We start from the raw sequence: 576716 nt of genomic DNA, 5'->3' as shown, positions 1-576716 counted from the left end.
ATAACCAGGGCTTATCTTCATCCCTTTCAGTTTAGGTTACTCTAGTTCTTTTTTTACAGTTCAGCAGGATCTCATTCTTTATTTTTTTTTAAACCCTTTTTTTTTTGGCTGCGTTGTGTCTTTGTTGCTGTGTGCAGGATTTCTCTAGCTGCGGTGAGCGGGGGCTACTTTGCTGTGGTGTGTGGGCTTCTCATTGTGGTGGCTGCACTTGCTGAGGAACACAGGCTCTAGGCGGGCAGGCTCAGTAGTTGTGGTGCACGGGCTTAAGTTGCTCCATGGCATGTGGGATCTTCCCGGACCAGAGACTGAACCTGTGTCTCCTGCAGTGGCATGTGGATTCCTAACCAATGCACCACCAGGGAAGTCCCAGGATCTCATTCTTAAAAAAGAATGACACATAACTGAAACAAAGGTTTCTTTTCTTTTAAAATTACCAATCCCTAAAATGATTTCAGAGGCACCACCACTGGCCCTTGGAATCATATAGAATAGAGGTTGAAAACCTCTAGATTATAACTTTTGTAAGCAAACAAGCATCTAGATCAGTGCTTCTCAAAGTACCTGTGGTGAAAGAACCACTATGTTGAGAAACAATTATCTATGGGATCGTCATATGTTTGCATGTCTTTTGAGTGAAAGAGATACTCACTGCTTTTTATTCTCAATTATCTTTTCAAGGATGTTTGTATTGTGAACAGCTTTGGAGGATAAAGATAGAGTTTTCCTCTGGAGCAAAGCACAAATTTGCTTACAACCTGGAATGCAGAGATAGCATCTGCTTTGGGGGCAAAGAGCAGATATGCTTACTGTTGATTACAAAATATTTAGGTTTGCTGAACTCAGGGTTCCTCACCTGTAATGCAATCCACTGCTTGTGCAAGAGTAATCTGGCACTCTGTTTCATTTGGCAAGAATTGGATTGATAAAACAATATTAACAAATGCTGATGTTCTGGCTACTCATTATTTCAAGTGATAAAGCGTCCTTAGTCTCTGAACCCATAGTTTCTTGTCTTCCTACCAGAGATCCATGAAATTGTGGCAGGCTAACTTGTTAAATGGCATACAGCACAGAGTAAAATGCCAATCCCTTCATAATTTTTTTTTTATACTGCAGGTTCTTATTAGTCATCCATTTTATACACATCAATGTATACATGTCAATCCCAATCTCCCAATTCATCACACCACCATCCCCCCCCCCCCCCCCGCTTTCCCCTCTTGGTGTCCATACGTTTGTTCTCTACATCTGTGTCTCAATTTCTGCCCTGCAAACTGGTTCAGCTGTACCATTTTCTAGGTTCCACATATATGCATTAATATACAATATTTGTTTTTCTCTTTCTGAGTTCCACATATATGTGTTAATATACAATATTTGTTTTTCTCTTTCTGGCTTACTTCACTCTGTATGACAGTCTCTAGATCCCTCCACGTCTCTACAAATGACCCAATTTCGTTCCTTTTTATGGCTGAGTAATATTCCATTGTATATATGTACCACTTCTTCTTTATCCGTTCCTCTGTCGATGGGCATTTATGTTGTTTCCATGACCTGGCTACTGTAAATAGTACTGCAGTGAACATTGGGGTGCATGTGTCTTTTTGAATTATGGTTTTCTCTGGGTATATGCCCAGTAGTGGGATTGCTGGGTCGTATGGTAATTCTATTTTTAGTTTTTTAAGGAAACTCCGTACTGTTCTCCATAGTGGCTATATCAATTTACATTCCCACCAACAGTGCAAGAGGGTTCCCTTTTCTCCACACCCTCTCCAGCATTTGTTGTTTGTAGATTTTCTAATGATGCCCATTCTAACTCGTGTGAGGTGATACCTCATTGTAGTTTTGGTTTGCATTTCTCTAATAATTAGTGATGTTGAGCAGCTTTTCATGTGCTTCTTGGCCGTCTGTATGTCTTCTTCGGAGAAATGTCTATTTAGGTCTTCTGCCCATTTTTTGATTGGGTTCTCTGTTTTTTAACATTGAGCTGCATGAGCTGTTTATATATTTTGGAGATTAATCCTCTGTCTGTTGATTCGTTTGCAAATATTTTCTCCCATTCTGAGGGTTGTCTTTTCGTCTTGTTTGTAGTTTCCTGTGCTTTGCAAAAGCTTTTAAGTTTCATTAGGTCCCATTTGTTTATTTTTGTTCTTATTTCCATTACTCTAGGAGGTGGAGCAAAAAGGATCTTGCTGTGATTTATGTTAAAGAGTGTTCTTCCTAAGTTTTCCTCTAAGAGTTTTATAGTGTTCAGTCTTACATTTAGGTCTCTAATCTATTTTGAGTTTATTTTTGTGTATGGCGTTAGGGAGTGTTCTAATTTCATTCTTTTACATGTAGCTGTCCAATTTTCCCAGCACCACTTATTGAAGAGACTATCTTTACTCCACTGTATATCCTTGCCTCCTTTGTCATAGAATAGTTGACCATAGGTGCATGGGTTTATCTCTGGGCTTTCTATCCTGTTCCACGGATCTATATTTCTGTTTTTGTGCCAGTATCATACTCTCTTGATAACTGTAGCTTGGTAGTATAGTCTGAAGTCGGGGAGTCTGATTCCTCCAGCTCCGTTTTTTTTCCCTCAAGACTGCTTTGGATATTCGGGATCTTTTGTGTCTGCATGCAAATTTTAAGATTTTTTGTTCTAGTTCTATAAAAAATGCCATTGGTAATTTGATAGGGATTGCATTGATTCTGTAGATTGCTTTGGGTAGTATAGTCATTTTCACAATATTGATTCTTCCAATCCAAGAACATGGTATATCTCTCCATCTGTTTCTATCACCTTTAATTTCTTTCATCAGTGTCATATAGTTTTCTGTATACAGGTCTCTTGTTTCCCTAGGTAGGTTTATTCCTAGGTATTGTATTCTTTTTGTTGCAGTAGTAAATTGGAGTGTTTCCTTAATTTCTCTTTCAGATTTTTCATCATTAGTGTATAGGAATGCAAGAGATTTCTGTGCGTTAATTTTGTATGCTGCAACTTTACAAAATTCATTGATTAGCTCTAGTAGTTTTCTGGTGGCACCTTTAGGATTCTCTATGTATGGTAACATGTCATCTGGAAACAGTGACAGCTTTATTTCTTCTTTTCCAATTTGTATTCCTTTTATTTCTTTTTTTTCTCTGATTGCCATGGCTACAACTTCCAAAACTATGGTGAATAATAGTGGCGAGAGTGAACACCCTTGTCTTGCTCCTGATCTTAGAGGAAATGCTTTCAGTTTTTCACCATTGAGAATGATGTTTACTGTGGGTTTGTCATATATGGCCGTTATTATCTTGAGGTAGGTTCCCTCTATGCCCACTTTCTGGAGAGTTTTTTATCATAAATGGATGTTGAATTTTGTCAAACGCTTTTTCTGCATCTATTGAGATGATCATATGCTTTTTATCTTCAATTTGTTAATATGGTGTATCACATGGATTGATTTGCGTACACTGAAGAATCCTTGCATCCCTGGGATAAATCCCACTTGATCATGGTGTATGATCCTTTTAATGGGTTGTTGGATTCTGTTTGCTAGTATTTTGTTGAGGATTTTTGCATCTATATTCATCAGTGATATTCGTCTGTAATTTGCTGTTTTTGTAGTATCTTTGTCTGGTTTTGGTATCATGGTGATGGTGGCCTCATAGAATGAGTTTGGGAGTGTTCCTTCCTCTGCAATTTTTTGGAAGAGTTTGAGAAGGTTGAGTGTTAGCTCTTCTCTAAATGTTTCAAAGAATTCACCTGTGAAGCCATCTGGTCCTGGACTTTTGTTTCTTGGAAGATTTCTAATCACAGTTTCAATTTCATTACTTGTGATTGGTCTGTTCATATTTTCTATTTCTTCCTGGTTCAGTCTTGGAAGGTTATACCTTTCTAAGAATTTGTCCATTTCTTCCAGGTTCTCCATTTTATTGGCATAGAGTTGCTTGTAGTAGTCTCTTAGGATGCTTTGTATTTCTGCGGTGTCTGTTGTAACCTCTCCTTTTTCATTTCTGATTTTATTGATTTGAGTCCTCTCCCTTTTTTTCTTGATGAGTCTGGCTAATGGCTTATCAATTTTGTTTATCTTCTCAAAGAACCAGCTTTTAGTTTTATTGATCTTTGCTATTGTTTTCTTGGTTTCTATTTCATTTATTTCTGCTCTGATCTTTATGAGTCCTTTCCTCCTGCTAACTTTGGGTTTGCTTGTTCTTCTTTCTATAGTTCCTTTAGGTATAAGGTTAGATTGTTTATTTGAAAATTTTTCTTGTTTATTGAGGTAGGCTTGTATTGCTATAAACTTCCCTCCTAGAACTGCTTTTGCTACATCCTATAGGTTTTGGATCATCGTGTTTTCGTTGTCATTTGTCTCTAGGTATTTTTTGATTTCCTCTTTGATTTCTTCAGTGATCTCTTGGTTATTTAGTAATGTATTGTTTAGCCTCCATGTGTTTGTGTTTTTTATATTTTTTCCCGTAATTGATTTCTAATCTCATAGTGTTGTGGTCAGAAAAGATGCTTGATATGATTTCAATTTTCTTAAATTTACTGAGGCTTGATTTGTGATCCAAGATGTAATCTATCCTGGAGAATGTTCCATGTGCATTTGAGAAGAAAGTGTAATCTGCTGTTTTTGGATGGAATGTCCTATAAATATCAATTAAATCTATCTGGCCTATTGTGTCATTTAAAGCTTCTGTTTCCTTATTTATTTTCTGTTTGGATGATCTGTCTATTGGTATAAGTGAGGTGTTAAAGTCCCCCACTATTATGTGTTAATGTCGATTTCCTCTTTTATAGCGGTTAGCAGTTGCCTTATGTATTGAGGTGCTCCTATGTTGGGTGTATATATATTTATAATTGTTATATCTTCTTCTTGGGATTGATCCCTTGATCATTATGTAGTGTCCTTCCTTGTCTCTTTTAAAATTCTTTATTTTAAAGTCTACTTTATCTGATATGAGTATTGCTACTCCAGCTTTCTTCTGATTTCCATTTGCATGGAATATCTTTTTCCATCCCCTTACTTTCAGTCTGTATGTGTCCCTAGGTCTGAAGTGGGTCTCTTGTAGACAGCATATATATGGGTCCAGTTTTTGTATCCATTCAGCGAGGCTGTGTCTTTTGCTTGGAGCATTTAATCCATTCACGTTTAAGGCAATTATTGATATGTATGTTCCTATGACCATTTTCTTTATTGTAATGGGTTTGTTTTTGTAGGTCCTTTTCTTCCCTTGTGTTTCCCACATAGAGAAGTTCCTTTAGCATTTGTTGTAGAGCTGGTTTGGTGGTGCTGAATTCTTTTAGCTTTTGCTTGTCTGTAAAGCTTTTGATTTCTCCATCGAATCTGACTGAGATCCTTGACAGGTAGAGTAATCTTGGTTGTAGGTTCTTCCCTTTCATCACTTTAAATATGTCATGCCACTACCTTCTGGCTTGTAGAGTTTCTGCTGAGAAATCAGCTGTTAACCTTATGGGAGTTCCCTTGTATGTTATTTGTTGTTTTTCCCTTGTGGCTTTCAATAATTTTTCTTTGTCTTTAATTTTTTAATTTTTGTCAATTTGAATACTATGTGTCTCAGTGTGTTTCTCCTTGGGTTTATCCTGCCTGGGACTCTCTGCGCTTCCTGGACTTGGGTGGCTATATCCCTTCCCATGTTAGGGAAGTTTTAGACTATAACCTCTTCAAATATTTTCTCAGGTGCTTTCTCTCTCTCTTCTCCTTCTGGGACCCCTATGATGCACACGTTGTTGCATTTAATGTTGTCCCAGAGGTCTCTTAGGCTGTCTTCATTTCTTTTCATTCTTTTTCTTTATTCTGTTCTGTGGTAGTGAATTCCACCATTCTGTCATCCAGGTCACTTATCCGTTCTTCTGCCTCAGTTATTCTGCTATAGATTCCTTCTAGTGTATTTTTCATTTCGGTTATTGTATGGTTCATCTCTGTTTGTTTGTTCTTTAATTCTTCTAGGTCTTTGTTAAACATTTCTTGCATCTTCTCGATCTTTGCCTCCGTTCTTTTTCCGAAGTCCTGGATCATCTTCACTATCATTATTCTGAATTCTTTTTCTGGAAGGTTGCCTATCTCCACTTCAGTTAGTTGATTTTCTGGGGTTTTATCTTTTTCCTTCATCTGGTACCTAGCCCTCTGCCTTTTCATCTTACCTCTCTTTCTGTGAATGTGGTTTTTGCTCTACAGGCTGCAGGATTGTAGTTCTTCTTGCTTCAGCTGCCTGCTCTCTGGTGGATGAGGCTATCTAAAAGGCTTGTGGAATTTTCCTGATGGGAGGGACTGGTGGTGGGTAGAGCTGGGTGTTGTTCTGGTGGGCAGAGCTCAGTAAAAGTTTAATCCGCTTGTCTGCTGATGGGTGGAGCTGAGTTCCCTCCCTGTTGGTTGTCTGGCCTGAGGTGACCCAACACCGGAGCCTACCTGGGCTCTTTGGTGGGGCTAATGGCAGACACTGGGAGGGCTCAGGCCAAGGAGAACTTCCCAGAACTTCTGCTGACAGTGTCCTTGTCCTCAAGGTGAGCCACAGCCACCCTCCGCCTCTGCAGGAGACCCTCCAACACCAGCAGGTAGGTCTGGTTCAGTCTCCTATGGGGTCACTGCTCCTTCCCCTGGGTCCCAATGCGCACAGTACTTTGCGTGTGCCCTGCAAGACTGGAGTCTCTGTTTCCCCCAGTCCTGTCGAAGCCCTGCAATCAAATCCCACTAGCCTTCAAAGTCTGATTCTCTAGGAATTCCTCCTTCCATTGCCAGATCCCCAGGTTGGGAAGGCTGACGTGGGGCTCAGGACCTTCACTCCAGTGGGTGGACTTCTGTGGTATAAGTGTTCTCTAGTTTGTGAGTCACCCAGCCAGCAGCAATGGGATTTGATTTTATTTTGATCACGCCCCTCCTACCATCTCATTGTGGCTTCTCCTTTGTCTTTGGATGTGGGTTATCGTTTGTGGTCAGTTCCAGTGTCTTCCTGTTGATGATTGTTCAGCAGCTAGTTGTGATTCCGGTGTTCTCGCAAGAGGGAGTCCCTTCACAATTTTTGACATAATATTTTTATTTAAAAATTTCCATTTGGTCACATACTGATATATTTATAAAATACAAACCTGTGGTAAGTAGCTTCTAAGGTAACTTCCAGTAATACCTAACTTGTGCTTTTAATGCTCTTCTGTAATCTTCCTAAGTGTGGGCGAGATGCTCTGATTTTCTTCTTATGATAAGAATATGTCGAAAGGGATAGGCTGTGACTTTCAAGATTAGGTAACATATAGACTCTGGTTTCCATTTTGATTTTCTTCTTCTTGTTCTCTTGCTTGCCACTATGATGGAAGCCAGATATCATGCTATGGTGTTCCCTATAGAAAGGTCCATCTGGCAAGAAACTGATGGTAGCCTCTATCCCACAGCCATTGATGAACTAAGGTCCTTAGTCCAACAACCCACAAGGAACTGAATCTTGCTTAAAACCATGAGAATGAGACGAGAAGCAGATCTCCCCTAGTTGAGCCTTCAGATGAGACTACAACCCTGGCTGACATTTTGATTGCAGCCTGATGAGAGACTCTGAGACAGGAGACCCAGCTAATCTATGCCTAGATTCCTACAGAAAATAAGAGATAATGAATATTTGTTGTTTTAGGCTGCTATATTTTGGGGGTAATCAGTTAAGCAGTTAGGCAGTTCAAGCACTGGCATAAATTCATGGAGCACCCTTGCCTTGCTCTACATAATATGCTCTGTGAGGGAAGGAATCCAATCTACCTTATTCATCAATGCATCCTCATACAGTGTATGGTACATGATAGGTTACTGATAAACTATTTTTGAAAAGGTTAATGACCCTCTGGTTAAACCCAATTATGGCCAGAATATCTGTTAATAAGATATAAATTGAGAACTGGGAAGCATGAGCGTAAGTACAAGTCATATAGGACAGCCACTGTATTACTAAGAAGACGGTAGGTGATACATATAATGGATGAAAGAGGAGTTTGGAAATAATAATTTAAATAATAATCTATGGGATCTATTCTTGATGCACACATAAACATAAATGAACTTAAATACATATATAAGAAATTCGGATGCTGCGCCCTGGGGCAGGTTTGGGTGATGAAGAAGGGTTACCAGCCGTGTGGATGAAAGGCTCTTGGTGCTCCAGCCAGGCATCAGGGCTGTGCCTCTGAGGTGGGAGAGCCAACTTCAGGACACTGGTCCACAACAGACCTCCCAGCTCCACGTAATACCAAACGGGGAAAATCTCTCAGAGATCTCCATCTCAACATCAAGACCCAGCTTCATTCAACGACCAGCAAGCTACAGTGTTGGACACCCTATGCCAAACAACTAGTAAGACAGGAACACAGCCCCATCCATTAGCAGAGAGGCTGCCTAAAATCATAATAAGGCCACAGACACCCCAAAACACACCACCAGACGTGGACGTGCCCACCAGAAAGACAAGATCCAACCTCATCCGCCAGAACACAGGCACTACTCCCCTCCACCAGGAAGCCTACACAACCCACTGAACCAACCTTAGCCACTGGGGACAGATACCAAAAACAACGGGAACTACGAACCTGCAGCCTGTGAAAAGGAGACCCCAAACACAGTAGGATAAGCAAAATGAGGAGACAGAAAAACACACAGCAGAGGAAGGAGCAGGGTCAAAACACACCAGACCTAACAAATGAAGAGGAAATAGGCAGTCTACCTGAAAAAGAATTCAGAATAATGATAGTAAAGATGATCCAAAATCTTGGAAATAGAATAGACAAAATGCAAGAAACATTTAACAAGGACGTAGAAGAACTAAAGAGGAACCAAGCAACGATGAAAAACACAATAAATGAAATTAAAAATACTCTAGATGGGATCAATAGCAGAATAACTGAGGCAGAAGAGCGGATAAGTGACCTGGAAGATAAAATAGTGGAAATAACTACTGCAGAGCAGAATAAAGAAAAAAGAATGAAAAGAACTGAGGACAGTCTCAGAGACCTCTGGGACAACATTAAACGCACCAACATTCGAATTATAGGGGTCCCAGAAGAAGAAGAGAAAAAGAAAGGGACTGAGAAAATATTTGAAGAGATTATAGTTGAAAACTTTCCTAATATGGGAAAGGAAATAGTTAATCAAGTCCTGGAAGCACAGAGAGTCCCATACAGGATAAATCCAAGGAGAAACACGCCAAGACACATACTAATCAAACTATCAAAAATTAAATATAAAGAAAACATATTAAAAGCAGCAAGGGAAAAACAATAACACAAAAGGGAATCCCCATAAGGTTAACAGCTGACCTTTCAGCAGAAACTCTGCAAGCCAGAAGGGAGTGGCAGGATACACTTAAAGTGATGAAGGAGAAAAACCTACAACCAAGGTTACTCTACCCAGCAAGGATCTCATTCAGATTCGATGGAGAAATTAAAACCTTTATAGACAAGCAAAAGCTGAGAGAGTTCAGCACCACCAAACCAGCTTTACAACAAATGCTAAAGTAACTTCTCTAGGCAAGAAACACAAGAGAAGGAAAACACCTACAATAACAAACCCAAAACATTTAAGAAAATGGGAATAGGAACATACATATCGATAATTACCTTAAATGTAAATGGATTAAATGCTCCCACCAAAAGACACAGACTGGCAGAATGGATACAAAAACAAGACCCATATATATGCTGTCTACAAGAGACCCACGTCAGACCTAGAGACACATACAGACTGAAAGTGAGGGGATGGAAAAAGATATTCCATGGAAATGGAAATCAAAAGAAAGTTGGAGTAGCAATTCTCATATCAGACAAAATAGACTTTAAAATAAAGACTATTACAAGAGACGAAGGACACTATATAATGATTAAGGGATCGATCCAAGAGGAAGGTATAACAATTGTAAATATTTATGCACCCAACATAGGAGCACCTCAATACATAAGGCAAATACTAACAGCCATAAAAGGGGAAATCGACAGTAACACAATCATAGTAGGGGACTTTAACGCCCCACTTTCACCAATGGACAGATCATCCAAAATGAAAATAAATAAGGAAACACAAGCTTTAAATGATACATTAAACAAGATGAACTTAATTGATATTTATAGGACATTCCACCCCAAAACAACAGAATACACATTTTTCTCAAGTGCTCATGGAACATTCTCCAGGATAGATCATATCCTGGGTCACAAATCAAGCCTTGGTAAATTTAAGAAAATTGAAATCGTATCAAGTATCTTTTCCGACCACAACACTATGAGACTAGATATCAATTACAGGAAAAGATCTGTAAAAAATACAAACACATGGAGGCTACACAATACACTACTTAATAACGAAGTGATCATTGAAGAAATCAAAGGGGAAATCAAAAAATACCTAGAAACAAATGACAATGGAGACACGACGACCCAAAACCTATGGGATGCAGCAAAAGCAGTTCTAAGAGGGAAGTTTATAGGAATACAAGCCTACCTCAAGAAACAGGAAACACCTCGAATAAACAACCTAACCTTGAACCTAAAGCAATTAGAGAAAGAAGAGCAAAAAAAACCCCAAAGCTAGTAGAAGGAAAGAAATCGTAAAGATCAGATCAGAAATAAATGAAAAAGAAATGAAGGAAACAATAGCAAAAATCAATGAAACTAAAAGCTGGTTCTTTGAGAAGATAAAGAAAATTGATAAACCATTAGCCAGACTCATCCAGAGAAAAAGGGAGAAGACTCAAATCAATAGAATTAGAAATGAAAAAGGAGAAGTAACCACTGACACTGCAGAAATACAAAAGATCATGAGAGATTACTACAAGCAACTCTATGCCAATAAAATGGACAACCTGGAAGAAATGGACAGATTCTTAGAAATGCACAACCTGCCGAGACTGAACCAGGAAGAACTAGAAAATATGAACAGACCAATCACAAGCACTGAAATTGAAACTGTGATTAAAAATCTTCCAACAAACAAAAGGCCAGGACCAGATGGCTTCACTGGCGAATTCCATCAAATATTTAGAGAAGAGCTAACACCTATCCTTCTCAAACTCTTCCAAAATATTGCAGAGGGAGGAACACTCCCCAACTCATTCTACGAGGCCGCGATCACCCTGATACCAAAACCAGACAAAGATGTCACAAAGAAAGAAAACTACAAGCCAATATCACTGATGAACATAGATGCAAAAATCCTCAACAAAATACTAGCAAACAGAATCCAACAGCACATTAAAAGGATCATACACCATGATCAAGTGGGGTTTATTCCAGGAATGCAAGGATTCGTCAATATACGCAAATCAATCAACGTGATACATCATATTAACAAATTGAAGGGAGAAAAACCATATGATCATCTCAATAGATGCAGAGAAAGCTTTCGACAAAATTCAACACCCATTTATGATAAAAGCCCTGCAGAAAGTAGGCATAGAGGGAACTTTCCTCAACATAATAAAGGCCATATATGACAAACCCACAGCCAACATTGTCCTCAATGGTGAAAAACTGAAACCATTTCCACTAAGATCAGGAACAAGACAAGGTTGCCCACTCTCACCACTATTATTCAACATAGTTTTGGAAGTGTTAGCCACAGCAATCAGAGAAGAAAAAGAAATAAAAGGAATCCAAATCGGAAAAGAAGAAGTAAAGCTGTCACTGTTTGCAGATGACATGATACTATACATAGACAATCCTAAAGATGCTACCAGAAAACTCCTAGAGCTAATCAATGAATTTGGTAAAGTAGCAGGATACAAAATTAATGCACAGAAATCTCTTGCATTCCTATATACTAATGATGAAAAATCTGAAAGTGAAATTAAGAGAACACTCCCGTTTACCATTGCAACAAAAAGAATAAAATATCTAGGAATAAACCTACCTAAGGAGACAAAGACCTGTATGCAGAAAATTATAGGACACTGATGAAAGAAATTAAAGATGATACAAATAGATGGAGAGATATAACATGTTCTTGGATTGGAAGAATCAACATTGTGAAAATGACTCTACTACCCAAAGCAATCTACAGATTCAATGCAATCCCTATCAAATTACCACTGGCATTTTTCACAGAACTAGAACAAAAAATTTCACAATTTGTATGGAGACACAAAAGACCCCGAATAGCCAAAGCAATCTTGAGAACGAAAAATGGAGCCGGAGGAATCAGGCTCCCTGACTTCAGACTATATTACAAAGCTACAGTAATCAAGACAGTTTGGTACTGGCACAAAAACAGAAACATAGATCAATGGAACAGGATAGAAAGCCCAGAGATAAACCCACGCACATATGGTCACATTATCTTCGATAAAGGAGGCAAGCATATACAGGGGAGAAAAGACAGCCTCTTCAATAAGTGGTGCTGGGAAAATTGGACAGGTACATGTAAAAGTATGAAATTAGAACACTCCCTGACACCATGCACAAAAATAAACTCAAAATGGATTAAAGACCTAAGTGTAAGGCCAGACACTATCAAACTCTTAGAGGAAAACTTAGGAAGAACACTCTTTAACATAAATCACAGCAAGATCCTTTTTGACCCAGCCCCTAGAGAAATGGAAATAAAAACAAAAATAAACAAATGGGACCTAATGAAACTTAAAAGCTTTTGCACAGCAAAGGAAACTATAAACAAGACAAAAAGACAACCCTCAGAATGGGTGAAAATATTTGCAAATGAAGCAACTGACAAAGGATTAATCTCCAAGATTTACAAGCAGCTCATGCAGCTCAATAACAAAAAAACGAACAACCCAATCCAAAAATGGGCAGAAGACCTAAATAGACATTTCTCCAAAGAAGATATACAGATTGCCAACAAACACATGAAAGAATGCTCAGCATCATTAATCATTAGAGAAATGCAAATCAAAACTACAATGAGGTATCATCTCACACCGGTCAGAATGGCCATCATCAAAAAATCTAGAAACAATAAATGCTGGAGAGGGTGTGGAGAAAAGGGAACACTCTTGCACTGTTGGTGGGAATGTAAATTGATACAGCCACTATGGAGAACAGTATGGAGGTTCCTTAAAAAACTAAAAATAGAACTACCATACGACCCAGCAATCCCACTACTGGGCATATACCCTGAGAAAACCATAATTCAAAAAGAGTCATGTACCAAAATGTTCATTGCAGCTCTATTTACAATAGCCAGGACATGGAAGCAACCTAAGTGTCCATCATCGGATGAATGGATAAAGAAGATGTGGCACATATATACAATGGAATATTACTCAGCCATAAAAAGAAATGAAATGGAGGTATTTGTAATGAGGTGGATGGAGTTAGAGTCTGTCATACAGAGTGAAGTAAGTCAGAAAAAGAAAAACAAATACAGTATGCTAACACATATATATGGAATCTAAGGAAAAAAAAAAAAAAAAGGTCATAAAGAACCTACTGGCAAGACGGGAATAGACACAGACCTACTAGAGAATGGACTTGAGGATGTGGGGAGGGGGAGGGGTGAGATGTGACAGGGTGAGAGAGTGGCATGGACATATATACACTACCAAATGGAAAACAGATAGCTAGTGGGAAGCAGCCACATAGCACAGGGAGATCAGCTCGGTGCTTTGTGACCACCTAGAGGGGTGGGATAGGGAGGGTGGGAGGGAGGGAGATGCAAGAGGGAAGAGATATGGGAACATATGTATATGTATAACTGATTCACTTTGTTATAAAGCAGAAACTAACACACCATTGTAAAGCAATTATACTCCAATGAAGATGTTAAAAAAAAAAAAAAAGAAATTCGGCTCAATTAGATATTTGTATATTTATACAAACTCCTTGTCCTTCTCCTTAATTTTCTATTATCATTAACTTTAATTTTTATATATAATTTTAAAAGGCTACCCTTTTGGCTAACATTTTGGTAACAAATCAGTGCTTAAAAACAGTAAGAGAGCCAGACCATTGCTATTGATTGTGTGACTGACGGCATTTAAACTCTGTGGCCCACAGGGACTGCAACTGTCAAAAGCTCATCAGGTAAATGATCTCTAAGGTCTCTTCTAAAAAGTAAAAATTCTATGTATCCTGACTCCGTCTACAAAAGTTAAAATAAGTCAGCCCACATTGATCTGAAAGAAACATTTCATAAGACTTTTTTTTTTTTTAACATCTTTATTGAAGTATAATTGCCTCACATTGTTGTGTTAGTTGCTGCTGTATAACAAAGTGAATCAGCTACAGGTATACATATATCCCCATATCCCCTCCCTCTTGCGTCTCCCTCCCAACCTCCCTATCCCACCCCTCTAGGCAGTCACAAAGCAAAGCAGGTCTAGTTCTAATTTAAGGCTGCCCCACAAATTTAATAAACCAGTATTAAAAATAAAAAAAAAACAACTAAATACTAAAATTATTTCCTAAAACTAAAGAAATAACTTTTCCAAGGAAAAATAATTATTTGGGGTCACTACAATTTCACTTATTTTACAGAAAGAATTACAAAGGAGAGCTTGCTGAACAGGATAATATTCTTTAAAATACTGTAATTTCTAAAATTTAATTCATAGTTTATTTTTATATATTATGACCTTTGGAGTGCTTTATATTTACTTTTGATTAAATTTTAGCTGACAGAGGATCTGTCATTCTAGCTTGCAGTTTCTCTATTGCCTGATATCTCTTCCACTGAATTTATGACTTGTAAATAACAAACCAACAAAGAATTTACATTATGTATTGCTATATTTACAGAGAAATTCATTTTTCCTACTAATAAAATTGTAGCTTATTTCCAATTTTCTCTAATGGATCTTCTTATTTTATACATTCAAGTTTTCCCCAATGGATTTCTTTAATGTAAAGTATGACAATAGTTTCCCACACCTGCTCAAGCTGAAAGTGTTAAAAAAATTATAAAGTATTACAATAAGATGAATAACTTACCACCCAGGGAAGCAAACCTACTTAGACAACAGGCTTAATAGCTAGCTAAAATTGACTACCACATTCTAGTTCAATAAGAAGAAACAGATATTTATGCTTTAAGAAGTAAATTGACAGTTGTCATATTAAGAAATATTTCAAATTCTCAGTGAACCAAAATTTGTAAGAAAAGTCAACAGTAATTTTTTTACAAAATATAATTCACAATAGAAAAGAAAAATAACACACATAAAAGTCTATGGAAAAATGTGTTTCATTAGTAAAAGGTTATATGTTTTCAGGATTTAATAAATCATAGAATGAAAAATGCTGATTTAGGAGTGATAAAGGTGCTAGAGATGTAAATTAGAAAGGTTTCCATAACTTCTGCTTTTTTGAAAGTACAGTTTCTTTGCTGATAAAAAGTAAATAAGCATTGAGAGGGCTTATCTGTATAAAATGGCAGATATTAATTGTCTCTGTCTATAAGATTCCTCAACATGTTGGCTAAGATTTATACAAGGTGCCTTCATTTGGTCCCCTTAAGTTTTATGGCAATGCAGCGATTTCTAAGGTTCAATAATACACATTCTCTTACCAGGATATAATTGGACAAACTGAATTTGTAACAAGTGAACACAACCAGAAATGTCACATTTTAATATAAAACTCAACTAATCTGGTGTGACAAGTTCACCATTAAGAAACCTGGGCTGTACTTCATGTGTGGAAAGAATGCTTAAAGGGCCCCTCAGGAAACTCTGAGGCATTAAGTATTACTTCCCAGCAGACTGCGGTCAGTGACAAATTTGGGAGACCTTGAAGGAAGGGGGAAAAACTCAACTCATAAATATTGAAGACAAAAATTGGTTGAGATAACTGGTTTTCTGTTCTCAGAGAAGATGACTTCAGAAAACTGATAAAAAGAAAGAAAAGATAATAACTTTCATGATACTTACAGACTCACCATATGGCTATTTTCTATAGGGCTTTAGATTTACTGACCATAGAACAAATGGACTTTTGTGTGTTAACAACACATTTTGTACCTATATAGATAAAATTGATAAAATATACACCATATAACTATATAAGCCCATAGACTATATAAAACAGCCATTGGGATTATTTTAGTAATTATTCCCAAATGTGAGGAAGTCATTCAGAGGAATAGCATCAATATGCTTATGGAAATACATCTTGTCTTTTCAAAATCAGATATAAAATTTAATATAAGGAATGCTTTAAAAAGTTCTTAAAGTAATTTAAAGGATAGAGCAAAGAAAGAAATGCATTGAAGAAATAAATTTATAGAAAAATCTCATCACTATCACTGACTTCTTTCCAGAGCTTGGATTTTAACATTTCCAGATGGTTGAAGAGAAAATTCTGTAGTAGTTAAAGAGTAAGAGTGTCATAATATGAAAAAAAATTAAATGTCATTCTGTGGATAGGCTGGCTTGTATGAAAGAATTTGAAAAAGAAATTAAGACAGTAAAAAATACATTTTCTTAGTCATATTACAGCTGGAAATACTACAAACCTCAGTTTTTAAACACTGTGCTAGTTATTACATACTGTGAAAGTAGGGCTTGCTTTTATTTATTAAACTATAAAATTATTATAACATTATTGACCCAATGTTGAAATGCATTAATAAGAATAGTACAGTTTATTAATTTAAAATTTAGAAGTAAAACTGTAATATATATATATATGCTCAACACACAATAGACAATTATAAAATTATACTCCTAAAACAGATTTCTCTATTTATGACCTTCTTCCACTCTATTTCAGTCTTTGGGATAGAAATGCACACTTATCAAACCTTTATTTTTATTTGTCTATATATAGGTTAAAGCTTCCCCATCTTTTGAAAATATAAGTCGCTCTCAAAGTTAACCTTATTATTAAACAGAATACAAAAAGTGTTTCCTGACCCCATTTATGCACTAGCCCTGAAATGGATTCTTTAGTTGACACCAAAGAAAAATAAACAATTCCACCTTTGAGGAACTCAAAACCTTGCTAAGAAGCCTAGATGTACACATATAAAACAATAAGACACATAAATGAGCATTAGTAACATAACATTGAAAATAACATTATGATTATATTTTCTTCACTTCATATGTCACTCAATAAAAAACAAGGAAAAAATTATATATATATGAATTTCAGGATTAGAATAATGGGCATTCACATCCACAAAACATTATTTTATGAAGCCATTACAACTGACTTAGCATCTGCAGTAGCTACTATGGTTATAATGTGCTTTGAGATATTTGAATGAAATACATTAAATCATCATCACTAATGACCATGGTTACTATCTGTCATTAAAAGTCTAGCAGCAACCATGTGAGGGTCTAATGGGGAAAGAGAATTATAATGAACTATAGCGACCGCTAGACTATGTGAAATCTCTCCCTGCTGGTCTCTTCTCCATGGTCAAAATAGGAATCAATATGAAATTCAGTGAGTTGGTATTTACATGAGGGATGATAATCATTTATTTTTTTAAATCTTAATGTCTTACCACAGCAGTTTCGAAAACTGTATTTCATAAGCTAACAAAATATTTTAAAATGGGTCTTCTGTAGACTGAATGTATTCATATGTTGAAACTTACTACCTATGTGATGGTATTTGGAGGTTGGGTCTTTGGCAGGTGGAGCCTTCATGAATGAGAGTAATGTCCTTATAAAAGAAACCCTGGGGAACACCTTATGCCTTCCTCCACGTGAGGACACAGCATGAGCACACACCTCTATGAATGAGGAAGCAGGCCTTCATCGGTGCTTAAATGTGCTTGTAGCTTGACCTTGGACTTCCCAGACCAGAGGACTGTGAGAAATAAATGTTTGTTGTTCATAAGCCACCTACTCTATGTTACTCTGTTATAGCAGGCTGAACTAAGACAGCCCAAACTGACTAAGACAGGGTCTACTGCACGTAAGAAGAAATAAATTGTTAAGTAAAGACATAATCTGAAAATTAAAGGCACTTTCTTTAAATTCAACAAATTTAACTCTGTGGGTAAACTTTCACTAAAGTGTCCTTAGTTTTCTTTTTGCCACCAATCTCTGACTCCACTGGGTCTGGATTTAGGGATTCTACTGCTTAAAAGTTCTTTCTCCAGTAGTCCACATTTTATTTCCATCTTGATGAGGAATAGGCTTGTTACTATGTGTGTTACTATATGACACACAATTAACCAGGTATTTATGAATGTCAGACAATGTGAGAATGCACCTAGACCTTAAAATCAGCACCACTAAAGGAAACAACTCTAGACGCCACATTCATATTGTATTCTATGGGAACATATCCCCCTCCCACAGGGAGCATGGAGAATACAGTGTGAACGATAATTTTGAATCTGGACAACTTGATTTGTCCCCTTAAAATAGAGGGCACGCTGGAATCTAGACAATATCACTTAATTGGCAGTGTAGTAGACTATGAATTGTTAAAAACCAATACATTGCCCTAGAAGTACCAGAAATATTCCTATTGTCTCCACCCCACACCCATTTTTTGTTGTTGTTGTTAAAGGACACAGTGGGACAAATGTTGTGATGGAGAAACAAGAGAAATAAAACTGGGAGGAGACTATCCAAGATATTTTGCAATTGCAATATTCAAATATTTCTTTTATATCCTTTGTATCACTCTATGAAAGCGATACATTCTGTGCTCATGATACGCTCTCATGTGTTAATGACATCAGGGAATTATCTAAGATTCTGTGAACCAGAAAAGGTTTTATCACCTCAGTGTTATGCCAGTTGTCTAAAGACTCTGATGAAGGCTAAAAGAAATTATCTACAATCAGTAATGACCACTATTTGCATATCTAGCCAGGTAAGCATCATAACATGTCATTATATTACTAAGGGACAGGAGTCTTGATGGCATCAAAAACAGTCCGAAATAGAACTGCCAACATTCTTATATCTAAAACCAAATAGTTTACTTAACCTAGTCTTAGAGTTGATATGGGTGTATGTATCTATTTCAGAAAACCTAGGTTGCTTGGTAGATTCTCCTGCAACATTCTAAATTCTAATTGGAAATTACTATTGGATAATATTTAGTTACACAGATTATTTAAATACGTAACTGAATTTTGAGTAAAACTCCAGGAGAGAAAAAGATTTGAGCAAATGTGTTTGTTGTTTTTTGTTTTTGTCAGAAGTACATAAACACTTCGAAATGGTATCAAACAGAACCTGAAACATTACTCTCTGAATGCAGTGATGAACTAGATGTGTGACTGGTTTTGGTAAAAACTGAAAAAGGACTATGTACATTTATTGTTAAATGAATATAATTTTTCCATCTTGTAATAATAAAGCTATCACTCATTCTGCCTATACACTTTTCAGCATTAAACTTTACGTGAAATTGGACAGAACGTGTTGTAGGATATCTTGCGGGAAGGCACATTTCAATGCTTGTGTGGAGGGCAAATCTACACCTTGTACTTGTGGATGTTTTAAACTGAAGGCAAAAGCCATCACTGAGGTATAAACAATTTGTAGAACCTCATAAGATATTCAACTTTGTTTTCTTTTTGGAGGTAGAGGATTAAGAAGCAGATTCTGAAATATTGCTGCAATCCTATATAGAGAATTATCCAGAAAACATATTTTAATAATATAGTTTAAGTAGTCTACTCCAAGGATGTTTTGGTCACTTCATTTCATTTCCATTTTTTAACATTAAAGTATTTTTTGTAGAATTTGTCTGATGTGATGAAAATGCATCTCTGGCTCAACTGAAGCTGAGAAGTCTCAACAGTGTTCATGAATAAATGCCTAATTTCTTGATCAGAAATAGTGTTCTACAGAAAAGGCTAGCATGTGGCATTAACACCATAATTTCTCAGTGAGAGAAAAATAATAAAGATAAATAATCTCTGAATGGACCCAAAGAGGATGGAAGCAAATGATGTCAGATGACCTCTGAATGCATGGGAGATAAGAGAAATTGAATCTCATTATATGATCATTGCTAAAGTACACAAGTGAGAGGAAGAGAATACTATAGGACAAAGATGCCTCAATGAAGAAGTATGATTTGAGGCAAACACTGTTGAATTGAATTGGAAAGAACTAAACCAAGCAATGCCATATATCTGCTGCTTAATAAATGAGAAGTGAATGAGGAAGAGCCATGTCAGAAGGCAACTGCTGAGCAAATGTGAATCAAACCAAGATAAATAATGTTCAAGGGTGGTTACTGAGACCAGCAGGGTGAATTAAGATAAATGATATAAATGGCCAATCTTTAAATGAACTAGTGACAAACCAAGATCAATGTTTCCAGATGTAAAAAAAATAAATTAAAAAGGAAGTGACCAAAAGACACTAGCCTCAGGATGCAGCCAAGAGTAACCATGGCAGAGTATTCACAAAGAAAGTATCATTAGCCACTGAGGCCTTCCCAACTTTTCAATTTCCTGTAATGTAAGATAACTTTCCTTATTCTTCCTTTATTTATCTATTTATTTTTGGCTGTGGTGGGTCTTCGTTGCTGTCAGCGGGCTTTCTCTAGTTGTGGCAAGCGGGGGCTACTCTTCATTGTGGTGTGTGGGCTTCTCATTGCGGTGGCTTCTCTTGTTGTGGAGCATGGGCTCTAGGTGCCTGGGCTTTAGTAGCTGTGGCACGCAGGCTCAGTAGTTGTGGCTCGCGGGCTCTAGAGCTCAGGCTCAGTAGTTGTGGTGCACAGGATTAGCTGCTCTGCGGCATGTGGGACCTTCCCAGACCAGGGCTCGAACCCATATCCCCTGCATTGGCAGGTGGATTCTTAACAACTGTGCCACCAGGGAAGTCCTAACTTTCCTTATTCTTTAAGGTAATCTGAGTTTGTACTTTTTTGTTATTATTTATAGTAGAAAGAATTTTAAATGATAAAATAAATCTCTTTCCTGCAGCAAAAATACTGAAACACACAGGTGTTTCAACTTTTCATATATATATGAGAGAGACAGACAGAGCCGCAGAGAGACTTTGATTAAAAACCACCTTCAATTTGAGGAACAATTTTTTTCGATGCCTTTTTTTCAATTGCATAATGTTCTTTAATTATCTTGATTTACTTTGGACTGATTCTTTAAAGCCCACCAGTAAACACTGTGAAATCTACTGCTCAGATGTTTTGAGATGGTCATGGAACTTATTTAGAAATAATCAAGTTCTCCTGAACTTTGTCTAGGACACCCTAGACACTAGAAGACCTTGTTGTTATATCTACTGGGAGCTAACCATCACCACTCTTTCTTTCATGTATTTTGACTGAACAAAAACTTTATTTGAATGTTTACCTATTACACTTAAATAGCCAAAGTTATAGAGAGAAAATAATTACTGAACAAAATGTATCTCCTGGATCTTATTGCCTCTATGACATATAATGGACTATCTATTGACACAAAGAAATGACTCTCACTGTAGGCACATTGCAGGAATCTTGGAGCATATCAGTTCCCACACAACCTTTCAATTTAACATTCAGTCATTCTCTAACCACTCCAGCATCCGACACAGCTGAGGCTGGCACTAGGGTGCAATGAAAAGAGCCCTTTCTTAGAGACAGAAGGTTTATCTTGTGGCCCTGTTTCTGCCACTTCCTAGCAGTATAACTTTCAGGAAGTTTAACTGGAAGGCTCCCAATCTATTATTCCTTTTTTGAACTCCAGATTCATATTTCCAATTAGCTGGATAACTTCAGGCAAGAAACTATCTTCCTGAGCCTCAATTTCCTCAAGTGATTTGGCAATTTTACAAAGCTGAACTAGGTATCTAGAAGGACACATGTAAATGTCATCTGAGAATTGTAAAGTTCTGTTTCTAGCTACATGATTATTATGAAATACTTTCTTGAGGCCACACAACCTCTTTCTCTCAACTCTCATTACAGATTGGGTTCTTAGGAAACACATGCTGAGATGGAGTTTGGGGTGCAAGATTTTATTTTTTATTATTATTTTATTTTTTTAAACTAAAAGCTGGGAAGGGAAGGAGGAAGAAGCAAGATTGAGCAGAAGAAATCAAATTGCAATGCAGGCCTGACTGACATAGCCTTGGCCCACCAGGTGTGGGTACAGGAAGCTCTGGAAGGAGTATTATCTGTTAGAATTGTCCCCTGTCTGGTCAAGCTGGCAGATATTTATATGCCTGCCTTGCTCAGTCACTGTGTTTGGGCTGTATTTGGAATGGTGTGACCTTGGGTAGACCAAGCTTTCTGATACTGAGGCAGATCTTGAAGAAGCTGACATCTTGAAGAATATGTCTGCTGACTACTTCCCCACGATCCTTCCTTCAAGGAGGATTTGAGAGCCACATCTCCAAAATACACCTGTTATATAAGTTTGTTATATCTTGTGCTTTCTCTGACATCCTTGACACAGGTGTTTCAACTGTTCAGTCTATGTATTCTACTTCTTTCATTCTCTATTTTCTTCTTTGAAGGTGTCTTATATTTCTTGGGTTTGACTCTTCCACAAAGATAACTCATAATCTATGTCTGACCACTTTCTTGGGCTCTACTTCCATATTTTAGTTGTATTGTAGACAACTTCAATTTGATCCCATTCTGAAAATGAAATCGTTTTAACAAGTCCTCTCAGCTGTCTGTTCTGTTTCCACTGGTACCAAATGCCACAGTAAACAGCCCAAAGATCTTTTCATCCCACATTCTTTCTCCTCTCTCTATACGTCCCAACAAATTCTTCACTGGGTCCTCAAGTGAATTAAGTTTTCCAACTTATTAGCTTGACTTAAATGATCTTTTGGATTCTGATCCAAATCTTCACAGTCATAATTCTCCTACAAAAATTCTCCCCTCTGATCATCTGGTCCAGACACCATCACCGTGCACACCAATAATTTACTACCTTTACACACTGGCTCTAGCCCTTCCTGTTATCTGAAATCTCTATATATTCTTCTCTCCTTTTAGGAAACTTTTTTTCATTTATTACGTACCTTAAAAACTGCATTTTTGGTGAAGCCAATCTTTACCCATTTGATATTATTTCTTAATCCTCTGAATTTTCATGATATTCATTATTTTTACTACTCATTTGAAACAAAGTGTTTTGATTTTGAAAGAAGATGTATTTCAATAATAATTCTAAAATACCTATAGGATGATAATTATGGACCACATACTTATATTAGGTCTTAGAATTCTAGAGTGAGGGGGGAAATGTTGTTGCACATACACAAAGTACAGATAAAAGACAATTAAACAATAACCAGGTAAATAAATATAGTATTTCTATTGTGTTATTAGAATGACATGTTCTTGGTACCTTGAGTCTACATAAGAAGGAAATTTGACAATATCAAAAAGGTCAGTGAAAGTTTCCCTTAGGAATTAAGTATTGAGCTGAAATCTACTTGATAAAGAGAAGTGAATCGGTTGAAAATGGGAGGAAAGAACAACTGCACAGAAAATGACATATGAAAAGACACTGTAACAGGAGATGGCATGGGACTTAGGGGGAATAGACAAGACATTGGTATAGGAGAAGTGAAAGAGCAAGGGATGTAAGATATGAAATGAGTCTGTGTATGTAGGCAGGAGCCAGTACATGGAGTGCTTTGTGGAAGACATTGAAGACTCCTGTTTTGGTCTTAAACTAAGGGCATTAGGAAGCCATTGAGGAATTTTAAGTACAGGTCTAATGGCATATTTTCAGAGTGGAAAAGAAAAGAAAAAGAGACGGAAAGAAAACTCACATCATCTCTGGCTGGGGTGTAGAGAATACACTGATAGGGTGCAAAGATGGACCTCAGTAAACTATTTAGGAAACTAGCACCTTAAATCTGGTAAGAGATGAGGGTACCACGAGTGGAAACAGTGGTAAGAGAGGGATGTGGGTAGGTTTATTTCATATTTAGAAGGTAAAAACTCCAGGGCTTGGTGTTCAGTTGGCTATGGGATATGAGGTATTGGAGACTGATCTGTCTGGTTTGCCTAACTGAATATTCCACTGCTGTAGCAAACCAACAAAAAACAATCAGGTTTATAAAGAAGATTAAGAGATAAGACATGTGCTTGTTAAATGTGCCTTTAAAACCTACAAGAGGAGATTTTAAGTAAGGCAGAGGGAATTATCAGTATGGAGCTCAGAAGAGGGTTTTAGCCTAGAGAGATAAATTTGGGAGTTAACTACAAGCAGAAATAAAACGTCACAATTCAGCTCTATTATTACTGTGAAACAGTGGACAAATGTAGCAAACTAAGGCTCTTCCAAATCTATTTTTTCCTTATTGCTGGGCATATGGTCATGCAGCTAGTGATTACACTTTACAGACCCTCTTCTATCTAAATGTAGCCATGTGAGTAAATCCTCACCAACAGAATGTTACAGAATTGATGGAGCCAACTTCTAGGTTTTTTTCATAACAATGCTTGGCCTGAACTTATTATCCTTCTCATTCAAAGTGGCTGAAACTAGGTACAATGAGAACTAGAGCAGACCCACTTGTCCCTGGATGACTTTTGGGGACACAGTCTGCTTACCTGCCAGATACTACCCACCATTTTAGAGAAATAAACTTTTATCCTGTTGGAGTCATTGCATTTTTAGGTCCTTTGATCACAGCAGTTTACTGTTTACTCAAATTTTCAAAAGCTCACCTATAATGTAATGAACCTACAGGTCTGGAGAAATTGACAGGTGATGTGCAAAATGCAAGTACATTTTTTGGCTTATGGCATCATGCAAATAATTGTTTATATTCATATCAATCCTGCAAGTTAGGTTTCCATATTCCTATTATATAGACAGGAAAGTTAAACTCAAAGTGTTTCAATAAATTGCTTAATTCACTGAGATGTTAAGGGATCCAGGATTCAAATACAAGCCCAACTTCAAAGATCCCATTGTTTCTAAGACTTCATGTTACAGGTTTATATCTCTAATTGTTTCAGTATCTTGAGCATCAGCACCATGTCTTTTACTTTTTATTTTCTGGAGTGCCTAACACGAGGCCTCACACATGGTTGGAACTCATTAAATATTCATTTATTTCCTTAGAATACAGGCCTTAACAGTCCAACTAGAGAATTCACTTCCTTCCATAAAATTCAGTAATGAGAATGAGCCCGAAGAGACTTAATTTCATTTCAGAGAATCTATATCCAATACCATATCACTATATATTATAAATCATGGCCTATTTGCAAAATGAGGCTCTGTTCTAATGGATCTGAACCCTCAGCTTTTTTCATTTTGCTCAGATTTGTAAATCGGCATGCAAGCAAACAAATAACTTTCAATAACCTACATAGTTGCACTGTTTATTTGTATTGTTTTTATTTTAACCAGGCTGCCTCATTCCCAAGGATCACATAAACAATGAAATCAGCATTTCTCCAAATCACTCACTCAGCAAAAATAATTAAATAAATGCTCCTCACCTTTGAATAATAGCTATTTTCAAGAGTAAATCATTTACATACTTATTATTAATATCCAACCACTGTGTTGACTGGAAATATTATGATTCCATGTGGAACTGAAAACCTCTCAGTATTAGATTCTGCATGTTTACCTATCTTGACACCTCTTTCTTTCATTAGTATTCATGCAGCCTTGCAATGGAGAAATAAGGTAATGAAAATTCAGCCTGAATCAGATCTGTATTTACATAGGCAGGCATGGACAAGGAAGTTCATTTTGGCTGAACCCATGAGCTCTCTGATTTGTTTCCTTATTAATATTTTCCTTGTAATCATTAATATACTTTTATTGCATCCTGGGAACAGTGTGGGAGTTAAATATTGTCATTAAATAAATTGAGGCATGTGGTTCAGCTTCCCTGCTACTGTACAGATAGATGGCAGGAGATAACACAGACATAGATGTATAAATTATACCTGTGCAGTCATACCTCCTTCTTTCTGCCAATATCACGACTTATCAACAGTTCACAGTTGGATATGCAGGGGACTGTCTTCAATAACGTACAGTGTATTAGCATATCCTTTACTCCCAATTACTAAAAACACTAACAAAAAGGTGTCCAGTTAACAACACATGCAGGAAACAAACGACTGCTCATACTGTTTGAACAAAGAAGGAGAATGCCTCTAATATTAATTCTTTCATTTCTCCATTCACAAAAATGGACTTGTTTTTTCCAGTTACACAAAGGGTGTCAAATTTTGTCTGATAAATAACATGAGTGGTGTAAAAGAAACTAAATATATTAAGTTTCAAAGAATAATTATAATCAATCGGTATCTTTTAAATTTGAATTGTAGCATGATACTGTGTTGGTGTCAAACAAATACCAATGTTTTATCCTCTTAGACCAAAGATAAGCTCAGAATCATACAGAATAATTACTCTAATAAGAACAGTCACCAACTGACTTAAATCTAGTTTATTTTATGAATGAGATCAAGGCTACTCTCTTATGACTAGATCCCAGGAGGCAACAGATTATATGTTTAACTCTAGCAAGCCACCTCCAAAATCCATGAACTTGATAAATTCAGCATATTTGAGAATGCATAAATCCCAAGGAATATCATCAGTATATCAATTTAAAAACAATAATATAAAATAATTAATATTATTGAGCACTTTTATGTCAGGTACTCTTCATTGTGATTTACATGTACTCAGATTTGCTCGTATGATCTCTAACTTGACACAAGTTATGTGTCACATGGGCATAAATCACATGCCCATTTCACGGTGATGAAATCAAGGCACAGAGACCTTTGTTGCTTTTCCCAGAGCTGGTAAGTGATGGAACCACAATTCAGACCCAAATAGTCTGCTTCTGGGATTTGTGTTCTCATTTGCTCTTACATTATCTTTCTAGATAGTCTGCATCTACTAGTGATTTCAATGATAGTTACCATCCTCAAATATGACAAAGAACATATGCCCATAGTTACTTATAATCTATTATAAATTTCAATTGTTGTGCAGATAATCATTGAGAACATTAGCAACTGTACAAAAGAGAGAGATGCCGTGAGAGCAAGGATGAGATTCAGAGATGCATTTTTCAGTATACACTGGATTTAGTGAATACAGACAGAAAACTATTTGGCTAGGACATTGAAGGGGGAGTAAACTACATTAGAAGAAAAAAAAGTTTTAGATTAAATGCATTTTGGATGTGTGAAATTTTGACAGCAGAAGAGGCCTTACTTCCTATTGATGGGGTCAATGATAACAGTGTAATCCACAAAGCACATGAAAAGTAAACCAGGGTACCAAAAAAGAATTTACTTCTATCCTTGACCCATAACGGCCTTTCAAAAACATGAAAGTGGGAGGGAGGGAGGAAGAAAAAGAATGAAAGTTAAGAAGACTGTAGAATAAACAGAAAACCAAATTGTTGTTGTTTAGTAAAGAATATATTTACACTTCAGAGGGACTTCCCTGGTGGTCCAGTGGTTAAGAATCCATCTTGCAATGCAGGGGACACGGGTTCCATCCCGGTCGGGGAACTAAGCGCTCACATGCCGCAACTACTGAGCCTGCGAGCGCCGCCACAACTAGAGAGAAGCCCACGCGCCACAACAAAGACCCGACACAGCCAGAAAATAAATAAATATTAAAAAATAGATTTACACTTCATTGCAGTGGGTTGATCTAAATGCAGACGTCTCAGTAAAATAAAGTTTAAAAATATTACTCAAAAGTTTCATATAAATATTTTAAAGAAGTACCTATTTCTATGATTTATGTTTTATATACACTGATCAATCTATTCTATTCACATACTTAATAAAAGTAATCACAATGTAACTTACAATGGGAATGGTACGAGACAGGTACCTTCCTAGCCTATTGTTTTCTGGTATATTTCCACTTTTGCTTTGGATGAAATATTTGAAAGAGTTTGAACAGCAAAATTGTTTAAAAAATCTGTGTCCATATTTGTATTCAGAAATATGTATTTTCATGCTTTCAATGTGTGTCTATATGTATATGATATATATCATGTGTTATAAAGAATCTTATTACAATAAAAAGAGCTTACTCTCATTTACTGTTGACTCTAGTTGTTTTCTTACCTGAGACCAGGAAGATGAGCAAAAAGTTTAAATCAGGAACAACCAAACAGGACTGGGTAGATAAGAAATATATGTAGCATTTGTAAACTCTGTTTTGAGATACACTTTTCCTTTCTGAAATCAGAAAATATTTTGTTGACTTTCCTTATCTTGTTTCATGACCACTGCTTACCCTGATTCTTATCTGCAAGAGTATTTCTATGAAGCACACAATGGACATCCAGCTTTTTTCATTCATTTTGGCCACGTAGGTCCAACAGGGAAAGTTGCATAAAATGGAAGGAAAAAACCACTGGTTTTAGAATCAGACCATTTGGAAATAAAATTCCAACTGGAACAATTACTAGCTGGGTAATTTTTGTAAGTTACTTACAATATCTGAATTTCAGTTCCTCTTATATGAAATGGTAACACTCTACACCCTATTATTATTGTTAGAATTCTCTGAGATAAAGTATGTGGAAAAAAAAAAAAGCCTTTTTCAGACAGATGATGTTTAATAAATACCCACTGACCAATATCCAAACTAAATAACTCTTTGTAAAAGATGTTGAACTTTGTCTAGTTGGCTGTTTCCAGTTATCAAACTGTTGGAAAGCTTTTCATATTGAAACCCTAGGGTCCGTTGTGAAGATATAATGTACTGTATTCTCTTATTCCTCTTGTGGGTGTCTGTCTCTAGTGTACTGACTGTGATGTCAGATATACTGCTCCCTTCATGCCTTTTCATCCTCATAGGTGTCGGTTCACCCGAACACAGGAATTTCATTGGGTTGCTCTTTTCTTTGCTACTCTCCCTTGTTTGCCAATTACTTTTAACTTTCACTTTCTCTTAAAAATTTAAAATCAGATGCTTGATTCCCTATTGCTCTATACCAGGCCTTCAGTAGGGCTGCTATCCAGTGTCTAAATGAAGAATGAACAGTTAAATAAACATTATTGAGAGCTTCACATTTAAAACCACTCTTAGGAACACAACAGCAGAAATGCTTTGGCTACATGGCATAAAACAAAAACAATGTTCGAATAAATGTAGAAAAACAAAACTTTAAGATCAAAAGCCCCCCTTATAATAAACTAGGTACAAGCAAAACCAAAAGAGAATAGTGAATGAAAAAAACACCTTTTTTAAAAAGGAAAACGGAAATAAAAGAAAAATTGAAACTGCTTAATAGCAAATGGCTTTTTAGAAATGGTACTCTCTTAGGGTATGTTTGTGTGCATTCTCTGCCAGACTTCAAAACGCAGCATATACTTTTTTATGCTTTTGAAGTTAGATCAGTGTTCAGGGATGGTTAGAGTGTGGCCACAAGCAAAACTGCCGCTTTGCTGTTGATTAAAAAATAAGTGTAGGAGGACACAAAGGTGCATCCCATTAAAGTAGTTGGGAAAATCTGTGTAATTGAAGAATTTTATAGAGGTCCTCTTGGCTCCACTCTACTGAAGCAAAAAGACATAAGCAATTAAACATGACACCTTGTACTGTAGTCATAAAGGCCAAGGATACAATTTTAAATTATTAAAACAAAACACATATGGACCACCATTACAGTTGGCTAGAGGTCCTGATGAACCTTCTTCTACTTTCCACCAAAATGCCTTTGAAGGTTCTAGAAAAGATGAACACAAAAGCATCATGGAAATACAGGTATGACAGTCTCCCTAGAAAGAATTCCCAGAAAGAACTCAGGCCTATGACCTATGAAATTTAATAGAAAAATATCAAAGGTGAGACCTCTGAAATATATATCCAGAAGCAGAGGAACTTTGGCCATTTGAAAGTTGTGGGGAAAATTTTTGGATCTGGCTCATTTACATAATACATTGGCTCATTTATGCAACGCATATTGAGACCTACTATGTGCCAGGCACTTCCTAGGCACTGGAATAGAACAGGTGATGTCCCTGTTTTGAGAGAGCTTGCATTCTGGTGTAGGGTGTCAGGAAATAAATAGATTGATCTTGCGTCAGTGCTTTGTGGAAACATAAAACAAAAGGAGCAGATATAGCTGTTCCAGTGAGAGTCATTTAATCCCCTAAATATTGCTCCAGAACCCAATTTGCTCAGTGGTCACTGATTCTTAACTTGGAAATTTTTAGTGTGTTAGTCCATGTAACATTGTCCCCATTTTCACTGCAGTGCTCTCCCAAGCCTGATCTGCAGAGATTCTCTCTGTTCTCTTTTGTCTATCAGAATCCCATTCTATTTGTTTGAAATTATTCTTTTGGTTTTCCATATGTTAATAAAAACTTCATACCCTCTACCACCCCTGCCCAGTCAGCAGGTGTTAATGCTCCTTAAATGGAGAGTGGGGGAGGGAAGGGACTGGGGAGAGAGAGAGCTTACAGATCCCATTTACCCTCTGATACAGAAAGAGCTGATTTTTGTTGTTGTTTTTAAGGAAGGTCACTTTTTAAAAAAATTGAAGTATGGTTGTTTTACAATGTTGTGTTAATTTCTGCTGTACAGCAAAGTGATTCAGTTATATTTTATATATATATATATATACTTTCTTGTTTCATATTCTTTTCCATTATGGTTTATCACAGGATATTGTATGTAGTTCCCTGTGCTCCACAATAGGACCTTGTTTATCCATCCTATATATACTAGCTTACATCTGCTAACCTCAACCTCCCACTTCATCTAAAGAGAGCTGATTTTTATTGTCTTACTTTTTAAGTTTCAATACAAAGTTAAAAAATTTAGAATATATTTCTTTGATAATCAGAAAATTAATATATTTGAATATTTTAATAATGATTATTTAAAATTTCATGTATATTTTACAGATATTTGTTCTTATTTCCAAAAGTAAAGCAAAGGACAAACAGTGGGTATGGTCTTCTATCAGTTTTCCTGACAAATAACATCTGTAAAACATTTCAAATAAAAAATGAAAGCCATGCAAAAATATAAGGCCATGTAATCTATATATTGATAGAAACAGCTGCTAAATAAGCACATGATACAATATTAGAGCTTGGTAATAGTAAAAAATGCAAAATAAAACAAGAAAATTCCACTTTAGAGCTTCAATGATCAAAACGCATCCTCTAATTTTTACCTTGACTGTCGTATTTGTGACACTTGTAAAGCCACATACTTTTGATTGGAAGTGCAGTTTAATACAACATTTTGAGAAAGCAAAATCATTCAAATATTTATACCTTCAATACTATAATTCTATTTTTAATTTTTTCCAAAATAAACATTTTGAAAAGAAAAATAAAAAGCAATTAAATATATAAAATCCTTGTCACTATATTTGTAAGAATAAATAGACATATAACTACAATAGAATTGCTTGGTAAAAAAAATTTCATGATGTTTCATTTCATGGAATAAGAGGTAGCTATTAAAATAACTATTTAGACTATACAGTAACATGGAAAATGTTTATATTAAATTAACAGGCAAAATTAACTATATTTATGTATGTATGCATATATATGTACTTATATGTATACACACATAAATTTTAGGTGAACACAGTGCATAAAAACAAAAAGACTAAGGATAAAATGTGAAAATAATTTGACTTCCAAGAGTACCAGAATTATGGGTGACTTTTCATTCAATGATTGCCTATTAGTCCTGTTACTGTATCCTTATAATGTTGGTATAATTATAGTTTATTAAAATGATAAAACAATGCCAATCTATTCTAGTTTCAGGGCCTTTGCTCACTATTTTCTCTCTTAGACTCCTCATCCTCCAGATATCCACTCGGCTTTCTCGTTCATTTTTTTCAGATCTTTATTTAAATGTTATCTTCCTAGTGGGGCCTACCCTGGCCACGCTTTTTACAATTACAAATCTCGCTACCTGCCAACTGTTCTTACTTCCACTTTCCTTTTTAAAATTTCTCATTAACGCTTATTACTATATAACATATTATCTCTTTCATTTGTTTACCAGGCCTATTTTCTGTCTTCCACGCAAGAATATAAGATAAAGTCCATACTTCTTAACCGAAAAAATAGGCTCTTTGTAATGTGTTCTCAGTCTACTCCTCCAGCTATACCTATCCCTAAAGCCTTTCTTACATTGTCCACTCTGGTCACATATTGTTGGAAAGCTTCAAAAAATAATATGGTTTGAATGCAGAAATAGATATATGGATAGATATTTGCTAGAATACATATAATAAGATGCTAACTGTTGAATCTACTTGGTAAATATACATTTGTTGTATTTTTTTAACCAGCTTTGTAAGTTTGAAATTTTTCTTATGAAATGCTGGGAAAAATGCCATCAAACAAGGAAATGTCATGTAGGGAATGTATTTTGACTTGATCTGAACAAATGAACTATAACAATATTGTTTTAGATAAACCAGGGAAATATGAACACTTAAGTGGTATTAGCTGATATTAAGTAAATAGTGTTATTAACTTTTTAAAGCATGATAGTTTAATAGGTATTGTGATTTTTTTAAAGGACTCATATTTTAGACAAAGATATTGAAATTTTTTAATGGGTGAGGTGCTATTGTGTCCAGGATTTTCTTTGAAATAGGAAGCAAAAGTTGAGGGAAGAATAGAGGTAAAAAATAAAACAAGAGTTTGCCATACACTGATAACTGATGGAGTTGGATGATGGGTTCCTAGGGGTTTAACATGCTATTTTGTGTTCATTTGAAAGCTTCCATAATAAAAGCTTGAACAGTATTCCACATTTCTCTCTCATTTATCATACCATATGGAATCATATTTAATTTTACCTCTTTTGCTGGACCACAAGTACAACTATTGTATCTCCAGTTCCTAGTATAGTGCCAAGAACTATGAAGTAGGTATTCAATGAATAGTTGTCAATTATTGAATGTGAAATGTCAAGAATAATACAGTGCACAAATATTACATTTCTAGTAGAACTACTTTAAAATTTTCATTATTCTTTCATTAAGTAACACAGATGGAAGTCAACTTTGCTGATTACCACCATCTGGCTATTTATAATCCTTAGAAGTGTATGTGAGTGTAAATAATATGTTAAGAACAATTATATAAGGTTCTTAACCTCTAGTCCACTACTTTTTCTAATCATTCTCTCTTTCACTTCATAACCACTGTGGTAGCCCTCACAACATATCCTTAGTAATAATCCATTAAGTGGTTGTCTCCATTTCTCTTGATACAATTAATTTGTTTCTCATGCTTTGCTCTTCTTCCCACCTGCTAGCTTAGTGGGTATGCACTGTTGAATTGCACTGGGAATGTCAGAGCTAAGAGAACTGCAGACTCCTTCCCTGAAAAGCTACAAATGAGCAATTATGCCTCTACTTCCTAGATCTTAAGCTGGTGCCAAAGTTCATAGGAAAAATAGTTATGCTGACTCTCAGAACACTGGTTCCTGATAGAGAGTTGCTGCTACAGGCACAGGTTAAATGGTGTGTCTTTATTATGCATCTGACTCTACCCTCTGAGTTTTGGTATACCTTCTGCCCAGTACATAAGTGAAGCTTGGAAAGAATCCATGCCTGAGTAGCTCTAGGAAAGCAAATATAAAGCAAATTGTGCAACTGTGTCAACTCTAATGCTATTGCATGAGCAAATTACATTAGTAAGCCATGAGCTCTCTGATGTGTACAGTTGGCTGACAGAAGAGAATGACTTTTTTTCAGAACCAAAGGCAGCTCATAAACCTTTCTTTAAGCCTGCGTGGTTAGAATGGAAAATTCTAATATTAATCTTTTTGGAGGAAAGAAAGTTGTTTAAATCTCTTGTGTAATAAACAAATTAACAACATGTAATATATGCTGCAAAGTATGTTATTTCACTTTTAATTACACATTTAATCATTTGCCTCAGATGTGCAATTTTCTAACACATATAACTTCAGTCCCTCTAAGTAAATCAGGAATTAACTTCATAATGCTGCAAACTAGAAATTATTGAACCAGATGATTAATGAAAAGCAAGTAGTGAAAGTCAACAGAAAACCTTTAGGACCTTCCTTATATTCAGAGGAATGATTCTGAAATGAGTTCTACTCTGAAAACCTTTATAAATCTCTAGTGAACAAACAATTGAGATTTTCACTTGATTGCTGGCACATTTTAGAGACTTATGGAGTGAAATGTGTAGTCTGTTTTCTCAACTGAGCAATTCATAAAAATGTTCCTTTTACTATCTCCCCTCCAAAGAAACCCCAGAAAGAGGAGCTAAATATTTTTAGTAAATTACAGCTGGGAAAAATCTGTCCTGAAAAATATAACCCTTTCATCTACATATTTAATTAACAATATTTAATACCCAGAGAGTCTATATACATTATTATATGCTGTTATATTTTCCTCATTCTAAAAGTGGAACTAGTCATGTATATACTCACAAAAATTTTAAAATGTATCCCATTCATCATCTGGCTCTTATCAGATGAACAAACGTTTTGGATCAAGCAGGAAAATATCAATATGACTGATTAAATTTTTATTTGTAATCAATGTTTGATACTTCATAAATACAACTATATATGATCTTATGCTTGCTACAGATACACTACATACATATATGCGCAACGACATGAATTCTTGTACTTAGGTCAAAAACAATTTAAAGAAAAATCATTTTTTCTTACAGAGAGAAAGCAATTTAATATTTATTGAATTTAAAATAAGAAGCAAGAACATAAAGGCAATCGGAAAGGAAGAAATTTCATTACTACTATTAAGGAGAAGAAAAATGTATTATCATACATTGAACTTCATGTGTTTAAAGACAAGACAAGCTCTTGATGACTGGGTTTGCAAACAGAATATGACTATGTTAATTTTGAAATTGCATATATTAGATTTAGTTAAGAAGAGTTTTTTGGTGTGGGGAAGAATATTTGATTTTGTATTCTATTATTCCATAGATTATTTATTCCTCAACTTTCAAAGACTTTGAATCTACTGGTAAAAACCACTGGTAGATGGACACTAATTTATTCATTAGTTTATCACCAAAAAAAAAGGAATTAACACAAACAAGGCTGTAGTATCTCAGCCTTTAAATCTATGAGTGCATGTAGGATATTATGATCACTAAAGTAAGATTCTCATCTGGAACCTTCTGTGACACTGAATTGAGCAAATTTCAAACTTATTTAAGGAGAGTTCAGAAGTACAAGTCCAGTTTGTCACTTTCCTGTCATAATTTCAGGCTGAGATTAAGAATTTAACTTTTCTCTGAAGTAAGAGAAGGCACCAAGTTTAATCATGTTTGCAGGAAAACAAAATCAGAAAAGAAGGGAAGGAATGTGGCTTTACAGAACACAAAAAAAATCCTTTCTAAAATCTAGAAAGTAATAAATATTATCTAAAATACTATTTATTTGTTTTTAATTTGAGTATAGTTGATTTACAATATTATACTAGTTTCAGGTGTATAACATAGTGATTCAGTCTTTTTATAGATTATACTCCATTTAAAGTTATTACAAAATAATGGCTATATTTCCATGTCCTGTACAATATATCCTTGTTGCTTATTTATTTTATACATAGTACTCTGTGTCTCTTAATTCCATACCCCTATCCCACCCCTCCTGCTTTTCCTCTTCCCACTGGTAACCACTAGTTCCTTCTCTATATCTGTGAGTCTGTTTTTGTTTTGTTATATATATTTATTTTATTTTTTAGATTCCACATATAAGTGATAACATAGAGTATCTGTCTGTCTCTAACTTATTTCACTAACCATAATACTCTCTAGGTCCATCCAAATGCCAGAACATCATTCTTTTTTTAGGGCTGAGTAATAGTCCATTGTAGATATATAGCATAACTTCTTTATCTATTCATCTATTGATGGGCACTTCCATATCTTGGCAATTGTAAATAATGCTACTATGAACACTGGGGTTCATGAATCTTTTCAAATTAGTGTTTTTGTTTTCTTTGGATATATACCCAGCAGTGGAATTGCTAGATCATATGGTAGTTCTATTTTTAGTTTTTTGAGAACCTCCATACTGTTTTCCACAGTGGCTGCAACAATTTACAATCCTACCAACCAGGTACTAAGGGTCCTTTTTCTATATATCCTTGCCAACATTTGTTATTTCTAGACTTTTTGATGACAGCCATTTTGACAGGTGTGAAGTGATATCTTATTGTGGTTTTGATTTGCATTTCTCTGATGATTAGCGATGCTGAGTATCTTTTTTACATGGGCCTGTTGGTCATCTGTATATCTTCTTTGGAAAAATGTCTATTCAGTTTTTCTGCCCATTTTTTAATTGGGCTTTTTGTCTTTTTGATATTAACTTGTATACTTTTTTTACATTTTTGGGGGGTATTAACACATTATCAGTCATATCATTTGCAAATATTTTTCCCATTAAGTAGGTTGTCTTTTTGTTTACAATATTATTTAAAAGGGATTAATATTATTTTTTAAAACTACTACTTTAATACAGGTATATGTGTAAATATAAGCTATAATCTCTATATTGTGATATGCCTATGAGCAATTTGTAAGTATAGATCTTTCTAAACATGAAATTGTTTAATTTCTGAGTTTAATTATATCGCGTAAGTCATTGCTAAAGTAAAGTAAACCCAAAAACATCTTAAAGAAGTTTGCAGTGTAAAAAAAAAATAGTGCTTTAACCATTTAACCTAGTAATTATTTTGCTTTTTGTCTGAGCAGATATTTTTAAAACTGGAGAGAATATTAAAAGATGTAAAATATGACAGAGAGAGAGGGAGTTACAGGAGAGAGCAAGAAAGAAGTATAGAATGTCTGAAGGTAATGTTATATCATTCCTGGTTTGATATCATACTTTGCAATGCCTTTCTAACTCCAAGGGACCATGACTTTCTGAATTCTTGATGGCATCATTAAACAGCTGTGCAACACTCATTCTGGAACAAAAACGCTCAGGCAGGAACACTGGAATTAACTGTGGAGAATACAAATTAGCTAACAGATTTATTCCTCATACTGACATAATAAACAAATATTGATGGCTTCCTGTGGTATAATACGTTCTTATTCATTGCTTCACAACTCACTCATAGCTTCTTCATTTTCTCTTCAATGCTTCTAAATGGGTGATTCATCCTACACTTCTCGAAATATTAGTCTGTTTACAGTCTTCATATAGCTAACAGATTGTACATCATTCAAGTAGCTCAGTGATGGCTTTCACTGTAGATTGTTGTTCTCTTTCAATTTATTTGCTTTTTTATTTCTTTTTAAAGTTTAATAGAAGAGAGGAAAGTAAATGGCATATTTTTATTTAGTAATAAATTTTTGATTGTACATAGTAGTATTATGTTTTTAATAACTTTCAGCTTTCCAAATACATCTAAGCATAGCTAAAATACGAATTAGTCAAAGCAAAAATCCATAACCAAAATAAGTATCTTTTCTTTCTTTTTTACATAGTATCTTAATCCTTACCCAGTTGTATAGTCAATTTGAAAGGAAATCATAAGAGCTCTGTCCATCTTTCTATTTACAGTAATGTTGGGACTAAGAAAAATGCTACTACTCTACTTAGGATTTTTTTTTTTTAAGTATGGATGGAGTTTTCACATTTCTATGAAAAAGGCTCAGCACTAGAAATATTTTTTACATTGGTCATACCTGATTATATTATATAGTTTATTTAAGTCAGAACTACTCTTTTGAGTAGTAGGTAGTATTGGTAGGTACACCATAAAGGGATAAAATGACACCAAAAAGGGATAAAGTTACATACCCCAAATTGTAGAATATACCAGAGTGAGCAACTACACAAAACTTAAGAGTGCACACACAGAAATTCTGCTAGGTACATACTATCAGTATTTTAGAATGCTGAATACAGGCATCTTGAAATGGAAAACCCAACTCTCACACCCTTGTTTCTCAGTTATTTATTGGTTGAACACGGATCAATGCCATTGTCTGCTATTAAATTTGTATTCTTTATAGATTCCACACTGGAATCACAAGCAAATCTGTCCATTAACAATAATGGACATTGAATATAAATAACTGCATTCATGATGTAATGCGTCCCTAAGTAGTGTTTAAACTATTGTATTGTCAAAAAATCTCATTCTACAGCATTGCTGGGTCTAAATTCTTGTTAAAATGTATTGTGCCTTGGAAAAAAAGTGACAAGATTAGGCCTAAGACAGTAAAGGCCATGTCAGTCACAGTGTAGTTGGAACTCATAAAGTTCCTACAATAATGTAAGCATGAACTTTACAAAGCATTTCACTTGCTTGCAATACAGTATTCTCCTCACTGCAATGCCAGGATTTCAGCTTGATGATGCAGGAACATCCCATTGAGCTCAGTAAATTTAGATGTTACATTGGAGTGACATATATTATTAACTGTACATTGATAACAAGACACAGGAAAAAATCAATTACAACCTCTTTGGAAAGAAGTTATCAGCATTTCTGAATCCAAATGCCTATATATCCCCTGTCATGTACGCCAAGAAATAACAATAAATAATAAGATAACGGATACATTATTTATGTAGGTAATAGTTTTGTAATAATCTAAATGTGGCATCTGAAATGATCTGATACCAGATATCCAAGGCCAACATTAAGGGGACAGCTATGCTCTGAGGATTGATAAGTGGCGTAATGGAAAGAAATAGATTTTGACTCAGACATCCTGGGCTTATGACCCAGATCTGCTACATACTACACTATACTGTTTGACCTCAGGCAAGTCACGTAACCTCTGTGAGTTATGCAATTTCAACATCTGTAAAATGCAAAATAGAGCAATTTACAGGGTCATTGTATACGGAAATATATTTGAAACCCATTGCAAACCGTGTGTGTGTGTGTGTAATTTACTTATGTTATTAGAAAGAATCTTGACATAGATACATCTAATCATTGGTATATTTGTCACATTCCCCCTTAGCATACATTTCTTCTTTTCTACAAAGTACATCCTCCTTCTCATGTCAGTAAGAGATTAATGGGGAACAAAGGAGTAGGACATCACATAGAGCATCGTACACCACACAGAGATACTGTTTAAAATCGCATCTTATTGGGTTAATTATTTAACCTCTCTGCACCTTAATTTCCTTGTGTATGAATCATGAGAAAATATGATCATATATTGTTGGTGAACTGACTAAAAATAATATGCTATGATCACAGAGTAACCCCCCAAAATAACTGGTAGTTATCATAATTTTGTGCTATATTCTTGCTGGTAACTGATCACTGTTAAAATACATTAATGATCTCATGTTTCAAGTACCTTCCACCATATATGCATTCCTAGCATAGAAGGTATCAAGGCTAATTTTTTGTATGAGCTCATTCTTTAAAGGATAGTCTTGATCATAGCAACCAATGTTGTCACAGGCAGGTTGTGCCTATAGCCATTCCAACCTCATCTCCTATAGTCTAGGTATCCTGTTAGACAGGTACTAGACTATCCAACTGCTATATAGGCTGACAGGTTCTACACATTTGCTAAACATCAAGATGTTTGGGTGCTATATTGCTTACTGAAATAATTACACTCTCAGCACACACACACACTTTGCAAGACATGAATAAAGATCACAGCACTTCCAAATTGCATTCACATCGATAATTCGATTTCCCTTAAAATAATTCTTTTTTACAGATGAAGAAACTAATGCACAGAGATATTAAGTAATTTGCTTAAGTCACATAACTGGTGAGGAAGAAAGCAAGATATAAGAACCAAATTATTTATCATTTAATTTTATTGCAATATGTTAAACATGTTACTAGAGCTTCTGAAAAGTCCTCAATATTTTAATATATATAAATGGTATATACTTTATTTACAGACAAATTGTGAAAAATCTAGATTTAGGGATAAAATAAAATTAAGTGGTTATATTCATTTTTTAAGAATTTTGAATGCAATTACTTTAGACTTTCTAAACCGTTTGGATACATGTGTTTCAATATCTTTGCTACATGATTATGTATCACTATTGAGATTCTACATTAACTTTCAAATACCTTGCTTCTTCTTAAAGTGAAGAACATGTGTAATTTATAGGTTAATGACTGTTTCAAACAAAACCAATTTATTCAACATACTGGTTGGTTTATCTACTCAAAGAGCTGAGTTTTCTCTGCTTAAAATGAGTAGCTGAGGGCTTCCCTGGTGGCACCGTGGTTAAGGATCTGCCTGCCAATGCAGGGGACACGGGTTCGAGCCCTGGTCCGGGAAGATCCCACATGCCGCGAAGCAACTAAGCCCGTGCATCACAACTACTGAGCCCACACGCCACAACTACTGAGCCTGCACTCTAGAGCCCACAAGCCACAACTACTGAAGCCCACGCGCCTAGAGCCCGTGCTCCGCAGCAAGAGAAGCCACCACAATGAGAAGCCCATGCACCGCAACGAAGAGTAGCCCCCGCTCACCACAACTACAGAAAGCCTGTACGCAGCAATGAAAACCCAACGCAAAGATAAATAAATAAAAATAAATAAGTTTATTTAAAAAATAAAAATAAAATGAGTAGCTGAAACTTGATTTATCATTTCTCATTGTTTCCTCCACATGCCCTATGTTCCAGGCACGATAGAGAATCTATTGTTTCTTGAATAAGGTTCATACATTCCTGCTGCTATATTTTTGCTCATTGTCACCTCCACACTCTGGAATTCCCTAACCTACCCTTTTCTGTGCTCCTAGAAAGTATTACTAACCATCTTCACTTTCCCCCTGCTTGATCTCAGATACAGTATTAGAATAATTCTATGCAGCTACTCTCAATGTTTGTACTTAAAATATATTTGCCACCTCCTCCTCAGCCTTTTTCAACATCTCCCTTCAGCTCTTCCCTACAGCTGCCAAGCAGGGAGAAACAGGTTGTGTTTAAATGTCTATTTGTCCAGGTTCAAATCTACACCACCCCCCTCAGAAAGCCATTTCTGATTTTTTGCTTACTTGATTCTCACCTGTCCCTGCTTAAATCAGTTGTTCTTTTCTCTGCACTACGTAGCATTTGGTCTCTCCATTACAACATTTTTAAAAATCAGTTTTGTAGTATAACTATTTGATTTCATTTTGTATACTCCCTATGTATTTTAAAGAAGACTCACTAACACCTAGTTGAACTCATCATCAATGTGTCTATGGCTCCAAAGCTGTTATTCTCCCCTGTCTGAATGATTCCAAGTGCTTCCTAACTGGACCCTTTGTTCTGTTCTTGCCCCACTGGGTTTTAATCACAGCAGCCAGAGTGATGTTTTAAAATCATAAGATTAATCATTTCCTTCCTTTGCTCAAAACTCTCCATTGGTTTCCCATCCACTTGGAGTAACAACCAAGATTCTCACAATGGCCTCCATGGCCTCTAACTAGGTCCCTGCTCCCTTCTGCTTCTCATCCCCTCATCTATTCCATTCCAGCCATACATAGACTTTTTGCTACTCCTTGAACTCCCCGACACACAGCAGCATCAGGACTTCTTTACTTGCTCTTTCCTACACTTCTTCTTTCCTCAGATACCCACATGACTCACTTCTTCACTTCTTGCCTCAAACGTTACCATCTTATTGAGGTATTCCACGGACACCCTATTTAAAATCGCATTTCCATTAGTGCCTTGCTTCTTCCCCATTTTGTTTTTTTCTTTCCATCTAAAAGACTCGCAGTATATATATTTTTTTAATTTAGTTTATTTTTTGCCTACTTCCGCTAGAAGGTAAAGAGAGGAGAAACTTGTCTGTTATATTCACTTCTGTATCCCCAACAACTAGATCCAGTCCTGATACATAGTATGCACTCAATAACTACCTACTGAATATAATTACTTACTGAATAAATGAGTGAATGAATAAATGAATCAATTCATCCATTATATATAATGGATGAGTCATAATACATCAGAAGTAATAATAATCCCTAATACAATGCTGGAGGACACTAGCTAGGTGAGTATAGTCCTACATTTTGACGTGAGACAAAATTCTAGCCGTCATCACTTATCTAACCCCATCCTTATTCTGGCTGCAATTTGGAGACAAACATTTCAACAGCTGCTGTGTGGACTCTGACTGAATACTTTCTAAGCTTTCCCATTATTTGTTGGGCAGTTCTATTGTTCAAGTCATTAGAAATGGTGGCTGGGAATCTTTCTCTAGTTGTTAGAATTCCGCTGCACTGATTAGGCTTTTCACCTTTAGAGTTATGCTTATACTGCCATGGCTTGACTCAAATATGACAAGAAGTTACCTAATCAAGACAGTTCATGAAAAGCTTTCTCTGTCATTTTAATTTGCATGCTCGTCTTCAGAGAAATCTGCAGCACACATGCGCTAAGGCAATTTCCCTTACAGAGGCAACATCATTCCTGGTATATCCCCTCAAAATCAAAGTTTGTCTTTAAAGTCCTATAAATTATAGATAATATCGCTCTTGTGTTCCCCTGAGAGTTGCTTCAGTTATTGCTGCTCCTCTTTGAACTTCTAGGGTAGGCTCCAAATGCCAAGCCACAGATAATATCTCTGCAGCCACAGCATCCGATTCTCTGGCAGCCGTTTCTGACAATTGCCTTGGCAGCCTGCACGTTCCCTCCAGTTCTCCTCACAGCCTCAGTGTCCAGAGGGCTGCCGTCTTGGATGAAATAATGTTTTACACATTTATAGGCTCTCTAATATGAGGGTCATCCTTTTTCTGAGCCCTGGTGAAAGAAGCAAGCCTGTCTGCTCTTGCATATCACCCTGGAGTTCCTGTCCCCAGAACTGCCATTTCACCTCATAGGGTCTGGCCAAAAGGCATGCATCACATTCTGGGCATGTCACATAAATCTGTCTCCTCGATTTTGGGTCACTTTCCTGTTTTAGAACAGGCACGGGGCAGCTTGCTTCTCTATTAAATTTAAGTGGTCCTCATCAAAGTGCAGAACCTCTGCTGCGAGTGAAATTAATAGCACATTTGATGCATTGCTGGCACTCCACTAATGGATTTTTGACCACACAGCAGAGTGAATATGACTGAAGTGTTCAGAAAGTAAACCCTTTATGCAAGTTCTTTTCTTGTGGTCAGATGGGATCGATATCCGTCCTATAGGTTAAGCAAAACACGTGAGGTTGTGACTGCCATTGTTTCAATTTGGGAGTATGTTTTTTTTTCCTTTACCATATGTAATCAATAATGTGCTCATTAAGTGGTAACTTTGTATCTGAAACTGCGTCAGGCTCTATTTTTTGACATAATATTAGGACTCAAGTTGTTCTGAGTTTCTTGAGAGTTACACTGCAAACACAGATGAAACAGAAATTGAGACAAGACAGATTGCAATTAAGATGAAAATCTATGTTGGATAAAGAAGTGTCACAGGGCAGAGATATCCTTAAGGGTCACAATAACTAGAAAGGCTTTATTAAAGGTATAGGATTTGAATTGTTCCTTGAGTTTGTTATGTACTGAATGCTGCAACAAAGGGTTTATACTCTCATGAAGTCAAATTCATAATCCCAGGTCTGCCCATAACTTGTTATACTCTTAAACTGAACCACAATTTCACATATGCATACCTCTATCTCATGAGACTGCTTGCTTTCTTTCAAAGTGTTCTGCAGTTTCCTACCTTTCCCATTTGCTTACAACCTAATGTCCATTCATTAAAGGTTTACTCCTACTTTAAGTCTCTGCTCAAATTCAGATTATTCCAAAAGTGTTTCTAGATCATTTGAATCAGAATGAATTTATTTTCTTCTTATGCTTGTAACATTTAGTATTCCTTTAAGCCTCCTAGCATTCCTTTGGTACTATTTTTCTTTGATCAGATAAATTATGTGTGTGTGTGCGCTCTATTGTTTTCAGAGAAGATTGAAAATTTTATACAGCTCTGTAAAACACAGTCTAAGTGCAAAGAAAATTAGGGATCTCTTTATATAATGAATAGCAAACACAGGTTTTTTGTTTTTACTTTTCAACTTCCAACTTTTTGCACACAGAAAGAAACATTACATATCTACTTTCCTGAACTCATTTTGGGAAATGGACACAGAGGACTGAAAGCAGAGGGAGGTTTGCATATTGTATTAGGAACAAGCCATTTTCCCCTGCCTTTTCCTAGTTAAGTTACATTTTGTAGATGGCAAAGAGGAAATATTTTCAATAAAGATGGAATTTTACAGTGCCCATTTCTAATATCGTAAAAAACTTTGCTGTCAGTACTCTTCATGGGACCTGTTTCCAATAGCAAGCTTCATTTCATCCCACAATAAATGCAATAGAATCCTTCCTTTTGTGGATTTCTCCCTCAAAGAGGCAATCCCTTATTTTGCTTGTCAGACTCAGCCACTGTCTATTGGAATCTAACCCGAAATCCTTGATGGATAAATCCTGTTCTAAATGCTAAGGCATATCAGAGTTTAGTTGGAAAATTAGTCACCACTTTGGTGTACTCAGAGTGTATCAGAGGAAAGAAATGAGTCAAGCATGTAAGGTCTTTCACTTTGTTGTCTTTTTGTAGCCCTGAGGTAGAATCCATAACCCACATTAAAGTTGTAATACCTGCTACAACCAAGACAAAGATTTTGCAGCTCCAGTCCCAACTGAGATTCTTGGGACCTATATCAGTGATACTTAATAAATAAAATTGACTTTCCTTTTTGTTAATTTTTAGAGGAGGATATATCAGTATAATAAAAGATGGAAAAATACATAGGCACAAAAACACAGGCACACACGCATACTAGCTTCAACTTAACATTCCTCATTCATCCCCTCCTGAGCTGACAAAATAAGTAGGACAGTCCCATAGTGGTTACTATGACATCTATCCTAGTTTGTACCTTGGAGAGGCTGCCTTGGCAATTGATACACTTTTTCTTGGTATCTTCTCCTTACAGATTTTAAGGAAGGCCTCCAAGGCTCTGTAAACACTTGATTTGCGTTTGAGGAATGCTTGGAGTTTATATTCTACTTGGGGGAAAGGAGCAATGAGGTGAGGGTGCACTACATTAGCTAAGGATGTTAGAGAAGGCTCTTGGTTATGATGATGCATTTCATTACAGATCCACTGCAAAGGAGGCAGCCATACAAAGGTCTGGAATAAGAACATTCTGGAGAAGAAAAACAGTTTTAACAACCTGAGCTAGGACGAAGTTTTATTCCTGATTGACATAAATGAGGTTGGTGGTGCAGGGACATAAGAGTAGTATGTGATGAAGGTACAGTGGGAGGGAGAAGCCAGATGGAGAAGGGATTTTATACGTGGTTAAGGGTGTAGACTATATTCCTATTGCCATGAGAAGACACTCATTTTAAACAGAAGATTGATTGGGTATATTTACTCATAAAAAATTATCTTGGTTACTTTGGAGAAAATAGTCACTAAGAGGACAAAAGTGGAAGCAGAGAATTTTTTGGAAGCCTATTTCAGCAATCCATTGAACGATGACAGTGGCTTAGTCGAGGATTGTATCCATGGAAATGGAAATACATGCACAGGGTCATTATCTATTCTGGAGAGAAATCAACTGCAAATCTCCTAGGTTTTGGGTGGATAGTGCAATTTACTGATACAGGGAAGATGGATGTTATAATAATCCAGAGGATTATTTTTTCACCTTATGGCCACAGACACTTACTCATGTAACAGATTCTTATTGAACAACCTATTGTACAGAGAATCATTCTTTCTCTAGAATTCACTGGTTCTTCATTAAAAGTATATATAAAACTGAGACATTTTGTAAGCATTCGTTATGTGCAAAGCATTGTGCTAAGCACTTGGTGTGGAGTGCATTTGGTAGTTATTGTCTTTTTTTCTGTCAAGAATCTCTTTCTGGTAATTCTCTGATTCTAGTCAAAAGTGAGCACATGACAGAGAGTGAGACCACCAACGTCCTTCCCTGGGATTTTTCTGCTAGACCTTGAAAGGAAGATAAATTCTTTCTCCTTTGCGGAATCGTTCCGTGACACATACAAAGACTGAAGAAATAAAGTTAACATTTAAAAAAAATGAAGAAATTAGGAGTGCATCAATACAATCTCGTTGGAAATGAGTTCAGAAATACCTGAAGACTCAGGAGGTTCCCCTGATCCTAGAGTTCTCTCTTTGATCTGTGAGCTTCCCCAGGTACAGTTCCCTCATCAAAGTTTACCCTCTCCATCTCTACTTATTCTTGCTTAAGAGAGTTCAAGTTGTATATCTATCCCAATCAACAGAGGCAGGAAAAAATTTTCATTTCACCCTACAGTAACTGGTTAAATTGGAATTATGATCCCATTTCACAGAACAAGAAGCAGAATTTAAAAGCCTGAGTCATGGACTAAGATCAGACTTCATGTAGTGAGACAAGTTCTCAATTGTGGGTCCTTCTCTGCTTAGAGTCCAATTTACTAATACCTGCCTGGAATTATGCCCTGTACTCTGGGTGGAAAATGGATATGTGTCTGTTTGTGTAGAAATCAGAGGACGGAAGAAATAAAACTCAGTCAGACCTAGGTCATATCCTCAAGGACATTAAAATTAAAATGTCATAAACATAGCATGTAAATAATAATAAAACGAACATGAAATAACTGCTATAATAGAGGGACAATGAGAATGAAGAGAAAGGATGATTAATTCCCATCAGGATATCAGGAGAAGGTCTTTGAACTGGACTTTGAAAGATAAATCGTCTGTTTATTATGCCTCCCCTGTCTATTCAAATCACCTCTTATGTAGCTGCTTTGATTTATCTCATAAACTCATTTATCCTTTATGGTTCAAATACAGGTTTTTCTACCAATTATTATTTTTTTTTCTAACATGGTCCATGCACTTGAATCTAAATGCTGTGTCTGAATTCCCCAAATGGAAACTCTAGAAATTATCCAGTTCATTTGATCCCTGGAAACAAGTGAAAGGAAAACGTACTTTGATTCAAGACCAAATTAAACTGATAATCGTCAAAGCTGTGCTTTATTTTATACAGGAAGTTGAAATCTCAATTCCCTACAGAACTTTACAGATATTTTCCCCCAGCCAATTCCTTTTTTTTCCGTTTTCCCCTACTAACTATAGTTTTTCTTTGCCTTATTTTTGATTCTTATTCTCTTTTCCATCTCTTTTCTCAGTTCACGCTAACAATCGTGGCTTATTTGAAAACTGCTTCAGGTAGATAGTGTTGCTTCTGCTCTTATATAAAATTACTTAGTGCTAAGAAGGGAGTGAAGAGCTCCTGAATGAAACTTATTTGGAACTCTTTTTCAATTCCACATCTGACAGTTTTTGTCTTTCCAAACATTAGCATTACAGTCTTTTTGTTGTTGTTGTTGTTTTGTTTGTTAGTGATTGATAATAAATCCCCCTTGAACATAACTATACATTTTACACTGCCTGTGACTTCCATGGATGATATTATTTTTTATGCATAAGTTTCAGATTATCCTGAAGGGAAGTAAGGCAGATCAGGATATGAATTGCTTCTGGGACTTTCTGAAAGATCACAATTTGTAGAAAAACAGTGCAAACATTCCATTACCTGGATGACCTTTTGTCTATACTTTGACTTTTTACACCCTCCTTTTTCTCAGCCTCTCCAAGGCCTTGAATTCCCTCTATCCTTTTATTCTTATTTCATGTAATATTAGTCCTCATCTTCTTGACATTAAGCCCAACTTAAAGATACTTTGAAGACAGGCTCCTAATAAATGTACAGAATAAGAAAAGGGCATTGAATGACATCAGGCATATCCCTCAGCATCTTAAATATCACACTTTGATTTGCTATCAATTTAATACAAAACTCATGCACAACTAGACTGTTCTGAGCTTCATTAATAACGTTTGGTGGTTGTCAGGTAGCATGAAAAAAGTTAATATACCTTACATAGTCTCCCAGCTTTCAACTAGACAAAAGTAACACATTTTCCCTTCTTTGTTGATTTTTTTTGGTAGCACTATATCATTGCAATGAAGTAGAAAAAAGTGGAAACTGGATTACTCTGGATTCTTTTTTATACATAGTTACAACCTAACACTTCCAGCATGTATTTTTAAATCCTTTAGAAATGATTCTGAACCTTATTATCAGATATTTCAGGAGTCTTATTGCAACTGACCAACAAGCCTCATGAATTTAGCTCTCCTTTGCCGTGATGGCATCAACATGAATAACACTTTTTTGTCAGTAGATGGAAAACAAATATTCTCTAAGAAAATTCACCTATAAATCTTTTCTAAAAGATTTACTTAGTAATCGAACACAAAGGGAATATTTTAAAACTACACTGGCTCCAGCCTTGAATGCTCACTCCTCGTGGCTTACTTCTATCTTGTGTTTAACACTTCCTAGTACCAGATCCTCCAAAAAGGATTTCCTGACCATTCTGCCTCACTCAGTCAAATTTCTTGCTTCCTAGTATCAGCTGGACCCTGTCAATACCTTAAAATAGCAGCTATCACAGAATGACATTCTCTATTTAAATACCTCTCTCCCAAAGAAAATATAACTATTAGAGGGCAGGAATTGGGTTTTACGTATTGACTTCACTTCAAAGAAAGTTGCTGATCTGAACTCACTCATTCATTTCTCACATGAAGTTTGTATTATAAATCCTACTTTATAGAGAAGAAAATTAAAACTTTGAGCCTCAACCCAGTCAGGGTCTATACAGCTGGTAACAGCAGGGATAAAACATGAACCCAGGACCGCCTGACTCCAAAGTCTACACTTTATTTACTACAAGGCATTACAACTTATCAGACGATTAACACTACTTTGGTCTGCCTCGGATTTGAAGTAATGAGTTGTTAAAAATAAGACTAGATATCTGATAAAAGATTTGTATCTAGAATTTATAGAACTCTAACAATTCTATAATAAAAAGACCGAAAAATCCAGTTAAAAATGAGCAAAGGATTTGAATAAACATTTCACCAAAGATAACACATAAGCAACTCTTAAGCATATGAAACACTATTCGTTGTTATTAGAAAATGCATTAAAACAACGAGATACTATTTTACATCCACTAGGATGGTTAAAATAGAAAGAAAATAACTGTTGGTGGGGATGTGAAAAACTGGAACCATATCCACTTGTGAGAATGTAACATGGTATGACCACTTTGGAAAACAGTTCGGTAATTTCTTAAGAATTTAAGCATAAACTTACCAGATGATAAGTAATTCCACTCCTAGGAATCTACAAAAGATAAATGAAAATATACGTTGTTAACATAAGGACTTCATAGTGAATGTTCACAGCAGCAGCATTATTCATAAAAGCCCCAAACTGAAAACAACCCACGTGTCCATCACTGGTGAATAAACAAAACATCGTACACCCATATGATGAAACACTGTTTAGCAATCAAAAGGAACAAAAACTGATCCTTTGTCTACGTGAGTGGACCTTAAAAACAGTATCCTAAGTGAAATAAGCCCGATGTAAACATGATATATATGATTCCATTTATAGGAAATGTCCATAAAAGGCAAATTTATAGAGATGGAAAGGAGATAAATAGTTGCTTGAGGCTGTGGGTGAGAGTAGGGATTGAAAGCAGACAGGTACAAGGAATTTTTCAGAGTAATGAAAATGCTTGAAAACTGGATTTGTGCCAATGGTTGTGCAACTCCATATATAATTGTGGGAATATATTATTGAATCATATGCTTAAAATGGTGAATGCTATGGTATGTAAATTATGCTTCAATAAAGCTTTAATAAAGTGTGGACTCTTGGATAATTTACTTTTTATGAACCATTTTCAACATAAATCTGTCTTTTTTTAGCATTAAATTCGCAGAAGTTCTTCCCAGCAAAACCTATTCTTAGAACTCACTTATCTTCCAAAACTATATCTAACTACTGCTATAACTAGGGTTAAGCAAACTTTCTGTAAAGGGACAGATAATAAATATGTTATGCTTTATGGACAACACTGTCTCTAATGAAACTATTCAACTCTGCTACTGCAGAGCAAAAACAGCCACAGATCATACGTAAATGAATGGGTGTCACTGAGCTCCAATAAAACTTTATTTAAGAGAACAAACAGTGGGCAAGATTTGTTCTGTGAGCCATATTCAGTTAATAGCTGCTATAGACTAGTAACCTTTGATCTTCTAGTAAAAACTGAAGTTGCAGTAAATTATATCCTAGAATTTCCAACATGAGGAAACAAAGCCCTCAAAGCATTATAATTGTGCTTTGCCTATTACTTCTGACTTGCTCTTTGTTAAAAAAAAAAAAAATTACAGGATTTCAATCCTAGAATAACAATAGCTATTAATGATTGAATGCTTTCCAGTGGCCAGGCACTGTTCTAAGAAATTTACATTCATTGTTTCTTTTAATTCTACCAACAACCCTAAGTGGAAGCCCCAGAGAAGTTGAGCTATTTTGCCCAAGATAAAAGACAGAATGAATTAAACTGAGGAGACATGCACAGGAGGTCTAATTCCAGAGACCACGTTTTTCTAAACCCCTATGCTCTCCTGCCTCCAGACATCAATTGGTACCTAACTATTTTTGAAGAACAAACTGTGGTTTCTACTTTGTTGGATAGGGATGAGTTCCTTCATTGAAGAAGGTGAAAAACATAGGGAGCTCACTATGATATCTGGGAATTCAGACTATGTCCTATTTCTACTTGGAACTAGTAACACTTAATACAAGTAAGATTTCAGATAAGTGGGCTTTGTCCCTTATTAAAGCACTTTGTATTTCTATGATAAAGGAGAACTTAAATTCAGTTTTTAAAGAGACCTTGGATAGTGATTTCAATCATTAGTTAGAACTGAACTCTCTCTTCAACAGACTTCTTTGGATCAATATTTCTTAGAATTGTTGATGTCATATTGTACCTTAATGCCAGCCACCCCCCGCTCCCCCATCTATAGATATATGTTATTTACAGTATATTCCAAAACAGTGATTTGTTTTGCTAATTCCAGAATGAATGAAATTCAAGAACACCACCAAAATGTCGATTTACTCATTTTGTTGACCAAATGTCATCAGGGAAGCTACTTTGCAAGTCACAGGGGAAATGAAGCATTTCTAATTCAACAAGTTAATCCTGTGATTTGAGGGACTTGAGGGGAGAAGAAGAAACTGCTTAATGCACTGCATTAGTAAGACAAGCATCCATGAAAATAAAAGGCTATTAAATTGTTCAAATGCAATGCTAAAATAAAAAGCAGCAAGTTTGTGGACTGGGGTAGAGTGATTTCAAAGAGAGAGCTGTAATGTTTACAGAGTATTACTATAGTGCTAGACAGGGAATCAAGGTAGAAGCTCATAGGATATAATTATAATCCTTACTTTTTGGAGGTGGTAAAGCTTTCTGTCCAACTATGATTAGTTTAGAAACTGGAGTAGCCCTACCATACAGGGAAAGTTGACTGGTGAATAATAAATTGTGATAATGACGTAATCCTGGAAATTTACAGAGTACTCAGTATACGTCAACTGGATTTCAGCTGGAGGTGTCAAAGGGAAGATAATAAAACAGGGGGAAATATCTTCAGCCCTGTCTATGCTTCCATCACTTGACTCAAATGCTTGTTTTAAATTTAAATCAAAACAGGGAGTATGGTAAAATGGAAAGTGTTTTGCAATTAGAGCCAGGAGATTTGAGTTCTAATTTTCTCATCTTAAATATGCCAATTATCATCTCTAATGATAATTAGCAATAAAAGCTTGTTATTTTTAATGGAAGATTTAGACTGGGTGATCGCCAAGATTCCTCATAGATGTATCACCCAGGATTTCACTGTGCAATACCATTTTTAACAAAACATGATTTTACAGACTGTGTTGTTTTCTCCATAAACACTTGAGACACTGCATGTAAGAAGAAAAAGCTCCTTCCACTTTTCTTGATCATATTGTTTCTCCGTACACTCAGGATACATAAGAACATCCAACTCTTTATTGCCCATAATTAGATTATCCTTTAAAAATATTTAATCTCAGACTTGCCTTTTCCCTAACCTCACTAGAATTGATTGATAAGTACTGGGGTAGAAAATCTCATGTTTAAATATAGCTTTGGACAATGAATTCATCCTGTCAAATAATAGCACAATGACTTTGGAAAAGAGTTTTTGAATGATCTGTGGAATTACTTATGAGTATTTATAACCATAGGTTGACTTGATATGATTCTTACATAGACATTTTGTATTATGCTTAAAATAGATTTTTAAAATAGATTAATACAGAACAAAAACATCCTTAATGTACTGTCTTATTGTCCCATACAAAAAAATATTCTTGTATGCATCTAGAATCATAAACATAATTATCATAAACAGTAAAAAAATAACATTTCTTATTAAGATCTACCTTGAATTATAAAATAAAGACCTCGCTTATATCCCAAGAGACCCTACGCTAATTGTGTTGAATGATTAATTTTGCAAAATTCAAGCACCACAAAGTTCTCTGCTGGCTGAGGAACTGTCAAAGCCACTATGAAAATATTCCCTTCAACCACCTTGTACGATATCATTATAATTAAATATTGGCAAAAAAAGAACATGTAGATTAAAGAGTATACGGGGTGATCTAGGGATGTGACATTTACCATAGCTTTTCTTATCCATTCTCAAATTCCACTTTACTGTTGTTTACCTCAGTCAAAAATGTTACCACATTGACATTCCACTTACATATTTTTATCAAGAAAATTCTGCACTTTATTAATAAAATGTCAATTGCATCCATGCCATCGTGACATGAAAAACTTCAGATTTAATGGCATTAGTGTCTTGTTATTGACATGAATTTCTTTGGTGTCTATATATCTTCTCTTTTTCATTTTAGAGTATTGGGCCCAGGATACGGAAGATGCTTGACACAAAAGCAAGGGGGATGTAAAAAAAAACAAACAAACCCAGAAACAAATGTGACAGATTTTCAAGAGTTGCCTCGACTTAGCTTCCCTCCCCATTTTCTTCCCTTCTTGTTAACCTTTTACTTGAGAACATCAAATAAAAACATTTGCAAATAGCATTTCAGTTAACACTTTAAAACATCTATTTCTTTCATAGGCCCTTCAGTTGACTACAGTTTCTATGTCTGTTTGGTTCTTTTTTTTCTTATTATATGCCACCAGAAGTCAAAAAGTTTCTAGAACCTTGACACATAACTGAATCTCAGTACCTAAGGCCCGAACATTGTCTTTTAGTTGTCTTTCTATATCATAAAATGTGAGTTATAGTTCTTTTAATGAAACAATACAAAAAAGTTTTTTTAAAAAGGAATAATTGAGAGTCTCCGTAAGACATAATTAGCATATTATAAGGCATTAATTTGGTTCAGTACTGTGTGGAAAAGGTCAAGCCTTCACTTGAACAGGTAAGAGTTCAGGAGACCTAAGGCATAGAGACAAAATCAAAGTGCTTTCATAGTTTTCATTTAGTAAAAAATGTAATCACTATGCATCAGTGTACATTTCTTTAAAGCAAATATTGTGCAGTTAGAAACTTACTTAGCAACTAGGGAGTTCTAAATATTTTATCATCTAAGTGGGCTTATAAAACTTGTCAGGAGGTGCAGATCAAAAGTGGCACCTTTAATTCTGCTACATACCAGGCTTGACACTGTTTAGAAGTAGGAAATTTGGGAGTTCCTTCTCAAATGCTCTTAGGAGCTATTTTCTTAACTGTGACCACATTAATGAGGGGAATGTGCAGCCAAATTATTGCCTTTTTTTATGAGATTTAAATTTTAATTTATTGTATATACCGAAGAAAATATTTTTATATTACTCTAAAAAACCAGCAGATATAGGAATTACCAGAAAAATTGTTTTCTGATATAAACCAGATACTAGAAGAAACTACAACTTCATTTAAACTAGGGATGAACCAGGTGTAAGAACACGTTGACTGGTGGGTGCCAATTGCATTAACACCTTTGACAGCTGGAAAAGGGCCAAACTAACCAGAATGATGCTCTAGATTTTAGGTCAACCACGTATTTCTCTCCTCTGGGAACAACTATCTATTTGTATTATTTTCAGAGTTATTGACTTAAAATCCATGTTTTTGGATTTTAGAAGGATTGCTAGAAGGTAGGTCAGATAAAACCTGTTCTTCTTTCTAGCCCTGTTCCATAAACTTCAAACCAGGCGACAAACTCTTGAGATTTTATGCATAGATATTTTATTTCTGTTTTTCTATTGAAAATATTTTGGTTTTAAATTTATTGTAGGCAATACATCTACAAACCTAAATGTAAAAATACCAACTGTAGTTACTATGGTGATAATGTAAATCAGTGCCTCTTCAGACCTCTTTAGCAATTTATGTTCAAGATGAAAAAGGAAACTCTTCCAGTTTCTTTGACCTACCGAACTGCATGCTTTGCAAATACCAGTTGGAGATGTATAGACAGGAGTCAACAAACAGTTATGATTAGAGGAGGTGAAATTCTTAGACATCTGTTGTCATTTAAAGAACTCTAAGCTTAGTTTAGTTGTTTCCTTGAACTTTCATAACATTCAGAAACTTCCAGATTCTGCATTAATGATGTACTCTTCCACACAGTTACCCTGTTTTCATGTACATATGGCAACCAAATACAGTGATATTTTGCCACTTGTGAATAAGACCACGACAGAAGAAAAAAAGTTTTGAAAAACATACCTTCAATATTTCGAATAAAACTGTCAATGCTACGGAAGAGAGTGAATCTTCACTTTTTTGACTCAGCCTCTGCCTTCTCATCTGAGGATATAGGTTAGTTTTGAACTTTTTATCAGGTAAATTATCTGTTTCATTAATTTTCCCCCCTGAGGTTTTATCTTGTTCTTTCACTTGGAACATATTCCTGTTTCTTCACGTTCCTCGACTCTCGGTGCTGGTTTCCGTGCATTAAGTGAAGCAGCCACCTTCCTGGTCTGCAAGGAGAGGCCTCGTGTAGATGGACTTTATCCTGCAGCCCTGCCCCGGCTCTTGGCTGTCTCTCAGGCTTTGTGACCGTCCAGCAGCCTATTTCATTTTTCGCGGCTCCCAGTGGGTAAGGCTCTGCCCAGCCCTGTCAGCGTCCTGAAGGGAGGGGAGGGCTCAGCCCGCACTGACTCAGCTGACTGGAAGCCAGCCTCAGGCGGCAGCTCTTAAAGAAGCGCACATACACAGTCCTGTGGTGCCGCGCGCGGAAGCCGCCAGAGCCAGGCTGTCTGGAGGTGCCCCCTGTGCGGCAGCGGCAAATACCAGGGTTCCAGAGGAGCGTGGAAGCTCCCGTGTGCGGGACACGGGCAAACTATGGGGGCAGAGGGGCCGCCAAGATGGCGGCGCAGCGCCCTCAGGGGTGTCGGCAGCCTCTGCTCGCAGCAGACCTGAGCTCCCCTCAGGCGGGAGCTCCTCACAGGCAAATAAGTCTTTCTCAGAAAGATGGGAGCACATTTTAGTCAGCTGTGTGCGCAGAGCCCTGGCGGGGGCGGCCTGTGGAGAACTGCGCCTTCCGTGATTGGTTATGTCACAGCTGCACGGGACTCAGGAAAGCAACACCCCCGACCCCACCCCCATCTCTGGAGCAAGAGATTCAAGGGGCGTGTCCTCGGCAGCAGCTAAAAAAGCTGGGCCCCAGACGTCTGGAGAAGCTGCCTTCCAGGAGATTCTGGGACACTTTGCGTGGCATAGAAGAGCACAAGGAGGCACCCTCTGAGTAAGGAAAAAAAAGAAAAAGGAAAGGAAAAAAAAAAAAAAAAAGATGGTGCCCGCGGGCTTCAGCACCACAGAGGAAGAGCGGGAAGATGGCGCCCACCAGCCTGGTCCGCAGAGAGTATCCCAGCAGGTTCCTGCCCTTCAAACCCATACTTAAAATTAGCAAATGAGTCTCTTCCACATAGAGTCTGGGCACCTTTTAAAGGGCTGATTCTGCGCCGGGCGCTGGAGTAGCGGGTGAGTCTGTGTGAGGAGTTTCTCAGTTCCTCTCAGCCCCTCGGGTCTTGTCCGTCCGTGTGGACTCCGTCAGTCTTCATAGCCAGGGGTTTGGGGGCCTTGTCTCCCAAGTGCAGGTCTTAATAGTTGAGATGCCCGGTGTTGGACGCCCCAACTTTTACTCAGAGAAAAAAAAAACGCTTCAGGTATGGAGCTCCCCCCTGATTTTGGGTCGCAGCTTAGATGTGGCTTCCCTCTCGGCCCAGTGTGAAGAGGTCACTCCACCAGGTTTAGGCTCTTTTTAGAAGACATTATTCCATAGATAGCTGTAGATTCCGGGTGTCCAGGGGAGGAGGTGAGTTTGAGGGGTTTTTTTTGCTTTGCCGGGTCTTATTTGCAGCATGTGGGATCTTCCGTGCGGCATGAGGGATCTATTTCCCTGACCAGGGATTGAACCCGGGCCCCCTGCATTGGGAGCGTGGAATCTCACCCACTGGACCACCAGGGAAGTCCCAGTTTGAGTTTTTCCTGAGTCGTTATCTGGACCTGGGACTGAGCATATAGATTAGAAGTAGAATTAGAAGTACGGCTGTCGTTTCCATCAGAGTACTGGTTTGTTGGTTTAAAACCTCAGGAGCTTCTCCTGTGAAATCTGAAACTGGCCCCCATACACAGAAGGCAAGGAGAGACCAAAGAAAGTAGCAGAACATTCCAGATTGGTAGGGGGCAGTTTTAATAAGCACGGGACTTACACACAGGGTTTGTCTTGGGCGGTAGCAAGATGAGTAGATCTCTCACCCACCTGCCAGAATCTTGGAAGTTTATACAGAGGCCTTAACTGGGTGCATTCGTGTGTACCATCCAGCTCGGTCTCAAGAACACATCACTCTCTCCAGGCTGAGTTCTTGGGGCAGCTTCTAGTGCAGGGAAGGCAAGTGGGATGCACATTCCGAGGACAGGGGATTGGTGAGGAGCCTCCAGTTGTGTGGGCCCAGCTCACGTGTCAACAGAGTCACATTCTCTCCATGACCTCCTCCAATACGGTTACACAAAATTACAAGTAGTTTCTTGTGTATTTGTTTTCTCTCTCAGGCTGTAAGGAACTCTGCAAATGGAGAGGGTACTTTATTCATATTTTTATAGTTCAATACCTTTAACCTCAGATCTTGCTTTTCAAATATTTTTGTATAGTTTCCATATTAGAACCTAGGTTAGCAGTTGGTACATAGTAAGTACTCATTAACACTTAATGAATGAAATTAGAATTCAGGCCAACAATTATTGAGTACTAACTTATGCCCCTCAATGAATGAAACATTATGGGATTTAAATAACTTATTCTAGATATTAAAGGGTACATTAGCATTCCAGTAGCCCTCTAACATGAGAACTATACTATAAGAATTCCCATTTTTATCAAGAGGAACAGAGGAAGAAGAAAATGTGACATGAGTGACTCAAGGCATAGGAGAATTTACGGATAGAAAAAATTTAGAATTATAAGTTATTGAGATAAGAACCTTCTTTAATAGGGATATTCATTCAGTCATTAAAAGTAATTCTATGTCAGCCTAGAAACAAGACCATTGTCTCTCACTGTCCTCTTTATCCTTTGGTTCTATTATTACCATCCAGTACTTTCAACTTAAAGTTTTCACTCCGACAGGTTAATAATGAGAAGCACCGTTGTTTCCCATGACTTGCGGCATGGATTGCCTCATTGGAATCTAATCATTTGCAATTATGCAAAAAAATTGAAAAGCAAGATCTACACTCAAATGTACTGTACAAATTCCATTTAATATGTAATTGCTTATATTGGCAATCTCTGTATTGACTTTCCCCAAGCAGGGCTCAAATTAAATGAATCTGTCTTTCTTATAAAATGACCATTCAACTCATTTAAAATAGTTTTATAGTCAACTTGCATTTGTATGATATTCATAACAAATATCTTATTACAGTACAACCGTGGGTTTTTATCCAATAGCAATTATTCCTCTATCTGGCACTGCTTTGCAAAATGTCAACATACTGTAAAAACTGTATCCATCATGCAAGTGGAATGGGAGAATAAATTAGTCAAAAGTCTCAGCTAACTAAGATTCAATTCAAGTTGCCCCAGGTGGTATTCCTGATAAATTTCCTAAATCTCTCATATGAGATTTCTAACAAGATAAAGGACAGCACTTTGCTCATCATGTTCTGCAAAAGCACTTTATCCAGAAAAACAGCCCTCCTTGCTGAAATACAGAGCAACAACAACAAAAAAACTAAAATGAATTGGGAAAATGCTTATGTAATCTTATTTAGAGAACAATTAAGATGTTTGGTGATGCAGATTTTGGTTTAGTAAGACTTCTACTTAAAACTCGATAAAAATAATTTAATCTAAGGTTTATGACAGTATATAATCTCAGTAAAACCACAAATTCAATTTTCAAACTACTTATATAACCATTTCTGCACATTAATCATAAATATTGAGATTTTCATTTGGAAGTACAAATTAAGTTAATAAAACAAAGTTTTTTATTGAGATATAATTGGCATATAACATTAGTTTCAGGTGTAAAACATAATGATTCAATATTTGTATATATTATGGAATGATCACAACAGTGAGTCTAGTTAACATCAGTCATCATACATAGTTACAGTTTTTTTTCCTTGTGATGAAAACTTTTAAGATCTTTTAAGTTTAGCAACTTTCAAATATACAGTACAGTATTATTAACTATAGTCGCCATTCTGTACATTACATCCTCATGACATTTATTTTATAACTGGAAGTTTGTACAATAAAGATTTAATGCCCTTTCCGTACTGCCCTAAAATGAATAAAAATTTCAAACCCTCTTCCACTCAGTGTAGGTCTTCCTTTAACCATATTGACCCTACTTGCTTCTATACCTTGAAATAGTATTATTTTCCATTTCTATGGAGTGCCTTTTCTTGAACAAATCATTATAAGCACTGCACAATGCTTTTGTTGCTTATAGTCATTATAATAAAAGTTCCCCTTCAATTAGCTTTTAAAAATCAGATTATATTAGGTTTGGTAAATTATTTTTTGCTCGTTCATAAGTTCAACAGATATTTAATAATCCCCTGATTAGAAAACTATTAAGCCATGGTTCTCAGCTGGGGGTGATTTTTCCTCCTAGAGGACATTTAACCGTGTCTGAAGACAGTTTTGGATGATTGTCACAACTGGGGTGAGGTTGCTACTGGCATCTAGTGGGTGCCCAACATCCTAAAATGCACAAGACAGACCCCACAGCAAAGAGTAGTAGTGTAGAGGTTGGTAAAAACCAGTGTAAAGAAATGATCAATAAATCACTCATAACAAGGCCTGAGATCAAACTCTAGCCCTGACCAGCCGGAGCCACTTCAGACAATTAGCATAATTATCTCATTATAGTATAAAGGAAACTTCTATCTCCTGTTTTATGGACTGAGAATGGTAACATACACCTCACTGGTCTATAGTGAGTATTAAATACAACAAAATGTATCAAGATATTTTTGTAAACTCTAAAGTAGCTTACAAAAAGGAAAAATAATTGATAATAAGAGAACTTTCTCATGTATTTAGCTTCAATAAAACATCCAGCCCCAAAGCATCATTTAATATAATTTATAATTTAATATTATCCTATATTCTCATTTGCTAAAATTTTAAGCTTAGATATATATAACATATTCTTCCTTTACTCTAGATAATGTCCAGTGTTTTACTCTCCCCAAATACTCTAAACCTTGTTAACTGTATGTATTATTTTTCTATTGCTGCATAAAAATTACCCCAATACTTAGCAGCTTAAAACATTACACTGTTTTAATCTTATTTTTTGAGGGCCAGTAACTTTATTTATTTGCATATTTATTTTTATTGAAGTATAGTTGATGTTCAATATTACATAAGTTATAGGTATATAATACAGTGATTCACAGGTTTTAAAGGTTATACTATATTTATGGTTATTATAGAATATTGGGTATATTCCCTGTGTTCTCCAATATATCCTTGTAGCTTATTTTATACATAAGAGTTTGCACTGTTTAATCCCCTACCCCTCCCTATCTTGCCTCTTCCCTCTTCTCTCTCCCCAGTGGTAACCCTGGTTTGTTCTCTATATCTGTGAGTCTGTTTCTTTTTTGTTATATTCCCTAGTTTGTTGTATTTTTTTAGATTCCACATATGAGTGATATCATACAATATTTGTCTTTCTCTGTCTGACTTATTTCACTTAGCATAATACTCTCCAAGTCTATCTATGTTGTTGCAAATGGTAAAATGTCCTTCTCTTTTTTATGGATGACTAGTGTTGCATAGCATGTACATACCACATCTTATTGATCCATTCATTTGCTGATGGACACTTAGGTTGCTTCCATATCTTCACAATTATAAATAAGGCTGCTATGTACATTGGGCTGCGTGTATCCTTTCGAATTAGTGTTTTTTTTTTTTTTTTCTTTTAGATATATACCCAGGAGTGGAATTGTTGGACCACATGGTAGTTCTGTTTTTAGTTTTTTGAGAACCTCCGTACTGTTTTCCACAGTGGTTGTACCAAATTACATTCCTACCAACAGTGTATGAGGGTTCCCTTTTCTCCATGTCCTTGCCAACATATATTATTTGTGTTCTTTTTGATGATAGCCATTCTGACAGGCGTGAGGTGATATCTCATTGAGGTTTTGATTTGCATTTCCCTGATGATTAGCAGTGTTGAACAACTTTTCATGTTCTCTTGCCCATCTGCATGTCCTCTTTGGAAAAATGTCTATTCAGGTCTTCTTTGTGGGCCAATAAAGTGACAGCAGCTCTGGTTCAAGATCTCTCATGAGGTTGCAGTCAATATATCAGTTGGGTCTTTAGTTATTTGAAGGCTTGGCTGGAATTGGAGGATATACCTCCTACAAGGCTCACCAACGTATCTGTCATAAGAAGGTCTTAGTTCCACCTGACTGTGATAGGAGACCTCAGTTCTTCACCCTATGGACTTCTCCATAGGGCTGCTGGAGGGTCCTCGTAACATGGCAGCCAACTTCTCCTACAGGGAGGAATTCAAAAGAGATGCAGTCCATTCTACGGTCTAGTTCTGGAAATTTCACGCTGTCAATTCTGCCATATTTTATTTATTAAGAGCAAGTCATTAGGTAGAACTCCACTTAAGGGTGGGTCATGAATTAAGCTCTACCTTTTGATGGAAGAAGGGTCAAAGAATTTGGAAACATAATATGAAACTACCATGATCTCTTCCTTCTCTTTGCTTTTAAGATTCAACTAAAGGCCCACGGCCCACTATCTCTAGGAAGGTTTCATGACCACTTCTGCCTATGATAATTTATTTAATTTCCTATACCCTCTCCATATACTTACCATATAGAATTTATCAACTGTGGTATAACCAAATTACTTAGCCTACAATTCCCGATAATCCATCTCTGTCTGGAATGAGACTCAGGAATTTATATTATTTAAAAATATCATTTGTTGTATTTTTATGTACAGCCATATTTGAGAACCACTGGTAATAAATTATATGTGAGCAATTGCAGATTTACATAAGTCATGTCCAAAGTTCTTTTCTTAAGGAAATTATTGGAATTTGGGCCATATTTTTCTCCAGATAAATCATTTAAAAAACAGGAATTACGTGTGGCCGGAATAACATTCTCACATGATAATTTCACATTATTGGAATTAAGGAAAATAATAGGATTCTGATAATATTAATTTTACCATTACCACCTCACTCATTTCTCCCATTTGCTGAGTGCCTGTAAGAAAGGGAATTTTTATCCCTTAACTCTCCAAGTTAGAATGATATTTTTAGGGTTGCAATTACACAAAGTTTTTTTTTTCCTATTTGTAGATGCAATGGCAAACATCGAATTGTTGCAGTTAAAACACACAATTTTTAATCAGTCTTTAAAAAAAATAAAACACACAAGGAAAGTAATTTTATCCTCCAAGGTAATGACCATGTCAATTCCAACTACTGCTGCTGCTGCTTCCCTGAATTCCCCTTAGATGTTCTTTTTTCTTTTCAATTTGTTGTACCCTAACCAGTCACAGCATGGTCTTGTACTACTTTGCAATAATTCATATCATTTTAATTATTACATGAACAAATAGGTATGGGATCAAGTTTAATCTTGCCAGAAATTTAGACTTAGGGTTGAGTAGCATAATTTAAAATTTCTTAGTGGACTAGGTAAGAAACATGTTTACTTGTTGGATAGTTGAATATATATGTCTGTGTATATGAAACCTAGTAAACAGCAGATTGATTTCTAGTTTTATGACCAGTTTTACCCAAATTGTATATTTTTATTTGTTTTAAACACACTTAAAAGGGGCAAGCCAATTAATTCTTCCTAATGTGCGATGTTGACTGCATGTATAGTAATGGGTTAATTTCCAAGATATTATGGGCTCTTGAAAATAGTTTTTAAATTAAAATACCACTTTTTAAAATAAAGATTTTTGTCAGTATAAAAGAATAAATTCAAAAATACAAAACCACATTCCTCCAAGTTTATTCATTGTAGCATTATTTTTGATAATAGAACACTGGAAAAATCTAAATGCCCTTCCACTGGAGAGTGGTTGATTAAACTATGGTATATCCACATAGTAGAGCACTGTGCAGTCATAAAAAAATGAGTAAGCATGACCTCTATGATCTGATAAGGAGTGATTTCCAGTATATAATATCAAATAACAAAACAAGAGTAAGGTGAAAAAAAGTACGTAGAGTAGTCCACCATCTGTGGAAAAAAACAAAGAAGAATAAGAAGGCTATATATATATGTGTGTGTGTGTGTGTGTGTGTGTGTGTGTGTATACCTACACACACATATATATACCTACATACACACATATATACATATATGTATATGTTACGTATATACATATATAAAATCAGATTAATTGGGTGTGTGTTTGTGTAGGTATACATACATATTGCTTATTTTATAAAGAAATACAGAAATGATAACACAAAAACAAAATAAAATAGTTACCTGTAGCTGGTTCAGTGAGGACAATGTAGAAGGGATAGGGATGGATATGAGGCCTTCAGGAGTTTATCTTTTTATACTGTGATGACTTTAGAACATAGTCAAAAATAAAATAGAATCAAGACATGCAAAAAAGTAACCTCCTAAAATTGAATACGAACAAAAGCAAATTAATATAGATGTATAATGTAAACACACAGGAAAAAAGTATTTCAAGTTATATTTGATCAGAGTACAGCTTTAGGTTCTTTGAAAAGAAATTCTGAACTTTAGGAGGTTTGTTGTCATTAGAGGGTATGAATTTATTAAATTTGAAAGTATTTTATATGAATTAAGTGATAGAGCAAATGAATAAATACACAATTGTGCTTTGGAACCAGTACTTTCAATATTAGGGAATTGGAGGAAAAACTCTGTGCTGTTGGAATTGAATTGGCAGTGATAACATAAATTTGTTAGACATATATTAGAAAATATAAACATTTCTTAGCTTTAGACGAAATGAAAGTGCAGTAACAATAAGGATGTCTAGTTTCCAGAACTTGACTTACAATGTCATTACCTGTGGCAGGGGTAGGAAGAGGGAAGGGGAGGTTAAACCAAAGTTTTTAAAGAAAATGTTGGTTTTGGGTCTTGGACACAGAAATTACAAGCTGAATCTGAATCAAGGACCATTAGGGACATGTTCTGAGGACCTAAGATCTCTTTAAAAGCCACTGTTACAAAAATGAATAGGAAAGCCACAGACGGAGGGAAAAAATTTCCTAATGTTTTCTGACAAAGGACTCCAGTTTAGTCAGTCTCTCTGACAAGGGAATATATAGCTGTTGTATACGTATATAAATATATATATATATAAGATATATATAAATAATATATATATATATATAAGATATATATAAATACATATCTGACTAAGAAACTCCTTCAAATCAACAATAAAAAGAGGAACAAACCAATTTTTTAAAAAATGTGAGAAAAACTTGAACAGTTCGAAAAAGTAGGTGTATATATATGGCCAATAGGTTCCAAAAAAAAAAGGAGCTCAACATCATGAATAGGGACATGGGAAATAAAACCACAAAGAGTTACTACCTCATATCTATTAAAATAGCTAAAATAATTTTTAAAATGTTACAATATTAGATTTGGGGACTTTTTGGTGAATTGGACTCTCGTACATTGCAGGAATAAACCATTGTTTGACAGTTTCTTAAAATGTTAAGCATGCATATATGCTATCCTATGACCCCAGAAATTTGACTCTGAGGTATTCACCAAGAGAAATATTTTTGCCAGCAAAAGGACCTGTATGTATAGGAATGTTCATGACAGCTTATTTACAGTAATTACAAATTAGAATAAATACATACATCTAGCAATAGGATAATGTATTAAAAATTATGTTACATTGACAGAATGCTACACAACAGTAAACAGCAATACATTGATACATACAACTGACATGGGTGAATCTCAGAAATGCTATGTTGATTGACAGCAACAGACACAAACAAGTACAGGCTATGTGGTTCCATTTACATGACATCCAAGAACAGGTAAAATAATCTTTACTGGTGGAAGTCACCTCCTAGGTGAGATGGCTACAGAGGGCTGGGGAAGAAGAGGAGGACTGACTGAGAACAAAACTAGAGAACTTTCTGGAGTGATAGAAATATTCTGTATCTTGCTTGAGCTGGTATATACAAGTGTCAAAACTCATCACACTGTACACTTACTATGTATGTAATTTACTGAGTATAATTTATATCTCAAAATTAAAATAACTGTAATTCATATATTTTAGCTTATACATTTCATCCTGGTGTACTATGCTCTTCTCTCACAATTGAGACCATATGGTATGAATCACTATATGCTGATTGTTTGAATATAAGAGTAGTGCAAACTTTTAAATCTGAAAAAGATGTCAAATGGTCATGGGCTGGTAGCGCTCTCCCTTAAGGAGAAGTTGCCACACAGCTGAAGAGAGAGATGGAGCATAGCTATAGGGTAGTTTCCTATACTGAAGCTCAAAGATTGTGTGCGTGTATGTGTGTGTGTGTGTGATGGGGGGAGGGATTTTACACAAAAGATAAAAGTGTGTGTGTTTTACTGACTCACTTGAAAATTGCAAACATCACGCCTCTTCACCAGAAAATAATTCAGCATTTATCTTTCCCAAAAGGACATTGTCGTACATAACCACAATATTATTATCACATCCAAGAAATTTAACATTCATAAAATATTATCTGCAATTTACATGTAAGGCTAGATAATCAGCAAAACAAATCAAGCCCTGATTTGTAGCAGTTGTTAATTTGATGATGTAAAAACTTCCATTATGGATGATTTTAAGCTATCATCGTGATGTCACTGAACGTAGAGCTGGGAAGGGATGTGCAATAACCCACCAATACTTAGCATTTCCATCATACTGACATAATAGATAGAAATAACCTCAAGAGCATAGATTATAGCAAATTGTAATTAATTAGTAGTGTATGGGTTGATCTTTGCAACCCTGTAAATATTTTGTTTCTCAAAAACTTTACACCCATTGGTTTTAGTATTCAAAAGTGTTCTTGACCTGAATCAGTTATTACTATACCTATGTCAAGTTTGGTTAATGTGAGCCCTTCAGGCTTGCTCCTTTGCCCTTTTCTTTTCTTTTTTTCTCTTCTCTTCTCTTTTCAGATAATCAAGAATCACTTAGTTTTTTGCTGCTGTTTATCGTTCCTTTTTAATCTCTTCACCTGAGAACAGTTCTGTCTCATTTTTCTTTCCTTTTTCCATTAGGTTGATGTTTTCAAAATCTAGGCTAGTTGTCTTGTAGCCTAACAGTTTGCATTTGTCTGATTGTTTTCTCAAGATTAGATTCAGCGTAAAGACATAGATGCTTTCACGTAGGTATTGTTGATTACTTTCTATTGTATCACTGCAGAGGTACTTACTGTTAGTTTGTTCTGTTGTTAGTGATGCTAAATTTGACCATTTTAGTACATTGGGGTCTGCCGGATCAATGCATTGTAAAAGTATTATTTCTCTTATAAATGTAGGAGAATAGTTAGGAAGTATGAATTTTGAATGTTTATCTTTTTTTACTATAATACATTTAATCATAAGTTAATGTAGTTTAATATTTAATAATGGCTAGGTTTGACCACTGGCTCACAAGATTCCTGATAATTAACAACTGGCTCTCATGAGATGGTATGAACTGTCTCTAGCACACTACTGTGCCTATCTCAATATAGTCCCAAATAGATAAACTATCAAATTATGTGATAAAATTCTATATATATATGAGAGAGACAAAATCAATAATTATAGTTCAGTAGTTATAATAGTGAATCCCACTTGGAACCTGATATGATCAAATAGAAATATGCACAGATACAAAGTACAAATAACATGATTAATTGTGTCATCTAGTCTGTGTGTATCACTCTTGGTTGGTAGATATATAGACAGAAAGACACAGAGAGAGATCATTGTGTACAATAGAGAAAACTTACTATGTTTCGAACACCCATGGCCCATTCACAGAAAATTCAGGCATTTACTAGACCACAAAGAAAGCCTTGGTGAATTCCAAAGACTCAAAATAAAACAAAACAACAAGAAAAGCTGCTCCACGACTGATTATGGTTCTTTTACCACACTGCAGTAAAATTAGAGACAAATAACAAAATAATAGCTAAAATTAGATATAAATTTTTAAAATAATTACTGGGGTAAGAGAGAAAACACAGACTATTTCAGGCTGAATGACAGTGAAGACACAGAGTAGAGAAATGACACATGCAATTAATTTAGTACTTGTCACTGACAAAAATAACTCTGAATACACTAAAGAAAAAAACCTGAAACTTGATTTTCAGTTATGAAATGCATTAAACTTGTATTTTTTTATTTTAAATTATTTTTTTAATGTACCCTTTTTATTTTTATTTTTTTACCTTTTTAACATCTTTATTGGAGTATAATTGCTTTACAATGGTGTGTTAGTTTCTGCTGTATAACAAAGTGACTCAGCTATACTTATATATGCATCCCAATATCTCCTCCCCCTTACATCTCCCTCCCACCCTCCCTATCCCACCCTTCTAGGTGGACGCAAAGCACCACGCTAATCTCCATGTGCTATGTGGCTGCTTCCCACTAGCTATCTGTTTTACGTTTGGTACTGTATATATGTCATTGCTACTCTCTCACTTCATCCCAGCTTCCCCTTCCCCACCCCGTGCCCTCAAGTCCGTTCTCTACATCTGCGTCTTTATGCTTGCCCTGCCACTAGGTTCATCAGTACAGCTTTTTAAAATTCCATGTATATGCGTTAGCACACAGTATTTGTTTTTCACTTTCTGACCTACTTCACTCCACATGACAGACTCTAGGTCTATCCACCTCACTACAAATAATTCAATATCATTTCTTTTTATGGCTGAGTATTCCAATATATAGTGTATATATTCCACATATATACAATATTCCATTGTATATATGTGCCATGTTTTCTTTATCCATTCATCTGTCTATGGACACTTACGTTGCTTCCATGTCCTGGCTATTGTATATAGAGCTGCAGTGAACACTGTGGTGCATGACTCTTTTTGAATTATGGTTTTCTCAGGGTATATGTCCAGTAGTGGGATTGCTGGGTCGTATGGTAGTTCTATTTTTAGTTTTTTGAGGAACATTCATACTGTTCTCCATAGTGGCTGTATGATTTTACATTCCCACCAACAGTGCAAGAGGGTTCCCTTTTCTCCATGCCCGCTCCAGCATTTATTGTTTGTAGATTTTTGAGGATGGCCATTTTGACTGCTGTGAGGTGATACCTCACTGTAGTTTTGATTTGCATTTCTCTAATGATTAGTGATGTTGAGCATCCTTTCATGTGTTTGTTGGCAATCTGTATATCTTCTTTGGAGAAATGTCAGTTTAGGTCTTCTGCCCATTTTTGGATTGGGTTGTTTGTTTTTTTGATATTGAGCTGCATGAGCTGCATGTATATTTTGGGGATTAATCCTTTGTCAGTTGCTTCGTTTGCAAATATTTTCTCCCATTCTGAGGGTTGTCTTTTCATCTTGTTTATGTTTTTCTTTGCTGTGCAAAAGCTTTTAAGTTTCATTAGGTCCCATTTGTTTATTTTTTTTTATTATTTCCATTTCTCTAGGAGGTGGGTCAAAAAGGATCTTACTGTAATTTATGTAATGGAGTGTTCTGCCTATCTTTTCCTCTGAGAGTTTAATAGTGTCTGGCCTTACATTTAGGTCTTTAATCCGTTTTGAGTTTATTTTTGTGTATGGTGTTAGGGAGTGTTCTAATTTCATTCTTTTACATGTAGCTATCCAGTTTTCCCAGCACCACTTATTGAAGAGGCTGTCTTTTCTCCATTGTATACTCTTGCCTCCTTTATGAAAGATAAGGTGACAATAGGCTTTCTATCCTGTTCTATTGATCAATATTTCTGTTTTTGTGCCAGTACCATACTGTCTTGATTACTGTAACTTTGTAGTGTAGTCTGAAGTCAGGGAGCCTGGTTCATCCAGCTCCGTTTTTCGTTCTCAAGATTGCTTTGGCTATTTGGGGTCTTTGGTGTTGCCATACAAATTGTGAATTTTTTTGTTCTAGTTCTGTGAAAAATGCCATTGGTAGTTTGATAGGGATTGCATTGAATTTGTAAGTTGCTTTGGGTAGTATAGTCATTTTCACAATGTTGATTCTTCTAATACAAGAACATGGCATATCTCTCCATCTGTTTGTATCATCCTTAATTTCTTTCATCAGCATCTTATAGTTTTCTGCATATAGGTCTTTTGTCTCTTTAGGTAGGTTTATCCTAGGTATTTTATTCTTTTTGTTGTAGTAGTAGATGGGAGTGTTTCCTTAATTTCTCTTTCAGATTTTTCATCATTAGTGTATAGGAATGCAAGAGATTTCTGTGCATTAATTTTGTATCCTGCTACTTTACCAAATTCGTTAATTAGCTCTAGTTGTTTTCTGGTAGCATCTTTAGGATTCTCTATGAATACTATTATGTCATCTGCAAACAGTGACAGTTTTACTTCTTCTTTTCCGATTTGGATTCCTTTTATTTCTTTTTCTTCTCTGATTGCTGTGACTAAAACTTCCAAAACTATGTTGAATAATAGTGGTGAGAGTGGGCAACCTTGTCTTATTCCTGACCTTAGCGGAAATGGTTTCTGTTTTTCACGATTGAGAATGATGTTGGCTGTGGGTTTGTCATAAATGGCCTTATTATGTTGAGGTAAGTTCCCTCTGAGCCTACTTTCTGGAGGGTTTTTAGCATAAATGGGTGTTGAATTTTGTCCGAAGTTTTTTCTGTATCTATTGAGATGATCATATGGTTTTTCTCCTTCAATTTGTTAATATGGTTTATCACATTGATTGATTTGCATATATTGAAGAATCCTTGCATTGCTGGGGCAAACACCACTTGATCATGGTGTATGATCCTTTTAATGTGCTGTTGGATTTTCTTTACTAGTATTTTGTTGAGGATTTTTGCATCTATGTTCATCAGTGATATTGGCCAGTAATTTTCTTTTTTTGTGGCATCTTTGCCTGGTTTTGGTATCAGGGTGATGGTGGCCTCGTAGAATGAGGTTGGGAGTGTTCCTCCCTCTGCTGTATTTTGGAAGAGTTTGAGAAGGATAGGTGTTAGCTCTTCTCTAAATGTTTGATAGAATTCACCTGTGAAGCCATCTGGTCCTGGGCTTTTGTTTTTTGGAAGATTTTTAATCACAGTTTCAATTTCAGCACTTGTGATTGGTCTGTTTATATTTTCTATTTTTTCCTGGTTCAGTCTCGGAAGCTTGTGCTTTTCTAAGAATTCCTTCATTTCTTCCAGGTTGTCCATTTTACTGGCATATAGTTGCTTATAGTAACCTCTCATGATCCACTGTACTTTTGCAGTGTCAGTTGTTACTTCTTTTTCATTTCTAATTCTATTGATTTGAGTTTTCTCCCTTTTATTCTTGATGAGTCTGGCTGATGGTTTATCAATTTTGTTTATCTTCTCAACGGACCAGCTTTTAGTTTAATTGATGTGTGCTATCGTTTCCTTCATTTCTTTTTCATTTATTTCTGATCTGATCTTTATGATTCCTTTCCTTCTGCTAACTTTGTGGTTTTTTTGTTCTTTCTCTAATTGCTTTCGGTGTAAGGTTAGGTTTTTTATTTGAGATGTTTCTTGTTTATTGAGGTAGGATTGTATTGCTATAAACTTCCCTCTTAGAACTGCTTTTGCTGCATCCCATAGGTTTTGAGTTGTCATGTTTTCATTGTCATTTGCTTCTAGGTATTTTTTGATTTCCTCTTTGATTTCTGCAGTGATCTCTTGGCTATTTAGTAGTGTATTGTTTAGCCTCCATGTGTTTGTATTCTTTACAGATTTCTCCCTGTAATTGATATCTAGTTTCATAGCATTGTGGTCGGAAAAGATACTTGATGCAGTTTCAGTTTTCTTAAATTTTCCAAGACTTGATTTGTGACCCAAGGTATGATCTCTCCTGGAGAATGTTCCATGAGCACTTGAGAAGAAAGTGTATTCTGTTGTTTATGGGTGGAATGTCCTATAAATGTCAATTAAGTCCATCTTGTTTAATGTGTCATTTAAAACGTGTGTTTCCTTATTTTTTTTCATTTTGGATGATCTGTCCATTGGTGAAAGTGGGGTGTTAAAGTCCCCTACTATGATTGTGTTACTGTCAATTTCCCCTTTTATGGCTGTTAGCATTTGCCTTATGTATTGAGGTGCTCCTATGTTGGGTGCATAAATATTTACAATTGTTATATGTTCTTATTGGATTGATCCCTTGATCATTATGTAGTGTCCTTCTTTGTCTCTTGTAATAGTTTTTATTTTAAAGTCTATTTTTGTCTGATACGCAACTTGCTACTCCAGCTTTCTTTTGATTTCCATTTGCATGGAATATCTTTTTCCATCCCTTCACTTTCAGTCTGTATGTGTCCCTAAGTCTGAAGTGGGTCTCTTGTAGAAAGCATATGTACAGGTCTTGTTTTTGTATCCATTCAGGCAGTCTGTATCTTTTGGTTGGAGCATTTAATCCATTTACATTTAAGGTAGTTATCGATTTTTATGTTCCTATTACCATTTTTTAAATTGTTTTGGGTTTGTTATTGTAAGTCTTTTCCTTCTCTTGTGTTTCCTGCCTAGAGAAGCTCCTTTAGCATTTGTTGTAGAGCTGGTTTGGTGGTGCTGAATTCTCTTGCTTTTGCTTGTCTGTAAAGCTTTTAATTTCTTTTTCGAATCTGAATGATATCCTTGCTGGGTACAGTAATCTTGGTTGCAATTTTTTTTCCCTTTCATCACTTTAAATATGTCCTGCCACTCCCTTCTGGCTTGCAGAGTTTCTGCTGAAAGATCAGCTGTTAACCTCATGGGGACTCCCTTGTATGTTAATTGTTGCTTTTCCCTTGTTGCTTTTAATATTTTTCTTTGTATTTAATTTTTGATAGTTTGATTAATATGTGTCTTGGCATGTTTCTCCTTGGATTTATCCTGTATGGAACTCTCTGTGCTTCCTGGTCTTGATTGATTATTTCCTTTCCCATATTAGGGAAGTTTTCAATTATAATCTCTTCAAATATTTTCTCAGTCCCTTTTTTCTTCTCTTATTCTTCTCGGACCCCTGTAATTCGAATGTTGGTGCCTTAAATGTTGTCCCAGAAGTCTTTGAGATTGTCATCAATTCTTTTCATTCTTTTTCTTTATTCTGCTCTGTGGTAGTTATTTCCACTATTTTATCTTCCAGATCACTTATCCGTTCTTCTGCCTCAGTTACTCTGCTATTGATTCCTTCTAGAGAATTTTTAATTTCATTTATTTTGGTGTTCATCATTGTTTGTTTGCTCTTTAGTTCTTCCAGGTCCTTGTTCAATGTTTCTTGTATTTTCTCCATTGTATTTCCAAGATTTTGGATCATCTTTACTATCATTACTCTGAATTCTGTTTCAGGTAGACTGCCTGTTTCCTGTTCATTTGTTTGGTCTGGTGGGTTTATACCTTGCTCCTTCATCTGCTGTGTATTTCTCTGTCTTCTCATTTTGCTTAACTTACTGTGTTTGGGGTCTCTGTTTCATAGGATGCAGGTTTGTAGTTCCCATTGTTTTGGTGTCTGCTCCCTTGGGTAAGGTTCGTTCAGTGGGTTGTGTAGGCTTCCTGGTGGAGGGGACTGGTGCCTGTGTTCTGGTGGCTGAGTCTGGATCTTGTCTTTCTGGTGGGCAGGACTACGTCCGGTGGTGTGTTTTGGGGTGTCTGTGAACTTATTATGATTTTAGGCAAACTCTCTGGCAATGCGTGGGTTTGTGTTCCTGTCTTGCTAGTTGTTTGGCATAGGGTGTTCAGCACTGTAGCTTGTTGGTCTTTGAGTGGAGCTGGGTCTTAGCATTGAGACGGTGTTTTCTGGGAGAGCTTTTGCTGTTTGATATTACATGGGGCTGGAGGTCCCTGGTGGACTGATGTCCTCAACTAGGCTCTCCCACCTCAGAGACTCAGGCCTGACACCCGGCCAGAGCACCAAGACCCTGTCAGCCACATGGCTCAGAAGAAAAGAGAGAAAAATAAGTAAGTAAGTAAGTAAATAAACAAATAAATAAATAAAATAAAAAAGTTCTTAAAATGGAAAAAAATTATTAAAAATGAAAAAATAAAAAGTAATTAAAAAAAAGAGAGATGGAAAGAAGAAAGCAACCAAACCAAAAAACAAATCCACCAATGATTACAAGAGCTAAAAACTATACTAAACAAACAAACAAATGAAAAAAACCAGACAGAACCCTAGGACAAATAGCAAGAAAAAAAGCTATACAACAGACAAAACCACCCAAAGAAACATACACATACACACTCACATAAAAAGAAAAAGGAAAAAAATATATATATATAAATAAAATAAAAAAGGAAAGAGAGCAACCAAATCAATAAACAAATCTACCAGTGTTAATAAGTTCTAAATAATAAACTAATATAACCATAAAACTAGAAACAAATTAGAAGCAGAAGGCAAACCAGAAGTCTACAGTTGCTCCCAAAGTCCACCGCCTCAATTTTGGGATGATTCGTTGTCTATTCAGGTGTTCCACAGATGCAGGGTGCATCAAGTTCATTGTGGAGATTTAATCCGCTGCTCTGGAGGCTGCACAGAGAAATTTCCCTTCTCTTCTTTGTTTGCACAGCTCCCAGGGTTCAGCTTTGGATTTGGCCCCGCCTCTGGGTGTACGTCGCCTGAGGGTGTTTATTCCCTACCCAGAGAGGTCCCGGTTAAAGTAGCAGCTGATTAAGTGGCTCTTGCTCACTCAGGCCGGGGTGGGGGGGGGAGGGGAGGGAGGGAGGGGTACAGAATGTGGAGAGAGCCTGCGGCGGCAGAGGCCAGCGTGACATTGCAGCAACCTGAGGTGTGCCGTGTGTTCTCCTGGAGAGGTTGTTCCTGGATCACGGGACCCTGGCAGTGGCGGGCTGCACGGGCTCCCAGGAGGGGAGGTGTGGATAGTGATCTGTGCTTGCCCACAGGCTTCTTGGTGGCTGTAGCAGCAGCCTTAGCATTTCATGCCCGTCTCTGTGGTCTGCGCTGATAGCCGCAGCTCACGCCCATGTCTGGAGCTCGTTTAGGTGGTGCTCTGAATCCCCTCTCCTCGCACATCCCGAAACAATGGTCTCTTGACTCTTAGGCAGTTCAGGGGTTTTTCCCGGACCCCTTCCTGGCTAACCGTGGTGCACTAGCCCCCTTCAGGCTGTGTTCACGCAGCCAACCCCAGTCCTCTCCCTGGGATCTGACCTCTGAAGCCTGAGCCTCAGCTCCCAGCCCCCGTCCACTGCAGCAGGTGAGCAGAGAAGCCTCTCAGGCTGTTGAGTGCTGGTTGGCACCGATCCTCTGTGAGGGAATCTCTCTGCTTTGCCCTCTGAACCCCTCTTGTGGTGCTTTCCTCAGTGGCTCCGAATCTTCCCCCCTGCCCACTCCTGTCTCCACCAGTGAAGGGGCTTCCTAGTGTGTGGAAAGTTTTCCTCCTTCACAGCTCCCTCCCAGAGGTGCAGGTCCCATCCCTATTCTTTTGTCTGTGTTTTTCATTTTTTCTTTTGCCCTACCCAGGTATGTGGGGATTTTCTTGCCTTTTGGGAAGTCTGAGTTCTTCTGCTGGCATTCCGTAGTTGTTCTGTAGGAGTTGTTCCACATGGAGATATAGTTTTGATGTATTTGTTGGGAGGAAGGTTATCTCCATGTCTTACTCCTCTGCCATCTTGAAGGCACCCCTTGCATTAAACTTTTAAATTAAAACTGAGAGAGAAAACAACAGGGAAGGAAACAAACAAAACAAATATCAAAAAAGCTAATATTAAAGTTATATAAAATATTAAAAATCAGTAAATGCAAAAATTAATATCATAGCTTGGAATGACAAAAAGCAAAAGAGATGATTATGAATACTGCATTATAGACAAACCTTGGACGTGACTCAGAAAGGGAAAAGAAAAAGCAGATGTGAATATTTTGCAGAGTGCAGAAAGGAGAGAAAACCAGTATAGATTAAAATTTTAAATATTTGATTAGTTAGTTACACCAATAAATTTTAACACCTAGAATACATTGATAACCTTCTAGAAAATTGTGAATTACCACATTTAACCTCCAAATAAATAGAATGTTGAACAAATAAAAACCTATAAAAGACACTGAAGTGGGCTTCCCTGGTGGTGCAGTGGTTAAGACTCCATCTGCCAATGCAGGGGGCACAGGTTCAAGTCCTGGTCCTGGAAGATCCCACATTCCATGGAGCAACTAAGCCCGTTCACCACAACTACCAAGCCTGCGTTCTAGAGCCTGCGAGCCACAACTACTGAGCCCTCATGCCACAACTACTGAAGCCCGCACGCCTAGAACCCATGCTCCACAACAAGAGAAGCCACCGCAGTGAGAAGCCTGCACACTGCAATGAAGAGAAGCCTTGCTCACCGCAACTAGAGAAAGCCCACGCACAGCAACGGAGACCCAAAACAGCCAAAAATAAAAATAAATAAATTCTTAAAAAAAGACACTGAAGTGATGGTCTAAAATTTCCCTCTTGAAAAATCATCACCCTCAGGTGGCTTCAAAAGTGACTTCTACCAAAATTTCAGAGTCTGTCTTATATGAGTTCCAGAATTTACAGGAAAATGGGACATTTATAAATTCATCTTATGAAGTCACATAGTTCTAATGCCAAACTGAGATAAGGATAATCTAAAATAACTGAATTAAAAGCCAGTTGCATTATAAACATAGGTTTTAAAAAATTAAGTATGGTAGTGACCAACATATGTCCCTATGTCATTGACTTAGTTTACAGCACTGATATTTCTTTTCAGTCCTGCCTCCGATGGTGTTCTAAGTCATCTAGTATGTTTTTGGTTTCCTTGCAAGTGTTTCTTTTTACATTCATCATCCTTTCATCTCATGCAGTAATATTTTCATATCAATCTGTTATCTTCTTTTGGTTTTCTGCTTCTGTATTAGAAAGCATGTCTTTTCACTCATATTAAAGTTATCAAGCCATATTTAAAACTTTTCTTTCCTTTTTGCTATATTAACTCCTAACAGTTCACTCACAAAAGTTGCATTCATCACTTGGAGAACTGGCTCATGAAAAAGAATGTAAAATAGTGGTTGGATTTGTTCCAAGAGAGCCTTAGTGTTAAACATAATATAAAAAGAAGGCTTACAGAATATAGCTTTATCTTTGGAAAGCATGTATTTCAATATTAACTATATGCTAATGATTATTATTACTAAGATTTAACAAAAAACCCCTACAAGTTTTAGAGTGCTTGTTATGTTCCAGAAATGGCCTTGTTTTCTATTCATATTATACATGAGAAAAGTAGAACTTAGTCAAACAAGGATCTTGCTCAAGATCAGCCAATTATTTAGTGGCAGAGCCAAAATTTAGATTCATCCTAACTTTCCTAACACCATACATAACCTTTACTATTAAATACTGGGCTCTAAAGTATTATTGGATATTACAAGGTACCTATTCTCTACATATTATAAAATAATCAACATAAATTCATATTTCTAACATCACTTCATCTATTTTATAAATGTGTATTTTCTCATTTTTGCCAGAAGTCTCTGAGAATTTTGAAAATGAAGTCTAAGAATATAATATTTTTCCCCTTAGGTTAAAAATATATAAACCTTTGGGACAGTGATTCATGCATAAGAATGCATAATAAAGTAATAAGGATGGTTATTTTAAAAAAAGATTATACTACACAGATATTCATTTAAATATGTTATCTAAAAGCAAGATACATACTAAATGTATGTATACATACTAAATGTCTTAAAAAGTGGAATTAACTAAATAAAATATTGGAATACCATGAATGGAATAGTATGAAAGCATTTTTAAAAAGCACTGACAATGTAGAACACAGTTAGCAACATGAAAAGGTGTTGATAAACAAACAAGTTACTTTGTGGTGTTTAAAAATATTTTCACTGAATTTTACACTTCCAAAGGGTGACTTTTATGGTATGTGAATTAATTTTTTTATGAAAAATATTCATTCTTCTTTGGCACAAATTAAAACAAGGGGCCAATCGGTTAAAGGATTTCTTTTCCATACCTGTATGACAAATATATCCTTCTCTTCACTTGTAAAATTTAAATTAAACAATATCGACACAATTCGCCATGTATTTCTGTGCACAGAACATATCCTATCCATGAAATAATGAAGTATACTGAGTATTAAACAATGGCTACCGGTTTGTATCTTCACCCATGAATGATTTTCATTTTTATATTTCTACTTAAGCCTTCCAATTTTTTCATGTTGAGCATTGTCTTGATTATTAAATATAAAATATAATTTAAAAATTTTTATTCTTTTTTAAAAATTTTATTTATTTTTGGCTGTGTTGGGTCTTTGTTGCTGCGTTCGGACTTTCTCTAGTTGTGGCGAGTGGGGACTACTCTTTGTTGCGGTGTGCAGGCTTCTCATTGCGGTGGCTTCCCTTGTTGCGGAGTACGGGCTCTAGGCACGCTTGCTTCAGTAGTTGTGGCACGTGGGCTCAGTAATTGTGGCTCGTGGGCTCTAGAGCGCAGGCTCGGTAGTTGTGGCGCATGGACTTAGTTGCTCTGAGGCATGGGGGATCTTCCCGGACCAGGGCTTTAACCCGTGTCCCCTGCATTGGCAGGCGGATTCTTATCCACTGCACCACCAGGGACGTCCAAAAATTTTTTATTCTTTACATGACTGCTAATCCTTCTCTGTAGAGTGCTAGTTAAGAGTCAGAGTTCTCAACTATGGTGATTGTTTGTTTATTTTAAACACAGATTTCTTCTGCTTTGCATGAAACAATTGGGCAGTACCTGTCCATTTTATTAGTGGACTCTTAATTGGCTGGTTGGTTGAGGCTCTGCTAAGCATGGTGAGTGGAGGTCGGCAGTGTAGGAGTAGCTGGATATGGGAAGGGCCAAGCATGGATTATAGTGGACTGTGACAGTGCATTTTCAAACTTGCCACCTAGAGGTGCACTGTTTGACTTTTCCTTAACATCGAATAAATTAAAACAAGGGAGCACTCGGGTGAATTATTTCTTATTCCTACTTGAAATTAATCAAATATACCTTCCTCCTCACCTATAAAACAGGAATTAAAAGACATCAGCCCAGGACTTATGTGAGGATTTTATCAGATAATATATATTTGAGAGACACATCTATAATTTCTTGGCATATGTAATAGAAATAGAAAATATATATTATGTAAATCTGAAAAGATATTCTTAAATATTTTTCTGTTATAAACTGGGCTAGTCCCTAATGAAGTAAACATCCCTCAAACCTCAGTCAGAAATGATTTCTGTTATTTATATATTGAAATGGTTATCTTTTGCCCTGATTTGAAGTGAGTGTTAGGATTATCTTTCTGGAGGTAAACTTCTTAGCTACGTGGCCCTATAAAGTTGGCCAGTGCTTTCCAGGTTGCCTGAACTAATTCGCATTCCCAAGCAATTACTAAATCAGAATCTTTAGGGAAGATTCTTTCCTTACATCAGGAAAATTTGGGGAACACCTTGTTCAGGGATTAAAAAGATCAGCCCTGCAACCAGAGGAACAGACTGAATGAGACTTTCTGTTGCACCCCTTTGATCCAGTTTTTTTAATCTTTCTGGGTTTTAGTTTCTTCATCTCTAAAATGAAAACTCAAAAGAAGCTGGATGATTGGGTAATTATGGGGATGGAATTAATATACATAAAGTCCTTAAGACAGTACCTGGAAAAACTATTTTCAATCAGTCCTTGCTACTTCTATTGTTGTTATTACTACTTTTTCAGTGTGTAAAGGAAGATTATTGCACCATTTTCTCTCCCCCAGTAAGTGTTCAGTATGAAATGTGGCATAATAATGATGGCAGTTAAAGCTACCCCATCTGTAGAAATCCTTTTATTTAAAACACCCCATGAAATATGTCGAAATATTTGACATTTCTCCTCCACAAATTAACTCTTTTATGCTTATATCTTTAAAAGTTCCTACAATTAATGTTTGCTAGTGACTGGTCCTCAGATTATATTTTAAGAAGGTTTTATTGTATCCAACTTCATCTGCAGACTCATTTAAAATTCACAAAGCCTTGCATTATCACACATCAAATGTCACAGTCTGGCAGTTAATCTTATTGAAAGGTTAGTTATGTGTAGCACCTGCAAAGGTGTCTGAACTGAAGATTCCCAGGATTTGATGCTAAAATGTGGATGAAGGTAAAATTAAATTGAGGATTGGAAAGGCAGCTGTGTATTAACTAACTTTTGGATATCTCAATGTCTTAAAACTTCCAGCATAGTTTTCATTGGTTATTGTTGACAACAACAACATATACAACAAATATCAACCTTCTCTTTCTGAAAACAAGGTAGTTTTTAGGTTTGCTTCTCTCTGTATAATACCAAAATAAGGTAGAAAAAAAATTTTAATAGCATATTAGGTTTTTATTCATCCACTAAACTAAGAACTTTTTTTAGGATGTCAAATTCCACAAATTCTCAATTAGATATGTGTAAGTTATCTTCATTGTGCAGAAAATTTAAATATTAGTCTAGTCCCACTAAGCAGCATGTCTGTGATCAGTTTTTGCAAGGATGTGTGCTCTGGGAATGTGATCTTTAATATTTAACTCAATCCAAATATAATTATAAAGGACAAACTTCTGGGAAAAGGAAAGAAAAATGCAGCTCCGTTTGGATTACATACCTTTTGATTATTTCATAGACACAAATGTCTAGAACGACAAGACAGGTAACATAAATGAGTGTAATGGGTCAGCTCAGGTGTGCGTGTCCCGTTCGATGGGGCCGAAAGCCCCCTCTGCCACTTCAATTCATGGCCAACTCTGAGAAGATACGGAGGGTTATAGAGCGGAATGTCAAGGTGTTCTTGTTCAATTGCACCAAGGTAAAGAGTTTATTTGGTGGGCGGTGTTTTCCTTCCATACCAATGCTCCTCCCAACCCCACCAGACCCATGAGTCTAAAGCTCACCATAGCAAGTCTCCTGGGCCATTTGAGTAGGGAGGTTGCCTAATATTTAGCTGTTGGTAGACTTTGTAAAGACAGTATGGGGGCAGCATTTCTACTAAAAGATCAAAATCCAAGCTGCTGTTACAGGGATTCTCTTCTCAGAAGCCAGGGTGAGTGTGGTTAACATAGCTCCTCTCTTGGGGGCAATGTGTAGAATCCACTAAAATCATGATGGATGGGTTTTTGTAGCAAGGCTCTCAGGTCCTGCTGTCATCCCTGACACCAGCTGTGAAATCATTTGCTCTCTTGAGCAAAAATTGGGTGGTTTTGACTCAGTTTTTCTGAATCCAAGGAGGTTTTAAAAGCATCCTCTTCATGTTCCTTCTTCTTGTACTTTGTCCAACAAGAAATGTTTTCTTCTCTCTGCTTTTCAGTGTAGTGGTTGTGGATAACCTTTGTGTCCTGCTATATCAGAGTTTTCCAATTTGGACAAAATGTGTGGGAGGCTGAGGGACAGAGAGTATGTAAGTGTTGAGGAAGCCATGGAGTTGTGCTACTCAGATCTCTTTGAAGAGAACTTGCTGTGGGGAGCAGCTGACTGAGAGCCTCAAGCTGCCAATCCAGAGAACTCGGAAGCCTCGCCTACCAAGGGTTTCCTCCCGGCAGTGACAAAGGAGGGTGGGCTTCTAGTGCCGATTGGATTCCTGCTCAGTGAAGGACTCTGCTAACAGGCAACTTGCTTGAGGACTCCCCATTGTTCTGGCAGAAAATTTTTCAGACCCAAGCTGTGGTCTGAGGCTCTTCCTACCCAGTCCTTCCTCCACGTTCTCCTTTCATAGGATTCAGACCTGCCTTGTGGTCTGAAGATTTTGCCTCCTCTCATGCTTTCTCCCTTTATCCGTCACAGGTGTTCCTTCCACTAAATCTCTTCAATGAGGCATCTGCCTCTCGCAATGCATATGTGACTTACATATATGTATAATGTATGTGGAGGGTTGTGTGTATATATATATGTATGTGTGTTTGTGTGTCCTTTCTGTTACAATGTGTATTTCTATAATGTAAACTAGATCACATACACTTCGCATATAGCAGAAAAATACTAATAAAATGTGGAAGTTGCATTAGTCTGTGCTTGATTTTCCCAACATGCCAATATTTTGAAGTCATCTGGGACATGCTTTCCCAGAATTAAAAGAGAAACCTTCAGGAAGTAGGAAATACTACATAAGTGCTTTCTATTAGTGCAAATACTAGCTGGTTTAGTGGCTTTAAGAACCGCTAAGCTTTCCATAATGTCTCTGCCAAAACTGCAAATGCAAATGAATCTGCAAAGATATTTCCTGTGTGTTTAGAAAAAACTGATGTGGAAGTCCACACTGTGACATTTTTAATTTTGATAAAACTGGTCTCAATTGGGAGTATATCCCTCTAAGTAAGTTTATCTTGGGGGAAGAGGCATGAACCTTGGAAAAAAACTGATGGATTTTCACCTTAGGTGTCAAGGCCAGTTGGGATTTAACTCTGATAATATTTATATTAAGATTATTATTGCTTTTATTAGTACTTTCGCTACAAAGTTACATAGGTTTTAGTGCTCTGCCTTCAGTTATTTTCTAAAAATATACAGTTATTTTAGTATGTGATTTTGTAGAGCACAAGTTTTCTCTCATTATAGAAGAAACTCCAGTGTATATCAATATAGATATATATTGGTTCATTCTTTTCAGAGAGCCAGGGTTTGGCAAATTAAAAGCTTTTGTGCAAAGATTGTCCTCAAAATGAGCTTGAAAGGCCTATTTCGGAACTCAGAAGCTAAACATTGAATCTTTCTTTTTCATTTGTGCTCTAACCATCCTCTCTTTCCACTTAGGCAATGGATAATCCAGAATGAATTCAGAGAAGACCCGTATTAAAAATGCAAAGAAGAAGCAGCTACATGTTTGAAAATATGTCTTCATGTGGGCTTGTTGCTGATGCTGACTAGTCACCTTCTAAGTGACTCACTCTGCACTTACCCACCCCGAAGCACCCAGGATTCAAGTTCGTGCACCAGAAGAAGGGAAGAATATTCATATGTTGTGGACCTTCAGGATCACTTGGTAAGTTGAAAAAACTGAACACCAATGGTTTGCTATTTTAAGCACATACCAGGAGGGAAAAAATAGCTTAGAAAGGTGAGAATGTATTTTATCAAATGCTACTAACTACTGTTTGCACAGACGTGAAGTATTTTTCTCCTCCAGCCACTTAAATGATGATCTTTTGCTAGGAAATTTTCATTCCGATTACCTAAGAGAAGTACCAAAGCGTAAATATATTTTCAGGTTTGCAGAAAAAATTAAATCTCAGTTATGGATTCTTTTGTCCTCAAATAAATTGTATGTTTTCTCTAGGAGGGAAGTTTGAGATGTAACTTCATAAAAATAAAATCCAGGAGTGAAGAATAGCTTTTCCCCTACTCCAATGATGGCAAGAGTAGTAAGGGGCATATATCATGACAGGTGATTTGGAAAAACTATAAGAAAGCCTTTCCTGACAAGGCAGTCCTAAAATACTGCAGTGTTGAAAAGGATTACCAAGGGACTTCCCTGGTGGCATGGTGATTAAGAATCCACTTGTCAATGCAGGGGACACGGGTTCGATCCCTGGTCTGGGAAGATCCCACATGCTGCAGAGCAGCTAAGCCCGTGCGCCACAACTACTGAGCCTGTGCTCTAGAGCCTGTGAGCCACAACTACTGAGCCCATGTGCCACAACTACTGAAGCCTGCACCCCTGGAGCCCGTGCTCCGCAACAAGAGAAGCCACCGCAATGAGAAGCCCGCACACCACAACAAAGAGTAGCCCCTGCTTGCTGTAACTAGGGAAAGCCTGCACGCAGCAACGAAGACCCAAAATGCAGCCAAAAATAAATAAAATTTTAAAAAAGTCATTATCGCCTTTAAGAAATAAATAAATAAAAAGGATTACCAAAAAACAGTTCAACACTATTGTCTTTAGAGCACTGTGTCCTAAATAAAGGTAGAAGGAAAAAGAGAATGGTCATGGGTCACATGGCCCTAGCACATAATAAATCTTACCTATCTTATCTAACTTTAATGATAGGTTAAGGTTCTTACAATTCTGCTGTCCCATTCTTTTCATGAACTATTTGATTTATGATTTTATATTTTCCTATTCACATGATTAGGAGAACAGAAAAATAAAGATGAACTTCATCTCCAACAATTAGTCTGTAACAGTGGTTCTCAAACAATGGTAGGTAGTAGAATGACTTGAAAAAAAAAAGTATTATAATGGTGCCTTACCCAGAGCTTACAGAATCAGATTTCCTGAGTGTGGAGCATCTATCTTTACTTGTTTTAAAAGTTTAAAATGATATATATTTTTTCGAAGATTGACTTGAAGTTCCTATCAAGAATAAAACAGTCATTTAAATTTCCTTACACAAAACTAAACAGAAACTACACCAAGAAAACTGAAGTCTATCTGCAACTTTTAAGCTACACGACGGTCACCTAAAACCATTAGTGGAAGAGATAGGGCCTGAATTCAACAAAGTGAAATTGAAAGTCACCTTGGTCTTTAAAAAAAAAAAAGACTTTAGAACAGAAATGTCAAGAACAGATGTTTTAGGAAAAAATACAAGATGCTTTTAACCCTATGATTTATATTCAATTAGGAGTAGGCTTTAGCATAGGTAGTCAAATATCTTTATAAAATATGTGAAATTAACTGTTACATTACAAAATGCCTTGTGACTGAGTAAACTGAGGGTCTCTGGTGCACTAATGAGAGGGTCTCTGGTGCACTAACAAGAAATTATAAGGTCATTTGGAAGGTGGGCTGGGGTCACTGAAGTGAAGTCATCACAGGATATGAGCATTGCCAATGCCCACCAGAGTATCACTCCTTTCCCTCACCCCTCAATATAATTGTTAAATTACCATGGACAATAAAGGGAGACTTTAGGATAACAAATATTTAAGTAAACGCTGATCTTCTTTGTATTTTGAACATAAATTACAAGTGAAATAATTCCCACCACATAATCTGCTGTAAACATTGCCCTATTTTCTTTTTCATTTTCAGGAAAATTATTCCTGCATTCAATAGTTATAAAGAATGAAAAAACATAAAATGTGAGATTAAAAAAATCATGAGTTATACTATAGTTTTAACACATATAGGTTTTATTACATGGCTATAATTACAAAAAGAAAGTTTCTGCATTGTCATTGGTTCTCATTATTAGAAGTAACACCCCCCAGCCTGAACCTGGCAGTCTATACCATCACCTCACTGAACTTCAAAAGACATTTTTAAAATGGACAGTTGCCAATAAGTAGCCTGCTTCCATCCTACTTTAATATTAGCTTAACAACTGGAAGGATCTGGCTGTTTAAATATTAAACACATGTTCAATTATTAAAGAGTTAACATTCTTTTTCTGATTATTAAACCTGTATGGAAAGAGCATTAAAACTCATGTGCAGTCTGTTACCAGTTTCACAGACTGCAATGTCACATATGCTAAATTGTTTCTATACTGTCTTGGCCGTCAAAACAGGGCTCAGCAACACCAGAATCTGATGAAAATGCAATTAAAACTACTGCTCAAATGTTCCAGTGGGCACAATGGATCATTTCCAAGAGGGATGTTCAGATTATTTCTCAAGGCAAAATGACTACAGATTATTGTTTTGCCATTGATCTAACAGGAAAGAATTGCCAGCTAATGAACCTCAGGAAAGAGACTAATTAAAGGAATAAAAAGATAGCTCCTACTCCCACCCTTTTTCAAACATGAGCAAGTCTAACAATAGGATGTAAGATTCATTAAAAACCAACAGTAAGTAAGGAAAAATAAATGCAATAAATACTGAATTTCTGGATAAGTAACAGCATTCCATAAATACTACATCAAACAATTAGCTAATAAAGTTCAATAGTTTATCACCTTTGGACATGTTACCATGAAATTTAAATATTCAAATACCTTAATTAATGTCTTAAAATTAATTTAATAATATAGACTGTCTCATCCCAGTTGCTGGTTTGAATAATTCTAGGGGTCCCCCATCCTCCTGAACAAATGATTTTGATCAGGATATTATACCTTCTTGCTTTAGTCTGTTCTTATAGAAAATAGGAAGGAGAAATATAAGGAAAATTTGGTAGAACTAGATTTAGAAATAAAATTTGATTTGCTGCCCAGTATCCAGCATTTCATATATATATGAGCATTCAGCTATCTTGCTAAATCACTACAGGTAAATTTTCCTAAAATTAAACATTATATTAGGTAAACCCAACAAACATGAGATCATATGTTTCATGATAAACATTAGGCTGGACCATGACATGCAAGAAATGTCAATAAGAAAAATGACATCCAACTCTCAAGAGACTGTACTCTCAAGGTGGAATATTCATGTAATGGAGTCTAATGATATTGGTACTGGTACTTCTGCTACCATTATTACGTTATGTGACTCCAGACAAGTCATGTCACCTCATCCACAAAATGAGGTGCTGGGTTAAATACTCTCCCTTTCTCCTTTTCACACTATAATTTTACAATTTGTATATTAATAAAGGGAAATGGGGCTGAGGTAATGCATGAACCTAGAAAAGAAGAAGTCATTGACATTTAGCCTTGGGATTTTTTACTTTCATATTTATGTTTTTCATGGGCTGGTGTTAAACCTAGTTTCATTCCCAGGTCACATCACATGATGGTGAAGTCAGATGACTCAGATTCATGCTGGGAAGAAGGGTGAAATAGCCTAGGAATAATTCACAAGATAGGTAATACACGAGTTAGAAATGGCATTTTATGGGTAAATAAACACAAATTCCCATGTGCTTAGTGGAGACTTAGACATAATCTATTAAGCAAATGTTTATTAAGTGCTTATTTTGTGCCCACCAATTGTGTTTGAAACTGCAAGACCCAATACAGGAATTAAAATTTATATTCTCTACCTTAAGCAAGCTTACAAGTTAGTTGGGAGCACTTCAAATGTCAAAATATCATCTCTTTCAAACCGGAAACTATAGTTAATTAAGTAATAATTGAATTGATAAGCTGGACAGTAAGTTTAAGTTTCTTAATGAAGGTATAAAATAAAGTATAAAAGAGGAGATAGGAATCATTCTGTCACTATCCAAAAGGGAATACTGTGTGATACAGTGAAAAGTTAAGCAATTAACTGAAAATCTGAGGAAACTTGAGAAATGATTGGAGATGTTCAGGTATTAGGATCATAAATCTCTCATAGGGCATGAGAAGAAAGTACGTAATTCAATTTAAAACTTGCTTCTTCAGATAATGTCTTTATGTGGCAGTGGTGTGAATTCGTTACAAATAGGGAGACAAGTGGTATACCTTATATCAGAAATGGAAATATTATAATGTCTAGAAAGAATGTAACATTATATGATATAAATTCTCAAATATTAATTAATGACTTGCTTACCTTCACAACATACCCCAGTCAGTGCTTTAGTAGATACATGATGAATTTCTATTTCATCTCTGCACTGGTCAGCATAGAGTAGTTTTTCCTATGGCAACAAAACACTAAACCTAAAATGACAGAAGTCAATTACTTGCTAAACATCTGCTCACTCTGGGACCCAAGCTAATGAAATAAGCTGAGTCTGGACACAATGCTACGTGTCGTGACAGAGGAGAAAGACAGAACGGATCCACTTGTTGGTTCTGAAATATTCATTCGTCAAAGCAAGTCACATGCTCAAATTTGTAGCCAATAGGAGAGGGAGTAGAAGCAAATATTTGTAAATACTAATAGTTTCTAACACAGCCTTCCACTAGTTTCCTCTTACAGAGTCATTTTTCTAATTAAAATTTTTGTCATGAAACTAAGGCATGCATGTACTTTTTTAAAAAGCAATGTTTTGAAAGATTTTTAATGGTAAAAATAAAACAAAAACAAAAAACAAGTGTTCCCTGCCCAATCTTTCCTTCACCTGAGTCTTTCCTCAGACGTGAATAGCTTATACTTTTCATTCGCTTATTTTAATATATGTCTATGTATATGTTTGTCTATCTCCACATTTTCTTTTTAAACATTTATTTTTTAAGTTATTTTTAACTTTATTTTTGGCTGCATTGGGTCTTTGTTGCTGTGCGTGGCCCTTCTCTAGTTGTGGCAAGTGGGGGCTACTCTTCCTTGCAGTATGCAGGCTTCTCCTTGCGGTGGCTTCTCTTGTTGCAGAGCACGGGCTGTAGGCGTGCGGGCTTCAGTAGTTGTGGCTCACGGGCTCTAGAGCGCAGGCTCAGTACTTGTGGTACACGGGCTTAGTTGCTCCGCAGCATGTGGGATCTTCCCGGACCAGGGCTCGAACCCGTGTGCCCTGCATTGGCAGGCAGATTCTTAACCACTGCGCCACCAGGGAAGTCCCTATCTCCACATTTTAAAATAATGAACATCTTAATAAAATGTTCATTCTGTTAGTTACTGATTTATCAATCTTAAATACCATGCATTTACTTTCTACTTCCTAGGCAGAGGTTTATCATTTTTAAACCAACGTGTTCACTTTTTCGCTTCATTCTTCCCAGTTATCACAATTGTCTACAGAACAGTCAGTGCATTTTTGTATCTATAAAATTACCATTCACTGTTGGGTGAAGAAGTGACCTATTGTTATGTTTATTTTCTATTTGATATCTTTTTTTTAGCCTGGAGTAAATAATCACCTCTTTTTTAGGTGATTTTTTAACTTGCTTAGTGTAATATGTATTGTGTTGATTTCTCCTCAAATTCTCTAACAGATATGTTACATGATTATAAATAATTATTTCCAGATATTCAAACTAATCAAATAATGTTTTCATTATTTTTATTTCTTTTCTGGAGATTTTTTTCTTGAAAGTCCACTGAGAGATGCTCCAGTTTGAACAGTTTTCACACTGGGGCAAATTATGCACTATTACTTTGGGAATTCTCTTTGTTGCTCTCTGATAATGGATTACAAGTTTCCTGCATTCCTGCATGTTCTTCCCTCTGTTGGTTTATTTATTTATTTATTTTCCTAACACTCACTTTGCACTTGTTTTCTAAAAGGGGAACTTGGTGCATGAGAATTTCCTGGTTTCTTCTCCTTGCATTTCTGCAAAATGTATATAATGTATTTTAACAATAATTTAGCTGGTTATGATTCTAGGTTCAAAGTCGTTTATCTCTAAAAATTTGAGGATGTTATTCTACTGTATTGTGGTATCCACTGTTACTGTTGGAAAGTCATATGCTAGTCTGGTTCTAAGCTGATGTATATGACTTTTCCCCCATGAAAGTGTATTAAACTAGCTGGGCTGCCAAAACAAAATACTGTAGACTGAATGAGTGGCTTAAACAACAGAAATGTATTTCTTACAATTCTGGAAACTGGAAAGTCTAAGATCAGGGTTTCAGCCAATTCAATTTCTGGTGAGAATGCTCCTCCTGGCTTACAGACAGCCCTTCTTGCTGTGTCGTCACATAACATAGCAGGGAGGGAGGGAGAAAGAGAGAGAGAGAGAGAGAGAGAGAGATCCCTTTCTGAAGACTCTTCCCATGAGGATTCTAATCTCATTGGATCAGAGTCCCATTTTTAAGACCTCATTTAATCTTAATCACTGCCTTATTCCAAAGATAGTTACAATGGGGGTTAGGAATTTAGCATATAAATTTTGAGGAGACACAATTCCGACCATAGCATAAAATATTTAGAATCTTTCCTTTATCGCTGGATTTCTGAAATTTCATGGAATGGGCTAATCTTTGGTTAATCCAATCATTCCTTCATGTCTGGAACGTTTCCACTTTTAAAAAACATATAATTTCCTTTACTATGATTTCTGTCACTCAAATATTGCAGTTCTTGAACTCATCTTTCAACTTCCTCATATTGTTCCACTATCTTTCATTTATTGATCTTTTTACTCTACTTACTAGGATATTCCTCAACCACAATATTATACTAGTATTCAACTTTTCTCCTTAATTTTTACTTGATTATCCAGTATTTATGAGTTATCTTTTGTTCCCTTTCTCTCAATCTATCTTTCTCTGTCTCACTCTCTCGAAGTTAAGGATGTTAATTTTAGTTTCTGTAAACTTTTAATTTCACATAATTATGTTTCTTTTTGCCTTCCCTTTGTTGGTAGTTTGTCCTTATCTCTATTTTTTATAATTAGAGATTTCCATCAACTATCTGGTCATTATTGTATGCCTGTGTGTATTTAAAAATGAAAACTGAAAACATGTTGAAAAGGTTGGAGGTTAATATGCATAGGTGGGTTTCTTGTTTGGTAGACTTCACGATTGAATTAGTGCATGATCAGCTGCATCCCCAATGACAACACAGAAAGGTTGTTTCTCTAAGGCTATGCAGTTCTTCCAGAGAAATATTTTCTAATTTTCAGTCACTTGGATGATTGTATCTATAGGAGGGCTGATGGGAGTGGTTCTGAAAACCTTTTTCTGGTGTCCTAGGAACAAGGTTCTATGGCTTGGCATTGAGATTCTTTTGTAATCTGCCTTCCTCCCTTTTTTGAACCATACTTCACTCTGGACTTCTACTGTACGTGGTGTCCCCAGACCAGAAATCTCTTTTAGTATCTCTGGAATGTATACCTCCTGTCTCCTGCTGCATGGAGATAGGATGGATCATCATCACCTTGCTGCACAGTGTGAGGCAAGGATCACCTGGTCCCTTCCTTGTGAACACTCCTAAAACCAATTCTCTCCTTTTTTAGCACCAAGTCTTACCTCAATATCCTGTAGGCTTTGGGTTCTTAAGTATTCCACCTTTCTAATTCTGTTGCTGCTCTTCCATTTATTTTCTTTCTTTCACAAATTTATTTACATTTTTTATCCATTGTTTTCTCTTTTTCCCATCCTTTTTGTACTTTTGCTTGTCACAAAGTACATATATAGATTGCAGTTCTTTTGAATGAGTTTTCTTTAGTGACCGTAAATGAAGACATTTTCATTGTGTGTATTATCTGAAAATGTACTGTTAGAAATAATGATTTTGGACTTCCCGGTGGTGCAGTGGTTAAGAATCCGCCTGTCAATGCAGGGGACATGGGTTCTATCCCTGGTCCGGGAAGACCCCACGTGCCACGGAGCAACTAAGCCCATGCGCCACAACTACTGAGACCACATGACACAACTACTGAAGCCCTCGTGCCTAGAGCCCATGCTCTACAACAAGAGAAGCCACTGCAATGAGAAGGCCGCACACCTCAATGAAGAGTAGACCTGCTTGCCACAATTAGAGAAAGCCCGTGCACAGCAACAAAGACCCGATGCAGCCAATCAATCAATCAATCAAGCAAGCAATAAATAATTCAGTGGTTTATAAAGAACCTATCATACAGCAATTCTCTATCTGTGGCAGCAATATAACTTCTCAGTATATTGATAACTCATTAATTTAAACTTCTTGGTATCACACTTGCTCCTTCCTTTTCACTGAGCCATTGACAATCTTAAGAAAAAGTTATCAACTGAGCTCTGCCCACCAAAGCAACAGCCAGCTCTACCCACCACCAGTCCCTGCCATCAGGAAACTTACACAAGCCTCTTAGATAGACTCATCCACCACAGGACAGATAGCAGAAGCAAGAAGAACTACAATCCTGCAGCCTGTGGAACAAAAACCACATTCACAGAAAGATAGACAAGATGAAAAGGCAGAGGGCTATGTACCAGATGAAGGAACAAGATAAAACCCCAGAAAAACAACTAAATGAAATGGAGATAGGCAACCTTCCAGAAAAAGAATTCAGAATAGAGATAGTGAAGATGATTCAGGACCTCGGAAAAAGAATGGAGGCAAAGATCGAGACGATGCAAGAAATGTTTAACAAAGATCTAGAAGAATTAAGGAACAAAAAAACAGATGAACAACACAGTAACTGAAATGAAAAATACACTAGAAGGAATCAATAACAGAATAACTGAGGCAGAAGAATGGATAAGTGACCTGGAAGACAGAATGGTGGAATTCACTGCTGCGGAACAGACTAAAGAAAAAAGAATGAAAAGAAATGAAGACAGCCTAAGAGACCTCTGGGACAACATTAAACTCAACAACATTTGTATTATAGGGGTCCCAGAAGGAGAAGAGAGAGAGAAAGCACCGAGAAAATATTTGAAGAGATTATAGTCGAAAACTTCCCTAACATGGGAAAGGAAATAGCCACCCAAGTCCAGGAAGTGCAGAGAGACCCATACAGGACAAACCGAAGGAGAAATACACCGAGACACATAGTAATCAAATTGGCAAAAATTAAAGACAAAGAAAAATTATTGAAAGCAGCAAGGGAAAAACGACAAATAACATGCAAGGGAACTCCCATAAGGTTAACAGCTGATTTCTCAGCAGAAACTCTACAAGCCAGAAGGGGGTGGCATGACATACTTAAAGTGATGAAAGGGAAGAACCTACAACCAAGATTACTCTACCCAGCAAGGATCTCATTCAGATTCGATGGAGAAATCAAAAGCTTTACAGACAAGCAAAAGCTAAGAGAATTCAGCACCACCAAACCAGCTCTACAACAAATGCTAAAGGAACTTCTCTAAGTGGGAAACACAAGAGAAGAAAAGGACCTACAAAAGCAAACCCAAAACAATTAAGAAAATGGTCATAGGAAATACATATTGATAATTACCTTAAATGTGAATGGATTAAATGCTCCAACCAAAAGACACAGGCTTGCTGAATGGATACAAAAACAAGACCCATATATATGCTGTCTACAAGAGACCCACTTCAGACCTAGGGACACATTCAGACTGAAAGTGAGGGGATGGAAAAAGATATTCCATGCAAATGGAAATCAAAAGAAAGCTGGAGTAGCAATACTCATATCAGATGAAATAGACTTTAAAATAAAGAATGTTACAAGAGACAGGGAAGGACACTACTTAATGATCAAGGGATCAATCCAAGAAGGAGATATAACAATTATAAATATATATGCACCCAACATAGGAGCACCTCAATACATAAGGCAACTGTTAACAGCTGTAAAAGAGGAAATCTACAGTAACACAAAAATAGTGAGGGACTTTAACACCTCACTTACACCAGTGCACGGATCATCCAAGCAAAATTAATAAGGAAACACAAGCTTTAAATGACACATGGACCAGATAGATTTAATTGATATTTATAGCACATTCCATCCAAAAACAGCAGATTACACTTTCTTCTCAAGGGCACACGGAACATTCTCCAGAATAGATCACATCTTGGGTCACAAATCAAGCCTCAGTAAATTTAAGAAAATTGAAATCATATCAAGCATCTCTTCTGATGACAACGCTCTGAGATTAGAAATCAATTACAGGGAATAAAAACGTAAAAAACACAAACACATGGAGGGTGAACAATACGTTACTAAATAACCAAGAGATCACTGAAGAAATCAAAGAGGAAGTAAAAAAATACCTAGAGACAAATGACAATGAAAACACGACGATCCAAAACCTATGGGATGCAGCAAAAGTAGTTCTAAGAGGGAAATTTATAGCTATACAAGCCTACCTCAAGAAACAAGAAAAATCTCAAATAAACAATCTAACCTTACACCTAAAGGAACTAGAGAAAGAAGAACAAACAAAACCCGAAGTCAGCAGAAGGAAAGAAATCATAAAGATCAGAGCAGAAATAAATGAGATAGAAACAAAGAAAACAATAGCAAAGATCAATAAAACTCAAAGCTGGTTCTTTGAGAAGATAAACAAAATTGATAAACCATTAGCCAGACTGATCAAGAAAAAGAGGGAGAGGACTCAAATCAATAAAATTAGAAATGAAAAAGGAGAGGTTACAACAGACACCGCAGAAATACAAAGGATTATAAGAGATTACTACAAACAACTATATGCCAATAAAATGGAGAACCTGGAAGAAATGGACAAATTCTTAGAAAGGTATAACCTTCCAAGACTGAACCAGGAAGAAATAGAAAATATGAACAGACCAATCACAAGTAATGAAATTGAAACTGTGATTAGAAATCTTCCAACAACATCCAGGACCAGATGGCTTCACAGGTGAATTCTGTCAAACACTTAGAGAACAGCTAACATCCATCCTTCTCAAACTCTTCCAAAAAGTTGCAAAGGAAGGAAAACTCCCAAACTCATTCTATGAGGCCACCATCACCCTGATGCCAAAACCAGACAAAGATACTACAAAAAAAGAAAATTACAGACCAATATCAGTGATGAATATAGATGCAAAAATCCTCAACAAAATACTAGCAAACAGAATCCAACAACACATTAAAAGAATCATATGCCATGATCAAGTGAGATTTATCCCAGGGATGCATGGATTCTTTAGTATACGCAAATCAACCAATGTGATGCACCATATTAACAAATTGAAGAAGAAAAACCATATGATCATCTCAATAGATGCAGAACAAGCTTTTGACAAAATTCAACACCGATTTATGATAAAAACTCTCCAGAAAGTGGGCATAGAGAGAACCTACCTCAAGATAATAAAGGCCATATATGACAAACCCACAACAAACATCATTCTCAATGTTGAAAAACTGAAAGCATTTCCTCTAAGATCAAGAATGAGACAAGGATGTCCACTCTCACCACTATTATTCAACATAGTTCTGGAAGTCCTCGCCACAGCAATCAGAGAAGAAAAAGAAATAAAAGGAATTCAAATTGGAAAAGAAAAAGTAAAACTGTCACTCTTTGCAGATGACATGATACTACATATAGAGAATCCTAAAGATGCCACCAGAAAACTACTAGAGCTAATCAATGAATTTGGTAAAGTTGCAGAGTACAAAATTAATGCACAGAAATCTCTTGCATTCCTGTACACTAATGATGAAAAATCTGAAAGAGAAATTAAGGAAACACTCCCATTTACCATTGCAACAAGAAGAATAAAATACCTAGGAATAAACCTACCTAGGGAGACAAAAGACCTGTATGCAGAAAAGTATAAGCCACTGTTGAAAGAAATTAAAGATGATACCAACAGATGGAGAGATATTCCATGTTCTTGGATTGGAAGAATCAATATTGTGAAAATGAGTATACTACCCAAAGCAATCTACAGATTCACTGCAATCCCTATCAGATTGCCAATGGCATTTTTTACAGAACCAGAACAAAAAATCTTAAAATTTGTATGGAGACACAAAAGACCCCGAATAGCCAAAGCAGTCTTGAGGGAAAAAAACGGAGCTAGAGGAATCAGACTCCCTGACTTCAGACTATACTACAAAGCTACAAAGACAATATGGTACTGGCACAAAAACAGAAATATAGATCAATGGAACAGGACAGAAAGCCCAGAGATAAACCCACGCACCTATGGTCAACTAATCTATGACAAAGGAGGCAAGGATATACAATGGAGAAAAGACAGTCTCTTCAATAAGTGGTGCTGGGAAAACTGGACAGCTACATATAAAAGAATGAAATTAGAACACTCCCTAACACCATACACAAAAATAAACTCAAAATGGATTAGAGACCTAAATGTAAGACTGGACACTATAAAACTCTTAGAGGAAAACATAGGAAGAACACTCTTTGACATAAATCACAGCAAGATCTTTTTTGATCCACCTCCTGGAGTAATGGAAATAAAAATAAACAAATGAGACCTAATGAAACTTAAAAGCTTTTGCAAAGCAAAGGAAACTACAAACAAGACGAAAAGACAACCCTCAGAATGGGAAATATTTGCAAACGAATCAACGGACAAAGGATTAATCTCCAAAATATATAAACAGCTCATGCAGCTCAATATTAAAAATACAACCCAATCCAAAAATGGGCAGAAGACCTAAATAGACTTTTCTCCACAGAGAACATACAGATGGCCAAGAAGCACATGAAAAGCTGCTCAACATCACTAATTATTAGAGAAATGCAAATCAAAACTACAATGAGGTATCACCTCACACGAGTTAGAATGGGCATCATCAGAAAATCTACAAACAACAAATGCTGGAGAGGGTGTGGAGAAAAGGGAACCCTCTTGCAGTGTTGGTAAGAATGTAAATTGATACAGCCACTATGGAGAACAGTATGGAGTTCCCTTAAAAAACTAAAAATAGAATTACCATATGACCCAGCAATCCCACTACTGGGCACATACCCATAGAAAACCGTAATTGAAAAAGATACATGCACCCCAATGTTCATTGCTGTGCTGTTTACAATAGCCAGGTCACGGAAGCAACCTTAATGCCCATTGGCAGACGAATGGATAAAGAAGTTTTGGTACATATATACAATGGAATATTACTCAGCCATAAAAAGGAACAAAATTGGGTCATTTGTAGAGACGTGGATGAATCTAGAGACTGTTATACAGAGTGAAGTAAGCCAGAAAGAGAAAAACAAATATCGTATATTAACGCATATATGTGGAACCTAGAAAAATGGTACAGATGAACTGGTTTGTAGGGCAGAAATAGAGACACAGATTTAGAGAACAAACGTATGGACACCAAGCGGGGAAAGCAACGGGGGGTTGGGTGTGGTGGTGTGATGAATTGGGAGATTGGGATTGACATGTATACACTGATGTGTATAATATGGATGAGTAATAAGAACCTGCTGTATAAAAAATAAATAAAATAAAATAAAAATAAAAAACAAAAAAAAGTTATCTACTGTCATATAATGTTTGACTTGTAATATACTTGATATTTATTAGTTATTTGAATATTTTTATAGGTATAAGAATTTATGACTATACTAAAGGCATGAAATAAAAAGTAAATATGTTTTATGTTAGCCAATATTTGTGTGGTATTTTAGCACACAATTTTCTAAAGATAAGATTGACATCATATACATTGTTGGTATGTTCTTAAATATTAAAGCATGAAAACATATGTTTATGTTTCAAAAAATAAATGGGAATAATCTGGTCAGAAGCATGAATTTTGTTATTAGACAGTCCTGGACTTGAAGGCTTTGCAAGATGCATGATCTGGGACATGATACTTAAATATCCTTTCTTTGTCTCAGTTTTCTTATCTCTATAATGGGGATAAATACAGTAACATATTTTCTTCATAGAACTATATTGTGAATTACCTGAGATAATTTAGGTACACCCTAGAGCTCAGTGACTGGCATACATAAATGCCCAATAAATTTTGCTAATATTAAAGTTATGAGTAATATTAATGAGTTATTGATTAATGCAAGTCTCCTGGATTATGGAAAGAAGACAGAGAAAGCTTAAAGCAGTCAAAGTGTTCTGAGAGTAAAACATGGAATAGAATTTGACACCAGATGAGTGTCTCATGCTTTCTAGAGGTATGTGCACTGAAGAATTAGTAGAGATATAGTGAGAATGTTAGAACACCAAAGAAAAAGCAGGAAGAAAGAAAGTTCCAAAGACAAAGTAACTTAAGTTGTCTATATTTTGCAATTTATTAGAAATTTCTGAGGTCTCATTAATTTTTCATTTCACAGCTAAAATTAGAAATGGGGAGACGGATTTTAAAAATCACCTTTTCCTACTATGTTGCTAGTTAAGATAAGCCAGTGTTGGGAGTAAAATTCAACTTTATATTAAAAAAATGAATACCCACAATTCCATGTGATCACCAGGCCTATGCAGTAATAACTCAGATATTATGTGGATAGAGCACCTGCATTGACTATGTAAAGAGGAGCCTTTTTCTTTGTTAGTTGACACTTGCATTTATATGGAAAATTCAGTGCTAAGTTTCCATCTATTCATGTTCTGTCACCTTTTGATTCATCTCTTGTAAAAGTCAATATGTCACTCTTCTCTGTCAGTGGAGACTGATTAGACTGCTGACTTTAAAGACAAGTCAGAAAGTCATTGCAAAAAAAAGGCAACAACCTTTACTGAAACGATGTTGCTAAATGTCAAAGAACAAAAGATTTAGATGCAATTTAAAGGCTGACATGCAAAATGTTTAACTGTATTGCTGGGATATTAGGTTCCAAACCATGTAAAACTGACCTAAGCTTATCCGACAGCTCTGCAAAGTCAATTTGGAATACTACCTCCTTCCCAGGTTCTCCTAGAAGGGAAGAGGAAGGAGAAATAGCCACCTGGAAGGGGCACCTATCTGCATTAAGGCAGGTGCAAAATCTTGACACCAAAGGGACAAAAAAATTCCAAGTTTAAATTCTGGGTTTTCTGTTTTCTCATCATGTTTTAACTGAAAAATGACTATATCTCTGGAGGTGTGGGGTCTTTTTTTTTTTCTTTTTGTTAATACTGTATCCATCAGAGATTCACACAACGAAGACATTATCTCTAACATAGGTAAAATTATTCTGTAGAATTTATGACACTCTAAGGAAGCCTTCAGCAATTCTTAAACTTTCTTTATTGTTATTCCTGGAAAAGATGTTCATTTTAGATCATCCTGGAACCTCAGCCCCTTCTGTAGATGTGCCCTATTTTGAGTAGGTAGATTCGGGAATCAATTCTAAAGTGGAAGTGAACTGAGGACGAAGTATGATGTTAGAGGTGAGCTGAGGTTATGTCAGGACCAGAGAAGACCAGCCAGAAAAGGTCAGGGATATCTATTAATTTCATTAATTTGAAAAATTGAAGTGGATATTTTGTTTAACAAGTCGAAAGGATTGCCTTTACTTTTCCATTTATTACATTTTAACAAATGTGTACTGTATTAGATTTCTTCCTACATGCCTCTCATTGTGCTTGGTGCTGAAAGAACAACAAAGAACCAAACCTTTTGACTTCAAGGTTTACTGTCACGTGGGAAGTCAGGCACAAACCGATAATTTCACCACTGCATGGGTAAGGTACAAGTAGGCACAGGGTGTCTTGAAAGCACTTAGCTGAACCCCAGAGTTCAGGTTTTCCTTCCTAAAGAAGGTGACATCTTAGCTGGGTCTTCAAGAATATATATTGATTACTATGTAGGGATACATGAAAAGCATTCCAAGAAGACGTAGAATGAGCAAAGCTACAGAGACCTGAATATGTATGAATCGGTCAGATCCTACCAGTGGTTCAGCATTATTTTTAGAAAACAGTTGGATAGTGAACAGATATGAGGCCACAAAACAGCAATGTTTTATGTTTCATTAGAACTTTCTATAATGATGGAAATGTTCTATATTTGTATTGTCTGGTACATATATACATAACTGCTAGCCACATGTGGCTTTTGAGCACTTGAAACATGTTTAGTGAGCTGAAGAAATGAATTTTTAATTTTATTTGATGTTAATTAATTTCCATTTAAATTGTTACGTGCAGCTAGTGGCTATTATTTAGTGTAGCAAAATTACAGAAGTGCATGCTATCCATGTACAGTAGGCTAGGGCCCTTGGATATTATTCTGACAACATTTGAAAGCCCTTGATTGTTTTATTTTATTTTATTTTATTTTTTTCCTTGATGATTTTAAAACAGGGAAGTGGCATGGCAGAATTTATGTTTTAAACAGATTTCATTGTCAGCCACATAGAGAATGGGTTTAATGGGCTAAGTCATGAGTCAGAGAGATTAATTAAACCCCACTGTTGTTATCCAACTGAGAGAACCAGTAATAGGGATAAATGGATTGATTTGAACAATATTTAAGAAGTAAAGGGCTTGGTGAGAATGAGGAATGGCACGAAGGTTCTGGATTGTGTGACCACATGTGTACTAGTGCTAATGGTGTAAAGAACACCAAGGTGAGAGTTGTAAGATGAGAAAAAGCCATTTATAACACCCAGCTTGTTGGGAAGAGTCTCCAACTCTGATAACCACTGATCCCTCAAAATAAGACTGTTATCAATCAAGAAATCATGGCACACTCTCATCTGCTCTTACATCCTGACCTGCATCTCTGCCTTCTTTTGGTCAAAATATTATTTTACTGGGGGTGATGTTTTTTCTTGATTCCATCAGTAATGTTCTGAAAATAAAGCTAATACAGATAGAAGTAGGGCTGAGAGAGATTTCTAATGACATTTTTTTTTTTTTTTTGTATCTGGATCTAGTGTTGCCTAAACTCAGATGCTTTTAGAATCTTAAGTTATATGACTCACTAGTTTTGTTTTTTGGTTAGATAGTCTGAGTTGGGTTTGTGACCCTTGTAAATGAAATAATCCTGATTTCTGGACCAGAAGCAACTGGCAGTGACTTGTTTTGCTGCCCCTACTGCCATCAATGCAGGAAATTATGCTTTGGACACAAAAAGGTGTTTCCTGATATTTTCCCTGTTTCTACTTGGTGTAGGACATTTGGGGAGCAATTAGATATGTCATTATTGTTGATCAGGGTTAGATTCCCATGGAGAAATTTTTGAGTATGTCTATCTCACCACGAATTGCTCAGTAATTGAGACATTGGCAATTGGCAGCAGGTAATTCTCCATTGTAATGAAATTCAAGTGTTTCTGTCATTCTAAAGAGGACAATGACTAATGTGAAATCTCTTATTCCTTCCTCTCTTCTATTTCTCAAAAGGCTCATTTGGTCATAGGGTGACTTTTTCAAGTACGAAGCTTAGACCTGAATAAATAATTTCTTTCAAACATTAGTACTGGTATTGTCTTAGTAGTAAAAGGGTTCTACTCATGCTTTCAAAATTGTTAACAATTTTTAACAGTTATTAAGTGGCTGAATACATGTTTGACATATGGTAATATTTAAAAAGTACAACTGTCACTGTGTTATCACTCATTAATGTGTTCAGAGGGTAGGATCAGGAGCACTATTGCTTAGATTCACATTTTAGGTCCACCACTTTCTGTGTGATCGTGGGCAGATTACTTAAGCACTCTGTGAATATATATTAAATAAATTGTTTTGAATAGTGCCTGACAGAAAATTCTCAAGAAATGCTGGTTCTTACAGTACTAGGTATATTATAGGGGCTTGCCAACTACATATGGGTTTTTATCACTATGCAAGTTAGAAACATATGGATATTTTTATTTGACTACTTTGGGAGATAACAGGTATAGGGCTAATAATTCCAGTTCAAATGATGAAATAAGGTGTCTATTGAGTTAAAAATAAGGAAGAAAATTCCTGCCTTAAAGCAAAAGAAGCTAAAAGGATAAAAGTCACACCATTCATTCAGTAATGAATTTAAAGATTCATTCTATGTGTTGCAGTTATAATATGACTAATGGAATCGAAAGCAAGAGAAGATTCTAGTATACCAGTAGGTAACAGGTGGACAAAAATAAAGGCCTTGCCTCTTCAGTCAGCAGCTCACAGCTGGTCTAGTTTTCTTTTTCTTTTTGTCAAGAACCATTATTATCTGATGATCTATGTGATGATTGCTGGCTGGTGATCTCAGTGAAATGTGTTTGCTGGCTTACTCCTGGATTTGATTGATTGATGTTTCCGTTATAGAAATCTCGGCTGCACTCCGTTCTAAGTGATGTACTGCTGGCAGTGTTTGTACAAAGGCCAACAAGTGAATGGGCCACAAAGATAGCCTTTTAGTCCAGACATTGCTCCATTCTTCCTGGGCAGGGAACAGGCTCGCTGGTGAAGAAACAAAGAACACATCTGGTTGCTGCAGCTGCCTTTGATGTTTATTTAGTGGTTGGCAGGTTTCAAATACAATCATAGTTTCAAATACTTGCTAGAGTCGCCTCTCTGTCATTACTTGGCAAGTCCCAGTGGTATTACCGCAATGTCTCTTATTCACAATTATATACGAAAAATGTCTATTTGCTGCATCATACGAAAGTAATTTTTTTAAATAATGCTGTACCTAATTGGGCATAGGACATGGGCTTGAAACCTGGCTCCTCTGGTTAGTCTGAGCACACTGGGCAAGTCTTTTAACCTCCCTAAGCCTCCCCTAGCTCATATGTAAGTGGATGAGAATTACAATACCTACTTCGTAGAGTGATCGCAGACTTAAATTAGATAATGCATGCAGATGACTGGCACATAGTACAGCTTAATAGATGGAAGTTAATAATAATTATTATTATCATAATAAATCATGCACACAGTTTTTATAAAAATATTAAATATTTCATTTTGGCAGGGGTTTTATAATATCCATTTCTTAATGATGTGGCTCAGAATTTGCCATTTGCCTTGCCCCATTCCAGGCAAAGAGTGACATAAGAACTAATTTTTAAAAAACCATCTTGTTATTTTTTCCCAGTGTTTTATGATGATAAATTTCAAATTTTAGTGAAGTTGAATTTCACAGTGAACATCGTATAGACATAACCCATGTAGTTTTTAAGTGTTTCAACATGTATTTGGAATTGGAAGTTTCATTCTAGTTCAAGAAGAAGCTAAGCCTTGCAACGTAGATAAGTCAGTGGCAGAATTGCCTGGGCTAGTCCAGGCTGAAGAGTACTGTGGCAGCACCGTGGACATCCATGTTATTAAATGTGGGGGGCTTTTGTGTTAAACCAAGCCCAGATCCTTGAGACCACCCCTGGAAGGGGGACTTCCAGGTGTGTGGGTGCAGAGAGGAATAAGGGTTACCTGTACACATGTTAGAATAATGCAGCAGTTATTTATCTCTGGGGAAAATAACATGTAACTGAACACTAGAGGGCAAATCACAATCACTTTGAAGAGTGAGAGACAGCCATCAGTCTTCTTTTTTTTGGAGGCATCTCCTCCTAAGGGTTCTCAGCTCCTGGTTACTCAGTTCCTGGTTACTGCCACTACTTACTCCAAGTGGACATGCTACTTAACCTTTTAAATCCTGGTCTAGTCCTAAGCAACCCCTGCTCCTTCCTATTTTCTGAGATAGGCTGACATTTTAATGTCTATATTTGTATCTATACCTATATCTATGCACATGTATTTATGCATCTATCTATTTTTCTATTTTATTCTGTCTGTCTAGACAAACACACAGAGTTGTTTTTTTTAAATTAAATACTAAGGGAGAAAATGAAAGAAGCAAAGAGCTTGTATGTAACAAAGCAGTTGCATTAGTAAGTGTGAGTGCTGCTTCTGTAATAGTTATCAAAGACCCAGATAAATCTCAGGCAATTCCACAGTAAATTTCCTGAAATAATTACTCTCCCAGGTCAAAAGCCTAGTATGTTTTCGGATTTGCCTCCTTCTTCATTTCTTTCCTGTTTGCCATAAGAGGTACACACTTTCTTTTTCCTACGGATGATGATCTAAATTGTTTAAAGGAAACACATTTTTTTGGACATGTTAGGGGACTATCACTGTAGAAGATGTCACTCACAGATTTTCTTCACTTTTCTGTATGGATGAAAATTTAACAATTTCTAACCCTGGCGAAAAACAAGTACAGTGATGAGTTATATTTCACCATTTATGTAATGGATTTCATGTCCTTTTGGCAATTCTATGACATTTCTCTGGGCCTGCAAATGTTTTGTCTTAGAAGTTGCCGATGAGTGGTACACCAGACCCTAGGCATTCACAACCTATTTGTTCCTTCACTGGCAACTTCAAAAGACCACATTTTTTTTTTAACATCTTTATTGGAGTATAAATGCTTTACAATGGTGTGTTAGTTTCTGCTTTATAACACAGTCGATCAGCTATGCATATACATATATCCCCATATCTCCTCCCTCTTGCATCTCCTTCCCACCCTCCCTATCCCACCCCTCTAAGTGGTCACAAAGCACCGAGCTGATCTCCCTGTGCTATGCGGTTGCTTCCCACTAGCTATCTCTTTTACATTTGGTAGTGTATATATGACCACATTTTAGATCCATCACACATAGGACCCTTTAGCTGAGAGTGGGTTTCTTGGCGTCATTAGAATTCGCACCGTAATTGAAGTGGCATTTCAAGTTCTATGTGATAGTAGCTTTCTTTTTAACATGTTCCAAAAATTTCTGTCTCCACCACAAATACATGGATAGTATGGGATCAAAAGGTGCTTGTTGAGTGGATAAATGTGTGAGTGTTACAATAGCTTCAGCATGACCATTGTTAATTCATAAAGAGAAATTTCAGGTAGTTCATTGAGGCTTATTCTATCACTGATTGAAATGAGGCTATCAATTCAAATCAGAAAATATGCTGTTTAAGGCAGTCTACATTTCTTCATCCTCCTCACTCTTACAACCTTCATCTTCTTTTTTTCCCTAACCTTTTTTTTTTATTTGTTTTGCTGTGTGTTAAATATATCTAGAGCTTGGTACCTCCTTGATGGTTCTGTAGAACCCCTCCGTCTCCCTCTTGTGATCCTATAGCATCTTTCCACCCATGTATTTTTCCTGCCCTCCACAATTCCATAAGCAATACTGTGTTCCTTGTGCCATTAAGCCCTTCACATTGCCTCACGATGTTAACAGCATTATCTCCACCATAGTCCTGCATTTGAAAGTGAAAAAACAATACTTGCTGTCATCCCCAGACAGATGATGGACTCAGGGTAAGCAACAGTCACTTTGTACCCAAAACATGATAAACCTGTAATAGTCCAATTGGTCCTTTCCTCTGACCTTAATTCGCATCGATTTTTCTCTTGCTTTTTCAAATACCTGAAAGGAATTCAAGTTGTTTTCAAGATAAGGAACATGATCTGGACATGAAGCTTTCTCTTTTTCCTTCTTTTATCTTTTTTGAGCCTTACTGAATATCCTGATTTACAATTAAGTGGATTGGAGGAGATTGTAGAAAATACTACATTGCAAAGTGACACTAAATGATGAGCATGGGGTTGATAGAAGAACAGAGGGACATAAGTGTCTTTTCTATCCTTTTGTGTGTTCTGTAGCGTTATGTCAGGGAAATTTTAGTGGACTATAGCTTTTAGGCTGAGATAAGAAGCAAAAATTGAAAAAATAAATATTTAGTCACATTAGACCGGAGGAGATGGTTGAGTGTACTCCTTCAACCCTGTTTAAATGGTGTTGAATGGATAATACATTCTGATGATTGGTTATTTAACAGTTACTGAATAAATGTCTCGTATTAGTTATTTCATTGGTTTCCAGGTACAAAAGACCTAACTTGAATTGGCTTATGTTATATAACTGGAGGTTCTAGAGGTAGGTCTAGCTTTAGGTCCATCTGGACAGAGAGGTCCCAGATATGTCCTTAGTATACAACATTCTTAATTAAGATTATCTCTTAATCTTGCTTGAAATAGTTTATTCCCTCTTTGTTGCTAGTTAATTACTAGAAGCTTGCTACACCTATACACTTACAGATTTAAATCCCAAGAAAATGCCTGATACTTATTCTATGTTCAGCTCAGGTCATACACTAGCATGGAACTAATAACCATGGCTTAGAGGATGGGACATACAGGGTGACTTACGCCAGAGTCACATGTTCCATCCTTAGGGTTTAAGCCCTGGTAAACCCATGTGGATTGAAATTGGGTAAAGATGGGAGAAGATAAACTAGAAACCTTCATAACATTATTTACTATGTTTTGAGAAGTGTGGGTTGTACAGATGAATTGAAAAGAATCTCTACCTTTAAATATTGCATAAATTACAAAGAGGTGAATTTCATCAAATAGATTAAGAAAATATGCTATGGAGACTCAGAAAGGGGGTGTTTATAGGAAAATGGATTAATGGGATCAAGATTCAAGGGTATAGCCTTTTAATAGCCTTGGGTGGATTTTTACATTCAAGAATAAATAGCAAAGATGGGAAAAGCAGAAAACAGCTTGGGCTTAATCATGGAGTAAGCGCAATACCATATACAGAAGTGTAAGGCAAGGCATTCCAGGCAGAGGGAACAACAGGAAAAAAAGCACAAAAGGTGACAGGACAGTGAACTTTCAGAAAACCATGGAATCACAACTCTCACTAAAGCATGTAAAATGAAGGTGGGTTAGTCAGAGGTAAGCTCGGAAAGGTCACTTAAGACTAAATTATATAGATCTTAGTAGCTTTGGATAAGGGGAACTTAAACTTAGTGTGTAGGCAGGGAGGAATCACTGAGGCTCTCCAATAGAATAGGATGATTAGAGCTGTCAGTAAGACTAATCTAAAGGTGGAGTATAACAGGTTAGAGAAGGAGACAAATTAGAAAAGAAATAAGAAATCAGGAAAGTGTTCCTGAGGGCCTGAGAGGATTGTTCTTAGTACTTTTTTCACAGCTACTCATGTATGTGAGACAGAGTATGCCAAAAATATTAAGGAGTGTAGAGTGAAGAGGTAGGGCTAGAACCACTGCCACCTGTGTGTTAAGGTAGATCTGAGTTTAATTAATTTCAGAGCAACTTGGTTGTGTGGCTGTTTTGGGGAAATGATCCTGTTTGTACTGTTTAGGTCAAGATCAGTGGTTCTTATCATTGGCACGTTAGAATGAAGAAGAAATAGTCTCAGGTGAGCTTTCGAAGAAACAATCTGAGGTGGGGCCCCAGGTAAGTGTATTCTTAAGGTGGACTCCCCTGGTAAACTTAATGTGCAGCTAGGGTTGAGAATGACTGATCTAATGGGAAGAACATTTAACTGATCACTCAGTGACTTCATTTCTAGTCTGGGCTCTGTCTAAATTTGCTATAACCATGCATGATACTTTTAACATATTTCTCCATTGTCCAAAAGTAATATGTACAGACATGCCACATACAGTGACTTCTTGATGGTGTTGGAGAACAAAACACAGATTTTGGAATAAAATGTACTAAAGTTGAATTCAAATTCCTCTGCTTACTAGTCGTATGGGCTTGGATAGATTACTCAGCCTTTTTGAGTCTCACAGAAGAATTTAGGGACTTGCCCAAGGTCATGCAACAAATGCAAGGTGGAGATGCAGCTTGAACTCAGGTCTGCCAGAAATGCCTCTATACTCACACTTTCTTCAGAGAAGGAGAAAATAAAGCTGGATTATTTTTTAAAATTCTTTTCATCATGGTTTATTACAGGATTGAATATAGTTTCCTGTGCTATACAGTAGGACCCTGTTGTTTATCTATTTTATATATAGTAGTGTGTATCTGCTAATACCAAATTCCTAATTTATCCCTCCCCCCACCCTTTTCCCCTTTGGTAACCGTAAGTTTGTTTTCTACGTCTGTGAGTCTGTTTCTGTTTTGTAAATAAGTTCATTTGCATCATATTTTAGATTCCACGTATAAGTGATATCATATATTTGTCTTTCTCTGTCTGACTTACTTCACTAAGTATGATAATCTCTGGATCCATCCATGTTGCTGCAAATGGCATTATTTCATTCTTTTTCATGGCTAAGTAATGTTTTATTGTGTATATATATAATTATAATATATATAATATATAATAATTATAATATAGATTATAATATAATAATTATATATAATATATAATTATATGTATAATATTTTATATATATATATACACATCTTCTTTATCCTTTCATCTGACGATGGACATTTAGGCTGCTTCCATTTCTTGGCTATTGTAAACAGTGCTGTTATGAATATTGGGGTGCATGTATCTTTTCAAATTAGAGTTTTCTCCGGATACATGCCCAGGAGTAGGATCGCTAGATGATATGGCAACTCTATTTTTAGTTATTTAAGAAACGTCCATGCTGTTTTCCATAGTGACTGCACCAGTTTACATCCTCTAAAGCTGGATCCTAATGGCCAGAACACTTAGGTCAGTTATTTTACGTTTGAGCCTGTTTGCTCATTTGTACAATGGTGAAGCTTTTTTACATGACCTCTTCCATATTTACGACAGCAGAAGTAAGCAAGTATCGACTGCTCGGTGTATACAATATTATTGAAAGTGTGAAGCATGTATAAACTTGCATAATTCTCCAACAACTTATAAGCTTGGAGTTATTATTGTCTCTGTTTTAAACATAGGAAATAGGTCAAGTATTAACTTACCCAAGATCACACAGCCTGTAAGTGCATGTTTTGAAGCCAGGCGATCTGTCTCAAGAACGCTCACTTTTAACCACTACACTCTATTTTTAAATCTTTTGCTGCCACTTACATGCTGGATCAGCTGAAGTCCATTTGAACTGGGAAATGGTATTAAGAGAATATGCTTTTGAAGTGAAATGTTACTGCAGGCAACAAGTGCCTCATGAAGTATCCCAACACATGCAGGCTCCTGACATGACAAGATTTCAGATCATTTTACAAAGTAACCTATTTCCTCTTCCTGGAAGGCTGCCTCTCACTTTAAAGGGTCATGGAATCAGAGTCTAAACCAATATTAACAGGAGTGGGTAAAGAACAGTAAATCTGCCTCCCATGCACACTTATCTCAGAAAAAGCTAGTGTGCAATGGCAATCTCATAAAAACATTATTAGAAGATAAAACAGCACTATGAAGTCTAGTGGGATTAATGGATGGGCAGTAAATCTGACAGATCTTGAGTGAGGAGAGTTTGGATTTAATGTAATTTAGAATTTGCCTGCATAGTACCAGAGTCCCTCTGATAAATTATACTGATGTTAAATGAAGTTGATTCTCCTCCTCTCTGTAAAAGGGACAATCAGAACACTTTATAGGGAAATTTTTGTTGCTTTTTTCTTAGGGGGAAGAGAAAGCAAACAGTATGTGACAAGAATAGAAAGAATTGCTTGCTCCATGAATGACCCCAAATCGTCTATGGCTATGGTGATCCTCTGGTTTTACAAAGAAATAGTTTCACTGGTGTTCTTTTAGGGGTAGAGACAGAGAATCTTAAAGACCTGTGTAAATTTTCTTCTGTTCTCCCTCAGTTAAAGATAGCTGGATCATTAAATGGAATGAGAGATATGTACCAGACATCACAGATTTAGAGCAGGGAATTCAACTCTATACTATTCTTCTAAGAACAAAGTATTATTTATTAGCAAAATCCACAAGATCAAAATATTAATTACTTAACAAGAATAGGTTTGGAAATATGTCATCCATTATGCATGCTATACTTTTGGACATTCAGCAACAGATATTAAGATGCCTTAACAACAGTTAAACAACAGGTATCTTCTCAGGTTCTCACTATTTAGTGACATAAATAAAATTTTCAGAGGCATTAAAATTATAATTATTTTCCCCTATTCCCATCAGTTATTTATATTATACATATAAATATATGTATATATAAAATATATATAAAATATATTATACATATAAACACTAATATGAATTATACACAGTCCCACTTAGTGTGTTTAGAAACACACTAAATTAAAATTTTTCTTTCCAAGAAGAGAAGTAATATGGATATATAATTATAATTATAGACACTTCAAGCCAGAGGTGCAGGTCCTCTACATCTTTGGGGCCAATTGTGCTTTTGTATAACAACTTCTGAGTAGATATTTTGGGATTTTGTTAAGTGGAGCCAGTTCATATGGAGTTAAATCTACAATACAGTGTTTGTTTGAATACTCATAATGAGTAAGCAGAAGAAAACTCCCAGAGTTCATAGATTAATCACTGACAAGGGTAAAACATTGTAAGTGATATGAACATGCATTTAACACATTGGGCCATACAAAATGCAAATCAATAAGAGAAATTTTTACTACTTCCTCCGACTCTTCCCTGCTATCTGTGCTAGCCAAGTGAGTCTCTACTGAGCAGACTTTATAGCATTTCTACTCTAATTAGACTCTATCAGTTTCCTTCCACAGTGAAATGACCTTGAAACATAGAAAGCTCTTTCACTGCTAGCTCAAAAAATGCTTTCTTGTGAGATTTCAAGTTCTTCTTCATTTCTCAGACCTCACATCTTTCCAGCAAGGGCATTCTTAAGAATACTCTTTGGAATGAATATGCCATAAATAAACATGTCTAACCTTCACCTCTTAAAAATTAGAATTTCAGAGAAAAATGTTATATTTTTGATCTGAACACTGGAAAATTTTGATAAGGAGCCAGAAAGTAGTTATTTTGTCTTCTCTGATTGACGTAATTTTTCTCAAAACTGATAAGTACAGATAGGAATCAGACATATTATAAAATGCTGCCTTGAAATGATCTCTGTATTTAAAACCATGATTGAGATAGTATGACTTAGTGAACCTAAAGACTAAGATCAACTTATTACAGATTCTTTGTAAGTGATTTTATTTCAAGGAAGAATACATTCCTGTATTCAGAAATACAGTACTGTGCTTTGTTGCTAGAGACATAACTTTAAAATTCTACATAGTTGTAAATGCCGAATGTCCACTTGTCTTCAAAAGAAATCCAAAATAGATTATTTTCATGGAAGAAAATTGAAGAAAACACTCTAAATTCTCAAATCCACTTTTTCTTTCAGAAATATATGTTTTTTTGTTCCTTGGTAAGGCAGAAGAATAAGGTGAGAGTCAAAATATGTTGGATGTATTCATACAAAGTATAAAGTTGTTTTCTATTGACTTATCAAATTATGGCTTGTTGAGAAGCACACTTGGCTTTGTTTTTTTATGATAATAGATAGACATAGAAATCATTCTTTCAAAAAAGAACAAGGACATCTTGTTCCCTATCTTTCAAGAGGGGACAAAGATATTTTGTTCCCCCATTAGATGAGAACCCATAGGCCCACTCTTGATTTGTTGGAGCAAATCGTTGAGAAAGAGTTCTAGTGCTGCTCGAAATAGGTCCCTGAATTCAGGAGACAACACATGAGAACAGAGACTGGTGTCTGCTCTTGGTCAAGAGATTCATGAAAGCAAGAAGAATTCTGGAGTAATTCTTGCCAGCATAATATGAAAAGCCTCTATGTGCCTGGGAATGGAAAGTGAATAAGACCCACCAAATCCCAAATCTTGGTGGTCTTTGGAAGGTATGGAAGTAATAATACCTCAGTGGCTCCAATGATTCCATCAAAGTTAGATGAGGGGCAAGATCCAGGTACAACCCTGGTGGAACTTGGGCCAAGTTCCACCCCAACTCAGAAGGGCAGGGATAAAGTAATATCGTTGAGGCTGAAGGGAGATATACCTCCTCCTTTCAGGACATCCTCTATGGTGGATGGAGCCAGGAGAAGCTGAACACTGCCTTCCAAAACACACACACACACACACACACACACATGCATACATGCATACATACATACATACATACAATATCTGCAGAGTCTACTATTTTAGATGAAAGCAGACCAAACTAGAAAAAAGCCTCTTTATCACTGACTAGAGTTTCCATGTTAATTGGCAATTCGTCAACAAAGGATGTTCAATGCTCTTAAATACTATTTCTAGTCTAAGAAGTAAGCATATCGTTTACTATCTTCTTAAGGTAAAAAGATATGAGGATTACAAGAAATTTTGGAAATAATTTGACTTAGATTTTTCCTGACTTTTTTTTTTTTTTTTTTAACACTGAGATGCGGTGAGGAGTTTTTTAAAATTTTTATTTATTTATTTATTTATTTATGGCTGTGTTGGGTCTTCGTTTCTGTGCGAGGGCTTTCTCTAGTTGCGGCGAGCGGGGGCCACTCTTCATCGCGGTGCGCGGGCCTCTCACTATCGCGGCCTCTCTTGTTGCGGAGCACAGGCTCCAGACGCGCAGGCTTAGTAATTGTGGCTCATGGGCCCAGCTGCTCCGCGGCATGTGGGATCTTCCCAGACCAGGGCTCGAACCCGTGTCCCCTGCATTGGCAGGCAGATTCTCAACCACTGCGCCACCAGGGAAGCCCCTGACTATCTTTTGAGAAAAAGTTTTGGGCTATGAGATATTACCAGCTGTTTCAAAAACAAAATAGCTATGTTTCTGTGGTCAAATAATTTCATTAAACTATGAGATAAACACAATTAAAAAGGATATTTAAATTATTAACTTAATTTGTATTTTGCTAACATGCTAATGTGATTTGGGATCCTCTAAGGCACTGCTTATGAAACTGTAATGTACATAGGAATCACGTCAGGATTCTGTTAAACGGAACGTTTTAATTCACTAGTATGGGCTGGGGCCTGATATTTCTTCATTTCCTGCATTTCTAACAGGTAACCAGGTTATGCCCCTCCAATGTGTGGGAGGTACATTCTGAGCAGCAAGGTTCAGAGGGGTGTGAAGGAAATGGTTATCTATTAATCATCATTTCTCAAATTAATTTTACCACAAAACTTTTTATTAATATCTTGGCGAACACTAATGTTCCCTAGTACACAATCTGGGAAATATCCATAAATCTAATCTCCTGGTTTAAACAGGCAGCTAGTAAATCTCTTTCACATCATTTACAGTGCAATTGTAAGCAGAATCTGAGTGAATGAGGTGTTCTGTATACTTAAGTAGAGAAAGTGCACAAGGTTAAAGTGAGAATTTTATATTTTCATTTTTAAAATGGGTATTTTTATCTTTATCAACTAGGAAAGAGTTAAGCTCTGTGGAGTGCTTATTATTTTCTCTGATGGAAAATAAATAACTAGTATTCCTCAGGGCAGAAACTAAACTCTAACAAGGAGAAAGAAAGGACATGCTCCTACTTTCTCATCTATGTAGGCATTCTGATTGATCCCTGGGGACTTTGATTCATCTGGGCAACTTTAATTGGCCTCACTTGGAAATTCTTTTCTCCTCACCTGGAAGGGAAGTCATCTTAAAAAAGAGAGAAAAAAATTTTAAAGGAAAAGAAAATTTTTATAAAATAGAAAGAGGAGAGGAGAGAGAAAAAGAGAGAGAGAGAGAGGAAATATGCTTGTCCTTTTCCTTGAGGAATGTGTATTGCTTCCTGATTGCCCAGGATTACCAAAAGATCCAAGGGTTAGCCCAAACTCTTTCAGAAAGACTCAGATGTGATTAAACGAAAAGGAGTGAGGTGGGGAAGAATTATATATTTGATCTCATTAAAGGATGGGTACTCTGTTCTGCATTTTATGGTTTTAGCATCTACACTAAAGTTAGTTTTCAAAGAATTCCTCTGCTATTTACTATTAAGCAGAACACTACAAGGAGCCTTAGGTTCTAAGCTGAAATCACTAGGTCTTGTTGACTTTTCATTTGCTCTTTTAACTTCAAAAGGGCAAAAAAGAGAAAAATGAGCATTAGAGAGAAGTGATCAACTCAGTATTCTTCGAATATGCCTGGCTGCTCAGTTTCTTGCATAATACAAATAAATGTGATTATTCATGAAAAATTTATTGTCTAAAGCATTGGTTCTCAATCTTGCCTGAAGACCTGAATCACATGGGGAGATTTTAAAGTACATGATGCTCAGGCCTCACCCAAGACTTAACGAAATCAGAATCTCTGAGTGTGGACCCCAAGCATCAGTGCTTTTAAAACCTCTCCAGAGGATTTCAATATGCAGTAGAGGAGAGGCATTGGTAAAAGGAGGTAACATTGTATCAACTATTAGGTCACATACATAATGACAGTGTTAGACACTGTGCTAAGCACTTTACATAATGACAGTGTTAGACATTGTGCTAAGCACTTTATGTGAATTGTTTAATCCTTCAAAAGAAGCCTATAAGATAAATATTTATTATTATCTCCATTTTAAGAGATTACAAAACAGAGGCTGGAAAAAGTTAAAGACTCCATCCAAGTCTACACATTTAGTGTGACCTGGGGTAAGAACCCTGGTTTTGTCTCTCAATACTACATACCATCTCTCCATAGTTCATGGGGGCCATTAATTTCAAACAACAAACTGGAGGATGACTATGATAATCATCTTGATCTCCCTTGGTGCTTCTCTAAATAAGCATGATACCTCTGTCTTCACATTGTAACTGTTTTAGCCATGTATTTAGATCATGAATACTTCTGAGATCTCAATTTTTCCTGAAATTCAGTGTGTCTTATGAAAAGCCTTCATACATCACTGTAAAATTGGTCAATACCCAGAGATTCTGGATGAAGAATGAAGTCTGCTCAAGTGACATTTCAATAACGTAACGGTACTGAGTTTGTGTGATTTTACAGTTAGTTCACATCACTAATGATTTTATTGTCTTCCTTCTCCCCAACCCTATACATTAAATACTTTCTTTAGACTTTGCTGAAAAATAGGGTTTAAAATATAAACATTGCACAATGTCAAAGGAATTTTTATTGAAGTATAGTTGATTTACAATATTGTGTTAGTTTCAGGAGTACAGCAAAGTAATTCAGTTACATATATGTATATTTTTCAGATTATTTTCCATTATAGCTTATTTAGCTTATTACAAGATATTGAACATTGGCTCCGTGTGCTATATAGTAAATCCTCATTGCTTATCTATTTTATGTACAGTAGTTTGTTAATCGCATTCTCCTAATTTACCCCTACTGCTTCCTTTCCCTTTTGGTAACCATATGTTTGTTTTCTATGCCTGTGAGTCTGTTTCTGTTTGTACATAGATTCATTTGTGTTATTATTTAGATTCCACATATAAGTGATATCATATAATATTTGTCTTTCTCTGTCTGACTTCACTTAGTATGATATTCTCTAGGTCCATCCATGTTGCTGCAAATGGCAATATTTCATAATTTTTATGGCTGAGTAATATTCATTGTGTGTGTGTGTGTGTGTGTGTATATATATATATATATCTTCTTAAACCAATCATCTGTTGATGAGCACTAGGGGGTTTCCATGTCTTGGCTGTTGTAAATAGTGCTGCTATGAACATTGGGGTGCATGTATCTTTTCTTCTTTATTTAAAATTAAATTAATTTTGCTGGAGTATAATTGCTTTACAATGTTGTGTTAGTTTCTGCTTTATAACACAGTGAATCAGCTTTATGTATACATATATCCCCTCCATCTTGGACCTCCCTCCCACCCATGTAGGTCATCACAGAGCACCATGGGGTGCATGTATCTTTTCGAATTAGAGTTTCCATCTCAAAGTAATTTTTTTAGCCTAATGACAAATTGAGAGGAATTCTAGAGGACTGATGTGAACCAACAAAAGTGCATCTCCAATGCTAATTTTTCACCCTGAAAGAGCACTAGAGAAGAATCTCATTCTGTATCCTGAAATGTTAGCAGTTTTGAAATACTTTGAGAGTTCCAGTTTCTGTGCAATTTCTGTGATTAAAGAAAAACCATACTGTTTCGCTAGGGTGTTACAATGTAAATGGCCTTTTCCAAAACCCTGAGCAATTTTAGCTTTTGGCTGTCCACCCTAGTGTCCTTCAGTGTTCTGTGTACATTTTAAAGTACACCTTTTCCAGTCAATTTGGTCTTCAACGTGATTAACTGACTTCTGTTATAAAACCCACAGCAAATCTCTGCCATTCATCTATTAAAACACTTAAAAAAGAGAGAGAGATTCCAGAAGTGAACACATTTAGCCAGTGATAGTTTCTCCTGCTGTTTAACTAGTGTTAACATTACCTCAGCTCTAGGGCAGCAGTGGTAGTCAGCATGGCAGCTAATTGCCTGATTTTAATTTATGCACCTGTTTATTCACCAGCTCCATGGTGATGTAGAGGGGAAGAAAGGTATGGTAACTAGGAATGTGCCAGCAGTAAATTTTCACATTTGGCTTAGTCTACTGCTTTTCTTTCCTGCCGTTAGCTACTTTCATCTTCAACCTGGATTTCAGGCCGTCCTACTTAGCAGGCATTCACTTAACATCTGGTCCTTTGCTTCATTCAGCCTTGGCCGGAGGGCTCAATTCTGGGAAATCATGGCCGAGACATGAATCAAAGCTGTTTTTCAGCTACTTAAAACAAAACCTCAATTATGCTACCTGTTGAAATATTCTGACCTTGAGAATAGGGATTCTCCACCACTACATTATACACCTTCTGCCATAGGGTTCTGCTGAGTGTCCCAAACTTTTTTCTGGGAATGACTAGTGGCTGTTGAGAGGAGAGAAAGGTAATGGGTGAATCCCACAATCGAGTGATGGATGAATAACTGAAAGCCTGACTAATTCCCTAAGGATAAAAGAGGAACAGGGTTTCTGGGAGTATGCAAGTGAACCTGTAGGTCCACCTCGGCTGCATTTCCCACAGTCCCAGACCACAAGTTAGCCAGAGACCTGTCAGGAACATCTACAAGTCCAGCTTCATGAATGTGTGACATGTACAGTTGTACAGGACCCACACTTAGAAGGGCCCTGCCCTTAGTTTAATGTCCTGCTGTAGCCATCTTGAAATTCTTATTATTTTTGGACAAGGGGCCTCACATTTTCAATTTACACTGGGCTCCACAAATTATACAGCTGAATACAAAGAGCACTAAATTATCTCCAGAATAATTTAAAAATGCCAGTTCACTCAGGTTTCCACACTGCTAGGCCTTACACAGTGGTGGAACAGATGGCACCTGGAGGTGGAAAGACAATAAAAACAGAAACAAGTATTTCCTTGCTAGAACTAATCTATGTGATGCTCTGCTTACAGTGGACTTTTGCAAGTTGGGTTGTGCTATTACTGGGTGCAGCACCACAAATATGTCAACCTCGAAGTTACATCAGTAGAGATTTTGAAAATGAATAATGTTCAACGGTGTATTGTCTGCTGAGAGGAGTCATGCCCCTCTATGCTCCCCTAATTGTCTCAGTATGCTCAGACCCCATCAGTTTCCCTCAGACTCTCCCAGGACTCTCCCTCCAATGACCCAATGCTCCTGCAGTACTTTCAGGACTTCCAGACCCCATTATCTTCCCCACAGATTCCCTCGAGTTCCCTAAGACACATTCAAAACCTTCCAGGCCCCTTTAGCCTCCCTCTCATAGGCCCTCAGCTCCCCACAGGTTATGCTAAGATCCCTGAAGGCCTGAAAAATTCCCTCAGTCTTTGGGCTCCCAGGCTCCCTCTAGTCCCCCAGCATCTCCTGCCCCAAGGCGCTCTCTTCCTGGACAAGTCCTGGTAGATTCACCCCAGGTGAGGTGCCATAGGTAGGGCAGCAAAATTCTCAAGCTTGTTGCCAAGTGGAATTACTGCTGGAGGCCTCCTGCTGCCTCCAGAAGACGCTGTGTGGAGAGCAGGGCAGTTAGAAGAAAGGGTAACTATTCCTTAGTGCCTGTTTGGGCCTGGGCTATGGAAAGGGAAAGGTTAAGCTGCTGCTGAGTACTTGTGTACTCTCAGAGGCTCTTTGGGCTCAATGTTGCCTGGAGGGGGTGTGTTTTTCTGCATCCCTTGAAAATCACTTCCATTAAGGGGCTGGGGCCAGAAGGGGCTTGGGTCAGAAAATTTTCAAGTATCTTTTTTTTAGATTTTGAGATTTCCTCCCAACATTTTGTCAATTAAGTGTATGTTAATATGTCAAAGGCAAACCTTTAAAATACAGTTTATTTTTTGTGACTCGATTTTGTCATTTCTTCATTCATAAACATCTACTTGGAGTCTCAAAGCACAGAATTTTTTTGGCCATTCTCCACCTCTGAGTGACTCCACCAGCAAATGCCAGAGTTTAATTGCCTCCAATTAACCCTCAAAAGGGCCATCTTCTGTCTATCTACTCACTTGTTCATTCTTCCTTTCAACAGAGATGTTCTGAGAGCACAGTGTTAGCAGCAGTAACAAGGTCCAGCAAAGGTGCTGGCATCTTCACACACAGGACCTAGTGGTCGAGACATGCAATAACAGGGCACTGTGTTAAGAAAGATGATAAGGGGCACACACAGCTCAGTGGGAGCACTTAGAAGGGAAAGCCAACCCAGGCTGCGGGTATTTGTCTCATCAGAAAAAGAGATGTTGAATCTGAGATTCAGAGGCTGAGTCTAAGTTTCCCAGTGGAATTGAGTGGGACTCTTACAGGCGAGGGAAAAGACAGCACAAGATTCAGACTCCAGAGAGAACATAGCATCTTCATGAAACACATTGTTCGTTATGTCTGGACCTTGGATATTGGCTGACTAGGTTAGAAAATAAATTGGGATGGGGTGTTATATGTCATTCTAAGGAGGCATGGCTTTATGTAAGGGCAATGGGAAGAATACCAAACACATTTCATTTTAAGCCAGGGGTTGAAAATATTCTCAACTCTTTAGTGACCAACTCTGAACTCAGAGGCATAATTGTAAAGATTAACAACTATAAAGTAATATATTGGACTAATTTACTCAATCATTTGCAAATTTGTATTGTGTGCCTTAGTACGATGCTTTTGTTGGGGATTACAATGGTGATCAACAGTTCTGCCTTCTGTCCTTGTGCCGTTGCAACACAGGTGGCTTTCGGACCTAGTAAAAATGGAAGAAAAATGAAGTCCTCTCAATGTCTTGGTGCTGATTGCCCCAGCTGGCTGTCAGTAGCCAATTTTGTTATTCTGTATTGCACAGATCAGTGGGAACCAGGCAACCCTCCACCATAGTTACCATAGCTCAGAATAAAGTGAAGGACAAATGGCATTCCCTGCTGCCTTTTTCAGTCTGGAGAAGAATTTCCAATGCTGAAGAACAGCTAAATGCTTCCTTTCGTGTTTGTCTGATTGTGGACAGCAGTGACCAAAGCTGTGAAATCAAGTCAGAGAGAAACAGGCAGCCTCACCAGTGAACTAACAAAACATTCACTATGGGTGCAGATGACATAGCACATTTTCAGCGCTAAATGAAATCTTTACATTTCACCCAGTAGGGGCTCTTATCTATTTCCTGAAGTGTTCTGTCTCTTATTTCCATTGGTCTGACTTTGGAACTCAACTTTAGTACAAGGATCCATGCTACTTTCTGAATTTTCTCAGAAGGTACTTCTCCTGGGGTCACCAGATAAACAGGCCCACCAGATACATAGCAAACCAACAGTTCTACACTTGTATGAATTTCCACTTTTGTTATAATATTCATAGAAATACACCAACTTTGAGAGCTCTCCTTATTTAAAGTTGAGAAAATAATTCTAGGCATACATAGTATAATGATACATGAAGTAATATCAGAGCCCTGGATTTCAAAGAAATCTTTTCAGACTTTTAAAAGAGTGGAAAAAATCATTACATGAATATGTAAATAGAATAGTAACTGAATCATAAATACAAAAGAGTTTCAAGATTCTAAGTTCCAAAATGCTATTTTTATTATGATTTTGGTGCTCCCCCAAAGCAGTCTGGATATGTGTATAAGCAGTTGCATTTGTGTGTATGTGATTGTGTGTGTTCTGAGTGCAACTATTTTTCATATTGTAAAGTACTCAGCCTTTTCATTCTAAGCAGTGGGGACAGTGGGGGAAATTATCTGACAAATTGAAGGAGAAATATATTTCATCTTATAAAAAAAGAGAGATTACTATCTTTATACCCAGAGTGTATAAACTTGGATTTCAAGAACAAATTATCCACAGTTTGCTTTGCTTGAGTTACCAGGATATTGAGATGGGGAAAAAATTAACTTGGATCTTACTGCTATTTATTAGCATTCCAGATATTGAGGGAAAAACATTTTCGTCGGAACCTTACCTTCGGTCTGTCTTGATTTTCTAGGGAGTGCACTTAATATTGCATTGATAAAGTGTTTAAGTTTTCCACTTATTAAATTGCATTTTTTCTATACAGCATATGCATCATTATTTTCAAGGAAAGATTCTTTTAATAATAACACAATGATATTAATAATAACTGATATCCACTTCTATAAATTAACTAATCATTTTAATTCTAATATAGCATCTTAGTTACCCAGAGGACTAAATCCTAGTTTCTGTAAAATAGAAATATTATTTTTTTGAAAATCTATTCTGAGAACATTTATAAACATGGCGTAATCCAGAGAAGTCGGTTCTTCAAAAGCCATGTACAGAAATACCAGCTGTTTATTATTACTAATAAGGTTCTTCTAACTAAAACTTTCTACCCTCTGTTTTACTTCATCTCTTTAACAAAGACATTTATCAAGAGAGTGTTTTCATATTGTTTATGGCTTTAAAGAAAATGATTTCATGACCTACAAATATACTTTTATGTCTCTCTCTTTGTATATCTGCTGTTTTTTGTCTAGCATGGTTATTTGCCATACAGAAAGACACACGGATGTTAAGAGTATATTTCACTGAGTTTTGATAAATGGTTATATGTGGCTTTACCATCACTGAAATCAAGATATAGAACATTTTCATTATGCTACAGAGTTTTCTCATGATCCTTATTGGTCAGTCCAGCCACCTGCTGAGTCAACCTATAACCTTAATTCTATTACTGTAGATTAATTTAGCTTGTTCTTTTTTTTTTTTAATTTTTAATTTATTTATTATTTTATTTTTGGTTGCATTGGGTCTTTGTTGCTGTGCGCGGGCTTTCTCTAGTTGTGGCGAGTGGGGGCTACTCTTCGTTGCGGTGCGCAGGCTTCTCATTGCAGTGGCTTCTCTTGTAGTGGAGCACAGGCTCTAGGTGCGCGGGCTTCAGTAACTGTGGCGCACGGGCTTAGTTGCGCCACAATTGTGGCAGGCTCAGTAGTTGTGGCTCACGGGCTCTAGAGCGCAGGCTCAGTAGTTGTGGCACACGGGCTTAGTTGCTCCGTGGCATGTGGGATCTTCCCGGACCAGGGCTTGAACCCATGTCCCCTGCATTGGCAGGCGGATTCTTAACCACTGTGCCACCAGGGAAGCCCTAGCTTGTTCTTAAAATTCATATATATGGAATCATAGTATATGTACAAATTTGTGTCTGCCTACTTTTTCTTAATATAATATTTAAAAAATTAATCCATATTGCAAGACTGTGACTAAGGAATTTGTTCCTTTTATTCCTGAGTGGCATTCGATTATATGGATATAGAACAACACTAATCTATTATGTTCATGGAAATTTGGGGTATTTCAAGCATGGGCTATTATAAATAATCTCCTATCAACATTCTTATACATATATTGGGTTGGCCAAAAAGTTCATTTGGGTTTTTCGTAAGATGTTACAGAAAAACCCGAATGAACTTTTTGGCTAACCCAATACTTTCAATTTTCTTGAGTATTATTGGATCATAAGGTATTGTGTTTTTAACTGTATTAGAAACTGTCAAATGGCTTTCTAATTTGGTTGTATCATTTTACATTCCACCTCCCTTCCTTATAGAAGAGGTTCGGTTTTCCACATCCTCGCCAGCTCTTGTATTTGTCAAACTTTTTACTATTAATCATTGTAGTGGATGTGAAGCAACATTTCCTCTTGGTTTTAATTTGTTTCTGCATTCTAACTAGTAATGCCAAGCACCATATGAAGTGCTCATTGACTGCTCATAATCTTCTGTAAAATATTTATTCACAAGTGTTTTGCCCACTTTTTAAATTGGATTATTTTCTTATTATAATTGGTTTGTATCCTGGATAATAGTCCTTTGTCAGATATCTATTACAAACATTTCCCACAGTTTAAAGTTTACTCTCTTGTTTTCTTATCTGTGACATGAGCAAAGATTTTCATTTTAAGATAGTCTGATTTATCAACTCTTTGCATAGTTACTGTTTAAATAATTCTCTAAATAATCTTTGCCTGCACTACAGTTATAAAGATATTCTTCCATATTTTCTTCTAGAAGATTTATAGATTTAGCTTTTATGTTTAGGTCTATGATAAATCTAAAATTAATTTTTCTGCATGGTGTAAAGCAAGATTCAGCTTTGGCATCAACTGTTGAAAAACTTTTTATTTATCCGCAGAATTGCAGTGACATGTTAAAATCAATTTACCATTCATATGTGTCTATTTCAGTACTCTGAATGATGTATCCTTGATTTATTTGTGTACCCTGATATGAACACCACACTCTCTAATTATTGTAGATTCAAAGTGAGTCATGAAATCAGTTATAAGTCCTTCAAGCTTGTAATATTTCTTCAAGATTGCCTCAAACATTCTAGGTTCTTTGGATTATCATATAATTGTTATAATAAACTCATTCATTTCTAAAGCCTTTTGGGATTTTTATTGGGCTCTATTGATATTGTAAATCAACTTGAGAAGAATCAGTATCTTAATATTGAATCTTCTAAATCATGTCTCGGTCAGTTCTAAAATCTGTATTTGTTTTGTTTATCAGTGATATTTTATATATTTTCATATAATATTTTCAGTATAATTGTCTTCTTGCACACATTTCATTACATTTAGTCCCAGTATTTTCGTTTCTTTTTTGATGCTGCTGTAAATGGTATTTCAAAAATTTTACTTTCCAATTGTTGACTGTGTGTGTGTGTGTGTGTGTGTGTGTGTGTGTGTGTATTTCATTGACTTTGTATTCTGTGCCTAGGCCAAAATCACTTATTAGCTCAGTTAGCTTCTCTGTAAATTCCTTTGGATTTTTTAATGTACACAATCATGTTATCTTCTTTCCATTATTTTATGTTTTTTATTTCTTTATCCTTTTTATTATATTAACCAGGCCCTCCAGCACAATGTTGAATAGAAGTAGTCTGGGAAAACATCTTTATTTTTTCCTGGTCTTTTTGAGAACAGCATTTGATTTATCAGTTGCATATGATGTTAGCTTTAGAATAGTTCCAAATGCACTACATCTCAAAGATGTTCTATTTTTTGCTTGCTGAACGCTTTTATTCAGTATGAATAGGTGTTGAATTTTGTCAGTTGCCTTTCTGCATCCATTGTAATGATGCTTTTTTCTCCTTTACTCTGTTAATGGAGTGATTTCTGTTGAATGATTATTTAAAATATTAATTCAATTTTGCATTCCTCAGTTGGTTATAGTGTATTATCCAATGTGTATAACACTAGACTTGATATGCTTATATTTTAAAGGATTTTTGTGCCTTTGTTCATGAGTTGTATTGGTTTGTAGATTTTTCTTCTAATATCATATCTTATTATAGTATGCAAAATATTTACATATATTTATAAACATTAGATATTATATATATAATTATATCAATTATATAGTAAATATAAATTGATTATTTTATATATATCTCCTTTAATCCTTTATTATTAGGTATAATGCCCTTATAAAATGAGTGTAAGATTTTCACTTTTTCTCTGTTGTCTGAATGTAGTTACAATTGGTATGTCTTCTGTAAGTATTTGATTAATTCACCCATGGAGTCATCTGGACTTACAGAAAAAAAGAAGAGAAAAATAAGCAACCAAAGCTCCCGGAAAGATGGTAACCAAAGAAGTTCAGGAGGTCAGAATTAATGTCTTAGTTGCAGAAAGTCATGGGCGATCTCAAATCTCAAAATAAATTTCCATTCATTTTTAAAAATTCTATGTCACTTTGCCCTGGAATTCTCTTATTAAGATGTTTATAGTTTATGATTATAGAATCTGAAAAGAGGGTGGAAGTCCAGTTGTTGTTTGGAGAGGGGATTCATTTTCTTAAATCTAAGGTCTTAATTATAATAATATCATGGCCTTTTCCAAAAGCAGTTTTTGATGAGAGTCAGTTTTGGGTCCCTGAAGAAGGTACAATGGCAATACCTATACATCTTGAATAGATAAATTCCTCTTAACAACCTGTATTATTATTATTTTTTTTTTAATTTATTTATTTATGGCTGTGTTGGTCTTCATTTCTGTGCGAGGGCTTTCTCTAGTTGTGGCAAGTGGGGGCCACTCTTCATCGCGGTGCGCGGGCCTCTCACTATCGCGGCCTCTCTTGTTGCGGAGCACAGGCTCCAGACGCGCAGGCTCAGTAATTGTGGCTCACGGGCCCAGTTGCTCCGCGGCATGTGGGATCTTCCCAGACCAGGGCTCGAACCCGTGTCCCCTGCATTGGCAGGCAGATTCTCAACCACTGTGCCACCAGGGAAGCCCTATTATTATTTTTTAATCTCAAAGGAACCTACAAGCACTTTAATTGCTCAAGTTACTGGAGTTAATCCTCCAATCACTTTCTGGCTTTGTTGTAAATACTAATCTTCATTAATGCAATGACACCGAACACTAATCTTCTATTTCACAGTATGAGGTACAAGGAAAGCATAAAGATAGTTACTCAGTAGAAACAAACAAAAAACAAAAAAAAAAGGAAAAAAAAATCTCCTGACAATTTAATACCTTACAGCTAAGGAGAACCTCCCACATTATTTAAGATACTTAATTTTCACAACATGCATTGATGCTAATCTTTAAAAAAATCTTACACACTAAATGGAATTTTTAACTCTCTTTCTTAATTCTTTCTCTCTGGAATTGTAACTTAACTTTTCCACCAAGAAATAGAATAGAGATATTTATTTTCTTAAATAATTTGCGTTGTTCAGCTTTATATGAAATACAAATTAATGGCCCTTGTATGATGAATAAAAAAACCTTAATGGTAATGAGAAAGGCAGCTGGTGATGTCAGCAAATAGTGTTCTGATGTTTGAATGTAATTGTTTAAAGTTCAGATGTTACAGAAGTCATAGACTGAACCTAGTCCTCAGTCCAGGATTCAGAGGAAATTCTCTCTAGCTGAGATAAAATGCTTGCTGTGGGCAAACACTGATGAATAAAGCATTGGTTCAATGTCCCAGAATCATAGAATTTATGAGTGAAAGTGGATCCTAGTGATCATTCTAGGTTAAACCTCTCATATCATCAATGAGAAAACAGTTACTAAAATATTAAATGATTTTTCCATTTTACCCAGTTAGCTACTGGGTTGAGAACCAAGAGCTTTAGATTCTCTCTATAATATTCTTTCTACCCTGCCTCTGTATGGGTCATTAATTAATAAAAATAACATTTATTGAACGTTTTTATAACTTTTTAAACTATTTATTTATTTATTTGGCTGTGCCGAGTCATAGTTGTGGCACACGGGAACTCCGTTGCCGCATGTGGGATCTAGTTCCTGGACCAGGGATTGAACCTGGGCCTCTGCGTTGGGAGCAAGGAGTCTTAACCACTGGACCACCAGGGAAGTCCCTACTGAATGTTTTTAACATGACAGGCAATGTGCTGAATGGTTTATATGAATCCCTAAATTTATCTTCCTAATAACTCTGGGAGGTGGGAATCCCAAGTTTACATATATGAATATTCTGCATGCTCCACTCCCTCCCAAATGCAATTCCTCTCTCAGGCCTCATATCCCCCACAGCGTCTCTTCTCATTCCGGCTGAAATGCATCTCTCTTTTTTCTGACCTCCTATGGCTGACTCCTAACAAATTGTGTTGTCTGTCTGTGGATGTCGTATGAGAATAGCATGCTATTCTGTCCTTTTATGGGAGGATTCCTTTTTCCACCACCCAGAGTGTCAGCTTCCTGACACTTTGGTGCAGTGCTCTCCCTGGGTATGATTGGCAAATAGCTCTTGTACAGTTGATTTAGAAGTTAGCATTGATCAGAAAGTCAATGAAGTTAATACCTTTCACATATTTCATATTTGGTTTAGCGTGAGAGCAGTGGATTTTCCAAGTCAGCTTTCCCTTGTTCCCCAGCATTCAGTCCAAGGACAAGGAACAGACAACTTAGGAACCTGAGGTGGGATGTGGTGAGGAGAGGCTTCCTAGTGATAATCAGTGATAATTACCAAAATAAAAGTATAGTGTAACGGCATGATTTTAAAAAACAAATGCTAAAGATCTGGGTTATGTTGTACAAAACTCTTAATCCCTATTACCTATTTCCTCCTACATGGGCTGGAAAAGAATAGATTCTTAAGTCTAGTTTTAGTCCTACCACTACTTTTTTCTCACCTTGAAGAATTTACTTACGTCACTAAGTTTCCTCTGCTGTTAGATGAGAAATGTGAACAAGTGAGTCCAGCCTAGCATAGCTCCTCCCGTACTCCCTGCCTCCACAAACCACTAGGCACTGCACTGAATGGGAGTCCAGGTGTCATGCTATGTTTTTAAACCTTTCTCCACATCTTCACACCTGATCCTACACTGCTTCCAACCTCACTGGCTAGCATCGCTGCTCTTTGTTTTCTCATTCTGCAGCACAAAGTTGAGGCAAGGTCAGTGATAACTGGTACTGAGTTGCAACTTTACAGGGTAAGTGATTATGTTGCAGGATATCGCCTGAACTTTACACATGGAAGCCAATATTTAAGTAGTAGTATCTCTTTGGCAGCCATGTACTCTCATTTCATCAAAAAGGCTCCTCTGAATTGAAGCTTCTTTCAAATATCAGCTTTCAGGTGAACTTGTGACAATCAGCACTTGGTAAGAATAAGTGGCTTACCATGTGAACTTATCATATTATACATCATAGAGCCAACAGGGAGGCAAAGTTTGTCAAGTAGGTAAGAGTTCTGTTTCCAGTATAATTAAACCTCTTTTCATTACTATAACATATGAGAACACAATGATCTCAGAACACAATGCAAATCTGAATCATTTCTCATGCAGTGATTTGGACTGTGACAGGACAGTTTCTCTGTTCCATCTCACTCCCATTTTATAGTAGTATATGAATTTTACTGTCTTTTTTTCTTTCCCTGTGATATTTAGAAAAAAAATGTTATACTTGGACTTTAGTTTTCAAACTTTAAACTCCTAAGACAGGTGAGCATTTGAACAATGAGACATCGGTAAGCAAAGATGCTGCTGGCCAGGGAATCACCATGGAAACCACCAAAGACATGGATTATGAAGATGAACAACTTTGAGTTAATTTATTCTCAGGGTTGTGGCATTTTGGTTCATTGATTTGTACGTTGAAGTGTCTTTTAGAGGAAATGCTGTCAGAGACAAAGATGGATCTCCCAAGATTCATTGTAGAGTAAAATTCAGAGCAAGTCACACTCAAGTTCTTCAAGTAAGAAAAGCCAACAAACAAAATATCCCAAGGAAACATAAATCCTTGCTAAAGAATAATCATACATGACTTGGAAATTGAACCACTAGATGTACCCCAAATAAACTATTATCATAGGACTGCAATAATTCTGTCATTTCAGGTGTTGTATTGTGGAATTCTCACATATACTGAATTATCAGGTGGAGTCCCCTGTTTGACTATCTCTACTCATTAAATAGCAGTGAATGCTAAATGTGAGCTCTAGGTTAAATTGGGCTATAGAGCATTATATCTATTTTGTGATTAAAGTAAATGAAAAATATAATCAGGGCAATAATTTTAAAGTTTAGAAATGAGCTATACTTTAAGAAATATAGTGAGTCCCTTTTAAAAACTGAAAAGATGTCAGAGGAAATATAATTGATGAGTAAGAAAATGACTGAGCTGGAAGGGACCTTGAAAAATCGTCTGGTCCAGCTGGAAGTCTTTAATTTGCCCACTAGCAGTTAAATGTCTCAGCCTTCTAGAACAGATAGATATCTGTTCTCTTCTCGGAGTTCTCCAGGGACGGAGTCTCAACAACTTAATTTAATAATCCTTGCCAGGGTTTTATCACCTTGACAGTGTCTAGAAGTTCTTTTTTATATCCCACAGAAATCTCTCTTGTAACCTGTTTTCTCCAGGTGGGTTTTCAGTGAACAAAAAACGGAAAATGTTCTGTGCCCTTCTCGGGAACATTGTTCACATACCCAAGTTGTTGCATCTTAATAGTGTCTTCTCTGGGCTAATTTACAACTGTCCTCTCCTGTTTTGAATGCATAGGACACATTCCTGGGTCCTTTGGCATTACTTTTTCCCTAACCATGCATTTTTGAAGTAGGAAGTAGCTTCTACCTGTCTTCTGTTAGGCTCAAGGGAAAGTAATAACAGCTACATTTGTACAGTACTGCACAGTACTTTGCAATGTACAGCCCATTTCATGTGCATTATTTCGTTAGATCTACAACGTCAACTCTGTTAATTAGGCAGAGAATGAAATCCTCATTTATATTTTCAGGATTATGTACACTAAGTATTCATGTGGGTTGAAGTACTGATAAATAAACCCAACTGAAAATATTGGGCCTCAGATGAATACTAGACACAGAGCTATCTGCTTTGCCATATTATTTTAGGTGTTTTCACACACTATTTCACATACTCATCAGAGACTATTATATGCATTTTATAGTTAGAAAAATTGATTTTATTGTGTTTATAGTATATGTTCTTCCTAATGCTGTATAGCTGGTAAGCAGCGGAGTTGGTATTCAAATTCATATCTCCACAATTAAGGGCATAAATTTTCCTGCTTCTGAACAGCTACCTCTTTCTTGGCATTCTTTTTTGATAGCAAGATGTAAAATACAAGAAAGTAACCAAGTGTTATGATGATTTTATTAGATAATATTTCAATCAGTTCTTAACACGGGACATGTTACCTAGTAAGTGCTCAATTAATGCTAGCTCATTATTATCAGTGACAAATACACAACAGAGGAGTAAAACAGTTGGGTTGAGATCATTAAAAGCAATAGAAAGTGATTACATCTAATGTAAGTTCAATAACTTCACAAAAACTTTTTACAAAAAAAAATACGATGCAATTCATGTTAGAAAAAACTTCAGACTGACTTAACAAATCTAAAAGTCAACAATGCAACACAGGATTTTGCAGTAACTAAGGAAATCTTGATGTTACGAGTAATCAAGAGTCTGAGTATGGAGCTGCAGACAAATTAGATAAATTATTATAGTGGACACTAGATACAAAAGTACTGCTATGAAATGTCTAATATTTCAAAATCAGTTCTTTGATTTTCTCTCAAAGAGAAGAGTGAATAATTTATTCATCTCTTGACTATGAACATCATTATATGATGCTTCTGAAATAGAGTTCTCACTTTTAAGCCCCTTGCTTTTAAAAGTACTCAATTTAATGCCATAAGAAATTCTTTCCTTTGTCATTAAAGAACTGAAAATGCATTATTTCTTTCTCAATTTTTTTCCAAAAGTATGATAATGCTTTCTTTCCTAGTATTAAAATATAATTAGGTTGTTTATATTAAATCTACTCAGAGCAGTGGATCAAAGTTTAAGGGTTCTGGATTCTAGTTCAGCTTTACTACTTGGTGGTTTTATGATGCAGTCATTTAAATAGTTTTTCAATTCCCTTGGTGCTATGGAATGAGTGTTTATTGTGTCCCCCAAATTCGTATGTTGAAACCTAACACCCAGTGTGACAGTTTTAGGAGGTGGGGCCTTTGGAAGGTGCTTAGATCATGAGGGTGGGGCCTCATGAATGAGATTCATGTCTTTATAAAAGAAAACCCAGAGAGCTCCCTTCCCTGCCCCCCCATGTGAGGACACAGTGAGAAGACTAAGAGGAAGAGGGTCCTCAACAGACATCAGATCTACTGGTGCCTGGACTTTGAACTTCCCAGCCTCCAAAACTGTGAGAAATAAATTTCTGTTGTTTATAAGCTACCCAAACTAAGATATTTTTTATAGCAGCCCCAGTGGACTAGAACACTTACAGAACACCATTTCCTTCTATTCATAGGGTTGTGTGAATCAGATGATATATTATAAATGAAAGAACTTTGAAAACTAAGGCATTATACCTACCATATATAGTTTTAATAAATATAAAGCACTTTCTTACTGTGCCTTTTATTTACAAGGTTCTCTATAGTTTTTAAACATGCATATTTAATTGATTGATCAGCACTATACCCCTTTCCTTCTTCCCTTTCCTTTTTTCAACACCTTCTTTTTCTGTAAAACTCTTACACAATTTTCAAGTCCTGAATCAAATGTTTCCTCCTCTGAGAATCCTTCAGTTTCCGAGACTGAGATGGTCACTTCCTCTATCTGTGATCTCATCTCTGGCGTAACAGTTACCCTGCTGGAGTCCAAGTCATGTGTTTAAATATCTGTTTCTTTTACTGGACTGAGTTCATCACACAGATCAAAGCACATTCCCTTCAAGTACACATTAACCACGGAGTACTAATATTACGAGAGCTTCTAAGGAGTCATTATAAGCTCTAATTACTGTACTGATCTTCAGGAACACGCATTTGAGTTATTTCCCTCACTCTCACTCTTCCAGTAGAGATTTTGGGAGAGGGAATTGATACTCTCCTGAAATGAGTCCACAACCATGTTATCACAATCAAAATTAAGAAGCCAGCAATTCATCCACTGCCCCACCCACCTCACCTCCAAGCCCTGTGGCCAGCTTAGTGATCTCCCAGCATTTCCCCACCCCCTCTCAGAGATCCTTCCCCCAGTGCTCTTAGTGATTAGGCACCAGCAAGGCTCACGTGGGCTCCAGAGGTAAGGAAGGGCACAGCTTTGGTGGTCAGATGGACTTAGATTTGAATCTTGACTCTGCCATGTGCTTTTGTTAATCCTTGAGCAAGTGAACCACTTTGGGTGTCTGTTTCCACATCTAGAAAATGAGGATAAGAACAACAGTATGTTGAACAAAAAAAGTCCTTGTGTGTGCACGTGTGTGTGTGTGTATGTATGCGTGTGTATGTATGCGTGTGTGTGTGAATGAACCCTCTGCAGAGGGCTCAGCACATAATAATCATTTCAGAAATGATTATTATGGGCTTTGGAATTGGACAAATATGAAATTGAATCCTCATTCTGACTCATCCAATAATCAGCTGACTGGATCAATTTCAACTTTTCTTTGTGTGTGTGTCTCTCTCTTAAAGGCAAGCATATACACACACATGCACACACACACACACCCCTTCTGTGCTATGATATAAAGAGGAATAACATCACTACACTTAAGGAATTTATCTTCTAGTGTATAGTGTACCTCCAAAGGCAGCATGGTACACCCCCCTCAATGTCTGTCCCCCACTGAAAGTAATCCATTCTCAACCCATTGAGTCTAGGCCTACTGAATAGAGATGTTTGATTAACAGGAATCAGTTGTTTCATTTATTGCAAATAGAGATGCACTTTATTTTTACTCTTAAATGCCTTCCAACTCTGTGTAAAATATTTATTTTTAGTTTTAAATACCTTCCAACTCTGTAAGGTGTTTGCTTATTTCTTTGGAGCCTCACAACCACCAGCAAGATGAAGAGAAAAAGGCAGTAAGCTTATGTTTATTTAAATAATAAAGTCCCCAGGCTCAAGTGGTTTAATAAGTTGTCTAGAGTCACAGAGCTAATAACAGAATAATAGCAAATTTAGTTACCATTCATTGAGTTTTTACCATGAGCTGGGCAGCAGCCTTAGTGTTTTACATGTATTATCTCAGTGGTAGGAGACAGGCATTATCTACAGTTTAAAGCTAGAGGATCTGAGGCTCACAGTTGTGATGTGCTTTGCCCAAAGATCCAGAGACAAAATTGGAAACAAAAACTAACCCCAAACCTGTGCTCCATCCTGCATCCTCACAAGCAGTGAAGTCCAATGGTTAGACATGTGAGCTCTGGAGTGGGACTACCTTGGTTTGAGTCCTGACACTATTAGATTAGCTGAATGACTTTCAGAAAGTTTATCTGATTCTCTAAACATCTGTAAGATAGGACTATCATAATAGTCTTAATCTTGGGGTCTTAGAGTGATTCAACACCATAATATAGGTAAAACTTTTAGTAAAGTGCATACTGCGTTCTGAATAATGCCTTTTATTATTAGTTCTATCTATTGCTACCCCAGTTCACCTTCCACATTTCTTGTTCATTTTCCTTCTCATAGACAAATGGCTTTTCAATTCTTTAGATATATAAATAAGAGAAAACTTGGAGTAAGAGAGACAACTATGGTATCATACTTCTCGAGGAGGAGGGGGTGTGTTATTGATACTTTCATGTATTGTTCTTCCCAGTCCACTCAAAAGACCATTCCTTCTCCCTAGAATTCCTCCAATTCTGTGCAGATTTAATGGTTCATTAAAGCTGCCTTCCTCTGAGAAACCTTGCTTCTCTTGAAATTGAAAAGAGGAAGTCTGTGAGAATGATAACAAATATGGAAAAGATTATGGACCATGTCTCAAAGGAAAATATCCCTTTTATTAGAAACATATTAAAGGAAAGGAAATCAATCTTGTGAGATCATGAAAATCTGGGAGAGTCTAAAGTTGATTTATTTATTTAAGATTTATACCCAGTCTACTTCCATAAAGGATTCAAGGTGGTGGCAGGCTAGGCTAAAATCATTTTCTTGTAATGTTTCAGACTGGAATTAGAAGTTCGTTTTCTAGCAGATGAAGTTAAGCTGATTACAGCAAATGAGCTATTGAAAATCAATACCATAAAACTGTTCCATTAGTACCTGTACAATCATCCCAGGATTATAAGTAATATTTATAATCTCAAACACTGACGTTTTCAGGAAATGAGATGCAGAACATTTGCACGGGGCACAGCCACTTGTGGTTGCTTGGCTCTGATGATTAAAGCATGTTGCTAATGAGGCCAAGGTCATGGGCTTGCTCCCTCCATAGCCTAATTATCTCCCTTCTGTTCTGCAACTATGAATGTCACCAGATTCCTTCAGCAGCTGCTTTACTATAATGTTCAGGGGGTCACTAAAGCGAAGAGAGCATTCCTAGGTTACGACATATGCATCCCCGCTGTTGAAAGAGTACCCCCAAGCGCGTGGCATGTTGGCTGTGTTGTTCCTTTGGAAGAGATTGAGCACACACATAAATGCTCTCTCTCTTACACATATACATACAACACACAACACACGCACACACACATATACACACACCTCCCTCTGGGAGAGGCATGATGATTCAGAGGAACAATAACATGGAGAAAAAAATTTCGACTTCGTACAGTCAGAAGGAGTTAGATTAAGTCCAAGTTTTCACATATACTGGCAGCAAGGCCTTGGATAGGTAAATAGCCTCAGTTTTCAAAATTTCAAAAAAAAAAAAAAGGACAGTATATTTACCTTGGAGAGATGAGGGAGTACTGAAGGTATAATACACGTATAGCACTTGGAATAGGCACACCGGTGACTTTAAAAAAATCAGTATTATTTAACCATTAGTATGTACCATGTATGAGGTAGGTGTCATTGTTATCCTTTTTATTCATAGTGAATTAAAGTGAGATTTGGAGATTATAAGTAATTTTCCCAGTTCCACACAATGAGAAGACAACATGACTAATGCCCAAACCTAAACCAATGTCACCCCAGGGCCCACATGTTCTTGTGCTGTGCTGTATTCATGCTGCTTTTCCTAAAACTGAGCTGCTATTATTATTCTAACCTCTATCAGCTGGCCTTTAACAATGTGGTCCATTCTCCGACACAAAAATATAATTTCATCTCCTGTGGGCTGCCGCCTACTTCAGCACAAATCCTTTAGTTGGTATTGTTGCTGTCATACTTCAGGAGCCTGCTAGAGTCGTTTTAGATGGTGTATTCCCTCCGAGACCTATGTGAACATAAATTTCCTATCTCAGGAGACCCTTAAAAGGAACCTAATGTTAAGTATATGAAATAAAGCAAGCAAGGACCACAGATTACTTCCCTCTCTCTTTGTATGCATCTGTTTTTATCCCTGGGGGTCCAACAAGATGGATTTCTAAAGCAGATTTGCTGGGAAGCTGCATAAACTCTAGTCCGTGGCTCATTATCCAGCTATAACAATGACTCTTGAAGGCCAAATAAGTTACATTCACTTGATGATGTCGAAGTATGCTTCCACTGTTGTAACCTTCATCTTTTATTCTCTGGGAGAAGAAATTATATCTTCAAAAAACCTTTCATAGAGTGGAAATCCAGAGATTACCAAGTTGACAGAGTCTGTGCATGAGGTCTATTGCTGGTTTGCTTTTATTTTTTTTAATTTATTTTTTTATAAATTTATTTATTTATTTATTTTTAGCTGTGTTGGATCTTCGTTGCTACGTGCAGGCTTTCTCTAGTTGCGGTGAGCGGGGGCTACTCGTCGTTGCGGTGCGCGGGCTTCTCATTGCGGTGGCTTCTCTTGTTGCGGAGCACGGGCTCTAGGTGCGCGAGCTTCAATATTTGTGGCACGGGAACTCAGTAGTGGCTCGCGGACTCTAGAGCGCAGGCTCAGTAGCTGTGGCGCACGGGCTTAGTTGTTCCACGGCATGTGGGATCTTCCTGGACCAGGAGTCGAACCCGCGTCCCCTGCATCGGCAGGCGGATTCTTAACCACTGCATCACCAGGGAAGTCCCAACACTGCGTATTTTAAAATGGACATAGAACCCTAAGTTGTGTATCATTTGAAAGCAGCTTATTTGACAGAGCAGATTTTAGGATTTATTGCTCTAAAGAATGCAGGAAAGTATCAATGAGACTGCAGAGAGGAAGAAAGGAAATAATATCTGCTGAAGAACTACCCTCTCCTAAGTGATTAACATGCGTTGGCTCATTTAATCATTATGACAGGCTTGTGTAGTAGATATTAGTGTGTCTTTCTGTGAGATGAGAATCAGGTTCAGAGAGGTTAAATGTATGGTTCAATATTAGCCAGCTGGAAAATGATGGAGTTGCAAATTGATCTCTCTTCTTCCTGGCTCTAGGAAGTGGAGAGCCACTCTTCTCCTCTCCAAACATTTTTAAAGTTTCTTGCAAATTATTTCAAAGCCTGATTTTCAGGAGAGCTTATGCATCTCTCCAATTACGCTTGCTACTGAAGCTCATTCTTGTACTGATGCACTGTTCTCTTATTTCTCTACACATTCCTAAGTACCTGGTTATAACTTCTTGTCCATTGTGCTTAGTTTTGCTTTCAGGATTCCTCATATCTAAATCATGAAGAATTGATGAGCAATCGTTAGTAACAATTACAGTTATAAACATTCCCAAAGCTTTAAAAGAAAGTAGATATACACATGTGTGCGCGCGCGCGCGCACACACACACACACACACACACACACACACACAGTAAAATCCATAATCCACAATCAATTTATAACCTGAAGATAATGCTGGTAGAACTGTAATTTCTTTTGAGTATTACTGTGTGCTGTGTATCTTCAGCATCCTATGAAACAAGCTGTATAAATAGTATTTAGTAGCACTTTGAAACCAAGTTTTTCTCTGCACTTTCATTATCATAAAGATATGCTATTTTTAGGTAATCAAAATGAATGAGGCAGTACTTCGTTGGTATGTTTGTGTCTGTGTGTTTGTGACTAAAACATATATAGTTATATAATCATTTATATTCGTGCCATGTCTGTATATTCATCTGTGTGTGCAGTTTTGAGTTGTTTTTAAATTAGCAGGTACACAAAATGGGTTTTCTTTCTTTTTTAAATAATTAATTAATTAAATTTTGGCTGCGTTGGGTCTTCGTTGCTGCGGACGCGGGCTTTCCCTAGTTGCAGCGAGCGGGGGCTACTCTTCGTTGCGGTGTGCAGTGGCTTCTCTTGTTGAGGGGCACGGGCTCTAGGCATGTGGGTTTCAGTAGTTATGGCACACAGGCTCAGTAGTTGTGGTGCACGGACTTAGTTACTCCGAAGCATGTGGGATCTTCCCAGACCAGGGATCAAACCCATGTTCCCTGCATTGGCAGGCGGAGTCTTAACCACTGCACCACCAGGGAAGTCCCTAAAATGGGTTTTCTTGTCAGGCTGTGTAGGTTTTATTTCTGACTCTCCATTCACTGTATGAACTTGGCAAGTTTCTTAAACTCACTGTATTTGCTTCCTATTACTGCTGTACCACAAACTTAGTGACTTACAAAAACACAAAATAGATCTCAGTGGACTAAAATCAAGGTTTTGGCAGAGCTGCATTCCTTCTGGAGGCTCTGGAGGAAAATTGTTTTCTTGCCTTCCCAGCTTCTAGAGGCTGCCTGCATCTGTTAGATTGTGGCCGTTTCCATCGTCAAAGCCAGACAAGGCCCATCTAGTTTTTCTTACATCAAATCACTTCGAATCTGATTCTCCTTCTGCCTCTAGCTTCCACCTATAAGGATCCTTTTGATTATATTGAGCCCATCTAGATAATCCAAGTTAATCTCCCCATGCCGTAAGGTCCTTATTTTAAACACATCTTTAAAGTCCTTTTTGCCATGTTTGGTACATTTCACAGGTTCTGGGGATTAGGACTCGGACATCCTTGGAGGGAGGAAGCATTATTCTCCCTACCATACTGACTGTTCTGAGATATCCTATCATCTAAATGATGGAGCCCACATGTCAGGATTCATGTTTAAGAGATCTGAGATAACTGAGAAAATGTCTGGTATACATTGTGAGAAGAAAGAGATTAAACTGAATATATATTTTGTAAAAACGCTTTATGACAAATTTATAGAAAAAATGTAAAGCTGTTCTTAATATATGGTTGGAGCCAAAGCAATGTGGGTAATTAGAAAGTGTGTTCTTCTTATTGTAATTCCCAAAAAAAGTTTGTCTTGCTGGTCACGGAAAGAAAGAGACTTTTTTCTTTACTTTTTTGAGAAATTGCAAGTCAATTTCATCTCATGATGCCAAAAAAAAAAAATTATTCATAGTTACCTTAGTGGCAACTATGACAATGCCTAGTCATCGTGGCATTGTATTTAAAAGAATTCTGAAGGTCAGCAGGAAGGATTGTCTTGGTTATGGGATGGTAGAGTTATGCATGTCACATATTGTCACCTTTTTTCCACTAGGTTGATTTTTTTTAAATGTAGGTAGATGTGAGATAAAATAGGCATTACAAATATAATTTAATAAAAGCTTCTCTAATTTCACATTGTTTTCTGTTCCATAAAAAAGATGATGAAATCTGAGAACTGTCTACTTGTTTTGAGGAATAAGTAGCCTAGCAGAAGGTCTAAGCTGGGTTCTAAGAACAGAACAGTTTTTCAGGAAAGATATAAGTAATGGTCATTAACTCAATGATTAATTCCATCTTTTGTGATTAAATAATGTGTGCTTATTTTATTAGATATTTATTCAAATTTATTATTTGTTGCTTATTTGTTTCTAAATAAATCCCATTTATTGAGAGCTTCCCAAGTGCCAGCACCGTGTTAGGTACTGGCGATATGTTGATCAACCAAAAACAAGGTACCTATCCTCATGGATCTTGCAGTTTATTGGAAAGTATAGGAATTTATTGAAAATAACACAAATAAATGTAAAAAAACCCCACAAAACTGTAGCTATGATGAGTGTTAGGAATGAATGACATTGCTACAATGGAAGAATATAAGAGGGTGGGTTTACCTAATCAGAGTTAATAGAAATTAAGTAGATGAAAGGAGCAAGGGTAGATGAGTGAGGGCAAAGGGAAACTCCAGGAAGAGATAATAGCATATGCAAAGGTCCTGTGGTGAGATGGAGGTACAGCTCATGGGTGAAGGGGAAATGAAGGTCTATTCTGCTAGAACACTAAAAATGAAAGGCTAGAATAGTAACAGATGAGTTTGAAGAGGTTATTAAAACTGGAGATAAATAGCAGAAGGAAATAAGGAAGGAAAATGTCTGACAAGAGTGGAAAAACAGTATATGGTAGAAAAGTGTTTATCTGATAAAGGGGATTTCACTGAGGGAAAGCTGTTTACCTACAGTCATTTTAATTCCTGCAGTAGGATCTTCTGTTTCTACTCTTCCCTTTTTGTTTTACTGGGGCTTCTGCCTACACCGTGAGAGATACCATGTCACATGGTGGTCTGACGCTCCTCTTCTCACCATGAAGTTGAAAATATGGGAGGAGGAAGATATGTTTCCCATAAGCCACATCAGAATTCTAAACGTGCTTTCTCAGAAAATCATGGTTTCATTTTAAGATTGGGTTTTTGAGTACCACCAAATGTTAGACTGTCAACCCATCATGAAGTAATAGGCTTTTGTGGGCTGTAGAGGGGACCATCTTCAGCAATATTTCTATGAAGAAAAGTGAACATATGTCTAAACAACCAAATGACAGACTTCCTAGAACAATATAATTTATTCATCAACTAGTGAATGTCTGTACCTTGAAAGCGTCATACTTCATCCTATCGGGAGACTACAGTTTGGGAATGGCTAGAATTTTCTTCCACTAAGAGCTCACCTAACTCTATGATTCTGGGGGTGCTGACTGCCAAGACTGTAGGTGGGTTTAAAGAGTAAAGAGGAATCAATTTAAAAGAATAAATTAAACATTGATCTTGGCAATGAACATGTCCAAATCATTTTACCTTTGGATGTTAACCTGTCTTCTGGACAAAAGAGGCAATAGTGCTGGGATTTTGTTTTCCTTAAAATGTAAGTTTACAGAAAAGACCTGCTTGTTTAATTGTCATAAATCTAACAACATGGTCTTAAATTCAAATTCCAGAAAATAATTCATGTAGAGTTACTTGTCATGATATCTTTAAAATGTTTGTTCTTCAGCATGTCTAAGATGAACTAATAAAAGATTCATGTTGATAATAGGCTTTTTTTCCTTCCTATTTCAAGATACTCCTTTTATAAACATTAGAAAAAAACTTTTGCTGGCAAACTAGAGTATTTAATATTATCATTCCATATTCTTGCATTTAGATTCTTTTTGTTCTAAAATATATAGCTGGCAAAATACATTCAGACCGGTTCTTTTTTTAAAAAAAGCAATACTTCCTTCATTTCTTCCCTGCCTCTTGTCTTCCTTGTGCTCAGCATAATAGTTAAGTACAGGAGAATTCATAGTCCTCAAGTAAACCAACAGTTGAAAAATGAAGTGCCAAATGTTGTGATAGAGATGTATGCAGGGAGCTCAAGGGACTGCAGAAGGGCATGCACAGTCTGAGGAGGAGGGTGGAATAGGCTGGGAACTCTCCAAGGTGGCAGTGTCTGGCAATAGGGTTAGTTACTGAAGATGCTCTTCCCCAGGCAGTCAAAGGGAGGAAGGTATTCCATGCAGAGAATGGAGCATAACTAAAGGTCTAAAGGAAAAAAAGAAAAATGTCACAGAATAGCAAACCATTTTGTTACCCTAAACTTAGTAATTCAGAGTTGGATAACTCTTTTATGGAATGAAGTCATAGGAAAAAAAAACAAACTAGAAGATCTGTTGATATCTCATTTTGGAATTTGGTTAAACCCAAACAATCTTTTATGTTTCAATCAGTAATCGATCTCAAAGTATTCTGCAAATGCAGTTCTCTGGTTAATTTTGAATTACAGTTAACATTTCTTCTCAGCATTTTAAGGGTAAAAAAGAAATTTAAGCTTAGTAAAGTCAAGGTGGTAATCTGAATATACCTGTTTGAATGGTTGACTCAGCACCTTTCACGGTTTAGGGTTCTTGTTACAAAACAGCAATTATGTATCATTTATACTATTTGAGTACTACTAAATGATTTAAGAATTTCCCTAGACACAGCAGTACATTATAAAGAAGGAAAATGTGAGACTCAAGAAGCGAAGTAGCCCACTTCAAAAGTAACCTCAGAGGTCAAGGCTCACTACTGCCTGTTAATGAAAGAGCTGGAACCCTGGGGAAACCCGGATCTCCTTGACCCTAATTTCAGTGATGTGTTCCATTGACATTTCCACCCAGATGTGTCATAGGTATCTCTAACTTACCAAACCCAAAAAAGAAATCTTGATTTCTCCCTAAACTCTGTATTCCTAGGTGTGCTCCTTCCGTAGTCTTCTCCATCTGATAAAATAACAGCAGCAAAACCCAAATCTCTTACCTGGTTATAGCCTGCCAACTGATAGTTCTTGGCAAGTCCATCCCCAACTACCAACTCAATCTGCACCACTATTATCCATCACCGAGGCTACTGTTAGAACCTCTGGTTCTACTCTTGACTCCTGACGATCCATTTACCACACAGTAGCCAGAGTAATCTTCTTAAAACATGCATACTGTTTAAAACTTAAAACCAAATTCTTTCTCATGACCTGAAAAGTCCAGGATAATGGCATTCCGTCTTATCTCTGCAAATTCATGCACTGCACCCTTCCGGCCCCATCCTCAGTGGCCTTCCTAGAGCCACTATAGCACACTGAACTCTTTCCCTCCTTAAGGCATTTGCAAATTTCTTTTTCGGGTTTCAGTGTAAATGGAACTTTTTATAAGTTGTTGGACCTTGTATTATTCTCTATCACGGCCCTTCCTTATTTCCTCTTAGCATTCACCTCAACTTGTAATTATTATTATTATCATTATTATTACTGTTATTATTTGCTGGGGTGGGGTGGGGTAGGGGGAAATTGGTTGGTTTATACCTGCTCCCAACCTTGGTAGCACATTTCTCCTCTTCACTGTTTTTTTGCAGAGCCAAGTGCAATGTATAGAACATGATAAACAATGAATGTTTTTCAAATGATTTGGTGGATTATAAATGCAGATCTAGTCAATGAGTAGCAGCAATGTTTCTGATATCAATGTGAACAGGAAGATATATTTTTTAAAAAATTGATGACATAATTGTAACTTTTTCTTTTCATTTTATATAAATGTTCATTTTTCTTACATTAAATGCTCAAAGTTCACATGAGAGCTAAAATGAAGTGTTCATTTAAATAATATAATATGCTATAAAAATGATATTTATTACTAAGCTTTCAAAAACATAGAGTAAAAATTAGAAATTAATGTAATTAAGATAACATAAACATAAATAAAACAGAAAGAGGCTATTTTCACAACCTAATTTGAAAGCCATGATGGGCGTTTTCTGGTACTACCTGTACTTCATCTAAAACAGTAAGTTCAAAGAGTCTTAGCCAATCAATGCCCCTTAAAATTGTTAAACTCTTCAAAATTTATAGACCCCTTTCCAGCCTTTATTTTGTGTATTCCTTAGAACAACCCCATTATGTATATGGAGAAGATATTTTCATTTAACAGATGTAGAAACTGAAGTTCAGAACAAATAAGAATCTTGCTTAAGAGCATCCAACTAGGGATAGCTAGTCCAAAGGTCTTTCATCAAAAAATATTATTTTCTAAGTACATTTTGTCACATATAACAGGAGTCAAACTCAAATGCCTAAAGATGGACCAGTGAGTATATGGATTATGGAAGCTGGGAGGGGAGTTTGGTGAAGGGAAAAGCAGTGTTTCTCAAAGGGACGGCCCTATTCAGTGGCTCACTAAGTTGGCATCATGCAGGAAGTTAGGTCCAGGATTACCTATGGAAAGCTGGATTAACATAACATCTTCTGACTTCTAAACACTGATAACTATTTCAGTCTTTGAACAAACAGACACTCATGACATCTAAACTGTTTGTGGCTGGGTTTGACCTTGGGCTGAATGTTTGCAACCTCTTTAATGTCAAGGGAATTTTTTTTTTTCTGAAAACTTCAGTAAATCATCAGGTATTCAGAGTTTTGGAAACAAAACTGTCTGAATCTTACAATGTGGACTAAGGAAGTAGCACCTTAGAAGAGGATGTCATAACTGTGTTATTATCTGCCAACTAAAAATACTCTCCTGGCTGAATATATGGATTTAATATTGCAGCATGACAAGATGATTACATTTCATTATAATATCTGATCAAGTGTATGGACTTTAGTTAATTTGACTGCAGGGAAAATAGTTACAACTTAGACCTTGGAATGGTCCATAGGCTTTTTCACACACGGGTGTTACTCCTGAGCTTGATTCTACAATTCTGAGAGTCGTGTTTATACAGACAAACTTTTGATTCTTTTGTCTATTAAAAATCTTACAGTGGAAGGAGAAGAAGCTTTTGTACAATTCCATGGTATTTTCTATGAAAAGTTTTGCCCTTAAAATTTTATTTTAGAATATTTGTTAAAAAATTAAAATATTTTATGTGCAGACAGAGCTACATTAGTTATACATCTTGCCAGATCATACTACTTTAACACGGAAGGCTTACTGAAAGGTAACATTCTTAAGGTAAACTTCGCTACTTTGGAGAAGTGGTAATGAGAGTCTATTGAACAATTTATGTACACAATTTATGCACAGAAATGTATGCTTCTTTTTGGTTGTTTATTCATTCAGAATATATTTTTTTAGTAACTACTGGATTTTAGACATTTCTCTTGGTGTGATGGATGCAAGGAGGAATAACAAGATAACGTCCAGCTCTTCCACGACTCATTTTCTAGAAGAGTGAGGCAAGAAATAATATAATATGATATGATGTGATATAATATATAATATTATATAATTATGATATAATATAATTATGATGTTACAGTCAGCCCTCCCTATCTCCAGGTTCTGCATCCTCAGATATGGAGGGCCAATTGTAAGGAACTTGAGTATTTGTGGATTTTGGCATCTGAGGGGCATCCTAGAACCGATCAATCCCCCGTTAATACTGAAAGATGACTGTACTGTAATGTAACATAAAACATAACATAACATAACATAACAACATAACATAACCCAACATAAGGTAATGTGATGTAAAGAATTAGAAGTTTTCTGATGAAGAATATCAATTTCAGATACACAAATTTGGTATCTTAATTCTTATCAACTGTTATGAAGTGAATATTAATTTCTCTCCTGTCTGTCTATTGACAACTGCTTGTAGGTTCTTCAAATTGTCTTCAGTTAAAACTCATACTTATGCAAACGTCTAGCTTGAAATATTAAATGATTCCAAATATTGCTGAAAATAACTTGAGCCATGTCCTTTTATTTAAGTGACTGTTTTTAGAAACTTCTAAAGGCTCTGCTCCCTAAGAATGTAAAGGGATGAAAATAGCTCTGTATGAGTTTGCAAATCTAAAGATAACAATAATTTAGGATGACAACACTTTCACTTTTAAACAGATAAGGAAAATGATCTGATTTAGAAAGACAGTAATATATTCAATTACTTTTTGCTGTCAACAAAAATAGGCTGAAATTTATCTGCTCAAAGTTGGTGTGGGAGATTTTATAACTACTGCACTTAAAGGTAATAAAAGTTGCCTACAAAAAAAAAAAAAAAGTTGCCTACACCCCATTATTGTTACTATCTGAAGCCCTTGAGAAAACTTGAGGTTTGTTATGAGTAAATATCAGGAACAAATTTTCATGTTATGACATTTACTTCACAAGCTGGTAACTCAGTCATGAATAGATGTAGATTACCTCATGTTTGAATTAAAATTATTTAGTCGATGCAGGATATTATGAATTCACCTAAAATGTTGGTGTCTCAAAATGTTTACCTTTCATACTTCCCAGTTACTGCTTTCCCCCAGGCATGGACCTGGCCTCGATCACTAATGCATGCTTTTTCAAAGTGCCATTGCAAAAAGTCAATATACTTCTGGGGAAAAAAAATCCTAAAAATATCATTAGAACTTATGAAGTGCTGTTCCATCTTCAAAGTGATTTATGAACATTAATTAATCACTGTCCAAGAACAGGTACCTACCCAATACAGCGTTCATTTCCAGGAGTAACCTGAGAAACCTGCAAAGATTTCAGCCTAGCATACTTCCTAGTCTTTGATGGGGATGGGAGCAAAACATTTTATTACATCAGGATTTATTTTCTCTCTCATTGAGCTGCAACTTACTACCTTTATTTAAAGAGTCGCCATGTTTGTTTCTCTCCTGAGTTTACCTTGGAAAGAAAAGTATCTCCTCACATATGCCTTAACAGACTATAATGTATATGTTTTCAAAAATAGGAAAATAATTTGGCATTTCTGATATGTTCTCAAAAACTACTGTATTCCAAGAATTTTACTTCATTTTATTCCTTTCAAGAATATATTATTTACCCATCAAAATCTGGAGTTCAGTTTAGCTTATTATTTTAGCCAGGCTTATAAAAGAAAAATACTTATTTTCTTGAGGAAACTAAGGAAAAACAAATTGCCCCAACGGTTGGCTGTATAAATCAGTCCAGAAAGCAAAATATGTGTTTCAAGCATCATTCTCTCTGTCCAGGACAGTACCAAGAACTATGAAGTACAGAACTTTTAAAAATAATGAGGGAGACAAATTTGCCTTTTTGTAAAAATTATTTTGCTTTGTCAAGACATGAAAGAAAGCCTAATAGCTACTTTTTTTTTTTTTGTAATTTCATAAAAGAAAAGAAATTTTCGTATAGAAAAGTAGAAAGCAAATAGTCTTCACATTTTAAGATAATAAGACAATACAGGATTTTTATATTCTTTTTGTTGTTAATTATTTTAATAGCTTGTTTTAAAAGGTAGACCAGATTTCCTAGACCTGTAAGTACGTTTATGTACATAAACAATAATTAATTACATAGAACTCAGAACATTGGTGTTCAAGGGATACAGATAAAGATCTTGGCACACAAACTTTAGTCGATGGACCAAGTCAAACTTACTAATTTGATGGTAATGAGATAAAAGAAATAAAAGTATTTTTGAAAGATATCATGAACACCAGTGATTTTCAGACTTTTGATTTTCTCAGAAGATAAAAATCTTAAATAATAATAAAAATTGATTTGATTTATAGAAAGTAACCTACTCTTTTACCAAGTAAGATATTTTAAAACCGAACACATAAAGCCAGCTAGTATTCATATACAACTTCATTTCATCAAAGAGTGAACATTTCACCACAAAAAGCCAAAAAAAGTCATAATCTCCCAAATATTTCATAAATTATTTATTATTAAAATCTCACTACACTGTGTGAATTTTTCTCATTTTTTCACTGAACAGTGAAACTTTATCACAGCCTTGCCCTTGGGAACCACTGAAATACTCCAGCAATTCTCAGTGGAGTATGAAGATGGGCCAGAAGTTTTTTTTTTTTTTTAATACATTTATTTATTTATTTATTTATGGTTGCGTTGGGTCTTCGTTGCTGTGCGCGGGCTTTTCTCTAGTTGCGGCGAGCGGGGCTACTCTGGGGCTACTCTTCGTTATGGTGTGAGGGCTTCTCATTGTGGTGGTTTCTCTTGTTGCGGAGCACGGTCTCTAGGCGCATGGGCTTCAGTAGTTGTGGCTCGCGGGCTCTAGAGTGCAGGCTCAGTAGTTGTGGCGCATGGCCTTAGTTGCTCTGCAGCATGTGGGATCTTCCTGGACCAGGGCTTGAACCGGTGTCCCCTGCATTGACAGGTGGATTCTCAACCACTGCGCCACCAGGGAAGCCCTTTTTTTTTTTAATTGATGTATAGTTGCCTTACAATGTTGTGTTAGTTTCAGCTGTACAGCAAAGTGATTCAGTTATACATATATATGCATTCATTTTTAAAATATTCTTTTCCATTATGGTTTATCATAGGGTATTGAATGTAGTTTTCTGTGCTATACTGTAGGACCTTGTGTATCCATTCTATATATAAAAGTTTACATCTGCTAACCTGAATCGTCCACTCCATCCCTCTCCCACCCCCGACCTCCTTGGCAACCATCTGTTCTCTATGTCTATGATTCTGTTTCTGTTTCATAGATGGTTCATTTGTGTCATGTTTTAGATTTCACATATAAGTGATATCATATGGTCTTTCTCTTTCTGTCTTACTTCTGTCAGTGTGATAATCTCTAGTTGCATCCACGTTGCTGCAAATGGCATTATTTCACTCTTTTTTATGGCTGAGTAACATTCCATTGTATATATGTACCACATCTTCTTTATCCATTCATCTGTCAATGGACATTTAGGTTGTTTCCATGTCTTGGCATTGTGAATAGTGCTGCTATGAGCATAGGGGTGAATGTATCGTTTTGAATTATAGTTTTGTCGGATATATGCCCAGGAGTAGGATTGCTGGATCATATGGTAATTCTATGTTTAGTTTTCTCAGGAACCTTCATACTGTTTTTCACAGTGGGTGCACCAACTTACATTCCCACCAACAGTGTAGGAAGGTTCCCTTTTCTCCACACCCTCTCCAGCATTTGTTTTTGTAGACTTTTTAACGATGGCCATTCTGACCAGTGTGAGGTGGTACCTCATTGTAGTTTTGATTTGTGTTTTTCTAATAATTAGCAATGTTGAGGATCTTTTCATGTGCCTCTTGGCCATCTGTATTTCTTCTTTGGAGAAATATCTATTGAGGTCTTCTGCCCATTTTTCAATTGGGTTTTTTGTTTTTTTGTTGTTGAGTTGTATGAGCTGTTTGTATATTTTGGAAATTAAGCCCTTGTCAGTTGCATAGTTTGCAAATATTTTTTTCCCATCCTCTAGGTTGTCTTTTCATTTTGTTTATGGTGTCCTTTGCTGTGCAAAAGTTTGTAAATTTAATTAGGTCAAGATCGGCCAGAACTTCTCAGGGTTCTTTGCCGTTTGGAAAACATACTCAATTTTATCTATTGTTTTAGTGAAGTCCAATTAAGAAAGCTCAACAGAATTATTTAGGCTAATGAAAATATAGGAAAAAAAGCTGGAAAAGCCTTGCAGAGTGTTGTGTGGGTTGTGAAAGGTTATTAAAACCTGTTTTGCACTAAAAATAACACCACTGTGCAGCTTGATATAGAATTACAGGATTTTAAAGGAACCTGGAGATCATGTAATCCCAACATCTCATTTTACAGATGAATAAACTGAGGAGAGTGTCTCCATAACTTCATTTCAAAAGTTTTGGGGATTACAACTGAATTATTTAAAATAATTAAAAAGAGTGCTGTGATGGTTAATTTTATGAGTCAATTTGACTGGGCCAGAAGGTGCCCAAATATTCTGGGTGTGTCTGTGAGGGTGTTTCTGCATTTGAATCAGTAGACTGAGTGAAGCAGGTTACCCTTTTCAATTTGGATGAGTCTCATCCAATTCATTAAAAGCCTGAATAAATAAAAGGCTCAGTAGGAAAGAATTCTTTCTCTTTGCCTGAAAATCTTCCAACTGGGATATTGGTTTTCTCCTGCCTTTGCATTCAGACTCAGAATGAAAAGTACACCATTGGATCTCCTGGTTTCCAGACTCAGACTGGAACTATACCATTGGCTCTCTTGGGTGTGGAATTCTTAGCCTCCAAAATTACATGCTAATTCCTTATAATATATCACTCTCTGTCTCTCTCTGTTTTTCTCTGTCTCTGTCTTTCTCTCTGTCTCTGTCTTTCTCTGTCTCTCTGTATACACATACATGCACACACGTACACACACACACATTCTGTTGGTTCTGTTTCCCAGGAGAACTTGACTAATTCAAGTACTGTGTTCAATAGAGATGTTGAAATAAATTCTTGAATTCTGGAACAGAAACAAATTAAATATGTTGTTGAATTAAATATGTAGTTCTGTAAGACAATAAGGTAATACTTATGGCATACAGTGGGTGTATAAAACGTGACATCCCAAGATGGAGTACAAACTGATAACATATAGGGGCTTAAAAATAGTAGATTTACTTAAGGGAGGTCATGATTATGTTACTGCGTTTGGAATCTAAATTGATTCCAGGTCATCTCTCACTGTTTGCATTTGCTGTTATAGAGAGCAGGTGTGCCCTTCTATAAGCCACCTTCTGGTGTATAGTCAGAAAAGGGACACTGACCTGGAAGGATTATAATGTGAATAGTAAGAGAAGAGAGAAAATGGAGTTGAATTTGAAGTTAACATTATCTGGGCAGCCCATAGCTTTATAGTGTTATATTTCCCCTGTGTCAATTGTCCTAACTCTTACTCACTTTCATTTTCTGGCAATTTCCAGGTACAATCACTTTTTTTTTTCCTTTTCCTGTAAGAAGTATGGAAATGAGTTATCATGTTCATAACAGTGTATAACAGCAGTATACTCAATCAATAAAGGGATTCACTGGCAATCCTTCCTAAATGTCAAAGGAGTGTATACATCACAAAGAATATTTTCCTGAAATGGATTGGTGGAACCACGATTGGTTCCATTCTTTAGTGCCATTTAGTGTTGAGTAGGTGGACTGCTCATTTTTCTTGAAGCTGTTTTGTAATTTGATATAAATACAGGTTGAATATGTTTTCATAGTCTATTGAACACTTAAGTAACTTATTTCATTAGGGGTTTAGTTCATAGCAGCAGATGACAGCAGCTCTGTTGACAGCTTACAGTGTTGCAACATGCTCAATACTTGTGTACATTATGTCCTTTAATCCTCATAAAACTGACATGGGGACGTTAAAAGATGTGCCCAAGGCCTCACTAAGAGTAGAGATTCAAATCAATTGAGAGTCAAATCTCACACTTTTTAATATTAATGCCAAATTATATTCTGAAAAATTTAGCATGGATGGGTGAAAATATAAATAATATATTAGATATTGAATAATACAGACATTTAATACTCCAGTGATTATGAATTAAGACACACCTGCAAATAAATGTGTTGTTGATAAGAACTGACTTAGCTTTTGGATTCTTACTCAAATGACTATGTATCTAATTCTCTTAATTGCAAAAACAAAAATCTCATAGTATATTTCATGCTCAATCTCCACTTTGGGAACCAGGACACAAATCTTGTCTCTTACCAATTTGAGAAAACCGTTAAGACCATGTGCCAACACTGGTATATCTGATCAATACAAATATGTGTTGTTCAGGCAGCTGTTAATGTGAGTGTGCCAAACAGTATTTTCTGTTGTTTGTTTATTTTGCGCCATCAAAGCACAGTCAGATCTTAATGTGCAGGGATAATAAGGGTCATTGATTTGTACTGCGTGCTTGACATACTCTTCAGCAAGGAGCAAGTTCTGAACTATGGAAAGTCATTGTCCATCTGCTGTTGACTATGTCGAGTATTTTAAACAGCTCTAAAATATTTTAGAAGTGAAAATGACAAAATCCAGCTTTGAGGATTGTGTGATTTGAGAGTTGGGAGGAGAGTTCAAATATTTTCAGCATAATTTAATTAAGAGGTTGCACCATGTTAATAAGGCAATACTAGTGTGACCATTCCTCACTCCCAGCTTCGCAGGACATCATACCTGATTGGCTGGGAGCTAGAGCAGGCTGACAGCAGGACAAACCCCTCAAGGCTGTTTGTGAAGGATAGATGATTACTTAGAAGGTAATGGGCTCCCTCATTAACCTTTCCTCTTCCCAGGCTGCTTTCTCCAGACTGTGCAATCCCAAGAAGTGAGACTGCTGACTTTATCAGGTACATCGTAGAGAAGAGTCAACCCACAAAAATCTTTCTAAGCCTTGGATGGTATAGAATTATTTTTAATAGTTGCAGAGAAGATTGGCAAAAATATATATATATATATTTTTTTTTTTGACCAAAATGTCAAAAAAACTTTGTAAAGTAATTCCGTTCCCAGATTTATTTGTCGTACAAAAATAAAGGCCACACACATTGCTAACACTTTGTAATAATTACCTGAGAATTGTTCATGCAACCTCTTCCTTGGGAGAATTCAGAATTGATTTTAAAATTAAACTTTGCTGTAAGAAATTGCTTACTGTATACAAGATTCATTAGATGTTTTCGCTGGTTCCTTTTTCCCTTCTTTTCTTTTTCTTTGCCAGAAAGCGCTTTTTTTGCCATTTTTATTACTGAACCTGATAGAAAAGTGAGTTGAGAAGAACATCAAGTACATGGATATATTACTGGGTACAAATATTTCTTGTCCCAACTTGATTCAGAGATAAAACGCAGCATGCTTTACAATAGCTTACATTTTTAAAGAACCCCGAGGATAAACAAATGATTTTATTTTATTTCCAACTAGGGTGAAATTTTAATTTACTGAATTAAATTGCCAGGAGCATATAAAAAATGGACATCTTAGCTATGGAAACTACAATTTCTTTCAATACATTGACCATCGTCATCAAGAGAATTATTTATACTCTCCATTTAAGTCACTTAAAAGCCACAGTAGTGACAACTCCATGCATTAATTTGGCACCTTCTGAATGTGTGTAATCATGTGTGGACTTTGAAATTCCAAAGTGTTTAAAGTTGTTTTATTAATGTACCATAGATATTTACAAGATTTTCATAATATACATTTTTTCTTTCCAAACAAGTCAGTTTTAAGAATGTATCTTATAACAGGGGCTGGAGAGCTTATTTACAGAATGATTTGCTTTCAAAAAAACTCAAAGATTTATTGTTTTCTTCATCATATAAGAGGCTGAATAGCAAAACAGTAAAAAATCATGATGACAATTGACAGGAAATGGATGCTAGGTTCTAAGACTGAAACTCCTCTGGAACTCAAACCTGCAAAATATAAAAATGAAACAAAATGTCTTGAGAAAAAGTAAAATTACTTGTTAGATTAATTCTTCATGAACTAAAATGCATACTGTTATTTCTCTTTTAATAACACATTTTAGTACACTTGTTTCACTTATATTGGATTTAATTTTAGGAAGTGTATTTAACCCTCTGTCTTAGGATATCTGTTTTAAATATAAAAAGAAAAAAGAAAAGTGCCTAAAATTGGCCAAGTCTGACTATAGGGCAGAGTAGGATTGGCTAACGTGGCGGCTGATGACTTATACTGAGTCACAGCTTCAGGTAGATACGTGAGCGATTCTTCTAAAGCAGAAATAATAAATTATTATTACATGCTAAATATGACCGATTGATGTTACCTGCTTAGGACATCATATTGAGAGGATTTGAAAGTGCTGACTCAGCTCAGTATGAATGTCGTAATCGATTAGTGATGTCCGCCATGAAAATGGGAAGAGAGGTGTTATGTACATGTGCTTCATATTTGCTATCCTTGCTCTCAGAAGCCTCCAAGTTAGTACCCATGGAAAAACTTTCTCGTTTTTGTGCCCATAGAGTGAAGCATATACCAATGACACAGTTGTGAGGGGTTTTTTTTTTTTTTGATTCAAATGAGGAAATATAAAACTGTTTGTGATATATAAGCATGTTGTAAATCTGAGGGATTAAAGAAAGTTGACTCATCACCTCTTGCTCACAATTGAAAAATGGAACTATAGACCTTTTATTTTTTCACCCAACATTTAAACAAGAATTGGAAAGATTCATAGAGCCCAGATTTCATGCTGGCATCTGTCTGGATTCAAAATCTACAACAGGAATGGTGATTCAACTTACTTGACATTTTTGGAATCCTAATTTCCTCACTGCTGCTTCCATCCCCACCATCACTAACTGTTCTTATTTCAATCAAGTAGTCCTCTTCAAATGGAACCAGAAGCTCAGCAGATGTGTTGTTTGTTTCCAAAATATGAGTTTTACTCTGTCTGTTTTGCCGGTACAGAATCTGAATAAAATGGTGAATCAAGTTAAATGGACATGTTGCTTATCTAAGGTTCAGAAACTTTTATGGAACACTATAACACCGCGAGCATTATACATGCTGTAATCCTTGGATGGAAATATCTGGTCTGTGCCTTTTCTTTAGATTTAGTTGTTAAGAGAAAGATTTCCTTTTTGGCCAGTGCTTCTGAAATGAGAATAGATTTATCTCTATTAATTAAATAGCTTGAGGCCATTATCTTTGGAGCTTGGCGTGAAAAGTTACTGGTTAGTTTGGACCCATTTCAGATGTTTGACTACTATATGCATTTGCCAGGAGAGGATGTTCATTACCACTGATGGAAATGGTTTGCTCTGGGTATTTGACTGTACTCTTGTTGGAGTCCTTTTATGTTGTTAAAAGATGATATCCTACTGTAGCCTAAGTTCTAGAAATTCTATTTGAATATGCTTTTTGACCTCATACTCATCTCACAGTTACTATCTACATACACCATCATTTTTTGATGGCAAGGGGAGTCACTTGAAAAAAGAATGTTGCATACTATAAAGTTTTATTTCTTAATGCTCCATGACACATTCTGACCTCACAATATAAAATTTTCCATGAAGAATTTAAAAGCAGCAATGCCAAGTATTTTCAGAACATTGGAAAAATAAGATTCCTATATTTCCATGTGCGTAATATTTGTTTCTTATTTGGTTCTGACATTTCTGGTTCCTTAGTAAGTTAATTGATATGGTTAAAAGAAAAACAGAATACTCACCTTGTAGCCCAATACTTCAGACTCATTTTCCATGGTTTTTACATGCTCCCAGTTTAGGCATAATTTAGAGTTTGTCAGCTTCCAGGCAATGTTAGCTGGTGGTTGGCTTGGAGCTTTAAAAAGATAATCAAAGATCCAAATGAATATAAATTAGCTCATGGTTACTGTATGACCCATCGACATGAAAAGGGAAAATAAATTGTGGATAATTAGCATAGAAGGAGCTAAAATGTTTTCAGTGTCTTTTGAAATATCATATTAATTCTAATCAGAGTAAGCAAATTCATTCAAATTCCGGTCATTTGGAAATATCTCTGTGACAAACTTATGAATTAATAATGGCGTGCTGGATGTCCAGTATTAATTTATTAATCACTGCTGTTGAATTTGTTTACTTTACTATATATGAATAGAGGGAGGGCTCCTTTATCTAGTGTTTAATTTGTCCATCAATCAATAAGCATCTCAGACAAACTCAGGCGGCAAACTTTTTACATATATCAACACAAAGGTATTCATTCCTAGTAGTCCTTTACTTAATAATCATGTACTAGTTAGGACTTTCACTGTAAGTAATACAACCAAATCAAGGTATTTTAAAATAAAATATTAGGAATATACTGTGAAGGATATAGGAGACTCTCTTAGAATTCATGGCAGAATGCAGCAGAGCCTCAGAAGGGACAAAAAATGTCCAAAAGCCAAGAAGTTCCTCTCTGTACCTCTCAGAGTAGTTTTTGCTGCATGCTCATCTTGCCATAGACCATCTCTTTGTTCTTCTCAGTGTGTGTGGCAGAAATCATGACTGCCCACCTACACCTGAAGTTTGAAACTTCCTCTGTTCAGAGATAGTCCAAGCTAGAATTTCCAAGTAAAAGCTGATGATTGGCTTAATTTGGCCATATTCTATCTTAGCCCAATTGTGGCTAGACAGTGAGAAAGATACATGTCACTTAATATAGATAGAGCTGGTAGGAACCCTGAAGAGGGAAAATTACAAACTGGATGATCATCCCAAAAGGTGTTTACTCTAAATCCAAACTGTGCTTTTAGTTCCCTGAAATTAATGTTTTCTGGGAGAAACGTAGTGGGAAGTAAGGGAAGACGTATTTAGAATCAGCCTTCTAAATTAATGGATCTTGTCCAACTGAAAAATTTTACATGCAAGCAAACTAGAGTCCAGGTTGGAAATGTACGTCTTCAAAAGCATGCAGCTAATGAGTGGCCGATCCCAGTCAGAATCCTGGTCTCTTGATTTTTAATCTAGTTTTTCTCCATGACAGCATACTGCTTCTCAAAGATTTGAGTCCACATGATTATTTTTGAGATTTAAGAAACTGGAGACATTAAAAATAATTCAGCTGGATAGCAGAGGCAAAGATAAAACTACCCAGCAAGATGTTTTTGGCATCTTATTTGAATTTGTGAGGCTGAATGAGCATAATATTTAACTCATTATAACACTGATGGAAATAGAAATGATTTCTTTTGGAGTTTTGACTCAACTGCTATTTAATGTCTTATGTGCCACTGGAAGAATCACAGGGTGTCCAACCTTGCATTATGATACACCTACTTGCCTTCGCCAAGCCCCTGGGATATCATTCACCCAGTCACTTACACCTCATTTGGGACGTAGTGGAGAGATAAATATTTCCCCTGTGCTCTCATGGGACTCAGTTCATATTTTATTATGAATTTATCACATTGAATTATAGCTATTCGTGCTCTGTGTTTATTTAAATTTACTGAGGACATATGCCTTGTTCAACTCTGTATTCCATCATCTAGCATGGTGCTTGGCATGTAGGAGGAGGCATATATTTCATATGTGTTGAATAAATGACTGTGTAATAGATGGCTAAAGAAAAACTACTTGGGGTCCTGTGTGATTTTCTTGGGTCATATTAATTATGTACTGGGCTGTGGGAAGATCCATAGGTGACACAGTGCGGCCAGTCCATTCATTATGCTGTCCTATAATCAAGGCCAATTGACATGGCCAAACCTATAGCAATCCACGTGAATTTATAAGACGAACATGCCAGTTGGATCAACCATGCCCTAGTACATTTCTTGGCAGTATAAACCCAATCATAATAAAAAGACTGAGAGTTTTGCGCTTGGTAAGAACTCAGTGAATGGTTGTCAATACGTTTATTTCTGAAGGGCTGATGGCAGTGATTATAGTTTTGTAACTGTTTTCCCTCAACTTATCCCAAAGTGCCTTTTCTAATCTTTTTCTCAGCTATAAAAGAGATAATATAAAAATTCTCCTAAGATACCACAGTTTTAATATCTAATATACTCTTGTGACTCATTTCTTTTACTTTGTTCTTTAAAACATTAACAACATCGTACAATCAATACAGAAAAAATATAAATTCAATCCTTTGATGTCACTGGCCGTGATGAATTCTGAAGGTTTCATCTATTGCTGTGCCTTTTCTGTTTGTTTGCATGTTTAGATAAAAAGGACTACTTTTAACACTATGAATCCATTGATGAAGCTCCAGACTGAGAGAGAGAAGAACTGACTTCCACTAACTATATGGTAGTGATTGTGTCTCTGATACTGGAACATTTGCATTTATTTCCTCATCTACCAAAGCAGAAGTAAGGCTTTCCATGGACATAAAATGAGAAACATTCTGTCAGGAATGAACTCACGGTATGAATGGCCAATCGTGTGGATTATTTGGAATGCTTTACCTCTCATGCTATATGGGAGGTGTAAAGAGTTGGGCTTTGAAGTCAGAGAGACCTGAATCTGTATCCAGTCTCTTACAAGAGGCCTGGTTTTCCAATCTTTGGAATGAGACTAAAATATTCTAGTTATAAGAGTTTTAGCTTCCATGAAATAAAATAGGAAATATTCCTATCTTGGTTAGTGGTGCAAACTAAATAGCTCAGTAACTGTTAATTCTCTTCGTGGGAGTAGCAGTTCTTCACTGTGGCATTATGACATAATCAGTTTTTCCATTGTGTTCAATGTGGTTTGCTACTAATAACAGAATTCCAAAGTTTGTAAAAGATTCACTTCTTAAATATAATTAGGGTATACTCAAGATTTTCCCTTAATAATTTTGCTCTTACTTGGGTTCTTTATGTGCTTTTTGAAAGGCAGATAAAGTGGTGAAGTCTCAGCTAATTTTCTGGGAAGTTCTCATGTCTATAGCTTTTCTTATCTTTGTCCATGAGTGTGACTCCAATGCCAATGCCCTGTGTCTAGTATATTTTTTTTTAAGTTTCTAAAATGTGCTTCAAAAGGCCATCATCTTATTATAAACACCTTTAACAGCTCTGATTTCATGAATTTGATGTATTTGCTTAAACTGGATTGTAAATATCTATGATGAAATTGAAATTTGTATTACCTAGGAAAAACAAAACACTGTCATGTGGATAATATAAAACACATGCCATGGATGTTTGTACCTACTTGGTACAAGTACCAAGTACCTACTCAACAAACAAGCACTTTTCTAGTTTACTGAAAGAATTTTGCAGGCAATTTCCAAAGACTAAATAATTTTCTATTAATCAAATGACAGAGCAACATTAAACTAGCCCTCTGCAGCTCTAATGGCTTCCCTGTGATCAATTTTTCTGTAGATGGCATTTATATTCCACTGTAGTTCACACTGTGAATTCAATTCAAAAACAACTTCTTATGTTACACTTCTAAGTAACAGCATGGGGTTGACATTTGGGAAAGAGAGAAAGAACATAAGTGCAAGATGAAATAAAAGCTTAATGCTTCCTTTATGTCTAAATATGGATTGATTGCATTATTTACAGCAAGAAAAATCCAGTACAGAGTGCTAGTCAGTCGACGTCAAGGGCCAAATTGAACCAAAATTTGCAAACACTTTCTGTTACTGGCTCTGAATACTTCTGTCTACATAAGCAGTGCTTTTTCCTCTTGGAATTGATATAAATATTTTCCTCCCTTTGGTTGTAAATCTAAATTCCATTTAAGCGAAGTCTGTGTGGATCACAAGATATTTGTACTTGCAGTGCTCCTCACTTGTCTTTTGGAAAGACATAATTTTTAGTAAGCTACAATACTTAATGTTAAACCACTGATATTTACTTTAAAAAAACCTGTAAGGCTATCAACATCACCAGCAACAATAATAACAAAGACTTCAGAAGCTTTGCATATGCTGTTCCTTCTGTTTGGAGGTCTCTTTGTCCACTAGCTCCATTTTATCTTTTATGTCATATCAAAATGTATAGCCTTCCCCATATAGGTGCTCCTTATGTATATCTCAGCCTCTTATTTTCTTCATATTACTTTTCATAATTTCTGATTATTTCATTTTCTTTCTTGTTTTAAGTTGCCTCCCCACTAAAAGAGCAATTGCCCGAAGGCAGGTATAGTTCCTGTTTTAATCTCCATTAGGCACCTAACCCTGTGCATGGCTCATGGGAGGCACTATTTTCTTGAGTGATTAACTAATTCATCATGTTTCAAAAAAAAAAAGGCTCTGTCTTCTGTTTAGCGTACCCAATCAGAATAGGCAGAGATTTTGGTAAATGTGAGCTCTGCTTTCTCAGAATTTACAATGGATGATCAAATATCAAATGGAAAATCTAGACAGTGACAGTATGAATGTGTGATGGATGCAGAATTTTTTGCTGTCACCACTATTCAGAGGTAATGTTGGTGTCATCTCAAGGACATGGAAAATCAAAGTTAGATCCAGGGATAACACTTAGAATCAGAGCTATCTTCAATGTTTCATTAAAGCCATTTCTCATCTTTGCTTTTGCCTGTCCTTCCATGACCCTTGAAGAAAATTTCTGCAACAAATTTATGAAAAGAAAGAAAGTAGAAAGTAGATGGGCTTTCCTACTTTAAGAAATGCAAAGAAAGTGAAATCACCTCTAAAGAAGAAATATAATAATATATATTACTACACATTGATCTCTCACTATATGGCTGCCTCTGGGTCACCTTGGTGTATATTATATCCCTTAGTTCTCAGAGCAAACTCTAGAGGAAAGTACAGTCATCTCTGTTTTTCAGTTGAGAAAATGGGTTCTGAGTTAGTAAGTAATTAGACTTACCACACAGTTCATGGCTGGGCTGGGATTCATACCCAACTTTATTTCACTCTGAAGTTCTTTTCTAGCTCTTTCCAACAATATTTCACAATGGGCCAAAGTTATAGGATCACCCAGTAAAATGCAAATATATTAAAGGGGAAATTTATAGATCAGTAGAAAAGATATTTGTTTATAGGCATGGTGGGACCACTACAAACTGGGAGAATGCGTGAAATTAGATAAGTGAATGTTAAACTTTAGAAGATCAGTAAGTCTGGTGCTGCGAGGGCTAGGTGAGGAATGGGATGAAAAGAAATTTGGGGACAGACTGTGAAAGATCTTGTACACCTTTCTCTACTCTTTGTTCTCTGGAATAGAGGAGACAGTGAAATTTTGGAATTAGAAGAGAGTACGATTCCATTTTAGGGCTAAAAATCTCAAGCCAGTTTGAGGTCTGGACTGAAGATTTGAGAGTCTAGAGAGAGAGAGACTATTCAGATGGTTAGAGATGAAGATTGCAAACTAGTACAATGTCCATGGGATCCAGAGATTCAGAGAGTCCATGTTCATAGTATGCCAGTCCAACAGACGCCACAGCAGAACCTTTTTAAGCATCTGTTTTCTTGTATCTAGGAACTAAAATAACATACTCCTTGATGTGTTGTAATAATTGAGATAAGTATGTAGAACGTTAATGCTGGGCTTGGGACATGAGTGCTCAGTATTTTGTAACTGTCATAGGCAGAATAAGGGCCTCCCAAACATGTCCAGATTCTAATCCCCAAAACCTGTGGATATGTTACTTGTTGCACATGTGATTATGTTAAGGATCTTGACGTGGATAAATAATCCTGGATTCTCCGGGTGGGTTCAATGTAATTACAAGGATGCTGATGAAGGAAAAAAGGAGGCAAGAGAGCCAGAGTCAGAGGAAATGTGAAGATAGAAGAGGAAGTCAGAGTCAGAGGAAGACTTGAGGATAACATGAGGCTGGCATTGAAGATAGAGGCAGGGCCCACAAGCCAAGGGGAGAGGCTCTCTAAAAGACAGAAAATGCATGGAAACAAATGCTCTTCTAGAGTTTCCAAAAGGAACACAGCCCTTGCGCATATCTTGTTTTCCAGCCAGTGAAACTCATTTCTGACTTTTGACCTCTGGAAGTGTATGAAAACAAATTTATATTGTTTTAAACCACTAAGTTGTGGTAATTTGAATAGCAACAGTAGGAGACTAAAGTAGTTTCTATTCTATTTTCATAATGTTAGTGATAAAAAATGTTGAAAGAATAAAATTAGAGGTTTTATTGGTATCCAAATACGAGATAGAGTCTTGTAGAACCTTATTCTCAAGTCCTTGTTGGATATTTTTATAAAAATGCTGATGCACACAGGCTGGTGAAAGCCAAATTTAAGAAATATTGAAACAAGGTTTTCATGAAAGAGATTAGGAATTACAAGGGTTTTTGTGTGTTGGATTGAATCAAAAAAGAATGCGGATGCTAAAGAAACACTAAACTTCAGTTTATACTTTGACTCTCATCTCACTCTCCTCTCAGCAGATATATTCTAGCACTGTATCTTGATAAAATTACTCCCTGTTAATTAAAGTGTTTTCAAAGGATATGTCTCCTACTCTTTGATAGGGCTGATCTCATGTGAACACTCAGACAAACCACCAACAATATTCTTGGCATTTAATCCAAATTTCAGTCAAGCCTATTTGTAGGACCAAGTGGGTCAACTGAGCAAACCTGATGCTACTGTGTCTAAAACAAGTTTTCTGCTTAAACACATAGAGTAGGTTAGCACAAACTATCACATGGTTAATTTAGGTTGCATGGACAAACTAGCAAATTCAAGTTAAAGGAAAAACATTATTTTTAAGGTTATATGTATATATATATGTATGTATGTATTTTTTTAAATTAATTAATTAATTAATTTATTTATTTATTTATGGCTGTGTTGGGTCTTCGTTTCTGTGTGAGGGCTTTCTCCAGTTGTGGCAAGCGGGGTCCACTCTTCATCGCGGTGCGCGGGCCTCTCACTATCACGGCCTCTCTTGTTGCAGAGCACAGGCTCCAGGCGCGCAGGCTCAGTAGTTGTGGCTCACGGGCCTAGTTGCTCCACGGCATGTGGGATCTTCCCAGACCAGGGCTCGAACCCGTGTCCCCTGCATTGGCAGGCAGATTCTCAACCACTGAGCCACCAGGGAAGCCCCTGTATGTATGTTTTTACAGGTGGCCCTCTGCATCTGCATATCTCTGGGTTCCACATTGGCAGATTCAACCATGTTAGGATTGAAAATATTTGAAAAAAATTCCAGAAAGTTCCAAAAAGCAAAACTTGAATTTGCTAACAACTATTTACATAGCATTTACATTGTATTTGCAACTAGTTACATAACATTTACTGTTTTAGGTATAATAAATAATCTAAAGATGACTTAAATTATACGGAGGATGTATGTAGGTTATATGCAAACCCTGTGCCATTTTACATAAGGGACTTGGGCATCTGTGGATGCTCCTGGAACCAACCCCCCCTAGGCTACTGAAGGACAATTGTATATGTGTGTGTGTATATATAGATGTATATACATGGTCTCCTATGTATATCATGTATATATCTATATCTCTATATCTTTTTGATAATTAAGTTTATTGTTCAGGTCTCAGCCCACCTTAAACTGGTTAATGGAATCGCATGTAATATGAGTTGGCTTGAGTGTTACATCAACAACTACACTAAAATGTCTGTCAGTTTATCACAGATCTGTCAGATCTGTGAGGTTTTTTTGATACTATCTTTACGCATTTCTAATCACCCTTGATTTTGCCTGAGATAGAAACTAAATTACACACAAGAGTTTCTGTGAGTTTGGCATCTCTCAGTCAGCTAGAAGGAAATGTCTGGGCAAATTTAAAAACACTGATTGATTGGAGATTTCAATCGGATTTTCAGATTAACTGAAAGAGGCTAGACTCTAGAAGGACCATGGAAGCAAATCGTTCATACAGGTATATGGCAGTGACTTCATCAACTTGGTCAAAATGGAGTAAAACAGGAAGAGGAATAGAACCACTTCTCTAGCTAGTCAGTTCTAGAAGATCACTCATGACCTAGTCTTTATCAAACTAGGGGATTGAAGGAGAGCTGGTTTAAGAGTTGTTGATCCACACATACTCTTCCCTTAAAATGGACTGGTACTAGAGAGTTTTGTTCATCTGTTTGTTTCCTGCTTAGCAGTTCTACAGTACTTTGTATTTTCCAATGTGCTCCTATAATCAGAACCTCGTTTGTGCCTCACTGATAATTTGAGAAAATAGTGAGGGCAGAGAAAATTTCCATTTGACAGTTAAGAAAACTAAAGCAGAAAAATGGAATGTCTTGTCCTGTATCAGGTCATGAGTCACTGACGTACCCAGAATTAGAACACAAATCTCTGGCTACTGGCTGGTGATATGAACACAAGTGGGTAATGCACTCTGTAATCAAAGACCTATTAACTGAGATGATTCCTAAGTTCTTTTTGGACATGAAAAATATGTATATGGAAAAAAAACTTTGTATCACTTGATTTTCAAACATTTTTAAACCACCTATTCTTTCACAATACACAGGAAAAAAACGAATGCAGTATTTAAAGGCAAGCTGTATTTTTTCCTGTCGGTTAGTAGCAGTGAATTCATGTCTTAGTCATTCTCAGAATTCAGCAACTATATTTGTTACTCTTTTTCATTGGGATTTAGAGACCAAAGAATGTGTTTTAAAAAGCCTGTTAACACAATTTATGTTCATCTACAATATACAAGAAATATGTAACTATTATGCAATTATAAAAAATTACAAATTGCAGCTCTTACTAAGTCACATCTGATCAGTTTGCTATTTACTACTTTGCTTCATATTATGGAATATTTGTGCAATACCAGACTCACTCACAGGACAAATGCAGCAACAATCAACTCTTCATCCTTTATTTAGTAGGTCCTATCTGTGTGAAAGATATTTAGCTTATTGTTAAGGGAGATAAAAAGAAGCACAAGAGTTAATTCTTGGATTTCAGGGGCTACCAAGTAATTTGCAGTGATAAAATATCATAGAAGGAAAGATCTAGGTATCTGACAGTGCAAGGATCACACCAAGACTCAAATGGTAAACCAAACCAACAAAAACAAATAAAAAATCATTGACTAAGCATTTACTAAAGTACGTACTGGACACTTTCTATTAATTATCTCTTTTAATCTTGAACAAAACCCAGTGAGAAAATAGGTACTATTTTTCCTTCATTTTACAGATGAGGATCTTGAGACTGAAAGATTAAGTAACCACTTAACATTCCAAGGATGGGAGGTCAGGTTATGAACTCAAGTTGGAAGAGGGCATTGGAGCCATTATATTCTCTGTCTTTCATTTATACTGAAAATATTTTCTCTTTTGCAATTCCAAAAAGATCAGAATAGTTCATTTTGATTGTTACCAGAGAGTTTCAACAATTATCCAGATTTAAGGGAAAAACCCACTTGACTAAATAAAGTGATCAGTAAAATGATGAGGTGGTAAGAATGAAATGGAGATTGAGCAAAGGAATGTTTCTAACTGTAGGTGAATCTTGGTCCCTGCAATGTGATGTATACTTACGAGACTTCTTGGTGGTCCCATTGACTGGGGGGCTTGAGGGCCCTGTCCCAGCAGTGTTGTAAGCTCTCACGGAAGCAAAGTAGACAGTGTTAGCTTTCAGCCCTGTGATGTTTTTGGTTGTGACATTTCCACTGACCCTAATTTTACCAATCACGGATTCTTTGGAGTCATCTGTCCAGTATAAGACCTGATCATTAAAAACAAAGAACAAATAAATTTATTGTTTCCTAACAACTGTCAACCACAGTGGCATATGGGAAGAAGTCAGGAGCATAAATGAGAGAATATTTTCCAATTAAAATGGTTATACAACAATAACAAAATAATCAAAGTCCAAAATTTATAGGGAAGAAATTAAAAAAAAGAATACAAATTCACAATGGAAATTAGAGAACCTAGGTTTTTTTAGATTACCACAATAAAATATTTCATGAAATATCTAAAGGTTGACAGCTTTAATAAAGGGTATACAATAAGTCAGAGAAAAACAAGATTCATACTGTCAATCAAAGACTTACATTATGTTTTACTATTGACATTTCCTGGAGAGTTTTTTAAATCACAGATGAATTAATAATTCAACTTTTACTGAGGCCTTCCTGTGCATTAGCACTGTTTTAGGCACATTGGAAAAGGCAAGAGAGAATAAAGCATAGTACCTGCCTTTGAACCTCTTATAATCTAGTTAAGATATTAGAGTACATATGTAAAAAGGAAGCAGAGAATGAATCCCAAAAAAGTGATATGGAAATAAATGCTAAAAGAATTTGAAGAACGATAGTATCAGGGAGTGATCAGAGAAGGGTTCAAAGAGCAGGGGAGACTAGAGATGAGCTTTGAGAAATAAATAGGGTTCAGATAAGAGGTAAGGCATTCTAGGATTGGAGTGGCAGAGGCATCTGTTATCGTATGAGTAGAACTTTCTGTTTGGACAAGAGGGTTCAGATTAAAAAGAAAAAAAAAGAACAGTACAAGGCAAAATCATAATTTTATTCTAACTCCAAAATAAAGTAAACCTTGTAGCTCATTTTGTGGATCATTAGATTTACAAGTCAAAGGAACAATAAGTGATTAATAAGTCTCATCCCTTAACTTTGTGAGAATGAAGGCCCATAAATTCAAAGTGATTTGCCTCATTCTAGATAGACTATAAATGACGGATTAGGAGAATGTAGGCTTTTTCTTATCGCTTAACTGCCTTTTCCGAGATGACTAAATTTTCAACTTATGCTCCAGTTCTTAGAGCAGGTTTCCCAGTGAGATTCTTCTATGGTTTAAGATCACTGAAGATTAAATGTTTACTTCTCCCCAAAAAACAAACATGACTGCAATTTGGATAATTAAATAAGATAATCACCTGATTACTTTTTAAATGCTACCATTTGTTACTTTGCTTGCTTAAGATCACCTGGAAAGATCCCTTCCATTAATTCCTCTCTATACCTTTAGACATATACTATCATATACTAAGAACTAGATTAGTAGTACAGGACCGTTGAACAGAGCTATTGCTAGCTGGCATATTCATAGTAGAAAGTGAAATTAATGTGGATTACCTCATAGCCCAGAACTCTTCCAGTGTTTCTATTCCAGGCAATAGCATTCCATGAAACCTCCATTTCCGAAGCAGAAAAACTTTGAACAGAAGTTCCCCTTGGGGCCAGTTGAGGTTCTGCCATCCAGAGAAAGACACAACCATCTTCAGCAGAGTTGTTCATGAAAACAAATGCAAAATATACATACAGTCTCAAGGTGGAGCATTCCATGCTGACCACAACTTACCATCTTCCCCAGAGTAGACAATGGACGTGGTACTCAGGGCTCCTTCTCCTTTCTTATTATATACACCCACTTTGACTTCAAAGGGAGAGAGGGGGGTGATGCTTTCATTTCTGTAAACAAACCTTGACGATTCTACAAATGGTACTCTTTCCTTGGTCCATGTTGTTGAGCCAACTGGCCGCAGCATGATGATGTATCCAAATTCCTCTCCATTCTGTAGTTCTTCTGGAATTGACTTGGGCAGAAGTGATCAATCACTGAGTATTTAGAAAAATGTATTGTACAGCTATTATAATGTTTATTGATTGTTTGGCATATCTTTTGTAGAGATAGCATGGATATTTACCCTGTTTAATGAAGTATTGAAAAAAAAAATACTTCTATTTGGAATGCCAATTAGAAAAATGATCCCAACTTAAGATACTCAGATAAATAAATGAAAAATTTAAATGGAAATGTAAAACAGGTTTTACATGTTTATATATCCTTCCTGATTATTCCTAAATTGTAATAATAAAATGGTTTAGAAGATTGCAAGATTTTATAAGCTAAAACATAATTTTGATATAAAATTTTAAACTCAGCACAAAATTAGCTTGTTAACTATTTCAAGGCTAGCCATGTTTTCCTTTCACATTTTCAACAAATTTTTGTAAAATACAGGTAATATAATCAATGTGTAATAATATTTGCTTTAAAACATATAGACTATTACTCAAACACAAACATATAAGGGACCGTCCAATTTTTTTTGAAACATACATCTTCATTAGTCGTAGTATCAGTGTGCACTTTCCTTAACATTAAAAAACAAACAACAAAAAGTTTGCTAAGTCCCAAAGAGACAAAATTCTTTGAGTCATTTAAAACTTAAATTTATTAAAATTACAAAACAAAAATAGATACAAGTTCCCCATTATAAATAATTATAACATTATAAATAATCACATCAAGAAGTGAAAATGAATTAGTCCTTGAACTTAGACAAATATTCCAGCTGTTTATAAGAAAGTTATATTTTAAAATGATAGAATTAATTTAGTTTCTCTAAAGGAAGATGCTTTTGATTTCTGAACATTTTCATGTAGACTAATAAAGCATACCTGATAGGGCATAAGGCTTGAGTCTCTCATGCACACAACTTTATTCCTGAGGTTTTCCTTACCAAAGGTATCCATTTATTGTATCACATTATCCTGTGACTTGGACCACATCTGGTTATCCAGCAGTGGGCACCAGAACAAAAGGCACCCTCTTGGTCAGAATCTTTGAGGTGTTCTGGTATAGAATCTCTGAATTCTTTTTTTTTTTACACATATATACATTCTTTTTAAAATATTCTTTTCCATTGTGGTTTATCCCAGGAGATTGGATACAGTTCCCCATACACTAGGAACTTGTTGTTTATCCATTTTAAATGTAATAGTTTGCATCTGCCAACCCCAAATTCCCAATCCATCCCCCTCCCTACCCCCTTCCCCCAGGCAACCACAAGCCTGATCTCTGTGTCTGTGAGTCTGTTTCCTAGATAGGTTCATTTGTGCCATATTTTAGATTCCACATATGAGTGATATCATGTGGTATTTGTCTTTCTCTTTCTGACTTACTTCACTTAGTGTGATAATCTCATCCATGTTGCTGCAAATGGCATTATTTTATTCTTTTTTATGGTTGGGTAGTATTCCATTGTATATTTGTATCACAACTTCTTTATCCATCAGAATCTCTGAATTCTATGGTGACTAGCAAACCCAATTAATTCCTCTCCCTTATGGAATTTGAATATGAAACATAGGTGTGTTGGGGTAATAATAGATAAACTTAGAGCAAGCAATAAGTGGAAAACATACAGTAGCAGGAACACTGAGGCAGTGGAAGCTAGGAGAAAATCTAAGCTGTAAATTATACAGAGAAGAGATAGAATTTAGCCGTTAGCCAAGTAGAAAACTGTAAGTAAAGTAAATAGGAAGAACTGAAGGACGAGCAGGAGGGACTCTTAGAACTGGGGCTGGGTTACCAGAATAGATGACAGCAGGGTAGGGCTACGGTTCTCAGAACAGTGATGAGTGATGTTCCGGTTCTTCTTTTGCCCTGTCTGCTTGGTTACTGAGACTTTTTCCCATCCTCATTACTTCCCATGTAGCTTTAAAATAAATCCCCATTAACCAAGATGACCTGAGCTGCTCTCTGCTTCTTGCCATGTGGAACAGTCTAAGGAATACGGACTGTGAAAAGGAGAAGAAAAATACATGTCCTGAAATCTTAGGAAAGAAAATGCTTCCTTGTGTTGACACTTCCCTTTCACAGGTAGATCAGAATTAAAATGATTAACTTTGAGTGGTATGGAAGAGATTTATGAGAATTTAAGCTACTTGCTAGAGAATTTGATTTCTTTTGGATGCTTCTCTGATCTTAGATTTAATCAAGATGTTTAGTTCATCGGAGAAAGTGGAGGACTTTTGTTTTTGGTAGTGAAGTGCAATGAATGTTTCACATGGTGTTCCCTCAAGGAAGATCTGAGTCCAACATGCTCAGTTTAGAGGAGAAAAAAAGGCTTATTTAGGTCCTTCCTTTCATTCTTCTCATGTGGGCTGAGAGCCAAATGATGGAGAAATATATATAGCTATTTAAGGTGGCCAGAAAGAGAGTTTTCTCCTTTAAGCAGAGAAAGTATTCAGCAGAATACAGAAATTCAAAAATTCCTCTGGTAATGAAATCTCTTAAAGTTGATAAAGATTAACAATATCATTCTCTACCACAGTGTCTGTAAGAACTACATTTTTAGTATAGACCAAGAGTCAGCAAACTACGGCCTTTGAACCAAATCTGGCCTGTAGTCTGGTTTTGAAAATAAAGGTTTTTGGAAACACAGTCACACATGTTAATTTGTATAATGATATATGGCTTTTGAATGACAATGGCAGGGATGAGAAGTTGTGAAAGAGGCCATGAAGCTTGCAAGGCTGAATAATTTTACTGGCTGACCCTCTAGGTAAAAAGTGTATCAATGGGCAGTTTGGGTGTTTATTTCTTACTCTACAGTTTTTTATCCTATATGCCTAATTTTATAGTCATATTTTTTATGAGACATTTATCATAAGCACCTCAAACTTGCAGGTATTTTGGGTATAAATTACAATAACATATGAGTAAAGATACCTTTAAAAAAGGTTAGCAGTTATTACATCCCTAAAGTTAGATATCATGTCTAGGTTAGTTGAAAGATAACAAACCAAAACAAATAACCATACACAAAATACACATTATTTTGGCACAGGAGAAAACACAGGTCGATTATACCACAGTGTACTTATAAACCATAATGGTGGAGTCAGACTGAGTTTAGAACAGTGGTTGGACCTGGATTAGTGTTGAAAGCTCAATGGGTACTTCTTCATCCACAGTGCGGTGACTTTGGCCTGCAATGGTCTCTTTATCCCCGAGTTCTTTTTCACAGCATAGTTCAGATATGCTATGATGGTACCTTTCCTGACCTCCTTTCAGGCTGAGTTAAGACTATCCTGTCAATTTCTGAACATAAAGACTTTTTTTTCAAGAAATTCATTTTTGTACCCCCACTGCACCACTCGTTAGTGTTCACTGAATTGAAAGTGTTACTATGTGCCTTCTGGTGGCTCGAATTAATGTATGCATCTCCTTCTAAGTACACATAACTGATTCCTTAAAGAAGTTTGGGCACCAGAAGAATTTGGCTCAGTAACTGCATGTACATGATGCCAAATGTGAATGATAAATGGGAACTTGCATCCATTTATGTAATAGTTTCTGTTAGTATCCTCATATCTGATATCCCAAGAAGAAATACACAGAGGGAATGATTTTAACTTAATTTTTTAAAAATGTAGGTCAGAAAAAGTTTTCTGTAGAGGGTCAGATGCTTAAATATTTTGAGCATTTGGGGATCTAGGGTCTCTTGCAATGTCATGAAAGCAGTGATACATAACACATAAGAGAATGGGTATGGTGGTGGGTGAATTTGTTTAGGAAAACAGGGAGCAGGGCAGATTTGGCCTATAGGTGATGGTCTCTGGAACCTGGCTTTAAAAACAATATTATAAATCGTGGAAAGTTTTTTTTTTTTTTTTTTTGTTAATTCACATCATCTCTATTTAAGAATAGTATACATAGGATTTCCCATTCTCCTCACGTATAGACTGAGTAAAAGCTGTGATTTACCAACCTTTAGTAATTTCTGACATGGAGGAGAAAAAACAAGGGGTGAAGTTAGGCAAGTGATGAAATGCTTATATGGCCTTCAAAGAATATTGAAACCTAAATAACCTCCTCACCATCCCACAAAACCAATCCTGTTTTAGACTACTTGAGAGTCAGTGTTTCTGTGGGAAATGTGTTTGGTAAACAAGAATAATTTGATTAACTTACTACTCAAGGCAGATACAGGAAAACTCTTGGCCTCTCTAAACCATGACTTTGCATATGGACCATTGGAATTCTAATTTAGGACAAAGTAAAAAAGCATGGAGAGTCCTATATTCAGATGCTTCTCTGCCCACCTGTATTGCATTTCTAAGCCTATTTTCTTTTCTGAACATGGCATTGCCACCGGCTAGCATTGTCATGAGGAGTAAATGACATGAAATGTCCAGCACCGCACTGAAAATCCTGTAAGTGCTCCACAAGTGAGCCACATCTCTCTCTGTGCACATCCATTCATTCAACAGGTACTTCAGGAGGTCACACTACATACCAGGCACTGTGCTAGGCCCATAACACATATGTGAAACTAGACATCCAGAAGAAAGGACAACTTTTATAGCAGCTGCACCTGGTTCCTGGCTCTGTTGTTTACAACCTTTAGAAAACATCTCTGCGTCTCAGTGTTCTCTCATATGAAGAGGGTTTAATAATACTACTTTTTCTCTATCTGTAATAGAATTTTTTTTGTTTCTTTTTTAAAAATTTTTTATTGGAGTATAGTTGCTTTACAATGTTGTGTTAGTTTCTACTGTACAGCAAAGTGAATCAGCTATATGTATACATACACCCGCTCTTTTTGGGATTTCCTTCCCATTTAGGTCACCACAGAGCATTGAGTAGCGTTCCCTGTGCTATACGGTAGGTTCTCATTAGTTATCTATTTCATACACAGCATCAGTAGTGTATATATGTCAATCCCAGTCTCCCAATTCATCCTGCCCCCACTTCTCTCTTGGTATCCATACGTTTGTTGTCTACATCTGTGTCTCTATTTCTGCTTTGTAAATAAGATCATTTATAGCAATTTTTTCAGATTCCACATATATGCGTTAACATACGATATTGATTTTTCTCTTTATGACTTACTTCACTCTGTATGATAGTCTCCAGGTCCATCCATGTCTCTACAAATGACCCAATTTCATTCCTTTTTATGGCTGAGTAATATTCCATTGTATATATGTACCACGTCTTCTTTATCCGTTCCTCTGTTGATGGACATTTAGGTTGTTTCCATGTCCTGGCTATTGTAAATAGTGCTGCAGTGAACATTGGGGTGCATGTGTCTTTTGAATTATGGTTTTCTTTGGGTATATGCCCAGTAGTGGGATTGCTGGGTCACATGGTAGTTCTATTTTTAGTTTTTCTAAGGAACCTCCATACTGTTCTCCATAGTGGCTGTATCAATTTACATTCCCACCAACAGTGCAAGAGGGTTCCCTTTTTTCCACACCCTCTCCAACATTTATTGTTTGTAGATTTTGTGAGGAATAAAATGGACCATATATATAGACGGTCTTATACTACTGTAAAATCATTTACAGATGCAATGAATCCCTATTATTCTGCAACAGGGTTTCTCAACCTTAGCACTCTTGACATCTGGGGGCAGATAATGTCTTCTCATGGGGGGCTGTCCTGGGCATTGTAGGATGTTTAGCTGCATCCTAGCCTCTATCCAGATGAACCTCTCCCCTTAGTTGTAAACAACCAAACATGCCCTCAGACATTGTAAATATCTCCTGAGGGATGAAACCACCCCTGCCTCCCAATGAGAGGCCCTCTAACATATCAGACATCATGATTTTTAACTAAAATATCCATAGCCATCATGTTCTTAGGTGTGATATTAAAATGTCCAAGGAAGTGGATGTTTTGGCTATGAAAATTATCACCACAGTGTCAGAAACATGTACACAGGGCAATGAAATAGGGCAAGGCTCTTTTATCAGTTATAGCTGGGGCTCAAAGCTGATAACAAAGGTATGAAGTGCCATGCATTCTAGAGAGAGACATCAAACCATTTATATATAAGTCTACCTGGCAAAACTTAGCCTATAACCCAAGAGAAATGCACAGAAAGGGAGTGTTGGTTTGTTTAGGGAGAGATTAGTAGGAAGATATTTCTTTTGAGACGGTTGTAGAAAAAGCTGTGCATTCCTACCCCTCTACCCAGGGGAAAGCAAAGGAGCTACTTCTTATCCCTTGCCTAACGAAGTGAAGAGGCTTCAGAAAGAAACACATGGTATATGTTCTCTGTAATTTAGGGGATGCAGGTTCTTTTAACTGACAGATGCCTGAGAAACTGCCAAAGGGGAGAGAGACCCGGACAGTGTATTGTGGTAGAGTGAAGAGAGGCTAAGTGGGGACACACTGCACTTCCATGGAACATAGAGCAAAGGTGCATGTTTGCTGAGGGCAAATGTGAAAACCATGTAGGGAGCTATCCATGAGCACAACCTTATGGTTGCTCTGTCATCATAAGGTTGCAACCTTATGATGCTATATCCACAAAGAGCATCTAGAGGAGAGAGAGAACCTCTACCAGAAGAGTCTGGCCATGGACCACCAGATTCCAGGAACTGAGGAGACCTTCCGGCAGCTTGCACCAAGGAATGACAACCAAAAGTTTGGGCACTTCTTTGGACACTGCGCCCTCCCCGCCACCACCAAAAACCACGAAAAAACAAAGCAATACAAAAAACCGCTCTATGAAATGTCAACGTCTGGTCATTTACCATTCCTAGAGTATACCAAAGTCAAATTACAAATGTACCAGCAATCAGGACTTTTTCTGTCCCTTTCCTCTCCTCCCAATCCCAGTTTACTACAACTCTGGAGGAACTAGTTTGGGAAAGGAGAAATTGAATAGCAGAGTGGAGAAAAGGTGGAGAACTGACTATGCGTTCCCTTTCACACTATAGCATTTCTCCGCTGAGGCAGGCCTGAGCGTCTGGAAATGAGAAACTTTAGATTGGTTGAAAGTCTGAAGTTTATGATAATAAACCAGGTTGAAAAAATTTTAAGTACAAAAATGAACCTACTTGTTGATACTTAATAATAATGACTACAAAAGCTATACCATCTGCCTAAGCTTTCATCTAGATGCAGGGAAGAACAAAGGAAGGATTTAAAGAACAATGATAGGGAAATTATTTTCTACCTGCGCTCTGCTGAGTCTAACTCATGAATAGTTCTAGAGGTAATAAATAAAATAATTTCCAGTTCATCAACTAATAACAAAAATGCTACTGACCCACCTTCAATAGACATTGAACGTCTGTTTCTTATATTTGGAAGCAAATTGTGTTGAGTTAGTCACACTCTCTTACTTTAGTAGAAATACAAAAAGTTTCCAATACCTCTTTTAAATAATGCATCATCAGGAGTCTCTCATACCACGAATTTTTATATACTCAATAGTGATCAAATAAATCTTCTTTTTTGTTTTTCAATATTCCTCTTAGCCAGCTAAATCTTTTTCCTTCAAAGTAACTCAGTTGGATAGAAAATTACCTCCCACGTAATGATGAGTTCAGACCGACTTCCTCCACCTCCATTGATGTTTGTTGGTGCCACGACAGGGACTAAAGCAACCAAGAGAAACATAGGATGGCAATTACTAAAGTAGCTCTTCATTGGGAAGAATTTTGTTTTTGGATTTCACCTTTCAAAATCTCACGCAGACACATTATGAGAGAGTCTTGCATTTTTAATGAACATAAATTATGTTTACACATATCCAAATTTCTAAGAGAGAGGACACAGTTGTGTTTGATACAAGAGCACCCTGGCTCCAAAATTAATTAAAAATCGACTAACATCGTGTATTTGACATTATTATGCATCATCTACTAATTGGCAAAATGATGTTCCATTCAGATGGTAACCGCAACATTGCTGATTTAGTGCCTAATTATACAGTTGTGCTGTAAACAAGTTACTTAGGCAGTCTATTAATTAATTTTTTTCAATAAACTAAAATAATTTTTCTTTTTGTTAGCCATCAGGATATTTTAACATTTAAAAATGAATCCTGCTTTGATGTTCATAATTTATTTAAAAGATTGCCTTGAACCTATGCCCTGTCTTTTAAGCCTTCCAATGCCTTTGGCCAGAAGCAGCATGAATTGGGAATAGCTTCTACAGTTGCAGGGTTTCTAGTACTTGACAGCTTACAGTAACATATTTCAGGACAATTGACTAGTTTAGATACATAAGGAAATTATTTTAAATTATACTTTAATTAACTCTTTGCAAAAGTTTCCACTATTCTGGGTAATAAAGTTCCCTCTTTTCTTCAGTTTTCAAATGAACCATACTCATCCTAAAGCCATATTGAGAAGAACTGTCTTTGATGATACCAGCAAACAAACAAACAAACAAAACCTCACAACCTCTCACTTCAGTATGATTTGGAGCCTCAGGGAAATCATTATGAACACCAAGTCTCATTATGCTACTGAAATGAGAGCGCCAATGGTTAACAGAAGGTGACATAAAAACTTTACTGTAAAAACTTTAGAATTAGCATCAACCCTGCCCAAAACTATCATAATATAAATCAGCTGTAAACAAACAATCTGAAATTGAAGCTAATATCCAGAGGCATGGACCACACTTGTAGATTCTTATCCAGTTGGTCTGTGGTAGGGCCTGGGAATTTCTATATTTAGACATTTCCTTATGTCAGTCTTTATCTCATTTAGGTTAAGGTCCATTGTTATGGTGAATGCTGGTGCCTAAGTCTGGATGTCTGGGTTCAAATCCTGACTTTGTCCAAAACAATCAGCTAACATCCTGGTCTTCCTTTTCTTTCTCTATCAAAGGAAGGACCCTCCTCTCAGCTCTAAACTTTTAGAATGATTTAAGATATCACTACCAAATATGCTGTTTTCCAGCCCTAATCCTATAATAAAATGATTAGCATTACCTTTAGTTTCAAAAAAATGATTTATTGACATCTGACAGTTACGCACACTTTGTTGTAATAGTTTGTGCTTGTTAAACTAAGCCAGCAGCATCAGTGATCATTCATAGGTGACTGGATAAGAATGTGAACTTTGTTGGCTACATGCATTGCACAGATCAAGTATCACCTTGGATGTGAAAGTTTAAGAGTGGAACAAAGGATCCATTGAAAAGAGCTTAAGAAGGTGTGATTTCTGAGGCAGGTTCCACTTGTATTCTGCTGTTCAGTGAACCAGTTGATGCTCAATTAGCACTTCTGTTAAATGAGTTTAAAATTTACCTCATTTGCCTGTGGAAAAATTTATAGTATCGCTCAATGAAGCTGCAGCTAGGTCAGAGTTGAGAAATAGATGGAAATATGTGGCTGGCTGCACCATCAGAGTCTCAGTTAATTCTTGGCTACAACATTTAATGAAACAAGCAGTAACTCATTTGCATTTACAAATCTACAGATTCTCTATTGGATTTTGGCTAGAAAATAGATGAGATGAGAGGACAGCTTTTGAAAAATTCTAATTTTTGACATGCCTGCTTAACTATAATCATCTCTTTTTGAATTCACTTTTTGGGAGAAAATACACGTTGCTCTGTGCACATACAAATGGAAAATAAGAGCCACTGGTTTACTGCCTCTGATTTTGGACCAAAAATACTACACTTCTTACTTATTTTCTTTAGGAACTAGACTTTAATAGGTCTTCCACATCTTTAGAAGACATTGATTTCTTACCTGATGCTTTGGTTAACACTTCTGATGGTTTACTTGGTTCTCCAATCCCAATGCTATTCCCGGCAACAACACGAAACTCATATTCCACCCAAGGACTCAAACCAACCACTGTTGCATTGTATGTCTTACCATTGAGAATTTCTGGAACTGAAAAGAAGGAGATGCTTCAGGCCCCTAAACTGGCACTAGTTAAAAACAATCAGTTATTCAATTAAACAAACACACCATCTGTTTTAGAAAATTATTCAAAAATACTTGTGTCACTTACCTGTAGAAACAGCCTGCCAACCCACAGAAAATGGTGTCCGAGCCTGAATACTAAATATTTGAATGGGACTGTTATTATCTGAGCCTGGTCTCCAGCTTAGTTGAGCAGTAGTACTGGAAATATGTTCCACTCTTACATCTTCTGGGGGACCTGGGGGACCTTGAAAAATATGTTTTATGATGACTATATTGGAAATTATTAAATTCATGGATTTGGGACAGGGATAGTCTATCTGTTATGCTTAGAAAATAAAATATTGAACATAATGTATTTTAGCACATTATTTGAGATAAAGCCCTATTAATTCAACTTACATGGTGAGAGATTAATTTAGAAATGCTTCCCTTGAAGATTAGAAAATGCCAGTCATGGGATGGTTGAATATCATCCGATAGGGAGTTAACCTCAAAAATTGAGAACCATTCTCGTCCATTCTCTCTTGAAAGCTAACTCAAATAAATACATCTGATATGGAGACCTTCAGGAACATGTGACTTTGACCCTGCTCTGACCAGAATGGTTTATTATGAATAGAAAGCATGTCTAAATTTTAGGGACCGACACTGCTTGCTAAGTCTGACCATTCCTAATAAAGAGACAAAACCCACTCATTTCAATATCCATATCTATACCCGTACCCTGGAGTCTTAGAGTTTAGAAAATAAAAAATCTGTACTATTTATCTCACTTTTTTATCATAATGTGGTTACTCAAAGATCTACCATGTATCAGTACATATTAACATTTTTGATTGTGAATAAACTGTGTGCTCATTCATTTTCACCATTTATGCTTACCCCTCACAATGATATCAGCTTCAGCAGATAAACTTTCCAGAGTTGTTTTTACTGTGCATAGATATTTTCCTGAATGATTTAACTGAATATTCCTTATCATCAAATCCCCAACAGATTCCTGCAGATAGATAGGGAAAAAGGGATAAAAACATAATCATACACAGCAGGTCCCTTTTTTTTTTTTTTTTACAGCTGGATAAATACTAAATATGAGGCAGCTCTGAAATTAGGAGATATACTAGTATCATTATAGTTTCTCATATTTGATCCCTTTTATTATCCCCTTTATTATAATTGCATCCAGAACACAAGCATTTCTATGCAAGACATAAAACAAAATAAAACAAAACAAAAACAGTTGCAACTTCATAAACAGACAGTGACTATCCATGCAAATCAATATGGGGAGAATAATTATGAAAGATGTTGATTCATGTAAAAGACTTGATTCATTTTATTAAGCACTTAAAAATTTCAGCAACTTACTCCTCCAATCCTCTCAAAATGAGCCACTCCTTTTTTTAAGTCTATGACATCTCCATTGAAAGACCATACAAATACAACTTCAATGGAGGGGTCATGGGACACCTGGCAGGGTAGGACTACACTCTCGCCAACTGTAACATCCATTTTGGAAGGTGGCACGGTAATAACAGTCCTCTCTGTTGAGAAAAAATATTATTATTATAAAAGCTTATCAAATGCTAGCATATGGCTATAAAATATATATTTTGAATGGTTTTGCCATTGTTTGAAATTGCATAAATACAACATGAAGCTCTACTATACTCAATATGAAAAATTATATTCCCACTTTTCAAATATTTCTGCCTTAATCAATGTAGCCTATTACTTGTAAGAAAATTCAAGATATACTTTCATTTATACTTAATATAAAAATGAGTAGTTCATAGAAAACTGTGGACCTCAAAAGACAGCATTCCCTACATAGAGAATGCACCACACCATTTTTATTATTATTTTATTCTGAAATTCCAGCCACAATATTACAATCCACACAATGGTTACAGCTCTAAATATTCTATGTTAATTTCATATACTATGAGACAAATTGCATCCCTAAGATCATAACTACATTAGTTTATATTATATCGAGATTTATAATCATAACCTTATATTTGCAAATGTGAATACAACATATTTATTCTATTTCTGACATAGCTGTGATAAAAAATTTCTATTTTAGATAAAGGTGCAACACGAATAGGAAGGAGGTAACTTTTTTCTTTTTCATCGAGATTTCACAATTTTAGAATTACACATCTATCATAAAAAAATTTCTCTCTAGAAATATGAGTCACAACATCAGCCCTTACTCTACAATTCATATCATGTCATTGACCCATTTCAAAGGATAATTCCAAACAGTGTTCCAGCTGGACTTGTGAGTCCTATATTTCTGTGGTTAAAAGAGACTCATAGTGATATCATTTTTGACTACATTTTTTATAACAAAATACATAGTTTTGATTTTAGAGGACTAAGAATTGACTAAGATGGCAACTCAGTAAATTGACCAAAATGGCAACTCAGTAACCACACACACAAAAAAAACCCTGGACATACATTTGGATTTAGATATGTACTATCTTACCAAAATAAAGTATGTTTTAAGGGGTTTACATTTAAGAATTAGGGATTTTGGCAAATTATAGTGAAAGCAAGTATCATACATAAAGAAGTTTCAAAACAAAATGAAATGAGGACCCTCGAAAATCTCTTTCTCTAAAGATCACTCATAAGATATAAAGTTTTACCCTCTAGGAGATAAGCTAAAAGCTTTACTTTCCTTCTGGCTTCTTTGTGCTGCTCAAGAAATCAAAGTAGCATTGAAGTTGAATTTATATGTTCATATGGATGAGTGTGCCACTGTATTTTATCAATAGAATGTTTAAGTATTATTCCAACATTTCAAGAATTGTGATTGTTTCCTTAATAAACAAAAAGTAGGAAGTAATAATCTTGAGCTTTAAGGTACATATTGATAAAAGAGTCATGGAAAAATAAAAGCACATATTTTGTTTCTGAATATAATGAAGAAAATCTAACTCAGTCTACATCAGATGGTGTCTGTGTATTCATATTTTCATATTTTAAAGATACTCTTTACCTTATTATATTAGACACGTGTACTTTTTATTCTAATTATTTCTGGGGAAAAGTTTAAAGAATGATTTTGTGGACTAAGTCCATTCTTAATTCCAAGCCTTCTTCAGACGTCTCCCACAAAGAAAGGATAAATACTAACCAGGGTTTCAATAACACATTTTAAGACTAGAGAATATTTTCCTTCTTGTAGTATCTTTGAAAAAAATATATCGCTAATATCTTATTTACACTTATGGGAGGATGAGTTGGCTAACTGGTTGTGCTGGTAGAGCAAAATTGCTCTGATTTAAAGTTTTGGATCATGCAGTTAAAATAATTTTCAAACATTAAAAATGAAAACCTCTCCTTCCATTTATGGCACCACAAAGTGGCAAAATTAGACAAATCATTCCCTATATACATAGTTTGTCAGTAGTATAGTAATAATGACTAAAACTTCATGAATAAGAAACATTTGTATTATAATTCATTATAATGTTTACATGTTCTCACTAGTTAATTCATTTATTAACTAATATTTATTGAGCACCTACCAAATTCCAGCTGTCTGCTAAGTATTGGAAATACAATGGAAGGAGAAGGAAAAAAAAAAGCACCAAATAAAATGATGTGGTGCTTGCCTTCACAGATATTTAAGAAAAAAACGAGAGGCTGACATTAATCAAATCATACTCAGAAATACATAGTTACAACTGTTACAAGTGCCATGTATTAGAAGTAAATGATTCTATTAAAATAGTGAATCCTGAGGGATCAGTTTATTGGGAAAGTGTTGCTTTAGCTGACAGTAAAAGGCAAATAGGAGTTAGCTAAGTAAACATAATAGGCAGGGAGAAGTAACTTTATTCACTATGCAGGCAAGAGCATTTACAAAGAATCTGTGCAAAGAAGAATGGTTTGTTGAGGCAAAGCAGCCATTTTGCTGGAAAGAAGCGTTGGAGAGTAAAACAGGAGTGAACGTGGAGAATATGAAGCTTGGTGATGGTCATAGTCAGAATGTAAGCTTTAGATGTTTTTAGGGCCAGTTACATAAATAATTTTTGGGTCGCAGTATGAAATAAAAATGTGGGGTGTTTTTCTTTGAAATTACTTTGCTTTAAAAATAGTATATTACCTACAAAATGTAACAGGGTAATAATGATACATGAGTAATAACATAAACATACAAATTGCAAAAATATATTTTTGATTCAATTTTATATATACATTAAATAATAATACTTTATTAAAGTTATTTCTTGATTGATCATAAGATTTTTCTCACTTTTCTATAAATTTATTTATTAGGTCATCAGAATTTGTTTTAGCAATTTTATTTTTAAGTGATTGACATCGATTGCTCATGGCAAATGTAAAATCGCAAATGCTTTTCGATAATTCTTTATGTTTGCAAAGATCTTTCTTGTTATGGGACCACTGAGGGTATTTTATAGGTTGTGAGAACATTGGAATAAATATCTGATAAATTATTTTGAAATGTGAATCTTAGATCATCTAGAGCTGATGATTCTCAAGGAACAATCTTTTCTAAAAAGATTTATCTCTTCATACTCATCCCTTCTGTTTAAATCTGAATTGAATTTTAGATGTAAATTTAAACAATGGAACTGTTACATTCTTCGGACACATCCTGTAACTTGTGGAGGTTTCACGAGAAACTGAAAGTGGCTTAAAGGTTTGTGTATAATCCAGATGCCTGTTTATGCATTCTACTGCTGTACCTTTAATTGTAAGGAAACACTCATTAATAATTGGTTTACCTGGAGATTTGTATAGAAATAATATTTTTCCCATTGAGTAGAATCGTCTTTAAATTTAAATGTCTATTTCTAAGCCTCTGGAAATGAGCTTTCTAGTGTTGCACACATTTTCAAAATCATGTATGCCAAACTCTTTTAAGAGTTCACATAACTCAATGATATGCCTTATTGCAATATATGTAGGCTTTTATTTCGTAATACTTTACTGACAGAATTTACTGCCTGGGCACTGACAGTTCCTGTCCTGGTGCTCAGGCTGAAGAGTTAATATTTGTACAGATGTCACCCGCACATTGTCTGGGCACAGATGAGCAAGCTGACTTCTCACAGTGGATCCTGACACTGACTGCTTCCTGAGTTCCTTGTTCCCCTGAAGCCCTTGCTGTCATCCCCTGAAGTTTCTACAGCTGCTACCGTCATCACCTCCACCAATTTGGTCCCGGGTCCTGATTTGCTCCCCTTCCTCTGGGCCTCAGCACTCCTGACCGCCATCAGGCATGTGGGTATACACAGTCCCACCTGCCTGCTTGGTGCATGGACCTGAGCCCGTTTGTGCACAAGCTGCGGCTGCTGAACCATAAACACTTGTATGTGCTTCCACCTAGGCTGTCTCCTCTGCTCATGGTCATGCTCCATTGTCCCACTAGCTTTCACTTACAAAGCACAAGTTCAGAGACAAAGTGACCAAGAATTTTGAGATGGCGACAGTGGAGCATTAGACCAAACATGAGGCATATCTCAGCACGGGATCCTGTGTGACTGGGTTACAAACTGATGAAACCAGCCCTGGATGCCATGTTAAAAAATTGCCAAAAAAAGAGGGAAGCCTTGGAAGTATGGAGCAGAGGGAAAAAAGGCATAAAGACATAGCAGTATTTGTAGGGTAAAAAAAAAAAAAAAAAAGAATTATATTTAAAAGAAGAGTCTTCTATGTGGGCAGACTTGTTATTCAAAAACAGGGAATGCATGGTTATCTGAACATAGCCCCCTTGTGAGTACCCTCCTGTGAGGGTGAGGGGGTACATGGACAAGAACGCTTATAACTACTGTATCCTTTCCTCACACCACATGCAGACCTGTCCTGATCCTGTGTAGGTGGCTGTCCAGCACCCACAAGGCCACTGATTGCTACCCTGAAGTGTTTCCTTCTGCAACCACGCAGAGCTCTAACTCAGAACTAGAAGTGAATACCCCACAGAGACAAAATCACAGTTGCAGAGAATGGGAGAGTGGTTCTTGAGCAGGAGAAACATACACAATTTTTGATGCTATTTTAGGGAAAGAACAAGGAGGAGCTTTAGTTCATTAACAAGTTCTGATTCCTGTGCATACACTTTAACTTCTTAAGAAACTAACACCAGAGAAATTTTTTAAAAAGCCACTCGAATCACTCTCAAGGAGTGGAGGGATGTATATACACACATCTAGTGTACTACTTTCCTGGGAGCGCATACATGCCAGTGGAGTAGGTGCAGTAACATGAGGCTCACTATTAACACTGAAACACTTCTTGGTATTTATGGATAAGTGAGATAATTAGGGCCTGAATTATAACAAATTAAAAAGGAGGAACGTCGACTCTGCTAGACTCTATCATTTGTAAAACTTTGAAATTCTTTAAGGCTCTTTCTCTGAAACAAAATAGAGCGATACTTATTCCTTTTCATTTCCTATAATTATATTTTTGTTGCCTATTCCTTAAGTATTGATATTTATAGAAATTCTACTCTAGTAGTTTAAAAATTTAGCATGAATTTCCTGGAGAATGTGTTCAAAATGTGCATTTCTCTGCTTCCACCAGAAATACTGATCTGGCAGGTCTGCAGAGAGAACCTAGAAATGGATTTTTTTGACAGGTTGCGTCTTCAGTTGATTTTAATGTGGTCAGTCCAGGCCCATGCTTTGAGAAATAATTGCTTTAGGTTTTGAAATTTGAACCTGAAATTGCTATTTAAGGAAAATCCAAGCTATGTGAAATATATTGCCAGAAATCCACCAATGCTTTGGATCCAGGAAAAAGTCATATCCAGTAAAATGTTATTGATTAGTGATGCTCCAAAAATAAATAAAGGTGCATTTCCCAGGTTATTCAACTTTAATTAATTCTGTATACTTACTATGTTTGCTTTTAGAGTTTCATAGTACCTTTTATCATATTAAAAGCTTTGAAAATTCCTGTATTAAAGAAGTTTCCTTAATTCTAGTTTTCCTGCACTTACTAGATATGGAACATTTTTAATTCATGTAATACCTCTTAATACGTTTTGGGATATAAAGAATTCTAAGAAACAATGTTTGGAAATATGACTTTCATGGTTGAAGAGGGTTAGCGTACACAAATATATACACACATGTGTGTGTATTTATTTAACATGCATAATACATATATAAATATATATTTAAGAGATAATCACATACATTTGAACTCCGAAAAACTTAAGAGTAGTCGTTAATTTTTTTAAGATAGGAAAACTGGTTTATTGTTATGTTAAAAAGATCCCCTTGTCATTTAAAAATACATTCTGAAATATTTATAGAATAAATTATGATGTTTATGATTTGCCTCTAGATATTTGAGGTGGATGTTGGGGAAGTAGGTGAGGGTATAGGTGAAACAAAGTTGGATATGAGTTGATGATTATCAACCCTGATTGATGAGTACATGGGTATTCCTGGTACTGTTTTCTCTACTTTACTGTGTGTTTCTAATTTTCAATAATAATAAAAGAAAGACATAAAGGAAATGATGGGGGTAGTGAATATTTATATACAGAATAGGGAGACATCTTTTCCATTCAGCTTCTAGTGTGAAGAGGACTGACCACTTTTTGAAGGTTATTCTAAGTATGAATGACATGCGTTAATGGAGAGTTCATAAAATTACAGAATTTTAATGTTTACTCTGTTCAGTCTGTTTCAGTGAGATTCAGATCATACGAAAACAGCTTGATCTAACAATCCTATCCTTAAGAAGTACAAGGAAAGGCTTAATAAAATATATAATTCTTTTGATGAATAGCCTTACTCAAATTCACATTGTCAAAATAGACAGTGATATTTCCAGAACCCATCTTTAGTTAAGAGCACCTCAGGAGACATGAAAACTAATAACATAATTTCTCTCAGAACTGTTAAGCATGATTTCTTTAAACATAAGTGTGGCTTGTTCCCTGTATCAATGGCCAAACACTCTATTACATATCATGATCCCCAGCTACATTTTTACAAGCCAGGGATGGCAATCCATCATGTAATTGGTCTTTCCTGAGCAACCAGAAAATATTACTTTTGGTAACTTTTTGTTTGTTTCTTTTGTACTTTTAACTCAGTTGAAATCTCCATCTGTGAGTGATAATCTTTCAGGGTCATTGTTCAGAATAATAACTGCTCAGGTGGTTCTGAATTACCAATTCCTCTCAAAAGATTGACGAATGTTAAGAAAAATCATCAAATCTCCCTCTGTGCAACATGTGATTCTGCCTTCATTTGTCTATGACATTATTGGAAATGTTATTAAGATACTGAAATAAAGGAAATTAGTGTATAAATAACACTTAAAACAGGTGATGAAAGTCTCTGATATTTTCTCTCATTAGTTAACTTGTGAAGACTAGAAATAAAAACTTCTAAAATTTGGTCCTCTTCCTAATTCCCCAGAATCTCAAATTAGCCTCATATCAACGTATTAACTCTTCCCATTGCTCTTAATTTCTTCTTCAATCTGTGACCACATTGCTTCTGGTTATAGGAGTTTCATTATCATTTCTTTTAGTGCAGATTTGAGTGATAGGTTCTCCGAGGTTTTGTTTGGTGAAAGCATCTCTATTTTGTCCTCATTTGAGAGGATATTTTGCTGGGAATAGAATTTTATTGGTATTGTCTTTCAGACCATTAAAAATGTCATTCCACTGTCTTCTTGATTCCCTTAATTCTGTTGTTATGTCAACTGTCATTGTCATTGTTATTCTTTTGACGATAATATGGTTTTTTTTAATTGGGATGATTTTTCTTTCCTTTGTTTTCGCTACTATGTGCTTATTTAAACTTTCCTTTGTGTTTATCCTAATTAAGGCTCATATGATTTCCTGAATAGATGGCTGATGTCATTTTCAGTTTTTTTTTAACTCTCTGGAAAATCTTTCTTCAAACTGGTCATCCCTCATCCCTCCTCTGCCCCTTTGGGAACCACAATTTCATGTATGTTAGAGCTATTCACCATCAACAATATATTCTTTGTGTTCTTTTTTGTCTTTCCTATTGCATTTCCTCTCCATATTGGATATCTTATATTCACATATCTTCCTCTTTACTAATCTTCTTCTCTACCATATCTAATCTGCTGTTAAGTCAGTCTATTTTGTTCTTAATTTTAGCCTTTGTATTTTTCACTTCTAGAACTTCCAACTGATGTTTAATACATGCCATTTCTCTTCTGAAATTCTCCATCTTGTCATCTTTTAAAAAAACATACTAATCACAATTATTTTAAAACCCTTGTGTGATCGCTTCTATATTTCTATCAGCCGTGACTTGTTGCTGTTATCTGATATTTCCCTGGGTTTTGGTCATTTGGTCCTGGCTCCAGCTGTTCTTGGTAACATTTTATGAAATGTCAGGCACTGTGGCTCAAAATGTAAATATTTTCATTTTGTTGTATTTTTCCCAAGAAGACTGACTTTTACGCAGGCAATTGAAAAAGAGCAGAATCTAGTCAGGAATTGATACAAATTGTGTTTGAAGTCAGTGATTTTAAGTCCTGGTCAATTTTGCTCTGCTTTTATTACTAGGGCATAGTCCCTTAGGTGTCTTGATTCAAGATTGAATTGTTTAGCTGGCCTCATTCTATTTGGTTGATTATGAGCCCCAGTTTTTTCTTTCTGGCACTGTGAGACCACCAAAATTTCTGCTTGAGATTTTTATTTTTAAAATATTTTTACATTATTGTGATTGATATTGGTATGATGTTTGTGTGATAAATCTACTTCAACTAGTCAGGACAGAAGTTTCGCCAATATTATTAACTTTTTGTAATAGATTATGTGTAGGGTTGGAAATATTTAGGCCATTTATCAGTAGCTTTTTAGATAATAGCTTGAACAGTATGATAGTTAATGTCATTTGGAAAAAGAAGTGAGCAGTACTTTGGACAGATGTAGAAACCCTTAACATAAAAATATACTAATTGTTTATTCAATATTTTATTCAAAACCATTTAATTAGTATTGAACCCTTACTTTCTTCCAGGTGTACATCAGTGTGAATACTGAGCAAATAAAACAACACTGAACTGAGGAGCCTTTAGAGGATTTCCATAACAGAGGCAAAAATCTCATCTACAATTTAATAGGAACATTCAAGCTTCTAGAAGGGAGACAAAGATGGAATTGAGACCCATACTTCTGAGCCTATGGGTGAGTCTCTTAATTCCAATATTGTTATCATTTTGGGCCAGATTATATTTTGTCGCATGTATGTGTAAGTGGATTCAGAGTGCGGTGGGGAGGCTGTTCTGTGCATTATAGGATATTTAGCAGCATCTTTGGCCTCTACCTACTAGATGTTAGTAGATCCTTCAGTTGTGACAACCAGGAATATCCCTACACGTTGCCCTATGTCCCCTAGGAGGCAAAATAAACTTAGTTGGGTATCTCTGTGCTAGAGACACACTTTGGGAAAGTGACAGTAATGGTTTAAACTAATGTTTGGTCATTGAAGTTGTGGGACCTGGTTAGATTCTTTACATATCTTGATGCTGAGGCCATTTGTTGGACAATGGGATATGGGGTTTGAAAGAAGGAAAAGAGTGAAAATGACTACAAGGATTCGGCTTGAGCAAGTGTCGGTGTAGGCTGTCATTAATATAATGGGGATTTACTGTGGCAGGAGCAAGTTCTGGGAGTGAGAATTAGGAGGTTAGTGTTAGGATATAGTAAATTGGAAGTTAAGATAAATTGGCAGTTGGATTTGGGATTAAGATAGATAACTAAGCTGGGTTATCGTTTTGGGAATTAGCTTGTAGATTTTATTTAAAATGATGAGACTAGACGAGTTACCAAGTGAGTGGTAATAGCTATGGCAGAGAATAAATTCGAGGGAAGTTCCCTGTGATATTCCAAATTTAGGAAATTGGTAAGATTCAGAAGAACTAGAAAAGGAAATTGAAAAGGAGTGACTCAAGATGTTAAAGGAAAACCTGAAAAATACTATGTCCTGGTAGCCAAGTGAGAAATGTGTATCAAGAACTGTGTGATCAGTAGTCTGATAGGTTAAGTAAGATGACTGAGAACTGACCGCTGGATAAAACATTGTGGAGGCTACTAGTCACCTTGTTAAGAACAGTTTTGATGAAATGGTAGGAAAAAAGCCTGGTTGCATGGATTCAAAACAGAATTGACCAGAAAGATTGAAAAAAGCAAGCTCGTATAGACAACGTTTTAAAAGAGTTTTGATATAAAGGAGAAGAGTCAAATATGGCAGTAGCCGGAGGGGAAGTAAGGTCAGAAAATGACAGCTTTTTAATGATGAGAGTAACAATATGCAAGTATGGTGGTGGGAGTGATGCATTAGAGGGGATAATAGAGATGAAAAAGACAAGGGAGGGAGAGGGAGGGGGTAAGGAGAGAGAGAGAGAGAGAGAGAGAGAGAGAGGGAATGTCCCTGAATGTGAGAGGGAATCATATCTAGTGTACAAGTGGAAGATTTGAGTCCATGACCCATAATCTCCCAAATTGTGCTTTCTAGATTACTTGACAAATTTTGTTTAAGCAAAAAATAGCTAAAGCTTGGCTTCTTCTAAATATTAGCAGAGAAAAATAGTATCACAATAAAAAATAGGATGTACAACATCCTGGCGATGATAATTGATTACATAGTATTTACTTCAAGTTCTTTATAAACATCTAATAAATGATGCCAAAAGAATTTTTTTTTCTAAGACATTAATCCACCAAAACAGAGACGAAAAGGAGAGACAAAATTTGAGGAACTGGAATGAAGTTGAATGACTTCTAACTGGCTTACTGTAAAGGTCAGTCATAGGCTGGCAGTGGGAAGGCTGAGGAGAAAACTTATTTAGCATGTCTTTATGAATTAATTCATTTTGGAATTTATGAATAGGATGCTATTTGGTCTCAGATTTGTTTTGTTTTTCCATCTCAGAAGAAGACCAGCAAATTACTTTCCTGAGAGGATATGCAACAGAGGGTCTCAACTGCTGGTCACCAAGCACAGTTAAGGGTGGGGGGCCCCTACTGAAAATAGGGGAATTAAGGAAACATGTACAGGGTGAGGGCTGAGATCCATGTGTTGTAACCTTATGCAGTTCTGAGGGTGCTGTCTGCTGGGGCTTTGCTCTCCAGGCAGGAAACCTGGGTGGGAGGTGAGGGACAGTTTTCCTAGGGATCTGATGAGCCTACAAGAGAAGATCCAAATATAGTGACCTTAGAGTTTTCCAAGGAAATATCTTGGCCAGATCATCTAAATGTGAAGTCCAATCATTCAAAAATCCCCACACTTGATCAGAGCTTTCTGTAAGATTTTTAGTGACCCACTTTTAAATATGAGCAGGCAACAGATGCACAAAGTATCTTTGTACACCTTTTAATAAAGGATAGGGATTAAAACAAAGAGAAGAAAGTAGTTTGGGACAACAGAGACCATGCATGAAAAATAAACTAGAGAAGAGAAAAACTACAGGCAATATTTTCAGAGGAAGGGGGAGAAAATGAGCAAGGCCAGAAAATAAAAGGACACTTAGAAATTTTTTCAAAATAGCAAAAACAAAAATACAATAGAAAGTCTGGAAGATAAAGTTGAGAAAATCACCTAGAAGATAGAGCAACAAAGCTATAAAATGGATATGAGGAGAGAGAAACAAAAGTATATATATGTGTGTGTGTGTGTGTGTGTGTGTATATATATAACATGAGCATGTATATAAATTATATGTATCTAAATATATATATAATTATATAAAATACAATATTATATACAAAGATAGGTAAATAGTTACATACATACATACATACACACACGCATAAACTCGAATACCAGTTTAGGAAATCTATTAAATAATAGGGATTTCAGAAAAAGAAATGGAGTAAATTATTAAATTATTTGGGAAGATATTCCAGGACCAAGAACTACGAGTTTCCAGGATGACAAAGTACACCAAATGCCCTGTGAAAAGGTTGAAAATAAATTTACACCATGGCACATCATCATGTAATTGTGGGACACTGGGAAAAACAGACTTGTAGAGAGAGAGAGAGAAAAGATGTCACAAACAACAGGTCAGAAATCAAAATGGCTTCAGCTTTTAGCGCAGAGTAACATCTCCAAAGTTATGAAGAATCCTGATTTCCAGTCCAGAATTCTGTTTCCAACTAAACCATCAATCAAATGTAATCATAGTGTAAAGACATTTTCAAACATGAAAGATCTCAAAAAAATTGCATTTTTCTTAAATTGTTTCTCAGAAATCCATAGGAAGATGCAGTCTACCCAAATGAGGAAGTATGTCAAGAGAAAGGTATGGTGCTTAGGAAACCAGGCTCCCCAACACAAAGGTAGATTGATATTAAAGGAAGAAAGTTGAAATAGAACTGAGGGATGAATTGTTGCCAATTCCGTAGAAAGCTAAGCAAACAAACAAGAAAATTACTAACTCTAGGAAAAGCAAGCACAGGAAAATCAAAGCTAGTACTCTGAAATAAACCCTGTAGAGAAAACAAACAAGGAAATCAGTGTGATAGAGTCTTCAATTCCCCACCTCTAGCAAGCAAGAAATGGAGGAGTTTTTAATCTTTATTTAATACATTTTTCCTCTTTGTACATATACTTACAGTAGGCTAGGTTGTTTTACATCCACTAAAATCTACATGCAGTACTTGGTATTTATATTATATTCCACCATAGGCAGAGTATGATTTAATTCCAATGTACAAAGTAACCATGGTCAGTATATTACAGTTTCTCTGCAGTTACCATTACCCATTTATCTTCCACTTCAATATTTAAATGATTTAGAACAAATATTAAAAGACTACCCTGAACCCCAGAGTAAAAGAAACAAATGAAGAATTGTCTGGAGAAAGTAATTGTCTAAAATTTGAGTTGTCTAAATGAGAAAACAAGTCTAAGTATCATGCAAGGTAACACTGAAAAATTCCCTAGCAAGTAATAATGTAAAACGTAAACACAGATCTTCTATATTAACAAGTAATCAAAACAGAGCCTGACGTCTATTTAAAAAGAGCATGCACTGTAGATTCTGCTTAATGAATTAAATATGCCAACTACTCACTTTCAAAGCAGTAATACATAATAGGCAATGACTATTTATGGGATCATATTTATATTTCCTATAAATAGATAGCATTCGCTCAGTCGTCCAACTGTAACTTTATGCTGGGTTTTAGTAAAATATCAGGTTGAAGTGTTGTGTAGTTTTAAAAGGGATGGAATGAGGAAATTTTACTTTGCCTGGCAACAGGACCTAATAGAAAATGTTTTCTTCTGAACATTTATGTTGGGATAAGGATAGATGAAATGAGAAAATAAAATCCAGAAGAGGAGAATCAGCGTCAATCAATTCATTTGATTATTTTTCCCCTCTACACCCCCTTGCCCCACTCCTACCCCATCCTTTTTTTGGCTTGAAAGAATTTGCTAATAACTGTTTCCTTGAGTGTTCAGGATCCACAGACCTAAAACAGAGCTTGCATCTTTTTCTTAATGTTGTAATGACACACATTTTTCCTAAAAAAATGTCACTAGAGCTTGAGTGACCACTGTGCTGATTTAGAAATAGAATGCCCAAGTAACACAGGAGTCTAATCACTTCCTTTAGCTTCAGACTGGAATCAAGAAAAAAATTACTGAACTTCCAATTCCTAACCCAATACTCAGGGCACAAGTGTGTACAAGTTTGGGAAGGAAACTGGAGACAAAGATATTTATAATTCAAGATTTTTTTTTTTTTTTTTTTTTTTTTTACTACACAGGTTAAACCTACTGTTGGTAAAGTTTTGTTTAGTTTTGTTCATTTTTAATAAAAACAGAAGGTTGATAGCTAGTGATTTAAGCTGAGTGAGAGAAGCCAGATGCCAAAGAGTATATTCTGTATGATTGCATTTGTATGAAATCTGTGGCAGAAAAAAATCGTAACAGTACTTGCTTCTAGGACTGGGGTGGGGGTAGGGATTGATTAAGCAGAGGCATGAGGAAAGTTCTATAGGATGATGGTAATGTATCTTGGTAGAGTTAGGGGTTACGCAGGTGGACGCATTTGCCAAAATTCAGCAAATGTACACTTACGACATGTATTTCATTATATATGTAAAGTTTACCTCAAATGATAAAGATATAAACAAATATTGAACTCTATTTAACAAAGGAAAACTGAAGTATTTAGGGGGAAGTACTAATATCTGCAAGTTACTATAGTTTCATTTTCTTTGAACTTTAAACAATGTCATGTAAAAGTGTCTCATGTAAGTATGATTACATAAATTTACTAGAAGGGAAAAAAGAGTTCTGCCACTTAATAACAAGGGACCTTGGCAAGCACTTTCAGACGTCTATGCCTTAATGTCTAATGATCATCTGCTTCAAAGTGTTGTTCGGAGGGTTCAGTGAGATGATATACATAAAGCAGCTATAACAGTGCCTGGAGCAGAGTATGTATATTTAATAGAGTGTAGTTAATGATAATAATAAAGAATACAACATCAAACAGCAAAAACAAACTCTTTAGGATTTCATGCTAGTTAGTAATTGAACTAGTTAATCTAATTTCAAAGTTTCTGCTTTTCGTCTCTTTAAGAAGTGGTATGTACTCATCTGTCTGGCCTCTTTATTTGGTATAAAGCACAAGCTATACAACCCCCTATTTTTATTAAGAATAAATAAAACAAAGCAAAATTTTAACCAATAATAGGTTCAGTGAAAATTTTCTTGCATAATAAAAAAGTGCAGACTTATAATTCATTAATTATAATTAATATATAATGTCCTTTACATTATATATTGTATAATATATATTTAAAAGAAAAAAGGCTGCTTAACATGCCTGGAAATTTCATCTGAGTGATATGTGCTACATTTTTAAAAGACTATGAACTAAATTGTTATGAAGACTAAAATAATATTGATATTATTGTGTTTGCTTACATGAAAGCTTTTTGTTTGTTTTCTCCTTTATACTTGAAGAGATTATGGAATTCAGGTCTCAAGAACTCAGCGTTATTTTCAATACTGGAGGGGGGAAGAAAACTTCATTTCTAGACAGTATAAAAACTCACTATATATTTTTTCACCTTAAGAATACTTCCATTAATAATTTTTAAATCAAAGTCTTCTTTCTATTAAATGTTTTAATTCATTCTTGTAGAAAATTGGAATGTAGAATTAAATATTTGGGGAAAGATATTAGCAGTACTGGGAGACTTCAACCACTACAAAAAGATGGATGTATTCCATTGTGTCTTGTCATTTCTGTGAAATTGTATTTTTGGTTTACTCAGTGAAGCTGGGCTTCTAGATACAGCTGGGCTCAACACCTCAAATCTTTTAAACTGCAGTGTAAAGCCACAAAGCCTCCAATTATCTACCTATCTAGATATTTCTCTTAGTAAATGTAGAACAATATTAGTGAACACTCTCATTCTGCTGGAGAAAATGGATAGGCCACTCTCCATGCTGATAAAATAAAGACTTCTATCACAAAGAATAAACAACTAAATGAGCAGCAATAAACTTAATTTGCACATTAGATATGCTTTTCCAAGTTCCGACATTTCAGTTGAAAATAATGCTGAAGCAATGAGGCCTATAATTGGACATACAAAACTTCTCCAGTGGGGAAACAAAAACAAATGTTGCCTGCAAACAAGATCATTTTTATAGCCTGCTGTTACTCTGCTTTTTAATAATTTTCCAAATGCCAGATCAAATAATTTCCCCTTTTATGTGATTTTCATACACCTCTTAGTGTATGTACACATTGTAATTTTACTAAGTCCCCCAGACTGAAAACATTTAAACTCCCTTTCCTTTCCATTCTCTGTCTGTGCCTATGGAACATGTCCTCAAATTACACTGGGCATCTGCCAGGGCTCTGGTAAGGCTGGTGCTTAATTGCACTCCCTGTGTTGAATAGCAAATTGCTTTATCCTGTTGCATAGTGGAATAGAAATTTCCAACATACAGTGCAGATAACTTCAGAATCCTCTTGACACAGATAAGCCATATCAGCTAAAAACTAAGCTGGAAAATATCTTACTCCTGTAACTATTATCTTTTTACATGTTATCTAACAACAACATTTCTTGCATGACTGAGGCAGATAAGTAAATTCAAAGAAAGGTGATTGTTTTATCAGCTTTACTGAAATTTCTCATTTGCTCCTTACCACCCTATTACCAGAAAGGTCACTGTAAGATTTTGATTTGAGAAATAAAATTATATTTGACTCTATAATGACAATCAGATGAACATTATAGACAAGAAAATGCAAACATACAAACACACACAGGTGCACACACACACATACATACATACACAGAGAAGTATTAAATCGTCTTAACAGCCAAATGGCTACACTCTTAACAGTCAAGAAAATGTTTGAATCAATGCATAGTATTATGATTCCTTCTCATATTAAAGCTTCAAATTTGTAGATTATAAAATAATAATTTTGGCAGTGATACCTTCAACATTCCCATGTGAAAGGGAATTAGAGATAGCAGTCTAGTTAAGAAGCTGTGCTAATGATAAACTTATCTTAGAACTGTATTTGTGTAAAAATCCCACAGTTTAATAAAGATTATACATTACAGATCAGTAATAAAGCAAAGTTTCTAAAGATGCTTTTATCCATACTGTACACATTTTGTGTTTATGTAGTTTTTTTAATGTATATGTTATTATGTATGTATGTGTTTATATTGCATATGATGGTTACTGTCAATGGCAAAGAAGCAAGAAATCCCCAAATCCCTTTAAAATGGCACATGGATATTTCATGAAGGTTAAAAATAACAAACACAATTTCCTTCCCATTACTAGATATAAATGAGTGAAAATAACTTGATATTCATGCATATTGACATAAGCCCTTTTTGCATATGTAAATCATCCTCTGGTATTATGCTGAAAATACCAGAACAGTGAGTTCTCTGCATGAAGTCTTTCAGATTTTCATGTATTTTCATATTTGTCCCCCCTTTCAGAGTGTGGGGTTCTCTATGTATTAGAATAATGTAACTACAAACCATAAAATTGGGAAAGTGAAAGCATTTACAAGTTTGTTATTTGCCTTTGATGTTCTTTATTGTGAAGTGTTCTAACAAGAGTACACCCTGAAAAATTGAAAACTTGTAGATTTTAGAGCAAGGAAGTCAGGATGGAAATTATCTCTGAGAACTAAGGGGAATGAGGTGAGATCCTTTCACTCAATCAATAAATATTTATTGAACACATACAGTTCCCAGGACTGTACTAGAATTTGTGATGTCCCTGCCTTCTTTATGCTTCTTTTCTAGAGGAAGGGAAATAAAGGGAAAAAAATACATGTAAATAAGTGAATTATATCCTTTGTAAGAAGATGAAATGTGCCACAGAAGAAGAAAGAGTAGAAAAGATAAAGTTGACCAGGAATGTAGATTGAGATAATTTTGTTTCAATAGCTCCAGCAAAAAAACACTAGAAATAAGCAAAAATATATCAGTTTTTAAACTGAGCAATCTTAGTTATTTTCTTACTCATAGACAGAGTGGAGTGCCTGAGGATTATGGTGTGTTTTGTGGAACATCCCAAAATACATATCAACTTGATTCTATCTTGAGAATTAGGAACCTATTTAGTAAGAAACATGGCTATGTTTCACCTCTACAATATCCAAATTCCATAATTAGAACTAAGTTAGTAGCTGCTCCTGAGTTTCTCACATTTATGTGAGTCTTCTCCTTTTACTTTTCTTCCATTAATTACTAATTGACAGCATTAAGACAGCATTTAGCTAAAGGCTAAAGAAACATTTGAGGAAAAGAAACTATCCATTTAGCTCAATCTATTAACTTTTTTTCTTAGTCTCTGAGGTGAAAGCATCCCCATCATTGTATTTTAGCAGGAAAATTATTGGTCCTACTCACCCATCACCAGTATTCTACCAAAACTTTCTTTGAGAAACTACGTTTCCACTACTGATGTCTTCATCCTTAAAATTTCATATTTTAACTCCTCCTGGATTTCTCCATACCTGTAAGAATTAACTGCAATGCCTTTTTATCCTCTACCATATTTTAATCTTCTGCTGTAATAAAAATGAGTGCATACCACCTGTAGTTTCTTAATTTGACATAAGGTAATCTCCTCTGTTTTTTTCTCCTTAATGGACATGTTAGTTCTTCAAACATAAAGCATTCACACTCTTCAGTACATGAGTATTACCAAAACTTTGCTGGAGAAATTCCCTATTATTAAATATAGCTACAGCACATTCCTTGAAACATTAAGTCCATATCTGTCTTAAAAACCTGATGACAATACAATCTTAAAGAAGTGAAGTTTTTCAAAATATGCTACACTGGTTGAATTTTGATACAAGTTCTATCATTTATATTTCCCCTGAGTGTTTCAGACAATTGTTGGCATAATATATAATAGGCTTGAGATAAAGTTGGGAGACATATCTTCCAGGGATAAAGATGAGTTTATTTTCCTGGAGACATTTTAAAGGATAGTAGAGGTATAGCAGCTAACTACTTTTTATTGTATTTATTCATTTTTAATAGAAATGATGATAAAGCATCAATTGCTGAATTTAATCATTTGGGCTTAAGTAGCTGCTCAAACTCATCTTTCAAGACAGTCATTTTTGTCATCCAGGAGGCAATAAAATGATAAAAGTGACCTGGCTCCCCCTAAACAGACTAGTTTTATGAGCTGAGGTTCAATAAAGTAGCAAAGATGGGGAATAGATGCATCTAATGCTAATTATGTCCTTTGGTGATATATGTAATTGCATTTGGATTGATACTAGTTTAAAAGTCTCAAGACTAAGGTATGCACTTTTACCATCTGAAGTTGTGTGAGCGTATGTATTTACTGTGATGGGAATCTAATAATAACTCAAAGAGACGCTAATGTTTTAATTTTTTTTTCTTTGCAAAGAACTGCTTATTAAGGTGAAGGTAAGAGAGTCTGCATTTCACTAGTTATGTACTTAGAGTTATAGAAATAAATGAACTGATTATGCACTTGGCAGCCTTACATCCAGGTAAAAATTTTACACAAAATGAGTTTCTGAAGGAAACTTCACAAAAAAAATATTATCCACTGACGTCAACAAAATGTCCATGGCTTCCCCACACTGAGGCATCTGTGGAAATCAAAATTTTTAGTTCAAGTTTTAGTTTTGTCTAATTACCCGCTGGACAGCTTTTCAACTGCCAAGGTATTCACATCTACCATGTTATTCCACTGGCAAAGTGAGCATGCTATTAATGAATATGGGAACACAACTCTTAAATAAAATGTGAAATCAAACATTTCACATATACAATATGATACAGGGTTGACAACTGTGATAGAGGTCATGATATGCATACATATCTCCAATGTTCATCAAGCACAAATGAAGATAGTAAAATACCTTTTACAACTAGGCTGCCAGTGTTCTTGGCAACACCAAACTGATTTGTAGCTATGCAAGTGTATGATCCGGCATCCGACCTGGTAACGTTATGTATCTTGAGGCTGCCATCCTTCAGGATGAACACTCTAAAAAGAAAATGTATAACTAACATAAGTAAGGCTCTTTAAAACTGGTAAGTCTTAACCACCTATTTTCATTTTAAAGCGTTACTGAAACCATGGGTGCGTTTGTTAATATGAATGTATTCCTTTCCTATTATCCTGCTTTTAATTGTGACCAATCTGTGAATCCACATATTAGAATAAATGACATTTGCTTTTATTCTGACACAGTACTGATAATTATTTTGCTATAACTTGAATTATCATTGCTGATTTCAATGCACATTAAAAATCAAATGAGTGCTTGGTGCTACAGTGCCCATTTGCTTGATTAATAACAAATGCAACTAGTTACTATGCATTTTGAAAATCCAACTCTGGTGAAAACTGAACTTGGCGTTAGAGAAACGCAAGCCCAATTTTCACATTGTTTACTCTGTGGCTTTATAGACCAGTTTTTACTTAGGACTTTCAGCTACCAAACAACAGGGTTTTCAACCATGACAATATTTGCCTGTGCTAGTGAGTTGAAGGAACCATCCATGGGGTTCCATAGCCAGGGGGCTCAGGCCATCTTGTTATGTGGCCTGTCCCATTAAAAAGAGGAAGAGAGAAGTAAAAAGAATGAAGAGTTCAAGAATCAGACTGAATTAAATATTCCTAAAATACATGTATTCATATAATACGCAATGGAGAGAGAGCTATTTAAGAAGTTCCAGTCTTTCAAAAAATGATTCGTATGAAGTTTTCTCTGAAACTCAGAAATAATCAAAAGCAAACATCAGAACACTGTCGTAATCAAGGGAACCCCTAAGATTGGTTTCTTGACAAAATTATCATCAAATGTTTTAGTAAGGAGACAAAAAATGAAAAACAAAACAAAACAAAAAAAAAACCATGTGCCCGATTTTATGTCTTATAAATTTAATTAACGACCTTTTAAAAATACAGCTCTAAGAACAAACACTAGTGGGTAGTCAGAGTTGCAGAAAAATAAGCAGTGAAAACTCATTTGTAATGACAACGATTTTAAAGGAATGAAAGGAAAGAGAGTTGGCATGCATGTCACATCCATTAACAATAACAAAACAGTATTTCTTTCATTGCAAACATATCATTGTTTCTAATATGTGTATTACAGGAAATGTAGCTAATATAATTAATTACCCAATTTGAAATACAGAGAACATCAGCCAACTACAATTTGTATGAAACCAGCTTATGATGTTGGGTGTATTATCAGTGACAAGTTCCATATTCTGTTGTCAAGTGAGTGGAAGGGGCCACATCTGGGTTTAGAATGTTCCATGGCACATAATCAGATTTCTTTTAAGTCATTTTCTTGGAGTATTCCCCAACAGTGAACATTTGACATCTTATTTAATTTCTGAAATGTCTAGATTTCTTGATCCCAGTTTATACTAACAATCGAATCATACCGCTATTGACACAGTAACAAAGCTATTCTAGTATGCAGCAAACTTCTGGCCAAAAACAATTCTTCACCGGATTCAATTAGAAGAGGTGGGTGTGAGAAACATTTGGGTGCATCACTTACCTCTAGAATTTAGGAATAACTAAGAATTTCAAGCAACACAGAAACATTAAATTTTGGCCAAAAAACATTTTAAATGTTAAAGAAATATGTATCTGCTGATAGCTAAAGACCGTCAGACAAACTTCCCAGCTAGTAATACCAATGTTTATATGTCATAATTTTTCACTTAGCTTTCAGAAAAGGACAATTCATATAAACTGTGGTTTAATATTACCCTAAGTCCACCACCCTTTTCAGGCTCATTGTGTATGTTCAGTAATGTTTGTTAAATTGAACTGAAATCGTCATCATTGAAACTGATTATTTCTTTTGAAATCTTAGTCAATCAATCGACATTTCTCAAGCTTCAGATAATAAGAAGACAGACTAAGACTAGGAAAAGTTAAAATCTGCTCAAGATTAAGCAGCTAATAAGCATCAAAGAATGAATTGAAAATTATAACTGAGTATCTCTAGTGCTCATGCTCTTTCCAGAACCATCACTTTGCGTCCCTTGTAGTAAATAATTCTGCATGTTGACTATGACGTTCAAGAAATATCTGCTGAGTCATCATTAGAGGCCCTTAAGATGGTCTTAGGTGTTTGCTCCTCAAAATGTGGTCTCATCCCAGACTTACTGAATCAAACTTTGCATTTTAACATGATTTTCAGTAATTAGTATGTACAATAAAGTTTGAGAACATTGCTCAGTTCATTATAAATCAAACTTTAATCTGTAAAGATTATCTTTATGTCTAAGTAAGAATCCATTTTGTTTTCATAGATCAATATGTAAAAATGTGCAAAAGAATAAAAAATCTTAGATTTAAATGTTTTATGAAAATAGCCAAACTAGTAACCAAACCAATGTATCATTTATTAAAGCTAGATGATTAAAAAAGTAATTCTCCCTAGTGCCCTAGGATATAGAAAGCCAGACATTTAACTATAGAGATTTTATAACATAATAAATGGTATGAATATTTCAACTTACTATTTTTTCATTAATAAGAGATGTTAAAGTATAGTAAGAAAACTTAATCTTTAACAATGTAGATGGTCTCAAACTATCTAATCATAGCCCTAAATTTATGCAGAATAATTAAACAAAAACTATTAAAGAAAAGTGAGAATTTCCAGTTCTCTCACATACCAAAACACGGCTTAGTAGAAATTATTAAAAAAAAAAAAAGAAATAACACCCAATTAACATCAAACTGTATTAAGAAAACTGAGCAATTGACGTTTTCAATGATAGGGAAGGATGCACATGTAAAAATTTACTGGAACATTTTAATTGATAGTTTTGGTAACATTCATAGAGAAAGATAAAGACTGACTTTTTCTATCCTTCTTTTGAAATATTCTAAAAGATATTTTAAAATAGTACCTGGAGGGTTCGAAAGGATATATTAATAAAGTACATTAAAATATTGTCTTTGTTCATACAAGACTCTCTGGTATTTAAAAACAAAACACAGCCACAAGTATAGATACGCTCGGCTAACTGAAAAACTGAGAAAACACTCTGGTGATAAAAATGGAAATTTGCATAAATTATTAGCAAACAGAATATAAGTTACAGAGAAGAAAGCAAAAGACAGTGAAGTGATTGATTACATATAATACAGATATATATTTAAATTAGCACTTAATGCTGAGATTACACTGCTAATAGACAATAGATCATAAAAGCATATATGAAAATATCTGGTATCATGGAATATGGTAAGGCTTCTAAAAACTTAATAGCAATTTTAATGCCTGATTGGAAATAGAACAATGCTAAGACTTTTTTTCCTTCTAAATTTACTCAACAAATATTTATTAAATACCTATTGTGTTCCAGGCACTATGTTAGATATTACAATAGGTATGTAAGAAATAGAGAATGTTAATATCGAGGATATTCTTTTTCACGACTAAACTCATTGGTCAAAACACAAGCAGGTTGTGAACTATTATTGTAAGCTGACTCTGCACAAGTCCTCTACTAAGTGTATAATAAATGTCAACTCATTGACTTACTAAGTAAACCTCTGGGCTTACTATTGTTATCATTCCCGTTTTACAAGTCAGGAAACTGCGGCATGGAAAGAAGTGGGTACCTTAAGGTGCACACTCGGTAGTGTAGCACCAAGATTCCAACCATGCCTTTCTCTTTACACCAGGAAGCACTTATTTTAAGAAGGGCTCTTTCACTTCAAGTTTACAAAGTATAATTTACTAATAATATAGTTACTTAGAGCACAAATTTGAGCATATATATACATATATATAAAATTGTATTTGCATAAAATGATCTTTAATATTGGAGGTTTATAATCTGACCTTCAGGGAATCCAATAACTCCCCAAAATGTGATGGAACATTTGTGTGTGTGCATATATGCACATTTCCTCAGAGTTCTAAGCGTTTGTGAAATCTTAAAGGTGAGTTTGATCTACCCTACTATAGGAGAGTTTTAACCATAAACATGAGGTAATAATGATGGCAATACTAATACTAAGGATTATTTTTCTTCTTCTGTTACACTCTCCTATGCAATAATGTAGTTGAGTTATTAGCAAACGTGGAATTTGGGGTCAACTGCTCGTGACTGAATCTGAGCCCTAATATTTAATATTTGTATTACTGGGTCCAAGTTACTCAGCTGTGCAAGAGTCTTCAGCTTTCTCATCTGTAACATGGGGATATTAATATTACCTGTGTCACTGAGTCATGAGGAGTAAATGATATAAACTGTTTAAAATGCTCAGCCCTGTCTATGCCCTACTCCTGGTTAGCCATCAATAAGTAGGTTTTTAATGAACCATTTTCTCATTCTGCCAAAGAATGTAAGCACTTCTGTAACTCCATGAGCAGTAACAACAGGGAAAGAAGGAAGTGTTTTGTCACAATTCAGTTTGAACAAAGGGACCTGAGAGGTATATGCCAGGCTTTTTGAAAAGAGCCTAAAGCCAGAAGATTTTTCCTAGCATTACGTTTCACTGCCTAAGACCCTTCGTTGAATTCATGCCACTTCGTGTCTGTACTTGTGGAGTCAATCTTTCCGATCCGCATTGCTCTCATTTTTATTTTAGAAATGGAAATAGGGTTGTTATAAGAATTGAATTAATTAAATGCTAGCTATTAATCTTATTCTTTTTCTTTGCTGATACTAGTTTTTGGTCTTTGCTCTTCTCCATGACTCGGACCAGCATTTTCAATTCTCGCTTTGATTCTTACTCCTGCCTGATGTCTTAAAAAACACTTTCATCTGACTGGACTCAACAGTATGTTTTGTGGCTTTAACTACAATATGATTATCGGTCCTCGGTGTCACCAAGTTCTAATACTTGACTTACGGTGTATGTATGTTTGCTCTTTAACTCTTCGTCTATAATCATTTCACAGTTCAGTGATAACACTGTTCCTCTCTGGTGTCTATTCTCAAATATTCACTTAATTAGAATATTTCACCTGTTCACACAATCAAATAGAAAAATTTCCCCCAAATTACCAAAGCTTAGTATTCTATTCAGATGATTAAATCACAAATTAAGGCATTGCATTTAAAATGTTACATAATAATTAGAATTTAAAGACATTTACATGTATAGATATATTATGACCATTCAACAATAGAAAAATTAATAGTTAGCATTTGTAATGTATCACACTATTCTTCTAATTGCATTTGGGCATTAAAAAGGTGGAAATTCAGAACTACAAGCTGTGTCTGATAGTCAAGTGACATTGGGAGATTTTATAGTCACATTAGAAAACAGAAAATGTAGAAACCTGAGCCACTAACATATGTAAACATTTCAAGGTTAACTGATAAGTTGAAGGCAGACTATGTAGTGTGATTGAACATCCAACGTTTCAATCTTCCCACTGTCAGGGAACGTTAGTAGCATAAAGCGAAAACAAAAGTAATGGATGCTTTGACTAGTTGCCTTCTACTTTCATACCCTTTGCCTTCTACTTGATGAGCTATTGTGAATAAAACATCAGGAAGATAGACTACAACATCAAGTGAACTCCTAGGAGTCTTTTACCTGGAACATGTGTGTCAAATTTTGTGTCATTCTAAGGAATTAGTCTAAAGACTAATGTCGAATGTTTTTACCCTTGCTTTCCTAAGTTGTACGTGATTCCAATTCATTACAAGCTTCATAAATACAATAGATATTAGCATTCACATCTAGTTTATCACTACAACTAATCTAATGTATTTCCAAATTTTGATTTACCTACATATAGAAAAAACAGATCTATATTATGTAGACCCCATATGAATAGCAAATGAGGAAGGCTCTGATTTTTTTTTGTTTAATTGTCGACCATAGCCTATCACAAAATTTGAGGACATAGAAGATTAGCAATAGCTAAATTTCTTAAACTCAGAGAAATTAGGACATTGGGCAATTACAATTTCATATTGCTGAAACTAGAGCAGTACTTCTATTTTTATAGTTAGATTATTAACTGGAGTATTGCTTCCACTTCTGTCTAAAGATAATACTGTAGGCCATGAAATTTTAATTGACAGTTTAATTTTACTGATATCTAGAAAATGTAAAATAGATTGGATTAAAATGAATTAGATAAGTAGGAAAGTATGTATAAATTTTGGCTCTGCACAATTTAGGTTTTAGGTAAAATGTCCCACTGGAATCCATTTTATTTTATTTTATTATTTTTAATTTTTTTTAACATCTTTATTAGAGTATAATTGCCTTACAATGGTGTGTTAGTTTCTGCTTTATAACAAAGTGAATCAGTTATACATATACATATGTTCCCATATCTCTTCCCTCTTGCATCTCCCTCCCTCTCACCTTCCCTATCCGCCCCCTCTAGGTGGTCACAAAGCACCGAGCTGATCTCCCTGTGCTATGCGGCTGCTTCCCACCAGCTATCTATTTTACGTTTGGTAGTGTATATATGTCCATGCCACTCTCTCACTTTGTCCCAGCTTACCCTTCCGCCTCCCCATATCCTCAAGTCCATTCTCTAGTAGGTCTGTGTCTTTATTCCCGTCTTGCCCCTAGGTTCTTCATGACCATTTTTTTTTCCTTAGATTCCATATATATGTGTTAGCATACGGTATTTGTTTTTCTGTTTCTGACTTACTTCACTCTGTATGACAGACTCTAGGTCCATCCACCTCACTACAAATAACTCAATTTCATTTCTTTTTATGGCTGAGTAATATTCCATTGTATATATGTGCCACATCTTGTTTATCCATTCATCTGTTGATGGACACTTAGGTTGCTTCCATGTCCTGGCTATTGTAAACAGAGCTGCAATGAACATTTTGGTACATGACTCTTTTTGAATTATGGTTTTCTCAGGGTATATGCCCAGTAGTGGGATTGCTGGGTCGTATGGTAGTTCTATTTTTAGTTTTTTAAGGAACCTCCATACTGTTCTCCATAGTGGCTGTATCAATTTACATTCCTGGAATCCATTTTAGATCACATATTGACATTACATTTTAATAATTTTAGCACCTGATTAGCATAGTTAAGGTGTAATATCTATGCTTATCTCACTGTCATTTAATAAGCTATCTTTTAAAAATTCCTTATTTTAACAAGCTACAAAAACTGATCTACAAACAAGTAAATACGTAAGCTTCCTCATTTAAATCAAAGCAAAGGTTCCTTTTCTGTCTTTTTATGACAATAATTTTAAACAGCTCTAAAGGCAGTTATACACAGAAAATATCTCACACCTCTGTACAGGGAAAATTTAAAGGTTTAATCACTGGATTATTAAGATGTATTTTATTATTCCTTATAAAATCATCGGAATAGTAAAAATCTCAACAGATAACCCAAAAAAGAAATAACAAAAAAGATAAAAAGATAGAGACAGAATAAAAATTAAGATAAAAAGATAGAGACAGAATAAAAATTAAGTGCTATCTCAAGACAGAGATGACTGAATGGGCACAGAAAATAAAATCTAGTCTCTCTACTAAATAGTGTAGATCATCTTCTGCAAAGAACAATACACTTTTTATCTTTAATCAGTTCTAAACAAGGGGAAGCACATACCAGAAAATTCAACAAAATTTATGGAAGGAATTCTTAAATATGTTATCTCTTTTATTTTGTCTGCCTGTTAGGAAGGAGCACAAATATTCTTTTCAGTAAAGAGTTGTGTAACTCCCAAAGAGAAAACAAATGTTCATAATTTGCAAATCTTTGTTAGAATACATCCTTCAGAGACTTGCCAGATGAAAGCCTAGAGTCTCTTCCCCAAGTATCTAGCAGAAGATTTGCACTCCAATCCGCTTGTCTGAATTCCATCCATCCTCCCAAGCCTACTTTGATTTTCACCGTTTCAGACACACCTTATGTGTCTCTGTCTCCTCAGCTTCTCTTAGTTCCATTGGCTGCCAAAGGTCCAGATAATACAACCCCACTGACAAAGGGGCAGCCAGCAGATAAATCCCATTTTCTTTCCTTCCAAAGTCTTTTGATTCCCAAGTGGTTTCTGTCTGGAGACAGTCTATATGACTAACTGATGCCAGCCTACCTGTTGTGTGTCCCTTGGCTTAAAGTGAGTCAGTGGCCAGTGTAATAAGATATGATCCTGCATTGCTGCCTGTATTTACCTGCTTCACTCTTAGTTTTGTGTCCTAGGGAAACTGGAGTAAGATATGTAGCTTTCTCTATCACACCTGTCCTCTCAAACACTACAGTTCACAGTACTCTCTCTGTCTCCCCAAATATTAAAAATCAGCAGTTTTGTCCTACATCAATAAACTTATATGGGGAATTCCTTGGTGATCCAGTGGTTAGGATTCCACACTTCCACTGAAGGGGGCCATAGGTTCGATCCCCGGTCAGGGAACTAAGATATTTTATTTTAAAAAAATAAAAAATAAATAAACTCATATGCAGGGAGGTTTAATAACTTACTTAGCTACAGCAAGGATGCAGGTCTTCTGATCCTGATTTCTACTGAATCATTATCTGAATCATTATGTTGCCTTGTATTTTGAATTTTCCTTTATTTTAAGACTTTTTTTTTACATCAGTTTTAGGTTCACAGAAAAACTGAGAGAAAGGTAGATTTCCTATGTACCCGCACATATGCATAGCCTCCCTTGTTGTCAACATTCCCCACCTGAGTGGTACATTTCTTACAGTTCATGAACATACACTTACGAGTCATAGTCAAAGACCATAGTTTATCTTAGAGTTCACCCTTGGTGTTGTGCAGTCTTTGGGTTTGGGAACATATATAATAACATGTATCTATTATTATAATATCATACAGAATATTTCCACTGAACTAAAAATTCTCTGTGTTCCACCTGTTCATTCTTATCTCCTCCAGCCCTTGGCAACTCCTGATCTTTTTACTGTCTCCAAAGTTTTGCCTTTTCCAGAATGTCATATAGTTGCAATCACACAGTATGTAACCTTTCAGATTGGCTTCTTTTAGTTAGTAATATCTATTTAAGATTCTTCCATGTCTTTTCATGGCCTGTTAGCTCATTTCTTTTTAGCACTGAATAATATTCCATTGCCTGGATATACCAGTTTATTTATCCATTTGTCTACTGAGGAATCTCTTGGTTGCTTCCAATTTTGGGCAATTATGAATAAAGATGCTATAAACTATATAGTGTGCAGGTTTTTATGTGGACATAAGTTTTCAAGTCCTTTGGGTGAACATTAAAGAGTACAATATCTGTATTGTATGATAAGAGTATGTTTAGTTTTGTAAGAAACTGCCAAACTGTCTTCCAAAGTGGCTGTACCATTTTGCATTCCCATCCGCAATGAATGAGAGTTCTCGTTGCTCCATATCCTTGCCAGCATTTGGTGTTATTCTTCCAGATTTTGGCCATTCTAATAGGTGTGTAGTGGTATCTCATTTTAATTTACATTTTTCTGATGACATATGCTGTGGAACATCTTTTCAAATGTGTATTTGCCATCTGTATATCTTATTTGGTAAGGTTAAGGTCTTTTGCCCATTTTGTAATGGAGTTGTTGGTTTTCTTATTCTTGAGTTTAAAGAGTTCTTTGCATATTTTAGATAACAATCTTTTATCAGATGTGTATTTGCAAATATTTTTTCCCAGTCTCTGGCTTGACTTCTCATTCTGTTGACATTGTCTTTCACAGAGCAGAAGTTTTTTGTTTTTTGTTTTTTTATTTTAAGGAAGTCCAGGTTATTATGTCTTTCCTTCATGGATCTGCCTTTGATATTGTATCTATAAAGTCATGGCCTTACCCAAGGTCATCTAGATTTTCTCCTATGTTATCTTCTAGGAGTTTTACAGTTTTTTGTTCTACATTTAGGTCTGTGATCCATTCTGAGTTAATTGTTTTGTGTGTGTGTGTGTGTGTGTGTGTGTGAAGGGTGTAAGGTCTGTGTCTAAATTCTTTTTTTTCTTTTTTTTTGCATGTGGCTGTCCAGTTGCTTCAGCACCATTTGTTGAAAAGACTATCTTTGCTTCGTTGTATTGCCTTTGCTCCTTTGTCATAATTTTCTTTTTAGACAAGTTTTCACTCTCTAAATAGACTGTAAAAGCTAAGTTTTTTTGCTTAAGTGATATAGGGGTCAAGTGATATAGGGGTTTTAAGACCATGAACTCTAAAGTCAGCTTGCTTTTGCTTTGTGTTCTGGCTCTCTCTTGTTGGCTCTGTTCCTTTGGAAGCACTTGCTTGCTTTCTATGAAAATTTCCATGTAAATGGGGATAACAGTAGTAATAATATCAATTTGTTTTGAGAATCAGATTTTTTAAATGTATTAAAAATGCTGAGATAAGACTAGAGGATAATGAGTAACCCCAAGTGGTAGCTGTTCTTCTTTATGTTTTTTGTATTTTTCAACAATACCTATAATTCATAGGTACTAAATAAATACGTATTTTCTGTTTGTGTATACCACAAAACCTTTAGTCTTCTCTTTCTAGGTGCAGATGTATATTTATTACCATTACCAATAAATTCAGTAAACTTACAGAAAGTCACTCAGGCAAATAATTTCTTTGTTTAAAAGTAAAAGCTAGGGCTTCCCTGGTGGCGCAGTGGTTGAGAATCTGCCTGCCAATGCAGGGGACATGGTTTGTAGCCCTGGTCCGGGAAGATCCCACATGCCGCGGAGCAACTAAGCCCATGCGCCACAACTACTGAGCCTGCGCTCTAGAGCCCATGAGCTACAACTACTGAGCCTGTGTGCCACACCTACTGAAGCCCGCGTGCCTAGAGCCCGTGCTCCACAACAAGAGAAGCCACCGCGATGAGAAGCCCGCGCACCGCAAAGAAGTATAGCCCCTGCTCGCCGCAACTAGAGAAAGCCCGTGCACAGCAACGAAGACCCAATGCAGCCAAAAATAAAATAAATAAAATAAATAAATTTATTTTTTAAAAAAGTAAAAGCTAGTTAAAAATATAAACATGATGCTTATTTAGCTAAGTGACTTTCAGTTCGTTTGCTGATGCCATATAAAGTAGGACAGGAGTTGAGGTAAAGAAATACATTCAAATCAGTCTTAGCAAGGACAAGGCTTGCTTATCCTTGCTAAGAGGATATAGAGCAAATTTTAGTCATTCTTTTATATAGTTCCAATCATGAAACTAAAGTTTTAATAAAGTACTTAATAAAAATTTTTAAAATTATTATGGTAATATGGACCCTGTTGGGGGGTTCCTAATTATTTAGTTAATTTACAGAAAATACAGTTATTATATCCTTTGTATTTTCTTAGCCTCTTCCCTAGCTCCAAAGAAGTAACAGTGTTCCTTTGGTCTCTTGTATTGAGTAACATCAGGCACAGAGTGTTTAAATTTATATGTGTAATGGGATGTGAGTGGAGTAGGAAAAGTAAACAAACATAAAAACCTACATGGTGTGGCATCACCAATCAGTAGCACAAATAAATTCAATTTTGCTATGTTTTGTCAGAAAATACGTTTTTCTCAGGTGTGTAGGGGAAAAACACAGTATGCATGGCTGCATGCCCTTTTTTCTTACTACTCGTAATGGACTAAAGGAATATTAATCAGATTAAATAGCTAAAGATATGTTTGTCATGAACTGATTAATCAAAGATGATTTCAGGGTCATTATACAGTTAACTGAGAGGGTTTAACTAGCAAAGGATTGTTTAGAAATATTACCTGGAGATTAAAAATGGACTCAAACACATTTTAATTTGCATAAAAATAAAAACATCACTGCTACCAGTGTCTAATTTTTTAAAAATTCCTGGTTTCTATGGTTGCATTTTATACCTAATGCATATTTACTGGTGTGAACAGCCAAATGTTTCAGAGTTAAGCCTTTGGTTCAACTCTTCTAAACTCCAAAGCAGAAATCAAGCATCAGACCTTAGAATTCATCAAAATGTGACTCCTTCTTTAATATACACAAATAATTTAAGCAACGGCTTTGTAGTGGCTGACATACAATGCAAAAAACAGATTCAGGGTGACTGAATTGTGACATAAATTAGGAGATGGCAGATAAGAACCTTTGCTAAATAACATAATTATTTGGTGTAATGATGTGTCTTTATTTCGATGGCATGCCAAAGAGTGTGCTGCTAGGCTGATTCCCATAAAATGTGAAGGAAGTGTGATTTAACATTAACAAAACTGCATCAGATGGAGAGCTTAGTTAAATTAATCCAGTGAAAGAGCCCTAAGAGGAATATTTAGCTGTTCAGTAGAAGAAAGGAAAGATAAAGAAAAGTGTCTGCATTTGCTGCAGTATTTTAGGATGCCTGAGAAAACACAAAAGGGAATTAAAACAGATTCATATGCTAACATGCCTTACAGCCCAAGCAAATCAAAAGAAAAGATAGGAAATTATAAAGTTAGCAAATGACAAAAAAGTTGTGAAAATAGGACTTAAAAGAAATATCTTAAAAAGTATGCTCCCAAAATAACTGGAGGAAAACCGATTGAAAACACAATGGGAGAAAGAGTTGTGCAAAACAGAATGGAGAAGTTTGAACATTGCAAGGACATTTTGGCTACACTTTCATTATGTTTATGATGATGAGCCTATTGTGTGATTTTCCTCAAGGCTTTGAAATTTTGCAAATGTAAAGCTGTATCTGAAGCTTACTTTGAGATAGATGGATGAGATTCAAACACAGCCAGGTGAACTTAAACTAGTAACTTTATCCCCGAGGTCTTTGTTTTCCCTCAGATATAAAAAGTGAGGGAATTGGGCTGGAACATTCATGATTATTACCCCTTTAACTCCAGCTTTGTAATTCAGTGATTTCAGAATATGTGTATCTCAGAAATGCCTCCCCTTGCTATCTTGAACGTGGGTAGTTTTGAAAGTGATGGATGCTAGTGGGATTTCCAATTCTAGATCCCCTTTGGCTACTGAATTATTGTACTCCTCAGAATCTTTACAAAACTAACAAACTGGCTGAGAAAGGGAGGTCAACTTGGATGTGCCTCCTAGTCTGCTAATTCTTTCTTCTTAATTATAACGCGTAATTTCATATCAGATCAAGTCCTTTATGAGTTTAGGGAGTTTATCCCTGTTTGTTGAATTTGCATATCTGTGTCTATGTCACCAAAAATTATATTGTATGTTACATTGAAAATCCAGTCAGTCATTTGAACGTTGTGGATGCAGGATGCTAAGCCACTAAGAGGACTGAATTATTTTATTTTATTGATGTGAATTGACTCCATCTTTCAGTATATTGACAACATATGGACTTATCCTATACCTTTTATTGATATAAAAATAGAATTTGAGTGTATATATCACAGTTTTCAGAAGAATTTTGGTCTAACTGGAAAAAATGAGGAACAAATAATGTGTACAGTATGACAGTCTGCATTTAGATCCACAGATGGACACTATACTACTTCAAAAAGCTAATGAAAAACCTACAGTGTAGTGTTTAATATTACACATGGCTTTGAAATCAGAGCTTCCTGAAATTGAATGCTTTTCTATCATTTACTCTCTGTGTGACTGTGGACATGATGCCTAACTTCTCTAAGCCTTAGTTTTAACTCATCTAAAAAGTATAAATAAATGATAACCTCCATAGGTATCTTGTAAAAATTAAGTGAATTGTTGTATCTAACATTTTAATATACTGCCCATTGTAGGTAGGATATTAGTGGATATTATTATTGTTATTGTTATTATATATGATGAGACTCAGGGTCAACTATGAGAAGGGTAGATTTCTGGCTATATTGGTTAATTTAATCTGAGATAGAATGAAAACTGTATGTAATTAAGTACATCTAAGCATCCCTTGAGTGCTCAAAGAGTCAACTGTTGGATCGTTCATAAAATAATTTGATTCTCTACTTAGAGAAATCATGGATGAAATATATCCTGTACTGAGGAAGGGAAGTCTAAATCTAAATCTTCGAAATGGCATCAAGTATGAAGCTTACTATGGATTAGAGCTGCCACACAGTAAACCTGTTCCTCCTACATTCCTCGTGTAGGAGATTTTCCTACCTACCCTTCAAGTGCCAGGTCAGTTACCTCCAACCTGCTAAGGCCTTTCTCTCCTCCTGTAAGCTGCATTCCTGAGTCTCTACACCATCTTCTGTCTGTGGTGACACATGCTCCACTGCACTGGAGCTGTTGACCTGCCTGCTTCCCCCGCCAGATTCTGGGCTCATTCAAATTTATAAACCTAGAATCTTCTACACGGCCTGTCAAATTGGTTTGCAGTTGTGCTTATAAATAAGTGAATGGTTTGACAAGTTACACTTGAGGATCAGATTTGTCACTCTAACTCAGTAATTCTCCAGCTATGCTCTCAGGAGATCCAGGGGATTCTTAGGGCACTCCAACGGCTGCTTGTGGCTGAAAAGTGATGAGGGTTTAGAGAGGGGCTCTGATTCTCCCTCCAGGACATTAGCCAGATTAGTTCAATTTTACTTGTTTTATGAAATGAGCTCTTGCATAAATTTCATTTGGAAATGCTTTTTAATTCTACTGTTGAAAAAAAGAAAAAAAAAAGATATAGGGAAATAATAGCCAGTGACTTAAAAAAAATGCTCTGACAGCCTCACTCTTCATTTTGAAAATATTAACAAGACTCACTGTCACATAATTGGTCTGGCTTTTATTTCTTCAACTGGATCATAATTTCTACCAAGACAAAAATTATATTTCTATCTATTTCTATTTATTTACTTTATGTATGACCACCAGTATCTCCAAAAAAGGGTGGGCGTAACAAACACTTGTCAAGCAACCATTTTCTTTCCAAGTAAGGAACATTATACTTTAAGCATATCAAGTGATCACTTTTTTCTGCCAAAGTCAAACGAAGAATGAAAGGTCATTTGTATAAATTGCACTAATAACTGACCTTTTCTGTCTATAAAATTATTGCTGTTGAATATTTACGTAAACTTTGGAAGATATAAATGTCACTCAGAAATTAGAAGCAAGCACTTAAGTAAGTTGACACCATTTGAAGGCCAATTGTATTCATATTTTCAAAAAGTAACTGAACTGAGGACTTACATCTCCTCAGCAATGAGATAAGATGAGGAGCTGAGCGTGTTAGTACAGGAAGCAGAGTTCTTAGGGGAAAGAAGATGAAACAAAGTTTCTATTTTTTAAATGATACATTTGCACCAAATCAGTGTTTCTCTAGGTGGTATGGAACAGTCTCAGCTTTACTTGGGAGCAGAGAGAGTGAATTTGTAAAAATGCAGATTTCTCAGCCCTTCTTCTTACCCACTAACTCAAAATCTTGAATGCAGCTCTGGGATCTGCATTTTTCACAAGGTTCTTATGCATAATCATGCATGATCTTGAAATCTTATACACGAAAATCTTATGCATGATAATGAAATCTACCAATCTAGCCAATGAATTAATAGCAACTCTATGATGAAGCTTATGCATTTTCAGTGATAGCTTATAGTACAAGAATTTATAAGATGCTATTTATTTGTGGAACTTCTTTGCTTTGCTGTATTTGCCCTTGGCTTAAAACCACAGGATGTTATTACCCATCATTAAAACATTTTAAATAGGGAACTAAGCAATGATAGTCTAACTAAGGAAGTAGTGTAAAACAGCACACACCCAGCTGGGCAGGCTGGGTTTAAAGGCAGGCTTTACATCTTTAATGAACTGGAGCTTTTTCAGACCATGTCAGGTAGGTGGCTCTACAGGCATTGTGCTAAAGGGTCAGTGCTCCAGGCCAGTGGAGGCCAGTGGGGATAAAGAAAGGAAGATTGGATGGCAAGAGGAAAAAATAGGGCAAGACTGACAGGGGCACACATAGGATTTTAGCTTGTTACATCTTTGCGTGACACAGGCAAGAGTATCAGATGGCTCTTGACATCTTCAGCTTGTATTCCCTTGGAAAGGCTCACCTTAACAAGGCTTTCAGGAGTTGAGTATGAACGATTTAAAATTTTATTACAAAGAAGCAGCACAGAAGGGAGATTGTAATAAGCCTGGCATTATGCAGACTGTCATTCTTCCTTAAACATGGGAACATATGGTTCATTTGCCTATTTGATACTCATGCTACCTAATGTACTAAGCACTATTGTATTAAGTAGTTGGTGATACAAAATAAAATTAGTTTTATTTGCTTGTTCCATTAGGAAGCTCTGCAAGGAGGAAGGGCTAGGAAATCCTGCTTACCAGTTGCTACATTCTGGCTAAAGTTGCATTAAAAAAAAACACGTGTGGAGGGGATATTTTATTAAGATCGAGTGCTTGGAGGTAAAGGTTTAAAAAAAGAAGGAATAGTGGTGATTTAGAAAGCAGTTATTGAAAAATGCATAGAGAAGGGTCAAACAGGGAGAGAGCATCATATAATCGGCTTCCTTACAACGAGGCAGCCAGACTCCCATTAGCTGATGCCCCACAGGGTAAGATGGCTGTGAAAAGGCTCCAAGGAGAAAGTGGAATGATAGCTAAGTGTTGGGCAACAGGCTCTGAAACTAAAGGAACTACTTTGTCCAGATAGCTTAGCAAGGAGAAGAATGAAGACAGACTCTTTTTTTTTTTATTCTGTTCCTTTTCTGTGTCACTATGCTAAGGGCTTTCAAATAGGTTCTCCCAAGTGTACCTTTTTACCCATGAAGAAAAGAAAGATCAAGTGACTTGCTCAATAACGATCAATTATCTCTTGGCACAGAGAATGACATCTCATCCTTGTTTCTCCTCATCTCCTTCTCTCTCATTTCTGCTTCCCCTCTCTACTCTTCTTCCCCTGGCCCTTTCCCACAAGGTACTATTGTGTCTAAGAGGGAGGTCTTGGGAGTTGAAGTGCCATGCAGATGGAAATGGAGTGGGCCCACCAAATTGGGGGATTGAAGGCGAAACTATTGAATAAGCATCACTACTAGATTCCATGCCACCTAATGGGTTCATTACGTTCCCACAGGGTGCACCATTTTATGAAGTGCCCAGGGCCATGCAGGTTTTAATGGTGTCATTATTGTAGGATAAAGCACAAAATCCAGGATTTGATAAGATCTGTTTAGAAGTATATATATATATATATATATATATACGTATCTGGGTGGAAAGAGGTAATGAAATCGGTTCCAAAAAGTCCAACAGTCCTCTTAGTTCAAGTCTGTGGAATATGATCACATCCTGAAACCAGTTGCTCAGGGGTAGGGGCAGAATCTCTATGACTGAATGAGTTCGATTCTCTGTGAATTTCAAAGTGCCGTTTGTATTCAGCTCTTTGAGATTACCAGGGTAAAAGTGGTACAAACATAACCGTATGCTCTGTGGCAACTGTGTCCTTCAGAAATGTATCTGAATATGAAAAAAGTGTGCTTTAGTTTTTTGAGATGTATGAAAAGCCTGGTATACTGCCTGTCATATGGAGGTGCTTAAAATGGTTATTTTAATTATTAATGACAATTAGTCTAACATATAGCTGGATTTTATTTTACTTCATTTGATGAAATGACGGAGAAATGTGGTGGATTTTTTTAGGAAAGTGAAGAAGCAATGTAATGGGTTACCTATTAATTCAATTATTATTCTTTCAATAATAGGAAAAAAAATCTGTCCATCTCTTTGTTTTTGTTGTTCAGAGCTTGTGTTCCCACTCGGACAAGATCTCAGGTGATTTAGGCGTCTTACTGAATGCTGCCCTTCAGAGGACGTTTTGAGCTGTCTTCCCAGCAGGTTCACATTTCCTGCGTTTTCTATTAAATTCATGAGGTGACCCCTGAACAGGTAGCCAGCAGTCACTGGGTATAAGGAGATAAATCTAGGCCTTTGATTTCTGTCAGTTCACTTGCTAAGTGGATCCACAAGGCAAAAAAGAAGCGATTAATCAAACTTAGCAGATGTGGAATTGATTCCTTCAGTTGCCTCAGAATGCCTTGCACAGATAAGCTTAATCTGTATTCATCTTGACTTCCTGTGGTGAAGTCTGTGGTTTTTTCCCTTGGCTGGTGGAGGTAAGAATGTGTAACTTGGATTTGCATAAAGGTTAGGATAACAGCAGTAAATGCACCCAATGGTAACAGAGTGTATACAGATCACCCCTCCTTTTCACACATGCTATGTCATTTGAGTCTCACACAACTCCAAGGGTGAGACAAGTATTATTTTCTCTATTTTTCAAACAAATCAACTGAGAACCATTGAAGTTAAAGGACTTGCTAGAAGTTAACTTAGTGAGAAGTAGAGTTCATACCAGAACTCAGATCTTTGACTCCAAATAACTTAAAAATAAAACACTTTCTTATGAAGGCATATTATGTATCATCTAGTTGGCTACTTAAAAATTATCTACAGAACCTAGTATAGTATTTAGGGTATAATTTTTGCTCATCAGATCTTTACAGAATGAATGAATAAACACATCATTCGTCTATTAATTATTAAATACGTTTTTGGTTTAACTGCAAAATCTCTTAATTCAGGTAGACACAAAACAAAGTAAATTTTAACTTTCATTGATTTAGCAAAGTAGAAAATGTTCATTGGACATCTGTTATGTTCCAGGTTTGTTCTGGGTGCTGGGCCCATAATGGCGAGTTAATGAGTGGTGCCTAGTACTCTGGGGATGCTTAAATCTAGATGCCAGGGCCCTCTGTAACCTCTGAATCCATCTAAACAGATCATTTTAGCTGTTTTGACAATTCACAGCAATCACCATGTTTGGCTCAATCACTTACTTGGTCACCTGAACAAATCAGTAAAACATATATAAAACTATGAGTATGAGTGTGATAGAATCTGCAATTTCAACCTGCCAAGCTAACGTTTTGCATTGATTTCTAACATATAATCTCTATTCTGGCAGTCATTGCATGGGTAGCATGCTTAGTATTTCTGAAAGTTGTTTTCAAATTATTTCTTCTTAAATAAGTCCAGGAAACAGTGACCTCAGTGAAAAAAACAGTAGGCTAGTGATTTTACCCAAGGTCAGGCCACTTGTCAATGACAGAACTGGGACCAGAATCCTGGTTTTCTGATTCCCAGCAAGGGACTCTTTATAATACATCCCAGTTTCTTCCACAGGAACACACCATTGCTTCTCTTCAGTTTAGGTGCTGTTTCTAAATGACTGGTAGCTCCAAAAAGGAAGAGGTAGATGGAGTATGACTATAGATTCCTGGCAGGAAACCAGGCAGCCTTAGGGCTCTGTAATGCCATCTGCCTATTTTTAGTTGGAGTAAAACTTTTCTCTTCTGACAGCCAGCCACGAATATAGACACTTGTAAAGATGGAACTCTTAAAATAGTCAAAACTTTGTGACACACAGGCCAATAAGAAACACTAACCATATTCAGAAATGTTGCTTGATCTGAATTATCAACACATGAAATTTGGTAAAAATCACGTGACAATAGCTTTCAGATAAATAAAGAGTTTGAGTATGTTCTCCATTATTTGCAGAGAGGAAAAGATCTGGAAACAGAGATGGCAGATTTGGCATCAATTCTAAGCTTTGCATTAGCTATGTGATATATGCTGTCTTGATTCTTGTAAGACTGGAAGAAATTGTCAAAAAATATATATTGCCACCATTTTTATAAGTAGGGCATACAGTAAGATTACTTTGAATAGGCTTCTTTAGAGTCCTTTCAACCATTTCTAGTTACACTTTATTGGAAGCAAGTGTAGCAACAATGAAATTTCAAAGTAGACAGGATGGTATAGAAGTTTTATAACAGACAAAAAACTTACATTTCCCCATGTAGATATTTCCAAGGTCAAGAACTAAAAACGGTTCCTACTTGGAATCATTTAAACTGTTTTCTGTACCTGATTCTTTTAATCTTCCTGTGTATACAGTTGTATCATGCTTTAACAGAGTATGAAAGGATAGGAATTACATTTATTTTGCTATTTAGATAAAATATTCAGGCTGATGTGGCATTAAAATCTGTGTACTAAGACTCAGTGTTCTGTGTTTGAGTTTAGGATCTGGCTCTATAAAATTTGGACAATGGACTAGGTCTATGTCTCCTAGGGTAATTAATTTCATTAGTTTTGGAAATTATGGCTACACCTATGGTACACACACACACACATAAGTGTGTGCACACACAGTGTAAAAATGTATACACAGACTCTAAGTCAAATAACTTTTATTCATATATTGCAAATGTAAGAAGAACTATTTTGTGGCATTAGGTACTCTTTTAATATTCTCCTCCCCAAAGTGTTTTTCCAGTGTGGTAGCTACTTACAAGCTGAATGCAGTTACTTTGCTAGAATTTGGGATCTGTCCTGGCAACAGTGACTTGAGAAGGAGAAAAGATCATGGAGAAAAGAGTCAGTTCCCTTCTAATGGCTCATATCAAAGCTATAGAAGAAATAATCAACCTTAGGCTTGAATGGGCTTGGAGACACTACTTGGCTCTCTGTTCTCTTTTAGGAAGGTGAGATGCTTCTAATCCATTTTACATATAGAGGCCTATCAAAGACATGTGACTTACTCTAAGTTATGGTGTAATTAGGATAGAATAGAGGCTGGGCTATCTCTTCATTGTACCATACAACCTCCACAGTAAACGGTTATGCCCTTTCCATCCTTCCCTCCTCCTTCCCTTCCTCCCTTCCTCCATTCCTTCCTTCCTTTCTTCTTTCCTTCCTTCTTTCCTTTTTTTTTATCACTGCTCTAATTTTTACCTTCAGCCTGTTTGGAAATCACCATGATAAGACTACAAAAAAGCCATCAAGTCAACACAAATAGAAGCATGGGTGCTGCATTTCCCAATAAGCTGCATGAAGTCAACTCTTAATGAAACCAGTCGTCTCAGAAAACAATAGAAGAGGGGGCAGGATAGGAAACATGCAGAAACACATAGTCTCACAGAGCTGGCTGTGTGTGACCTTTGCAAATTACTGCTTAAGGTCAGCTATACCTGGCAGAGATATACATCTGTAATTACTGTACTCTGCTGGGGCTCGACTTTTTTTCCCAACTTTTTAGGATGCATATTCAGGAGATAATTTTATTTGTTTTCTTTTGCTGAAACCTGTAATGAAATTCTAAAGCAATGAGTGAATGGAATTTTGAAAGAAGAATCTGTACAGAAAAATCATGTGGGCCATTCCTTTAATCCCAGTGAGACGATGCTGAATGTGATATAACTATTAGTGACTGTTCGGAGGCTAAAAAGATCCCAAATTCATCCTATATGGGGCAAAACAAATAAAACAAAAATCTGAAAAGCTGTTTTAAAAAGCAGTTTCCCTTGTACCCTCCATCTAAATCTTTTTCCTTTTCTTTCTCTTCCCAACATGCCTTGCATTTGGGTCTTTAAAGGTTATAGAAGGTATACAGTAGTCATTCTGGGTCTTTAGGTGAAAACTTACAGTCGCTTTAGTAAATGAAGCAGAGCTAATCGATCTTTCCGAACCCTCAGTACAGAGCCTGTGTTTGAGCCTATGGGATCTCTTGAGTTTTCCTGTTCTGCAGCAGTATATTTAAACTTTGATTAGGATTTAGGAATGAAAGAGAAAACATTTAAAGAAGATCCACATCCAGATCTGTTGGGAGTGCTTGCAGCAGTTTCCCAGGTAGTCTACATGAGGAAGGAGCCCAGCTGGGGCAGGGCACCAGTTTTCCTTTCACCTTTCTTTTCACCTTAGTTTCGAATTATCTGTTCTTATGTCTTGAGGCATTTCCTCCCAGAATAGGCTTTCTATAAAGCTGGTAATGCCTTACATATTCATCCTTTTGGACATGTTCATTCATTCTGCAGATATTTATTGAGTTTGGGTTCTGTGCCAAGGCACAGGACATACAAGGATACATTTGACAGAATCCCTCTCCTGGGAAAAGCTTCAGTCTGGGGCTGTAGAGACCCCTGGAGACAGAAAACAGTAAGAAAGGAAAGAGTGCCTTTGAAGGGGCTTTCTCTTGTATATCTTGCCATGTCAGGAGAGGGTCTGCAAGGCAGCAGATATAACGGTGAGAACACTGTACACAATTAACACTGTTTATTTGCTTGTTTTAACTTCCTTTTCTCTCTTCCTGACCACAAATGCAATCTGAGATCAGAAATGACAAAATGGTGTCCCTGCAACCCGCCTATGGACATTTTTTCTGGCTCAGAAGTTTCAGTGCCAAAAATCAAGATTTCTAGCTTTTCCTGAAATGTTAGAGGTTCTTCCCATAAAACATTTGACTGCATTCAGAATTATGACCGCCTCTTTTAGGTGTAGAACTCGCTCTCCAGTCCTTCACAGTCTTCCAAGATTGACAGATAGCCATTTTTTCATCACACTTTAGTTGTCTTTTCTTTCACTTGGCCTGTTTCATTATTTATGTTACCTGCCTAGTATGTATATGAGTTTGTGATGCATATGATGCTGAAGAAGTGCCCATTGAACCATTTTCATATCTTCAGCACAACAGCTAATTCATAGTAGTACCCCATTGTATATTTGATCACATAGAAACACACATGGGTCATTAAATCAGAGCTGCAACTGTAGTCAAGTCAACTCTGGGTATACAAGGTTCTACAGTACAATGGACTGAAATGTATTATGAGTAGAGAAAAACACCTGTTTTTGGGCTGTCAAAACTCTCCCAGAAAACATGCCAGTGCCGATCAGGGATTTCTCAACCACATCCATAGTAGAAGGAAACCTCTCTTCTTTCTCTACAGGAACCTGTCTACATTTTTCTCATGTGGTGAATTCATTTTGTCCTGGGGTGAACACCTGTGTGACTCTTCTTTCTCTACAGGAACCTGTCTACATTTTTCTCATGTGGTGAATTCATTTTGTCCTGGGGTGAACACCTGTGTGACTATTTAAAAACCGCAACGCCAGGTGTATGAGTGTGACTGCCTCCTTTGTTTGTATAATGCTCTTCTCAATGATTTCTCAGCAGGCTGGGTCAGGAAAAAGCCTTCAAACTGAATATAGAAAAAGGTGTTAAAGGATTTTTTAAAATATATCTGTTACAAGTGCATGCACTGAAAATATTGCAGTCAAATTATAGAAACAGCTTGTAGCCTTGTAAGATCCTTTTGTTTTTACCATCATGTGAAAATGTTTGATATCTCCGCATATGTAGTTGTAAGTTGGGAGGGAGTAATAAGGGAGGGAATTTTGGAAGACCTAGTAAGCCCTAAAAATCTGGAAGATATTATATTACAAAATATTTAAAATATTAAAACAAAAGAGATTTGTTTACCTTTTGCTTTGTCTCAGGCTCTCCATTCCTCTTTTCCAGGAGATGGCGGCCCTAGGGAAAGCATTCGGTTTGCATTCGATCACAATATCCCCTCCAACTTGAACAACTGAATTTTTTTTAATGGGATTTTTGGAGAAATCAGGAGCTGAGGCTAAAAACAAAATTACAGAATTGTTAAATTACTAATATCTGTAAACAAAACTTTTTTCAAGCTACTTTGCTCAAGGTTTCTTTGGGCTAGTTATGGATTTGGCGTTTTGGAGTCAGTTTCCATTTGTAAAATGAGGATGACAGTAGATATTACCTCAGAAAGTTAGTCTAGGTCTTGAATGAGATAACATTCAATAAAGAAGGGTAAATAGTGCCTGGCACAAAGTATGGGCTCAGTAAATGTAATTTATTTTTGTTTTGGTGCTGGTCATTGTGATAACAAAAGCAAGCTGGAGCGAGGGAGGAAGCAAGTTACAAAAAGTCACATTCTTAATAGTATTTATAATGAAGAGGGTGAAGATGGTTCCACAAGAACAGAAGACGGAATTTTAACCCTGATTAGGGAAATTACTAAATCTGTTCTAGCCAAGATAATAATCCTAAATGTGAATATACATATATGACAATGAAATACCTTTGAAGTAAATCAGAAGTACATCATCATTATTTTAGATTTCTCCAGGCGTGCCTTTAACTAGAAAAATGGAAATAGTCTGCCTTCTGTTGAAGCAGGCAGGCTGAGTAGAAACTTAAAAAAAAAAAAAAAAACCCAATCTTTGTCAGTTTCAACAAATACCAGTTCATGAGGGTGATAAATAATTAGACTGCCTGGGTGCATCCAAGTCTTCCCAGCTCCATTCTTGTGGGAACCTATGTGTCCAATCCCCATTCCTAGCCTAAAGTCTACGTGAACTGAAGTTCTTTCAGATATGCCATGTTCTCTTGCTTCTGGGCGTTTCGAGTATGGCTTCTCTGTCCTTCCACTGACTTGTGCATGCTTTTTCTTCTGATTTCAGCTTAAAGATAATGTTCTCAATTTAGGTTATGTTCAACTGATAACACCTATTCAATTCTTCACTGTAATAATCATGATATTTTAAAACTTAGCCTTTTTTCTCTGTGAAACTACAGGTTCTATGAAGGTAAAGATCACTTTAATTTTGATAATTATGTTTTAGGTGCTTAGTACACAATAAATATTCAATAAATACTGGCTGAATGAATAAACAAGTGAATCAATGTCCATCACCCATATGCTCATGAAACTGTCTTTTTGCTTGATTCCTCCTCTCTTTCATCTCCTGTCTTCATACCATTAAGAAAGCGTTAGGATGAAATATATCAATGAGTCATTTATCCTGACAGACACCACTGGTTGACTGTTCCAGAATATCATCTGCAAACCACTTCTATCTCAACATTTTCCACTGTAGGGGCTTATTTTCCCAGCTTCTCTCGAGGTCTCAGTGGTCATATGACAGGGTTCTAGCTAATGACATAAACGGAGTCTGCTGTAAGGGCTCAGAAATTTTTGCTTTTCTAATGAAAAGGACTGTCCGCTCTGTCTTCTTCTGCTTTGAATATGGACTTGATTTCTGTAGCTACAGCAGTCATCCTGGAACCAGGAGGCTACAAGCATGAGGAAAGAGTTTAAAGAATAACGTCATCAAGTCACAGTGCCATTGCTCAGTTACCACCCCTGAAGTTCTTATTGAGATAAAATAAATCGTTGTTTAAGTCTCTATAAATTGAGGTTTTCATTTCTTGTTTTCTTATTTTCAGCTGAAAACATTCCTAATAGATGCTTTTGGGGTTGTATTCGAAACCTCATGCTGGGATCAGCTTTGGAGGAGCCCATTCTGGTTTGGATGAACCCAATAGTGGGCTCCTCCAAGCCCTAATATGCTGCCCTAGCAGAATAATAATTCTCACTTTGCATTTTTGTAGAAGCTAATGTAGACATTTTTCATTATTTCAAGGAAAAGCAATTTCTAATTTACAGAAAAATTGGATTCATATTACACATAATCATAGCTTGCTAAAATGTCAGTTTGAATTTTTTGGGTATAAATGAATGACTTACCTAATACTCTCAATTCTGCATTTGCATAAATTATCTGATATTTGTTTTCTGCAGCACATTGGTAGATACCAGAATCTGACACATTCAGCATAGTTATGATAAGTGTCCCATTTTCTATTTGAATTCTTTCCTAATAAAAGAAAAGTCACATAAAGATGCTAGTGTGTTAACGTAGGTATTCTCTCATCATTTATGCATATCTATGAGCTATGATATTTTGGTGTATGAGAACTATTGCTTATGAAAATGAGGTTATTAATATACTTCAAGATCCTGAGAAGCTTTGTGGAGTTTAAAAAAATGGAAATGTTCTTAGTATAATTTTAGTGGTTAGTATATTTTATGTTACCTTATTTCTTTGAATATTGGCATTCTTTGCATAGAAGGTATGTTACCTTTCTGTTATACGGTATATAAAATAATTGGAATACTCTACCATTACAATTTTCCAGAAAACATGGTTGACAATAATGTTAGACGTGGGTAGAGTGATTAGCAAATTTCCTTGGATTTCCATCATAATGTCTCAGAAAGACTTAAAATATGATGACTTGATAATTTTCTAATTGAGTACATAAGTTGAAGGAGCTAAATTCTTCTTTTCTGCAGTGGACTGTAAAGTATGTTTAAATAGCCAAAATCTGTTACAGAGTCCCATTTGGGGTATAGAAATATAATTTTGAGTGGGTAGAATGAAATAGTTTAATAGTGCAAATATAACTTTAAATACTTCAGGGTACCTATTACCATCCTCTAAAGATAACAAAAGTAGGCTGGAGGAAACAGGGAATGTTATATGCAAAAGGAATTCAGGAATTAAATTTCAGTAAAGCCGAAACAAAGAACAGTGTTCCATTCAGATTCTAAACAACAGATGTTCCTTTTATCTCTAACTGTGCATATAAGTGCAAAGTAGAGTGGAGAATTAACACAATTATTTGGATAATTTGATGGGAAAAATAACCTTGTCTCATTTTCTGTATATTGTAGAATAAGGTATGCTTTAGATTGAAAAATGTGGATAACTGCCTCAGTTCTCTACTTCCCTAAGGTTAGAGACAGCCATTAGCTTTCATAAAACCAAAATACTGCGTAATAATTAAGAGCTTGGGTTCTGGAGTCAGATTATGCTTAGAATACTAATTCTAACATTTACTAGCTGCGGTGTGACCTTGGACAAATGGACTTAAGCCCTCTGAAACCAATTTTTTTTCATTTATAGAAATAGTAATCATATCTCTCTCATAATATTGTCATGAGGACACAATAAGATAATGCATGGAAAATATTTAACACAGGGCCTGGCTCATATGAGAGTTCCGTGGATGTTGTTGTTGATGATGATGATGATGATGATGATGATGATGATGATGATAATGGTATCATCTGAATACGGATCCATCACTGAGTAATGTGTGACCTTGTACAAGTTGTGTTCTCTACCCTTAGTTTTCTCATTTGAAAAATGGTGATAATATTAATAGCTATGTGAGGATTAAATAAATTTAAGGATCAAATAAATTAAGGTATATAAAGATTATACTATATTTCCTGGCACCTACTAAACACTCCAGAAACATAATTTCTGTTAGTAACAAAATTTCCCTAGCAGAGTAGGTGAATGTTTAATATCAGCACAGTTGCTTACCTCTGGATTGAGGCGTTCACCATTCTTTAACCACGTGTACCAAGGGTTTGGCTTTCCACTAGCTTTGCATTCCCAAAACAAGCTGTCATAGATGGACAGGTATGTATTTTGGATTTTTTGTTCCCATTCTGGAGGGGCTGTTTCAAAAAGAAACAACAGCAGCTCTTCAGCAAGTCAGTTATCCAAGACATTATTTTACTTTCCAAGGACTGTAGAAATCAGAAGGGCAAGGCTAACTGGGTCTGGTAGTACTGTACACACATGATTTGAGGGAAGAGAAATGCAGGACCCCCAAAGTGGGATAAGAGAAACCCTGTTGTAAATATCAGTGGACCTTTTGCATAAGATTGATGTTTGCCTTTTGTCATTTTGCTGCACCTATGTAACAACTTGGGAGTTGTGGGAACAAGGCTAGAGAATAATTCCATGTTAAATATTAGGATGTAAGTCAAGTTAGAAAATGTATATCAAATCTGAACCCTCTGTGGGCAAAAGGCCATTGATTACATTTGGATTAAACTAAGTAAAATAATTGTATCTATACCTGACATAATTACAATTCAATAGTTTGAAGCATAAATCAAATATCAGCCTCATCGCATTTTAGTACGGTAGTAATCCAGTTTTTTTTTTTCCCTACATAAAATTCTTGACAGGGAATGAGAACTTTTGGAGTTGTATATAGGTTAAGCATCTAACTTTAATCCTAGGCATGAATTTTCCAAACCTTATTTTCTAATCTGAGAAATTTCTACATAGTTCTGAAGCAAAAAGCCACTGGTATAATTGATGTTGAAATGTTATTTAAGTGTAAGGTAGTATTATCCTTTCTAACATTCATGGAAACAGGGGTGTATAAGTTAAATGCTTTAAAATTAATATTTCTTCTATAATGATGATAGGAAACTTTCTGGATTTGCCATTTAATCCCTCACCTTTGTTTAGATCTATTCTAGATATGTTGGAGTGGAGGAGCCTTCCTTTGGAATCTCAGTCTATTACAAGCTAGGTGTTTTACATGTGTTGTACTCAATTCTCCCTCCAAACTTTTATAGAGGATTTTGTTGTATGGGTGTTAGGTAACCTGCTCAAGAAGACATAGTTAGAAAAGATAAACCTATCTTTTTACTCTGAGAGCAGAGCCAAAGTCAAGGGCTTGTGTTCAGTTTGTTTATTTGTGAGTGCTGGCCAAGGGTAAGGTGTCAGGAAAAGGGAGAGTCAACAGGGAAGGAAAGAGTTAATGCAAGGATGAGTTATTGAGTTGACCACCAGCACGGACGATTGTTACTCCATCCTCTGTGAATGTATAAGGAGTGTCTATAACTGCCTACCCAGGAAAGGAGGAGGAAGCATTTATGCATTGGCTCTTTTTCACAGTTATTCAAGGGCAGTGCAGGTGATAACTATTAGAACATCCAGGTTGTGTGTGCTTAAGTGCTGAGTAGGTCCTTGAAGGGGCCAAAGAAAACTGGAGCAGGAAATAAGATGGCCTTCTGTGGCACCTGCGGTAAGACTCTGTCAGGCTACACCTGCAAACCATGGTGCTGAGCTGGTCACTGCAGCAGTAGTTGGAGAAAGTGGGACTGAGAGTCTTTGAAATGATGCACAAGTATATCTGACTTTCAGGGTGTTTCCACTGTAACTTCCGCTTCCACAAAGATAGGAGGTCCTTCAGGGAGGAGAGGAAGAAATCATGATGTCCCACTGTGGTGAAAAGTAACCCTAGATTACCTCCTGTGGAAATCAGGGCAACTTCCAGTTACAGAACATGTTTTTCACAACCTTGAGGGATAAATGAAGGCAACCCTTAGAAGAACTGAGTGTATGGGTGAAATTGATTCATGTTTCTATTTATTGTTTTTAAAATGTATAATTTGTAGGTAATTGTTTAGAAATTGCCCTAACATATGTTTGACCTGGAAGAAGAAATGCATGGTCATATAAAATCCACATAGTTTACAGGAGTTTGAGATATATATGGTTTGTTGCTTAGTGCAATAACCGTAACTTTAAACCATATTTATTTATTTAATGTGTACATTCTTTGGATGCTTAGGATTCTGAAGAACAAAGTTTTAAATCATCAACTAAGTAGGAACTACATAAAAAAAAAAAAAGCTTAGGATTTCAAGTCTGCCATATGGGCTTGGGTTTTAGATTTATTTTTTCCCCGTCAATGGTTGTGTAACTCACTTAACTCCTCTAAATGTGTTCCATTTTTTATAATGAAAATAATATTTTATAAACTTATTTTGGAGGTTATAAGGACACAATATAGATGGATATTTTTCCTCCAATTACTTTATTATTGATTATAAATGTGTCACATAGAAACATGTCACATAGAAAATGACTTTTGGCCATGTATAAATACAGTTTTAAAAAGTCCCCTAGTACAAATGTATTAAATTTAGCAAAGAAGTTAAGAATATTTTAAAAGCAACAAACATTTTGATAATTATGAGGTATATTTTATGGTTTTCTGGCATCAAAAAAAAAAAAAAAAGTGAATTTCATGCAAGTGTGTATTTTGGCCTAGATGAAAGAAGACATAAAGACAACTTTTAGAAAGTATATGCTTTCACCATCTCTCTTAAGTCCGTGACAGATTCTGATAATTGAGGCAAGTATATTTTTTAAATGAAGTAATGAGTTTATTTTTCTATTACCTACATATGAGTAGACAATTATGGGAAATATAAACAAATACTGAAAACTACCATTAAGTATTATGTTTCTCCTGTCATTTTCTCCTTTTGTAAGTTCTACTTGAGATTATAATTAAGGTTTTCATAGGCTGTTGCTGAATGTTTTAAGGAAAATATATTGAATTCCATTCTACTTCGTGTTATAAACGTCTATGGCTTTTACATGACATTGCTGATATTTCCAAGGCAATTATAATAAACAATAGCATGCTATTATTTATTAGCATACTATGCTGAAATTAAAGCCATATTTTAAAAATGGTCATTCCCATCTGCTAATCATTATATTAATAAACATCCTTTCCTGGAAATGTGTCTTCTCTATTTCTCCTATGACACTTTTCCACAACATGCTAAAGACCTTCACTATTTACTATGAAGGATATGACCAATTATTTCATATACTTTTTGAAATTCATTAGCTCACCATAGAAAATGAGTTGACCTTTTGCAAGATTTCTTCCTCGAAGGTTACTTGCAATGCACTCATAGACGCCTTCATCTTCCTGTTGAAAGTTTGGGATTTCAAGGATAGCTTGGGATTTGCTGTACTTGACTTTCCCAGGCAACGGGCTTCCATCCAACCTCCTCCAACTAATATCAGGGACTGGACTAAACAGTTATACCTCATTAGAAGAGAAGATGGTTCAGTCTTTATGACAGCAGGATAAAATAAGAATTCCTTAAGCATAACTCTCAAGGAAAATAAATCAATCAATATATTATATTGTGACTGGTTTTCAGATCATGCAGTCACTCGCCATTCACTCATCCAGCGATTTATAACACTTTATTAGGAGCCTGTCATGTGCAAGTCACAGTACTAGGATCAGGGAATAAACTGATGACTGAACTAAACATGTTTTCTGCCCTCATGTTGCTCACAGACTAGTGGGGAAACAGGCAATAAACAAATTATAAAAAACAAATATATTTGTAGATTGCAATAACTGAAACAAAGGAAATAAGGTGCAGAGATAATAACAAGATTATATCAGTTTAAATACGGTGGTCAGGAAATTCTTTGTGAGGATGTGACTTTTAAGAGGAGGCAAGCTCTCTCTATTTACAGATTCTAGGACAAAAATACAGATTCCTCTATAGCTAAATTGGTACTAATATGCAACTGAAGACATATGTGATGGGTGAGCTAAATTATCAAAGGGGATCAGTATTATATAACAGACCCAGATGAATTGGGAGGACAGAATCTATGATCCTCAAAAGAATGTACTTATTTATACCCAAACTTAAAACAAAATGACATAAAAGATAACTTTACATTGTACTCTGTCTCTTTTCAGAAAGAATTTGTAAAGAATTCCTTTATTTATAGGAATTTAGCTTAAGGTCCTAAATCTAATATGTTTAGTCTAACACGATTATCTTTTAAAACAGCAAAAATACCATGGTGAGGAAGGCCTCACTTGTACAGATAGAATATAAAGAAATGTAGGTTATAAATAAAGTTATAACCAGAAAATCTTCCCTAATAAACCAATCATTTGTAAAATCAATCCCCAGTCTATTCGCACTATCATCTTTCCTTTCTTACTTTCAAGTAATTCTTCATTCCCTTATGGATTTTCAGGTGCTTTAAATATTTCTGTTCTAAACGTATTTCAAATAATAATAATAATAATAATAGTAAATCATTTTGCAAAGCCAAATTATAAACTTTGTAGAAGATGCAGAATTTTTTTCAAGTCCATGAAACTAATGTAGGAGAACCATCCAGTCACATACAAAGTGGTTGACAAATGAAGATCTACTGCGTCTGAGCAGTAAGAACTGCAGAAAATTGGTGGTGATGACTGAGTAGAGACTTCAATTAAAGCAGGAAAACTGATGCAGGCTCAGGAATTTTTTATTGCAAACAATGATGATCCTGCTGTGCAAATCAAAGATATACATCATGCAGAACGTCATACGTGTGCTCACACATATTTGACAGGAAACATACTCCCCAATCAATGTTTGGTTCATCTGTTTTTCTCGGAATTAGCATATAGTGACAAATACAACTTGAATTTTGTTAAACACAACATCATTATGTATTATGATAAGTTTTGTTTTTGTCCTTTTAAAAAGCCTTGCCACTCGCCACAACTTTAGGTTGATGTTTTAGTAAAATGGCATATTCTTGCCAACAATTAATCCAGATAACTGGTTTTCTTATTCATTCATTTTATGAAGTACCAAACTAAGAATAAAAATAAAGTTCTAGAAGAAAGTTTACTCACAGAGAAAGATCTTCACCAAGTCTGGGGCAGTATTATCCAATTTTTAAAAATACATGTAACGTGTATGTGAACATGAAAAGTTAGTAGCTATAGGTGGTGAGAATATGAACGCCTTTTATTCTCCTTTTTTCTGCTTATCTCAATTTTTCCATTATTTTCCTACAATGAGCATGTATTACCCGTGTAGTAGAAAAATTCTAAGAAAATTTATTTACAAAGAGAAAAATATTATAAATAGAGGCTCTGATATTTATCTGAATTCATGATCCTTTGTTGTCTTTTTATGATAGTGTATCCCTGAGGTTTATGACAAATACATGCAAAATATTCAACTAAAAAACATTTCAACCTAAAACATTCAGACAAAAAAAAAATTTCAGTGAAGACTATTTTCCCATTGTTATATTATTGTTCTTTATTTTAACTATGAAGACAGAAGTCAATTTTTAACCTAACTAAATATCTAAATCTCTGAACCAGAAATTGAATGGTTTGACACTTAATAATAATAACTATAATAATATCACAATGAAGAGCTACGGTTTATTAACCACAAACTATGTGCCAAGCACTATGTGCCAAGCACTATGTGTATAATGTGTAAATATAATTTAATTTTCTCTTTCTATAAGTGAAGGTCGCACAGCTGGGATTTATTTCCAGGTTTCTTTGTCTCAGAATCTATGTGCTTACAAGACAAAACAGACATCACAGCTACTGTAAAATCATCCTCTGATAGCTTTCAATTTTTGTGGTTTTGTAAAAGTGAATCACCATCTTAAGTGGCCCAATTAAGTGGGGGTAAAAAGAATAAGTCCCACCAATCCCAATTATTCTGACTTTTCCCTCCAAAAGAACTCAGTGAGGACACTTGGGTCTCTGGACAAGCATTTTTCCCTTGAAGGATAAAATGATGTATCCTATATAGACACACCTTTCCAATAGAAGTAGTGTAGCAGATAATGTCAGTGCTTCACCCGTTTTCTTTCTCATCCCTTAGCACCCCAAATCCTGATGTGCTTTCACCCTCAACAGTTAGTACATGCATCATTTTGCTGTCAACTACCCTTAAGCTGCTGTAGCTAACTTTTCCTTCACAAAAAAAGAGCTGAAAACAGTTAGGAATTTACATACTCCCTGGGGCAACTCTCAACCAATAACTGACTAAATGAGGCGTAAATACTCCAGCTCCCCTGCCCCCGATGGTGGAATACCTCTAGGTGTGACCTGCACTCTTTCTAGAACTCCTGTACAAGACTGAGGCAAATTTATCTTCTGTGGAGCTTTGCATGATATTATACTCTGCCTGGCTACTCTTTTTTCCCAAGTGGGCTTGTCCATTCTCTGATGGGTTCTTCATAAGAACTCTTCTAAAAAGTCACTTTAAAAAAAATATCCTTTCAAGATCTACTTCTTGGAAAACCAGTTTATTAGAACACCCAGTATGCTCTAATCATGTTCCACTTTGATTACAATACCAGCTGTAAGTACTTCTCAATATGGTACTTCTATATAGCCACTAGACACATAAAAATATTCTGTGGAAATGAACATTAATGGCACATAAGACCAAAAACTGAGCAGTAGAATCCTTGTGAAAAACCATGAGTGTGGAATATATTTTCAGAACAATGCTCTATAGGGTCAAAATTACACTAGAAGGCAAGAAATGTGAAAGAGACATGAGGCTGAAGAGAGACATAAGTTTCTCACTTAAAGAACATCCTCTAGATCTTGTTTTTCTTACCTCAATTATGTTTGGAGTGATACATCTTCTCTCATAAACCACTCAACTATTGAGAAGCTTATAAGATTCAATGAACTGGCTTCTAACATAACTTTCAATTTTGAAGAAGGGTATAAGAATTAGACCTCTGTATTCTCAATCTGCAGTGGATATGTGTTGGTTTTTGTGTGTGCATTTTGATTTTCCTTAGAAAACCCAATGCTTACTATCTTTAGTCCATCTGATTTGAATTGGGAGGACTGTACCTCTGGCTGCAGGACTGAGCGCAAGATTCAGATCTTGCCATTAGAAGCTAGTGTACCGTGGCCACCATGGTTGGTTAACTCTGGGAACTAAGACAACCCAATCAGAGACAACTAGACTCAGTTCTGGGACTGCTTTTGGAGGAGCTATTAAAGAGAGGATCTTTTGTCACTAGGGTTTCCTCAGACAGTGGGATATAGCTTGGTGCTTCTAGGCAACACTTCCACCACATGGAGAAAGTGTCTTTGAAAGTCAAAGCTAACACAAAAGAAGGAAACTTGGAATTCTTTACAGGTCTAGATTAAGTCACGCTTGATGCCAAAAAAATTTAAAAAAAAATCTCCTTGAACATTTCCATTAGTCAATACAGTCTCTTTTTGTCTTATGCCTGTTTGAGTAATTTTCCTGCTGCTCTCGTCCAAAAAAAGACTTTACAAATAGTGTCTGAATGCCTGGGTTCAAATCCTAGCTATGTTATTTTCTATCTGTGTGATCGAATTGTATGATATGGTAGATTCCTTCAGGATATTATATTTTATACTCTAGATATTTTGGAATCCTCAGAGCAACTAAACTATCAAAAAATAGTCACTCAAACATTTAAACTTTTTAATCAAAAGCCTTATCAAGTGTGTTTTGTGGCTATATTTCATGTTAACAAAATTTCTAATGGGAGAAAAATCAAGAAGTTTTATATGATTTCACAGTTACTAAGTAAACGTTGAGATTTTGTTTTCAGATTTGTTATGTCAGTACAAAATATGAATGTCATGAGCCTCTTGATTACCACTGGTAATGTGAGATATAGGGTCAGGGAGAATAAATGTAAAACATGTGTATTTTAATGAAAAGTTCCCATTTAGTCTGGGCACTTTTTATGAAGACACTAAATGAATTGCTTTAGATTTCGCACCGTCTCTCTTTTCTGAAGACATCCCAAATGGACAGTGGGTAGAAAGAACTAAAATCAACAAAAGATGAAATTTTTTTAGTAGTGAGCTTTAGTTTTAAATGCAAGTTAATTTTTCCAAGAGATACCATTCTGTATAAATGATAATACTAATACTAGTGCTAATATTAATAACAAAGCTATTATAATAGAATACTATTTATACAGTACAGAGCAGAGTGCAGTTTTTACACTTACCAGCTATATGTTATTGCACATTTATAACATAAATATTCTCATTTATAGGATAGGGCTTAACACTAGTATGTAAGTCACAGGATTAGAGTGAAGATTAAATGATATAATACATTTCATGTGTTTAACACACTGTCTAGAACACATTAAACAATGTATTTTTTGTGTTAATGACAAGTTAAAAAATAATTTAAGATTATTATGTTGCTGTTATCATTTCAAAAGCCAGATTCCTAGCTTATATTTATCTGTTTTCTATTCTCCTTTAAGAACTCCATATGACTAGGCATTTGACATAAATTGATTTATGAATCATAAATAAACTAAAATCAGATCTCCATACTGTGAACGAAATGGGTACACAAGCATGCACATATGTCTCTAGAAGTAAATTTCCTGCTTCTTCCTGTTTAATACACTGGGTGGTAAGGAGATAATGCCTCTGATCATAGCGGTCATGTTCATTTCCTCATCATGAGAGCAGGGATCTCTCAGGTGAGATATAACATGCTTTGCTGTAAAATACTTTTTTTTTTCAGCCTGGCTTATCATCTAGGGCCATTATGGTAGAGAGGAAAGGAATTAGACAACATTCTCCAAAGAGAAAAAAAATGCGTTGTAAGAAAGCTGAACGTTTATTTATGAATATTAATAACCATTAATTGAGTGCTTACTATATACCAGGATTGTGACAGATGGTGTCCATATGTCGAGTTAAATACTCAGCTGGAAGTTGTTAACAATCCTAATTACCTTTTTGGAATGGTACTCACGTTTAGACAGGTAATTTCTGCTAAATTATTACCTGCCAATTCTCTTCCACTTAGAGTTCCAGTACAGGCTAATTTACTGTGATCCACCCTCCAATTCTCTGAGTTGCCACCCATTCAGTTATTAGCACTAGTAGACTCCTTCTCCTTCTGTGGCTTTAGCATTCTATTTAGGCTCTACCTAGTTTGTCCACGATGATGATATTAGTGATGTAATATTCTCTGGCAGTTCATTTTAATTTAAAATAAGTGATCTATTTAAAGTGCAAAGTTAATATATTAATATATGAAGAATGCCATGCAGCAGGGGAGATCTTTGAAGGGTCTTCAGAATGGAGATTATTATTAAATCTCTTGAAACTCTGTCATTTAAAGGTTAAGTTAAAATACATGGTGCCATCATCATCCTAACTACAGGTATCAGCCATTTCTGGCAACATTTCCCTTTCAGCTCCAGTTCCTCCCCACTTCTTTTTTTTTTTTTTTTTAATCTTCACAAATATGGTGTCAAAATCCAGCTTGGATACAAATCTCAATAAAGAAAATCGATTTGAAGCAACTCTCTCATCCAAAGTTTCCTCAGACCATAGATGAGGCATTCAGGAACCATGTATTTCAAAAAACTTTGCAAAAGCCTTTTCTTATTTTGTTTCTATATTTTCCTGAAATGTGAGTCCTCACAGTTCTAAAATACTACTAGATCATAAAAGCAAAGTTTCTTTCTTCCTCCTTCCCTCCCTCCTGCTTTCTCTTTCCCTCTTTTTGTCTCTTTCTTTCTCTCCCCCCTTTCTCCCTTCCTTCCTTCCTTCCTTCCTCCCTCCCTCCCTCCCCACCTCCCTCCCTTCCTTCCTTCCTTCCTTCCTTTCCTTCTCTCTCTCTCTCTCTCTGTCTTTCTTTCTTTCTTGCCCCTCCCTCTGGTATTGTGCTTCTTAAATAAGCATTGCCATAAATAAGGACTTTCACTCCTTACTCTCTTGTCATTATGCTTTTACAGAGTGAGCATCCCATTAATTTTATCTGGAGGCAGAGAATACATTTGTTAACCCTCTGGCCTACTTCAACCTGAACTGGAAGTTAAATTAAAGCTCTTCACACTCCTGTACAAACTCTGCTTCAATTCTATACTTTTAGCCCATAAATAGAATTTTCATTACTAGTGCTATTTGAGAAAGCTTATATTTCTTCCCTGGATTTCTTAAATCTCATTATCCACAGCTTAAATCCATGCCATACCAAGTTTTTAACTAGAAACTGGTACAGAGAACCTGTTTCCTAAGATGCTTATATTTGGGATTATTCTTAACTTGAACCGCATTTCAGAAAATCCCGTCAGTGGCCATTTTTAATCGAAGAGAGGGAAGCAGAATAACAAAACCAGCAAGGAGTGCCTTTGTTAAATTTTCAGACTGTTCAGCTAGCTGCTTTCATTTCCTCAACTTGAAATATTCATACAAAGAGCTTGGAATATGAGATTGTCCTATGGGGATACAATATGGATAAATTCATGAGTTCTGTAGAAAAGCAATCTTACTGTTATGGAAAAAGGAAAATCTTTTTTTTTTTTTTTTCTGAGTGATCTAAACGTAGTCATGATCCTGTTCTACTGGTCAGTGTGTATACCAGGTTTCCCTTGGGGGAAAAATGTTTTCATGTGCGCGTATTTATCTGGTATTTGACACTTGACACTACAGTTGCTGCAGCCAATTGAAAAGCCACAGACGGTTTGGACGTAATAGCAGTGTTAGCAGAATAGTACTTGCATGTAGAGTAAAAGGACACAGGTGAGTTTTGTGTAAATGAGTGCAAATTACCTAACATCTCTGAGCCTCAGCTTTCTCTTTATAACTAGAGGTAACAATGGGTACGTAAAAGTCTTCTTGAAAGGATAAAATGAGGATATACTATGAGAATACATTCTGAAATATAAAGTTTGAACCAATAATAAAGCTTACTAAGTTGCCTTATTACCATGATCATCACATAGGAACCGGAAGGTTCTATCATCCAAAGAGTCCCTAAGACTTTATTGCTATTTTCTACTCCACAATGTGAGTAATCATTTGCACATGAAACATAAAACTGGAGCCCATAATTTCAAGGTGTGGTAGAGCTGAAAATGATACTGCACTTAGCAGTTAATTGACAGCTTCTCCATAATGTTTTATTTTTTTTATTTATTTATTTTTAAAAGGGTTATGCTGAGTTTGTGAATTTCTTTAATTTATTTATTTTTGGCTGTGTTGGGTCTTCGTTTCTGTGTAAGGGCTTTCTCTAGTTTGCGACAAGCGAGGGCCACTCTTCATCGCGGTGCGCGGGCCTCTCACTGTCGCGGCCTCTCTTGTTGGGAGCACAGGCTCCAGACGCGCGGGCTCAGTAGTTGTGGCTCACGGGCCTAGTTGCTCCGCAGCATGTGGGATCCTCCCAGACCAGGGCTCGAACCCGTGTCCCCTGCATTGGCAAGCAGATTCTCAACCACTGCGCCACCAGGGAAGCCCCTCCATAATGTTTTATTAATACATAATATTAACCCTAAATAAATACTTCACCAATGATATGAGTGCTATGTTACACTACAGCAGAGAAAATGATAATTTGGTTGAGGTAGGTTCTCGAGGCACATGTTCCTTCAGAATTATGTTCAGAATTATAACTCCTTAAGAATTATAGGGCTTGACCTTAGCTCTGCTCATAATCATAAACTTAAATATAAAGGAGACATTGTATATGGTTTTTTATATTTAATCATTCTATTATTAATATATCTAACATTTATTGAGCACATTATGTGCCAGGCACTGTGCTAAGTGCTTCATTGAAACCATATAATAATACCATGAGACACAGTACTATTGCTATTAACATTTTGTAGATGAGGAGATTGGGACTAGAATAGGTTGAGTAACATGCCCAGTATCACACAGTAAGCTTTAAAAGAAAAGTTTGGAGCTAAAGTCTGTCTTTCCATACTGACTGAGCTCTAAACCACCATGTTTTTCTGCTCCTGTGTGAGCTAACCAGCTACAACATGAGAATCACCTTTTTAGTCTGTATAATGTGTGCTTAGAAATATATTCTTCACCTAATGAACTAACATGTTTTATAATCAGTGGGTAGAGTTCCTTTTGTCCAAGGGCCAGAAGATGAAATTATAGAGTTTTTTTTTTAACATATTGAGATGCCTCCAAATTCCAGTAAAGGTTCTAGAGATGGGTTCCAAGGTCACCTGGAAAAAAGGAAGTAACTTCTTTTCCTTCAGCTCAGTTCCAACTTGGATTTGAAATCTTTCTCTCCTGCAATTGCCAGTTACTTAAAAAGTAAGAACTGTAGGTCTCCTGAGAAAGGTGGTGATAGACTGGAATGGAAAGGATGAACAGTCACTTGCAGAAGTATATATATTCTTCTTGGATGATTTTTAGAACCTTTAAATTAATTTAGTTTTGGAAACAGCAGTGTAAAAATCCAATTTTGGTTTTTGAAATAGAAAAAAAAAATGAAAGGAATGTTCAACACTGGATTCAGCATGTGTGTAAGATCAAAAGAGACCCAACTTGTAACCTAGGGTCCTGGTCTTTGAAAGTGGACCCTCTGCAGTGGTTCTTCAGGAGAATTTGGCAACACATATCAGAAACCTTAGCTTTTATATTCCTGTTATCCCAAAATTCTAATTTTTAAAAAATATGTTGAGGAAGTTCACATGGAGATGGGCAAAATATAGCCACAAGAATATGCATTACATCATTATTCATGACAACAAAAAATGAAAACAAAACGAAAGGAAACTAAATGTCCACCAGTAGGAGACTGGCTGAAAACATACATCTGAATACCCCACTGTCATTACAATTGAGGGTACAGAAAACTGTTTAATGACCCAGAGATACATTCATAGTGTACATTTAAAAAAACAATTTTAAAAGCATTTTACAGAAGAATATGCTGAAACAATTTGAGCAGCAAAATAAAGCAATATTGGATTATGACCCAAAGTATGAAATAAATATCTACTAATCAATACTCATATAAATAAAGGATTGGATAAATTAATAAATGGGAAGGGAGACCTGAAAAATCTCCCATGAGGAAGAATTCCAAATAAATTAACATAGATTAGAGGAGGTGAAGCATGACTCCCTACTCATTAGGTGTGGACAGCACATATTAACCTCCTTTCAAAGACTCAGATGTAAAGAGAGAAAAATGAGTACGTTTATGGTGGAGAACCCTGACAAAACTGCTTCTGCCAGGTGATGAAGGGCAGCATCGGTAGCCATAGATCATTGTGAGAGAGAGTAACCTTAATATGATGTGCGAAAATGGCACCTTACCTTTGTAGTCTTCTTACCCAAGACCCATAACCTCAGACTAATTATAAGAAAAATAGTAGACAAATTCTAATAGAGGGCCATCCTACAGTAAAACTGACCACCACTCCTCAAAACTGTCAGGGTCATCAAAAACAAGAAAAGTCTGAGACACTGTTACAGTCAAGAAGAGCCTAGGGAGACAAGAAAACTCAGTGTGGTACATTGGATGGAATCTTGGAATAAAAAAAAGGGCATCAGGTAAAAACCAAGGAAATTTGAGTAAATTATGGACTTCAGTTAATTAAAATGTATTCATGTTGGTTCATTAATTGTAACAAACGTACCATCTTAGTGTAAGATGTTAATAATAGGGGAAACTGTGTGTGGCATTATAGGGGATTTCACTATACCATCTGCTCAATTTTTGTGTTCTAAAACTGTTATTTCAAAAGTATTAATTTTGAAAAAAAAAAAGTACTGATGAAATGGGAGAAAAAGAAGCAAGAATCTTCTATTTCTAAGAGATACGAAGGGCCCCTTCAATAACAGTCTAACATTAGTTCTACCAAAGGAATTGAGAGTGACTGCCTCCAATCTCAATTTAACAAGGAGTAACCTGGGGAAAAGATAATCGGGAAAGCTCCCAGAATGACTATCCTTGAATCTTCCTTCACTGAAAGTTTGTAAGGAAAGAGCAGATCCCAGGAAAAATGTATGATCACATATTGTTACACCAATCCTATTTTCAGTAGCCTGCAAACTCCCTGGGGCCTTTATATCATATTTCCCCAGGGCCTAGCCTAGCATCTGCTGCCAGGAGAATTCCTTCTGACTAAGTGAAGGAATAAAGGAATTAATTATTGAATGAGGTATTTAATGCATATTTGCTAAGTTAATAGATACTGGAGCTTAATTTGCCAAATGAATAAATGAGGGAATGTCAATAATCCTTACAAAGATTAAACACATTATTTAGAAATGGTAAATCCATTGTTCTGAGCAAGTCCTTGAGGATTGTGTTAGCACAGAAATAGAATGCAGAAACCCCTTCTCTCCCTCCTGTGTATTCCTTTTTACTTCCTCAGCCAAAGCAGCACTGGCAATGACCACAATTAATAAAATTGTTATAATTTATTGATTGCCTATTATAAGCCAGGGACTCTGGTAGGGAAGTTTAATAGTATTTTCCAGTCCTTACATCAATCCTATTCTCTCTATCGTCTATCTATCTATCTATCTATCTATCTATCAATCTATCTATCTATCCATCTATCTATCTAGTTTTTATGTTTGTTTTACAGATAAGAAAACTGATCATAGCGACCCAGCTATTGACAGGGGATCTGAGAATTTAAACCCTGATCTCTTTGAATTCAAAGTCTATACTCTTTCCAGAACACAATGTTGCCTTGAAATGTTAGTAAATTTGCTGATAAATCTTTCAGCCCCAGGGTGAGTGTGTGTGTGACTGTGTTTTTGTTGAGGGGTTACTATCTTTCAATTTCTCAAAGATTGGCTTGAACATTTGTCATTTCTCAGATATGCATGGACATTACCATACTATTTTATGCCAAGCAATATAAGATCATGATAAAAAAGCAAAGCAGTTAGTGAGAACCTAATGAGTAAGCTTCAGTATACATTGTGGGGCAAAAGGGACAAGGTATGTTAGGAAAATAGTCTGCTCTCTATCCATTCAACTCAATGAGGAAAATAAAAAAGCTAAACTGCTTATTAAGCATTCAAATGGGACAATTTTAGGATATCTCTCTGACTTTTTTTTTAAACCAAGTGTTAAAAGTCTGAAAAATTTGAATGTACCTAGTTTGATTTTAAAATACTACTGTCATCCTGAGTGTCTTGAGCAACCTTTCTGTGGTATGGTCTGCAATGATGTCCATATGTGTAAAAAGAAAAGCAAAATCAAATAGCTGCTCTGTCATCTGAAAGTTCTGGAATAGATCAAAACATCTTGGTGAGACTTCAGATTTATTGCTTGACATTAATAGCCAAGCTGAGTATCTTTTTCTTCATAAATTAGAAAAAATAAATAAGATATACATGTATACATAAATATATAGTCCTCTGTGTGAAGGCTCCAGAACACATAGGAACATTTAGTGCAGTGACTAATTTTATTTACATTCCAGAGCATTGACAGCAAAGTTACTAAATTAAGATTCACACACAAAAAAGAAAAAAGTAAATATGTTTGGTTGTTTACAAGAGTGGTAGGAGAGTTATGGGGGATATCAGTTTAACTTCTTTACTAAGAGCAAAGGCCTATATTTTCTTGAGAGGAGACACACAGATCTATAAGTCAATCATACTACATTTGCATAGCACCTATCCAAGGAGTTCCTCAGGTATTTCACAATACAATTAATTTGCAGCTTAGATAATTAAGAGTCTGCCATGTTAAACAAATGAGACAAAGCTGAGAGTTGAAAGCTGTGATCATGTCAGCTCTGAAACTCCAACATAGAAAGTGATCATGTCAGCTCTGAAACTCCAACATAGAAAGTGAGTTACATGTCCCCAAAGTCATAGTAATTAAAGTTCAAGCAGGTATCTGAAGTTTTGTCTTAATTATTCTATACTCACATTAGCCTGTGGTGGTTTGAGATGGTTAAGGTCTATGAGTAAACACTCTAGCCAGCCTTCTATAGACTTCACTCTCTATACTCCCTGCCTGCATGATTGCAGCAGACTCCTAGGTTGATTGGCATGTTTTCTGTGCTCTCCCTAATCATCTACCCCAGATTTTTATAAATGGTAGATATTACCATCATCACATACAAACCAGTGGGGTGTATGCTCCACAATGGCCCTGATTGATTTTTAGAAACACTTTTTTCTTCTCATTCAAAACCAACTTGAATTTTGAAAAGGTTATCTTTTGAATTATTAAAAAAATTTAATGTATAAAATTGAACTTACTTTTTGGCTGAATTATTAGTAATTACAGAGAATCTAAATGGAGAATACATCCATAATTTCATTCCCCAAATAACATCTTTTTACCATTTTGCTGAAATGTTTCAAGCCTTTTCTAAGGAAAACATTTACAGAACTGAGGGCTAACTACATCTGCACATGGGGAATTAATTCATATATTAAAAGGATAATTTGATGTAAATATCAAACGGCTATGAGCATGAGTTTTGAAGTCAGAATCAGTGATATTTAGATTTGAATTCCAGATTTACAACTTATGTTTATCAAGTCATTTCATTTCTCTAAACTTCACCTCATTTACCTTCACAATTAGCCTTAAAAAATACCTGGGTTTTAGATATGTTGGATTAACTGGAACTAGATTTACCCTGCTGGGAACAATTAGAAAACTGGGCAAATATAATGGGAAACAAACCTGATTCCAGAGATGTAACAATGGGTAGCACAAAACTGTGATCCCTAAAGGAGGGGAAATGTATGAAGTAAGCCGTTGGTATCCCTGATTTTCGACCTACAGGCACTTTCCAGAACACGGAATCAGGAAGCAAACATAAATAGGACAAGACTGCATCCATGAGTTGAGGAGACACAGGTGACTGAAGTGGCTGGGATTGCAAAGCAAAGTATCAGAGAGGATGAGACTAGAAAAAGAAAGTGCTCCAAAAATCTTAAGAGTGTCACATGAGGCTGAGCAAAGAACAAATTTTAGAGCTCAAACAGGGCTAGAAGATGTTAGAGTTCCCCCAAGCCCGAGAAGAGAGACTTAGCAAACATTTAGAGCATTCAATTGGGAGATGCATCTTAGTAGTAAACAAGCCTTAGACTAACATCTACTCTGTATCTACCCAAGGAAGCTTAATAGTAAGCTACAGAAAGATGAGATTCATCATAACTTTACTTCTATCAATAAAATCCAATACTTGAAATAAATATACCACAATGTAGCATTCAATAACATAACATTTATCATGTCTCTAATTCAATCTAAATTACTAAACTAAAAAGCATAAAAAATAGGAATCATGATAAGAAGAAAAAACAGTCAACAGAAACAGATCCATAAATTACAGAGATTATAGAATTAGCTAACAAGGACATTCATACCATCAGTAGGGCTCCTGAATAATAGCTGGGGGTTACAGGTAAAGAAACTGCAAACCTCAGCCTTTAATTAAGAAAGAGTCTCTAGGGAAACCCAAAGACAACAGGAAAAACAAAAACAAAAACAATGGAGGAAATTTTAGCCTCTGACACCCCAACTACAGCAAACAGTAAACACAGCCTAACTCCTTACCAAATAAACATAAAACTTTACACCAAAATCTAGTGTAAAATCACTTCTTTTTACCTGTTACATCATATCTAGGTTTCAGCAACAACAAAAAATGTATAAAAGGCCCATTGACAAGTACAAATGCAGAGACAAAGCAAGCATTGGAACCAGACTCAAATATGGCAAATATTTTTAAAGTATCAGACTGGGAATTTAAAATTTCTAAGATTAATATGCTAAGGGCTCTAATGGAAAAAGCAGATAACATGTAAGAACAGATGATTAATGTAGCAGAAAAAAAGGAAATTCTAAGAAAGGGTCTGGGGGATGGTGGTGTGATGAATTGGGAGACTGGGATTGACATATATACACTAATATGTATAAAATGGATAACTAGTAAGAACCTGCTGTATAAAAAAATAAATAAAATTCTAAAATTCAAAAAAGAAAAAAGAAATGATAGACATAAAAACACTGTAATACAAGTGAGAATGCCTTTGATAGGCTCACCAGTGGGCTGAATGTGATGAAGGAAAGAGTAAGTGAACTAGAAGAAATATCAATAGAAACTTCCCAAACTAAAATATGAAGAGAGAAAAAAAGAGAAAGAAACAAACAACAACAACAAAAGAATGGAGTATCCAAGAACTGGGGGCAATTACAAACGGTGCAACAGATTTCTAATGGGAATACCAGAAGGAGAACAAAGGGAGAAATGAACAGAATAAATATTTGAAATAACAATGACTGGAAATCTTCCAGAATTAATGACAGCCACCAAACCATAGACCCAGGAATCTCAGAGAACAACAAGCAAGATAAATTCCAAAATAATCTACCCATTTAAGAGAAAGAATATTCCCAGGGATAAAGGGAATTATTTCCTAATTACTTAGGAAATATTTCCACAAATATTTAATGAAAACTAGTCAGTATTTCAGGAACTGTCGTAGGTCCTAAAAATAAAAAACTAAATAAGATGTGGCATTGACCTGTGTTATTTTTTCTTTTTTTGTTCCTCTTTCCTATTCACCTATCCACCTACTGATTTCCTTACTCCCTCCCTCCCTACTTTCCCTCCTTTCTCTTATTAACTAAAATATATAAACCTTAGTTTCATGACTGTATAGTTTATAGCATAAATAGTAGTCAGTAAGCAAAAATGTTTAGAAACATTGTTAATAAGAAAAAGAGCTCTGATTCTATTCCTCACTGAACCAATTAGCTTGTTTCAGTTTGGGGTTTATCCAACTTATTACAGAGAAGTGCAGTACCTCAGAAAGTGAATAAGTAGATTTAAAAGGATTTATATACAAAGCAATCCCAACATTTGGAAAAAAAAAAAATAACAAAACCAAGTGCTGAACAGCAATATTTTTATAAAGAGCTGTCAGAGAACATGATTTATAATTATCATTCAATAGTTTGTAAAATACTTGTCAATAAACCTGCAAATAGAGATTTATAATTTAAAAAATGGTTTGATTTTGTTCTTTTCAGATTGTTATTTATGCCTATCATGTAATTAATTGTCTAGGGAGTACGTTGTTTTTATGTTTGTTAATGTTGCAAATTTTAAAAAGTCAGTAAAGTATTTGGTAAATATCAAATTTTATAATGGACTAGAAAGCTTCTTCAGTATGTTTGCAATGTTTCAACTACAGTGCAACTTGTTTTCTGAAAACTATTGGCGAGCAAATATAAAAACTTTTTGTTAGTAGCTAAAATTTGTATAATATTTTCCAAAGTATACAAAGCATTTTCATACACATTCTGTTCATTTGAAGAAATGAGAACTAGATCTGCACTTCAGTTACACAGAATATATATTTCTTATACATGGCATTTTAACACTATCTTTTTGACCCTGTGGATGCTTTGGACTTTGCATTTTAACCCCTAGGCATTTCAATTCCATATTAATAATTTAATAAATATAATTTCAACATTAATTTTGTCAGGGTAAAATGTTTTTAAGCATACTCCATTAAATCAATTATTTCCTTGACAATTTTCTATGAGGTGCAATTAGTAATTCTCATCATTTTCCCATTCTTCCTTAATTTTATTTCATGTGCAGTAGTTCCTTTATGTATAAACTTAACAATGAATGTATACTTTATCATTCAGGTTTTTTTTTGTACATACAGATCGGATTTGCCATGTTTTTACATGTATTATCCACTCTCATCTTCAAAACAAACACAGGAAACAGGTATCATTATAACATTTTTTGGATGAGAATATGGAAATTCATAAAGCTTAAGACGCGTGTTTGCTGATGGTCAGACAACTCTTTTGAGAAAGTTGGGAGTTCAATCTGCCTCCTCTGACTTGGAGAGCAGTTATCTTAACCATTTAGTCAAAAGTTTCTAAGTTCAGAACTTCAAATCAGGTGGGACTAAATTTGAATCGCCCTCTCTTTCTTATCAGAAGCATGAAATTGAACAGGTTACTTGTACAATCTGAGCCTCATTTTCCTCATATATAATAAAAATATTATGTACCCTGCATAATTATGAGGATTATGTATGTCATATAAATTCTTAGTTATAAATGATTAACAAATGAAATTTATTTACATGAGATTCTTGAGAACCAGCCTCAATCCTTTTCAGTTATTTATTATATGAGTATTTTTTAAATTACAGAAATCCATATTTCCTGATGCCAGACATGATAGAATAAACTATTAACATTATTTTCAGATACTCTCTTTCATTGGTTTTCTTTTTAAAGAAATCAACTAATTGTCAAAGTATTTTGCTGACATTTTATATTTTTTGTATACTTTAATTTCTGAGAAAGCTTGAAAATGGTGAAAGTTCATCATGTCTTAATAGGCAGGCAAACAAATAAAAACGGACAAAGCCTCAATTTGTCACTTTTAAAAAAATAATTTAATCAGTTATTTATTGGACAAATACTATGGGACCAGTATTGTATAAAAATTAAATATGGTCTCTTAAATATATGAAAAATGGATAACCTGATAAATTTAAAGAGCTACAAGATTTCATATATAGAAAGGAACCTAAAAGATTTAGTAACCAGCATTATTTGGATTGCTCAGTATATTTACTTAATAACAAGTTGGAGACTTTTAAGGATGTTTGCCGTAGTTTGGAACGTAAGTCACTATTTCTGAATGTGAGGCCCACATTACAAATAGACTCTGGATTTGTAAGTAAGCCCTTAAATGTGGTAGTGAGAGTCAAGTCCTTTACTCTTCAAAGTATGTTCTGTAGACAAGAAGAATCACTATTACTTCGGAGCCTGTTAGATATGGAGCAATCAGACATCACCCCAGATCTACAGAATCTCAATTTAACTGTGCCCCCAGATAATTCATATGTATATCAGTGTTTTAAAATGGCAAATCTGATCTATCAGTTTGTTACTTCGTTCTGGTGTTTATGGGTGTAAAAATAAAATTTGAATATTGCCAAAAAGCAAAGACATGTTCTCAGTATTCCATGCAAAAATGCAGATATTTGGCTGGCTTCAAAGCTTTCCAAACCTACTGCTGATAAACAGTTATCTGAGTGAAATAAAATGCCTCCACTGCCAGGACAGGTTTGGCTCAATTCTAATTATCCACTATGAACAATGGCTTTTAATTAGTCTTATTTTGGACACTAGCAGTGCAGGTTTTTCATTTACAAGAGTCACTGATTAATTAAGCAAGGAGACACTCCAGGCAATATATTTCTGGATGTAGGATGAGATGGAGTGAAGGATACCTCGAAAGTTTAGTGACCTGCTCACCGTCTTATACAAGCTCACTTATTCCTTTGCAATGTGCTGCCTAAACGGGTTTCATTGTGCTCAAACTCAAGTAAATATCGGCTCATTTGGGGAAATTGCTGCCCCAATCACTTTCAGAGTATTAGGCATGTTTATTTAAAGTCCAATCAGAAAGTTCCACTTCTGCCTAGCATTTAAAGTCTATTTGCTAATTTACCTTAGAGCAGCGTTTGAATACCAAAATACTCGTTTGTTTTAATTAAAACAACCAGGAAAAAAAAAAAAAAACCAAAACCTTACTTTCCAAGGGCAAAGCATTCCAGTTTTATAGATGAATCCTTTGCAGCTTGAATAGTTTCAGGAAAATGCACTTCAATCTTTGGTTCATATTCCCCCATCACACCTGTTAAATACCAAAAGAGCTAGCAGCATTTCTAGAGAATAGAAGTTTTCTATGAAGCAAATGCTTTATTTACCAAAATCTGATTATTCTGTGGTTCAATTAACAATACTTTTCTATACTGTAATGAGTGACAGAGGGCAAGGAAACCTCATGATGCTATTTAAGGAATTAGTTTATTCCTCTCTCCCCTAAAAAAGAAATACCTAAGGTATATCAAAGTATCAGAATAGAGGCATTCCAAATTTCCCTATATTCCACAACAGCATCTTAAAAAGAATTATTTCCAATTAAGAACTGAATATACCCAACTTTAAAATGCTTCTGAGTTATCGAGCAAGTTTCTTCTCTAGAGATTTCTTGGATCTTTCACCCATTCACAGAAGTCATGGGCCAGATCTGCTTAGGAATAAAGAAGTTTTTAGCTAACACTGTGTAATAGATCTGATACAGCACCTCAATCCAAAATATCAGTACTTTTGCAGCAAAACCTTTGAAGTAAGTAGTTGGGATAAATAAAGACATAAATATTCTTATGTCGATTTATTAAGGTTTTACCGCTAAATGAGTTTACTGTACACTTATAAAAATTTATTTTAATAATTTAAAAATTTTCCAAAGGAATTGTGGATACGGGCTAAGATAAGACTAAGACAATAGTCTAAGGTATTGTAAATATGCTATCTACCAGAAGAGTTGGAAAAAGTAGAAATGTATCTCCAGGCTATCCTCATTAACTTGATTAATTTGATCAACAACAAACTGTTGTTTAAAATGTTTAAATTTCTTTAAAATATCTTTAAAAATGTTGAATTTCTTTTATTTTTACTTATATACCAAACATCAGAATAATACATTCCTAACATAAATGATTTATTGGTGGCCAGTACAAGTGCACAAAAAAGTGAAATTTACAAAATACATATAAAATGAAAATACCTCATTTTTAAGACCTTAATCATTCCAAACATTTAAAGAGGCTATGGTTGAGGAGGTCAAGAGTATTACTTCATTCAACTAAATTGGTAATCTTTATGTTTTCTCTTTCTTTGGCATCTGATACTTCTTGAGTGACTAATTTTAGAAGAGTTTTTTTTTTGTTTTTTTTTTTAATATTATGTATGATGCTTCTGGTCATTTTTTACCATAAATGTGTTGAAAAGAATAGAGGAGATGGAAGAATGAAGGAATTAAGAAGAGAAAAAGAGGGAACTAAGAGTAGATGGGGGAAGAAAGGAAAATATGGTAGCGTTTCTATACATATTATTGGCTCATGAGCTCTTGCAATCATGAAAAGAGTACTCACTGAAGGGGAGAAATTGGACTTATGAATAAATCTAGTGGTTGCTGAATTCTGAATTAAGACCGTGAAAATATATTTGAATGGTTAGTGATTATAAAAGCTCTGTCATAAGTACTCCCTGTAAGGAGCTAGTTCCATGATTCTTTAGCCGTCATTAACATTGTATTCCTGCTTTTCTTAAGCTCCTTAGAGAGGAGAAAAACTCTATGAAGTGTTACATTTCAAGTCCAGAATCTGATCACAAAATGCATCAACAGATTTTCCATCTTTACATTTCCCACTGTGAATATGTAATTAAAGAATCAACTAGAGGATTTTTCTACTTCAATGACTTCCTTAGGTTTTCTAACTCTCTAAATCTTGTACCAGCTATGGCTTGACTAAACTACAAAACTCATCAGAGACCAATCTGAATTATGTTCCTTGGAGGAATATAATTAGTATGAATCTTGTGTTTCATTTTTCTTTGGAATGCTCATAATTAATGTTGACTTGATTTACTTTCCTTGGATCTGAATCATTTACCTGCCTTGCCAACCAGGAAAATAAATGGTGAACAAAAGATACAAATACGGAAAAGAAAGAGGCATTAAAGAGAAGCTGTGTCCTATGTCCATTGAAAATATATTAATTCAATCAATAAGTTTGGCAGCACCCACACATGTCCACACACCTGCCTACTCTCCCAAACAAACATTGTTTTTTTAAACAAAATACTTCTTAAGCAAAGAAAAGATGATCTGTTCCAATGCCAGAGAAGAAATGGCACAGTATACCCGGAATCATCTATACTATGCTATGTGGATAAATTATATAGTTTTCTATTATTTTTTGTGATTTTCATCATACTGTGAATTAAACCTCGCCTCATAGATGATATGGCTCCACTGAACCACAGGGAAGCAGAAAGCTCTACAGATCTCCCCAGGCTTCAAGATCCACAGATAAAGTATATCACTAAGATAACTCATCATCTTACCATCAGTACGCTGCACTAATGGAGTGGGTGGTCCTTGAACACTTCGCTGGGCTTCTTTGTTTGTTATGTAGCAAGTGTAGTTGCCAACATCTGATGGCTCCACTTTGGCAATGTACAAGTTTCCTGTCTCTTGTGAGACAAACCGCCTGTTGTCCTCTTGGACATATAAGGGGTTATCATTGAAAGTCCACGCATAAGATAAACCTAGAAAACAGAAAAAATAAGTATTATCCTTACTGTATTCATTCTTACCTGAAAGTTCTGTGCCCTACTTCTCCATAAGTAGAATACAATTATACCCCTGTTTGTCCAGTTTGTGCCTGTTGTCCTGCTGTAATTGTCATATTCCCTTATAGTTAAATATATCCCAGTTTGGATGATACAGTCTCCCTATCCATCACTAGCTTTGTGTAATTAAGGATGTGATGATGGGATGTCAAGGGAATAAGTGAATGAACTTATTAAGAAAAGCTGTAAGATATAAAATACTAAGGACTCAAAATGCACACTGAATTTCTCCAGCAATGCTTGTGTTGAAGCAGTGTTTCTCAATTTGCAGTCAGAAGGATGCCCGCATTAATCATGTTTAGGTGTACTTGCTAAAAATTTAACTTCAAGATGCAAGTTCAAGGACTCTACCACTGATCTTGGAATTCATTCATTCCATCATTCAATCATTACATAATTTCTGAACACCTAGTTTGTGACCATTTTCGGACTTAGAATACAGCAAAGCAAAACCTATGCCGTATAAAGCTTGACCAGTTAAACTAGTTACAACTAGTTTGGATAATGTCAATGTGGGATGATATGTGCTTTGACAGAAGCATTGTAGGGAGCCCATAGAAGGAAGCTAGAATGATCTGTGGTCAGAAAAGTCTTCTGTAAAGAATTCCATGTTAGGGACTTCCCTGGCGGTCCAGTGGTTAGGACATTGCCTTCAAATGCAGGGGGTGTGGGTTCAATCCCTGGTCAGGAAGCTAAGATCCCACATGCCTTGCGGTCAAAGGACCAAAACATAAAAGCAGAAGCAATGTTGTAACAGTTTCAATAAAGACTTTAAAAATGGTCCATTCATCTGTCGATGGATGGCAGAAGGAGATCAACTCGGTGCTTTGTGTCCACCTAGAGGGGTGGGATAGGGTGGGTGGGAGGGAGACGCAAGAAGGAGGAGAAATGGGGATAAATGTATTTGTATAGCTGATTCACTTTGTTATACAGCAGAAACTAACACACCATTGTACAGCAATTATACTCCAATAAAGATGTTAAAAAAAAAATGGTGCACATTAAAAAAATCTTTAAAAAAAATATTTCCATGTTCAAACCAGAAGGGTGATTGGGAGCTATCCAAGCAGCAGATTAGCAGCTAGACATTGCTCAGAGAATAAAAACTTGAAGATGAACAAGAACATATCAGTTTTGCTGAACATCAATCAACCTATCTCTGGAAATCTTATATATAAATATGAATATAAATATATAGAGACATATATAATTGATATAATGAACATATTATAAAATGCACAGATCCTAAGTGTTCAGTCCAATTAGTTGTAACAGTCTAAACCCTATGAAACCACCAACCCAAAATAAAATATGGAACATTTCCATCTCTTCAGAAATTTTCTTATGTCTCTTCTGGTCAGTCTCTACCATTGTAACAACTACCTGATTTCTATCATCATAGATTATTTCTGCCAGTACTGGACTTTCGTAAAAATGGAATCAAACAGAATGTACAGTTTTTTTTCAATTTTTATTTTATATTGGAGTATAGTTGATTAACAATGTCATGTTAGTTTCAGGTGTGCAGCAAAGTGATTCAGTTATGCATATACATGTAGCTATTCTTTTTCAAATTCTTTTCCCATTTAGGTTATTACAGAGTATTGAGCAGAGCTCCCTGTGCTATACAGTAGGTCCTTGTTGGTTATCAATTTTAAATATAGTAGTGTGTACATGCCAGTCCCAAACTCCCAATGTACTGTTTTGTGTCTGGTTTCTTGAACGTATTTTAATGTTCCCCTATGTAGTTGTGAGTACCAGTACTTCTTTCCTTTTTATTGCTGAGTGGGATTGCAGTCTATGAATATACCACAATGTGTATGGCTGCTTTCTTCTTGAAAAACATATGAATTATTTCCATCTTGGGACCATTGTATATTAGGTTGAAATAAACATTCTTTTCTAAGACTATCTGTGGACATTTTCATTTTTCTTCGTTAAGTTCTTAGGAGTGAGCCATAGGATAGATGCATGTTTTACTTTATAAAAAACTACAGAAGAACTTTCCAAAGTTGTACCAGTTGATATCTCCATCAGCAATATATGAAAGTTATTCTAAATCTTTGCAAAAATTATGTGTTGTCATTTTTTATTTTAGCCAGATATCTTTGAGCAAAGGAAAATATTCTCATGGATTAAGGTTTTGTAAGTGTGGTGCTATATGAAGGTTAAAAATTATACGTATTGTGGAAACTAGGTAGAACTGGACTTATGTCTAGGAAAGTGGAAGAATATAACTGGTTCAAAAATGACCCCTCCCCCCTAATAAGTGGAAGGTATAGGTGCTAGGGGTGAAAAGAGGGATATACTAGTCATGGTTAAAATATCTTCACCTATAGATGAATTTGGACATCACACACTTAGAAATCACAGCTCATAGGAGAGCACGTGAAGCAACTAGGGGCCTCTTGTCCAGACAAAAGTTGCAGGTCATATCTGTCATCTGCACTTATATTAAAACTGGTGCAGAAGCAAGACATGGTAGAGACCAAAAAAAAAGGTCTAATTATTTCTGGTGTGATCTAGCAGTCTTCTCTAGATAGAAGCAGACCACCTGAAACATTCTTCACTAGTTGTACTGATTTAAAATTGTCTAAAGGATGAGGAAGCAATACAGATTGACAGCTATTCTGACCTTAAACCTGATCCATATAGAAAAACTTTTGAGAAAGTGGGAGTGTGGGAATTTTGCCATCTTTATCATCCCTTTCACCAAGAAAAAAAAACATAAAGCATTAACAATACACTTAGGGAACCAGATTATTAAAAGAATACAAGAAAGGAGGATAGGAAGGAGAAAGAAGAAAAGAGTGGGTGTACAAAAAAACAGACTAATAGTGAGGAGGAACTAAATCAAATCATCTATTATATATTAAATTATATATATTCTATATAATAGTATATTAAATTCTGACAACAATTCATAAATGATTTCAACAAAAATAAATTCATCTATACAGCCAGAACTCTGATATCATTCTCAGGAGTGAAGAAGATATAAGGGAAATATATGACAAGGGGGAAGAACAGCAACAAAAATGCCACTAAAGCATGAAATGTGCAAATGCACAAAGTGGCGTTAAACCTATAAAAGTAGTGTTCAGGAAGAAAAAAATTCAAGATGCATCATTATGTGAAAAGCATGTTGTAAATCAAGATGTTTAGTCTGATCCCATTAAGAGTTATGTATCTGTGTGTGAGAACTTGTGTGTATATGTATGTATGTGTGTGTTCATATAAATTATTAAATTAAGAAACCTAAGAATGTATATAGTGGTTTTCTCAGGGTAAGGAGAAGGAATACCATAGGTTTCTGCCATGTTTCTGCCGTATTAGAGTTTTTAATTACTATATAGTATTTGTATAAATGGGAAAAAGAAGCAACGGGATGAAAACTAGTATCAGGAAAGCTAAACACTAGAATGAAGCAGTGTTTTTACAACTTATAAGTTTCTATGACTTATAAAAAATATGATGGATAATATTTTTTATTCTTACTCTGAACCGTTAAGACTGGAGTATTATGTTTTATTCAGAGCACATTAGGAAGCTTGTTAACGTACAGATAGCTAATCCTACTCCTAGCAATTTGGTTTATTAATATCTGAGTAAAATACCATGGAATCTGTTTTCAACACCCTACAAATGTCTCGTGGTTGAACTGTAATATTATGTTCAGAGCACCCGTTATTGAGAGGGAATTAAAAATCTCAAGTATATCAAGAGAGAGAGAAACAAAACATAGCAAAGGCCAGAAGTTAGGACACCAAAGAAAGTGATAAGAACTTAGATATTGACCCTTGAGGGGGAAAATGGGGAAGAATAATTGAATTGTCTTCATAGGTCAAATTGCTGTCGTGTTCATAAAGGGCGAAATGAAGCCCTCTCCATTGATGTCCAGAAGGCAAAAGTAGGACTTGCGGCTGTTGAGGGTTACAGAATGCTGTTTGACTGTATTAAGATACAGTGAAGACCAGTCTAAACTTTAGAGCTATACCAGCAGAAGATATATGAGATAACAAGTTTTCTATCATGAGAGGTGACCAAGCAGAGAACGGATGAGCATTGCTTGAGGTGTTGCAAAAAAGATTTATTTTTGCAGTGGATGGGAGGTTAAACCTGTGTTTGTATGAATGGTCTACTCCACCCTCAACATTCCTTCGATTTTTCTAATACTGTATGCTTTTAGATCAACTATGCATAAATATAATTCGCTTTTTATTTTTTAAAATATGCTTTGACATTCTTGTCCTGTTTCCGGGTATTGAATCTTTGCTTTCTTTTTCAAGTCCCTACTGGAGTCTTCTGTCATTTCATGTGGTCTCTTGCGTCTAAGTTTCTTTACTGATGTCCTTTGCGGTCTCATTTCTGAGCCTGTTGCTTTGTCTTTACCAAAGGGATGCTCAAAGGGTTTTGTTTAAAACTGGAGAGCCATCTAGATAGCAAAATATTCTTCGGTATAAAGAGGAGGAAAAAATGTAGTTCAGATCTCCCTGTTGTCAGTGACTCCTCATCTTTCGAACCTTCCATGAAATAAAGACAAATCTTGAGCAAATTCCCAGGACTGTGTTCAGCTAGGGATCTTTCAACAATACCTCTGTGGGGAGAACAATAAGCTCTGGCTCTCCGAAATCCAAGGTAACCCCTTTCACTTTACAGAAATTACAGATTGCCGCTAGTGCCCAAGAAATCTCTGTATTCTTTACCCTATAATCTTGGGGCCAGAGACTGTAATTTTCACCTCTCCCTTGCTGAATTCATTTTTACCTTAGCTGCTAAAACTTTTCGATCTGTTCCTACATGTGGTGTATCCTTCTTCAATTATGGAATATTTTGAAGCTTCTCAAAGAGTGGTTCAGAAATAAGGAGGATTACCTAAGGAATAATTTTAAAAAAAACAACTAAGAAGCACTTTTATTTCATACCTGTTTCATCATTCCCACAATTTGATTTCTGAGGCTAATTGGCTATTGCTAATATGCCTGTCATATACATAGGGGAGGGTACTGGAGCTAGGGGTATAAAAGTAATTTCCCAAAATCATACTGTTAACATGTAGAGAGGGGTAGAATTTGAACCTAGATCCTTCTAATGTCAAACCCTTTGTTCTTTCCCTAATACCATCTTTCTTCTTTTCTGTGTATCTACAACTGATCCTCATTTTCTATGTCAGTATGCTCTTCCTGGCTATTCTTCCTTGCCTTCAGACTTCCAAAACCCCAGCTCTCTGCATACCTGAACCTACTCACATCTAGGACAATTGTTCCTCACCACGCATTCCCTCCCCTATCAGTACTGCCTGTCCTGGATTCAATTTCCTCAGAATGTTGTAGAATAAATGATTAACCCGCTATTCTAAATTACTCCAGTGTACTTATAGCTACTATTAGCAGGGAATAGAACACATTTGCAAAACCTGTAGTAAGTAATTCTTCTCTCCAAAAAGTCCTCTCTAGAGAAGAGATTTTAAAACTTCCGTGAGCATCAGAATCACCTGGAGGACTTGGTAAAACACCAGCTGCTGGGCTCCACTCTCTGAGTTTCTCATTCAGTTTGTCTGGGGTGGAGCCAGAGAATTTGCATTGCTAACAAATTCCCAGGGGGTGCTGACACTGGGCAAAGTCTGCTTTGAAAATAACTGCTATTAATGGTAAATCTCTGCGTGATCACAGTAGGAAGGATTTGATAGAAAGGTGGTCACCTTGTATATTTGCCTTTGGGCTGGAGAAAAGGATGTACATCAGTTCATAGATTCATGGAATGTCTGGGATGGGAGGGACCTGAGATTTCTTCCAGCCCAACCTCCTCATTTTACAGGCGAATAAGCAGAAAGGAAGATTGCAGTAGCTCTGAGACTAGAATCCAGGTGTCTTTTGTGCCCCTCTGTGAATTGTTGAAGATGTAAAGCTGCAAGCCCTTCCTGTCACTGTTATTTTTCATCCTGCCATGTTCCCTTCTCCCCATAGTCTGACTCTTCCAATTCATCCAAACAGCCAGCCTGCAGTGGGGGCTTTTATCTATTTTGTTCCATTATCAGCCACTGCCGTGCTTAATTTGTATATTTTTTTAATGGGGAAAGAAGAAAAATACCTTGCAAATTAGAAGCTTAAAATCCTTCCCATTTGGCTTTTCTTAATTAAATGTATAATTCATGAGCCACTTAAGTTGAAACCATTGAATTTTTAAATATTTTCTCCACCGTCTATGGCATTTATCTGTTATTGATGATTGTGATGTATTTTCCCTGTGATGATTCAGCAGGAACACTAGAACTGAATGATAACAGGTCCTCCCTGAACCATTGTCTGTAGTTTCACGTTGACACCATCCTCTACAATTATTATTAGAAATGGAAGATCTGCAGTAAGCAATTGAAGACTGTCTGCTGCTCTGTCAAGCATACAACAAATCCTGTATTCCCCAGAGCATGAATATGTTTTAACATCTTTTACAGCCCTATATCTTGTACTGTGATATTTAAAATACAAACACAAAAGTTATATGCAAGTATACCCATTATATGGGATGTAATTTTTATTAGAGGGGAAGCATCTCATGTGAAAGAGACTAGTAAAAATAAACACTGACACTGAGAACTTCTGTTGGCTCTGTAGAAAGGATCTCAAAATTGGTAGCATGTTTCTTGAGGCAGAAAATAAATGAGTAGAAAAAAGAATTTGAAGCAGAGTGCTCAGATTTAGTGGCTAAATCCCCCCTTTGGAATATTCCAGTATGAGTGTAATTTACTGCAAACATTGTGTAGTGCTACAGGGTAAAATGTGACTGGCTCTTAGGTGGTAAATCATGGTTATGCCAGCTCAGTGGTAAAGACCTAATCCAAGAAGAATAATTCCTATTCTGGGTTGAGGTCACTGATATCGGTGCTGAGCAAGTTTATGATGCAAGCCAGAAAACTGCCCCAACACCTTTATAATCACTCCTATTTGAGCTCCCATTTGTTCCATAATTACTGCTTGACCACCTAGATTTTATTCAATACCTTTTGATTTACAGCACCTCCTGTTTGGAATCATGGAGATCGCTGCCTTTGTGGCCTACAGACAATCACTAAGTAAAGGGCCTCAGAGTTCCTATGATTCCTAGGTTCCAATGAATTCTAGGACAGCATCTGTACTGGCAAATCCTTTCTGAAGAAGGAATTAAAACCTAGCCAGATTCTGAATAAACTTCAGGGAATCCTCCAATTCTAAGGAAGCCTGGGCAAGTCATGGGGGATAATACACAAGGATTAGACTTCCTCTTTCCTCCTCAATTTCTATCCTCCATGGGTGAGCTTAATAGAGTGAATGTAAGAGATGGGCTAAACCAGCGGTTCTCAACCAAGGGTGATTTTGCCCACCTGGGGATATTTGTCAATGTCTAGAGCCATTTTTCGTGCTCACAATTGGGAGAGGGTGTGCTACCGGCATCAAGTGGGTACAGGCCAAAGATGCTGCTAAACATGTTAACAATGCACAGGACGAACCCTATAACACAGAATTATCTCATCCTAAATTGTCAGTAGTACTGATGTTGAAAAACCCTGGGCGATTCAGATGGTAACAGGCTGTAACATGAGTTCCGTTCAATGTGCTGAAAAGTAAGGAAAACATTCTTCCTGGGAATGAATGAGATTCTGAATGTGGAGAGAGGGGGTGTGGAGCATGGGACCTAGAAGAATAAACTCTGGGTTTTTGGTCCTACATGCAGTGGGAGAGCCATAATCTTTCTGGTTCTCATACTGTACACTAATTTTAGGAAAATCAATCCACCTCTCTGGATGGTGTTTACATATTCTCCAATAGAGTTCAGAACACTTGCTATCGCTTTGTATACTTCATGCAGTAATTATTAAGTGTCTGCTGTGGCCAGGTTATGTCTGACAAAATTAGGCAGTAGAATAGATGCAGTGGTATTTAGATAGGATCCTTTGAACTCCAGATACATGATCTTGGCCAAGTTAACAGTAACCTCTTTAACACAGTTACTCAATTTGTAAATTGGAGAAATTTTTCTTGAAAGTGTTACATGAGTCGAGGTATGCCAGATGCTGAGCCGAACGCCCAGTGTATAGTAGGCACTCATTATCTTTCCAATCATATGGTGTTAGATACTATTTACATATGATAACTTCCGAATTTGGTCCTTCAAACCTTTCTTCCTAGATACATCAATTCAGCTGCGTACTCGAAGTTTTTGCTCTGAAGTTAGATATTTGAAAATTAACGTGTCTTATAATAAATTCCTGATTTCCCCCATCCCCAAACCTGCTCCCCCTTTACTGGCCTCTTCCCTGTACATGGAACTGCATTCTTCCAGCTGCTCAGCCTAAAGACCTTGGAGTTATCTTTTACTCCTCTCTTTTTCTTACAATCTACATTTAGTCTTTCAGGAAGTTATTTCAGCTATACCCTCTAAATATATCCTGAATATGGCAACTTATCCACCTGTCCACTGCTATCATCCTGGTTTAAGCCACCATTAACTCTAGCCTGAATCACTGTAATCACCTTTTAACTGCTTATATTGTTGCCCCTTGATGGTCTGTTCTCCAGAATAAACTATTAAAACTGAAAGTCAGAGAAAGCATGTCTTTCTTCTGCTCACTATAATGCAATGTGTTCTAATCTCACTCACAGGAAACTCCAAAGGCTGTAAAATATCTTCAAAGTAGTGCTTCCATCCTCATCTACTCTCCTGTTTGCTCACCCTTCTTCATCCACACGGGCCTCACTGCTGTTCTTCCAACAATGCCAGACACAGTCCTACCACAGGTCCTTTGCACATGCTGCTCCTACTCCCCAAACTGCCTTTTCTCAGTGTCTCACTCACTCCTTTAGTCCTCTTCGCAAATGTCAATGAAGGCTTCTTTGACCTCTGAGTAGACAGCAGCCACACCCATCATTCCCTATCCCCTTTATTTTTCTCCCTAGCTTTTATCACCATCTGCCATACTTATATTTTTTATTATATTTGTTCATGGTAAGATTCATGGAGTGAAGGACTTTGTTGCTTTGTTCTCCACCATATCCCTGACACTCAGTAAAATGAGTGGCACTTAGTAAGTACACAATAAATATTTACTGAGTGAATATATAATAGAAGGTCAATAATGATGGTTATCATCACTATTATTATTATGCTAACGAGCAGCTGTTGGGCCTATCTGCCTAAATAATTTACACATTCAAGCAACATTCAAAAGTAATATTGTCACTGCCAATTTGACCTACCCACTAAGACAACACCAGTGTAATTTACTCCAGAAACAGGAAAAAAAACAACAAACTAATTGGGAGGAAGGGGATATGAAAGTTTAGCATGTTTTCTCAATAGTTATCCTCTTTATTCTCTAACACAATTTTGAGCCTTTGCTGGGAACGATTGTCAATTTAAGTTGAATCGTCAACATTTTTATTGACTCAAATGCAAATGCTGGGCTCAAACAATAGTGCTGTCTTTCTACTACAGACATAGATGCTCCAAACTACTGGCATAAATTCAATTGTTCTACAAACCTAAAAGTTGTATCTGAGGAGAGAATGGAACATTTCCTCTAAAACAAATTTTAAACCTACGATTTTTATGAGCCCAGGATTGAGTTTTATATCCAGACAATAAAGGGAAAGAATGTTCTTTACTTTCAATATGGTGAAACTATTATTTCACAGTGAAGGTGATTTTAATTGTTTTAGACAACATGTATCATTTCTACACTGTCATTTTTAAACAAAATTTCATGTGAGGTCAGGCTCATTCACTGTACTCATGAAGATCTATTGACTGCTTATTTTCATATTCATCCAATAGCTTTGTCTTCAAGTGTTTTTCGTTCATTTCAGAGATTTAGAGGAAACTCTGCTTTCAGTCCTTTTGCAGATGACTTACACAAAATCATTGTTACAAGTGAATGAGACTCTTAACAAAAGCTCACTCTTGAGGTGAGTGAGAACTCAAGGTGCAACGACCTCTCTGCATAACAATTCAAAGTCCACCTCAAGGCTGTGACCCCTCCCCCACATGAATTAGTAAAATAAATGTTCTATTGGTTCTTTCCACCACATGAACCTGTGTTTAGAGGAATGACCTTAGAACCCTCCAGAGACATAGTGGAGGAAAGAAAAGGGTTTTATTTATCTGACTCTCCAAATTTTAGTTCTGGTAAGCACCAAGAAGCTAAGCAGGAGAATTGTATTTTTCTGAGACAGTTATCCAAATTAAGGATAAGAACTATAACAGATAATGGAAGGAACTGTTAGATATTGTGTCAAGATAAGGGAAGTCATGGACGACCAATAGAGTTTAGGAGAAAAGAAAGTGAGGTCTAATGGGAAATGAAATGTTTCAATCCGATGTGTTCTTTCCACCAAATCTTCAGTACAACTTACATTTCTCTGAAATATTTTGGAGTTATATATATTTTAGGAAGATGGAAAGGAGGGATGAGTCTGCCTCTGCAGGCATGGATTCAGTCACATTCATGGAGCTTATCTCTAGTTAGGAAGTAGGATTAAGGAAGAAAATACGCTTCTCTCCTCAGAGTATAGGGAATGGTTACTGTTTTGTTTCCAAATCTCACATTTCTAAGGGGTGCAGCAGAATGTGCCAGTTTTGTGTTCTGGCATTATTGCCTAGGTTCCTCTTCTTTTCCACTGTGGGTACGTTTCTCCTAGAATAACCTTTATCTGTAAATTGTCCCTTCCTAGATGAGTAGCACATCTGCAGTTGTGGTTGTCCTAAAAAATTGTGTAGGAAGCATCCAGAAGAATGCCTACTCTGGATTCAGATCTCCTTTGGTTTATTTGAAAGAAAGGATGTCCATATAACAACACCTGTTCAGTTTGGTTTATGCCAGTTACTCTATTTCATTGAGTTGTGACCAATCATTTCTGTGGGAAATCTGTTTACACACATTTCTTCTTTTGTTTTGGTCCTGGAGCTATTCTTTGCTGGGTAAATTTATAGGATTCAGCCTAGTTGATAATTTTTCCTACTCTGCTGTAGGTTTTTTTTTAATATTATAAAATACACTGAAATGTATTTGATAGGCCTTGTTAAGAAAAGAATTTGCAAGTTTTTTGTGAATACACTAGAGAGAAAGCACAAAGAATTCAGGATGTTCTGATAATATCACGTTTAATATGATTTCTCCCTTGTTACTGAGCAACTTGAGGGATTCACTGCTGCTGACCAGGTACATAGAGAAAGGCAACATAGCTGAATTGTCCAAAAAATGATGTAAAAATTACAGCCCTAATGGTCTTCTATCACTATGGAATCTGTAGCACTTTTCTTTATGAGAAGCTTTATTGATATTTACAGTGTATCTTTGCTTTTCACACACCGGATATAAAAGTAATTTGGCCATACCAACATTTGCTCCATCCTGCCCTGCTAACCTCATCTGCCCAAATTAGTATATTTCTAAGGCATGTTTTTGTGACTGCCAAGTGTGCAAGCAAATATGGGGCCTTTAGAGAGATGGAAGTAAATGAAGGCAAAATTTTTGGAAAGTGTATTATGGTTGGCAAAATTCTAAAATAACTGCCATTGACCCCTGCCCACCATCTGAGTATGATGGGATTAATGAGTATGGTGAGATGTCACTTTCATGATTACGTTAGATTAGATGGCACAGTTGACTTGGAAAAAGTGACTTTATCTTTAGTGGAGCTGACCTGTTCAGGTGAGCCCTTCCTGGGATGGGATGCTTCTTGGCTAGAGAAATTTGAAGTATTAGAGGGAACTGATGCAAAGGAGGTTCTGAAAACGGAGAGGCATGTGGCAAGAAGTGTGGGCAGCTTCTAGAAGATGAGAATGCTTTCGACAGCTGGCCGAAAAGGAAACGGGGACCTCAGACCTACAACGTCTGGAGCTGAATTCAGGCAATTGCCTGAATGAGCTTAGAAGTGGATTCTTCCTCAGACTCTCCAGAAAAGAAGTCATCTGGTTATGACCTTGACCATAGATACACACAAAATCTAAGGACAAATTACAAAGACAGACAAAGATAGACAATGTCTGTCTCTAGAGTCAACCCACTTTAAACCAGCTGTCCATTAATCCAATTTAAAGGTTATCTGACCAATATATTTCTCCTCTTTCTTGAGGTCTTTCGTGGCACAATTCACCTTCACAAGAAGGTGAGGCAGGAAAAAGAAGAATAAAGAATTGTTTTAATGAACCGGTTAAAGACACTCTCAGGGCTCTTAGCAGACCTGAAGGTGTAAGATTCTTGAAACTAATACACAACTTGAGGTTTAAGAATTAACTATAGAGTCTTCTATCCGTAGGCATTTTTTGAAGTCAGAAAGTCCTGGGTTGGAATCTTGCCTTTATTTACTAACTGAAAACCGATTTACTTAGTCTGAGTCTCAATTTCCTCATTTTAAAATTATTATTATTAACGTATATGTATAGCTGATTCACTTTGTTATAAAGCAGAAACTAACACACCATTGTAATGCAGTTATACTCCAATAAAGATGTTAAATAAATAAATACATAAATAAAATAAAAATTAAAAAAAATTATTGGAATGGTGGGAATGAGAAAATAAATGGAAAGTCTTATAGTGCTTGCTGATGGTAACAATTCAACAACTGGTAGCTCTTATTACTGTTATTAATACTTTATTGCATTAATTTAATGAATTAATTACTTTATTAATACTTTAATGAATGAATGACTATTTGTATAATTGGAGCAAAAGGTGTCTGTTAATATTCCCCTCAGTTTTGATCTGAGAGAGCAATAAAGGACAAAAGAACAGTATTCCAGCATTCCTTCCTTTGTAGAGATGAGGAAGCCATGACTCTCAGGAAGAAAATTCTTATAATACCTGGATGAAGTCAATATTGACAAATACCTTTGGAATCCTGCTAGAATATTTCATATTACATAATCGAATTTGTTATCAGGCAAGTTTGTCATAATTTGCATGCAACAGGGATGCATTATTCAGTTATGACGATCTTAATTTAAGGCAGGTTTTGTATATCTGTTATTTAGTCTTATGGCATTAAGCAGAAAGGCACTGTTATAATGAAGGACTTATACGCTTTAAAAGATCAACATATACTTCTTCATTGGTAGGTGGCAAGGTGACAACGGAAAGCTTCTCCTAGTTGATGGCCTTTTTAAAATATATGACACTCATTTAGAAGTATTCTACATATGTGTTATTCTTATTTAGAGTAAACAAATTTAAAAATAATCTTCGATTCTGTCAAGTCTCTTTGACCAATGTCAGAGTATAAAATGACACAGACTGACAGCACAAATGAACATGATTTGCATGTCTTGTCATCTTAGATTATGGTACTGGAAAATAATTTTCCTATTATTAAAAAACAAACATCATCACATTTTTGTGTGCTCTTATTTTATCTCAGATAGCATTGAAAGTTTTGTAACTCTTCCCTAATATTTCAGGTGAGCATAGTGACATACCAGTCTGTAATAATATTGAATAAAAGTATTGTTAACTTCCAGTTAGTATTTTTTTTCTTTCTTTTTGTGTCAGAATTTCACAAGGTTGTATAAAAATGAAAGTAATCGCAAAAATATTTTCAACTTTTTAAAGGATCATAAAAAAGATTTGGTTTAATATTAGAAGAAAAGTTGCTTTCATTTTATTTTTAAATATTTGTCTTTGTTTCCAAGAATCCTCCCATTCCAAAGTGGAAATCAACTATAACAGAGGCAGTGGTGGTTAAGAGCTGCCCAGGGTCTGGGACCCAGTTTGCCTGGATTTGAAGCTTGGCTTCACTGCCTACCAGCTGCATGACATTGGACCAAGTACTTAACCTCTCTCTACCTTAGTGTTCTCATCTGTAAAACAATAATCATTATACTATCTCCCTCGAGTAGTAGTTGTTGTACAGAGTTAAAAAGTTAATACATGTAAAGTATTTAGGTGTGTACTGTGTAAGCACTTGCTATTATTATTAAGCTAACTACAATATAGTCAGTATGATATCGGATTGTACTAAATGAAATGACTTTATGGATATTTTTACACTGAATCCTCCAGGATCACAGTTGGTTGAGAATCTACCAAATTGTACCAAACCATACAGAATTTGAGAAAATGCAGCCCCAAGGGCTTGCAGATCAGTGGGTGGTTTAGATCCCTGGCAACAGGTTAATTCACTGGCTAATCCAGATTCTTCCAAAGTAAAGAATGGCATTTATTGCTTGATTTTCCCCATTGCTAGGAGATATTCTGATTCAGTGCCATCCAACATTTGCTTCCAATTAGGGGGTAACTTTCCTCTTCCAATAATTAAGGTGAGGTCGCCAAAATGAGTGTTGGCATTCGCTTCTCCATAGAGCCCGATAATAAAAATAAAATAACAATCTTAGCTTTCTTTTTTAAATAAAACACTAGCCATTAAACTAATTGATTTACATTCATTAACTCATTTAACATTCACAACAGTACTATAATATAGGTATTAGTTAGTGTCTCCACTTTACAGGTGAGGAAACTAAGCCTAAAAAGGTTAAACAAATTGCCCTTTGTCATGCAGGATGACAGGCAGCAGATTACAACTGTGGTTGTTTCACTGCAAAGCCCCATTTCTCACACGTATGTACAGAGCCATCCTGCATCTCCTTAAGGGCATATCTGTTGAGTGGCTGATTGAATAAATATTTTTAAAAGAAAAGATTTGGATTAAGACTGTTTGGATGCAGCAAGATGAGCCCGAACCTTCCTGGTCCCTTAGATTTGATGAAGGGCTACCATTGGCTCTAAGAACTGAAGTGCCTATTTTATTCCCTGAGTGGCCACCTGAATGGTGTGACCCAAAATAGCCCCACCATACCTCCAAAGTGTGGCGGTGGACCACAGAGAAGCACCACACCTTGACCTTCTCGGACGGACACTGTGCTTCTTATTTTGGTTTCAAAGTCTTCAATATCTTGAAAAACAAAGAAAAGCAGCTTTAGAACTCGTTATTTTGCCGAGAAAAAGTTTTAGAAGAAAAACTTATCGTTAACAGTAATGAACACTCACACTTGTCTGACCAGAAGTTTTAGTTGATGGTCAATTGCTGTACCCTGGTTATATTTCTCAGAATTTCGTCTTTCCTTCTTTTATTTTAATGCAGTTAAACAGAGTATATGATAAAGACATTTGTTAACAAAACTCACTTTTTGTTTACTTTTATTCTCCCAGGCAGCCTGTAGCCCGAGAGGAAATCTTTTAAACCCAGCACATATTTACTTTTCCTTCCCAAGGAAGGTGTGATTTAAAAAAGAAATGTGGCAAGTGTGCTGCAGTCTTCTAGCATCTAAGCTTAATGGTAACCGTTTTGATGTGGGGATGAAGTCTGTGAGAAATTAGCATGGAATGTTGTGACGGACAGAGTTTTATGTGACTGAACCAATGAGAAGAAAGGTATATTTTCTAATTTCTGTTGATCTACTCCTTCACAAAGCAGCTTCACGGTCTTATATGAAGTGTTGTAATTTCCTACAACACCGAAGAATCATAGATATTCAGTGCCGGAAGACAGCTTACTAGCTATCTTGATAACCTATCCATCTGAGCTGTAAATCGTTCAACATTCCTAGAAATGGTCACCCAGCCTCCAGGAAAGGCTAATGTCTGAACCTTAGTTTCTTCACCTGTAAAATCCCTTTTATTCATTCATTCATTCAATCAGTCATTCAGTGATTTAAAAATTTTGTATTAAACCCCTACTAAAAGATAGGAAGGGTATTTAAGGGCAGGAGATATATTGGTAAATAAAGCAGACTTGTACCTTGCCCTTATTGTGCTTACTAATAGGAAAAATAGAAGGCCAATTAAAAAACGTGTGTGTGTGTGTGTGTATAAAATATACACATTGCGATAAGTGTCACGGGGTAGAGGCTGCTACTTGTCTACCAAAATCTACTCTCCCTTCTTCCATAGTAATAGATATATAGAACAAATACTACACTTTTCTAACCAAAAGATACATTTCCCAAACATCTTTGCAGCAAATAGAGTAAGCAGAAACTTCTCACATATTGTGAAACTTCCACCTATTACGTTTGAGAGGAAATATCCAAAAAATTTAATGTTCTCCACCTACCCACCCAATATCACCACCATCTAGATGGCCAATGACGTGAAAATATTGAAGGTAAAAGACCACTAGCCTGGGTGCTTGAGTGACTGCATGGAGTAGAAGCACAGCTGATCTGGACCACCTACTTTGCATTATTATATTAGATATTAGTCAATTTCTATCTTGTTTGAGGCATTTTGGGGGGCAGGAGTATTATAAGTTTAATAACTCTTATATATGCTTTACTTTTAATAATGAAAATATTTACCCAAGATGGACTCTGCTTCTTCCCAACTAAATCTCTTCCCCTTCCTCTTCAGCAGTCATTAGCCTTACCTCTGATTAGGACCTGGAGTGCCTTGTACATTACATTTATTCTAGAGGATTTTTAAACAAATATTCCCCCTTTCTTCTTTGGCCATACAAAGACTAAATCAGCCTACATATGTTGGTACCATTGATGTGAATTATTGCCTTGCCTTGGGTTTGCATCATTTTACATGTGACTCATTAAGAATCAGGCTAACAAACTGAATTTAAAACCAAAAATCAATATATTGATTGTTTCTATTTCGAGCAGTAATAACGGTGAGGATTTTAAGGGTTTTTTTTCCTTACTTTTATCATTGAAAGTTCCCATTAAATTGTCATGACATTTTACTGGTCACAAAAACAAAAACTGTCACAAAGGAGTAGTGAGAAATTGAATGATTCTATGAAATTAACAAGCTTTTGATTAAATTCCCTGTGTCACATTGTCAGTGTTCCACGCTCACAGTAACATCAATCATGTTTTCAGTGTTAATCAGAAGCCATTATAACACACTGTTGATAAGACTGTGGGTACTTTAATGTATTCTGTGTTCACTTCCACTTAAATAGTATCCACTTGTAACATAATTTCTCCATGCCTTATGATTACAATGGCGTTTCTATTAGCTGACATGAAAGGAAATCAGCCTCTTTCAGAAGTCACCCAAGCTCTGTTAGCAATCAAAACACAGTCATTTGAAAATAGTACTAGTTCACAGGTTTTAATTAATAATTCAGATTTTAAAACTGTTTAATAGCACACATATCATAGACAAGATCTAATTTTGCTTTATCTAAATTAAGTGAATTTAAGTACCATTTCACATGAATGTACTTTGAACAAGATCTGTTTTAAGTATCCAACCTGTATTTCACGTACCTTTCTGCTAACCAGAAACATGATATAATTCAGATTATTTTGAAGCAAGGTTCACTGAAGGTGGCCATACATGCATTCAGTGAAATTTTCTTTGCTCTGTAAGACCTTTAAAAACTCCAGATTTATTCTTCTTTAAGGAGAGGCCAGAGAGAACCACCTTTTTCTATTTTCGTCCTATCCATTTTTTGCTTAAGAGAAAAATAGCTTAGTATGAGTCGTTCCCTGAGTCTCAAATTCTATAATATTTGGAGAAATTCCCATAAACCAGAAAGGTGACCTGCCCAGGATGTCCTTGTGCTCAAGGTACAAGTCCTGCCGTGCTGGTTGCTATTAAAGACCCCAATTGTCGAGGTTGCTCTCATTAAGCCATTCTGATGACCAGGGCTTATTGGATCCTGTGGTTTTATTGCTGGTTTTGGAGGAAGCATTTGGCAGGAGCATAAGCAAAAATGCATTCACAAACAAGGCTCTGTTCCAAAGGCCAGCAGGAAGTGCCTGAGAATGGCCCATAAAATGAGCTTTAAAGAATTACTGGGCCATTTGCTCTCTCCTGGAGCAACCAAGGTGCAGTGGAGGGAAAAGGGCCACCAAAATGTATTTAAAATTAAGTCCAAGCAATGCTAAGTATTTCAACGCCTAATTGTAAGGAGAATACATCTTTGCAGCTGCCACTTGTAGGAATGAATCTCAGCCCAATTAAGGCGAGAAAACTGTGTACTCGCTGCCAAGACCTGAGGATCACAGTCAGAGGATGTGCTTGGCGGTGCCAGCCCCTGTCACAGAAGGAGGCTAGTGGTTTGCCAACTCTCATAAGCTTGGAGGAAGGCTGTGGGTACTCAGAGTTTATTGATCCTGACTAAGAGAACAGCACCTGAAAAGATAGGGATAGGAAAAAATATTCACCAGGAAAAGGTCCATGCTTCAAGCAGGACATAGTGTAGTTGAGTTGGCCAAAGTAAAAATAATACTATTAATTGCATCTTTCTCTATTTGCTGTGCATGAATTATTTTATTTTAGTGTTTTAAATCTTCTTTATTTTTCTTTCTTTCTTTCATATATCAAGAATAACTACTAAGTGCCAGACACTCAGTGAAGCAGTTTCATTGAATCTTCATGATGATCCTGGAATATAGGTACCAACGTCACATTCATTTCACAAAGGAGGATATGAGGTTCAAAGAGGATTAGCAACTTACTGAAGACCATACGGTTTCTATTCGTCAAGACAGAACTGAAAAGGAGAGAGTCTGGTTCCAGGGCTCACACTCTCAAACACCAGGTTCTTCTGCTTTCCAGATGTTAACTGAGGTCTCCCTGCCACTTACAGCATATAAAATGGCATAAACTGCCATTCCATTTTCAAACAAAGAAACACAAAAGCTCAATGCCTTTCCAAAGGGTTCTGCAAATTGCTGGGTTGGGGTAGGGAGTTCTGTATTGCTAGGTTTTAGAAGTAGCTCCCTTTCTAATATCCTTACTCCTCTGAATCCTTGGTTTTTTTTCCCTTCAGATGTGTTTCTTGATTTACCTCCACTCTCATGTCCCTGCAAACAAGGAACTTAGCCCCTTATCTTGACCTTCATACATAGATATACCCCCTCAACACACACACACACACACACACACACACACACACGAAGCACCACCATTATCATACTTTGTGCCTCTGTTGTCAAGCTTATTGATTTAGTAAGATGTGACCCAAACACCTTAAAATCAAATATTAGGTATTTGATTCTTAAAAGTTATTTTGCTCCCCCTTTCTGTTGCTTATGTCTGTTCTCTCTCTCTCTTCTCCAATTTTCCCACTACAGCCCTCTCTTTGAAGAGCAAGGGAAATCAAAATCTTCCCATTTTCCTCTGCAAAGAAGTTCACCTCCCTCCAGCTCCCACTACCAACTCAGAAATTGATGGATCTGCCCTAGTTCACACTGCTTATAAGAAAAGGAAATAAAATTCAATTCCATATATCATCTCTCTAGAGGGCATTTGCTTAACCACCAGCCTTAACTGCCTCTCTAGCTAGAGCTTCACCCAAGGCTTAACTGCCTCTCTAACTAGAGTCTGACCCTAGACACAGGCCATATGATCTGCCCTCAGACCAGAGACAGTGCTCATTTTCTCTTTCCACACCTCAAAAGCAACTTCAATTATGTGTTACTTTGAGGACATTAAATCTGATTTTCAGCTCTAAGATTTCTTTTACCCTGCTCCTGGCTTTCCACCAATCAAATTTTGTTTCCCCCCTTTGCAAATCCTTCCGAAGAAGTCTCAGCATTGAGATCTGGTGCTGGAGTAAACAAGACCAAGGAGCATGTGTTCACCTTTGTGATGCAGTTCTCACGTTGGAGGTACGTGTTTTGTTTTCACCTATGGCAAAAATATCTTGTTGGAGGAGGAGAAGCTGATACTCTGCCCAGTGAAAGGGAAATGGTGAAAGATACCAAGAATAATTCTCTAGTTCTGCATTAGTCTTGCAGAATTCCCAGATATAGTATATGCAACTTTTGCAATCAAAGTACTTTTTTTTGAATCTTAAGACATTATAATAAGGTAATTCTGAATTCATATCTCCATTAATTTTCCCCTTAGAAGAGGACCACTCATGGAGAATACCAGAATTGTTCACGTTACTATTTCCTGTTTCCTGGTGGTTTTGAATAAGCTGAAGTTCTTGGTACTGTAATTAATTTTCCCAGATCTTTATTAAGTGGCATACAAAAATATCTCTACTTAGACCAGTTTCATTTTCCACCATCATTTTCAAGATGCGATATACTCAGTTACAGAGTTTGTGATATTATTGTGTTTCCTAGCACAACTCAGTAACATAACATGACATAACCTAATAAAGCACAGTGATATTGTCAAATTCTGTAAAAGAGGCAATAGCTAAGTCTTGATATTGGACATAAATTTGGAATGGTAATATGCAAGCAGGAAGTAAAGAGATATTTTAAGAGATTCTGGTGTCAAATCCATTTACAATCCAAGTTAAAATTCCTCCTTTTGTGGTGTAAAAGTATTTTTATAAAAATTCATAAATAAATGGAGAGAAGTGAGTCGTTTCTTGGTTTCCTGAGACTAATGAATCCACTGAGAACCATTTTCTTATGGTGTTTAAGAAAAAATATATAGGATAATAGTCAGGAGGGGGGGGTGATAGGTTTTTTCTGTCAGCCCAGCATCAAGGTTTTCAGAGAGAAAAGCGTTTAATAAACACAACAAGTAAACAAATATGAAATAATTGGTGTATTATAATATACATGTAAGACTGGATTTGAAATTCTATAAATGGACTCATTTGTCTGATTAATGGTGGTAAGAATAGTGTCAGCTATGACTTAAAAAAAAAATACAAGTTTTAGGCATGACCTGTCCTCTGCCTTGCTTATTAAGTTTGCATATTCCCTATAGTTAAAACTAAGTGAGAGAAGCAGAAGTGAAGGATGGAATGATACAACTTTGATAGCATAGGATAGACTGGATGTGAGATGACTGAAGAGTTCAGATCTTCAGTGTTTCTGAAAAGAAAAGAAGCAGTTTAAGTAGGCATGCAAAGATTAAACAACCCACTAATGAATTCCGTACGAGGTTATTAGTGATAGAACAGAATGATCAGACTGTGACCAGTGATCAGAACGATTAAGAACACACGTTTAGGATCAGACTGTGTAGGTTCAAATGTTAGCCTCACCATGCTAGCTGTTGATACAGGGCAGATTAAATCTTCTCTATCTCAGTTTTTGGCGCTTTAAAATGAAGCTACAGGGAATTCCTTGGTGGCCCAGTGGTTAGGACTCCACGCTTTCACTGCCATAGGCTGGGTTCAATCCCTGGTCGGGGAACTAAGATCCCGCAAGCCTCGCGGCCTAATTCATTCATTCATTCATTCATTAAAATGAAGCTACCAAGAGCACCTGTCTTAGAGGAATAATGATATAATGTCTTTTAAATGTTTAGAAGATGTTAAGTACTAAATAATAATGTTGGGGACTTTGTATTATTAATGATCTACCTACACATGACCAAAAGGAGGTTGTTTAGAATTTTTAAATAGGTTTCATTTTCTGTTTTCATCTCAGTGTCTGATGATGTAACAAAACATATTTTCTTGAAGTCTGAGTATGGAACTCCCTTTTCTGCTCACCCAGTGGCCAGCTCAAATGCTCAGTGAATAAATGAAAAAAAAAGGCCTAAAGTCAAAGTATATGAATTTTATTCCAAGCACTGCCACATCACATTTCATTTTACTACAGAGAATGTTTCGCCAACTTGACAGGAGTTATTACATGGAGGGTCATTGAACCTCTCTGCCCAGAAAGCTACACAGCCCAGCTGGAGGCAGAAGTAACCTCTTGGCCTGGTGTGTGAGTAGCCAGAAAAATCCTAGGCTGCCCTGCTTCTTCTTGGTCTTGGATTGTGCCTTTTGGCACTTACTCATTTTCCCATCTCTTGTTCTACAGGGAGGATAGTGCCAGTACCTTTTTAGTCAATTATCTCTAAAGAGATTTCTTAGGGCTATTTGTGCTCCTTGAGATTAATGAATGATACAAATATTGCTCAAGTGCAAAAAGAGGAGTATCTGGAGTAGGTCAAGTCCTCAGGTGAATAAAGGATGCACTGCAGCATGTGGGAAGATGTGGACTTAGCTGTGTGTGTGTGTGTGTGTGTGTGTGTGTGTGTGTGTGTGTGAGAGAGAGAGAGAGAGAGGGGGTGGGGGGAGAGAGAGATCAAGGTAGTCTTTTCTCCAGAATAAACATTTGAGGATTTTGCTGAGGAGCCATGAGTGACAGAGAGAAAATACATTCCATCGTGAACACCAAAGTAGCTAATCCAAAGGACACTGGGGTTTAAATAAATTTCAGTTAAACATTTGAATGCATCAGTGAAGAGCTTGGAGGGTTGCAGTGAAAGGGGTTTCTAGCACAGGGGAAGGGAATTCTTATTTATTGACATACTTCCCAGTTACTGGAACTTTATAAACATCATAACATTTAATCTTCACAGTGACCCTGAGATGTAGCTACTATGACACTATTTTATAAATAAACATACCAAAGTTCAGAAAGGTTAAGTAACTTGCCCAAGGCTACACAGCTAGAAGAGGGCCAGAAAGGGACTCCTACCTAACTCTGACACTGGAAGCATTTTCAGCTCTTCAGGATACCACTCTGGTCATTCCATGGAGGGAGAAGGAAAAAGCAGAGGAAAGGGAGAAGGGGAAAAGAAGAAGGCAAAGCAGAATTTCTTTTTATCCAACAGTCTTCCTGCCTTTTTGGGAAGAACATCCTAGCCTGGTACAAAAGTCTTTGCACGTTGTAGCAAAAAAGCCAAACTGACCGCTGGCCCCCCCAGAGGTCTGAGGGAGTTTGGCCAGAGCCTCAGCTGTAATTACCTCCTGTCCCAGATCATCAGCAAAGGGGGCTGGAGTATTAGTTTTGGTGGAAATATGGTGAAACTGTGTCCTTTCAGGAACAATCCCACTCTTAACTCCCTTTTGACCCACTTTTGTGATGCTCATTAGAGTAAAAGGGAATGATTTCCTTGAAGTAAGTCTCCAGGATCTTTGATAAGAGGGATTAATGTGAACATTTACAGCAACCAGAGTCCTTTCTGAAAGAGCACATAATAAGCCCTTTTATTCATTGTGATGGTTTAATCAGAATGTTCGATTTCAAAATTTGCAACCTATGTAGAATATAAAAGGTGGAGTTTTCAAAGTAATGGAGCCGAGTCCCTGGCTAAATGTGTTACTACTCCTGTTTATACAAAGAGTGTGAAATGAGAGCACTTTTTCAAACACCTTGCACACACTTAAGCTCTGAGTTTACCAGAGTTTTTATCCTACCGACTTCAATTTGCAAGAACTTGAACAACTGGAATTAAGGAGATTGACTTCATGATTGTTGCTAAATACTGGAGGGGTTTTTTGTTGTTTGTTTGTTTCTATCAAATTGTTTTACTCTGAGCAAGGTCTTTGGAGTCACAGCTACAATCTGCATTTCCTTTGCAGCTTTCACCAGCTCAGCCCTCAGGGGAATTGAGGGTCAGTGATAAGGACTTTTGCATGCATTGTCATTTAGAGACAGAGAGGGAGAGACAGAGAGAGAGAGAGCAGAAGCCAGAGCAAGAATGTGCACCTAATTTAAATAAAACCCCGTTCTTTTTCCAAGCACTTTCACTTCTGTCATCTTTGTAACTACTTATAGTAACCTTGACAGGTGAACAGGAAGGATATTACCAATGTACAGGATAGGTATACTTGGTTCTATGGGCAGTGCACTTAAGTGTTATATAAATAAATATTTTTAAAGTTTAATTGCTGTGCATTGCTTTTTTTTTTGTGCATTGCTTTTTAAAATTTCCTTCTATTTATGATGAATGACACCAATTTTCTAGATACAGTGGTGATAAATATGTCCTTTTAAACAAATGTACTTACTAAAAAGTCAAAGCAATTTGATTGGGAAAAATAAATAATAGTATATGTGGTACCTGGATATTTCAGACCCCACGAAATTAATGTATAGATGCCTGAAGTTTGGGGATGATTTAAGAAAATGGGCTGTTTGAGCTCCAAAGGATATGGTGAATCAGGAGACAGGACACTTTTGAGAGAACCAGAGTGGTCTGTGTTAGGAATGAGCAGGGATGTGGTTGGGAGGTAGGAGTGGGGGAAGAAATAGAAACAAAAGGAAAATCAACTTACAGAATGCTGAAGGACTTTCAGAAGAAGACAATTCAACTTAAAATGGCTTGTGTTCTTGTGTCAATATACCTTTCCTCCCCCAAACTTCCACAAATGTTTTGATACAAACCAAAAACAATGTGAATATATTTAGCAGTGCTTTATGTGGGGGACAGAACTAAAAGTTCCATCCACTCTTGGGTCAAAACCAGGGTGAAGAAAAGAGAGAAAACTGTAAGAGGTAGTGCAGAGACAAAGCTGGAGCTGGAAGCGATGGTCAGAATGAATATCTGTCCACTGGGGTATGCAGGAATCTGGACACTGATTTTCCTACAGAACAGTGAGTAGATTTTATCTAGACTTTAAGAGGCAGAAAGTGCCAGCTGACAGGAGTTTTGTATAAATGAAACTGGTCTGAGTCATAGTACTTGTTTCTGACAAAGTTGAAATTGGTTCTTTCAGTCTCAGCCTCATTCTGAGGCATCTCTCAGAATCCCTTTAAATAGCTGCATCTCATAGACAGGTGCTCGAGAAGTATTGGTTGATTTAATACACTAAAAAGATAAGTGATTTGCTTGCATTTCATTATAATTTATTATAAGAATCTCTTAAATGTAGAGTTTGTTCATTAGTTCATGCATTCATGAAATTATTTATTAACCCTTCGCAGCTGCAATTGCATGTATGACTTCCTTGTACAAAATGAGCATATGGGCTTGTTTTTGTATTCCCAGTACATAACACAGTGCTGGCACACAGTAGGTACTCAATAAATATTGGATTAATGATTATGAACTCAGAGAAATAAAAAACGACTTTAAATCGCTTACTAAATTATTTAAGCCTCCATATGATATGGTCCTTCTTACCACTTCTTTTCGTCTGTTGTTCAGGAAACTCCATACACAATGAACATTTTATTTTCATGTTTCTCAGAACACAATAGGTTTCCTTCCCTTTATGGTCCTCGGCCTTTTTCTTTCTTCTTCTTGAAAAATTCCTCCCAGATCCCTGCATCGCTGGATTCTTTCTAACATTCAAATCTCCACCTACATGCTACCTTCTTAGGGAAGCCTCTCTTGGCCAATCTAAAGTAGCAGCTCCCCATCACTCTCTATTTTTCCCCCAAAGGTCTAATCACTGTCAGAAATGATTGGTTTAATTTATTTCAATTTTTGTGAAATAGACTCTAAGCTTCAAGAGAAGAGGGACCTTGTCCTCCCTCAGTAACTAGGTCAGTGCTCACAAAAAGCAGGTATTGAACATGTTTAATGAATTAACAAATAATTATAACTAAAGCAAATGTGTGAATGCAAAATACTACATATGGAGTCCAGCATATTTTCTTCAGGAATTGAGAGGATAAGAACAATTTTTCTTGGATCATAGAAGATTGCAGAGAGCAGAGGCTAGGATGTATTCTGAAAAAATGATGTTGTAGCCAGACTCCAAAATGGCCCGCAGTGAACCTGCTCATGGTATCCACTTCCTCCTCTAGTCCCGTCCCACCACATTTTACTAGAATCAGTCTGTGTGACCAACAGTATGGCAGAAATTATGGCACATCACTTCTGAAGTTTGGTTATAAAAGATCATGGCCCAGAAGAGACAGACAAACCCATGAGCAGAGGGGACGTTTATTTCTTTTATATAAAAGGAAAGAGTGTTCACATAGTTGAAAGATAATGTTTGGGCTTTGGATTTAAATAAGCCTGTGTTTGAATTCAGCTCTTGGATTTATAAACTGTGAGACACTGAAAAGTTTACTTCTCAGCTCTTTTAAGTGTTACTTAATATACTTATTATCTGATACCTAAAGGATATTCAACAAACGTTTGCTGAAAAGAAGAATGGATGGGTGAATCTAATCTATAAACATATTTTATAATAATTATGTTATTGGATTTTTGTGAGAATCAAATGAAATGCTATAAGTAACCTGTTGAAATACTATGTCAAATAGTCCTCAATAAGTTGCATAGTTACCTAATAAGTATGCACCATTATTATGCATATTTTGCACATGAAATGCTAAACTCCAAAAGCTTAAGAAAACTTGCCAAAAGGTCACTGAACTAGTAATTAATTGTTGGAGCTAAGTTTCTGATTCCAAGGAGCTACAGTTTTTACCACAATGCCATAATGCCTAAATGATGACCCAGTTGATCTAACACATTCTAATTTCTGCTACAGTCATAATCATGTTCATTGTTTGATCTGGGTCTCTTTGCATGGCAGGGACAGAAATTTACTTAAAGAATTCTAAACTAAAGGAGGGGGCAGGTATAAAGTTATCAAGAGAAATCATTCCAACAAAGTCAGAAACGTGTCTGAGAACAGGAAGGCCAAAGGACAGCTGTTCCCTCCCTCCATCTCCTTTTTCTTTTTCCAGTCGTCATGGTCTTCGTCATCTCTGCTTTTCTTTGAGCATCTGCTCCATTCTCTTCTCTGCAGATCAGTCTCCTTGTATTTACTTACAGTTCATGCACCCTTAAAATCTCAGACTGCGTATTGTTTTGGCTTATCCTAACCGCTCTATACACTTCTCAGCTCTTGAACCTACCATGAAGTTTGCTTGTGTCTCTTATTTGAGATTTTTGAGATGTTTAATGCCAGACATCTGTGACTATAGAAAAGAGGTTATCCATCCAGCAACCTAGGTTTGCTCTTTTACAAGACAAGCAGAAACTGTAATTATCATCTTCAGCATAATGATTAATCAAGGAGATCACTGTCCAATTGCCTCAATTAGGTATTTCATTTATTTTAAGGGTAGAATAAGTACAGTCCAATCACTTATTCAGTAATCAGAAACAACTGAAAAATAACCTATTTACTCATAGAAATAGGAGGGCCAAGTATATGGAAAACATAAAATTCCTGAACTGCTGTCTTTGAACTTTCACGTACCCTCTTACCTTATTAGATAAGTCTCTGTGACCTTTTTAATTAAAACTGTGTAATAGATGTAAATACCAACAGATTTCTTGAATTTTCTCACATTGTGACTGTCACTTAGAAAACCAAAAGTAGTGTCATTCTTTCAAGGTATGATTGTAGCAGCCATTGTAGCTCAGCCCATCTAGGAAGTCACCTGACACTTTGGGGGACAGTTACAGTTGAGAATTTGCTACCTTCAGCACTTGGGTCTCGCTGCCTGAAACTGCTCCGTGGACTTCTTTATTCCATGAGCATAGTATGACTTACATCCCCTGTATGCCTGCTGGGGATTTAATGTCCTCAGGAGTGACCCTCAGCCCAGGAGATAAGGGAGTTGGTAGGTAAGAACCCTAGCTTCCTTGCCCTGTGGTGGGCAATCATGTGGTGTGTTCTATACAGCTTCTCAGAGGGGCCCACTGTACGGAGCCATAGTTGCCCACTGTGATAACCTACTCCTGAGCTTCCTTTCCGTGGGTTTTCTGTCTTTCCTTTATACTTTCCTTGTCCTTCACCGTGCTTCCTGAAATTACCTTCCAAGTATACTACCTCATCCAAATCCTTGTCATGAAGTCTGGTTTTGAAGAAAGTCAAGCAAACAGAAAGAGTATACTACAGACATTTAGAACAAGTCTTATCTGCCAATTTATTAAGCAGCTACTCTTTGCCAAGCACTGCTCCAGAAGCTGCAAATGCAGCAATGAACTAAATTGCCAAAGAGATTCGTCTCCTGTGGGAATTCCATGTTTCTCTCATTTTTTTCTTTTTCATGGCACACATGGAGTTTTCTGAAGCTTCACATTAAGTTTGAACAGCCAGTTTCCTTATTTCTTCATAAAGCAGAGAATATGATGCCTTATAGAAACAAATCAATTTTTGTTTTTCTTTCAGTGAATTATTACCTAAAACACCAAATAAGGGGAATTTATTGCTGTTGTTACCACTATTAAAATGTTGACGAGAGGCAGAGAAACTCGTGATGGTATTCAGCAGCCCAAACATGCTGCAACATTAAACATCTGCCCCGAATCCATCTTTGGTACTACATAGTTAATGGTATAAAATATTAAGACTCACCTCTGGACTGTAAGAGGTGCTGTGCTGCATAGTAAGTACAGATGGAGCCTCCGGATGCTTTGAGTCTGAACCCCCATCTGGAAGCCACAGGCAGGCAAGGCAATTGGCTCGCCAAAACAAAAAATGTTTTTGATATTCTGTTTTTGAAAAGTTCTCTAGCTTGTCATCACAGAGTCACTTACAATCAGGGAGTCAGTTTTGTATTCAAGAGGTTCTCTTTCTATCAGCAAAGGGTTTATAGGCACTTTCACTAAATTGCTTCTCTAAAAGAAGTAGTCAGTATCTCATCTGCATTGGCTTAAGGATATCTCTGCCTAAAGAGAGAGGGATGGCCTAGATGACCCGCTAAGAACTCTTTATGCCTCAGAATCTGTGAAAATTTCTTCTAAAATTTTGGTTCACATTCAAAGCATTTTTGGTTTAGATCATTGAAACACAGACTTTCTTTACTCATCTAAATAAAACATAACTTTTTAACATACACTTTCACATACATCATATACTTTCATGTGTGTGTATGTTTGCATATATATATTTAATTATCTGCTATGTATTTTATATATTATGCTGTTCATGATTTTGTATATTAATATATCTGTACAAGCATGTCTATATTTAGTAATTCAGTAGATCCTGAAAATAATGTAGCTATAGAGCCAGTGCTGCTCTAATTTTAAAAATGAGACAATTAGGACTCAAAATGCAACTTGCCCAAACTCATACATCTTATAAGTGATAGAGCCAGTTCATTTAACTCCAAATTCCTGACTCTTTCCAACATTTCATGATGACTTTACATATCTTGTATTTAGTCTTCTGTACTTTTCCCCTACCAGTAAATTCATAATTAATTTTCTCCAGCTAAAAATGTAAACACTTAAATTTAAACAATAATAGCAATCTAGGATCCTGTGAATAATAAGCTAGAGCATTATGTCATACTTCATTTTTTTTCTTTAATTAAAGGAAAAAAAACTTATTCACACACGGAAACATCTCACCGAAATGGATTTTTGTGGGATCTTCATTCCTACTGATTAATTAGAAAAGCATTATGGAATAAATGGTTAGAAAGCTTGGGTCCCAGGATGAGCCTGACTTCAAACATCCCTGTACCATGTCCTAGAAAATTACTTGAACTTTGTCATCTTCTGCTTATTTATCTGTAAAATGGGTTTATAATAGTTCCTGCCTCTTAGTTTTGCTAAATGATATGAGATTTTGAGTAGATGCTCAATAAATGTTAGCTATCCCCATTGGCAGAATGCGTCTAAAAAAATATTCTGTCTCTTCAAGTACTCAGGAAACTATGATGACCCACAGCTAAATCCAATCTACTGCCTGTTTTTGTAAATAAAGTTTTATTGGAACACAGCAACACACATTTGTTTATATATGGTTGCTTTCACGCTGTAACAGCAGAGAGCTTGGCCTGCAAATCAAAGGTATTTACTGCGTGTCTCTTTACACCCCTGGTCTACCCCTTCATCAACACTCCTTCAGACTAATATCTCGATCAAGCCTGGCTGATCTTTATGTGACACAGCCAAGAAGAGGATCTGAGAAAGGAAATTGAAAGTACCCCAGACAAAGGTAACTGCACCATGGAGCAGATACAAGCCAAACCTAAGAGCGTCAATATGAACTGGAGATATAAATCCTCAGGCATCCAGCGATACTAGAAGAGTGGTACTAGGGGGAAAAGTTGAGAAAGTTGACTTTTAACAGCTATGATCCCCAGACACAAATGAAACTTCTTTTATTTGAAAAACTAAGCTGCTTCAACCCACAGTTTTTTATTAAAGGTATTTATGAGTACTCTTCCAGTCCCGCACACAGAAACCATGCACCGCCTGAGCCAGGCCACTGCACGTTCAAGCTTTGTGACGCATATGAAGCGAGATTTACCTGCATTACAGCCGTGAAAGGGAAATAAATTCGGTGATTTCATTACTCTCTGTTCAATGAAATCCTTATTTTATTGCTGAGCTTTGACACTTTTTCCAGAACCTCAACTATCTTTCCTCTCACCCACTAAGTAGCAGCAGCACCAAAAAATAATCTGGACATCTGGATATTGCATTCAATAATTTATTGGAATCTCAGTCATACTGCTACAATGAAAGTAGAGGAGATAAAAATAACTTTACCCATACAACAAATAAAGGAATTGGAATAATAGTCTTTTTCTTTTTCTCTCTCTCTCTTCAAAATATTACATTTTATCAATCAGAATCTAACAGCTCTGGGACCAGAACATGCTTTGTTGTTAACAATATCTCAATCACACATATTGCTTTTCCAATACAACTTTCAGGAGACTGATTTGTGATAAAGCTGATATAGGAAATGCAGAGGGGGACAGACATATAGCCAAATAAATCAGGTTAAAATGAAATTGATGGAATGGACTCAAAGGCAACTCTTCACTCACTTTCTCCAGTTTTGATGCTGCGTTTGGTCTTAATGGCTGCCTTTGAAACCTTTGTATCTGACCTATTCATAGGAAGAATAAAGCACCGAAAACTACTAAGATCTAGGTAGTGCTGCCTTTTTAAAAGTTTGTCTTTAGTTGATAAACAGGCTTTCTCCAGAGGAGAAATATCGCCCTGTGGTACAGTCTTGAGCTTTGTAGAACAGTTTACTGTGTCACCAGCCAGTGTTACATTCTACCAGGAGGGGCAGGATGAGGGCAGAAGGGAATTATTTAGGGTAATTAGAGTCTTTACTCTTAATTACTACATTGTACTGCCTCCACAGCAAATAACTACTTGGATTTTAAGTGGAAAATGGGCTCTGTCAACACTGGACTATTTAATAAATGAAAATGAGAAAATGTCACAGGACAGAAATGAGAAAGCAAAGCTAGATGTTTACCTCAAGCTCCTTACAAAAGTAAATTCTAGATGAATCACAGATCTAGATGTAATAAGTGAAATTACAAGGATACTAAAGGGGAATAATTTTATAATCCTGGGCTTTAGAAAATGTTTTTGCATGTGTCACAAAACAAAAAAATTTAAAGGAAATCAGAGATACTTTGAATTACAAAAATACCAATTTTACATGCTAAAATTTCTATAAGATAAAAATACCACAAGCAAAATTAAAATCAAAGTTGAAATATTTTAAATAACTTGTAATAGAGAAATATTAATACACTTAGAATAAATAATTTCTGGAAATTAATAAGAAAAATCTGAACCCCTCCATACAAAACTAGGCAAAGACCATGTGTAGGAAATTTGCAAAAGAATTTTGAATTTCTAATATGCACATGAAAAGTTCAATTTTATTAGTAAACCAGGACATCCAAATTAAAGCCACAAAAATTTGTAACTTATCAGGTGGTAAATGAAAAATTAAGCAATATATACACTTGAGAGGGACTGAGGAAACCGCATACTCAGTGATGCTGCAAGTATAATTTGGTATAACTGTTTTTTAAGGGTTATTAATCAAGATGTATTCACATTTGAAATGTAAAACTTACATTCCCCAGCAATTCAACTTTCTAGTATCTACTCTAAGGATATAATTCGTCAAATGAGTAAAGGAATATATAATACATGGTCATTATATCACTGTCTAATGTAGTCTAACTAAGCCCGTTAACAGTCAATTACTTAAAATAATATGGTAAAGTTCATATAATCAGGTACTATGTAGCCATTTAAAAGTGTGTGTATATCTATCTATATTCCTTGATGCCTAATCATTGGAATTATTTTGCATTTATTTTGGGGACCTCTTCTTTCTTTTGAAAATTTCACTCTTGGTGACTTCAACCACTCTTATGGCTTCAGGTAATATTTATATGCAATATTTATATGCAATACAGACCTTCACATCTAACTATATGACATCCCTAAAATGGAACTCTTAATTCCTTCCTCAAAGTAGTTCTTCAGTCTTACTCATAAAAAACACAACTATCCATCTGACCATCTTTGATATCATCTTCTCTCTCAAAACTGATATCCCTCCAGCAGCAAACATTATTAACATCACAAATTCCTCCACAGTATCTCCACTTTTCCTTCTCTGTTGCTACCCTCTCACCCATGGTTTTCTCATCTATTCAATAACATCTGAACAACTGTATAGCTTCCCAAACCGTTTCATCACTTGCATAATTACAGTCTTTTATATGTTATCACACATATTAGCCAAAGAAATTTAATTAAAAATTAGATTATATAATCTATTAAATCATGAAAAGATTAAATTAGATAATAAAATCAATTAAAATGAGATCATGCAGTCGATTTCTTAAAATTGTGTGGGGTCCTATTGTTCTTGGAACACAATTCAAAATCCAAAACATGGGCAGTGAGGCCAGCATGACCTGGTCCCTGCCAACCACTTCAGCTTTCTCTCATACCATTCATTTTCTTCAAAAAACTCCACAATGTCCTTTTTTTTCCTAGGTTTGGAATGTCTTAGTTCCTTTCAGCCTCTAAGTCTTTAAATATGTTGTTCCCCCTACATGGAATTTTCCTCAGTGCCATCCCTTGTATCATTTATAGGAGAGTGTTTGCAAATTAGCCGCAATTCTTCACCTCTCACTATATCCACATTCTTTGCAATATGACTTTGGAGGACCTTTCATCACAAGCATAGTCTACTTTACCACTGCTTAATCTGGCCTGGCCTTACAACCAAAATGCAGCAGAAGTGACAATCTGCCAATTCTGAGCCTCTGCTTCAAAATAGCTTTGTAATCTTTTGCTCACTCTCTTTCTCTTGGAACCCCACCCATCCACTATGATAAAAGCTGAGACTAACCTGCTGGAGCATAAGAGACTCTATGCAGAAGAACTGAGTCAGTCCAGTTGCCCCAGCCTGGACTGAAAGGACCCAGCAGAATCAGTAGAGCTGCTTATTTCATCCCCAATATATACGTGAGCACAGATGAGACCAGAAAAACCACCTAGTAACCCAAAGACTTGTGACCAAAAATAAAGGTTTACTGCTATATACCACAGGGGTTTTCTCCTTGTTTGTTTAACAGCATTATTATAGCATTAGGTATAAAAAACACAATGTATCACTGATATTGGATGGACTCTAGTTTTCATCCATCAGAGATTTCATCCATCTTGAGTCCTACTTTCCTGCACCCCCAATAAATAACCCCTACATTTTAGTCTCTCAGAGTTTCTTCAACTATTTATTAAGGTTTTTATGCTATGTATATATTTAGATGATCCCTTTCCCACTACATACACAGACTCATGGTGGCCAAGGACATGTTTGTTTTGTCAAGCACTGTACCTTCAAAATATCATAGAGTGTCTGACACATGATAGTAGCTCAATAAAAACAAGTTAAATGAATTCATAAACATATGAAAATATCTTTGTAATATATTGTTCCTGAAAAATAAGATTAAATTTTTATTTCCATCCTTGCATAGAAATAGAATAAACTTTATTTTATTCATGTGATGAAATACTATACAACTGTTAAAAGGAAAGAAGGAAACCAGCATGTAGAAATATGACTAACTTTTAAAACTTAGTGTAGAGGGGGAAAAAAGTTTCAAAAGGAATTGCACTCTGATATCATTTATACCAAGATTTAAAACAAAAGGAATAAAAACACAAAGCCATACTTCAAAATATAATAATTATGAGGAGAATATAAACATCAATAATTCTATTTATAGAAAGAAAAAGAGTGAAAACCTACTTCAGTATTTATTAAGATCTCAATTTTGTGCAGACCAACACTACTGAGTTAAAAGAATAAATAAAAATATAAACATTCCTTTTCTTGCTTTCAAAAATATAAGAGTAAAGAGTATGGCATCACGATGCTGGGCTGGGTTAGGTGAGGTGGTGTGAGAACTGATGCTGAAGGGGTTTTGTCAGCTGACAAAAGAGAATGCTTGAAATAGATTAATTAGATTAGACCATCCACATTGTATCCATTTCTATACCTGTCTCTAAATAAAATTTAGCAGTCCAGTGGAGAAAATGCAGAAATTAAGCATCTGACTTACCAGATTTATCCAAGCAATACCTTCTTCCAACAGGGAATCTTTGTTAAGGAGATGCCCTGAGAAGATTACTTACGCCCTGGACTGAGCCAAACACCAACAGGATTTAGAATGGTCCAACTTGGAGGTTCTCAGAGATGTATGTTACCAGTCTCTGTGAGTCTCCTCAAGTCATCTTGACAAGAAGGAGCCCTCTTTGCATGCAGTTTTACATGTAGTTTGGCATTTCCAAAATCTTATTCCCCAGAAGTAAAATGAGCATCTTAGTCAGGAAACTTGAATTTTAAAAGAAAGATCATTACTATCAAACTTTGAGAATTCTGAAATCCAGACACTTTAGAGAAAGAAAGTAGTTGGACCATTCTATTATTGATTACTACTAATGAGGGAAAAGGCACACAAAAAGAAAATCACACACCTGTATGCTTATCCTTGGAGGACAGCACACAGTCAGACTCAGGAAAAGTGAATTTCAATACAGAAAGAGGGTGATGACATATATTTAAAGAGAAAGGCAAGCTGGGTGATGCCTAAAAAGTGGGAATAGATTGTGAGATTAAAAAAAAACAAAAGGCCAAGACTTTGAAGACTTTGTGGGGGAAGAGAAACCCAACACAGTAACATCTTTGAACTTCATGATTACTTCCCTTCCCTATCTTAATGTTAAGTGACAATAAGGTCCCACTTGATGTCAGTGTTTATGAATTAAAAATGAGACCAGTTGTCATGGTTGGACTTTTCTCTGGGTGAAAATTCTGTTTTGGATTTCACCGTGGTTAGGTTTTCACCAGATGAATAAAATGAAGGAAGAAATGAACAGTTGAGTCAAGGGTAACTGGAAAAAAATGGTTTCAACGGTAAATCAGGGAATATAGTCTGGTTAAAAAGAGAATGATGACAAGGGGTGGGAGAGGGACAGCGGGTAGTTGTTAGGATTAATATAGGATCCAATGAGTCGAAGTGTGGTTGGAGTCCATGGACTATAATAGGGGCAGTGAGCTAGAGAGTTAAGAAGTGGTGTTCCAGAGCTGGGAAGGTTGAAAATTAGACATGGGTGAAGCTTGGCATTTTAGATAGTGACAAGGTTTCAGAGTCAGCTTGACAGGGTGGCGTTTGGCTAAGGTAGAGCGATGAACAAGGTCAATGGAAGATAAAAAATCAAGGAACTGAGAAATCAGGTTATTGAATACTGAATGCTGACTGTAGTGAAAGATGAAATGGCCAAGAATATGACAAGAGTGTTTTGGTGAAATGAACAATAAGCTAGGAGGTAAAGTCTCCAAGGAATGATGGGATGATCTGGAGTGAGAACATGAAGACAACATGGGTAGCATAGTCTAATGGCCATGATCCTAGTGACTGGGGCATTACATATGAGAGGAAGGTCATCTAGAAGTGGCATTGAGGAAAAAGGGGGACTCTCTCCTCACAGACTGGGTAGTAAGAGGACATGGGACACACTGCTATATTTAAAATAGATCACCAACAAGGACCTACTATATAGCACATGGAACTCTGCTCAATACTCTGTAATAACCTAAATGGGAAAAGAATTTGAAAAAGAACAGTTACAAGTATATGTATCACTGAATCACTTTGCTGTACATGCGAAACTAATACAACGTTGTTAATCAAGTATACTCCAATATAAAATAAAAATATTAAGAAAAAGAGGACCTGGGAGAAAATAGTCACAAGTTTGGGGGAATACAAGAGAAGCAGCATCCTCAGATGAAAGCCAAATTTCAGTTGATGCAACCCAGTGAGGAGGAAGTCAGCAAAGGTTAAGGGTATAAGGATTCGGCTGATGACTGACTTGGTTTCATGAAGTCCAGGGAAGAACTTTAGCAGCTAGGGGAGGGTTGGCAAATGGGGTCAGAAATGGGAACAAGCAGAGTTACGTGTAGATGAGGGTTTGGGCAGTACGGGGTGACCTTGGAACTCTAGGCTTATTACAGTGCCCTATGTACAGCGCAGTGGAAGCCCAGCATATCAGAGTTGGTAATGTCAAGGCAAATACGGGGGCAAGGATACGTGCTTGGGGATGCGTGGTGGAGAGTCTTGTCGAAACACCCTCTCCACTTCTGCTGGGACAGCGTGGAGTTGAGGGGAAGGGACACTTATTCGGAGCATCACAGACTGACGCTTCCTTTTGTTAACCACAGAAAGAGAGGTGGAGGGCAGAGATGAGATAACCGGGACCACAGGCAATAAGATGCTTCTTTAGGACACCTGACACTGGGGATGCTTGTGTTGAAAGCCTGACTTCTGCTGTCAGTCAGAGCCAGGTTTAAAATCCTGGCTCTGCCACACACTTGCTGGGGGAATTTAAGCAAGCCCGGGAACTGCTTTTCCCAGGGCTTGGCTTACTGGATACGTATTAACTTTTATTAATATTAATATTTATGTTAATTACCATAATCAAGGCCCTAAACCTGCTAGACGTGCCAAAAAGAAATGTCATAAACTTCGATGTTTGACTCAGCCAGATTTTGTTCCTTTTTAAATGAAAACACTAGGATTACTTTCTAAATGAATCCTGAGAACAGTACAAAGACAAAAACAGAAAGCTGAGAGGCAACTGTGGGGGGGAACAGCCCCCTAGCACAGTTGTTTACATTTGATTACTTTTGCTTAAAACTGATGAAATAATTAAAATAAATCCTTTGTGCTCAAGGGATAGAACCCTAGTAAGATAAACTCTAGTAGCTCTTATGGATGGGATTTCTGGAAGAATTAAATGAAGGTTATATAATCCCCATTCATAAAATAGAATTAATTTATGCAAACCAACTCATTAATATGCATGTGAAAGTAGATCTGTCAACTTAGGTATTCTCAAATAGGTGGGGAAACACCCTGCAGTTGACTCCTTAAGTCATGCCTGTAGATCTAGACTTTCTCATTTGCATTTTCTGATGTCATGAGTAGAAATTTCTGACAGAGGACTATAGTTTGAAAACCTATTGTTTTGGTTGATGCTCAAACACACTTTTCTTGTTCTATATTCCAAAGGCATTGATATTTTTTTTTTAAGTAAGTCTATAGTTATATTTGAGCAGGTGCACAAACACCGAAAATAGAGTTTACTTTGCTCACTGCCTCCACCTGTGTTTGTCACATAGTAGGTGCTCAATAAATATGCATTATTTGAATGTGGAAATAAATATGTTAATGGCCATCTTAGAGTTTGGAAATATAGATTAACATTTGCTTTTCCCCTGGATTTATGTAGACCATATCATAGCTGCCTTTTTATATCACCTTGGGTTAACCTCTACATGCTGCTATTAGATTGTCTTTAGGCACTAACATAAGTCTTATTTTGAGACTGTATTTCCTACTCAATATGGTATTGAGGCCAGCAACGTATGTGTCACCTGGAAGCTTGCTAGAAACTTAAACTATTGGCACCCCCCCTTTGGCCTCTTGAAACGGAACTTACATTTAATAAGGTCCCCAAGTGATTTGTATGCATATTAAATTAACATTTGACAAGCACTAGTTGAATGATTAGGGAAGTGGGTTGTAACATCAAGAATCTCTGGCATTACATCTCACCTACACTATTTTTTAATGACCCTAGGCATGTTACTCCACTTCTCTGAAGTTAATTTTCCTCGTCTATAAAACTGGGTTTATAATGGTAGCTTCTGTGTTACATGGTAGTTTGAAGGATTAAACTAAATTATCCTCTTTAACTAGAAAGAACTGTTGAGAAGGTTGTGACTTCCTTTTAGGAACATATATGTAAGCATCCATCATAGAGGATGTACTCAGTATCATAAAACTTGAAATGCTTATGTGCCTTATTTTTATAAATTCCCATCATTCCCTGGCTCCTACAAGAATGGAGAAGGGGGTAACATAAATGTAACACCACCAGTTCAGGAAGCAGAACAACTTTCTTCCCAAACCATCAATCTCGCAAGTATAGGAAAAGGCGCAGGCTCATGGAAGCACACCAAGAAATGCCCAGGAAAAATATTCTAACCTAGTTTTCTGAAATAGGTAGGCAGGACCTCTGGACTGAGTTATGCTTTGTGAGCCTTCCACCAAGAAAAGCCACATAATATGTGAATAAAGCAAGCATTGGATTCACCTGAAGTTTGAAAAATTTAGCAAGTCATTTCTATTGCCTGTGCAGAGGACCTATTGTGGTGGTGTTACAGCTATAGCCAGAGATTGGTGAGATTTGCAAATAGAGATAGTGACATTGGCTACAGTGATAGTAAACTAGGCACATAGTTTAGGAAGCCTCTTAACTAACACTATGGAAGAGGCTTAAGGAGTATCTAATGAATGTGAGCTATTATTTTTAAGACATGATATAAGAAGCCACTGTAAGAAATCCAATGTTGTAAGCATTTGAGCAGGTTTGTGAGGCGAATGTGATCCACTGATTCACCCACTTTGCTCTTGAGGATTCACAAGAGAAGCTTCTCTCAGGTTCTAGAGTCAGAGCGATTACGCTTATAGGAACAATTGGCATGTTTTTATCCCGTGAAAGATATGAACCCTTTTTTGCCTTGGCCACTGAAAAGCTCGAGTTTAGTAATTGGATATGACTTTATGATATGAATTTTTATTCCCTTTTTATTTTATTTGAGATATTTTTCCCCTTGAGTTTAGCTTACAAATTGAGCCTCATTTTTAATCCATATCATCTATTTTAATAACTCCCAGATATCAAGACTAATTATAAGACTGCTGTAATTGAGTGTGGCATTTGCACAAAGATAGACAAATATAACAATGGAAGAGAAAAGAGAGAGCCTAAATGCAGTCCCAAGCAGCGGGTATGCATGCTTGATTACCTTCAGAGATGGCACTATAGAACTGTGAGGCAAGGGTTGCATTTTTAATATCTTGGTTGGCTCGATTGGATCCCTATGAAGATATATATATATATATATATATATATATATATATATATATATATATATATATATATATATATATATAGAACCTACCATACACCATGCCAATAAATAAATAAATAACTTCCAGGTGCATTGCAATTTTAAATATGAAAGACAAGACAATAAACTGTAGAAGATAATATAGGAGAGTATCTTCATTTAATCAGGGCAGGAAAACGTTTCTAAAACTTTTTACAAAAAGCATCATTACATATAGGAAACAACTGATAAATTGGACTACATTAAATTTGAAAATTTCTGTTTATCAAGGACATGATTAAGAGAGTATAAAAAGGCAAGCCACAAGGTAGGAAAAGCTATTTCCCTACATAAAACCAACACTGTGCTCATATCTAGAATCAGTCACTAAGAAAAAAGAAAGACAGCTCAATAGAAAAATGATTTAAATTTTTTTTAAAGGGGGGGAGGCTTTGCATGTAGCCAATACACATGTAAAAGGTGCTCAAGTTCATTAGTTATCAGGAAATATAAATTAAACCCAAATGAGATACCCTTACATATCCTCCCCAAAAGCTAAAATTTAAAAAAGACTGACAATACCAAGTGTTGTCAAAAAAACATTGCTGGTAAGAGGATAAATTAATAAAACCACTGTAGACAGTAGTTGGCATTATCTTTTAAAGTTGTAAATATGCATACCCAAATGCCCTATAATTAATTCTACACTATGGTATATACAACAGAGAAATGTACACAGAAATGTACCGAAGATAGATACATGATTATTCATAAAGAATTATTCATCTTTGCCTCTAGAAACAATCCACATTTCCATTAAGAGTAGTAGTCATTCATAAATTGTAGTATATTCGTACAATAAAATATTATATATCAATGGAAATTAATGATCTACAGCTACCCACAACAACATGGATGAATCTCACAAACACTGTTGGCTACAAAGCCAGACTCAAAGGAATTTATATTGTATGGTTTTATTCATATAAAATTCAAAAAGACAATATTTAATTATATATTTACATGTCAAGATAGTGGAGAAGAGAGAGAGAGAGTAGTAACAGGAAGGGTAGACCAGAGGAGGGCCTTCTGGAGTGTTCCCAGTTTTCTGTTTCTGAATCTGGTTTAGTACTGCTTCACTGATCTATGTACGTTTTGTAATTTTCTTGTATGTGTTTTGCTTCTTGGAAAAGATTGTATATAAATTAATACGTTAAAACGTGATGAACATTTCCAGAGGTTGCCACCAAATCCTCTTTATCATTTGAATTTACTTTTTAAACATTTAATTCTAGTCTGCTATTTTGGTAACACATTAATAATAAACCCCAGAAAATAGTTCATCTGATTCTTTAGTACAAATAAAAATTTTGCTGTGATTCCTGACCAAATTTATAAATCTCAAAAGCAAAATCTCTACAGGCTATGTTCAAAACTTCCTCAAAATCATTTCTCAGATAGCATAAGAGTAATAAATAAGCACTTCAGCTTTGGGTTTCTTTCTCAGTTTTACAAATCAGAAAATCTCAGTTTTGATCGGATGAATACCTTACTTTCTAACATTGTCTTCTCCCACCCCAACTCTTTGCCTGTGCAGCTCGAATGTTGCAACTTTATTCAAATGGACCAAAAAGACTAGGTCCTGCTGAATATGAGTAGAGGTGAGGGGTAAGAGAAGGCCTGCATTTTTAAAAAGTATCATTTCTGATAAGATACATAAATAGATGTCCAGCAGTGATGATGAAGAGAAAATGAGGCTGAAACATTGGATAATCCACTCTCCTGTTGATTGAAAAAAATAAAAATAATAGTGGCTTGCTGTAATTCCACCATGCAGCTGCTCTGAGTCCATTTGTTTAAGGCTTAAATTATTTTTAAAAGCGAAGACAAACTCTTCTCCTTTTTATGATACCCACTGATGGTTATTACATTAAGATAAATTCAGAATATTAAATCCATTGCTACATTGTTTAGTGCTGTTTCCAAAATAATCATTAAAAATCAATACTAATTTATCAGATTTCTTGTATTTAATAAATTAAAGAAAAATATTTCTTTACCCACTTTGTTTAGGTACTTTTCTGATGTACAAAAAAAAAAAAAAGGTTAAAAACCATCTAGCATTTACATTTATAATTAGATATGCATTACCCACTTAACACACACTTCACAATTATCAGAGCCTTTACAATTTCCAAATGCGTTTTTAAGTGTTATTTTTAAAACCCCTTCTCTTGGGTTTTAATTTGCTTTTCAGATATAAATGCACTTTGTCACTATATCATCAGGATCATGTATAACTGTTTTTATATTTCTTATATATGAAAAATTATTAAAGGCATTCTGAATTTATCAGTACCCAATGAAGATTTTAAAATTTATTTCTAAATGTGAGAGTGTTTTTGTTGTTGTTTTTCATGCTTGTACAGACCCTGGGCAAGAGACAGAAATAAAAATACACGTCACCTACAAATACACAGATATCTTAGAAATCCTTCTCGAAAGAGCCAAAGTCCTTTATATCATTACTTTTACCTGGAGACCTTTTCTGTTGTTCTCTGACTATGGTTTTTGGATTTATGTGGATTCTGTTTTACTTCCTCTATCTACAAATAAATGTATATTTAAAAATTATTTTCAGATGGAGATGTGAGAAATTCTAGGTCTGTGGTAGGTTGGTGACCTTGGGCAAGTAACATAGTTGCCCCACTTTGAATTTCTTTAATTTTTTCATCTGTAAAACATGGTTTAGGAGAGCTTACAGGTATAGAATAAAGATGAACAGCATTGCAGATATAAAACCCTTGGCATTTCTCTGGAAAAAAAAATTATGGTGATTGTAAATGCCTGCATGTTTATAGCCTTTAAAATGAAATATTATTGCATTTTAACCTTGAGCCACCTAAAATCAACCCTGTGACACGGAGCAAGAATCCTTTAACCCCATCCTACAAGTGTTAGAAATGAGGTTTGGAACATCCCTAAATATGTGTACCGTGGTTTTAATAACATTAGTAATATCATTAATTTATCAGACTGATATTTTTAAGGGGAAAAGTATGTGGCGTTTTCAAACAACGTTCTATAAATAACTTCAAAATTCTTAACATCAAAGTATTTCCATTGTTCATAGGATAAGTACTGAAGTCCCAAACTTGGGCTATTAATAGTTGCATGGGCAGACCTCTGCCAAGCTCTCCATCAACAACTCACAACAATACATCAGGTGCCCTTACCCACTGCTCTACATGTAATCATAAGTATTTGGGCCTTACAGTAAACCTACATAAAGTGGGTACTACTGACACCTCCATTTTACACGTAAATTCACACCCGTGCACAATGTCACATTGAGTGGGGAATATTTTTCAAACTTAGGCAGTTCATGCCTGGTACCTCTGCCTAAAAGCTTCATGATATGAGGGAGTTCTGCAGGTTTCTCTGGCATCTCCTAATATCACCCAATCATTCCATTATTTGTAGATTAAGCTTGGAAATAAAGGGTCTCCAAAATTTGGATATACCTGGCTCCAAATTATGTTTCAGCCTTGTCCTAGAAAACCGGTTATTTCTAAATCATGGCCTTTCACATTCCAGGTACCCTGGCCTGGTTTTTGCCATTGCCCTCGCATTTTCTCTAATGCTTGAGACTTGTTTGCATTTGCATTTCCTCTCACTCTCCTGTCAACCTGAATGTTCTCCTCCACCTACTTTCTGTGTTTGGAACACAAACTAATATTCCAAGGCTCAGTTCAAGCCCAATTGCCTTTGGAAGGCTTCCTTTGCCCTTTGTCCAATCCAGACAAACTTTACTACTTCCTTCTCTGGTCTCCCTTATAGGTTACATCTCACGTCACCTGATGCTTTTTTTGAGGAGGTACAGTGGGCAGTAAGAACTTGGACTCCAGGTTCTGACTGCCTGGGTTTGAATACTGACTCTGCTACTTATTATGTGTGTGATTTTGGGCAAGTTAGTTAATTCTTCTGTGGCCTCAATCTGCTCATCTGAAAATGGGATTATAGTAACTTCATAGGGTTGTTGTAAGGCTCATTGATGTTAATTTACATAAAAAGCTCGGAACGGTGCCTGCTATATAATACATACTATGCAAATGCTAGCAATTTCTTTCCTTTTTTTCTTGCACACAAGATTTCACCTGCCTGCTCTGTGAAGACAGGGAACAGCTATTTCATATCTATCATTTAATCTTTAGTCCCTAGCACAGTGCTTGATGCATATAAATAAGGTGTTTTCTGGTTGCTTGGTGGATGAATAAATAAATGACCATTCATTTATTCAACTAGTCTAGCTTCAGTCTAGCTAGGCTAGGAGGCTCCAGCAATAATGGAACAAACTTATGTGAAATGGTATCTGTGATTAAATTTTAAATAGTGCAGGACCAAAAAAGCCCTATTCATAAGTAACTTTTATCCCAATGTTGATCTGTTCATTGGTAGAGTTATATATTATGAGTGTCTAAAAAAAATACTGCTCAGTGAAATCATGGATTTCTTTCAAAATGCCTATCTTTTTTACTCAAGGATGACATTTTAAACAGCAATGACAGATGCAATGTTCTCTCACACAAGTACAGAGTAATTCATTAACATAGATATGAAAGGAAAAAGTCTACATTCAACCTTTACCACCAAAGTCCTTGAGAAATAAAAGAAATTCAAAGCAGCTACGAGTGTAGCTTGTAAAAAGTCAAACTGGTGTTATCATTCAAGAATACCAGGGTGATAACAGGAGCTTTTGATGACTAGCCACTTGCTGAATTTGATTTAGGGTTGAGGTTGGGTAGAGGAAGAAGAGAAGAGCTTAAATTAGAATCTATCTGAGAATTTGGAATGACAGAATCTTATGTGGAAGAACTGAAGGAGACTTTTGCAATTAAATAGTTCAAAACATACTTTTGATAAGTCCACAGAGATGACTGACTTGTCTGAGTAACATAGCTGGTTAAAGACAAATTTGATTTAGGAGGATTTTTCATAACAGAGTTTTTTTATATTTGGGCTGCATTTCAGGATGGTTTCATGGTGGGATGATTCAAGGTGAGGCAGACTCTAACAGGCTGAGTCTAATATAAACTCCAAGTGTGCTTTTGAATTTCTGAACATCAGGACAGAAGTTGCAAACAAAAGTCATCAATTATCTAGATGTATTTACCTACAGAGTCTCTCCCATGGACAAGTTAGGTACTGAAAAGCTGTTCATAGTTCATTTGTTCTGAAGGTCAAAGTGGCACTATACAATTGACTGCCAACTGGTAGGAAGCAGAGTTGTTGACACAATTTTATTTTGATGTATAGCTTTGTTCTTACCTATGGAAATTCATATTAGGGCTTCTGGACGCAATTTCTCTGTCAATAAGAAGATCAAATATCTTATATTAAATGTTTAGTGTCTGTCTTACTTTGGGTTCCTTAGAAGCAGAGTCTGATGCAGAGATTCAGGGTGTTGATTTATTGAGGAAGCACTCCCAGGAGAAATGGAGGGATGGAAACTGGATAGATCAAGGGAAGGGGCTAAGCAAGAAGGTGTCTCAGCTGTTGTCTAGCTCCATCCTGACCCCATGGGGAGCTCTAGGGCATGCATTGAAGAACAGGGGCAGCTGTGGGCATTAACAGCTGGGCCCACTGCCCGTTAAAAGGGATCTGGACCCGGCACCAACAGCATCTACCACCAGGCTTATTGTGAAGGTTACTGTCCTACAGATATGGCTTATTATTTCAGCAAGGATTATACCGATAGCAAATGAAATAAAGAAAGAAGGTCCACATAATTTGTGTGGGCAGTGTTTGAAAAGGACTGATTACCTTAATACAGAAGCCATGAGTTTTAGAATCTGAACCTTTATACTCAAGTTACAACTGCTTCTCTAACAGTATACTTTTTAAAAAGTCCCAATCTCAGTGAGCCTCAGGCTTCTAATCTGTAAAATGGGGACAACAATAGCATCTTCCTCTTATGGTTGTTCCACAGTTCAAGAAAGGTAATATATGTCAAATACCTAAAAGTCTTGAAAACTAGGGAACAGCTGGTCTGGAGAAAGTTTTAAAATGTAAACTAGATTTTTTTATGAGTAACTGTAGCAGTTTGAAATATGTAGATGTTTGGCCAACTTGAGAGAGGAAATGAAAATATAAAAAGAAGAATTAGAGTTACTGTTTCCTGAGTGCCTGTAAGGGACCAGGGGTTTCACATTCATTACCTCAGTTAATCCATTTCACTGTCCTATGGATGCTGCTGTAATTCTCATTGTATACATTTCATAAAAGAGGCTTAATATTGTTAAGAGGTGACCTAATATCATACTAATGGTTGTTTTACAGAGAGAGAATTTGAACGCAGATCTCTTTGTATTGAAAATATTAGCATTTGGCCACCATTGTTGCGATGTTCAGAAAGGTACAAAAGCCTTTCTAGCAAAATAGACAATGTTGAAAATTTATGAAGGTGGTGGTGAGAACTCAAATTAAGTTGAAGGGGCGGCTCTTGCACTTTAGAAACTTTCCATTTGGTTGGAGACTTGCATTTGGATTCTACTTTTTCTGTGCAAAGAAACGGAACAGATACTTAATAAGGAAAACTTACTCTTTTTTTTTTTTTTATAATTATGGGAGGAAAAGAAGCCAACTGAAATGATTACTTTTATTCCACTGAATTCTGATGATATCATTTTTTAAAGACTTGTGGTAAAATACGTATAACAAACTTTACCATTTAAACCATTTTAAGCGTACAGTTCTTTAGTATTAAGTACATTCGCATTGTTGTATAATCCCCATCCATCTCCAGAATTTTTTAATCAATCCAAACTAAATCTCTGTACTCATTAAACAATAACTCCCCATTTTCCTTCACCTAGTCCATGGAAGCCACCATTCTACTTTCCGTCTAGGAATTTGCCTAGTCTACTTACCTCATATAAATGGAATCCTACAATAAGTATCCTTTTGTGTGTGTCTTATTTCACTTAGAAAAATGTTTTCAAGGTTCATACATGGTGTAGTATGTAATAGAATTTTAAAATTTCCTTTTTAAAGTTGAATAATATTCTGTTGTATGTTTATACCACATTTTGTTAATGCATTTATCTGTTGATGGGCATTTGGGTCCTTTCTACCTTTTACCTGTTATATATAATGCCACTATTAACACGGGTATACAAACATCTGCCTGAGTCCCTTCCATTCTTTGGGGCATTTACCTAGAGGTGGAATTGCTGTGTCGTGGTAATTCTATGTTCAAGTTTTTAAGGAACTGCCATGCTGTCTTCCACAGTAGCTGTACCATTTTACATTTGCACCAGTAATGCACAAGGATTCCAATGTTTTCACATCCTTGCCAACTCTTGTTATTTTCTGCGTGTGTGTGTGCGTGTGTGTGTGTGTGTGTATTTAAAATAATAGCCATCCTAATGAGTGTGAAGCAGCATTTTCTGGCTCTGATTTGTATTTCTGTACTGATTAGTGATGTTCAGGATGTTTTCATAGCGAAACAAATTCCCAATTGGATATTTCTCTTCTATTATGTTCTCTCTTTTTCTTTCTGACTCTCTTCTCTCTGTCTCTCTATTTCTCTGCCTTTCTCTTTCCCTTCCTCTCTTTTTGGAAGAGTAACCTTATTAATGAGATTATGCGTAGATTTGCATGTGGATACAGATGTAATTTCTTTGAATGAAATTTCAGAAAACCTATTTTGCAAAATTAATATCCTGTATCTCTTAAATGAGATTAGAAGAAAGAATTTGTAAGTGGAGTCTTCTGGGCTGTAAGTCATCAACCTTTTTTTTCTTTTCTTTTTTTTAATAGAAAGCTTTCTGCTTTTTTCCATGGTCTATGTCTTGACTTATGGTGTTTTTTTGTTTTTTGTTTTTTTTTCTTTTTTAAAGGATGTTTTAATTAATTAATTTATTTTTGGCTGCATTGGGTCTTCCTTGCTGCATGTGGGCTTTCTCTAGTTGCAGTGAGCCAGGGCTACTCTTCATTGTGGTGCATGGGCTTCTTATTGCAGTGGCTTCTCTTGTTGCAGAGCACGGGCTCTAGGCGTATGGGCTTCAGTAGTTGTGGCACATGGGCTCAGTAGTTGTGACTCGTGGGCTTAGTTGCTCCATGGCATGTGGGATTTTCCCAGACCAGGGCTCGAACCCACGTTCCCTGCATTGGCAGGTGGATTCTTAACCACTGTGCCACCAGGGAAGTCCCCATCGACACTTTTTGATTCATCTTTAAGATCTTTGTGCTCATTTGTACAAAAAGTAAACCACTCAGACTTGCATAATAGCAGTGACAAAGCTAGACCTGGTATTTTCACCTTTTGAAAAGAAGTTATTTACTACTTGGAATGAACAACTGACTTAAGTAAGGTGGCAAGAGTACTTATGAAATACAGGAAATGAAGGGAGATACTTTGTAGGTGATTAAAATGTGTTGGTTATGTTTAGGGTTGATTCAAGAGATAATTACACTCAACCAAATCTCTCCATGGACCTAGTAGGAAATGTTTCAGGCATGGGACCACTATAGATACTGAACACAAAAGGCAGAATGATGTGGTTCTTTTTTTGTTTTTGTTCTTGTTTTCAAGTTTAAGACTTGGAACATAAGATCCTTTAAGTCTGCAGGAGAAAGATCAGCTAATGCATGTAGGCCATTCTTCTTTCTGCATGAATAGTAATAGAAACGATTTTAGGGATCAACAGTCATGCACCTTCAACTCAAAAAAAGGAAAATTTTGTGAAGAGACAAGGAAGTCAGCAAGGACAGAAGAATTGATTTTCCCGTTCATCCAGATGAAAGCATACAATTTCTTCTTAATTTAAACCTTTCCTCTTTTTTTAGCAAAGAGAAAATATGATTTAACTTTGAAAAATTTCTGGTTACACATATTTTTAAAAGCAGAAAAAAGGTGAGAAAAAATAATGTAGGGGATTAAAAATATATATTTTTTGTTTAAGAAGAGGAACAAAGAGGAGGAAATAGATGGCCATGTAAAGCATAGTGCATTAATTTTCATCATAGGTATTCAGTTATTTTCAAGAATGGATAGAATCCATAGCTTTAGAGAAACTCCAGGATATAGCACATAAATGTGCTGTATGTGTTTTCCGTTGCCAGAAAGTCAAATTTATTCTTATGCAATCTGATCCAAATCATGTGTATCTTCTAGGGTTATCTCCTATCCAAGTAGGAGATATAATTATTTTGGCAGGATCATTGAAAGTCTATGGAGCAATTGTTTACTTCTGTAAAATAAGTTTCTTATTAGTATTTTGCTTGCTATTATTTTTCCAAGTGCTGGTCTTAGCTGAAATGCAGAAATCAAGTATTGTGTTTATCTTTACCGTAAGGTTCAAGCAGCCATCAGCCTTTGTTCAGATTCCATTTAGCTCTATAAACTTTTGCATTATCCTTTGATTTCTGCAGATATAAATACATTCAGATACACTTAGTAACGCTTGTGTGTATGTATACATGTGTATATATAGGACCACATACATATATGTACATATGTATAATGTGTGTATATTTATGACCGCATGCATATATATACATATATACATATGTGTGTGTATGTGTGTATTTATTTCTGAATATGTTTATATACATATTCAGAAACAATGCCATCCCCAGAATGGTCAACATAGGGGAACTATGTGTAGAACAAGGCATATTTGGAACACAAGACCTGCAATGGGAAACAGACCCAATTGTTAATTTATATATCTAGTGATGACTAAAGCAGTTCTACAAGGTGGGCTTTGGACATATATTTCATTTTTTAAATTTCAAAATAATTACTTTTTCAAAGTAACAGAAGCATAGACCTTTTCATGAGGGCTGCAAAGAGTAGCTTCTCACGCTTTGGCCCCTGATACATCCTCTGAGGTGGACATGGGTAGGGATTGGGTCAGGGAGGGGGTACAAAAGGAGACATTTAAGGCTTCTACTTCATCCATATCAACAGATGTAATTACTTTCAAACAAGGCTTTCCCTGGATCCAATATGAAACATTTCAGCCCCTGGAAACGCTACATAAAAACTATATAAGGAGCAGTATGTCTATTGTTCATCTGCTAATGTCCCCAAATGTCACCAAGGTAATTATTTGGATGACATTTTTGTGACGCAGCTGGACATTGTTACAGTTAATATAAAGTCTGCCTTTGGCAACCACTTTATTTCCACCTACATCAAAGTGTGGATGCATGATCACTTTTCCTGGGAGAATACTTGCCTCCCCCAAAAGACATCTCTGCCCTCAGCTTTTGCTTCGTGTGCTCTGCATACTAATACCCAATGCAAAAGAAAAAGGAAAAAGAGTAATATATATAATCTTTATCTTAATATGTATATCTGGAACTTTCAGAGATGTTTCTAAATATAATTCACAAAACACAATAACACTGATATTTCCTTCTTTTTTTTGAAACAGATTTCAGCTATCCCCAGGAGTCTGAATTCACAAAATGCACGCTGTTAAAACTTTTTGCCTCTATAAATTCATACTTGCTCGCAAAGAGCATATGATTGGCAAAGCTGGATTTTTTTCTACTATGATTATAATAAAAATATATTTTTACAAACATAAAGATTATAGATTTTTCCCACAAACTCACATGCAAATTGGAGCTTCGCCTTCTGGCTCAGAATTGTTCCCAGAGGGTTGGTGGCCAGGCACTGGTACGTGCCAATATCTTGATCTGTGTGCGGGCTACTGATTGCCAAACTGCCTCCATCCAACCTGTGGTGATAGCTCATGGTAAAATCAATATCTGTGCCATTTTGCTTCCACCTTCAAGGAAAAGAAAATCAAATCATGTTTCTAATATACAGAGTTGACCACTCTTGTCTTAAGCAACATGCACCTGTAATTCCTGAGACTGTTAAAATGAAACAAAACATGGTTATATGTGGATACATCCCACCAGTTTCATCGAAGATAATTGTCTTCATGAGCTCTGTGATATCAATAGCTAGGTTATTTTGAAGATCTTCTACTCTTTACAAATTATGAACATTCACCCAAATGTGTACAAAGAGGCAATAGAACTCTTGACATGAGAAATAAAAAGTAGGCATTCAGTCAAATAAACCTGGCCGCCCTGTTCCTTTAGCAACTTTTCAAATAACATATACCATACCTGAACTCGCACAACTGATACTGCAAAATTGAATGTCAAAAATGATTTAGACATAGAAATCCAAGAAAAATATATTAGAAATGGCACAAAGAAAGCCAGCAAAGATTTTACAATGCCAATTTGAGGCTGATAACAAAACAAAAATAACCAGACTACTTTAGAACATTATTGTCTCTGTTAGTCTCTTACTAGGAAAATTAATTTCAACAGTATTTAGAAATACTGAATATTTTTCAGTATTTCTACAGTATTTAGAAATATTTCAATAGTATTTAGAAATGCCGAACTAAAATTATACCTTAACAAAAACAAATGCAGTTTGAGAAGTTTTTATTTTAGGCTGCAAAAGGTTTCTTGGCTTACCTATTAGTCAACCATCTTTTTGTACATGAATTAAGTATCAGAAAGGCCTAACAGTTATATTTATTTTCAAAGAAACATAAGATGTTTTAGAAATTGCATTTGGTCATTTTAAGATGAATGAATAGCCAGTAATTATCTTTAACTGGACTCACTTCCACCACCTTGCAACCCCTAACTTCCATCAAAATTTTCAGACATTTTGAAATAAGAATATTATATACTTAAACAGATACATTTCTAGGGCACAAGCTGTGTGTAGTCATATAAAGCATTTAAGAAAAGAGATATTTTAAATTATTGAATTAAGATAGTCAGTCAGAAAAACAAGTGAGTGGCCTCTTCCTATGTAATATAGCCAATTTCCAAATCATATTTTTTTAGGGTTTATGCCAGCTTTACAGTTTCTCCCCTTATTTTGGTAGAGGTAGCTAACTGTAAGAAGGGAATGACATTTTATAGCATTATTCCAAATGTCATTGACTTTTTTAGGAGTATTCTGAAACATCCCGTGGAAAAAGTCTGGCAAATATCTACAACAGTAGAAAAGAAATACGGACGGACTTAGGTAATCTTCTACCCTATTAAAGATGAGAAGTGATTGACCAGATATCAAATCATCCAGAGGTTTTGAACAAACTCTGTCACTTTTAAATTATTTAGCCAGTTCTTGTGCACCTCAACTTCATTTTAATAAAGGAAGTTGAAAGACAACAGTCAAAAATAGTATACTTCATTTGCCTGAACTATCTGCCAAATTTTTTTCTAGAGAAATTTGTTCGGCCTCTCGTTCTCAATTTCAGAAGAAGAAAATGGAGAAAACTATTATTTTTTAGGCCTATCTGAAGCCTCGAATATTCTCCTTGCCAGCACTGTAATACTGTCTTACATGGTCTTTTAACCTTTGTTTTCCTTTTAGTTTTCAATGCAAAGGCTATACAGCACTTACTTTGCCAGCTCTCTTTAATTTTGGAATCAATCACTGAAATAACTGCTGTCATCATTATATGCTCCTAATTAAGCTCAGTAATTGTTTTTCAACACAAATTCAAAGTTGTTGGCTTAGCTGAAGCAAATGAATTTTTCACAGTATCCCCATAATCATTCTAATCACTGTGGTACAATGATTATTAAACTGTGCATATAGATTAAGGGTTCAACTCGTGGTGTGGGCTTTGTCCTAATTAATATCTTTAAATCAATGGAGAAATAGTATTAATGAATTCAAGTGATTGTCTTACAAACGTTACGGATAGAATTGCATGCCCAGGAGAATTATCCCATGATGCAAACTAGGAAATATGCTATAGATGATTATTTTAAACATCTGCCTTAATATCATATTAATTCCATGAAACATATGGATTTGAACTAAAATCTTGAACTTTTTCTGGTGAACATCCTTCCCTATTGAGTAGTTAAGAATATAATGGCTGGGGGCTATATTTGTTTGCTGGCCTGTGATAATGCACGAGTGTGTGTGTGTGTGTGTGTGTGTGTGTGTGTGTGTCTGTGTGTGCATGTGAGTGTTTTTCAAAACTGAGCCTTGCTTTAGAATTACATGGAGCGCTATTTCTGGGCCCATCCCTAGACCTTTGAAGAACTTCAAAATCTAAATTTTTTAGTAGTCTCTCTGGGTGATTGTAATGTGCACTAAATTTGGCTCCATTGACCCTGTGGAAAGAGTCCTAGGCCTACCTTTGACATTCCTTTGCTGTGTATGCTTGTTCAAGTAATGACTTCTCCAAAAGTCATATCCATCAATTATAAAATTTGCGCAATAAAAATATCCTGCTTTATCACATGAGGTTGTTAAGAAGATCAAGTGAGGAAATGAATAAAAAGAATAGAAGGGCAGAGTAACTACTTTTATGATTTTTACTCAGAGACCTAGAGCTTCTCCAGACTTAAGAATCTCTTTATGACTGGAGTAGATTAAATTCCAGAAAGGAGGCTCCTCTTGTGACTAGGTCCAGAGAACATGTGTTAGAAATCCTCTATGACATTGAAAGATAGTGTATCTGATAGAGAGTGTATCCAATGTAAAAATGATTTATGTGTGTGTTACTTCATTTTCCCAAATAAAAGATACATTCTGAGCTGGAACTAAGCTCATTACTATCTGATTTTCCTAAACTTTTTAAAGTATAAGCAATCCTACCCAAGTACTATTTTTGCATAACCCATTTTCCTTCCCTTAACAAAGCTTCCTGGTTAGATGTTAATTGCCATGTGTTGCATGGTCTTTAAAAAAATAAAGAGTGATCCTTTCCATGGGAAAACTTCTGTGCCAACTTGCCTGACATCTGTATCTTCTTGTTTTCTACTGAAATCCTGTCTGTGAAGGTGTTGACTCCAACTGTAAGTGACTTTAGACAAGTTACTTTTAAACTGTTTCCAAAGTTCTGCTTTAAATATTGCTTATTTTCTCCTATGAGATTTCATTTGCTAAAGGAATTTACTAAAAGGAATAAAACACACCTTAAAGTCAACCACACCCTCATTTTGTGGATAAGGAATCCAATGCCAGGAGAAAGAAATGATTATTCCAAGGTCACATATGGAATGCTTCTAAGTCAAGGGCTCTTTAGTACGGCTTCACACTATATCCAAATAACCTCAAATAACGTTAGACTCTGAATCATAAAGATTGTCCCTCTATTTCATACACACACACTCAATCTAAGATGAATACAGTTACGATGTTTTTTAAAAATAAATTTTATGTTAGAAAGGATCATATTAAAAGTAAATTTCATATTTTGTTGCTAATGTGCATTGTCTGAAATACCTCTGCCCTTTGCTTTATTATCAAGAAAATTGGGTCTTAGTCTGACATTTAAGCATTAAAAACTTCGTTTTGTTCTCACTCTTTTTTCAAAGCCTCTTGCCTACGAGTATTTTATACCATGATATTAGAGCCGAGCTAAACCTGGTTATGGGGATTGGAAATAAGCTAAATTACCTGTCTTTAGCCTCCTAATTTATAAGTATGTTAGAAACAGAAGCCATTTCACAACACTGGAATTTGCAATCTCTTCATTCAGTGTATTTCTTCATAGATAATATTAGCAAATTGTTGTGAGAACCCCTGTTTTGTATCTTTCAGCCTGTTATAAGCCAATAGACATTTTTATATAAGTACATGATTGACTGATGATTTATCTTACTTATACTTAGCAAATGTTTCTTATTTTATAGGGATTCATACTTTTTTTTTCCTTTCTCTAACAAATTCTGTCAATCTTTAGGATCAATCAAATTAGCTTTCAAAAATAAAATTCCAACTTAAACTGTAAGGTGATCCTGAAAAATGTGTTAATCACATTTTTGTATATTTAACCAAATTTTAAGTTAAATAAGGCAACTCTTTATTTTAGGAAAACAAACCACCAACCATGAACTGGGTGAACCAATTTATAAACTAAGTAATCTTCATCAACCAGATGGACTTTATTGGTTTGGGTGTCCTAAAGATAGGAAAGCTTTAATAAAGTGTAGTGAGACACAGTTTTCCAGCTCTTTTGTTGTAAAAAACAAATTCTGAAGTTCTTTTGACAAAATACAATGTAAAGGAGAGTTGTCTTTAACTTTGTGCATTTAAGTCATTTAGCTAGTTAATCTAGACAATCTTAAGATCAAAGTAATTATACATAGAAATTTGGTATTTTTAATGGAACATAAAAATCACACCAAGCCAGCTTATTTTGCCAAAATGGACTGAAATTGTTGCTTTTTGTGTGTGATGATTTAACTTAACTACTAAAAATTAAGACTTAAAAAAAATGCTTTTAAAATCCCAAAGCCACAATAGTGATTTTAATATTTATTCTACTTTTCCTATATTCACACTGCATATGCAGTTCTTACCAACAAAATATCTTTATGATTTATATAAGCATAATATATACATGCATATATTTTTAAATTTGTGAAGTCCACCCACAAAGTGGATCAGATTCTGCCTTTACTGCAGTATTCTAAGAACTGAAACACTACAGAACTTTCTTCCTTATTATTTCAGAGGTAATATGTGAGGAGCAAATATATATTTTTCTACTTGCCCAGAATGAAAATTCCTTTTCTGCGTTAGATGGTACATAGCTGTCTTCAACATGTTTTTCTAAAACCAGTGCTTTTTGGGTGATGGGACATGTCAGTGGAGCCACAGAAATTAGTCTCATAAAATAAAGTTTCCATCTGGATTAATTCCTTTTAGGGGAACATTTTTTCACAGTCGTTGTATATGGGGCAACTGAGGCAGTGGCTCCAAATTGTGGGGAAGGGAGTACAAAATGAACTTGTGCTTTACAGTCTTTCAAATTGGGGAAACAAATCTTTTCCTGTCCTTTCCCTTTATTTTTTCTTCTTTTTTCCGTATTCCTTCCCTCCCCCCTTCCTTCCTTCCTTTCTTCTTTACTTCCTTTATCTCTCTTCCTTCAGGAAACTTCCTTTTTCTCTCTTTCTTCAGGAAACTCTGTCAATTCTCTCCATAACATGGCACTGCATGGCACCAATCTCAAGAATAACCGTTCTAAGCAGACCTAATCAATAAGTCATAATAGTGGTTGCTGCGGGTGGGGGTGGGGTAGTCATCTTTGTCAAGTGGCATGAGGGAACAGTTTGCCGTACCAGAAATGTCCATATCTTCATTTGAGTGGTGGGCATGCAGCTGTATACCTATGTAAAAATTCTTTGAGCTGTACACTTCAAATTAAGTCACTTTATTGTGTGTATATTTTACCCCGAAGACAAAGAAAAAAAAAAAAAAAAAGCGATGTGGTACTCAGAAGTAGAACTTTACCTATAATGGGGTGAAGGGTAACCATTAGCAGCACAATTCAGGATGATCTCAGATTTTGACAAATCCAATGGAAAAATAACATCTTGTGGTTCCTGGGTAAAAATAGGACGGCTCAAACGACCATCACCTGGAAAAAGAAAAGAATTACACCACATGAAAAAACTTGACCCTGTTTTGAATGCAAGTCTGAATTAGACATCAAGTCAATACATATTTTTAAAAACATTTTATCTTGAAACAATCGCAGACATATGGAAAATGTTTCAGAAATGGTACAAAAAATTTCTTTCTATGCCATTTAGAGTAATTTTGCAAATTTATGCTACATCATCCCAAATAAATTAGTTTATATTTCCTACAAAGGATACAATAAAATGATCAAAATCAGTGAATTAACATTGATTCAATACTAGCATCTAATCTTCAGATCCCATTTCTCCATTTTCCCTAATAAAATCCTTTATAGCAAAAAGATCCAGTAGAGAATCACAGATTTCATTTAATTGTTTTCTCCTCTTAGTCTCCTTCAATGCAGAACAATTTCCCAGTCTTTCCTTGGTTTTCCTCACCTTGGTACCTTTGAAAATTACAAGGCACTGATCTGGTAAAGTTTCACTCAATTTGGGCTTATCTGAGTGACGACAGGGTAAGTAAGGGTCCTGGTAGGAGCTGTGTGCTGAGGGTATGGGTAATAAAAAGGGTCTATAAAGATTTTAAAAAACAATAATAAAACCAATGAGAAAACTGGCTCTTATTTTTTAAAATTATCACCATGTAAAAGACTGGTCCCTAGCAGCCAGAGTATATTGATCACGTTGTCTTCCATCTTGTCCCTCCATTCCCCTCACCCACGGGTGCACCACTTTGTCTGCTGTTTCATTACAGTTAGATTCAGGAATGCTGTGTGCTTCAGATTGTATCCTACCAGATAGTGCAGGACTTCTATTTGTCCCATTTCTGCTGAAGTTAACTTTGATCACTTGATTGACATGCTGCCTGCCAGACTTCTCCACTATAAAATTGCTTTCTTTCCCCCTTTATAATTGGTAAACATTTTGTGGTTAGGGACTTTGAGACAATGTAAATATACTGTTCCTTACTGAACATTTAAATTTTGTATTTATATATTTCTTTCAGTATGATCTACTCTATCACTGTGAATCCGTCGTTTCTTATTTTATTAAAGTTATCCATTACTATTTATTTTGATGCCCAAATTGTCACTGATTTGGCCAGCAGGAGCCATTCAAGCTGGTTTCTTCATCTTTTTGACATGTGCCTATCATTCTTTATACTATTCTTTACTTTCTGGTACAAGAAAGTGTTCCAGAATCACCTTGCATTTCTCCTGTTCCAGCCATCGAAGTAGTCTTTTTTTTCCCTAAGAAAAGCTTGTTCCTTTTATTAGAGAATGGTATTTAGAAAGCATGATCTGGAACTAAGTGTACTTATTGTTATTGAGGTGTTCTTGCTCTGAGGATTTTCAGTGTGTGCATGTGTGTGTGTGTGTAGGTTTTATAGATTATATGTATGAATACATACATATAGATACTTATATGAATTTATAAACATATGAATACATGTAAGTATGCATATGTATAATTTTATATACAGACATATATTTATGTAAATATGTATATATGTGTGTGTGTGTATACATTCTTATTCCATACTTCTATCTATCTATGATGATTTATAGTGGGTTTATTATAGGTTTTTTCTGTCTATATATATATTTTAAATTTTATTTATTTTTGGCTGTGTTGGGTCTTTGTTGCTGCATTTGGGCTTTCTCTAGTTGTGGTGATCGGGGGCTACTCTTCGTTGCAGTGCGCGGGCTTCTCCCTGTGGTGGCTTCCCTTGTTGCAGAGCACAGGCTGTAGGCGCGCTGGCTTCAGTAGTTGCAACATGTGGGCTCAGTAGTTGTGACTTGCGGGCTCTAGAGCACAGGCTCAGTAGTTGAGGCTCACGGACTTAGTTGCTCCATGACATGTGGGATCTTCCCAGACCAGGGATCGAACCCATGTCCCCTGCATTGGCAGGCGGATTCTTATCCACTGAGCCACCAGGGAAGTCCTCTGTCTATATTTTTAACTCCCTATTCCAGCTGTGAGAACCCTGGTTTCCACTATTCTCAGTGTATTTATGAATTTGTTCAATCTCCTTGTATGTAACTAACCTCCAGTTACTGTCACCACCTTCTCCCCTTTGTGAAGCTCCTCTTCACCCTGTACAGATTCTGATACCTGGTGCAAGTTCTACTCCCATACCTTCCCTGACACCACTTGTAAGCTGTCTCCTACCTCCTCACCTCACTCATGTTCTGACCCTGTGCAGGGTCTCCCTCCTGTGTGGATGCTGTCTTTCACTACACTTGACCTCTGACACTCTGTGCATAGTTATATTCCAAAGTGGATAACTTTCTCACATCCTTGAGGATCTAACACCTCACCCTGGAATGCCCTTTCCCTGTGGAGACTCTGTCCTCACTCGCTTAGCTTCCAGGTTTCTACCTTCACCACCCTCTCCTGGCAATGGAACCCTCCTCAGGCTTCTCAGACTCTGATAGCCTGTGCCAGGCCACCTCAGTAAGGGCATGCCCTTCTCACCTTCCTCGGGCTCTGCCACTCCACTGGGCCACCGCTGCCTTACCCCTTGTCCTGCATGCCTGACTTTCTCACCACTCTTAGGCTCCAACAACTCATGCTGGGCTACTCTGGTGCTCATCTTCCACATTCATGTGGATGCCTACCTTACTGAGCCCCACTTCATGGCGTTTGGACTGAATTGTTAAGAAAGAAAGATTTGGAGGAAAGGAGGAGGAAGAGTTCGGTACTTATGTTTTAGGTGAAATTCTGTGTTTTTTAAATGTGCAAATGAATACATAAAGCAAAAACCTCATCATGTTAAGATTTAATTTTAGGACACCCAGTCCAGAACTCTAGTAGTTGTACCTGAGGGTCATGTAGGAGCATGGTCATTTCCTCTGATACCAACCACAGCTCTAGAGAATCTCAAAGTTGGTAGGTCTTTTGTAGACCATTCAGGCCAGACTTCTTGGTTTGGAAAGACAATAGAGCTAGTGGTCAATAGCATGTGCCCTTGAATCAAATGGGCTTCAGTGGATTTGTGAAATTTGCAGTATCTTCGTTGACAAAATAGATAGACTCTGTATATCAGATGGTTATTTTGAGATTTAATGACATATTACTTATAAAGTATATCACATTGTGCCTGGTACATGTAAATGTATAATCATCAAATTGTGAAAATTACCATCATTATTGTCATCATCATCATCATCCTTATTATTATTACACACAAGCAAACTAAAACCCAGGAAGTTGAATCATCTTTTCCAAATTCACCATCTGCTTTGAGAGATAGGAGGAAGTTAAACTTAGGCATCTTGATTCTCTCACTGTTTTCACCATCCACTCAGATCTATTTCTTTCTTCCAGAATATTTGCACCCAGGTAAAATGTTAATTTAGTAACTTTATCTTAAATTGTAATTTTAGTATACTCCATTATTTACCTAGAAGTGCAGACAGTTATTAGCTGTATAATGCTGGACAAGTTATAACTCTTAACTATAAAGTAGCAATACATCTTACATCTTTGTTTTTTTGCAAAGGCTGATTGAGAGTGAGTTAAACATGTAATACAGACTTTCCTTACTCTAGTACCTAATGAAATGCGCAAGGAATTATAAATGTAAATAAACAACAAACAAATTAACAGTGTCTGAATAAGAAAAGGGACAAATTCCAATGCCATTGGCTAAAAATAATCAAAATAAACAAAGAAACAACAGAAAAAAACATTTGTGGCATAAGAAGAGTTTGTCCAGGCTCAGAGGGGCGAAAGAGTTCTTGACATCTTAATCTCATCCCTAACCTCTGTGAGATTTACTGGTGAAATGACAAAATTCTGAGAATTCTCATAACAACCTCCAATGCTGGAGTTAAGCAGCTTTGTATATACATGCATAGTGTGTTTTAATCTGTTTTCTCTTCTGGCTGAAGAGAGGAGTAGACAGGGCTCCTGGAGAAAAAAAGAGTGAAGCAGAGAAGCATGAATAGTAAAGCTGACTCTGTTTCAGAAACTAATAGTTTCACGCCTATATATTCACTTGGTAAAATCTCTAAAGCCCAACTGAAAACTGATGCATTTCCCCAATAAAGTATACCTATGACTCTTCCACCAATAATCTTGCTACAAACCACTAAAAAAAAAAAAAAAAAAAACCTTAAAATAGAAGCACCCAGATATTCTGCTAAAGGCTGAATTTCCCACAATCCCAGTATTTCCTCAGGCTACAAAATGGGGGTACTCGTGATATGTGGATATTCAGCCTCCAAAAGTGAGCTAAGAGGAAGAAAACAAACAGTTCCCTGATATGATGAGAAGAACGTTTAAAAATATCCCTTTCTGGGCTTCCCTGGTGGCGCAGTGGTTGAGAGTCTGCCTGCCAATGCAGGGGACATGGGTTCGAGCCCTGGTCTGGGAAGATCCCACATGCCGCGGAGCAACTGGGCCCGTGAGCCACAATTACTGAGCCTGCGCGTCTGTAGCCTGTGCTCCGCAACAAGAGGGGCAGCGATAGTGAGAGGCCTGCGCACCGCGATGAAGAGTGGCCCCCGCTTGCCGCAACTAGAGAAAGCCCTCGCACAGAAACGAAGACCCAACACAGCCATAAATAAATAAATAAACAAATACTTAAAAAAAAAAAAGTAAAAGTCTATAAAAAAAAATTAAAAAAAAAAAAAAAAGAAATTAAAAATATCCCTTTCTATAGAAGAATGACTGAGTTGTCTGCACACAGTTCCTCAAGTATGAGCAAATGAAAAGAAGTGGAATAGTAAGTATGGAAATGTATTGCAACAATAAAAGTGAAAAACATAGCATGCCAAAGATAGACAAAATATCCAATCTAGAAGAAAATATAACTCAAGGAATCCTAGGAAATTTCTCAAAATTTTTCACACAGTAGGGTAAGAACCTGAATTCAAAAGACGTAACTCAATGGCAAGATGAAAAAGACAAACTATAGAATCAGATAAAGTAGGATGTGACTTAAACGTAAAAATTGCAACCAAAAGAGCATCATTAAAGAATTAATAAATCAACTAAAATAGGCAAGAAACAAAACAGATACCTACTAAAAGTCAAATTACTGACATAAAGAGAAGATTAGAGATAATTGTGGTGAATACAATTTAAAAAACACAGATAAGAGGGAAGAGAAGGTAATGGATAAGAAAGATAGATAAAAGATGATCCAACATAAAGATCCTTGATGTCACTGAGATAGACAAACAAATGTATTGAAAGATACCACCAAGAAAATTTCCTGTGAATTGAAAGAATACACCACATTCCAGAGACATTTTAGAGAGAGCACTTAACACCAAAGCACGTGTTAGTTAAGTGACTGATGTTCTAACTTAAAGAAAGACTTTCCCAGAAGACCAGGTTGAAACAGAAGATTACTTAAAAGAGTGAAAGATAAAATCAGATTAATTTCAGATTTTATAATAGTAGCATTAGCATTCTATACCAGAAGACAGGGAAAGTCTACAGTATTCTGAATAAAAGGGTGACATGACTGTTATTACCCACTGATATAGCTTTCGAATCTAATGACATTCAACATTCTTTAACATCAAAATACAAACAAATAAACAAACAAAAAACCCTCAGGGAATACAACGTAAATGACCACTCTTAAAGAAATGACTTAACAATGAAGTCTATCCAGGTAGAAATGAACCAATATACAGATCTCAAGAATGAAGGAGGAATAGGATGCACAATGAATACATTTAAGTATAAAACTACCACTTAAGAACCATGTTGGTTTTAGTTATAGAACAGAATATGAATGCCATAAACTTGGATAATATAAAAATAACAGTATAAACAGAAAAATGAGGGATAGGTAAAAGAATATAGTTTGAAATGTGTGAGTGCTAATATCATCTGCTTTCATAGCAAAAATTCAAGTGGAATATGAGGGGGTTTTTTTTGTTTGTTTTTTCATAGATCTTTATAATTTAAACATTTTCAACCACCTTCCTCTCCTCCTAAAAAGAAAACCTGGCTGAAATATTAAGCACCGTGCTATGCACAAAATAGGCAGACAACAAATGTTAATTTATCTTCCTTTACCTTCACTCAGAGAAGAGCTCTGTTCAATCTTCATATAATCTAAATTAAGGGTATAACTTGACTTAATAATATTTTATATTTGGGAGAGTAATTTGTAGTTTTCCAAGGAGTTTTACATGCACCAAGTAACAAATTAAATTCCTGTGACACGTTTTATGAGACATACATTTCCATTCCCATTTGACAGATGAAGAACTTGAGACGAATAGAATCAGGCATTTTCTAACAAACTTTGGTTATTTTGAAAGACAGAAAAGCTTGGTCTTGGTGAATTATCATCAGCCCATATCTTATTTAGTCATTTATATTTGTTGTTATAAAATTTTTAAGAGCTTGAATTCATACCAGTAAAATGTCTAGCTTTTGTCAACTAATAGTTTGGTCTTTTGTGGTAAATCCTTAGATTTTTTTCATAGCGCAATGAGATGATTAAATAATAGCAGACTTTTGTTGCTTTGCCTACAGTGTCAGAAAGCAAGGACAACATGAGTTTTCTGTACAAGAAGAGCTGAAACCATGTGACAATATAATATCAAAAGCAAGAAATCAAAAATGCTTTTTAAGTACCTTTTCTTTAAAAATACACTAGACCTTAGGAAAAGTGTCGGTATTTTGAGCAATAAGTGATTAAATAATTGTACTGACAACACCTACTGCTATAAAATCACCTACAATATAATGCTACACAATAAGAAATGTTTTACTTGGCAATAAAGGAAGAACTTTGCAATAGAGGAACATTGAAAAGTGAATAATTTTAAATGACAATTAAAAGCAAATTATACAATGTTATTGAAAATTCATGTAGGGTTCTACCCCATTTTTCTTCCTCTTTATCTTCCATGGAGTTAAAAAAAAATTAGTCCTATGATCTGACCCCAATACTGGATCAAACTACCAGAATCTAAAGTTCATTGTCATCCCCCGAATGCAAAAAACTTTTGATTATATCTATGGCAGTCACATTTTGTCATTTCTGAACAGTTCATGAACATCTTTATGGAGAATCATCTCTTAACTGATAGGAATAGGCCCTTAAAGTCATAATTTATTTAATTCACCCCATTCTTATGGCCATGAATGACTGGACAAAAGGTGAATATGTCCTGCTTGGCTGCTGTACTTCTCTCTCCTGGAAATTAGGAAATAAAATGAAGAGATTCTTAGTCTCTGATTGTTACTTGAATAGAGAGGAGGTTGTTCAGGATTATTAGAGCCTCCGTCTTCCATAAAACTTGTTAAGAGTTAAGAGAATGCTAGTGTAGATGGACCCTCAAGATGCCAGAGGAGTAAGACCTGGAGATCACTTTCCTCCCCACAGCTACTTAAAAAATACATCTACATGTGGAACAACTCTTACAGAACACCTGCTGAACGCTGGCAGAAGACCTCAGACTTCCCAAAAGGCAAGAAACTCCCCGTGTACCTGGGTAGGGCAAAAGAAAAAAGAAAAAACAGAGACAAAAGAATAGGGACGGGACCTGCACCTAGGGGAGGGAGCTGTGAAGGAGGAAAAGTTTCCACACACTAGGAAGCCCCTTCCCTTGCAGAGAAGTGGGGTGGGTGGTGGGGGGAAGCCATGGAGGAGAGTGCAGCAACAGGGGTGCAGAGGGCAAAGCAGAGAGATTCCTGCACAGAGGATTGGTGCCGACTAGCACTCACCAGCCTGAGGGGCTTGTCTGCCCACCCGCCAGTGTGGGTGGGCGCTGGGAGCTGAGGCTCCGGCTTCGGAGGTCAGATCCCAGGAAGAGGACTGGGGTTGGCTGCGTGTACACAGACTGAAGGGGGCTAGTGCACCACAGCTGGCCAGGAGGGAGTCCGGGAAAAAGTCTGGAGCTGCCTAAGAGGCAAGACACGATTGTTTCAGGGTGCGCAAGGAGAGGGGATTCAGAGCATCGCCTAATGAGCTTCAGAGACGGGCTCAAGCCGCGGCACTCAGCACGGACACAAGAGACGGGCATGAGACACTAAGGCTGCTGCTGCAGCCACCAAGAAGCCTGAGCACAAGCACAGGTCATTATCCACACCTCCCCTCCCGGGAGCCTGTGCAGCCCACCACTGCCAGGGTCCCGTGATCCAGGGACAACTTCCTTGGGAGAACACAGGGCACGGCTCAGGCTGTTGCAGCATCATGCCAGCCTCTGCCGCTGCAGGCTCATCCCACATTCCGTACCCCTCCCTCTCCCATGGCCTGACTGAGCCAGAGCCCCCTAATCAGCCGCTCCTTTAATCCCCTCCTGTCTTGGCGAAAATCAGACGCCAGAGAGCAACCTACCTGCAGAGGCGGGGCCAAATCCAAAGCTGAACCCCAGGAGCTGTGCGAACAAAGAAGAAAAAGGGAAGTTGCTCCATGCAGCCTCAGAAGCAGCGGATTAAATTTCCACAATTAACTTGATGTACCCTGCATCTGTGGAATACCTGAATAGACAACAAATCATCCCAAAATTGAGGCAGTGGACTTTGGGAGAAACTGTACACTTGGAGTTTCCTGTACGCGACTGACAAGTTTCTGATTTATATGGTTATCTTAGTTTAATTTTTAGTGCTTGTTATCATTGGTGGATTTCTTTATTGGTTTGGTTGCTCTCTTCTTTTTTTTATTATTTTTTTATTTTTATTTTATTTTATTTTTTTATTTTAATGATATTAAAATTTTTTTATTTTAATAACTTATTTATTTATTTATTTTTCTTTCTTTTTTTTCTCCCTTTTCTTCTGAGCTGTGTGGCTGACAGGGCCTTGGTGCTCTGGCCTGGTGTCAGGCCTGAGCCTCTTAGGAGGGAGAGCCAAGTTCAGGACATTGGACTACCAGAGGCGTCCTGGCCCCACTTAATATCAATTGGCAAGAGCTCTCCCAGAGATCTCCATCTCAATGCTAAGACCCAGCTCCACTCAACGACCAGCAAGTTCCACTGCAGGACACCCCGTACCAAACAGCTAGCAAGAAAGGAACACAACCCCACCCATCAGCAGAGAAGCTGCCTAAAATCACACTACGTTCACACAGTGTCGTGCTGGCCTTTGCCGCTGCAGGCTCATCCCACATTCCGTAGCCCTCCCCCTCCCCAGCCTGAGTGAGCCAGAGCTCCCTAATCAGCCACTCCTTTAACCCCCTCCTGTCTGGGCGAAGATCACACTACAAGCACCCCAAAACACCACTGGAAGTGGTCTTGCGCACCAGAAAGACAAGATCCAGCCTCATCCACCAGAACACAGGCACCAGTCCCTTCCACCAGGAAGCCTACACAGCCCACTGAACCAATCTTAGCCACTGGGGGCAGACATCAAAAACAACGGGAACTACGAACCTGCAGCCTGCGAAAAGGAGACCCCCCCAAACACAGTAGTTAAGCAAAATGAGAAGACAGAGTAATATGCAGCAGATGAAGGAGCAAGATAAAAACCCACCAGACCTAACAAATGAAGAGGAAATAGGCAATCTACCTGAAAAAGAATTCAGAATAATGATAGTAAAGATGATCCAAAATCTTGGAAATAGAATAGAGAAAATACAAGAAACGTTTAAGAAGGACCAAGAAATACTAAAGAGCAAACAAACAATGGTGAACAACACAATAAATGATATGAAAGTTTTTCTAGAAGGAATCAATAGCAGAATAACTGAGACAGAAGAATGGATAAGTGACCTGGAAGATAAAATAGTGGAAATAACTACCGCAGAGCAGAATAAAGAAAAAAAGAATGAAAAGAATTGAGGACTGTCTCAGAGACCTCTGTGACAACATTAAATGCACCAACATTTGAATTATAGGGGTCCCAGAAGAAGAAGAGAAAAAGAAAGGGATTGAGAAAATATTTGAAGAGATTATAGTTGAAAACTTCCCTAATATGGGAAAGGAAATAGTCATTCAAGTCCAGGAAGTGCAGAGAGTCCCATACAGGATAAATTCAAGGATGAACACACCAAGACACATATTAATCAAACTATCAAAAATTAAATACAAAGCAAAAATATTGAAAGCAGCAAGAGAAAGCAACAAATAACATACAACGGAATACCCATAAGGTTAACAACTGATCTTTCAGCAGAAACTCTGCAAGCCAGAAGGGAGTGGCAGGACATATTTAATGTGATAAAAGGGAAAAAGCCTATAACCAAGATTACTCTACCCAGCAACGATCTCATTCAGATTCGACAGGGAAATTAAAACCTTTACAGACAAGCAAAAGCTAAGAGAATTCAGCACCACCAAACCAGCTTTACAACAAATGCTAAAGGAACTTCTCTAGACAGGAAACACAAGAGAAGGAAAAGACCAACAATAACAAACCCAAAGAATTAAGAAAATGGTAATAGGAACATACATATCGATAATTACCTTAAACGTAAATGGATTAAGTGCTCCAACCAAAAGACATACACTGGCCAAATGGATACAAAAACAAGACCTGTATATATGCTATCTACAAGAGACCCATTTCAGACCTAGGGACACATACAGACTGAAAATGAGGGGATGGAAAAAGATATTCCATGCAAATGGAAATCAGAAGAAAGCTGGAGTAGCAATGGAGAAAGATGGAGTTAATTGATATTTATAGGACATTCCATCCAAAAAAACCCAGAATACACTATCTTCTCAAGTGCTCATGGAACATTCTCTAAGCTAGATCATATCTTGGGTCACAAATCAAGCCTAGGTAAATTTAAGAAAACTGAAATAGTATCAAGTATCTTTTCTGACCACAACACTGTGAGACTAGACATCAATTACAGGAAAAGCACTGTAAAAAATACAGACACATGGAGGCTAAACAATATGCTACTAAATAACCAAGAGATCACTGAAGAAACCAAAGAGGAAAGCAACAAATACCTAGAAACAAATGACAATGAAAACACAATGACCCGAAACCTATGGGATGCAGCAGAAGCAGTTCTAAGGGGGAAGTTTATAACAATACAATCCTACCTCAAGAAACAAGAAAAATCTCATATAAACAACCTAACCTTACACCTAAAGCAAGTAGAAAAAGAACAAAAAACCCCCAAAAGTTAGCAGAAGGAAGGAAATCATAAAGATCAGATCAGAAATAAATGAAAAAGAAATGAAGGAAACAATAGCAAAGATCAGTAAAACTAAAAACTGGTTCTTTGAGAAGATAAACAAAATTGATAAACCATTAGCCAGACTCATCAAGAAAAAAAGGGAGAAGACTCAGATCAATGGAATTAGAAATGAAAAAGAAGTAACAACTGAAACTGCAGAAATACAAAGGATCATGAGAGATTACTTCAAGCAACTATATGCCAATAAAATGGACAACCTGGAAGAAATGGACAAATTCTTAGAAAAGCACAACTGTCTGAGACTGAACCAAGAAGAAATAGAAAATATAATCAGACCTAATCACAAGCACTGGAATGGAAACTGTGATTAAAAATCTTCCAACAAACAAAAGAACAGGACCAGATTGCTTCACAGGCGAATTCTATCAAACATTTAGAAAAGAGCTAACACCTATCCTTCTCAAACTCTTCCAAAATATAGCAGGGGGAGGAACGCTCCCAAACTCATTCTACGAGGCCACTATCACCATGATACCAAAACCAGGCAAAGATGCCACAAAAAAAGAAAACTACAGGCCAATATCACTGATGAACATAGATGCAAAAATCCTCAACAAAATACTAGCAAACAGAATCCAGCAACACATTAAAAGGATCATACACCATGATCAAGTGGGGTTTACCCCAGGAATGCAAGGATTCTTCAATATATGCAAATCAATCAATGTGATAAACCATATTAAAAAATTGAAGGAGAAAAACCATATGATCATCTCAATAGATGCAGAAAAAGCTTTCAACAAAATTCAACACCCATTTATGATAAAAACTCTCCAGAAAGTAGGCATAGAGGGAACTTACCTCAACATAATAAAGGCGATATATGACGAACCCACAGCCAACATAGTTCTCAATGGTGAAAACTGAAACCATTTCTACTAAGATCAGGAACAAGACAAGGTTGCTCTCACAACTGTTATTCAACATAGTTTTGGAAGTTTTAGCCATAGCAATCAGCGAAGAAGAAGAAATAAAAGGAATCCAAATCGGAAAAGAAAAAGTAAAACTGTCACTGTTTGCAGATGACATGATACAGAGGACATAGAGAATCCTAAAGATGCTACCAGAAAACTACTAGAGCTAATCAACAAATTTGGTAAAGTTGCAGGATACAAAATTATTGCACAGAAATCTCTTGCATTCCTATACACTAATGATGAAAAATCTGAAAGAGAAATTAAGGAAACACTCCCATTTACCATTGCAACAAAAAGAATAAAATAGCTAGGAATAAACCTACCTAAGGAGACAAAAGACCTGTATGTAGAAAACTATAAGACACTGATGAAAGAAATTAAAGATGATACAAACAGATGGAGAGATATACCATGTTCTTGGATTGGAAGAATCAACGTTGTGAAAATGACTGTACTACCCAAAGCAACCTACCGAAGCAGTCACATAGCACAGGGAGATCACCTCGGTGCTTTGTGACCACCTAGAGGGGTGGGATAGGGAGGGAGGTGCAAGAGGGAGGGGATATGGTGATATATGTATACGTATAGGAGATTCACTTTGTTATACAGCAGCAACTAACACAACATTGTAAAGCAATTATACTCCAATAAAGATGTTAAAAAAAAAAAAAGTAAGAACAGTGATGGGTACACACAAATACAGTATATAAACAATGAAAAAAATTTCTGTATATGATGTAAATAAAATAAAATTGGGTAAATATAAAAAAAGAAAAAGAATACTAGTCTATATAGAGACAAAGATTGAGACAAGACAGACAGGCAGACAGTAGAATGATGGGGAGAAAGAATAAATAGTAAAGCGGGACTTTATTCCCTAAGCTTATTAATCCTTGGTTCCAGATTCTAGTGAGACTTGCCTCTGGGTTCCATGAGCCATTGACTGTACAATTTCTGCTTTTCGCAATGGACAGAATGTTGGGAAAGACTGATTCAAATAAACAATATAGAATGACCAGTGTTCTGCTTTTCTCCTCTCCAGAAATACCAAAGTGCAGATAACCTGGGCACACAACAATTTGTTTTCAGGAGAAGTTATTAGGGTCAAAGTTAAGCACATGAGAAGACCTGCATCTAAAAGAGAACAGAACTAAAAGGCATATTATCCGTGGTTTTACTTGAATTTCATTGTTTGGGCTTAGGCAAATTTCAGGTTTCACAGAGGGTTAAGACTTGAATTCTCCAAGGTCACACCCAGAGAGAAAATTGCTGGCATCACTCTTTGTGCTACAGTCCTATCCCTCCCAATAAATTTCCCCACCCAGGCTCCTGGCACCCCCAAAACATCTTCTATTACAGAAGTTCAATTTTTAAATTATTTTCCAATTCATTAAAAACAGGGCAAAACAAAACAAGCAAAAAAAGAAGTAAAAGAAAAGAAGATATCTGTGCTTGTTTTTACCAAAGAAGAAACTAAAACCAGGGTGTGTAACCAATGCGACCACACAGGGCTAGGCACTTAGAAGGGCCTAGCAATTCTAGTTTAATGCTCTGAAGTCACCATCTTAACATTCTTGATACTATTACCTGTAATTTTGTGCTTTGTTAAGTCAAGCCCAATGAATCTGATAAGCCCTGAGTGCTTGGAGCCTTGGCTAATGGGTGGTGCCTCCTCCAGCCACCTCCAGGCCTGCCTGCTTGGACAGGTTCTTCTCCTTTTGCTCCTCATCTCCTGATGCCTCAGGCCTCTCCTGGCTTCCCCTCATCCCCTCTGCCTAGCAACACCTCCAGCCCCAGCTCCAGGATGGGGCCCAGGTAGAGCTCACACAGCGTCAGGGTCTGCTGTGAGTGTGCCGTTGTGTCTCAGAGCAGGGCATGGAGGTGGTCATTCCTGCCCCCACCTGGCAGCACCATAGTACATTCGTACATAGTACATAGTGTTGGGCTTCTTGTTAAGGGTGAGGCTCTTGTCCATTCCCGCTCTACGTACCTGGTGTATCCTGGCACAGAGACTGCAATACCTTGAGGGTTGTCCATCTGCTGTGAGTTGGGGGAATGGTCCAGGGCACAACATGTTGGTCAGGCAGCTGGTGAGGGGCAGAATCCAGCGGCCAGCAGCAGCAGCTGGGCCATGTTTGCACAAAGTAGTGGCGAGAGGCCCTCAGGGCCTCTAAGGGTCTACCTTACTCAACAAATATCCCTGTGCCCCAGGGAAAGTGACTTTAAATAGCAAATAAACAACATCATACCAGATCAAGAGAGATAGCATGACTAAAGTTTACAGAATTTAAATGATTTGATCAAGGTCACACTGCTAGTGGTATTCCAGAAGGGGTACTCAAACAGAGGTTTGACTCCAAGTCCAAGGTTGTACACCCTGCAGTATATCCACCAGAGTTCTGTTTATTTCCAGGACTAAAAGAGCTCTACTCTGTCTGCTTTATTTATTTATTTTCTCTTACTAAGCCTCTGCCTTAGTTTCCAAACCAATTTCTTTAGCCTGTCAAACCTACCCTAGACTAAGGTCAGTTGTGTCTTCCCTGAAATTAAGGTTCTATAAAGAGAAAATCTCTCTCTCTCTCATTCTTTCTATCTTTCTCTCATTCTCTCTCTCTCACCAATTTCCCTTGTTATTCTAAGCAAGTCACAGAATTTTAAAATAGAAAAAAAAAAAGGTGTATCAGAGAAATTCCACCTAATTTACAGGGGAGGAGAAGTAATTCCAGGGAGGTCAAGTGCCTTATTTAAGAATTAGAGGCAGACATGAGTCTTAAATCTGACTATAGCGCTCTGCACTGGAATTCCCAGTATATCTTGATGCTTAGCTTGTGGTAGGTTTTATACAGGGAAGACATGTTAGGATTATTTTTTAGTGGAAAAACAAGAGGGAGAAAAATCATCAGCTATGTCAGAGAATAAAGATAAATAGAATTTAAAACATAGTTATGAGATGATTACAATAGTCCAAGCGGAGAGATACATCCTAAAGTAATGCAGCGAGAGTAAGAATGGAAAGGAAAAATAAAAAGGTGATTTGTCAACTAATTGAATTTGGAGGATGCTTAAGTGGAAAGAAAACATTAAAAATTGCTCAGAGATATACTGTTTTTCAAAATAGGGGAAAAAAATAAAAGAAATTAGTTCAGATTTGCAGATGTTGATTTTCACGGCTCCTTGGGGCTCATAGGTTTAGCTGTCTAAGAAATAGTTGTATATACTGCTATGGCTTGGTAATGAGGGCTGGGGTGGAGAGACTGATTTTTTGGACTCATTGGTCTTTAAATTTTAGTGAAAAGAGAATTTTATTCTACTGTTGGTTTGATGGCAATACATTCTAGAGATATATTTGAAATTGTTTCAAAAAAGTAGGTTCCCATGTTTAATGCAGCATTGTTTACAATAGCCAAGACAGGAAACAACCTAAATATCCATCAATGGTTGAATAGATAAAGAAAATGTGGTATATACATATATGTGTATGTGTATATATATATATATATGGACTATTATTCAGTCATAAAGAAGAAGGAAGTACTGGTGCTTGGATGAACTTTGAGGACATTATGTTGAGTGAAATAACTCATTCTCACTTATAAGTGGAATCTGGAGAACTGGAACTCATAGAAACAGAACATATTGGTGGTTGCCAGGAGTAGGGATGAGGAAGAATGGGGGAGGTGGGAATAGGTGAAGGTTGTCAAAGGTACAAACATCTAGTATAAGATGAGTAAGTTTGGGGTATATAAAGATGTACAGCATGGTGACTATAGTTAACAAGAGTGTATTGTATATTTGAAATTTGCTAAGAGGTAAGCTCTTAAAAGAAACACACAAAAAATTGTTACTACATGAGGTGATGAATGTATTAACTAACCTTATGGGGTCATCATTTCACAATAAATACATATAGTGCATCATTACATTGTACTCCTTAAACATACACAATGTTGTTATATCTCAATTGACTTACACAATGTCAATTATATCTCAGTAAAGTTAGGGAAAAAATATAGGGTCAAATTAGCGTTAACTTTAAGCATTAATTAGATTCAAGCTATATTTTGACGTTGGCGTTTTTTTTACACCTGGATAATCAATGACTTCTTATTCAAGTAAACATCAAAAGTCTGTAGAGGAGGAGGTTAATAGTTACCTGAGAGTGGCCATGCTTGATGTTTCTTTCATGCAACAGACATTTGAGAAGACAATTCTTAACTGAGAATCTACTCTGAACATGATGGAATCATTTTGGTTATTTTTTTATAAGTTACTCTAGCAGAATGAACTAATGGTATACACATGGTATAACATTGGAGACCGGCAGTATTTCAGTCTACTCAGACAACTATGGTGACCTACTGATTTAGAAGTTAAGCCTTAAACCTGCCTGGAAAGTATATGACATATTGGAAGTGGCACACAGATAATAAAGTAAATCATAATAAGTGTGCCTTACCATATATTTCACATATGTTGATCTCTTCAGTCTAAAGCCAAACCAAAATAAAATTATCCATCGTTGCTTATTTTGATATTGCCAGCACACAGTGATAAAGGCCAACATAAGTAAATTCAACCACATTTAATTAGCTCTGATTATGTATTAAACCTTCTTTATGCACTGCCAATGCAAAAATAAATAAATGAATTGCACTCAAGATACTTATAATCAAATAAGAGCAATTTTGGCATATAGTAAGAGCCAGGGACAAAGTTGAACTTTTATAGGAATTATTTTATCCTTACATAAACTCTGTCACATAGATTCCAATACTCCCATTATAAGAGTGAAGAAATTGATGTTTGAGGAACTTAAGTAACTTAGTCAATAACAAACAGCTAGAGAGTGTTGGAATCCAGTTTTGAATTTAGGCAGTCTGACTCCAGAACCCATACTATACGTCACTATGATATATACTCCAGAAAGGGAGGCTGACAAAAACAATTAACTAATTGCATTATTACAGGATAAGTGTTCTACCAAAAGCACAAATATAATTTTAAGGAAGTCCAGAGAAGGAAGTAATTAATTCTACTTAGAGGTTATGGACGAGTGACAAAAGATGCAATATTTGAACTAAGTGTAAAAGAATGAGAGTGAGAATGCCTTTGAAAGAAAAGGGAATAGTAAGGAAACTTTAAGAATAGCGATATGAAAATACCTGTCATTCAAAAAATGTAACTGGTCTGGAACGAAGGAGAGTAATGAAATATACGGATGGAATTATAAATTTAGAAGAGTTTTGAAGGACTTTCAGTGGTATGACAGAGGTTTGAACCTGATGTGTAAAAGTTAGAAAACATGGGAGTGTTTTCAATTTTAAGCAGATGTATGACAAACTTAGATCTATGACTAACTGGGGGAGGATAGGGGAAGAAAAACCACAGATCAGGAAGATTATTTATCAAACATTTGAAAACACTGAGATAACTGGGGCATTGTCAGTAAGAATGAAAAGAATGAGGATGAAGTGAGCCATTTTGAAGTGTTTAGAGGCAATACCAACAGACTGGTATAACTGATTTGATGTGAAAGATGAAGGAAAGAGAACATTTAAGATTACTCTGAGCTAGCTATTGTGGATGAATGCAAGAATGCGTGTATGTTGAAGTCCTTAACTGTTAAAGGGAAAAGGAGAAGAAGAAAGACTAAGGGCAGTGAGGACGAAAGGAGATGAGAAAGTAGATATAAGTTTAATTCATTTTTCATTCATTTTTTAAACATTCATTCAGACACAAACAATTTCCTTATGAGTTACTAGCCTACACACCCCGTGTTTTCTGTAATCACGCAGATGTGAATGGAAGTTTGAATGATTAAATAAATGAAACATCCATTCACTGCAGAGAATCATTTTACAAGGCAAACTGGGTTTAGAGAATAAAATTATTCAAGAAATTCTGCAAGTATTTAGGTTCACGTTTTAGAATCTTACACCTTAAGCTGTTCCTCCTTGACAATTGAGTGATGCGCTTGGGGTGACAGGAGGGATCTAGTTCATTGTGTAGTAACTGGCCTTAGAAAGGTTCTTTCACAATAACAGGAAGGAAGGCAGAGTAGAGACAGATAGAAAACGTACTGATACAAGTGGGATTGAAAACCTGTTAAAATAATACTCAGATTTTTTTTTTCCTTACTTTCTTGGGAAGGAGAAAGGAATATCATTAGCTGACACAGATGATGGGAGAGGAAGTATGGGAAGTTTGAGAAGAGATGGTAATGTGTAAAATGATCATCAGGAGAATGAAAAAGTGAATAGACAAGACATATGTGTTGTGACAGGACAAACCAGGAATATTTGTGAAAGATTTCAAAAGGGACATGAAAAGATTACTGAGTGTTCTGTTCAGTGCACTTTTGGGGGTTAATTTTGCCTTTCAATGTCTTGTATCTATTTTACAGCAGTGTAAGGAGGTGGAAAACTATTAAGAAGGCAAATGATTCTAACCACTAAAATGCAAATGAATTGTGCCCAGTGGAATGCCATTGATTTTTTCCCTTTTTCCCTTATGGAGAAACCAGCCTTTTGTTTTGTTTTGTAACAGCTTTCTTGAAATATATTCACATGCCGTATGATTTAGTCATGATAAACCCATATTGCATCTATTTATGAATTAATATTACCATTTCTTATCACCTGTGTGGTTCTTTGCATTCTGTTTTGAACAAGTTGCAACATTTTACTGGTTTCCACATTAATTGATTTGTTTAAGCAAAATTTTTCAGATGGGCTTATTTATATTTGTTTGAGATTCATGATTTTGTCATTTAAAGAATATCATTAAGACATGTTAAATTTGAATTGCCAGAGGGACTCAGAGATGTAGGAGGGGGCTGGGGACAGAGGCAGAGTTGGATGGCATTGCTTTGTAAAAGGTAGTAACAACATGGAACTTAAATAAAAAGGAAAACTGAAGATGGAAGGCCAATGATCATCAACATCTATAGAACTGACAAAAGAGAAAAAACAGCCAAAAAATTCTGAGGAAGATCTATATGAGAAGTTGAGACTATTTTACCAGGATCATTGTATGAGTTTTCTATTGCTACCATAACAAATTACCTGCATTTTCGTGGCAGAAACCTACACATATTTATTATCTTATAATTCTGTAGGTCGGAATTCCAAAATGGATCTCACTGAGCTAAAATTAAGATTGGTAGAACTGTATCCCCTTCTCAAGGCTCCAGAGTAGAGTCCTTTTCTTTGCCTTTTCCAGCTTCTAGAAGCTGCCTGCATTCCTTGGTTTGTGGACCCCCTTTCTCCAACTTCAAAGACAACAACAGCACATTGAATCCTTCTCATATCAAATTACTCTGGCTATTCTTCCATAGTCACATTTTTCCTGATTCACTTGTCTCTCTTGTAGTTTTAAGGACCCTTGTGATTACACTGGGCTCATCCAGATCATCCAAGATAATCTCCCTATTAAGATCAGCTGATTAGCAACCTTAATTCTATCTGCTACTTTAATTCCCCTTCACCACGTAATCTAACATATTCACACGATCCAGGAATTAGGATATGGACATCTTTGGAGCCATTATTCTGCCCATCACACCCATCACATGGGAGACCAAGAAAGGAGAGCTTTTAATAAAGGACATAGTTAAGATTGTCACATGTTAGTAATAATGAAAAACAAGAACAACAGCAAAGCACTAGTGTTGGTCATCAGAAAGTCTCTTGTTTCTTCTTTAGGAGAAATTTTGTTTTCAAAGTCAAGATGGATTGAGACAAAAAGGCCAAATTTTAAATAAATTCAAGACAGAGAAAACTATGGCATTGTATATAAAATACTCTACAAAGAAATCAGATGGCAGAGAGAAAGAGAGGTGAACAGAAATAACAGCAGGGCCTAGAGCCGTTGGTATATGTGAGTTTCAGTTCTGATTATTTATATTTTTAGGAAGAAAGGGACAATCTTATTTGTAGGCTGAGGGGCTGACTGAGAGGCAAACTTAGATTCTGTCTTTTGAACTTCTGGGTCTTTGACCCTATTACTTGCCCAATTTAGAGCATTTCAGCATTAACCTTTGAAAAATAACAGCATGCTGTCAGGAACACAAAGCACCAAAAAGCACTTTGCTAAAATGTCCCAGAGTGAAGATGTTAGAAAACCCCTGGAAACCTATTATTATCATTGAGATATTACAGGGCCCTCTTTGGTTGCTCTCTGAGATAAGATTGTGTCTGCCTGAAATGGCATTGATTCCATGTATATACCAATAACAAACCGAAGAAAGAAAATTTGGAAAAAAGAAAAATAAATAACTGAGAAAAGCACTCTAAAAATCTGTGAATGCCAGACATAGTACCGCAATGTATATTATTTGATGATGACAGACTTAATTTTGGTTACACAGTGTCACCGCAAAGCATGCTGATCTATCAGTCCTGCTTGTACTTATTGCCAGCATGAATATCTTAATGAAATCAGTGTTTTGGGGGTTAAATGTCACCCAAGTGGCCTCCTTTGGAAAGTTAAAGCAGTACCTCATTCCCATATATGTCATCTATGCCTTTCTACTTTCTCACGTAGAATTCTATCTCTCATTCTAGTCATGTACTTTTCCTGCCCTCTGTGCCAAGCAAAAATGCCACCAAATTTGTCAGAAAAGGTTTGCCCTTTGTGAAACTAGCCTGATTAAGTTTTATCAGCTCATCTCTCTCTGGATGTTTGGTAACCTCACTCCTTATTACTGTCTTAGAGATCTTGCCTACAGCCAAGGGCAGATCTGCTCATTTATAATTTTCTGGTTCTTTTTCAGCTCTTTTCTCACAGGCTGGGGTGAAGTATTTGTTATTTCATTTTGCCTCTATCTCCCTGTAACTGTGAAACATTTTTGCTAAGGTTTCCTCATTTTGGTTAAAAATTTATTTATTTAGAAATAGATTTATATTTTTTCCAATTTATCACAATGAAAATTTCTTATAAATGTAAAATTATTGGTTGATAAAAACCTCTTATGCATTTCCTGTACTTGCCAATGTGATCTTTCTTATCAAGAAAGGCTCCTTAGAGTGGATGAACACTTATTCTCTTTATTTCTCTCTTGCTACATCGGTTTAAACTTCATAAACACCATAATTACACTAGACCGAACTTGAATGTGAAATAAGAAAATGAAATAGCATCCCCTGATTCATTATGCTATATTGTCTTCTTCCCAATATAAAGATTAAATGACAGGGATAGTTTACAGAAATGAGACACACGAGTTCAATTTTTTTCGGACTCGTAATCAACAAAAGATTTTTTCTTTTCTTTTATGAGTAGGGAAACTGGCTGATTCCCTATGTGAGAGAAGCACTTGACATTTTCTGTTTATTCTTTCAAGGTTCAGTTAGTTCTGAATTTTGCCTTTTTTTTTTCACTTCAGTGTTTGAACATAAACAGTTTATCCTGTGATGCTACATTGACTTTGTAAACATTTTACAAAGATGAATATGCGTCAGGCTTTTTCTTCTTCTCTTTCCTATTGATTTTTTCCCCTTCATGTTCTTTATCAACCCGTTCCCATGTTCTTTACGATAGGTGAAAATTTAGACAAGAGAAATACATCACATATCTCATTGGCAGGGACTGGTATGGACATGTAGGAAAAAGTTTTATTTACTCAACCAGTATTGTTTTAAGTTTAAAGTTTTAATTTTATGCCATTATATAAACAATAGATGCTCATTATGGAATATTTGCAAGACTCAAACATGAAGAGAAAAAATACCCAATTGTGTTTTTGCAAAATAACTACTATTAGGATATTGGTACCGATAATTCCAGGATTTTTTACTACACTATGCTGTTAATTTTTAATCTCTGCTATTACTCAGTTAAAAATATGAGATAAGCATTTCCCTGCTCTTAATTAGCACTTGTGAAATTTTATTTTTAATGGAACTATACATTTTGAAAGTTTCATAATAATCCATCATATAACTGGTGTATCTAAATGAAAATATTTACATTGTTCCATATTTTGGTTTTCTATTACCAAAACAATGAAATAATAAATGCCTTTTCTATATTTATGATTATTAGCATAATTTTCTAGAATTGGAATTAGTGAATATAAGAGAATTAATGTTTGGATTGTTCTGATAATTACTGATAATTTTCATCTAATTTAATGTTATAAAGTCAGAAAACACTTTCTAGTACAAATTCTATCCTAGCTAGGGTTTGAAAGATGATGAGGATGATGACATTTTTGACAATTTACTTACTGTTAGGTGTACTAGTTTGGCATTCATTATCTGGTTCTTAACACAACTCTGAGGAAAATGCTAACTCTCCCCCATTTTACACAGGGTAGAATTTTGACACTAGTCTGTCTCATATCAGAAGCCATGATCTTAACAACTCATGAAGATATAGGAATTAGGAATAGAGAGATTATTTAGAAAGAAGAAAGAGTAAGTAAATGCAAATGCCCTGAGTTGAGAGAAATTAAAGAGAATTTGGAGAACTCACATAATCCTTGCTAAGGAAAGAGTTGACAAGAGATGAGGCTAGAGAGATAGATATCCAAAGTAACATCAAAAAGGTCATTTTAGCCACCTTAAAGAATGATAAATTAATCCTGAGGTCTTTGGGGAGCCATAAACATGATTTAAGTTTGTGATTACATTTTTTCAGTTGGAAAAACATGTCCAAATTCTCATGCAAATTTGCCAGGAAGCAGTAGCTGCCATGCTTGTATTTAAGGAGCTTAACAGAGAGCCCAGATATGAAGTGCCCTCCAGATAAGAATGTCTACTGAAAAAAAATGCACAACCTAAAAGTTGAGAGTTATGTTTTATTCATCAGATTTTCTAAGGACTTCAAGTACAGGAGGCAGATTCTCAGATCGCTCTGAGGGACTGCTCCAAAGAGGTAAGAGAAGAGCCAGGATACATAGGGGTTTTTGCAACAAAGACCAGGTAGTCAGAACATCAAAAGATTACCGTTAATGAATTAAGCACTTTTCTCTGTATGGGAACATGCAAAAGTTTGGACGCATTGAAATCATTCCTTTGATATGCACCTTAGCTACCTAGGGCCAGTATCCTGTTCTTTCCCTCCAGAGTCCCCTCAGGGTGCACTGCTGTGGGTGGCTGCAGTAGCTGAGGGCTTGGCAGTGGGCAGCCCATTTGTCTCCATCCTGAGTTCCTTCAGGGCTCACCGTCAGTGCGGCTGTAGTGGCTTGATGGCTGCTGCAACATCCTTTGTTTACTGATACGGTAGGCAACATTTTTCATTTACAAGAAGGAACTCGACTTAGGGCAAATCTACTGTTTTCTTTATTTGCCTATCTGTCCCCAAAGGGTCCAGATGTCTCTGGCTTCTTCTGATGCCGTGATCTTGGCTGTCTCTTTTGCTTCTTTGGAGGTATCTTTGCTGTCCACTGACCGAGCAAGTGTCACATATACTGTTAGACTCAGTTCACATAGCAATGACTGGATGCTGCTCCAGAAAGGACTGGATTAAAAATATGTGCTTTATTTTCTAGACAAAGAAATAAAAACAGAATTCTAGCAGAGAGACTAACTGACATTTAGCAAACATTGCTATGGTATATTGGCTATTACCTATTTTGTCCTTTCTTTTATTTGTTTCTTCTAGAGGTAGCATAGAAGAAGCTGACTGCTTTGTAAACTTTTCACAAACACCAATAATTCACAAATGCCAAGGACTTTTGTTGACAAGAGCACAAGAGATAACAGAAAAAATAATGGAGAGCTCACTTTTGAGTCATAATTTAACTCAATCACAATGTTTTCCCGTTTTTTCTCCACCCACTTTGTACAGTTTGTCACCCCCCCATCACCAAAAATTGGAACAAAAACAAATGGGCAGAAGAGAGAAAAAGCTTTTATTGAGCTATATTTAGTGGCATTTTCCACATTTCAAATGGCCATTTTGTAATACCATATACATGTTTCCTAGGGCCGCCATAACAAATTACCGAAAACTGAGAGGCTCAAACCAACAAATTCGTTCTCTCACAGTTCCAAAAGGCTTAAAGTCTAAAATGAAGATCTCGTCAGGGTTGATTCATTCTGGAGGGCCTGAGGCTTCCAGAAATCTTCCCTTGCCTCCATCCTAGGGTCTAGTGGTTGTTGGCCATCCTTGGTTTTCCTTGGCTCATAGACACATCACTTCAATCTCTGCGTCCATCTTCACATCACCACCTTCTGTTTCTCTGTGTGTTTTCTTCTAAAAGGACTCCAGTCATTGGATTTAGGACCCAATCAAAATCTATTAAGATTTTATCTCAATATCCTTAATTAATTACATTTTCAAAGACCCTATTGCCAAATATAATCTCATTCTTAGTTTGTAGGTGGACATAAATGTTGTGGAGGACACTGTTGAACCCACAACACTTAGCTCAGCATTTTTTTGAATTATTTCTTTTATTAGAGCTGTTCCAGATTTCTCAGACACTTCAACACTAAAATAAGAATTGTTATTCTTTAAGGTGCAAGAGGCAATCTAATATTCAATGTTTCCCAAACTTACTTGAAGGCAGATTTTTTTTTTTAAATAGCACCTTATGATATAAGTTTGTATCTTTGTTTGTTTGTTTTTTATGGACAGTTTTTTGGAAATGTTGGGGAAGACAAACTTCAAATACTTCATATAAAACTCATTTCTTTCTCTGCCTTTCAGTTTCTCTTTGTATTCTGGCCTAAACTTTAGTATACATAGGCTACACATCTCAAGAAGCCCAGTGGAAATAGCAAAACTTGTCTGTCTTTGCCTTTTCCTCTGGTTTTCTGCAATCTCTGGAGAAGTAAAGTAATTGCTTTTCAACATGAGTTAATTGTTTCTTTGCATGAGTTGGGAGGATGGAATCATTTCCTAGAATAATAAAAACTAACATATAATCAGCACACATTGCAGAGCAGACACTGTATGAAATATTTTATAAAATAGTATTTAATGCATTTTAATCCTTATTACAACCCTGTAGGTATTAATATTATGTCCATTTGGCAGATAAGAAGGATGACATTCAGAGGACTGTGACTTGCCCATGTTCACACAGCTGATAAAATAAGGAGCCCACACTCTTTTTCACTATGTGTGCCTCCTTTCCATATAAGTACACATTTCTCTATTTTATCATGTGGTACATGTGTGCTGGGAATGGGGGAGTGGGGGTGGGGAGGGTGCACCTGACTTGCATCACTAAGCGCTGTAGGTGCTGCTTTTTATTTATTTACTTATTTAACTTTATAAGCTCCTTAAGTTTCATTAAATGCATAATTGACTTGGAGATAAACATGTCCACTTAATGCATAACCTCTCATAACAATTTGCCTTTAACAATTCAAACAGGGGTACCACTAGCAAATCACAGATGCTGATTAGCAAGGTTTCAGGGCTGTGCTTGGAACTGCTGGCACCTCTATCACTATTACATCCAGAAAATAGATGAGGTTAGAGATAAAATGGTCTAATTAACCAGGAGCTGCTTCAGTATCCTCAGTGACCAGCCACAGATTAATCAGAAACAGAAACCTTGCTTTTCAGAGGACCCAGAGATGATGCTTAGATGTATATCAAGGACAATGGCACTAAAATAACTAATAGCCAATTATGTCTATAACCTGAAAGAACTAGTTGAGAAATTCTCTAGGGCAAACGCTGGCAGTGAAGAGGAGAATCTCTGAATAATCTCTTGTCTCAGAGAAAATGCTTTTGTATCTCAAGAGTTTTAGAGAATCTGATGGATACAGAAATGCCAAAAGATTAATAATAAAGTTAATAATTTGAATACCCTGTTTTCATCACTGTCCTATAGGTTTCTTCTTCCTCAGGGATTGGTTATTGATAGACATATAGGAACTGCCCTGGGCTGGGCAGAATGTTTCATGGATGTGCTTTATTTTTGGCTATTTTTGTTTACCTCTGAATCCTCAGGTCCTGTAATAATGCATATGATCATTGCTGGATACTTACTTGGTGAATAAATAAATAAATGGACAATACAAATAGGAATCTAATATTATAATTAATTGATTTCCTATAAACCCATCACTGAACTCTTTATTAAGTATAAAGGATTTAGTCCGTTTTTGTCTTAACTGTATGTTTTTTAAATGAACTGAGAGCTTACTGTGTGCCAGGCCCTGGTCTAAGGGCTTTGCATACATGATAGCAGTTTATCCTCATCACAACCCTTTGTTCATTCAACAACAAATATTTATTTTGTGCTTCCTCTGGGCCAGTCACTTTTCGAGGTACAGCAAACAGCAGAAAACAAAACAGATAAACAAAGAAACCCTTTTTTCTTTTGGATCTGAAAAGAAGAAAGTGATATTACTATCTGTCTGAAGTCAGAAGTAGACTTGTTCCAGGGTAAACCCAGGTACTTTAACTGCAGAGCCCCTACTGCTAATAAAAGCCTCTACACCAACCACCATGCTAAAGGTTTTCTGTACCATACTCCATGTACTATTTCTGCGGTGATCACTACACTAAAGAAAGAAAGAAGATACATGCTCTCTGGATGATTGTTCAGCCTGAGCAAATGCCAAATGCTGTTAAGCAATGCCTATCTCTAAAACAAATTCTTTCTCATTGAATCACCAAGGTTAAGGGAGATATTTCCATAAGCAGAAGCAAATTAATTTGGAGTTTTTCATCAACAATAATGAGATGGGGCAGTAAGAACCTAACCTTTCATTGTGTCTTTTTGCTTTATGACAAAGAGAGCACCTTTTCGAGCTGCCTAAAAAGGAATTACTTGCTGCTGAGTTTTGTGTGAGCTTTTAGTGCTGCTCATGAAAAAAATCTTTGGCTGCTGAAATAGTGGGTATAGGTTCTTGTGTGGAATATAAGAAGTTAAAGTGATAAATCCCTAAGCAACATGGAAATAAGATTACACTAAAGGTGAGATTAGTAAGATCCAGTATATAATGAATGAGATCAACCATCAGATCAACCATCAAAACAGCCCCATGGGTTGTCTATAAATATATACCTGAAAAGATCTGGTAACACCCAGGTCATTCAAGGGGTAAAGTAACAAGACAAAACTAGGGTGGGTCTAACCAAAGCTATGAGTTTTAATCTGGTACATGTTACTATGAATAACTAAAAAGCCTCTTAACAACACAGAAGTGTCTGCTTAGACCCAGAAAAGAAGAACAAAAGGTGTAAGAATTTGGAAGTGTTTTTATAGTACTCTTTCGGCAGGAGAGACTCTAGCATGGCCACTAAAACAATAAAATATTAATGGTTATGTGCATTTAATGAGTGTATCAACTTGTGTACATTCAGTAAAGATTACTTGCCCAAAGGGATGTTCAGCTCTTTGCCCTAGAGGTAATCTCTAAGCCCTTGGGCTGTCAGACCTGGTAAGAATGTCTGTTTAATTAGGGCCTAGGCCATGCTGGATAGTCTAGGCTAACAATGTGATTGGTGGTGCAGAGGGTGGGAGGCAAAGAAAGACTGGGCCCTGCAGCACCAGCTTGACCTCTGGAAGGGCTTTAGCCTAAGGTAAGGCATGTGGGCAGTCAACTAGTCTACATGACGGAGCCCCAGTAAAGACTCCACATCAAGACTGAGCGTGCTTCCCTGCATATGGTCATGCATCTTTCCTAGAAATAAGCACTGTTTGCACGGTTCCACTAGGAGAGCCCACCTGAAGGCTGTGCACATAGAACTCTTCCGGACTCTGCCCTATGTGTCTCTTCCCTGGGCTAATTTGAATCAGTATGTTTTCATTGTAATAAACTGTACCAGTCAGTATAGTGGCTTTGCAGATTTCTGTGAGTCCTTTAAGGGAATTGTCAAGCTTGAGAGTGATCTTGGATTGAGCTTTTACTTTTCTTTTTGGCCACGCCATGCAACTTGTGGGATGCTAGTTCCCCAACCAGGGATCGAAACTGGGCCCCCTGCAGTGGAAGCGTGGAGTCAGGATTCGTAACCACTGGACTGCCAGGGAATTCCCATGAGGTGATCTTGGGACCTCCTGAATTTGCAGTTAGTACCAGAAGTGAGGGTGATCTTGGCAACTCCAGAAATTTGCAGACATATTATTTAATCCTCATAGCAAACTAATGAGGTTTAAGATCACATGGCTGAGAAGAGAACATAAACAAAATATTCTCTGACATAAATCATAACAGTATTTTCTTAGATCAGTTTCCAAAGGCAAAAGACATACCAGCAAAAATAAACAAGTGGGACTTAATCAAACTTACAAGCTTTTGCACAGCAAAGAAAACTGTAACAAAATCAAAAGATGACCTATGGACTGGGAGAATATATTAGCAAATGTGACCGAGAAGGGCTTAATTTCCAAAATATACAAACAGCTCATACAACTCAATATCAAAAAAAACAATCAAAAAAATGGGCAGAAGACCTAAATAGACATTTCTCCAAAGAAGACATCCAGATGGTTATCAGGCACATGAAAGATGCTCAATGTCACTAATTATTAGAGAAATACAAATCGAAACTACAACGAGGTACCTCCTCACACCAGTCAGAATGGCCATCATCAAAAAGTCTGAAAATAATAAATGCTGGAGAAGGTATGGAGAAAAAGGAACCCTCCTAAGCAATTGGTGTGAATGTAAACTGGTGCAGCCACTATGAAAAACAGTATGGAGATTCTTTAAAAAAACTAAAAATATTGTTACCATATGACCCAGCAATCCCACTCCTGAGCATATATCCGGAAAAAATAAAAACTCTAACTCGAAAGGATAAGTGCACCCTTGGGCTTTCCTGGTGGCGCAGTGGTTAAGAATCCACCTGCCAATGCAGGGGACACTGGTTCGATCCCTGGTCCGGGAAGATCCCACGTGCCGTGGAGCAACAAAGCCCATGTTCCACAACTACTGAGCCTGTGCTCTAGAGCCCACAAGCCACAACTACCGAGCCCATGCGCCACAACTACTGAAGCCCACATGCCTAGGGCCCATGCTCTGCAACAGGAGAAGCCACTGCAATGAGAAACCCACACACTGCAACGAAGAGTAGCCCCTGCTCACCACAACTGGAGAAAGCCCGTGTGTGGCAATGAAGACCCAACTCAGCCAAAAATAAAATAAATAAATTTATATTTAAAAAAAACAAAAGGATGCATGCACCCTAATGTTCATTGCAGCACTGTTTACAATAGCCAAGACGTGGAAGCAACCTAAGTGTCCATCCACACATGAATGGATAAAGAAGATGTGCTATATATATATAAAATGGAATATAACTCAGGCATAAAAAAGCATGAAATATTGCCATTAGCAGCAATATGAATGGACCTAGAGATTATCATACTAAGTGAAGTACATCAGACAGAGAAAGACAAATATTATATAACACTTATATGTGGAATCTAAAAAATCATACAAACGAAGCTATATACAAAATAGAAACAGACTTACAGACTTAGAAAACAATATTAGGGTTACCAAAGGGGAAAGGTGGGGGGAGGGATAAATCAGGAGTATGGGACTAGCAGATATATACTACTATATATAAAATAGATAAACAATAAGGATTTACTGTATAGCATAGGGAACTATATTCGATATCTTATAATAACCTATAATGGAAAATAATGTGAAAAAGAATGTATATACATATATATGTGTATATATGTGAAACACTTTGCTGTACACCTGAAGTTAACACAACATCGTAAATCAACTATACTTCAATTTAAAAAGAAAAAGAGAAAAAGATTACATAGCTAAGAAGTTGCCAAGTTAAGGTTTGAAACCCAAAAGCCTGACTGCTAAAGTCATGCATTAATCGCTTTTCAGTTCTCACACTAGTGTAGAAATCACTAAGGATGGTACTTTGTAAGGGACAGGGAGGATTTATAAGACTTCACCATAACTCTAACACATAGTCTCAAGACTATCCATTTTTTATGCTGGCCAACCAACTTCTTGATATCTAATTGTTCTAAAATGTAGGTTTTATTATTATTCGGGTCTAGTAAGGACAACAGATTTAGGAGATGACTGCCATTAAAAAGATAGTTCAGTATTTGTTTTTCTCCTTCTGAATTACTTCACCCTGTATGGCAGACTCTAGGTCCATCCACCTCAATACCGTATGCTAACACATATATATGGAATCTAAAAACAAAAACGGTTCTGAAGAACCTAGGGGCAGGACAGGAATAAAGACACAGATGTAGAGAATGGGCTTGAGGACACGGGGAGTGGGAAGGGTAAGCTGTGACGAAGAGAGAGAGTGTCATGGACACATATACACTACCAAATGTAAAACCGATAGCTAGTGGGAAGCAGCCGCATAGCACAGGGAGATCAGCTCGGTGCTTTGTGACCACCTAGAGGGGTGGGATAGGGAGGGTGGGAGGGAGACGCAAGAGGGAGGGGATATGGGGATATATGTATACGTATAGCTGATTCACTTTGTTATACAGCAGCAACTAACACAACATTGTAAAGCATTTATACTCCAATAAAGATGTTAAAAAAAAAAAAATAGTCCGTTATAGTTCCCAAAAGCAGGGGAGATTCCATGCCATGCAAGACTACACAGGGAAGCACCAGTGTCAGTCAGGAGGCAGAGGAAGTGGAGGCTAGAGAGAGCTTGTATTGTGATTTCCATAGGAAGAAACAGGGAAGGCAGTCTAAGAAGGTTCAGGATTGACTAGTTTGAATACTTTCAGCAGCCTCTGGGGTGTAGGGTCTCTCTCTAGTTGTCTGATAACTGCCCCTGAGGTGATTAGGGCTGGGGAATAGTGGCCCAGAGTGTAAGATCCCAATAAAGGAGGTGGTTTGGGTATGGACTCTGATAGCTTGGTTTGCATATGAAAGACAGCTCAGTGGTATCTCTAGAAATTGGCTAGCTCTGGGAGGGGCAGACCCTCCAGGGTCAGCAAGGCCCCAGATGGCAAAGTAACAGAAATACAGAAAATGAGATGACATGATTATTCAATAATCCATACTGCCAGGTAGCAGGAAATAAGAAATAGGGTATACACCCACAATGGGTCAATATCACCCCCAAGGAGGTGAAAATTAGTTCCAAGGAGTGGAGAGGATGGTGAAAAAAATGTTACTTTTTATGTATAAAGCACAGGACTACATATATGAATAAATATACAGAATATATATGGTATTAAAACTTCATGGGTGGGGGACTGAGTGGGCCCCTTTGTGGCAAAAAGAGAGTGAAAATAAAATAAAAGTTGAGAAAAACTGGAATAAAGTATCCTAGATAATGAATGTAAATATTCTGTTAAGTGAAAAACAATCCATTATAATAATATATTATTAATGTACTAATATATTAATTAATATAAACTTTTTTCTGATTTATATATAAAGTCATATAAATTTGCTCAGCAAGTGTTTGTCCATAAGACCTGATCAACTCTGTGCTAAGAAAACCTAGTCTCCAACACCACAGAACTGAGAATCAGACTCTGAAGGGTGATGAGTGAAACTCCACTATTCTCTGCTTGGGCACCACCATTTCTCTAAAAGATTTCCTATCTTCTCCCTCTAAAATATCATTAATGTTATAAAGACATCTTGTAAAATAGAGATTTGTGTTTTTAAGTGGCTGGGGGTGGAGGAGCAGCTCTATACTCACCAAGAGTTTGCTGATCTTAGATTGGCTCAAGAGTATTTCTGGGTTAATTGTTCTTTCTCTTTTTTATAATTTCTGCTGCATCTGAGAGAATAAGGGAGGTAATCAGAAATGCAATGGGTAGTGCCCACTTTGGCAAAATGAAGTAAAATTGGCCTGATACAAAGAAGATTAGCATAGAACTTGCATAAGGATGACACAAATGTTTTTGAGACAATTCCATTTTTTCTTCTTTTTTTATTGAAAAAAGACATGAGAAACTACCTGGGATAATGGAAATGTTTTATATCTTGTTTTGAGTGACTACAACTATAAAAACTCATTAATCTGAACACAAGATCATTGTATTGAATATTAAACATGCTTTAATTTTTAAAATGAGTACTGTGAGAAGACTGAAACAATGATTTAACTCTGGGGTTTGCAGGGTTGACTGCCTTATATGTAACTAAGGTTGAACAAATAGAGCACTAAGCATAAGCTTATTGTACTTTATATAACAGATGAAACTGCATTGGAAAATCACATATTTATAAATTGAAGAGTTCATGAGAAAATGGAGGCCGAGAGATAAAACTGACTTTACAAATATTGCAACTGGGAGAAGAACAGCGCTAGAGGGAAAAGTATCCAAGAACATGCACGGATTGCTTACCGCATGCTAGGTACTGTATTGGCATTTCAAATTTCTTATTTCATTGACTGTTTATACCAACCCTATGAAGAACTCGCTACTAAAAATCCATTTTTACCTTTTGAACAATGACAGGTTAAGTGACCTACCCGAGGTTACAAAGCTAAAAATGCTAAAGCTAAATCTTGAGGCTCTATTTCTGATGTCAAAGTCTGTACTCTTGACAACCAAGGCATGTTACTTCCATTCAGTCATTGTAGGTTAGCTTAGGCTAGTTTAATTATGCATGATGAGCCATTAAAGGGCAATTTGAATCACATTGGCCACTCTACTTTTAAATATGTAAAAGTATAAATATGTGCTATAACAGTAGCACAGCCAAACCTGATTATTTTAATCTCTTTAATTCGGTTAAATGGCAGAATTTTAATGGCTCAATATGGCCAGCAGGTGGCAATGGTATTCCATTAAGTCAATACAGCAACTTCAGGCAAATTAATGTACATATAAAATACAGAGCTGCAAAAAAGAGGGGAGGAGCTGATTGGGTTTACTGAGTCGTTCTTGTGATCTTGACCCTAGATTTTTATGGACTTGGCTTGTGGGGTATACATAATTTGTGAGTAGTTCGCACACCTGTGCTAATTTAATTGCATTATGGGTGAGCTAAGCAGAGGAAGCAATAATGAACACATTGAAAAGAGAAGGTTCCGATGAACACATTGAAAAGAGAAGGTTCCAAGCTGTCTAAGTGAGGGTAGAGACAGAAAAAAAAAATTATTATTTGAGGGAAGTTTTGAAGCTTCCTTTACAGTGGTTGTGTGTTGGGTGTGTGAATATTTGTGTGTGTGTGTATATGTATATATATATATATATATATATATATATATATATATATATATATATATATATATATATATATAATTGATGTCATTGTTGTTACTGGTGCACACATAAAACTCAACAGCATGTGTGGATCTGTGACAAAAAGGAATACTTTTGGACTTAAGCCAAATCTTTCTACCTCCAGAAAAGTAAAACCTATTCTGAAACTAATATGCAGCAAACAAGGGACATTTGCCTCCAGTGTTGCAAATGGCATGTATTATGATCCATGTAGGCAACAGTTTCCTACAACCAGAATGCTGGACAGAGAAAAGCTTCCTGGGCAAAAGATATTTATTTTAGGTTTTGAAAGATAGTAGTAGTTTTCCAGGAAGACAAGGTAAGTATAAATATTTTAGGGAGAGGCACTAGCAACTAAAACAGGTAATAGAGAAATCAAAAAACATGGTGTCTTCTTAAAGCATAAATAGTTTGGTAAAAGTGGGAATTTGTAGTATCCTAGGGGAATGAATCACGGAAGGCTTTTTGGCCATGCACGGATTTTGGATATTATCCTATAAGGATCTTTTAGATGAGTTTGTCCATTATGAAAATATGAGACTTAAAAAAAAAAAGGTAATGGGGGCCTAATCTGAAAGTATCAAAAGGAGGTTGTAGATTGAAGAGTTATTTGGGATGCATATAAGACTATTCTAGACAGATAAGCAATCACAATATACAGAAGAAAAAAAAAAAAAAAGCCCAAACCAAAAAACAGCCTTGCCCTGAGTACCAGGGAATTGGGTCAATACAGGAAAACTGAACTGGAAGACTTGTTTTTTAATATAAATTTATTTATTTATTTATTTTTGGCTGCGTTGGGTCTTTGTTGCTTCGTGCAGGCTTTCTCTAGTTGCGATGAGCGGGGGTTACTCTTCGTTGCATTGTACGGGCTTCTCATTGCAGTGGCTTCTTTTGTTGCGAAGCATGGGCTCTAGGCACGCGGGCTTCAGTAGTTGCGGCACACGAGCTCAGTAGTTGTGGCTCGCGGTCTCTAGAGCACAGGCTCAGTACTTGTGGCGCACGGGCTTAGTTGCTCCGCGGCATGTGGGATCTTCCCACACTAGGGCTCGAACCCGTGTCCCCTGCATTGGCAGGAGGATTCTTCACCACTGTGCCACCACAGAAGTACATTGGAAGATTTTTAATAGAAAAACAGTGGCAACAGTTTCACATCATATTTTTCAGTGGAGGCTTGGGAGGAAACCCACTGTTCTCCAGGAGGTAATTGAATGTTCCCTTTTTCTATATTTCAGCTGAGAATTTTTTCACTATATTTTGGGCTATGATTTATCTTGGTCCTTGACAATATTCATTTTTGAGGTTATAGTGTATAGTCATTTCTCATTTTGTATTTTTGGTTTTTTTGAAATAAAAAGCATTTTAAAAACTTCTAATTGTTTTTTTAACCAAAATCAAGTCCTCAGAGACTATAGAAAAACTAAATGTACAATGGGATGGCAAGTTCTGTATATCTAGTACCGGCCTATGGATGTGTATGGAAACACACTATGCTTTCTATAAAAGATCAGGTGAAAACTGTGCCCATGGAGAAGGACTTTTGTGCAGCAGACACACATTCTAATTATTTCATCCTCATTGGCTTCTATACAACTCAAAGGAATGTAAGGAAGTGGGTGAAGGTGTAGGAAAGAAAAAAAGTGGTATGTATAGATGGAACTGATGTTAGCGAAAAAGTGCTTTTATTACACATCAGGCAGTTTTTTGAGCTTGCTTAGTTCCCGATGGAAGGTTTTCACTGTAGGGGGCAATTGACCATAGGAATTGATCAGTGGGAAGCCTATGAACTGTAAAAAAAAAAACAACAAAGGCTTTTGCAAGTCATTCTATGTGGATAAAATAGGTAAAAATCCTCACATTGGGGGCATTTATGAGGACCCACTGGCCTTACCTCTTTACCTCCCATTTCCCCTAATTGGCTTCACGCCTCAACTTCTTCTCTTTTCCTCTTAGGCAACGTGAAATAGACCTTTATACATGACAAGATTTCTTTTATATTTGTATTTGGGCAGGGAGAATGGGGAGAAATCATACTGAAAAGGGCAACTTATCATACCTCTTCTTTCCCCCTGTTTATTAAAAAAATAAGAGTACAACTGAGGGACTTCTGCTGAGTGTGGCAGACACTTCACCACTGTAAAAGGGGCTCCAGCTGTAAAGGGTCTCCAGCCAACTAGATGGAGCAGCACTTCTCACCACAGCCACGTTCAGGTTGTCTTTTCCAAACAGACAGCTAAATTAGGAGTTAAGAGATGCCCACGTAGCTTTTTATGCTGCAAATGAAAGATGAAAGAGCCCTAACTCACAGGAAATATTAAAGAAAGAAAAACACCTAGGCGGAAAGCAGAGTAGCTAAATGACTTGCATTTGGGTTTTATTTTGCTGGTCAGTCCACAGGACTCAATATTTTGTTCATTCTACATTCATTCTAAATTAAAGATATTTTTGTGAAAATTTCCCAAAATGGTTAAAATGAAACAGGTCTTTTTCTCTCCTAGGTAATTTTGGGAGACTGGTTGGAATTTGTGAAGCCATGTGTGAAAATCGCGTTTACATTCGCATGAATGTCTGCAGGTATGTGATGTTCTCATATATAAACATAGATCTACAAATCTCTTTTCAAAGGATAGGTAACCCTTTAGTAACATCAGCCATCTCTGTGGTTCAATGCTGACACCCTTCTGGGTACGGCTCAAAATGACGTCTTTCAAAAATTCATAGAAATAACTCTTTTATTTTGAGATTTTACTATCTTGTACTAGCTTTCATTTTCTTCAATATACTACTAACATATATGCAAAATCTTATCTTTTATATTACACAATTAACATTTCCATCACAAAAGTCACATCCTGTTTCCTTTTATAGTCCTCTTATTATTTGGGCAGTGTCTTGAAGTTGGTACAGGAATCAATGAATATTTATTAAATGAATGAAAGTAACAAAGCCCTAAAATTTATTGATAAGATTACATCTGTCTCTAGGAACTAAAAAATAGCAATAATTAAGAATAAACATTTCATAGTTCATAATCTGTACAAGACACTGTTTTATTAATTTATATAATCCTCATAAAACTTCATGAGATGTCATTATTAATATCTCAGTGTTACAGATAAGAACAGTGAGATGCAGAGATGTAATGTATTCAAGTTGACAGTGGCAGAGCAAGGATTTGAACCAATGCAGCCTTCAGGCTGTGCTCTTAATTACTATGCTATATATAGCTTTCCTGACAGACTATATTTATTATGTCTGTTGTAAGTGCTTTACATGCACTAATTCATTCGTACCATGAATTCTATTTGCAGAAGCTGGCTGTAAGCCATGATGGGGTATATTAGCACTTTCATTGGTCTTTAACAATACCAAACATAGGCTGAGGATTTCATACTTCTGTTGTTTTATTCTAATGCAGTGGTTATAAAAATGTGGATTGGAAAACCAAGGGGTCCCCAACATCCTTTTAGCTCATCCATTTGCATAGTCAAATCTCTTCTAGATACCAAAGAAAGTGTTTCGTAATTTTTTTGTTCTTTTTCTCTTCACATATTTTATAAAATTTTTTTAAACACATGATATTCATTGTGGAAGAGATAAGAATCCCTGAGTGTAAAAACTACAGCAAATAAATGCAAAATTAAAAAAGAAATCATGGATTTGGGATTGGTTCACGATGGCAGAGTAGAAGGACGTGCGCTCACTCCCTCTTGTGAGAGCACCGGAATCACAACTAACTGCTGAACAGTCATCCACAGGAAGACACTGGAACTCACCAAAAAAGATACCCCACATCCAAAGACAAAGGAGAAGCCACAATTAGATGGTAGGAGGGGTGTGATCAGAATAAAATCAAATCCCATAACTGCTGGGTGGGCGACTCACAAACTAGAGAACACTTATACCACAGAAGTCCACCCACTGGAGTGAAGGTCCTGAGCCCCACGTCAGGTTTCCCAACCTGGGGGCCCAGCAACGGGAGGAGGAATTCCCAAAGAATCAGACTTAGAAGGCTAGCAGGATTTGATTGCAGGACTTCTACATGACTGGGGGAAACAGAGACTCCACTCTTGGAGGGCACACACAAAGTAGTGTGTGCACCACGAACCAGGAGGAAGAAGCAGTGACCCCATAGGAGGCTGAACCAGACTTACCTGCTAGTGTTGGAGGGTCTCCTGCAGAGGTGGGGCATGCCTGTGGCTCACTGCAGGGACAAGGACACTGGCAGCAGAAGTTCTGGGAAGTACTCCTTGGCCTGAACCTCCAGAGTCCACCATTAGCCCCACCAAAAAGCCAGTAGTCTCCAGTTCTGGGTTGCCTCAGGCCAAACAACCAACAGGGAGGGAACTCGGCCCCACCCATCATCAGACAAGCAGATTAAACTTTTACTGAGCTCTGCCCACCGGAACAACACCCAGCTCTATCCACCACCAATCCCTCCCATCAGGAAGCTGGCACAAGGCTCTGAGATAGCCTCATCCACCAGAGGGCAGACAGCAGAAGAAAAAAGAACTACAGTTCTGCAGCCTGTGGAACAAAAACCACATTCACAGAAAGATAGACAAAATGCAAAGGCAGAGGACTATGTACCAGATGAGGGGAAAAGATAAAACCCCAGAAAAACAACTAAATGAAGTGGAGATAGGCAACGTTCCAGAAAAAGAATTCAGAATAATGATAGTGAAGATGATCCAGGACCTCAGAAAATGAATGCATGCAAAGATCGAGAAGATGCAAGAAATGTTTAACAAAGACCTAGAAGAATTAAAGAACTAACACCTAGAAGAATTAAAGAACAAACAAACAGAGGTGAACAATATAATAACTGAAATGAAAAATACACGAGAAGGAATCAATAGCAGAATAACTGAAGCAGAAGAACGGATAAGTGACCTGGAAGACAGAATGGTGGAATTCACTGCCACAGAACAGAATAAAGAAAAAGAAAGAAAAGAAATGAAGACAGCCTTAAAGACCTCTGGGACAACATTAAACGCACCAACATTCGCATTATAAGGGTCCCAGAAAGAGAAGAGAGAGAGAAAGGGCCTGAGAAAATATTTGAAGAGATTATAGTCGAAAACTTCCCTAATATGGGAAAGGAAATAGCCACGCAAGTCCAGGAAGTGCAGAGAGTCCCAGGCAGGATAAACCCAAGGAGAAACACGCCAAGATACATAGTAATCAAATTGAGAAAAATTAAAGACAAAGAAAAATTATTAAAAGCAGCAAGAGAAGAACAACAAATAACATGCAAGGGAACTCCCATAAGGTTAACAGCTGATTTCTCAGCAGAAACTCTACAAGCCAGAAGGGAGTGGAACGATTATTATAAAGTGATGAAAGGGAAGAACCTACAACCAAGATTACTCTGCCCGGCAAGGATCTCATTCAGATTTGATGGAGAAATCAAAAGCTTTACAGACAAGCAAAAGCTAAGAGATTTCAGCACCACCAAACCAGCTCTACAACAAATGCTAAAGGAACTTCTCTAGACAGGAAATACAAGAGAAAAAAAGACCTACAAAAACAAACCCAAAACAATTAAAAAATGGTAATAGGAACATACATATTGATAATTACCTTAAATGTGAATGGATTAAATGCTCCAACCAAAAGACACAAGCTCACAGAATGGATACAAAAACAAGACCCGTATATATGCTGTCTACAAGAGACCCACTTCAGACCTAGGGTAACATACAGACTGAAAGTGAGGGGATGGAAAATGATGTACCATGCAAATGGAAATCAAAAGAAAGCTGGAGTAGCAATACTCATATCAGATAAAATAGACCTTAAAATAAAAAATGTTACAAGAGACAAGGAAGGATACTACATAATGATCAAGGGATCAGTCCAAGAAGAAGATATAACAATTATAAATATATATGTACCCAACATAGGAGCACTGCAATACATAAGGCAAAAGCTAACACCTATAAAAGAGGAAATTGACAGTAACACAATAATAGAGGGGGACTTTGACACCTCACTTACACCAATGGACAGATCATCCAGACAGAAAATTAATAAGGAAACACAAGCTTTAAATGACACAATAGACCAGATAGATTTAATTGATATTTATAGGACATTCCATCCGAAAACAGCAGATTACACTTTCTTCTCAAGTGCAAACGGAACATTCTCCAGGATAGATCACATCTTGGGTCACAAATCAAGCCTCGGTAAATTGAAGAAAATTGGAATCATATCAAGCATCTTCCGACCACAACGCTATAAGATTAGAAGTCAATTACAGGGAAGAAAATGTAAAATACACAAACACATGGAGGCTAACCCAGAGATCACTGAAGAAATCAAAGAGGAAATAAAAAAATACCAAGAGACAAATGACGATGAAAACACGACGATCCAAAACCTATGAGATGCAGCAAAAGCAGTTCTAAGAGGGAAGTTTATAGCTATACAAGCCTACCTCAAGAAACAGGAAAAATCTCAAATAAACACTCTAACCTTACACCTAAAGGAACTAGAGAAAGAAGAACAAACAAAACCCAAAGTTAGTAGAAGGAAAGAAATCATAAAGATCAGAGCAGAAATAAATGAAACAGAAACAAAGAAAACAATAGCAAAGATCAATAAAACGAAAAGCTGGTTCTTTGAGAAGATAACAAAATTGATAAACCTTCAGCCAGACACATCAAGAAAAAGAGGATGAACACTCAAATCAATAAAATTAGAAATGAAAAATGAGAAGTTACAACAGACACCGCAGAAGTACAAAGCATCATAAGAGACTACTACAAGCAACTCTATTCCAATAAAATGGACAACCTGGAAGAAAAGGACAAATTCTTAGAATGGTATAAGCTTCCAAGACTGAACCAGGAAGAAATAGAAAATATGAACAGACCAATCACAAGTAATGAAATTCAAACTGTGATTAAAAATCTTCCAGCAAACAAAACTCTAGGCCCAGACGGCTTCACAGGTGAATGCTATCAACATTTAGAGAAGAACTAACAACCAGCCTTCTCAAACTGTTCCAAAAAATTGCAGAGGAAGTCACACTCCCAAACTCATTCTACGAGGCCACCATCACCCTGATACCAAAACCAGAGATGGATACTAGAAAAAAGAAAATTACATACCAATATAACTGATTAATATAGATGCAAAAATCCTCAACAAAATACTAGCAAACAGAATCCAACAACACATTAAAAAGATCATACATTATGATCAAGTGGTATTTATCCCAGGGATGCAAGGATTCTTCAATATACACAAATCAATCAGTGTGATACACCATATGAACAAATATGATCATCTCAGTAGATGCAGAAAAAGCTTTTGACAAAATTCAACACCCACTTATGATTAAAAAAACTCTCCAGGAAGTAGGGAAGCCACCTCAACATAAAAAAGGCCATATACGACAAACCCACAGCAAACATCATTCTCAATGGTGAAAAACTGAAAGCATTTCCTCTAAGATCAGGAAGAAGACAAGGATGTCCACTCTCGCCACGGCAATCAGAGAATAAAAAGAAATAAAAGGAATACAGATTGGAAAAGAAGTAAAGCTGCCACTGTTTGCAGATGACATGATACTATACATAGATAATCTTAAAGATGCCACCAGAAAACTACTAGAGCTAATCAATGAATTTGGTAAAGTAGCAGGATACAAAATTAATGCACAGAAATCTCTTGCATTCCTATACACTAACAATGAAAGATCAGAAAGAGAAATTAAGGCAACAGTCCCAATCACCATTGCAACAAAAAGAATAAAATACCTAGGAATAAACCTACCTAAGGAGGTAAAAGACCTGTACTCAGAAAACTAAAAGACACTGATGTAAGAAATCAACGACGACACAAACCGATGGAGAGGTATACAAGTTCTTGGATGGGAGGTATCAATATTGTGAAAATGACTCTACTACCCAAAGCAATCTACAGATTCAATACAATCCCTATCAAATTACCAGTGGCATTTTTTACAGAGCTAGAACAAAAAATCTTAAAATTTGTTTGGAGACACAAGAGACCCCGAATAGCCAAAGCAATCTTGAGGGGAAAAAACGGAGCTGGAGGAATCCGACTCCCTGACTTTAGACTATACTACAAAGCTACAGTAATCAAGATAATATGGTACTGGTACAAAAACAGAAATATAGATCAATGGAACAGGATAGAAAGCCCAGAGATAAACCCATGCACCTATGGTCAAGTAATCTATGACAAAGGAGGCAAGGATATGCAATGGAGAAAAGACATCTCTTCAGTAAGTGGTGCTGGGAAAACTGGACAGCTACATGTAAAAGAATAAAATTAGAACACTCCCTAACACCATACACAAAAATGAACTCAAAATGTTTAAAGACCTAAATGTAAGAACAGACACTATAAAACTCTTAGAGGAAAACATAGGAAGAACAGTCTTTGACATAAATCACAGTAAGATCCTTTTTGACCCACCTCCTAGAGTAATGGAAATAAACAAAATAAAGAAATGGGGCCTAATGAAACTTAAAAGATTTTGCACAGCAAAGGAAACTGTAAGAAGACGAAAAGACAACCCTCAGAATGGGAGAAAATATTTGCAAATGAAGCAACTGACAAAGGATTAACTTCCAAAATATCTAAACAGCTCATGCAGGTCAATATTAAAAAAATAATCAACCCAATCCAAAAATGGGCAGAAGACCTAAATAGACATTTCTCCAAAGAAGACATGCAGATGGCCAAAAGGCACATGAAAAGCTGCTCAACATCACTAATTATTAGAGAAATGCAAGTCAAAACTACATTGAGTTATCACCTCACACCGGTTAGAATGGGCATCATCAGAAAATCTACAAACAACAAATGCCGGAGAGGATGTGGAGAAAAGGGAACCCTCTTGCACTGTTGGTGGGAATGTAAATTGATACAGCCACTATGGAGAACAGTATGGAGGTTCCTTAAAAAACTAAAAATAGAATTATCATATGACCCATCAATCCCACTACTGGACATATACCCAGAGAAAACCATAATTCAAAAAGACACATGCACCCCTATGTTCATTGCAGCACTATTTACAATAGCCAGGTCATGGAAGCAACCTAAATGCCCATCGACAGAGGAACGGATAAAGAAGATGTACATATATACAATGGAATATTACTTAGCCATAAAAAGGAACAAAATTGGGTCATTTGTAGAGACGTGGATGGACTTAGGGACTGTCATACAGAGTGAAGTAAGTCAGAAAGAGAAAAAGAAATATCGTATATTAACACATATATGTGGACTCTAGAAAAATGGTACAGATGAAGTGTTTTGCAAGGCAGACATAGAGACACAAATGTAGAGAACAAACATATGGATACCAAAGGGGGAAAGTGGCGGGTGGGGAGTGGTGGGATGAATTGGGAGATTGGGATTGACATCTATACACTAACATGTATATGTATCTATTTTACTAATATGTAAACTAGATAGCTAATTGAGAAATCATGCATCTGCTCCTTAAATCCATTAATTTTAAGGAGAAGGGGTTTTGAGGTCACCCATATCCCACCGAACTGGATCTATTAACTACTGGACCATCTTAAATTCCTTATTAAGGATGTAACAAGCAATGATTATTCCACCAATTTTAAGAATGGTTCTTTACTCTCTAACTTCTGTTAATGGGATGCCAATACTTTCAGTGTATGTACATTTTATTTTTTACCATTTCCAGTAAAGCTGCTCTTTCCTCTAATCCATACCAAAGTTATGTTAAGGTAATGCTAAAATAAGCACTAGTTGTTCCTAATTCTATAAAAACAACCAACAAATTCTTATATATTAATTTTACATCCCCATGTGATTCCCTAATTGAACTTCTAGTGAAAAATACCAGGAATGAAAATGTTCTAGTAAAAAATACATAATTCCATAAGCCTTGCCATTCACACAAATGCTTAATTCTTAGGCTATGTAAGTTTCATTCAGTCTGCAGTTAGCTGTTCAATCGTTTCCTAGGACCAGTATAAAAGTCATTACTTATTTTAAGATATTCTTACAGAGAGGCATCATTATATTCCATTGAAATCAGTGTATTAGTTATCTTACAACTAGTTCCAAATTTGGGCTCTGGTTTTTTATTTTTAACATGAATAAGTTTGTGTCCTTCAAATATGGTATTACTATTACATGTACTATATGTAACTATCCTACACATAAACATCAGACTTTGTAGACATATATCCACTATTAAGTTAAAGGGTGGCATCTTTATGATATATACTAATCTCAAAGCATATTCTTCTCAATTAAACATCATTAGAATTTTTGATAACAGTCAAAGCAAATAATTAATAATAAAACTTTTTAATCTACTGTATATGCATCACCTTCCTTGAAATTTCTGGGTTAGACCTAGATTCAGTGACATATGCTATCTCTTCTATTACACTTCTATAATATTCCTTAGGCAAAATTGTCTGCCAATTACAGAATAGAAAAAGTGTGGTGGGAAGACTCCAAAGATGACCCCCAATGACCCTGCCTCCTGGTATTGGGCATCTTTGTGTAATCCCCTGCCTTTGAGTGTAGGTTTGACCTGTGACTTGCTTCTAACCAGTAGAACACAGCAGAGGGGATGAAATGTCATTTCCATGATTAGGTACATAAGATTATAACTTCCCTTTTGCTAGAAAATTGTCTCAATTGCATAGTCAGTTTGCACACTTTAACAAAGTAAGCAGCTGTGTGTAGATACCCATGTGTTAATGAATTGAGGGCATCCTTTGGGCAATAGCCAGCAAGTGGCTGAAGCTCTCAATCTAACAATATTCAATGAACTGAATTCTGTCAACAAGCATATGACTATGAAAGCAGATCCTTTCCCAGTTGGGTTTTCAGATAAAAACCCAGTCATGGCCGGCACCTTGTTTGCCACTTTCAGATGAGACCTCGAAGCAAAGAACCCAGATGAGCTGTAGCCAGACTACTGACCCACAGGAACTGTGACATAATAGATGTGTGCTGTTTTAAGCCTCTAATTTAATGGTATTACTGTAGCATAATATTATTATACCAATGTTATAATGCAGCATCAGAAAATTAATATAGTAACTCGGGCACCTGTTCTCTTTGAAGCCAGAAACAGAATTAGGGCTTTGATTCCAAGAGGTGCTCCTCTTCTTAAAAGTAAAAAAATAAATAAATTATATGAAAATATGGGAATGAGCCTAGAATGCCGAGAAAATAAGTGGCACTGAGGATTACAAAAATATGAAATCCAGTTGTATACTGTACAATAAGTAGAATACTGGTCCTTGCAAAACAGTTTCATACTTAACTAATGCTGAAAGAAAAAATATTTATGATCATGACCAAGAGCCTGGTTATACCAGCCTCTTACGAACCCACTTCTTTTTTAATTTAAATATTCACTTATACATTTTTCATACATTTAAAATTGCCAATTGACCAATAAAAAATATTAATCCATGGTTTCTCTTTGAATAAGTGAAATTGTCTTAATAGAAGAATTTGTCACATTTTATCTTCAGGGTCACAGCTACCTTTACTTTCTCTATGCTGATTTCTATTTCACTGTTACTTTTTTTCTGATGATAATCTTGATGTTAGAATGGTTATATTTTTCTGAGAACTATAAGTTTCAGTGTGAAGTTAGCAGCATTATATGTTGCCTTTTAAATTCTATGCCTATGTATATAGAGTATTTCATCTTGGCCTTTTAAAAAAATCACTACTTTAGCTCACATGAAGCAAAAAGAGAGACCATGCCCATGAAAATTATACCAATGCTTTTCAGCACAATAAGTCAACAATAGAATTAAAATAAAATAAGATAATTATTTGAGACAATACATTTTATGCATTAAACTTGGGTTCATACAGAGCTGATCTTTAGGTGTATCTTATGAAAAGCTATAGAATGAATTCCTCCAGGATTACTTTTAAAGGAAGAAATTAAATTGTCCATGCAACACCATTATGTATGCAAGAAAAAATATTCATAGATGCATGATAAACATTTTAATTGGATTACACTTTTATAGCTAGAACTGAAATATAATTTTATGTCACAAGCATTCAGGCATATTTTATCAATTTTCTGTTCTTTTACCCATATGAAATGTGTGATATATGGTATAAATATACACACACTTTGTATAGGAGTTACATTTTTTTTTTTTTAATTTTATTTATTTTTATGGCGTGTTGGGTCTTCGTTTCTGTGCGAGGGCTTTCTCTAGTTGTGGCAAGTGGGGGCCACTCTTCATCACGGTGCGCGGGCCTCTCACTATCGCGGCCTCTCTTGTTGTGGAGCACGGGCTCCAGACGCGCAGGCTCAGTAATTGTGGCTCACGGGCTTAGTTGCTCCGCGGCATGTGGGATCTTCCCAGACCAGGGCTCGAACCCGCGTCCCCTGCATTAGCAGGCAGACTCTCAACCGCTGCGCCACCAGGGAAGCCCAGGAGTTACATTTTTGAAGGGTAAAAACAAAAAAAGCCAGAGAAAATGTCAATAGAAGATGCTTGCCTTTATCTTAATGCTGTGTTTTAAACTAAGAGAATATTCACTATAACTACATATTTGCCATCCTTGCTCAGGCTGATGATACTATTTTGAATTAGAAAAACATTATCAAGACTTGCTCAAAATGAACTACCAAGTAACTATAGTTCTTTCGTGACTTCAGAAAACAGAACACCCTGTCTACCATGACTGACTGATCTAGGACTATGGAAACAAACTATAGGGAAAGTCCATTAACTGAAGTACCTCTTTGAAAACTGGAGAAGGAAGATGATCATTGTCAGACTCTAACCCTGATAGGGGAAATATAATTACTAAAATTTCATACATACATAGGAATGCTAAGTTAGTTTTGTCTCCCTGGGATATTGGGATAAAACAATGAGTTAATTCTTCTACCATTCCTGAACAAAGGTCTTAGAAGAGTAGCTGGAAATGGTTGATGAGATATTAGTAGAAAGGATGAATATTAAAATGTCTTGAAATAATACACTGTATACTGAGTGTGTCGGAAGTTTAAAGCTTTGAAAAGCAGAAGGAAAAGATCTTCTGGAGAGACAGCTGTGGTGATAGGAGTGATGTTGGTAGGATTGTCAGGGTGATGGCTGATGGTGGGCAGAAAGGGTGTTTTGCTCTGGAGTGTTTGGAAGGGCACAAATGTGTGGAATACGTACACATCAAATATTCTATTCAGTAGTCTTTTGTAAATATTATTACTGTTTGGATTCTTTATACATTATAAGCCTGACTGAGCAGAATAAAATGCTCTCAAATATCAATTTTCCACACCCATGAATAGCCTAGCTGTTTAAGTCATGAGACGTTAACATGACACAAACAAATCACAAGGATAGAGCACCCTATGTGCAAGGCACACACCTAGCAAGAAATGTCACCTTGTAAACTCAAAACTGCATAAACATAATACCTGGAGACACACATATACACAAATGCTTAAAACTGCATGTATAACTCTGTGTCTCAAAAAGATGTAGCCCAAAAGTTTAGATGTTTGTATTAACAGAGCACTTAAAAAAAAACACAAAACAAAAATAAACTCTATATTGCTTGTTGTAAGAATTTTTTGTTTACATTGATTTTTTTTTTTTTTTTTTTTTTTGTAAAACAAGATGAAATCTCAAAAAAGCAAAGATTTGGAATGATTAATAAAGCAGCTTGCATCATTTGATGATGCACATATAATCACGGTATTTGAGAAGTCAGTTCCTCTTAATATGACCTCCATATAGAAACAGCAACTCCAAGTTTTTCTCCCCTTTTGTAGGATATGGGTAAGTGAGTGTGTGTAGGAATGTGTTTTATTCATTGTGCATCTCTGGAGAAAATCAGGTCACCTTCAATGATCTTATCAGTCAAAGAAAATAGGACTGCTTCACAGAGCTATTAAAATGGAAGAGAATTAAAATGTATAAAAAGCTTTCAGATGCCAGGATCAAAGGGAAGAAGGTCACAGACTAGTCAGGGATTGTTGCCTTTGCTGAAATTCATGATTTTGATTAACTTGAAGTTGTAAATGGCTATAACATTGTAAGCAGTTGTAATAAAATAAAGTGGGAAACAAAGGCCAAGGACATTACAGAAACATGGAGGAAAACATCAAAAGAATACTTCTAACAAGTGGAAAAAATAAACAACTAGACGAGAATTATAATAATATGCTTTTCGGTAATTTATTTATGATTCACAAAATGCTTTAACATATACCAGGGAATTTAACCCTCACAAGTGAGGTAAGTGTTGTTACCCATACTTCACTGAGATGGAGATGAAGTTGAAGATAGTTATAAATTTGTGCAAGTTCAAAGAACTAGTAGGCAGCAGACTACTGTTTTCTTCCATGTCTCTAAAAACAACCGATAGAACACTGTAAAATCTCCATAAATATTTGTTAAATGAATAAGCTTGCGTTTAAGCCTATTTTTCCTAATTCCAAATCTAATGTTCTTTCCAATCAGCTGACTTCCTTAATAAGTGGTGAATTTATGCAAAACCATTTCTATTTTATTTGAAACATTGCTGAGAGAGAAGTAAATGAAATATTTACGAGGAGTCTGTTTTTAAAATAGAACAAACAGGAGTGTATCTTAGGATGACAGTGTCAGAGCAGGATGGAAAAAAATCGATTCACCTATTTTTTTTGTTTTGGTTTTGGTTTTTTTGGCCGTGTTGGGTCTTCGTTGCTGCGCGCAGGCTTTATCTAGTTGTGGCGAGCGGGGGCTACTCTTCGTTGCGGTGCACAGGCTTCTCATTGCGGATTCACCAAGTTTGACTGAGACTAATAAGAATACCATAATACTATCACTCAACAGATTATGTCTTAACTACATGTAAAAGATTTGAGCACTTCTTATGAGTTAACACAGAGAAATGGAAAGATAAGTATTATACATATCCATAGTCACTTCTCCTAGTTTTACCAACTATTAATGTTTTGCCACATTTGTGCTTTCTTGCTCTCTCATTTTTGCATGTTCTCTCTGTATCTTTCTTTCCTTTTTTTTTTTTTTTTTTTTTTTGCTAAACCATTTGAAATCAAGTTTGGGACCTCCAGTTTGTGCCCAGGATGTACAAAGCTGGAAAGTATTATGCCAACTCAACAAAAAATAGCTAGACAAATTACAAATTCACAACTTTTCTTGAACCAGAAAGCTGAGGTTGCAGGAATACCACCTAGCCTAAAATCTAAAGAAAGACGTGCCTATAAGGAGATAGGATAAACTAGCATTTGTTTGCTTGGTAACAGATTGGTAAGGAAGAGCGTGGGCCTGGTGGCTGCAGATAGAATAGAAATTCTCTCACTTTCAGGCCCTTGTTGTAGAAACTTGAGGCCAGAGATACAAGGGAACAGCAGCCACCATAGCAAAGGCAAGAAATCTCACTCACACACTCACATTCCCTTCCCCTATCTCTCCTATAGAAGCAAAGCTTTAAACTGTAGGGAGAAGTGCCTTCAGGAAGGGATGAAAACCCATTGCAGCTGGGGATAGGAAACAAAACCAAACCTCTATACCTTTCCCAGAGTTATAGCTCGGAGGAGGGCAGGAAGACTGAGACAGCCACATCCCTGAAATCCAGGGACATAGTGTTTGCCTAAAACTGAGACTTAATCAGAGCAGGAATGACCCTCCCACCACTGTATCCCCAAAGCTGCAAGGAGTTGAGTGAAGTCTAACAGTGGGATTCAACTTCGGGAGTCTCAAAAAACATGTGGGTAGAGACTCTCTGAGGTACAGTGCAAAGAGAAGACCCCAGAGATGAGGATGGAACAGACATTGAGAAAAACCCTCTGGCAAACCAATCCTCACCCTAAACACAGTTATCCCCAAAAGGAGTTGAAGCCAGTGGTACACTGATGGTCATCACAGCAAATCTAAACCAGCACTACTCCTAACTAGATTGACTCAAATTCCTACACTAATGGCCTACCAGAAGCAAAAACATGCCGCTTCCAGATATAGATACGATATAGTTTCTGTTGTTCTACCTAAGATGTCCAGCTTTCAACAGAAAAATTATGAAGTATGTGAGAAAACACACAAAAAAATATAGGCTTCCCCCTCTACGCGGAAGCAGCGTGTTCTTATGAAACCTTTCGTAAGCTAAAGTGGTATAAAGTGAAGAAGCAGTTACCTTAGAACACATCTTGCTAACACATGCATGAAATAAATTGATATAGAGCAGAGATGTTCACCAACACAGTTCAACTCTGTGGTGGCTTGATGCTAAGATTCTGAGTGTAGTCCCCAGGAGAGGAGGTTGATGGTGCCACTCTCACTGCTTGGGGTGCACCCTGCCTCTATAAAGCTGAACTCTGTTTTTGCTTTTCACCTTTTTTTTTTTTTTTTTTTTGATAAAAGCAAAAATCCTGTTCTGATTTCTTTCAGTTAGCGAAAACAGGCACTAATGTAGGTTTTTTGTAAAATTCAAATGGCATAAAGCGAATTTCCTAGAAGTGGGGGGTTACCTGTACAACCAAGGGACAAAGCAGTCAGCAGAACCAGGATAAGATATGACACAGATATTGAAGCTATCACAAAGAGAACTTAAAATAACTATGATTAATATATTAAAGCTCTGATGGAAAACATTATATGCAACATCAGCTGGGTGCTTTCTACAGATGGATGGAGAAAATCAATTGGATATGTTAGCAATGGAAAATACAGCAGCAGTGATGAAGAAAGCCTTCAACAGTCTCATTGGCAGACTCGACACACCTGAAGAAAGAAAGCTGAAAGAGCTGGGAACTACCATGGATGGGTTCCATCGTTCTTTTGAATACATTCAGGACCATGTCAACATTTACGGTCTGAAGATTTGGCAGGAAGAAGTATCTCGTGTTATAAATTACAATGTGGAACAAGAGTGTAATAACTTCTTAAGAACAAAGATTCAAGACTGGCAAAGTATGTACCAGTCCGTGTGTGTACTAGTCCACTCATACTCCAATACCAAAGTTTACCCCTGTGGACGAGTCCATAACATTTATTGGTCGACTCTGCAGAGAAATCTTGCAGATCACGCACCCAAAGTAGGTGTATCTGAATTCCACTGGAGAGCTTTTTTTTTTTTTTTTTTTTTTAATTTAAAAGTTTTAATAAACCAGAGAGTCCACAGACCCAAGTGAGTAAAATGTTAGCTGGAAAGCAAGAGAAGCATAGACTAAAGTAAGAGGTGGCTGAATAGACCTTCTAATTGTTTTCGTCTATATGTCTTTGGACTGGGGTCTCCTCAGTCACACTGAGGAAAATATGCAGCCTCAGAGAAACTGAAGTTAATAAACCCATTAGAAAGGCTCCAATTGTGGCAGGAACAAGGGTGTGATCTAAGTAGATATGATATATGTTTAGAGACACTGTCCATGGCATTCAAAGTCCAGTGGAATTGAAGATAAGTCAATAGGAATCTTTAAACGAAAACACAGAGAGAAAAATGAGTGAACAAAGCAGAACAGAGGCTCCAGGAGCTGTCATACAATATCAAACTGTCTAACACATGTGTAATTGGAATTCCAGAAGAAGAACATGAGACCAGGGCAGAAGGAACACCAATCAAGATTAAAAATATGCAGGTAAGTTATAATCAAGCAGAAAAGACAAACAGAAAATCTGAAAGACAAACAAAGAGAAAGGACACATACACACAGGAAAACAAATACAAAAATTACAGAAATGTTCCTTCAGAAGTCATGCAGGTGAGAAGAAAATGGAGTGATATCTTTAAAGCACTGAAAAAAAAATCTGCCCACAATTCTATACCCAGTGAAAATATCTTTCACAAATGAAGGAGATGTTATGATTTTCTTTAGACAAAATACAGAGTATATTGTCAGCAGACCTGCAGTAAAAGATATATTAAAGAAAGCTCTTCAGGCAGAAGGAATGTGATGCTAGACAGAATCTAGACAGTAAAATTGTGTGCTAAAAATAGAATAAACAAAGGTAAATATACAATTCAATTTTTAAAAATTGTTTTGACAGTAAGTTGCAAAATATCACATTTCATCTCTATATACCCCAGCATTTATTTCCAAAGAAAAGGGTATTATCCTTCAATAATCATGATGATATTAGCACAATTGAGAAATTTAATATAGATACATTTCATTATAGCCTATATTAAAATTTATCCAACTGGCCAAAAACATATATCCTTTGTATCTGCTTTTGTTTCTCAGGATTAAATCAAGACTGCATTTTCAATATAATCTCTTTAGTTTTTTAATCTGGAACAGTTCTCCAAAGTTTTCTTTTATCACATTGATGTTTTTGAAGATCCTGGGCTGTGGAGACAGTTTCCCAGTCTGAACTGTATGGTTGTTTCCGCAAGATTAGATTCAGGTAAAACATTCTTGGCAAGACTATCACATGTGTGATGTTCTTTACTTCCTATTGTATCAGGGAGCATATTATATCAGTCTCTTTATGGGTGACGCTGTTTGATCACTTGGCTAGAGTGGATTGTGCACATCTTGCCACTGTGGAAGTCTCTTCCTCTGTAATGAAGAAGTAATCTGTGTACTGATAATTTGAGATCATGCATAGTACATTTTATTCCCTAATAAATTATAAACATTCTGACTCCCATCAAAGCTAAACATCTATAAATTTGCTACTATACTCATTGCTTCTATTTCCACACTCCTCATTCACTGAATTCAGTTTTACTCTTTATACTTTTTTAAATTATCCATTTACTTGACCACTCAATGGTCATATGTGGTTGTCTCCCCTGAAAACACTCTTTTTCTTTGCTTTTTGTGATAACACACTCTCTAGTTTTCTTCATATCTTTGTGGTTACTATTTCTTCTTCACCTTTGCATGGTAAATATTCTCTATCAGCCACTCTTTTGATAACCAGCTTGAATAAAGTTGTCTCTAGTTTGGTCATGGTGCCTCTGCTCTCATCTATGCTTACCATATTTTATTCATACTTATGGCATGATGATTGCCAAATTCACCCTGGCTGTAACTCATCCTTATTCTTTTTGTTCCATGGATATTTATTTTTGTACTCAACACTTCTACAGGAATAATAAACTTACATAGAAGAAGGAACTCATGGTCAAAACCCAGATCCAGTTATCTTCCCTCTTTACTTCAGAAATGGCATCATGATTGAACCAAATGTTCATTAGACACCTGGGAGTCCTCCTTAACATCTTCCTCTCACCTCTCTACATAACACAATTCCAAGTCCAGTTGTTAACCCTTCAATTCAGTCCTAATTCTACTTAAATTGTTCTGCTGCTACACCCAGATCCTTACACCAAACCATTGTGTTTTTTAGCCTTCATTACGGTGATTTCCTTTTAACTCTCACTCTTTTTATTCTTTCAATATATTCACCATTGAGGAGTCAATGTAATCTTTTCAGTTTACAAATTTGATCATTTCTTTCTTGTTCCTCTTCCCTATCCTACCTCCTCCTTGCAGCTAGAAAATCTTAAATGACTACATTCTTTGGGGACAAAGGGAAAACCCTTAATAATTTATAAAAAGACCTACAAATTCCTATTTGGTTTGGTCCTGCCTCTCCCTGTTGCCTCATCTGCTCTTCCCGTTTTTACTATCTGCTCTACCCTTCTATTGGCCTTGAACTACTTGTGTTTTCTCCCACCTAGTTTTCTTTGGAGTTTATTTTTGCTTATGTCACAAATGCCTCTTCTCCACTGTATATAACTAATGGTCAATTATTATTCATATTTTAGAAAGTCAGTTCCTCAAGGTAGTCTTCTTTGGAGTCAGATGCACTACCATTAAACCATGAGGTCCTGTGGGGGCCCCTGAAGGTAGTCTTTTTTGAATTCCCCAAACCAAGTGAGATTTCCTGTTACAGGCTCTTGAAGTCATTTCTCTTTTAGGGCACTAATCACAGATGTGTGTTTGTGTGTGTGTGTAAGAATAAACAATCATTGGACTACAAGCTTTATAAGGATTGGTCCATGTCAGTTTTGCTCAGTACTTTACCTACAGCACAGAGCTTGGTATCTTAACTCAATTTTATTCATTGGGTTTCTCCTATATGTTCCTCACTGATTTAGGCTTTGGGGATATAGAAGTGAAGAGTAGAAGACATGTGACTAATAGTTGTTAAATGGTTGACTGCGATTTTGTAAGAATACTGTGGACTCCAAAATCAACACAAATAGTTTCTAATTATATGTCCTACCACAATTACAATCTGGAAAGAAAAAAGAGAGAAGGATTTAGTGGCTGTCATTACCATTGCTCAAACCACAGGTCACATTTATGACAGAAAACCTGACAGAAGAACGTTTGTGATAGGAAACCTGGAAAGTTCACGGGATACAGCCAAATAATTTAGTTTGAGGTAGAGTCCATTCTACTGCACATGAAAAGATTCAGTCTGAAAAATGTGTCCTCTATATCTTTGTATTTAAAGAAATAAAAAGTTGCAGGATACAAAATTAATGCACAGAAATCTCTTGCATTCCTATACGCTAAGGACAAAAGATCAGAAAGAGAAATTAAGGAAACAACCCCATTCAACATTGCAACAAAAAGAATAAAATACCTAGGAATAAACCTACCTAAAGAGGTAAAACACCTGTACTCAGAAAACTATAAGGCAAAGTGGGGTTTACCCCAGGAATGCAAGGATTCTTCAGTATACGCAAATCAATCAATGTGACAAACCTTATTAACAAACTGAAGGAGAAAAACCATATGATCATCTCAATAGATGCAGACAAAGCTTTTGACAAAATTCAACACCCATTTATGATAAAAACCCTCCAGAAAGTAGGCATAGAGGGAACTTACCTCTACATAATAAAGGCCATATATGACAAACGCACAGCCAACATCATTCCCAATGGTGAAAAACTGAAACCATTTCCTCTAAGATCAGGAACAAGACAAGGTTGTCCACTCTCACCACTGTTATTCAACATAGTTTTGGAAGTTTTAGCCACAGCACTCAGAGAAGAAGCAGGAATAAAAAAGGAATCCAAATCGGAAAAGGACAAGTAAAACTGTCACTGTTTGCAGATGACATGATACTATACATAGAGAATCCTAAAGATGCTACCAGAAAACTACTACAGCTAATCAATGAATCTGGTAAAGTAGCAAGATACAAAATTAATGCACAGAAATCTCTTGCATACCTATACACTTATGATGAAAAATATGAAAGAGAAATTAAGGAAACACTCCCATTTACCACTGCAACAAAAAGAATAAAATAACTAGGAATAAACCTACCTAAGGAGACAAAAGACCTGTATGCAGAAAACTATAAGACACTGATGGAAGAAATTACAGATGATACAAACAGATGGAGAGATATAACATGTTCTTGGATTGGAAGAATCAACGTTGTGAAAATGACAATACTACCCAAAGCAATCTGCAGGTTCAATGCAATCCATATCAAACTACCAATGGCATTTTTCACAGAATTGAAACAAAAAATTGCACAATTTATATGGAAACACAAAAGACCCCAAATAGCCAAAGCAATCTTGAGAAAGAAAAACGGAGCTGGAGGAATCAGGCTCCCAGACTTCAGACTATACTACAAGCTACAGTAATCAAGACAATATGGTACTGGCACAAAAACAGAAGTATAGATCAGTGGAACAGGATAGAAAGCCCGGAGATAAACCCACGCACCTATGGTCAGCTAATGTATGACAAAGGAGGCAAGGATGTACAATGGGGAAAAGACAGTCTCTTCAGTAAGTGGTGCTGGGAAAACTGGACAGCTACTTGTAAAAGAATGAAATTAGAACACTCCCTAACATCATACACAAAAATAAAGTCAAAATGGATTAGAGACCTAAATGTAAGAGCAGACACTATAAAACTCTTAGAGGAAAACATAGAAAGAACACTCTTTGACATAAATAACAGCAAGATCTTTCTTGACCTACCTCCTAGAGTAATGGAAATAAAAACAAAAATAAACAAATGGGACCTAATGAAACTTAAAAGATTTTGCACAGCAAAGGAAACTATAAAGGAGACGAAAAGAAAACCCTCAGAATGGGAGAAAATATTTGCAAATGAATCAACGGACAAAGGATTAATCTCCAAAATACATAAACAGCTCATGCATCTCAATATAAAAAAAAAACAACTCAATCAAAAATGGCCAGAGGACCTAAATAGACATTTCTCCAAAGAAGACATACCAAGAAGCACATGAAAAGCTGCTCAGCATCACTAATTATTAGAGAAATGCAAATCAAAACTACAATGAGGTATCACCTCATGCCAGTTAGAATGAGCATCATGAGAAAATGTACAAACAACAAATGCTGGAGAGGGTGTGGAGAAAAGGGAACCCTCTTGCACTGTTGGTGGGAATGTAAATTGATATAGCCACTATGGAGAACAGTATGGAGGTTCCTTAAAAAACTAAAAATAGAATTACCATATAACCCAGCCATCCCACTACTGGGCATATACCCAGAGAAAACCATAATTCAAGAAGACAAGTGCACCCCAATGTTCATTGCAGCACTATTTACAGTAGCCAGGTCATGGAAGCAACCTAAATGCCCATCAACAGAGGAATGGATAAAGAAGATGTGGTACATATATACAATGGAATATTACTCAGCTGTAAAAAGGATCAATATTGGGTAATTTGTAGAGACGTGGATGGACCTAGAGACTGTCATACAGAGTGAAGTAAGTCAGAAAGAGAAAAACAAATATTGTATATTAACGCATATATGTGAAATCTAGAAAAACGTTAGAGATGAACCAGTTTGCAAGGCAGAAATAGACACCCAGATGCAGAGAACAAATGTACGGACACCAAGGGGGGAAAGTGACGGGGGAGGGGGGTGGTGGGATGAATTGGGAGATTGGGATTGACATATATACACTAATATGTATAAAACAGATAACTAATAAGAACCAGCTGCATAACAAATAAATAGGAAAAAAAATAAAGAAATAATTCTTCTCATTGCCTCTCAGAGGGCGTTCTGCAGGCTCCCATGCCAATTAAGAGACATTTAGTAAATTGGGTGCCTCTGAAGAGATGTACAGATTTGTTAGCTTTACCTCTGGCTGTAGCTAAATGAACAGGAAATTCTTAGAGGAAAAAATAAAGCCTTTGCAAAAGTGGATGTATTGTGTGGGTACCAGAGAAATGCCTCAAGCTGAGATTTGCAGAGAAGACCCATTTTATAAAGGGCTATATTAAATTAAATAAGTGCTTGGAATCTCTCTGGGGAGAGGCACTATGGAGATATTTGAATGAGCACAAAGTTAAGTAGCAGCGAATGTAGAATTTCCTATTACTGGTGTTTTCTCCAGTGAACTTTGTAAGCCCTTTGTGAGGCAGAAATATCCTATGCATCAGAAAATCATAGAATATCATAGATAGAAAGGAATTAAGAATTCATCAGTCCAATTCCATCAATTTACAAATGAAGAAACTGAAGTCTAGAGAAGTAACGTGATTTTTCTGGTGTTGGCCATTAGTGGCATATCTGAGATTAGAATACTGGTCTAATCTGTTATTCTAGGTTCCTTCTACAAGGAAAATATTAGGAAATTGGCACTTCTGGAGACTTTTTTGCTTGTAATCCAATTTCCATGTCTTTTCAGATTCTACAAATGCATTCTTTTTGTCAACTACAAAGAGAAATGAAGGTGAAAATAACATTATAGGTCAAGCAATAAAAGATAATCTCAACAGGAACTCACATGAAGACAGTGTGATAAAATGAACAACCTTGGGTTTGGGGATTGGATAGATCTGTGTTCAAATCCCAACTCTGTCATATACTAGCTATGTGAAATTGGACAGTTATTTACCTTCTCTTCATTAGTTTCCTTTATCTAAAATGGGGATAATAATACCTATTTCCCTTTAGAGTTTTCTGAGAATTAAATGAAATCATTCATGTAAAGCACTTAGCACAATATTGGGCACATGTTGGCAAGCTTAATAAAGGGAGTTATTTTTACTGGAGCATTCACACTAAAGTCTGTGCAAACTGCCAGATGATTTAAGAGCATTTAGCATAAGGGATGGATATCCAAAAGAAGAAGCCAGAAATGAGACAGTAATAAACAGAACTGGACTGATTAACTCCTGCTGAAAAGAAGTAAGATGATAATATATATAACCACAGTCTGTAAGTATAGTTAGGATGTTAAACATCCTCTGTTTCCAGAATGAAACAGAGTAATCCTTAAAAATGTCCTCTCTTTAAGGTTTGTCTGGGAGATGTCACAGCTGGCAGGAAGGCCAGAAGGAAAACAACATCTCCAGATAGGAAGACAAGTAGGTTAAATGAGCAATGGCACTGAGTCAGCTCAAGTGTGATATAAATAGTGCTAAGTTCTGTCTCAGTTTTGTAAGCAGAGACCTTGGCCTGAACCCATCCGCTTCTGGAGAAAGATCTTCCAGTAGGAAGACATGTACCTTATGTGAAATGGGCAGAGATCCCTGCCTCTGATGGTGAACAGCCAAGTGAGACACTAAGGGACTAGCAGACTGGAGGCCAGATGCCTCTAAATCATTTTAAAAAAGAGACAGCTTGCCTCATGGGAGATCTGTAGATAGAAACTTGCCTTCTCTCCAACGTGTAAGAGTTGCTTTTCAAGAAATCTGACTGTTCTCTTCGATCCTCTGGGACATAGTTGATTCCGGGTTTTAGTGAGATGCTTAATATTTCAAAAGTATGGGTTAAGTTGTGAGATACACATAGCGCACACACACATATACACACATAAATATGGGCACCACAGGCTGTCCCCGCTTTTCACAAGAATTCCTGAGCACTGTTAGAAATGGTACACTAAAGTGGGCACAGGGTACTGAGTCAGGCAGAACAATCTGGAATGGCCATTTACTTACAGTACAATGTTGGAAACAACCTACCTAAGTCTCAGTTTCTTCATCTAAAACTTTTACTGTAAGGATTAAATGAGATACTAAGTAATCTAGAAGCTGACACATGGTAGCTTAATCATTGCTAGTTCCCTTCTTTCTTATCTTCTTCCTTCCTAACACATTGTTTTTATGTTAAAAGCCTCTTTTGGTTTTTAATTTTTTATAACCAGTAGTATCTGCAGAAGCCAATATAGTCCTGCTGTTTTTGGAGACCCTCAGAAACTGATAGAAGAGTGAATTTGGGTTCAGAATAGTGAAAAATACTATTTTTTTAGGCACCTCTGAGAAAGTAGGTACATAGCTGGAAGAGAGAGAAGTATGAAGTTTGTGTAGTTACTCTTTGCAGAGCACATGAGGGGAGTGGGTCTCATGAGAGGAATCCTGAAGCAGCTGTCAATCTCCATGGAGAGATGGTCCAGTAGGAGATGGTAAGAGTCTCCATGTCAGAAGACTCAACAGCTGTAGTAGGTTTGGTGTGAAATCAGAGGTTGAGGCTTTATTGGAAGGCAGAGTATAACTAATGGTTGCTAAACTTTAGGAGCATTCTTAAGAGTATACAGAAGTCATTCCCAATTGGGGGCACTTTTCCTCCCCAGTGGACTTTTTGAGTCTGGAGACATTTCTCAATTGTCATGACTTGGGTGGGTGTTGTTGCTGACATCTAGCGGGTAGAAGACAAGGATGCCAGTAAACATTCTGCATTGCACAGGACAGTTCTGTACAGCAAAGAATTATCTGGCCCCAAATCTGATTAATTAGCAGGTCCATAGGTTGAGGATGAGAAACACTGGTTTGCAAAGTTCCCAAATAGGAAATTAAGTGATTTTGTAGCCAAAATTTTGAAGAAAAATTTTAGGTTATTTTATCTGTATTTTTACAGTTCCTCCCATGTCTTTTTGGCACCTATAATTGTTCCTTCATTTAAATTTAGGGTTTAATCTGTGGCCATAATAACCCAGTTATTCACTTAGGGTAATTGAGATGGAGCATGACCCCCTGTTCATTTTAACTTTGGATATTTGATTCAGAGCAGTAGGAAGTAGCCATCCAAAGCCCAGGGATCAAAGAAAGACAACGTACATTTCCCAGGTGACTGAGTTTTAAAATCTGATCCTTAGAGTTACAAATACAATCTAGCAGTGAGTGGTGTTGGCTATTGATTCTACTTCAGCTGTTAGTATTAACCCAACTCTTAGCACTGTTCTTACTATGATCCCACTAGCTATCATTTGTTGAGCACTGTGCTAGTCACTTTGCATTTCTGCGTATCTATACAAATGAATAGTGAAATGTAAAACTCACTGATGAACTAGGTGTTAAACCTATTGTAAAGTGAAGAGAGAGCTGAGAAAAGTATGAAACTTGCCAGGAGTAACTCATCTACTTAAAGGGCAGAGATAGGGTTGGTACACAGGTATGTCCTTCTCCAAAGCCCATGTTGTTAGGTGTTAAGAACACGGCAATGTACCTGAGGAAGGACTAAGGTAAGGAGAAAAGCATTGGAAAAGTCCTAGGGTATGTAAGTTTTGACACTGTTTGATTCTCTGTGTTCCTTGAGCTAAGACTTGGATAACACAAGTGATACAGAAAGGATATATTTTGAGCTTTATAAAAATGTTTTAAGTTTCACTTTGGTTATTATGATCTGTGCTAAGATCTCAATTTGTATCTTCCTGGGATATCAAACTCTTGAAATCAAAGGGCTCTAGAGATCAAGTGTTTCCACTTCCAAAGAAGTTTGCGATTTAAATAGACATTCTGGGTTTTAGAGTCAGTTTTGCTACTTTTGATATTTCTGGTGTTAAGACTACTTTACCCTTTTTTTGTCTATATAATGGAGAGAATATCCATTCCTTTCTACCTCATAATTTTTTAATGATTAATCATGATAGTAAAATTAAAGAACTTCAAACAGTATATGTGAATATTACAAGTACTCTTTTCTAATAAAACTTACGATGACTATAACCTATGTCATATATGTAACCCAAGAGTTCTAAGAAAATACACAAAAGAGTTAAGTATTTGATTATTTATCAAAGTCAAAATCCTTGGTGGTGTTTGGAAATTTAGAATGGTCAAGGTTTATCAAATAAAGTGGAAAGTTTGGGTCAATTGTCTGATTAGTTCAGTGGGGAAAATGCCTCAGCTTCTCAAGTCATCTATTTAACTAACAAAACTTTTAAAATCTATTAATATTTTATTTCAAAAATAATATAAACCCACTTAAAAATTTAGAAAAGGGCTTCCCTGGTGGCGCAGTGGTTGAGAATCTGCCTGCCAATGCAGGGGACACGGGTTCGAGCCCTGGTCTGGGAAGATCCCACATGCCGCGGAGCAACTAAGCCCGTGAGCCACAATTACTGACCCTGCGCGTCTGGAGCCTGTGCTCCGCAACAAGAGAGGCCACGATAGTGAGAGGCCCGCGCACCGCAATGAACAGTAGCCCCCACTTGCCGCAACTAGAGAAAGCCCTCGCACAGAAACGAAGACCCTACACAGCCAAAAATAAATAAAATTAAAAAAAAAAAAAACTGCTTAAAAAAAAAAATTTAGAAAAGTACAAAGAGGAAATAAAATTCACTGAAATACTACTACTCAGAATTACTTTTCCAATTCAGCTCTGAAACTTGACCATACAGTTTCTTTATATTATTTTTAGCCTCTTGTTAAATATGGTCTATGCTAAAGAAATATGAATAATTCTCATCATTATCTGCAGCATCTCTGAAGAGCTAAATATCCAGTCAAAATCTGGATCATCACATAAGCACTGAGAATTAAATCTGGACGTGGACAGAATACAGTGAGTTGAGAGTGTGATTTCTAAATTCAATCTGTGCTAAAATATAACTTCTGTTACTTATCTGCCATGTTTCCTTGAGCAAGTCGTTTAGCGTCTACAGTTTTGATTTCCTCATCTCCAAAATGGGAATAATAACAATACATACCTTATTGTTGGGTAATAGGTAAAGAACTAGTAGGATATTTGGCATCTTAACACATGCTTAATACAAATACCGTTTACAAATATTATTATTAGTGTGTCCTTGCAGAAGTGAGTGTTTATGAGACTTGAGCTCAATTTGACCAGCACAAAGCATCCTTAAAGAAGAAAAGTAGGGAAAAAAGTTCTAAGAGGTTTACTGGGGTCTTGAAGAAGCTTCAATATGAAGTTAAGAAGAATCTACTTGGTTCTGCAGCAAAGGGACAGCACGTGAGGTCTGGTCAGAGCAGATGGACTATTGGAGCTATATTTCAAAATGGAAAACATGAAACTATTGTGAACCATCTCTTACTGGCATAGGAGAAGCAGGGTGTGGTTGACAGTGAAGACAAGGTGATTGCAGAGACGCCTGCAGCAGCCAAGGTGAGAGGTAAAGAGAATGGAAAACGGAGTAGTAAGAGTGGGAATGGGGAAACAAATGACCTCATCTCATTAGAGTAGCAGCACGTTTCAGTGCAACAAACACTAGAGTATGAGTACCTGTTTGTGTTCAGTTCCTTCATGCCACAGATAATCATGGGTGAGCATGTAACTCTGCCCTTCCAGTAACCTTAGGAGGAATCATGAGCAGTAAAGAAGATGATGTGTGCAAATATCCTATATTCTGTATAGCGCTGTATATGTTGCCGTTAAAAAGTGACATCCCTGTAACCCTATTACAGCTTGATACCCTCCCACACTATTTTGCATTTTTCTTTCTTTGGGTGAAAGCACTAAAAATCATGGTCAAATCAACAGTAAGGCAACCCAGAGGCACAGTGATTTAAAGTACTCTCAGCCCTTTGTTCCTGAGTGTGAAACAGCATACTCTCTCCTTCTAAAGCATGGAACTTGGGGAAATAAGGCCAAGGCTGGCTTTTGCGATAGAGAAAGGTTTAAAAGAGGTTAGGGCAGTTAAGTAGGGACTGCTACCTGAGAACTAAATGGTATGCGAGAATAATAGGCTTCTATACAAAGAAGCTGAGATTAAAATATCAATACTCTGAGTATTATGCTTTCATACTATTTGGAAAGGATTTATTCACTATACCAGTCACACTGTACATGGAAAATTTAAGTTCCCTGAGAACTTCAACATTCATCAGACATCACAGGGGAAACCACGTTATAGTGATTTGGATATTGTTCCCCCATCAAGCATGACAAATTTGAACTGTATTAGTCAGGGGTTCAGTCAGGAAAGCAAACTCACTATGAATAATAGAGTATAAGGGATTTATTTCAGGAAGAAGATCTTGTACAATTATAAGAGAAACTGGAGTACTAAGGGTCCAAAAGTGGAAGCTGAAGGATCACAGTAATGTTATCAACAAGCCCTCTTGGGTACTGGAGCAGGTGGATAAGTCAGATCTTACAAGTGGATCTGGAGGGGTTGCAAGTCCAGAGGCCAGAGTGGACATGAGGAGACCTTGGTATAGACTGTCATCTCTGAAACTGGGAGGGGGCCTGGGGTCGCTGTTGGTCAGCAGTGCCGGCAGTTGGGACAAAAGCTGGATATGAGGAAGGAGACAGGGACACACTCTCAGCTTATCAACATCTCTCTCTCACCACAGTTACTTACGTGTGGCTTTCGGAGAACCTTGTCATTTCCACCTTCCGAATTTCACTCAATTTCCTTTTTAATCAACTCCAACCCAGAACCATACAGGGAAAGGAAATTTGGGAAATTCAGTTTTAGCTAAGCCAAGTTTGTTGATCCTTCTTATCTCTGGATTCAGATTTCCCCTGATCATCACTCAGTTTTCTAATGAAAATAAGCAAGAGTTCAATGACTATATATTGGCAAAATGTTTACCTTCTTAACACATCAGCTGCTAAACACGTGTTTCATGCTGTCTCTTTACATTAATAGTTTGTCTGCAGTGTCGGAGTGTCTCACTGAATTAACCAATTTGACCACACTGACAGACAGGCAGGCTAAGCAATGAGCTTTCAAAGCTGGAACCTGGGTATAGCACAATCTTAGCCATGGAACTGTAGCATTCAACAACTTGACAACAACAGTGGAGTTTAAAAACCATTACCCATCTGTGACTAAATTCCATCAGTGATGCTCTTGAAAATAATTTCAAAATAACAATCAGAAAATGTTTAACGAAAGAACAGCACAGAGCAATTCACTCTATAGCATAAGATGGATAAATACAATTCAGAGATGAGTTCCCAAGTGCCTTTTAGCTAAAAGAAGTTATGCTGTCGTTGTTTGTTATGTCAAAAAATAGTAAAATTGTGTAATACTTTTCATCTTAAAATCATTGAATATCAGGGCTGGAAAGGTCTGCTGGTACAGAGATTATAAACTCTAATATTTTCAAGGGCCAAATCAGAACTAAGCTGAGAGGCTAGTCCCCAGGCATAGATTATTTTCCCTGGTCTCATTTTTCTTCAGCATCTCATTTCTTTTCTATTCCTACACCCTCATTTGGAGTGATTTTGATGTAGTAAAAATATAGGCAATGGGCAGGTGCAAAGGGGCATAATGTCCAGCCAGGAAGTAAACAGAAAAACCTGGCAGTTGAATAGAAGATGATTTTTCTGGAACCAGTTCTCTGAACAGCCCATCTGCATCATCAATCCTCACATGCTTTGGACTCTGGAAATGTGTTCTCAAACACAAAGCATGATCCAGCTTCCACAAATATTTTATCACACAACAACAAATCATTTGGCAAATTGTCAACTTCTACTTAAGAGAGACTCTGAGTCTGGGTAAGCAAGATAAGTGTATCGCCATGAACTTAGATATATTAAATTATACCTGTGGCCTTGGATTCAGTTTAGCAATGCTACATAAAGAGCACAAAGTAAAAGGACAATTGACAGTTATTAAGAGATGCTGTGACCACCCAGTGGATTTCGATAATTTGCTCCCAGAAAACACTCTTCCCTCAGTTACTGGTGAGTTTGAATAAGACTTCTGTGTAGAGGATGAGGGGTTGCACCTCTCCCCTTTCCAGCTGTACCATTGTGGCTCTGTAAAGCTCTTATCACAAATGTAGCACTTCTGTGTTCTTTGATATAAGTGCTTTCTGTTAATTTCCATGCATGCAAATACAGGTAAACCACACAAACTAAAACAAACAAAGCTTCCTGCTCTTTTTTGAAATAAATTGACATTGTTTCCGGGCTCAGTGTTGAAAACTGATTATAAAGCTGGTCAGAGCATTCAGGGAGAGTTTGTTTTTTATTCAAATGTTGATTGAATTCTGTATATACCAAATTTCTTCGTTGTGAGTTTCTGGCAAAGTGAGCAGACAACACCTATTGTTAGCTGCAAGTTTTAGGAAATGCAAGTTTGATTTTTTTTTAATTACAGGGAGGGAAAGAAACTCTCTTCATCTGTTTTTCTGGTAACCTAATAGGTATATTTTCAGATTGAGTTTTTTTTTAACAGAGTCAAAATCTGTTATCTTTGTTCCTGAAATTAGCACTAATTCTGTAGAGTAAACAAAATATCAAAATCTAAATTAATGCTAAAAGAAACAAAAACAATTATAATATCAACTCTCTCCCTCTCTGTAGAAACTTGATATTTAATATATTGATTAATATGATATATATATATATATATATATATATATTCTGGATATATTATATATATTCCTAAGGTCACCATGATCTGGGTCTCTAATAAATCTATAAACATGATATACTTCCACTAAAAAAAAGGCTAAAAATTTTTATAATGGTTAAATGAAGCAGCACACTAACAGATGTTTAACAACCACCACACTGAAAAAAAGTTTGTGTACACATATATATGTGTTTGTATACCTATATATGTGTGTGCATGTATGTATATATATGTTTATTATCAATAATATTAATACAATGAATGTTAGCAGACAATTTAAATATAATAATAAAATGTACAATACTCTTCGTTATAAATTCCATAAAGTCAATTTGTTCTCACTGAAGGCTTTTGTTAAGTTTGCATGAATGCATATACTCCTAGCTAATCACTTGTTGCAATTCAACAATGACTTGACAGTTGGAGTTGCGTTTCAATTCACTAACTCTATTCCAGGTTATTGTCATTAAATCTGATATGTTATATAATCTTAAACAGTTTCTCACCCTCTTACAAATTATTTCATTACTGAAAACTCTTTCAGCATCAGCACTCAGTCAAGCCCTGATTTGTAGCATTTGTCAATTTCTATGGTATAAATACTCCTGTGGCTGATTTCAAGCTAACATGACATCACCATGAATGAGGATTTGGGAAGAGAGATACAGTAGTTCTTCATGATACAGTATTTCCACCATACAGGTACTATATATATAAACCACTTCAAGACCATAAATAATAATAAAGTGTAGTAAAGCAATTAGGAAGTAGTAAGTTTTGAATATTTATTACTTTTTAATATAATTATTTTACTTGTAAGATGACATAATTTAACTTTGAATAATGGCTGTGTTTAATAACTTGCTTACAAAATTCCTGAAAGTAGCACTCAGCTCTCAAGAGCTGCCACAAGTCACTTGCTGCACATCCCTGGCTAAATAAATTATTAATAAATATATATGGTATAGATAAATTTTGTATTACATATAATTTACATATAAAATGTAAACCTAATCTATGTGATTAGAAATCAGATAGTGGTTATCCTTTTCTGTCTCAGCTGTGATTGGTGGGTCTTCTAGGATGACAGCCTCGGTCTGCATCCTGACTTGAGTACTGGTTACATTAGGTGGGTTCAATTTGTGAAAATTCATTGAGCTGATATTCATACTCAATCTCAATAACCAAACTGAGCATGATTAAATCTGAATTGCTAAGGGTGGGACTTTGACACAGTATTCTGAAAGGTCCTCATGTGATTCCAGTGTGAAGTTTGAGAACCAGAATTTTTCCACATAGTTTAAATGATCTGTCAACTCACAGTAGTTTAAAATATACTAATGTGTTCACTCAAAAAAAAGAAAAAGGTTATATAAAAGATAATATAGTTGCAAAAAAATCATATAATTAGGAGGTATTTTGAACAAAATCTAGCTCCCTATCATGACTTAGGAGGCCCTGGGTAGTTTAGCCTCTCTCTCTCTGTCCAGCCTTCTAGTTTTCTCTGATTCGAATTCAGTGAAGCCACATAAGCCAAACAAAGTGAAACCAGCAGAGAAAATATCCAGACAACCTGCAGAATCACACACACACACACAAAAATAGTGAATTGTTGTTTTAAAGCACTAATTTTGGGGTAGGTATATAGACAGCTATAGGCAACTGATACATATACCTACAGTTTTAAACAATATCTGTAGGATTGCAAAGGTGCTCTTAAGGTTTGCATATATTTTAATGAAATGAGGTACATTAAATCTATTTTTTCCCAATTTTACCTACTTTTGCATTAACCATGGTTTTAAAAATGTGACTGCATTTCTACCTCCAGTTCCTCTTTTATTCTGGTGAGTTGAGGAGAATTTCTGTAAATACAGATGGTTTTCTCTTTCCCTGTCAACTCCTCCACTTAGGACACATCCTTTCTTACCTTTAAAATACATAGTCTCCAAAGTGAGGTGGTTTGCACCTATAGAGTGTACAAAATGAACCATTGATGGTGAGGAAAGAAAATGTTAGGCATTCTATACCTGTCTATTTTATCTAATACTTTCCTTAACTTTTATTTTTCTGTGTTTTATAATGTATGTAATATAAATATAGATTTGTTGGGTTTATATGTTTATAACTACTACTTCTTTATTTTCTGGTCATAGAATTTTGGTGACTATCTCTTTAAATCATACTATAGTTTGAACAGAAGCTAGCTTCTCTACACAATGGACACCAACCTGAAAAAGCCAACTGTTACATAAATTTGAATTTATGTTGAGAAGCAAAGTCTTGAATAAATACTGAACAAAATTTTCATCTGAGTGTTGAATTCTTGTCATAAACTCTGCTATTTTCTAGTCCTATGGTCCTTGATGAGTCTGGTACCTCTGAATTTCAGTTTCTCCAGCTATAGACGAAAGATAATAATACTTCCTCTGCCTACTTTTAAGCACAGATGAAACACTGCATGTAAAACACTTTATAAACTGTAAAGCACTAGGTAAAAGATATAACTAATCAAATATCAAAGGTTAGTCTTTCTTTTCCCTTTAGAACTGGACATTCCATGATTATTAACTTATTTTCAACAAGAGCAAAATATATATTTCTCAGAATGAGTACATATTTGAGAAAAATGACATCTTTTAAGCAAAGTGTGTGGAAATGATAAAATTCCTCTTAAGAGTTAAGGAGAAAGGGAAATTATTGGTTCCTTGGAGGATTATTCAGAGTGGAGGTCACATTTGAACTTGGCTGAGAAAGGTTGGATTTGCCTTCAGTTAGGGGGAAATCGATCTGAAGAAAGACAGTGCAGGTGGAGACAGTCATATGAGGAGAGACTTGGGAATAAAAAAAAAACTGCAGAGATCGTACTAGTAGTACAGTCTGACTTAAATGAAAGATACATGAAGGAGAGTAAGGGAAGACATGGCTCATGACACAGGTGGAATTGAATTAACTGGAGAACTTTCAATATTTGTTGAAGGAAATTGCATTTGAATGCTTGATTAGACAGTTTGAACTTCATAGGAAATGGGATCTGTGAAGGTCTTGACACAGAGTAATGGCAAAATCAGCTGTGATTTATGATTTGTCCGCACAGGAGTCTGTGTCAATAAGCTATGTCTTGGAAAGGATGTAGAGGATGTCCTGAAATAGGGAGAAGTCTTAGGAGTCCACTATAAAAGTCTTGGGCAGAGTAATGGGGGATTGGCTTGACTGATGACCCTCAAACTGGAAAAGGAATGAACAAATTTATCCTGAGGTAAAATACAGCACAAAGGTTTTAAACGTTTGTATTATTTATGACACAATATCAATGGGCATCTGCTACCCAATAATATTAAAATAGCATTGGCTGTGTGTTCAATATGCTACTTCCTGAACAAACAACACTAACATTATGCCTGAGTAGGTCAAGTGTGTCTTAGCAAACTGTATTAGCTTTACAAATTAGGGGTAGCTTCATGTGTTCATTGTATATCATGATTTGTTTTAAAAACAAAAAAAGTACCTATCTGAGACCAAATTACGTGTTGTGATTAAAACACTTATGCCTAAAAGTGGATTCTAATAATATCCAATAAAATTCTAAAAGTGTTTGGGAATATTGGATTACACCTAATTAGTCATAGGGGATTACTTTGAGAGGTCAGTCATTTATTCATTTATTTCAAAATATTTATTGATTGCTTACTATGTGTCAGGCAGTGTTCTGGGCATGAAAGATGCAGTCATATATATGACTGGAAATAGTTTTATCTACGCAGAGCTTATATTCCACAAGATGTAGAAAGAAAATGGACAAGTAATAAATAAGCTAATTTCAGACAGTAAAAAGAGCACTGAAGACAGTAAAATAAGATTGATGAGAGTAGGGCCAGTGGTGGGACTAGGTGCTGACTTCCTCCATAGTGTTCTAAGGGAAGGTCGTTCTATGGAGGTGATTGATCTGAGGTGGATGTAATGGAAAGAGCCAGCCTTAGAAAGATTTGGAGAAGAGAGTTTTGGGCAACTGAACAGCAACTGCAGAGACCCTAAGGAACAATTTTGAAATTTCTGGGAGCCTAAGAAAGAATAATGGCTCTTATATAATGGAAAAAGGGGAGTTTAGTATAAGTTGAGATGGAAAGGGTTGACAAAGTCAGATTGTCTAGTGTCATGGTAAGGAGTTTGATTTTAAATCTCAGGAGAGATTTAAGTGGAAAAAAAAACCTATCAATCCCCCGTGTTATTTTCAATTTGTGGAATAACTATTTATGGTACCCCTAAAATTAAAAAAATTACCTGATGTTATCACCTCCATAGAAACCTTGACCCTCTTCTTCAAAGACTTCAGGTTAAAAACGAAGTTCCCCACATTCCTTTCTGCTAAGGGGTTTACATTCCCTATACAATATCTTGTCTACATAACAATCATTTCCTTCCAATGCTGACAAAACAATTTTTTTTTTCTACATTGTTATCAGTCTTAAAAAGCAATTTCATTTAGGGTTTAAGAATCAATTACTTTTGCAGGAGCTTCAAGATGGCTGAAGAGTAAGATGCACAGATCACCTTCCTCCCCACAAATACATCAGAAATACATCTACACGTGGAACAACTCCTACAGAACACCTACTGAACGCTGGCAGAAGACCTCAGACCTCCCAAAAGGCAAGAAACTCCCCACGTACCTGGGTAGGGCAAAAGAAAAAACAGACAAAAGAATAGGCACAGGACATGCACCTAGGGGAGGGAGCTGTGAAGGAGGAAAGGTTTCCACACACTAGGAAGTCCCTTCACTGGTGGAGACTGCGGGTGGCAGGGGGGAAGCTTCGGAGCCATGGAGGAGAGCGCAGCAACAGCGGTGCATAGGGCAAAGCGGAGAGATTCCCGCACAGAGGATCAGTGCCGACCAGCACTCACCAGCCCAAGAGGCCTGTCTGCTCACACGCCGGGGCGGGCGGGGGCTGGGAGCTGAGGCTCCGGCTTCGGAGGTCGGATTCCAGGGAGAGGACTGGGGTTGGCTGCGTGAACACAGCCTGAAGGGGGCTAGTGCACCACAGCTGGCTGGGAGGGACTCCGGGAAAAAGTCTGGACCTGCCTAAGAGACAAGAGACTTTTTCTTGCCTCTTTGTTTCCTGGTGCGCGAGGAGAGGGGATTCAGAGCGTTGCTTGAAGGAGCTCCAGAGAAGGGCACGAGCCGCGGCTATCAGCGTGGACCCCAGAGACAGGCATGAGACGCTGAGGCTGCTGCTGCCGCCACCAAGAAGCCTGTGTGCAAGCACAGGTCACTCTCAACACCTCCCCTCCCAGGAGCCTGTGCAGCCCGCCACTGCCAGGGTCCCGTGATCCAGGGACAACTTCCCCAGGAGAACGCACGGTGCACCTCAGGCTGGTGCAACGTCATGTTGGCCTCTGCCGCCGCAGGCTCGCCCCACACTCCATACCCCTCCCTACCCCCGGCCTGAGTGAGCCAGAGTCCCTGAATCAGCTGCTCCTTTAACCCCGTCCTGTCTGAGCAAAGAAGAGACGCCCTCAGGCAACCTACACACAGAGGTGGGGACAAATCCAAAGCTGAACCACAGGAGCTGTGCGAACAGAGAAGGGAAATCTCTCCCAGCAGCCTCAGGAGCAGCGAATTAAATCTCCACAATCAACTTGATGTACCCTGCATCTGTGGAATACCTGAATAGACACCGAATCATCCCAAATTGAGGAAGTGGACTTTGGGAACAACGGTATATATATTTTTTTCCCTTTTTTGCTTTTTCTGAGTGTGTATGTGTATGCTTCTGTGTGTGATTTTGTCTGTATAGCTTTGCTTTTACCATTTGCCCTAGGGTTCTGTCTGTCTGGGTTTTTTTTTGTTTTTGTATAGTTTTTAGCACTTGTTATCATTGGTGGATTTGTTTTTTGGTTTGGTTGCTCTCTTCTTTCTTTTTTTCTTATTACTTAAAAATTTTTTTTAATAATTATTTTTTATTTTAATAACTTTATTTTATTTTATTTTACTTTGTTTTGTTATTGTACTTTATTTTATGTTATTTTATTTTATCTTCTTCTTTCATTCTTTCTTTCTTTTTTCCCCTCCCTTTTATTCTGAGCCGTGTGGATGACAGGCTCTTGGTGGTCCAGCCAGGCGTCAGGGCTGTGCCTCTGAGGTGGGAGAACCAAGTTCAGGACACTGGTCCACAACAGACCTCCCAGCTCCACATAATATCAAATGGCAAAAATCTCCCAGAGATCTCCATCTCAACGCCAAGACCCAGCTCCACTCAATGACCAGCAAGCTACACTCTTGGACACCCTATGCAAAACAACTAGCAAGACAGGAACACAACCCCATCCATTAGCAGAGAGGCTGCCTAAAATCATAATAAGGCCACAGACACCCCAAAACACACCACCAGACATGGACCTGCCCACCAGCAAGACAAGATCCAGCCTCATCCACCAGAACACAGGCACTAGTCCCCTCCACCAGGAAGCCTACACAACCCACTTAACCAACCTTAGCCACTGGGGACAGACACCAAAAACAACGGGAATTACGAACCTGCAGCCTGCGAAAAGGAGACCCCAAACACAGTAAGTTAAGCAAAATGAGAAGACAGAGAAACACACAGCAGATGAAGGATCAAGGCAAAAACCCATCAGACCTAACGAATGAGGAAATAGGCAGTCTACCTGAAAAAGAATTCAGAATAATGATATTAGAGATGATCCAAAATCTTGGAAATAGAATGGAGAAAATAGAAGAAATGTTTAACAAGGACCTAGAAGAACTAAAGAGCAACCAAACAGTGATGAACAACACAATAAATGAAATTAAAAATTCTCTAGAAGGGATCAATAGCAGAATAACTGAGGCAGAAGAACGAATAAGTGACCTGGAAGATAAAATAGTGGAAATAACTACTGCAGAGCAGAATAAAGAAAAAAGAATGAAAAGAATTGAGGACAGTCTCAGAGACCTCTGGGACAACACTAAACACACCAACATTCGAATTATAGGGGTCCCATCCCAGAAGAAGAGAAAAAGAAAGGGACTGAGAAAATATTTGAAGAGATTATAGTTGAAAACTTCCCTAATATGGGAAAGGAAATAGTTAATCAAGTCCAGGAAGCGAAAAGAGTCCCATACAGGATAAATCCAAGGAGAAACATGCCAAGACACATATTAATCTAACTATCAAAAATTAAATACAAAGAAAAAATATTAAAAGCAGCAAGGGAAAAACAACAAATAACACACAAGGGAAACCCCATAATGTTAACAGCTGATCTTTCAGCAGAAGCTCTGCAAGCCAGAAGGGAGTGGCAGGACATATTTAAAATGATGAAGAAGGAAAACCTACAACCAAGATTACTCTACCCAGCAAGGATCTCATTCAGATTTGACAGGGAAATTAAAACCTTTACAGACAAGCAAAAGCTAAGAGAATTCAGCACCACCAAACCAGCTTTACAACAAATGCTAAAGGAACTTCTCTAGGCAGGAAACACAAGAGAAGGAAAAGACCTACAATAGCAAACCCAAAACAATTAAGAAAATGGTAATAGGAACATACATATCGATAATTACCTTAAATGTAAATGGATTAAATGCTCCAACCAAAAGACATAGACTGGCTGAATGGATACAAAAACAAGACCTGTATAGATGCTGTTTACAAGCGACCCACTTCAGACCTAGGGACACATACAGACTGAAAGTGAGGGGATGGAAAAAGATATTCCATGCAAATGGAAATCAAAACAAAGCTGGAGTAGCAATTCTCATATCAGACAAAATAGACTTTAAAACAAAGACTATTACAAGAGACAAAGAAGGACACTACATAATGATCAAGGGATCAATCCAAGAAGAAGATATAACAATTGTAAATATTTATGCACCCAACATAGGAGCTCCTCAATACATAAGACAAATACAAACAGCCATAAAATGGGAAATCAACAGTAACACAATCATAGTAGGGGACTTTAACACCCCACTTTCATCAATGGACAGATCATCCAACATGAAAATAAATAAGGAAACACAAGCTTTAAATGATACATTAAACAAGATGGACTTAATTGATATTTATAGGACATTCCATCCAAAAACAACAGAATACACTTTCTTCTAAAGTGCTCATGGAACATTCTCCAGGATAGACCATATCTTGGGTCACAAATCAAGTCTTGGTAAATTTAAGAAAATTGAACTCGTATCAAGTATGTTTTCCAACCACAAGGCTATGAGACTAGATATCAATTACAGGAAAAAATCTGTAAAAAATACAAACATATGGAGGCTAAACAATACACTACTTAATAACCAAGAGATCACTGAAGAAATCAAAGGGGAAATAAAAAAATACCTAGAAACAAAGGACAATAAAAACACGACGACCCAAAACCTATGGGATGCACCAAAAGCAGTTCTAAGAGGGAAGGTTATAGCAATGCAATCCTACCTTAACAAACAAGAAACATCTCAAGTAAACAACCTAACCTTGCACCTAAAGCAATTAGAGAAGGAAGAGCAAAAAAAAAACCCAAAGTTAGCATATGGAAAGAAATCATAACGATCAGGTCAGAAATAAATGAAAAAGAAATGAAGGAAACAATAGCAAAGATGAATAAAACTAAAAGCTGGTTCTTTGAGAAGATAAACAAAATTGATAAACCATTAGCCAGACTCATCAAGAAAAAAGGGGAGAAGACTCAAATCAGTAGAATTAGAAATGAAAAAGGAGAAGTAACAAATAACACTGCAGAAATACAAAGGATCATGAGAGATTACTACAAGCAACTATATGCCAATTAAGTGGACAACCTGGAAGAAATGGACAAATTCTTAGAAATGCACAACCTTCCGAGACTGAACCAGGGAAGAAATAGAAAATATGAACAGACCAATCACAAGCACTGAAATTGAAACTGTGACTAAAAATCTTCCAACAGACAAAAGAACAGGACAAGATGGCTTCACAGGCGAATTCTGTCAAACATTTAGAGAAGAGCTAACACCTATCCTTCTCAAACTCTTCCAAAATATAGAAGAGGGAGGAACACTCCCAAACTCGTTCTACGAGGCCACCATCACCCTGATACCAAAACCAGACGAAGATGTCACAAAGAAAGGAAACTACAGGCCAATATTACTGATGAACATAGATGCAAAAATCCTCAACAAAACACTAGCAAACAGAATCCAACAGCACATTAAAAGGATCATACAGCATGATCAAGTGGGGTTCATCCCAGGAATGCAAGGATTCTTCAATATACGGAAAGCAATCAATGTGATACACCATATTAACAAACTGAAGGATAAAAACCATATGATCATCTCAATAGATGCAGAGAAAGTTTTTGACAAAATTCAACACCCATTTATGATAAAAACCCTCCAGAAAGCAGGCATAGAGGGAAATTTCCTCAACCTCATAAAGGCCATATATGACAAACCGACAGCCAACATCGTCCTCAATGGTGAAAAACTGAAACCATTTCCACTAAGATCAGGAACAAGACAAGGTTGTCCACTTTCACCACTATTATTCAACAGAGTCTTGGAAGGTTTAGCCACAGCAGTCAGAGAAGAAAAAGAAATAAAAGGAATCCAAATCAGAAAAAAAGAAGTAAAGCTGTCACTGTTTGCAGATGACATGATACTATACATAGACAATCCTAAAGATGCTACCAGAAAACTACTAGAGCTAATCAATGAATCTGGTAAAGTAGCAGAATACAAAATTAATGCACAGAAATCTCTTGCATTCCTGTACACTAATGATGAAAAATCTGAAAGTGAAATTAAGAAAACACTCCCATTTACCATTGCAACAAAAAGAATAAAATATCTAGGAATAAACCTACCTAAGGAGACAAAAGACCTGTATGCAGAAAATGATAAGACACTGATGAAAGAAATCAAAGATGATACAAATAAATGGAGAGATATACCATGTTCTTGGATTGGAAGAATCAACATTGTGAAAATGACTCTACCACCCCAGGCAATCTACAGATTCAATGCAATCCCTATCAAGCTACCACTAGCATTTTTCACAGAACTAGAACAAAAAAATTCATAATGTGTATGGAAACACAAAAGACCCCGAATAGCCAAAACATTCTTGAGAAAGCAAAACGGAGCTGGAGGAATCAGGTTCCCTGACTTCAGACTATACTCCAAAGCTACAGTAATCAAGACAGTATAGTACTGGCAGAAAAACAGATCAATGGCACAGGATAGAAAGCCCAGAGATAAAGCCACGCACATATGGCCACCTTATCTTTCATAAAGGAGGCAAGAATATACAGTGGAGAAAAGACAGCCTCTTCAATAAGTGGTGCTGGGAAAACTGGACAGCTACATGTAAAAGAATGAAATTAGAACGCTCCCTAACACCATACACAAAGATAAACTCAAAATGGATTAAAGACCTAAATGTAAGGCCAGACACTATGAAACTCTTAGAGGAAAACATAGGCAGAACACTCTATGACATAAATCACAGGAAGATCCTTTTTGACCCACCTTCTAGAGAAATGGAAATAAAAACAAAAATAAACAAATGGGACCTAATGAAACTTAAAAGCTTTTGCACAGCAATGGAAACCGTAAACAAGACGAAAAGACAACCCTCAGACTGGGAGAAAATATTTGCAAATGAAGCAACCGACAAAAGATTAATCTCCAAAATATACAAGCAGCTCATGCAGCTCAATATCAAAAAGCAAACAACCCAATCCAAAAATGGGCAGAAGTCCTAAAAAGACATTTCTCCAAAGAAGATATACAGATTGCCAACAAACATATGAAAGAATGCTCGACATCATTAATCATTAGAGAAATGCAAATCAAAACTACAATGAGATATCCTCTCACACCGGTTGCAAAGGCCATCATCAAAAAATCTACAAACAGTAAATGCTGGAGAGGGTGTGGAGAAAAGGGAACCCTCTTGCACTGTAGGTGGGAATGTAAACTGATACAGCCACTATGGAGAACAGTATGGAGGTTCCTTAAAAAACTAAAAATAGCACTTCCATACAACCCAGCAATCCCACTACTGGGCATATACCCTGAGAAAACTGTAATTCAAAAAGAGTCATGTACCAAAATGTTCATTGCAGCTGTATTTACAATAGCCAGCACATGGAAGCAACCTAAGTGCCCATCAACAGGTGAATGGATAAAGAAGCTGTGGCACATATATACAATGGAATATTACTCAGCCATAAAAAGAAACAAAATTGAGTTATTTGTAGTGAGGTGGATGGACCTAGAGTCTGTCATACAGAGTGGAGTAAGTCAGAAAGAGAAAAACAAATACAGTATGCTAACACATATATATGGAACCAAAAAAAGAAAAAAAAGGTCATGAAGAACTTAGGGGCAAGACAGGAATAAAGACACAGACCTACTAGAGAATGGACTTGAGGATACGGGGAGGGGCAAGGGCAAGCTGGGACAAAGTGAGAGAGTGGCATGGACATATATACACTACCAAACGTAAAATAGATGGCTAATGGGAAGCAGCCGCATAGCACAGGGAGATCAGGTCGGTGCTTTGTGACCACCTAGAGGGGTGGGATAAGGAGGGTGGGAGGGAGGGAGATGCAAGAGGGAAGAGATATGGGGACATATGTATATGTATAACTGTTTCACTTTGTTATAAAGCAGAAACTAACGCACCATTGTAAAGCAAGTATACTGCAATAAAGATGTTTAAAAAATATTTTTTTAAAAAGAATCAATTACTTTTGAAAAAGATTTGATAATCATACAGCTACCTTTATTAGTAGGCATTGCATAAAAATGGGTTTTCAGCATTTCTTAATTGGACCATCTCCAGTAGAAATTGCAAAGACATCACTTGACTTAAGAATATAGCCTGGTGTTCCATTCCTAAAGGCGCTATTATGCTAACAATAAATCTGAACAAGACTGTAGGCAGAGTGTGGGTTGTGATGTACTCAATATTCATCACACTCTGACCCAAAGGAATATCCATTATGTGCTTCTGGGATCCTTGAGCAAAGCAGGTTTATTACACCTGCCAATTTTCATGGATTTGCTGTGTGATACATCGTCTTCTTTGAAGAAATCTTGGTCACAGTGCATATTTCCATTCTTGTGGCTTTCTTTGTCAGGCAGTTCAATTACTCTGGTTCTCAGTTCAATAGAAACTATGTTTGAAATAGAGTAAAATTCAAGCCATCATACATACTTTCAATGTCCCCTTATCACAGACCCCTGATTGTGAGTATTTAGAAGAAGGAACATTTTCTCCAGATTCACGTTAAAGCTACTCCATTTGTAAAATGGCATGCTGTGCAAAAACACTGACAAAACAGTTTTTTTTTTCTTCATTGGTATAATCCCTAGAAAAAAATTGATTCAAGTTTTAAGAATCAATTACTCTGGGAGAAGTTTTGAAAATAATATCAGTACATTTATCGGTAGATATTACATAAAAATAGTGGCAGGAACAACATCTTATAATTTTAGTCTCAGTTTATTCCTCAAGAGTAATTAATACAGTGAGAGAAAGTGGCTCATTAGGCCCTGATGACATAATACAATAGTTACATGCCTACAGGAGGCCTTTAATCCTGCTTTGCCAATAAATGTGACTAGCTTCCTGTTCACGTCCTTGAATTATTCAGTTTCTCTCTGGAAAAACTGAGTCTCATACTGCATAAGCAGTACTTCTTCAGGACTAACCAAAGAGATGTTCAGTCATAGTTTTACAAGATATGGACAAAAGTGTTTGGCCATAGGAAAACAAATACAAATGGCACACAAATGAGCCACATACATTTATGAACCAAATGTGTTGTTTAAAAAACTACCATTTAAGCTATAATATTTTCTTAAAGTAACAAAGTTAAAAGAGAATTTATTAGGCAGAAATTCTTAAGATGATATTAGTAAATCCCTTATAACTAGTGACGTTTGCTATTTCCTATTAGGTTTGAGTCTAAAATACCAGCCATTTGACCTTCATTGACACTACTCTTAAGGACAGCAGAGTTTTTATGAGGTTCTGGGTTTAAACTTGTGCTATCTCTAAGCCTGGATGACTCATAACATATATAGCACAAGATTTAGCTGATTATCACTTTTACACTACTAATCAAGTATTTAGTATTTTTAAAAATATCAAATTTTTAAAGATTTGGACTTAAATTGTGAAATCTGTCTATAATTTATCAAATTTTATATGAAAATCATAGTGAGATGAAAGACTTAAATGAATAATAACATATAGTACATTCTGAGCCTTTTTTTCACCATTGGAAAATTTAACACTTAACCACATCAGTAAACCTTGGGTTTCTTACACATGTGACATTCTAACATCAACAAAATCTGATCCTACATGATTTTTCAGCTTCTGCTATACCCTACAGATTTGTTCCAGCCACTTCATTTACTATTTATTTAAGCATAAAATATTTCTTCATGAAAACTTCCCGTACTTCATGAAAACTTTCTTGGCTACAAGAAAAGAAAACAGTTGTAGGTTTTCCTCTATTGATCAATGGGGTCTCCAGTTATCCCATTAATGTTATGTTTTTTCCAACCCTGAGACATAGATGGTTCAATAATTTGAGGGCTAAAAATCAACCTTCTGAGTCTATATTAAACCTCTTGATGCTTTTTATCCTTCCAGGAAATATTGCGCCTTTTCTGCATTCCTTTATTTTCTCTATTCCTCATTCCCAGCAGGGAGTAGGCATTTATCTCAAGTGGAATTCTATTTCTAATCTAACTTCTTCACTAATGTTCACTAACATACATTAAAAACAATTTTTAACCTGTATTAGACAAGATTCTTTCCATCACAAGGGACAGAATTTCAATGGAAATTAGCCTAAAATAGGAAAAGGGCACCTTATTGGTTTATATTACTTAAAGTTCAAAAGGTAAAGTTAAGAAATTGTGCCTTTCTTCCCTTGGATTGTTCTGCCTCTGTGTGAATTTCATTTCCAGGCCAACTCTTCCTTCATAGCAGTCCTTGGTACATCTTTATAGTAACTAGAACAGCACAGATGCAATGTCTTTCTGTCATTTTAATTTAGCAAAAGCCCAGGGATTTGTTCAGATATAATATATCCTGAACCAAATAGTATGGTGAGGGAGGATGGAATATGCCAATTGGCTGATCATGAGGTTATGCCAATCTCACTCAAACTACAAAGACTGATAGGAAAGATTGGTTTCCCAATAAAAATCAAATATTCTCTATCAGAGGAAGCAGAAATGGATTGAGGGTTGACAAAAACACCAGATGTCCTCTTAGAACATTTCCATGTTATATGCTCCCTACTATGTTTTTCAAATAGCCAGTTGTACTTTCTCTATTGCAATTGTTGACTTACTTGCTTGTTTCCATTTTTAGGCTGTAGGCTGAAGAGGACAGGGACCATGGCCCTCTTACTGGTGAAGGTCAACATCTAGCTCAGTGCCCGGCACATCTAAGGTACTAAAACTATCTGTTGAATTGAATGGAACTGCTTTATTTAATTAATTTGATAAATATCTACAAACCATATGCTAGGCAATGGAGAAACACCAGAGAATAAAACAGATGGAAATCTCTGCTCTCCCGAAATTTACTTTCAAATAGGGCATAGTTCGAAACTTTCAAATGTTACTAGAGTTTCATCTCTAAAATTCTATGATAATAACATAACATAAGGGCAATCATATAGGGATACACCTGAACAATTATTCCTCAGAGGAAATTATATGACTAAACTTCTTCTACTTGATGATAATCCAAATAGGACCAATGCATTGGATCTAATTCATTCATTCGTTCATTCAACAAGTATTTATTGAATCCCTACCAAGTGCCAGGAAGATACAGTCCCAGCTGTCCTGGAACTTAAAGGTTAGTGAGGAAAAAACATGTTGCATTAGTTTCCTATGGCTTCTCTAAAAATTACAACTTGGTGGCTTAGAACAACACGCATTTATTTTCTCACAGTTCTGGATGTCCGAAGTCCAAAATGGGTTTCACTGGGTGGAAACCAATGTATCCACAGGGCCATACTCCCTCCAAAAAAGAAAACATCTGTTTCCTTGCCTTTTCTAGCTTCTAGAGCTTCATTTCTCTCATTTCTTGGCTTATGGTCCCTTCCTATACACTTAAGGTCAGCAGCATAGCATCTTCAAATCTCTCTCTCCTCTTTCATCACATTGCCTTCTGCTCTGTGACAAATCCCCCTTTGCCACCTTCTTACAAGGGCATTTGTGATTTCCCACTCAGTTATTCCAGGATAATCTCTCCATCTCAATATCTTTAACTTAGTCACATCTGCAAAATCCATTTTGCTACTTAACGTAAAAGTCACAAGTTCCAGACATTAGGTCCTAGATACCCTTGTGGGCAATTATTTAGCCTACCACACACATTAATGAAATAATTAAAAAGTATATAATTAGCAATCATGTTTCTTAATTAAATGGTTTTCTCATAATATTTAAAAAATATTAAAATAGAACAATAGAACTTTTAAATACCCATAACTTCAAAAATGTTCCAGAACCATAAAGTGTGTCTGGGTAGATTATGGTTCATGGTAAAAGCTTAAAGGCCAATGTTCCTAGTAAAGGAGTTAGATGAAGTAAAGTTAATTGAAAAAAAAAAAAAAAACAGGAGAAGAGATTGGGGGCAAAATTTTTTATTTTAATTTCGAGTGTGGAGAGATTTAAAATGTGAACATTTTGAAAAGACTGTAACCATAAAAATAGGAAGGAAAAAGCACATAATTGTGAAAGATTTGCTGGCCTTTCAGAATAAATCAAAGGCAAGTTTTGGAAAAACAAAGAAGATATTACATATACACATAGAAAGAGTAGTATATCATTAGGGAATCTAATTTTCTAAACTAGCATAGTATCTGCAAGTAGGGAGACACACCATGAAATCTCTAAAAATAACAAGCAGATTTAAAGCAATACTCTCTTGTGTATATCATTATCAGCATCCTTACCTCTGGGGCAATGTTTAGCTCAGATTATCTTATTTAAATAGCTATGGCTTAAAAAAAAAAGATCCAATCTGTTCTTTCACAAGAAAATTGTACACCAAGGATATATGATTATTTTTCCCTTTAGGATAAAGCAAAAAGACATGTTGAATCACATACAGTTTTGATAAATAAAAGTTAACAGAAGAACTGGAGGATTTTTCAGATCTGATATGTGCTCTGAGAATAATAATTTATTTTTTTTACCATGAAAGTTCTTCTAGAGATACTGTGTTGATTCAATATAGATATTTAAAGGGCAAAATGTTAATGTTAAATTTTGACAGGAAGCTGAAACTTGAGGGTAGAAATATAATTTTTATTCACATATGTATAATTTGGGGGCACCTTGATGCAGCTTTTTTTTTCATCTATTACAAAAAAATATATTGTTATTTAACTCTGATTCTTTGTTACAGAGAGTTAGAAGTGACATGAATCAAAATAATGTTATAACTTTGAATAAACATGATACGGCTGTAGCACTTCTAGCCACTGGATTCTCTAGTAGTAAAAATACTTTTATTTAAATGGTTTTCTGATTCTAATAGTTGTTTTCTGCATATTTTAGCCTTCTCATAGCTTTTAAGATTAGAAATCTTTCCACTTCTTAGAATTGTCATTAAATATTTGTCTCTTACAATTACTGTGTTTCTGGGTTGTAAGTTACTATGTTTGTTCCTGTGTTTCTCCCAATATATTAGGGCTTTGTCATGAACACTGGAAACTTCAATAGTACCCACTACCACAGGTGATGGGAAGCAGTATGTTGTAATAGAAGAGCTGCTCTGACAATCAGATGACCCGGACGATATCCATTCTCTTTGGCAACTCACATAGGTAAGCTTGAAAATTCAGAACAGAATTCTCTGTTCTTAATAGACTATGGTTGATTATGTACAAAAACAGCTACTAGTATCCCCTTTACTATTTCCATGCCCCTTTACAGTGTAACTTTGTGGCTTTTCTATCAAGAGATGCAGTATATTTTCATATCTCTTGAATCTGGACTGATTGTGTGACTTGGAATTGTTAAAAGAATGCAGCAGAAATGACATTGTGTCAGTTACAAGCCTTGACATTAAAAAGACTTGCATACTTCTGATTTCTCTTGGAACTCTGAGCAGGCACTATGTGAAGGAGCCCAGACTCACAGAGGATGAAAGAACCCTTGGCCCAGGGCAGAGACAGCCCAGTGGTCTCAGCTGAGAATATCCTAGACTAGCCAGATCCCAGATGACTCAGTAGCTAACCACAGGTGTAAAGTACTCAGGCAAAATCAAAAGAATAGCGCAGTTGATCCCATTTAAAATTGCCAACCTACAGACTTAACTAAATACATGGTAATTTGTTATTGTAATCCATTCAGATGTGGGATGGTTTATTACATGGCAAAAGCTAACTGATACACAGACTTAATATATTTTAGTTGAGTGAAAGAATATATCATTGAAATGGAAAGAAAAAAAATTTCTAAAGTTATTCTACTTCTGATGTGAAATTCTATATTACTTTTTCTTCTATACCAATATAGCTTTTTATCCATACCAAATTCTAAATTTGAGGGAAAATATACATTTCTATTTTAATTTTTAAAGACTACTCTAAAGGAAATAAAAAAGAAATATTCTTCTCTGTTTATTGATGAGAAAATTACTTAATTACATTTTTACTATAAAAATTTCATATGTGACAATTTATAATTGAAATAATCTTAGTTCTGTTTAAAAATGGCACTTGATTTATTTTTTAAGGATTAAACTCTCTATATTAGCCATAGAGATTACCTTCAAAATTGTATCATTTAATCATTTAAATAACATAAGTATTTTGTATTTGAAAATTGCTTCCCTGTGGAAAAAAATAAAATGCCAATAGATTATCAATCAAAACTCATAATAATAGAACACTTTACCTGCATAAGTATTTATGAGTGTCAGCAGAATTACCAATTTCCAAAGCAACCTCATTTCCACTTGCTGAGGTCAAAATTTCTCCCATACAATCAGCCGGAAAGAAAATGTCTGTCTTCCAGTCTGAAAGAAAAAAAAATTGTCATGAAATGACAAATATACAAACATGCATATTGTAAAGTATGTATGAATTGTTGCATATTCATTCAAGTTGATATTAAAATATTAACCTAAATAAAGCAACCTAAAGGTCTACTTTTTATATATATGTGTAGTTTATAAATTTCCATAATTTCAGCTCATATTTCCATAATTTCAATTCATACCTTAGAAATACATGTCATTTGCTATAAAATTTGCTGTAGTAGTTTATGGGCTGGAGTACAATTCAATTGAATGTATTCTATGTGGATTAAAACTTTCATGAGTATAATTTTAAATTCGGTTCTTTTTGAAATGTTAGAGAGGTTTAAAAACATTTTAAATCAACTCCCACAATTCTGTTGGTGACTTTTATTTTTGATTTTACACCATTAGGAATAAGGTAAAATATTACTCTATCTTATATATATTAACAGTGATTTTATACATTTCATGGATTTTTAAGTGTTTTTTTAATCAGCATTATTCTCAATACATTGAGAATATATTCATTGGGAAACATTTTCCTATTGCTACTAGAACTAAAATTAATATTGTGCTACAAAATTTCTGCTGGAACTCAGTTTCTGGAAGTATTATCTTTCAAGTGTGAGACATACTTTTCCTTTGTGATCACGTCACAATTTTCTCTAATTTATTTTTACATTTAAGCTTTCCAGTGATAAATGAAATCAAGGTAAAGTGTTTGTTCAGCCTTTACTCCAAAAGTGAAATCTAGTAAGCAGCTCATAAAGCTCATAATCTCAAACAAGTATAGAATAAACTCACATAGGTCACATTTGATAAAATTATTATATATCAAATGATAGGACCCTTTGGAAACTTTTAACTTAGTGCAAATATATTTTCTTGCAACTTCAAATATCCTTGGAAGCATGTGGATTTTAAGTGTAAGTCTAGTAAAAAAAAAATTTTTTTTTGATCATTTCCTGATATATTTTTAAATTGTAAAAATCTTTAATTTCTTTCTGTAACTAGTTACTTCAACTTAAACCCCAAACACTGACTGTATTCAACTTTAAGTCTATATAAAATCCAAGTTAAAAGCTTTCAAATTTAATCTAGGAATAAAAATCAAAAAGAAAATAAACAATATTCAGGTCAATATGCTATGCTGAGTTGACAATGTCCTTCCAGAAATTCTCTCATATCTTACATCATCTTTCCATTCTCTTTGACACCACAGGTTCTAAGCTCTTAACCCCTTACATTTAAGTGAAATTATATACTATATCCATTCATTAATTTATATTTTTTCAAGAAATATTTATTTATTTATATTTATTCTCTGCCAGACATTAGGTACTTTGGTGTTAGTAGTGAATCTAAAACCCTTCATTTCTACCCTTGAGGTCTTGCCATCTTTTAAGAGACACAGACTTTTAAGAAAAACAGCAAAATCAAACACACACACACACACACACACACACACACACACACACACACACACACTGATAAATAGTTAGGTGTGGTAAATATGGTAATACTTTGAAGAAAACAAATGCAATCTATGAGATCTATGAGGCGGGGTTCGAGTAGTATTTTTGAACGGAGGCTTGAAAAATGAGTATGCTTTAGCCAGGCGAAGAGTACATGTACATGAGGTAGGGAGCATAGGAGAGCAGGGATTAAGATAGGTAAGATGTGGAAGGAGACTACTAGCTGTCTAAGCAAAAGGGAGAGAGTGTGACAAGGTCCTGAAGCAGGCCTGAGTTTGCATTTTCAAAGACCTGACAAAGATCCAGTTTGCTATTCAGAAGGACAGTAACATGAGACAAGGTTGGAGAAGGACAAAGAGGTTAAACTATGGGCCATGTTGACAAGTATGGATGTTGTACTTCCACATTATAATGAGGATTTTTAAGCAGGACAGAATCAATTTAATATACATCGTACAAACATCACTGGCTGATGTGGAGAATGGAAGGGGAGGAGTAAAAAGTAAAAACTTACAATTACCAACTTATCTGATGGGCATTCATTATTTTTTCCAACCAAACAATTCTTCTTCCTTCTTCTGATAAAAGCTCTGTGGTTTTTTGTTTTTGTTTTTGTTTTTTTAGGAACCACCTCCCTACACACCCTCAGTCCATATAATGAGAGTGAGATTCCCTTCACCTCCTAGCTCCAGGGATGAGGATGTGACCAGGGCTATGTCAGTCAGGAATCCATTCCCCTGGCTACAATGTTTTGTAAAAGGATGGGCATGTAGCCTAAGCCAAACCAGTGACAAGCCTTTGTCAATAATATTGACAAGACCTTTGTCAATAATATTAAGACAGTTAAGTTGTTAAGATATAATCTGTTGATCCAATGTAATACAAAATTTTGCAAGTCCTGTCTTGAGCCAATTTTGAAGGCATGGCTAAAAACGCTCAATTCCCCTTAGCAGACAGTTTGCTGAGTCCCCACCCCAACTTCTTCCCTTATCAGGCCCTGATGCTTCTGGGTTATAATGCACACAGACCAATTTCCAGAGGCCTCCAGTTACCTAACAACCAGGAATGGCCCTTCTTCCTAGGGCTGACAGAATTATTCAGAATACTCAATCTCAATCAAAATACTCAATCTCAATCAAAATACTCAATGCCCTCAAAACTTAGCTAACACTACCTCACTTGCCATACATTAGCTGCTCTTATCCTGTCCATACATACTTGTCATACATAAGTCCCAGCTTGCTATTATCCTGTCCCTGGGTATACTTCCGTGAATACCCCTTCTCTCATTTGGATCTGTAGGAAACAAGAGTTTTGCTTCATATATCCCAGTTTCACATATCTGAGTGTTATTATGTTGTGTTCCTCCATCTAAAGAACCTGTAGTCGTAGCTGATATCATGAAATTATGAAATGTCATGCTTAAAATCTGGAATTCCCAGATGTGAATGAATAAGACAAAATTTTTGCCCGATCCAGTTTGGGTTGTAAATTTTTTTGTCTCTTGCAAACAAAATCATCTGACTAGTATATTCATTTTTCAGCCTGAATTTATATAAAGTTTTTCTTAAAGACTTCAGTGCAAACTGACATGATATATACCCCTTGAGCCTCGTATTTATCAAAGACTCCATTATATTGCCAGCATTTTCATACATTATCTTGAAGATAAAGCTGTATGTAATGCTTGCTCCTAATACATGGTATGGTATGTAATGTAGAGCACATAGGTATTCAGTAAGTAGGTGTCTGGTTTGTATTTGACAACCAAACAATCTAGTATTATGAAGGAAAAGACTAAACTGGGAATCTAGAGACTCTGCTTCTACTACTGTCTTTCTCTTAACCAGCTTATTGATTTTGGCGGTTTCATTTATAATCACAATGATTGTCAGCTTCCTCCTATGAAAAAGGAAGGGTTTGACCTAGAGATCACCCTTAAATTTCTTCCAACTCTATTAGTCTAAGATTGTTTGATTCAACCAGGTATCTAACTTCATAGCACATATTTCCCTTTATCATCTGATTGCTTATCAACATCCTGTAATGAGGGCAAAGTCCAAGAGATATTTTATTTTGCAATGCTCTATAAAGATAGCCTAAATAGCTAATATTTATGCATCAGTTGCCATTTGTAAAAGTTCCATTTGTAAAAGTTTAAATTGCCTGAGGAAGGAGAATACACTGGCTCAATGAGAACAATCCAGATAAGAAGAGTCTGGTTATTTACTCACAGCAAAAAGGGATAGAAATATTCAGTAGCTAAAATTTATGCTGGGCACTGACACGCAAAATAGCCACAGGAATTATTTCTAGGTTCCTAGAATCCTAAAGATTGCTTGAGGCAAAATAAAGGAGGCCAGTATATAAACTTAACTTAAAAGAACTTCCTGAAGCTCTAAAAAAGTTTCAAAAATGCATCACCAGCACTTTGTTTTAGATGAGGTTTATAAACCATGCAATCTTTAAATATCATTTTGGCCTCGAGAAGTGGGTGTCTTGGTTCATAACCCAGCTGCTGAGGTTATTGTTCTATTATTACTGGACAAACTTGTCCCCTCCAGACCATATGTGTTTCTTTTTCCTCTCATGGAATTTCTCAGTGCAAAAGTAACAATTTCAAACACTTCAACACAAGAATATGTGTAGGTACACAATCTCTTTCTTGTAATCCGCCCCCCCCCCCGATTTTTTTAAAATCTCTGAAAGTTGAAATACCCTTGTAAGTTGAGTGGCAAAATTAATTTGGTGGTAAAATCTGTACCAAATTAATGTGAGGTTGTTTAGTCTGTTTCATCCAACTTAGCATGAATATTTAGGTTTTGCTGTTGAACAGAAAGTGTTGGTTGATGATAGAGCTGTTCAGCCCACTGAAGGTATTGTCTAAATACGTGTAAATTTGAACCACATTGCCTTTCTAAAGACCAAAGTAGGGATCAGCAAACTGAAGTCTTCTGACCAAAGTCAGTCTTCTGCCTGTTTTTGTAAATAAAGTTTCACTGGAACCCAGCATACCTATTTATTTATGTACTGTCTATGGTTGCTTTTGTGCTACAAACGCAGAGTTGAGTAGTTGTGCCAGAGACCATATGGCCCTCAAAACTGAAAATATTTACTATCTGGCCCTTTATAACCTTAGGGCTTCTGGAAGTTCTGTTGCTGATCTCTGGTCTAATATACTCTAAAGTCTAAAAACATTTGGCTCTGAAGATTTCAGGTAAAGGAACGTGGAACTCTATTTCTCTAACCCCATGTATACATACTCAGCAAGAATTGCACATGTTTAGCAGAAAAAATAAATGGGTTTTGATTTTGAAGTAGCTTCGGACTGTATCATACCTTAATAGGATATCTTCTTACCACGTGTCCCCAATCAGCATCTGACCCCAGATGGCACAGGAGAGAAGAGTTCAGAGATGATTGCTGTGACTGTGAGTTTGTACCTAAGACTGATTGTTCTCAACCCACACAACACAAACATTTCCTTCGTTTGGTTCAGAATAACCCATTTTTTTTTCAAATAGAAAGCCATCACTCAATTTCTTGGCCATAAAACCATTCATCAGTCTATGAATGTGCTACAAATGCTCATAAACCAGGAATGATTAGGAAGTTAAGTACTGGCTTGACTTTAGGTAATAGAATAATTCTGGGAGGTTGTTGCCATGTTAAATTGTGGTGTGCCCAGCAGACATGAGAGACAATGGGTGTTACCAAAAGAGAGATGAAATGCATCTCTGCTGTTTAGCTTTTACAAAAGCATCTTCCAACTTCTCTTTGCACTGAGAACTAGCAACATTTGCTTAAACAAAACGGTGGGTGGATGTGCATGTACAGCTTTGTAACAAGCCTTTGAAAGGGGCTCATGAAGGATTCTACTTGGTGCTCAATAACTACACTTACAAGCTACAGAGAATGCCTAAGATAACCTAACACATCACATTGAATGACAGAAGAAAAACCTGGGGAGTTATTCTTGTCTAACTGTCTCAACTTGATGCTCTTTAATATCTGTAGATACATCTATGTGACACCAATTTGGGTGACAGACAATTTTGTTAATCGGTACATACAGTGTATAAAAATCCTCAGGTCTATTACATATTGTACCTGTTTCTTGCCCTTTTTGCATTATCTGAAATGATTTTCTCACTTTGGTAGTAGGAAAAAGAAGCAACTACTCATTGGCTTTGGTGGTCACTATAAATACAGGGTAATAGAATGACCAATGGAGGAATATTACTTAAAATATTGCCAACTTCTCTCTATGTGTATTAACTGTGCTGCTTTAACATGAAAGGAAATCATTGTTGCAAGTGCATTATTCCTAATGGGCTTATTCTTCCTCTACTTATAGCAACATTGCTTTGACACTGAAGAATTTCATAGCAGAGATTAAGATCCATTTTCAGATGGCATGTTCATCATAAGAACAAATGTGCTCAGCACTAATTGCCCTTTTGTTTTTAATTGACCACTTAATTAACTGCACTAGATAAATTAAAAATCTCAAATCCATTTTCTTCAGGTAGCCGCACTGTTTTATTTCAGTATGATAAAAATCTGTGGCCAGATAGAAGGGAAGATGCTTAATAATTTTACAACAGATTTCCAACCTCAGCATTCATGGAGTTATTTACTATCAAACTAAATCAATAATAAATTAAAAAATGAAACATTTATGATCTGAAAAATCTGATTTAGACTAGGAAACCCCAACTGCCTTTAAGTCAGGCAAAGTAGCAAGATAAATCATGCCATCACAGTCTTTGTTTTCAGAATATAATGCAATCACTTACGGTAATTGTTATGCCAGCTCTCAAAATAGGCAGTCATAATAGATGATAGATTAGCAGAAAGATATAACACAGCGTGTTTAATGCAATCATAGAAGAAACATTCCTTCTTTTCTTCGAGGAGACATGATTACATGTTAAGTTGTTAACAGCATGAAATAAATGCAAATATGTTTGTTATGAAAGTAGTTAGAATCATTTCTACATTTTTTCTTATTAGAGAAACCAAGCTGTACAACTTAACCTAGTCATCAATACAGTCTATCTCGTATGGCTTTTGCTTGAGTCAGTGGAGTCTTGCTGAAAGAGACCAACATGAAGAAATTAGTTTTCTAAGTGATAAGAAATCATCCTTTCAATGAATTTCAGAATTGAAAGAAAGTACAGATCTTCCTCGATTTACAATGGGGTTATGTACCAATAACCCCAATGTAAGTTGAAAATATCATAAGTCAACAATGCATTTAATACACCTAACCTACTGAGCAGCATAGCTTAATCTAGCCTACCTTAAACATGTTCAGAACACTTACATTAGCCTGCAGCTGGGCAAAATCCTCTAACCCAAAGCCTCTTTTATAATAAAGCGTTGAATATCTCTTGTAATACGTTGAATATTGTATTGAAAGTGAAAAACAGAATTGTTGTAAGTGTATCAGTTGTTTACCTATGTGATTGGGGGACTGATTGGGAGCCGTAGCTGCCCAGCATCATGAGATAGGAGCCTACGGCATATTGCTAACCTGGGAGAAGGTCAGGGTTCAAAATTCAAAGTAAAGTTGAATTTGAAACATCGTACGTTGGGGTCCGTCTGTGTAGAGATAATATTGCTTTCATAGGGGAGGAAACTGAGGCCTCAAAGGAGTAAATAATTATCCCTATTCAGTTCATGACCTAGAGTGAGACCTGAGGGCGGATCCCTGATAGAGAGTCCTCCCTACTACATGCCCCTTTTGATCTGTGACACTGGACATGTCACCTAAGTATAGCTTCAGCCTCTGTGAGCCTATTTTCCCAACTGAAAAATGCAGGTAATTATATCTCATAGAAATGGTCTTGGTATCTCTGTTAATCAGGCTAAGAGAATCAGGGTGGGTGATAATGTAGTTTGGAGGATTTGTAATGTCAACTCTCATCTCTGAAAACGGTGACAAGAAATATTTGCTGTTCAGGCAAACCTAACTTTATTAGACTTACTACAGAAAGAGAGACTATAACTTGAAATAGTCTTAGTACTATCTCAGAAGGGGAAGTTATGGATGATATTTATAGGATTTTATGGCCTGAGCTGAGTGACTTTAAGGTTGATCTTGCAAGATGAAGAACTGACTAGAAATAGGCAGAATTCATGGTGTAATAGCTTTAGATTGATGGGCACCATGTGGTTAGACTCTTGATGTAGGTCTTGATGTTGTTCTTGAAATGAAAGTTTTATCCTATAGAAGTGAATACTTCCTAAAGCAAATAACTAAATTACTTTGCTTTCAGTATCATTTAACACAGGGATAGGGAATTATGCCAGTTTCAGTTCTCAGTAATGAGTTGAATAATAAGATGGACAGACTGCTAACCAAGCACCAAAGCAGAAAGGAGTTGGGAAATTTTTCTGTAAGAATCAGATAGGAAATAACTTTCGCTTTTACAGATCATTCGGCCTCTGTTGCCACTACTAAACAGGACTGTTGTAGCAAAAAAGCAGTCATAGACAAGACATTAACAAATGGGAGTGGCTGTGTTCTAATAAAACTTTATTTACAAAAAAGTGATCAAGGGTAGCATTTAATCCAAGGCCACAATTTGCCAACCCCTGTCTAAGGAATGGCATGGAGAGAAGTTTCTAGTGGGAAGTTATCAGCCCAAGCCTACTGAAAATTTGAGTAACCTCTGGAATGACAAGAAGCTGGGAGGGAGAGTGAGTATATCAGATACCAGATATATTCAGAAATATAATTCAGAAATATCTTGATTAAAACAAATGGAGTATAGTCATTTGCCCCATTCGTTTTAATCTAAATATTTCTGAATTTTGCTACTGATATCTATGTTAAATATATGATATATATTATAATGTATATGATATACATATATCATACATAAATAAGTTTAACAGTAAGAAGCAGATTATTTTTCTTTTCACTCTTATTGCTTCTTCATGTATTCCAAATTAAAAAAAGGGCTAAACAAAACAAGAATATTTATAGCAAGATCCTGTTGAAACAACTATGCATATGAAGCATTTTGTTCATTTGTTTTGTTTGGGGGAATATAAATAAGCTTATTTGGGAGCAGCATTAGAGCATCAGAGGAAAAAAATTTACTTCTTTATGTGCTTAAGAAAAAGCAGTCAGACTGGGGGAAAATTTTCTTTTTTTCTGCTTTGCTAAATTTGGCAAATTAAAGAAAAACAAAGCAAAACAGATTGGTATAGTCCAAAACAATATCTAAATCTAATAAGGTGGTATTTAATAAGAGTACATATTAAGTTTTAGGTTTAAAACATTGATCTACTTATTCAGCATAGGAGCAGCGTGGGGAAAAGTGACTTTACGTAATTTCAAGTTAGAAAAACAAACACAATATGGGGTGATTCTAGGCCAACATTCAATATTTGCTTATCTTTTGACATAGTTGCTGAAAATCAGATGTAACTGAGGTTGCATTAATAAAAGCATAGTGTCCAAAACAAGGGAGGTGCTATTTCTACCTTAACGTGTGCTTATGTAACCACATAGGGGGACTGCATTCTCCTCTCAACATCAAGGCTTAAGAGAAATTTTGACAAATTGAAAGCCTCTCCTAGGGAGCAGGGTGAGGATGATGAAGTGGCTGGGAGCTTATGAGGGTCATTGGAAGAAAATGAGTATGCTTAGCCTGGGGAAGAGAGGATTTAGCAGGCAGAGGAGAACCATCTTCAAATATTTGAAGGGCTGTGTTGTGGAAGAAGGATTAGACTTATTATTTGTGTCTCAGGAGAGCAGAACTGGGACCAAAGAGTAGACATTTCAGGGCAGCAAAATTCAGCTTAATATCAGCCCAGAGCATTTTAACAAGTAGAATTGTTTAGCCAGTGGTTAAGTGCACTGGCTTTGAAACCTAGACATTCTAGGTTTGTATCTCAAAACCTACAGTCACTTAATAGCTTTGTGACTTTAGAGGAAGTAAAATACCATCTCTGAGCCTCAGTTTTATGATAATGACAATGGAAAAAGTACTATCTACTGCATGGGTTTATATAAGGATTCAGTGAGATTGTGCATACAAAGAGAAAAGTGGTTTCTCCATGAGATACCAAGTTCTTCATGACTAGGCATATAGAAGGAGCAGCTAGATGACCACTTCTCTGGAATATTATAGAGGGCATTTCTGCACCAAGTAGAAGGTTAAACTAGACAACCTCTTAAGCCCTTCTAAACTTGTATCTTTTTATTTCTATATAGGAGCAGGAAGCTGAAAATCCTCTGTACCAGGGGTCATTGGGTGGTGGTCCAAAAGCTGGATTCCCCTAGAAGAACACTTGAAAATTGGGAAACCAGAATAAAAAGGAACATTCTGGCTTCTCTTTAAATATCTGAAGACTTGGTATCAATGGTTCACATTTCTACATGGTTAAGAAGCCGAATCCAGCCTCTGTACCCCAACACTGAATTAAATCTTGGAGACAGAGTTTTGGGTGAAGTAGAAAAGAATAGCTTTATTGCTTTGCCAGGCAAAAGGGGCCACAGCAGGCTAATGCCCGCAAAGCTGTGTGTCCCCACTTGGAGAGGGTAGTGAGAAGTTCTATAGTAATGGTTCAAAGAGGGTGTGATCAGCTCATGGACAGTCTTCTGACTGGTTGGTGGTGAGGTAAGTGGGAGTCAGCATCATCAACCTTCTGGTTCCAACCAGTCTGGGGTCTACATGCTTGTGGGCAGCATACCTTCGTTAACTGTTAACTTCACTCACCTGATGGGGTTTTCAGTATCTGCAAAACAGCTTAAAGATATTGTTGTGTGTATCCCTTGATGGGGAACAGGACCTTGCCCCAAGGGGGCAGTATTGTTTGTTTCTCCCCTGTCTCATGTCCCCTCCCTTCCCTAATAACAACTGCTTGAATCTGTCCGTTGGGACTCAGGGAAAGTCATGGAGGCTGAATAAAGCCTATTTCTTATAATCAAAGAAATGGGGGACACAGAAAGGTTTTTGTGCATAGGAGCCTCACAGGGCCCTGCTTGGTATCAGTAACAACACCTTTAAAAGGCATTAACAGGGCTTCCCTGGTGGCGCAGTGGTTGAGGGTCCGCCTGCCAATGCGGGGGACACGGGTTCGAGCCCTGGTCTGGGAAGATCCCACATGCCGCGGAGCGACTGGGCCCGTGAGCCACAGCTGCTGAGCCTGCGCGTCTGGAGCCTGTGCTCTGCAACGAGAGAGGCCGCGATAGTGAGAGGCCCGCGCACCGCGATGAGGAGTGGCCCCCGCTTGCCACAGCTAGAGAGAGCCCTCGCACAGAAGCGAAGACCCAACACAGCCAAAAATTAATAATAAATTAATTAATTTAAAAAAAAAAAAAAAAAAGGCATTAACAACAACAAGCATCAGCAGTGCTTGGCCCTTTAACATCATTTGCCTTAGTTTAGACAATCAGACCCAGTTCGTCTAAGATCCAGCCCACCTTAGTCTCATATCACCTGCCTGATCTCTGAAGGCGGTGTATTGCCATTTCTGTCCTACATTAGCTAGGTGAGATAGCTGGAAGCAGTCCTTCTGGACTGCAGTCCTTTTGGACAGGATAGAAAAATAGGAGGAGGAAGAGAATGAATGGGATACCGGCAGGCTGTCTGAAAGGGAAGATTAACAACAAAAGTATTAATAATATTAGTTTTTGAATACTGACCAGTTACCAGGCTCTGTGTCAAGGACTGTATGTACATTGTCTCATTTAATCTTTACAGCAGTCCTATAAGGTGTGTAAAATGATTGCTTTCCTTTTATGAGTGAGGGTACTAAAGCTTGGAGGGGTAAATATTTGCGTAAACGTGTGCCCAGCTAATAAATGGCAGAAAAGTCTCTCATCTGACCAGTATCTGTTCCAATCCTGAGCCTTTGCTTTCCTCCACAATGGCCAATCTTACAAACTTTACAATTTTGCCTAAAGCCAGTCCTGGGAGATTCAGTTCTAATTTCTGAGCAAACATATTTCTGATAGGAAAGCTCTCTTCCTATCAGAGTTGCAAAGGGAAGATTCCTCCTTCATTGTGAATAACCTGAACTGTTATGAATCTTTATGGCACTGTGCAAGGTTTCCCACAGTGTGCTTTTTGGACTTAAAAAAAAGTAGCATGTAGTCAAATACTATGCAAAACACAAGGTTAAATAAGGTGAACAAGTTCTTTCCTGCAGGATTTCTCAGTGTCTCTACTCTTCTAATGCACATTATAGAATCTGAGGAGAAGGGTGCGTACTGTTTCTTAGACTTCCGTGATCCTGGGACTCTGTATTCTTCAGTGTTTACCCTAGAGTGAATGAATGCTCCATAGAACACAAACCTAATAGAGAGAAAAGAGCCCTGGACCAGAAATGCAATGGTATCAGAGTCCCAACTCTGCCAACAGCTAGCTATGTGATCTAAGTCTTGTAACCTCTGTTCTTATGTTGGGACAGTAATATCTGTCCTACTGACCGCTCCAAATTTTTATAGGGATAAACTAAAAGAGGATTTTAAAGAGCTCTCTAAATTGAAAAAAGCCCAAGATATGCATAAGGGATTAAATGACTAATGTTTCTCTCTCCTACATAACTGATCAGGGAAATGGGCTAGATTTTAATCACTTTCATGCCAATCAGCGATTTTCTGACCATACATAATGTTGTATCTTTTTAAAATGCATGAATGTGTGAATTTCCTGATCTACCTGGGAAGAATTATCAAAATATTATCTATATTTTCATATTGTCATGAAAACATTAGAGCTATGCAATTGTAAGCTCTCTGCTGAGAAAGAACACACTTTCTTCCAAGGCTATCCATTAAGGAAGGAAAGAGGAAAGAAATAGTGAGTACTCATAGCAGGATGTACACTGATTCCATTCTGTTCCCTTTGGCTAAGGTTCATGGTCCCCAGCCCCTGGACAATTGGACCTTTTGCCTTCTCTTCCATCAACCTGTCCCCTGATATGTGCTCCCATTGGCAGTCCTGACCTCACAGAAATAGGAGTCATCTCCGGAGGAAAATGCAGTTGCCTGTCAACACTGTCGCTGTAAAAGTGGGAAATTCCTCTGCTATTGAGAGGCTAGAATTTCTAAAATAATAAAAATAAAAAGGAGAGAGAGAAAAAAATAACTCATTTGGCAACAGGGAATGGCATTGAACCTTGGTCTCTTAAGTGCCCCATTCCTTGGCTTTTTGAAGTTGCAGAAATGCGAATCAGGCTTTCTGTTGAGTGTGTTACTCTTGCTAAATACATGGTCCCCGAGAGGAAAGATGCTGTGGCCTGGGGCACGGGGGCAGACCTCATTCCTCAGCCCTTTGCTCATTCTTTCACCTTTGGAGGTGGCTTTTGTAGGTAAAGAAAAAAAAAGTCATCTGCTGACCTGACGATACACTTCCCCAAAGGCAGGGTATTAAGATGTTATCTCAGATTTCCCCCAGTTCATGCCTGCTTCCTGCCTTCTTACTAATAGGACCTAAACTGCCTTCCAATACCTGGATCTCATGTTTATATAAATAGTACCCCACTTCTGTAAATTGATTTATAGTGTGAAAAGTGCTTTCTCAAATAAAATATCTCATTTTGATTTTTTTTTTAATTACCAAGAAGAACAAAAAGTGAGGCTCTGAGAGATTAATTAACTTTCTTGGAGTCAGCCAGGATAAAGTATGCATACTCTTTTAAAAATATTGTTTTATATTTTCCACCCTCTAAATTTTGGTGATTTGGGACAAAACTGTATTCTAATTTATATCCAGATCTAGGTAAGGGTATTGTGAGCTGTGAACAGTGGGGAGGGAATAACAGGAGGATGTGAAAAGCACTCTTAGAGGAAAAGAGCAGTACCTTCTGCAGAGGTTCCCCATGGGCAGACTGGCCCAGTGAAAACATCACTGGACCAGGAATCCAAAGGGCTCAGAGACAGTCCACCACTGCCAGTAACCAGTTACATAATCTTAGTAAATCCAGCAACATTTCCGGTCTCAGAATTCTATGCTGAGATGGGAGAGCAGGCAATTCAACAGAAACAAGTAGGAGGCAGGCTTCCAAATAATGTAACGCTACTTCAAGTATTGGGCCAAAAGCATATAGGTAGTATGTGGCCGAGCTGGACCTTGGACCTAGGTCTTTTGATTTTAAGACTAAGGCCCTTTCCATATTATATATAGGAAGCATAGGATTGATGTCAGTGATCTGGACATATGTACTTGGAATTATTCTGAATAAGACATTAATTGCTTTCCAGAACAGTAGGCAACTTGAATGTAAAGGTAGTTTTAGGAAAATATCTAAAGTGGGACAGGCTGTAGTGAGACTAAGGGCAGAGTGGTGCTCTTAAAACTGCCTTTTGTTCAGTCCCTATGGCCGCCTACTAGACTAAGCAGATCTGCGGAAGGAAAGAGAACACCAGAAAACAGCCACGTTTCCACTACAGTAGTTTCCTTTCTCTGCATAATGTAAACAAAAGGCCATGATTCTGGGGAATAGCTCCCAACCCAATCCAGCAGTCCATTTTGCATATAGGTAGATGGCCACTACTGCCCTGAACTCCTATGTGCAAGAGGGCATTGGTTCTGTTAGGCCACCATGTCTGAAGGGACATGGAAAGGACGACAGAGTCATTGACTCAGTGGCTTTGAGCTTTTCAAGAGGAGACAGTGGTAGCTGCAGGTCTGTGCTCTGTAGCCACGCTTCCTCCTTTCAATCCAGCCTCTGCCTCTCGTTCAGTAAGGAATTTGGTACAGGTTACCTAACTCTTCTGTGCCTTCGTTTCCTCATCAGTAAAATGGGAGTAATAATAGTAGCTACTTCCCAAGTCTGAGGCGAGGATAAGTTAATTCATATAAACTGCTTTGAACAGTATCTCATATGAGACCAGAGCTCACTAAATAATAGCTGATATTATTATTGTCATCATTATTGTTGTTATTATTAAGTACAAAACAACCAAATTTAAAAGATCAGGTCATTTTCAAGGATGCCTCTGTCTTTGATTATGTTGGTCCATCTTCCTAGAATTCTCCAATTTTAGAATTCTGCCAAGATTCAATGACCTTTATCCCATGAAGATTTTTATTATACCTTCATTTAGAAATGCTTTCACTTTCAACTTCTAATCAATTTATCTTTAATGAAGGAATGAATAAAATATTTAAGGTATGACTGCTTTTCCATAATTTTTGCTGGTCTATTTTTCAGGATTGTGTGTGTAAGTGTGTGTGTCCTTGTACACAGGAAGGATCAAGTTACACTAATTCACTGAGCGGGTGAATGGTTGCTGCTTATGACTTAAATGTATTTCAGGGGTGTTATGGAAAAAGCCATTCAGAAGCAATAATAATTTTGAGAGTTATCATTCTCTTTGTTACCTTATAGAATTTAGTAGTCTCCTTGAAAGGTGATACACTAGACCTTTTAAATAAGGGTAATGAAGAGAAGTAAGTAGGCGTACCCTTGCCTGTCTTCAAGTGACTATTACCCAAACAGTCTAGAATGAGGAAATAAGTGAAAGAAGAATTCTTTTTGCACTAAAGTGATTCCAGGCAAGGATGATATCACCTATCCTCCTCTTAACATCTTTTCCCAACCTATATGTCTGGTATGTCATCAATGGGACAACCGGTCTTTAGGCTTCCAGAAGAGGTATATATTCTGAAAGGGCAGTGACTTTGGATTCTGCATCTGAATCTCCAATGGCTTAAACTTGGCCTCCCAAGTGTAAAGTGGTACCTGGGTGCAACACATTTTTGGCTTATTGGTTGCAAACAGATTTTAAAACGATATGAGTTTGAAAACATATTGATCATGTTACAAGATGTTATTTGGAGATTTTACAGTAAAAGAAATATAAGCACAGCTGCATATTTCAGAAATTTCAGTCCCAATTTGCTTGTCAGTTCCCAGAACATACTAGTTTTTCAGGGGATGTACATATATAAATAAACTAAATGCGTATAGAAAAGCACATATATCTTTTCTTTCCAAATAGCTTTCCTTCACTCTACCTGACATAAACTCCCTCATGTCCCCAGCCAGAATGGTATTTTTGGCACAATATTGTTCCTGACTTCTCTATTGCCTCCTGGGGACCTGCCTTTCAAACATCTAATGTGAATTTTCTCATGAATGCCAATGATACACGGCTACATTTTTCCTTCGAACTTTTCATCCCCCAGGCACTCCAAGTACTCTGTAACTACTTCCAAGTTATCCATAATTAGATGAATAGCAATTACTTGTAATAGAGGGTGGAAAAGGCAAAGGGCATTTTTATTGGTTCTGGGAAGATTTAACTACATTGATACAGCATTTACTGAAAATCCCCATCACCCCAGAGCATGATGAATGGCCACCTCCATCTCAGCTCTGTCTCAGGAGGTTTCTGGGTACAAAGTGCCTGAGGTCTCCTTTGCCACAAAGAGAAGCTAGTCTCCATTCATTCTCTCATGTTAACTTCACTTGAGTTAAGTGAGCAGACAACACTTTATTCACTCCCAATTCAAATCAAAATAAAGGTTTAATTTGCTTCCCTGTCTTCTGGGGCTAATCTCCCTCATTGAACACTCATACTCCCATTAATTCAAGGAGAACAACCCCCTAAGCAGCCTTTGATTAGACTCGAAGGATTAATTGTTCCTTTGGAAGTTTGCACACAGCATCCACCAGTATCAACAAGAACCTCCCTTTGTGTACCCCATACCCCAGGGCAGAATTAGGTACGAGACATGACCATCAGCGTTTACGTGACTAGCGGCAGATAATTCACACTCTACCTACTTCTGAGCTCAAGTGCTAAATTTCTAGGATGCATATTATAGTGCTCCATCTTCCCTGCAGACCTACCGTCAACTCCTGCTAAGTGTCAGGAACTTTTATCACATAGGAGATGTCAGAACAGACTTTAGCAGAAGTTAGCTTTATGGAATATCTCCAGGATCTGCCTCTAATGTTAATGGATCAACCTCCCAGTTGAAAAAAAAAAAAAAAGAGTTCTCAGTTCTTTTGCTATTCTTTATATTCTATGACTTCAACTTTATTATTTACATTCAAAGAATCTCTTGAGATAAAGTAAAATAATACGTTTCAATAATTAGTTTAATAATAAGTTAATTAAGAAAGGATTCACTCCCCCCAACTCTAAGCTGAGTTCCATTTACAACAGCTCTTATAAACCAGCTTAGAGAAAGATGAGATGATTTGTATGTTGATACAGAGAGGCAGAAGTTTTTCTGTGTATGTGTGTATCTTTTCATAAGGGTGGACTAATTTATTTATCAAACAGTATTTTCTTTTTCTGAGTTCCCCCAAAAGTAGTCTGTGAGTCAAGGACTTTTTAACGCAAAAAGGTTGGTTGGGAAGTTGTCCTAAGAAACATGGGAAGGGAAGTGGCTTACTCAGACACAGAATAATGGAGCCAGTAAAAGTTTATTATCAGGCCAGTTGTCAGTGTGGTCAACTGGATCTCAGTCTCTCTGGGGAGTACTGGATGCAGAACAATGTTCAGTTATCCCAAATGAGGGGCACAGAAGGTGAGTATTTATTTATCGATTTCTCATCCATAATTGATTGAGAGTTGGTTCTGGGAACATTAACTCTCAGGCAATGCTAGTTTGGCCTGCATGGAGAAAAGCTTGTTTCTCAGGCCAGAAACAGGGTTAGTAAGGTTTTCACAGTCATCAGAGTTGTAGTTGTGAATCCTGATGGTGGGTATGGGGGTGGGAGATTCACTGAGAGCATGGACAACATCTGCATTTATTAGACATTGGGTTGTACGTTAGCCTTGAAATAGAATCAGTGCCTTTTATAAAAATTGGACTTCAGCAAAGATTTTTATTACTAGAACACCTGGATTATTGCTACCCATCAATCTTCTTGTTTTGCAATTGGCTTTTTCATTAAGTAAAGAGAAGAGAGAGAAGACAGAACATTTAATAGGTAAGTCACACTAAAATTAAGGTTTGGCCTTTCAAACCAATTTTTAAACTCCATATTAAGGAAGCATGCTTTTTTTTTCAAAGGGATTGAATATTTAAAGTAACAATAAAAAATTAAAGAAAGAAAACAAAATGTATTCTATATAAATGAACACTGCCTGATGTAGATAGTTTTCAAAAGCATGACCTGGGAGTTTAAATCAATAACTGTTGAAAATTACCTAGAAACTCATATCTAAAACCAATTCATGTACACTTAAATGTTTAAGTTACAGTACATATACCTCAAACACTTGTCACTTAGAAAGTGTTTTATGTTCCAGCATTGATCCTACAAACTTGCTGGAGTTAAGAAAAGCATCTTATATTTATATAGCATTTTGAATATTAAAATGTACCTCACATTCATATTTTTACTTAAACTTCATAAATATATGTGAGAAAAGTATTATTCACATTTTATAAAAATGGAAAGTGACAGTGCAAAAAGTCAGGTGATTTGCTATAGGTCACAAAACTAGGAAAAGTTGAAACCAAAAATCAGCCCAAACCTTCTTACCAGCTTGTGCCTACATGCATGAAGACAATACAATTCCAGCTACTATTTCACTTGGAACTTTTGGTCAGACCAATAGGACCAAATTTCTGAGTTGCCTGGGAATTGAAGGTTTCCTGGGATGCAATACTTTGAGTTCTATTATCAGGGCCATCCCAGACAAACGGAAAATTGGGCCTTCTGCCTGGCACTTAAAATATGTACATCGTTTTAGAAGCATATGCTGAAGTCTTTGGTGCTTATACTGCTCCGTAGTCGTTCTCGAAAGTTACAGTTCTTTAATAACATACAGCTGATCTCTTAATGTTGATAATATTCTATAACTTGCTTTTTAAAATGAATCCACTTTTTCCTAAGTGGCTCCCAAGAATAGCATTAGCTACATTAGTATTCTAATTCCTTTCCTGGAATATAGTTTACTCATTTTTCACTTATATTCGTTTACATAAACCCTAAAAGGAAAACCATAAATAAAAGAAGGCATATACCTAGTTGTTCCAATATTGATATGAAGATTAGATGAGATAAGAAATCAAAAAACTGCCTACCTAAAATAGCTTTATGGAACTTAATAGTACTCAGAAAGCTTGAATTATTAAAAGTCCAATATCTTTCAGCTTGTAAGTTGAATATATTTGGGCTGCTAAAGGGAAAATCAGAAGTTCTAATGTTGTCATTTGTTTGATCAAAAACTATAGAAACAAACAGCCCCCTCAAGCGTGTTGCTCTGTAGAAATACATGTATCTGTAGGAGGCTGTTGAATTTTATAACTAAAACTAATTAGGTGAATAGCTAGTGACTTTATTTCCCTGAATCAAGCACAACTAAATTCCTCAATTCTCAACTCATTGATTTCATCCTGCAGGTTTCTCCAGGGCAATCAATCATTAATCTATCTACATACCTGAGTTTTGGTACAGGCACTGTCTCTAATTTTCTGTGTGACGTTCGGAAAGTACTCTGCTTGTTTGAATGTCAGTTTTTTATCTGACAAATTGTGGAGTGGAGAGGCAGTTGGACCAGATGATTTCCAGATTATCCAGAGAATGAATGATAGAACTTGACCTGATGACAAGGAACATTACAGTTGATCCTAAATTAATGGAGATGCACAGGATTGGGGTGGTGCCCACTCTGTATCTTGGCCTCGCATGTCATTCTGGTCACTTTAGGGTGTCATCATATGGGAATTAATGCAACAAAGTAATCATTATGTAACAAAATGTCAAAAACATTTATTATGTACAAGTAATGTTGAAAGTTGTGGTCTGAAAAATTATATTCTGAGATAAAAGAAACATAATTTCAAAAGAATAAGTTGATTGATTCAGATAGGTTGTCTCTATAATTCAACCAATAAATAGGTTAAACCAACGCAAGGTAGACTCTAAAAGTAGCTAAAGAGAAGCAATTATGTAAATCTGGTTGGTACGCGCTTAATTTAGAATATTTCTTGTAGACAGCCATTCCCTGCTACAAAACTTTTGAACCTCTAGGCCCTGCAGTAGGTGCTCACTCAATTTCAGAGACATATCCTTTGCTTTCTATTGCTCATAGTTTTTTTTTTTTTAACAATCTATGTTCTATATATACATATATATATAAATATATATATATACATAAATATATATATATATATACACCCACACAAAATTGAATGGCTGCATCAAATATTGAAGTTTTACATATTGAGAATATCACTTTGGCCATTGCTTTAGCCTAGCAGAAGACCCTAAAAAATTCTGGAAACATAGAAAAGACCCCCTAGTTATATGTTAGACTGTCTTTTCCTAGTGGACAAGAATTCAATCAACAAAATATATTTAATGCTGAGAATACTTGATATCAAAGTAACAGATTAAAAAGCGAAAATTCAATCAACTTATTGTTTTTCTATACAAGATATCAAAGTAGTTCATTGACTTTACAGATTTCCTCTGGCTGTGTCAGCCAAATCATATTATTGGTTAGTGTTACTTATCCATAGCCCTAATTAAATCTCATGGTTATAGGGGAATAAAATATAGTCATTTAGAGAGGTTTATGTGCTTACATATATATCTGACAGTAGATATTAATACGGATAAACTTGATGCATAATCTGAACTCAAAGAATTTATGTAATCGAAAATGGATTTGGCTTACAAAACACAAAGTATCAGTCTTATGAAATTTTCCTTCTTGTGTTCATTATATAATAATATTGTTAGAATATAATGAAACATTTATATAAAGTTGTAATATCAAGAGAAATTAATTTTCCTTTTTTCTGGTTGTTGTATAGTTATTTTAGAACTGTGCTAGGATATGTCCTTTAAGCAAGAGTGTTTCCATATCACTTAGTAGACGAAAATAGGCATTTTTAACTTTGCCACTTTAATTGAAGACAAATAAATACTTTTACAAAAGTATGTGTAAACTATATATAATACATATAAAATACATGAAATGTATATACTTCTATACAATTTATATATTATATATATATATATGTATGTATGTTTATATATATGTATAATTTAAGGTACTTAGGGCACCAGTGATGTGGTGATGACATATCAGATAATTAATAGATAAGAGGATCCAGAACCAATGGGAAAGGTGCTGACTCTCCAGATGACTTTCCCTCTGTCCTTCCTCTGGTCATGTGGGGAGTTCCTGGTTGGTGATGGGAAGAAGAGGCATGTGGAAGAGACACAGGAAGAAGCTCTAAATATAAAGATTATGCATTCTTTTTGAAAGCCTTTCTCATCTCTTCTGGCTTGACCCAAGACATTGCTTTCATTCCATAAAATGTGGTGTCTGCAACCAAAAAAATCTTATTTAACAAACATTGATTGATGACCTGCTAAGAGCTCTTTGTGTCAGTGATAGAAAGTTGAACAAGGCAAAAATGGTCTGTGCCCTCCTGGAGCTTTTATTCTAAAGGTGGTGGTGCCAGAGACAATAGGAAAATAGGCAGAGCCATAATAAATAAAGATTGTGATAAGTATGAAGAAATAAATAAATAGAATAATTAGACAGTGACCTGAGGTGTAATGAGATGGGGAGTCTTTCTGCTACTTTAGGTAAACTGATTAGGGAAGGTCACACCACTAAAAATTCTTCCAATTAAATGAACTCTCACCTTACTATATGATAAGCCAAAAGTGGGGAATGAGTCTTAACCAGCAGAATTAGATTTATCTAAAGAATCTATAATTAGCATACATTCATATGCACGTGCTTGTTTTTTTGTTTTTTTTAATATCAAGTACTGACTTAACTTTCTCTACAGTTCTCCATATTGAAGATGAGGAAATGGAGGCTCAGAAGGCAGGCAAGCAAAATAAACTCATAAAATCTGAAACTTTTCCAAACAATTATCAATTTAACTATTTAGGAAAACATAGGAGGAAGACAAAAATAAACTGAGGAACATAACATTGGTTTGGAAGATTGTTAGGCTCTCAAGAACTGCTGTGATTCTAGAGGTTATGAAGAGTACCTAATGGTAAAAGGAGATATTAGAATTTAAAATGCTATGAAATATAAAAGCAAAATGAAAACTACAGTCCCCAAAAGGCAGAACACATCTAGCTCATCATAGAAATATGGTGTTGGCTTTTGTCTTAAATCTTTTCTCTTAAGATGATATCATCTCAGTGTGTTGGGGCTTGTCAAATAAACATTAGGATGTATGTAGTATCAGTACCTTGATTGGATTAAGTGGAAAAGTAGGCTTTGATTTACAGAAATTCACATCACAGCCAAGTCTTACTTGAAACACTTCTAGTCCATAAAGCAACACTGAAACTTGAGGCATCTTGCTGACACTATGACTTATTTTTTAATATTTGTAAAGGGCAATAAGTAAGAAGGAGTTCTTATATCATTTTACAAGCTGGGTGGCTGGTTAGTAGTCATTTTTATTCTGACCTGGTTTGAACTTGCACAATACTCACATTGCCTCTGGCATTTGACTGTGTGAAGACTACATTTTATTTCTTTCTCCAGAAATTGAACTCTGCGTGGGAAAGCCAGAATTTCCTAGAAAATTGTGCTCCAAGCCTATTGATTTAAAAGGCGGAAATAAACTGCTTTCTTTTGCCCCAGATTCTATTTTCAAATCTTGCTTGTGTATCTCAGAATTTTTTCAAAAACCAATTCTGAAAATGAGTGCTCTAAAACTCTGAGTTTGTCTCTCAGTCTTTGCACAGATAGCGAATCAATAATTTGGTAATTTAAAACAATCAGATATATTAACTGTCATTTATGGGTAAGGCACAGTATTAAAGATTTAGATAACTAGATTAAAAATATTTTAATTGGTTATTTTTGTTTCACAGAGATATCTTAAGTGTACACACACAAAACATTAACTTACATTTTTAAGTGCTACATTTCCTGAATGTTACAGATAAAGAAAAAAAAAATGTAGGCTGATTCATTCAGTTATTCTTGTGCTCATTCTATAACTTAAAAACAAGCAAACAAATAAACAAACAACAAACAAAAAACTACTGTATAAATTGCAAAGGCCCAGGTCTTGAAGATACAACATTGAGCAAACAGGATTGGGTATAAAACTTATAGAGATTAACTTGTTATTTTAATAAACTGATAAATGCTATGATATAAGCAGTGTGGGTATTAGGGGGAAATACTACAAAAGTACCTCTCTTAGTCTAAGGAGGATCAGAAAACCTTCCTGGAGGAAATAACTGAGAACTAAAGAATAAGTAGAAGTAAAACTCCATGGTGTTGGGGAGTGAGGAAGGGGAAAGGATATTCTGATCAGAAGGAAGTAAATGTGTGGAAGATGAGAGCAAAAGACAACTTGACTGACAGAAGAAACTAAGTGAGGTTCAATGTGGCTAGAGCATAGAAAGAAGAGGGTAGGGTGATTTGAGGAGGCTGAGGGGAAAGAGACTAAATGACAAGTTAACGAAAGAATAATGTTAGTAGGGTTGATGTAATTTAGAGTTTCTCAACTTGGGCAATATTGACACGTTGGGATGGCTAATGGTTTGTTGTAAGAGGAAAGGCAGCTGTTTTGTCTATTGTGGACTCTTTAGCAATATCCTGGCCTCCATACACCAGATGCTGCTACCACCCTCCTCCAATGTGATAATCAATACTACCTTGATATTTTCAAATGTCTATTTAGGGTGCAAAATCACTGCTGGCCCAGCAGCACATTAAATGGATTATGTGTCACTATCAACTGAGAATTATCCCAGAGATGCAAGGATGGTTTGACATAAGAAAAATTAAGCAATGGAATACACCACATTAATAGAGTGAAGGGGGAAAAAGAGGAAGAAAAAATGCTTATCTTAATTGATGCACAAAAAAAGGATTTGACAAAATTCAGCACCCTTTCATAATAAAAACACTCAGAAAACTAGGAATAGAATGAAACTTCCTCAAAATGATAAAGAACATTTCCTCCGAACCTGGTAATAAGACAACTCAGTTGAACTATTTCTCAGAACTTTTAGTAAATAGCATAAATATCTGGTTATGTAAAAATAAATATTATGATCATGGACTTTTTAAAGTTGAAGCTGTTCTAAGAGTTGAGCTGGACCAAGGGAGCACTGTCCTTGGATTTTGCAATTTTTTTTTATCACAGACACACACACACACACACACACACACACACAGGTTTTCTAATGTTACTTTTTCTTTTTCTCAAATGTGCCTAGACAGTAATGTTCTAAGGCCTAAAATCAGACCATCAACAAACAAATAAAATGATAGTCATATTATGATCTACATCTACTGACTTAAAAAGGACTGAAATAATCACTTTACTAATAGTTCAGCTTCAAAATTCATATTACAGTTATTTGGAAGAGGGAATCTGAAAGAGTCTGTGACACACTTGCCAAGAGTTCCCTCCTCCACTTCTGCCACATTGACTTCTTTTCAGAATTCTTCCAAAAGTGGGTGGAAATATTTGAGATGGCTCAGTGAATTAGACCGCTTATGTATGATTATATGAAAAGCTAGCCACACCATTTCCACCCTCTTAATTTATGGATCAGAGATTACGTTTGTAAATAAAAGAAAAAGGAGAGCAGAAAATGATAATTTCTATAGAGGAATTGGAAAGCAGTCATCTTAATAATACAAAGGTCATCAATCTGGCAGAAAACATTAATGACACAAATGCTAAACTTAACTCTCAGATGTCTCTTGGACTTGCCAAAATCATTTCCATTAAATTATGAATTAGAGAGACATGACTGTATGAAAGGCCAAGTGACCAGTACTTGAATTGAGGAAAACAACATGAATTGGATTGGTGTGAGGAATAAATATTCATTCTTTCAGCAATTATGTTACCCATATTTACCACCTGTCCACAGACTATAACCTAAAGAAGAGAGGAGAATAATAAATGAGAATAAGAGTTCAAAAAAATTATGGAAAACACACATTATTAAGGACCTGAGGACTTTTGGATCAGTGAATTGTGAAAGTATGGGCAAGTCACTTACCCAGAAGGTCTTACCTTTTACTTTTATGAAAGCAGGACTTTAAAGTCCCTACTCTCTTGGTTTTGGAGTCAGTCTTCACCCTGACATCCAATTTTTGGCCAAATCTCACTTTTCTTCATTGAAACCTCTATCAGATAAAATATTTTAATATCTCAAGGATATTCTTCTCAGTACATTTCACACCTGGGATATTTTTGTGATAATATGTTTTATATTATTTTCTGCTTTTTTCTTGTCTATGTTTTAGAAGTTCCCTAGGATATTATACTTCATAGATTAATTCTTTACCTTTCTTATTTTATTGCTACTACTATAAAATTATTATTATGTCTTTCCTTTCTGGATAATTCCTTCAACTTTATCTTACAACTCTGTGCTGAATGTAATTTTTGTTATCATTTTTGTTGTTTTGATTTTAGCTATCATAATGTAAGCTTCCAAAAACTATTTCTAATTCCTGTATTGTTTTCTTCCTTTTATTTCTTTAATGTCTTTTTTGTGGATGAAAAAATTTTTATTTGTATTTTTTTGTAAAATCATTAAAAAAAATTTTTATTTTATGTTGGAGTATAGTTGATTAACAATGTTGTGTTAGTTTCAGGTGTACAGCACAGTGATTCAGTTATACATATACATACATCTATTCTTTTTCAAATTCTTTTCCCATTTAGATTATTACAGAGTATTGAGAAGAGTTCCCTGTGCTATACAGTAGGTCCTTGTTGGTTATCTATGTTAAATGTAGCAGTGTGTACAAGCCAATTCCAAACTCCCAAACTATCCTTCCCAAGTTTTTACAGTCTTGATATGAAGAAATCAGTGATTTTTTGAAGTTTTCTTGTTTCCATATAATGCCATTTTAATGGTTATTATTTAGTTGGAGGCCTTACTCTTGTATACTGAGGGCTTCCTCAAATGGTTCATAACCCTAGCTCTTCATTCATATATCTGTATTCATGGATGTAGTGTGTTGGCTGATGCTCTTCATTTTTAGGTTATTAAGGCTGACAGTTTTTTATTGGAAAATTCCTAAACATGGATATTTTTAAGTCTATCTTTTGGGTCTTTCAATTTCTGCACAGAAGGATCATCCAAAGTCTGTTTTCTATCTCAAGCCTTATGCTATTTTCTTTTCTGTCTTAAGACTGAATGTCTGGAGATCCTGTAACTCAATTTCTCTGCAAATATTCTCCAGTCTCCCATAGGTTTTGTCTGTGTGTGAGTGAGAGGGAGAGAGAGAGGCAAACAGACAGACAGACAGAGAGAGACAGTCCACTGATTGGAGAAGGTGAGGACCTGGGAGGCCAAATGAAAGCCTTTCAAATAAGCCTTCTATTCCAGTTTTAGCATCCCTGTCACTACCTTCCAAGCTATAAGGTGACTCCAGTTCCTGGTCCTTTGAGGGGAATCCACAAGATATTTCACTTACTTCTTGCAGTCATCTTCCTTTGAGAGTATTTTGGTATGACACTTTTTCTTTCTGCATTTATCCTTCCACTTTGTGTTCTTGTAGTTTTTGAGATTATAACTTGTCTCTGTGTTTCATTGACAATGGAATTTTGATTTCTGTTTCTTGCTGTCCTAGTTATTTGTGAATCATTTTAGAGAGGGTACAGGTAAAGAAATGTCTTTTATCAACATCCTGAGACTAAAAACAGCACCTTTGTGAAGTCTTCTTCACACCGTCATCAACAATTATCTTTTACCTCTTCTGAGCTACCAATTTACTTGGTCTATATTTATGTTCTTTTTTGTTTTACATTTATTGTGAGTCTTTACAGATCCCTGTGTTCCTAATAGACCTGTGAGACAGGAACTTTGTCTTTTAGTAAATTACTATCTACATAATTTCAGATAGGACCTACCACATATGAGGTGCTTAATAACCACTTGCTGAATTGCATTAATAAAGGAGGAAGGAAGAGGATGTTATTCTGTGTCATTACTTCTATGCATATCTATCCTCCTTCCTGCCACACACAGGAATTCAGCTTTCAACATTTCCAAGGCTTGATTCATTGGATGAATAAAGCTGCAACTAAAAAAACCTAAACTGAAGTTATACAATGGCTAAAGAGAAAAGATGCTCACGCTAGTGAGTGAACACAAATAAAGAGCTCTTCAATTAATGCTACCAGTCATCTTGCCTTTACAATCATTCCTCTTTCTCTCTCTCTCTCTCTCTCTCTTTTTACCTTCCTGTCCTGGAGAAGTCTGTGACTGGAATTGTAGATACTCATGGAACCATACATAACTGAAAAGTCTGTTCTCTAGTACGTGGATTGTATGCCACCACCTTCTTGAAGACATCCCTATTTTCCCAGCTGGAAATCATCTCTTTCTCTTTTGAATTCTGTAGTACTTTTGCTATCACAGTGACTAGCTGTGAACACGCAAATCTCTATTGAAATGACCAATAAATGAGTAGTGACCATATGTGGGAACAGTATTGTTCTAGCTGTGTGCCCATACCAGAGTCATGGAGAGATATTATAGAAAGATGATTCTCCTAACCCACTGGGTATGTGAGGACTTTTAACTAATATGTTTTAGTAACATGATGCCATTCTGTGTAATTATACATGAATTTCTATGTGCAACCTGAGACAGTCTGCAGCTAAATAGAGGTCTCCAGTTAACACTAGAGTGGTATCTAGGATTAACTAGATGACACAGGAGAGTTATTACTGCATCTTAACCACCTGAGTCAATCCCCTAGGAAAGACAAGGCTATACAGATTCAATAGTCTCATTGTGAGTGTCACTGAATTTGTTTACTGAATTTGAATACTACATCCTACAAATGTTTTATTTATCTCTTAATTTAATTCTTAAGATTTTTTCATGTTATGTTTCTTCAGAAATCATTCCTTTTCCTAGAATTTATAATGAAGTTGTTCACATATTGAGCAATATACTTTATTGCATTAATTACTCCCAGCCTCACATTTTTCATATGATAATTTGTTATTTACCTTCTGAATCAATAATTAGACCATAAACTGAATAAGTCATGATCTGGAAAAATATACACATGCCTCTCATTTATTCACCAGGAGGGTATAAAAATCCAGCATCTTTTTTCAGTAAAATGAAGCTGATTTGAATAATATCAATATTTGTGAATGTATTTGGCTACTAGTTAATCCAAAGTAATTAGACTGTGTATTTATTATTCTAAAAGTTCCTTGCCTCTTCAGGAGTTAAAGGCAATATAGTATTTCCACCCCTATCTTTCCCTACTAATCTTATTTTCTACCACTCACCTGAACTCAGTTTTCTTGTCAGGAACCCCATGAGATATCAGAGCGTGAGGAAAGGCACTCTGACTTTCATCTTCACAACTCAGTGCCTATTGTATTGCCTAGTACCTAACAAGTATTTAATAAGTGATAATGTGATTAGTGAATGCTCAATATTACCATGCCCATTATTCTATAAGTTCTATACATTTTAACCTCTTTCATTCATTCATCTCTTCTTGGAAATTGCTTATGATTGCTTTTCCACCCAACAAAATTCCCTTGCATTTCTCAATGTCATGGACTTTCTGAATCTTTATGTCACCTGCCTGGGAGGATCTGGTCCCTCCAACACTTAACATTGCACTCTCCTATGACTCTTTGGGTCTATTTTCCCTATTTTGCTGTGAGCTCTTTGAGAAAGGAATTTCTAAGTACCTGACAAATTATAGGTGCATTAAGGTTTAATTAAACTGATAGAGTTTTCCCTGAGGGACTGAACAGTGAAGTGCAGAAGTTCCACAACTTTTTCTGATCCTGTTGTTCTCGGTGTCTCAGTAATTTTCTCCTGGCATCCCTAGGCCAAAATAAACACCGAACAGTTGCATGTATAAAGCAGTTTGATTCAAACAACTTATGTTTTAACAACCTAGGGGCTGTTTTGACAAATAATATGCATATCCAGGCATACCTCGTTTTATTGTGCTTTGCTTTATGGCACTTCACAGATACTATGTTTTTTACAAACTGAAGTTTGTGGCAGCCCTGCCTCGAGCAAGTCTATCGGTGCCATTTTTCCAACAGCATTTGCTCATTTCATGTCTCTTTGTCACGTTTTGGTAGTAATTCTTGCAATATTTCAAACTTTTTAATTATTATTACATTTGTCATGGTGATCTGTGATCAGTGATCTTTGATGTTACTACTATGACTCGCTGAAGGCTCAGATGATGGTTAGCGCTTTTTAGCAACAAGATATTTTTAATTAAAGTATAGACATTTTTAGATATAATGCTATTGCACATTTAATAGACTACAGTATAGTGTAAACATCACTTTTATATGCATTGGGAAACCAAAAAGTTTATGTGACTCACTTTATTGCAATATTTGCTTTATTGTGTTCTGGAATCAAACCTACAGTATCTCTGAGGTATGCCTGCAATGATAGAAAAGATAATATTTTTATTTTCTTCTTAAATAACCACTTTTACTTATGGCAGATATGCTCCTGTTAGGCAGAGCACAACTTCTCAACCCTTGCAATAAGAGTGCCCAGCCTTATTTCCTATCCGACACTGATTTTCACGCAGCATTTGGTTTTTGTAAAGCACAATCACTGGAAGCCCAGCTCCAGCAATGACACGATATCGAAAGCAAGTAGTGTGATAAAATGTTGGAGCAAAACTACCTCAAAGTAGTAGTCCATGCAGTAGCTGACAGGTGTCGAGCATCACTGTGTTTCTCTGGAACGTTTAAGTACATCCCGTGATGCCTCTGTGAATTCACTGTGGTGCTCTGGGGTGCCTTGGTTTTCAGTTTGGGAATGGAGAGTATGGTGGTAGAACACATTGATTTTGGCAAAAGACTGCTTGGTTTTGAATTCTGGCTCCTTTATTGAATGGCTCTTTGACTTTGAGCAACTTACCTTTCTGGATCTCAATTTACTTATCTGTAAAATGTGGAATGATATCACTTCTTCTTAGGGTTTTTATGAGAATTAACTGTGCTAGTCTAAGAAAAGAACTTAGGAAAGTGCTTGGGACTATATAAAGTGGGTAGCTATTCCTGTTGTGATTAATACTAATTTGAACTAAATATCTTGCTTTTGTAGTAGAGATCAGTCAAACACCATACAGGGTCACTGCATGTCCTCGGGGGGATACCACTATTCCTATACCATCTACGTTATTCCTTTACTCATAATGAATCTAATGATACTATATTACTTGAAATTCACCGAGTAATTACATCAGGCATTGTGCTAAGACTTTTAGATTCCTTCATATCAATTAATTCTCCAAACAATCATGAGAGATGTTATTTCCCATTTATACGAGTGAGAAAACTGAAGCTACAGATGTCAAAAAGTGTATCTCAGTTCAACCAGCTAGTAGGTGTCTCAGCTGACCAGTATTCAAATCCAGATGTGCCTGACTCCCAACTTGAATTCTTCACTACTACCCCTTCTGATGGACCAAAAGGAAAGGCAGTTTCTGTCACTAGACTAAAAGGATCTCAGATCTTCTTACGACTGAGGGACAAAGCAGAGGTTGTAAAACCAGGTACAGGTTGGGTCAGGACCCAGGAGGACTTGTATTTCACATCATTCACAATTGCAGCTTCATCTCAATCACAATCCTGATGACACTGTCAATCTGCTCATCGTTTTTTCTCCTGAAGTACTGATTTAGAGTACAAGATAGAAATCTTCAGGGCTGCTGAATATTAAGTGAAAATCTTAACAGAGTCATTATAAAATATATCACCTTCCTGCAGGATTCATCTATAAAAGGAATTTATTTTTTCCAAATTTGCCAGCTTTGAGAGAGACTTTTAGAAATGTTCAGAGGCTAGAATATGTGCAGAGTCCACCATCTAAGGAATAATGGATGGTATTGATTTCTTTCAGCCACTCAAACCTCTATATGAGTTTATGGTGTCCTAAATCAAGAAGCAATTTTTGGTTTTTGACAATGATATAGAAAGTATCTACTTTCCCCATGATGTTATACCTGCTTTATGTGGTTTCTTTAAAAAAAAAAAAAAGTTTCTTCTATGGCTTTTCTATTGTTTAGCAAAATTGGATCTGTTTTAAAGTCAATCTTTTAATGAGTGAATATTTACATATCCTAAATCAAAAAGCAATTCTGTTTCTCTGACACCAATATTTTAAATGATGATTCTTCTATCTCTTTCATAAGACTTGGTTCACTGCTTTTTGAATGTCTGTGGTGTAAATATCAGATGTAGAAAACATAAAGCACTTTTCCTTAAGAAGGACACAGGTCTAACACATTTTTGGCCATGGGAAATATTTCCCATGAATATGGGAAATATTCAAATGTAACACAACAGCTGACAAGTAAGTGCTCCAACACTAGACAACAATTTAAAAACACCATCCATAGATAGGTTAAAATTGACCTACCCAGTGAAAACAGCTATAGGAGACATTTATAGAGAAGAAATATATGAAAATAATTAAACATTTAAAAATTACAATTAAAGAACAGAACAAGAGAAGGCACTGAAAAAACTGGAATCTGTTTGTAATTCATTTTTGAAAAAACTGTATACAAATACAAATCCTGTATGTGCATATAAATAGAAATATGGGTCTATTTGCTTTCCATTTAGATTTACCTCAGAGGATCAGCATCAAAACTGGTAAAGAGAGGAGAATGAAAAAAAATATCATTTTTTAAAGTTATTACTCAAACCTTTTCAAGTCTGTTCAGAGGCAATAAGTAATGTAAAATGACTTATTATGTATTCTAAATAAGAATACAGTGTGAATACAGGCTCAAAATAACTATACCATTTTAAAAAGTCAACAGCAGCAGAACAACTGCTGGCTATTTAGAGTTAAAAATCATAGCCACAAAGATGAACTTATTTCTTAAACTGGGAAGAGAAAAATGACGGTAGATAATGTCTAATTTACATTATTTTGACTATTTAAAAATGTACTGTATGTTCTATTTTCTTTTGGCTTTGGTAGGTTTTAAACCAGAAAATTAGCAATAAAAGATTACAGAGTATTTCAGAGCATTAGATTATTTTACTCGAAAATTTTGCACAATCCTACAAAAAGCTAACTTTTTCCTTTGAGAATGAATATAGAAACCACAGCCACTGGAGTTGCATGTTAAAATCTGAGTCTCAGTGTTTGCTCTACAGTCTTGGGCAAGTCCCCTTATCTCCATAGAATTCAGGGTCTCAGTGCTCATTGCAGATCATAAATTAACATCCAATTTATTAGAGTTTCAAATGTAAATACTGTTTTTCTCTTAAAATAATAGGCTTAATTTATATTCTTCACATAATCTTAGTAAAATAAGAAAAATCTCTTTACTTTTGCCATGATTAATGTTCAATTATTTCAAGTTGAGTAGACTAAACTTACCTAAACAATAAGGGCCGTTGATAACTTAGTTTATTATAATGTCCTCAAATATTTTAAATGGTAGTTATAAAATTTAAGTATTTTGTTCTCTTAAGTGTCTCAAAGGTCTAACCAATCAACATAAGGACCTTAACAAGGAAAATCTTTCCAAGTATTTAAATGTTTTATATTACCCTCATAAAATAGTAAATCTTAACTTTCTTTTCAACATTTCAAAATGTTTTAAATTACTTTTTATATATTGTTCAACTTAAACTGATATGTTTAAAATCAGTTATTTGGTTACAAACTTAAAAGTGTAAACGTAAGTCTTAGTTGTGCAGGGGATCCTCAGAGTTTTAATTATTACAGGCCCTTTATACATCAATATGCAGAAGTGGTACTAATGAGCAAAAACTTACCCTAAACTGAAATCAAGAGTATTAATACCATGGGTTTGATTTATGTCATTATCTCTATATTTCATTCTAAAACATTTTCATGTTAAAAGACATTTATCCTCTAAGGTGTTTACCACCTCAAATGAGTTAAAACTTTTGGGGGGCATAAAACTGAGAACAGGTGCTAGGAGCTAACTATGCCTCGGATAATTTTCTGCATAACACACACGAGACACGCTGAAACTTAATTGTAATTATATTTACTATAATAACTGAAGACTCCAAGTTTAAACCCTTCAGATGGAGGTGGATTTTTGCGGTTCTAGTTGCACTCTTAAATAGCCTTATATGGCTCATTTTGCAACCCGTGACCCAGGTTACAGTTAACTTCTTTCAGTAAACTCCTTGCAGTTCATCTAATTCCTTGTGCATTTCATATTATTCTCATGTGGCTGGGCCACACCTCTTATAGACATTTATCTGTCTTGGGGGGGGTGGTGGTCACAACTCCAGGTTTCAACGCTGCTAATTACACACATTAGCACCTAACATAAAAAGTGAAAGGTGATAGAACAGAGAAGCGAATCATCTTCAGAAATTCTCAAACACACCAGGAAGTATGGTCAAACATTGCTAACTTACTCAGCGTTTATCACCCTGGAAAATTTAAAATTCTGAACCATTTCATTTTGATCTTTTGGAGTCTAAAATATGATTAATGACACATTTAAAAAGCAATCTAATTTTAAGCAGGAGAAGTTATTTATTTTGCCCTCTCACAATATACACAACAAAAAGTGGCATTTTTGACATCTCCATGAATGGCAACTGCAAATGAATGTACTTGAACTTGCTATGAATAAATATGCAGTCATCTCATAATTATAGAGAGAATTGAATCAATTTAACATTTAGTCCTCAAATGAACAATGGAACTTTTAGGGAAATAGATAAGCAAAAATTATCATTTTAAACCATGTAACATATTTGATGGTCATTTCTCTGGCTTTTACATGAAAAGTATTTGTTTCTCAACCAGGTCAACTGAGTTTCTTTTATCTACTAATATTACGACACTTGAGAATTTCAATGTTGTTTTATTATTATTATCATTAGTGACCAGAAGGATGTATGTTAACAAAACAAAATTATTATGCTACAAAACAAAAATCCACATGGTGACACTCATTGTAACAATAAAGTTATGCTTAAAAAACATATAAATCTCTTTGGTTACATATTCATCTCTGAATTGTTTTGGTTAACCATGAGCCCGGAGAAATGCATGACATCTATTGATAGACTTCTAACCAAAAATAGTTATAACTTGATATTAAAATAGCACTTAAGTCCACAGTATATTAAAAAGAAAATCACTTAAGAAATTTACAAAGGTTTCCAAGAATGTAGAGAAGTCACATATATTCTTGACTCTAAGTATATGGGTACCTGTGAACCTGCTTTACTCTTTATTTTTCCCATCAAAGGCCAAATCCAGCACATAAGTCTTATATTTTGGTCTTGGTTCAAATTCTAACCAACTCTGTGCATATAATACACATTGAAGTGAAAATGAATCTAACAGATTTTTTTTGGTCTATTTTTTAAATTTCCTTACTCTGATTTAGCAGTTTATAATTACAAGACTTGGAAATCCAAAATTAACCATACACAACTTTTAGAGACAGGCTTGTGCCATGTGAACCTTGGGTATATTTTTCATAGGGCTGCATAGGGGTCTGTAATGTGAAAAACAGAACTTCGGGGGCACTTCATAGCATTTATTTTTTTCTGCTAAAAATTGACCAAGTGATTGTGATTGTGTCATTTATTGAATGCTCCCTAACAAACCACCACAAAAATTGGTGGTTAAAACAACAATTTATTATTTCTCAAAATCCTGTGGGTTCACTGGATAGTTCTTTGGATCTATGTAGTGTCTCCTGGGGTCACTCATATCACAACTGGACTGAAAGATCCAAGAAACCCTCTTTCCTGCCTTGGCACAGACTCTTAGCTGGGGAGCCTGCGTTTCCCTCTAAGCAGCCTCTCTCTTTGTGTGGTGTGTCTATAGGGACTCTACAGACCTCTTCCTTCAGAAGAAACGAGAACTTCCTTAATGCATGGTGTTTAGGTTCCAAGAAAATGAAAGTAGAAACAGCTTGGCCTCTTAGGGACCAAGAATTGGCATAGTTTCACTTCCACTTTTGGTCAAAACAAGTTATGAGTCCAGAACAGAATCAAGGGGAAAGAAACAGACATCACTTCTTGAAGAGAGGGTGGGTACATATATACGGGGAGTGGAGGGCTTATTGGTGACCATCTTTGGAGATTATCTACCACAGTGAGAGTCTTACATCTCTGTATATTTTTAGTAAAATTTTAGCTTAGAGTGGAAATATTAGAAGTTTTGTTATCCTTAAAATATAAAAGTTTAGGGAAATATTTAGGAGTAATTTTTGGAAGAACATATTATTTGTGATTTTATTTTTCTATATTATTATTTTATATACTTTCCAAACTTTCCATTTTGGACCTATACTTTAAAAATTAGTAGACTGTTCTTTTACTATTTTTTTTCAAATCTTTCAAATGACTATTGTGTGAAAAAGTCAACATAAGGAAAAAACAACAAAATTGCAGGATTTGTGAAATTCAAAACCGGTTTTGCTTTGTTATCAAATGAGAGGAAACTCTAAATAGGTGGTTATTTTCTCTGTTCCCTATGCCATTCCATCTTGATTTCCGTATCATCCTGATGCTAAATATTTGAATAGTGAAAAATGAATTTTCCCACATTGTAGACAGGAGAATTACTTCAGTACCTAAGTCTGGTGGTATTATTTCATTCCCAGTAGTCCTCAATAGCTCCTCTATTTTTGTAGGAAGAAAATCCAAAGCCCTAACATGAGCTGCAAAACCGTTGGTCAAGTTCTCGTCTATTTCTCTAGCTTCCTCTGGGCACCTGGACCTCTGGTCCACCTGGAACTGAATCTTGCCTTCTTCGGTTTCTCATTCCTGCTGTGCCCCCTCTGCTCATCTGCTCTTCCTTCTGTATGAACATCTCCCCTCACATCCAACTAGTCAGCACCTAGTCAGCATTCCCCCATGGAAGTCTTCACTGGTTTTGCTTATGTCATATTATCTTCTTATGGCACCATGGAGCTGTTCTCCTGGGCACTTAGCACAGGTTATACTTTATGTGGTAATTTAATTCAAATATATCTCCTCAAAATGCTGTAAGATTCATGAGTACAAGGTATGTTTCTCTAAGCCCTAATACTCCAAACAGAGTCTTGGACATGTGGAATAGATAATAAATAGTTACTGAATGAATGAATCAATGAATGAAAATGCTATGAACGAGGTGACTACTTAATGTATAGCAGACAAAAATGTTGATATGTATTACTCCTTAATAGGTACAAAGAGTGAAAATGCATCTCAGTAAAACAAAAGAGAGTGAGACTGCTTGACACAAATGAAGTAAATTTATTCATTGGCAAAAGGTACAAGCAAAATATTTTTTGTTAGCAAACTCAAAGTGGTAGATATTGTTGTCACTCAGCAATATTTCTCATCCTCCTCTTGTAAGGTACACAAGCAATTTCACTTCTTCACTCTCTTGAGTGATTTGCTTTAGCCAGTGAAGTGTGAATGCAAGTTTATGTATCACTTCTGAGTGGAAGCATTTAAACGCCACTGCAAGACTCTAGAATCCTCTTTTCTGAAATTGTGGAAGCACATGTTCATATGAAGTTGTAACATTGAGCTTTCTCATGGAGGATAGTTTCCTCAGAAGTGCACACAGAGAAATCTTGGTTGGTTCAAACTCCTAAGATTTAGAGGTTGTTTCCCTTGTGCACTGTTGGTGAGATTATATATTGTTACAATTACTATTGAGAGCAGTATGGAGGATTCTTAAAAAATTAAGAACTACTATATGATCCAGCCAGTTATTCCACTTCTGGGTATATATCTGAAAGAAATGAAATCACTGTCTTGAAGATATAGCTGCACTTATGACAACATAAGTGTCCATCGACAGATAAATGGATAAAGAAAATATACCTATATACATATATATATTAGAATATATATGTTAGAATATTTTTTATCCATAAAAAAGAAAGAAATCCTGCCATTTATGACAACATGGATGAACTTTGAGGACATTATGCTAAGTGAACTAAGCCAGAGATAGAAAGATAAATACTGTATAATCTTACTTACATGTAGAATCTAAAAAAAACAAACTCATAGAAACAGAACACATTGGTGATTGCCAGAGGTTGATGGATATGGGGGAAATGGGTGGATATGGGGGAAATGGGTAAAGATGGTCCAAGAGTACAAACCTTCAGATATAAGATGAATAAGTGCTGGGGATGTAATGCATGCATAGTGACTATAATTAACAATACTGTATAGTATATTTGAAAGTTGCTAAGAGAGTAGATCTCAGAAGTTCTCACCATAAAAAAAAAGATAACTGTGTGAGGTGATGGATGTGTTAACTAACCTTACTATGGTAATCATTTCACAATGTACAGAGCTTCATCAACTTCCAATGGGGTTACATCCTGATAAACCTATCATAAGTTGAAAATATTGTAAGTCAAAATACATTTAATACACCTAACTTATCAAACATGATATCTTAGCTTAGCCTACCTTAAACATGCTCAGAACACTTAGATTAGGCTACAGTTGGGCAAAATCATCCAACACAAAGCCTCTTTTTATAATAAAGTATTGACTCATGTAATTTATTGAATACTGTACTGAAAGTGAAAAAACGGAATGGTTGTAAATGTATCAGTTGTTTACTCTTGTGATTACCTGGCAGACAGGGAACTGCAGCTCATTGCTGTTGCCCAGCATCAAGAGAGATTATACTGCATATGTTAGCCCAGGAAAAGATCAAAATTCCAAATCCCAAATACAATTTCTACTGAATGTATATCACTTTTGCACCATTGTAAACTCGGAAAATTGTAAGTTGAACCATTGTACATTGAGGATTGTCACTATACACATATCAAATCCTTATGTTGTGTACCTTAAACTTACATAATGTTATATGTAAATTATATCTTTTAAAAAGCTGAAAAACAAAAAAACAAGTGAAGAGAGCACTCAGTAGCATTCATACAATGATATTTGCTTTCTTGTTTGTGTCTGTGTTATCTCTGTTTAAAGTAGACATCTACTGAATATACATCATTGAATAAAATGAGCAAGACCTCTTGTCAAAAAAAAAAAAAAAGATTTAGGGATTGTTTGTTATTGCAGCATAACCTGATTTATGAATGTCGTGATTCGAAACTAGAAGTAAAACATGTTTGTTTGATAGCGTTTATCTTTATCATTCAATATGCCAAACAAAGTGTGAATATATTTGGGTCTAAATCACACACAAAACTATTCCTAAAATGCTGTTTGGCCGAGCCAAATACTTCATTATTTTCCTCCAAATTAAGATAGGATCACATGTGAACATAACAAGTTATACTAAGTTAAATGCAGGTTAACACACAAAAAAGAAATCCTTCTACTGAGCATCTGGAGAAGAAATTTATGTATCTCATATAATTTTGAGATAAGAAGAAATTATTACATACCTCATATATACTCTCTCTGTAATTTATAAATTGCTTATGAATCTAGAGTTGTTTATAAATTTTACCCTCAAATCTATTCCCTATTACCTCTATGCACTTCTGAGTCACCCTTTTATGCCAAATCCCTGTCAAGCCCACAATATACATTAGGTCCAAAGACAAGACAAATACAATTTGTAGTGATGCAATAAATAATGACTTAAATTTCCTGATTGCTTCATCATGGAGAGGATTACCGAGGTTGCCAAGGGCAGAGACATAAATTTAAGTTTAACATTAATTATCATTTTAATATGTGCCATTTTTTACACCATTAGATTTAGATGGCATTCTAATAGCATACTTGGAATGGACACAGATGTATTTGAATTTATGTTTCTCTAGTATATTTAGAATCTACGTTCATTAAGCAAGCATTTATTGAGCACCCACCACATGCCAGACACTGTGCTAGGTACTAGACCTAAAAACTTGAAAACATAGTTCCTATCCTTAGTAGACTTCAAACTTATTAATTTAGACTTGTTTGTGATCTGATGAACAATCTAAGTCAAATAGTGATTTAATTTTAATAAGACTGAGAACAATAGTTACAAAAGTACATTTGGGAATACTAACTCATTTCAGTTTCTCTAAATTTGTGGAATCCAGGCCAGGTATTATTGGCTCCACTGTGAACATATGGAAACTGAGGTTCAGATAGTATTTCATACATTTTACAAGGTTTCACACTTAAAATGCAATAAGGTAAATATATTATAAAATTTGAAAAAAGTTTGAGACATGTATGTATGAAAATTAAGTGTTATGTCCTTATATGATGAATTTCTTGAGCATAAGAAAAAAGTCCGAATGGAAAAAACGGAAAAGAATATGGGCTGACCTTAACAAAAGGCAGAGATACAACCAGTTCAAACACCCATAGAATATTCAGCCTGTATTTATGAAAAAATGTGAGTTAGAGAAATATTGAAATAGATTTTATTTGTGCATTTGTTTTGCCAATTCAATCAAAAGAGCATTTACATTAATAACATGTAGTGTTTACAAATATGTGGGCAATGGGGATTCATCTGCCTGGGAGTACAAAGGGAATTGTCTTCCTAAAGCACAATTTACTAATAAACACAGTGACATCTTCAAAATAATGTACTATAGTGTGTCATATGACATTGAAATTGTAATACTAGAAATTTATTTTTAAGGAATAATCAGAGACACGTGTAAAAGATCGAGGTACAAAGATATATGTACATCATCATATTTTTATAAGTAGTAAATATTTAGAAAAAGCTAAATATCTAATGATAGGTTATTGGTTTGAGTAAAATTATGACATACCCATCTGGTAGAATATCCTTCAAGTTTAGAAGAATATTTATGATACTTAAAATGTTCACAATATGTTAATTAACGAAAACCAGTTACAAAACAGAACACATAGAATTCGTTCAAGATGGTGGAGTAGAAGGACGTGTGCTCACTCCCTCTTGCAAGAGCACCAGAATCACAACTAACTGCTGAGCAATCATCAACAGGAGGACACTGGAACTCACCAAAAAGCTTACCCCACATCCAAAGACAAAGGAGAAGCTACAATGAGATGGTACGAGGAGTGCAATCACAATAAAATCAAATCCCATAACCACTGGATGGGCGACTCACAAACTGGAGAACAATTATACCACAGAAGTCCACCCACAGAAGTGAAGGTTCTGAGCCCCACGTCAGGCTTCCCAACCTGGGGGTCCCACAATGGGACGAGGAGTTCCCAGATAATCAGACTTTGAAGGCTAGAAGGATTTGGTTGCAGGACTTTGACAGGACTGGGGGAAACAGAGACTCCACTCTTGGAGGGCACACACAATGTGTAATGTGTGCATCAGGACCCAGGGGGAAGGAGCAGGGACCCCATAGGAGACTGAACCAGACTTACCTGCTAGTGTTGGAGGGTCTCCTGCAGAGGTGGAGTGTAGCTGTGGCTCACCACGGGGACAAGGACACTGGCAGTAGATGTTCAGGGAAGTACTCCTTGGCATGAGCCCTCCTGGAGTGCACCATTAGCCCCACCAAAGAGCCTCTAGGCTCCAGTGCTGGGTCACCTCAGGCCAAACAACCAACAAAGAGGGAACTCAGCCCCACCCATCATCAGACAAGCAGATTAAAGTTTTACTGAGCTCTGCCCACCAGAGCAACACCCACCTCTGCCCATCACCAGCCCTTCCCATCAGGAAGCTTGCAGAAGCCTCTTAGATAGCCTTGTCCACCAGCGGGCAGACAGCAGAAGCAAGAAGAACTACAATCCTGCAGCCTGTGGAACGAAAACCACATTCACAGAAAGATAGACAAAATGAAAAAGCAGAGGACTATGTACCAGATGAAGGAACAAGATAAAACCAAAAAAAAACTACTAAATGAAGTGGAGATAGGCAACCTTCCAGAAAAAGCATTCAGAATAATGATAGTGAAGATGATCCAGGACCTTGGAAAAAGAATGGAGGCAAAGATCGAGAAGATGCAAGAAATGTTTAACAAAGACCTAGAAGAATTAAAGAACAAGCACCTAGAAGAATGAAAGAACAAACAGAGATGAACAATACAATAACTGAAATGAAAAATACACTAGAAGGAATCTATAGCAGAATAACTGAGGCAGAAGAACGGATAAGTGACCTGGAAGACAGAATGGTGGAATTCACTGTCATGGAACAGAATAAAGAAAAAAGAATGAAAAGAAATGAAGACAGCCTAAAAGACCTCTGGGAAAACATTAAACACACCAACATTCACATTATAGGGGTCCCAGAAGGAGAAGAAAGAGAGAAAGGACCCAAGAAAATATTTGAAGAGATTATAGTCGAATACTTCCCTAACAAGGGAAAGGAAATAGCCAACCAAGTGCAGGAAGTGCAGAAGTCCCAGGCAGGATAAATCCAAGGAGAAACACACCAAGACACATAGTAGTCAAATTCACAAAAATTAAAGACAAAGAAAAATTTTTAAAAGCAACAAGAGAAGAACGACAAATAACATATAAGGGAACTCCTATAAGGTTAACAGCTGATTTCTCAGGAGAGACTCTACAAGGCAGAAGAGAGTGGCATGTTATATTTAAAGTGATGAAAGGGAAGAACCTACAGCCAAGATTACTCTGCCCGGCAAGGATCTCATTCAGATTCGACAGAGAAATCAAAAGCTTTACAGACAAGCAAAAGCTAAGAGAATTCAGCACCACCAAACCAGCTCTACAACAAATGCTAAAGGAACTTCCCTAAGTGGGAAACACAAGAGAAGAAAAGGACGTACAAAAACAAACCCAAAACAATTAAGAAAATGGTAATAGGAACATACATATTGATAATTACCTTAAATGTGATTGGATTAAATGCTCCAATCAAAAGACACAGGCTCGCAGAATGGATACAAAAACAAGACCTGTATATATGCTATCTACATGAGACCCACTTCAGACCTAGGGACACATACAGACTGAAAGTGAGGGGATGGAAAAAGATATTCCATGCAAATGGAAATCAAAAGAAAGCTGTAGTAGCAATACTCATATCAGATAAAATAGACTTTAAAATAAAGAATGTTACAAGAGACAAGGAAGGACACTACATAATGATCAAGGGATCAGTCCAAGAAGAAGATATAGCAATTATAAATATATATTTACCCAACATAGGAACACCTCAATACATAAGGCAAATGCTAACACCTATAAAAGAGGAAATTGACAATAACACAATAGTAGTGAGGGACTTTAACACCTCACTTACACCAATGGACAGATCATCCAGACAGAAAATAAATAAGGAAACACAAGCTTTAAATGACACAATAGACCAGATAGATTTAATTGATATTCATAGGACATTCCATCCAAAAACAGCAGATTATACTTTCTTCTCAAGTGCACACAGAACATTCTCCAGGATAGATCACATCTTGGGTCAGAAATCAATCCTTGGTAAATGGAAGAAAACTGAAATCATATCAAGCATCTTTTCTGACCACCACGCTATGAGATTAGAAATCAATACAGGGAAGAAAATGTAAAAAACACAAACACATGGAGGCTAAACAGTATGTTACTAAATAACCAAGAGATCACTGAAGAAATCAAAGAGGAAATCAAAAAATAACTAGAGACAAATGACAACAAAAACACAATGATCCAAAACCTATGGGATGCAGCAAAAGCAGTTCTAAGAGGGAAGTTTATAGCAATACAATCCTACCTCAAGAAACAAGAAAAATCTCAAATAAACAATCTAACCTTACACCTAAAGGAACTAGAGAAAGAAGAACAAACAAAACCCAAAGTTAGTAGAAGGAAAGAAATCATAAAGATCAGAGCAGAAATAAATGAAATAGAATCAAAGAAAACAATAGCAAAGATCATTAAAACTAAAAGCTGGTTCTCTGAGAAGATAAACAAAATTGATAAACCTTTAGCCAGACTGATCAAGAAAAAGAGGGCGAACACTCAAATCAATAAAATTAGAAATGAAATGTGAGAAGTTACAACTGACATGGCGGATATACAAAGCATCATAAGAGACTACTACAAACAACACTATGCCAATAAAATGGACAGCCTGGAAGAAATGGACAAATACTTAGAAAGGTATAACCTTCCAAGACTGAACCAGGAAGAAATAAAAACTATGAACAGACCAATCACAAGTAATGAAATTGAAATGTGATTAAAAATCTTCCAGCAAACAAAAGTCCAGGCCCAGATGGCTTCACAGGTGAATTCTGTCAAACATTTAGAGAAGAGCTAACACCCATCCTTCTCAAACTCTTCCAAAAAATTGCAGAGGAAGGCACACTCCCAAACTCATTCTACAAGGCCACCATCACCCTGATACCAAAACCAGACAAAGATATTACAAGTAAAATTAGAGACCAATATCACTGATGAATATAGATGAAAAACCCTCAAAAAATACTAGCAAACAGAATCCAAAAACACATTAAAAGGATCATACACCATGATCAAGTGGGATTTATCCCAGGGATGCAAGGATTCTTCAATATACACGAATCAATCAATGCGATACACCATATTAACAAACTGAAGAATAAAAACCATATGATCATCTCAATAGATGCAGAAAAAGCTTTTGACAAAATTCAACATCCATTTCTGATCAAAAGTCTCCAGAAAGTGGGCATAGAGGGAAGCTACTCAACATAATAAAGGCTATCTATGACAAACCGACAGCCAACATCGTCCTCAATGGTGAAAAACTGAAAACATTTCCTCTAAGATCAGGAACAAGAAAAGGATGTCCACTTTCGCCACTATTATTGAACATAGTTTTGGAAGTCCTAGCCATAGCAGTCAGAGAAGAAAAAGAAATAAAAGGAATACAAATTGGAAAAGAAGAAGTAAAAGTGCCTCTGTTTGCAGATGACATGATACTATACATAATTATCTGACATTATCTTTAGATAATCCTAAAGATGCCACCAGAAAATTACTAGAGCTAATCAATGAATTTGGTAAAGTTGCAGGATACAAAATCAATGCACAGAAATCTCTTACATTCCTATACACTAACAATGAAGGATCAGACAGAGGAATTAAGGCAACAATCCCATTCACCATTGCAACAAAAAGGATAAAATACATAGGAATAAACCTACCTAAGGAGGTAAAAGACCTGTACTGAGAAAACTAAAAGACACTGATGAAAGAAATCAAAGATGACACAAACAGATGGAGAGTTATACCATGTTCTTGGATGGGAAGAATCAATATTGTGAAAATGACTCTAGTATCCAAAGCAATCTACAGATTCAATGCAATCCCTATCAAATAACCAATGGCATTTTTTACTGAACTAGAACAAAAAATCTTAAAATTTGTATGGAGATACAAAAGATCCTGAATTGCCAAAGAAATCTTGAGGGAAAAAAATGGAGCTGGAGGAATCAGACTCCCTGAGTTCAGACTATACTACAAAGCTACAGTAATCAAGACACAGTATGGTACTGGCACAAAAACAGAAATATAGATCAATGGAACAGGATAGAAAGCCCAGAGATAAACCCACGCACCTGTGGTCAACTAATCTATGACAAAGGAGGCAAGGATATACAATGGAGAAAAGACAGTCTCTTCAATAAATGGTGCTGGGAGAACTGGACAGCTACATGTAAAAGAATGAAATTAGAACACTCCCTAACACCATACGCAAAAATAAAGTCAAAATGGATTAGAGACCTAAATGTAAGACCAGACACTATAAAACTCTTAGAGGAAAAGATAGGAAGAACACTCTTAGACATAAATCACAGCAAGATCTTTCTTCACCCACCTCCTAGAGTAATGGAAATAAAAACAAAAATAAACAAATGAGACTTATGAAACTTAGAAGTTTTGCACAGCAAAGAAAAGTATAAACAAGATGAAAAGACATCCCTCAGAATTGGAGAAAATGTCTGCAAAAAATTAACAGAGGATTAATTTTCAAACTATATAAACAGCTCATGCAGCTCAATATTAAAAAAACAAACAACCCAAACAAAAACTGGACAGAATACCTAAACAGACATTTCTCCAAAGAAGACATACAGATGGCCAAGAGGCACATGAAAAGCTGCTCAACATCATTAATTATTAAAGAAATGCAAATCAAAACTACAATGAGGTATCATCTCACACTGGTTAGAATGAGCATCATCAGAAAATCTACAAACAACAAATTCTGGAGAGGGTGTGGAGAACCCTTCTGCACTGTTGGTGGGAATGTAAATTGATACAGCCCCTATGGAGAACAGTACGGAGGTTCCTTAAAAAACTAAAAATAGAATCACATTATGACCCAGCAATCTCACTACTGGGCATATACCCAGAGGAAAACATACTTCAAAAAGACATGCACCCCAATGTTCATTGCAGCACTATTTACAATAGCCAGGTCATGGAAGCAACCTAAATGCCCATTGACAGACGAATGGATAAAGAAGAAGTAGTACATATATACAATGGAATATTACTCAGCCATAAAAAGGAACAAAATTGGGTCATTTGTAGAGACGTGGTTGGACCTAGAGACTGTCATACAGAGTGAAGTAAGTCAGAGAAAAACAAATATCGTATATTAACACATATATGTGGTACGTAGAAAAATGGTACAGATGAAGCAGTTTGCAACACAGAAATAGAGACACAGATGTAGAGAACAACCTTAAAGACACCAAGGGGAGAAACCGGGGGCAAGGGGTGGTGGTGGGATGAATTGCGAGGTTGAGATCGACAAATATACACTAATATGTATAAAACAGATAACTGATAAGAGCCTGCCATATAAAAAAAATAAAATAAAATTTAAATTAAAAAATCAACTATCAAAAAAAACCAAAAAATAAAAAAAAGAAACAAAGAGAGAAGCCAATATGTGGTCTTAATTGGATCTTGATCTGAGACATAATCAGGGTGATTTGAATGTTGACTGAATTCTACATTATAATCCCTATATTAAGGGATGGTTGTTAATATTCTTTGGTTGTGATGTGGTTTTCTGGTTAGGTGTTTTTCAATGTCTTTATCTTTTAGAGATATATATGAAAATATTTATGGATGATAAGATATAATGTCTGAACTTGTTTCAAAATATGATCAGAGAACTAGAGGGATGGGTGGAAGATTTGAGATTTGCCAGTAGTTCTTTGTTGGAGCTGAGTGAGGGTTCCATAGGAATTCACTATGCTAGTCTCTGCTTTTTTGTATATATTTGGAAGTTTTCATAACAAAGAAAAGTGTTTTTAATGAATGGAAAGGACCCAAAGATGAAGAAGAGTCTAAGCTCTTTGCCAAAGTCCTACTGTCATTTCCAAGAAAGCCTGTTTACTGAAAGTAACACTTTCTATATAAATTTCCCCAAGTAATTATCTTGACAGAATACTTCCCGTTAACACATCTTCTTTCCAAATGTTGTTGAGAATTTCTGAAACACAGGACAAGCGCCCCTTCCACAGGGTTACATTAAGAAGTTTAATTCACAGAAAATACTGTATAAACTCATATGAAACATTAAATCGATGTTTGACCTGTGTATTGTATTTGTTGCTGCTTGTGCAGTCTGAGCCTTTGTAAACTTATTCACCCTAATTTCTATAATCTTAGCAGGGAGAGATCTTTCTCATCCTGACACAAAAGACAGAAACCATAATGACAGATTAGTTACACAAAGATGTAAAATTTAGAAGCCTGAAACCAGTGTCTTTTCATAATGAAAGGCATTTGCCAGACATGACAGCAAAAGAGATTAATATTCTTAGTATTTAAAAAGAAAAAAAAAAAAAAACCTCTTCCCAAGTCAGTCTGTGAGGTGAAAAATAAAACTACCACTGCTATTTTAAAAATCAGCAAAAATTCTGGACAGATGATTTCCGGAAGTAAAGGAACTAATGTAGGACTGCCAGGTACAATATAGGATACCCAGTTAAATTTGAATTTCAGATAAATAACAAATAATTTGGGCCATAACTATGCTAAAACATTACTTGTTGTTTATCTAAACTCCAATTTATGCAATTTACAATTTAGGCAATCCTACATTAGTATTTTTATTTGCCAACTCTGGCAACCCTAACTAATGGCCAATGAATTTGAGAAAATGATTAGCTTCAGCTCTAATTATCAAGGGAGAGCAAGTACAGCAAGAAGAGCAGAGGCCCCACCAGGGAGGGGTGGAAGAAGAACACTGCACCTGCACCCACCTGGCCCACCTGGAGCTCAGGGGAGGAGGCGTGACCTCAGGGCCTCACAAGGGCAGGAGGGAGGTGGCCAGCACTGAGGCAGTGGGGTTCACAAGTTTGTTTGAACAGCCCTGAACATGGTCTTCAGGGGAAAGGAAAAATATGATCAGCAGCTTGGAGCAGAGGACCCCGTGCAGAAGCAACACTTTTATTATTTGCTCTTAAAACTTTGTTGTGATCTATCCAAATGCATTTTTATCTTTTATGGAAAATTTTATGATGTACTATGTAATACTTACAAAAAGGAATTTAAATATCCATGTACTCACCTTCCACTTTAAAAACAAAAAACATTACCAACCAATGTTTCTCTCCCTCCTGCCCTCACACCCTAGGTAACTACTATAACCTGAGCTTAAGAATCATCATTGCCTTTAATTTTCACATGTTTTTTACATATGTTTGCACCCCTAAATAAAATACATAGTATAGTTTTCACATACTTTCAACTTTCATGTAAATAGCAGCATAACGTATGTATTCTACAATTTGCCTTTTTTCACCCCACATTTTGATTTTGAAATTGATCCATAATAATGAGTGATGCTTTATATTAGTCAGTTTCAGGGCTGTGTAATATTCCATTATTTGGATATACCAAAATTTCCATTTCTAGTCCCTGTTGATGGACAGCTGGTTTACAATTTTTGCTACTACCAAAAATTACTGCTGTGAACATCCTTAAACATGTCTCTTAGTATACATTTCAGCGCATTTCTCTAGGGTATATGTCAGAGTGGAATTACAAGCTCAAAGAGTGTATACAACTTCAACTGTAATTCTACAAAGTGATTGTACTAATTTATATTCGCCAGCATCAATAAATACATTTTTTACAGTTAAAAAAAAAAAACCACATAGATTCATCCCAGTGTTGTATTTTACACACACACACACACACACATACACACACACACACACAAAAGATGACTGAAAGGATGCCATTATCTTGAGTGATAGGATAATGAGTAATATTTATTTTTCTGCATTTCCAAATTTTGTATAATAAATATATACAACTTGCATAATCAGTAAAAAGGGATTAAAATAAGTGATATTCTGTTTGCTTTCAATTTCCTTCACTGCTATATAGAGTAATTTGCTGAAGTTATTTAAGAATTTGGTGTAGTTTGCAAATTTTGAACATATTTCATCATCTTTGTGAGTCCACAAGTACCATTTACTTGATGAAAATGAGTAACATTCAGGTAAAGAAGTTGGGACATGTGATTAGAAAATTATGTGAACATGTATATAATATGAGATGTTATTTTTTTCAGGTAGTTTATGAATCCACTGGATAACCTAGAATATATCGACATCTATAACAATAGAGGGATAATTATTCCAAACAAATATGCATTCCTTTTTATGTAGTCCTTTCTGTGTTTCTCACTATATACAGTTTTTTCATTAAAAATTATTTTGGAATTAAATATTTTATTAAATTCTAATGCTCATTTCTCAAGTAAATTCTAAAATTTTAGCCCCCCAAATTGGCAGAGATGGGTATTTAATTGAATTCAAGAACACATGTTAGAATTTTGATTTCACAGTAGCAGGACTCTTCTCTGTCTTGTTTATAGTTGCACTCCAGTACCTGAAGTAGCATCAATCACATAGTAAGTATTCAGTCAATATTTGTGGAATTAATGTATTAGTGAAAATCACTGTCTACAATGAACCAGGCACTGAACATACAAAGAGGAACAAGTCAGGGCCCAAGCCTTCAGGAACTCAGATTCTGGGGGAGAACAAAACTGGAATAAATAATTAAACAAAGTAAAATATGGTCCAAACTTCCATGAAAACAAAGTGTTAAAAAAATTTTTTTAAACTATGTTTATAAGACAATAATTATAAATATATGCATCACATTTTTTCAATCATTTATAAAGATAATATTGAAAAATTTTAGTGTACTGAAATGTTATTTAATTAAACTTGAGAATTCCTTTTACTATTGCTTTATTATCAGTACATTTTATTGAATTATATTATTAGTATTGTAATTAAGTATGTTAAATTATTGATCTGGATTAAACAGAATTTTTGAATAAATTGGGATAATTTCATATACACATAAAAGCATGAAAGAAAATGTTGCCCAGGGGCTAAAACTCTGAGAATAAAAAAAAATACTTTAGGACATCCAAAGATATATTTATAAGTCTTGAAACTTCAATGGCATAAAATGATTTTTTTGTTCTTCCACATTTCTTTGTGGAAAATGACTTTTACCTTTTTTTTTTTAAACATCTTTATTGGAGTATAATTGCTTTACAATGCTGTGTTAGTTTCTGCTTTATAACAAAGTGAATCAGCTATACATATACATATATCCCCATATCTCCTCCCTCTTGTGTCTCCCTCCTCCCACCCTCCCTATCCCACCCCTCTAGGTGGTCACAAAGCACCGTGCAGATCTCCCCGTAGTGCTATGCAGCTGCTTCCCACTAGCTATCTATTTTACATTTGGTAGTGTATATATACCCATGCCACTCTCTCACTTCGTCCCAGCTTACCCTTCCCTCTCCCCGTGTCATACAGAGTGAAGTAAGTCAGAAAGAGAAAAACAAATACCGTATGCTGACACATATATATGGAGTCTAAAAAAAAACAAAAAACCAAAACAAATGGTTCTGAAGAACCTAGGAGCGGGACAGGAATAAAGACACAGATGTAGAGAATGGACTTGAGGACTTTTACCTTTTAAGTGAAGAAGTCACTAATGGTAAAATAAATTGGCTCAAGTATTGTGCAGATGATGGACGTGTGTGTGTAAATGTATGAAAACTTCTATTTGGGTTTCTATGTTGAACCACACAGGGCAAATAGGTTATTTTTCTTTTAAATTCCATTCTCTCTTTTTCTATAAGAAAGCTGTTTCTGTCATTGCATAATCACTCTGAACATCTTACAACAATAGATGAAACTAGAGTGAAGTCAGCTGAGACAGTTTTCCCCATCAAAGTGCCCTATAGCTTGAAAGGAAGAAGCAGATAGAGGCCTCATTCTCTTGTCTACAAACCATATAGACACAGTTGGCACAAAATAACATATCGGCATCTCTGAAAAACATGTATATTATTTTAAGAGAACTTAATTTTAAGAGAACTCTTGAATACACACTTTTGTGTTAATTTAGATATAGGAATGTCAGAATTAGCATACCTGTCAGCACCACAGATTCACAATTAAGCGTGTTTAAGAATTTGCTAACAATATTAAATGCCTAGAAAACATCTTAACGTTACATATTTGAAAAAAACTTTCCTTCTATCAAACCTTGAGTAACTATAAGCTTTTCATCTCAATAAAACTTGAAGGAATTTCTTTAATTTACTCATATCAGCCGATAGAAAATTAGCAGCATATCTGCTTTCTGACCTCTTTCATTTGCTGCTCTTTACTAATTGGAGAAATTTGATGGATGCCAGAGAGGAAAATTAGGTTCTTTGGCTAAAAGCTCTATTCCAACAAGTGTAATGCACTCCTGACATTTACAAAGATACCATTAAAATTCTCTATATACAGCTCCTTACACAGCCCTGTCAGTCATGCAAATGTAATAGAAGCCAAATAAATTAAACTTTGAAATAATAAAATAAAAGTATTGAAAGTAATGTGTCCATATTGGCTTTTTTACACACAAGAGTGAGAAATTACTAGAAACTTTGCAAAATATCATATTTGAGTCTTTCCTTCCTGCCTTAAAAGGAGACTTTTAAAGAGCTTTTAAAACACATCCAACCCAATATTCTCACTTTAATCAGCAGAAGCCACCTAAAGGAAGAATGGTCTGTTTAGCACTCAGCTTTACTGTGTCATTAGGAATTGCTGTGATAAAAAACATTTTCAATAATTGCTGCTACATTTTAAGAATTTGCACATCATTAAATTTAAAGAATTAATATAGCTGCCACTCCCAAAGAATATATAAGCGTTCAGCTTTTCTACTAAATTCTAGAGTATTACCTAGCATAGTTTCTTATTGAATGAACTGTCCTTTTGGACTGAATCAGACACTTTAGTAAGTCAATGTTTGTGGAACCAATGGAAACACAAATACAGCTGGCTTTAACCATTTCTTGTTAGATAATGTGAGGATCTAGCGAATTACTTAAAAATTAAGGAAAGTAACCATCTTTAATTTCTGTGAAAAATCTATTTTTAAAGCTCAGAATTGGGGCTTCCCTGGTGGCGCAGTGGTTAAGAGTCCGCCTGCCAATGCAAGGGACACGGGTTCGAACCCTGGTCCGGGAGGATCCCACATGCCATGGAGCAACTAAGCCCGTGTGCCACAACTACTGAGCCTGTGCTGTAGAGCCTATGAGCCACAACTGCTGGAGCCCGCGCCTGGAGCCCATGCTACGAGACGAGAGAGGCCACCACAGTGAGAGGCTCGCACATCACAGCAAAGAGTAGCCCCCGCTCACCGCAACTGGAGAAAGCAACCCCGCGCACAGCAACGAAGACCCAACACAGCCAAAAATAAATAAATAAAATTAATTAATTAAAAAAAAAACAACTCAGAATTAACTTTCAGCTTAATATTTTGGAATGAGTGTATGCCTCCACCCCTAACGTACCATTGAATTGATCCAAAACATACCAAAAGAAATATATGAAATCATAGAGGGCCAGGAAGAAAAAAAACAGTAAGCCAGAAATTTGATGACTTTCTAAAAGATGGAAAGCAGATGGGGAAAATTCGAGTCAAGGTGGAAGTATATGATATTATGCACAATAATGAGAAATTTATCATTTCCACCACGGATGCATAAAATACTATCTAATATACTTTAAAACAAATATAAAAATGTATATAACCAAGGTTGTAAATGAAAACAAAAAATGCTCAGGGAACCAAAAATGAAGAGGAAACTCAAACATAGACTGGTGAGGAGGTGGTAAAGCTAAAATAATTCAAGGAGAAAAGGACCGTGCATGAAACAGGGAATCTTGAAGGATTCTGCTTATCTGGTGGAAAAAGAGTCTCTCATAGGTAGCCAGAATACCAAGTTTATCCCAAGCTTGGTTGTAGGGCTCAAATTTATTCCATCTGCATGGTGAGGTAATTTTAGGCCAAAAAGTTAACCTAGAAAGTAGTCCAAAACGGGGAAATTATAGAGCCACCCTAGAGGCAGAAGTGGAGCAATGTTATAGAGAAGCATCTTCTACTCACATGATGCTGGTCTCTTATGGAAAGCAACATCTGCTGAAGATGAATTTGCCATAAAAGGAAATCATAAACACCAGAAAGAATGAGCCACCATGAGGGAAATCCAGCAGCCACAAGTAATGGAATAATTTTCTCTAAAAATGAAAACTAGTTGAACAATCAAAATTCAACTTTAAAATAAGCTTAGTTAAAAATATGGGAAGCAGTTTAAAAATAAAATGAAAATAAAATGGTAGAAAGGCAGACACTGGGTAAAATACCTTGGAGAAAATTTAAACAAGTCATGATCCTGTTTGTGAAGAGGATTTATATATTATCTCTAGCCTTTTTAGAAAATATAAAGATATTTTATGTTAGAATATTTATGTTCACTAAAATGTGATAGAGTATCCAATTTTTAAGCTAGTAAAAAATATATAAATAATATATTTATCAATCCAATAAAAGGCAGTAAACAATAAATACAATAAAATAAACTGTTGAAATTATCTCTGGGAAGTGGGACTAGAAATGTGTAGGAAGGTATTTTTATTTTACTATCTTTGCTGTAGTTTCAAATTTCATTACTGTTGTTTCTAGGTGCATGTATTACTTTTTTAGGACATTAAAATTTTAATTAAAAAATAAAAAGCCCTTAGTAACAACAGGAAAGAAATGCATAAGCATTTTGTCATGGCTTTCCTTGGTGAAAGGAATTATGGCTTTTTAAAAAATGTTTTTCTGTGCATTGCATTCATAATCAGAAAATTAAATAAATCCTTTTTCTTGATCAGGCCTGACTGTTTGGTCTATGCAGAAATATCACTTCTATTTTTAAGCTATATGGATCTTAGGGCCAACATCTCTAAATCTTCTCTCAATGCTCCCTGAGCTCTATTTTCATATCTTATTGTGATTTACACCTCCAAATTTAATTGTCTACTAAATACCCAATATAATTGAATAGATGATTGTAATTTTCATTCGTTTCATTGTTTTGTATTATTTGTCCCAATTGATCCCAAAGCTTGTAGACAAATGTTATAGTAGTGATACTAACATAAAAACAATTAAACAACTAATACAAAGAGTACTTATTAATTTCAAGGCTTTCTTCCAGGTGTTTTCACATATTAACCTATTTATTCCTCTTGCTAATACTTTGAAGTCAGTACTATTATTCTCTCCATTAGGGATGGGGAAACTGAGCTAAAGAGAGGCTAAGTAACTCACTTAAGGCAACAAAGCTATTCTGTACTGGATGTAGAGAAGAGCAGGTATATAGCTGATGGGTGGCACTTCAGCTCAAGTGGCCTGCCTTCAGAATCCTGCTTATCACTTTATACCCATGCAGAGAATGGCACTTAATGGAACATGTTTTACCAGTAAGATCACTCATTTTTTACTTCATAGGATACATGATTCTTTTATTGCTTCTTTCAAAAATATCAATACCTAAATAATTTCATTCGTTTATTCATTTAATTGGAAACCAATTATGTGTAAGTTTTATACCCACTCTACTACCATAAAATATTTGAGAGTGCTAATTTTGATTCATGCTACTAGGACGCAAATTCACTGTAAATTACCTTAGGATTCATTGCAGGATAGTTAAGTAAGCCATAGACTTCATCATGAAAGACTAATAGGAGATCAAAAGAATGCCCAATGACTGTGGGTTGTTTTTTTTTTTTTTTTTTCTCTAGTATGCCCTGTGTTATGCCTTTACTATAACAAGTATTTAATACTAGAATACATAGTGCACATGAAATCAATTTTACCTAAAACAGCTCTTGTCAATATGAATGAGAATAATTTAGTTTCTAATTTTCTAATGAAATTTCCACTTAAAAGAATTTTCCCCAACTGAAAGATTTTTACTTAAAGTTCCTTAAAGAGATTTCTATTCCTCATTTATTCTGCAGAAACAAGGAAGAAAGAAAAACATCATGGTGGTGGGATACAAAAACAAAGCAAAAAACCCTCTGTTTTCAATGAAAAATGTGAGTAGAGGTTACCCCAAAACACAGACTCTGAAGCACATTTCCATCACTGCCAAAGTCTGAAGAAACATGGACCTAAGCGGGGGTGCATGAGGGAAAAGTGACAGTTACTTTCTCCTCCTCTTACTTTTAGGAGAATGCAGTTTGTCCCCAAACCCTCTAGCTTATACACCCTGCCCACACAGGTGAACAGCCCCCCCACTGTCAGCATCCCCACCACAGTATACATGGTTCTACAATTTGTTACAATTGGTGAACGTATATTGTTACATTACCATCACCCCAAACCCACAGTTCATATTAGGGTTTATTCTTGGTGTTGTACATTCTGTGGGTTATGACAAATATATAATGACATGTATCTACTATTATAGTATCATAGAAAATTGTTTCAGTGCCCTAAAAATCATCTGTGCTCTGCTTATTCATACTTCATGCCTATATTTTGAAAGGAAAAGAAGATCGTGGGGTGGGGAGAACAAAGGGAAATGCAGTTAAAAAATATAAATCTCAAGAAGAATCAGCCCCAGCTTGGGGAAAGTGCTTAGTTACTCTTACATAGATTTAATATCTTCTGCATATATTTTTAAAAAGAAAATCAAAGTGAACTGAAAAAGTATAAAATTAAAAATAATTTGGATAATATGATAGATATTGAAGACAGACAAGTGAGATCCAACATGCCCATAATTGGTGATCCTGAAGAAAAGAAGCAATGTAAAAACCATCTCCCCATTCTCTGGGAAAAAATTAAATACATAGTGTAACAATAAAAAATTTTGAAATAAAAGAACCTCTAATCAGTGGAGTACACCATATTCAAGCAAAGTCGATGAAGACCGACCAACTTCAGAACATATTCTGGCAAACACAAACAGACAAACAAGAATCATGTGGACATCCATCACAATAAAAGCAAGTTGTATACAAGGATGAAAATTTCAAACATATCTAAAAACCACTGGGCAGCACCATTCAGTATGGGAAGTGTCCTCAGCTTTGTTTATAAATATTTACAAATTTCTGAAGGAAAAAATAAGTTTGATTCAAGAAAGATAACTTGTCTTTCATGTATAAGGCAAATGGAATAAACAGTCTATCTAAGCACAGAGAAAATACAGCATCTATGACAGTTTCTTTGGTGGAGGGGTACTACTTAACAGTGACCTCCAACAACCTGAGAAATAATTCAAAATAAAGAATACAGGAATGGTGAATTGATCAATTGGTAAGGACTGAATCCTTTCAAATTTGAAATAAGTCCAAACCAAGAGTGTAGGAATTAAGCCAGGATGTAAATACTGTAAATCTCAATAATGTAAAACTGATAATATAATTAAAATTCAGGTGGTATGTGCAAGGGAGATAATCATAAAGTACATGTGCTAATTTCTTTATCACAACAAGGACTTATAAGAGATTGTTTAATAGTTAAACATGCATTCTAAAAATGAGTTGAAACTATTAACATTTTCATAATTGTTGTTCTTAACTCTAAGGTAATTTTTCTGGAACTAATCTCTCTGTTGCAAAGAAATGAATACCCAAAATTTAGTCATTTCTTCAGTTTCATATCAGCTCCTTTTTTTTCTGCTTAATCCAAATCTAAAATTAAATTCAGTACCTTTTTTAAAGAGTAGGGTAAAATCATATCCTTTTAAAAAAATCTATCTATGGATCTATCTATCAATCATCGATCATGTTATTTAAATTCTTCTTATTTGTAAAAAAAAAAAATTAAATATGTACGGTAAGAAATCGTTCTTACCAAAGTCTTTCTCTTTCTCATTTAGGCATTGGCATTGGATGTCTCCAGTGATAGTCTTTAAATTTCATGGTTGTTATTTATGAGTGTTGAGATTTCTTTTTCAAACTTTTATGTTTGAGTTATTTTTAATGAGTATAGCTTCTGCTACTGCATTCTAAATAACATGATGTTAAATACATAAAAGAATAATTTCATAACCTTCCTCCACTAAAATAATTTAAAAGGTACAAATTTACTTTTGTACTACTGAGTATTTTATTTGTCAGAAAAATTAAGTACGCAAACAATATACCTCACATGCTTTTTACAAGATAATTTGTTTTGTCTAAGTTTGTACCAAATATGTAATAATTTTCTATATGACAATGTAAATTCTTTTTATTAAGGAAAGTTACATGGAGAATTTAAAAAAAAACTATTCTGGTACTTCACTAGCAATGTTCAAAGAAGTAATGCACAGTAGTTGATGGGCTTTTTTTTTTTTTTTTTTGCTAAGATGTGATAAGTTATGCATTTATATAACCTCATATAAAGCCTTATATAAAAGTTTGCAGATTTATATATTTGAAATCTTTGGACTGCATAGCCATGTTGTTGCTTTAAAAAAAAAAATCACTGAAGCATCAAAGATAAAATGACTGTATTTCTGTTTGTTATACACATCTTGTCAGTATTTTTGTATGTATCTGTTTGTTTTGTGAATTTGTGTAGGTTTATACGTGTGTGAAAGAAGGGAGGGTCAAGGGAGAGTGTGCTTAAATGTCTCTTTTTTTTTTATAAAATACAATGCACATAAATTGGTAGTCTTTAAAAACAATAATCAAAAAAAGATGATAAACAAACCCATGAGGCAAATGAAAATTGTTCAAAACAAGCAATTCAGTATTCAACATATGGCTTCTTTTTTTTATAAAGACCTTTGAAAAACATTGCCACTTTAGATTAGATTATGAATACCTCATTTTCTGAATTGATTCTGTGTAATTCTACTGTTCTCCCTATTTTTTCCTCTTCTATTTAGTCATTCTGTGAATGTTTCTCAGAGGACATAGTCAAGATGCTGATTATTTAAACATAAGTAGTTTACAATTGGAGAAGCAAAACTGTGAATTCCAATTTCCCCCCAAACCCCCAATGTTGACAATATTCCATTAACATAATGGGTTATATGTGGCTAATCTCAGAGCTCTTAAAGTTTTATTCCCAAGTCATCAACTTTTGAAACTTTCCATAAAGTATTATACATACCTTAACACTGACAAGCTTAACTATTATAAATGGAAGCTCCAGAAGCTATTATCTAGAAGCTACATAAGAGGCAAAATACCAGATAAATTTGGTGAGCTCGTGTGACCTCCAGTCTTGCTCTGCTCCCCTAACTAAAACCCTCCCCCAGGAAACTTTTTATAAACATTCCTTTAAATCATCCGTTGGACACTGTAAACCCCGCCCCTTTACCCTTTGATGAAAAAAATTTAGCAATCACATTTTCCCTTTTGCCATTACAGAAAGGGCATGAAGCCATCTGAAAGTACCAGAATTAGCACTGTCATCCCATCTTGCCCATTAGTTTTACTGCAGCAAAGACTAGTGAAACACTGAAAAATATACCTGTAGTCTCTTTCCCTGGTTTGATCCTAAGCTCCTCCGAATACAGATTCAATACATTTTCTTTCACAGGAATAAATGCATTTTAAGCATCAGCATCATAGAAACACAGCATAAATAAAGCAGAGACTTCTCCCCCAACCCCAGCTTTTACCTGTTATGCTAATACAAAGACATTGAAAGGAAGAAAAGCTGCAGCTTGCCCAGCAATATTCTCATTGCAGCAGACAGCACAATTCTGTACTTACAGATCTTGCCAGGGAAATGTCTCGGGATCTTTACAATTTTTCTGCAGAACTCTGTTTCAAGCTCTCAGCCAGGCATGCTGTGCATCCAGGCAGAACCAAGCCGTATGGAATGTCTATGCAGCTGGGAGATAATGGGACTCTTTTTCCCAGCTGGGACCGCAAGCCTTTTATCCACTGAGTACTGCGTGGCTCTTCTCTGGTCTTAAGCATAAAACACGCTTCTCTCCTGCTGCATTCCTGACGGAACCTAGACAATTAGTTCTTGAGGCACATGTGCAAATCTCCCGTTTGGAATATTCAAGAGGAAAATTCTCCCTACATTGAAAAGCCAGTTCTATCTTCATCATCCTTCACAGAATCAGAGAATGCTGAGAGCAGCTGCCATTCCAGTGGCATGAAAGATTAAATTCACCCTCCCCTTTTTTTGACTAGAGATAGTCACTCCTGTTGGGTCGTCAGAAAATCTCTCTTATTGAAAACTGGGTCAGGCTAACTACTTATTAGGTTTCCAACAGGAAAAGAAGTAAATTTTTTTCTTCCTATGGTTTCACTGCATTGTCATTTGCAAGCAAAGATTAAGCTGGTCAAGGGTCTGCCCTAATTTAGACTATATTCAAACGTAAGCTTTCTTAAGCTTTCATGCCTGTAGCTCCTGCGACTCGTTAGGGTGAAGAGAAAAGGGAAATAAAACCCAAGGATCTTATGCACTGTCACTGAATCCTTTCTAAACCATAATTTTAAAATACGTGCATGAGGCTTCTAAAAGACAGGTAAGCACATAAAGAAAGTAAAGGCCAAAAGAGTATAGCTGCTCTCTCAGGTTACATATGTATAATCTCCTGAGGCCGAGAGCCACTGTATATGTGTTTGCAAAACAACTCTGTAAGGAAAAGAATGCTGTTTGTGTTTCACATCCAGCCCTTCAACTAAACTTTTTAATATGTTTGAGTTTTGCTATTGCTTTTGAAGGGAGTAACAGCTTGTTGAATAAAAGCTAAGAAATAGGAAGACCACCTGCATGCAGAGACACCAACAGATACACACATGGCTACAACATGAGAGCAGAAAAATTGCTTGGGCTTATTTTCATGTTGTAATAAAAAGAAATTGCACTTTTTACATCTTAAAGTAAATAGATACTGGGAAGATGAAATCCACAAATCAAATATGGTATCTTTCAGACTCAGTTTTCTTTTATCTGTTGAGCCAGAAGGTTTCTATGACTGCGTGTTATGACTACATTCTATGGATTTCTATGATTACATTCTTCTGTAAATATGTCAGTCACATACCTCATTTCTACACAGAGTCTAACAAACATCATAGGGAGGTTTAGAGAGGAGTTAATGCTTCATAACACTAGGTAAGCTCAAAATGGTCTGTACTATTCTTCTAATTCATGGGGAGGCAAATTGGAAGAATTATTTTATAGGGATATTTGTCTTAGTTGAACCTCAAAACTTTTTAAGTTAAAGGCATCTCTCTCTTTTGAAATCAAAATGTTGTTTATTTATAAAAATTCCAACATGCTGAATTTTTCTGAGGATGTATGAGAAAAATAGTCATAATGTAGTAAGTTTTTCCATGAAGAGGAATTCATTTAGTTTAAAGGACACCCCTTGACTCACATCTCTAATGCTTCTGCCCCATATTCAAAGACAGCTAATTGCTTTACTTCCTATTTCCCGGAGAAGGGAATAAAAATCAGAAGAGGGCTCTAGTAGCTCCTCCTACTGCATCTAATTACACACTTGCACCTGTACCCATAGACTCTGCCTTCACTTCTGCTTCTGTGTGTGAACCATGCTCCTTCCTCAGGCCAGGTCCTCCACTGTGTTCTAGTTACTGTGCTCTTTTACATATTCAAACACTGTTCCAGCTACTTGTCCCCCTTTTCAGAATCACCAGTTCTGTCTTTTTTAAAGCACCTTGAATGAATTGTCTATACTCATGGTCTTCAAATCATCCTTTTTCTTTCTCCCTTGAATCCAACTTAATTGGCTTTTTCTCCCCACTGTTCCCTGTCTCACTAGCTGTTCCTGCTCAGAAACTTTTGCTGGTATCTTCTCATCTTCCTAATCTTTAATCACTGGCAGCATCAAAGTTTTAAATTAAGGCCTGTACACTAAAAACTATAAAGGAGTACTGAGAGAAATCAAATAAGACCTAAATAAGTAAAGAAATATACCATGTTCATGGACTAGAAAACTCAATATTTTTAAGAGGTCAGTTGTCTACAAATAGGTCTTTAGATTTGAAATAATTCTAATCAAAATCTCAGCTAGTTTTCTTGTGGCAGTTGTCAAGTGATGATAAAATTTCTATAGAATGAAAATAGCTAAGAAAAGTAAAATCAAAATGATAAAGAACAAAATTGGAGAAATTATACTCTGATTTTACCACTTACTACTACCCTAAAGTGATCAAAGCAGTGTAGTATTGGCAGGATAGTTCAACAGAACATAATAGAGTGTCTAAAAATAGAACCACATTTATATGATCAATTGATTTTAGACAAAGGTGCCAAGATAATTCAATGATGAAAGCATCATATTTCAATAAATGGTGTTTAAACAAATGGATATTTATTTGGAATAAATTAACCTTGACCCACCATACATACACATACAAAAAAAGGATCACAAACCTAAAAGTAAAATTTGAAATGGATCACAGACCTAAAAGTAAAATTTTAAAACTTCTAAAAGAAAATATACAAGTTATTGGGCTAGGCAAAGATTTCTTAGGACACACACATACATACACATTTATACACAATAACACAAAACATAGCAAAAAATAGAAATATTGGGCTTTGTCAAAATGGAAAATGATCTTTGAAATATATCATTAAGGAATTTTTACAACTCAATAACAAGAAGACAACCAACTAAAAATTTTTTTAAAATATATAAACGGAGAATTCACCAAAGATATGTGAATATCATTTAAGCACATAAAAAAAAGGTGCTCAACATCATTATTCATCAGGAAAAATGCAAATTAAAACTGCAGTGAAATACCACTGCACACCTATTAGAAAGACTAAAATTACAAACACTGAAAATACCAAAGCATTTTTGAGGATGTGAGACAACTGGAATTCTTACTCCTGGCTGCTTAGAGTGTAAAGTGTTAAAACTACTTTGAAAAACAATTTGGTAGTTTCTTAAAATACTATTACCAAGAAACTCCACTCCTATGTATTTTCCCAAAAGAAAAGAAAGCGTATGTCTACACAAAGTTTTTCAGTGAAGATTCAGAGCAACTTTTTCCTAATAGCCAAAAGTTGGAAACCACACAAATGTCCATCAGAAGATTAAGGGATTAAAAAATTGTGCTACTTTCATAAATGTAATATTAGTTAGCACTAAAAAGACAAAAATTACTGATACTCATTACTTAGATTAATCTAGAAAATAATATGCTAACAGAAAGATATTCAAAAAAAGGTATGGCAGTTTTATACTGACAGAAAACAAAAAATGGTTGCTTAAGGCTGAGGTGGGAGAAGATTAATTGCAGCTGGGCATCGGGATATTTTAAAGTGCTGAAAATATTGGTTTTGATTTTGATAGTGGTTACCTGGTATGTACATTTGACAAATGTTTTCATACTCTACAAGTGGGTATGTTTTATTTCATGTAAAGTATATCTTATAAAGTTGAGTTTTAATAAATTAAATGATGATGATGGTAGGTAGTAGTTTTTCTTACGGTTTTGGAAAAATAAATATTGACAAGCCTATCATTCTGACCAAATATTATTATTTTTGCTATTATTGTTATTACTGATTTTAGTGGACAATGAAAATTGTCCTCTCCAATCTCTTCTATGATTGTTAGTCCTTTCAATCCTTTTTTGATCTACCTGTGTCAATTTGATTCATTTTTATTTTTCTAGGGATCAGTGATGATGATGGTGATGATGGTGATATTGAGAGGTAACTTTTATAGCCCCAAATATGTGCCAGGTAGTGTTTTAAGTATTTTATATTATTTATTTAATCCTCACAATAACGTGATTAGTGTTATTATTTTCCATATGTAACAAACAAGGAAACTGAAGCACATAGAGGTTAACTAAATTGTCTAAGAGCATCTAGGCAGGAGATAGTGTAAAGGAGGGATCAAGCCCAGGCAGTCTGGCTCAAGAATTCAATATTAATATTGATTTTATTATTCAAATCTTTATATTCCTTTTTACATTTTGTCACTTGACATGTCAAATTCTGTGAAAAGCATATTAAATTTCTCCCACAAAGATTTTTTAAATCAAGTAATCCTCATTTTTCAAGAAGCTTTTGCACTGCATATTCTCCTGCTAGATTGCTTAATGGATAAAGGTTATGTGTGTGTGTGTGTGTGTGTGTGTGTACATATATATCACTATGTATCTCACTATAGTGAGATATATATACTATATATTGTATCTATCTATCTATTCTCTACCTACCTATACAGTGAATTGCATCTTTATGAGTGTATATGTATGTATATATACATACGATTGCATCTTTATGATATTATAACAACTTTAGGAATCCTTTTAAACTTGTTTACATCTCTTGGACTTGAATTCTATTTGGCATCCCTGCTTTCTGGTTTGCATTTTCCTGTATACACTTGCACATTAACAAAATTTTTTGCCACTTTGTTTTAGCTGTCTTTCTCATAATCATCATAAGGTTGGGCTTTCTTTTTTTTTAACTGGGGTATAGTTGCTTTACAATATTGTGTTAGTTTCTGCTGTACAACGAAGTGAATCAGCTATATGTATACACATATCTCCTCCCTCTTGGACCTCCCTCCCACCCCCCCCCACCCCACCCATCTAGGTCACCGCAGAGCACCAAGCTGAGCTCCCTGTGCTACATAGCATGTTCCCACTAGCTACCTATTTTACACATGATAGTGTATATATGTCAATCCCAATCTCCCAATTCATCCCAGCTCCGCTTCCCCTCCCCGTGTCCACATGTCCATTCTCTACATCTGTGTCCTTATTCCTGCCCTGCAAATAGGTTTATCTGTACCATTTTTCTAGATTCCACATATGTTCATTGCAGCAGTACTCACAATAGCCAGGACATGGAAGCAACCTAAATATCCACTGACAGATGAATGGATAAAGAAGATGTGACACATATATACAATGGAATATTACTCAGACAGAAAAAGGAACGAAATTGGGTCATTTGTAGAGAAGTGGATGGACCTAGAGTCTGTCATACAGAGTGAAGTAAGTCAGAGAAAAACAAATATCGTATATTAACACACATATGTGGAATGTAGTTGGGCTTTTTTAACCCAATGTGGCTCTGCTTTCTGATAGGGTAGCTTAGTGCACTTGCATTTAGTGTGGTATCTGGCATTCATATTGGAATCTCTTTCTTTCTTCTCAGTCTGGCTGAGGCATGGAGTTGGGAGTCTTTCTGTGTGCAGATATTTGCCACATGCCCACATGGTCTGGGAGACATTGAGACCTACAGTTCAGGTTCTACCCAGTGCAGTAGGACAGCCTCATTCGGCAGGACCCCTGACATTAGGCACAGGCTGACGGGTGTAACGCGTGTCTCAATTCTGCCACAGAATTCCTTCAGCAGTTAAGTCAACGTCAGGGAACTACAAGACGCTGCTGTTTTTCCCCTCACGGCCTCAGGGAGCATTTCCCTTCATGCTGCTATTTCCTCTGCTCTCTTGGTACCAAAGGAAAACAAACAGACAAACAAACAAAAACAACAAAAGAAAACGGTGCTCATCTTCGTCCCAACACTTCCCAGTAGAATACATAGGCTCCGCTCACCTGCCGACTCTTGAAGTGGGTCCCCCAAATTTTATAAGCTTCAAGCCCCACAAAATCTTGATCTATTTCTTCCTCTTGAAAACATGCCTATTAACTATAACTGATACATAGTTGCTTTATTGTGAAGAAACCTCTAATGACATTCTTTCTCTAAAGGAATTAAAAGAAAGGTTACTTTATTGAACTAATGCAATTATTTAAAGATATATGATATACCAACATAGAGGTGTTGTTTTCTTGATGTTATTGTTTTGTTACCTTTATTTTCTATTCAGATACTTCGGTATGCACAGCTGTTCTAAATAACCCTTGTTTAAAAATGTGTATATTTAATGAGATATTTTCCCCTGCCCATGATAGGCATTTCTCCTAATATTACCAAAATATAAACAAGTTTTTATAATTTCCTGAGGGCTTCCCATGGGCCAGACGCTAACTCTAAAATCTCGCTTAACCCTTACGACGACCCTATGATGTAGTTACTATCACCTTTGCTATACTGGCACCTGAGATTTGGAAAGATTAAACAGCATGCCAAGATCATACAAATTGTAAAAGGCCAAACAGGGATTTGAACACAGGTCCATTACCCTCAACATCTGTCTCCTGAACCTCTCTGCTAGGAGCTCTTTGCTGTATCCAATGGCATATCTAATGGAAGGCAAAAATAACTGCTATAATTTTTAAGGTTATTTCACTCTTAAAGACATAAAATAAAAGGTTTCTCTTGAACACAATTGTTTAAGCTATAACTGCACAGACTTTGACAATTAACTAGGTAATTAAGCCCTATATTATTTATAGAACAGCTGATTTCTCATGAAAATAGTATGAATCTAAATATTTGGCTCAACTCTCCACTGTGCTTTGAAAAGGATAGAAGTATTAAATGGTCCCAAGAAATGTAAACTATAATTTTTCCCTTACCATTTTCTTTTCCTTTTTGGTGAGGGAGAGGTAGGGATTAGAGTGCTATGAAGGGAATTTCAGTACACATATTACATTTACTTTCCCTCAGAAAAAAGCACATTGAAGGAAGGATGATAACAGTTTTCTTAGTCTTTTGCCCCAACACAAAATTGGTTTTTCACTTTATACCACGTATGTATAATTTTAAAGATATTCAAAAATTCACTTCCCTTTGGGAAAAAAGGGAACAATTTTGCCTGGAAATGTATTGCTTTTCAAAGGGAAAATAGTCAGGGAAATGAATATATTCTTTTTCTACCACATAGTAAAGAAAAGGTATATTTTAGAAGAAGTATATTCCAATAATTCAGTTCAAACACCTTGAATATGTTCATATAAATATAGAAGAATTTTTACACAATGATAACTTACAACAGGGAGTAGGTAAGACCTGGTATCTTGTGACATGAATTATTTTTCTTCAGCCAGAGATGGACACTGAGAAACTGTTCTATGGAACTGCCTGCCACCTGCTGCTTCCAACACTGAATTTTAATGAGCACCAATTGCTCTGCAAGGCTCACTATTTTAGGAGTATTATTTACCATGAGGCCCACTATGATTTTTCTAAATTATAGAGTAAATTGCTTGGGCCCCAGTGAAAATAAATGTATTTCATTAATGCGGCTCCTCTTCTAGTCTAATCTTTTTAACCCTGAAGATTGAGACATTTTCCATGCATAATAATTATGATTGTATCCTATTTCCTAGACACAATGAAGAGGTCACAGCACATAAACTCTAAAATCTGGAGCTTAGCTGCTTAAACAACTGTTCTGGCTTCCCCATTCTTGTCCTTCATTTATGCAATATACAAACTATTACACTGAGTTTTAGTGGTGATTAGACATAGAAAACATGAGTTTCATCAGAGTTTCCATCAAGTAGAATTTACTTATTGGCCCACTGGCATCATTACCAGAAATACTGCACAGGTTTTTCTTTCACTGACAATGCAATGGTACTTCTTTCATAATCATGTGGTAGATTGGTTTATTACCTTCAAGTCTTTATCCTTCCCTGTGTATACACAATTGCTATTGCTTCATTGTAGGTGGAGTCTACTTCCCTGTCCCTCGATTTTTGGACTTGACATGTGGCTTGCTTTGACCAATAGAATATGAATATAAGTCACAGTGTGCTGGCTATAGGCCTAGGTTTTAAGTAAATCCATGTGTTTCTGTTCACCTTCTTGTTCCTTTGGTGTTACCATAGAAAAATATGTTGGCTAGCCTGCAGTCCAAGGAGAATGAAAGATACTTGGAGTAGAGCTACTTCAGCTGATTCACAGACTTGGGTAATAAGCAAGCTGCTTGGCTAAGTGCAGCCCAGATGGGCTGAACCTCAGCTGTCTTGTAAACACAAGCAATAAAATCAATTTTTATTATTTTAAGCCACTAAATTTTGGGGTGATTTGTCATGCAACAATAACTAGCCAACATAGATATTATTACTCCTTGAACCCAAGTCAACATAGTCTGGATTCTTTTTAGAGCAGAGCCTGAGATAAGGGCTTTTTGTCTTTTGTCATATATGAGTGATTTATTTGAAAATGTGATCTCAGAGGAGTGAGGGACAAAGAGAATTAAAAAGGGAGCAAGAAAATCCAATACAGGATGTATCATTGAGTTTTCCATCACTAAGTATGAATGGTTGTTCAATAATATGGGAACATCTAAGAAGTTTATCATATCCAGTGCCTCTCTGGGCTATCCACCTAGATTGAGCACGAGAGAAGCATATATCTATTGGCTCCCATCCCCAATGGTAACATGATCATATACTTCATTATGTAAAACAGGACAATTGTAACAGTAAAAAGAGAAAGTATTAATAGTAATGCTGGCACAACTGGTATAACTCAAATCTATCCTGGGCCATTGAGGACATGTGACCACCCTACATATTGGTCCAAGATTGTCCTAGGAGACATTAACTCTTCTACACATCCATGGTACAAATACATGAGTGCCAATCAGGTTTGTGTGCTCACTCAATACCATGGAATCAGAAAAACTGCTGAATGGGAAACAAGAGTTATGAGAGATAAAATTTGTCAGGTAGCATCTGTGTTAGATGAAACATTGCCTTGAATATTTGGTCAGACTGAGAAGATTTGAAATTGTGCAGAAAAAGGCATTGAATTTAGTTCCCACTTTGCCATACTCAGATCTATTCAAAACCTTCATTAAGTCCAATCAGTAACAGAGTCAACTTCTGGATTGAGCCAGGCAAATTCTCTGCAATGACTTAAAAACAAGAGGCTTAGAGAAAAATAGCTATAGCCCCACTGAAACTAGACTTGGGATGGTAACTGATAACTCTCATCTCATTTCTCTACTACCAATTCTAGATTTTCTTACCCTCAGCAAGCAGTTTGGCTGTCCTTGACTATCTGTTTAGGTAACCCAGATGTACTTCCCTGGGGAGATTATACCCTTAGACCTCTTGCCCTAGTGAGACTACATTGGCACACTTCCCAACTATTATTTTACAATAAAACTCAAGAGATAATCCAGTGTATAGCCAGCATTACAGATGTACTCCTCCAAGACCCCACTCTGTAGCAGAAAATGTTGCTCCTAATGGTTTTAAGGGTTAGCTAGTCCCAGCAATATATTAATTTCTTTCTTTTTCTATGTGTCACTAGAATAAGATAATTAAAGAGATCAAGTAGAAGTCATAGAATATTTATTGTCTCCTAGTAAAAGTTTTCTTCCGTTAGGATTCAGAACCTCTCAATTAAGGAGTCTGAAATTGCAGGGGTAGGAGCACAAATTCTGCAAATGGGCAATTGGGAATGATGGTAAGAAAGACTAATTGTACTACTGCCCTTCATTTCATGGATCTACATATCCCACTCATGGTGGACATCACCATATATCAAATGCAAGTTTAGTGTATATATCACATCCCAGATGACTGGCCTCTAACTCTGCAAGGTATGTTCCTGGAACTGTCAACTTAGCTAAGTCTTGAACAGTTCACTCCATCATTACATTTGACTGGCTGTCCCTGAGTAAGAAGGGCATATAGAATGAATGTTGAAAATCCCATTTTCGTTCACCCATTGTCACTCATACTTTGACATAAAATGAATCCCTTCAGCTTAGGCAGTGATATATAGGATACCATAATGATAGATTAAGCATTCTGCAAATTCTCAGATGGTGGTGCTAGCAGAGGAATTGCAGGCAGGGAAGGAAAATCTATATCCTGAGTAGCTTTCAGTTCTGATAAGAATAAGTCACTGTTTCCTTCAGGTTGGATAATGTGCACTATAATCAACTTCCCATCAAGTGGGTGCCTGGATTCCTGAGGAATGGTGCTGTATTGAGGAGTCATGACTGGTCTCTACTGTCAGCAGACTAGGCAAGCAGCAGTGGCAGTAGCTAGTCATCCACACGTTGAAGAAGGGCATGCTGTTGAATTTATGCCTATCTACATCCATGAGGCCGTGGCCACTCAGTTCTTGGGCTTACTGCACCAGAACTTGTGTGGCCAAGAAGAGAGAATGACTGGCATTCAAGATTAAGCTATTCGTTCCAGTTCAGTGGTTGAGGGCCTCTTTGCAGTGGATGCCTTCTGGTGGACATGAATATAAAACACAAAGAAATCACAAATCATGCTTGCTACTATGTGTCTATCACCAATGACTGTCCCTTGTTTCTGATTTTCTATTCTTGTTCTTTCCAGACTCTCTACTAACTAGGCAAACCATTCATTATTGCTTAAGGGTCCATGTATATTCATAACTCAGGTCCCTTCTCCCTCCCTACAAAGAGAACAATAATTGGACTGTTCACTGCTCAGGCCTCCAGAAAGATTTCCATTTACCACTTTGTTTAGAGCCACCTCTGAAATAGGATATAATGAGATAGTAGTCCATTTTTGGCTCACACCAATATTTCACAACAACTGAACTGTTATATAGGCTTGATATATGTTTTCCCTCTTCTTTTAGTTGGTCAGTATTTCCAGGTGCAAAATATGTTGGCTGAAAAACTCAGAAGGCCCACCAAGTGACGTGCCTCTTTATTAATGATAGGGGGTATATGGTGAAATAAATTGTCCTATCTTAGAAAGGATGTCTCAGGATGCCACAGATATTTGGACACCTAAAAATGTTAAAGCAGCAGTCCCAGAGCCTTTGTGAGTTCACCTACCATCATATGGGATTTAGCATTTCTTATAATATGGCAGGTCTAACGGTAACAAACTTCCTTAGCTTTGTTTGTTTAGTAAAGTCTTTATCCCTCCTTTGTTTCTGAAGGACAGCCTACTGGCTAAAAAATTCTTCGTTGGCAGTTAACTTTCTTTCAATATTCTGAATATGTCACTCCATTCTCTTCTGGCCTGGAAAGTTTCTGTTGAGAAATCTGCCTATGGTCTTATGGTGGTACCCTTACATACAACTTCTCTCTTATCTCTTGCTGCTCTTAAAATTCATTTTTTTGCCTTTGACTTTTGAAAATTTATTTTTAATGTGTCTATGTGTAGTCCCATCCAGGTTAAAACGATTTGGGATCTTTGGGATTCATGGATCAAGAAATCTATTTCTATCCCCAAGTTTGGAAAGTTTTCAGCCATTTTTGCTTAAACATTCTTTCTGTCCCTTATTCTTCCTCTTTTCCTTCTGGAATTTCTGTAATGCGAATATTGTTTCTTTACATTGTGTCACCTAATTCAGTAGGTTTCTTCACTCTGTCATTCTTTTTTTCTTTTTGCTCCTCTGACTGGGTGATTTCCAATGTCTTATCCTCTAGGTCACTGATTCTTTCTTCTGCACGGTCAGATCTACTTCTGAAAATTTCTATTGAATTCTTCAGTTCAGTTATTGTATTTTCCAACTCTAGGATTTCTGTTTCTTTGTCTGATATTTGCTATTTCCTTGTCAAACTTCTTGTTTTGTTCATGCATTGTTTTCCTAATGGTTTTATCATCTGCCTGTGTTTGCTTGTAGTTCATTAAATGTCCTTAAGAGGATTATTCTGAATCTTAAATCACTTATCATTTTGTCAAATTTAGAAAGTACTTCTACACATTATGACATATAAAGGAGTACTAGCATTCTCTGTTCTCTCCAAATTTCTCCAACTGCTTTCTTCAGCTATGTTTTTCCTTTTAATTTGCCAATTGTGATAACCTTGTTTTTTGGTCCAGTAAACGTAATTAAGACGTGTGAGTTTTCTATCAATTGATTTGAAATTCTAAAAGCCATTAATCGCATTTTAACTACAGATCTTCCTCAGCTTACAATGAGGTTACATCCTGAGAAATCTATCATTAAGTTTAAAATATCATAAGTTGGGGACTTCTCTGGCAGTCCAGTGGTTAAGACTTTGCCTTCCAATGCAGGGGGTGCAGGTTCAGTCCCTGGTTGAGGAGCTAGGATCCCACATGCCTGGTGGCCAAAAAACTAAATCATAAAACAGAAGCAATATTGTAACAAATTCAATAAGGACTTCAGAAAAATACATTTAAGAAAATTAAAAATTAAAAAGTTAAAATTAAAAAAAATCTTAAATAAAAAAAATCATAAGTTGAAAATGCATTTAATACACCTAATCTACTGAACGTCAGAGCTTAGTGTAGCCTACCTTCAATGTGCTCAGAACACTTATATTAGCCTTCAGTTGGGCAAATTTATCTAACATAAAGACTACTTTATAACAAAGTATTGAATACCTCATATAATTTATTGAACACTGCACTGTAAGTGAAAACCAGGATACTGTAGTTGTATGGGGACAGAATGGTTGTGTGTATATTGGTTGTTTACCCTCGTGATTGTGTGGCTGAGTGGAAGATGCAGCTGCCACTGCCCAGCATCACGAGAGAGTATCATACCACGTTTTGCAGGGAAAAGATCAAAATTTGAAATTTGAACTACAGATTCTACTGAATGCATATCGCCTCTGCACCAGCATAAAGCTGAAAAATTGTAAGTCAAACAGTCATAAGTCAAGGACCATCTGTATTTTGGATTTCCTTTTCTTCCTTGTGGTTCCAACATCCACTGCTTTTCAGCCATTCAATAAAAACTATTTCTGGGTTCATATTCAGATAAATTCCTTTATTTTCTGAACTCATCGATTGCTTACAGTCATGCTACATTTTATTTTACTTTCTATTTGAAACTTGGATACCCTTAAGTGTTTTTGTGATTTTATCTTTGCTTTTATTTGTTGGGAGGAAAAAAAATTCTTTTTTCAAGTACAACATACGACTATCATTTTCTAGCTTCTTATTAATTTTTTTTTTAACAGACTCCATTCCATTTTTTCTTTTTCTTTATTTGGAAGAAATTCAACTTAGATCTTAGAATTTCCTTCACTAAGTTAGACCCTTTCTGACCATCATCCTGCAGCTAATTTTATAGCACTTTAAAGTTCTTTTAATTTTTTCTTATGTTTCAAATCTTTCTCTCTCTTGGTTTTCACCTTCCTTTTTTCTGGCACATACCCATATGTATCCTGTGAGTCTTTTTGTCTGAGAAATATTTATTTGGGCACTGGTTCTTTGGTATAGGATTTATAGTCAAAATAGTTTTCTCACAAACTTTGAAAGCATTATCTTCTAGAAACTGGTTTTACTGATGCCAGTCTGATTCTGATTCTTAATATATTGCAGATTATCTTTTTTTCTGAAAATTTTAACACTTTCTTTTGTTTTTTCGAGATCTTATAAAGGTATGTTTAGGTATATCATTTTTTAAATTTCCTTCCTTTGTCAGTTTTGATTCTTTTAATCTCAAAATGTGTGTCTCTGATATGCTGGGGAATTTAATTTTATTATTTCTTGATAATTCCTTCCCCTCCCTTTATTCTGCTCTTTATTTCTAAAAAGTAAAATAGGTTGGTGTTGCATTTCTTTGATCTTATATTTATCATATCTTTTCTGTCTTAGTATCTATCTTCTTGATTCTTTTATCTTTTTTTTTTTAATTTTATTTATTTATTTATTTATGGCTGTGTTGGGTCTTCGTTTCTGTGTGAGGGCTTTCTCTAGTTGTGGCAAGCGGGGCCACTCTTCATCGCGGTGCGCGGGCCTCTCACGTTGCGGAGCACAGGCTCCAGACGCGCAGGCTCAGTAATTGTGGCTCACGGGCCCAGTTGCTCAGCGGCATGTGGGATCTTCCCAGACCAGGGCTCGAACCCGTGTCCCCTGCATCGGCAGGCAGACTCTCAACCACCGCGCCACCAGGGAAGCCCGATTCTTTTATCTTAATTATGTTTTTAATCTTCAAGTTTTTACACTCAATGTTTTTGTTTGTGTGTGTATTTAATTGTATTTTTAATATTCTAAATTTTAATAATTTTATTTCATAATTTGACTTGATTGAGAAACCCTACCTCCTCTCTGAAAGCATTATTCCTTTTCTCCATGATTCTAAATATTAGCATTTAATTCCTAATTCTAGAAAAATATCACTATGGAGTGAATTGTGCCCCCTTGTCCCCAAAATTTATAAGCTGAAGCCCTAACCCCAAATGTGAAAGTGATAGTGTCTGGAGATAGGGTCAAGAGGAGGTAATTAAGGTTAGGTGAGGTCGTATGGGTAGGCCCTAATCTAATAGGATTGTGGCCCTAGAAGAAAAGGAAGACCTCTCTCTCTCTCTCTCTCTCTGCCAAAGCAGCATCTGCAAACCAAGAAGAGAGGCTTCCCCAGAATCCAACCATGCTGGCACCCTCATCTTGGCCTTTCAGCCTCCAGAAGTGTGAGAAAATATATCTCTGTTGTTTAAGTCCCCTAGTCTATAGTGTTTTGTTGTGGCATCCTGAGCTACCTAAGACAAATACTTATCTTTTTTTTTTTAATCATGATAACTGCATATACCATTTGTTTATTGACTTATAAAGCTAGACTTCTCCTTATGAGTTTTTGGTTCTAGAGAGAAGGGGTACTATTTCTGTCTATATTTCCAACATGCAGTATACTGCTTAGTGCTCACTAAAAGGAATTTTGTTGGACTGATTTTATTGCGTGAGCATGATGTGATAGTTTGTTTAGGCAAATCTCAGGAAGTGCTATAGTCAGGCGAGGCAAGTCTATGCCATGGTAATAAGTAAACCCGGAATTTCCCTGGCATAACATAACCCAAGCCCAGTGCAGGTTACATGGCTTTTGTCTGTCTTCCAGAGAGTAATTCAGAGACTAGCCTTCTTCTATCTCTCAACTTTGTCACCTCACCCTCCTTTGTTTATACCTGTGCTAAGGAGAGAAAAAGCTTGGGAAAATATATCCACGTAGGTATGTCAAGACCAGAGGGACATGCCAGCTCTGCTCATTCTCCACTGGAAGAATGAATCACTTGATTCCTTCTAGATTCATGAGGCACAGGAAATGGATATTAGATAAACAATAACAGTTTATGCCAGATGCCTTCTATAATATGTTGAGAGTTGTGTTTAATACTCTAAAATCATCTTGTCTACTTTCTGAATAACCTGCCAACAACTCTCCTGGATCAGTGGTTCACCAGCAGTAAGAAGAGCTTCTGATTTTATTTCCCTTTAAGTTAATTCTTACATAAGTTTTAGTATAATATATATCCTATAAAATTCTGTAAAATTATTTTTCTTATTTAATTAATCTAATGTATTAGTAAATTAAATCTAAAAATGGAAGAAATAGAGCAGTAACCATAAATGTCTATGTAATTGTATAGTAAGAACAAGATAACTTGCAAACATCCCATATAATTAATACCTTTCTTATCTGGTAGAAACATTATTACTAGAAAAATTCTATGATATTTGATTGCTTAATATAGCCAATACTATTCTTATTACCTTAGATAGTTTGAGTAGAGTTATTTGGAGAAATTAAACATAAGTTAAAAAAATTTACTCTAAAGGAAAAATACAAATTACTTCAAGGTAGTTATCTAAATTAGTAGTTCACACTGATGGCATTAATTAGACAATTATTCCAAGTTCACTTTCAGTTATAATACTATTTAATTAATGATAAAAATCAATCTCTTATCAAATGAAAAAAAATCCCTAAATTCAAGTTAAAATGATTGGTAGAAAATAAACAAACTGATTATGAAAACTGGAGTTCAGGGAAAACTCCCCTAAAACTAAAATGTGTAAGCCAAGGTCTAAAGAACAGATAAGAGTTAACTGCACTGAAGGGAAACAAAAAACATGAACAACACTGGAAACAGTAGGGACAAAGGTCTTGAATGGGAAAGGAAGCAATGAGTATTCAAAACATCAAAAGAAGGCAGGAGTGACTGAGAAGCAGTAAGAAGGGTGAGAGTGGGGCCGGCAAGGCTGGAATGGCTTCCCAACATTTGTCACTCTCATTCGTTGCCAAATTAATACAGAGTAATTATTCTAAATTTATCATTCACTCACTCATTAAATTCATTCAATGAGCATCTTCTAGTGTTTCATTATGATATAGATTTCTGAGGGTAAAGAGACAAAGACCAGTTTTTGCTCATATGTTTGTTTGTTTTACCCCAAGGAGCTCACACTAACTCTTTTATACAGCAAACTCATTAATTTGCATGACTATAAAGTAGGTATTGTGAATTCTTGTCTAGCACAATATTTCCTTCCTGCTGACTGCCATGATGTCAGAGTGGCTCTCAGAGGCTGCTTTGCAGAAACCTTGCCTTATAACCACTTTCCATGTGTACTTATTGAACACTTACTGTGTCCCAGAGCTGCCTTTATTGCTCACACTTTTGTACTTCCTTTTTCTTTGGACAAACATAGGCCAAGCCTACACGATATCCAGTGAAATAGAAATGTAGCAAACGATTTTATGCATGTATCTGAGATCTGTCTTTCTCTGGAGCCATTTCTTTTCTGCTATGCAGCAACAGATTTGAACATTTTTTAGCCTTACCATGATATCTCAGACCAAGGAAATAAAAGGTTCAAATCAATATTTGAAGCTTATCTGTAATGGAATTGCAAGCTCTTTAACAAGACAACTCACTGTCAAGACTGATGAGAGATAATTGGATGTTTGGGGAAAAAAATGTGGGAAGGGTTAAACTCTGAAGTTATTTCAGCAGCCCATATTTTTCTGACTAGTTTCAAATGAATGATCATGTGTAAATTATAAACCATAATGCAATTGTACCATCTTAAGCTGTCCTCAGTATCTTTATAGAAGCTTTGTAGCTAGTCAGTCTCCAATTTATTCACAGCAGGTATTTTGCAACTTTTTCTTTTAACAATCTGTAGATTAGAATAAGTTGGTTTGTAAAGTCCAGATTTTTTTTTTTCTTTTTTAGTGGTTGCTGTTGTTACTGCAACTTGACTGAATCCTCTTAAATTGATTTCTCAAGTGGTGAAAAAAAAGAAATCAAAAATGACATTCTCAATGTTGTACTTCATGAGTTTGCTAAATGGTCACTTAAATTATTTTCTTTCTGAACATTGTAGAGTAGAGAAGTCTGTCATGTTATATATTCACCGATAAACCAGTTGTCCTGGGTGCCACTGAATGGCTGATACCGTGAATGTAAACATCATTTCATATTTATTCAATTATCATTAGTTATTTTCCTGGAAGAAAGTCTGAGGTGGGAATTTTTATTCAAGTAATTTATAGGCTAAGTTCTCTCTGGGTAAAGCGAGTGAGGAAAGCAGGATAGGGCAGAGGAAAAAAGCTAAGTAGCTGTAAACAAACTCCATTGTGTCTCAATGAAAGCTCTGGAGCATAGATTGCACCACAGAGTTGATTCCACTTTTTGGCAAGAAAAACAGCCTCTATACCCTCACGGAAATCAGTCTTGGCTGTGGGCTTTGGAAGAGTGTGGGTGGAGAGCAGTACACTCCCCAAGTCACCACAGATCCAATTAACTGAGGGCACTTCTCTGAAAAAAAAAGGCATCATAAAACTTCAGCAGCCCATTCTCACAGCAGCTGATGGTCTCATGCCCAGGTCTGGAGAAGTGGCCGGGGCCAGGCAGGAACAGCATCCTCTGCAGAAGCCTGTCCTTGGGTCACCACACGACAGCAGATTTTTAACCTAACCACACAAAGTGATTACTCCGTCTTATAAGATCATCAGAGGATGAAAAGAAAACCTTAATAAGTATCCCTTACAAACGTAAGTAAACAAGTATACATTTAGAAGGAAACAAAAAGCTACCATTAGTATTTTTCAGAACTTCTCCTAAAAGAAACTCCTTTGAACTCTCACTAACAATATCAAATTTTGGCACTTAGAATTGGTATGATTGTTTCACTATCTATTGATAAATTGTTTATTCTTCGGCCATAAAATAATTTTGAAAACCCATTTCCTCTCTACACTATTAGAAAAGCAAAGTAAAACACAAAAGTACACGTAGAAATATACATTTCTTTTCCTTAAAATATGCTAGTAAATATGTAAGTTTTACCAATCTATCCTCTAATTTGCATAATCTGACTTCTCTTTATAATTTAGCAAACTCAGTGGAACTTTAAAACTCCAATATATTTTAATGGAGAAATCAAATAGTTTTTCTTCTCACACTATTTTCCAACTTTTTTGATGTTTTGTTAGCACACTGTGAATTCCAGTATTAAATCATATCATTTTTTATTTTGATATAGCAGTACAATTGAGACAGGCAGTTCCTAGAAGGAGCAGTGTCTGATTCTTCATGTTTCTCCATGGAGGGGAGCCTTGCAAATAGGAGGTGCTCAATGAACGTGTTGAGTTGGTAAATAGAAAGTGAAGTTACATTTTATGAGAAAATCACGTTTTGAAGACAGCAAGGAAAGCAACAATTCCATAAAATTGAAATTATCTTTAGAAAGCTTATAAAACTCCCATTAAGTAACATATGGTTTTGTGTGTATATCCCTGTGTCCGCTCCTTTAATTTCATGTTGGTCAATATTCCTTTATGCGTCTCAATTTTTCATCAGTTTCTTCTTTGCTGATAGTGATAATTCATCACTATCTGCTTGAAGATCACTTAAACAATGCATTTAATGTTTTCCAATGGCCAGGAAATCTTGAAACAACTTTTATACGTACTTCTCATACGTTTTGATAGTTTGCATTTGTTGTTTTTGCTGTGATTACATCCATTGCCCATTTAATATGAAAAAGGAGAGAGGGGCATATCCTGTGTATGAAATTAAATTTGTGTAAGTTAAATACATTAATTATACAATTTTATTATATTGCTTCTTAAGTGAATATAATTAGCACACCAACTTAAAAATAAAATGACATTTCCCATTGATTTTATTAAAACTTCTAAATTCCCTCCCATCTTCTTGTCTTTCACATATATTCATTATCTTGAAAAGTATTAAACGGTTTCTTTTGGACCTTTACATTATGGTCATAACCAAGAGCCACTGAATAGTACCCAAATCCATCCCTTAACAGTGACTTGCTTTTCTAGATGCAGACTGTCACATTGTTGTGTTTACAGAATTGCTTCCAACAGCTAATTATTGTAAACAGCATAATGCTATATGGTACTGACAAGAGTAAATATGATAATGACCATGCACACTCATCATAGCTTTATGTTTGGAAAACTATTTCTGAAAGTAAGAAATTGATGATCATTGGAATACAAAGTGAAGGAAAGGGGGAAATTTTGATTACTAGGTTTTAGAGGTTTCAATTTGCTGAAAAAGTAAATCTCTAACATAATGACATGCAAGAATGTGGAAGAAAAGGCTCCATCACCACTTGGACAGCTGTTTATATTTTCTTCCATCTGGAACACAAGTGAAAAGAATAAAATTTTGTTTGATTGGAGCGACCCAGGTCAGGGAATTAAAAATGCAACAAAATTCCCCTAAAGCAGTATGGTCCACAAACTGATTTCCCAGAAGCTAACACAAATTTATTTCTTCCCCAAAGTAATCAGCATTCTGGACATTAAAAAAGATGGAGGTTTTCCAGCACTTGTTTTCCCCTTCTTCCAACCTCTATTGTCATTCATTGTTTTCTTCTGAAGTACCATTTCAACCAGGAGTCCCACTTCCATGTAGTAGAATCAAACAAGAGGACACTCACAACCATAGGGAGAAGATGATACAAGTTTTGGGAAATTTTAACAGATCTGCTTTGTCTAATCATACACAATAACATAGACACAGGTTTCTGGTGAGCAACTTAAAACAAAATTACATTAGTTGAGAAATATAACCACACAAAGAGAAATTGGTCTACAGCGAAATCAATTTTACTATGATATGGAAAACAAATTGAGGCTTTTCTAAAGCTTACTTACAATACTAACCATAAAGACATTAACATCTACAATTAATTCCAAAATAACAAATGTACAGAATAGCTTAACTTCTAGTTGAGGTGAAGTTTTGACCAGGAAGAAAGACTTTACTGATAAACAAAGTGACAAATAAGCTCCTGAGAAATAAAGTATCTCTATGATGTTTCCTTATTGTATTACAACTGTCTCATAGTATTTGTATTACACATTATGCTAGTCTTATTTCATACTACTGTAAAATGAATTCAATACAATCTGAAAATTATATAGTAATTCTGTATATATAAAAAGTAATTATATTACTTTTGCAATGAAAAATATAAATATATAATACATTTTGGCTTTTAACATCTTTTGTTTAATTATTGTGTCATTTTCAGTCTTCTTCCTTTATGTAATATTTTTCAAAACCTGGGTATATTTAGACCTATGTAAGTTTTCTATTGCTGCTGTAATAAATGATCAGAAACTCAAATATGAATTCAAAAAAGATCTTGCTGCAATTTATGTCAAAGAGTGTTCTGCCTATGTTTTCCTTTAACAGTTCTATAGTGTCTGGCCTTACATTTAGGTCTTTAATCCATTTTGAGTTTATTTTTGTGTATACTGTTAGGGAGTGTTTTAATTTCATTCTTCTACATGTAGCTATCCAGTTTTGCTGTGCATTAGAAGCTAACACAACATTGTAAAGCAACTATACTCCAATAAAAATTAATTAAAATAAAATAAAATAATATGAATTCATTATCTTACATTTCTGGAAGTTATAAGACCAAAATCAAGGTGTTGGGAGGCTGTATTCCTCCTAGAAGCTTTTGGGGAGAATCTACTTTCTTGCCTTTTTCAGATTCCTACATTCCTTGGCTCTTGGCTCTTACCTTGCTAATATTATTCGAACCTCTTGTTTATACCTCCTACTACAAATTCGATCTTCCTGCCTCCCTTTAAAAGGAACTTTGTGATTGATTACATTGGATTCACCCAGATAATCCATGATAATCTTCCCATCTCAAGGTTCTTTACTTAATCACATCTGCAACCCATACTGATGGGTTCTGAGGATTAGGACATGGATTTTGAGGGAGCCCATTATTTAGCCCATCACAAAAACCTATAATTTAAGTACGAACTGATTCTTTTCCATATTATATAATACCATGTAAGTATCACATTAATCTTTGCCCAATACTCATCTTTCATTTTTGGAATGTTTAAAAATTTTATGTTAAAGTATTTTTTTCTATACTACAATAATAAAAATCTCATTTAGTTCAGTCCATCTTATCAAGCTGACATTTAGAATTCTTATCTTTTCACAAAAATAATGTCATTTTATAATGCTTTTTATAAAGAATGTATGTTACATATGTGAATATTTATCATTTATCTTAAATTAAAATTTTCTCTAATAACTTTTTCAAGTATGATAACCAATTTCTCATAGTTAGGAGAAAAATTAGACTACCACTTTGTGTTCACCTACTATGTGCTAGAAATTATAGATACATAATTTTAAATTTCAGAACAAAATTCTAAAGATAGGTATTATTATGTACATTTTAAGAGTGACAAAACAGAGACTCAGAGTGGTATGATGAATTTTCCAAGGCTGTGCAGTTGATAGATTATGGATCTATTATTTGAACCTAGATCTTAGTCAAAAGAAGACTCCATCGGTACAAAATGGCTAAATTACCCTATGCAGATTATATCATTGATATAGTTTTGGGCAACATTTATCTTTTAAAATGTTCTGTATGTATGTATTCTAGTCTGGCGTCTGGGTTCTATTATGAATGAATGCTTCCCCCACAAGTCTGTAGATGAGTTTATTAAAATGAGGGCATAATAAATGAAAAGCATCATAACATGAAGTGGCCTTCAAGTTTTCATGGACACTTTAGGGAAATTTATCTGCTCTTTTGCATTCTTTTTTAATTTTTCTCGAGACACTTCAAAGCTGTATTTTTTTTTAATATGTCGTTTTCTCTAGGAGGCTGTCCTAGTTTAAAAACTGCATCACCATAACCTAGGGCTTCGGGGCTAGAAGACATCTCATAGGCATTAAATTCTGGTAAGTATTGTGTATATAATTGATGATAGAATGGATGAATGAATCAATTAATGCAATGGGAGTTTTACAGAAATAATTGTTGGGCTTTATGTTGGATAAATAGTTAATGGTGTCTTTCTAATTTTTCTTTTGACTTTCAGTATATGTTCAACATACCCCTGACATGATGCTGCATTCTGTGTAAACCTGTCCAGTTGGGTTAACACTCTTAAAGACTTATACTGATAAGGAAACCAAAAGTCTTAGCTTTGGCCGTATTTCATATAAAAATGACAGTGGTGTAGGGAAAAAAAAAAAACACAACACATCTTTGGGACCTGTTTAATAAGTACAGAAATTATGTAGAACATGTGCTTTAACAATGTTATTTACTCAGAGGAAGGTAACTAACCATTTTCGTTAAAAAATTAGCAGATTGTTTTATTAAAATGGTCAGTTGATTAACTGATTTTAATTTAAAAAAAAATTTAAGTTAATTTATATGTGTTTCCCAAAGTGGAAACTGAATCACACTATGTATAATACCACAGTTTGGATTTCTACAGGAATCATTCCTACATTGTCTTTATAAAGCTACAAATTCTTATTCTAAAGCAAACATTTGGCCCAGATTAATCTTTTTTATAAATCAATGTTTTCATATACAGAACTTGCTTAAGGCAAAGCACACCTGCATAGGCAAAAGCCATTTTAATTTTACAACACTTTCTTAAAGAAGAAAAATAGCCAAAAGGCATTTCTCAAGGGTTGGAAATTTACAGATTATTCATAATTGAGCTACTGCAATGCAAACAACTAAGTTGCTTTTTTTTCCCAGAGAAGATGTTAGATTCTTCTTTCAATTGGAAAAATCCATTTGTCAGAAGAGAACTAAAACTAAATCTAGTAGAAACTCTGTACCTACATGCATTTATATGGCAAAATCTCAATCTCAGTGTCCTCAGAATAAATGTTCAGTATATTCATTGGTACTTTTCCTTTATCAAGTTTTCACTTCAAGGAGCTGGGTTGAATTTTTATCTGAATTTTTGATCAACCCAAAGGCTGGCTCAGGATTTCTCAACCTTACACTTTTGACATTTGGGTGGTGAGAGAGGGTCCTTGGCCTTCACTCATTTGATGTTGTGTGTGACAATCAAATTGTCTCCAGACATTGCCAGATGTCCGTTGGGGATGAGGGAGGCAGCAAATTCACCCCAGGCTGAGAGCTAGTGGCCTAGCCAAATGGAAGATCCAAACAGAATCAGTGCTATGTCTGTTAAGCAGAGAAACATACTCTGATATTTCTGGGCAGTACCGAAAGAAGTACTTCATTCAGTAATGATCAGGGTCACTGCTTGTGTTCTAAACTGTAGATTTTGTGCCTGACTTTGAAAACCCAAGAGGTACATTATACTTGGAAACTGGGCAGAGGGCATGTACAGACATGCCCTGGAAACAGAACTAACCCATTTGATGATTTCTACTGCTGAGATTTATGACTTTAGAGTCAAAACCTCCACCTCACGTTCCAACCTTTAGTTAGGACAGCTAAGCTAGTTATCCAAGCGAAAGCATGAGGTGAATTCAGCCATTCCGACTCTATAGCATCCTTTCTGGCTTTTCGCAACAAATTCCAAAGGTTGCTGAACTGAAACTGCTGGAAGTATTAGTCAGAAACTTAGAGAGCAAAGGAACAACAATAACCACAATACACACACACACACACACACACACACGCACACGCTTACATTTTGAAAAAGTGTATAATACATGGTCCTCTCCTGTAGTATATTGCACACCTATCCACACAGACTGCTTTTAACTTTCTTTCTCTCCATGGTTGTATCAAATTGAGTGGTTTATGTTTTGGTCAAGGGTCCTCTCTGAATTGGAAGAAATGGCTTTCTCTTTGCAGGTCCACTTCTTCTATCTGTGTTGTTCCTGAAATGCTGACAAACTTGTTGGCCTTTTCAAATTCTGTCTGTCTCCTAGGTAAGGAGCTTCCTATTCTTCCCTGGCCTTCTAATTATTTCCACCGGAAGAGAGAGTTCTGAAAGGACTGAAACTCAAAGCTTCTGGGTTTTGTTTTCTTTTGTTTGTTAGTAAACGGAGCTGGGAGGCAATATTTACCTAAGGGATTTCAAATAGAATTTCAGGAAATACTATTCCCTGAATCTTACTACCTTTTTTGAGGTAAGGCAGTGAGCATGTGCACAGAGCATTACTGAAAGCGATCAGAAATAAAGAGCCTGCACTTTTAAACTAATTTCATAAAATGCAGAGATAGTAATTGGATTATGGATTAATTGTCCATACACACAAAATTATGGGGTTTTGGTCTGATTCTTAAGTTTAGCTGGTTCCCTTGTTTGAATAAAGCAAGACATGCCTCTTCTTTTTGCAGTAGACTGGTAAGTGCATTTATTGGGATAGAGTGAGAGTGAGGCCAAAATGCTGCCAAAACACTTCAGAGGATTAATTAAATGCTAACCAAAAAAAAAAAAAATGCCGGATTCTAGTCATCTCCTTAAATCGCAGATACTTTGCCTTTAGAAGGTGCATAGTACCAATTTCTCTTCTTAGGACTGCCAAAAATTCTTGATATTCAATTGGGGATTGTCCAGGGCATCTGTTTTTGAGTAGGTGTTGCTTCACAACTTAGTTCAAACTCTGAAATGGCTTCACCATCAATGTGTGGGTAATATTGATCCCCTAAACATCATGCATGGCACTATTATCTGGCATTATGAGGTCATCTTGTGAATCAAAGTGTATATCCAATGTTAAAAAGGAGTTTCAGTCTACCTGATGATGCAAGTTAGAATATCATTTCAATTTTAAAAAATATGGCTTGCTTACAATCACCTCATTTATTCTTCACAGAAACTAAATGGGGTAAATCCTATTAACCCCATTACCGGGATGAGCAAACTGAGTCTTAGAGATATTTTTATTAACTCCACATTACATAGAAGTTGGCTTTGGCTCTTATAGCTTCAATAGGTAAAACCAAGACTCAGAACAATGTTTGTCTGAATTCAAAACCATACCCTTATCTGAAAATCCCTTCTTCTCTTTTCAAACTATCCACCCATTTCTTCCACTTGAAAGTAGGTCAGGGTGCCTATCTTTCACAGTCCTTAATAGAAAAACAGTTCTATACTCAAGTATCAATTTTTGCTTAAAAGAGATTGTATAGTCTGTTAAATAAATGTGCACCAGAGAACCTCTTACTTGCATTAGACACATTCCTGTAGAGATTTAAAAAGAACAATGCTTGCAATTTATTTCCAATGAACAAATGTTTGTTGAGAGATAGTTAGGGACAAGGTAACAAGCACTGTGAGGCTACAAACATGCAGAAGTCTATAATCTTTCAGGGAAGCAGAGACAAAGGAGAATGAGATAATTCTAATAGGAGATTAAAAGCATTACTATGGGTTTTCATAAAATTATTAGACACAGAAGTTTTTGTCTCATTTTTTTCCTTAATAGTGTTAGATTGCGAAAGACCTTTATCAACTTCAAAAACCATAAAAGAAAAATGTATACATTCATGTACATCAAGTAAATTCTGCATAACCAAGAAAAATCAAAAGCAAATTATATACTTGAATAAAAATATTTAGAATTTGTAGAGGAGTCTAATTTCCTTTATATATAAAGGAAAATCCTTTATATATATATAAAACTCAATAAGAAAGAAGACACATGATATATGTACAATGTTATTCATTGAAACATTGCTGACAATAGCAAAAATGTTGGAAATATGTGCTCATCAGAGAGGACTGGTTACAGGTATTATGTGCATGGATACTATATCATATTATGCATCCATTTAAAAAATGAAGTTGTTTCTTTTAAACTGACAAACTATTCTATATATTGAAGAAGATATATTGCAAACTATTAAAGATAGGACCCAAAACAAAACTTACCTTAGGCTAAAATAAGTATGCACATTTGTGTATACATACATATCTTAATAAGGTTAATCTACAAGAAACTCATAGCAATGTTTGACTACACTGAGATCTAGGGAACTAGAAGTTAGAAATGGGAGGGAAACATTTCACTGCTATAAGTGAATTCATTACGTAGTCAAAATTTAAATTAAACAAAAAAAAGAATTGTAAAAGACATTATAGGGAGGCTTCTAAGGGAGGAATTATAAAGAGTTTAATAGAAAGTTAGAAGATAACTGACCACAGAAAAGAGAAGTAGTTCAGCCTAGAACTCAGTGAATGAGTTTAGTCTTAGAATAATTGAATTTATCATGCTAGGGCTCATGTAGATAAAGTTGTCTGGTGGACAGGTGGCAATGTGGGTCTAGAATTTTGATATGTTTAGGTTAGCATCTCTTCTCCAAACCGACAGCACCAAGCTACCTCCATTCCATATCCTTGCCAAACCTTGTCTCAGCCTAAGCCATAAGCCCGGCCTCCTCTTGGTTGTCTGAGAGGAGAATTCTGATGAATGGAGGATGCTGGAGTTTAGTGACCAGTAAAGAATTGTGTGAGGATCGTAGACATGAAAGTTGAAGTTAACGGAAAGTAAGGAAGACCATAAAACAGGTGTTGATATTATATTATATAATTCCCCCTTATATTTTTTTCACTGCTGTATTTCTTGCTGGCTATGGACACTGGCTGTGTTTGCTTACAGTTTTACACCCTTTCTCTGAAATCAGCACACTGATGTCTCCTGTAATGAGCCCTCGCTCTCTATTTTCATTCCCTGTGGTTTAGAAGGGACTGATTTACATCCCTGGAACCAGAGACATACCCATGATGTCAGCCATCCCAGTTCATCCCCATAGGCCACAGTTAGGGAAGGCAAGTGAGTTAAAAAAAATTACCTCAATACTGGGACCATTTTGTAAGTATTCAAAACAGAGATGATTTCTCTTCCACTAGGGATACTGGCTAAGATATAAATGTGTAAGCCTAGAATTGGGGGAGTCAACTACATAGAATTAGTGAGCTACTGGAGAATGAAGTTAACACCAAAGAAGGAAGGCAGAAGTGTGTGTGTGTGTGTGTGTGTGCGCACACATGCACAACTGTGCATGTATGTGTGTGAGAAAGAGAATAAATCCAGATCACATCTATTGAATTCCTGAATCAAAGCCAAATTCCTTCTGAAACTATTTCCTGAGCCAAAAATATCTATCTGTCTCCCTCCCTCTCTCTCTCTCTCATCCTCATTATCACCATGATGCTCTCTCAGAAGTCTTCACAACTGAGGTTTTATTATTTAAAAGAAGTGTACAGAATTTACACAATGTACTACTTGCCAATTTGGTAAGTATAATTATAAAACTCCATGATTCAAATTGTTTCTCTATTTAAGGTAAGACCCAATTTTATAAAATTTTTGAACATGAGTATAAAGTTTCTTAACAAGCAGTTCTAAGGGGCTCAGTGAACACTTCGTGCCTGTTCTCACATCTCTTTATGTCAATACACTGCAACAAATGTGTTGAGCAACTGCGGTAGTCAAGGCTTTGCTTCACTAAAACAAGCATTCGTACTTGTGCAAAGCACAGTCAGTTAACTGACTTTATAAGGCTGGGTCCAAGACTGTAGTGCATGAGTTTTGATATGGGACAGGAAATCTAGTGAAAAGAAGCCAGATTTCTTGTGGGCAACCTTATTTCACTATTAATGTATGGTTTCATCTTTCCATAATGTGTGTCTTTGAGTTTCTCTTTAGCTTTAAAAGAGGAGAAAATTCTGTAATCTTTTGTGAACAATGTAAAAGTAACATTTAGATTTAAGACAAAATAACAATATATTTTAGGACACACAACTCAGATCTATGTAGCTGATACGTTCACTTTTTACAGTGTACATGAATATATTACAAATAACATATTGTGTTTGGCTCTGCCCAGAAAGCAATAAATAAAATCTAGGTTTAATGTCATTGACATATTAGTAGTAGCTGAAATTTTATAGATGCAGCTTTACTGCAAAGAAAAAAAAAACAACAGTTATTTTGGGATCTCTACAGCTATAAACCTGTACATAGATTTTTACAGTGCTGAGTAAGCTTATATAAAATTAAAGCATAAAATTTCCCCACATGGCTACCTCGGTTATCTTTGGGAATATTATTCATTTGAAGATTTTTATTTCAAATGACAAACATATGGAAGTACTTTTTTTTCTTTTGCTTGATGTGGACCAAATTAATGAAACTAATATAACAAACAGACAGAAATCGTCTGTCACAGACACTTGCAAGACATTTTGCATAGAAATGTCCTTGTGTTTTGACATTCTGATTTCTTGTTTTCTGACAGTGCTATAATTTGCTTTAAGAATTGTTTTAATCAGTTGCCAAATGATTCTTATGCTGCACTGAATAGAAATAATTGAATTTTGTAAAGATAGAGTAGCTGTGGTATGATTAAACATTTATTTTTCATTGACCCTTCTTGATTTCAAACCCAGGGTCTAATTAAAGGCAATGCTTCTTAAAAGAGATAATCACCAAAAATAGTTTTAATAAAGCTTCACAGGTTAGTTTTGATGACACTGTTGTTTTCTTTAACTAGAGGACTAACGTTGTTCCTGCAAAGACCAAAGTCGGTAATTAAACGTCTCTCAGCTAGCCCATGTTAAATCTGCTCTGTTTCTGAGAGCTTATATATCCATGAAAATAAATCTCTTTGGGGCCATCTCAACTCAAGAAGCATATCTTTTAAATAAGCTATAGAATCGAACCTTGCTCTTTCCCTAAAGGGTGTAGCAGATTGCAGAATGCTTATTTATAGAACTACTTTAAATACAATCACGGCCTCTTCTTTTGAAAGAAATACGTTTTCACTGATGTTTTTTCATTTCACTTTGAGATGAAAGTCGTCTTCCTTTATTTATGAGATTCTATTCACATAAGGCAGGGTTGTATATTAAAGAAAGTACACCAAAAAGTGTGAAATACCAAATCATGATCTTATATTTATTCCTAGAATTTTTAAAACTCATAGAAGCCTTAGAAATCACCTAAGGAGTAAGAGGTGCTTTGGGGACAAACATTTTCTTTGGCCTGTCCAGCGTCCGTTATCTTTTCTCTTAGTGATTACTCAATTCTCCTTTGCAACATCGCTCCTCCCCTGATGACCACGGCACACGGTCCATTTCCTCCTAGTTCCTGCTACCTAGTTTTCAGGAACTCCTTGGTCTCTGGTCTTTCTGTAACCTGGATTTCCAGCTTCCCCTTCAAATCTGTCAGCTACCCTGGTTCCTTCTAATTAAGTCATTTTGGCTGGTGAGAGCTCCAGCTGGTTTTTGTTGCTTGCTCTCAAAGAAACATTGCTGACTTTAGCCCATTAAATGAAAGCACAAGAATTGTGTCTATCATTGCTTCATGCCCTAGTGTCTGAAACACAGTAAAGGATCAAGCAATATTTATAGAATTAATGAATAAAACCTAGAGGAAAGGAGTGGCATGTCAGTTCTCACAGCTAGATTGTGCCAGAGCCTGAGTTAGACATTAAGTTCTCCTTAACTTGTCCTTCCATTTTTTATTTCCCAAAACGCAGCCTTCTCTTAAGCTATACATGCCCTGCTCCAAGTTTTCTGAAGACAGAGCTTACATTGCTGGCTCTTGACATGTGTGCCATTTCTTTGATACGGTTAACTTACACTATTCTGATACTTCCAGTGTTTTATCTGAGCGTAAAAGTATTCCAGGAGTGCCACTGGATGACAAATTTATTAAAGTCTTCATCTTTCAAATCCTCTTAAGGTCATAAATCTAAAATTATGACATAAAATAGAACATAGAATAAGACCAATTATTTTCTCATTTACATTCATTCAACACACAGTGAACCGTACACTGTTTGGGTAGAAAAAAGTACAAGATCAGGCAGTTCAGGTAAGAACACAGATCGAACATAAATAACTCCTTGGTATAAAAGAGTATTTTACAAAGGGTAAAGTCAAACTCTTGAATATATCCTACAAAGCTGTGTGCTATCTGGCCTCACATTTTATTTTTCACCTCAAGTCCTACCTGCTCTGAACATCCAGAGCCTTCCAACCCCACTCACATTTTACCTCATTTCCTCCATATACACTGGTGTCTCAGAGAAATGTCTTGGACCCTTACTTATACCCTTACACATACTGCTTGCTCCACCTCTAATGCCATTTCCTGGGCTTTTTATTAACATCCCTTGAGACCCAGAAAAAACATTAACTCATTCATTGCCTCTTTTTCAGTTGGCTCAGACTCCCTCTCTCATCTCTTACAACACATTCTATAAACATCCATTCTAATGTTAAATACATTCGACCATAATTATTTTTACACGTTTCTCTCTCCTAATATTCTACACTCTCTTTAATAGTAAGAAATGAATCCTGTTAATTTAGTTATTTCCCCCACTTCTCTCCATGCTAACTGGCACATTATAGGCTCAACATATATCTGACAAATAGAAGCATAAATGAGCAGAAACGAGATAAAAGTGAGAACTTTCAACTCCCAGGCTGGGATTCCTTCCATCGCATCAAGCTGAATTTATCCATAACAGACAGAACGACAGCTATTATGTTATAATCTAACTATAAATCCGAATGATTTTCTTTAATTTCAAATATAGTTACAAGTATATTATGTAAGACTGAGAAAGGGAATATAGACAATCTGATGGTTTAGGCTACACATTCTCTAATTCGAATATCTTTAGGTTTTAGAATATATTCTTTTGGTTAGAAACACCCATTTAATTATTTCACTTCTTCACTTAACTTTGTAATGGGTATGTGTAACCCTTAAGCTCATCTTAATGTTGTGGTTTACATTCACTCAATACCAATTATAAATGTGATTCAAACCAAATAAATAAATAAATAAATAAACACATCTCAACCCTCTAGCTTTGCTTTGATTGAATAGTAGGACATAGGCACAGTTTGTAAACCTGGCTGACTGGGTAATTGGTAATGTGTAGACTTGGTCTGTGTTTGTTTCGTAGTGTATCTTCATTCTCAAGCCATTGTTTCTATTAGACTTAATTGTGCTCCCCTGCTACTTTAAATCGAGGGTATCCTCAAAATGAAGATTGCGTCTATTAAATTTAATTACTTCCCTCTGTGGATCAAGTGCCTAAGATGCCACCACTAAAACGAGGCTGTTATTAAGAGAGCCCATTCCTAAACTGGAACATACATTTATAAAACAGCTCCCAGTTTCTTAGCGTCATGGTTCCAACCAGCTGTGTGCAGTTCTTGCATGAGTTCATTCTTTTTCAGTAAACATGCCTTATGGAGTTAATATCCCAAGTGAATATGCATACATCTTCTTCCCCTGCACCTGATTCCATCCCCAGCATGTCTTCTGAACATTGATTATGTAGTTCTACTTGACTGGTATTTCAACAGGGAAACACCATATCTACTCTAGCATATTGTGGCTAATGGCTACCGGTAGACAAATCTTGAGGCTATATACGCTTTTGCAATAATTAATTTATTAGTAACATTCCTAAGAGTGTTGTAGAAACTGGAAGGTGATGGAAAAAGGAAAAACACACAGAGAAATTTGCCAGCTGTATACCAAGATCTATTATTACAAACCGTTTTAACTCAGATAATTGAACTCTAGGGGATATCATTCCTTGAATGTTCATTTTAGAATTGTCCCAACATAATTCCATTGATCTTCAGATGCATTTATGAGCAACCTAATACTGATGCTTTGTCTAAAGAATCTCAAACAACATTAGACAACAAGAAGGAACAAATTACACTATTTTCTATTAATAAGGACACTTACTTAGAATCATAGTATTTGTTTGCAAGTCTCTGACTCTGAGCAAATTCTTTTGGTAAAACAAAGGTGGTAATTATAATTCCTGCCTTACCTATCTTCTGAGGTTATAAAGATAATGAAACACGAATTTCCATTTCAAATTTCTATGTTAAAATTAATTTAAAATATCACTATTCATAAAAGTATACAAGTTCAAGACAGAACATAAGAAAACAGCAGAGAGGAAACCAAGCTATTTTGGACAGACAGTAAAAAATGCCTATCCCATAAACAAACTGTCTACATGATTCTGAGCTGGTTTGACTCAGAATTTTTTACCCAACTGATGGGAAGTTTTGGCATCCTGAAGACATCATTATAAAATAGCAATTATTTTCTCACCTTTTATTACCTTCTCTTGGACAAGAGCATATGCCAGAAAACTAATTATTCAAAAGCAGTTTTCATCATGCAAAACAAGGTGATCAAATTACTTGGGTCAGTTCCTAAATAAGTACTTTTATGTAATCTAGATATTTAAGTGAACTGTCTGTGCTCAAGAACCTGCTCCTACAATCCCTCAACCCATGTTCTCCAGGTGCTTTCCGCCACCACTTTTAAAAATGTGTTATGTTGTGATACCTCTGGATTATAAATTATTCAAAGCACAATTAAAATGACAGAGCAGTTAATCTCTGACCTTGGACAACTGAAAAGGAAAGATATCTTCTATACCCTGTGTGGAAGTCTTGAAGAGCCTAATTACTAAAGAATAAAGAGCTATGGTAAAGGAGGAAGGGTGTGAGACAAAAAAAGATCTGGATCTGTAACATGAAAGAGAGATTCTTTAATTCTTAATGACTCTTGAGAGCAGGACTAACATCAGTTGTTGCAAATTTTAAAAAATGAAAACTAATAATAATTACAACAATGACTAATATTTATTCAGTGCTTGTATGTACTAGGCACTTTGCCAAATACTTTATATACATTTTTAAAAACAAATTTATTTATTTATTTATTTTTGGCTGCGTTGGGTCTTTGTTGCTGCACGCGAGCTTTCTCTAGTTGCAGCGAGCGGGGGCTACTCTTCATTGTGGTGTGGAGGCTTCTCACTGCGGTGGCTTCTCTTGTTGCGGAGCACGGGCTCTAGGTGTGCGGGCTTCAGTAGTTGTGGCTTACGGGCTCTAGAGCACAGGCTCAGTAGTTGTGGCCCACAGGCTTAGGTGCTCCACAGCATGTGGGATCTTCCTGGACCAGGGCTTGAACCCATGTCCCCTGCATTGGCAGGTGGATTCTTAACCACTGTACCACCAGAGAAGCCCTACATTTTCTAATTAAATCCTTTGAACAACCTTACCAGGTAGTACAATTATTACCCTGACTTTACAAATGAGGAAACTGAGACAGAAAGAGATTGAGTAAATTGCTCAGTGTCACATACCAGGATTCAAACTCAGGGCTATTTGATATCAGAGTCCACTCTTAATCTCTATACTACATTGTAAGAGAGGCAAAATCCAGCTCAATATAACTTTGAGTTCTCCAACAACAGAATATGCTTATCAGTAGTAGTCATCTCTATTCATAGAAATTAAACTTGATAGAATAGCAAGCTTGAAGCTACCCTACAGTTGAGGAAAATGAAGTCTGGGATCTTCAAAGTGGCTTTTTCAACATCATAAAACTGTTTAGAAGCAGAGATGAGATGGATCTAAGTCTCCCTTCCCCAATCTAGTGATTTCTTCATTATATCCACTGTTTTTACGATTCGATCCTGGAGGAACACCTATAATGATGTTGTAGAATTGTTTCAGCAAAGAATAGTGCCTTGGGCTCTGTTAGTTATTTTTCTGTCTGTCCAGCTAGCTTTTCTATCCTTATTCCTATAACTGAGACTAGTCCCCTAGTTATAGGAATCAGCAATAGAAGTTGGCAACTGTTATAACTTATATCCCAAACAGTTGTGATTGGCCCAAACAATGGACAAATCAGAGTTTGGTATTAATCCATGGATACTTGCTATTAATCCATGGATTTTTAGAGGCACCATGTGCTTTTGCATTAGAGTTGCTGATATGTGGTTATGGTTAACTTATGTTTGGTAGAAGGAAATTGGACCAGCACACAAAAATTAATAGGAATTAGAGAAGGTCAAAGAGAACCCTGGAGCCATCAAACCCAGAGTTCTAGGTTTTGAATCCATTAGTCTTTTGGTTCTTTGATTCTATGAACTACCCCATATCCCTCCTTGACTATACTAGTCAATTAATTTCGCTTTCAGTTAGAGTTCAGTTTAAGTTTCTTGCAACTAAAAGACAGAGGCCTGACTACTCAAGATGGAAAAGGGGAAGTCTGTTTTCCTGAAGGTTTCTTTCTGAATCAATGTCACTGTGAGTCACTAATCCTTATGTCTTCCGTGTTCAGTCATTCGACACCACTGCCTATTTACCACCAATTCATGAAAGCATCCAGGAAGTCAAGCCAAGCCACTTACTGTGAAGTTAAGTGAAAATCTCTCCAACACTAACCCTCTTTTCAAATGGCAGAATGGAGAGAGATAGTCTAAAAATGAGTCCCAATCTTCATTAAAATGCTTGGCTTTCTTCAGTGGAATTAAAAACACTGTAGCTAGAAACTTTTCTTTAGCACCACTAAAAAGAGGCATTGGAATGAAGCATTTTCTTTAAAAAATTTTGTTTTCTTGCAGATAAACTCCTTAGTGACGTTATGCACTAGGTTATTTCCTCCCAAGCACTTGTTTATTATCATGTAGACACGGGAGATGAGATGGCTATTTGTTGTGCATAAAATGTAGTTATAATTCTCTTGCTGCCTCTCAGGAACAAGTTTTTGTAATTCAAAAGCCAATGGTCAATAGACTCAAAAGGGACAAGCCTTTTAAAATCACTGCAAAATTTCTTGCTTATGACACTTAGGTCCTTTGGAGAATAACTTATGAACATATTGATGACCAGCAACTTACATAAAAACAATGAACAACAATAACTGGGATTCACAGACAAGGAAGATACACCTAAAAATATATTTGTGATGTTCTCATTAAGCATAAAATTATTAAACTTTTAATGTTGCCTATGAATTCAAAACCTCCAAATGTATGTTGCTGGTTCTACATTATTTTTCATATGGAATTGACAAGAGAGATGTTACGGCATGAAGGTTGTCATTACGGACAATAAAAACTAGCTAAAATATTAGAATCATAACAGATAACTATATTATTACTTTTTATGTTGAATTGGATCACATTGTCACTTATACATTTAAAATGAATTCCAAGTCGTTCTATCTCTAGTCATTCTCAGGAGTAAGAAAAACAGATACTTCAGGAGCTGTCAGATACTCAAGAAGTGACCCGCTTTAACCACTGACAGTTGGTGATGTGGAAATTTTTTGAGGTCAAGTTATTGAAGAAGGGCTTAAATGGGTACCTCTATTACATGCAGTGGGCTTTAGCCTTCTGTCTGTAGCTTTGAACCGCCGACTTTGTATCAAGACTTACCAAAAATGGAGTGACTTTATGAGGTTAAGACATAGAGGGAATTATCGAATAGATTGATTATGCCTCAGGCTTAGTGTGGGATTATGTCTTATTTTCTTAAGTGCTGCTTAGACAATAAATAGGCCTAGAAGAAGCTCACAACGTGCTAAATATCTGATATGTCTCTAATCAGCCTTCAAAATATGGATTGCCATTTCGAAAGCACTACTTTATTTCAAACCATGACTAGGGGATAAAATTCTATTTTCAGGTGGTTTACTACACCAATGTGACTTTCTTCTCTGTAAATGATTAAAACTTAATTTTTAAAAACCTGTAAACTGGAAAGAAAATTAAAAATCACTCTGTTTCTGATACCTCTCTTGGTATTTTGTAATTAAAAACAGGGGTCAGCACCAAAATGTTAGCGGCAATTTTCCTGTGAATTCACAGCCTTAGAACAGTGGTGTCCCTTCAAGAAAGCATTATTCAAAATGACAAGGACAGGATATCACTAGGCAAAGAACCATTAATGTTTAACCTTTCCCCTCTTCTCTGACGTTTTGTGGAAAATATGGTAGTAACAGATAATTTATCTGTCTCATTCTGAGTCACTCTTGACCAAGCAATCTACCCTTTGGGGACATCTTTCTTTCCCCCACCTTCACAATTTTGTACATCTTTCATGCATTGAGTCTCCTTTGACTTTAAATAGAGATTCATATTTTAAAAGATGGAACAGTCAAAGCAAACGAATAATATGGACTTGCATGGGAACAGAATCCAACAAAAAATGGAATCAAAATTAAGAAAAATGATGAAAATATACACACCTGAATAACTTCGATTTCAATTATGAGGATGATCCAAATGTTTCTGTCTTTATAAGATTGGTTTCCAAGTTATAATTCATTTTGATGTCAACACACATGATGTTATTAGTTACAACTTTATGAAAAAATTAGGGTTAAAGAAGGTTATTATATAGGTTGGGAATTTTGTTCATTTTTCAAGAGGCTTGAGGAATAATGAATATTTACCTTAGTGCACAGTTGTATCATCACCATCACCCCTTTCATCGTTGTCATCCTTCTCCTCCTCCTCATCATTCATTAGTTACTATAAAAACAAGTCCCATGCTCAGCACTTTTACATACATGATCTTCTTAACCATCAAAGAAGTAGGAAAAAGAAAGGGCAACAAATCCACAAGATAAGCAGTAAAATCATTTGAAAACTGCATATGAAGTAAAGAGAAGTTAATAAATGCTCAAACGCATGGAGAGATCTGGTATAGAATCCAGGATTTGAATCCAAGCAATTTGAAAGTCTTGCTTTCAATTCAGTTTCTTAATTCATGAAGATTTATGTGAAAATGTCTTTATGCAAAAATTCTGCGATAGTATTTGAATTGTATGCTACTCAAAGAGCATACAAAGAGTGAAGATTACTGAAATTTGAAAGATTCTCAACACTTCTGGAAAGTTCTCTGAAGACAAGCCTTTATTCTTGGTTACTATCACAGTAACCAAGTACATGTAATGATGCTAAATCATTTTAACTAATTAATATTTTATCAACGTAAAACAAACATTGTGTTTACAAAATTAAATAGTGTCACCACATGCTTAGGATGAATGTCATAATCTCCTTCAACACTCATCCCAAACTTGGAAGAAGAAACTTTCTTCTGGATCTTGCTTCTATATTTCCAAATAACAAGCTTATATTGATGTCTCTAAATGGATATCTGTAGACTGATATTTAAATTTTCTTAAATTTTGTATTGTGGCAGGTGAGGATTTTAGCTCTCCTACTGTCTACTTTCCCTACCTCTATTCTCCAAATATGGTTATATCATAATCTTTAGGTAATGCCATATTCGGTATTTTAATAATCATGACCACGTAAATATTGTTCACTTTTGAGTCACAGTACACTATGATTATACTTGCTTTCTTGTTACTCCTTCTTTCGTTTATCCTGGAGTTAAGCGTTCCTCATTTTTATCACTTAATAGTCTTTGAATCTTTTGCCAAGACTTCCTACACCCTCCAAAAGATCCCCAAATCCTCTCAATACAATATTCACATATTCAGAAAATCTGTCAATTTCATTTTTTTCACCCTTTGTAGATATCTCTTCTGGAGTCATTTCCTTACTGCTCCAAATTATACTAGTTGCTTTTATCAGGGCCTATTGTACAGATATTATCACAGGTTTTCCTTTGATCTCATCTAGGGAATTCCCTTGATCTCATTCCAGGAATAGATCTCTCTTCTCTGGATCCAATGCCTCCATTTTCTTATTTTCTTTCTCATTATCTTTGTAGTGCATCCTGCATTCGAGTCCAGAACAGGGCATGGAAGGAAAATTTTTGAAACATTGGTTATGTCAACACATCATTATTCTTACTCAATTTATAAATCTATATTCAATCATATTATTTATTAGAATGAATGAATGAATGAACAAGTAAATAAACAAATTCACTCTGATTTTTGAAGACATTTGATTCAATTATCTTCTAGCTTTCTGTGTGGATGTTGAGTCTCCTGCCAAGATGATGTCCAGTTCTTTGTATGAAACTTTCTTATTATTAAGATTTAAAAGATATTGGATTTTTTTTTTTTTTTAACATCTTTACTGTAGTATAATTGCTTTACAATGTTGTGTTAGTTTCTGCTGTACAGCAAAGTGAATCAGCTATACATATACATATATCCCCATATCCTCTCCCTCTTGAGCCTCCCTCCTAACCTCCCTTATCCCACCCCCTAGGTCATCACAAAGCATTGAGCTGATCTCCCTGTGCTATGCAGCAGCTTCCCACTAGCTATCTGCTTTACGTTTGGTAGTGTATATATGTCAATGCCACTCTCTCACTTTGTCCCATCTTCCCCTTCACCCCCTGTGTCCTCAAGTCCATTCTCTACGTCTGCGTCTTTATTCCTGTCCTGCCACTAGGTTAATCAGTACCATTTTTCTAGATTCCGTATATATGCGTTAGCATACGGTATTTGTTTTTCTCTTTCTGACTTACTTCACACAGAGGGGATCTTTTTTAAATTCATTTTCTTGGATGCTTCATGGACCATTCTAATGTGGAGACTTATTTTATTCAGTTCTGGGATTTCTTTTCCAATACCATTTCTTTACTAATTTCCTATTCTATTCTCTGTTGTGTTTTCTGGAATATCTCTTACAGGATATTGGACTGTCTGACTCATTCACACATATCTTCTTATATGTTCACCACTATTATCTAGATCTGTATCCATGTAATTTCCAAAAAAATATTACAGACATATCTTTTAAAAATTAGATGCTTTTGGAGAGCCTCTTAGATAGCCTCAACCACCAGAGGGCAGACAGCAGAAGCAAGAAAAACTACAATCCTGCAGCCTGTGGACCAAAAACCACAGTTACAGAAAGATAGACAAGATGAAAAGGCAGAGGGCTATGTACCAGATGAAGGAACAAGAAAAAACCCCAGAAAAACAACTAAATGAAGTGGAGATAGGCAACCTTCCAGAAAAAGAATTCAGAATAATGATAGTGAAGATGATCCACGACCTCGGAATAAGAATGGAGGCGAAGATTGAGAAGATGCAAGAAATGATTAACAAAGACCTAGAAGAATTAAAGAACAAACAAACAGAGATGACCAATACAATAACTGAAATGAAAACTACACTAGAAGGAATCAATAGCAGAATAACTGAGGCAGAAGAACGGATAAGTGACCTGGAAGACAGAATGGTGGAATTCACTGCTGCGGAACAGATTAAAGAAAAAAGAGTGAAAAGAAATGAAGACAGCCTAAGAGACCTCTGGGACAACATTAAATGCAACAACATTCACATTATAGGGGTCCCAGAAGGAGAAGAGAGAGAGAAAGGACCTGAGAAAATATTTGAAGAGATTATAGTCGAAAACTTCCCTAACATGGGAAAGGAAATAGCCACCCAAGTCCAGGAAGCGCAGAGAGTCCCATACAGAATAAACCCAAGGAGAAACACGCCGAGACACATAGTAATCAAAGTGGCAAAAATTAAAGACAAAGAAAAAGTATTGAAAGCAGCAAGGGAAAAATGACAAATAACATACAAGGGAACTCCCATAAGGTTAACAGCTGATTTCTCAGCAGAAACTCTGCAAGCCAGAAGGGAGTGGCATGATATACTTAAAGTGATGAAAGGGAAGAACCTACAACCAAGATTACTCTACCCGGCAAGGATCTCATTTAGATTTGATGGAGAAATCAAAAGCTTTACAGACAAGCAAAAGCTAAGAGAATTCAGCACCACCAAACCAGCTCTACAACAAATGCTAAAGGAACTTCTCTAAGGGGGAAACACAAGAGAAGAAAAGGACCTACAAAACAATTAAGAAAATGGTCATAGGAACATACATATCGATAATTACCTTAAACGTGAATGGATTAAATGCCCCAACCAAAAGACATAGACTGGCTGAATGGATAAGAAAACAAGACCCATATATATGCTGTCTACAAGAGACCCACTTTAGACCTAGGGACACATACAGACTGAAAGTGAGGGGATGGAAAGAGATATTCCATGCAAATGGAAATCAAAAGAAAGCTGGAGTAGCTATACTCATATCAGATAAAATAGACTTTAAAATAAAGAATGTTACAAGAGACAAGGAAGGACACTACATAATGATCCAGGGATCAATCCAAGAAGAAGATATAACAATTATAAATATATATGCACCCAACATAGGAGCACCTCAATACATAAGGCAACTGCTAACAGCTATAAAAGAGGAAATCGACAGTAACACAATAATAGTGGGGGACTTTAACACCTCACTTACACCAATGGACAGATCATCCAAAATGAAAATAAATAAGGAAACATAAGCTTTAAATGACACAATAGACCAGATAGATTTAATTGATATATATAGGACATTCCATCCAAAAACAGCAGATTACACGTTCTTCTCAAGTGCGCACGGAACATTCTCCAGGATAGATCACATCTTGGGTCACAAATCAAGCCTCAGTAAATTTAAGAAAATTGAAATCATATCAAGCATCTTTTCTGACCACAACGCTATGAGATTAGAAATGAATTACAGGGAAAAAAACGTAAAAAAGACAAACACATGGAGGCTAAACAATACGTTACTAAATAACCAAGAGATCACTGAAGAAATCAAAGAGGAAATAAAAAAATACCTAGAGACAAATGACAATGAAAACACGACGACCCAAAACCTATGGGATGCAGCAAAAGCAGTTCTAAGAGGGAAGTTTATAGCTATACAAGCCTACCTCAAGAAACAAGAAAAATCTCAAGTAAACAATCTAACCTTACACCTAAAGAAACTAGAGAAAGAAGAACAAACAAAACCCAATGTTAGCAGAAGGAAAGAAATCATAAAGATCAGAGCAGAAATAAATGAAATAGAAACAAAGAAAACAATAGCAAAGATCAATAAAACTAAAAGTTGGTTCTTTGAGAAGATAAACAAAATTGATAAGCCATTAGCCAGACTCATCAAGAAAAAAAGGGAGAGGACTCAAATCAATAAAATCAGAAATGAAAAAGGAGAAGTTACAACAGACACCGCAGAAATACAAAGCATCCTAAGAGACTACTACAAGCAACTTTATGCCAATAAAATGGACAACCTGGAAGAAATGGACAAATTCTTAGAAAGGTATAACCTTCCAAGACTGAACCAGGAAAAAACAGAAAATATGAACAGACCAATCACAAGTAATGAAATTGAAACTGTGATTAAAAATCTTCCAACAAACAAAAGTCCAGGACCAGATGGCTTCACAGGTGAATTCTATCAAACATTTAGAGAAGAGCTAAAACCCATCCTTCTCAAACTCTTCCAAAAAATTGCAGAGGAAGGAAAAAAAAAAAAAAAAATTAGATGCTTTTAATTTTATCTAATCATTAATTTATAAGATCCTTATTTTGTTTTCTAATTACAATTTGTATAACTTTTGTAAAGCTTCCTCTGTTCTTATTTTGGAATTTATCTGAGAATATTGATTATACTTTTTTTTTTTTTGAAATGTTCTACTTTCTGTAAAGTCTTGTTCATCCTAAGTTATTTGTGTTTTTGTTTTAAGTTTATTCACTTAGTCATCTTCCACCTTGGAAAGTTTCCTAAAATGTGTTCCTCAACTTTGGCTATTTGTTTATATTTCACTTGGTACTCCCCAATATCAATATTTAGATGTCTCTTCTCTGGAGTGGTTCAGTTTAGCCAGAGAAGGATGCTCTTACATCCTTCATTGAAGGTCATAAGCCTCTCTGTTAGTTTTATAGAAACCAGGAAGAAAAAGAGAGCTCAAATGTCACAGTTCTGTAAGTAGCATCCTACCTTCCTGGGATCCTGGAGTTGGAAGTAACCGATTCAGTTACTTCAGAGATTAGATATCCTATCTCTTGGGATGTAGATGGTTTATCCACGTGACTATTAGTAACGGAAGTGGTAATCTTGGGTTTGTCTTTCTCTATATACAAACTTTTAAAAAATATCTCTTAGAAGCATATCCACCATCAACCTAACTGCACCTTTTTCAATAATACGTGCCTTCAAATTTCAGCTTTCCAGGAGTTGTCTGGAGTAAATCAGCTTCCACCTTGTTACTATTTCCTTCATCTACTATGGGGATTTGACATTTTTTTCTGCCCTGGTTGTCCTATTACCATGTCTTCAACTTTCCATCTTTTTATATTGTGATTTGGAGATATTTATTTATCTTAGATTCATTAAGGCCAGAGTTTGCATTTCTGTTTCTTGTACTTCTTACAGCATAAGAGGTGAAAGGGCCTAAGAACATTTCTTTACTATCTTAAAACTAAAAGCCTGCTACCTATCAGATGGGATCTATAAATTAATAAATTGATTAATAAACAACTACAAATATCAGTGGAAGTATTGGTTTAGTGATCATTGTAAATATGCTTCAAATCCTTGTTGAAATTTGAACCACAATTTTCAACAATTTTAAATAGTGAAACAGACTGATTACATTTTTCTTTACAACAAAGCTTCTCTCCTTATATACGAGATGCTGAAATTGACCAGTGGGTGTGGAAAACTCCACTGAGAAATATTAAACAAAGAAAACTGATAACTAAGTAAACATAGTGCTCAAATTTAAATATATCTAGGAGCTCAGCTATTATTCTTAAGTACCTTAACCATCTCCCCCAAGTCTATCCATCCAGTTATGCAGAATGCAAAGAGATACCACTACTTACTCCACTATCTTCAATGGATAGATGATTACATCTATAAATACAAAAATGCTGCTTTACAATCCACATCACACTCCCTAGGAATTTACATGACACATTTGAGTGACTCAAGCAATGATATTTGCTAATTGGTCACAGTTGCTGATTGGCTGTTCCTTCATGACAGAATCTTGTGTTAAGTTTCTCAACAATTGAGAATGATAGGGTACCTACGATAATTTTATGTAGAACAAAGATATGGAAAAATAAGAGACGTGATTTTAGAATTGATTATATAAAACAATATAATTAGCCTATGAAAACTGTAATATGCACACTGTAGTTTAGGAAGTGCTCAGGTATAGAGAGTCCAAATAAAGCAGTTGTTAAAACTTACCAGCATATGTAGAGCGCAAACATGTTCTTTGATGTTTCAGCGCTTCACTAAATTTTACCATAACTTTTTAACATTGTAGTATACATGGTTGGTTACTTAATGTTGAATTCTCTAAAATTTCACCAGACAACCTGTTGATAAGTCTAACCTAACTTTTTAAGAATACCTAATAAATGAGAATACTATCTTAACAGAATCCTACCAGTTTCTTAGAAGGGGAAAGTCATAAGTTGTGTATTTACAGGAATTGTTCTGAATTCAGATGTTTTAAGGGAAATCTGTCAGGTCAGGATAACTATTAGGATAGGGAAAATTTTAAGATAACAATTTTGACTTGATGGATATAGTTAGACAAGGGTCTTTAAATGATTCTTGTTAAGTAAACTTGTTTGATAAGCAAGCAGTTTGCTCAGGTAAATAAACTCTTACCTCAGATAAAAACGATTTTCAAGAATTCCCTGGGCTTCCCTGGTGGCGCAGTGGTTGAGAGTCTGCCTGCCAATGCAGGGGACACGGGTTCGAGCACTGGTCTGGGAGGATCCCACATGCTGCGGAGCGGCTGGGCCCGTGAGCCACAACTGCTAAGCCTGCGCGTCTGGAGCCTGTGCTCCACAACAAGAGAGGCCGCGATGGTGAGAGGCCCGTGCATCGCGATGAGGAGTGGCCCCCGCTTGCCGCAACTGGAGAAAGCCCTCGCACAGAAATGAAGACCCAATGCAGCCAAAAATAAAAATAATAAATAAACTAAAAAAAAAAAAGAATTCCCTGAAGAAAATAAGATTTGTATGTAGTTTTCTCTTTTTTGGGCAAAGGTTTTTCAGAAAATTCAACAAAGACAACTTAAGTGGTCTAAATTCATTTCTTTCTTGGGCAAAATTTCCTGAACACAAAACTAAATAATGGTGATACAGTTAGTCTCAGTTATACTTCTCTTTAAATCAGTGTGCTTTTGGATCAGATGGCCTTATCCCAAACTCTAACAAATACATTCTGATTTTTCTCACCACTCTGATGCACTTTAGGTCAAAGAATAGAGAGGGAGGAGGGGCATCAGCAAAACGGCAGCTCCAAGTCTCTCTCCTCCAATTGAAACATTGAAATACAAGAAAAGCTATGAGTTCCAACTTTGTCAGAACGCTGGAAAAGAGTCAAAGATTTACAACAACCAAGCAAACACTAAATTAAGAAAGAAAACTTCAAAACGGTAAGAAAGTTTTGTGGCATTTTTACTTGCACTTGTCCCATCCCCATCCCTGGAGTGATACCACTACTGACAATGGAAGTGTATGTTCCCAGTGTGGAACTCTGAGCCCTCATTCTGGCAGGAATAGAGAAACTCTTCATCACGAATCATTATGTATGTCTGTTCTAACATGTATATTGTCTATCTGCACAATTGATAGAAGGCACCCATCTTTCTTTCACCTAGCTCATAATTCAAGCTGGAAAAGTGGTGGGCATTCCTCAAAAACACGGCAAGATGAACTAACAAACCACAGATATCTGGGGTAAGAAACATACAGTAGACTGCTTAAGGCCCAGAAGAAAAAGTTGGAGAGAACTTCTTTGGGAAATTAGGAAGTTCAAAAGGATTTTATGTGAATGGGGGATTTAGAAAACAATTTTGAAAGCTTGCCCAAAGCAAGATGCACGCTCAGAAAAGTTTGGAGAAGACCTTGAACTTTTACCTTAGGCTGAACCCAGGCTCAGTGCAAGACTGGCTAAGTGGTAAGGAAGTGCCTGACACAGAGCCAAGATGCAAAGACTGAGACAGGTTTTTTTTTTTTTCCTTTTGCATATTAACTTCTTTTTAATCTTGTCACACTTGAGAACATTGCTGTCAAAACAGTATCTGAGCACAAGCTGAGAAACAGAGACAATGATCTTATATAATAAGGAATACAGTCTTTTCGAAAATATAGTTTGGAAAATCACTAAACAAATGGACTACTATAGCCATCACCAATTTTAAAAAAAAGCAAAATAAAACAGCAAATTGGGGAATGAGGAGAATTTACATCTAGAGTTACTACATTATAGTATTCAAATGTCTAGTTTTCAGAAATAAACTCATACACCTATGGCCAATTGATCTTAACCAAGGATGACAAGATCATTCAGTGAAGTAAGAATAATCTTTTCAGGAAACTGTGCTGGAACAACTGGATATTTTCTTGCAAGAGTGAAGTTGAACCTAACACCATATACAAGAATGAACACAAAATGGAGCTAAATGTAGGCATCATAAAGCTTTTAGAAAAAATATAGGATTAAATCTTCATGACCCTGTATTTGGTACTTGGTGCTTTTGAACAAGACCTTCATTTTTAAAAGGAGGTACATATAAAGTGACAAACCTTTCTTTTACTGAGCATGGTTTCAGTTATGAGTTAAGACTCAGCTTGTAATCATGGCTGTGTCTGACTTGAAGGCAAACTCTATCTGCTAAAGAAGCAATAAACCTTATAAATTTGTGATGTTATTAGCTGTTGAATCAACCATTCCTTTATCTAGCATGTGTCTGGACCACTTGTTATATGAGATAGTGAATCTCCTTATTGTTTAAGCCCTTTTTAAGAAGGGTTTGGTTCCTTGGAGCCCCAAAGCACCTTATATGAATTAAGAAGTATAGATAGTAGAGACAAGATAAGTTGCTATTTTAGATTGTAATATATAGAATTTCAGTATACACCACAGCATTCTTCCCAACACTACACCATTCAGGTGTTACTCATCAGCAAAATATGTATAAATAAAAAAATAATTGTCAACTGATTTCATATCTATCTATATTTTCTTTGGAATTTGCCATAGATCAGTCATTAAAATTCATTAATTACCTAAATCATTTGTCAGTTGTAGCAGATGTTGTCAGTGCCTCACTCGTATTCCTCAGACCTACTATTCTGGTGTGCTTACAGCAATTTCCAACTGCCAGTAAATGTATCTCCGAGCCTAAGGCATTTTGCAGAACCACAGAAAGCTGTTCAGCCATGCTTGTGTTGTAGAATAGAGTGTCAGAGAATCAAAACTCTGAGAGCAGTTCTCAACCAATGAGTCTCAGAAGTTCAAGTATAAATATCCAGCTCCCTTTTCCTTCTGGTGAAATAATTCAAAGGATTGTGTTTTGCACCATGTTTCAGAGCTTTATTATAGAACTGAACTCCAGAGACTCACTGTGGTTACTGGCTTGTTATTATACTCTTGTTTCCTCTCTTCCCTTTAATACTTCCCTATCACCCTACCATGTTCCCTGCACCTGCCACATTAAATATTTGCTTTCAAATTCTCGTCTCTTCCAAGGAGATTTAAACTTAAGTATTAGAGTGCTACAAAAAAATAAAGGCAAAATTATCAACCTAGAGATATATGTCTTATTCACAATTACTACTTGTACTAAATTTTTCATCACAGTCTTCACTTTTTTGTCACTGGGAAGCCCTAGAAATGAATGAAGATTCAAGAGTAGTACTCAGTGAAGCCATTAACATTATTAAGAGTAAGGAACTGAATCCATGGCCTTTCCCCTCTTCTGCTTTGTTAACAGTGTGATTACCAATAACTCCTATTTCTTACTGAAGCTAATTGGACTTCTTATAGAAAAGTTCTCATTAATAGTTTTTGTTTGTTTGGAGAAAAATTATTTAATATATTATGTTCACTTGAAGCACTGCATTATGTATTAAAATAACATATATTGCTAGTATATTTGGTCATTTGAAAAACTAAAATTAATCTGTACAAAGCAAGCTTCATCAGTATTTAATGTATAAGAAAGTGAATGGAAAAACTAGAGCCATGCTTTTCATGCTTAGGTACAATGAATGGTGTTGATTTGGTCATCTGAAAACATAGTTACTAATTCATTCAGTCAGCTTTGCATCTTTTAAAGTCTTGTATAATCCTTTTGGAAGTTCCTTCCCAGTCTGCATGACAGCAATGAATAGATAAAATATACTTTTTTCCTATCTCTCCAAAAATATTCTCCACAAACTTGACAAGTTCAGAGAAAAATCAGACTCAGTGTCGCTTCAAATGGCATTTGTAGAAAAGTGTTGTTGAATAGAATCATATCATTTTGGTCAGGGACTAAATCTTAGTAGTCAGTCCCCTAATAATAATAATAATAATAACAACAACAATAATATATATACAAATGAAGGGTTGGCATTAAGACCAAACTAGAAAATGAAACCACCTTGTCAGCTTGCTATTTCATCATTTTAAAACTAAGAGCAGTATGCCAAATGTATTGATCCGACACAGCTATATCCTTCTCATTGGGGACTTTATTTTTAGATACACCTTTTGTAAATTAATTAGATTTATTGTTATTTATCTTTACTTGTTTATGTTACTCCATTGCCATTAAAATAATAGTGTTGTTATGTTTTCATTGTATATATATATATATATTTTTTAAATTATTATTTATTTATTTATTTATATTTATTTTGGCTGTGTTGGGTCTTCGTTTCTGTGCGAGGGCTTCCTCTAGCTGCAGCAAGCGGGGGCCATTCCTCATCGCGGTGCGCGGGCCTCTCACTATCGTGGCCTCTCTTGTTGCGGAGCACAGGCTCCAGACGCGCAGGCTCAGTAATTGTGGCTCACGGGCCCAGCTGCTCCGCGGCATGTGGGATCTTCCCAGACCAGGGCTCGAACCCGCGACCCCTGCATTAGCAGGCAGATTCTTAACCACTGCGCCACCAGGGAAGCCCTCACTGTATATATTTTTACAATTAGCTTTTATTTATGGCAAACACATAGATTTTTAAAATTTGTTCTACTGATATAAAATCTCCATTTGAAATAAATCTAAGAATACTAATTGAGTCAATTTAGACATTATTAAATGTATATTAGTGCATAGAAATGACAAAGATAGATGAAATATGACTACAGCAGAAGAAAATCTGTCTTAAAATTGGAATTGGATCCTGTCAAACCTGAAAGAACATAGTTTTGGGACTATCCTGTGCTACCTGTGTGAACTTAATCACTTCCCTTTATTCTTCTGGACTTCAGTTTCCTTCCAAAAATATTGCACCTTATAACCTAATATTTTATGATTTTTTAACTACTATTCATAAAACTTTCTATTGTTCCATAACCTTTTACATGTATTATTAAAGTATTTTTTTTCTACATTTTGATCTCTAAATCTCCACTTCTTGATTCTGCTACTTATGCCTCAGAGTAGATTGTACTTTTGGTTGTGATTTTCACTGTAAACTCATCTTTAGCAGGTTCTGTTTTCTTAGAATGGACGACCCAGAGCATCAGCAAATTTTTACCACTTGGAATAATTTCTTTGTTGCTGGCATCTTGAGATTTTTGTTCTTTTTCTCCTTCCTTCCTTCCTCCCTCCCTCCCCTCCCCTCCCCTCTTTCCTTCCTTCCTTCCTTCCTTCCTTCCTTCCTTCCTTCCTTCCTTCCTTCCTTCCTTCCTTCCTTCCTTCCTTCCTTCTCCTTCTCAAACAGACAATGCCACTACTTACTTGCTTTTGTTATATTTTATCCAGAAGTTCTTTTTACTATCTGGGGCTGAAGGGTATCATTCCACATCAGCTCATTTGTCATATTACTAAAGGTTATTTCATATTTATAGAATATAATGGGAGCTTAGGTCTGTATTCGTATTAGGGAATAAATATTGTTCTTAGCTGGATCAACTTGTTCTTTTTAATCATAACTATATTCCATTACAAAATCTAATCTATCCGTTCACATTAGAAAATGTTAAAATAAGTAGAGAAAGCTATTTTTCATGGCATTCTACCTTTAGCTTCTTATACTTCAGCATATAATTTTTTAATTAAAATACAAATGTTTCAAAAATTCTAAATATTGTTAAGAAAATTCACAGTCCTATTTAAGGGTCCATAATTCTTTGCATTTAGTCATGTAATGTGTTTTCTTGTCAAATGTGATTTACTATGTAATTGAATAGATTTTCATTTAAACATGAAGCACTTTCTGAAAATCATTGACATGTGGAAATGGCAACATTTCCCCTTAAGCCTTGAAAACAATTATGTTAAAGGACCAATTCTGATTGACTTTAAGAAGTTCAAGAGTTCAGTAAATAGAATAGGTCAAGTGTTAGTCATATTTTTATAGTGTAGCAAATGTGTGTGGCACTTGGACACAATATTTCGCTGAGTTCACTGTCCTCAATCACACTCAATCATTACCTTTTTGTTTCTAATTAATGAATATTTGTCCTTCAGAACTTAGCTTAAACATTACTTTTTACATAAAAACTTCTATGACCACCTGAATTGGGTTATAACATATGCTTATATAATACCTGGTAATTGTGTATGTCACACTTTATCAACGTTACGTGTTTAACGTCTATCTTTTTCCCATTGCCCTATAACCTCTCTGAGGGCAACAACTCTGTAATCTGGTTTCCCTTTATATCTGCAATCCTTACACTCTTTGAGGATGGAAGAGGCTGAAGAAATGTGTTGAACGCAGAAGTGAATATGTAAACAAATACATGTTCCAAACTATTTCTACACATAATTTCAAAACACATGTTGAAAGAAAGAATGTGATATAATGAAATCAGAATAACTGCTACTTTCAGGTGTTGGTCAAATATGCTGTCTGTAACCATGAGCTTGACTGATAGTAAAGACCATAACTATCCTTGGCTGCTCTTTCTGATCTAGTTTTTATCGTTCACAAGGTTGAAAAATAGGGGTCTTCACTAAGCCAGATTCATTTCCTCAACATCTTTTGTATTATCCCTGATGCTTGGGTCTCAATTCCCTTTTATATAAAATGAAGACCATGTACTGGAATGACCTCTAGGGAAAAGTTTTCAATTAATACACTAACCAGACTTTTCCTATTTGATTTTTATGTTTTCTACAGTATACCTTGGTATTTTCTTTCTAATATTCCAGGGGGAACTTAATACTTCTTTAGGAATTCCTTCATTCCGAATAAATACTAAAAACAAAAAACATTAAAAAAGAAATAGCTATAGGTCTTGATTTTATTTATTTTTTCCTCTTTTGGCATTTTTATTCCATGAAAATCATTTGCTTGGTCCACGATTTTTGTACATCTTGACCATCCAGCCTATTTGAGTACCTCTAAAGTAGCTGCTTATTTAATCAATAGAAAAGGAGACCTGAAAACAAGTTAATTGAATGCTTCCATAATCATACTTATTTTAAAAGCTACAGCCCCAAATCTCAGTTTTGCTAACAAATATCACTGCTTTCGAGGGGTTTCTCAGAAAGATATTAAATTCTGTTCATTTTGTAGACTTTATTTCCCCCCAGCTTGCAGCATTTAGATGGTCTCTGACTTGTTTTCCATCACTTGCATTGTTGCAAGTTGGCAGCAGACAATTTTCTAGTCTATTTATTTAAAGGCCACCTTCAAATACAACTAAAAAAAAAATATGATGCGTAACCTATAAATTAGAATTTAGATAGAAAATATAGTATTTTCCCGGCAGGATTTTTTTATTTCTTTTTTTTTTTTTTACATCTTTATTGGAGTTATAATTGCTTTACAATGGTGTGTTAGTTTCTGCTTTATAACAAAGTGAATCAGTTATACATAACATATATCCCCATATCTCCTCCCACTTGCGTCTTCCTCCCACCCTCCCTATCCCACCCCTCTAGGTGGTCACAAAGCACCCAGCTGATCTCCCTTTGTTATGTGGCTGCTTCCCACTAGCTACCTATTTTACATTGGGTAGTGTATATATGTCCATGCCACTCTCTCACTTCGTCCCAGCTTACCCTTCCCCCTCCCCGTGTCCTGAAGTCCATTCTCTATGTCTGCATCTTTATTCCTGTCCTGCCCCTACGTTCTTCAGAACCTTTTTTTTTTTTTTTTTTAGATTCCATATATATGTGTTAGCATACAGTATTTGTTTTTCTCTTTCTGACTTACTTCACTCTGTATGACAGACTCTAGGTCTGTCCACCTCGCTACAAATAACTCAATTTCATTTCTTTTTATGGCTGAGTAATATTCCACTGTATGTATGTGCCACATCTTCTTTATCCATTCATCTGTCATTGGACACTTAGGTTGCTTCCATGTCCTGGCTATTGTCAATAGAGCTGCAATGAACATTGTGGTACATGACTCTTTTCGAATTATGGTTTTCTCAGGGTATATGCCCAGTAGTGGGATTGCTGGGTCATATGGTAGTTCTATTTTTGCTTTTTTAAGGAACCTTCATACTGTTCTCCATAGTGGCTGTATCAATTTACATTCCCACCAACAGTGCAAGAGGGTTCCCGTTTCTCCACACCCTCTCCAGCATTTATTGTTTGTAGATTTTTTGATGATGGCCATTCTAACTGGTGTGAGGTGATACCTCATTGTAGTTTTGATTTGCATTTCTCTAATGATTAGTGATGTTGAGCATCCTTTCATGTGTTTGTTGGCAATCTGTATATCTTCTTTGGAGAAATGTCTATTTAGGTCTTCTGCCCACTTTTGAATTGGGTTGTTTGTTTTTTTGATATTGAGCTGCATGAGCTGCTTGTAAATTTTGGAGATTAATCCTTTGTCAGTTGCTTCATTTGCAAATATTTTCTCCCATTCTGAGGATTGCCCTTCTGTCTTTTTTAAGGTTTCCTTTGCTGTGCAAAAGCTTTTAAGTTCCATTAGGGCCCATTTGTTTATTTTTTTTTTAATTTCCATTTCTCTAAGAGGTGGGCCAAAAAGGATCTTGCTGTGATTTATGTCATAGAGTGTTCTGCCTATGTTTTGCTCTAAGAGTTTTATAATGTCTGGCCTTAGATTTAGGTCTTTAATCCATTTTGAGTTTATTTTTGTGTATGGTGTTAGGGAGTGTTCTAACTTCATTCTTTTACATGTAGCTGTCCAGTTTTCCCAGCACCACTTATTGAAGAGGTTGTCTTTTCTCCATTATATATCTTGCCTCCTTTATCAAAGATAAGGTGGCCATATGTGCGTGGGTTTATCTCTGGGCTTTCTATCCTGTTCCATTGATCTATATTTCTGTTTTTGTGCCAGTACCATACTGTCTTGATTACTGTAGCTTTGTAGTATAGTCTGAAGTCCAGGAGCCTGATTCCTCCAGCTCCGTATTTCTTTCTCAAGGTTGCTTTGGCTATTTGGGGTCTTTTGTGTTTCCATACAAATTGTGAAATTTTTTGTTCTAGTTCTGTGAAAAATGTCCCAGCTGGATTCTACTGGTATATTAATTCCTGTTGTAGCCTCAGATACTTGGCTTATAAATAAGGACATGTCATAAACAATTCAACTCCTCCCAAGTCTAGTAATAGTTTAAACAGCTTTTTCAAAGGCTGGTTCATTCATTTGACTAAGTAAATCTGTAAGGTACAGTTGCAAACTACCAATGAATCTGTGATACCACATTAAAAGAGAAGGAGCTGAAACATTTCTGTTTATGCTCTTGTGAGAACCAGTGTGTTATTTGTGTATAGTCTTTGTAGCTAAAATTAATACCTGGATACTTTAGAATTAGTTGTGCTATATAAATCAGCATTTGAATCTTATTAGTAATCCCCCCCCCCATTTTTTTTTTCATTACAGTTGTTTCAGTCTGGTACAAAATACTTCAAGCTTAATTTGAATATTAAAGAGTTTTATGGCAGCATTTTGTCTGCTTCTTGTAGTGAGTTCCATTTGGAATTGCAGTCTTGTTTCATCTGGCTTTTTAAGGAAGTGATTAATTATTTTACTGTGGTGGTTTATAATGTGTAACTCTGATTACTTCAGTGTTACATGGGCTCTAGTGTTAAATTATTTCTTTTTTATTTAGTTTAAAGGATTTCTCGGCTATACTGTTTCTTAAACCTAAAACAAAAACAAAAACAATAAAACAGTCAGCCCTTGGGATCATATATGAAATTTGAGACCACATATAGATCCAAGAATTGGAAGTGAGAATTTTTAACTGTAAAATCTATAGAGGTAATCCAGAGGTATAAAGAATCTTCACATTTTAAACTTCAAAGGGACTTTAAAAATCACCTTGTTTAATCACAGTACAGTTCCATTATGGATTCAATCCTTTGATATATCTTGTCTACCATATAAACTATAATTTATGAACTAATTATTAATACATTTCCTATATTTTTTCACCAAAGTAATATGTACTTAACATTCAGAAATTCTGATCAGTATATAATAATTATTGGGACATCAAAAATTAATTTCACTCCAGAGTGCAGAAACTACATTTTTTGGGTACAGTTTGTGCTTCACTATTAAACAGTTTTTTTTTTTAAATAATAAAATGATCCTGCACTCACCCCATTGCCAACTATCAAGAATTTCATTTTATAAGGAGCAAAGGGCCGTAGTAAGCAGTCTGCATTACCATGGGTTGGTAATCAAATAATTAATTGATACCTTAGAAAACTGAGCCCAGGAGTATGCATAAAACAATGAATGCTATAGAAATTCAGAGCTTGGGACATTGTTGTTTTTAAGTTTCTTAATACTGTGGACTATTGCTTTATCTCCAGAATTTTTCACTGTGCCTGGCATATAATTAGTGTGCAATGCAAGTTCCTTGAATAACTGAACTAAATGAACAAAATAAAACACTGAGTAACTTTAGTATTGTGAGTAGAAATTTGAGATATCTGTGTTCCTACAGTGAGCATGGAGAAGGACAATCGTAGAAACCTAGATGAAAGGGAATTTAAAAATAACAGTCTAATTCCTCCTTTTGCAGTCTCAAGACATGACATGTGATAAAGAGCATACAGCTGACTTACCAAGGGCATAGTTAGGTCTTGAACTCAAGGCTTCTAGGCGTGATGAAAATAATTTTGCTTACTTCATTCTTCATGTACAGCCAAGGAGGATTGCTGTATTTATACAACAAGAAGGTGATATTCCATAAGTAGGAATTAATACCTAAAGACCCCTGTTTTATACACTCTACTTCTGTTCACTTTGGCTTAAATCTATGATAAGGTTGTTAGCAATCCTGATAGAGGTTGCTGTTGAATTTCTTGATCATGGTGTTTATAATGCTTCAAGCAATGTCATTCAGCAGGCAGCTTAGTTGGTATTGATTTTACTAAAAGGAAAAATGTATCCATATAGCATTCCTGAATCATTTGTTGGTAGACTGGCTCTTAGTTATGGTCTGTATCTATTAGATTTAACTCTGGTCAAGTGTCAACATAGGTGCAGCAGTTGGATCCTATCTATCAAGGAATGATGTGTGATGTATTTTTTTAATGTAACAGAACTCCTCTAGTCTGAGGCACAAAATTGAAAATTGGCAATCTATACACCACATTTAAATCTTCTGGTCATGGGAAGGTATCTTTGGGGGGAATTTGAAGCCGATAACATAAAATGGCAGATTGTTCTGTCAACTGCTACTAGGTACCACTTATATCGTAGTAGCTGTAAGACTATTTAGCTATTTTTAACAGCTAGCAGGGAAGGTCCTATTCAATTGGATTGGATCAGTCAGAAATGGAAAACTTTATGTGTCTCATATCTTCATGGCTTATTGACCCATGTGCCTGGAAACATCTTTTACATCTCATGTTTACTACAAGAAATGTTTCTCTATAACTGTAATATTTTCCCCCAATATCCTTGGTAAGAAAGTAAAACCCACTTTTAGTCTCGATAATTCCACAACAAGTGTGATTCTGGATAAGTCATGTATTGCTGCATTTGTACTCGGAGAGTTTTGAAATATATGATGGTACATACCATAATATTAACACCTAAATATCAGATTCCATAGAAAGTCTTTAACCTATGTGATCTCACTTAATTGTTATAAAATCTTAAATATAATCTTCATTTTATTGATGTGGAAACTGAGGCTCAGATAGAATTTGTTGCCTATCTAAATTATGACAGAGCTAATTATGAATGCTGGTGGTTGTAGTTCCAAAGACCACACAATTTTTACTATATCATACTGACATCTTGCTCATTATGGAGGCTTGTCTTTTATTAAATTTCTGAATGTATGTTGTAGAGTGGTGTCCTTGGATATCTATAGCAAAGAAAGTTAACTGACAGTGATTCTGTCTAATTTACAAACATAAATGGAATTCAAATGCATATGGCATTTGCAAGGTTAAAAGTCTCACAGAAGATGATGTCTATACATGCTTCGTAATCTTAGAGTTCTTTCTGAATTGATTGTGGGTTTGTGTGTGTGTGTGTGTGTGTGTGTGTGTGTGTGTGTTTAGGGAACCTGGGGGCTTCTGTGGAATAATCCTTGTTTCAAGCAAGATTTTTCTGATTCTAACTGCAAAATTATCTTGCTTTGGCAGGGCTCCTCAAGTTTTTCCTATGATCTCCCATTCACATTGTTCCCCCAAAGAGATTACATTTTAAAAAACTGGCTCATAATAATAGATGGCATTTGTTAACACTGATAGTTTCATTTTGTTCTTTAATCAACATCAATTTTCTTTTTATTTAAAGTTAAAAGATAACAATATTTAAGTAGTGGACGTAGTGAATAAAGCTTCAAACTCCTTTAATTATTAATGTCCCAATGGTCTTTTCATTTGACTTGAAGTTGTACAACTATACGAAATCTATTTATGTATAATTAAAATGGTCGATTTTTAGTTTATTTTGTAATTAGATGATTTTTGATGTCACATATATATGCATACAGAGACACGAACATGCACTCATTTCTGTGGAATCCAAATTAGACAGATCTGTAGCTTTAATAGGGTAATTTTAAGCTATATGTAAGTACTATTGGTCTGAACTTTAGCAGACCAGATCTAAAAAGTAGTTTTAAGATTAAGGAGATTCTCAATCATAAAAAGAGTCTCAGAACTAATCAGATTCTTACTGATATACCAAGAGAAATATGGTATATGACCCAAGAGAAATATTGGATTCACTGATTATGTTGCAATATGATCAGTTTTTTGATTGTTTCAGCTGAAAGTTACACCGGGAAAATATTTTCAGAATCATTCAAAATGCTGGTATATCTGGAACTATATTCCTTTGAACATTCTCTTTCTAAGCAGTATTTCTTACTTTGTTTAGACATACAAGTAAGAACAGACAAAGTGTGATTCCACTCCCACGCTATCATCCTTGGAAAGTTTCCTTTTAAATTCAACTGTCTATGAATGTGCAAAAAGAGTGAAAGTTTTTCTGTCATATTATGCTTAGAAACTTGTATGACATTCAGAACATAGCAAATTGAAAGAAAAGAGATTGAATTTAAGACATTAAAAATGAACTAGACACATTGGTACTTTCAACAAGGTTACTAGAAACCTCTCTTTCTAATAATAACCACAGAAATAAAGGGAAAGAAAAAAAATCTCTTAAGTGATACAGCTTTAATCTAAATGGAAAGACTGCAAAGCATGCAATTATAGGTGTGTAAAAAGTCAGGAAGTGAAGAAGCCAAAATAATGAGAGATTCTTTTAATATCTAGTGTCACAAAGTTGCAGTACTGTCAGAAGTTTTGGTCTCAAGAGGAATCTTGGAAAGGAAAAAAAAAGCCTCAGGAAATAATAACTAGAACTTGGCAAAGAAAGCTCCTTTATGAGAAATGCCTGCAGGGCAGAAATAATTGGAAGCACAGGCTTCCTTTGCCTTGACAGGTGCCCCTTGATTCCACCAGGAGTGGATCCCCTAAAACACCCCAAAACAGAGTAAAATAAAAATTATCTGGGGATGATCTCAACATTGTATTTGGACAAACAGAGGAAAAAGTGAAGAGAGATATTAACTTAAGTGGACATTCACACCATGTCCACCATGGGGCTAGAAGGCAATTATTGGGGTAGTGCAGGGCAAAACATGCTTTAGCCTGAAGTATCCAGTGAGTATTTCCTCGGATGACTGGGATAACTTTTCATATCCCCATCCATTTTTGTGAGTGCTGAGCTGGTCTGAGAAACATTAGTGCTTAGCAGAAGGAAACTTCCCTCTTGGTGGCAGTGAAAACAGTGCCTTTGAGAGTTCATTTCATCTACCAGAAGGTTGAACACTCACAAGAGCATACTGGTAGAGAAAAAAGTATATCAACAACTACTCTTTCAGCACCAATGCCAGTTTAGCTGCCAAGATAGAACCAAAAATATGAGTCAAGTAAAACAAAAGGTTGAAAGCATTTAAAATTTATTTTAAAAATCTAGTATCAGAACTTAAATCCCTTATTATGTAATGAAGCAGTTTAAGATTATCTGTCTATTTCTCTATCTATCATCTATCTATCCAAATGGCTGCTTTATGAACTTCTTCCCAGTAAGAAGCATTGCATATTTCTAAAAGATTTGGTTGATGGGAAATGTTGAAGAAAGGAACTGAGGTTCATAATATTATAACATGGAAATTTGAAAATATTTTGAAAACTAATATTTCCCTCTATTCACCTTAGAACTTTGCTATTCTAAAAATATTTAATTTAGTAGAGTGATGCCTGAAGAATTTTATGTTTAAAATGGATCAAAGGATAACATTTAAGATGGTTTGACTGTGACAGCATGGTTGAGCTTGAACCTGTATTTCCCAGAATCCCCTTCATTGTATAGTTGCAGGTTGAATTTGGCGAAAAAATGAACTTGCATGAGATTTGGACAGTGTAAGTGAAGTAGTGACTAATACTTTCTGCAAGTTACCTTAGCCAGATGCAGTCCTTAGGTATCCTCTCTCTCATCTACTCTGTGTCGACTCTTCTTCCTGGTCTGTCACCAGAGGCTTGGCTGCATAACCATAGAGGAATCCCAACTTTCCATTGATCTCCTGCCCTTCCTTTCATCATGCTGTAGAGAAAAAGTACTAGATTAGGAAGTCGGAAGCCTTCCATTCTTATCCAGGTTTTCCCATAGCTTCAGGACCTTGAGCAATCACTTACTTACTCTGTGCCTCAGTTTCCTCAATTATAGAATAAAGGTACTGGACTACAGAAGTTCTCAGATCCTTTACAGGTCTAAACATTGATCTTTGTCTCTGCTAGGCTTTTATTACCAGTTGCCTTGTACAGGAGGTGAATCGAGTGAATGATTTCATCACTTCCTCAGGTGTGCACGCATGCTTGACCCCACAAAGCCTGCTGCCTCCTGAAATCGATTTTGTGTTCCGTGTTTTACTTCTGCTCTGATAGACAAAACTCTAGAAGCTCTACTTTGAAAAAAACTTATTTTAGCGTCCTGAACTTTTTTTTTAAATATATGAGAAAAACAACTGTAAGTAGCTTGTTACCACTGGGGATGAAATAATTACATTATGGGCATAGGGAAGCATTGATGCAGCAGTTTTCTATATTTTTAGTTATTTTGAAACGAATATAAATTATGCCACAGTTAAGAGTATATATTTAAAGTTGAAATAGTAAAAGAGAGTTGCAAGGCGAGATTTAAATGAGGACAGATTGGACTGTTTTATTGTTTGGAGTAAAATTGAGGTGTAAAAGTGAAGAGATTCCAGAATATTCTTTTTTTAAACTTTATTTATTTATTTATTTACCTTAGGCTGCGTTGGGTCTTCGTTGCTGCGCGCAGACTTTATCTAGTTGCGGCGAGCGGGGGCTACTCTTCGTTGCGGTGTACAGGCTTCTCTTTGCGGTGGCTTCTCTTGTTGCAGAGCAGGGGCTCTAGAGCACAGGCTCAGTAGTTGTGGCACGCGGGCTTAACTGCTCCGCGGCATGTGAGATCTTCCCAGACCAGGGCTCGAACCCACGTTTCCTGCATTGGCAGGCGGATTCTTAACCACTGCGCCACCAGGGAAGTCCTTCCAGAATGTTCTTAATTGTCAGGAAAAAAATTTTCAATTAGAAAGTCATTAGAAAGAATGATTTAATTATTATAATAAAATGCTAACATAATCAATCAAAAATACTTCTAAAGAGATCTTATATGTTTTAATATGTGATGATTGAATAATATCAAGTTCAGTGTCCACCCATTTTGACCCTAAACCAGGTTCATAGATTTGCAGTCTAATAGCAAGTTCAGGTGACTGATCCTCAGTTCAGCTCAGAGCTTAGTACCATACTCTTTCATCTTCCTTTAATCATAATATTCAGCTTATCAATTACTTCAAATCATTTAGGGAATACTGAGTTATCTAATCATTCCTTTGTCCAATCATTTGATGGTTAATGTGGAAGTACTTACCACATGCTGGAAATGTGCAAGAGACTCAATGCATTTTCCCATTTAATCTTTATAGGAACTATGGTAGATTATATTATTACCTATTTTCTCCATATGAAGAAATTGAGGCTTAGAAACCTCCGCAATTGGCCAGAGAACACTTAGTTAGAAAGTCCCAAACAAGGGTTTGAAGGCCAATGCACCTGATTGCAAAATCCACACTTCACATTTACAATATACTGGCTCGTAAGTATAATCCCATATAGTATCCAGCTGTAACCCTATATATAAGTCTCCTGCTCGTGGAAGTAGAAAATGAGTCCAGTGAAGTTAAGTGACTTGTCCCTGGTTTACATAGTCAGGGGTACAACATGCTCAAAAGATCGGAGGTGCTTGTGTCTAGATACAGACAGAATTCAATTCGGAGGGAGAATAGCAGTTGTATTCACTCAAGGTCTCTTCTTTTAACCTGTATTATTTCAAATGACTAGTCTCTTGCTGTTTTATGTACACAGTCTAAAAAAAGTGCTAAATATAGAACCCTGATGTGAAGAATATTCCATCTGAAGTCAGAAAGATGAACCAGATAACCTTTCCTATTTTTTTCAAGACAGCCAAATAATCTTTATATTTTCCTAAGGTTATTGAATAATTGCAAGTAAAAGTTCATGATCATTTGTTTTTATTTCTATTTTATTTTATATTGATGCAAGCAGTCATTTTTGTTATTTTCTTATGAATTAGGATGCTAAAACTTCTATTATATCTAAATATTTTCAGTGAGAAAACTTGAACAAATGGTTACATTGACAATTACCATTTTCTTTTAAAAAAGTGCAATAAACTACAGTATGATGATATATGCCTATGAAATTCCTAATTGTGTCTGTTTGACACAAAAAACTTTTCATGTTGAATCGACATTTGAACTTCAGTCGTAGCAAAGTATGGAAATCTAACAAACAAGATAAACTATATATTAAAATTACATTTTAAATTTAATCAGTTCATTTAATAAGTGCAATTTCTTCTTTATCTCACTTTTCAACTATTAACCCTAAATAGAATTTAAAATCAGAAAATTTTATTTATAATACTAATATCAGAAAGCATCAATTGTTTACATTATTAGTACTCTACCTCTTTATCTCCACATATGCCAAACCATTCACATTTTTATTGTTGCATAATAACCTTCATATAACTCTTAAGCTCAGTTCAACTGTGATCTCTTTTGAGAAATTGTCTCTGATGCCTCCAAAATATTCTACTGTGGTAGGCTGGTTAAAAACATGTCCCGAGCTCATCACCTCTTTCTATATCCAAGCCCTCTGCCATGTGACTTGATAGTGCTTTCCATCTCGAGTAGAGTAGGTTTCTCTACCCTGTGAATCTAGGCTGGTTATGTGAATTGCTCTGTCAAATAGAATGCAGTGTACATGAAACTCTGCCAGTTCCAAGGCCCCATACACTACTGCTTGCTCTCTTGATATGTTGCTATTACCATGAAAACAAGCTCTGGATAATGTGCTGGATAATGAAAGACACAAGGTCTAGTCATTGTGTCAGATGACTGCCAGCTGAGTGCCAGACAAGAATGAGGTCCATCCTAGGACACCTAGCCCCCAGCTCACACACCAGCTGAGTACAGATGTGTGAGTGAGCCCTGCCAAGATGGGACAAGCCTGACCCTGATCATCAGAACCACCCAGTCTACTCATAAGTGTAAGAGCAATGATATGCATGTTTGTTTACTACTCTGTTTAGGGGGTGATTTCTTATCAATATTATGATAGACCTTGTTGATGCCAAGCACTTATTCCTCTTCCCTCACAACTAACACTTCTTACATATGCCTTTAATCTCTAATCATTTCAGCTATACATATCTTGAATCCTTCAGTATTTTAAAGACCAATAGAAGAGCCGTGTGTGGTTCTTGTTAACCATTTTTAAAATATAATTTTTAATACTCAACAAAGTACCTATATTAGTGGGAGGTTTTATCGAGTAAAGGAAAGAACTGTGCAATAAGCATCTGCTAAGCTAACTGCATGCACTGCTTCTTTCCCGTAAGTGGCCTTTGGCAAGTCTCTTAACCTTTCTGTACTTTCTAATTTTAAGCCGAGTGTTCGCCACCACCTCACACTTTAGAGAGAACAGCATCTTGATACTATCCTCCGACTTTGGTAATGAAGCCAGAGAACATGCACTTTTAGTTTCCATTTTACAGCAGGGCCCAGATTTGAAAGCCTTACTCGCTCCAAATTCTGTTGGACATCTCTATCACTTTGTACCACATTAGCATTTCAAATGGTCTCTCCTTCCAGCAGCTTTTGCCTTTGCCAATATATTGAACAGGATAAAATGTAAATGAACTGATTTTTTTGGTAAGGAATGTAAATAATATTAATATATTTCTTACAGACCTGGTCAAATGATATACTGAATTCTGTCTCCTCTCATGTTAAACATGTGCTTATATATCTGGGTAATTTCATTCACCAGTTTCATCCAAAGGCTTAAAACCATTGTGGAGGTTAACTGAAAGAAACATACCATTTTGAGGATGTTTGAAATATGTATATATGACTATTAAAAGTACTGATATAAAGCAAGCAGAAAAAAAAATCACCTGATAACTAGCTAATCAGTAACGATTATACTGGGTTTTGAGAGAAATTTGCAGGTGTCACAAATCTCATTGTGCTTTTGCTTGGCTATGTTTAATTATAACTATTTGCAGATTGCAAATAATTATATACATATAGATGGATCTAAATAGCAGATTGCAGATACAAATGATATATTTCATAAATAGTGAGCTATCAGTAGAACTACATTTTAAATATCTTGGTAAGAGAAGTACTTCTGTGCCCTAATATGAGCTAAACAAATTTTTTAAAGCAAATGTTTGGCTCTCATAATCCTGGAGCACTTGTTTTCTGGAACACTGCACTTGGTTTGAAACCGGGGTAATTAGCCAGGATTGGCAAGGTTTCTGTGAATAAAGTACACGTTTGTGGTCATTTGGAATGCATAAGAATCTACCATTCAGTGGTAGCTCTTGTGTTTATTCTTCAGGAAATTTGGAACTATAGATATACAAATGAGCTTATGAGAATCTTAGAAATCTGCGACTGATATCCCACCTTAACAATTATTAGATTAGCTTGATATCATCAGATTCAATTTGTAGAGCGCAGATACTTATAAAAATTGTATTTATTTCCTCACACTAAATAGATAGCTTTTCAAAGCTGTGTTGATCTGAAGAACACTGGCACAGTATAAATTTTCATTCATATTACTGATACTTAGGGCTTCGACAACAGAAGTAACTAACCAACTAGTTTGCTTAGTGATTCTCATTGAACTTATCACTCTTGGTAGGCTGTGTGTAAGTCTTTAGTAAGGCTCTAATATGACTTTGAGATTACTTTCAGGTAGGGAATAAAGTCTAATTCATTTATATCCTACTGGATGTCACCCTTGGATCCATCAAGAAACCGAAGTGTGCTTATTAAATTATTCTGGGTCTAGAACAATATACACTAATTGAGATACAGAAATACCATATTTTATTGATATTAGGATGCATAAATTTCACAATTTAACATCTCTAAAATAGAGCTGTATCACAATCAGAAGCATCTTAAAATTAGAGTTGGCCAGATAACATTAATGAGGTAGTTGCTTGTGTACGTGCAAATTTTTATAATTTCTTTTTGGGTGACATTGCTGGATACGAGTAACCTTTTGACATGTAAATTATTAAGCCACTTGAGAATCATTGGAGAAGTCTACCAATTCTAGATACTGTCTGAAAAACCTTCAATTGTCATCATCTGGTAAAGTCAGGAAAGCAATAAAACTTGCATCACTGATGTCAGACCTTATAAGAGAATCCTGGAGAGAACAGTGAAGTCATCTTTTAAAAAATGTTCCTGCCCTCTCCTCTCCCCCAGGCCTTGGATGGTACAGAAGACATCATGGTGTGGAAAAACACTGACACCAACAACTGCGAGTTGGAAAGTGATGTAAAAGTTTTGGATTTTAATGTTAAGACATTTGCGGAGTACCTTAATTATTTTCAAAGTTGTTTTCCTTTTCACATACACGTAGGAGTTAACTTTTTAAATGACCAAAACAAACCTCGAAATGATCTTATTTAATAAGTGTAAGCACAGATTTTAGTAAGAAGAAGACATAATGAAACAATAAGAGAGGCTTGTGTCATAGTTGATTTGGCAGCAATTTTTCTTCTTTAGTTTTACAAAAAATAAGATGTCTAATGAGGGCAGCTTAGATTTAATAAGTAAGGTACTATTTATTTGAGAAATCATATTACTATTTACAGTTTAGGAATATGAGTTTGGTTTTAACCTGGTCATAAAATGGACACTGAGGATCCAACCATGCTGTGATAAACAAAATGTGATATTCTATGTAGAGAAAATTATTATTGGACATTGTAAAAATATTGCTTATGAGAGTAAAAGTCATCCCTATGTTTTATAAACTTTGAATTTGAAGCTTTTTAAATAAAATATAACATGGCTTTTTTTTTTTTTTATAAGGTGTTAAGTACTTATTTAGTTATTTATTTTTGACTGTGTTGGGTCTTCGTTTCTGTGCGAGGGCTTTCTCTAGTTGCAGCAAGTGGGGGCCACTCTTCATCTCAGTGCGCGGGCCTTTCACTGTCGCGGCCTCTCTTGTTGCGGAGCACAGGCTCTAGACGCGCAAGCTCAGTAGTTGTGGCTCATGGGCTTAGTTGCTCCGCGGCATGTGGGATCTTCCCAGACCAGGGCTCGAACCCGTATCCCCTGCATTGGCAGGCAGATTCTCAACCACTGTGCCACCAGGGAAGCCCAACATGGCTTTTAAAATCAATAAAGAGATTTTTGTCTCCCTGGCCAATTCTCTCAAGGCATCACCTGATATATATATTTGGGGACCTTTAAGAAGAATATATGACTTTACTCTGAAACATTTTCTTAATTTGAGAGTCCTGGAGATGCTGGGAAGAAAGACAGTTTTATTTGTGAATCCAGCACATCTTGGATCTGTTTTATTTAATGTCTTCCTTTAGCTTATCCTCTTCTCTAGCATTTTATCATAAGCAGCAAGAACCCAGGAGGCATCTTCCACATTCTGCCTAGAAATCTCCATAGATAAATTTTCCATTTCATTAGATACATTTTCCACTTGCTACTTTATCACAAGTAGTTTTGCAAAACTTTCTGCCAGTACATAGCAATAATTCCATTTCTTTCAGTTTCAAATTTTCTTCCTTTTTCTGTAAGATCTCACTGACAGCCTCCTCAGAGGCCATCAGACTTCCACTAACTATTCGAAGCCCTTCCAACTTCTGTCTGTCTACCATCCATAGCCACTGGCAGTTTCTAAAGTTTTTGTTACCAAGGACCCTATTTATGGTACCAAAATCTGCTTCAGTTATTATAATTATTACAAAAATTCTCAAAATGTAGTGGCTTAAAAAAACAATATCATATATTATCTCTCACAGTTTCTGTGGGTGAGGAATTTGGACAGGGTATAGTGGGAACAATTGGTATTACTGCAGAAGGTTTGGGGTCTCAGGTGGAAGAAGGGAAGACTGGGGACTGGAAAACTTTGAAAGTTTTTTTTCTCACTTGACTGGAAGTGGATGCTGCCTGTTCACTGCAGACTTCAGTTTCTCCTCCTGTTATACTCTCCATGTGTCTGGTTTGGGAATTCCAATAGCATGGTTGGAATCCAAAGGCAAAGTTCCAGAGAGAGATGGGTGGTGGGGGGAGAGTGTCAGGCCGAAGAGGATCATCTTTATGACCTTACCATGAAAGTTTCATATTATCACGTCTGTCATGCTTATTTATCACAAGAGTTACAGAGCCCAGCCTCTTTACGAGAAGAGAACATAGACCCTACCCCTACATGGGAGTGATGCTTGTACTATAAGATGAGCACATTTGGAAAATGCAAACTGACTCCGTGGGGTTCTGTGGGTAAATTCTCAATTTTTCTTTCATGAAACATCTTTATTTCACCTTTATAATTGAACAGTATTTTTACTGAGTATTATCTAATTCTAGGTTGGGAGTTATTTTTTTGATAATATCATTCCAGTGTATTTTATTTTTCATTGTTGCTTTCTAGAAGTCAGCTGTCATTCCAGCTTTCCTCCTTTGAAGGCATCCTGTTATTTTTTTCCCTTTTTTTTTTCCTCCTAGATTTATTTATAGTTTTATATTTGTTTTGTCATTTTGCTATAATATGACTAGATGTTAGTTTTTATTTATATTGCTTGGTATTTGTTAGGCCTATTGATTCTGTAGATTCATGTCTTTTATTGTTTGGGGGCAACTATCAGTGATTGTCTCAGCAAATTTTACTTCTGCTCCATTCTCTTCCTTCTTTGCTTCTACAACCCTTACATTAGAACTCCTCATTATATTTTTTTTAATTTATACAATTCTTTAAAAATATTTTGCCCCTTTGTTTTTATTCCAGACAATTTCTTTTTACATTTCTCTCAACCTATTACTTCTTTTAACTGAGTTCCCATCAGCCAAATCTAGTTTGTTGCTGAAACATCCATTAAGTTCTTAGTTTAGGTTATTTTGTTTTCCTTTGTAGAATTTTATTCGATTAATTTTAAAATATGCTATATTGTATTTTATGGTTTCCTGATCACTGGAAATTTGCAAAATTACCTGTTATTTTTTTTAAATAGACTACTTTTTAGAGACGTTTTAGGTTCACAGCAAAATTGAAAAGAAAGTACAGAGATTTTCCAGATACCACCTCCCCCAGGCCCTGTTCCTATACTCACATAGCCTCCCCATTATCATTCGCTCACCAGAGTGTTACATTTGTTACAATTGAATGTACATTGACACATAATTATCACCTAAAATCCATAGTTTACATTCGAATTCTTTCTTGGTGTTGTACATTCCATGAGTTGGACAAATGTATAATGACATGTATCCACCATTATTGTATCATATTGAGTAGTTTTACTGCCCTCGGAATCCTCTGTGCTTATTTATCCCTCCCTCCCCTCAAGCCCTGGCTACCACTGACCTTTTTACTTACCTTCACTTTTGCCTTTTACAGAATGTTATGTAGTTGAAATCACACAGTATGTAACCTTTCAGATTGGCTTCTTTTATTTATTAATATGCATTTAAGTTTTCTCCATATCTTTTCATGGCTTGATAGCTCATTTCTTTTTAGTCCTAAATAATATTCCATTGTCCAGATATACTACAGATTATTTATTCATTCATCTATTGAAGGGCTTCTTGGTTTGCTTCCAAGTTTTGTCAATTGTAAATAAAGTTTCTATAAACATCTGTGTGCACATTTTTGTGTGAACAAAGTTTTCAGCAACCTTGGGTAAATACTAAGGAGTGAGATTGCCGAACCATATGGTAAGAGTAAGTTTAATTTTGTAAGAAACTATCAAACCATCTTCCAAACACCAAAGTGGTTGTAACATCTTGCATTCCCACCAGCAGTGAATGAGAGTTTCTGTTCCTCCACATCCTCACCAATATTAGGTGTTGTCAGTAGTCTGAATTTTGGCCATTCTAATATGTGTGTAGTGGTATTTCATTGTTGTTTTAATTTGCATTTCTCTAATGATACATAGCGTATGCAAAGAAACATCTCTTTGACCCATTTTTTAATTGGGTTTGTTTTCTTTTTGTTCAGTTTAAGAATTCTTTGTACATTTTGGACAATAGTCATTTATCATATATATCTTTTGCAAATATTTTTCCCAGCCCATGGATGTCTTTTCATTCTCTTGACTGTGCCTTCTATCTGTTATTATTTCTTTTTTATTTCCAATATCTGTAGTACCTGTGCTTCTGTTTCTTCTATCTGTTGTGTATGTTACCAGTTTTCGTTTGTTTGTTTGTTTATCTGCCCAGATACCTTTTATTCTGTGCTGGACATGTCTTTGAAATAGCATTTGTAAAAATACTTTGAGATCTTGGATGATGTTATTTTCTTTCAGAAAGAATGTTTATATTTGCTTCTGTCAGTTACCAGGGCACTATTAATCCTAGATCTTAGTGGAAAAATATATGTAAAGTACCTAATATATGCTAGGCATTCTTTTGGACTCTGGAATGGAATAGAAAACTAAGTAGACAGAGTCCTTGTCCTCATGGAAATTATATTCTACTTTGAATTTGTCAGATTTTGAATATAGGGAAAACTTGTTACTTTTGCTATTTATATCAATTCCACACTCTTTTGGCATTAAAAAAAACTTCATTTTCCTTTAAATGACTATTTTTATCCATTAAAAATATTTCTATTGGAACTATAAATTACGTGGCTCTTCTGTACCACTGCCCCATAGTGAAAGTGTTCTGTGTGCATGGGAAGGGAAAATTAGAATAAATCAAAATATTAGTTATTTCAGAAGGAACTTTAATCCCTGAGGAAAATATAGTGACCAATTATTTTTAAAATAATCAATACCTTGAATTTATCCCTTTAGATTGAATATTAAATTACATAATTTGTATATTCATAGAAAGACTGTATTGTTCTTTCTTTGAAATGTGAATTTGATTTTTTATAGTAACTTTTTATAGAGATAAAAAAGTAAATGACTCAGATACATTTAATATACCTACTCAATCTTTCTTTTTGTTATATTTACAAATATATAGAATTTGCTAATTTTTCAATTAATTTCTCCATAGGAAAAATAAGTTTACAATAAAAGAAATTAACATCCAAATTCTCTGCTACTAGAAGCAATTGAAAAATGCCTTTTATAATTGCAAGTTCTTTGAATCAAACTGTGGTTTAACATCTGAGACTACATAATTAACTAGAAATAATACTATATTTGTTCTGAAAAGGTTTGTTGAAACTATGCTCTTTGTGTCTCTATTCAAATTTATCCACTGAAGTTAAGATTATAAACTTACAGTACAAAAAGCATACTTTACATTTAAATAGTGCTTAACTTTTTGAAAAGCATTTTACAGTCATAATCCTATTGGTACTTAACTAACTCTCACATAGGCAATGCTGGTGTTATATATGCCATTTTATGGATGGAGAAACTGAGGTTCAGATAAGTTACTTCCCAAAGCTTACATAGTAGGTGAGTATTTGAGTTAGAATCACCAAACTTCTGACTTCTAGTCTTGTCCCTTTCTTACACTTTACTGAATATATTCTGCAGATCACCATGCTGAGGGATGCAATATTAAACATTTTTTAAAGGCTCTATGGCAAATAAATTTCAAAAATCCCAATTATTGCAGATTCACAATGTATGTTAGCATATTAAAAAGCTCTGAGAAGACCATTGGCACTGTTTAACTTAGTTTAATCCAGCCTCTCTCACATTTATTTGTGCATGGAATTCCTTTTTCATGAGACACATATTTATAATCTGTGTAAATGTTTTCTGTAAAATATATTACGCAAAGAGCAGTACTGTATTATATTCTATGGCTGGTCTTATCTTTTATCCATTGTTTGTTTTTTGTAGACCAAAAGCACTTTATGGGATTCTAAGAGATGTGCTATATAGTTTCTACCCTCAAATGGTTTTCAATTCTCCTAGGAAGCAGAATACTTCACTGACCTGAAACATTTCACGAATTACATTATGTCACAATGAACAATAAGTGATGTGGTTGCTGAGAAGATGGAGTGATTAACAAGGGCAAAATTTTCTCAGGTATGTTTTCATGGAGAAGTCTATTATAAAAGATTACTGAACTGATATCTATTCTAATTTTTGCCTTCATTTCTCTGTGTGATACTGGATAATTCAGTTCAATTAACATTTCCAGATTTTTTTTTTTTAATTCTTCTAGAAACTTGTATTTATTTGACTAGATCATTACTTTTCAAACTGTACCTGACAAAATTCTTGAGAGAGCATGGCAGGGAAGAAGTTAGGAGAAATTCTGTGGCACCCAGTTCCCTTCTGATCTATCCCGAGAAGCTCCCCTGCTTCCATATTGGTATTCTTCACCAGATTTCAGGTGAACAGTGGATTCTCAGGATGAAATTAACTTCGAAACCAGTTCCTTTGGAAGACTAGTTCCTTCCTATTTTAACATTCTAAGAATCTCAATCTATGGAAAATTGAGAATGAAAAATCTAAACTATTTTAATTTTTACAATAAATTATTTTAATTTTTATAATATCTAATCAATCTGTGTACAGTATTTACATACTCAACTTTAAAAAATGTTTTTAAGAATAGTGTCATTAATTGATAACCAAAATTTCTTAAATGATCTGTTTAGAAAATATTGGGCACTCAGAATTTAAATCTTGATATCCATCATTATTTTGCAGTAATATGCAGTGATAACACAAAGCAAAATTGCAGAATATTCACTTATTGTTCAATATAATATCATATGCTAATTTAGAATGCAGTCTTTATATATTTTGGTTTCTGGAATTACTGATCAATCACTAGCAGAAAGTTTGAACACTAAGGGGAAATTACTTTGACTATTCATAAAGATTAATTTAAAGTGCAGGATGAATTCTTCTCACGAACATGGATTTATAACAGTGTCAGAAACAAAGGTACACTTGAGCTTTGGAAGAAGAGGGAAGGATCTCATTTTTCAAAAGCTATTTAGATATCCAATCGTCCTTCTCTTGGGGTGACTTAAATTTCCCAGAAAGCAACATTTTGAGATGAAGCAAAATGTGTTCATTTCTTTCTACCTCAACAATGACACTGACTAAAATTATATCTAAATTGTGTTTGCTGAAATAAACGGACTTCCACCATCACCTTCTGTGAGATTTATCAGACAGGTCAATAAAGTTAAGTGGAAGTAGATTGCCTTTTGGAGATATATTAGTGGGCTTTTACCACGTAATGGTTTCCTAATTACTTGCCTTAATGTACTTTCAAAAATTAAGCAATTTATTCCCTACCTCCTGAGTGACAAATATTGGGAATTTTTCATTCCTATGTCCAAGTTGTTTAGGATGAACCTTCAGGGAAGTGATGAGTAGGGAAAATATACAAATTTACTGCTTAAAAATCCCTTTGTTAGAAAAAGTTGTTGCGTTTGTAAAGTACTATGCAGAATTTATATAGTTTGTAGATGTATAAAGCAACAACAATAATGATGGCAACTTTTAATTAGAAGGTCTCTTCTATATAAATGGGGAAAAATTATTCTACCACGAGATAGCACATGCACCTTCTCCTTTTGATTTCACTACTATATAGATTTATCAATAGTTAATTGAAACCCATATTGGAATGGGTTTCATAGGTATACAGTTAAACACAGCCTGACTTTATACATGTCACCAGGTTTAAAATGATCTATTCCCATTTTACTCAGATAGCAAACTACGTAACAGTCCATGAAATGGTACCCAGCAATGAAACCTACTATTTGATCTGGGCATTTTGATGCAATTCACTTAATTTGGCTGAGCTTCAGATGCTTAATCTACAGGAAAGCTTATGTCAGAAAACCCAAGTAAATGAAAGCGCTGAGAATAGATATGACCTACGTGTAAGTAAAAGAATTCTTACCCTTGTAAGACTTTACTCCTTGATTATGGCACTCTTATGGTAAAGCAACAACAACATCTTTTTTTTTTTAATTAATTAATTTATTTATTTATTTATGGCTGTGTTGGGTCTTTGTTTCTGTGTGAGGGCTTTCCCTAGTTGCGGCAAGTGGGGGCCACGCTTCATCGCAGTGCACGGGCCTCTCACTATCGCGGCCTCTCTTGTTGCGGAGCACAGGCTCCAGACGCGCAGGCTCAGTAATTGTGGCTCACGGGCCTAGTTGCTCCGCGGCATGTGGGATCTTCCCAGACCAGGGCTCGAACCCGTATCCCCTGCATTGGCAAGCAGATTCTCAACCACTGCACCACCAGGGAAGCCCCAACAACATATTTTTAAAAATGTAAGTACAGCATACTAAAAGGGACATAAAATGGGGAAATGCAAGGGAGAAAGAATGAGAGAGAAAGTATGTATGTGGGGGGGGAGGGCAGGGTAAGGAGTACTTCAATGAAGAGCGATCGGTATCCCCAAGTAATTTAAATTCAAAATTGAATGTGTTACCATTGTAAAGCAATTATACTCCAATAAAGATGTAAAAAAAAAAAAAACAAAAGATAAATCTACATGGCGAAAAGAAAACTTAAAAAAAAATGGAATGTGTTTATACCTGTGGCCCTATCATCACCTTACTTCTGTAAAATAGCATGAAACTCTCTAAAACACTAGTCTCTCCTATTGCTCTTTTCTAAGTTTCAATCTGATACAATTTTTAAAGAAAGTGAATACTCAATCAGACACCCTCAGTAGGTGAAACAAAATGCAAACCTTTATCTTTTGTGTTTCCCTTCATAGTTTAGCAGTTCTCAAGCTTAAAGCCTTCAATGGCCATCACAGCAAAGAATACCTCAATCAAGTGCTACAATATGTTAAGGCATTTTAATAATAATAATGAAATAGACTCCCTTAAAGCGGGTAAAGGTCTTCATTTGTTATTCATTTAAGAGCTTAAATCTACAGTTAAAAAAGAACACAATTTTCTCTGATTGTCAGCCCACTGACGAGTGTGGAGCAGTAAGTACAATGTGCCTGGTGAGACTGTAGACAGAGTATCTGTTGCTCAAAACCATTTTCATTGTTCATTCTCCAGTTAAACAAATATTTATTGAATGTCCAAGAAGTGCTGGGCTATGCTAAGTGCTAAGATAAAAGAGTGATTGAGAAAAGAACTCACTCCTGAGAAGGTCTTGAACTGTGGAGGCGACAGACATGTATCTTTACAATTACAAGGCCTTTAATAAATGTGTATAGAAGATAACCTCAAATAAGTGGTAGACACTTTGGCTTAGGGTGTTAAGATGGTGGGGGGATCCAGGGACAATTTTATACTGAAGGAAGGACTTTTAAGGGAAACAAATCAGACCCTAGTTGTTCTATTCTATTTCTCTCTCTCCAGTGGCACTGAGATCCAACATTAGTTAAAGAGCACACTATATTACACATAATGCTTTTTCAAACATTGTACTCCAAATAAATAATACTATCTTCAAGTGATTCTCCCATTCTTTTACATTGTATAAGGGAAGAGTACATCTCTTTTTCTCTCCTCTCAAGCTCTGCATGATTTTGTGAGGTAGACTGTTGTGTCAAGTGGTCAGATTTTAGGAGAAATGAATTTGCTACCCAGTTTTTGTTGTTTTTTTGTTTTTTTGTTTCTTCTCTCACAAGGATGATCAGTTGTTAAAACACCTTTTTTTTTTTTTTTTGTCTGTAAAATAAAAACAAATAGATACTAACAAAGACGCTGGTCAGAAGCAAAAGTGTTAGAGTCTGGGGTTGAGATTAAACTTGAGAATTAGCTCTGATAGTTATTGGTTGTATGACCTAAGGAGAATGACTTAGTTCTTTGTGCCCCAGTTTACATCTTTAAAATGGGCTAATAACACCCTCCTCTTTGGATTGGGGTGAGGAATAAATGATCTAACACAGGCGAAGTACTAAGAATAGTACTTAGCACATACTAAATGCAACATAAATGTAAGCTATTATAATCCATACACATAAATCAGTGTGGGTGGGGCTGAGGTCAAAAAGATTATTAATCAAAAACTGAAATAATTAAAATCTATGTTGTTAAAAAATAATCATGTATTTGACTGAAGTAATTTTTTCCTATTCATGTAACATTCAATAAATATCTATTGAGTTCTTTACTATTGGCAGTGGGGATATACAAATATATACAAAGTTAAAAATGGGCAAAAATCTTGCCCTCCTAGAACTTAAATTCAAGACACTGAAGTTGCATAAGAAGATTAGATTAACTGACTTTTCAAATCCCATCCTAACCCATGATTTTAAGAAAATGTTTCAGGAATTTGTTTTTCAATGAAATGAGCCTTTACTGTATGGCATGCTTTGTCCTCAGCACTTTTCCTACATATTTTTTTTCTTTGTGATGGAGCTGTAAGGGAAGTATTGTTATCAGCATTTTACCAATGAGAAAACCATGATTGGGAAAGTTAGGAAACTTAACCAGGATGGAACAGTACTCAGTAGTAAAACTAAAATGCAAATTTAGGAGATCTGATTCCAAGGGCACATGCTTTTTACCAATAACTAGTATTGTGTCATTTTAAAATTCAGTGTGTCAGGATTACAGAAAAAAAAAGAAAAAAATACCTTTTCAATATTTCACTCCGTACAAAAAATGTATTGAAATATTTTATTTTGTTAGAAAGATAAAACTTGTTAGCACTTGTTTCTTTTTGGTACTGAGCATATGGATGCTTCTTGTATGAATCTTTATAATTTTATCTATTTTTTGAAAGGTACATATAGAGGATCAAGTCAATTTTTATGCATTTACTATGTGCCAGGCACTGTTCTATGCTCTTTATGTGTATTACTCATTTAATGCACACAACTGTCTTGTGTGAGAGACGCTATTATTAAATCACGAATTTTAGAGATGAGGAAATGGTAATACAGAGAGATTGAATAAGTGATAGAGCTAATATTCAGATCCTGGCAGTAAGCTTCCAGAGCATGTGTTTTTCTTAAAGCTGTCTACTACTCTCATTTCAAATAACAAGATGTAACACTTATGAAACATTTATAATGTGAAAGCACTGTTGCCTTTATTTTGCATGAATTAACTGGTTTAATTCCATCTACAACCTTATAAGGTTGTAGTATAATAGAAACTTGTGTATTTTTCCTTTAAAGTTAGAAAATGTGAACCACACAGAGATTTAGTTATTTGCTTAAGTCCACACATCTGAAATGAATATCATCATCAACAATAATAATTACCTTTGAGTATTCAAATGTGTCAAGTGTAGTGATACCATTTCTTTTTAATTGTTTTACTAGTTCATCAGATTAACTCTGCCAGGCAAGTTCTAGTCGTATTTTACGTATAAGATAATTGAGACTCAAAAAGCTTAGGTAAATCACCCAAGCCACAAAGAAAGTAAACGTCTAAGCCAATATTTGAACCAGTGTCTTTCAGACTTCAGAGGGCAGGGTCTCATCTAAAGGTGCAGACTGAGATATTTCAAGCAGTTTCATACTTACTCTGTAAAAAAGATGAGAACCCTTAAGGAGTGTCTTGGGAATAAAATATGATTTTTTCCACATGTTTTGCATTCAGTACTTCACCAAACCCATCCCCCTAATTTTTCAGAGAAGGTGAAAAAATTGGGTCAAGATTGAATACCATTCTTAATTTTGTCTTTTGAATATACTATGTAGTTCATCTCCTGAGTGTATAACTCTCTCCATAACTTACTTACAGACTGAGATAAAAGTTCCATTACATTCCGACTGATTACTCAGGTTTTTTCATTAGGTGAAGTTAAAAGCCCAGAATCTTTATCTAAAGACCATCTGACGGGAATTGTGCTGACATGATACTTTCATTTCTGGTTGGCACCATAGGGTGAATTTTCATTACTTAGCAATTCCTTACAAATATTGCTCAGGTTATGCTAGTGTGAACCGTAAGTCCCCTGAAAGGATCTGATAAGATAAAATGGCTGTTTTCCAACTATTTCCATTTCAATCTCACACATAAGTGATCAGAGTTCTGTATAATACCTGTCTGGGGCCATAAAGACCTCTGATGTCAGCTCTTTCCATTTCCCACTAGACCAATGTGATCGGTAGGAATGTGTACTGTCTCCTTTGTTGTCCTTTTTGAGTAAAGTTTTAACTTGTCACTACTTGTATTGCTAAGTACAACAATGAATTATTCACCTAGAAATCTGAAAGTAGAACTTCATTATCTGCACATGATATATATATATATATATTTTTTTTAATGGGCAGGTCCAGCTAAGAATTCTCTTACACTTCAGACAGAACTATTTCAAAGATAGATCAGTTGGGGAAAAAAGAAAAGTCCTTCAATAACCCAATCTTCATTTAACTGATTGTAGGACAAAGTCAGACTTCAATATGGTGCTAAAAGAGACCTTAAGAATTAGCTAAAAGTATCATAACCAAATAATGACTCACATTTACACTGTTCTCTTAAAATATAATACATTTGAGTAATGTTGGTATGTGGGTGAAAGCTATCATGAGAATATAAGTGTCCAGTTATGTGGGAAAATAGAGTTGGATTTCAGGGCATATGAACTGTTTTATGTTGTATCTAACATGTATATTGACTCACCACACTATATAACCTAGTTCTTCTACATGGATTTACTTCACAGCTTATAAAAATATATTTGTAGATTACTATCTAATCATAATAAAGTACATAAGAATATCTGAATGATAAAGGAATAATAATAATAACACTGTTCCTGATGCTAATGATGGTAACTTATATTTACTGAGTTCTTAGTATATTCAGTCTTCAGCTGAGCAAAATACCTCATTTAACACTCAAGACAATGAGTTTTGTATGTACACATAGGATATGCATTATTTTTTATTATCTCAATTATATAGAGTAATTGGTATTTAAAGAGATAAATTTTCATGCAACTCATATGAGGCAGAGGTGTGATTCAAATCCAGCTATGTCTAACTCAAGAGACAATGATTTTAACTCAACTTAAATTACAGACAGCAATTAAAAATAAGACACAAGGACATGCCTATTCATAAATCATGTTACTTTTTGTGGTATCTCCTCTCATGGAAAAAGATTTCCTGCAATTGTTTACCTTTATGAACACATGGTAGTTTCTTTCCATTCCCCAAGTTTGCTCTCACTGTACTTGTTAGTTTTCTTCTTTCTTCTCATAGAAAGTACATTCACATTATACTCTATTTCCACTTCTGGTCCTAATTTAATAACTGTTATGAAACTAGCCCTTCCAACAGATAAAACTTTATAATTTGACAAATATATGAAGCCTATGCTTTCAGGAGTAGACAGCAGGCAGCACAAGACTGTGATGACTGAGAGAAGGAGAACTCGCAATGTGAGCTTTACATTAATCCAGTTCTATGCCTGAGTATACTTTCATGACCACATTTCAGAGAGCTGTAATCCAAGCATAGCTTGGGTGTCCAACTGAGCTGAAGAGGCAGTCAAGAGAGTTTAAGCAGCTAATGTGGTAAAAATCTAAAGGACAGAGCAACAGAGAGGAGGGCTCTGAGCAGAATGGGGGCTTCACAGTTCCTATGAGGAGTCTCCGGGTTAGGACTGGGCTATGCAAATACAGGAAAAGACCTCCCAAAATGTGCTAGATAATGTGAAGAGTGAAGGGGTACTCTAAGTAGACTTTGACAAGTTAAAGATATATATTGCTCCCCGTAGAGAACCAATTAAAAAATAAAAGGAGAAATAGCTACAAAGTCAATAAGGAAAATAAAATGGTATGCTAAGTTAAATAATAATTTTTAAAAAGCAAGAAAAGTACAAAAGAGAAACAAAACACTGAAAGGACAAATGGCAAGCAAATATATTGATCTCTTAAACCAAAGAAATCAATAATTATATTAAATGTAAATATACTAAACAGTTCCAATTAATAAGCAGAAATTTGGTAGACAATGAAAATAAAGCAGATCCAATTAAGTGTTTTCTACAAGACATGATTTTAACATATAAAATATAGACAGATTGGGAATAAAAGAAGGAAAAAAGCATACAAAGAGTAAATAAAAAAAGATGAGATAGCTATAGTAATATCAGAAAATGTACATTTCATGACCAAAAGTATTACAAGAGGTAATGAGGAACAATACCTTGCAAGAGAAGCAATTTACCAGGAAGAGATAACAATTGTAACTATGTATATATCTAATAATAGAGTATTAATATGTATGACTCAAAAACTGTCAGAGAAGAAAAATAGACAAATACACAATTATGGGCTGATTGTTAACATCCCTTTCTCAGTAACTGACTGGACAAGCAGACAAATATGTATATCGAAGATTTCAACACAAGCAACTCACTTGACTTAATTGGCATATAACTGTGACATATAGCATTTAACTCTAGAGTATAACCTATTTTAAAGTAAATAGGAAACACTCACCATGACAGATCATACACTGGGCTATAACATGTCTCAATAAATGTCAAAAGTTTGAAATCTCACAGAGTACATGATCTGAACAAAACAGAATTAAATTTCAAATCAATAATAATAACATGGAAAATCCCTTATATATTTGGAAATTAAATTGCACATTTCTAAATAATCCAAGCTCAATAAAGAGATTACAAGGGAAATAAGAAAATACTTTGAGGAATAAAAATCAAAACTATGTATCAAAATACACAAATACCAAACTGTCAAAAATATTGCTAATAAATACAGTCACATTCTGAGGTACTGGGGGTTAAAACATGAATTTTTTGGGTGGGGGGCACAATTCAGCCAATAATACAGACTTTATGTTATGTGAATGAAGCTGGACACAGAGAGGTCTATACTGCATGATTTCATTTATATTGAATTCTTAATAAGCATAAATAATCTATAAAGATAGAAATTGGATTAGTATTGTTTGGTGTGTGGGATGGTGATAGTCGTGTGTATTGACTGCAGTGGAACCCAAGAGAACTTTGGGAAGATGGGAATGTCTCATATCTTAATGATTGTTCCATAAATGTACATATCTATCAAAAATGATGGACCTGTGTGATTTTATTTTATATAAGTTGTACTTCAGTATATTTGACCTCAAAAAAAGATATTCAAATTTTAGTTCAGTAAACATTTAGCACTGTGCTAATCTCTAGGGATGAGACTATTCTCCAAAATTTGTCACCCTTTGTTAGACCTGTGCTAACTTTAAGCTGATTTGATGATAGTTATTTTTATCATTCCCATATTACAGATAAAGAAATAGAGGCTTAGAGAGTGCACAATGCACAGTGAGGAAAGTGTTGATAACACCATGGAAATGTAATTCAGTCTCTGTGCTTATAACCTACACTTGTTTCAAGGAATTCTAAATTGAGTGGGTAATTTCCTTACCACTTGCTCCCTAAATGGATTTGGGAAGATCACCTTGAATTTGCATTTGTTTTTTTATTTATAAAATGGAAATAATAGCTATGGAGTCTCTTTCAGAGCATGTTAAAAGCCTAAAGTATTTTCTCAAAAATATGCAGTTTTGCTATAGTTAAATATGGCATTTTTAAACTATGAACTTCAAATTGGATGCAAGTAATTCAATTAAATATTTTTGAATTTACTCTTTTCAAATCGGGAGTAATGAGGAAAGTTTTGGCACCTGAAATTTGGAAATTATTTTATATTTTCATGATTATTTGTACGAAAATGCTGTTAATTTTGCCTACTTCCTCAAATTATTTTTGTAATAAAGGCCAGAATAAAATGTATAATTGTTGCTTGTTTTAAAGGCAAAAATCACACCTAGCAAAATTTCAAGAAGTTAGCATATGTGCACAAAAAATAGAAAATACATAAAACAACAAAATCCAGGGAATGAATAGTGCTCTAAAGACAACTTAAAAATAATATCGCATACAGGGCATATTTTGGGATTGAAAACAATTCTTATGCTGACTGCCAAACAACAAACATATAGAAATTTTTTCTCTAATAGTTCATATATATAAATCATGTCTGTGTGTGGGATGAGAAGCTCTACTCAAATAAAAGGAGGAAAAATATAATTTTTGATAATAAAATATCTACTACAATTATTTAACGTAGTAGATATTCTAAAGAGTTTTTACCGATAAATCCTTTCAATTTTGTCCAAGACTTCTTTTTTTAACTTATTTTATTTATTTATTTTTGGCTGTGTTGGGTCTTCGTTGCTGCTCGCTGGCTTTCTCTAGCTGTGGCAAGTGGGGGCTACTCTTCGTTGTGGTGCACAGGCTTCTCATTGCGGTGGCTTCTCTTGTTGTGGTGCACGGGCTCTAGGCACATGGGCTCAGTAGTTGTGGCTCACGGACTCTAGAGCGCAAGCTCAGTAGTTGTGGTGCACAGGCTTAGTTGCTCCGCGGCATGTGGGATCCTCCCGGATCAGGGATCAAACCCGTGTCCCCTGCATTGGCGGGTGGATTCTTAACCACTATGCCACCAGGGAAGCCCCTATCCAAGACTTTAATGTGTAGCTTTTGTTAAGTAAGGTGGTGGTGTTTATTTTATTAACACATTTCATAGTTTACATATATTTTATGCATGTGTTTATATGTAAATATATATGAATACATATCTGAATGTATATAAATATTATTTCCATGTAACAAATATTTCTTAGTGAAAAATTCAGGTTCTTAAAACAGGAGCAGAACCAAGATCTACACAATTAACATTTTTTTTCCTGCAATAATATGATTGAGCATCTTGCATTGCTGTTCTTCCAAGCCACATATTATGTACATGTACATTGACATTACAAATGATCTCAAGAAAAAATATTTTATCTTAAAAATGTAGAAAAATATTATCCTGTATGTATCCATGCAAATTAATTACTGAAGGTAATTCTGCCCCAACGCATAAAATCATTTAAAACAACCACCACACACATCATTTTTTTAAAAACTCAGATCTAATTTTTTTCCTGTCTCTGAAGTTAGTACATGTGGCTACTGACAATATGGTGAAAACCAAATATGTTATAAGTTTTCTTTATTATTATTTTGTAGTGGATTTTGAAAGGATTAGCAAAGAGTTTAACTTGTTGCTAAAAAGAAGACTACGGAAATATTTTTTCAAAAAAAGACAGTAAAAAGGGAATGCTATTTTTTTATTGCAAACAGTTAAGCTTCTCATTAGCCACTCACTTTTACTCATTTTTGAAAGAATGAAAAATGACTAGCATTACTCAATATTCTTCTGTTTCATCAGGAATGATAATGCTTTGTATAATTTCTGCTTCATGCCTGAGTAGTGATAATCATGCATTATATGTTTTTTTACTAATCAAAAAAAACTATGTCTCTATGAAATTCTTCAACATCTATTTAAGATGGAATATTTTCCTTTGACAGGTAACCTTGTATTAGATTTTTCTGAATGCACCCTTTGGAAAGCATGTCCTGCTGGTGCTCACAACTCCCTTTGGATCTTTCTTTTAATGCACATCACAGCAAGTAATACCACACACCTGTTGCTTTTTTGTGTCTCCTTTTTGTAAATTTAATTCCACAACCCAATTAATGTCTGTGTCCAACATGGAGTTACTGGGGGAAGGGAGGAGTTCCATAAAGCATCTGGCCCATTGCCAATTTACAATTATGATAAGAATCATCAGTTTGTGTGACTGTAAGAATAACCAAAAAGGCAGGTGTGAAATATACCCAGGAATGCACAGGTTTCGAGTGTTCAGAACTAAATATCTCCAGTCCCAGAATGGTATCAAGAGTATGAATCACTCTTAGAGAGACCAGTCAAAGAAAAGAGCCATTCACATTAACATTGTTTTACAGGTTACAAACATCTAGAAGGCATGACAACCTTCAGAAACTCCCATGTCACTGCTGAGGCACTTTGGCCCCAGTGATTACATAACTAGTTTTATTAGATGACTTGATTTGACCATTCTTTTAGGTAGTGTCCTCTCTTGCTATGCCGCATTCTTGCTACTCCATTCAATGCCTTTAATAAAGAGTGGAAAGACACCTGAGAATATATTCAGACTATTTTACTTTATAGATGAAAGAACAGACATCCAATTTTTACAATATGAAATATATATCTATATATATCTTTCATGAAAATACCTCAGACATTCTTTTATTTCAGAATTATTGCTATAACTATGGGTTGGTGAACAAAATTGAGATGTTCAGTCATTTGCCACAAGAACAATCTTTGATTATGCTTTTGCAAATTGTATGAAAATAACAACATAAAACTCTATGAAAGAGTAATTTTAATACGTTAACATTTCAGAGTTAATAGTTTATTTAGCTTGGACTTTTATTCTCAAAACTGCAGCCTTGAAAAATTTCCTTGACATGCTATTTAAAAAAAAAAAAAAAAAAAAAAAAAGATTACAGAAATCACTAGTGTCATCTGTTGGTGAAACTGAAAATTACAAGATATCTTAGAATTAGATTTCTTTTAAAAAAACTGTCTATCATCCTTATAAGATCCATTGAGGGGCTTCCCTGGTGGCGCAGTGGTTGAGAATCTGCCTGCCAATGCAGGGGACACGGGTTCGAGCCCTGGTCTGGGAAGATCCCACATGCCGCGGAGCAACTAGGCCCGTGAGCCACAACTACTGAGCCTGTGCGTCTGGAGCCTGTGCTCCGCAACAAGAGAGGCCGCGATAGTGAGAGACCCACGCATCGCGATGAAGAGTGGCCCCCGCTTGTCACAACTAGAGAAAGCCCTCGCATAGAAACGAAGACCCAACACAGCCATAAATAAATAAATAAATAAATAAATTAATTAATTAATTAATTTTAAAAAAAGATCCATTGAGGAAGCATCTGTGGGATTTTGAGGCTAATAAAACTCTTTTGTGCTTCATTTTATCATTTCTCATTTAAAAAAAATGTGCTCTTTTAGATCATAGTTGAACAATAGCAAAACTGTTTTTGCAAAATGAGTTAGAAATGTGAGGCTGTTTTAGATAAATGGATACGTATTTATGTAGCAAACATGGATGCTATTGTAGAATAAAATAACAGTAACTCCTATCTCCCTTTCTATTACTAGCTGTACTGATACAGTGGGGCTGCTTTGAACTTGGGTAAAGTATTGCCCAATAACATTAAGAATAGTAAGTTTGGAGTGTGGGAGGAGGAAAGAAGCTTATTCAGTTATTTCTTTCAAATGAGTCTTAATTCCTATTACCCCAAACCATCTACATCTTATCACTTCCTTTCTTCCAAAAGTTTATAAATGAGTGAAATGGCAGTGATTTAAAAATACAAAAAACAGTCAAGTCCCCAAGGAAACAAAGCCAGTTCTTCTTATAGTTTCAAAAAGAGAACAAGGGAAGAGAAGAGAAGGGGAAGGGAGGAGCGGGGAAGGAGGTACACCCAGAACTGGATCCTTCTGATGTGCCAGCGGAATTACATCCTTGCCACCACTCCAAGTGGTCCAACCAGTATCATTGGTAATTAGTAGAGATTTTGTTAAAAATGTAGGGTCTCAAGCCCCATTGAAATCTAAGGAATAAGAGTTGACATTTTAATAATATTCTCAAGTAATTTATGAGAATGTTAATGTTTGGAAATCATGGATCCCACCACTTGGCTTGTTTAAGTCTCACAATGCCATTAGGTATATACTTTTATCCCCATTTTACTGATCAAGAAATAGATCCTCAGAGAATTTCTCTTTACTTTCCCATGTGTTTCAAATACAGCAAGAATCTCCCAGCCAGGCAAAGTTTAATTTGTGTGCTTATCAGAAATGACATTTTCTAGAAATTTGTGTTTCCTAAACCAATCACTTTATCATTTATGTGTGAACATTTTTTTTCTCCTATTAGAAAGAATAGAGATTGTTTATGCATCTGTAGTCCTAGTCCCATATTTGTCATGCCAAAAAAAGTTTAACAATTTGAGAGTATGCGTGTGTAATTGTATCAGTATTCTCTGTACCTTTGGGCAAATTCCTCAACTTCTATTCGTTTCAGAGTCATTATCCATAAATAATCTGGTGGTAGAACAGTGGTGCTCAATTCTAAAGGAACTTCAGCCCTTTTAGAGAACAAATATTTTATAATGCCTCTTTTATTATCCTGAAATTAAATTCACAGACATTATTGTCTATCTCTCCACATAATCTAGGAAAATGGAAAAGTTATATGATGCTCTAAATTGACATAATGGAGAAACAGAAGGAAACCAATTGATGAAATATTTTTCACTGTGTAATTGCTTTAGTATGACTACTCTAGAAGATAAAATACAAGAGTTACCTGTTTGCACCTATTTCCCCAGAATTACCATGAATTTTGTGGCCGCAAATACAGATTGATATAAATAATTGTATTGGCAGTTTATATAGCAGAAGTGGTGTGACTACTAGTGATGTGACTTCCCCAAATGGCAAACAACCCTTAACTTTGAGGAAGGAAAATAAATTTGATTTATCGAGTTCATATAATTTGATCAATCTGGACAAAATACTTGTTGACTTAAACTGGACCAGACTTTAGTCAGGCTTCTCCCCAACTCCCACATCCAGTTCCTTCAGCTTTGTCCACTTATAAAAGAAGAGCCATTCTGCCTGACCTTTGAGACTCTTGCAGACCTTACAATCAAAGTGTTCTCTCTACTGCAATATTCTCCCTTTTCCTATTGCAATAGTCTTTTTGAATAAAATCTCTCTTTATCTAACTCTGGATTTTTTTTTTTTTTGACATACTCTAGAAATTCACAAAGGTATTTGGCTAAAGAAGATAACAGTCTTTGAAAGGACCTCACATTGTGGTCATCTTTCATAGGTTCCTTTTGATATGTTTAAAGGCAGCCTTCATAACTGAGTTTTAATAAATTTTCAGAAAAAAAAGGGGTACAATGTAATGGGCCCAATCCCATATATTAGCACTTGGGGCTAGAGTCTAGTTGGTATTTTTGAATGCAAAATATTTTGTCTTTAAAAGTAAAGCAGAATTATATACAAAGATGAGGTGATTATGAACAGAGTTTTGAAAGTTGTGTGAGATATGAAAAGCTCTCTTCATTGTGTAAGACTTTTCCATGCCTTGTGATTTGTAGCAATGCTGGCTACCAAATACCATTAGTATTCCCAATTATAATGCCATCACATCCCATCAAATTCCAAAATACTACCTAGAAAACCATACTGCCCCAGTAAAATTCCCTGCACTAGAAGACATCAACCTCTTTTTTACTTGGAAAAATTCCACCTTTCTAAATAATTATAGAGCAAAAAAATGTGTACTAAAAATGGTCTATTTGCAAGAGAATATAACTTTCATTAGTCTGAACTAATAAATCCCTGAAATATACAGATATGGGGGGGGCGGGGGAGGCATGTGTGTTTATACCTCACCTCATTCCAAAAAGATTTAAGAAAGTGACACTAATATATTTTTTTATCCTTTTATATATTTCCAAGGCTGGAAATATATTAAACAGGTCAGCATAATCATTTTCTTTAAATAGGAGATTTAATCTTCTTAAAGGCTGTGTATGTCTAAATTGTGTAATTAACATTATTCTAAATGTATTATAGGAGTGTATTATACACAGAAGTTCTAGTAATTAAAATTATGGAAAATCATTTGATTTTATTCCCATTCATCCATTTAGTCAGTCAGTCAAAATGTGGTTAGATACTTATGCATAGGATATAGTCCTAAATAATCTAGGAAATACTCATGAAACTTAGATTTTATTGGGAGGAGAAAGGGAAATAAAGGCACACACAAAATAAAACCATCAAATAAACACATAAAAGTACAATCAATGCTAAGAAGACCATTGAAATAGAGCTATGACGGAGAACAACCTTGTTGCTACTTCAGACTGGGTGGTTAGAAGAATCATTTCTAATGATATAACAGATAAGATGATGTCTGCATATTAGGAAACTACTAGATGTGTGAATATTATGAAGAAAAGCCTGTCAGGCAAAGAGAATAGTTTGTGCAGTGGTCCTGACAGAAAGAAGCCCAGTATAGCTAGAATTCGGTGGGCAAGGAAGGGAGGTTATAAGAAGTCACAGAGGTAGGCAGGGCCCACACTGGAAGTTACTTACAAGTCATGCATTCTTAAAAACCTAGCACAGTATATTATTCAGAAGGCTTTGAAAGTAAGTAGTCTAGCTCATCCACCCGTGATTCCATGTATCAGTCTATTCATCTATGCAACCAGGCATGCATCCATCCATCCATGCATCTATTAATCCATCCATCTATCCATCTATTTATCCATGCATCTATTTGCTCATAAACATTTATCACATACTGTGTTCTGTTTTGTTTTTTTTTTAAATCATCGAGTACAATGATAAATAAATTCCCAATTGCTGACCTCAAAGAACTCATGGCCTGATGGGAAACGTCTATTTTACAATAAATAGAGAACCAGGACCCCTCCTTCTGTCACTTTCATTGCTCTGAGTTCTGATGCAGAACCTGCTGAGAGTTTTACCCAGTTGAGTTGTCAGCCTCCTTGCAATCACACAGTAATGACTCTCTGTGTTGTCTGACAACAATCAAGCCCCTTATCTTCAGATAACTCGCAAGATAAAGCCTGTGACTGTGGCATCAAGCCAGACTAATGTGCCTCTCTCACTATATGAGAACACATGCCTTTGGATATAGCTTTAGACGGATACACAGGTGCTGACGATAAATAGATATATTACATTGTCTGCCTAAGTGCACAGATACACAAATAGATAAATTCAATGGGGAGAAAAGCCGGCCTTGGGATATCATCACCTAATCCCTGGGAAAGCTGATTGCTAGAGCCTTGACCGAAGGAACCTATTTACTTGTAACAAGCACCATGACAGGCTGATTTGACAACTCCTGAAGTAAATATTTTAAAACTATAACGGAAGAAGAAATTACTTAACTTCAAGTCCTTGTAAACCAAGGAAAGCTTGTCATATGATGTTTTTCCTTCTGTGACTTTATGTTGTTGTTCTCCTAAAGGCACAACTATTAACTGGATTTGATGGCTTTATTATTCAGATTTTATTTTGAGGAATAAAAGAGGGGGGTGGTGGGAACAGAGAACTACACAGCATGCTTATTAAGGGGTAGATTTTTTCTAACTGTTTCCTAAATGGAATTTCTGGCTCATCTGACCTATATTTTGTTACCTCCCATATTTGCTAGAAAAAGGTTGAGGGCTTAGCATGATATCTTAACTGTGATGATCCTGCTGTAGAGAAAAAGTTAAAATGTCTTTATCTGAGGAATAGAGAAGAGATTCACTAAAGATATCTTGCTGTGTGAATATAGAATTGTCTCACCCTATTCTCCCCCATCTTGTAGAAAAAAAGAACAATCTCCTCAAATTTCACCTCTAAAAATTACCACTGTGTTTTAAAGTCCCACTGAAATGATGTAGTTGACTCTTGCCCAGGGTCAGTTCAGAAAGCCTGGTATCTAAATAATAATACAGTTCAGGCTCCCTGTACTTATAAATGAAACAGTTAGGATTTACCCTTTCCCCCCTGCAGCGATCCTGAGATAAATCTTTCCCAGAGAAGTCAAGCTGTTGTTAAAAGCATGTCACCATTTTGGCCAGCTTGGAAGTTTCACAGCCTAGGGTCAGAGTTAAATATTAAGTAGTTTGTAGTTAAACGTAGAGAAGACAAGGTGCGAGGGAAACTAGTTCCTGAAGCCCGTCGAAGTGGACACCTTAGGTGCTGCAGAAACATTTGGGGGTTGACCAGGTATGTTCATCTTTCTCAGGGAACAGCTACCTCTACCCAGCTGCCCTAGCAGCCATGAATCAACTTTCAGAGCCAGAGCTGTGCAGCCTCAGATGTAAATTTGTAACCAAGGGTCGACCAATCAGATTCTTTTTCCTAGGAGTTTGGAAATGGAGCAAGTTAGCCTTAAGTCTATGCAGATGACTTTGAATGGGGTACATGTAAAATCAAGCATAATGATGGCCATTGACACAGAAAAAATTAAAGTCCTATAGAGAGAAAATAATAAAGTTCACATTGAGAAAAGTGAAGACCTCTCTGTTGTCTTTGCCCTTTATTCCATGCAATTTCCTTTATTAACTTAACTCAGTTTGAAAGGGTTTTATCATTGGAAACTAAAAGATTTTACCTAAAAAACACTACTCAAATAATTAGGCTACAGAAGTTATTTTCTCAAATGCTAATACTGCAGTTTACCTGAAGTATATTATGTGCATTGAAATATTAAATAACTAGTCTTAGTGTTTTTCAAAGTCAATAAACCATGCTATCAATTTCATTTAATCGCCTAGAATGTGTAACGCTCTGATAGTTTGGTGGGAATAGAGAGATTAATAAGATGTCCCTGACCTTGTAAATGAGCAGGTGGGGCTCTTTGTCACTACGTTTCTGTAATATTTTTATGTACAACATACAAATATTTATATGGAATGAGAAAGTAATCTGTAGTCAATGTGTAGATCACAGTGGTCATGATTTTAACTGGTACATGCAGACACATTCAGAGTCAGAGAAACATCCCAAGAGTTTTCAAGACTGTAATAAACTAAGTTCCCTGAGAAGATAGTGAAGTGAAATGATGTGATAAGCTCCTCTACTTATATAGACCTATCCTTGGAGAAATACAATTTCAAATGCTTGGGAAATCTATACAAAGAAAACAGTCCAATAACATACCAGGAAATCTATAAATCTAAGATGTTAAATGTCAACCTACTGTTAGTTGGATAGAAAAGCTTGGCAATTAACCTCTAGAGGTAACAGTTGAATGTGTTGGAAAATAATTATGGAGTGAGGTTGTTAATCAGAATTATTTGGCAGGTGATGCCTTAGATAAACTAAGGAGATGATGATGAAAATTATCAGAACACTGGGCTACACTCGGGTTTATTAGCTTTCTTATTTGGGGCACAGGGAGTCCAGTCCAAAAAAAAATGGATTTAAAATGTGTGGATATCTAGCATGCCATGGTAGTAATAGAGATTTGATTAGAAAAATGACTAAAGAAAACTAAATTGTAACTTCCTTACTTCTGGAGGTGCTTTAATTTGGTGCCATACTACATCACAGACTGCTCCCAGACCTCTGCAAACAAATAATTATTCTTGGTTCACAAGACAGAATCTTCAGGCCAGCATTCAAATTCCATCTCCACCACTCACAAACTGTGTAGCTTTGGACAAACCACTTAGCTTCTTTGAGCTTGTTTTTTTAATCTATAAAACAAGAAAAAATATCACAGTAACAGCACCAAGAAAAATAATTATATTTCTCCAGGATATTTTGGATATCAAGCCAAATGAAATAAATTAAAATGTTAACTACATTACATAGTGCTCTGAAGGAGTTAGCTAACATGTTTAACCTCGTGTCTCCCTCATTTCTTCATCTTTGATCATCACCATAAACACATGCCCATTTATTCATCACTAGTCCTGCCTGTTCTCCATCCTCATAGCCATCCCGCCCTGCTCCCCTCCCACACCAAATCATTCCATGTTCTAAACCAAATACCAATGCCTTTGATATAACATTTATCTACAGTTTCCTTGATAGCTTCACATAATGCCCGCTCCCCTCTTCCTTCATTTAAAGAAAGCTTTGGTTTGAGAACAAAATGATTATTTTCTTTTCTCTTCCTTTGTTAGACCCAGAAGAAAGTTGGAATTTTCCTTCCTCTCCACTCTTACTTGCTCATGAAAAACTGGGCATGTTTTAAACTCTTCTGAGCTTCTTCTAAATTAGTAAACTGTATCTTGAGGGTGGGGATGATTAAATTAGGTAATGCATACTAAATAATCTGATTAGTCTTTTGCGGCTGACCCTCCCATTCATTGTTTACCTCTTATCTGGGATTAGGTCCTGCAGAAGGCATCTGCTGGGCTCCCTGGCCCTCAGGCTTCTGGGTGGGCTTGGCAGGTCAAAGGAGGGCCTGAGCAGACAGCAGCCTTTGCTTTACCGCTTCTCTGTCAGTGACACTATTTTTCTCTGGCTAGAGTCTCTGTCAGGCACCCCTTTTCCGCAATCCTCATGTGACCTCTGATGATACCTCCCCACTCCTTGAGGCCTAGGGTAGTAACAGCTTCTCAGTTTTGCAAGATTTTGGGCACCTAACCAACCACCAATGATTCCTTTGACTCTGTCCATACTCTGTAAAATTGTCCTTTCATTAAATTCTGTTCAGTTAAACCCTTTTAATTAAGCCATCTTTTTTTCTGCCAGAGTGCTGATTGATGCAAAAAGGATTTAGCACAGTGCCTGTCAGTAGCCAGCATTCAAGAAACATTGGCTTTTTATAACAAAATAATATATAGAATGATGAAATAATTATTCATTTATTATTATTTTTAATCAGTGTCGGTATATCACGCCTGAAAACAACCCCTAAATTAGTCTATGTTGGTCTCTTCCAAGACTTCCGTAGACAAAGAGCTCTGTAAGACACAACATAAAGACCTGCTCTTTTTAGTTTGTCAGTAAACAGAATAGACAAAAGCAAACATCAATTTTTATTTTTCAAAACTGAATTTGTTGTTTTAAATCCTTTTTTGATTGATGGATTTTCTGGTTTTTTGTTAAGCTGAATAATCAGTTGTGAGATTTTTTATTTTATTTTTGTTTCTGATGGAACCAGTTTTAGTTGAAAGGACCCCTCAAGTTTCACGTGGTGGATTAAAGGCAGTTTAAGATTCAACAGAAATAAATTGAGATTTTGAATACTGGATTATGACAGTTGAAAAGCATTGCCTAGAATCCTATTACTCTCCTTTATAACACTTTGTACCCTTGGATGAGAAAGCCATCATCTTCTTGGAGATTCATCTGTTAAATAAGAATAATAATATATACTCCACCCAAATCACTGAGTTGTTGTGACTATCAGTTGAGTTAATATACGTACAAGAACTCCATTGTGTGCAAGGTGATTTATTTACAAGCATTGACTGAGTACCCATGATAGGCCAGATATGGTGCAAGATTCTCAGTATGAAGATGAGTTAGCACAACGCCCTTTGGTGGTGAGCAGGGTGGCAGTGAGGGTTGGCATGGGGGAAAATTAAGTAAATAATGTACATTGGTTTTGTATAGCTGCCTTAACAATGCACCACAAACTGGGCAGCTTAGACACAGTTCTGGAGGATAGAAGTCCGAGGTCAAGTTTGGTTCCCTCCAAGACTGTGAGGGAAGGATCTGTTCCAGGTCCTTCTCCTTAGCTTTTGATGGCCATTTTCTCTGGCTCTTCACATTGTCTTCCCTCTCTGTGGATCTGTGTCCAAATTTCCCCTTTTGATAAGGACACCAGTGTCCAATGACCCAGTGACCGCTCATTAACTTGTTTACCTCTGTAAAGACTCTGTTTCCAAACAAGGTCACATTCTGAGATACTGGGGTTTAGGACATCAACATATAAAGGGGGTAAAGGGAACAAGTCAATCTATAACATAAAGAAAACAGAGTGACAATACACTGTGGTAGAGGAGAGCATAGGGCACTTTGAGAACATAAAAATGAGATGTCTACCTGAAATTATTAAAAATTCTGTCTTAAGGCTCATTTTCTAATTTCTCTCTGTATTTAATTAGCTCTAAATCATTTTGTGTTTTCTCAGTATCCAGAGCTTTGCTGCATTAACCTAGTGAAAATACTTCTATTCATTAACCTATAAGTCATTAGATTCCTCTCTTTTCAAGTGTTTCAGTGGGACAGAGCCCAGGACTCAAGTCTCAGTTAAGGCACTAACTAGCTACGTGACCTTGGGCAGATGAGTTAACTGCTTTGAACCTCTGTTTTTCTACTGGTAAATCAAGCGATCAGGTGGTGAGCTTGCTAAAATATCTTTTAGCCCCTATATTCTAAGGTTCTAATTAATGTATGGATGCTGCCACACACTACCAGAAGGCCCTTCCTTTTTAAAGAGTTCATCTCTGCTAAATTGGATAATAAATTTACCAAATTCTATATAAAAAAGCACAGGTTGTACTGAACAGTTAATTGATTCATTTTGAAATAAAAAGTTAATATGAAATTCTTAATCTTCTGGGAGGAGACATTCAATTAGAGTGTGCTTGGTTTCAACTTCCAATGTAATGGCTCTGCTTAAGTGAAAAAGTGAATACTTAGTCACATTAACTTAGGGCCTTCAAAGACACACCTACCATGGTATTTGGATACTTTACTCAGAAATTTTATCTCCCAGGACTATATGGTTCTTTGCTTTGATTTTCCACTTTATGGTGTGTAGTTTTTCTTGAAGGGGTCCAGAATATACCACAATGGCATAAAAGTTATATTGAGCTGAAGGCATTAGAGATTCAATTGATGCAGGAAGATGCTTTCTCTGTACCCCCTTTCTCTGCCTAATAGCAGAGCCTTCCAGAAGAATTCAGCTGCCATAAATAAACCCTACTTTAAGGAAGGATTCCTGTACCGGAGGAAAGAGTGACTACCGTCACTGGGGATGAAAAATTGCACAAACAGACCTTATTAAAATAAACCTTGTCTTCCATTAGTTTTCCCCATATATTTCTCAGTCATTTTGTGCCATTTATTTTCCCTTAAAATTCTAGCTGTCTCCCCTTGTTAAGCTGGTATATAAACCCCAAATTCTAACTGCTTCTGTGAGTCATATTTTCTTTCTTACACACAGGTCTATATAAGTGGATAAACTTTGTCTTTTCTCTTGCTAATCTGCCTTTTGTTAGTTTAATTTGCAGACCCCTGTCGACTGAAAAAAAAATGCACAACCTAAAAGTTGAGAATTGTGTTTGGCGGACACAGCTGCAGACTTAAGCCTGGGACACAGCATCTTGGATAGCTTTGAGTCTGAACGACTGCTCCAGAGAGGTAAGGGAGGAGCCAGGATATATAGGAGTTTTTGCAGCAAAGACCAGGTAGGCAGAACTTCAAAAGATTACTGTTAATTTAAGAAAACCAGATATGTCATGTTAAGGAATTTAGCACTTTATTATGTATGGGAAGATACAAGTGTCTGGGCTCCCTGAAAGTATCCCTTTGATATGCATCTCAGCTATCTGGGGCCAGTATCCTGTGCTTTCTCATCCTGAGTCTCCTCAGGATGGTGGGTGGCTACAGGGGTTGACTGCTAGATGGAAGGCATCCTGTTTCTATCTTGAGTCCCCTTAGGGCTCACCTTCAGGGTGGCTATACTGTGAAGGCTTGATGGCTGCAACATCCTTTGTTTACTGATATGGCAGGCAACATTTTTTTTTTTTTCTCATTGACCCCCCAATCAATTACATAAGAGAGTAGAGGTAAAGTTTTTCTCCTTGACATTCTGCACATCAAACTGACAATTTAGAAAGTATTTGACTAGTAAACATATGTAATTATTAATATAATAGCTAGAATGGAGACAGTTCAGAAGTCATGCTTTTAAAGGTAGAAGGAAGCACAGTCCTTATATTGGTTGTTTGAAGGACAATTACAGAAAAAGAAATATTGCCTGTCTTAGTGAAAGTGTGGGTCATGAACAGCATAGCATGTTCTTTTTTGGCCACAACTTGGAGATGTTCCCTGAAGAGATGCTGCTGGTGTGGAGCTACACTGATAAAAAATCAGCATTTTCAGTGTAGCAGGGCAATGCTGTCTTGGGGAGCACTCCCTTCTGGTGATAATTCCACACATTACACTGAAATATATATTAGCATTCCTGGTGGGTTCAGGGATCTAGGTGTCAAAATGTCCCCCTACTGAGAGTCAGCATGATGTCCTTAGGAACACAAGTTACAATTCCAGATGGTGCCAACTTACACCAAACTGTACATTTGGAGAATCCAATTCCTTTAAGAAGTTGAAGAAGCAGAGGGAAATATGACTGCCTGATGAAAACTTTGCAGAGTAATAAAATAGCAACTTTCTTATAGAAAGTCTGTGAAATACTTTTGTAAATTTAGCAGTATGGATGGGGCCCCCTGACTAGTCAAGAGTTAATACAAAGATGGTTACCATGGAGACCCACTGATGAAGTGGAGCCCAGATGAAGAAGGGGTGTTTCTTCATCCCTGGTTCTTCCATTTGCCATGTACACTTGGTGAGACTTGGGAGACTTCAGTGGGCACCAGGAAGGAGGTATTCTGTCAAATTTGTCCCAAGGCTTTTTTCAGTTGCCAGCTCTTCATTCATTCCACAACTATTTCTTCAGAATCTACTGTGTATCAAGCACTGTGCTAGGCACAGGAGATAGAGAGGTGAACAAAACAGACCCAGTTCCTGTCATCATGCAGCTTTTCATATGTTGGGGGACTAGTGAAGAAGGCCTGGAAGATGGGGCAGAATGTGGAATAGGTGCAGACGTGCAGAAACCTCACGAATGCAGATCCTAAATGCTGGACCCCAAAGTTAAATTTCACGTGGAAGTCAGTAGGGATCTGTTGAAGGAATTTAAACACAAAGAAGGCATATCTTGTTTTACATTTCAGAAAGAATATTCCAGCAAGCCTTAGGAAGGGTACATTCATGAACAAAGCAAAATAAAAATCTGTAAGCAGACAAAGGTATTTCTTCTCATGAAATTCAGTTAATAATGGCATTTAAATATTCTATGCCTCAATTTTTTCACATATGAAATAGGTCAGTTGCAGTAGATGAGAGGTTGGCCAACTATATAGCTCTAAGGACACATTTGGTGCGCTGCCTGTTTGTGTAAACGAAGTTTTATTGGAAGACGTCATACTCATTCTTTTTGTGTGGTCTAAGGCTGTTTCTGCCCTACAATGGAAGCGCTGAGTAGTGGCAACAGAGGCTATGTGGCCCACCACACCAAAAATATTTACTGTGTGGCCTTTATAGAAAAAAAGAAAAAAATGCCAACTGTGCACTAGACAGTCAGTTAGGTTTCTTCCAGTCATAATATTATTTGAGTCTAACCAAATACTTGACTAAACACCTATAGCCTCTTCCCCCTTTCCTTCTCACATGTGTGCTATTTATCAATTAATACATACACACATATAATGATTTGGGATGTTTCAGATACTTGAATATATTGGTTAACTGAGAGTTACCCATGCTCAAAATATGTAAAATTTTAAATACTTAGCTAAAAAAATACATTAAATCTAGAGTTAAGTTAATTTGATACCTGAGGATACAGATTGTTTTGAGAGGAAGTAGAATAATGAATACTCAGTATAAAGTATTAGAAAGTAAAGTATGTAAGCTAAGGGACTAAACATACCATCGTGAGATTGATGTATCTCAGATGTGATTTACTGAATCAGTCCCTGACATTTCCTTTTCCAATTATCATTTGTTTAACTTGTAAACATGTTTATCTTTTAATTGTTTGTATTATATCAAATGTGATGACCTGTACAGAGTCATGAAAGGACAGCAGAATTGCTCAGAGGTCTCATCTGCTCAAGGATTCACAGATTATTGCTATTAATAATGGAAATACATCATATTTATGTAGCACCTTTCCTTGGAAGAATTCATTAGATCATTTATTTTCCCGGATTTTTATTTAAAATTCCATGGTTCATACTTATATCAAACTTTTCTTAGAAATATGGAGGGATAGATAATTTTTAGCTATCATTTATCTATGGTGAAATTAAAGTACAAAAATCACCATTTATTTTCTTTTTCCTTTTTCTTTGTTTTTCCTTATTTTTGTATTTAAGTGACAGAACTAGTTAAGTGTAGTACATCAGAAATCAGATCATTTAGACTGGGGTCTGCCTCCCAAGCTAGAATTGTTATGATATCTCTTTGTTATTTCTTTAGTCAGATGGATAAGGAACCAAATGCTGAGATTAGAAAGTTAGTTTCTGAAAATTAAAAAAAGGAAACCTCAACTAAAACTAGAGTTGGGAATGGTCTGTAAAGGGAGCTCTCCAGCCCTATCACTCACCATCATTTGTAGGCACTGACCTTCATTTGCATGCCGCACAGGAAGAAGTATACCTTGCACTACCAAAAAGGAAGTGCAACTACTTTACTATCTGGAAGGTAGAATTTCTTCTTGCCCAGAAACAGCCCAGCCAATTAGAAATGTTGCTACTCAGCCAATGAGAAGCCCCCGAACTCCTACTTTCTGCAAATGAACTTTCATTTAGAACAGCCAATCGCAACTCCCCTTTTTTTCCCCAATTAAAGCAGTTCCCTTTCTTTGTTCTCTGGACTTGCCTGTGGTTTGCTATAGTTTGTCCATCTAGATTGTAATTCTTTGCTACCCTGAAAAAAAAAAAAAGGGCAAAACAAACAAAACTGTTGCTGATAAAATAACTGGCTGTTTTACTATTTTAGGTCAAAATTCCTTTCTGACTTTCATGAATTTCTCAAGTTCTCTGAGTCTACTCTCTATTAAGAAGACAGATACAATGCCAGTGTAGGTAAATCTCAAATCTATTCCAAAAATGAATGAGAACCTAATAATTCTAAGTAAGAAAATTTCAAAGTTTTATTGATTGCTAGCTCCAACACTGTCATTGTTTGGACTAAATTTCTTCCTTTATTTCATCATAAAGGAAGAAATTTATTCCTACAGACTATTCTGAGCTTAGTTCAAATCTTTCTTCTTCCCTGAACGTCTATCAAACTCTTCAGTCCTGGGTAGTTTCTCACTGATCTGAATGATGTTAGCAAGTATTGAGTGTTTACTATGCTCTAGGCACTATGCTATCTAATACTTACAGCATTCCTAGGGCAGGAGTTATTAATTTTATTATTCCCATTTTATAGATGAGAAAGTTGAGTTGGTCCAGTGTAGGGAAGACAACTAATTTTTCCTCTACCCTTCTGAGTTCTTGGCTTACACATCCCCTGGTAATAAGAGACAGGTTAAAAGGAGAAAAACAAACAGAACTTTAATAACATATATACCTCCTGTATACATAAGATATACTCAGAAAGGCTGAGTAACTCCCCAAAATGGCCCAATCCATCCCTTAAATAACATCTCCAGCTACAGACAAAAGAAGATGTTGGTGGAGAGGGAAGCCAGTTCTGGAAGGTTACCGGGTAAAACAAACTAGATTATGGTTGCTAAGCAGATTTAAGTCATTGCCTTCTCTATTAATAAGAGTGTCTAGAGATTTAGTCATCCTCCTCTTCCTGTTACAGAGGGGGAGACCCCCCCTTTCAAGTAGAGATTTCCCTTATAATTGTGCATGTCTCTTATAAAAAGGTAACTTCTATTCAGTTTCCAGGCTTTTCCAGTGTCTGCCTTTTCTTAAAAATAATCAGTCTAAAATAATCCTTATGCCAAAGAGACATGTTTTGTGCAGGCAAATTCTGCTCCCCTTGATTAGTAAGTGGTAGATACTGGATTCAAACCCAGGAATCCTGACTCCCAGTTCCCCACTCTTAACACAATTCTGCTTTCTAGCTCATCAATCCCTATATACTCTGCTCATTTGATGTTTTGCCTTTATATTTTGTAAATAAGCTTTACACTTTTAATTTAAATAAAGTATCTGTACCTTTTCTCTCTAATCAGATAGTATGCCACCTGAGGGTAGTGACTGTCTTATCAGTATCTGGAAGATAGGCAGGTGTTTTTGACCGAAACAAAAGTGCACAATGTAAGAGTTTCAGTTTTATTTACTGAGAACTATATCCCAGGAAACAGCCTCTCCATAGCTCTGAGAGAGCTGCTCCTTGGAGGTAGGGGAGAAGGCAGTATATACATATACATGGTTTTAGCTAGGGAATATATGTGGTCAAGCATACATCTCAGTAAAAGGTCACTCCTAGTCTCAAGGAACAGATATCTCAGTTAATGATTTTGGGATTTTTTTCTTTGAGTATTATTTTTTTAAAAATTTTTATTGGGATATAGTTGATTTACAATGTTGTGTTAGTTTCAGGTATACTGCAAAGTGAATCTATTATACATATACATATATCCACGCTTTTTTAGATTCTTTTCCCATATAGGCCATTACAGAGTATTGAGTAGAGTTCCCTGTGCTATACAGTAGGTCCTTATTATTGGGTTGGGTTGGCCAAAAAGTTCATTTGGCTCTAGGTAAAAATACAAGACATTTTTCATTTTCACGAAGAACTTTACTGAACAACGTATTCACTAACTGAACGAACTTTTTGGCCAACTCAATAGTTATCTATTTTATATATCATAATGTGTATGTGTCAATCCCAATCTTCCAATTTATCCCTCTCCAACCCCCCCTTACCCTCTGGTAACCATACATTTATTTTCTACATCTTTAACTCTATCTCTGTTTCATAGATAGGTTCCTTTGTACCCTTTTTTAGATTACACATATAAGTGCTATCATATGATATTTTTCTTTCTCTGTCTGACTTGCTTTACTCAGTATGACAATCTCTAGTTCCATCCATGTTGCTGGAAATGGCATTATTTTGTTCTTTTTTATGGCCGAGTAATATTCCATTGTATATATGTACCACATCTTCTTTATCCATTCCTCTGTTGATGGACATTTAGGTCCATGGTCCATTTCCTGGGTATTGTAAATAGTGCTGCAATGAACATTGGGGAGCATGTATGTTTTCGAATTAAGGTTTTCTATGGATATATACCCAGGAGTGGGATTGCTGGATCATACGGTAACTCTATTTTTAGTTTTTTTAAGGAACCTCCATACTGTTCTGCGTAGTGGCTATACCACTTTACATTCCCACCAACAGTGTAGGAGGATTCCCTTTTCTCCACACCCTCTCCAGTAGTTATTGTTTGTAGATTTTTTGATGACGGCCATTCTGACCAGTGTGAGGTGATACCTTATTGTAGTTTTGATTTGCATTTCTCTAATAATTAGTGATGTTGAGATCTTTTCATGTGCTTTTTAACCATCTGTATGTCTTCTTTGGAGAAATGTCTATTTAGATCTTCTGCCCATTTTTTGATTGTGTTGTTTGTTTTTTTGAAATTGAGCTGCATGAGCTGTTTGTATATTTTGGAGATTAATCCCTTGTTGGTTGCTTCATTTGCAAATATTTTCTCCCATTCTGAGGGTTGTCTTTTTGTTTTGTTTATGGTTTCCTTTGCTGTGCAAAAGCTTTTAAGTTTAATTAGATCCCATTTGTTTATTTCTGTTTTTATGGTATATTTTTACATTTGGGAAGATGCAAGAATCTGGGTTCATTAAAATTCTTCCTGAGATGTACATCTAACTATCTAAAGGGACTGTTTTTCCAAAGCACCAAGTACCTCATCCTGGTTTTTGTCCTGAATTCCTTTCGGATGCAACATTGGTCAGCAACTGCAGCCACTAATCCTTATGAACTGAATGGTGGGCAGCATTCTTTGTTTTATAGTGTACACAAAAATCTCTGGAGTGACTGAAATAAATAAATGTATGTGTACCAGTGTGTCTATGTAGAGGGTGTATCTTCAGTCTAAGGCAAATGTCAGATGTTTTATAAAAGTTCTTAAGAGCATTACCATCCCTAAAAGGAAGAGGAGTTTCTCCTCCCTTAAACAGCTGTCTCATGTTATGTGCATCACTCTTCCAGAATTTTTTTACATTCTACCTATCACCATTGATATTTGGATATGTTTTAGCTCCCTTTTAAAATTATTAGCTTCTTGAGTTTAAAATTAAAGTCATTTTTTTCCCTTTTATCTCCACAGTTCTTCACAGACTGACTTGTATGTGATCTGCAAAACTACAAATCTCTGCTTAATAAATGAATAAACATTAGTTGATTTTATTTGTTGATTTTTTATTTTGTTGATGTGCTGATGCAAGGGAAAATTTTTAGCTTTCATGTTTAGACCCTTTTTCTCAAACTAGAAAGTGTTCCAGATTGTATGATATCTCAAAGTCCTAATAACATTTTAATTGAAGTTCTGCCTTTGATGCTTAACCTTGGGGCTTATAAGGAGTTTCTCTGATTTTGTGGTTAACTTTTTACATCTGAGTTGTAAATTTGACTAGTTTGAGGTGGCATAGCAATATCAGATTGAGCTCACCTTGAGGTCAGGAACTTTATCATTTGGAAATCATATTATTTTGAAGTAAGCAACTCTGGATACAAAGAGTAATTGCGTCAGGGTTCACCATATAACAAGTTGTATCTATAAGAAGAAATGAATTTTGTGAGCCTGTGAGAGGGTACAGAGCCATATGTCGTTTTACTTTTTTTTTGTTTTCATGCTGCTATGAATATGGTTGTACAAGTATCTCTTCAAGACCCTTCTTTCACCTCTTTTGGGTAAATACCCAGAAGTAGAATTGCTGGATCATTGGTAATACTATTTTTTTTATTTATCTATTTTAACATCTTCTTTGGAGTATAACTGCTTTACAATGGTGTGTTAGTTTATGCTGTATAATGAAGTGAATCAGCTATACATATATCCCCATATATCCTCCCTCTTGCATCTCTTTCCCACCCTCCCTATACCACCCATCTAGGTGGACAAAAAGCACCGAGCTGATCTCCCTATGCTATGCAGCTGCTTCCCACTAGCTATCTATTTTACATTTGGTAGTGTATATATGTCCATGCCACTCTCTCACTTTGTCCCAGCTTACCCTTCCCCCTTCCCGTGTCCTCAGGTCCGTTCTCTATGTCTGCGTCTATTTTCCTGTCCTGCCCCTAGGTTTTTCAGCACCATTTATTTATTTATTTATTTAGATTCCATATATATGTATTGGCATACGGTATTTGTTTTTCTCTTTTTGACTTACTTCACTCTGTATGACAGAATCTAGGTCCATCCACCTCACTACAAATAACTCAATTTCATTTCTTTTTATGGCTGAGTAATATTCCACTGTGTATACGTGCCATATTTCTTTATCCATTCACCTGCTGATGGACACTAAGGTTGTTTCCATGTCCTGGCTATTGTAAATAGAGCTGCAATGAATATTGTGGTACATGACTCTTTTTGAATTATGGGTTTCTCAGGGTATATGCCCACTAGTGGGATTGCTGGGTCGTATGGTAGTTCTATTTTTAGATTTTTGAGGAATGTCCATACTGTTCTCCATAGTGGCTGTATCAGTTTACCTTCCCACCAACAGTGTAGGAGGATTCCCTTTTCTCCACACCCTCTCCAGCATTTATTGTTTGTAGATTTTTTGATGGTGGCCATTCTGACCAGTGTGAGGTGATACCTCATTGTGGTTTTGATTTGCATTTCTCTAATGATTAGTGATGTTGAGCATTCTTTCATGTGTTTGTTGGCAATCTGTATATTTTCTTTGGAGAAATGTCTATTTAGGTCTTCTGCGCATTTTTGGATTGGTTTTTTGTTTTTTTGGTATTGAGCTGCATGAGGTGCTTGTATAGTTTGGAGATTAATCCTTTGTCAGTTGCTTCATTTGCAAATATTTTCTCCCATTCTGAGGGTTGTCTTTTCATCTTGTTTATGGCTTCCTTTGCTGTGCAAAAGCTTTTAAGTTTCATTAAGTCCCATTTGTTTTTTGTTTTTATTTCCATTATTCTAGGAGGCGGGTCAAAAAGGATCTTGCTGTGATTTACATCATAGAGTGTTCTGCCTATGTTTTCCTCTAAGAGTTTTATAGTGTCTGGCCTTACATTTAGGTCTTTAATCCATTTTGAGTTTATTTTTGTGTTTGGTGTTAGGGACTGTTCTAATTTCATTCTTTTACATGTAGCTGTCCAGTTTTCCCAGCACCACTTATTGAAGAGGCTGTCTTTTCTCCACTGTAGATTCTTGCCTCCTTTCTCAAAGATAAGGTGACCATATGTGCGTGGGTTTATCTCTGGGCTTTCTATCCTGTTTCATTGATCTATATTTCTTTTTTTCTGACAGTACCATAGTGTAGCTTTGTAGTATAGTCTGAAGTCAGGGAGCCTGATTCCTCCAGCTCCGTTTTTCTTTCTCAAGATTGCTTTGGCTATTCAGGGTCTTTTGTGTTTCCATACAAATTGTGAAATTTTTTGTTCTAGTTCTGTGAAAAATGCCATTGGTAGTTTGATAGGGATTGCATTGAATCTGTAGATTGCTTTGGGTAGTAGAGTCATTTTCACAATGTTGATTCTTCCAATCCAAAAACATGGTATATCTCTCTGTCTGTTTGTATCATCTTTAATTTCTTTCATCAGTGTCTTATAGTTTTCTGCATACAGGTCTTTTGTCTCCTTAGGTAGGTTTATTCCTAGGTATTTTATTCTTTTTGTTGCAATGGTAAATGGGAGTGTTTCCTTTATTTCTCTTTCCGATGTTTCATCATTAGTGTATAGGAATGCAAGACATTTCTGTGCATTAATTTTGTATCCCGCTACTTTACCAGATTCATTGATTAGCTCTAGTAGTTTTCTGGTAGCATCTTTAGGATTCTCTATGTATAGTATCATGTCATTTGCAAACAGTGACAGTTTTACTTCTTCTTTTCCAATTTGGATTCCTTTTATTTCTTTTTCTTCTCTGACTGCTGTGGCTAAAACTTCCAGAACTATGAATAATAATCTTAACTTAAGATTATGAATAATAATCTTGAATAATAGTGGTGAGAGTGGGCAACCTTGCCTTGTTCCTGATCTTAGTGGAAATGGTTTCAGTTTTTCACCATTGAGAACGATGTTGGCTGTGGGTTTGTCATATATGGCCTTTATTACGTTGAGGTAAGTTCCCTCTATGCCTACTTTCTGGAGGGTTTTTATCATAAATGGGTGTTGAATTTTGTTCATAGCTTTTTCTGCATCTACTGAGATGATCATATGGTTTTTCTTCTTCAATTTGTTAATATGGTTTATCACATTGATTGATTTGCATATATTGAAGAATCCTTGCATTCCTGGGATAAACCCCACTTGATCATGGTGTATGATCCTTTTAACGTGCTGTTGGATTCTGTTTGCTAGTGTTTTGTTGAGGATTTTTGCATCTATATTCATCCATGATATTGGCCTGTAGTTTTCTTTTTTTGTGGCATCTTTGTCTGGTTTTGGTACCAGAGTGACAGTGGCCTCATAGAGTGAGTTTGGGAGTGTTCCTCCCTCTGTTATATTGTGGAAGAGTTTGAGAAGGATACTTGTTAACTCTTCTCTATATGTTTGATAGAATTTGCCTGTGAAGCCATTTGGTCCTGGGCTTTTAATTATTGGAAGATTTTTAATCACAGTTTCAATTTCAGTGCTTGTGATTGGTCTGTTTATATTTTCTATTTCTTCCTGGTTCAGTCTTGGACACTTGTGCTTTTCTAAGAATTTGTCCATTTTATTGGCATATAGTTGCTTGTAGTAATCTCTCATGATCCTTTGTATTTCTGCAGTGTCAGTTGTGACTTCTCCTTTTTCATTTCTAATTCTATTGATTTGAGTCTTCTTTTTTTTCTTGATGAGTCTGGCTAATGGTTTATCAATTTTGTGTATCTTCTCAAAGAACAAACTTTTAGTTTTATTGATCTTTGCTATCATTTCCTTCATTTCTTTTTCATTTATTTCTGATCTGATCTTTATGATTTCTTTCCTTCTGCTAACTTTGGGGTTTTTTTGTTCTTCTTTCTCTATTTGCTTTAGGTGTAAGGTTAGGTTATTTATTTGAGATATTTCTAGTTTCTTGAGGTAGGATTGTAACACTATAAACTTCCCTCTTAGAACTGCTTTTGCTGTATCCCATAGGTCTTGGGTCATCGTGTTTTCATTGTCATTTGTTTCTAGGTATTTTTTGATTTTCTCTTTGATTTCTTCAGTGATCTCTTGGTTATTTAGTAATGTATAGTTTACCTTCCATGTGTTTGATTTTTTTTTACAATTTTTTTTCCTGTAATTGATATCTAGTCTCATAGTGTTGTGGTCAGAAAAGATACTTGATATGATTTCAATTTTCTTAAATTTACCAAAGCTTGATTTGTGACCCAAAACATCCTGGAGAATGTTCAATGAGCACTTGAGAAGAAAGTGTAGTCTGCTGTTTTTAGATGGAATGTCCTATAAATATCAATTAAGTCCATCTTTTGTAATGTATCATTTAAAGCTTGTGTTTCCTTATTTATTTTCATTTTGGATGATCTGTCCATTAGTGAAAGTGGGGTGTTAAAGTCCCATACTATGATTGTATTACTGTCGATTTCCCCTTTTATGGCTGTTAGCATTTGCCTTATGTATTGAGGTGCTCCTATGTTGGGTGCATAAATATTTACTATTGTTATATCTTCTTCTTGGATTGAACCCTTGATCATTATGTAGTGTCCTTCCTTGTCTCTTGTAATAGTCTTTATTTTAAAGTCAATTCTTCTCTGATATGAGAATTGCTACTCCAGCTTTCTTTTGATTTCCATTTGCATGGAATATCTTTTTCCATCCCCTCACTTTCAGTCTGTATGTGTCCCTAGGTCTGAAGTGGGTCTCTTGCAGACAGCATATGTACGGGTCTTGTTTTTGTATCCATTTAGCCAGTTTATGTCTTTTGGTTGGAGCATTTAATCCATTTGCATTTAAGGTAGTTATCAATATGTATGTTCCTATTACCATTTTCTCATTTGTTTTGGGTTTGTTATTGTAAGTCTTTTCCACCTCTTGTGTTTTTCCTTTAACTTTTTTGTTCAGTTTATTTCCAGACATGCCTTTCTTATTTGGGGTTATTTATTTATTTAACTCCGGTTTTTTCGTTTTTGTCTTCTTTCTTTCTGGCTAGTTCTAAAATTTTTTTGTAACAATACTAACAATACCAAATCACAATTTTTATTAACATGCTTCCAGGCAGAGTTTAATTTTAATTACTCATGATATTCTGCTCTGATTTTCCAGTAAAGATAATTTTTAAAGGAACAGAGATGTGATGCTTCTGTACATTACTTTTTATTAATTTTTGCAGAGAAGTGTGAAGATTATTAATTTTCAGGTTTTTAAGGTGGGAAACACAGAGCTTTTACAAAGTTCAAAAACATCTACAAAAATTATCTTTAGAACTCATAAATTGTACTTTCTCTTCCACTGTTGGTGAAGGTTAGAGTGAATAACTCTGGGATTAGGCTGTGGGTTCTCCTGATTGTTCCATTAATAACAAAAGGTAACATTGCTGGTGTACTTATCATGTTCCAGAATCATGATTTACACTTTTTATCTCCTTTAATCTAGTTTATGTTCTAGATCATCTTTAATTAAAGCAGAAATACCAGTAAGAGAGGACAAGATTCACAAAGTAAATAATGGAGGTGCCAAGATTTTTTGAACTCATGTTCTCACCTTTATCAGTAAGAATACTTGCATATGTAAAAATCATGGATAGCCAGAATTTTGCAGGGAGCGGTCTTTGAAATGAGTTAGTTCGATTGTCTCATTTTATAAATTAGGATGGATCAGTGAGTTGAGGTGAGTTGCCTAAACACATTAGAAGCTGTGTGTGTTACCAAATGCTGTGCAAAAATCTACCGCAAACCTTCATGAATTGAATCAACAATATTATATCTCATAATTGGGCAATCAGTGCTGGCTCATTGGGACAGTCTTTCTGCTCCACATTATGACTTCTGAGCCTGGAATGTCTGACATACTGCTAATTTCACATATGTGGTGCCTTAGCTAAGTGGCTGGAACCACTGGGGGGTGACCAGTCATCATTTCTTTTCATTTAGCCTTTGCATGTGGCTAACTTGGGCTTCCTCACCACATGGCATCTGGCTGCCAAGAGGGAAAATACTGTTAAAAAACAAAATTCAATTGAGTGTATTTTCAAGATTTTGTTGGCTTTATTCAATGGTTCAGGCAGCATCCCATCAAGCAGATAAAAAGGAGCTCCAGGGAGCTGTACACAAAGAAAGGCTTTTACAGGCAGAAGATAGTGGGAACAAGGAATTTATGCCAGCAAAAAGTGGATTAGTTGTGGCAAGGTCACCTTCCTTTAGGGATGGCAGGGGTCTATCAGGCAGATTACCTCAATAATGCTGGCCAAGTGATTCCTGTTTGACTGGTTTAAGATTCTTCTCTGGAAGAGGCTGAAACTGTAATTAAGTTAAGTCTGAGATTGGTGACATGGGATTTAGCATAAGTGACTCCATTTGGGGCCTGTTGTCTTGTTTTCAACAATCCCCTCCTTTTCATCAGACTCTCAGCCTGAGAGATGTGATCAAAGTTTAAGGCATTAGCACTGCTCCCAGTTATCACCTTGAGGTTCCTGCAGTTTTCTGCTGATCGTTTCTGTGGTATTCACGGGTCACAACTTTGGGCTCGCATTTAAGCTAGTCAGTCTTTTCATTTCTTTTCGGATGTTCTGTTCTTAGCGAGATTATTTTCTTGGTGGCTACCAGCTTGGAACATGCATTTAAACCTTTTGAGAGAAAGCATCCCATAAGGGACACTACTATGATTGTTATAAACAGGATAATTCCCAACGTCTGGAGTGCACTTTGGAGCCATGGTCCCCAAGACCCAAACCAATCAGAATCAAATATATCAAAGAAAGTGCTCTGTTGAAGGAGTCACCTTCTTAAGCCAAGTGGCTTGTTCAGTGATCTTATGTAGCTAAGAATCAACTTCCCCAGAAGTGTCTATCCAAGAGCAGCATGTGGTGTTGGCCACAGCACTAACACCTCTTTGCTCAGCTAAAAGATAATCAAGCCTATCCTAGTATCAAAAACAACTTTGTCCAGACAGTCTAGGGATTTTGTTGGGCAGCTATTGCTTTAGCAGCACATTCTGCAATATCTTCAAGAGCTAAGGAAAGATTCCTGATCATCATCTCATTTGTACTTACTCCTAACCAGGGCAGTAGGGATCTGCCAAAGGAGGCAAATTTTGAATTATGAATGACTCCTGGTAACTCCAGTTTGAGTCTGTGGCTCAGAACTGGAAAGGTGACAGCCATGGGGCACAGTAAAAAGTAAAGATCTGTAGACCACACAGGAGGTTTTATTCTGGTTACCCTTGCCTTGTGTCCCTTTCTTTGTATACAGCCTGGATGTAAGTTTCCGCAGGTTTGGAGTTGTTAACCAGAGACAGGGAAATGGACCCCCGGGTTAGGGAATCTGACACAGTAGAGAGAGGATGTGTTTGTCCAGAGAAATTGAGGCATCGGAAATCAGGAAAAAGTTTGTGATGAGCAGAACTTTATGATCACTGGCATTGTGGTAAATCCAACAGTTGTTTGGCGGTTGTATTACCCAACAATGAGTAATATCAGATATATGAGCATTGGCATTATCTTTCCAAGCCAGAACAAGGCAAAAGGTGGACAAAAGAATTGTAAATGCCTTCATGATGTAAGAATTAGGAAAAGGATGGTCAGAGAAGGAAGGAGGAAAGGAAAGAAACATTCTTGATCCTCTTGATCTGACAAATTGAGAGGAAGCAGTTTACTTTGATGTCGGCTACCTCTTTTCGTAGTTAATTTGATTTTATGGTCTCGAGCTGGTGAGCAGTTCCTAGGGCCTAAGGGAGCCCTTTTTAATTGGGACATATGGACCCAAGATTCAGGTTCCTGCAGTTTGGCTGCCATCTGGTAGTGAAGAGGATCTGGTATAGTCCCTTCCAGAAAGAGTCAAAGATAGTCTTTCTTCTTACTGATCCCAAATCAGAAAGTTGGGAGAAAATTGGAAATGTTAGTTTGGAGATTCATAGCCAGATATTTGAGGAAGCTAGAAGAATTCAGTAGGCAGTCTAGTTTATAGGTGTATAACAAAACCTCAAAGACAATTAATAGGATTTAAATCTAATATCTATAAAGATGCAAACATAATTTTCTCTTCAGACACAGAGGTAATAGAAGAGGATGAAGAAAAGCTTTAAGACTTTTGATGCAAAGAGGAGGAAAGTTGAGAGAAGATTTGATTGATTAGAAATATCACTGAACACTATTTTGGGGAAAATATTCAAATTTTGATTAAAAAAACAAATGTTGTTACCAAAAGCAAAGAAAAGTTAAATTAAAGATGATACTTCTGTATTGCTCTTTTAGGAACATTGCCATCTTTCAGAGAGAGGAGGAAAGAATAACCACAGCACAAGACACTTGTCTTTTTCTTTTTAAAACTTCTAATCTTTAATTTTGATATAATGCTGAATATCAGAAAGGAATGAGTAGTTAAATTAGAGCTTAAAATTGTTGAGTGCCAAATTCTCCAATTATTTTCCGCCTTTTGAGATTTTGTAAGTAGAAGATTAACAGTCTTCTCAATATTTGAAGCAATAAAATATATTTTGGAGATGATATTAACATCCTTACTTAGAGTGTTCTGAAGAGGAAGAGGTCAAGTTCAAGAAGAAAAATCTTCCACAGATACTCAAGTGTTACTCAGACCTCTGCAGTCTTTCCAATTTTTATGCAATGCCTCAGCCTATCTTAAAGAAAAATCTATGTATTGGGTTGAACGAAACTTTGCTTTTTCTTTTTTTCAAATAAATCTCTTTTTTAAAAAGAGAGCTTAATATCTCATCAGGAAGGACCAAAAACGAAGCCTCAGGAAATTAGCCATAAAGGCATTAATCAATTTCTGTGAGAATAGCCTGCAGTAAAGCTTCAGAGACATCATCCACTAATCTTAGCATTAGTCGACATTAATTTTGAAGTAGTTATTGCTAATATGAATATGTATAACAGATTAAACTATATTTATTTGCAATCTTTAAAATTCAACGGGATGTTTCCTCCCTTTGATATATACATTTAAATTCTCATTACTAATCATGCGTGCTCTCCTAAGAAGCACCTGATCACCCATAACCCATTTTTAGTGGGAAGGGGGAGTCTCATGCCTTCTTTATTCCACATGCCTAACTCATTTCACCAACTACCAACATTTTCATTGGAAAGTTAAGAGTTGTCCTCCTCCCTCTCAACTGCCTTATGTAGTGCAAATTATTACTGAGACCAATGAGGATCCATCAAGAATAAGAGCAACATTTTCTTTGGTGTGAAAGAATTCAAGAGAATATGACTAGTGGTTTAGGTCATGGAATCTGGAATCAGACTACCTGGGTATCAATGCCAACCTCGCCACTTACTAGCTGTGTGCCAGAACAAATTGATCAGTCAGTCTAACTTTCCCCAAGGAGAGATAATAGTAGCACCTGTTGCATAGAGTTGTCATGAAGGTTAAATGAAATGACCTATACTAAGTCATTATCAGAGCACGCAATATTATATTTTTTATTTTATTATTTTATTATATCAAGCATGCCAAAGTACTACAGAGTTTAATCTTTACTTTATATGAAATAATACAACTTATTAAAAAATAAAAATAACTCCCAGTGTTGTTTATACAATACCATGTAGCTCAAATGTCACTTTCTCAATAAGGCTTATCTCATTTAAAATTGATATCCATACTCCCCTATCTTGACCCAGTACTTCCAGCCATTTTTTTTTTCCATGACACTAATTTCCTAACCTCAGTATTTATTCTATTTAAATTCTTTCTCTTTCCACTAGAATATCAGCTCCTCAAGGACAGAGATTTATGTCAGTATTTTCCTCTAGTATATCCCAAGTGCCAAGAATAGTGCCTGGAATACAGTAAACACTATATAAATATTTGTTAAATGAAAGGAGGAAGAAGAAAATAAAGAATGGAAGCAAATACAATTGTTCTTTTCAAAAAAAACAAAAAGAAGAAGGGAAGGGAAAGGAAAAATGAGTGTATCACTTATAAGGTTTAAAATATTTTAAGGGAATAGTAACATTATGAAAATGATGAAAATGTTCTTGCTCCATGAGTAGTTCATTAACCTTTTCTAGCTTAAACTGTAACAACAAATTTAGAGCTTTTAAGAGTAAACATTTCCTCAAAAAAAGAAAAAAATAGCTTTAATTATATGAAATAAGAATAACATTGAGGACATGAATAGGCCAGGGGTGCTTGTTGCTTGTTCTGACACATTTTGTTTTTGTATTCTTTTATTTTATAGAAGCAATTTTCTCTAAATAGGGGCCACAGATATCCAGTAATTACCTTCCTCAGAAGTGGAACCCACAGAACAGAAAGTCACCTCTCTCTAGTCCACTGACTAACTGGAAAAGCCTACCTAGAACCTGTCACCTCTTATACCTAGTTCAGGGCAAGATAAGCATCTTGCTTCATCAACTCAATCACAGATTTGCTCTTGGAGGGACAAAGGAAGATATTAAAATTATTTAACTAGCATTTGAATTGGATCCAGAGGTAGAACCACTCATGGGGGTGAACACAAAACAAGCTTATGTCAAAAACAATACCAACAATCCTAATAATTGGGTGAGTCAAAGTCAGACCATATTTTTGCCTCATTCCATCATTTGAAATTTAGGAAGAAATTAATAAGTATCCTGAGAAAATGGTGCACAGAACCAAAAACAATGGGGAGAGATGAATTCTCTTTAAAGGGTGATTAATTTTATCCAGTTTTAGGAAAGTATTAATATGTTATCATCATGGTGATAACATCTAGATGGCATCTTTATGCAAAGGATTTCTCATGCTACTTTCTTCACCTTCTCTCTTCTCCTGTCTCACCTCTCCTACTTTATGCTATGTATGCAAACATTCTATCCAACAATTACATAATCTCTTCATAATTACATATTTATGAAGGGATATAAGAGGAATTTTCATACCACACCACCTAAGAGTCCAGAGTCCAGATGTTGAGGTTGACCATACATGTCAGTTTGTAGGACAACCCTGGTTTTTGTCAATATTCCTAGTGTCTCTATTAATAAAACCCCCTTTCATTCTCAAAAGCCTTTCAGTTTGGATGAAGAATGTTAAGGTCACCCTTAAAAAGTTGAAGTCCAGATGCCAAGAGAAGAGGAAAGAGTTTCAAAGAGGACACATCACGGTGAGTCCATCTTCCAAGGCCACTACCTATTAATGTTTACAATGGAGGATTCAGAGGACAAACGCAGCATTCATTCCAGGTGACTCCAGTCACCCACACCCAGATTTACATCATTGCTACATCTTGAAAATGGCATTCACTCATGGGTCCCAAGATTTTCCTAAAGTCTATTTATATTAAATACCTGTCCTTGTCCCAAAACTCTGATGTTCTAAAACTCTAAAATCTTTCTTTCCAAACTTCCTTACAGATTATTAAATACAAAAGGGGGTATCTTACCAGGCATGGCTCCAAACACTTAACTCAAGGGATAGTATCTATTTGCTCCATACTTCTAAAAAGTTATTTATCTACATCAAAAGTGCAAAAATATATTCTTTACATCTATGTAGGTATTTAAAAGATTTTAGTCATTTAAATCTAGATGAAAAATAAAACCTGACTATAATAAGTAAAAGAAATCCATCAGTTGAGTTCAAAAGATTTTTTAAATGCAAATAGTCTATTTCTCATACAGATATTGTACTATGGTAGTGGAGGGGGGGCTTATAGATTTCTGTCCATTTTAATTAAACCTCTCCTCATTTGATGATCTCTTTCCTTTTGTTGGAAAATCATGATCACCTCTACATTTGGTGGCATATTAAAACATAATTAACAAACTAAAAATTGGTTCAAACAAGGTGAACAGGCAGGCATAATAAAATCAGTCTATTGATTGTCATTTAGTTACTGTTTCACTCTCAGGCGGTGGAGAAGTGACAAATTGTGGGCCATGAAATCCTCAGCCTGCAGGATCATGTCATTTAAATGGGAGGATTACACAAAGCTTGTATCTGCAGAAAATGACACTCCTCTCAAATTACAATTCTGGCTACTCCAGTGGCAGAAATGACCATCATCAATATGAGAAAATGTACAGGATCACAGGAAATGCTGTCCTCCATTTCTCTTCCTTCCTGATACAGCTTTCTGCTCTCCAAAATGAGATAGCTGAGTACTTGCTGGATCGTTTCCTAATGATTAAAGATGCTGCCAGCGTTACACCATACGTTTCATACGTTTTATTGCTTGCACGTTGGGGCTCTAGTGAAAAGACAGATACCCCACTACAGGAGAAGCATGTTTAGGCAATGTCCTTTTCCTAGAACCTGATTAAATCAGGATGCTTAAAAGAGTTTTGCTTTTATGATACAAGTAGTTTGAGCCCTATTGGCACTGAGTTTAAACACTGCAAGCAAAATATTAGTTTTGGGTCTGCAGTGTATTCATAGCCCTGAGTGTCTCCAACAAGCTTATCTGGAGGATTCTGTTTATGTGAAAGAAATTGCTGTGATCAATCACTGTGTAGTAAGGGATCAAACAAAATGCTGAATCGAGAAATATTTTCCATTGGCCCTGTTCAGCAAGAGACAGGAGCACTACAAGTGAGCTGTTATATATTCTGCAAGAAAACTACAATTTATGTTCTAGATTTTTTTTTTTCCTTTTTTAATATGAAACCTCATGTTTCAGGATCATTTTTTTCCTCCAGTTCGTATTATGCAGTCTCTATAGAACAGAAGGCAATTTCAGTTGCCCAACCTTGGCTGTTATGAGTATTTTAAAATCATATATTTTTCCTGAAATAAAAGAAAACCACTGAAATTCTCAGTGTGCATTGCAGAAATGAATTCAATGTTTCTTCTCTAAATCTGTGAGACGGTGGCCAAAATCATTATCACCATTTCATAAATACATTGATACACTGAGAGAACATTTGGGTTATGGGAAGCTCTTCAAAGAAATAACAATGATAAGGAAAGAAAAACGAATCTGAGTCCTAATTTCCAAGTATGATGATAAATCATACAGTCATATGTCCTTTCAAAATGTATTTCTGTGTGCCCCTTTATGACTTCACAGGGTTAAGTGGGCATTTGAAATTGTACAGGGTGATAACTCTTTTGTAGAGTTAGCAACAGGCAAATTTTAGTATTCTAATTTTATATTTAGAATACTTCCTTTTCTTTTTTCTCCTTTTCTCTTTTCAATTCCCAGCCCCCATCTAGTCACATACTTATAAATAAATTTGGGGCAATCTATTTTGCCCCCTCACTTTCTTCCTGATGCTCCAATTAGATCTTGCCAGTGGTTTCCAATCTGGTACCTTTGTATCCAAACTTACTTCTTCATTGAAAAATCCACTGCTGGATTACTCATTTGAGAGTGATGCTCTGAATAGGTCATTCTACTGCTCGAAAGTTTCATGAATCTTATCCTATAGAGTAAATGTCAAATTTCTTATGTAAGCATTCAAGATCCTCCACCTTCTGGATGAAAATTTCCTTCCTTAGTTTTTTTGGGTTGTTGTTCTTTAATCAAATTCTACACTTCAGACAAATAGTCTTTATCCTGCAGCTTTACTCATTTGTTTCAGGATCACAAGGACCCTTTCTTCCTCTTGAACTTGCCCACAACTTAATTTTTTAAGATATGAATGCTATCCTCCTTCAAGCCTCTCCTTCACCAACACATACTCTATGACATCATTCCCCATCCTTTAAGTTTAGAGGAGAACTTTCTGGTCTTTCATACTCCCACAGCCTATTGCTATTACCACACTTAGCACTTTTACATGATATCCTAGGGGTGGATACGCATGCTTTAGTGTCCGTGAGCCTGCTAGGCTACCAATTCCTTGGGAAGAAAAGCCACAGCTTGTCCATTTTGCCCTCTAACTGATAAATAGTGATTTACGTGTGGTAGGTGCTTGATAGGATTTTGCTAAGTGAAATAAGAGGAGTGTTTCATTTTTCAATTCTATGGAAATCATCAAAACTTGTTTGTCACAACTTTCATTCCCTCATTGAGCTCTTTTCTTTCTTAAGACATTAATAAACTGGTTTATGATCATAGAGGTAAATGAATTAATGAGTTATTCTCATTCTAAGAGTCTTCATTTAGAAAGAGACTTCTTGGTGACACTGCCTTGGGGCTTTGACAGCTTTATAAGATGGACAGCAATACATTTTACTCTTGCTCTGCTGACTTTTGATAGCGTTGAGCTTAGAAGATTTGTCTTGAGTGCTTTTCCCATGAAATACCGGGACCCCTTTACCCTCAGGGGATTCATACCCCAAGCTCTGTTAACCCATATCTTTTCCTCTTAAAAAATACTTTACAAAGGTCTTCGTCCCACAGTTTAGTTGATCTTGGTTAAACTCAGCCTGGGCCTCCTGTTCTGAAACAATTTGGAGAGATATTTTCTTTATATAAAAAAAGTAAAACTTTGAGGAACTGAATATTCCAAATGGATAATAATTAGACCATCTATAAATACAGAACTCTGGCCCACAATCTATTGCAACCGGCTCAATGTACTATCTACAGTAACCAGTCCAGTAAGCCAAACAAGAACCCTTATAACTGTTGGCTCAAATGGACCACAAATTTTTATCAATTCCCTAATTTTTGTCCTCACCTCAACTTAGGACCAAAAGGAGATAGCCAATTATGTACCTTTAACCAATCACATAGATTGCCTGGCTTCTAGTTACCTGTATACAGCTTCCCAATGTCAACAGCTTCCAATCAGCACATACCTTTCCACTATAGAGCTTTCCCACTCCTCTGCCTGCCTTTGATTCTGCCGAAACACAAGTGATGGTGGCTGACTCCCTTGCTGTACAAAGTTCTGAATAAATAGCCTTTGCTTATTCTCATTTGGATTTATTTGCACAGCATACTAGTAACATCAGTAGCTAGAATATTTTAGAGACTATTCCTCAAGGCTCACCTGGGAAAGTTAGCTTGGTCTTATTCCACTTAAGTTCTCTATTGCTGTGTTAAAAACTAGTCTGAAACTTAGTGGTCTGAAATAATAACAAGTGATCATTTCTCATGATTTTGTGAGTTAACTGAGTGGTTTTTCTGCTGGCCTTACCTGTACTCACTACTGATGGAGCATTAGCAGGTGGGTTGCCTAGGGAATAGGCTCAACTGGGACTACTGGGACAGCTGAGTCTTTCTATGTGGTTCTTCCCTCCAAGGCATGGTAGTATCAGGGCAGCATCCTAGGAACTCAAATACAGAATGTGCAAGGCCTCTGGAGGTCTAGGCTCTGGAATGCACACATTGCCACTTCTGGTACATTGTGTTGTTCAAAGCTAGTCACACTTTTAGCCCAGACTCAAAAGGGTAGAAATTTCTCTTAATGAAGGCTTAGTGAAGTCACACTATAAAGGGGCATGTGTGTAGGAATGGGAGACCTATGTGGCCAGTAAACAATCTAGCATGTGCTTATATGGTGGTGTTCAGACTGTTGTGTCTGCTTCTACCACTGACTAATCTACCAGATTCTCAACCACTCCTGGGCTGGAAGTGGTAACAGCGAGGTGATCATAGGTATAGTCAAGGGTGGTGTCTGCACCAAGCCAAGCATCATCTTTTTCATCTTATCAAATAATTCTCTAGTGGTTTATTTATAATTCAGCCCGGCAAATACATATCAAGCACCCATAGTTCCAGGACTGTGAAAGATGCTAAAGACACAAAGATGAGGAGAATACTCAAGGAGTTGACAATGTACAAAATAAGATTAGATAAGTACTCTAAGGCTAATAACATAAGGTAGGGTTACTTAAGAACCATGGGCAAAGTTAAATTACAATGGGAATTATAAGGTTCAATTTAGTGCCCTTGGAAGGGTATTATTCTGGGTATTTATTGCTTTTTTGTTTTCTCTTCCTATTGTTTTATAAATGCCCCTTCACTTCATTTGTTCCTGGCTGGGCTGTCAATCAAAAAGCCATACCACCCCCAGGGTTATTCAGACTAGCCAATCAATTTCCCAAATCCCTGGACAAAGTGATTGGTCCAGGTGATCATCTGACACAGGTAGGACCAACTGGAGTCTGTGTTCCTTCCTCTCTCCCTCCCATCCTCCTTCCCTCTTTCCTTCCCTCCTTCCTTCCTTCCTTCCTTCCTCCTTTCTCTCTCCCTCTTTCTTTCTCTCTCTCTCCCTCTTCATCCCTTCCTCCCTTCCCCCCTTCCTCCCTTCCTCCCTTCCCCCCTCCCTCCCTTCCTTCCTCCCTCCTTTCCTTCCCTCCTTCCTTCCTTCTCTCCTTCCTTCCTTCTTTCCTTCCTTCCTTCCTTCCCTCCTTCCTTCCTTCCTTCCTCCTTTCTCTCTCCCTCTTTCTTTCTCTCTCTCTCCCTCTTTCTTTCTCTCTCTCTCCCTCTTCCCCCCTTCCTCCCTTCCCCCCTCCCTCCCTTCCTCCTTCCCTCTTTTCCTTCCCTCCTTCCTTCCTTCTCTCCTTCCTTCCTTCCATCCATCCTTCCTTGTTTCCTTCCTTCCTTCCTTCCTTCCTTCCTTCCTTCCTTCCTTCCTTCCTTCCTTCCTTCCTTCCTTCGTCTCCAGATTCTTCAACTTTACCACCTCACTCTGCTAGTGGAAGCTCATTGGTGAAGGTATTCTCTCTCTTCTGATCAATGCTTATGTGGACACTTCCAACCTTTTCTTTTAGGATATATTCTTCCGACACTGATCAACACATCTTCTGATAAATATGTTCTTTAGTCTTTGGTTATGTCTTGATGGCATGGAAGCTGTCTTGTATCTATCATACAAGGCTGCATACCTGTGCTAGTGTGTCTTAAGTTTTAGTTTTAAATCTCAGACAGGAACTTAGGAAGTTGAAGTTTTACAGAGATGCCTCACGGTTGCCTATAGGATCTGGCACCAACACAGTGTATTATAATTACATCTTTTATGTGTGTCTATCTTCCTACAAAAGTAAAATTTGCTTATTATTAGGATTTATTATTAGAACTCTAAAGAATTCATCTTTGCACCCTTATCTCTAACAGAGTGCCTCTCCCATGGTAGATACTAAATAAATAATTGTTGAAGATATTAGTTGTGTGTGTGTGTTTGTCTGTTTTTGTAAGCAACAGAGACTGACTCTAGCTAGCATAAGAGGAAAGAGATGAATTAGAAAAATATGAGAGTTTGTAGACTCAGAGAGGAGACTGGAAAAGTAGGCTTAGAAAAGACAAGGACCAGTATAACTCTAGGGGTCTGGGTTATATGACTTGATGTGCTATCTTTTTTTAGGTTAAGTATTTGGAATGAATAAACTCCTACTATTTCTAATCTTTGTGTTAATCAGATCAAGAGGGATTAAATGGGGTTCATGCACCAACCATCTGGCCACTACAGGGCAGGCTACCTTGACTGACATCCCACCAGACTGTAGCCAGTGGAGGCAGGGTTAGTTCCCTCAAATCTGGAGGTATTGCCTAAAGGTGAAAGGATGCATGCTGACTACCAGACGGAAAGAAGATCACTATTTTCCTGATTTAATGATATGACACTTTTGGAAATCTGAGCTTGGCTGGCATTCTTAGAAGATATTAGACATTTGGGAGATTAGAGACATTGATTCAGAAATCATTTGCCCATGATTACTATGTAAGGTTTTGAGAATAGGTAAAATCACAGAAGAGGCAAGAACAACAACAAAAAAAGAGAACAAAAGTAGAGAAACTGGGAAAACCACTCATTTTTACGGAAAAAAAGAATGAAAGTAATGAGAAGGTAACCTTCAGAAAACTGCCTAATGTCTCCAAACCCTTATTGGTTTATTTTTTATTTTGTTTTGTCTTTTGTACAATGCAGATTATAATAGCATCTACTCCTTTGGTGAGTTATGAGAAAGAAGTGAGATAATCTGTGTAAAGCCCTTACTAACTGTGTGGTCTATCAATAAATGTTATCTGCCATAGTTATTAGGAAAAGGAGAAAACAGAATTCCATGTTTTAGGAACTAAGGAGGTTGGGAAGGTCAGTAGGTTTCATGCTTCAGGGTAACTGAGAAGATGAAGACTGAGGATCTGACTGTTAGATAGTTATTGGAAATACGTAGAAAATAATTTTCAGTAAATGACAAAAGGAGAAAAATTGAATGTGGTGAGGCAAGCCATGGTTAGGGCAGCCTTTCTTTCAGAAGGCTGAAGTCAAAGGAAAGGAGCTGAAAATTCATGAAATTCTCCCTGCCAGTTGCCCATCTGAGATCTGTCCTGTTATCTGTGTCAGATTCTGGATTTAGACATCCCCCTTTCTTCTGTGCTGGAGCCTTGGAGAGGACAATTCTGAAACCAAACCTAGACTTTTACATAATCTATAAACGTGTGTCTACACTTGGGACTCAGAAATGAGCTTTTAATGGAAAATTAATATCCAAGCCTAGTTTAAAAAAATGAAACTGAATAAATACAGTAAGCAAAACAAAAAGCCAGCTGGCAGAAAATGAGATTGCTCCCCTTACTTGCACTTGTGAAATACCTACTTCCAAGAGCTAGGAGAGCTTCATCAGTACTTTCTGGTTTTGAGTTGACATAGAACAAGTCTGTTGCTTGAATTTCCATCAGAACAGTTCAGCTAGGTTTCTTCACCATCCCTAGTTTTTATCAAAGGAAAAAAATATTTTTATTGAACTTGCATAAAGACCAAAACTACTAATTGAAAAGAAACCTTTTCTATTCCTTTTATATTTTTGGTGAGTTTTTAAGCATAAGCTTACTCTTTGAACACTGTATTATTTACACTGAGCTCTATGTATACATTACTAAAAAGTGATGTTCCCTTTTGTGTGTATTAATCTCCTGTTGAAATTACATCCATCCTTCAATACCCACTGAAAGACTCCTTTTTTCCTTAAATTCTGCTCATTTCTTACATTTGCAATTAATCTCTTCCACATAACATGTTTTTCTCACAATCTACATTATTTTGTATTTCTATACCTTCCACTAGTTAAAAGCTCCTTGAGGTAAAGTACTTATTTCTGAGTTAGTCTTTTCAACAGAATCTAGCATAATCCCTTGCTGTTAGTAGGTACTCAATAAATGTGTATGAAATTGAATTTTATTGATGAATATATTTTTTAACATCAAGGAAATATTGCTGTGTTGAACTTGCTAAGTTAATTTTTCTGCATACTCAAAAATCTACTTACCCATCACCTGATGGTAAGACTCTTGGGGAAATAGTCTCATACAAACTTAAGAGACTTGAAATCAATGAAGATGAAAAGTGCATGTCTCTCCCAGTTTCTTCTTCTTCTTTTTTCTTCTCCAGGTCTTGTCCATCTAATTATAGTGGTTGGGCAAGAAAGATCCCCAAAAGCTAACAGTACTGGGCAAATTAACTTCAGTAGTAACCAACACAGTATCAAAAATGGCTATTGAAATTACATTACTAACAAGCTCAAACCTGATTTCAATGCAAGCTCTTTTTTTCTGTGTTGAGGGAGAGCTACCATATCTCAAAATATTATTAAAACTCTTTATATTATCATTTTGCCATGGACTTCTAGACCAACAGACTTTGAGAACAGAAAAGAATCTTAATTCTCACCAGATCTTCTCTCTCAGCTCAATTTAGTGATTATGAAACTGATATTCAATAAGATTATGTAACTCTCTACACACATAACCACTTATCATGGATTTATGACACAAAAGCTCCAGTAGCAGAGAACTTAAGACATTCACAATGTCTTCCTTTAATTAAGGGCAATGGTCAAGTTTTCTCCTTTAACAGAAGTGGGATTACTTATGTTGCTGTATTTCTCCCTGGCCAGGTGTCTACTTCTTATTTGGAATAATTTCTGTAGCACCCACCCACACTAGACCAAAGTGACCATCTTCTCCTTGAACGCTCTACAACCAGCAAAAGCCAACTTGTCCCATTCTTGACCTAACTCCAGTGGTATACATCCCCTTACATCTTCTATCCATGTTAGTGAGAAGGCTAATGAGTACCTTTTGCTAGGGGAGTTATGTCCCCAAGATACCTTGTAATTGTTATAAAGGTTTTAGAGTGTCATTCTGTGTTGTTGGAATTTCAGGTCATTTATTGTTGAATCTCACAATGTTCACGCTCTATGAATGGTTTTTTGCTGAAGATTTCTGTTGCCTCTGATCTTTGTTTTTTGTGATAGGTCAAAACAGTAGGATTGAGACTCAGCATATTAATGGTTGGTAAGCACAATTATCTATAACACTGTATATTTCATGGAATTCCTAACTTGTATTATTTTATGCCTCTCAACTCAGCTTGAAATAGTCATTAGATGGACAGTGGCAGTACGTAGTGTGATACTCTGTCACTGGGGCCATTTAAATTTTTCAAAGCCCAGAGGCAGGTTAAGATCAGAGGCAGCATCTACTTGCCTCATTAGGCATTTGTTTAACCAGTTTCATCAGTTCTCTGTCTCCAAGTTAGCATTGGAACCTCAGGCTTTAATAATGAACACAAAGTGGTTGAAGACTGGCCCAATCTATACTGATCACTAATGAAATCCTGGTGCTTTCAAAAACTCTTCAATAATTAAACCTGGCAAGACACACACCAGGTTTAGTTTGCAGCGTGCTTAAGGCAATCGAGTAGGATAATTGATGATTAAAACAAAAGGGATCTGCACTTTATTCCCTAGAATAGGAATTAGAACGCTAAAGAGAATTCACAGGCTCATAAATGAATGATAGTACACACATGAAAATGGGTTGAAATGTTAAAAAATTTAAAAAAGCAATTCAGTGTCAGCCTAGATATAATATACTATATTTCAGCAAAATAAATTTTCGTTTTAATGTTTGCAAAAGAATCAGGATTCTCTGTACATCTCTCTTTGGGAAGGGTACTAGAGCAGAGAAATACAAGTTATCCAAAAAAGCTCTGTAATATCACCAGAAAGATATTGAAAACTCAATGAGTCTGAAGAGCAACCAGGGAATGTAGTTTCCAGTCATTTTTCATTCCCATGTGCTTTAGATTGTCTTAGTATAATAGAGTATTATATTTCTGTGACATTACTGGAGCTGGCTTCCTGAGGTAATCATGTAAGTCTGCTTTTTGAGAAACTCTGCATGGGGCAGGAGGTAGCTATGGGAGCAAAAGGATGGGAAAATGGCACCATATGGCATTGCCACAATGGAAGAAGCCATTAACTACTGCCAACATTAAAAGAAAACAAATTGCTTTTCACATACAGGGAACATAAGTAGAGCAGCCTTGATAGAAGACTGCAAACATATAGTGCTGAATCTATAATAGAGTACCAATGGAAGAAAACAGAACTTGTTTTACTTGGTAAAATGATACTACTAAGCCACCAACAGTCAGCCATATACTTGACATGTCCTTATCAGAAGTGGTGATAGGTCTGGCCTCAGCCATGCAAACAATGTATCCTTTCTCCCTTATGCTAAACAACTGTTTGCAAGCAAATAGCCACCACTGAGTGAAATGGTAACTAGACTATTCAAAGATTAAACTCACAACTGTGTTCTCTTTAAAGTCAGCTGCCCAATAGACTAAGCTAATTTATAACTCCAGTATACATGTATAACTTACTTTAAGCAAACTTTCATGCAAAATAGGTCAAATTTTTCTCCTCTTTTACCACTCCTATTTTCTTTAGTTTATTGATTACATACATATTTACTTGTTTTATTCTCTTTCTGACCCTCACTAGGTTATAAACTCTCTGGAGGTAGCATCTACATCTCTTTTGTTCATCACTCTCTAGTGCCTGGAACAGTGTCTGCTGTATGGTGAGTTAATAGATAATTGTTGAATCAATCAATCTGTAACCAAAATAAAAATAAATGGTGGATAGATTAATATTTTTAAACTCTTTCCCAGAGGATAGTGAAATATAAATAGTTTGGTATTTTAGCAATAGATCTGAAGCTGAAAAGAAAGAAAACGTAATCTGTAAACTCTACCAGAGAAAAAGAATCTTCTCACTGTAAGTCAGGGGAGCCTTGGTTAAGTTTCAAAGTAGAAATCACCTTTATACTTTATCTGCAGCATTGGGCTGCATATCATGATGATCAGTAGCCTCCAAAGGCTTTTGAAATATATACCAAGCTCCAAACTTCTCAGCACAACAAACTCCAAATTTATGTCCACTTCAGCCTTTGCCATTTCAGTGATAATTTACTACTTGGGTTGGAGATAATAAGTAAATACTATATATTTCTGCTCACTTCATGGACAAGAGCTTTCAATGACTAGCATATCATTTATTTTATTATACTGTAGCTCTAGCCAAACATTCTTATCCTCTCACACCACATTTGCATTCAGTGATTTAGTATAAATCAATGGTTTTTCCTTGCCTCTTACTTTTGGATCAGAGTGCTTACTGATCATTTTATTTTTCTGGAGGGAGGTTGAAGGTTGAAGAGCGTACATGTACAAGTATGGGATGTATGTTTGAAAGAGGGGACATGAAGGTGTAGAGAGGATATCTACAGGTATATAATGGAAAGCTTTTGACTTGGCCTTTTGGATTACAGAAAGAATGTCATTGATACACACTTCTTCCCTAACAGTTCATTCTGTTAAATGAATAATATTCTCTAAAAATGTCCCATTTACAAATCATTTGAAGTATGCCTCTTTAGAGATGAAATTGCTCCAATACAGAAAGTGAGATAGAAAAACGTGTACAATAGCCACAAAAAGTTGTCATCCAACTTAACTTGAAAATCTCCAGTAATGAAGAGTGAAGGAACAAACGGAGGAGGGATATAGAGAACGGTCCATATTTACTTGATGGGTTTCTTTGTTGTTGTTGATTCATCACCAACACATTCCATCCACTAGCAAGTTCTATACATCCTAACACCAAACCATATCCTGGTCTATTTACTTCATCTCCATTGCTCATGGCCCCCTCTATGCTCATCAAGCCACTGTCATACCTCACCTAGCACGCTATAATTGTCTCCTTGCTTCCATATTTGCAATCCAGCAATTGGCTCTGCACATGGCAGTCAAACTGACATTTTCAGAACATAAACCATCTCATATCCCTTCCCTTCACAAAGCATTCCAGTATCCTCCCATCTCACCCAGAATCAAATCCAAATTCCCAAGGACCAATATGTTGCCTGACCTCTGTTTACCTTCCCAACCAGCATCCCTGTCACCTTTTCTGTTCCCCAAACGTACTGTTGACTGCCTCAAGGCTTTGATATTTAGTTTCTTCAGCCTACAAAACTCTCCCCCTTATCTTCTATTTGCTGAACCCCAGTCCACCACATAAGTGTTCATTTACTACCCTATAAAGAATTAACCTGTACAGTCACTCTCTGTCCTATTGCCACGTTTAACTTCAGGGAAACTTATGACATGAATTTATCCATTGAATTTATCCATAGCTTATCCATGAATTTATCCATAGCTTTATCCATGAAGCTATCCATTAATGCTTGCTGATTGAGTAAATGAATAAGAATTCTAGTTCAATATAGCAAGTTTCTGAAAATCACCTAACTTTCTTATCATGGAATGCGCCATTTGGAAAGTAGTAAATCCCATCATATTTGGCCCTTTTAACCTCTGAAAGCGCAAATTAACTAGTGTAACAATAGCACTTATCACATTGTGTTAAAACTCATAATTTACATGCCCTTCTCCCTAAACTCTGGGCAGTATGATGCCATAGACTGTGTATTATTCAATTCTAGATCTCCTGTGCCTATCATAGTAGAATATTTGTCTATAATGACATATGTTACCAAAAGACCTCATGTTCTGCCTAGTAGCAGGGGATGACAAAGCCAATTTTAAGTAAATATATTTTTTTAACCAAAGCACAAACAGAAAAAAAATAACAATTGCCTGTGGAGTTAACTAGGCAGACAGCTTAGTGTAGCTGAATGGTGCCATAGAATATTTTAATAATGTCCAAAAAACTTTAAGTAAGGAGTTGTGATAAGTACTGAAACAAAGCAGATGGAAACAGAGATCTCAGTCAGTGAGGCTGATAATGTGGACTTGGAAGGAAGCACAACTTGTACTGGTTGAAAAAAGCTGACGGTGAGCCTGTCTAGGGAGGAAGCCCTGTCTGCTTGCATTCAGCTGGAATGATCTAGAAGGGTTCTCACTGCCAGGGCAGTAGCTGAGATGATGGCTTTTTTCTTTTCTGCTATAGGGTATGATCTGTTTCCTTTTGTCTGGCTCCTTTTGCTTGAGAAAAATCACATGTGAACCAATAAAATTTTGTATAACGCTGACATCATTCCCCTACTTATCAATCACATATGAACCCTATGTAATGGGTAGAATAGACATAGTGGAGGTTGAAAGAATGATGTAATACAACAAGCATATTTTGGCTTAAAGGGCATCTTCAGAAGTTTTCTTTGGCAGTCAACGCAACTTGGAAAATAAAAGAGAACATTTAATCGCTTCACCTCAAAATAATGGAGTGTCCTAAGGGACTTACAATCTGAGATATTTTATTTGGAGATCAATGACGCAATGTCTATCTCTTTGGGGGTTTTCTTCTATCCTTTTGACATCCTCATAAAGAAGGATGGATTTCATACACACTTCCATTTGATTTTACATTTCTAAAGACTAATCTTAGTGTTAATTTTTAAGGAGTTGTGGTGCTCCTTTAGAAAATGGCATACTTCTATATAATTAGTATCAGAACACTATGGTTAGTGATAGTTTTAGAATGCTAACTTAAATATTATGAACTAATCCTTTTGCGGATATTCTCACCTGCTTTTGAGTAGCTCTTAATAAAATATGACTGATTAAATCAGGATGAATGATGGACTTTGTTGTCGACATTTCAAATTATGAATTGGCTTCACATTCAACATGTTGATTAAACAGAATTCTCCATTATTAAACATCCCTATGTAAAGACTATGCAATATTAAATCCACACATAAATTTTATGATCTAATAAGTGAATTATCTGTAAGCTAATTAAATGTATGAAAACCTAGGTAGGAAAATTAAGATCAAAGAATAGGTATACATTTGTAAATAGCCACTACTCATTCTTCCAGGTTGAGTGATTAATGCTAACAAGTGAAAGGAATAGTACTTGAACAAAACTTTTCAGTCACTGCTGTGTTTTAAATGAGAGATTACAGGGACTTCCCTGACGGTCCAGTAGTTAAGACTCCGTGCTTCCACTGCAGAGGGTGCAGACGCCGATCCCTGGTCAGGGAACTAAGATCCCACAAGCCACTCGCCAAAAAAAAAAAAAAAAAAAAAAAAAGAGAGAGAGATTACAAATTAATAGAAACCTAAATGAAGGTTATGGAGTTCTCTCTTCATCATCTTGAGTCAAATTACGTACAGTCAGGCGATTTTAGATATAAATGGTGAAGAAAGCAATGATTCAACACTGAATCATAGACTCTCTGAGTTAAAAGAAATATTATAACTTACTTATTGGAAGCTTCTATCTGATAAATTACTCCCATTTATCAAACCGTCCATATATTTGTGTTTCTTCCCCTTTTGAACACCTCTAGGAAGAGGAGCTTGATTATAAAACTTCATATTCCATTTTTAATACCTCAGTCTGTTTGAAATGTTTTTCTAAAGCTGACTGGAACTGTGACCACACAACTTCCATCCACTGATAGAGCCATAAAAATAAACTGAAGTCCACTGAAGTATGGCAGTTCTTTTTTAAAGTAATTATCATAATTAGGAAGTATCCACTAAATTTTCTCTTCTCACACATACATATGACTTCTCTATTTTTTTCAACTATTTCTCGTACGTATTGATTTACAAAGTCTCCGTCCTCCTGGGGATTTTCACTCAAATATACTCAATTTTTAAATGTTCCTCTTGTGTCCTGCCTACAACTAAACATAGTGCAGTCTACTCTCATTAAGCTAGAAAGCTTCAGTGTTTGAAATCACTCTGTATACCAAAGTGTATAAAATGGAGGTATAAAATATATTTCTCCACTTCTCACATTGGCAAAAACGGCAACATAACAAATTGTCAACAGTCACATTAGAACAGGGAGTTAGAAGCATAACTTAGAAGAGGGAACTCTATAAGCACATGATGAATGAGCAAATGCAATGGTGCCCAAACCCTCAAAATTGAGTTCCAGTGGTACGCAAGTGAAGCTTAACTTATACAAAGCCATGGGAAATGAAAACAAGTATTACTGAAGGTGATTGCACTCCAGGCATGATCTCTCAGATCTGGGCTGGAGAGGAGCTAGTATGAGCTTGCGTCTGCACTTCTCAGAGGAAGGGAAGATTCAATATGCACACACACATGCTCTTTACAGTCTTGTTACAGCATTGCCTCATGACGCGTTTGCAGCCAGCTACAGCCTTTTCTCGCACAGACTGCTATTGCTGTTTGAGTCTATCTTCTCCTTATTGGCTTCTTTTTTCTTTTCCTTTGCTTTGATTTTTTTTTTCCTTCTTAATTCAAATATGTTGATCCTTACTATACTTCATTTTATTAGGATCAAATTATTATTTCAATATATTGGTGTGGAATTGGATCTCAACACTACTAGTCAAAGTTTTTTTTTTATTATTTTGCTTTGAGCCACTCAGGATGTCAATGGTCTTAGCCAAAACACTGGTAAAATTAGGATGAGATAGGAAAGAAACCAGAGATTTTTAGCTAGGGACTCTGTTCTAAAATGATCAATTTCTATTTATTACATCAAATCTGAGTATATACTGTTGATATTTCTATGAGGGAAGTGATCTGGGGAAAAACAAATTAAGGTAGAGTCAAATGTAATCTGTTAATCATCCACTAGTAATAAGGACATTATGAACTTCATTCAATTTTATGTGCTACTCTGCCCACGTTTTCTAGACACATTTGTTGCCTCATCCTTGGAGGATTAAAAATAATAAACACACGTTGTAAATTAACTATACTTTAATTAAAAAAATAATACCCTACCTCACATTGTTCACAAAAGATGTCATATGTGATTTCTTATATGATGCTCCTGATTCTCATACCCTTATTCAGGGCACCAGTGGCAGCTGACCATGAGTCAGCATTTCTAAATCACATGAGTCATGCATTTCTAAATGAGTCATGCATTTCTAAACAGACTTCTCAGTAAAATTATTTCCTTTATTATTTTCACCAGGCATGTTGAAAATAGATGCTTTTGTAAGCTTTTCAATGAAGCAAAGAGAGAACTCCTGAAGGGTAAGATGGTTTTGACAGTGTGATTCATTTTTTCAAGCCATAGGCACTGAAAGGATAAAGCAACAAATAAACAAAACCTGTCAGGTTAGCTGTCAAATATAATTAGACTATAATGGCTGCTATGAGACCTCAGTTTATTTCCAGCACAATGAGCTGGTGCAGCACTTCACTGTGATTGTGCCAGCGGTGGGTTTAACGGGCTGGGCATGGAAACCTGATTGATGGGACAGTCCTTTCTTTTTACACCCAAATAATGCGCTAACAGTTCTCCTGACAAAGATGGCCCAGAAATTAAGGTTTGGTGTAGAGCAGTGTAAAAGGTATGACCTTTACGATCAGGAGCCTAAAGTTCTCATCTTTTCTCTGCCACCACCTAGCTTGGTAACTTTAGGCTGGACATTCGAACACGATGTGTCTCCATTTTCACATCTATAGAATGAGGGGCTTGAACTGAATTATCTCCTTTCAGGACAGCTTTAAATTCTTTTATACCATTCATTATCTGGGAGCCTTAAAATCAATCAGGCATTAAATAGAGAATATTCAATTCACTGCAGTTTTATTTTGCCTTTCATTGGACATTTTGTCTGTGATGGAAATCAATATTATTTTTGCTCTTTTTTTTTTTTTTTTTTTTGAAAGCTAAGTGGGCAAACTGGGGAGCCAGGATGCGTCACTGCTTTTTTTTTTTTTTAATTAATTAATTAATTTTTGGCTGTGTGTTGGGTCTTCGTTTCTGTGCGAGGGCTTTCTCCAGTTGCGGCAAGCGGGGGCCATTCCTCATCGCGGTGCGCGGGCCTCTCACTATCGCGGCCTCTCCCGTTGCGGAGCACAGGCTCCAGACGCACAGGCTCAGTAGTTGTGGCTCACGGGACCAGCCGCTCCGCGGCATGTGGGATCTTCCCAGACCAGGGCTCGAACCCGTGTCCCCTGCGTTGGCAGGCAGACCCTCAACCACTGCGCCACCAGGGAAGCCCTATTTTTGCTCTTAACATAGGAATATTAGAAGCTAGAGAGGGAAGTAAGGACGAGGTGGCAAAAGTTGGTGAGAAAATGAAAAAAGATTCAAAGATGCCTTTTTCCCTCATGAATCTAGGAATACCATGGGGCCCATGTAATTAACAGATCTCTAATTATTATACAGAATTGGGAGAGGAAAAGATTCTTGCTGTTGTATATTATTGAATTAAAATATTTAAAGTCTATAAACCCAACAGCCATCCCTTTTCTCCTTCCTTGCTGATATTATGCCTTGCTGGTGGACCTGATCCAAAGAGGCCTGTGAGAGCCAATTGCTCAGTTTCCAGGAGTTTTGCAAACCATTTTTTAAACATAGACGTTGTTAAAAACCAAATTACATAAACTCACAATTAATTACATTAAAAACAAGGGAATAAAAGCTCAAAACTCATCATTTCCAAGTATCTTACTATCTTGTACTATTATCTTTTCTCCTGTGTTTTTCTACATTTATTGCATCCGTATAGTGGAAATTATATATAGTGGTATGCTACTTATTATTGCACATCGCTTCTTGGTCCCATATGGAGGATGTCATGTTGGTAGCATGAACTTAGCTAAGCTAGGAGTATTTACACCAAGGAAATAGGCAAATGCTATAAATCAAGAATTGATTAATAAGGTTTTTGATTGTCTAGACCTAAGAGAGTGATGGAAAAATGTTAATAATGTAAATTAAATTTTAAAATGTCATGTCAATAGCAATTATGCTATGAAAACTGCAAAACATCGAGGAAATCCTGCTGGTATTCAAAGATTCAGGAAAGATGTCCTCACATCATTGATAAACAGGTGAACTTTTTTAAAATACATCTTTATTAGAGTATAATTGCTTCACAATGCTGTGTTAGTTTCTGTTATACAACAAAGTGAATCAGCCATATGCATACATATGTCCCCATATCCCCTCCCTCTTGAGCCTCCCTCCCACCCTCCCTGTCCCACCCCTCTAGGTCGTCGCAAAGCACCGAGCTGATCTCCCTGTGTTATGCAGCAGCTTCCCACTAGCTATTTTACATTTGGTAGTGTATATATGTCAATGCTACTCTCACTTCGCCCCAGCTTCCTCCCACCCCATCATCCTCAAGTCCATTCTCTATGTCTGTGTCTTTATCCCTGCCCTGCCACTAGGTTCTGACGTACATCTTCTGTGTGGTTTCACTTTCCCATCACTCTTTAACGCAAATGAAATTAGCAATTAACATGCAAGGTGAACTACTCTCAGGAGCTGCAACCACAGTTTGGCTACAAATATAATGTTTCGAAAAAGTCAGTGGACACATTTTGTGTGTATCAATTAGGTATATGGAATTTACAGTTAAGAATACTGTATAGATTAGTATCAATTATTTGTAAATAGTGTACTATACATCCTTTATATCAATGAAATTTATGATACACTTATATATGTATAAACATGTGCCGTCCCTTCAGAAAGCCATTTGTTAAACATTTACCAGCATTACCAGCCCTCAAAATTGAATGTAAAATCAACAGAAACTTGTATTCCCAGTTCCCACTGCAACTAGGAAGGGCCATTTATCCCAGTTCTGCCCAATTACAGTAAAGTGAACTTGTTTGAAGGCCTCTGAGAAGTATTTTATTAATTGGTAGAAAGGAAGAGTTGTATGAGAAGAAAGTCCCTGCCTCTTCTGTCCTGCCTTAAATATTTTTTTAGAAGTTACATGCTATGAGCTGTAGCAGCCATTTTGTGACTATGAGGGGAAGATTAAGAGAGTCATATAGAAGTTATCTGGAGCTCTGATATGAAAAATCACTAAAACCATCCTTGGAATTACCTCTCTCTCTATTTCTTTTTGAGATTTATTAATTCCTATTAACTCATTTCTTGAGTGCATCTCAAGAAAGCTCCTCCTAAACATACATGATTCCGTACCTACGTTGCCACGTTGATGTCTTGTGTGTGTGTGCGCATGTGGGCTTCAAGCTACACCATTCTTTTTACTCAATTATACTGTTTTCTTGGGCCGTTGCAAAGGTCAGCCACTCTGGTTGTAACACTTCCAAACCCTCCTCATTTCACCATCAGTGTTAAACTCTACAAATCTTTCATCTCAAGATCACTTCCTTAGAGAAGCATTCCCAACCCCATGTCTTCCCTATCCTTATTTGTTATTATTTATTGTTCGAAAACAGTGTCTTTTCTTCTGTAGCATTTATCTCAGTTTTATATTTTACATTCATTTGTATAGTTATTAATTAATAATATCTGACTTTATTATTTTTATTAATAATCTTTTATTCCTTTTATTAATAATATGACTAACTGCATTCTTACTTAACTAATATCTTAACTTATTTATGACTCTGTCATCCCTGAAATAAATTTTAAACTTATAAACTTCCAGGACACCATATAATTTCTTATTATTTATTCACTGGCTCCTCCTTCTCAACCCCCTTTGATGAATCCATATCAGCTCCTTAATCGCTTAACATCAGTGTGTCCCATTGCACAGTCATTATATCCCTCAATTTCTTGATACATCACTCAGTCCCTTTAGGATCTCATGCAATCTAATTTGCTTAAATAATATCTATGATGACAACAGCCCAGACTTGTACTTCCAACTATAGCCTAATGGATATCTTCACTGGGAACTGAAAAGCAACATGTTCAAACCAAACTCCTGATCTGTTTCCACTCCCCTCTCTCCTCCAAAGCCTTCTCCATCTGTACTCTCTCCCATCTCAATTAAACGTACATCTATTTGTCCAGCTATTCAGGCCAAATCATTTTGAGTTAACCCTGGTTTATCTCTTGCTCTCTTATTCCAGGTCCTATTGATAAGCCAGTCCCATCAGCTGTATCTTCAAACTATGTAGAATGCACCCACATCTCCCCAACTCCATCATTGCTGTCCTGGTCCAGTCCTTTATCACATCTCACTTGGATTGTTGCAGTTGTCTTCTAACTGATTTCCCTTCTTCCTCTTTACTCCATTTCAGGTTCTTCTCTATATAACAGAATTTAGCTTTTACTCTGCTTGAGAAAGGGAGGCTTTGGGGTATTAAGACAAAGCCTTTACAATGGCTTCTAAGAATCCACAAACTTTGGTTCCCTATCACTCTCTGGTCTCATCTGCTACCGGTATCTCTCTTGCTCAATTTACCGTTGAACCACCAGGCATCCTCCGAACCGAGGCCTGTGCACTGGCTACTTCTGCCAGAGATCTGTCAGAGAGCTACGTGGCTCACTCCCTCACCGCCTTCAAATTGTTCCTCAAGTATAACCATCTCAGGAAAACCTTTACTAGTCTCGTTTCAAAAAATTGAATACCTCCTGGTCCTGACACTCCCTTCTCTGCTTTATTTCCTTTCTAGCACATTCTGTCTTTTTATATAATGTACAGATTACTTATTTTTTCTTATGATTCTCCATGACAAGAATGTAAGTTCCATAAAAATAGGCGTCTTTGCATGTTTTTTACAATGTTATACTCCTAGAGCTTAAAACAACTTTGTACACAGTAGCTTTTCAATAAATACTAGTTCAGTTAAAAAAAAAAAAAGCCAGAACTATGTTGTAGTTGTTGTTGTTGTTATTGACACAGAGACACAAAGTGAGCAAATGTTGTTGGAAAAATGATGCCAATAGACTTGCTGTATGCAGGGTTGCCACAAAGCTTCAATTTGTAAAACATGCAGTATCTGTGAAGTGCAATAAGATGGGGTATAACTTTGCTGTGTGTTGGCCTGTACTGATGAGCCTTTTCATTCTGTAATTTTCACGTATCTAGTTGTGGCCTTTTCTTTTTGCTTAGAGAAGTTCCTTTAACATTTCTTTTAAAGGTGGTTTGGTAGTGCTGAATTCTTTTAGCTTTTGCTTGTCTGTAAAACTTTGATCTCTCCACCAAATATGAACAAAGCCTTGCTGGGTAGAGTATTCTTGGTTGTAGGTTTTTCCCTTTCATCACTTTAAATATATTGTGCCACTTCCTTCTGGCCTGTAGAGTTTCTCCTGAAAAGCCAGAGATGACCTTATGGGAGTGTCCTTGTGTGTTATTTGTTGCTTTTCCCTTGCTGCTTTTAATATTCTCTCCTTATCTATAATTTTTTCCATTTTAATTACAATGTGTCTTGGTGTGTTCCTCTTTGGCTGTATCCTATATGGGACTCTCTGGGATGGCTGGACTTGGATGGCTGTTTGCTTTCTCAGGTTAGGGAAGTTTTTAGCTATTAAATCTTCAAATATGTTCTCAGCCCCTTTCTCTCTCTCTTCTTCTGGGATGCTTATAATGCAAATATTAGTGTGCTTGATGTTGTGCCAGAGGTCTCTTAAACTGTTCTGTTTTCCTTTTTTCTTTTATCTTTTTTTTTCTGTTCACCGTCAGTGATTTCCACTACTCTGTCTTCCATTCCTCTGTACCATTTAGTCTACTGTTGATTCCCTCTAGTATTTTTCAGTTCATTTACTATATTCTTCATCTCCGGTTGTTCTTTATACTTTCTATCTCTTTGTTAAAACCTTCTAACTTCTTGCTCTATGCACCTCATTTTGCCTAAGTCGGTGTTTTTATTTTTATGTATGTGGTAGGTTAGTTACATTTCCCAAAGCTGGAGAAGTGACCTTCTGAAGGAGACGTCCTATGTGTCCCAGCAGTGCACTCCCCTCTCGTCACGTCACCCGAGCTGTATGCTCTAGGGGTTCCCCCATGAGGGCTTCGAGAGTCCTCTTTCTGTGGAAGGCTAACTATGTGGGTGGTCTGGTAGGCTTCATCCCGTTGGTTGCCAGGCCCTGCCTTGTGCAGAGGCTGCCACCTGCTGGTTGGTGGGACTGGGTCATGAAACCGCTGACTTGTGGAACCACAGGCCCCGACCAACCCATCCAGGCTAGTTCTGGCTCATTGGTGGGTAGACTCTGGGTCCAGAAAAGTCTGGGGCTGTTGCCCGCCCACCTGTGGGTGAAGCCAGGTCTTAGGGTTAGTGCCAGACTACTAGCAGGCAAAGCTGGGTCCTGGAGTCTGGTTGCAGGGCCCCGGGATCCCAGAGCTGGTGTCAAGTTTCTGAGTGGGCAGGACGGGGGTTGGGGGGGATGCGCAGGGTCCAGTGTGTCCCGAAGCTTGTGTTGGCCTGCTAGTGGGCAGGGCCCCAGTCCAGCTGGTCTCAGGACAATATCTGGCCTGCTGTGAGCCCGAGTCAGGACTGCGGTTTTCCTGAATGTGGTGTCTGCCCCCTGGTGGTTAAGGCTGATCCAGAGGCTAGAGTAGGCTCCCTGGAGGGCAGTGACAGGGCCTAGGGGATTCTGGGACTGTTGCCTGCCCACTGGTGGGTAGAGCTGGGTCCTGGGCCCTCTGGTGGGCAGGGCTGTGTCTAGAGGAGGCTGTGTGCACAGGAGGACTTAAGGCAGCCTGTCTGCTGATGGGTGGGGCTGTGTCCCCATCCAGTTAGTTGCTTGGCGTGAGGTGTCCCAGCACTGGCACCTGCAGGCTGTTGGGTGGGGCCAGGTCTCGGTGCTAAGGAGCTAGAGGGAGGAATCCATAGCACCTGCACCAAGTAGAAGGAAATTCCAAGAACGTCTGCTGCCAGGGTCCACATCTGCAGGAGGAGCCCCGGCACCCACCCCTGTTCCTTCAGGAAACTCTAAGACCAGCAGGTAGGTCTAGCCAAGCCTCCTATCAAATTACTGCTTTTGCCCTGGGTTCCAGAGGGAGTGAGATTTTGTGTGTGCCCTTTAAGAGTGAAGTCTGTTTCTCCCATCCTTCGGGACTCACAAAATTAAGTCCAGCTGTCCTTCAGAGCCGAATGCTCTGGGGGCTTGTCTTCTGGTGCAGGCCCCCCGGGCGGGGGAGTCTGGCGTGTGGCTCAGACCTCTCACTCCTGTAGGAGAACGTCTACAATGTAATTACTCTCAGTTTGTGGGTTGCCCACTCGGGGATATGGGACTTGACTGTATCACGAGTCCGCCCATCCTACATGTCTCATTGTGGTTTCTTATTTATATCTTTAGTTGTAGAAGATCTTTTCTGATAGGTTCTGGTCTTTTCCATCAGTGGTTGTTCTGCAAACAGTTGTGATTTGGGTGTGCCTGTGAAAGGAGGTGAGCACACTGTCTTTCTACTCTGCCATGTTTTTTACATCCAAAACTGTGTTTTACTCCACAATTATCTATCCCCAGTGCTGAACTTAGCATACAACCCATAATTGACTCTTTTATTTTTTTAACATCTTTATTGCATATAACTGCTTTACAATGTTGTATAAGTTTCTGCTGTATAACAAAGTGAATCAACTATATGTATAACCATATACCCTCCCTCTCGCGTCTCCCTCCCCCACCCCCACACCCCTCTAGGTGGTCACAAAACACTGAGCTGATCTCCCCATGTGATGCAGCTGCTTCCCACTAGCTATCTATTTTACATTTCGTAGTGTATATATGTCAATGCTACTCTCTCACTTCGTCCCAGCTTACCCTTCCCCCTCCCCGTGTCCTCAGGTCCATTCTCTACATCTGCATCTTTATTCCTGTCCTGCCCCTATATTCATAAGAACGTTTTTTCTATTTTCTTTTAGATTCCACATATACGTGTTAGCATATGGTATTTGTTTTTCTCTTTCTGACTTACTTCACTCTGTATGACAGACTCTATGTCCATCTACTTCACTACAAATAACTCAATGCCGTTTGTTTTTATGGCTGAATAATATTCCATTGTATATATGTTCCACATCTTCTTTATCCATTCATCTGTCGATGGACACTTAGGTTGTTCCCATGTCCTAACTATTGCAAATAGAGCTGCAATGAACATTGTGATACATGACTCTTTTTGCATTATAGTTTTCTCAGGGTATATGCCCAGTAGTGGGAATGCTGGGTTGTATAGTAGTTCTATTTTTAGTTTTTTAAGGAAGCTCCATACTGTTCTCCATAGTGGCTGTATCAGTTTACATTCCCACCAACAGTGCAAGAGGGTTCCCTTTTCTCCACACCCTCTCCAGCATTTATTGTTTGTAGATTTTTTGATGATGGCCATTCTTACTGGTGTGAGGTGATACCTCATTATAGTTTTGATTTGCATTTCTCTAATGATTAGTGATGTTGAGCATCCTTTCATGTGTTTGTTGGCAATCTGTGTATCTTCGTTGGAGAAATGTCTATTTAGATCTTCTGCCCATTTTTGGATTGGGTTGTTTGTTTTTTTGATATTCAGCTGCATGAGCTGCTTGTATATTTTGGAGATTAATCCTTGGTCAGTTACTTCATTTGCAAATATTTTCTCGCATGCTGTGGGTTGTCTTTTCGTCTTCTTTCTGGTTTCCTTTACTGTGCAAAAGCTTTTAAGTTTCATTAGGTCCAATTTGTTGATTTTTGTTTTTATTTCCATTTCTCTAGGAGGTGGTTTAAAAAGGATCTTGCTGTGATTTATGTGATAGAGTGTTCTGCCTATGTTTTCCTCTAAGAGTTTTATAGTGTCTGATCTTACATTTAGGTCTTTAATCCATTTTGAGTTTATTTTTGTGTACAGTGCTAGGGAGTGTTTTAATTTCATTCTTTTACATATAGCTGTCCAGTTTTCCCACCACCATTATTGAAGAGGCTATCTTTTCTCCATTGTATATTCTTGCCTCCTTTATCAAAGACAAGGTGACCATATGTGCGTGGGTCTATCTCTGCGCTTTTTATCATGTTCCATTGATCTATATTTCTGTTTTTGTGCCACTACCATACTGTCTTGATTACTGTAGCTTTGTAGTATAGTCTGAAGTCAGGGAGCCTGATTCCTCCAGCTCCGTTTTTCTTTCTCAAGATTGCTTTGGCAGAAGATATACAGATTGCCAACACACACATGAAAGGATGCTCAACATCACTAATCACACCATTGTAAAGCAATTATACTCCAATAAAGATGTTAAAAAATAAATAAATGAAAATTTTTTTAAAGTAAATTAATTAATTAATTAATTTAAAAGAAACCCAGCTCGCTTTGGCTATTGGGGGTCTTTTGTGTTTCCATACAAATTGTGAACTTTTTTGTTCTAGTTCTGTGAAAAATGCCATCGGTAGTTTGATAGGGATTGCATGGAATCTGTAGATTGCTTTGGGTAGTAGAGTCATTTTCACAATGTTGAATCTTCCAATCCAAGAACATGGTATATCTCTCCATCTGTTTGTATCATCTTTAATTTCTTTCATCAGTGTATTATATTTTTCTGCATATAGGTCTTTTGTCTCCTTAGGTAGGTTTATTCCTAGGTATATCATTCTTTTTGTTGTAATGGTAAATGGGAGTGTTTCCTTTATTTCTCTTTCCGATGTTTCATCATTAGTGTATAGGAATGCAAGAGATTTCTGTGCATTAATTTTGTATCCTGCTACTTTACCAGATTCATTGATTAGCTGTAGTAGTTTTCTGGTAGCATCTTTAGGATTCTCTATGTATAGTATCATGTCATCTGCATATAGTGACAGTTTTACTTCTTCTTTTCCAATTTGGATTCCTTTTATTCCTGCTTCTTCTCTGAGTGCTGTGGCTAAAACTTCCAAGACTATGTTGAATAATAGTGGTAAGATTGGTCATCCTTGTCTCGTTCCTGATTTTAAAGGAAATGGTTTCACTGTTTCACCATTGGGAATGATGTTGGCTGTGGGTTTGTCATATATGACCTTTATTATGTTGAGGTAAGTTCCCTCTATGCCTGCTTTCTGGAGTTTTTTTTATCATAAATGGGTGTTGAATTTTATTGAAAGCTTTGTCTGCATCTATTGAGATGATCATATGGTTTTTATCCTTCAGTTTTTTAATATGGTGTATCACATTTATTGATTTGCATATATTGAAGAATCCTTGCATTCCTGGGATAAACCCCACTTGATCATGGTGTATGATCCTTTTAATGTGCTGTTGGATTCTGTTTGCTTGTATTTTGTTGAGGATTTTTACATCTATGTTCATCCATGTTATTGGCCTGTAGTTTTCTTTTTTTGTGGCATCTTTGTCTGGTTTTGGTATCAGGGTGATGGTGGCCTCGCAGAATGACTTTGGGAGTGTTCCTCTCTCTGCTATATTTTGGAAGAGTTTGAGAAGGATAGGTGTTAGCTCTTCTCTAAATGTTTGATAGAACTCGCCTGTGAGGCCACCTGGTCCTGGGCTTTTGTTTGTGGGAAGATTTTTAATCACAGTTTCTCAGTGCTTGTGATTGGTCTGTTTATATTTTCTATTTCTTCCTGGTTCAGTCTCAGAAGGTTGTGCTTTTCTAAGAATTTGTCCATTTCTTCCACGTTGTCCATTTTATTGGCATAGAGTTACTTGTAGTAATCCCTCATGATTCTTTTATTTCTGTAGTGTCAGTTGTTACTTCTCCTTTTTCATTTCTAATTATATTGATTTGAGTCTTCTCCCTTTTTTTCTTGATGAGTCTGGCTCATGGTTTCTCAATTTTGTTTATCTTCCCAAAGAACCAGCTTTTAGTTTTATTCATCTTTGCTATTGTTTCCTTCATTTCTTTTTCATTTATTTCTGATCTGATCTTTATGATTTCTTTTCTTCTGCTAAATTTGATGTTCTTTTGTTCTTCTTTCTCTAATTGCTTTAGGTGTAAAGTTAGGTAGTTTATTTGAGATTTTTCTTATTTCTGGAGGTAGGATTGTATTGCTACAAACTTCCCTCTTAGAACTGCTTTTGCTGCATCCCATAGATTTTGGGTCATTGTGTGTTTATTGTCATTTGTTTCTAGTTATCTTTTGCTTTCCTCTTTGATTTCTTCAGTGATCTCTTGGTTATTTAGTAACGTATTGTTTAGCCTCCACGTGTTTGTATTTTTTACAGTTTTTTTCCTTTAATTGATATCTAGTCTCATAGCACTGAGGTCAGAAAAGATACTTGATACGATTTCAATTTTCTTAAATTTACCAAGGCTTGATTTGTGACTCAAGATGTGATCTGCGATCTGTCACATATTCAAGGAATATTGGAATATGGACTATTCCAATATTGGAATATTCCTTGAGCACTTGAGAAGAAAATGTATTCTGTTGTTTTTGGATGCAATGGCCTGTAAATATCAATTAAGTCCATCTTGTTTAATGTATCATTAAAGCTTGTGTTTCCTTATTTATTTTCCTTTTGGATGATCTGTCCATTGGTGAAAGTGCGGTGTTAAAGTCCCCTACTGTGATTGTGTTACTGTCGATTACCCCTTTTATGGCTGTTAGCATTTGCCTTATGTATTGAGGTGCTCCTATGTTGGATGCATAAATATTTACAATTGTTATATCTTCTTCTTGGATTGATCCCTTGGTCATTATGTACAGTGTCCTTCTTTGTCTCTTGTAATAATCTTTGTTTTAAAGTCTATTTTGTCTGATATGAGAATTGCTACTCCAGCTTTCTTTTGATTTCCATTTGCATGGAATATCTTTTTCCATTCCCTCACTTTCAGTCTGTATGTGTCCCTAGGTCTGAAGTGGGTCTCTGGTAGAGAGCATATATGTGGGTCTTATTTTTGTATCCATTCAGCCAGTCTGTGTCTTTTGGTTGGAGCATTTAATCCATTTACATTTAAGGTAATTATCAATATGTATGTTCCTATTACCATTTTCTTAATTGTTTTGGGTTTGCTTTTGTGGGTCTTTTTCTACTCTTGTGTTTCCCGCTTAGAGAAGGTGCCTTAGCATTTGTTGTAAAGCTGGTTTGGTGGTGCTGAATTCTCTTAGCTTTTGCTTGTCTGTAAAGCGTTTAATTTCTCTGTCAAATCTCAATGAGATCCTTGCTGGTAGAGTAGTCTTGGTTGTAAGTTCTTCCCTTTCATCACTTTAAATATATCGTGCCACTCCCTCTGGCTTGTAGAGTTTCTGCTGAGAAATAAGCTGATAACCTTATGGGAGTTCCTTTGTATGTTATTTGTTATTTTTCCCTTTAAGAAATGACTTTAAGTCATTTCTGCCTTGAGTCACGTGTACTGTATCCAGATGGTCTCAACACCTCAGTGCTCTCTCAGGGCTTCCTCCTTGAAGTAGCTCCCACTGTGGAAACTCCCATAATTGACTCTTAATAAATATATATATATTTTTAAATATTTTTTTAATGAATGAAAGAACAGACTACTCTTTAGAGGTTGCCTGATAGACCTTTGATGGCTGATTAATTATTTATGTCGTGTGTCTCTTGGACTGCTCAAGGTGATTCCGATGCAGGGTACTTGAAGATGGCAGTTGCTGTAACACTGAGATAAGGACAGGGAAGAAAGCTAGAAAGAGGGGAAAATCCCTTTTGTGACTTCTTTGGTCATTTCTCCTTTATCCTAGGGTTTCTGCTTGAGTTTCGATAGAAACACATGATGCCAATATACATCAGCAACATGTATTTTCCATCTTGGATGTTATTGCTTAGTAATGAATGTGAGACACCTCCCACAAATCCACAGGATGTCTTTACCAGAAAAGGACAGACAACCACCTGCAGCTTTTCATCCACCATCATCCACTTCCACGCCTGTTTAATACAGCATCAGTTCTCACGTCAGATCAAGAATGAATCTGTGTTCGATTTCATGTGCCTGTATTTAAGGAACACATTTTTATATTTGAGTGTGCAGTTTTAATTTTCTTAAACTTACCAAATTTATGGCTATCATAAAATATCTATACTTTTCTTACTGAATCATAATCTTTTCTTCCTCACACCCTTCCTCATTTCCTTTTTTTCCTTTTCTTCTCTCCTCTCACCCCTGCCCCCTCCTCAACTCTCTTTTTGCTTCCCTTCTTTCTTTCTTTCCTCTCTTGTCCTCTAGTGAAACTGTGGACATGTGAGTGTATGGATGACAGCAGGCACCAGCGTCTTCCATGTTATACACAGGGTTCTGAGCACAGCATGCCTTTGGTCCAGGCAGGTGGAGGAGCTGAGAGAAGCAGGCTAGCCATCTGGAGACGAACATATGGGTGGTGTGGCATACATTCTCACACTTGGCGGCTGGGAAGATCAGAAATAGAAAGGGGAGGTTTGACTCCTCTTAATCAAATAAACAACAACAAAAAAGGAATTTGAAAGGGATACCAATGTGGAAGGATACTAATTTTAAAAAGAAGCATGGGTTTCCTAAATTTTCATTTAAGGCTGAATTTTTAAACTTTAGAGATATTTCCACTTTTATATAACTAATGAATG

At 36.2% G+C, this 576716-nt stretch overlaps 1 protein-coding gene and 1 long non-coding RNA gene across 2 annotated transcripts in view; one reads left to right on the top strand and one right to left on the bottom strand.

Moving 5' to 3' along the window:
• Positions 1-9333, top strand: part of LOC309637584 — a 571193-nt gene extending 561860 nt beyond the window's left edge. The window contains exons 2-3 of the long non-coding RNA XR_014250680.1: positions 1677-5028; positions 7612-9333. This is a non-coding gene — a long non-coding RNA (uncharacterized lncRNA). The remainder of the gene's footprint in view (positions 1-1676; positions 5029-7611) is intronic.
• A 115496-nt stretch (positions 9334-124829) lies between these two features.
• CNTN6 (contactin 6) lies at positions 124830-391309 on the bottom strand. The gene is made up of 22 exons (XM_082412474.1): positions 380676-391309; positions 297925-298051; positions 292236-292411; positions 257571-257666; positions 242452-242655; positions 240070-240172; positions 221768-221952; positions 218633-218769; positions 216985-217114; positions 214911-215061; positions 191635-191762; positions 172576-172751; positions 172090-172207; positions 171293-171451; positions 171025-171171; positions 168840-168910; positions 161085-161319; positions 160859-160974; positions 159303-159489; positions 149602-149714; positions 148670-148838; positions 124830-147814 (listed from the first exon to the last, which is right to left on the bottom strand). The coding sequence occupies exons 1-22, from the start codon at positions 380728-380730 to the stop codon at positions 147714-147716; spliced, it is 3084 nt and encodes a 1027-aa protein (XP_082268600.1). The 5' UTR covers positions 380731-391309; the 3' UTR covers positions 124830-147713.
• Between the last annotated feature and the right edge of the window lie 185407 nt (positions 391310-576716).

This window comes from Balaenoptera physalus (assembly GCF_965194825.1).
Source record: "Balaenoptera physalus genome assembly, chromosome: 11".
NCBI lineage: Eukaryota > Metazoa > Chordata > Mammalia > Artiodactyla > Balaenopteridae > Balaenoptera > Balaenoptera physalus.
The sequence above is the reverse complement of the archived record's forward strand: the minus strand, read 5'-3'. Positions and strand labels throughout refer to the sequence as shown.

Excerpts from the sequence above, each read along its gene's own strand:
- CNTN6 (XM_082412474.1), bottom strand. The coding sequence starts at position 380,730 with ATGAGGTTGCTTTGGAAATTGGTAATTCTGCTGACACTCATAAATACT. Across the intron at positions 257,667-292,235 it reads GGCGAAGCTCCAATTTGCAT|ATATTGAAGACTTTGAAACC; the intron begins GTGAGTTTGTGG and ends TTGTTTTTCAAG. Across the intron at positions 191,763-214,910 it reads AGCCTGAGACAAAGCAAAAG|AGTGTTCATCCTGAAGGATG; the intron begins GTAAACAAATCT and ends TTTTCTTTTTAG.